At 52.1% G+C, this 536,279-nt stretch overlaps 185 protein-coding genes and 1 non-coding gene across 186 annotated transcripts in view; 95 read left to right on the forward strand and 91 right to left on the reverse strand.

The window, feature by feature from the left end:
• Positions 1 to 1,382: 1,382 nt before the first annotated feature.
• On the reverse strand, positions 1,383 to 2,189 carry J4E78_002423 (uncharacterized protein; the record flags this gene model as incomplete). The annotated part of the gene is made up of 2 exons (XM_049363070.1): positions 1,383 to 1,967; positions 2,013 to 2,189. 2 exons carry the CDS (start codon positions 2,187 to 2,189, stop codon positions 1,383 to 1,385), a joined length of 762 nt encoding a protein of 253 aa, XP_049225662.1.
• Positions 2,190 to 2,735: 546 nt separating this feature from the next.
• On the forward strand, positions 2,736 to 3,551 carry J4E78_002424 (uncharacterized protein; the record flags this gene model as incomplete). The annotated part of the gene is made up of 1 exon (XM_049363071.1): positions 2,736 to 3,551. One exon carries the CDS (start codon positions 2,736 to 2,738, stop codon positions 3,549 to 3,551), a length of 816 nt encoding a protein of 271 aa, XP_049225663.1.
• A 141-nt stretch (positions 3,552 to 3,692) lies between these two features.
• Positions 3,693 to 4,316, reverse strand: J4E78_002425 (uncharacterized protein; the record flags this gene model as incomplete). Its single annotated transcript, XM_049363072.1, has 1 exon — positions 3,693 to 4,316. The coding sequence occupies one exon, from the start codon at positions 4,314 to 4,316 to the stop codon at positions 3,693 to 3,695; it is 624 nt and encodes a 207-aa protein (XP_049225664.1).
• A 460-nt stretch (positions 4,317 to 4,776) lies between these two features.
• On the forward strand, positions 4,777 to 6,066 carry J4E78_002426 (uncharacterized protein; the record flags this gene model as incomplete). The annotated part of the gene is made up of 2 exons (XM_049363073.1): positions 4,777 to 4,796; positions 4,845 to 6,066. The coding sequence occupies 2 exons, from the start codon at positions 4,777 to 4,779 to the stop codon at positions 6,064 to 6,066; spliced, it is 1,242 nt and encodes a 413-aa protein (XP_049225665.1).
• Positions 6,067 to 6,456: 390 nt separating this feature from the next.
• J4E78_002427 (uncharacterized protein) lies at positions 6,457 to 8,450 on the forward strand (the record flags this gene model as incomplete). The annotated part of the gene is made up of 4 exons (XM_049363074.1): positions 6,457 to 6,461; positions 6,543 to 6,580; positions 6,640 to 7,659; positions 8,218 to 8,450. 4 exons carry the CDS (start codon positions 6,457 to 6,459, stop codon positions 8,448 to 8,450), a joined length of 1,296 nt encoding a protein of 431 aa, XP_049225666.1.
• A 745-nt stretch (positions 8,451 to 9,195) lies between these two features.
• Positions 9,196 to 9,766, reverse strand: J4E78_002428 (uncharacterized protein; the record flags this gene model as incomplete). Its single annotated transcript, XM_049363075.1, has 2 exons — positions 9,196 to 9,620; positions 9,703 to 9,766. The coding sequence occupies 2 exons, from the start codon at positions 9,764 to 9,766 to the stop codon at positions 9,196 to 9,198; spliced, it is 489 nt and encodes a 162-aa protein (XP_049225667.1).
• A 6,268-nt stretch (positions 9,767 to 16,034) lies between these two features.
• Positions 16,035 to 17,470, forward strand: J4E78_002429 (uncharacterized protein; the record flags this gene model as incomplete). The annotated part of the gene is made up of 2 exons (XM_049363076.1): positions 16,035 to 16,111; positions 16,162 to 17,470. 2 exons carry the CDS (start codon positions 16,035 to 16,037, stop codon positions 17,468 to 17,470), a joined length of 1,386 nt encoding a protein of 461 aa, XP_049225668.1.
• A 3,190-nt stretch (positions 17,471 to 20,660) lies between these two features.
• Positions 20,661 to 21,188, reverse strand: J4E78_002430 (uncharacterized protein; the record flags this gene model as incomplete). Its single annotated transcript, XM_049363077.1, has 2 exons — positions 20,661 to 20,759; positions 20,895 to 21,188. The coding sequence occupies 2 exons, from the start codon at positions 21,186 to 21,188 to the stop codon at positions 20,661 to 20,663; spliced, it is 393 nt and encodes a 130-aa protein (XP_049225669.1).
• A 33-nt stretch (positions 21,189 to 21,221) lies between these two features.
• J4E78_002431 (uncharacterized protein) lies at positions 21,222 to 21,957 on the reverse strand (the record flags this gene model as incomplete). The annotated part of the gene is made up of 2 exons (XM_049363078.1): positions 21,222 to 21,608; positions 21,862 to 21,957. The coding sequence occupies 2 exons, from the start codon at positions 21,955 to 21,957 to the stop codon at positions 21,222 to 21,224; spliced, it is 483 nt and encodes a 160-aa protein (XP_049225670.1).
• Positions 21,958 to 22,835: 878 nt separating this feature from the next.
• On the reverse strand, positions 22,836 to 23,303 carry J4E78_002432 (uncharacterized protein; the record flags this gene model as incomplete). The annotated part of the gene is made up of 2 exons (XM_049363079.1): positions 22,836 to 23,002; positions 23,156 to 23,303. 2 exons carry the CDS (start codon positions 23,301 to 23,303, stop codon positions 22,836 to 22,838), a joined length of 315 nt encoding a protein of 104 aa, XP_049225671.1.
• A 361-nt stretch (positions 23,304 to 23,664) lies between these two features.
• Positions 23,665 to 25,483, reverse strand: J4E78_002433 (uncharacterized protein; the record flags this gene model as incomplete). Its single annotated transcript, XM_049363080.1, has 4 exons — positions 23,665 to 24,597; positions 24,651 to 25,140; positions 25,191 to 25,318; positions 25,373 to 25,483. 4 exons carry the CDS (start codon positions 25,481 to 25,483, stop codon positions 23,665 to 23,667), a joined length of 1,662 nt encoding a protein of 553 aa, XP_049225672.1.
• Positions 25,484 to 27,852: 2,369 nt separating this feature from the next.
• On the forward strand, positions 27,853 to 28,614 carry J4E78_002434 (uncharacterized protein; the record flags this gene model as incomplete). The annotated part of the gene is made up of 1 exon (XM_049363081.1): positions 27,853 to 28,614. One exon carries the CDS (start codon positions 27,853 to 27,855, stop codon positions 28,612 to 28,614), a length of 762 nt encoding a protein of 253 aa, XP_049225673.1.
• Positions 28,615 to 31,340: 2,726 nt separating this feature from the next.
• J4E78_002435 (uncharacterized protein) lies at positions 31,341 to 32,348 on the forward strand (the record flags this gene model as incomplete). The annotated part of the gene is made up of 1 exon (XM_049363082.1): positions 31,341 to 32,348. One exon carries the CDS (start codon positions 31,341 to 31,343, stop codon positions 32,346 to 32,348), a length of 1,008 nt encoding a protein of 335 aa, XP_049225674.1.
• Positions 32,349 to 34,247: 1,899 nt separating this feature from the next.
• Positions 34,248 to 35,613, forward strand: J4E78_002436 (uncharacterized protein; the record flags this gene model as incomplete). The annotated part of the gene is made up of 2 exons (XM_049363083.1): positions 34,248 to 34,259; positions 34,321 to 35,613. The coding sequence occupies 2 exons, from the start codon at positions 34,248 to 34,250 to the stop codon at positions 35,611 to 35,613; spliced, it is 1,305 nt and encodes a 434-aa protein (XP_049225675.1).
• A 1,645-nt stretch (positions 35,614 to 37,258) lies between these two features.
• J4E78_002437 (uncharacterized protein) lies at positions 37,259 to 37,574 on the forward strand (the record flags this gene model as incomplete). Its single annotated transcript, XM_049363084.1, has 2 exons — positions 37,259 to 37,444; positions 37,506 to 37,574. The coding sequence occupies 2 exons, from the start codon at positions 37,259 to 37,261 to the stop codon at positions 37,572 to 37,574; spliced, it is 255 nt and encodes an 84-aa protein (XP_049225676.1).
• Positions 37,575 to 38,596: 1,022 nt separating this feature from the next.
• J4E78_002438 (uncharacterized protein) lies at positions 38,597 to 38,908 on the forward strand (the record flags this gene model as incomplete). Its single annotated transcript, XM_049363085.1, has 2 exons — positions 38,597 to 38,737; positions 38,840 to 38,908. 2 exons carry the CDS (start codon positions 38,597 to 38,599, stop codon positions 38,906 to 38,908), a joined length of 210 nt encoding a protein of 69 aa, XP_049225677.1.
• Positions 38,909 to 39,312: 404 nt separating this feature from the next.
• On the reverse strand, positions 39,313 to 42,168 carry J4E78_002439 (uncharacterized protein; the record flags this gene model as incomplete). The annotated part of the gene is made up of 6 exons (XM_049363086.1): positions 39,313 to 39,991; positions 40,080 to 40,327; positions 40,391 to 40,659; positions 40,718 to 40,852; positions 40,905 to 41,743; positions 41,795 to 42,168. 6 exons carry the CDS (start codon positions 42,166 to 42,168, stop codon positions 39,313 to 39,315), a joined length of 2,544 nt encoding a protein of 847 aa, XP_049225678.1.
• Positions 42,169 to 42,604: 436 nt separating this feature from the next.
• NOP9 (Nucleolar protein 9) lies at positions 42,605 to 44,771 on the forward strand (the record flags this gene model as incomplete). Its single annotated transcript, XM_049363087.1, has 2 exons — positions 42,605 to 43,020; positions 43,070 to 44,771. The coding sequence occupies 2 exons, from the start codon at positions 42,605 to 42,607 to the stop codon at positions 44,769 to 44,771; spliced, it is 2,118 nt and encodes a 705-aa protein (XP_049225679.1).
• A 392-nt stretch (positions 44,772 to 45,163) lies between these two features.
• J4E78_002441 (uncharacterized protein) lies at positions 45,164 to 46,871 on the forward strand (the record flags this gene model as incomplete). The annotated part of the gene is made up of 3 exons (XM_049363088.1): positions 45,164 to 45,217; positions 45,345 to 45,683; positions 45,735 to 46,871. The coding sequence occupies 3 exons, from the start codon at positions 45,164 to 45,166 to the stop codon at positions 46,869 to 46,871; spliced, it is 1,530 nt and encodes a 509-aa protein (XP_049225680.1).
• A 330-nt stretch (positions 46,872 to 47,201) lies between these two features.
• On the reverse strand, positions 47,202 to 48,583 carry J4E78_002442 (uncharacterized protein; the record flags this gene model as incomplete). The annotated part of the gene is made up of 2 exons (XM_049363089.1): positions 47,202 to 48,388; positions 48,508 to 48,583. The coding sequence occupies 2 exons, from the start codon at positions 48,581 to 48,583 to the stop codon at positions 47,202 to 47,204; spliced, it is 1,263 nt and encodes a 420-aa protein (XP_049225681.1).
• Positions 48,584 to 50,845: 2,262 nt separating this feature from the next.
• On the forward strand, positions 50,846 to 51,622 carry J4E78_002443 (uncharacterized protein; the record flags this gene model as incomplete). Its single annotated transcript, XM_049363090.1, has 3 exons — positions 50,846 to 50,870; positions 50,927 to 51,178; positions 51,240 to 51,622. 3 exons carry the CDS (start codon positions 50,846 to 50,848, stop codon positions 51,620 to 51,622), a joined length of 660 nt encoding a protein of 219 aa, XP_049225682.1.
• Positions 51,623 to 54,121: 2,499 nt separating this feature from the next.
• Positions 54,122 to 55,574, forward strand: J4E78_002444 (uncharacterized protein; the record flags this gene model as incomplete). The annotated part of the gene is made up of 2 exons (XM_049363091.1): positions 54,122 to 54,173; positions 54,229 to 55,574. 2 exons carry the CDS (start codon positions 54,122 to 54,124, stop codon positions 55,572 to 55,574), a joined length of 1,398 nt encoding a protein of 465 aa, XP_049225683.1.
• A 273-nt stretch (positions 55,575 to 55,847) lies between these two features.
• On the reverse strand, positions 55,848 to 56,741 carry PUP1 (proteasome core particle subunit beta 2; the record flags this gene model as incomplete). The annotated part of the gene is made up of 2 exons (XM_049363092.1): positions 55,848 to 56,504; positions 56,568 to 56,741. 2 exons carry the CDS (start codon positions 56,739 to 56,741, stop codon positions 55,848 to 55,850), a joined length of 831 nt encoding a protein of 276 aa, XP_049225684.1.
• Positions 56,742 to 57,235: 494 nt separating this feature from the next.
• On the forward strand, positions 57,236 to 63,765 carry J4E78_002446 (uncharacterized protein; the record flags this gene model as incomplete). Its single annotated transcript, XM_049363093.1, has 5 exons — positions 57,236 to 57,298; positions 57,351 to 61,802; positions 62,259 to 62,432; positions 62,487 to 63,579; positions 63,743 to 63,765. The coding sequence occupies 5 exons, from the start codon at positions 57,236 to 57,238 to the stop codon at positions 63,763 to 63,765; spliced, it is 5,805 nt and encodes a 1,934-aa protein (XP_049225685.1).
• A 188-nt stretch (positions 63,766 to 63,953) lies between these two features.
• J4E78_002447 (uncharacterized protein) lies at positions 63,954 to 65,007 on the forward strand (the record flags this gene model as incomplete). Its single annotated transcript, XM_049363094.1, has 3 exons — positions 63,954 to 63,962; positions 64,246 to 64,435; positions 64,514 to 65,007. The coding sequence occupies 3 exons, from the start codon at positions 63,954 to 63,956 to the stop codon at positions 65,005 to 65,007; spliced, it is 693 nt and encodes a 230-aa protein (XP_049225686.1).
• Positions 65,008 to 65,214: 207 nt separating this feature from the next.
• On the reverse strand, positions 65,215 to 65,806 carry J4E78_002448 (uncharacterized protein; the record flags this gene model as incomplete). Its single annotated transcript, XM_049363095.1, has 2 exons — positions 65,215 to 65,582; positions 65,635 to 65,806. 2 exons carry the CDS (start codon positions 65,804 to 65,806, stop codon positions 65,215 to 65,217), a joined length of 540 nt encoding a protein of 179 aa, XP_049225687.1.
• A 328-nt stretch (positions 65,807 to 66,134) lies between these two features.
• Positions 66,135 to 68,393, forward strand: J4E78_002449 (uncharacterized protein; the record flags this gene model as incomplete). Its single annotated transcript, XM_049363096.1, has 3 exons — positions 66,135 to 66,147; positions 66,194 to 66,341; positions 66,395 to 68,393. The coding sequence occupies 3 exons, from the start codon at positions 66,135 to 66,137 to the stop codon at positions 68,391 to 68,393; spliced, it is 2,160 nt and encodes a 719-aa protein (XP_049225688.1).
• Positions 68,394 to 69,003: 610 nt separating this feature from the next.
• Positions 69,004 to 69,678, forward strand: J4E78_002450 (uncharacterized protein; the record flags this gene model as incomplete). The annotated part of the gene is made up of 1 exon (XM_049363097.1): positions 69,004 to 69,678. The coding sequence occupies one exon, from the start codon at positions 69,004 to 69,006 to the stop codon at positions 69,676 to 69,678; it is 675 nt and encodes a 224-aa protein (XP_049225689.1).
• Positions 69,679 to 69,900: 222 nt separating this feature from the next.
• On the reverse strand, positions 69,901 to 70,958 carry J4E78_002451 (uncharacterized protein; the record flags this gene model as incomplete). Its single annotated transcript, XM_049363098.1, has 4 exons — positions 69,901 to 70,046; positions 70,098 to 70,488; positions 70,661 to 70,821; positions 70,871 to 70,958. 4 exons carry the CDS (start codon positions 70,956 to 70,958, stop codon positions 69,901 to 69,903), a joined length of 786 nt encoding a protein of 261 aa, XP_049225690.1.
• Positions 70,959 to 71,955: 997 nt separating this feature from the next.
• On the forward strand, positions 71,956 to 72,965 carry J4E78_002452 (uncharacterized protein; the record flags this gene model as incomplete). Its single annotated transcript, XM_049363099.1, has 2 exons — positions 71,956 to 72,556; positions 72,613 to 72,965. The coding sequence occupies 2 exons, from the start codon at positions 71,956 to 71,958 to the stop codon at positions 72,963 to 72,965; spliced, it is 954 nt and encodes a 317-aa protein (XP_049225691.1).
• Positions 72,966 to 75,974: 3,009 nt separating this feature from the next.
• J4E78_002453 (uncharacterized protein) lies at positions 75,975 to 77,391 on the forward strand (the record flags this gene model as incomplete). The annotated part of the gene is made up of 2 exons (XM_049363100.1): positions 75,975 to 76,077; positions 76,127 to 77,391. The coding sequence occupies 2 exons, from the start codon at positions 75,975 to 75,977 to the stop codon at positions 77,389 to 77,391; spliced, it is 1,368 nt and encodes a 455-aa protein (XP_049225692.1).
• A 486-nt stretch (positions 77,392 to 77,877) lies between these two features.
• J4E78_002454 (uncharacterized protein) lies at positions 77,878 to 80,648 on the reverse strand (the record flags this gene model as incomplete). Its single annotated transcript, XM_049363101.1, has 3 exons — positions 77,878 to 78,849; positions 78,905 to 80,450; positions 80,503 to 80,648. 3 exons carry the CDS (start codon positions 80,646 to 80,648, stop codon positions 77,878 to 77,880), a joined length of 2,664 nt encoding a protein of 887 aa, XP_049225693.1.
• A 456-nt stretch (positions 80,649 to 81,104) lies between these two features.
• On the forward strand, positions 81,105 to 82,091 carry J4E78_002455 (uncharacterized protein; the record flags this gene model as incomplete). The annotated part of the gene is made up of 1 exon (XM_049363102.1): positions 81,105 to 82,091. One exon carries the CDS (start codon positions 81,105 to 81,107, stop codon positions 82,089 to 82,091), a length of 987 nt encoding a protein of 328 aa, XP_049225694.1.
• A 1,603-nt stretch (positions 82,092 to 83,694) lies between these two features.
• Positions 83,695 to 84,507, reverse strand: J4E78_002456 (uncharacterized protein; the record flags this gene model as incomplete). Its single annotated transcript, XM_049363103.1, has 1 exon — positions 83,695 to 84,507. The coding sequence occupies one exon, from the start codon at positions 84,505 to 84,507 to the stop codon at positions 83,695 to 83,697; it is 813 nt and encodes a 270-aa protein (XP_049225695.1).
• Positions 84,508 to 84,835: 328 nt separating this feature from the next.
• J4E78_002457 (uncharacterized protein) lies at positions 84,836 to 87,189 on the forward strand (the record flags this gene model as incomplete). The annotated part of the gene is made up of 5 exons (XM_049363104.1): positions 84,836 to 84,888; positions 84,939 to 85,064; positions 85,133 to 85,947; positions 86,379 to 86,424; positions 86,499 to 87,189. 5 exons carry the CDS (start codon positions 84,836 to 84,838, stop codon positions 87,187 to 87,189), a joined length of 1,731 nt encoding a protein of 576 aa, XP_049225696.1.
• A 278-nt stretch (positions 87,190 to 87,467) lies between these two features.
• On the reverse strand, positions 87,468 to 89,048 carry J4E78_002458 (uncharacterized protein; the record flags this gene model as incomplete). The annotated part of the gene is made up of 1 exon (XM_049363105.1): positions 87,468 to 89,048. The coding sequence occupies one exon, from the start codon at positions 89,046 to 89,048 to the stop codon at positions 87,468 to 87,470; it is 1,581 nt and encodes a 526-aa protein (XP_049225697.1).
• A 404-nt stretch (positions 89,049 to 89,452) lies between these two features.
• On the forward strand, positions 89,453 to 91,869 carry EGC1 (endo-1,4-beta-glucanase; the record flags this gene model as incomplete). Its single annotated transcript, XM_049363106.1, has 4 exons — positions 89,453 to 89,836; positions 89,889 to 90,820; positions 90,871 to 91,189; positions 91,237 to 91,869. 4 exons carry the CDS (start codon positions 89,453 to 89,455, stop codon positions 91,867 to 91,869), a joined length of 2,268 nt encoding a protein of 755 aa, XP_049225698.1.
• Positions 91,870 to 92,520: 651 nt separating this feature from the next.
• Positions 92,521 to 102,704, forward strand: J4E78_002460 (uncharacterized protein; the record flags this gene model as incomplete). Its single annotated transcript, XM_049363107.1, has 12 exons — positions 92,521 to 93,411; positions 93,463 to 93,657; positions 93,710 to 95,705; positions 95,832 to 96,459; positions 96,821 to 97,292; positions 97,343 to 98,034; positions 98,842 to 99,088; positions 99,148 to 100,066; positions 100,117 to 100,229; positions 100,535 to 100,559; positions 100,609 to 101,076; positions 101,200 to 102,704. The coding sequence occupies 12 exons, from the start codon at positions 92,521 to 92,523 to the stop codon at positions 102,702 to 102,704; spliced, it is 8,151 nt and encodes a 2,716-aa protein (XP_049225699.1).
• A 712-nt stretch (positions 102,705 to 103,416) lies between these two features.
• Positions 103,417 to 103,565, forward strand: J4E78_002461. The gene has a single exon. It is a non-coding gene; the product is annotated as a tRNA-Asp (tRNA).
• A 260-nt stretch (positions 103,566 to 103,825) lies between these two features.
• On the reverse strand, positions 103,826 to 105,874 carry J4E78_002462 (uncharacterized protein; the record flags this gene model as incomplete). The annotated part of the gene is made up of 2 exons (XM_049363108.1): positions 103,826 to 104,669; positions 104,733 to 105,874. The coding sequence occupies 2 exons, from the start codon at positions 105,872 to 105,874 to the stop codon at positions 103,826 to 103,828; spliced, it is 1,986 nt and encodes a 661-aa protein (XP_049225700.1).
• Positions 105,875 to 106,245: 371 nt separating this feature from the next.
• Positions 106,246 to 106,705, forward strand: RPS20 (40S ribosomal protein S20; the record flags this gene model as incomplete). Its single annotated transcript, XM_049363109.1, has 3 exons — positions 106,246 to 106,299; positions 106,354 to 106,555; positions 106,611 to 106,705. The coding sequence occupies 3 exons, from the start codon at positions 106,246 to 106,248 to the stop codon at positions 106,703 to 106,705; spliced, it is 351 nt and encodes a 116-aa protein (XP_049225701.1).
• Positions 106,706 to 109,420: 2,715 nt separating this feature from the next.
• On the reverse strand, positions 109,421 to 112,779 carry J4E78_002464 (uncharacterized protein; the record flags this gene model as incomplete). Its single annotated transcript, XM_049363110.1, has 2 exons — positions 109,421 to 109,626; positions 109,680 to 112,779. 2 exons carry the CDS (start codon positions 112,777 to 112,779, stop codon positions 109,421 to 109,423), a joined length of 3,306 nt encoding a protein of 1,101 aa, XP_049225702.1.
• Positions 112,780 to 113,014: 235 nt separating this feature from the next.
• Positions 113,015 to 114,984, reverse strand: J4E78_002465 (uncharacterized protein; the record flags this gene model as incomplete). The annotated part of the gene is made up of 2 exons (XM_049363111.1): positions 113,015 to 113,472; positions 113,574 to 114,984. 2 exons carry the CDS (start codon positions 114,982 to 114,984, stop codon positions 113,015 to 113,017), a joined length of 1,869 nt encoding a protein of 622 aa, XP_049225703.1.
• A 955-nt stretch (positions 114,985 to 115,939) lies between these two features.
• On the reverse strand, positions 115,940 to 117,823 carry J4E78_002466 (uncharacterized protein; the record flags this gene model as incomplete). Its single annotated transcript, XM_049363112.1, has 2 exons — positions 115,940 to 116,848; positions 116,927 to 117,823. The coding sequence occupies 2 exons, from the start codon at positions 117,821 to 117,823 to the stop codon at positions 115,940 to 115,942; spliced, it is 1,806 nt and encodes a 601-aa protein (XP_049225704.1).
• Positions 117,824 to 119,572: 1,749 nt separating this feature from the next.
• J4E78_002467 (uncharacterized protein) lies at positions 119,573 to 121,026 on the reverse strand (the record flags this gene model as incomplete). The annotated part of the gene is made up of 2 exons (XM_049363113.1): positions 119,573 to 120,637; positions 120,688 to 121,026. 2 exons carry the CDS (start codon positions 121,024 to 121,026, stop codon positions 119,573 to 119,575), a joined length of 1,404 nt encoding a protein of 467 aa, XP_049225705.1.
• A 644-nt stretch (positions 121,027 to 121,670) lies between these two features.
• On the reverse strand, positions 121,671 to 124,009 carry J4E78_002468 (uncharacterized protein; the record flags this gene model as incomplete). The annotated part of the gene is made up of 2 exons (XM_049363114.1): positions 121,671 to 123,528; positions 123,582 to 124,009. 2 exons carry the CDS (start codon positions 124,007 to 124,009, stop codon positions 121,671 to 121,673), a joined length of 2,286 nt encoding a protein of 761 aa, XP_049225706.1.
• Positions 124,010 to 124,872: 863 nt separating this feature from the next.
• J4E78_002469 (uncharacterized protein) lies at positions 124,873 to 125,741 on the reverse strand (the record flags this gene model as incomplete). The annotated part of the gene is made up of 3 exons (XM_049363115.1): positions 124,873 to 124,915; positions 124,968 to 125,633; positions 125,686 to 125,741. 3 exons carry the CDS (start codon positions 125,739 to 125,741, stop codon positions 124,873 to 124,875), a joined length of 765 nt encoding a protein of 254 aa, XP_049225707.1.
• Positions 125,742 to 128,078: 2,337 nt separating this feature from the next.
• Positions 128,079 to 129,201, forward strand: J4E78_002470 (uncharacterized protein; the record flags this gene model as incomplete). The annotated part of the gene is made up of 3 exons (XM_049363116.1): positions 128,079 to 128,166; positions 128,404 to 128,851; positions 128,904 to 129,201. The coding sequence occupies 3 exons, from the start codon at positions 128,079 to 128,081 to the stop codon at positions 129,199 to 129,201; spliced, it is 834 nt and encodes a 277-aa protein (XP_049225708.1).
• A 901-nt stretch (positions 129,202 to 130,102) lies between these two features.
• On the forward strand, positions 130,103 to 131,691 carry J4E78_002471 (uncharacterized protein; the record flags this gene model as incomplete). Its single annotated transcript, XM_049363117.1, has 5 exons — positions 130,103 to 130,349; positions 130,401 to 130,979; positions 131,029 to 131,148; positions 131,203 to 131,550; positions 131,606 to 131,691. 5 exons carry the CDS (start codon positions 130,103 to 130,105, stop codon positions 131,689 to 131,691), a joined length of 1,380 nt encoding a protein of 459 aa, XP_049225709.1.
• Positions 131,692 to 132,527: 836 nt separating this feature from the next.
• Positions 132,528 to 133,662, forward strand: J4E78_002472 (uncharacterized protein; the record flags this gene model as incomplete). The annotated part of the gene is made up of 2 exons (XM_049363118.1): positions 132,528 to 132,546; positions 132,599 to 133,662. The coding sequence occupies 2 exons, from the start codon at positions 132,528 to 132,530 to the stop codon at positions 133,660 to 133,662; spliced, it is 1,083 nt and encodes a 360-aa protein (XP_049225710.1).
• A 1,350-nt stretch (positions 133,663 to 135,012) lies between these two features.
• Positions 135,013 to 138,816, reverse strand: J4E78_002473 (uncharacterized protein; the record flags this gene model as incomplete). Its single annotated transcript, XM_049363119.1, has 4 exons — positions 135,013 to 135,752; positions 135,806 to 136,515; positions 136,568 to 138,648; positions 138,712 to 138,816. The coding sequence occupies 4 exons, from the start codon at positions 138,814 to 138,816 to the stop codon at positions 135,013 to 135,015; spliced, it is 3,636 nt and encodes a 1,211-aa protein (XP_049225711.1).
• Positions 138,817 to 141,521: 2,705 nt separating this feature from the next.
• On the forward strand, positions 141,522 to 142,338 carry J4E78_002474 (uncharacterized protein; the record flags this gene model as incomplete). The annotated part of the gene is made up of 3 exons (XM_049363120.1): positions 141,522 to 141,603; positions 141,665 to 142,160; positions 142,212 to 142,338. The coding sequence occupies 3 exons, from the start codon at positions 141,522 to 141,524 to the stop codon at positions 142,336 to 142,338; spliced, it is 705 nt and encodes a 234-aa protein (XP_049225712.1).
• A 337-nt stretch (positions 142,339 to 142,675) lies between these two features.
• Positions 142,676 to 144,337, reverse strand: J4E78_002475 (uncharacterized protein; the record flags this gene model as incomplete). Its single annotated transcript, XM_049363121.1, has 1 exon — positions 142,676 to 144,337. The coding sequence occupies one exon, from the start codon at positions 144,335 to 144,337 to the stop codon at positions 142,676 to 142,678; it is 1,662 nt and encodes a 553-aa protein (XP_049225713.1).
• Positions 144,338 to 144,946: 609 nt separating this feature from the next.
• On the reverse strand, positions 144,947 to 146,126 carry J4E78_002476 (uncharacterized protein; the record flags this gene model as incomplete). Its single annotated transcript, XM_049363122.1, has 4 exons — positions 144,947 to 145,342; positions 145,398 to 145,657; positions 145,723 to 146,013; positions 146,063 to 146,126. 4 exons carry the CDS (start codon positions 146,124 to 146,126, stop codon positions 144,947 to 144,949), a joined length of 1,011 nt encoding a protein of 336 aa, XP_049225714.1.
• Positions 146,127 to 146,831: 705 nt separating this feature from the next.
• J4E78_002477 (uncharacterized protein) lies at positions 146,832 to 147,259 on the reverse strand (the record flags this gene model as incomplete). The annotated part of the gene is made up of 3 exons (XM_049363123.1): positions 146,832 to 147,032; positions 147,083 to 147,169; positions 147,215 to 147,259. The coding sequence occupies 3 exons, from the start codon at positions 147,257 to 147,259 to the stop codon at positions 146,832 to 146,834; spliced, it is 333 nt and encodes a 110-aa protein (XP_049225715.1).
• A 585-nt stretch (positions 147,260 to 147,844) lies between these two features.
• Positions 147,845 to 149,286, forward strand: J4E78_002478 (uncharacterized protein; the record flags this gene model as incomplete). The annotated part of the gene is made up of 2 exons (XM_049363124.1): positions 147,845 to 148,195; positions 148,246 to 149,286. 2 exons carry the CDS (start codon positions 147,845 to 147,847, stop codon positions 149,284 to 149,286), a joined length of 1,392 nt encoding a protein of 463 aa, XP_049225716.1.
• Positions 149,287 to 149,821: 535 nt separating this feature from the next.
• On the forward strand, positions 149,822 to 153,818 carry J4E78_002479 (uncharacterized protein; the record flags this gene model as incomplete). The annotated part of the gene is made up of 5 exons (XM_049363125.1): positions 149,822 to 150,035; positions 150,914 to 151,885; positions 152,969 to 153,049; positions 153,100 to 153,306; positions 153,364 to 153,818. 5 exons carry the CDS (start codon positions 149,822 to 149,824, stop codon positions 153,816 to 153,818), a joined length of 1,929 nt encoding a protein of 642 aa, XP_049225717.1.
• Positions 153,819 to 154,380: 562 nt separating this feature from the next.
• Positions 154,381 to 156,137, forward strand: J4E78_002480 (uncharacterized protein; the record flags this gene model as incomplete). The annotated part of the gene is made up of 5 exons (XM_049363126.1): positions 154,381 to 154,498; positions 154,550 to 154,780; positions 154,829 to 154,918; positions 154,974 to 155,728; positions 155,778 to 156,137. 5 exons carry the CDS (start codon positions 154,381 to 154,383, stop codon positions 156,135 to 156,137), a joined length of 1,554 nt encoding a protein of 517 aa, XP_049225718.1.
• Positions 156,138 to 156,746: 609 nt separating this feature from the next.
• J4E78_002481 (uncharacterized protein) lies at positions 156,747 to 158,017 on the reverse strand (the record flags this gene model as incomplete). Its single annotated transcript, XM_049363127.1, has 4 exons — positions 156,747 to 157,198; positions 157,252 to 157,434; positions 157,495 to 157,930; positions 157,991 to 158,017. 4 exons carry the CDS (start codon positions 158,015 to 158,017, stop codon positions 156,747 to 156,749), a joined length of 1,098 nt encoding a protein of 365 aa, XP_049225719.1.
• Positions 158,018 to 159,134: 1,117 nt separating this feature from the next.
• J4E78_002482 (uncharacterized protein) lies at positions 159,135 to 161,009 on the forward strand (the record flags this gene model as incomplete). The annotated part of the gene is made up of 4 exons (XM_049363128.1): positions 159,135 to 159,355; positions 159,406 to 159,563; positions 159,624 to 159,705; positions 159,764 to 161,009. 4 exons carry the CDS (start codon positions 159,135 to 159,137, stop codon positions 161,007 to 161,009), a joined length of 1,707 nt encoding a protein of 568 aa, XP_049225720.1.
• A 2,118-nt stretch (positions 161,010 to 163,127) lies between these two features.
• J4E78_002483 (uncharacterized protein) lies at positions 163,128 to 164,858 on the forward strand (the record flags this gene model as incomplete). Its single annotated transcript, XM_049363129.1, has 2 exons — positions 163,128 to 163,136; positions 163,185 to 164,858. The coding sequence occupies 2 exons, from the start codon at positions 163,128 to 163,130 to the stop codon at positions 164,856 to 164,858; spliced, it is 1,683 nt and encodes a 560-aa protein (XP_049225721.1).
• A 753-nt stretch (positions 164,859 to 165,611) lies between these two features.
• J4E78_002484 (uncharacterized protein) lies at positions 165,612 to 166,652 on the forward strand (the record flags this gene model as incomplete). The annotated part of the gene is made up of 1 exon (XM_049363130.1): positions 165,612 to 166,652. The coding sequence occupies one exon, from the start codon at positions 165,612 to 165,614 to the stop codon at positions 166,650 to 166,652; it is 1,041 nt and encodes a 346-aa protein (XP_049225722.1).
• A 1,247-nt stretch (positions 166,653 to 167,899) lies between these two features.
• On the forward strand, positions 167,900 to 171,070 carry J4E78_002485 (uncharacterized protein; the record flags this gene model as incomplete). Its single annotated transcript, XM_049363131.1, has 3 exons — positions 167,900 to 169,538; positions 170,004 to 170,218; positions 170,288 to 171,070. The coding sequence occupies 3 exons, from the start codon at positions 167,900 to 167,902 to the stop codon at positions 171,068 to 171,070; spliced, it is 2,637 nt and encodes an 878-aa protein (XP_049225723.1).
• Positions 171,071 to 171,452: 382 nt separating this feature from the next.
• J4E78_002486 (uncharacterized protein) lies at positions 171,453 to 174,347 on the reverse strand (the record flags this gene model as incomplete). Its single annotated transcript, XM_049363132.1, has 4 exons — positions 171,453 to 172,905; positions 172,952 to 173,289; positions 173,334 to 173,821; positions 173,870 to 174,347. 4 exons carry the CDS (start codon positions 174,345 to 174,347, stop codon positions 171,453 to 171,455), a joined length of 2,757 nt encoding a protein of 918 aa, XP_049225724.1.
• Positions 174,348 to 176,524: 2,177 nt separating this feature from the next.
• Positions 176,525 to 177,433, forward strand: J4E78_002487 (uncharacterized protein; the record flags this gene model as incomplete). Its single annotated transcript, XM_049363133.1, has 3 exons — positions 176,525 to 176,536; positions 176,580 to 176,905; positions 176,959 to 177,433. 3 exons carry the CDS (start codon positions 176,525 to 176,527, stop codon positions 177,431 to 177,433), a joined length of 813 nt encoding a protein of 270 aa, XP_049225725.1.
• Positions 177,434 to 179,517: 2,084 nt separating this feature from the next.
• J4E78_002488 (uncharacterized protein) lies at positions 179,518 to 179,974 on the reverse strand (the record flags this gene model as incomplete). Its single annotated transcript, XM_049363134.1, has 2 exons — positions 179,518 to 179,794; positions 179,862 to 179,974. 2 exons carry the CDS (start codon positions 179,972 to 179,974, stop codon positions 179,518 to 179,520), a joined length of 390 nt encoding a protein of 129 aa, XP_049225726.1.
• Positions 179,975 to 181,422: 1,448 nt separating this feature from the next.
• On the forward strand, positions 181,423 to 183,473 carry J4E78_002489 (uncharacterized protein; the record flags this gene model as incomplete). The annotated part of the gene is made up of 5 exons (XM_049363135.1): positions 181,423 to 181,428; positions 181,915 to 182,245; positions 182,308 to 182,514; positions 182,574 to 182,995; positions 183,054 to 183,473. The coding sequence occupies 5 exons, from the start codon at positions 181,423 to 181,425 to the stop codon at positions 183,471 to 183,473; spliced, it is 1,386 nt and encodes a 461-aa protein (XP_049225727.1).
• Positions 183,474 to 187,738: 4,265 nt separating this feature from the next.
• J4E78_002490 (uncharacterized protein) lies at positions 187,739 to 188,692 on the reverse strand (the record flags this gene model as incomplete). The annotated part of the gene is made up of 3 exons (XM_049363136.1): positions 187,739 to 187,753; positions 187,808 to 188,274; positions 188,323 to 188,692. The coding sequence occupies 3 exons, from the start codon at positions 188,690 to 188,692 to the stop codon at positions 187,739 to 187,741; spliced, it is 852 nt and encodes a 283-aa protein (XP_049225728.1).
• Positions 188,693 to 190,359: 1,667 nt separating this feature from the next.
• Positions 190,360 to 192,783, forward strand: J4E78_002491 (uncharacterized protein; the record flags this gene model as incomplete). The annotated part of the gene is made up of 1 exon (XM_049363137.1): positions 190,360 to 192,783. The coding sequence occupies one exon, from the start codon at positions 190,360 to 190,362 to the stop codon at positions 192,781 to 192,783; it is 2,424 nt and encodes an 807-aa protein (XP_049225729.1).
• Positions 192,784 to 193,478: 695 nt separating this feature from the next.
• On the forward strand, positions 193,479 to 196,400 carry J4E78_002492 (uncharacterized protein; the record flags this gene model as incomplete). Its single annotated transcript, XM_049363138.1, has 3 exons — positions 193,479 to 194,630; positions 194,683 to 195,933; positions 195,993 to 196,400. 3 exons carry the CDS (start codon positions 193,479 to 193,481, stop codon positions 196,398 to 196,400), a joined length of 2,811 nt encoding a protein of 936 aa, XP_049225730.1.
• A 677-nt stretch (positions 196,401 to 197,077) lies between these two features.
• Positions 197,078 to 198,842, reverse strand: J4E78_002493 (uncharacterized protein; the record flags this gene model as incomplete). The annotated part of the gene is made up of 4 exons (XM_049363139.1): positions 197,078 to 197,784; positions 197,834 to 198,627; positions 198,685 to 198,722; positions 198,771 to 198,842. The coding sequence occupies 4 exons, from the start codon at positions 198,840 to 198,842 to the stop codon at positions 197,078 to 197,080; spliced, it is 1,611 nt and encodes a 536-aa protein (XP_049225731.1).
• Positions 198,843 to 201,637: 2,795 nt separating this feature from the next.
• On the forward strand, positions 201,638 to 207,594 carry J4E78_002494 (uncharacterized protein; the record flags this gene model as incomplete). The annotated part of the gene is made up of 3 exons (XM_049363140.1): positions 201,638 to 201,825; positions 201,878 to 207,193; positions 207,243 to 207,594. The coding sequence occupies 3 exons, from the start codon at positions 201,638 to 201,640 to the stop codon at positions 207,592 to 207,594; spliced, it is 5,856 nt and encodes a 1,951-aa protein (XP_049225732.1).
• Positions 207,595 to 209,545: 1,951 nt separating this feature from the next.
• On the forward strand, positions 209,546 to 211,305 carry J4E78_002495 (uncharacterized protein; the record flags this gene model as incomplete). Its single annotated transcript, XM_049363141.1, has 5 exons — positions 209,546 to 209,770; positions 209,828 to 209,928; positions 209,984 to 210,494; positions 210,557 to 211,048; positions 211,108 to 211,305. The coding sequence occupies 5 exons, from the start codon at positions 209,546 to 209,548 to the stop codon at positions 211,303 to 211,305; spliced, it is 1,527 nt and encodes a 508-aa protein (XP_049225733.1).
• Positions 211,306 to 211,958: 653 nt separating this feature from the next.
• Positions 211,959 to 212,833, forward strand: J4E78_002496 (uncharacterized protein; the record flags this gene model as incomplete). Its single annotated transcript, XM_049363142.1, has 3 exons — positions 211,959 to 212,025; positions 212,087 to 212,182; positions 212,268 to 212,833. 3 exons carry the CDS (start codon positions 211,959 to 211,961, stop codon positions 212,831 to 212,833), a joined length of 729 nt encoding a protein of 242 aa, XP_049225734.1.
• A 650-nt stretch (positions 212,834 to 213,483) lies between these two features.
• Positions 213,484 to 215,928, reverse strand: J4E78_002497 (uncharacterized protein; the record flags this gene model as incomplete). The annotated part of the gene is made up of 3 exons (XM_049363143.1): positions 213,484 to 213,580; positions 213,632 to 215,586; positions 215,638 to 215,928. 3 exons carry the CDS (start codon positions 215,926 to 215,928, stop codon positions 213,484 to 213,486), a joined length of 2,343 nt encoding a protein of 780 aa, XP_049225735.1.
• A 1,294-nt stretch (positions 215,929 to 217,222) lies between these two features.
• J4E78_002498 (uncharacterized protein) lies at positions 217,223 to 218,470 on the forward strand (the record flags this gene model as incomplete). Its single annotated transcript, XM_049363144.1, has 2 exons — positions 217,223 to 217,279; positions 217,337 to 218,470. The coding sequence occupies 2 exons, from the start codon at positions 217,223 to 217,225 to the stop codon at positions 218,468 to 218,470; spliced, it is 1,191 nt and encodes a 396-aa protein (XP_049225736.1).
• A 2,198-nt stretch (positions 218,471 to 220,668) lies between these two features.
• On the reverse strand, positions 220,669 to 221,379 carry J4E78_002499 (uncharacterized protein; the record flags this gene model as incomplete). The annotated part of the gene is made up of 3 exons (XM_049363145.1): positions 220,669 to 220,775; positions 220,841 to 221,112; positions 221,195 to 221,379. The coding sequence occupies 3 exons, from the start codon at positions 221,377 to 221,379 to the stop codon at positions 220,669 to 220,671; spliced, it is 564 nt and encodes a 187-aa protein (XP_049225737.1).
• A 1,398-nt stretch (positions 221,380 to 222,777) lies between these two features.
• GAR1 (H/ACA snoRNP pseudouridylase subunit) lies at positions 222,778 to 223,624 on the reverse strand (the record flags this gene model as incomplete). Its single annotated transcript, XM_049363146.1, has 5 exons — positions 222,778 to 223,048; positions 223,096 to 223,241; positions 223,295 to 223,395; positions 223,445 to 223,498; positions 223,549 to 223,624. 5 exons carry the CDS (start codon positions 223,622 to 223,624, stop codon positions 222,778 to 222,780), a joined length of 648 nt encoding a protein of 215 aa, XP_049225738.1.
• A 401-nt stretch (positions 223,625 to 224,025) lies between these two features.
• THS1 (threonyl-tRNA synthetase) lies at positions 224,026 to 226,518 on the forward strand (the record flags this gene model as incomplete). The annotated part of the gene is made up of 4 exons (XM_049363147.1): positions 224,026 to 224,281; positions 224,338 to 224,791; positions 224,838 to 226,097; positions 226,149 to 226,518. The coding sequence occupies 4 exons, from the start codon at positions 224,026 to 224,028 to the stop codon at positions 226,516 to 226,518; spliced, it is 2,340 nt and encodes a 779-aa protein (XP_049225739.1).
• Positions 226,519 to 227,127: 609 nt separating this feature from the next.
• On the reverse strand, positions 227,128 to 230,397 carry J4E78_002502 (uncharacterized protein; the record flags this gene model as incomplete). The annotated part of the gene is made up of 1 exon (XM_049363148.1): positions 227,128 to 230,397. The coding sequence occupies one exon, from the start codon at positions 230,395 to 230,397 to the stop codon at positions 227,128 to 227,130; it is 3,270 nt and encodes a 1,089-aa protein (XP_049225740.1).
• A 269-nt stretch (positions 230,398 to 230,666) lies between these two features.
• On the reverse strand, positions 230,667 to 231,599 carry J4E78_002503 (uncharacterized protein; the record flags this gene model as incomplete). Its single annotated transcript, XM_049363149.1, has 3 exons — positions 230,667 to 231,407; positions 231,457 to 231,500; positions 231,596 to 231,599. The coding sequence occupies 3 exons, from the start codon at positions 231,597 to 231,599 to the stop codon at positions 230,667 to 230,669; spliced, it is 789 nt and encodes a 262-aa protein (XP_049225741.1).
• A 387-nt stretch (positions 231,600 to 231,986) lies between these two features.
• On the reverse strand, positions 231,987 to 232,684 carry J4E78_002504 (uncharacterized protein; the record flags this gene model as incomplete). The annotated part of the gene is made up of 2 exons (XM_049363150.1): positions 231,987 to 232,438; positions 232,522 to 232,684. 2 exons carry the CDS (start codon positions 232,682 to 232,684, stop codon positions 231,987 to 231,989), a joined length of 615 nt encoding a protein of 204 aa, XP_049225742.1.
• Positions 232,685 to 233,494: 810 nt separating this feature from the next.
• Positions 233,495 to 235,030, reverse strand: J4E78_002505 (uncharacterized protein; the record flags this gene model as incomplete). Its single annotated transcript, XM_049363151.1, has 4 exons — positions 233,495 to 233,987; positions 234,041 to 234,500; positions 234,553 to 234,773; positions 234,993 to 235,030. 4 exons carry the CDS (start codon positions 235,028 to 235,030, stop codon positions 233,495 to 233,497), a joined length of 1,212 nt encoding a protein of 403 aa, XP_049225743.1.
• A 1,258-nt stretch (positions 235,031 to 236,288) lies between these two features.
• On the forward strand, positions 236,289 to 238,097 carry J4E78_002506 (uncharacterized protein; the record flags this gene model as incomplete). The annotated part of the gene is made up of 1 exon (XM_049363152.1): positions 236,289 to 238,097. The coding sequence occupies one exon, from the start codon at positions 236,289 to 236,291 to the stop codon at positions 238,095 to 238,097; it is 1,809 nt and encodes a 602-aa protein (XP_049225744.1).
• A 519-nt stretch (positions 238,098 to 238,616) lies between these two features.
• On the reverse strand, positions 238,617 to 240,086 carry J4E78_002507 (uncharacterized protein; the record flags this gene model as incomplete). The annotated part of the gene is made up of 2 exons (XM_049363153.1): positions 238,617 to 239,746; positions 239,795 to 240,086. The coding sequence occupies 2 exons, from the start codon at positions 240,084 to 240,086 to the stop codon at positions 238,617 to 238,619; spliced, it is 1,422 nt and encodes a 473-aa protein (XP_049225745.1).
• An 881-nt stretch (positions 240,087 to 240,967) lies between these two features.
• J4E78_002508 (uncharacterized protein) lies at positions 240,968 to 243,301 on the reverse strand (the record flags this gene model as incomplete). Its single annotated transcript, XM_049363154.1, has 1 exon — positions 240,968 to 243,301. One exon carries the CDS (start codon positions 243,299 to 243,301, stop codon positions 240,968 to 240,970), a length of 2,334 nt encoding a protein of 777 aa, XP_049225746.1.
• A 1,170-nt stretch (positions 243,302 to 244,471) lies between these two features.
• Positions 244,472 to 246,559, forward strand: J4E78_002509 (uncharacterized protein; the record flags this gene model as incomplete). The annotated part of the gene is made up of 4 exons (XM_049363155.1): positions 244,472 to 244,649; positions 244,714 to 245,407; positions 245,456 to 245,513; positions 245,573 to 246,559. The coding sequence occupies 4 exons, from the start codon at positions 244,472 to 244,474 to the stop codon at positions 246,557 to 246,559; spliced, it is 1,917 nt and encodes a 638-aa protein (XP_049225747.1).
• Positions 246,560 to 247,157: 598 nt separating this feature from the next.
• Positions 247,158 to 248,422, forward strand: J4E78_002510 (uncharacterized protein; the record flags this gene model as incomplete). Its single annotated transcript, XM_049363156.1, has 3 exons — positions 247,158 to 247,166; positions 247,254 to 247,507; positions 247,579 to 248,422. 3 exons carry the CDS (start codon positions 247,158 to 247,160, stop codon positions 248,420 to 248,422), a joined length of 1,107 nt encoding a protein of 368 aa, XP_049225748.1.
• Positions 248,423 to 249,238: 816 nt separating this feature from the next.
• On the forward strand, positions 249,239 to 251,028 carry J4E78_002511 (uncharacterized protein; the record flags this gene model as incomplete). The annotated part of the gene is made up of 2 exons (XM_049363157.1): positions 249,239 to 249,362; positions 249,425 to 251,028. 2 exons carry the CDS (start codon positions 249,239 to 249,241, stop codon positions 251,026 to 251,028), a joined length of 1,728 nt encoding a protein of 575 aa, XP_049225749.1.
• A 356-nt stretch (positions 251,029 to 251,384) lies between these two features.
• On the reverse strand, positions 251,385 to 252,716 carry J4E78_002512 (uncharacterized protein; the record flags this gene model as incomplete). The annotated part of the gene is made up of 1 exon (XM_049363158.1): positions 251,385 to 252,716. One exon carries the CDS (start codon positions 252,714 to 252,716, stop codon positions 251,385 to 251,387), a length of 1,332 nt encoding a protein of 443 aa, XP_049225750.1.
• Positions 252,717 to 253,276: 560 nt separating this feature from the next.
• J4E78_002513 (uncharacterized protein) lies at positions 253,277 to 255,303 on the forward strand (the record flags this gene model as incomplete). The annotated part of the gene is made up of 2 exons (XM_049363159.1): positions 253,277 to 254,653; positions 254,725 to 255,303. 2 exons carry the CDS (start codon positions 253,277 to 253,279, stop codon positions 255,301 to 255,303), a joined length of 1,956 nt encoding a protein of 651 aa, XP_049225751.1.
• A 2,503-nt stretch (positions 255,304 to 257,806) lies between these two features.
• Positions 257,807 to 259,493, reverse strand: DHH1 (DExD/H-box ATP-dependent RNA helicase dhh1; the record flags this gene model as incomplete). Its single annotated transcript, XM_049363160.1, has 4 exons — positions 257,807 to 258,619; positions 258,670 to 259,266; positions 259,322 to 259,400; positions 259,450 to 259,493. The coding sequence occupies 4 exons, from the start codon at positions 259,491 to 259,493 to the stop codon at positions 257,807 to 257,809; spliced, it is 1,533 nt and encodes a 510-aa protein (XP_049225752.1).
• A 2,135-nt stretch (positions 259,494 to 261,628) lies between these two features.
• Positions 261,629 to 263,669, reverse strand: J4E78_002515 (uncharacterized protein; the record flags this gene model as incomplete). Its single annotated transcript, XM_049363161.1, has 6 exons — positions 261,629 to 262,534; positions 262,583 to 262,680; positions 262,840 to 262,945; positions 262,996 to 263,139; positions 263,185 to 263,385; positions 263,436 to 263,669. 6 exons carry the CDS (start codon positions 263,667 to 263,669, stop codon positions 261,629 to 261,631), a joined length of 1,689 nt encoding a protein of 562 aa, XP_049225753.1.
• A 1,576-nt stretch (positions 263,670 to 265,245) lies between these two features.
• J4E78_002516 (uncharacterized protein) lies at positions 265,246 to 268,740 on the reverse strand (the record flags this gene model as incomplete). Its single annotated transcript, XM_049363162.1, has 3 exons — positions 265,246 to 265,690; positions 265,738 to 266,426; positions 266,479 to 268,740. The coding sequence occupies 3 exons, from the start codon at positions 268,738 to 268,740 to the stop codon at positions 265,246 to 265,248; spliced, it is 3,396 nt and encodes a 1,131-aa protein (XP_049225754.1).
• A 1,134-nt stretch (positions 268,741 to 269,874) lies between these two features.
• J4E78_002517 (uncharacterized protein) lies at positions 269,875 to 270,653 on the forward strand (the record flags this gene model as incomplete). Its single annotated transcript, XM_049363163.1, has 3 exons — positions 269,875 to 269,899; positions 270,030 to 270,265; positions 270,318 to 270,653. The coding sequence occupies 3 exons, from the start codon at positions 269,875 to 269,877 to the stop codon at positions 270,651 to 270,653; spliced, it is 597 nt and encodes a 198-aa protein (XP_049225755.1).
• A 407-nt stretch (positions 270,654 to 271,060) lies between these two features.
• Positions 271,061 to 271,884, reverse strand: RPS26 (40S ribosomal protein S26; the record flags this gene model as incomplete). Its single annotated transcript, XM_049363164.1, has 4 exons — positions 271,061 to 271,175; positions 271,230 to 271,332; positions 271,418 to 271,579; positions 271,881 to 271,884. The coding sequence occupies 4 exons, from the start codon at positions 271,882 to 271,884 to the stop codon at positions 271,061 to 271,063; spliced, it is 384 nt and encodes a 127-aa protein (XP_049225756.1).
• A 452-nt stretch (positions 271,885 to 272,336) lies between these two features.
• J4E78_002519 (uncharacterized protein) lies at positions 272,337 to 274,521 on the reverse strand (the record flags this gene model as incomplete). Its single annotated transcript, XM_049363165.1, has 5 exons — positions 272,337 to 273,170; positions 273,218 to 273,312; positions 273,362 to 273,839; positions 273,886 to 274,281; positions 274,330 to 274,521. The coding sequence occupies 5 exons, from the start codon at positions 274,519 to 274,521 to the stop codon at positions 272,337 to 272,339; spliced, it is 1,995 nt and encodes a 664-aa protein (XP_049225757.1).
• Positions 274,522 to 275,451: 930 nt separating this feature from the next.
• On the forward strand, positions 275,452 to 278,938 carry J4E78_002520 (uncharacterized protein; the record flags this gene model as incomplete). The annotated part of the gene is made up of 5 exons (XM_049363166.1): positions 275,452 to 275,634; positions 275,688 to 275,907; positions 275,956 to 276,131; positions 276,179 to 278,673; positions 278,731 to 278,938. The coding sequence occupies 5 exons, from the start codon at positions 275,452 to 275,454 to the stop codon at positions 278,936 to 278,938; spliced, it is 3,282 nt and encodes a 1,093-aa protein (XP_049225758.1).
• A 643-nt stretch (positions 278,939 to 279,581) lies between these two features.
• On the reverse strand, positions 279,582 to 281,099 carry VPS4 (Vacuolar protein sorting-associated protein 4; the record flags this gene model as incomplete). Its single annotated transcript, XM_049363167.1, has 5 exons — positions 279,582 to 280,254; positions 280,306 to 280,638; positions 280,689 to 280,860; positions 280,910 to 280,936; positions 280,991 to 281,099. The coding sequence occupies 5 exons, from the start codon at positions 281,097 to 281,099 to the stop codon at positions 279,582 to 279,584; spliced, it is 1,314 nt and encodes a 437-aa protein (XP_049225759.1).
• A 401-nt stretch (positions 281,100 to 281,500) lies between these two features.
• J4E78_002522 (uncharacterized protein) lies at positions 281,501 to 282,073 on the forward strand (the record flags this gene model as incomplete). The annotated part of the gene is made up of 5 exons (XM_049363168.1): positions 281,501 to 281,561; positions 281,609 to 281,679; positions 281,734 to 281,858; positions 281,905 to 281,965; positions 282,032 to 282,073. The coding sequence occupies 5 exons, from the start codon at positions 281,501 to 281,503 to the stop codon at positions 282,071 to 282,073; spliced, it is 360 nt and encodes a 119-aa protein (XP_049225760.1).
• Positions 282,074 to 283,924: 1,851 nt separating this feature from the next.
• VTS1 (Flap-structured DNA-binding and RNA-binding protein) lies at positions 283,925 to 285,862 on the forward strand (the record flags this gene model as incomplete). The annotated part of the gene is made up of 3 exons (XM_049363169.1): positions 283,925 to 284,426; positions 284,476 to 285,758; positions 285,815 to 285,862. 3 exons carry the CDS (start codon positions 283,925 to 283,927, stop codon positions 285,860 to 285,862), a joined length of 1,833 nt encoding a protein of 610 aa, XP_049225761.1.
• Positions 285,863 to 291,555: 5,693 nt separating this feature from the next.
• Positions 291,556 to 293,191, forward strand: J4E78_002524 (uncharacterized protein; the record flags this gene model as incomplete). Its single annotated transcript, XM_049363170.1, has 4 exons — positions 291,556 to 291,734; positions 291,835 to 292,792; positions 292,874 to 292,912; positions 292,970 to 293,191. The coding sequence occupies 4 exons, from the start codon at positions 291,556 to 291,558 to the stop codon at positions 293,189 to 293,191; spliced, it is 1,398 nt and encodes a 465-aa protein (XP_049225762.1).
• A 266-nt stretch (positions 293,192 to 293,457) lies between these two features.
• Positions 293,458 to 294,805, reverse strand: J4E78_002525 (uncharacterized protein; the record flags this gene model as incomplete). Its single annotated transcript, XM_049363171.1, has 3 exons — positions 293,458 to 294,406; positions 294,456 to 294,638; positions 294,798 to 294,805. The coding sequence occupies 3 exons, from the start codon at positions 294,803 to 294,805 to the stop codon at positions 293,458 to 293,460; spliced, it is 1,140 nt and encodes a 379-aa protein (XP_049225763.1).
• A 112-nt stretch (positions 294,806 to 294,917) lies between these two features.
• J4E78_002526 (uncharacterized protein) lies at positions 294,918 to 295,875 on the reverse strand (the record flags this gene model as incomplete). The annotated part of the gene is made up of 2 exons (XM_049363172.1): positions 294,918 to 295,758; positions 295,811 to 295,875. 2 exons carry the CDS (start codon positions 295,873 to 295,875, stop codon positions 294,918 to 294,920), a joined length of 906 nt encoding a protein of 301 aa, XP_049225764.1.
• Positions 295,876 to 296,589: 714 nt separating this feature from the next.
• On the reverse strand, positions 296,590 to 297,708 carry J4E78_002527 (uncharacterized protein; the record flags this gene model as incomplete). Its single annotated transcript, XM_049363173.1, has 1 exon — positions 296,590 to 297,708. One exon carries the CDS (start codon positions 297,706 to 297,708, stop codon positions 296,590 to 296,592), a length of 1,119 nt encoding a protein of 372 aa, XP_049225765.1.
• Positions 297,709 to 316,187: 18,479 nt separating this feature from the next.
• J4E78_002528 (uncharacterized protein) lies at positions 316,188 to 316,640 on the reverse strand (the record flags this gene model as incomplete). Its single annotated transcript, XM_049363174.1, has 1 exon — positions 316,188 to 316,640. One exon carries the CDS (start codon positions 316,638 to 316,640, stop codon positions 316,188 to 316,190), a length of 453 nt encoding a protein of 150 aa, XP_049225766.1.
• A 1,326-nt stretch (positions 316,641 to 317,966) lies between these two features.
• J4E78_002529 (uncharacterized protein) lies at positions 317,967 to 319,001 on the reverse strand (the record flags this gene model as incomplete). The annotated part of the gene is made up of 3 exons (XM_049363175.1): positions 317,967 to 318,678; positions 318,732 to 318,787; positions 318,831 to 319,001. The coding sequence occupies 3 exons, from the start codon at positions 318,999 to 319,001 to the stop codon at positions 317,967 to 317,969; spliced, it is 939 nt and encodes a 312-aa protein (XP_049225767.1).
• A 4,411-nt stretch (positions 319,002 to 323,412) lies between these two features.
• J4E78_002530 (uncharacterized protein) lies at positions 323,413 to 325,251 on the forward strand (the record flags this gene model as incomplete). The annotated part of the gene is made up of 7 exons (XM_049363176.1): positions 323,413 to 323,497; positions 323,548 to 323,689; positions 323,740 to 324,018; positions 324,070 to 324,186; positions 324,364 to 324,562; positions 324,614 to 324,975; positions 325,029 to 325,251. The coding sequence occupies 7 exons, from the start codon at positions 323,413 to 323,415 to the stop codon at positions 325,249 to 325,251; spliced, it is 1,407 nt and encodes a 468-aa protein (XP_049225768.1).
• Positions 325,252 to 325,791: 540 nt separating this feature from the next.
• On the forward strand, positions 325,792 to 326,630 carry J4E78_002531 (uncharacterized protein; the record flags this gene model as incomplete). Its single annotated transcript, XM_049363177.1, has 4 exons — positions 325,792 to 325,923; positions 325,985 to 326,240; positions 326,290 to 326,488; positions 326,537 to 326,630. 4 exons carry the CDS (start codon positions 325,792 to 325,794, stop codon positions 326,628 to 326,630), a joined length of 681 nt encoding a protein of 226 aa, XP_049225769.1.
• A 320-nt stretch (positions 326,631 to 326,950) lies between these two features.
• Positions 326,951 to 328,370, forward strand: J4E78_002532 (uncharacterized protein; the record flags this gene model as incomplete). The annotated part of the gene is made up of 4 exons (XM_049363178.1): positions 326,951 to 327,329; positions 327,383 to 327,567; positions 327,620 to 327,870; positions 327,920 to 328,370. The coding sequence occupies 4 exons, from the start codon at positions 326,951 to 326,953 to the stop codon at positions 328,368 to 328,370; spliced, it is 1,266 nt and encodes a 421-aa protein (XP_049225770.1).
• A 714-nt stretch (positions 328,371 to 329,084) lies between these two features.
• J4E78_002533 (uncharacterized protein) lies at positions 329,085 to 329,914 on the forward strand (the record flags this gene model as incomplete). Its single annotated transcript, XM_049363179.1, has 2 exons — positions 329,085 to 329,241; positions 329,319 to 329,914. 2 exons carry the CDS (start codon positions 329,085 to 329,087, stop codon positions 329,912 to 329,914), a joined length of 753 nt encoding a protein of 250 aa, XP_049225771.1.
• Positions 329,915 to 330,460: 546 nt separating this feature from the next.
• On the forward strand, positions 330,461 to 331,708 carry J4E78_002534 (uncharacterized protein; the record flags this gene model as incomplete). Its single annotated transcript, XM_049363180.1, has 1 exon — positions 330,461 to 331,708. One exon carries the CDS (start codon positions 330,461 to 330,463, stop codon positions 331,706 to 331,708), a length of 1,248 nt encoding a protein of 415 aa, XP_049225772.1.
• A 958-nt stretch (positions 331,709 to 332,666) lies between these two features.
• Positions 332,667 to 334,934, reverse strand: J4E78_002535 (uncharacterized protein; the record flags this gene model as incomplete). The annotated part of the gene is made up of 1 exon (XM_049363181.1): positions 332,667 to 334,934. The coding sequence occupies one exon, from the start codon at positions 334,932 to 334,934 to the stop codon at positions 332,667 to 332,669; it is 2,268 nt and encodes a 755-aa protein (XP_049225773.1).
• Positions 334,935 to 335,684: 750 nt separating this feature from the next.
• J4E78_002536 (uncharacterized protein) lies at positions 335,685 to 338,605 on the reverse strand (the record flags this gene model as incomplete). The annotated part of the gene is made up of 5 exons (XM_049363182.1): positions 335,685 to 336,051; positions 336,106 to 336,322; positions 336,379 to 336,775; positions 336,863 to 336,870; positions 336,937 to 338,605. The coding sequence occupies 5 exons, from the start codon at positions 338,603 to 338,605 to the stop codon at positions 335,685 to 335,687; spliced, it is 2,658 nt and encodes an 885-aa protein (XP_049225774.1).
• A 1,125-nt stretch (positions 338,606 to 339,730) lies between these two features.
• Positions 339,731 to 341,215, reverse strand: J4E78_002537 (uncharacterized protein; the record flags this gene model as incomplete). Its single annotated transcript, XM_049363183.1, has 3 exons — positions 339,731 to 340,258; positions 340,318 to 340,421; positions 340,480 to 341,215. 3 exons carry the CDS (start codon positions 341,213 to 341,215, stop codon positions 339,731 to 339,733), a joined length of 1,368 nt encoding a protein of 455 aa, XP_049225775.1.
• A 688-nt stretch (positions 341,216 to 341,903) lies between these two features.
• Positions 341,904 to 342,324, forward strand: J4E78_002538 (uncharacterized protein; the record flags this gene model as incomplete). Its single annotated transcript, XM_049363184.1, has 2 exons — positions 341,904 to 342,136; positions 342,189 to 342,324. The coding sequence occupies 2 exons, from the start codon at positions 341,904 to 341,906 to the stop codon at positions 342,322 to 342,324; spliced, it is 369 nt and encodes a 122-aa protein (XP_049225776.1).
• A 607-nt stretch (positions 342,325 to 342,931) lies between these two features.
• On the forward strand, positions 342,932 to 343,800 carry J4E78_002539 (uncharacterized protein; the record flags this gene model as incomplete). Its single annotated transcript, XM_049363185.1, has 4 exons — positions 342,932 to 343,005; positions 343,145 to 343,345; positions 343,450 to 343,579; positions 343,645 to 343,800. The coding sequence occupies 4 exons, from the start codon at positions 342,932 to 342,934 to the stop codon at positions 343,798 to 343,800; spliced, it is 561 nt and encodes a 186-aa protein (XP_049225777.1).
• Positions 343,801 to 344,337: 537 nt separating this feature from the next.
• J4E78_002540 (uncharacterized protein) lies at positions 344,338 to 345,948 on the reverse strand (the record flags this gene model as incomplete). The annotated part of the gene is made up of 3 exons (XM_049363186.1): positions 344,338 to 345,315; positions 345,361 to 345,903; positions 345,943 to 345,948. 3 exons carry the CDS (start codon positions 345,946 to 345,948, stop codon positions 344,338 to 344,340), a joined length of 1,527 nt encoding a protein of 508 aa, XP_049225778.1.
• A 700-nt stretch (positions 345,949 to 346,648) lies between these two features.
• J4E78_002541 (uncharacterized protein) lies at positions 346,649 to 348,974 on the reverse strand (the record flags this gene model as incomplete). The annotated part of the gene is made up of 2 exons (XM_049363187.1): positions 346,649 to 348,412; positions 348,459 to 348,974. The coding sequence occupies 2 exons, from the start codon at positions 348,972 to 348,974 to the stop codon at positions 346,649 to 346,651; spliced, it is 2,280 nt and encodes a 759-aa protein (XP_049225779.1).
• A 2,623-nt stretch (positions 348,975 to 351,597) lies between these two features.
• J4E78_002542 (uncharacterized protein) lies at positions 351,598 to 356,904 on the reverse strand (the record flags this gene model as incomplete). The annotated part of the gene is made up of 1 exon (XM_049363188.1): positions 351,598 to 356,904. One exon carries the CDS (start codon positions 356,902 to 356,904, stop codon positions 351,598 to 351,600), a length of 5,307 nt encoding a protein of 1,768 aa, XP_049225780.1.
• Positions 356,905 to 359,804: 2,900 nt separating this feature from the next.
• On the forward strand, positions 359,805 to 361,692 carry J4E78_002543 (uncharacterized protein; the record flags this gene model as incomplete). Its single annotated transcript, XM_049363189.1, has 3 exons — positions 359,805 to 359,858; positions 359,914 to 360,049; positions 360,155 to 361,692. 3 exons carry the CDS (start codon positions 359,805 to 359,807, stop codon positions 361,690 to 361,692), a joined length of 1,728 nt encoding a protein of 575 aa, XP_049225781.1.
• Positions 361,693 to 361,983: 291 nt separating this feature from the next.
• On the reverse strand, positions 361,984 to 362,313 carry J4E78_002544 (uncharacterized protein; the record flags this gene model as incomplete). The annotated part of the gene is made up of 1 exon (XM_049363190.1): positions 361,984 to 362,313. One exon carries the CDS (start codon positions 362,311 to 362,313, stop codon positions 361,984 to 361,986), a length of 330 nt encoding a protein of 109 aa, XP_049225782.1.
• A 225-nt stretch (positions 362,314 to 362,538) lies between these two features.
• On the reverse strand, positions 362,539 to 363,234 carry J4E78_002545 (uncharacterized protein; the record flags this gene model as incomplete). The annotated part of the gene is made up of 1 exon (XM_049363191.1): positions 362,539 to 363,234. The coding sequence occupies one exon, from the start codon at positions 363,232 to 363,234 to the stop codon at positions 362,539 to 362,541; it is 696 nt and encodes a 231-aa protein (XP_049225783.1).
• A 1,533-nt stretch (positions 363,235 to 364,767) lies between these two features.
• Positions 364,768 to 365,520, forward strand: J4E78_002546 (uncharacterized protein; the record flags this gene model as incomplete). The annotated part of the gene is given in 2 exon segments (XM_049363192.1): positions 364,768 to 365,004; positions 365,020 to 365,520. The coding sequence occupies 2 exon segments, from the start codon at positions 364,768 to 364,770 to the stop codon at positions 365,518 to 365,520; spliced, it is 738 nt and encodes a 245-aa protein (XP_049225784.1).
• A 359-nt stretch (positions 365,521 to 365,879) lies between these two features.
• Positions 365,880 to 366,912, reverse strand: J4E78_002547 (uncharacterized protein; the record flags this gene model as incomplete). The annotated part of the gene is made up of 3 exons (XM_049363193.1): positions 365,880 to 365,990; positions 366,041 to 366,500; positions 366,560 to 366,912. The coding sequence occupies 3 exons, from the start codon at positions 366,910 to 366,912 to the stop codon at positions 365,880 to 365,882; spliced, it is 924 nt and encodes a 307-aa protein (XP_049225785.1).
• Positions 366,913 to 367,507: 595 nt separating this feature from the next.
• Positions 367,508 to 368,078, forward strand: J4E78_002548 (uncharacterized protein; the record flags this gene model as incomplete). Its single annotated transcript, XM_049363194.1, has 3 exons — positions 367,508 to 367,612; positions 367,668 to 367,943; positions 367,998 to 368,078. The coding sequence occupies 3 exons, from the start codon at positions 367,508 to 367,510 to the stop codon at positions 368,076 to 368,078; spliced, it is 462 nt and encodes a 153-aa protein (XP_049225786.1).
• A 241-nt stretch (positions 368,079 to 368,319) lies between these two features.
• J4E78_002549 (uncharacterized protein) lies at positions 368,320 to 370,572 on the reverse strand (the record flags this gene model as incomplete). Its single annotated transcript, XM_049363195.1, has 3 exons — positions 368,320 to 370,354; positions 370,427 to 370,496; positions 370,548 to 370,572. 3 exons carry the CDS (start codon positions 370,570 to 370,572, stop codon positions 368,320 to 368,322), a joined length of 2,130 nt encoding a protein of 709 aa, XP_049225787.1.
• An 869-nt stretch (positions 370,573 to 371,441) lies between these two features.
• J4E78_002550 (uncharacterized protein) lies at positions 371,442 to 372,365 on the forward strand (the record flags this gene model as incomplete). The annotated part of the gene is made up of 1 exon (XM_049363196.1): positions 371,442 to 372,365. One exon carries the CDS (start codon positions 371,442 to 371,444, stop codon positions 372,363 to 372,365), a length of 924 nt encoding a protein of 307 aa, XP_049225788.1.
• A 449-nt stretch (positions 372,366 to 372,814) lies between these two features.
• Positions 372,815 to 374,575, forward strand: J4E78_002551 (uncharacterized protein; the record flags this gene model as incomplete). The annotated part of the gene is made up of 1 exon (XM_049363197.1): positions 372,815 to 374,575. One exon carries the CDS (start codon positions 372,815 to 372,817, stop codon positions 374,573 to 374,575), a length of 1,761 nt encoding a protein of 586 aa, XP_049225789.1.
• Positions 374,576 to 375,758: 1,183 nt separating this feature from the next.
• On the forward strand, positions 375,759 to 377,047 carry J4E78_002552 (uncharacterized protein; the record flags this gene model as incomplete). The annotated part of the gene is made up of 4 exons (XM_049363198.1): positions 375,759 to 375,763; positions 376,093 to 376,414; positions 376,468 to 376,667; positions 376,732 to 377,047. 4 exons carry the CDS (start codon positions 375,759 to 375,761, stop codon positions 377,045 to 377,047), a joined length of 843 nt encoding a protein of 280 aa, XP_049225790.1.
• A 5,737-nt stretch (positions 377,048 to 382,784) lies between these two features.
• On the forward strand, positions 382,785 to 383,570 carry J4E78_002553 (uncharacterized protein; the record flags this gene model as incomplete). The annotated part of the gene is made up of 1 exon (XM_049363199.1): positions 382,785 to 383,570. One exon carries the CDS (start codon positions 382,785 to 382,787, stop codon positions 383,568 to 383,570), a length of 786 nt encoding a protein of 261 aa, XP_049225791.1.
• A 629-nt stretch (positions 383,571 to 384,199) lies between these two features.
• On the forward strand, positions 384,200 to 384,868 carry J4E78_002554 (uncharacterized protein; the record flags this gene model as incomplete). The annotated part of the gene is made up of 1 exon (XM_049363200.1): positions 384,200 to 384,868. One exon carries the CDS (start codon positions 384,200 to 384,202, stop codon positions 384,866 to 384,868), a length of 669 nt encoding a protein of 222 aa, XP_049225792.1.
• A 47-nt stretch (positions 384,869 to 384,915) lies between these two features.
• On the reverse strand, positions 384,916 to 386,841 carry J4E78_002555 (uncharacterized protein; the record flags this gene model as incomplete). The annotated part of the gene is made up of 1 exon (XM_049363201.1): positions 384,916 to 386,841. One exon carries the CDS (start codon positions 386,839 to 386,841, stop codon positions 384,916 to 384,918), a length of 1,926 nt encoding a protein of 641 aa, XP_049225793.1.
• A 443-nt stretch (positions 386,842 to 387,284) lies between these two features.
• J4E78_002556 (uncharacterized protein) lies at positions 387,285 to 390,730 on the forward strand (the record flags this gene model as incomplete). The annotated part of the gene is made up of 3 exons (XM_049363202.1): positions 387,285 to 387,782; positions 387,841 to 390,398; positions 390,457 to 390,730. 3 exons carry the CDS (start codon positions 387,285 to 387,287, stop codon positions 390,728 to 390,730), a joined length of 3,330 nt encoding a protein of 1,109 aa, XP_049225794.1.
• Positions 390,731 to 391,017: 287 nt separating this feature from the next.
• J4E78_002557 (uncharacterized protein) lies at positions 391,018 to 392,517 on the reverse strand (the record flags this gene model as incomplete). The annotated part of the gene is made up of 2 exons (XM_049363203.1): positions 391,018 to 392,457; positions 392,512 to 392,517. The coding sequence occupies 2 exons, from the start codon at positions 392,515 to 392,517 to the stop codon at positions 391,018 to 391,020; spliced, it is 1,446 nt and encodes a 481-aa protein (XP_049225795.1).
• A 174-nt stretch (positions 392,518 to 392,691) lies between these two features.
• On the reverse strand, positions 392,692 to 394,358 carry J4E78_002558 (uncharacterized protein; the record flags this gene model as incomplete). The annotated part of the gene is made up of 4 exons (XM_049363204.1): positions 392,692 to 393,290; positions 393,376 to 393,739; positions 393,793 to 394,247; positions 394,301 to 394,358. The coding sequence occupies 4 exons, from the start codon at positions 394,356 to 394,358 to the stop codon at positions 392,692 to 392,694; spliced, it is 1,476 nt and encodes a 491-aa protein (XP_049225796.1).
• A 1,184-nt stretch (positions 394,359 to 395,542) lies between these two features.
• J4E78_002559 (uncharacterized protein) lies at positions 395,543 to 397,149 on the forward strand (the record flags this gene model as incomplete). Its single annotated transcript, XM_049363205.1, has 2 exons — positions 395,543 to 397,046; positions 397,109 to 397,149. 2 exons carry the CDS (start codon positions 395,543 to 395,545, stop codon positions 397,147 to 397,149), a joined length of 1,545 nt encoding a protein of 514 aa, XP_049225797.1.
• A 489-nt stretch (positions 397,150 to 397,638) lies between these two features.
• Positions 397,639 to 398,927, reverse strand: J4E78_002560 (uncharacterized protein; the record flags this gene model as incomplete). The annotated part of the gene is made up of 3 exons (XM_049363206.1): positions 397,639 to 398,034; positions 398,092 to 398,735; positions 398,786 to 398,927. The coding sequence occupies 3 exons, from the start codon at positions 398,925 to 398,927 to the stop codon at positions 397,639 to 397,641; spliced, it is 1,182 nt and encodes a 393-aa protein (XP_049225798.1).
• Positions 398,928 to 399,031: 104 nt separating this feature from the next.
• Positions 399,032 to 400,050, forward strand: J4E78_002561 (uncharacterized protein; the record flags this gene model as incomplete). Its single annotated transcript, XM_049363207.1, has 2 exons — positions 399,032 to 399,063; positions 399,582 to 400,050. The coding sequence occupies 2 exons, from the start codon at positions 399,032 to 399,034 to the stop codon at positions 400,048 to 400,050; spliced, it is 501 nt and encodes a 166-aa protein (XP_049225799.1).
• A 3,792-nt stretch (positions 400,051 to 403,842) lies between these two features.
• Positions 403,843 to 404,937, forward strand: J4E78_002562 (uncharacterized protein; the record flags this gene model as incomplete). The annotated part of the gene is made up of 2 exons (XM_049363208.1): positions 403,843 to 404,083; positions 404,132 to 404,937. 2 exons carry the CDS (start codon positions 403,843 to 403,845, stop codon positions 404,935 to 404,937), a joined length of 1,047 nt encoding a protein of 348 aa, XP_049225800.1.
• Positions 404,938 to 405,495: 558 nt separating this feature from the next.
• Positions 405,496 to 406,090, forward strand: J4E78_002563 (uncharacterized protein; the record flags this gene model as incomplete). Its single annotated transcript, XM_049363209.1, has 3 exons — positions 405,496 to 405,641; positions 405,809 to 405,914; positions 406,013 to 406,090. The coding sequence occupies 3 exons, from the start codon at positions 405,496 to 405,498 to the stop codon at positions 406,088 to 406,090; spliced, it is 330 nt and encodes a 109-aa protein (XP_049225801.1).
• Positions 406,091 to 406,605: 515 nt separating this feature from the next.
• On the reverse strand, positions 406,606 to 408,651 carry J4E78_002564 (uncharacterized protein; the record flags this gene model as incomplete). Its single annotated transcript, XM_049363210.1, has 2 exons — positions 406,606 to 408,135; positions 408,184 to 408,651. The coding sequence occupies 2 exons, from the start codon at positions 408,649 to 408,651 to the stop codon at positions 406,606 to 406,608; spliced, it is 1,998 nt and encodes a 665-aa protein (XP_049225802.1).
• A 1,347-nt stretch (positions 408,652 to 409,998) lies between these two features.
• Positions 409,999 to 412,159, forward strand: J4E78_002565 (uncharacterized protein; the record flags this gene model as incomplete). Its single annotated transcript, XM_049363211.1, has 2 exons — positions 409,999 to 411,804; positions 411,854 to 412,159. 2 exons carry the CDS (start codon positions 409,999 to 410,001, stop codon positions 412,157 to 412,159), a joined length of 2,112 nt encoding a protein of 703 aa, XP_049225803.1.
• A 1,243-nt stretch (positions 412,160 to 413,402) lies between these two features.
• On the forward strand, positions 413,403 to 414,126 carry J4E78_002566 (uncharacterized protein; the record flags this gene model as incomplete). Its single annotated transcript, XM_049363212.1, has 2 exons — positions 413,403 to 413,449; positions 413,502 to 414,126. The coding sequence occupies 2 exons, from the start codon at positions 413,403 to 413,405 to the stop codon at positions 414,124 to 414,126; spliced, it is 672 nt and encodes a 223-aa protein (XP_049225804.1).
• Positions 414,127 to 414,845: 719 nt separating this feature from the next.
• On the forward strand, positions 414,846 to 415,531 carry J4E78_002567 (uncharacterized protein; the record flags this gene model as incomplete). Its single annotated transcript, XM_049363213.1, has 2 exons — positions 414,846 to 414,850; positions 414,898 to 415,531. 2 exons carry the CDS (start codon positions 414,846 to 414,848, stop codon positions 415,529 to 415,531), a joined length of 639 nt encoding a protein of 212 aa, XP_049225805.1.
• Positions 415,532 to 416,134: 603 nt separating this feature from the next.
• On the reverse strand, positions 416,135 to 417,667 carry J4E78_002568 (uncharacterized protein; the record flags this gene model as incomplete). The annotated part of the gene is made up of 8 exons (XM_049363214.1): positions 416,135 to 416,258; positions 416,316 to 416,929; positions 416,977 to 417,002; positions 417,054 to 417,198; positions 417,259 to 417,281; positions 417,335 to 417,414; positions 417,465 to 417,499; positions 417,563 to 417,667. 8 exons carry the CDS (start codon positions 417,665 to 417,667, stop codon positions 416,135 to 416,137), a joined length of 1,152 nt encoding a protein of 383 aa, XP_049225806.1.
• A 3,099-nt stretch (positions 417,668 to 420,766) lies between these two features.
• Positions 420,767 to 421,640, reverse strand: J4E78_002569 (uncharacterized protein; the record flags this gene model as incomplete). Its single annotated transcript, XM_049363215.1, has 3 exons — positions 420,767 to 421,387; positions 421,474 to 421,566; positions 421,614 to 421,640. 3 exons carry the CDS (start codon positions 421,638 to 421,640, stop codon positions 420,767 to 420,769), a joined length of 741 nt encoding a protein of 246 aa, XP_049225807.1.
• Positions 421,641 to 421,822: 182 nt separating this feature from the next.
• OCT1 (Mitochondrial intermediate peptidase) lies at positions 421,823 to 424,204 on the forward strand (the record flags this gene model as incomplete). The annotated part of the gene is made up of 1 exon (XM_049363216.1): positions 421,823 to 424,204. One exon carries the CDS (start codon positions 421,823 to 421,825, stop codon positions 424,202 to 424,204), a length of 2,382 nt encoding a protein of 793 aa, XP_049225808.1.
• Positions 424,205 to 424,469: 265 nt separating this feature from the next.
• On the reverse strand, positions 424,470 to 430,647 carry J4E78_002571 (uncharacterized protein; the record flags this gene model as incomplete). The annotated part of the gene is made up of 2 exons (XM_049363217.1): positions 424,470 to 428,789; positions 428,839 to 430,647. The coding sequence occupies 2 exons, from the start codon at positions 430,645 to 430,647 to the stop codon at positions 424,470 to 424,472; spliced, it is 6,129 nt and encodes a 2,042-aa protein (XP_049225809.1).
• Positions 430,648 to 430,986: 339 nt separating this feature from the next.
• J4E78_002572 (uncharacterized protein) lies at positions 430,987 to 433,007 on the forward strand (the record flags this gene model as incomplete). The annotated part of the gene is made up of 2 exons (XM_049363218.1): positions 430,987 to 431,030; positions 431,084 to 433,007. 2 exons carry the CDS (start codon positions 430,987 to 430,989, stop codon positions 433,005 to 433,007), a joined length of 1,968 nt encoding a protein of 655 aa, XP_049225810.1.
• An 814-nt stretch (positions 433,008 to 433,821) lies between these two features.
• On the reverse strand, positions 433,822 to 436,050 carry J4E78_002573 (uncharacterized protein; the record flags this gene model as incomplete). The annotated part of the gene is made up of 3 exons (XM_049363219.1): positions 433,822 to 435,125; positions 435,257 to 435,345; positions 435,443 to 436,050. The coding sequence occupies 3 exons, from the start codon at positions 436,048 to 436,050 to the stop codon at positions 433,822 to 433,824; spliced, it is 2,001 nt and encodes a 666-aa protein (XP_049225811.1).
• Positions 436,051 to 446,249: 10,199 nt separating this feature from the next.
• J4E78_002574 (uncharacterized protein) lies at positions 446,250 to 448,298 on the reverse strand (the record flags this gene model as incomplete). Its single annotated transcript, XM_049363220.1, has 6 exons — positions 446,250 to 446,593; positions 446,654 to 446,844; positions 446,900 to 447,235; positions 447,281 to 448,039; positions 448,087 to 448,181; positions 448,233 to 448,298. 6 exons carry the CDS (start codon positions 448,296 to 448,298, stop codon positions 446,250 to 446,252), a joined length of 1,791 nt encoding a protein of 596 aa, XP_049225812.1.
• Positions 448,299 to 448,664: 366 nt separating this feature from the next.
• On the forward strand, positions 448,665 to 449,622 carry J4E78_002575 (uncharacterized protein; the record flags this gene model as incomplete). Its single annotated transcript, XM_049363221.1, has 2 exons — positions 448,665 to 448,916; positions 448,978 to 449,622. The coding sequence occupies 2 exons, from the start codon at positions 448,665 to 448,667 to the stop codon at positions 449,620 to 449,622; spliced, it is 897 nt and encodes a 298-aa protein (XP_049225813.1).
• Positions 449,623 to 449,673: 51 nt separating this feature from the next.
• J4E78_002576 (uncharacterized protein) lies at positions 449,674 to 450,398 on the reverse strand (the record flags this gene model as incomplete). Its single annotated transcript, XM_049363222.1, has 2 exons — positions 449,674 to 450,240; positions 450,297 to 450,398. The coding sequence occupies 2 exons, from the start codon at positions 450,396 to 450,398 to the stop codon at positions 449,674 to 449,676; spliced, it is 669 nt and encodes a 222-aa protein (XP_049225814.1).
• A 4,621-nt stretch (positions 450,399 to 455,019) lies between these two features.
• Positions 455,020 to 456,675, forward strand: J4E78_002577 (uncharacterized protein; the record flags this gene model as incomplete). Its single annotated transcript, XM_049363223.1, has 3 exons — positions 455,020 to 455,186; positions 455,240 to 455,700; positions 455,759 to 456,675. The coding sequence occupies 3 exons, from the start codon at positions 455,020 to 455,022 to the stop codon at positions 456,673 to 456,675; spliced, it is 1,545 nt and encodes a 514-aa protein (XP_049225815.1).
• Positions 456,676 to 457,166: 491 nt separating this feature from the next.
• Positions 457,167 to 458,088, forward strand: J4E78_002578 (uncharacterized protein; the record flags this gene model as incomplete). Its single annotated transcript, XM_049363224.1, has 2 exons — positions 457,167 to 457,639; positions 457,704 to 458,088. The coding sequence occupies 2 exons, from the start codon at positions 457,167 to 457,169 to the stop codon at positions 458,086 to 458,088; spliced, it is 858 nt and encodes a 285-aa protein (XP_049225816.1).
• A 222-nt stretch (positions 458,089 to 458,310) lies between these two features.
• On the reverse strand, positions 458,311 to 460,054 carry J4E78_002579 (uncharacterized protein; the record flags this gene model as incomplete). The annotated part of the gene is made up of 3 exons (XM_049363225.1): positions 458,311 to 458,707; positions 458,769 to 459,871; positions 459,926 to 460,054. 3 exons carry the CDS (start codon positions 460,052 to 460,054, stop codon positions 458,311 to 458,313), a joined length of 1,629 nt encoding a protein of 542 aa, XP_049225817.1.
• A 385-nt stretch (positions 460,055 to 460,439) lies between these two features.
• J4E78_002580 (uncharacterized protein) lies at positions 460,440 to 461,312 on the forward strand (the record flags this gene model as incomplete). Its single annotated transcript, XM_049363226.1, has 1 exon — positions 460,440 to 461,312. The coding sequence occupies one exon, from the start codon at positions 460,440 to 460,442 to the stop codon at positions 461,310 to 461,312; it is 873 nt and encodes a 290-aa protein (XP_049225818.1).
• A 281-nt stretch (positions 461,313 to 461,593) lies between these two features.
• Positions 461,594 to 462,990, reverse strand: J4E78_002581 (uncharacterized protein; the record flags this gene model as incomplete). Its single annotated transcript, XM_049363227.1, has 2 exons — positions 461,594 to 462,756; positions 462,876 to 462,990. 2 exons carry the CDS (start codon positions 462,988 to 462,990, stop codon positions 461,594 to 461,596), a joined length of 1,278 nt encoding a protein of 425 aa, XP_049225819.1.
• Positions 462,991 to 463,543: 553 nt separating this feature from the next.
• Positions 463,544 to 465,184, forward strand: J4E78_002582 (uncharacterized protein; the record flags this gene model as incomplete). Its single annotated transcript, XM_049363228.1, has 1 exon — positions 463,544 to 465,184. The coding sequence occupies one exon, from the start codon at positions 463,544 to 463,546 to the stop codon at positions 465,182 to 465,184; it is 1,641 nt and encodes a 546-aa protein (XP_049225820.1).
• Positions 465,185 to 465,407: 223 nt separating this feature from the next.
• Positions 465,408 to 467,233, reverse strand: CCT7 (T-complex protein 1 subunit eta; the record flags this gene model as incomplete). Its single annotated transcript, XM_049363229.1, has 4 exons — positions 465,408 to 465,517; positions 465,565 to 466,921; positions 466,974 to 467,140; positions 467,188 to 467,233. 4 exons carry the CDS (start codon positions 467,231 to 467,233, stop codon positions 465,408 to 465,410), a joined length of 1,680 nt encoding a protein of 559 aa, XP_049225821.1.
• A 450-nt stretch (positions 467,234 to 467,683) lies between these two features.
• On the forward strand, positions 467,684 to 468,324 carry J4E78_002584 (uncharacterized protein; the record flags this gene model as incomplete). The annotated part of the gene is made up of 2 exons (XM_049363230.1): positions 467,684 to 467,710; positions 467,761 to 468,324. The coding sequence occupies 2 exons, from the start codon at positions 467,684 to 467,686 to the stop codon at positions 468,322 to 468,324; spliced, it is 591 nt and encodes a 196-aa protein (XP_049225822.1).
• A 268-nt stretch (positions 468,325 to 468,592) lies between these two features.
• J4E78_002585 (uncharacterized protein) lies at positions 468,593 to 470,635 on the reverse strand (the record flags this gene model as incomplete). The annotated part of the gene is made up of 1 exon (XM_049363231.1): positions 468,593 to 470,635. One exon carries the CDS (start codon positions 470,633 to 470,635, stop codon positions 468,593 to 468,595), a length of 2,043 nt encoding a protein of 680 aa, XP_049225823.1.
• Positions 470,636 to 472,420: 1,785 nt separating this feature from the next.
• Positions 472,421 to 474,190, forward strand: J4E78_002586 (uncharacterized protein; the record flags this gene model as incomplete). The annotated part of the gene is made up of 6 exons (XM_049363232.1): positions 472,421 to 472,610; positions 472,660 to 472,957; positions 473,013 to 473,066; positions 473,118 to 473,704; positions 473,771 to 473,837; positions 473,884 to 474,190. 6 exons carry the CDS (start codon positions 472,421 to 472,423, stop codon positions 474,188 to 474,190), a joined length of 1,503 nt encoding a protein of 500 aa, XP_049225824.1.
• A 582-nt stretch (positions 474,191 to 474,772) lies between these two features.
• J4E78_002587 (uncharacterized protein) lies at positions 474,773 to 476,296 on the forward strand (the record flags this gene model as incomplete). Its single annotated transcript, XM_049363233.1, has 3 exons — positions 474,773 to 474,971; positions 475,096 to 475,719; positions 475,779 to 476,296. 3 exons carry the CDS (start codon positions 474,773 to 474,775, stop codon positions 476,294 to 476,296), a joined length of 1,341 nt encoding a protein of 446 aa, XP_049225825.1.
• A 930-nt stretch (positions 476,297 to 477,226) lies between these two features.
• J4E78_002588 (uncharacterized protein) lies at positions 477,227 to 481,750 on the forward strand (the record flags this gene model as incomplete). Its single annotated transcript, XM_049363234.1, has 5 exons — positions 477,227 to 477,233; positions 477,321 to 477,493; positions 477,551 to 480,734; positions 480,780 to 480,806; positions 481,362 to 481,750. The coding sequence occupies 5 exons, from the start codon at positions 477,227 to 477,229 to the stop codon at positions 481,748 to 481,750; spliced, it is 3,780 nt and encodes a 1,259-aa protein (XP_049225826.1).
• A 1,691-nt stretch (positions 481,751 to 483,441) lies between these two features.
• Positions 483,442 to 484,483, reverse strand: J4E78_002589 (uncharacterized protein; the record flags this gene model as incomplete). The annotated part of the gene is made up of 3 exons (XM_049363235.1): positions 483,442 to 483,642; positions 483,713 to 484,308; positions 484,363 to 484,483. 3 exons carry the CDS (start codon positions 484,481 to 484,483, stop codon positions 483,442 to 483,444), a joined length of 918 nt encoding a protein of 305 aa, XP_049225827.1.
• Positions 484,484 to 485,303: 820 nt separating this feature from the next.
• J4E78_002590 (uncharacterized protein) lies at positions 485,304 to 486,111 on the reverse strand (the record flags this gene model as incomplete). The annotated part of the gene is made up of 3 exons (XM_049363236.1): positions 485,304 to 485,494; positions 485,547 to 485,930; positions 485,994 to 486,111. 3 exons carry the CDS (start codon positions 486,109 to 486,111, stop codon positions 485,304 to 485,306), a joined length of 693 nt encoding a protein of 230 aa, XP_049225828.1.
• Positions 486,112 to 488,476: 2,365 nt separating this feature from the next.
• On the reverse strand, positions 488,477 to 491,845 carry J4E78_002591 (uncharacterized protein; the record flags this gene model as incomplete). The annotated part of the gene is made up of 4 exons (XM_049363237.1): positions 488,477 to 488,776; positions 488,834 to 490,224; positions 490,278 to 490,719; positions 490,769 to 491,845. 4 exons carry the CDS (start codon positions 491,843 to 491,845, stop codon positions 488,477 to 488,479), a joined length of 3,210 nt encoding a protein of 1,069 aa, XP_049225829.1.
• Positions 491,846 to 492,586: 741 nt separating this feature from the next.
• Positions 492,587 to 493,988, forward strand: J4E78_002592 (uncharacterized protein; the record flags this gene model as incomplete). Its single annotated transcript, XM_049363238.1, has 4 exons — positions 492,587 to 492,617; positions 492,667 to 492,909; positions 492,957 to 493,590; positions 493,640 to 493,988. The coding sequence occupies 4 exons, from the start codon at positions 492,587 to 492,589 to the stop codon at positions 493,986 to 493,988; spliced, it is 1,257 nt and encodes a 418-aa protein (XP_049225830.1).
• Positions 493,989 to 494,985: 997 nt separating this feature from the next.
• J4E78_002593 (uncharacterized protein) lies at positions 494,986 to 496,469 on the reverse strand (the record flags this gene model as incomplete). The annotated part of the gene is made up of 2 exons (XM_049363239.1): positions 494,986 to 495,627; positions 495,678 to 496,469. The coding sequence occupies 2 exons, from the start codon at positions 496,467 to 496,469 to the stop codon at positions 494,986 to 494,988; spliced, it is 1,434 nt and encodes a 477-aa protein (XP_049225831.1).
• A 737-nt stretch (positions 496,470 to 497,206) lies between these two features.
• J4E78_002594 (uncharacterized protein) lies at positions 497,207 to 497,945 on the forward strand (the record flags this gene model as incomplete). The annotated part of the gene is made up of 2 exons (XM_049363240.1): positions 497,207 to 497,533; positions 497,604 to 497,945. 2 exons carry the CDS (start codon positions 497,207 to 497,209, stop codon positions 497,943 to 497,945), a joined length of 669 nt encoding a protein of 222 aa, XP_049225832.1.
• Positions 497,946 to 498,382: 437 nt separating this feature from the next.
• On the reverse strand, positions 498,383 to 500,213 carry J4E78_002595 (uncharacterized protein; the record flags this gene model as incomplete). Its single annotated transcript, XM_049363241.1, has 2 exons — positions 498,383 to 498,940; positions 498,996 to 500,213. 2 exons carry the CDS (start codon positions 500,211 to 500,213, stop codon positions 498,383 to 498,385), a joined length of 1,776 nt encoding a protein of 591 aa, XP_049225833.1.
• A 2,173-nt stretch (positions 500,214 to 502,386) lies between these two features.
• Positions 502,387 to 503,442, forward strand: J4E78_002596 (uncharacterized protein; the record flags this gene model as incomplete). The annotated part of the gene is made up of 2 exons (XM_049363242.1): positions 502,387 to 502,528; positions 502,577 to 503,442. The coding sequence occupies 2 exons, from the start codon at positions 502,387 to 502,389 to the stop codon at positions 503,440 to 503,442; spliced, it is 1,008 nt and encodes a 335-aa protein (XP_049225834.1).
• Positions 503,443 to 503,906: 464 nt separating this feature from the next.
• J4E78_002597 (uncharacterized protein) lies at positions 503,907 to 505,574 on the reverse strand (the record flags this gene model as incomplete). Its single annotated transcript, XM_049363243.1, has 1 exon — positions 503,907 to 505,574. One exon carries the CDS (start codon positions 505,572 to 505,574, stop codon positions 503,907 to 503,909), a length of 1,668 nt encoding a protein of 555 aa, XP_049225835.1.
• Positions 505,575 to 506,256: 682 nt separating this feature from the next.
• J4E78_002598 (uncharacterized protein) lies at positions 506,257 to 507,482 on the forward strand (the record flags this gene model as incomplete). The annotated part of the gene is made up of 2 exons (XM_049363244.1): positions 506,257 to 507,161; positions 507,212 to 507,482. The coding sequence occupies 2 exons, from the start codon at positions 506,257 to 506,259 to the stop codon at positions 507,480 to 507,482; spliced, it is 1,176 nt and encodes a 391-aa protein (XP_049225836.1).
• Positions 507,483 to 508,175: 693 nt separating this feature from the next.
• Positions 508,176 to 509,428, reverse strand: J4E78_002599 (uncharacterized protein; the record flags this gene model as incomplete). The annotated part of the gene is made up of 3 exons (XM_049363245.1): positions 508,176 to 508,637; positions 508,690 to 509,068; positions 509,130 to 509,428. 3 exons carry the CDS (start codon positions 509,426 to 509,428, stop codon positions 508,176 to 508,178), a joined length of 1,140 nt encoding a protein of 379 aa, XP_049225837.1.
• A 1,017-nt stretch (positions 509,429 to 510,445) lies between these two features.
• On the forward strand, positions 510,446 to 513,473 carry J4E78_002600 (uncharacterized protein; the record flags this gene model as incomplete). The annotated part of the gene is made up of 2 exons (XM_049363246.1): positions 510,446 to 510,593; positions 510,664 to 513,473. 2 exons carry the CDS (start codon positions 510,446 to 510,448, stop codon positions 513,471 to 513,473), a joined length of 2,958 nt encoding a protein of 985 aa, XP_049225838.1.
• A 1,606-nt stretch (positions 513,474 to 515,079) lies between these two features.
• Positions 515,080 to 516,212, reverse strand: J4E78_002601 (uncharacterized protein; the record flags this gene model as incomplete). The annotated part of the gene is made up of 2 exons (XM_049363247.1): positions 515,080 to 515,622; positions 515,946 to 516,212. 2 exons carry the CDS (start codon positions 516,210 to 516,212, stop codon positions 515,080 to 515,082), a joined length of 810 nt encoding a protein of 269 aa, XP_049225839.1.
• A 383-nt stretch (positions 516,213 to 516,595) lies between these two features.
• On the forward strand, positions 516,596 to 518,872 carry DDI1 (DNA damage-inducible protein 1; the record flags this gene model as incomplete). The annotated part of the gene is made up of 3 exons (XM_049363248.1): positions 516,596 to 516,615; positions 517,487 to 518,067; positions 518,148 to 518,872. The coding sequence occupies 3 exons, from the start codon at positions 516,596 to 516,598 to the stop codon at positions 518,870 to 518,872; spliced, it is 1,326 nt and encodes a 441-aa protein (XP_049225840.1).
• A 312-nt stretch (positions 518,873 to 519,184) lies between these two features.
• J4E78_002603 (uncharacterized protein) lies at positions 519,185 to 520,912 on the reverse strand (the record flags this gene model as incomplete). The annotated part of the gene is made up of 1 exon (XM_049363249.1): positions 519,185 to 520,912. The coding sequence occupies one exon, from the start codon at positions 520,910 to 520,912 to the stop codon at positions 519,185 to 519,187; it is 1,728 nt and encodes a 575-aa protein (XP_049225841.1).
• Positions 520,913 to 521,586: 674 nt separating this feature from the next.
• On the reverse strand, positions 521,587 to 523,548 carry DEP3 (Efflux pump dep3; the record flags this gene model as incomplete). The annotated part of the gene is given in 7 exon segments (XM_049363250.1): positions 521,587 to 521,649; positions 521,711 to 522,135; positions 522,191 to 522,392; positions 522,444 to 522,824; positions 522,984 to 523,412; positions 523,496 to 523,526; positions 523,544 to 523,548. 7 exon segments carry the CDS (start codon positions 523,546 to 523,548, stop codon positions 521,587 to 521,589), a joined length of 1,536 nt encoding a protein of 511 aa, XP_049225842.1.
• A 502-nt stretch (positions 523,549 to 524,050) lies between these two features.
• DEP6 (Depudecin biosynthesis cluster-specific transcription activator dep6) lies at positions 524,051 to 525,044 on the reverse strand (the record flags this gene model as incomplete). Its single annotated transcript, XM_049363251.1, has 2 exons — positions 524,051 to 524,748; positions 525,038 to 525,044. 2 exons carry the CDS (start codon positions 525,042 to 525,044, stop codon positions 524,051 to 524,053), a joined length of 705 nt encoding a protein of 234 aa, XP_049225843.1.
• A 4,145-nt stretch (positions 525,045 to 529,189) lies between these two features.
• On the reverse strand, positions 529,190 to 530,306 carry J4E78_002606 (uncharacterized protein; the record flags this gene model as incomplete). The annotated part of the gene is made up of 3 exons (XM_049363252.1): positions 529,190 to 529,752; positions 529,802 to 530,238; positions 530,293 to 530,306. The coding sequence occupies 3 exons, from the start codon at positions 530,304 to 530,306 to the stop codon at positions 529,190 to 529,192; spliced, it is 1,014 nt and encodes a 337-aa protein (XP_049225844.1).
• A 1,009-nt stretch (positions 530,307 to 531,315) lies between these two features.
• On the reverse strand, positions 531,316 to 534,434 carry MCD4 (Glycosyl phosphatidyl inositol anchor synthesis; the record flags this gene model as incomplete). The annotated part of the gene is made up of 4 exons (XM_049363253.1): positions 531,316 to 532,363; positions 532,411 to 532,598; positions 532,648 to 534,218; positions 534,266 to 534,434. 4 exons carry the CDS (start codon positions 534,432 to 534,434, stop codon positions 531,316 to 531,318), a joined length of 2,976 nt encoding a protein of 991 aa, XP_049225845.1.
• A 411-nt stretch (positions 534,435 to 534,845) lies between these two features.
• GDI1 (Rab GDP dissociation inhibitor alpha) overlaps positions 534,846 to 536,279 on the reverse strand; it is a gene marked incomplete at both ends in the record, with an annotated part of 1,766 nt that continues 332 nt past the window's right edge. The window contains 4 exons of the mRNA XM_049363254.1: positions 534,846 to 534,937; positions 534,987 to 535,244; positions 535,296 to 535,847; positions 535,902 to 536,241. Coding sequence (XP_049225846.1) covers positions 534,846 to 534,937; positions 534,987 to 535,244; positions 535,296 to 535,847; positions 535,902 to 536,241 — 1,242 coding nt within the window. The remainder of the gene's footprint in view (positions 534,938 to 534,986; positions 535,245 to 535,295; positions 535,848 to 535,901; positions 536,242 to 536,279) is intronic.

A 536,279-nucleotide genomic window follows, 5' to 3' on the forward strand; every position in this document is an offset into this window, starting at 1 on the left:
GGGGTCACTTCCGGGGAAGACGCGCGGACGTCATGATATTTGTACGATGGGCAGCTATTCCGGAAATCAGAGAACACAGGACCGCGCTTTTGCAACAAGCGAATAGCGAGTTCATGGATGAATTCCCCGGGCAAAGCGATTGGTGAATAGCTTTGAAGCCAGCTTTCCGAGCCGAAGTCTGTGTATAAGTCCACAAGGAGTTTTCGGGCCCCGCTTCCATGTGTGGTACCGTCATACAGCTCCGCTGTTGCTTCAGCCGGAAGCCCACAATGGATCCTTCCTTCCACGGCGGGTCGGCAGGTAATAGCGTTGAAGAAGCCGCACATCCCGTCGATGATCTGGTTCTTGGATGTGACGTCTTGTAGTTTCTCCGCTAGTACGTAGAGACGGCATAGTTTCAGCCATTGCATAATCCCTTTGGTGACTATCAGCTGGCGTGCGTATACCAGGTTGAGGTATCGACGAAACGTGTCGGGATCACCGTCTGGTAGTGCAACTGTAGTTTCTTCGTTTTCTTTCGAGTCCTGACTAGTGGCATGCTTGAAGAAGTCGGATCTGGATGTGATGAGTGTCGAATGCACGAAGAATGATGCCGTATTGAGGCCTGACCCAACGCGCACTTTCAGCATAGGGCTGTCAAATCTACGGGACATTAGCAGTAGCAATAGTCAGATACAACATACTTACGCCAGCATTTGACTATCGTCAGTTCTTCTATCTAGGGGCACACGGCTTGCACCCACAGCTGGCTTACTTGCTGACGCTGGTGACGGCGATCGGAGCGATGAGGTATTGAAGGTAAACACAGGTGCTGACATTGTAAGTGGTGAAGACGTATGTGTGTTTCTCTCTGACTGATATTCTGAATGCATATTCTCTTGGAGTTTAAGAGTTGTCACTATGTCGCCTAAGCAGGATCATGGGGAACGAACAGCGCTTCGGCAGGATCAGGACCGTCTCAGTTACGTATCGAGAATGCGCGCGCTTATCAACACAACGAGTGCTCATGTCAAATACAGGATTTTGTTGCAGAAACAAAACAGACTTGTGTGGAAAGCCTGGCAACGTGACCGAAATGTGCCTGGTAGCGGTTAGGCAGGGGTGAGGCGTAGCTCATTGTACCACTCGAAGCGCCTTCAACACTGGTACATGACATTGTAACGAAACCTCAAGTGCAGCATCTGCAAATATATTTGAAGATAGTGCGATAGAGCTGTTCCGGTTCCGGTGATCTATAATAAGCAAAAGTGGTATGTAGAAGACACACAAACCTTGGCCCCAAAGATGGCATGAAGCTACTATACAGGCGCAGTATCGATAGCAGACACACTTCGATGACAATTGGTCATGAGCTGACTTGTGCTATTCGGTACTTGGTGGTCCTATTTCTTCTCCTCTTCCTTGGCCGGCGCCTCTCTCTTCTCCAGTATCTTGTCGACGATACCAAAGTCCACCGCCTCTTGCGCGTCCATGAAGTAGTCGCGCTCCATGTACTTCTCAATCTCCTCCAATGTCCTCTTCTTCGTAACGTGCGACTGGTATATCTTGTTCAGCTTGTCCCGTATCCTGAGGATCTCTTTGGCATGGTCCGCAATATCGCTTGCCTTGCCACGGTATCCGCCACTCGGCTGATGTATCATGACTCGCGCATGTGGTAATATGTATCGCTGCCCCTCGGCGCCACCTGCAAGCAGCAACGATCCCATGGAGGCTGCGATGCCCATGCATATTGTGCTGACCGGGCAGCGGATGTAGTTCATGGTATCGTAAATCGCAAGACCGGCGCTCACGCTGCCGCCGGGCGAGTTGATGTACATGGATATGGGTTTCTCGGGGTTGTCGGCTTCGAGGAAGAGGAGCTGGGCGACAGCGTTGGCGGACATGTAGTCGTCAACCTCGCCATTCAGGCAGATGATGCGCTCTTGCAGGAGACGCGAGAAGATGTCGGAAGTTTTCCAGCCTCCACCCTATAAAGTCAGCTAGTTCTTGAATAGTAACGCTGCTGAGCTCACAGTAGTCTCCGTCACGTAGGGTATCGGCAGTGAGATGGCGCGCGGTGTCTGTTGGTCCTGCTGCTGTGGACTCCATTGCGGCTGGAAGCCGAATTGGCTTGACATCGACCGCGTGCCATATCTGGCGAAGCTTTGTAGTGTTGATGGCCTTGTAGCCCGCCGTAATAGAGAAGCCATGATGGTGATGTCGGGGTAGCTCCTGCCTCCCCGCGTGAACGCAGCTCCGGCGCGCCAAGCCGGGGGTCCGATGCGATCGTGTGGCTCTTCCTGCGCAACACTTCCAACCCGCACGAACCACGCAGTCGCTCACTGTCCCGCCTGATGCCAGGCAGATGGATCTGTCGCCCGACGTCATGCTTGAGCCCCACTAGACTCCCGGCGCGGGCTCAATGCCGCCAATCCTCCGCCCATATTCCCGGTCGTCTCTTGAAAGGCAGTGACCTTGGTCCTACGCGCGAAGATGCCCACCAAACGTTCCGCCTCCGCAAAGACGAGACAGCCAAAGAACTTCCACTTTCGCCATTACTCGACCCGGTAGCCTTAGAAGAAAGGTCTCGCTATGAACAGACGAAAGAGCGACCGAATTTTGCTGAATTCACGCCTTTCCAGAAGAAACTATGGGAGAATCCTTTCGGTATGCATAATGCTGTCCCTTGATGGCAATGCAAGACTAATTTCTCAGCCCATGCGTTGGCATCGCCAGTCCGTCAATGCCGCGCAACAATGATCTCCCTTCCTAGCGCCTTCCTGACCTCTCTCCACGCACGCCCGCACCCAACGACCAAAGACCCGTGGCTCCTGCCTGTCTCTCTCACGACGGACAAGAAGCACCTCGGACCCCCACACCGTTTCCTTGGGACTCGTCGGGTTACTGTACAACTGGGCAAGAAGAAAGCCTGGGAGAAAGCTCTAAACTCACGCATGGCCGAAAAGTTTGGCGGGCTGGGCTTGAAGAAGATGGTTTGGAGGGAGGACATGCCAGACTTCATACTGGACATAATGCGCAAGACAGTAGCAAGTAAGCTCAGCTGGAACTTTGGTTTCAGAGGTCGATTGATTCCAGTCGCGAGTCCCCGGACTGAAGACATCGAGAGCGTCGAAGACGTTTCTTCTGTCCTCATATTCCGATCGCTTCATAACCGTGGGGATGATATGCAAAAGCTGGCAGATCTGAACATGGCTGAGCTGGAAAAGTGGTCAGCCTACTTTACCAAGAGCTTTGAGGCGAAGCTGGATCCACATGCTACCACAGAAGTCACTCACTCTTCACCACACTGGTATACTGGTCCTGTCATCGCATGTCTGCAACCTCGCCTGATGTTTCCGGAGCTCGAGTTTCATACCACCACTTGGCGAGGCAGAAAGGTTGCGGTCTACAGTTTGGTGGATCTGCTTGGAGAGGACAAGGCGCAAGAACTGATAAAAGGCAGCAAGTACGCTGGTGAGAAATGTGTCGTGATAAAGAGAGCAAGACACAATGTGCCGGTTGAGATGCTGCTCATGCAACTCCAAGCGTACATAGCCCAACCAGGTCCTTGAGTTACCTCAAGCGCACTTAGCTTTTGAATCAAAAACTAGACTTCCTCCTTGAGCCTTCTCAACCTGTCTTAGCCACTACTGTGATCCCTTCCAAAGACTACCAAACTCTGATCCAGCTCATGTACTATCAGCCGCACTTCACTACTTGCTGACACCCTCACGCAATCTCCTCTCCCAGTCTGCTTTTCTCATACCGAACATGTGCTCATCCTTCATCTCGCCATTCTTGTAAACATTGTCCCTTAGTACACCTTCGAGTACGTACCCATTCTTTTCAAAGCACCGCATACTCGCCCCGTTGCCAGAGAATACCCCAGCGTAGAGTTTGGACAATCGTTGACCATTGTTCTCGTAACTCTCAAAACTCCATGTTGTGAAGGCTTCCAGTGCCTCCGTGATATAACCCTTCCCCCAATACGTCTTTCCAACCCAGAAACCAACTTCTGCTGCATGTGCATACACATCCGAGCCTAGTTTCAAACCGATGCCTCCTATTGCGAGTTCTGGCGCTGATCTCTCACAGATGACGAAATGGTGTTGATATGGGAGTGCAAGATTCGTGTTGATCCATGTCTCGGCACTAGACTGTGTATATGGACTTGGGAAAGTTCCTCGCATATACTTGGCGATGAGAGGGTCGTTGGCGTGCAGGGAAGTCGAAGGGGCATCTTCGAGACACATCGGACGGATCATTAGACGCTTGGTAGTCACTATGGATGATGGAACTGATGTGCCCGTCTGTGCTGGTGTTGTTTGTTCCGCCATTTTGGAGATGGATACACCGACGAGATGTGCGAATACGGAAGAAAAGAACAGAGATGGGTCAGTAGAGAGAGTCCGATGTTTGTGTACTTTTAGTGCCTGATTGCTTCACGGCCGTTGACTCATAGATGCCTTTTTAGTGACCATGATAAGGCCAGTCAGCACGAAGCAAACGCACCTTCCCTGCTGGGATATCGACCGGTGGCCTGATCTAGCGACACTCGCCCATTTGATGAGTCCAGAACGATGCAAGCGTATCGCCGTATTCAAAGGACGCGCAAAGACTTGATGACTGTGAAGTATATCCTTGAACACGATGTTTGGGACTGACCAGGTGACATGTGAGAGGACGAGGCGTGACGTCGTGCATGTGGGCGGGCACTAGCGCAGCGCGCTAAAACGCGTCTGTCGCGTGGGCGGTCCAGCACTCGCAGTTCCTACGACGCTTGCCAACAGCGCCGTAATGTCGTCCTTCGGAGCAAAGTAAGCCGATCCAATTGAAGATATGTCGCATGTCTAACGTAATTGCAGAAAGGTTGTCAGAACCTATTCGCGACACACGAAGCGTCAACTCTACGATGAAGAACCGCCTACCAAACGAAGACGCGTCGAGACCACAATCGAAAGTACCGAAACGACGACCTTGACCTCTTTGGATACTGCTCTCACGATTGTCATTTCATCTCTCGAATGCGAGCGTGAAAGCTCCACCGCTCCTCCGTCCAGCCCCAAAGACTCGCCCGCAGTCTTCTCAGACGAACCGCCTCGGTCTAGTCCACCATCGTCGCCAGCACCGCGCAGCTCCCCTCCACCCGTTCAAAAACGGCGACCAGTCTTCTCCATATTCAAAAAGCAACTCAAGCCGAGCACGCCCGCCAAAGAACCCCTTACGGAACGGAGTCACAATGCGCAAAGCCCACCGAAGCCAGCACCGAAAAAGAAGCAGATGGTACAGATGCAGTTAGACCTGGCTTCAGAGACGCGTAAAACATGCAAGACATGTGGAATGCAGTACATACCGTCGAATGCCGAAGACGCGGCGCTACACAAGAAGTTTCATGCGATGAACCTTGGGGGTGTCGACTTCACCAAGCCAGTCGTGGAGCGCTTTAGGAAGAACCAGATATGGAGTGGTGATGGGAGCTTCATCGCTGTAGTTGGACGCAAGGATACATTGGCGATGCGCAACCGGGCGAGTGATGTTTTGAAGGTTGTGAACACAGAGCTTGCTGCTGTTCCCATATCAGACGACGAGCTTTGGGGACAGACGAGTCGGACAGCCCAGGCAGACGAAACAGAACGGACTACGCCTGTACCGAAACCACGGCCCTCGGCGAAGAACCCAGCCAACGTGGCACTCGTCGATCGATTCAAGATATATTTATACATTCGAGGGAATAAGTGTGTAGGAGCATGTTTGGTAGAGCGAATATGGGAAGCCTATAAGGTGTTGGACCCCACCAGTTCGCCCGAACAGGAGCAAGGAGATGCTGTCGCGCCCCATAGCTCTTCTATTTCTATCAGCACCGATTCAGATCCGGTGGCCTTGGGCATATCGCGTATATGGACGTCGAATCAACAGAGAAAGAAAGGCATCGCGACTAGGCTGCTGGATATCGCACGATCCGACTTCATCTATGGGCTGCACATTGAGAAAGCTCGAGTTGCTTTCAGCCAACCGACAGAGAGTGGAGGGAACTTGGCGCGCAAGTGGTTTGACTGCCAGGCAGGGTGGCATGTGTATGTCGATTAGCGTACCGTGGAGATAGACCCTTACATAGATAGCCGCGGTAGGCCGCTGCAAGATGCCCACGCGTTTACTAAACAGTGTAAGGAAGTGTTCAAATTCTGTAGCAGGCAGCGAATATTGAAACGGGAGCTCTAGAACACACAGGGCCACAGAATCCGTTGGCGAAATTGTGCCAGATGCATAGCAGAGATCCATTGGGCCGTCATGGTGTACGAGGTACGATGGTGGGGGCTGTTCGCTGTCCCGCGCCGGATCGCCAGCACCTGCATATCGGCGATGATCACGTCGCAGAGCCGACTATCAGCAACAGCATTTCTTGCGCGGCACCATCTCACCGCTTCTCTCGCGCCCCTTCCATGTACATAGAATAATGCATTGTTTTTAGCACCCACCATGTCGTCCGGAAACCCCTTCCGCCTTTCTCAAGCTCCCCGTCAGCCCGCGCCCGTCCCGCAGACTTCCTTCATCAACACGGATAGCAGTGTGCTTGAAGCGCGCAGGGAGGACAGCGACCATGGTATTCCCTCGCCTTGCCTTTCTGCGTCTGCTGGCATTCAAGGAGTAATTGTCTTACAGTGCTCGAAGATGCCGCCCCGCCCTCGACTGGCAAGACCAAGAAGTCTGTCCGCATTCTCTCGCCCACTACTACGATTCCACCGCCCATCTTTGACGACTCAGATGCGACCTTGAACGAGCTCATGGCCCGGCGATCGAGCCAAGGTCATCCTGCAAGCCCGCCGCCTCCCGTAACACCCGCCGGCTTTGTCAACAACTCTGTCACAGCGGGTGAAGCCAATGCCCAAGTTGTCGGGAAAGACGCCATGGCAATATCGGACGCGTCCCCAAGCCCGAGACCAACCTTCGGCGAGCCTCATGCGACGCAATCGCTGGGTCACGTACCGGCGAATCCATTCTCGAGAACACTGGCCTCGTTAGAAACCCAAGACAAGGAGAGCGAGGAGGAGCGGACGAACACGGGAAGACCGATGCTAGGCAACAGCAGAGCTTCCTTGGATGTAGAGAGCTTCAAGAATCTACTCCTGACCGGAAAAGCTACTCCGCGACCATCCGGTCCGCCTCAGCAGTCTACGAGCGCATCACAACCCGTCGCAGGCGCGCAGTTTGAGACCAGTAGTAGCACCGACACCTCCTCAGTCTCACGGCAATCGCTATTCGAGCCCATACAAGAATCCCACGCTGATTCACCACGTACATCGGTCGATATGGCCGACTCGGACGAGGACGAGAGCATGGGGCTAGTCTCCGAGGTGAAGAAGGGCAAGAAGAAGCCCCCACCTGCCCCCAAGCATCGACACGGAAAGCTCGTTACGCAGAGACAGCCACAGACAGTGTCCTTCGAGAGCTTTGCAGCGACAGAGCCAACACCACCGCCGGCTATTAGACGAACCGACAGTTCGGACACAAACAAACCGCTCCCTCCAACTCCCGTTGCTGCGCCGCAGTCATCCCATATCAGCACGCAAGATACCACCCCGCTACAATCCCAACCAACCCCACCAGCACAAGACCTGCCTTCACCGCCTTCGGAAGGCACAAATAGACAAAAGAAGGCACCTCCGCCCGTGCCATTGGCCCGTAGGCAGAGTCAGCTCAAGACGACGACGACAACAGGCAATAGATCGCGGAGCAGTTCAAACCTTACGATATCATCTCAGCACTCGGTTGACCCCATACAAAGCCCAGTCCCAACTAACGTCGACCCGTTTGGAGCAAAGTCACCACCACGTCCTCCACCTTCACGACACGGCGCACGACTCGCGACCCTAGGCAACTCAAGCGCGAACTCTTCCAGCACCGAACTGCCACAGCGTTCAAGTTCGGGTCGAACGCCGAGATCCGTTCCAGAACCCCCTTCATCCCGCCGGAGCACTCTAGAGTCCCAACCTTCGTCGCCAGCGCCGAGTGTGCACCGCGCCTCATCTATATCCTCCAATCGCAATACCCAGCGAAATGTATCTGGAGAAAGCACTGGAAGCAACATGCCGCCACCTCCGCCTCCACCAAGACGCCGATCAAATCGCTCAAGCCTTGATCAGCAAAGACCTCAGATACCCTCTTCGTCCCCCACAGAAAGCCGACGGACGAGCACGGAGTATCGCCGTACAAGCACAGAGCACAGACGGACGAGCGTAGCCAGCGAAAGCTCATTGAGAAGGGAATACGCACCTGCAGACGAGAAAGGTGGGAACGAATATGCTTTATACTCGCCAATGGAAGAGAGCGAGAAGAAGCTGGGTCTCGATGAAAATCTGACTGGTGGGAAGGAGGGCGAGGGAAGGAGCGACTCAAGTAACATCCTCGACGATATGGAAAAGTTCCAACGCGAGATCGACGAGTTGAGGACGAAGTATAAACAAACGGGATAGTACTTCGTTTGAGTGGTCATCCAGTGGGAGGAACGAGCGATATATATTAGCATGATGCACTCTCTAATTGGGGGATTCTTACTATCATTAGAAGATATCGCAGCCCATATTTATGCTTGTTCACTGTTTTCGCTCTCCCCGCCCTTGATATGTCTTTCCACTGATAATCATGTGCACTCCATCAGAACCGTACTTGGTCTCATCATGCCTTCATTCTAGCCAGTATTAACGATCCACATGAACGTACTATTCGTCTCCGATAGGATATTCATCACTGCCCTTCCCTGTGCCCGAAATCAACCACAAGGAGCACTCTGATAGGCAAGCAGGGCGTCACTGACTTTCGAGCAACAAGGTACCAACTCAGTCATCCGTGGTAGCTCGAGGAGTGGAAGCCAGGCGCAGTGTGAAAGCTACTTCACAAGGCATAGTCATCAAAGCAAGCAGGGTACGGAAGCAAGAGTAATGGCAATGTCAGTATTTTTATTAGACTCGTGGAAGGCTATGAACATGCAATACCATGGGGCAGCTTTTCGACGAAGGATGACACCCCATGCCGATGATAAGCCGCCAATACATTAATACCAAATCATGAATGGGGGTATCTGGGTCTTGAGAGAATGATCAAGACAATAAGAGAGAGCCCCATGGATACCAGACCTTGCACTAACGGCTTCGACTGAGAACGCGACGTGTAGCGCGACACCCCTGCTCAATATAGCACGTTGACCTTGTGTGAACGGGCCTAGGCCATGATAGCCAGGGCTGCAGCACCCATGGCGACGAGCGAGCCCATACCGACGACAGGCGTTGCGAGAGCGGCGCCAGCGGTTTCGACGGCAGTGGTTGTGGGCTCACCAGGGCGACCAGAGGATGAGGGAGTCACGACAGGCGTAGTAGTAGCACTGGAAGGCTCGTCATCGGGGACATTGGTGGTGGGAACTGGTCGTCCTGGGGGAGGCAGGATAACGCTAGTAGTGGTAGGTACAGGCGCTCCGCCGTCCTGAGTAGAGGATACAGCCGACAAAGCGGGAGTCGAGGAGACAGCCGACATAGCGGGGGTAGAGGAGACATCTGACAGAGGGGGGACTGGCTCAGACGACGGCTTGCCGGGCTCGGGGACGCACTGGGTGACAGTGACAGTCACGGTGGCAGCGGGAGCGCAGACAGCTGCAAGTTGTTAGATCGTGTGCCCGATGCCATGTAGAGGTATCCAAGCAGCTTTGCAGCTAAGCCTGAAGCATGTACTCACGGTCAGTGGCGACGACAGCCAGCGCAAGCGCAGCGACAACAGCGAAGATCTTGTAGCCGAACATGTTGATAGCGGTAATCTGATTGGTGGTGGGGATGAATTGAAGTATGTTCGTGTTGGATTGATGCAGCTGCAGAGATGATGAAGCTTTGGGGTGAGTGTCGTGAGAGAAGCAGAAGACACGGAGGTGGACACAGAAAAGTTGTTTATATGACGTGCGAGCAGCGTTTGCAGGCACGGCGGAAATTAGCTCCGGCGGCAGGCGACAAGCAGAGGACGGATTGGCAGGAGCGAAAGTGAAGGTGAAGGCGCGATTGTGGGGCGAGAGCGTGCGTCGTTGTTGTGCTCTGCGCGTGCCCAGGAAGGCACCTTCGTGGCACCACCTCGCCCATACAGACCATGGGTGCCGTGGCGCAGATGCGACTAGCCTTCTCAGCGATTTTGATCATGTACGACGGAAAGATGCTAGAAATGTGACTATAGACAAGCACAGGATGGTGACGTAGGCAGGTGGCCGACAATGAGGTTGCAGGATGGGGTGTGTTTGCTCTTTCTCCTTTGGGACGGCATCGACGACCCAGCAGAGGTTGCGATTGGCAACCCGGACGACTTTTGTTGTGGCTCGCGTCGCCAAGGGAGGAACTATTCGCGCACATTGGGAATTGAAAGTATGCGCGAGGTCAAGAACGATACTTAGGTGTAACGTACTAACGATATCTCTTCAAAGGGTGTATTAAAGGGAGACATACAGGAAACAGAGAACGAGCAGAGGTTTGCAGACGTAAACTTCGATCCAATCAGTTAATGTATCATCTGCATGCTGGAGGATGTGAACTCGAGAATCTGGAAGGTACCTTCCCGTCAACTTCCAAACTTCAGTCTGGATGCGGATTGGCAGCGACCCCGGATATCACATTGACTGCTGACTTCCGACGCGACATGAACGCTGCTGATGGTGTGCGCCGCGCTTGGGTATGATACTCGATCAATGATCGAATGCCTTCACCTACGATGTTGTCTGATGCCATAGGTAACGCACGTGACTTTCTGACCACAGAGTGATTGGAAAGAGGAAATAAATGATGATTGGAAGACCAAATGGGCGACAATGGAAAAAAGCTGCGACTTTGGAAAGCAATGCAAGCGTCAAGAATAAAAAAGATGGCAGGCCCAACGCGAGTTCCTACTCTTCCGATCTTACCTTGCGCGCGAGAGTTTGTAACTGTGGTAGCGAAGTCAAGGTTCGCTCGAACTTGACTGTCTTGTAACGTCTGGGACATGATTGTTGCGGAATGAAATGGACTAAGCTTCATTACGATCAACCTAGTTTTCATCCTTCCATCCACATCCGGGCATCAAGACATTTGGTCGAGTGCTCTTTGGAAGATGATTTTGCTGTAAACGGGAGAATAATCCAGCTAGCTGGCTACGTTGGACAAAGACGCGTGGGGATCCGTACTCCGTCGCCACTCGTCGCGCAAGAGTAACCTCCGAGTGGCAGTTATTGTCGCGAGGCTGCTGCAACTTTATCGCTGTGCCGCATGCTGGATTACATTCCCATGAGCGGAGAAATGGCCGATGTTTTCTGCCTATTGGATGTTCCTGGAAACTCAATGCAGTCGCAAACGTACAGAGCCGTGGTTCGACTGGATCTCTACGGAAGACGGCCGATGCTAGCAGTGCCTACACAGTAAGTTTCCTCCGCTTCGATATGATGGGCCAACGCTAAACGTGGCTGCACCTCGTGTAGCCCTGTTCGGGCATTACCCAGCTTCTTGTGAAATCCAGATGCGTGCCGTCTTTTCCATCCTGCATCCTATCCTGCGGGCGTAGGAGTAGAACGCCAGAGAGCAAACTGTCGCCACGTTGTTGCTGTTACGTCGGACGTCGGAATCCGAGCTTACTGCGCGGCCCGATACGAGGTGCATACGATGCTGCTTACTTGCTTATGCTGTGCTTTGAGAATATTCGCAATGGTCATTGGCTTCGTAGGAAGCGAGGTTAGTAGCTTGGACGGGCGGTGTCGTAGCGTGTAGTGAGCTGTAAGGCCCAGATGTTTACACTCGCCTATGTATGCGGTGCTGCTCATAGGAGGTAAGAAGCAATGTTCCGCTGGACCCTTTTAAGCCTGACGCTATTTACCCAAATTATCCGCACGCCTGGAGCAGTCTGCTCACCTGCATATGGTGCCCTTGCATTGCTGCCAGAAGGGATGGCACTGCAGACAGCGGCAATGTGCGGGACGAGAGTATTGCGACAGAAAACAACCTTGGAACGGTTTGAAATGGTCTATTAAAGAATACCGCAATCCGAGCCACACAAAACATGGATCGAGATAAAGTGGGTGTGCAACGTTGAATACTCCTCACCGCATCTGCCTTTAGCTAGCCACTGCTCACATAACGCACAGCGCAGTGCAGACCGCTCGTGCAAGCGAACGCATTCCTAGAAGGCCCAGAGGCAGCTGCTGATGAAATGGAGATGCAGCATGCTTAACCCCGAAATTGGGGCTGTGCTGCCGATCTTAACATAAAATTGATCGCGAGCTCCACGCCAGAGAATATCTCGCGACGTTGCGAACCCGCGCTTGAACGACGGTTCAGGCGCTCGCAGGAGAGCGTATGTTGGTATCGGTATGAAATGCGGGTGTGATGGGCCTAGACGGATCTATTGCGCATTTTCTGATTTTGAACCGAAGATCTCGAGAGAGTTCTCTCCGATGTGCTATCAGCCAGTTGTTTCGAAGAGGCTTGCTACACGCCAGCCCACCGTATACATGACAAGCTAATGCGGCAGATCGAGCGCACCCGCGTCAACTTGACCTCAAGTAGAATCCCAGCACCGTGTAGGATACGGACAAGAAGGAACGAGCGCTTTGAGGAGGGGGTTTGGGAATGAGGACATCTGATTGGCCTGGCGGAGTATCGCCGAGACCTGCATGCAAGCGAGTTCAACCGGCGACCGTGCATTAGGGCCCGCGGGGCGTCATACAGAAGCTCCATACCCAAGTGTTGTGTAATTTGGTGGTCATATTTGTACTCCTGGGGTTGAATCGCTCAGACCTTCCAAATTGAGGATGGAAAGATTGTCTGGTTCATGACACCAGGCAGCATTGTGAGCCGGAGCAGATTGGCGTGCGCGCCACGGCTACAGCGCGCATGCGAAACACTCGAATTGCTTCTCTGTGGAATGAAGTTGAACATTCTGGAACTAGAAGTACTCAGTCTTAGGGCCACCTTGGTACATGCGGTGGCGTCTGCGTTTCATGTAGACTTGGTGAATGACGATAGAGCTGCCAAACGGCAAACAGGCAAGGAGATTGAAGGGCAATCTGACATGGGGCTGTCGGACGACGTATGCGCTCCACTTGCCGCATTGGAGTGGGGTGGGACATCGAACACCATGTTCGGTTCAACTCGCCTTGCCCAATGATGTCAATGGAAGGCATGCAGGATAGTTGAAGAGGCTGCGGAAGTTTGAGTGGTCAGTAAGCTACTGACTTGCGGGAACACAGCGCCGCTGTGAGACGAAGCGTGTTCAGGATACCGCAAAGGATACCGTAGCCGGCTCGGATGCAAGATCATGCAGCTAGGTACGCGCTGATCTCAAGCCGTGTGCACCCACTCAGGATTCCTATCCATGTAGTTATGGGTAGGCATAGAGCGGAATGTACGCAACGTCACTGTGACCTGAGTTTGACGCGCAGCGTTGTACTAGTAGGTGTAGCAATGTGGAGCCCGACACACTTCACAGCGATCTCAAAGTATTGGGTTGCTCCTCAAAGGATAAGGTGCACCTGGTCTGGTCAGAAAAGGAGTTGGTCAACCGTGTGATGTGAGCACACGTAGCGGGGTACCATTACCATGGTCAACCCACAGCCCTGCAGTACACGTCGTGAATTCTAATGATGTCAAACACCATTCGGCTCAGAGTGCGCGGAGCTCAGCTGGAAGGGAAGCAGACCTCATGCACCTGAATGTGGCCGCTGTACGCTTTTCGGCCTGCCTGTTGGCTCCCTTGTTGCACGGAAAGCCGTGTGGATGCACGGCAGACGGAGATATTTCATCTCAGATCTGAATCTGAAGCCTAGCAAGGACGCAGGGATCATCGGGCTCTGACTGGCTGATACTTTGACAGGCCGGCACTAGAGACCCCGGCGATCTGGCAGTGGGCACTTGCGGCGGGGCAGGAGCGATAGAAGGAAGAACCAATGCCGTGTGACGTCGGCGGACGGCCGGAGCTTAGGACAATGCCATAGTGACAAATACTCGAAACACAAACAATAAGGGTCAATTTCCCATGTTGCCAATAGTGGCATCGACCTCTGGACAACGATGGAGCTGCACTGGCCGTGGTATTGACAGAGCACCGTCCCTTCCTCTGGCGCATGGCTTCCCGCTGGTACAAAAGCCGTAGTAAGGAGATGTCAGCAGAGGTATAAGTCGTGGACCAGCGAGTCGGCGACATGTTTGTATCGAGAGATCGGCGCGCACGTCCTGGACGCGGCCAGCGAAGCCCTCAGGGCGCTTCAGGGCTCCGAGTTTGCGTGGGAGATGCGATCAGATCGGAGCTATTCCCGATATGGCCTTCGCGTATCTCAGGTTTTCTTTGCTTGAACAGGGCTTCCTTGTTCCTGAGCCCAAGCGATCGGCTGCCATGAGATGTGTGCAGCGCGGTGAAACCAGCGGTTTTGACCTTGTCGCATGGCGGGAGATAGGGCTGTGTGGAGCTCAGTCTTGTTGTTTGGGGGACAGCCATGGCGTTGGGTAGTTGACGGTTATTCGTCGCGAAGTTTTCCGTTCGAGTGTAAGCGCAGGATTAGGCTCGCTCCAGCACCGTCTGGGCAGGAGACGGGAACAAGCCAACGGTAGCCCGACGGCTGCGTCTCCATAGCGCCGACCACCTAACGAGAGCATGTGCGTTCGCGTTTGGTTGAGCAGTATGCAGAAGCCGCTGCGCTGCCGCGATCGCGATTGATTTACGCACAATAGCCGGCGCACGTCTGGCTGAGCGTCCCCGGTTCAGCCAAAATAGCAGGCTGTTAGTAATTGGGAATTGGCAGCAGTAGTCAGGTACGCTGTAAACGTCGCAAACGTAGGAGCCATTGAGCCAGAACGGCCACGTTAGTCAGCCCAGCAACAACGAGGCCTAATCCGGGGCAGCTAGATGCTGGCACAGCTGTGGTATGATGTTGATGCGATGCAGGTGGGCTCCTCCCCGTCGTCGACCACACACACGCGTCTCGTTTATCGGCGGGAAGTGCCACAGAGATGCTAGCGCCCTCGATCGCCAGTTGGCCAAGCCGCGGGCGTGGTGTTGTCCTGATGCTGGGCTGGCTTGCGGGTGCCGAGGGTAATATGCAGCTATTGAGCCTGGCACAGAGCTAAGCCGAACCTTCTCCCCTACTCCACACACGTCGCCGACTGGCCGTCAGAGCACGCCGGACATGCTGCCGCTGCGGCCCAGTGGTGCCATTGGCTGCATGTCGCTCACAGGCGCTGCGGGGACTGCTGGGAACTGCTGGCTTCTGGCGTGCTACCCTGCCGCTGCCTGTGATTAATTGTGTGGTCAAATTCCAGAAGACCGCAATTGCTTCTTCCCTTGTGGCTATAACATATGCTAGGCAAGCCCTCGACGTAACGCACCCGTCCTGCTCCCAATCCGCTGCCTGCTGCTTCACCCCCCAAGCCACGTCGCGACGATCGATCTCGTGTGCAAGCGTCGATGCACAAACGGTTTACCAGCATCGAAATACCCAGTCTTCGTCCGCTAGGCTCCGCCACTTGAGCATCCTGGCCTGCCCTCCCCCGGCCCGCAACAGAGATTTGTGCGCATTGCAGCCACTCACACGCCCCTCAGTCCTCGATCGCTGCCACCCCCAGCGCCAGTTCCCACTTGCACTCCCATCTTCTGCCGCTTTGGGACACGCGGCCAACTTTGGCCGTTGCTTCTGTGCCTCACGTCACTTGTCGCGTATCTGAATCTAGCTGGGTGCTGTCCGAACCCTGTCGTCGCGGTACGTGAGCGCCTTTCTAGCTCCGTTGTTTTTCGGCCCATCTTTAGGCCTGCTCCGCCCAGCACATCCGCACCCGCGTGGACAGTCGCCACTTTTCCCCTCTCCGTTTACATACTTTGCCCGCCCGCTCCTCGCACTTTCTCCTTCTTCCATTATTCTTCACAGTCGAAGTCGTTGCTAGACGTACCCCTCGAACTGTACCAATCAGCCTTCTGTTGTTGTGCTGACATCGCTATCTGTCAGCTACCCCACCCTCGCCCACACACACACTTCGCCACACCGCACGTTGCCTACCATCTGCTGCTTGGACCTCGCCATGCCTGCCGAACGTCGAACTTTCACCTCGGCCAGACCGGTCAAGACCGAGCGCACTCATGAAGAGAACCAGGAGCGGTTAGTCGTCTCTACTTAATCCGCATGCCACCAATTCTGATGCCCAACAGTGCCTACATTGCTGCCTCGCGCCGCAGTGACCGCAGCCTGGAGGCTCGCATTGAGTCTGCTCGTAGAGCTTCTGAGATTCACAAGAAGCGCACGGGTCGTGCTCTTCGCGTGACCGAGCAGGATGTTATCAATGAAGAGATGTACGAAGAGGAGGATGATGATCTGCCTACCCAGTACCAGCGCCTCAACGCTCATCTTCAGACCACTTCGGTCATGTTCAACAAGAAGCTGCATGACTACATTGCGACCCAGCACGGCGTCAGAAACATGTTCATGTCCCAGTACCAGAACCAAGGCGCGGCGTTCCAGCAGTATGGTCCGCAGTATCCGGCCAATGGCGCCCAATTTGCACAGCCGAACAACTGGCTGAACCCTTCAATGCTCCCGCCTCAGCAGTTCGCCCCCGCATCTCCACAGGGTTTCCAGCAAGCGCAATCCTTCAGCCCGACCACCGCTCAGCCGCAACAGGGATACAGACAGTCACCGTACCAGATTCCTCAACGCACTCACTCTCACCAGCGCGCTCTTTCTATTCAACTGCCCCAGGGCGCATCGCACTTTGACCCATCAGCTCAGCCGGCGAGTGCAGGTCTCACGACGCCACAGACTGAGCTCAACCGAAGACTGTCTTTACCGCCGCAAGCTTTTCAACAACAAAACCAGACAGTAGAGCGACAAACGCGTCCTTCTTTATCGCGTTCGCCTACTACCCATTCGCTCCAGCACCGTCAGTCATCTTCGCCACAGAGCGCTTCGCCCAACGCAGCTTCCGTGCATGAGGCTGCACCTGTGCAGAGTGATCCTAATTCGCCTTCCTCCTATTCTTACAGCCCTACGAACTACCCATACAGCTCGCAGGCGCTCAACACCAACCCTCTGACTCTGTCTATGCCACCCGAGTCACAGCAGTTCCTTGGATCTGTCCTGGATCAGAACGACCCACGCACCGCAATCTTCATGGCAGGCAGCGACAACCTTCCTCAGCCTTTTGCTCCGACCTACACCTACAACCCCAACAAGGTTGGTCGGACAGCTAACGCCAGTAGCATGTCTGAGCATGCTAGTGGCTCGGCTCAAACATTGTCATCTGGTCTAAACTTGAAGGCTGAGCCTGTTTCTGGTACCACGTCGCCGTCGGTACCCAGTGCCATTTCTGATGGCTTTTATTCCAACGATTCGTTTTTGACGCCTGGTACTGGTGAATACAGTGCCTTTTTCGATTTCCCGGGCGGCGACTTCCAACAGTCGTTTGACGACCAATCCGCCAATGACCACGACAATGGTAATAGCCTCGTCAACTGGGATTAGGTATCATGTTCGCCATTTTTATCTTGTTTTTTCGTCTTTGTGGACTAAGGTCCTTTGTACGATCCTTTTAGGATCCTGTCCGTCTAAGCTCTTCGATACTTTGCTACGTCTTTGGGTAACGGTTCTGGTTTCACACGCACATGATACCTTTTGTACAGTGTCGTTTACGAGGTTACGACTGAAGGCGTTGCAAGGAGTCTTCCTGTCGGTGAAGAGAAGACCCACATATAGGATGCAACCATCCTTCTTCAGGCGCTTGAGGGTGCTGTTGCCCCTATAGCGATCTCCTCTCCCAGTAATCCTTCGATTTGAAGTATTCCTGTATAATATATAATTGCAACGGTCATTTTCCGTATGCAATAGTCCTTCCGATCTCCGGTAACCTCATGTGCAAGTGAAGCTCATCACAACATCTATACTGCCACTCGCGGCCCAAACTGCTATCACGAGAGCGCAATGGTGTCCCCGCTCGCGGACCGTTGCTTCATCAGGTCTTCAGGGTTCAGTACCCCGAACTGGGGATGATACACAACCAGGGAGGGTTAGGCCTTCCAACTTGTACTTCCTACTCGGTAGTAAGCGGCTGGGCCCGTCGTAGGGAGCGTAGCATGCACTAGTTCCGGAGTGCGGTTGCGCGCACCTCTTCTGCTACGTAACAAATCACCTTCTTGTGAGCGATGAGTTCACATGGGTGCGTCTAGACTTATCAAACTCATCCGTGGATGATGGAGGTGGCCCTGCTGGGCTGGCTCACGTGATACTACTGCAGCCGCGCTAGCGTCGTGAACAGGACCAATGGACACTGCCGTCCTCCGATCTTCCAACAGATCCATACCGCTTCCACGACATACCCAGCCTAGCTGGTCTGCATCGCTGTCTATGTTCGGTTCCTGTTTCCTCTGCATCGAGATCCCTGTGCCGTCGGGACGTTCTAACGGCTTTCTGCATCAGTCGCGTCGTCCTACTGCGGTTGCTTGTGAAACGCAGCACCCTGAGCGTGAGTCTGGTTCCTGCATCTGTGCATCTAGCTAGTGATGGAACCCTCCATCTGCCGGCCATACGAATAACATAGTCCGATCCCTGATGTCGAGTCATCCATGGTCCATTTGTCGCGTTCCCCGAGCAGGCTCTTGTATTGTACCCTGGTACATGCGGCTGGCTGAACCCGAAAACGTCAGGGACTGTGCCCAGACTCGAGGCCGGTATCGCAGTCCGATCGCGTCCGACATTTTGGAGAGACAGTAGGATTCGCATATGGCTCATGCATCGAGCCAGATGAAGATGGCTAAAGACCGATTGTTCAGACATATTGCCGACCGCACATAGTCCCGGAGGTCATGCATCCCTCCAAAAGTGCACGCAACCTTATGATTGGCAAACGACATCATAAGGAATTACTAAGGCGGTGTGGCACTGCAAACCTTTGTATTACCCACTGGATGCCCGGGAATACGAGGTCGGTCGAGCGTTGCGACACTGGGTACGCTTCTTCAGTGTCGAGTTACTCCAGTCCATTGGCTCGCAACAACACCATGCCTAGAGAAGTGGCTGTATCAATTCATTCAGTCTCAACAACAGTAGGCTGGGTCACTTCGTCATTCGCGAATTTCTTCCTTCGCCTTCTGTACTACTAGCGGTGATCGCTGCGCTGCAGTGTCATGTTGCTATCCGTCCGTTGTCTACCCTCCCGTGATTCCTTTCTTGGCTTAGATTCAAGATATCAGCGGATTGTTGCACTGGCAATCTAAATGCATACACCAGCTACCTCGTATGCGGGCTGCTATACATCGACCGAAGCCATTATGGCCTATCGAAGCGGGGCATGTCTTTCTCAGAGGCAGCCGCTACTCCCAACTTCCGCAGTCAAGAGATGGAGCCCAACATTTTCAGCAGCAAGCGCATAGAAGTCATGGGTTTCAAACTAGCCGTCTTCATCGTAGACATTATCATGGTTCGAAGAATCGGATACCATCGATACAAGCATGATGCCGTGCTGCATGCCCTTAGTGGAGCTAACCGAGTATTTCACTGCGGCCGTACGGCTGTAGCAGTATCGTGTCATGATATTGTCGCGGTGGAACGTAGATCATCACATATAAGGTCATTGTCTCCAGTCAATCGAGGCTCAAGCCGTCCAGCTGTAGTTGTCTGTTCGACACATCCTCTCGTTATTTCCCCTCAACACTCGTTTCTTCCTTCACCTCTTGGAACAGGTGTGTCTTGCGACTCACATAACAACCATGAAGCTCAGTACCTTCACTCCGTTCGCGGCTTTCCTGACGCTCACTGCAGCTGAGCGGGTGCCATGTAAGTCTCTCCATAGGATCTGCTGTTGGATCTACACACTCCCTCGTCAACGTACCAAGCATCACGCTCTCTAAAATATAGGCACGTGAGTTAATATTCTGGAATAGTAAACTTCCCACAGCATGTACGGCCTCGGCAGTATGCACCGCCACCGCCATACTCTCCTCCTTACCCAAGTTCAAGCAGCACTGGCGGAAGTGCGTCGTCCACCTTCTCCAGCGGCACCGGCGTCTCGCTGTCTACTTGGACGCCTCCCGTTCCAACGTCTTCGTCAACTGCAAACTCTACAACGCCAGGGCCCTCTACAGTCGTCTACACTAGTGTCGTGGTTATCACATCGGTTATTGTCCCCTCGACATCGTGAGTCATGATCGATCCTGGTGATATTTGCTCGTTCAACTAATCCATTGCTCAGTGAAACTGTCTCTGGAGATACGTCGACCGAAGCTACAGCGAGCAGCTGGGGCAGCAGCTCTTCTTCCATAAGCATCCCTCTTTCGACTGGACCTCAGTCTTCCGGAACAGGGTACTACCCAACTTTGCCGCCACATGAGTCTTCCGCACCTTATGGCAACAGTACAGGTACAGCTTCATCTACTTGGGGTACGGGTACCGCGCCAGGATCTTCAATGCCATCTTTGACCTCCACTGCCAGTAGCAACTCCACTGGACCCAGAAGCTCATACATTCCACGCCCGTCGACAACTACAGAAAGCCCGAGCACCAATGTAACTGTCATTACGTCCGTCATCACCTCCACCATTGCCATCACCACATCCGTTCCATACCCTTCCAATGGTACGATCACGGAGACGAACACTGGGCCCACGGCAACATCCAGTGGAAACGGAACTATTTCTCAGACTCCGTCGTCGTCTGGCTACTACGGTCCACCTGGTAACGCCACCAGCAGCGGTAGTCCCTCTGAAACCGATACTGTGTCTTCATCGTCGATCGACATCTCCACAATCTCCTGGATCACCTATACTTCCGAAGTTTCTTATAGCCAGTCGGAGACTCCGACGCCAACCACTGATTATTACACGTCATCTTCAACCTCGACTTCAACGTGGTCTAGGAAATCCAGAGTTTCCCGGAGTCGTTCTTCCACACGTACCTGGTCTAGAACACTCACCATGTCCAGATCTTCGACCACGGACGGCTCCTCATATACACCCACTAGTTCAGAAGAGTCGTCGTCAGCTACTGAAACTGAAACCTCTTCAGATTCTTCTTCGTTGGCCTCATACACACCTTCGTACACGGCATCTTCTACATACGATACCAGCAGTGTGCCTAGTGCTTCAGAGACTGATTCTGCAACATCCTCGTTGCCGTACTCGTTCAGTATCTCTTTCAGCTCAATTGAGACGACTTCAGACTCTTCCACACCCACGTCGTCTGGAGTCATAACTTTGCCTACGCCCTCGCCAACTACGGAGAGCTATTCGTACTGGTCATCCTCATTCAGCGAATCCTCTACGGACTCTGAGCTTGTTTCGTACACTGAGTCGGTAACTTCAGGCACTAGCAGCTTCGTCTTGCCTTCCGAGACGCCATCGGAGTCGTTGACCAGTGATTCTGGTACTATCGAGACGCCCGTCCCGACAGTAACACCCTCTGACACATCCTCTTCCGACTCTCCTGTCACGTCTGTTAGCTCGACCAGCTCTGAGACCCCCGAAGTACCCAGCTCATCCTTGTACAGCGAAACGGAGTACACCACCTTCCCCTCTTCCTCCACCGCCTCAGCATCTTCCAGTAGCGAGTCCAGCTCTGAGGTCGAGACTTCCTCTATCCTTACAGCTTCTGAGAGCTCTCTAAGCTCAACCTACACCGACGCCACCGCTACTTCATTCCCTGTCGAGTCTTCGACCGCTTACCCCAGCAGCTCCACCTCGGGCTATTCCTACTGGACCCCTCCTGTCAGCTCGGTAACCAACACGGACGCTACCGCCTCCTCCTGGCCTGTGGATTCTAGTACCTACCTCACCAGCGCGACGGGCAGTCTCACACTCACGACCTTTGAGACGAGTGCCAGCTCCACCAAGAGTGGGTACGCGATGCCGCCTGAGGTGACATACGAGGCGCAGAATGACAAAGTGAAGCGAGGCATGGTGAGTTTTCCATTGCTGCCTGATGTCCAAAAGAATGAGTACTAACTCTTGGTAGATGGGCATGTGGTTCATGTAATCTATACTGCACGACACTCACGCGGTTGGGCGATGTAAGCCCGTTGTGAGGCCGATTGGTGAAGCTACGACATGTCATTGCGTCTTTACCAAACAAACCACATTCACATTCTCTACTGTCCTTTACTGGTGTAGACATACCTTTTCCTTGTTGTTAATTCTCTTCACTTCTCTCCCTCCCCACCCTCCCGCTGTGTCAATGATGTCTGGGCTGGGTATTTAATCATCATGGCTGCAAGATCTTGGGCCATAGTTCAATACAACATGTGTTTCTTTAGACGTACTTCGCCTCCAATTGACGTGATGAATATCTGACATCGGCGATCATGATGTATTGTGATACAAATCGAATGAGCCTCCAGAATACTGCGCAATGATTTCGATATCTCCCGTGTCTCCAAGAGCTCAACGGGCGAGCTTTGCCTCCAATGCACCACATTGCTAACCTCGTGCCGAAGATGAGCACCCAGTGTTGTATAACGTCTTGCTAGGAGTTGTATCTTGGATATGCGCTGAGGTTGTCAAGGCGGTGGTACATGGGCCGTGGCATGTTGTGTGTAGACGAGAGTCGTTATCGAAAAGCAATCGAGCCGAAAGATGAGGAAGGCAGCGGAATAGTGAAGCGCGGTACAGGTATCGAGACCAACGTTGGCGAGGACAGTCCTTCACCCAGCAGCGTCAGCAACGTAACCTCAACTGAACAAACATACGTATCACCATCCATGAGAGCCACATTGTCCTCATTGAAACATTATTTCATTCATTCTGCCGTGACGATTAGGCGTCTTCTTACTCGGTGCAGCTATAGCAACGAAGCATGCCTCCTCGAAGTCATTATGTGTCGTCCCTGATGTCCGTCGACGTCTTTACATCTTGCTCTTAGCCTCGCCCTTGAGCTCTTGGGTCTTGCCCTTGGCCTCGCCCTTAAGCTCTTGAGCCTTGCCCTTAGCCTCGCCGGCCATCTCCTTTGCCTGGCCCTTGGCCTCGCCGGTGGTGTCGGGGGTGGCTTCCTTAACGGCGCCAGCGACTTCCTCTGTTCAAAAGGTATTAGCGTTTGTTTTCTCATGGTGCTAGCGTAGCTGGTGTGCGCACTGTACGATGTCGTCATATTCTCGGCTGTTGAGAACAGAGAGCATCAGGCAGTGTAATGCAGGTAGGGTGTGTAGGGGATGGGTAATGTACGTACCTCCCTTCTCAATGCCCTTTACAGCGGCACCGGAGATTGTCCTGTCGACAGCCTTGGCAGCGTCCTTGATAGCTTCTACGGGGCTCTTGCGCGCGACGGGTGTGGTGCTGAAGAGGCGGGCCTGGCGGGCGATCTGTTGGCGGAACATGTTGATGGTGTTGTGTGTTGTGTTGGTGTTTCGAGGTGAAGTTGTTGGTAGAGGGGAGAGAGGTGGCAATTGAGTTGTTCGATGGGTTGTTAGATGAGGTTCCTTTGAGTGTGTGCGGAAGACAGCTTTAAAGGATGTGTGGACGTGGACTGAGCTGCTGTGCTATGACGTAGTTATGATCAGCCAATCGCGGATGTGGGTCCGCGTGTTGCCATGCATGCGCGAGGAACGTCGCGTTTACGGAATTCGCATGCCGGGGCATCACAAATTTTTACATGTGCATTATGCTATTGTGCGCGATCTTGATTCATTACGATTACTGTTGTCGTACTAATTGGTATTGTACTGCATGAGCTCAGGCTTAGTACAGCGCCTTCTGCCACCATGCACACCTAGCGTTCGCGTTGCTGTCGCGTACATCCTCGATGCCGGTAACGTTAAGCTCCAATACGGTCGCATCCGGACCGTACATGTTGAACTGCTTCACGCCTGTAGCATCCGGCACACCATTCTCAGCGAAGCTGGTGATGAACTCCTGCAGAGCGATGGCAATGGTGGTGTTGGCAACACCTTGGAGCCCGGTGGAACCTGCACCGCCCTCAAAGTACGTGTACGGGATATCCTGACCATGAATAGCCGGGGGAACTGCGAAGAGATAGGAGTATGTCTTGTTTCCGTAAGCCCTGGAGAGGTAGTTGGTGTTGCACGTGAAGACTCCCTCGCTGACAATGAGGCTACCGCGCTCGAAGTTGTTGGTGTATGGTAGAGACCCGTCGAACACCGGGGGGTAGAGAGTCTTGGTAACATAATCGAGGGAAGACTTTGGGGCGTTGGCGAATGCGGACGAGATTTGGTCTTCCAATGCAGCCTCGTTTGGAATGAAGAAGGGCGTGAAGAGGGCTCCTTCATTCGCATTGTGGCCGACCATTACGCGCACGTCCTTGTCAAATCGACCTTGTGCCAAAAGCTGAGCTGGCTGAAGAGGAGCGAAAAGACCATCCACGACCGGCCCGTAAGTGAATGTACCGTATGGGGAATCATAGGTGATCTGCTGAGCATTCGCAAGCATTACCTCTTCAGATGAAAGAGCCCGCAACTCTGCGAGGGAAGTGGTATTGGTAAGAGTGAGGAACCTCTGGTAGACATCTTCCTGAGTGACAACAGAAGTTGTAGGTTGCCATCCAGGGCTCTGGGGTACGGCTTGCTGAAAAGGAGCAGATCCATTAGCACCACCGTATGCAGTAATCTGATGCATGATCGAGCCACCTCCAGCGCTCTCACCAAATACAGTGACCTGTAGACACAAATCAGCACAAATCATACATGCATGGACCAGTTCTGACTTACTCGGTTCTTATCACCTCCAAAGAGATGAATATTCTCCTGGACCCACTCAAGCGCAAATCGCTGATCGTACAAGCCTAGGTTGGATACACCTCCTTCTGCTTGGTATGAAGGGCCACCCGTCCAGCCCAAAGCACCAAGGCGATAATTCATCGCAACGTAGATAACATCGCCATTGGACGAGTTGCCGGAGGCCGCGAGCAGACCCGCAGGGTTGTTGTTTTTCTCGCCTCCTGTGTAGCCACCTCCGTAGATCCATACGAGAACAGGAGCCCCGTAGCCTTGCCCAGCTTTGCTAAGCACATCCTCGGGAACAAAAACATCCAAAAATAAGCAATCTTCAGACTCGCGGGGATCCGGTTGTGGGACCGGACTGGTAGCATTTGCTGGCATCACTGAATAAGTTGTGTTCGAAGCAGGAAGACCGAGCGCATATCTGGCCAACGACTGTGCTGCGGCTGCAGACCAAGCGGGATTTGCCTGAGGGCATATTCTGTAGATGTTAGTATGATTGTTTGAACTTCGGTTTCCTGTGGCGCTTACCTCGAAGTCTCGCCGGTGTTGATAGATGACCTGTTTTCTGCTGGAGCCTGAGGTGGAGCAAACCTCAAGTCACCGACAGGCGGTGCAGCATACCGTATGTTGGAAAAGTTGTAGAAGTTGCCGGTGTCCTAATTGGGTCAATCAACAAAGTGACATCGAGGATTTGATGATGGTATACAAACATTGAACCCTGAAGCCTGGTAAATCTCGTAGCCCAGGTCGACTGTAGGTAATGAGGAGTTCTGTGCATATGCAGCACCTATTAAGGCTGCTGCTGCAGCAAGTTGCAACATGTCGGCGGACGGGATGAAAGTATGAATAGAGAAGTAACGACGAGGGCTACCCAGGTGTATATTCCAATTGCTCGGGACTCACGACGGTAGAGGAGATACAGCCGCGTACAAACGTGCAAGGAAGGCCCATCCATCGGGCACGGGTAGAGCATCCATATATACTCCTGTCATTTGCCCTAGTCCAGCCCGGCCAGCATCTCGTAATGCTGTCGCGATCACGCATAAGCCGCAGACACGTCCCGCCTCAGCCTAACGCAAACGACTCCACGTACACCGCGTAGTAATCGTCAACGGAGTCAAGCTCGCCTGCCGTGCCGGTGGCTTCGCCAGGCAATACATAAGTGCGTCATCGCGGTGGAACATTCGGCGACTAGCGGTGTCACTGATTCGCTCGCTGAGGCCTGGCGCGAGATACGGTCGATACGTGGCTAGCTGTGGCACAGCTGCTAGAACTCATCCACGTGCCTGAGGTTCTGGGAATCTCGCGGATCTTGTATGTACACAGATGTAGACATTTTTGACGTCTGACAGGTAGAATTAAACTTTTTGAAACGTCGTTCGGTGTCCCGGTGAGATGGGAGCGGGAATGTCATCTCGGCTGTAACTGGCAAGACGGTCCGACGAGGATATTCCCCGCAAAAAGGAAGCAATGCTGGCAGGGTATCTTGCCGAGGCATCTCGACTGGCTATGCGATGCCTTCCGATGGCCTGGTAAGGCTGATGTGAAAGAATGCGCGCAGTCCGCGGGGTACGTACCAAGATGGCGTACGGACGAAATTCTAGCCGTCGTAGGTTCTCTAGCCGCAATAGAGATCCATCAAGTATCCACCGTATCGCTTCGTCGCTAGGGGTACCATCGTTTTGTTCACGATTCAACGTGATCGCATGCAGAGGTAGTCGCGATTCGTACGTGTTCCCTGAATGTAGGGGTTCAGCCTTCCTCGAGTCCACCTAGCGCCACGGGATACCCATGCAGCCATAGGTGCATCAAATACTGGTGTAGGTGAGCTGTTGTTCGATATTGCATGCCAATAAGCGTAGCACCGAGACGACAACAGTTTTCGCCACGGCCATCCGTAGATACTAGTGCATAAAATTAGGAAGGTGAGCTGAGATGACGCCCAGCGCTCGAGATGTGAGCAGGTGGTGGTCAGTGCACCGGCGGCCCCAGGGCTCTGGTGCTGGCTTGCGCTCAGCTAGCACCCAGGCTATCTTCAGTTCCTTATTACTCACACGACAGCCTACCTAGGTATATAGCCGTTGGCCTTGAGCTGCTGATGATGTCTCGAAAGTGGACGGTGTCGCTGATGAGGTCCTGGTCGACTGACGTCCGTTTCATGCAACGACCACGCGGTCGAAGAGCCCAGAATTGCATCTTAGATACTGTTACACTATCAGATTCTGGGTAGCGAAGCCTTTCGAATGTACCCGAAGATTTCAGTTGGGAAAGATAACTGAATGACTGAGATTATGTTGTCGTTCATGTTGTTGTCGTGAAGATGCTTTCCAGTTCCTGCTCAAAGTATGTCACCGATTAGTCATTCTCTCACTCTCGGACTGCTATTACGAGCCCATAGAGTGTGTATCGCCATGTTATACATGGCAAACAACGAACCATATTGCAATCTCGACACCTGAGAAGGTTTCCGACCCGCATTGGCCGCCTATAAAACATCCGATCCAACCACCACGGCGAGCATTCATGCAACGTTTCGAACATCACCTTCTACCAGCCAATTTCAGTCGCTCCCCGAGCTACTTCACCATCCACCGTGGCGACTCGAACAGATAATCGGTGACGTAATCGTATGCGGAGAACCACTCACAGGCTGGGAGCGTAATCCGGTTCACAGTGCGAGTAAACATCCAAAAGAACTCGATGCGACAACATGGAAGAGGCGTTGTCAACAGAGTGGGTGCGGGATCATGTGTGGGCGGCGTTGCGGCATTCGCTCAATCTCGGGATAGTACAATATAAGCCGCGCAAAGGAATGCTACTCCTGTCTTATCCTCACTCTAGTAAGCAAGTATCTTGGTGAAAGTGAAAGAAAGGTTCTCGCCATATTTGGGGTTTCCACGTAACTCGCGATGCGCGTGATGGATCAAACACCCAGATGCACCTGCCTTTTCCTGAACCTTCCGCGTTCCGACGTACACGCAAACCTCTGCTGCAATTAGCTCTTATCAGCTCTCCCTACCCCGTTAGCTGACGACGTTCTTGATTACTCACAGTCAGCTACACGTTCCAAAAAAACATGAACTCCGAACCTCACCCTCATCAAGACGTGAAGGTGAGTAAGTTTCTAAGGCTTCAGGAACCATCAAATAACAGAAATGAGCGTCGTATGAGTAGGCGCGACATCCCCGAAATGCCCAGGGGCTATAATCCTCAATACACCTTCGACTTCAACAATATCAACAAGCGTATTCTTTCCAACGCACGTGCATATTACGCGCATCGCTTCCCTGAAGCGCAACGCTACGACTTCATCACCTCATCCATCCCGCCGACCGACAGCCGAGAGAGCAAAGAGTACAGGGGCGGGCTGATTGTATATCCCGATCCGAAGTCAAACGACTGGGTAATGCTGTATAAGAGCCACTCCTGGCCAGCCGTAGAAGATACAGCGTTCGAGATCAAGTCCTGGCTTGAAGAGAAAATGAGGGCTGTGTTTGACAAGATGAACGAAGGCGAGAAGTGGGCCGGAACAAAGAAGAAGTCTAAGGACGAACTGTCAGGCAATGAGAGAAAGTCTACTGCAGGCGAGGACCAGATGGAGGATGTGGAAACTGCGGAGGACAGCTCTAAGTCGACAGATACTGCTGCTGGCGATATCGGCGACAACCCTGAAATTGGCGTCAAAGACAAAGATAAAGAGGTCCTGAAGCAGCCAGAGGAATCTACTTCTGGTAATCCGGTAGAGGCTGCGAGCAACGCTGTCATGCCGTTTCGCAAACGCAAGTCAGCCGCCGAGGAGGAAGAGGAGCGCAAGAAGAGCGTGAAAAACAATGACGAGGAGCGTGTCTTTGTTGGAGAGAAGAATGACCCGCCTGCCCAAGAAAAGAAGGGTACCGTTGTCGAGCCCATCGTGGATCCGATTCAGGTAAAGCTTCCGCCGACTGAGAAGTAGTCCCAGGTACTTCATCACCTTGGGTAATACGGGTAGACGTAGCCGAGTGTGTTCGTCGGGTACTCTTGGATTGTCGCGCTGAGCGGTCTGTGGGAGCACGTGTGTCTAGATAGAGAATGTCCATCCTCCAGTCTCGCATACCCACTTTGTTCATCTCTTTACAACTTCGCCTTCAAGACCTTGCCACTTTTGCCACTCCCACCCTGCTCACTAAACCGATAAACAATATCCTCAAACCCATCTGCGGCGAATACATACAACCAAACCAGGTCCTCTTTTCCCGCGTTGTAAATACCATGCTCCGCATCCCCCGGTATAAATACCACCGACCCCTTCTCAACCTCATACTCCTGCCCCTCAATACATACCATCCCAGTACCAGACACAACGTGATATATCTCTGCGTGCATATGGCGATGCAATTTCAGAAACCCCACGTCGCCCAAAGACTCCGGATTCTGCAGAGATGGATTTGGAATCCCAGAATCGCTCGTAGAAGAAGACGCGGGACAAGCCACGACCCTTCCAGGCGGACATGTCGCGACGCCCACCGTGAACGTATCCGTCTCAGTCTTCTCATCCGAAACCAGCGTTTTCCACGTCACATTGCCTCCTGTGCTGGGATCGGGGAAGCCTTCGGGTGCCATTTTGGCTATTTGTGCGGCATGCAGGACTAGAGGTTTGACAGGTCGCTTCGAGGCTGTGGAACGCATGGTGGTTTATGTTGTGTGACTGTTGATGAAGTGCGACTTTTGCTTTGGCAGGGGAGGTGCTATCCGGGGAGAGCGGTAGACTGCACGCGCGGCGCGGATGCATGCAAGGTACGTTTGGACGATGGGAGTCGGAGATGGGCGTACGACATTGCGGATGTGCGGGTTGAAGGGGGTATACATATGCATATGCATGTACTGTCGCTTCGTAACCTCTCGCGACTTGCATCATCAGAGAAAGGCATTTCTTGCTGCTACGTCTTCTTGACATAGGTCATGTGGGGTTAGAGGGGTAGCTTGGGAGCCACACTCGGGATTGAAGTTCTAAGTCTTGCCTAGTTCGCGTCGTCAAGGGCGTATGAGAAGTTCGATCGTTTCGTGCCCGCTTCGGGCTGTCGTGATAGTTTGGCGACGGCCCGGCGGCTGCTGTTGTGCTACCGCATTTTCTGCTGTCAGGCCACATGGCATCTGTCGTAGCGACCGCCGTTGAGCCTGACTCCCCTTCGACGCATGCAGAGCGTTTCGGGATATGTTGGGGTTTGATAGACTTTATTGAAGGAACATCGGGTTGCGGGTTGTCGACACGAATACCTACCTAGAAAAGTATTGATCAACGCAAACTAGGGACGCGGAAAGTCACCGCTGGAGCAGAACTAGAGTCTGGATCAGATTTCCTGCGTTGGTACTATCCGAGCTGGCATATCTGTATGGTGATATACTGCTGTTGAGTGTAGGTCACATCGTTGATGAAGTGGGGTATGAGAGTGACATCCTACCGTACCCAGGTGCTATCGTATTCGGCCTACTACATCTCCAGATCAGATCGCTGACACCAATGTACACCCACTGTATAGCCTCATAACTTTTATGAGGATGGTCATGGCTATCGTGAGATAAAAGGCCGCCGTGATCTCGCTGCTTACGGCCGTTATTACGATTTGCCTACATCGGCTGCCATGTAGGGTTCAGGCGGAGACGCAGCTAGTCGTTGATGCCCGAGGCAGCCAAAGTCATCCGACTATGCAACATGGTTCGCATAGCTGTCACTGTGTCAACTCGTCGATGTCGCAGGGTTCGCCTGGCGTTCTGATGGGCGCTGTGCACGGTTGCTGTCCACGTTGATGCGGTCTGTCGCGAATGCACACTGACGGCATGGCGCAGACTATATCGTAGACTACTTATCCATAGCGGCAACACAAGCGCTACGACATTGAATATCGCGCAGTGGTTGCACGATCGAATCTTGAATATACACCCACAAACCGTGATCGTGGTTGCGAGTCAAGCAACTGTCATCATGGCTAGCCTGCGAGTCGCCCTTCTAGAATCAGCCCTTTCTGACTGGCTTCTTTATCAGCGGTCCGGCAAATCCGCCGCGTTTCAGAGTTTATCCCTCGTGGCCATGTGGCTTGGACCGGGCCTCGTACCATGCCTGTCGTGTTTACCGATGCCCGAACGCTGGGAAAGCTAAGGCCAATCTGTTCTGCATCTCATCATGCGCATGGCCGTCCAGTTTCGCTCCTGACAACTCCACCTCCCTACCCAACGTCTCTCGCCTACACTTTTTGTGCTACCAAAGGATGCTGCAGTCTTTATTGCGATAATGAGGTTTCAGACGTTGACGTAACGCAACGAAAACGCGCGCTGAGCGCTGCCGCTTCCACGAGGCTGTGTTTAGCCTGGATTGGCCGATCGCGATATGGCCATGGAGAAGTTTCAGAGAGGCCACCCAGCGCCCGAGCGGGTGAGGAACCGATCGGGATCTGGGACTGTGACGGGGGACAAGGCGATCGCGAAGAAGAGATCGAGTTTGGGCAGGGCGGCAGGTGGCTTTCAGAGTAGATTTCTTGCGTCGCTACGGAGTAAGAGGAAGAGTGGTGCAGACGAGGAGCTAGAGCCGAGCCCCTCGAGGTACGTACCGTGTCCACTTCACACACTGGGGAACACCACTGATCATCGCAACACAGCCCGTTTCTAGATGCATTGTTTCGGTTGCCAGATGAACTCCACATTTACATGCTGCGCGAGCTGTGCGTCTCGGACCTGCTTGCTTTGAGGAGAACGTCCCGCGTGCTCAACATGCTTGTGACAGAGAACGCACCTGCGATTGTGCGCTACTGGGTGAAGAACCGGCTCGGCAATCTTCATCTACAACTTTATCCGGCTCCAAGACCGGACGCGATCGACTTCCCGTTCTTACTCACTATGAGACGGCGACACATAGCGTCCATCAGGTTGACACGTCAGCTTGCCAATCACCTTGTAGGGGAGCCAACCGAACATAGGCAGCTGTGGACATCGGTGTACGAAAGGATGCTGCCCCTGGTCTTTGGGGTAGGCTACTTTCTAGATGAACATCGACGACTACTTCTGGAAAGAGATCTCGGCCACATTCGACCACGCTCCCGTATTGGCTATCACGTCCGTACGACGGGTGGTATCAGTAGCCAAGAAAGGAAGATCTTGAAGAACCTGGATGCACCACTTCGACTTCAGTACTTCTACATGTACTGTTTCATTGTGCAGGTGCTGCTTCGAAAGCTGAGACCTTGCAGTCGTGCTGGAGCAGTGGAAAAGTTCCTGCGGGGATTTTCAAACCAGCCAGCCTGTTCAGAGGATGTGGCCTTCTTCCTCATACTTGGTGGCATTGGGCAAGTTGCGAAGCTCCTCGCTTGCCCGGTATATAGCGAGCGGCGAAGATATCTCCTAACGTATAGAGCTCACATGTCGCCGCATACGAGTAAATGCTGGAGAAAGCACTGGAAGGATGCTGGTGTGGTTTCACCTGCGTTACTAGACGATATTCCTTGTACACAGATTGGCATAACGCAGCTTGATCAGGTCTGGGCTCCACTGATAGCCCAGATGATGGAGACGGGGGCGAGAGACTTTACAGAACAGGAAAGGATACGCTACGAGGAGCTGAAGATGTCGAAGAAGTTCATCAACGAAGTAATGGGGTATGACATCCTGCGAGGTCGGGCAGCTGACGGAGGAGAGTTGGATGATGAGCACGAGCCATGATAGCGAGTTAGCATGTACAGTACCAAGAGAAGACATTGTAGCGGCCAAACTCTGCACCTTCCTCTGTAAGAATTGACATATGTCGGTTGCCGTGCAATTTCCGCTTTGCAGCGGTTGTTGAGGCTTGTACCTGCTGGCTTGGCTTAGTTTCTGCTTCACGATGCCACCAACGGCGACGAGCCCGCAAATATTACGTACTGGTCCGGTCGCGTAGCGCGCTATGATTTCTAGCTGATCATGAAGGCCGACGGCAACTACGGACCCTGCAGCTGTCACCTAGCCGAGCGAGCAGGTGTTGCATGCGGCCAGTTTCTGTATGTTCTAGCTAAAAGCTTGACATGGCGGTATATTGTGCTTGACCATAACAGGAGGGTGTTAAGCATACCCACTCTGCTCTGGACTCTGTACAGCTCAGCGCTCGGTCGAAGTGCATTCTGCCATATAGGATGCCTATTTGGGTCGGCAGAGGGCCGTCATCGGCAGACGTGTATATTGCAGTCCCCGGATTTTTTCCATTGCAATTTTCCAGCGTCCGGGTAAGTGGCGGTTAAGAGGGCCAGAATCAGACGACAGAGGCTCGAGACCCTGTAGTGGTTGGCGCAGAGGCCGAGCAGGCAGGTCGTCGTTGGAGAGGCCCACTTGGCAGCTTCCATGGCTTCCATAGGCGCCCGTGCGTGTCTTCTGGAAAGCGTCGAGCGCTCGTCTGGTCTGGCGTCGGCCGATTGAGAGGCGAGGCCAGGGCCAATGGGGTACTCGACGGACTTTGCCGCCCGCGTCAATAGAGAGGCGGACAATTATTCTGCAAGTATCGCTCCACCTCATCCCACCATTGACGGGGCCAGGAGGGCGCAGAGTCTGAGGCGGGCATGACAGAGGTACCGTACGTGTTTCAGGCGATGTGTGATTGGCGGGCGTCGATGGGAGCGCTGCGTCCGTGGCAGATTGGGAATGACGTGCAACGGGCAGCGACAAAAGCAACGCGACGCGCACAAGGTGAACGTTGGGGGCGCTGATCGGTAGTGGAAGAGGCAGTCGCATCCCCTCTGGATCGGGAAGTGGCGCATGGTTAAGCGTGCAGGCGCGACCGGAGGGCGATGCACGGGGCGCGGGCTGCGTCATTGGTGGCCGATGCAACTCGAGCGACGCTCTGCATGCATGGGCCGTCCGCTCGTGTGCCTGTAACACGGCGGCATCCTTCCATCACACACGGCGCACTCCCCCAGGCACGCCCGCTGGAAGCAGTGCTGGGTGCGCGCTGCCGTCGGCTGCCCCCAGGCCGTGTCACACAGGCGTGCAGGCCGTCTAACTGTCAAGTGTGTGCTGTAACGAGCCTGTGGCTGGGCGGCCAATGGCGCGCTGCTGATACTGACCGCAACAACAGGCCGCATTCACCCCGGCCGCAGTAGCGTCGGCTCTTGCAAAGATGCTCCGCTGCCCCCGTAATTGCTCCCAGGAATCCTCGCCATGATGTGAGCTAAATCCGCCAGGTCCTCGGCGCCGTGCGTGTCTCCAGGGCCTAAGTATGCCCCTTCGATGCCGTGCAGAGTGCCAGTCGAGTCCTAGCGCTGTGCTGTAAGCCCGTTCCATATAATCCTACGAGCCCGGCCCAACGTTTGCGACCAACACCACGATCCCCATCCGAGTGCCACTCCACCCGCGCCATCTTCACACGCGACCTCGCCACCCTTTGTCTTCTGAAACCTGTGCACCGGTGCCTGGCGATAGCTGCCTCCTGCCACTCACAGCCCATCCACCACCACACCAGAGCAGCCCGGTCCCGACGAGCGCGGCAACTACTCCCCTCTGGGCTATCGATTGTCAGCTGAGCCACGACCCCAACCCACCACCACCCAGAGCGACCACCATGAGACGGTAGAGATAAGACAGAGAGCAGGAACCATGGACTTTACGGTAAGTTCCCGCGCGCTTACACTCGTCGGCCATGTCACGAGCCCGGCTAACGCGACCTCAGATCTCCCTCGCACACTTCTGCGAGACCCACGGTCCGACATCCATCATCTGCACCCAGGCCTCGACCTCGCCCTGCGGCTCCTGCAACCCATGTGTGACGCCGCCTTCCGAAGAGCCGCATTCGGCCTACTCCTACAACGGCCTGTACGATCAGCCCACCACCCTCAAGCTTAACGCGCGCCTGCCACAGCTCACCTCGCCCTTCGAGTCGCCGCCCAACAGCCCGCGCTCCCCCACGCACAACCCATACTTTCCGAGCTTTCCCTCCTCTTCCGGCAGTAGTTTTGGCGGACGGAGAACCAGCAGCACCATCGACTCCGACTCGGACGCCTGCGAGAACTGCCAGATGGTAGTGCCCCAGAAGTACAGCGACAAGATCCCCAACGGCGCCCCTGGCAGTCCCACAAAAGACGGGCGAGGAAGAAACGGCAGCCCGGTCTTGCGTAGCTCCCAGAACTACCCAGTGCGACGACCAGTGTCCCGGGACGACCTCAGTAGCACGGATTCGTCCGATGTCTCAGACACAGAGCAGTCGACTTCGTACCAGAGCGGCGCCTCGGGCTCGTTCCCAGACTCAATACCTCCCTCACCAATGCTCGTGTCGAGAGGCATACACACCCACACATTGAACTACATCTCCACCAGTCAGCCGCAGTCGCCCAGCACCTACTCGCTCTTGCGACGCACCTGCATCCGTACATTGTCCACCGAGGTCCTTCCCCTCAGCAAGCCCTCGGGGCCCATCATGTTCGGAGACTCAGTCGCTGGCTACACCATCGCGTACGTGTTTCGTCTGCAGGATCCGCGTTCGCGAGGAGCTAAGCGCACCTACGCCTTCATTGCCATGGCCGGTCGCGATTACCGGAGAGCCACAAAGGCCATGGTGAAGATCATCGAAGCCTTTGAGGGCATCGCCAACCGGATCATCTCCCTGGCTGATAGAGTCCTCGAGCGTGAGAGTGCAGCTTCGCAGGTCCTCTCACGTCCCACCACCGCCATCTCTGGAAACACTCCTCCTCTTGGAACCTCCGCCTCTTCAATGCCACCCAACTTCTCTGCGCCGCACAAAGAACGGACCTTCTCCACGACGAGCACCCCCAACTTCCGCAACATCACACCTGTGTCCTCTTTCCTGTCCGCAAAGAAGGTCGACCCAGATGGCTTTCCCCGTGTGTCTCGCGATGTGATGAAGGCAAAGAGCCTCGTCGAGATCGTCGGTCAGGAGAACTTCTTTGTCGACCTCCACGGACTCTTCTGCCATCTTCTGCACTCCCTCATCAAGCAGTTCGGTTGATGCGTCCCTTCCACGTCGCTTTGCTTCGTTCATACGTCTTTTCCTTCCTTGTATGTCTTTTCTGTTGTCTTTTGTCGTGCGTTACAGCGTCTTCGTCCATTATACAGTGCGTTTAAGCACAGGCGTTGGGGCAGGTGTGATTGCTTTACAAGACCTTCGAGTCGTCAGAGCTCAAGTAGCTTTATACCCTTTTGAGATACCCCAGGCTTCTCTTTCTGTCGTTGGGATCGAGTAGTACACATTAGACGTGGACTCATCTTTACAATGGCGTTTCGGGGTGAGTAATCGGGGACGAGAGGAGGTGTTTACGATGGTACGGTCGTTGCTAGGATATGACCATGATGTTGATGGCGTGATGGCCGCGATGGATTAGGTGATGCCAGTCTAGCCTGTTTGTAGAACGAAACTGCACAATACCGTTTACCTATTGTTCTTTGACGTGTTTTGTTGTTTGCTAGTGTGGTACTGCTTCAAGTCAAAGAGAGAGTATGTGAATATACGTGACACCATCACGGTGCAAGTAAAGGTCAAAGGTAAAGGTGAGTTCCAAGCACGCGATCTGAACGCCTGACGTTTGGGAGAGAGTCACACCTAGGTAGCAGCTCATCACAAGAAATGCCCTCAAGGCAGACGCGTCCCAAAGCAGACGAGGCAGACGAGCAAACGTGGTGTGCGCTTTTCTGGTTAGCGCAGGCATGCATGAGGCTGAACACATGCATGTGGAAGCCGCGAGCGACAACATTGAATGCTCTCTACCATATCCACTCAGTCGCAATGACTATACCTATGTGGTATGCTTTAATGACAGTTGCAAAATTTCATCACTCTCATACGAGCATCGCGGCTTACTTGCCACGAGAAGAATTCCACGATAAATCGCTTATGCCTGCTCGCTCCACCACCGTCTCCGCATTATGCACGACACGCAAAACTGGTCCACATTTTGCGTTCCGCTTTCCGGTCCCAAGCTTGGAAAAAGATTATCCAGAAGCATCGAGATTCGCAGATCAAACTACCTAGTGATGCGTCATACCGGGTAAAATCCCCTTGGAAGTCAACGATGTGTGATGTCATAGGTGTGGTGGATCGTCAAACAGCGCTTGAACAACGCGCTTCCACGGCCAGTGATTAAATGGTAGCAGAAGCAACGTCTCCGCATCGTTTGATAGGACGCATTGTTATTCTTGATTAATTAAGGCTTTTATTTCCGCAGCCCACGCGGCAGCAGGGCCAAAGCCAAGTTTAAGTGCCCGAAAGCCAAGTTTTTGGAAGTTTGGCAACCCGTTTGGGATGCAGCATCGTTTGATAATGCTCGTTCAAGATGCTCAGTTGCTGATAGGGCAGATATGCAGATATGATGTGGCTTGTGGTTCTCCATGACGACTCCCATAATCATGCCCCGCGGCTTCCTCTGCGGATTCCGAGAACCTACTTAAGACTTGCCTACCTTCCAAGGTCGTGGCGTCGTCACCTTTACAAGCCTCAATACGCTACAGTAACCACTACAGTTCTTAACTCACTAAGTTTACGCCACGATCCGTACAAGCCGCAGTTGTGAGACTATCAATTTGGATCGCACCAGTCTCCCGCTTACACTCGTCATCTAGACATCTAGCCTTCCCGCACCTCACAAGGTTAAGACAAGATGAACTCCATCCCAGGAAATGCTTCCCAAGGACCCACCAGCCAGGACACATCGACGACGGGTGTTCAGCAGAACCAAGCGCAGCGCGAAGACTACCTCGACAAGGGTCTCGACGCCGCAGAGAAGAAGTTCGGCGGCGCCGCGGGTCAGGATACTCAGAAGAATCGGGGTGTTAATGAGAAGATTGTAAGTTTGGGCCTTGCTAGCTTTCAAGATGCATGAACTCAATATACTAACGTTCACACAGACCGATGGCGCTCGTAACATGTTCGAAAAAGCAACCGGCAAGGACGTCCCCGACAAAGTCTCCAACTAAACGCACCTCGACACTCAAAGAGACGATGCACAAGTTGGATGACAAGTGGAACAAGTGTCGGCCGTACATTGAGAGGATCAATGGAACGATTGTCCCGTTGAGGTCGCGCAGTTTGGACGAACAGGCACAGGACCACGAACTTGATCATCAGAGGACATTTGAGCAGCAGAGAGTGCAGCAACAGCCTGTCGCAACGGCGCACTGAACATGCTTTGTACATATATTTACGACCCTGAATGAAGCTTTACGATTCGAATTACAACTTGGACATGCCTTCACATGCGCAGCATATTTTGGTTGACATGCATGACGTCATGTCACACCGCTCCCACGCTGCCCCTCGCGCCTTCTGCATGCCATCACATACATGCTCTCAACCGTCTGTCAACCAGGTCAATCTCACCAGTTCGCCCCTCCACAAACTCTACTCTCCGTAAAAGAACGCTCTACGTAGCCAAGCTTCAGCGGCCCGAAAAGCCAAGTTTTTTGCACGATCGAGCTAAGAATGCACGCGATGCACCACGATGCATACTCTCCTGCAACCTACTCCGGTACAATATTGAATGGCCGCAACACCGCCTATTGAGCCAGCCCATCACGACACCTGCAAACCGCAATGTGAGCTGACATAGCGAAAAGCAAACGTCACTAGAGGCGCAGCAGACCACGCGGTCATGAAGCCGGAGGTCTAGATGCTCTTTCCTCAGCTTGCAAATCGTGGCGGTGCGATATGAGTGATTAGCCTGCGCCTTCCATTGGCCACCCACCTGAGAAGAGCGTGATAACGAGTTAAGGTTTCACAGAACAAGGGTCCAGGTGAGGGAAGCGTGGACAAGCGCATAAAAAGAGCATTGACTCACGGCCCTTTTCCTTGCGATCGACTCGACTGTTTACTCACCTCACCGTTCTGCTTCATCCTCCACTACACCATCAACTGTCCATCGCGCAACACGACTCCATCTCACAACCGTCATCGCACATATACCCAACAAAGTCTACCACACCCTTCTCAACCCGCAGACATGAACAACCCCAACCATGGCGGTGGTGCCGGTGCCGGAGGTCAGGATTACCTCGACAAGGCCTTCAACGCCGGAGCCAAGAAGTTCGGCGGCGCGCAGGGTCAGAAGATTGCTGCGAACCGTGGTATGAGCGAGAAGATTGTAAGTTCAGACACTCCACTGTATTTGCTTCGTGATTAGCAGTAGTGCGCGAGGTGTTGGTTGCAGTTTGTTGAGGGTGAGAGCTAACGAGGTGAAAACTAGACCGACGGCATGCGCAAGGCGTACGAGAAGGTCACTGGCAAGAAGGTTAATCCCAAGTACTCCAACTAGGCGGGATTACTCTTGCGATGGTTCTGCGACTGCTCGGGTCCGCTTGAGCAGTGCGGGGAGATGATGGTTTTCCGGGTCAGCACGGCGGGCTGAGTAATGATTGCGGGCAGGCATGGATGTGGGAAAATTGATCAGAACAGATATGATGGATATGATACCCAGGAATGAAATTCAAGGCTTATTGCAAGATGAGCATGCGTTGTCAAGTGAGACAGGTCTGCGCTGTCGGGTAAATGTGAAGTGTGAAGTGTCTTAGATTCCTACACCGGACACATGCATCGCCATGCTCAACACCACAAATGCCATCGTGACGGACCGAGACTTAACTATTGGGTACCCGCACAGCGTGCGCAACCGTCTCGATAGTACCGCCGCCTCAAACCTTCAATCGCAAACCCACAGGCCTATCCAGCCAGCTCAACCCTCCTTCTCAACAACGCCCGCGCCTCCGTCTCACTCAGAAGCTCCAATCCCAAGTCCTCCAGCACATCCCTCGCAGATTGATTATCCGCAAAAAGCCGCCTCTCCACCTCCCACAGCCCAAGTTCCCCTCCTCCCTCAACCCCAGACGCTGTGTCACGGGTGGAATTTGCTTTTTGCGGAGCATCATGCATCTCATCACCGTCTTCTGCGGCCCAAGCTCCCGTGTCCCAGTCTTCGTCTTCTTCGCCACCGTCGTCATCCCGACCCGTTGCAGTATCAACCTGCGAGGCTGAAGTGCCTTTTACGGGTAATCCGACGATTTTGACGCCTTCGAGACATTTGGCTAAGCCCGCTTCGGCCACCCCTGGGCCAACGTGCTTGTCCACGACTCGGCAAACAGCCGCGAGGTCAGCGTGTAGCTGGGCAGCTCCCTGAGTAGAGAATCGATACCGGCTGAGCACATTCTCCCACAGCGTCGTCGAGATGGTGGTCAAGACGACCCGAGTGATGCGGCGCAATGGCGCAGATGCTAGAGCTCGCGAAAGGAATGCTAGCGTGCTACGTAGGTAGGTAAGTAATGGGTCGATTTCTGCAGTTGGTGACAGTTCTGTGGCGGTCGAGGCTGAAGCGGAGGGTCCGCTAAGAGTTGCCCACGGGTTGCTAAAAGCAAATATTAGTAAGTGGGATTAGGAAGTATAGGGTTTTGGATCTGGATCCACAGGGCAGGGGTCCAGATCTGGATACGTACATGTGCCGATATGGACGCAGCGCCTCACGCACATTGCTGTTGAGTGTGTCGATGATAATCTTCTCACTGCGTTCACGGAGGCGCGCGTACCACGATGCCGTCTCGTCAAAGAGGGAACCGCCATCGACGTCGTCACTTTCAACGTTCTTGGATGTGCGTTCCGCGACGTCGGCCACGCTCATGGTACCAATATTGCTAGTCTGGCCACGAGCACGATCTTGTAGACCTTCCCAGATATCGAGGAAGAACTACAGAACAAAGGGGTTAGCTGAGGTTCGGGTCACACAGAAATCATGCAAGTGAGAGCCTACCACGTCGTCGCTCCAGTCACGCATGGCCCGTTCGAGATAGTCAGCACTGCCATACGTCTTGCAAAGGCGCTCCAGTCCCTCGACGCCAAGCAGCTTCTCCTGTTCCTCCTTGGTCACACCGCCCATAGCGCGACCCAGTGACGTGGTCATGGACAGATACGCTTCCAGATTGCTCTGCAGCCTTTCGTGGAGTTTGTCGAAAATGGCAATCTGTATGTCTATCAGGAAGGTGAGCTTCTGGCTGAAGGATGTCAAGGGTCTGTATCGATCTGCAATGCATTGCTGATTAGCGACGCATCTGGAAAGGAGGGGTAGGCGAGGACATGCCGGTTATGGTTTCGAGCAGGTCGTTCACGCGGATCGCTCCCTTGGTAGGCTTGGTGGCTTTGGGATCGACGCTCTCGTAGTCGAGATCACCAAAGTCTGGAGCCTCGACGATGTTCTGATAGCGAGACAGAGCGACTGCGGATGTTAGCGACCCGACATATCTCCGTTGGGTAACGGGCCAACGTACAGTCTTTTTCGACCTGCAGCCATCGGCCAAACCAGTCGCCCTGAACAAGGAATTCCCATGATAAGCCCTTCCACCCGTCGACGCCATAGCCGCCGTCATATCCCCAGGTGTCTCTGATGGTCGTGTCAAAGCTCATTATCTCGTGCATGAGGTGGCTGAGCAGCTGGGGCTGGCCCGCGACCTGGGGCAGTAGCGAGCCAATCTTGGAGCGCAGCATGGGCAGTAGGGCGGTTATGAAGGCGGACATGGCATCGATGTAGACGGGGTTAAGCGCAAGATCGGTGCCGCGGAAGTGACGCAGCAGGACAGGTTGCACATGGTCACTGACGAATGCGCTGTAGTCGTTCAAAAGCGTGGTAATGTGCGAGAGAAAGTACTCGGGCCTATCAATGCGGTTCGTGGGCTTGTCGCCGTCGAAGTGGTAGCGGAAGCGCATCTCGAGCGGCTGCACGAGCACCTCGATGGGGAAGAGGACGGGCGGGAGCTTGACCTTGTCGCCCGGCCCGCTGGCATAGCTCATGCCCTGCAGCTCGGGCAGCTGCAGATCGAGCAGCTTCACGATGGCCGTCTCCCATTCCTCCTGCAGCGGGCTGGGTATGGCGGCCCTGGGCGTGGGCCAGTGTATCTTCTTGAGGGTGCGGTCGAGGTCGGCGGCAAAGGCGTCGAGGATCTTGGTGCGCAGGGCTTGGGCGATGGTGTTGACGTGGTGGAGCAGCTGGGGCGCGGCGCCCTCGGCGTCGTCTTGCAGGTTGACGAGGCGGGTGTGCAGTGCGCGCAGCTGCTTGTAGGGCGCGAGGGCGGCTTCATTGGACGTCTGGAGCTGCGCCTGGGCTTGCTTGCTGCGCGGAATCAGCTGACTGAGGCCGTATCGGACACGGGGGCTGTCCTACCTCAGAACGTCGACGTCCGCCAGCAGTTGCACGTATCCGTTGGCGACGTCCAGGCGGTGCAGCGTGTCGAGGACCTGCTCGAAGCGGGGCACGGCCTCGTCGCTCGTCTCGGAGGCGGTGATGACCAGCAGGCGGCGGTCAATGTCGGCCTGCTCGTGGGTGAAGCGGTCGGCGGCGCGCGTGAGGTCGCCATGGTGCGAATGCGAGGCTTGCTTGGCCGTGTGCAGGTCGCGCTGTGCGTCGTCGAGCTGCTGGCGGAGCAGCCCATGCTGCGAGTTCAGCGTGGCCAATAGGGCGTCGAGGCCGTCGAGGTCAGCGGCATTCTGGAGCTTGTCGTCGAGGTAGTCGGCGACGCGAGTCTGGTTGTCGTCCATCTCGTACGATCAACGGGCGGTGGTGGGCGTTGGAGTGCGCCTAGGCACGTCGCGTCGGTACGGGCTGCCCAGGTGTGGCGACGTCGGCGCCCGCCCTGGCAGCTGGAGCCTCGGTGGCCGGCCTGTGCGCCCTCCCACGATTCTCGTCCTGCGCCACCGATCGATCATCCCAGCCGATTCTCAGATCCAGCAAGATCCAACCGTGCGTCAGGCCACTATTGGAGAACGTCCTTAATCCACCTACTGCCGTGACCCACGCCCTGCAAACCTCTGTACCGCTGCAAAGAAGGCCCAGGCGGTTCTGTTCCGCCGCTGTCTATTTACTGCCTGTCCTGCCCTGCACTGCTGCTGCGTGAGCACTGCAGACCTCTCCCCGCCCAATAGCCGAAGTTGCGAAACTTTTTGTGTTGCGCCGCTGCCGTCATCGCCAGCCGCCATGCCCAAGGAACACAAGAAGCGCGGCCGCCGCGACGACCAGAAGAAGCGCAAGCGGGACCAGGACGACGATGCGAGTGCAAAGCGCTTCAAGAAAGAGGACCTCGACCAGCTCGAAGCCGAAAACCCTGCGCAGCATGTCCCCGAGCATGACGTCGCCCGCCCGGATGCGACGCCCTTCTACGGAATGCTCGACGAGCAGGAGCAGGAGTACTTCAAGAAAGCCGACGAGATGCTCGAGCTGAACCAGTTCGAGAGCTCCGAGGACCGCGACATCTTCCTCGCCAGCGTCTGGAAGGAGGCCGACGGGAAGGAACTGAAAATCGCCAACAGCCAGACGTCGCGCCTGCTCGAACGCCTGATCCTTCTTTCCTCTCCCGACCAGCTCAAGGGCCTGTTCCAGAAGTTCAGCGGAAAGTACGTACTGAATCGCTCCTTCCCCACTCAACTTGCTAACCCGTCGCAGCTTCCTCAACCTGGTCCAGAACCGATTTGCGTCCCACTGCTGCGAAGCCCTCTTCATACAAGCTGCGCCTGTCGTCACCCAAGAGACTGCCACCAAACCTGAGAAGCTTGCAACACCCCCGTCGTCAGACCCCGACCAAGTCCTCGTCTCCATGGAGAATTTGTTCCTGTACACGCTGGGCGAGCTGGAGGGCTACATGGGTTTCCTAATGACCGACAAGTATGCATCGCACGTACTGAGAGTACTCCTCGTCATTCTATCGGGCGCCCCGCTGGAAAAACAGAACAAGTCGGCTATGCAGAGCAAGAAGAAGGAAAAGGTCACCGTCTCAGGTGCAGAGAAGGAGCAGGAACGTCTACTCGAAGAAAGGGCCGTCCCCGAAAGCTTTTCCGAGGCCCTGGAGAAGGTCATCAGCGAGAGTGTTTCGGGCATTGAGTCGCACTACCTCCGTACCCTAACCACACACCCACTCGGCAGCCCCACTCTACAACTGCTGCTCAAGCTGGAGCTCTCCCACTTCGGCAAGTCGCGCGCCAAGGACGAAAAGTCCATCATCCACCGACTTCTCCCAGATAATCCTATCGCGGAAGGAACAGAAAGCGCCATCCTGATCAACGGGCTTGTGTACGACACCATTGGCTCCCGGCTACTGGAAGTCATCATCGAGAATGCGCCCGGAAAGGTATTCAAGTCCATTTACGGAGAGTTCTTCAAGGAACGTATGGGTACGCTAGCTCGCAATGAGATCGCGGCCTATGTGGTTGGAAAGATCATGGAAAGACTCGGCAAGGACGATCTAGAAGAAGCCATGCGTCAAATAGTGGACCAGATCCCCAGCTTGGTAGAACGTGGCCGGACGGGAGTTATCAAGACACTCATCGAGCGATGCGTCGCGCGTGACATCGACTGCTCGCCTATCAAGGCTCAGCTGGAGACTGCATATGCCGGCTCCAACGGCTTCGAAGTCACACGCATTCTCAAGCTCAGTGAGGAAGACGGCAAGCCTCGTGCTAAGCACGAACACTCACCCGAGAAGGTTCACGGGTCACTCCTGGCACAAACCATGATGACCGTGGATGGGCCCCTCGGCCAACTTGTCTTCGACTCTTTGGCCAACCTGTCCCCTGAACTCGCCGTTCAGCTCGCTCGCGACTCTACAGCTTCACGGACGCTTCAAGCGGCCCTAATGTCCAAGAACGCTTCTGTCATCTTTCGCCGAAAAATGATACAACAGTTCTATGGCAAGATTGGTGAACTTGCACTCGATCCTGCTGCATCCCACGTCATCGATGCCATCTGGCACGGTACAGCCGGCCTCGCTTTCATCCGCGAGCGCATCGCGGAAGAGTTGGCCGAGAACGAGAACTCGCTTCGCGAATCCTTCGTCGGGCGTGCGGTCTGGCGAAATTGGCGCATGGATCTCTACAAACGCAAACGCGGCGACTGGGTCACACAATCCCGCTACACCGCCGGCAATGACGGATTCCAAAGCTTCCCCGAGTCCAACGGCGACGCAACACCCCCGCAAAACCATCGGGCGGGAAGACATCTGACAGCTATCGAGTTGGCAAGGCAGAAGCATGCCGCTGCGAAAGCCTCACAAGCCAAGGACGGTAAAAAGCCGAAGAAGGGGAGTCACACGACAAACAGCAGTGTCAGCAGCGGAAGCAGCAGCAAGGCCAAGAGCCTTGTTGCGCAATAATAGTCACATTATACATCATGTACAGGAATTTCTTTTGTCAGCACGGTTCGCTGAGAATGAGGCATCGTTTAACGGCGTTTTCCGAGCTGGGCTTAGGGCTTAGGTGGGCCTGTCACGCATTTTTCTGATTCGACGACTCTAGATACCTTTTAGTGGCATACTTGCATGAGAACAGTTTTGCTTTAGGAATGTGGCTTGTACCCCGAGCAGAAAGAATCGATGACTCCATGTTCGTCATTGCTAATTGTTCGGCGCTAACGCCGACTACTCGGCCACCTTTGTTTGTGTTTGTGACTTCTTCTACACTCATCACTCCTTGAAGTACGAGCACACAAAAAGTCCACAACTCTTCCTATATTACCATAATACAATCCGTGCATACGCATCTCGCAATGTCATCCCCAGAACAGGGAGAAACCCTCCGTCGTGCTGAGGAAGTCAAAGACGTAAGTGGCTCGGAAGGGCATTCCGATTGTTCCGACATGTCCCTGAACTCCCATCGCGCCTCTCATTCATCAGATCCAGACAGGGATCTACATAAGCAGTAAAGACATCCGCTAACGGCAGAATCAGCTTCTCGACTCTATTCAAGAGCTGATAATACCATTCATCCGCTCAGCCGACGAAGATGCAGCTACAAAACACACAGGCCATGGACTGAAAATTGAAGGTGGCGGGCCGAGAACCGCGTTAGTAGAGCACCACCCGCCCAAGAAGCTAGAATCCATTCTGAAGGAAGAGTTGGAGATCAATGATGGTAAGACCGGTAAAGATGGCCTTATCAAGCTCGTGGAGAGTATCTTGAAGTACTCTGTCAACACATGGGATCAAGGATTTCTAGACAAGTTGTATGCGAGCACGAATGCTGTGGGAGTGGTCAGCGAATTGGTATTGGCCGTACTGAACACCAACGTACGTCTATCTCTCATAATGTACTCTCATGGTATTGCTAACACGTATTAGTCACACGTCTACCAAGTCTCTCCCGTCCTGACCCTTGTCGAAAAGCGAACGACAAAGTATCTAGCAACACTATTCGGCCTCCCTACTTCCACTTCAGGAGGTATCTCCCAGCCCGGTGGCAGCGCCTCGAACAGCTCCGCCATAGTAATCGCGCGAAACACACTCTACCCCGAGACCAAAACCGACGGCAACGGCTCCCACAAATTCACCATCTTCACCTCAGCCCACGGCCACTACTCCGTCGAAAAAGCCGCCAACCTCTTCGGCCTCGGCTCCAAGAACGTCATCGCCGTCCCCGTCGACGACCGCGGCTGCATGATCCCCGCCGAATTCGAACGCTGCGTAAAAGAAAGTAAAGACCGCGGCGAAACACCCTTTTTCCTCAACGCAACAGCCGGAACAACCGTCCAAGGTTCTTTCGACCCATTCCCTGCTCTCAGCAAGATCTGCAAGGAACAGAATCTCTGGTTCCACATCGACGGCTCGTGGGGCGGCAGCGTGGTCTTCAACGAGAAGTACCGGGAATCGAGGCTCAAGGGCGCTGAACTCGCGGACAGTATCGCTATCAACCCACACAAGATGCTCGGTGTACCGATGACTTGTTCTTTCCTCCTTGCTCGCGACATGAACACGTTCTACCGCGCGCTCACGCTGCCAGCGGGCTACCTCTTCCACAACGCGCCCGGCACCGACGCAGCGGATATCTACGACCTCGCTGATCTGACACCTCAATGCGGTCGGCGCGCCGATAGCTTGAAGATGTTCCTTGCGCTGCAATACTACGGCCCGCAGCACTTTAGCGATTTGGTTGCTCGTGGATACGAGAACGGGGAGTACCTTTTGAGCAAACTGAAGGAGAGTGGCAATTTCAAGACGATTAGCCCGGAGCCGTTGCCGTGTCTGCAGGTGTGCTTCTATTACGCAAAGGGTGGGCAGTTGAAAGAGGACGCGGACGCGAATAGTAAGGCGACGACGGAGATTGCTAATAGGCTTATTAGCAGAGGCTTCATGATTGACTTTGCGCCGGGCGAGAAGGGCAAGTTCTTTAGGGTTGTAGTGAACGGGGGGTTGATCAAAGGCACGTTGGATGGGCTTGTCAAGGCGTTGGAAGAGACGGCTGCGGACTTGGGATACTGAACATGTCACGATGAGGAAGAGGAGATGGCAAAAGTCACATAAGCGATTAGGGTCAAGTCATCGTAATGAAAAGCATTCATTCATTTGAGAATTGGATATCTATGTTACATGATGCTCGTATCTCGTAATCATACCCATAGTATGGTAACACCAGAAATGATCTTCCACGCACACTTACGCAGCACTAGGCCGCGGGTGCGTCGGCAAGAAAAATGACAGAAGTGATGGACGTATACAGCTGCTTGTTGAGAGATGCAATAAGAAAGATGCATGTCGCAAGACGCAGTCTGCGATATCATTCCAAAGACGTGGTAGCTTCCTTCAGGATAGCTAGTCGAGTACACCCCAGTAACGCTCAGCGTTGAAGGTTGACGCAGAGTCGGCTTTCCACTCCGAGTCGTAGGCACTGAAGAAGAACAGATCGCCATTGAAACTCGCGCGGAGGGAGTCGAGGGCGATACGTTGGTTCTCGGGCGAGGGGACGGCTGCACCATTCGCATTACCCTGGCGAGGCCAGCCGGACTCAGTGACGATGAGGCGCTTGTTACTGCAGGCGGCTTTTACACGCTCGACTTGACTCTTGACAAATGTGCCAGCATCCTGAGCTTGGGTGTTCCGGTCAAAGAAGGCGTGGATATTGACCATGACCACATCTGAGGCGCCGCAGATGGCAGGGTTATCGAGCGTAGCAGGAGCGGTCTCGACTGCGCCCACAGGTCCGTTGTAACCGGCGCTTCGTAGCTGGGTGCGTGCTTGGCCGATTGCGTCGACGACTTGGGAAGATGTCATTCTGCGTTCGTTGACGCGCTCATTTTCGACAGCGAAGAGTTGGATAACATCCCAATTGCCGCCGGCATACTGATCAATGGCGCTCTTGTAGGCTTTGATGACCTGGCTGAGATCTTCGCCGCCGCCACTGGGGTCTAGATACGCGCCACCCATGAGCTTTTGGCCGTTCTTCTGGGCGTTCTGAATTGCAAGTGGGATCTGATTGCAGTCCATGCCATAGATGCGGATGACTTTGTAGTCCTTCATGCTACTGAATTCGCTAGCAACTTCATCCGGGGTCTTGCAGTTGGCGGAGCTGCTGTACGCATCCCAAGTTATACCCAGAGGTAGAGTTCCAGCAGCGGCCTTGTCGACAGGGATGTCCTCGGGCGGGGACGCTAGTTGCGGGGGCTGAGGCTCTTGAGTAGGAGCTGGCGGCGCAGGTGAGGGTGAGGGTGACGGTGTCGTGGTCGCATCCTGAATGTCGACAGCCGTAGGCTCTGCTAGCAGAGAAGCAGATGTGGAAGACGTTGGTAAGGGAGCCGGCTCTGGCACGGCTGATGAAGTCTGCGGAGGCTCGACAGTTGACGATGTCGTCTCGGCTGTGATTGAGGGCACAGTGACAGGTGAAGTGAGGATTGTCGAAGTCGCAGTTGAATAGGGTGCGCCTGCGTCATTGACGAAGACAGCAACTTCAGCCATGACTTCGGTAACGTAGATTACCTCGGTGACAATCTTGCGCTTATGATCTGTACCTTGTTAGTGAACGATGTAACATAGACAGGCAACGATGTGACTGCAGACTCAGTGCAGCAGGCGAGACTATCGTCACAGTATGCCGCAGGTGGAGAGAATTCCGGTAACTCACTGAGTGGACGTCCGCTCGCAGAGCTTACTAGAAGGCCGGCGGCGGTAAGAGCGCTCGCGAAAACGATGGACTTCATGGTGATGATGAAGCGAGTGTTATGGGATGTTTAAGCTGGGTATACAACGTAAAGGTGCTGTGTGTGGGAATGTTGTGGGTTGTTTGGGTGAAGCCGTGCAGCGCAGTGGATGTATAGGTGCGAGAAATGAGTGAATGACTGCCTGCAGCTGAAAAGAAGGAAAGACCGACTGGGTCAGTTTAGGGAAGCTGGGAACCAACAGAGACTGTAGGGACTGTAATCGGCGTTGAAGAGGAAGCGCGGTCGGCGTTGACGACTTGGTATTGTTGCGCTGTTGTGGTACCTTTACCTGCGCTAGCGCCTTCTGGGCCTTAGGCGACGCCGTTTGGGCAATCGCGACGAACGGCGAAGGTATTCATGGATCGTCCTGCAGGGTCCAAATTTCGTGGTCGCAACTGCCTTAAGACACACGATGAGGGATGAAACGCCAACCCCAGGTTATGATAAGGAGCATGAACTGAAACCTCAACCTGCCCCAGGCGCTGGGCCACAAACATTTGGACGACTAGAACGAAGTGGAGAAGGAAACAATGTAGGTAGGAGCAGACAACACAACTAGGAGTTCGTTGGCTAGGCACATAGCTTCTCAAGACCAAGAGTACTGAGGACTGTAAACGCGGAGAAGCCAAGTGATCTGTAGACCTGCACAAGCTCATGACTGTATGAGTGGATTGGAAAGCTCTTGCCAGAAACCCACCGCTGGTTCTTGAGAAAGATAGGTCAATCCAAGTCACCATATTGGCCGATCGTTTGCAGGCCGGTGTACGGATGCAATTACAATAGCTTTAGTCTCAATGCAACAGGTGCAATATGTTTGATCGAAGGCAGCATCTATTGACATATAGCGTGTGATAAATGTTGTCCATATTTTGCGAGGCAACTAAGTTGACACCAGCCCCAGCGCTGCAAAGTTTTGTAGAAGATCAAGGAGCGCAAATTTGGAATGATAGCAGTTTGAAAGTGAAGAAAGGAAACCGAAGCGAAAGAAAGGGACACGACGAAATGCATGATGACTCGAACGATAACACTGAGAGGGGAAACATACCTGGGTACGCATAATGTTCGTGTGTGAGTAGAAACACAGAGTGAGACGAACGCATGGCAGTTCAGATCAAGCGTCCACAAGGCGCGCCCGACGTGCTAAGTATGCCGGGACTTTCAAAAGAGAGATGCGACTCCAAGAAGAAACGAAGGGTCAACAGGTCTTTAGCCTAGAGGATGCTACTCACTTGAAACCAGCTGGAGACGACGGCCTTCGACGACGTCTCTCACGAATTGAGCGAAGATTGCGAAATGCGCGCATAGTAAGCCACGCATGCAGCTTCAGAGAAGCGTCGCAAATGTCGTAGGACTTTACAGGTAATAGTATTGTAGACGAAGTGAGCTTGGCTGGAGACAAAAAGGAGGCCCGCAGCCTGCAGGCCGCCGCCCTGATGCGGGGCACGTGTGCCACAAGCCTCCAGGCTGACCCCTTTGAACTCAGGCGCGGGGCTTTCGCTCACTCACCTACTACACTCTTCTTCAATACCTCCCACAGAAGCGAGACGTGCAAATCCAGGACCGTTTATCGCGACAAGAGCGCGAAAGAAAGCACGAGTCGAGCAGAAGCCGCACAGGCAACAGCGCACGGCCAGCGCTCCCCTCTCTGTCGCCGACCGCGGGTTTCGCCTCCCGCACTGGCCCTCGCTTCGTCTAGCACCTGCGCTGGCTCCACCAACATCACCAGCAACCTTTGCTCAGTATATATAGCTAATATTTTAGGAGTATCAATGTGCAGTGCGAGGATTTGTACGAACTCATTTCTTGCCTTTTACCAGAAGTGACCGCGAGTCCCGCACAACACTGCACTTACTCAATCTTTGGAAACACCTCACCCTTCGTGGGTTCGAAACTCTGTTTTTGCACTTTTCTTTTTGCCTTTTTGGCTAACCCACACAAGCATTCACTCTACTCCGACAACGCCACAACTATTCTGTGGACACATATTTCCTGTCTTCATGTTTTTACACATCTTGAGCATCTCAATTTGGCCGGGATGCTGCAGCAGTCTTGCAATTCGCCGTAGACATCAAATGTAGGTATCATGAACCCACCCAGAAATCTGGTACTCCCAGTCTCTACAGACATAACATCAACATCATGACCCCTCCTACATAACACGTGGACTTGTTTGAGTTCGGTACGCTTAACGGGACATCGCACAATAAACCATGCATCGTATTTTGCGTGAAGCACACATCCACATCCTCACTCACCGCAGTTATGGACGCAGCGCAGAGCATAAACGGTAAGTTACTCGTGCCCACATCGCTGTGCAGTTGGCTAACAGAGCTCTACCAACAGAGAACGCTTCTTTCCTCTACGGCCATGAGCATCAGTACCAGATTATCATCCTTCCAACATGCACATGCGAAAAGGGATATAGGGCCCTCCTCATCGCTAAATACCGTGAGGCTGACCAAGCCGTTATTGCAGTCAATGATGGCGCTGTGTTCCACGGCGATACCGTCGTTGGAGGTTTGCGACGTGCAAGTAAGAGAGCAGCGGTAGACGCACTGAGCCACCGACTTATGTCGCTCGTTGGATATCTTAGCTGTAAGTCTTCCAGGCACAGGTGCTACGGCGTGACGAACTTGCGAATGCTGACATTATGTAGATAGGGCTGGCCTCAAAGACGGCGATACCTTCGTCACCAGGTACAAGAACGGTCGCACTACGATTCGTGTCAAACATCCCGATGGAACAAGGTCGAAGGCAACGATGAAAACTGGGGATATCAAGAGAACAGTTCCGGCCTGTAGTGCGACTCCTTCGAACGGAAGCGATGTTACGTGCTGTGAGAAAGAGCGCGAGAGACTAGAGTACGAGAGCCAGACAAGGGAGGTCGAGACACATAACAAGAAGATCGATAAGCAGTTGGAAGATGCCGCGAAGCAGTTGGATGCTCCTGAGAAAGAGTGGGATGCTTCTGAGAAGGAATGGAATGATGCGAAGAAGTTCGGAGATGAAGATAAGACATGGTGCTGTGTCGTCATGTAAGCAGGAAGAGTCGATGGAAGAGGACGAGCATGGTACCTATCTCCAAGGTCACTCTGAAGTGATATTTACTCGGCGATAGTCGCGGGCTAAGAGTAGTAATACAAAGGCGATGCGAATAGCATCTACCCACAAAACCAATCCAGTAGACCCTCCAAGTCTAACACTTCATCTTAATTCCCCTCCTCTTCTCGTTCTCCCTCCATTCAAACATGAACTGCACACCAGTGAATAGCGCACCACAAGCCGTAGCAAGGAACATCCAGCCAGACCATGTTCCTACAATACCACGGACCAAGTCCTTGAGACCATCGACTCCCAGGGCGAAACCGACGAGATTAGCTGTCATGAGCATGAGGATCTCGAAAACGGCGCCGACTCCGCATAACCAGCGATATGCATCTGGGCTGTTCTTCCACTTCTTTGCGGGGAATATGTACGAAGCGATAATCTCTGGGAGAACGAAGAGAGTGACCAGCCAACCCCACATCAGCAACCGAAGCTGGATATCGTGCCAAATCGCGATAAAGGTAAACACGGCGAGGTAGTTTCCAACCGATCTTGCCTTGCCCCAGAGACCATCTCCTCTGTTGCCACCCAGCGGAATGTAAAGGTATCGCAAACTCCACTTGTTGAAGCTACGATGCCAACCGCGCCAGAAGTGCATGACAGAGTAATTGTCAGACATACATCTGACCATGTTCTCGGGAGGATCGATACCGTCCAAGAGCGACCAGAGACGGAAGAAACGCCATGGGATGAGCAGCTTTAGCCAGATGTGCTTTAGGTTGAAGAAACCTAGCATACTGAGCTGGGCAGGCGTGTACTGCGACCAGTCGGGCCTCTCATGGAAGATGGCGACCATGTACATGTAGTGGATCATGATTTCCATCGTCAACAAGACGACAATGAAGCGTACGAGGTAGAATGTTGTTCGCTTGGTCGTGATGCTGTGGGGTCGGTACCGGCATTGAGCGATGTAATCGTTGAACGTGATGATAGGCCCAGCGAGGTAGAGGGGCGAGTACATGGCATAGGCAAAGTAATTGCGGAAAGTGTAGTCAGTAGGCTTGGCAGGTATCGTGACGCGGTCCCGCTCGGAGAGGTTGGAAGGGTCGAGTTGTTTCTTCTTGATGTTATTAGCTATATCGAACTAAGGGTGGGTGGGTAAAGTACTTCAATGGAACTACCCGTCCGAGAGTTGAGACTCCAATAGTAATCGAGATTGAAGCTGATCAACCGGAGTATGGTGAAGTTGAAAAGAACCTCCCACCGAGGTATCAGACCACCATAGCTGTCTAGAGTGTGACCGAAGTTGGATGCTGGTTGACCTTTCTCCGACAATGTGGATGGAAGGAAAGTGCCAAGTATGTTGGCATACGAGTAGCCGTCTGAGAACTCGTTTGCAAATAGAGTCCCGACGTTGAAGATCCATGTAGCAGCCGGTACATATTGTCGAGGAAGCTTCGTCCCGATGCAGTAGTTGGCGTAAAGAATGGCGACAATCTTGAATGCTGAGAAGCCATGAAGGGCGGCAAGGAAGATAGCGGCAAATAAAAGGTCGAATGAAATGCGCTGGTTCATACGGGCATCCGCTGCAGCACCTGGGGTTAAGCCCATAGTAAGGCCATTGCCGGCAGAGGGCCGAACTTGAGTATACGTTCCCGCCCTCCAGAACGAATCATAGGCCTTACGCAGAATAGGATGAAGTAGAACAACGATGAAGAGGTAAGGAATGTTCTGGCGGAACCCGCTGTACTGAGCATCGGTATTGTCCTGAGCAGTTAGACAATGGCATGTGACAGTCGATGTTGCAACGTACTACTTTGCGACCAGGTATCCAGCCATCTGACAGAAGATGTTCAAACTTCGGATAGTTTGGATGGGATTCTGCATAACGATCAGCTCCCCTCACCCTCTGCGGGCCCATTTGGACGAACCTTGAGAAACATCTAGTACCAACTTGAACATAAAGAACACGCTGGCTGCAATGGACACGTAGTAGAAGTAGAACTCTGGCGTTGACCATAGCGGCGCATGACTTCTATTTTCTAGACTCTTGTCTCCATTCCGTCCATCTTTGACTGGCACTGGTCCAGCGGGATCTAGTTTGGCCTCTTCGAGCGCCTCTTTCGGGGATGCGGTGGCCGGTACAACGAAGCGTGTGTCGAGGGTATCCAGCGAGTAGAGCTGGCGAATGAATTTGAGCGCCATTGTATTGCCTAGACTATCTCCTCATCTTCCAGTGTTCAAGAGACCCTGTGTATGTGCCCCTGAAGTATGCGGAGGGGAGGCGCGGGGGACAAGTGCGGTGATGGAGGCCAGGTCCGCAACCTCAACTTTTGGAGTTCGCGTCTGGCAACAGCTTCGCTCCAACACCAACGCCCATCCTGCAAGGACAGCGCCCAAAGCACCTCGAATACCCATTATCACGCGTCAATCAGGCCTCACGTATACAAGCGAATCTTTATCAAGCTTTGCGCATTGCGATAGTCGCGCGCGATGAACATTCCCAACGCATCGACCGCACCAGCTGCGGGAGAGTACGCCGGAGGTACGCAAAGCTCGACGGAGCTCTACATGCTGCGCACGCTAATTGAGAACCATAGATGAGGTCTCTGCGATCGTTCTCGACCCCGGCTACTCGACCGTTCGCGCTGGATTCGCTGGCGAGGACGTGCCCAAGTCCGTCTGCCCTTCCTTTTACGGCCAAACATCCTCAGGCGAACACCTATTCGGCGAGAATGCGATACATGCGCCGGTCGGCGGTCTCGATATTAAGAACTATTGGGGCTCAGACGGCATTGTAGAGGACTGGGATACAGCGACCAAGCTGTGGGAGTATGCGATCACGAGCCGACTCACCGGCGCAAAACCAACCGACCCTACCAAGAACGGGCTGAACGATGGCAATGGCGAGAACGAGAATGGGGAGGCCATGGACGTGGATATGGACGCGTTAGAAAACAACGAGAAGCCGCTGGAAGACAGCCCGCTGTTGGTCACGGAACCAGGCTGGAACAGCGCAAAGGCACGGGAAAAGTACATTGAGATCGCCATGGAGGACTGGGGCACGCCAGCTTTCTTCTTGCAGAAGACTGGTGTATTGGCTGCCTTTGCATCAGGAAAAGCGTCAGGCATCATCATTGACGTCGGTGCGTCGCATACATCCGTCACACCTGTGCTTGACGGCATGGTGTTGCGGAAGGGTGTCCAGAAATCGCCTCTAGCAGGCAACTTTGTCTCTGATCAGATACGGACGTCGTTCAAGCAAGCCCAGCCTGAAGTGCCATTGACACCGCACTACATGGTCAAGAGCAAGACGCCAGTCGACGCTGGGGTACCCGCCCAAGCAACCTACAAGACATTCGAGACACCACCGACCGACTCGTTCCGCTTAAACGAAGAGGAGCGCATTCTCACGTCCTTCAAGGAATCCGTCGTAGAAGTCTGGCCTGGCCCCGGCCGCTTCAGCACCAACGAAGAGCTGGCAAAGAGCATGCCAGGCCGACCCTTCGAAATGCCCGACGGCTGGAACCAAGTCTTCGGCATCGAGAGGTTCCGCGCCGCAGAGGGTCTCTTCGACCACAACGCCGCGCTCGCCAGCGAAACCATGCCCGCGCCGAAGCCTGAACAGACAATCCCCCGACTCGTACAAGCAGCAGTCCAACAAGTCGACGCCGACCAACGTCCTCTCCTCCTCTCCAACATCGTCGTAACAGGTGGCTCGACGCTACTCTACAAGTTCAACGAGCGCCTTAACTACGAAATCAACGCCATCTACCCCAGCACTAGGAATAAGCTCATTGCACCCGGTAGCGTGGTGGAGAGGAAATACGCAGCCTGGATTGGTGGCAGTATACTAGCCAGTCTGGGCAGTTTCCACCAGCTGTGGATCTCAAGGAAGGAGTACGAGGAGCATGGTGCTGGTATTGTCGAGAAGAGATGTCGTTAGGCACGGCGTGATGGATGCGATGCGGAGTCCATGTTTTACTGAGGGTCACTAGACTTCTATTGTTCTGTTAGGTAGTGTAATGCACAAAAGATTCCATGACTAAATGCCGTTCACATCGAATGCTTGCTTTGAATATCTGGTGAGGTGGTTCATTGATCGTCATCATATTGCCTTGTAGCTATCCGGCTGGTTCGTCTGGAACCCCGTTTCGGTGTATAATACACGTTCATGTTCGTAACGCCATCTTGCATCGCCCCGGAGCTAGAGCAAAACCTATGAGTCTATATCCATCGTCTCTGCTGTACCGGCTACATCGCCATCCTTGAGCTCGTGTACGGTCACGTACTTGCTGATCTCTTCCTTTGTGATGATCTTCTCGTTCAGCACCGCAGTAGTTCCCCGCTGGAACCTGTAGTTCCTCTGCTTGGGCTGCCTGGTGTTTGGTGTCTTGTAGTTCCTCATCAGAGTGGTCTTGTCCTCTGTGATGACCGCCACGTCCACGTTGCTACCGGAACCCAGATCGTTCCAAATACCTGCCTCGATGGCGTTTGCGCATAGTGTGACGGCATCCTCCCGCGACAGGTCGGACTTCCACTGTGTCTCGAAAACGGACATGGCGGCCAATGAACCGGAGCCCATGGTGACGTACGGCAGCTTGTCGGTGGAACCGTGGGCGTGGACGGTGAAGAGATGTGCGCCGGTGGGGTCAACACCCGCAATGACGAGGTAGGCGCCAATGTGACCCTGGTGGCGGAACAGGTGCTGCTTCAACATGGTCATGCAGGTAACGACGCGGGGCTTGCGGCCGGTGGAGAGGGCGTGCAGTTCGAGGTTCGAGGAGATGATGGCGGTGGTGAACTCGGTGTCGGCAGCGGTACCGGCACCCGCGCACCAAATGTGAGGGGAGATGTAGTGGAGTTTCTCGCAGTTCTGCGGTGCATGTCAGACCAGTGTCCATGGTGGTGGTTGTGTCTATGGCGGGGACGAGCCTACCTTGTCTGCTACAATGGGACCACTTGTGGCTCGTGTGTCTGCTGCGATGACTACACCGCCGTTGAAGAGACAGCCCACAATGGTTGTTCCTGTGCTTGTCGCCTTGGGCAGCGGGATGCCCTGGGCGTGGAGAGCCGCATTGCGGTTGTGGTTGGAGAAGTCGAAGCCGCCCATGGTGTTGGTGTGCGGTGTCGGTGGAGGCGTGGGGTGCTTGCTGCGGAGACGGCGTGTATAGTGGTAAAGGTGGTGATGTCGCGCGTCTACTCGGTTTGTCTAGGCGGTCGGCGGCGAGGGCGAGGTTGCGTAGCTGTCGTGCCTGGAGCTTGGATGGAGCCTTGGCGCAGCGATGAGCTCCACTAGCTCGGGAACTTTCTCAGAACAACAAAGCGCGTCGCTTCAGAGCGTCGAGCTAATGGTCGCATGCTTGTCGCTCGACTATCCAGAGCGCCAGGCACCATCTCCTTGCATCTCCGCCGTTTCAATCACCTTCACCTGCTCCCGCCTAGCCTAGAACGGCCTGTTTGCTCTTTCCCAAAACACACCAAGGCTAGCACGCGCTCCCGCGCTCGTCCTCCGATGCATATATGAATAAGCTGAGAACTCCGACGCGCGACACCAAGCCGAGCCTCCTACGCGCCAGAACCTGTTCGGCCTGCAAGTCCTGCAGAATGTCTAAGATTCCCGCGCCGGCTGTCGAGGCTGGGCCTGAGGTGCCCGAAGTTGAGACTGAGGTAGCTCCAGCTCGCACCAGACCGCCATGCGACGATACTAACAAATTCACAGCATCTCGGCTTCAAGGTCCTCAACCAGGGCAAACAGGGCCCCAAGAAGGTCAAGATCCTGCCCCGGCCATGGCCCGCCGATAATCTGCCACCTGCGTGCGCAAACCTCCTCTCCGTCGCCTCCAAGCCCGCCCTTCTCGCTGCTGCCGGCCCCAACATCCTCGTCATCGCGTCCACAGACTCCGTGCGCAGCGCCTTCCAGAACAAGACCATAGCCGATGACATCGCAAACGCCGATGACCCGCGTCTCGAAGAGCGCGACATTGACGTCGTAGCAGACTTCACGCCCGATATCACCATCTCTACTCCCAACCTCCGCCATGTCGCTTTCTCCGCCGATGGAGATTTCTTGGTTACATCTGATGAGGCCGACGGCGGCGTCGCTGCGTACAATGTTGCGAGTGTCGTTAGCCAAGGCAAGAAAGACGCGGACACGAAACTGGCGACCGACGCACCCGTTCGCGCTCTCCTCCCAAACCCCTCCCCCGAATTCGAACAATACTTCGCCATAGTCCTCGATAACGGCAAGCTCGAGATATGCGATGTGGAGAAGGGCGTCAAGAAGACGATTCGAGAGGCACACGTCAACTGCGCCGCTTGGAGTGCGCGTGGAAAGGCTGTAGTCTCTGGCTCTATTGATGGCACCTGCGCTATACACATGACCGCTGGAGATCTAAGAGGTATCGTTCCTCGACCTCCAGACGTCGATGAAAACTACGAGGTGACCGGCGTGTCGTGGCTGAAAACTGAAGAATTCCTTGCTGTCTACTCTCTGAAGGACCAAGACCAGGACAACCCGGAGCAAAAGAAGTACAGCGTCATCAAATCGGCCAAGGGCTGGGGATCCTTCACGTACCATTCCTTTGTCTGGGATCCTCTTCCCGAGGCATTCGAAGCTCCACGTCGCCAACTACCTGCACGGATTTCGTCCACACGCCTACAAAACTGGAAGCCCGATCTCGACGACATGCTTATTATCACTTCCTCCCATGCAGACTCCATCGCGATACTTGCCTCCACAAGCAACAAGATCTCCCCGGATCAAGAAACCTGCAACGAGCTCATGATGGTCAACGTGGACGATACGAAGAAGGCTCAGGTGCCGCGAACCGCTTATGGAGACGAGGAAATGGACAGCGTCTTCATTGGCGAGGCGCTTGATCTTTCGAGCAAGGAGAAGATACTGCGCCCCATTCCCGCCCTGGAAGAGATCAACGAGGCGCCGTGGCCGCTCCCTGCATACATGGCTCTGACCCACGAAGGTCTTCTTGCGGCCTGGTGGGTGATGTGGAACAAATCTATCGAGGCTGGAGAACGCTACCCCGGTCTCATCTTCAAGAGCGAAGCCACACAGCATGCGCCTTCTTCTACTCCGAGGGCATCCACGCCTGCGTCCAAACTCCCGGTTGCTACATCTACCCCTTTCAGCAAGTCCATGGGCACACCCGGCACCCCAGGAACAGCTGGCATCCCCCACTTTGGCAACGCTGGAAACGGATTCGGTACACCAACTCCCGCTCTGATGAAACCCCAACCGCCCGGCTTTGGAACACCCGGATTCGGTACTGCTGCTACCAATTTGCCTGCTCCAACTTTCGGTAAACCTGCACAGCCTTCATTTGGTGCTCCATCTACAATCGGTAAGCCTCCTCAGCCAGCTTTTGGTGCTCCCTCTGCAATCGGCACTCCCGCCAAACCTGCCTTTGGCGCTCCTTCTGCAGTAGGTGCCGGCTCCGGATTCGGCGCAGTAGGTGGAATGGGCGGCAAAGCATCTCCATGGGGAGCGACATCTCAAACTTCAGAGTCAAAATCCAACCCATTCTCGGCCGCTGCTGGTGGTTCGTCAGGATTCGCCCAATTCAAAAGTGCTGGAGGATCAAACTCCTTTTCGAGCTTTGGAAGCAACAACTCTGCACAAGCAGGCTCCGGGTTCGGAGCACTCGGGCAAGGGCAGCAGAAATCTGGCTTTGGAGGTCTGAAGACAGAGCCAAGCTTTGGTTCTACTGTCACCGTTGGCTCTGGGACTGGATCTTCGCTACCCTCCTGGGCGACTACGCCCGCTCAGCAAAGCAGCTCGATCTTTGGACAGCAAGACAAGTCATCGTTCAACACGGCCTCGTTCGAGTCGAAGGACTCCGATGCGAGCGAGGCAAACGACCGAAAGAGGGACGAAGCTACACCTACACCACAAGCTCAGCCGTCCCAAGGCTTGTTCGGCCTTGCAGGTGGCTTCAAGCTCGGTACTACTTTTGCAAGTGACGGTACAGCTAAGGACGATCCAGCGAAGCCTGCGGCTCCTGCCAACGGTTCCTTCTTCGGCAGTGACTTCTCCAACATGCTAGGAAAGACAGGGATGAAGCCGCCCGCAACCCCAGCGAGCGAAAACCCCCCAAGTTGGGTCTCCACGACACCAGCATCCCCGCCAAAGCAGAAGTCGTTATTCCCCAGTGACACTCCTGCAAGGGAGAGCGCAACCCCCAAGGCTGCACCACCTGTGCAAGAGCCCGCTACTCCGGTGGACGACGCACCTTTGCCACCAGACTTCACCAAGGCTAAGCCGGCGAAAACTGAGGACGCACCTCTACCTCCAGATTTCATCAACACAAAGTTGCCGAATTCGACTAGCGACGATTTGCCTCCGCTCGCTGGTAGTCCTGGCGTCGAGGTGGAAGCACCTAGTTCGTCTGGAGATGTATCTCCCATTGACAACGAAGACGAGGAAGAACATGATCACGACCATGACGACGAGAGCGAAGAGGATGATGATGAGGAAGGTTTCTCTGATGAGGAGGACGATGAGGAGGTTGAAGAAGTCGACGACACATACCCGCCAAACAAGACAACAAAGCCGCAAGCCGCGAAGGCGGGTACCTGGAGCTTCCAGGACAGTGTCAACCAGTCGCGGCAGTTCTTCCCCCCTGCACCGACTCCTCCCACAGTGAAGTCCGGCGCCACATCACAGTCCGGAAGCAGCGCTTCACCAGCCCAGCCTTCTTTGTTCGCTCAGGCCTCGAAACCTGCCGCCAACCAACCATCGTTCTCAGGCTCATCGCTGTTCGGTCAGCAACCGAACAAAGGCCCCTTCTCTGGTAAACCCGATCAGTCATCGATGCCTGCGAAACCGAACTTCCCGCCTCCGACGAACCGCGCCCAAGACCTTCGCTCGCCTAGTCCAGCTCGTTCGAGCTCAGCTTCTCGTCTCCGACGAGAACCTTTGGTCGCACCGGGTGCTTCATTGAGCTCATCCATGCAGGGGTCCAAGCCGCCCACGCCACAGCCACAGGTCTCCGATCTTGAAGATGAGGAGGACGAGCGGATACGCGCACAGCTTGCGCAGCCGATCGAGCCGAGCCGGAACCTGGAGGAGTTTGTCGCATACCAGAACTACACTGGTGGCAAATCACCTAGCAAGACGGGTCACGCCGCTCAGATCGAGTTGATTTACAAAGACATCAACGGTATGGTGGATGCACTTGGCTGGAACGCTCGATCTATCAAGTCGTTTACACAATACCACCTACAGCCCCAGACTGGTCACCAAATCGATCGACGTATGCTGGATGATGTCCAAGACCAGGGACCTCACGGCTCATGGTTCGAGAACTTCACTTTGTGCGAGATTCAAGCCTTGCGATCTCTTGAAGATCAGCTTGAACAAGAGCTGGATGCAGGGCGGGTACAGGATGTGCTCCTCAAGCTCACACAGCTCGCTCGTCTTCTTCACGACAAGGCCAAGCTCATGACTCGTCTTAATGACATACGCCGCCAAATCATCAATCGCAAGGACCCCGAAAAGACAGAAGCTCTCCGAAAGGCACCATTGCCAAAGGAGCTTGCCGATGGACAGAAGGCTCTGCGCAACGACTATGCTCAGCTTTTGACGTCGCTACGCAAGGCTGAAGATGCAGTCGCAGTCCTACGCTCGCGTCTGGTGTCCCACAACGCACAGAACGGCAGCACAAAGTCAGTGCCTTCCATGGAGGCTGTCAAGAAGACAGTCCTCAGGTTGGCCAATCTTGCTGAGCAGAAGAACAACGACATCCTCGTCCTAGAGGCCCAATTGCGCAAGATCGGCCTCGCAGACTCCAGTCGTCCTTCCTCATCTTCATCACGCAACGCTGGTACGCCCCGACGGTCACGCGGTACGGATCTCCGCCGCAGCATTGCCGATACGCCTTACGCCACCCCGCCTACCAACCGCAACAAGATGACCCTGACCGATCTAAGCCGTCGTGCTCTAACTCCCGAAGTTGAGAGTACGCCTACGCCCAGCAAGGGCTATGGCCTGTTTTACACACCCGAAGGCAGTCCGACATCGGGCAAGGAGATCGCGCGTTTGAGCGACCTGGTTGACGACAATATTGATAGCTTGCGACAGACCGCCAGGACAAGGAAGCAGGTCGCTAAGGGTCTTAAGAATGCCCTTCTCGACCGTGGGATCAAGGTCACAAAGGTCAATTGAGTAGTACATTCTGTCGATATCGGTGTTGGATTATGATTGTGTATGATTAAGCGTACTTGTTATTTGGGACGTTTGGATAGCGATTGCATGCATGGGGGGTCGAAAAGGAAAATGTAATACATCTTGCATAGATAGAGCATGGGGAAGCGTGAATATTGATTGGCCTTGATTAGCTCACTGACTGACGGTGACTCCTTCCAACTCTCCCGCGGTTACTTTCACTCTTGCTCTCTCTTTCCTTGGCGGTCTGTAAACGCGTCGCGAACCCCACAGCGCGTCCAAAACCGGAACACAGCTTTGCTGCTGCAACTGCCGTGCTCTCAAACTGTCGAGATTGTGACAACACAAACTACTGCATCTTGCTAATACCGCTTGTACATTCGAACGTCCCTCCGTTCGAATGCAGCACCTATAGGTCACGCGACGTTCCCAGCAGCACCTGTTTAGGTAGTCCGCACGGAGATGGCTCCCGCACTTCCCACGCAAGACTACTACGTCACCTTGGGGGTGCGACCTTCTGCGCTGTACGGCGAGATCAAGACGTCATACCGCCGCCTCGCACTATTGCATCACCCGGACAAGAACATCGGATCTCAACATGCGACCGCGACGATTCAGCTTGTGCGGAGAGGCCACCGTGCTTTGACGAGTGAGCCGTACTAACGTCGGGCACAGATCAACGCAGCATGGGAAGTACTCAAAGATGCGACTAAGAGGAGCGAATACGATCGCAACCGTCAACAACGAACTGCTTCATCCTCAGGCAGTCAACCTTACGCTCCATCTCCAGCCACATCACAGCCAAACCCTCAGCCGCACCCGCAAAACGAGACACCAGCGCAAAGGGAAGCGCGTGCACAAGCAGAGAGCAACCGGATACGACAAGAGTGGCTAAACTATGAGAGATCTCAGAAAGAGCAGATTCGTCAATGTCGTAACACTGTCAAGTCTCTTGAAGCCGAACTCGAGTGCCTGAACAGGAATGTCTTTGAGAATCGAGCAAAGCTAGCAAACGACAATCAGTCGGAAGCGGGCACATTGGCCTTCTTGAGCAACAGACTGAGTGAACAAGAGAAGAGCGACATCACGTTAGCCACAATCAACGCGGAGAACGCCATTCGGATCAAGCAGATACGCCTAGACGAAGCAAGGGTACGGCTCGAACAGCTGAACGATGACCTCACGAAACGAAAAAATCAAGAACGCGAAAGGCTTGTGGCTGAGCTGGCTGAGAAGGCGAGGAAAGAACGGCTTGCGAAAGAAAAGGCTGAACAGGCCCGACAGTGGGAACAGACAAGACAAGCATGGGAGGCTGAACAACGTGCTGAAAAGGAGTCCCGAAAAGCACGAAAGAAAGCGAAGCGAGAAGCAGAACAAAAAGCAAGACAGGCAGCAGAACAAAAAGCAGGATGGGAGGCAGCAAAGAAAGCAGCAAGAGAAGCAGAGGAGTATGCGAGAGAGGAAGCAGAGTACTGGGCGACGCAGAAAGAAGAGCGTCGCATGAGAGAGGAAGCAGAGTATTGGGCGAGAAAAGAAGCAGAGGAGTATGCGAGACAAGAAGAAAAGTATCGTGCGAGAGAGGAAGCAGAACGTCGTACGAGAGAGCAAGCGGAGCTTCGTGCAAGACGGAAAGCAGAGCATCGTGCGAGGCAAGAAGCAGCTCACCGTGCAAGACAAGAGGAATCGAGGAAGCGCGCGGCAAAGGAACATGCAGCAAAGCAGTACGAGGCCACAGCAGCAGAACGATCACGAGCGAGGAGATCCAACTGTGACCATGATACGTTGTGGATTAGGGTTGAAGGCCAGCATACTTGCGCATTCTGTATTCGAATACTCGACGAGTTCTCAAGGCAATGTTTCGGTTGCGGTACCAAAGCATGTGTCACCTGTGCGCAAAAATTGAAAGGCGGAGGCGACACATGTGTACGAAGATGACGGGACTGCGCAGGGTTGAGAGGAGCTCTTCTTCTGGTGTGATGGTAGTGTTGATACCTTGGGGAGCTGTTATAACAAGCATGGCTGGAACTGAGAAGCAATCTGGGTGTGGGATGGAAAGTACTTGGGCGTGGATAAGGTTGGAGGTCAAGTTGCGATACCTAGGTTCGCTTACCAAATGCTGCTGCAGGCTCTCGGGTTGCTACCATGTCAGTTGTATATGAATCTCAGGACGCGGAAGGATTGGGTGGAATATCGGAAGGGCCTCGATCGTGTCTGGTTCCGCTTTGTTACCCCACTTTCGGCCCTTCCCTACGTCAAGCTTGGTGTGGGGCAAACAGCTCATCGTATGCATGTAGCAAGATGCGACAGAACAACACCATAGCTCTACTTCTCCATTGCCTCATTGTCTGACGTCTTACTATCGTCCCACCTCCTCTATTTCAATCCCCACTACGCAAACCGCCACCAACAACATCCCTACATATTACATACCTAGGTACCCAAAATGTCGGAAAACGCTACCGAGATTGTGTACATACCCATGAAACCCGGCCTCGATCTCTCAACGGGCGAAGCGAAACAAACATGGGAGTCAACCCTCAGCACTATCGCCAAACAGCCCGGTGTTAAAGCGTTGTACTGGGGCCGACAGATCGAGAACCCAGACACCGTGCAAATGGCCGTGGGTACGTAACCCTTCATGTCTTATTCGATAGATCGCTGCGCAAGTGGTGTCACTTTGCACGTTCGCTGACCAAATGTAGAATGGGAATCAATCCAGGACCATAAAACATTCGAAAAGACCCCAGGCTACCAACCTTTCCTGGCCACAATCATGGATAAGCTTGCATCTGGCGAGGACCCAACGATCTTCCACGTCAACTTTCCCACTTCGCATTCTGAAGGCGAGAACCCATTCACCATGCCCGTAACCGAGTGCGTAAACGCATTCTTCACTTCCGATTACAACCAAGAGGAATACACCTCCCAGTTCTCTACTTTCCGCACCTTGGCAATCGAGATACCTAATGCTGAGACCAAAGGAGTGATTGGTGGATGGAGTGTTGAACCGCACCAGCACGAGAGTTTGGGTGTGGGTGTTGATGGAAAGCTGTTTGCGGCGTTTTTCGGATGGCCGAGTGTAGAGGCGCATATGGAGTTTCGTAAGACTGAGGACTTTGGAAAACTTATTCCGTATCTGAGGGGCGGGCCGAAGGGCTTGAAGGTTTGGCATGTTGCGTTTCAACAGTATAAGTAGATAACCACGCTCCCTTTCCTGATACTTCAAATTCGATCCTGAAACAAGTGGCTAAAAGGATGTTGCGTATGTTGTAAGCCTTCGTGTGGTAAATTAAACTTTTCTGGGTATATCTACGACGTAGCGCTAAGTCCACGTCGATTGTTGTCATCTGCTCCCAAACGCCCGAATCCTTCAATTACTCCGATCCATGCATTTCTCATTCGCTCATGACATGCCCTTGGGCGGGAAGCTAGACTCCTTCTTGAACCCCTCCTTTGAGATTCTGGAAAACTTGAGCGTGGCCAGCTGAGCCCACTCGCCGTTCCACTCTTTCAGCTTCTTCAAATTGAGTTCGTCCTCAAGATCCGGTACCCAGAAGCCAGCGGCATACTCGTCTCGCTCGGTGTTCTGGTGGATCTCCAACAAATTTTGACGCGTGCTTGCTGGTCGTCCCGGACGACGAGCTGCCTTCAGTTGGGCCAGCTCTTCGTCATCGCGACCTAAGTAATCCTCAATCATGGCCTGGATCTCCGGTACGCTGAGTGGTGCAACATGCTCTGCGGTATATGATTGGAACGATTTGACTCTATTAACTATCACTAGTTAGCGATAATACAGTCAATCGATTACAAACATAACGCATACCGTATGTTCGATTTTGATCTTTTCGTTGTCTGAAAACGCGATTGAGCTTTTCGTCTCTCTGGGCTGCGCTCTGTAATCGCTTGGTATCCCGGCTGCCCTCGTGCAGGTTGGGATTCTTTCCCTTCTTCTTCGTAATCTTCTTGTGCACCTTGTCGAGACGATTGCTGACCATTTTGAAAGTTTGACGTTTTGTTTGGTGTTGGTGTCTGCGCAAGAAATTTTGGATATCCATCGGCGCTCGGCGATGGCGACCACGCTAGCCGTCGGACGCGGACTAGTGCATATGTTAGCGGGGCGCGTTCCTGTCATCTCGTGTACCCGCGATCAATGACTGCTCCACACTATCGATGTGAACGCGCTCCCTTTTCTTTTTCGCTTGATTCGCAGTGCATAAGGGCGTTTCTCCTCTCGTCACCAGACTGCGAAACCATCATGTTGCGGTAGCTGTTGCTTCTCTGCCCGTTGTATAGGACGGACGCGTGAGCGGCAAAGGGTACAAGATGGGCATCTCAGGTGGGTACACCCAATCATCCCGTCTACAATACTGACAGCCGAACAGGCCTCCTTCCGCTGCTCAAGTCGGTTCAGCAACCATGCACTCTCAAGAAATACGCCGGCAAGACGATAGGCGTCGACACGTATGGCTGGCTCCACCGCGCTACCGCGACCTGTGCGATTGACCTGGCGCTCGAGAAGCCGACGACTAAGTATGCGTTGATGCGTCCATGGACGACGAGCATTTGCTGACCTTAATCCCTAGATATGTCGACTTCGTCATGCACCGCGTCCGCATGCTCATCCACTTCGGCGTCACCCCCTACCTAGTATTCGACGGAGACAACCTACCGAGCAAAGCTGGCACAGAGAAAGATCGAAGGGAGCGAAGAAAGGAGGGCAAGAGGCTCGGGCTGGAACTCCTCAAGGTCGGAAAGACAGCCCAGGCGCAACAGGAATTGCAGAAGAGCGTGGACGTGACACCGGAAATGGCGCGGATGGTCATCGAAGAACTGAAGCAGCACAACATCGAGTACGTCGTCGCGCCTTACGAAGCTGATTCGCAGCTCGCATACCTGGAGCGGAAGGGTATAATCCATGGGGTCTTGTCCGAGGACTCCGATCTGCTCGTCTTTGGCGTCAAGTGCCTGATAACAAAGCTGGACAAATACGGAGAATGCATCGAGGTCAACCGGAATCACTTCACTGCCTGCAGGGAGGTCAGCTTTGTGGGATGGTCTGACGCCGACTTCCGAAGAATGTGCATCCTGAGCGGTTGCGATTATCTCTCAGGTATTGGTGGACTTGGCCTGAAGACTGCCCATCGAATGTTGCGGAAACACAAGACTGTCGATCGTCTCGTCAAAGCTGCGCAATATGACGGCAAGCTCAAGGTGCCCGCTGGTTTCTTGGAGTTGTTCGACCAGGCTGAAAAAACCTTCCTTTACCAATGGGTCTACTGTCCGGTCGCCAAGCAGCTGGTCAATCTTACGCCACTGGATGAAGGGGTCGATCTCGCTGATATGCCTTACATCGGAGAGGAGGTACCTGCACACCTCGCCATGGGTGTTGCAAGTGGTGACCTATACCCACGCACAAAACTTCCCATGAACATCACCAGCAATAGTAGGCCTAGCGGAAAATCGTTTGGCCCCTCTCGGAGAGCTTCGACGATTGTTCAGACCCCCGACGCCAAAGGCTCAAAGCCGATTGATTCGTTCTTCAAGCCTAAGCGTACGCCGTTGGCCGAATTGTCGCCAAATGTTTTCACACCATCACCCAGCCAGCAAGTATTGCTGGAACAACAGAGAGAGTCAAATGGATGGGCCGCAGTACCGGCTCCAATCTCCCGTTTACGACCGAATCCTCCGACGCCTAGTACGGCGCCTCAACCACCACGACGCACCATGACCGATCCAACTGCGGGTAGACGTTCGGTTCCGCATCCTTCTAAGAGACAACGACTGTGCTCCGATTCTGTCTCCGAGACACTCGCCGCTGGCGACGAGGGTGTTGTGCGGAGCCAATTTTTCGCACCTTCTATACCAGAACCAAGCCCAACCTTACACCGAGAGAAGATTAGGAGGAGGAAGACCGACCAGGACTTCGAGCTCTATTCTGATGACTCAATACAGGAGGTTATGGCCGAAGTGGCTGATTTAGAGCAAGCGGCGTCTGCCCCTAAGAAGAAGCTACGGGTCTTCAGTGATACACAGTCCAGCTTTAGGAGCGAATCACAGTCGACTGTCTTCTCCAGGGGCAGCACTGCGCAGTCACAAGATACTATCGGCACTCTTACGCCGGCATCTTCCCCCGAGCCCGAAACGGCCTTTAGCGCTGCAATCGCATCCACAATGAGTGAGCTGCGATCAAAGTTCACATACAAGTCTCCCTCACCAGCACCGGGTATGCCAAGAGCTAGTAAGAGCCGTCTGAACCGTCGGCCCACTGAGGCATGGCAACCTACGCCGCCATCTCAAGCTTCTGCTCTTACAACCTTTTCGGCGCCCGATGAGGAACCCATCATCCCTGGAACACCGTCCAAGAAAGATGTAGACGTGAAACTTGCAGTCTCTGCTTGGGCGGCTGTAGAGGCCGAGGTAGTCATAGCCGCGAGCTCACCGCCTCCTATGACGCCTGCGAAGAGGAGGAGATCATCACTGAAGGGGAGCGAAGACCTCCTTGTTCCGGATAGCGAAGCCGAGAGCGAGTGCTCACCCCGAAAACCGTTGTTTAACCTTAAGCGATTTGCATTTGCTGGTTAGTCTCGTTTTGCATTGCGAGTATTTAGCCTATCATTACATGAGCGTACGACTTGCGGTGTTGTTGGCGTTTCTTGCGGCTCAGCGCGTTTTTGGTGTTTGCAAGGTTGTTACGATCACGACCATAGCAGGCGAAGGCACACGAAGTGTCATAACATGTATCTTCATTTGGTAGTATACCCTCAATACCTATGTGTTTTAATGACAGCTGGCTCGACTCTGCGCGTCTATGTGTAGCAGCTGGATGTGCCCAAGACCCTCTAACTCACAGACAAAGGCAGAGCAGTCGGCCCTCACGTTAGTTGACTTCTAACTCGCAACAGTGTCCTCGATCTTTGACGTCTCGGAACAAAGCATCTTCGCCATAATCACTTGGTGGATCTACTTCAACCTCTGTGGTTCTTTGGTATGGCTTTGTTCGCGACCATATCGGCCGCATGCGGCGGTCGACACAAGACAGGGCTATTTAGTTCGCGCCTAGTATCCCGTCTACGGTTCAAAATCACAAAGTCATTCGCCAATCTTCGGAACACAATTACTTTGTGACACCCAATCGAACTCATCACCAAGCCGCTGCATTGATTCCAATCCCAGACAGTCGATAATCATCATTATGCCACCAAAGATCGTTGCCACCGCGGCTTCTACCCGAGAGAGACGATCGGTGGTTCGAATAAATCTCAACGAGGATGCATTCCGAAAAGCCCAAGAGGACGCGGCCAGAGAAGCGGCCGCCAAGGAGGCGGCGCTGCGAAAGTCAAAGTCAAAGTCACCTTCACCCGATCTAAGTTTCAATCCAGGACCTAAGAAGAGAAAAGGCGCTAGGGCTATATGTGTTCTTGTGAAGAAGCCTACAACTACTGGCAAGAGAAGGACGGGGGCCAAGCAACAGCAAAAGAACGACATAAAGAAGACAAAGGCTGGCAAAGTAACAAAGAACAGCGGAACTAAAGGTAGAAAGGTCAAGAAGGAGGAGGATGTGGCTGCTCACGACTCGGACGACAATGACATGGAAAGCCCCGAGAGTATCACGACAGCAGAACCTGCTGTGCCGGCTACGAAGAGAAAGCAGGCTACCAAGGCTAAGGGAAACAAGACTACCAAGGCCAAAGCTACTACGACGAAAGGGAAGAAGAAGACTCCATCGCCCAACAGAGAACGTGTTGTCAAATCCCGGACCATCAAAAAGTCACAGTCGATTAAAGCGTCTGGGGAGGAGGGCCGTGTTGAGAGTGATGATGAAGAGAATAAAGAGGATGATGATATGTCAGGCGCGAATTGGGTGTAGTAGATTGCTTGCTACAAACTAATGATCTATACCTAGGTAGATAGAAAACGATAGATAAGAATTTCCTAGCCACGATGCTGAGTTTCAATATGCAGTCGTATTGAGAGATCTGATAAGTGACCATAGGTAGTCTGATGCAGTAACAAGCTTCAATGAAAGTCAGTGTTTCGGCGAACACGGAGAACCTGCGAGGCTGAGCAATGGGAAAGTGTCAATGCGGCTTTAGTCAAGCCTAGTAGCGACAAAGTCCTCGACAAAGTCCCAGGCAATGTGGTCTTCATCCTCGTCGTTCTCCTCGACCCATGCTTTCATAGTCATGTTGCGAGGAGTGGGGTGGACCCAGGTGCTGTTGAGTACAGTGTCGATTGCTAGAGGAATGTTAGCACTAGTAAACCAAGGGGAATAAGAACAAGACTTACGCAACAACACTTCCATACCACTAGCCATTCGGAATAGCGCGGCCTGTGCGATAGGCTCAAGCTCAGAGCGCTTCTTCGTTGCTGGCCGCACATCTGGACCGCCGTTTTTGTAGATTTGGGCAGTCTGGTTATTGATACATTGGCCGTGAGGGTCGCTGTACGCTTGACAGTATTGCACACCATTTGCGGCCGGATTGCCAAAGCCGACGATAAACTGGCAGGGTTGGCTGTTGCATGTGCCGGTGGTGTATTGTTGGATGATATTACCCTGACGATCGTTGTGCCTGTTGATGACACACTTGGTGACTTGACCACGCGCATCGGCATCAGAGGTACTGGCGAATGGATATTCGTCGCAGTTCTCGCCAGCACGTGGATTACCACCGCGCGTCTATAAGTGGGTCAGCGAATCCTTTGGAAAGTTGATGCACCTCATTCAAGGAAAATACTGAACACCCTGGAGTCTACATCAAGATGAAGAAAATGCAAAGTAGGTGATCCAACATCAACGTAGACGTCAGGGTGTTCAGTCCTTCCTTTGAGCGAAGTGGAGGGAGACTTACGCTGCAACGGTTAGGCCTAGGAAGACAGCCAGCTGATCTTTGACGGGCTCTTCCGATAGCACTGTCACGATTTCCAGTACCACCATAGCGGTCATAGTTCAGTGTTACTCCGAACGATGGGCGAGTGCAGTAAGCGCCCCAGCACATGTTGTTGCAGATATCTGAACTAAGTTGAGTATAAATCGCTTTCAAGAAGCCAGGGACGTTTACCTTGGAGGTTGTCGCCACAGTTGAAGATCATGCCGGGTGCGGCGAGCCCGGAGGCTATCAGACCAAAACTCAGGAGAGTCTTGAACATGATGGCTTGTGTAGTAAGGTATTCAAGTGTTTGAAAACGGCTGTTGTGTGGAATACATGATATCGAGGCTGCCTTCTATATACTCGTCGTGGCCCCCATTTACATGCCCACGTCAACCCTGCCCAAGTATTGGGAGGCCTCTTCTGTACTCACAGCTGAACATAGTCAATGCAATCGTATGATCGAATTCTTGAACTAGTTTCAAAACCTTGCCAATGATCTGCAGAACCGCAGTTGGAGCCGCTTCGGGTAGAGATTACAAGGATGGGGCGGAAATTGATCTGCTTGTAGTTATCGTATATGACGGCCTGAGATGGCGGGCTTAATCTCACCGGTATAGCAACTTGGACGCTGATTACCCGAAGGTTTGCTGCGAATAAGCCGTAACTCGGCATATATCTGCCTTGTCATCGAGATCATGGTCGAAACTGGCCAATGCCCTTGATTCCATGGTATTTAGTACAGCTGATAAACTTAACAGGTCAGCAGTCGTTGACTTAACCATGTCTACAAATGGTACAACCTTCGATTATAGGACTAAGTCGTCAGCATACTGAGACATTTTCATCGGACAGGCCGAGAGAAAGCGAACTTGTCGTACATTACTGTCAAGACGTGCGGGAAGTAAGAGGCTGTAGATGAACGGGAAGGCTCGGCCCGCCAGTGAGATCTCCAATGACAGCCAATCTCTGACATCATACCTAGGTAGTGTGCAGCACCACACATAAGCCTGGTGCGACCCTGCCCCACTTGTGGCTTCTCATCGTACCTCGCATCATCGCCTTACGCCCAGCTGCGACGCTAAAATTTGAGCAACAATAGTGTACGCAGGGCCATCTCTGGTCACAAGGCTCGCCCCATTATAGCGCTCCTCGTCACGCATTCGCAGTTGCCTGAACTGACCCAGCTGGAAACTACGGCTGAGACGTGGTTTCTATCTACCCGTCCACCTCATCCAAACCAACTCTTTGCCCTCAATCAGACCACTCAACACAATATGTCTTCCACAAAGGACCTCGCGAAAACACTCCCTAAGAAAGCGCCGAATACAGAATACCACCGCGCCACACTGAATGGTCTAAATCGTTTCAAGTTTGCCATCTTCTACACAGCTGCTCTAGACACAGCAGACAGCCAACGGCTTGAAGAAAGCATCAACACGGGCGAGCTCAGTACGGGGAGGTCTAAATTCGCTCCGCAGCCAGACTTCAGCGGTCGCTCGTTGCGAGACGTTTACAACTACTTCATCGAGCTACGCGACCAAGACGATACCATTCATCCGCTCTACTTCATAGTAGCCGACCAGAAGGACTTCGACAACAACGGAGTCTTAGTCGTTCTGCTCAACTCGAGCCAAGACGAGGAAGACGTTCCAGGCGTTGGACGTTGCGACAATGTCGAGGCGGACTCATGGGGTTCCAATATCGATATCGGTAACCAAGATTGGTTCGATCTGAAGGAACGGGAGGCTGAGGAGTGGGGTGGGGATGACCCATATGCGGATGATGACGACAAATATGACAAGGCAACGCAGGGGCCTGCCATTTCGGATGCGTCGCCCAAGAAAGTGTACGGGTGGTATAGCTTGGTGAAAAAAGGTACCTAACGCATGTGCTCATGTAAGAGACTTTGCACGTTAGCTAACTCTGCATAGCCCTACCCATCAGCTCCATGATCGAGCCATCATGGGCAAAGATGAAGAGGACAGAAGAGTCTCGCTTCCAGATGCTCGGGAACTGGCATTCTTCAAGCGATCCTTGGGCCGATATTCGTAGAGCGCATCCACGACAATGTGCTTTCAGACCTACCGTCCATCGAAACATCATCTTGGTCGCAGAGAAAGAGGATGCTGATGACCCCGAGGGCATGTCTCTTGTTCGCTTGAAGTGGGATGGAAACACCGATGGCGTCGAAGATGCGAGCCCAGCGCTTATGCCGGAAGTTGAGACATTAGGCAAGATGAGCGCGGGCAAGGCTTTGGAAGAGGCCGATCGAGCGGCGCAATAACTCAACACATTGTCAGTGGCATCAACATGTGTGCTGGAATCACACGTTCCTGATCGAGTGTTGCAATCGACGAATGGTAGCTTATCCTATACTAGTAGCCATGCTTCTACATAATTGCATCCGATGGCTGATAGTGTTTGATACGGTGCCTGGGTCTCCTTGGCCGAGTCGAACTATGATGTGTACCGTGATATTAACAATAACGCTGCCGTCACATAGCAGCTTTCAAACGGTAAAAATCGATTACGTGATAAAACAACGCGTGCGCCTACTATAACCAACGCATAGGTCATGAAATGGGAGAAGTGCCAAAAGCGGTCATCCTCCCTCAAAGATTGGACGGTGTAGCCACCACGGTCTGACCGACAGCTTCAAGATAGCGATGTGGATCAGTGAGCCACGGCTTCTCGTCTGCCGGACGAGATTGGGGCGATGTGAAGAATGCCCATAGTAGGTCGTTCACGAAGTCTCCGTGCATTTCGGATGCCGGGTCCCGTAGCTTGTCCAACACAGTTGGCCGTGCTATGACCCATATGTCAACCAGGAGATTCCTTATCAACGCCCCCTTAGATGTTCCAATATAGACCTCCTTCACCAGGCTGAGACTTGGGTATCTCCCGGCACACGCGCGCTGCGTCATGCTTGCTATGACTGCATTACGAAACGTGGTATCGAGCAACGTGATCCCTATGAGGAAGGCCCTCACTAAGGTTTGCCACACATGCTTTATGTCCGTTACATGTTCCATCTGCTTCGTATACAGCCAAGTGAGGTATGTTCTGAACGTGGCCGCGGTATGACCGTCGATGCGGATGGGTTTCTGTTCGACGTCGATCGCGACGATACCGGCATCGTTTTTGAAGAAATCTGAGCTCGCACACGCCAGCTTCTGGTGAATCTGAAAAATCTCGTCCTCGACTCGGACGGCGATTGTTGTGCCCGTGAAGCTAATGTTTTGTAAGTGAACGCCATTACCAGAGTTTCATAGACTCACTCAGGACCACTATAAGCATTGGCTCTTTTTGGGCGTTTTGCAGGGGAAGCCATCCTACCTGGGAACGAGTACGGTAAGTTCTTGCCTGGGGTGTTTACAACACGGTTTCCAGGTGACAGAATTGTGGACATAATGTTGCGCAAGCGTACCATGGTCGCTGCAAGCCAGTATCCTTCTCATATTACAACACCACTTCAGCAACTCAGCCGTAGACTAGAAGTACTGCACAGCCCTTGTCTGACTTCGCGAGCCAGTATTGGTAGACTTGACGCAGAAGATCAGTAGGACGCCGACGTGTTCGAACGCTTCTACGGTATCCTGCCATTTGAAAGACCGAAGGAGTGGCCGGCGCATGTATCGTGAGTTCGGCAGGGTCCTCGAGTGGGGAATAGCGATGCCGGTCGTTGTGGTTGCGCCATGTGAACACTAAGGTCATAGCGGATTAGAGATTTCACATCGCAACATTTGCGGAAGCATCAAGTGGTGTAAATATGACTCTTCATGCGCGGAACCATATGCGTTGAAGTGGGTGAATGGAAGCCCGTGATGGGTAATCGCGAGATGACGCGTCTTCACGCGTTTGCCAAGCCGCTGCTGTACGTCATAGTGCTATCCAGCCGAAGCAAACTCCTGCCAAGGATAGGATGTAAGCTGCTGCATCTTTATTCTCGCGCTGGTCTGGTAAGAAACTGCCCCAAGTTTCAGCCTGTTCTAACAAAATGCCTTCTCACCATCATTCGTCTTGAGTTGCTCCAACTAGATACCGATCAGCCTGGGAGCTCGCCCATGGCTCCACCAACTCCTCTGGTGATGCATTGCGATGAGCAATTAACGCTGGAATCAGATCCATCGCGAACTGTATGTAATCTGTCTCGAGAAAGTCTAGGCTCTGCCATTCAGGTCGGCATTTCCACGTCCAGATATCTACCATCAAATCTCGACCAAGGATGTCCGGCGTATGCGCAAGACCCTCTGTCACGTCATATAACCTTGCGACGAACGATATATTTGGAAAGCTTTCGATCCTTCGCGCGCACTCGATCATTCGACTGATCAGAAGGTCTTGGTAACGTGGATCATCAACTTTACGCGCGAGACCATATGAAGTCGGCAGCCAGTTCAGGTTCGACTCGGTATCCAGCATTGGGTCCGCAATATGCTCCGGCAGTCGGCGGGTGTACAGCCATGTCATGTAGGTCTTGAAGTCTTCGGGGTTCGCTCTGAGATGTACTGTCCTATCGTTATTGATCCAACACCCGCCGCGGAACTGATCATCGTTGTAAAGGACGGATTTCTGAACAGTAAAGATGTCCTTTCCATCGTTGAAATTCGGCATCCCCACTTTCACAGTAATGGTATCGCTGGTGGGGCTATTGATGGTCAGTAAACGATGCGAGCTAGTTCTGCTCAACTCACTCTGGGTTGTATGGCTGGTTACCCTCCCTGGAAGGTGTAAACATGAGGTTTGGACTATCTCTGGCCATTGGATTAGCAAGCAGAAAATGGTAACGAGCAGGTGGTAGCGTTTCGAAAATCTCGCAAGTGATACAGGTCGTCGTGCATGCACATTGACAAGAACACGCTCATACTAATAGGTTGAGCCTATAGGCGGCTGACATGCTGTCGGTGTTTGCCATGACATCCCACGATATTGAGGAGACTACAAACCATCGGCAGGACATGATCATGCGAGCAGCACAATTTGTACCTAGACGTCTCGCTAGGTTTGCTAAGCCCGTAGAACAGAGCGGGTTGGGGCGAATACCACGTCGACTGGGAAAGCTACCTTCACCCATGCATTCACCTGCCGCATTAGTGCCATTGTTGCGATCGCTAGCTGACTCATCAAGTAAGAGTCACGACCCGAAGGTGAAGGCGGATTGGGACCCACTGTTCACGTGCTTCACATCTTACTAAAACCATTGTCTTCTTTGATACCACAGGAAGTATCCTCCTTGAAACAAATCCGAATCAGTCGTTTACGCATCAACATCTATTCAAGAAGACTATTCGACATGCCGCTGTTAGACCTACCCATGGAGGTCTTCGAGGAAGTCATAGCGGCGCTTGCAAAGAAGGTTGGCCAGCGGAATGTAGTGCGCTATCGATTCATCTGCAGTGAGTGCACTTCACCAGCCTGACTTCCGAAGATACTAATAGAGAGCAGAAACGTTCGCAAGCACAATCAAGGATCACATCATCACAGTCATTGCCTCCGAGAACCTCGCCCAGTCCCTGGATCTTCCCTCCTCCGCTCGTCTTTTCGACACATATGGGAGTGAGATCCTCTGCAAGGCTACCCTGCGACGCCAGACAACAGGGAATCAGGTCACAGACTTCGTACGGAAGATAGTCAAAGTGTCCCAACCAGATCCTTCACTTTACCCTGAGCAGGTTGATATTGTGTGCACTAGCATGATGGCCCTGGAGCCAAAATACCTGCGCGGTTACATTAAGGGTACTGAGACTATCAACAAAGAAGGACGCCCGTGTACACGTGCAGACATGTGGCCCGCCATCGCTGCCGCATCGGGTGATATCGCGCTCTTCAAGATGCCCAAACTCACACCGTTCCTGCTTCTTAAGCAAAGCCACGATCTTTTGCCAAGTGCGCTCAAAGCAGCCATCGCAGCGAACCAGCATGCTATGCTTGCAAAAATTCTCAAGTATCTCGTGGACAACGTCAAGGGGAAGAGCGAATCCGCCTCATGGAAGGACAAGCGTAATGCTACCGAGAAGATCAGCAAAGCGTTATGTACAGCGATACGTCTGCATAAGAACGTCGCAGGGAACATGTTGCTCGACTTCCGTGACGAGAACAACTTCTTCAACACATACGCGCCCATCGAACTGGGCGATTGGCTTGTCACTGATGCCTTCAAGTACGACAACGCCACTTTATTGTACCGCGTCTTGGAGGTAAACAAACCTGGGATTGTGGCGCGCGTCAAGAAAGGAACCCAAAAGCATTACAACCTCGGCTTTCAATCTATCGAAACCCTATACCGGAGAGGTGGGATCAAGACCTGGAGTATGCTACTTGAAGACGGCATCGCGGAACCAAACAAAGTCTTCTTGGACAAGACCCCACTTCAGCATGCCCTCAAGAGACGGCGATACGACCTTGCACACATTCTCATCGAAAAAGGTGCATCTATTGACAGTATCACAAAGGAAGGCAACAACATTCTGTGGCAGGCCGTAAATGATGGTTACGCAAAAGATGTTAAATTCCTGCTCAGTCATGGCGCGGACCTCAGAGTTGTTGGGAGGAACGGACACTCGGCAATTTCGATTGCGACATTGCACGGATATGGCAAATGTCGTTTCTTGCTTGAGAAGGTAAGAGATCACGGAAAAGAGTATCTCGAGCGCACCGATCTATGGGCGGTTTACGAAACTGAGGTGTTTGATGACCGCTGGGGGTTTTAGTCTAGATGACTCTCGGGCTGTTCAAGCAGCGACGTCGGGCATGAGGTCGAGACGATATCGGGCTTGCCAGAACGAGCATGTATTGAGAGAGATGATGCGCCATGGGTAAGCAAGGTATCCAGACTCAAGGAGGTAGAATACCGGCTTCATTAGTGTGTCCGTTTTGAGTGCTACAATGAAGCACTCGAAATTCCCGAGGTGTCTCAATCAGTCGAGCCTCATTATGAAAGCAATGCGCTCTTCAAAGATTCAGGCCCTTGTGTTATTACGGAAGTGAGTGAAGAAATTACACGGACGGGAGCTGTGAGGGCTCACAGGTGTCCAGGTGGTGATGGCTCAGACAGAAAAAAGTTCCAATTGAGTCTAGCAAAGCATACTCAGAATAGACTCGTGTGGAGCCGAAACCACTATCAAGCATCAAAACGCCGTGGTCTCTTTGTAACCTTAGACTGGATATCACAAATACAATGGATCGTACACAGTACCTTAGTACTTCTCCTCCAATCTCGCCGTCATACCGGTGACTGCTGTCATCCTACTTTCCTCGCGCTCCTTGATGTGAATCTCACGCTCCAATTCGCGCTGCACAGCCATCTTCTGCGCGGTGGTGAGCTGATCCAGAACCGCGGAGATGCCTTCTTCAGTCTGGCCGTTGAAAAGACCCTCCAAGTCCGCCTTTGTAGCAATGGCGAGCTGGTCCTCCAATGCCTTTAGTGCTTTCGTACCGAGTTCCGAGACAGCTTTCTTGAACTTTTCCTCCTCGTCAGCCTTGGCTTTTTTCGCTGCCTGATCACGCTCATCAACATTGGCCTCGCCAGCTTTACGCTTTGAAGCCTTCAGAGCTTCCTTCTTTGCCTTGGCAGCAAGATAACTAGCCGAGTGTCCCAATGCGCGCCCGTCCTTAGTCAGCGGCTGTTCCACGTTGAGCGGCGGCGCGGTGAAGAACAAGATACGACCCTTCTCGTCACGCTGGAACTGCTCGCGGATCTCAAGCGGTATACTGGCATTTGCATGGTCGGCCATGACGTAGACCTCCACAGGCTGCGGGGCCTTGTAGTTAAGCGGCAGTTGCTGTGGATACGGTTGTTGGTAGCCTGGCGCGGCCCGCGGTGTCTGGAAGCCTTGCATGGGCGCAGCTGGCTGAGGTGTAAAGGGCACATGTGGTGTGATAGGTTGATAGGCAGGTGCTTGCGGTGCTTGCGGGTGCATATGAGGGGCGGGCGACTGAGAATGCGTATGGTAATGTGTCGCATGGGTCGGTGTGTACGCTGGCGCGACATGGTGCTGTTGCGGTGTAGGGGCAGGCATTGGCGTCAGAGTCGGCGCTTGCGCAATCGGATAGTTCCTCGAGGAGTCGTAGCCATGTGACGAAGCCGTGGGTAGGCTTGGAGTAGGCATAGCGGGTGCTGGTGGAGGTGTCGGAGGCGGCGGTGGGGTGGGCTCGGGAGGTGGTGAATCCTACAAGAACTGTTAGCTTTGGGTCTCATGGTGGCCTAGAGCAGTTTTCACTTACCTTGGGGTCACGCGGACGACGATGAACGGCGCCAATCTTTGGGGGAGCATTCTCAGCTCCCCACTCTGGCTTTGGAAGATCGTCGTCCTCCTTTTGCTCGTCCTTGAGCAGGTACGCGATCGGACTGGGCACCTTCTTCAACTTTCGAGGCGCATCGAAGAGATCCATTACGTAGTCCTTGTCTCGCACTTCGTCGGGTAAGCAACTGGCCCATGTCTTGATCTTGTTGAGCTTGTGGTTCTCTTCGTTGTATCGAGCCTCGCAGACATAGATCTCTTTATCAGAAGGAAAGTCGCGGGGACGGCCCTTGTTGTAACGGGTGATGAACATAACGAAACATCGGTCCACGACCTCGTCGATGCGGTGATCTCGATATTGGCCAGTCTTGACAACCTCGTTCTCGAAAAAGTGTCGGTCAAAACGGTGCACGGTCTGCTCCGGGCGGTAGTACCAGCAGGCATTCACCCATTGTCCACCATTCGCGTCCTGCCAAGTGCGGTAGATCTGGGCAACAATCGGCTTTGTGAGATCGTTCGCGTTCTGAATGTGCACCCAATCCCCGACCTTCCACAGCTCGCCGTTGTGAACGATGCCGCTGGGCATAGGAATACGGCCTTCTTCCATGACGTATTCGGTATCCGGCTTCTCCTTCTCGGCCTTTGCAACCTTGCGCGACTCCTTTTGGAGATGAACGGCGTCCTTGTAGATCTGGCTATCTTCTTCGTTGTACTGCTTTGCGTTTTCGAACATGAGCTCTACATCGACCATGAAGTGATCGACGGAGTTGTACTTCTTTCGCTTGAGCTTGCGCTTGAGAATGTCCATGGCCATTGGATTCTTGATCTCAGAGTGATACTCGGGCATGACCGTCTTGTCCGGGACGCGCTCGAATGCGCTCACCATGAGCTTGTTGAGTTGGTTCCGCGGTTTCCTGATTGCTTTCATAATGGTCTTGATTCGCGCTTCCATAGGAGTGTCGACCCGCGGCGGTCGTCCGCGCTTCTTCCGCGATTCTGGATCGTCGGCCTTGGCGTCTTCCTTTGCGGCTCTTGAACCGCCTTCGCGCTTGGTGATAGCTGCTGTGGATCGCGGTCCGCGGCGCCTCTTGCGCTTGCCTTCATCTTCTTCGTCTTCATCCTCTTCCTCGTCGACTTCGAGCTCTTCTTCGTCGTCATCTTCCTCTTCCTCTTCTTCCTCCTCTGGTAACAGCGGGTCTTGTTCGGGAATCTCTCCCAAGAACGGCAGGGTAGCAACTGTCTCAGGAACGATCTTATCGTCGACTAGCCTCTTCAGCTCGCGTTCGATGACCTTCTTTACTTCAAGCGCATCGACATATGCTTGCGAGTCCTGCCTGTTGTACACCTGCGCATTGTGGGGAATGAGCGCCAGGTCGCGTACGAACTCGGAAAAGTTCTTGTATTCTCGCTGCGCAATCTTGGCCTTTATCGTACTCAGGGCCATGGGCTCCTTGATGATATCGTAGTAGTCGGGCACGGCGCGCTTGTTCACTTTGCGCTGGAAGAGCTTGGTAGGGTCGTATGTTCCACTGCACTTTGATCAGCTGGGAGCAGTACGGCGCATATAAAGTCGAAACTTACTCGTCGATCCTGTAGTCGTATACATTCTTGAGGAGGTTGGCCATGGCCTCCCATTCTGGCGCCGTGACGGTGGACGTTGCGCCGGCGGACTCAGCGGTCTCGGTCGTGGGCACCGGTGTCGAGCTTGGGGCGCGTCCGGTCGCCATGTTTGCGATAGTCGACTCGATGCTGTCGTGTTCCGGTATCCTTCTTGCGCTAGGTGTTGGCGTGTCGCGTCCTGGATGCTGGAAGTCGCGACGCCGGACGGAGGTAAGATTCGCCGATCCCCGGAGACGGCCGGCCTCCTCCATGATTCGGGAACCTTCACGTACGCCAGCCATGTCACCCGATCCGTGCAAACTGTCGTCTTTGTAGCGTTCTCCTGTAGCTGACAAACGATCCTTTCTTCCTAACAAAGCTCTCCTCATATTTGCGCATTCGTGAAGATTTACCTCTCTTCATACCGACTCACTCATCGCAGCTTCCCTAATACCAGCGCAGCTCTCCACCGCTAAGTCGCCCCACCAGTCAACTGTCATCACGCGCCACGCCTTCGAAGCTCCCTCACCTGTATCCCTCCGTACACGTATATCCCTCCATCTCTCCAGCCGACCCATCAAACCATGCCGATTCGCATCCGGTTACGCGCGCCGAATGGCACTCACACACTATCACTCGACGACAACGCCGCCGTCTCGGACCTTCTCTCCTCTATCAGCGAGAAGACAGAACTACCACTCTTCGAGCTGAAATGGAACCACCCGCCTCAACCGCTCGACCCTTCCCTATACGGCATGTCGACGTTGCTGAAGGATATCGATCTCAAGCTGAACGGCGCATCCATCATAGTCATTGCACAAGCCACGGGCGACCCGAGTGAACGGAAGCAGGAGCAAGAACTACAGGCAAACACATCACAGGCGGCGCCGCTGTCGCTTCAACGGAAGCAGAACTCGGCGCTCAAGGAAACGCCCGAAGTTCCCGTGCCTGACCGCGGTGGCACCATGGTCCTTCGAGTTATGCCTGACGACAACTCCTGCATGTTTCGAGCTGTTGGTAGCGCTGTTCTGACCGATTCTCTCGATTCCATGACCGAGCTTCGATCGATGGTTGCGCAAGCTATTCAAAGAGACCCGGAACAGTACAACGAGGCGATCCTACAACGCTCACCAGATGAGTACTGCAAATGGATATCATACGCCGACTCGTGGGGTGGTGGCATCGAACTCAGCATCCTTTCCCAAGAGTTTGACATTGAGATCGCCAGCGTCAATGTTCAGGACAACCGGGTGGACCGATTCAACGAGGGCAGACCGCGGCGCTGTATCGTGGTGTATTCTGGTATCCATTACGATACGATCGCCTTCGTGCCCCAGGGTGCGTCCACGCAAGATCCTTCGCAAGATGTTAAGATATTCGATGCGGCGGACGATGTGATTCTTGAAGCTGCGAGGGAACTCTGCGGGCAGCTGAAGAAAGCCCACTATTACACCGATACACAGAAATTTGATCTCAAGTGCAACACATGCGGTTGGAAAGGGGCAGGAGAACGGGGCGCGATGCAGCACGCAGCCGAAACGGGACATAGCGACTTCGGAGAGGCAGACTGATTGATTTCTTGATACCCGTGGACGCCTTTGGTATGTTGTGTACCATTAGCCATGTCAGCATTGTATTTACCTTCTCTGTAATAGTAAGAATTACACTGATTGCAGTCTCTTTCGGAGCGCTGTTGGTCACTATGAGGTACAGCGAAAACCCGAAATCTCGTTTGTAATTCACACCGAAAAGTGAAGACGATCTGTGGAAGCACATGTAACCAAACAGGGGGAGTTTCGTAGTTTTCAATGGTATTGAGACCAAGACATTCGGGGACTTGATTTTTCATTTCACGCAGTATTCTCTTTGGGCAAGCGCCGCGCTCAGGTTGTCACTTTGTCAGAAAATGCTACCCTGAGATTCACCCTCTGTGTGGAAGCTCCTTATTAACGACCCGGAAGTCCCGCTCCACACTCTCAACCCCACTATCATCACCATAAAACCGACCTTGTCAAGCTATTCAACCATACTTCGCCTGTGTACATTATGTCACTACGCGCGAAAACCCGGAGCCATGTTAACGACGACACAACTGCGCCATCTCCAGAGTAAGCAACTATTACTTGTAATGAATTGGGCCCTACTGACTTCTTCTAGTGTCTCAGGCGCGCCAATCCCTATCAAAGTGGGCAGAAAGAAGTTCCACGTCCACATCGGTACACTGACGGCGACATCTGATTTCTTCAAAAACGCCATGAAGCGAAGATGGCGCGCCAACGCAAAGAAACAAATTGACCTGGCGGACGAAGAACCAGAAGATTTTGAATCTTATGTCAACTGGCTTTACAGCAGAAAGGTCGTTGTCACTCGGCCTCTTGTGGGCAGACACATCCAACTTGCTCGTTTGTACGTTTTAGGTGGAAGACTCGTTGACGAGACCTTCCAGAACGCTGTTCTTTCCGCTATGATCGACCATGCAGTAGAAGGGGACTCCTTTCCTCCAGAAAGCGCTATCAACATCATCTATTCGGGTACCAGTAGTGCAAGCTCTCCAGCACGCCGACTTATGGTTGATATGTTTGTATACGGTTGCGATGAAGACTGGAATATTACGGGAAGTCTTGTAGAGGAAACCAGCGTGGAGTTCGTGGATGACTTGGTGAGAGGCTTCATTCGTTCTTGTACGAAACACTCTATCAATCGGAAACTTAGTCCGTGGGTGGTGGCTCCTGAACAGTACCGTTTGAGGGCAGAACAGAACAATGGGAAAGAGACTGAGAATTGGAAGGATGAGTTAATGGACACTTCCGACTAAGAGCTATTATTACAACAACGCCGGAGAGGTCTATAGATACTTTATAGTCGGGAAGATACCTCGATCTCAGGGCCAGGGCTTCTATGAGCGCTCATGATAGGTCTTGGAGCAGGCCGCTGTCAATAACTCAAAGATTACTATCATACACTGTTGTCAGGATTTGACCCTAGCAATCGCCACTTTATTTTCAGATGCATAGGTCCTCGAAGGCGCCGAGTGAAGTGCAGCCGTCGAGCCCAACTCAGACGGGTGTGACAAGCAGCTGCAAGAAGTTTAATTTCGTGAAGAGTGGCGAGATATCCGATACTATTACGACGCGGAGTGCGATTAGTTTCCCGGACCTTGGGGTCCAAGTAAGCTCACCAGCCGACATACGGCCTGTTCACATGATGATAGTCCTCCGGCATGGTAGTCGTGACGAAAAACTTGTCAGCTCCCCATTTCTCCTCCATCTTTTTCGTCGCCCACCTCCACAACGGGTTGCACAAGCGATGTCTATACTCTTGGTTGCCGCCAAAAGCATCCTCTTCACCCTGATTCGTTGCGAATTGGAACTGCATGCCGTCGAGCTTGGGCATATCGATGATGCGATCGAGACCATACTTTGCGACAAACGCCTCCACGTCTTGCGCAAGACTCGCCTTCTCTTCCTCGAGGCTGCGTCCTACGGGAAGATCGTAGTGCAAGCCTGTTTCCAAATAACACTCTTGCTCGTTGGTGTAATCGAACCTCTCCATGCGCACGCCATCTTCAATGCTGGGGAAACTGAAAATGATGTTGATGGATTCGAGCTGAACGAACTTGGAGATCAGTTCCAGGTGCGTGGCAGTGCCTTGCTCGGTCCAGTTGCAAATTGAGATATGCTTGACGTGCTTGGATGCTGCATCTTCAGGAAGGTGAGAATACAGGTCCAAGAGCTGCTGTGACTCTCGAGTGTTCCATGAAAACAGGTTCCGAGCAAGGAAAATCGGCGTGGCTTCGTTGAATAGTTGGCGGTTGGCTTGACACAAGGCTGGGAGGTCGTGGAAGAGCGCAATTTTGCTTGATGTCGTGATTGCAGCTCGATTTTTTAAAAAGGGCTCCGATTCTTCGAAGGTGTAAGTGTATGTTTGATCGCGCAGTTCGCGAGGAAGGCGCAGAAGTGGAGACGGTGGCGAGACTGAAACGGACATCCTAAAGGGTCGAGATATTGAGAGGGCTGAAAAAGCGTGTCGACCTCGGGATGGAAGAGGGCGGGATACTGAACTTATATGGTGCCGAGGGCGAAAGAATCCATGGGTAATATAAGAGAACGGCGCGCTTTCCTCTTTCAGACGAATTCACACTCACTTTCACTACGCACCGTTGAGGATCGGCTTAGGCTGCAGCGTCCGTGCTCTATGCCTGTTCTGTCGCAATTTGGGTTCACTTTCCAACCGATACCTTGCAAACCACTGTCCTGCTTGACTAACCACTTCATTGCTGTTGCCTACTAACAAGGAGCGGGAAGCCTACAGCAAGATGGCTTCCCCAGACTCATGTGAATCAGCCGCATTTACCATCCAGCTACCGAAGTGAATCGACGCCTGTTTCTTCTCAAAATACAGGCATCTAACGTCTTTAGTGTCTCGGGCGAGACTATCGCAGTCAAAGTCGGCCTCCAAATCGTCGACGTACACAAGGATCTCATCAGCAGCAGCTCCGAATACTTCAGAAAAGCCATTAGTCACGAGTCGATGTTATCTCACAGGTAAGATATCGCTTTACGAAATACATACATATGAGACATTTACTGACTCCGTACGTGTACCTCTGCAGGTTCATCGATCTGTCCGACGAAAAGCCTCATGATTTCGAAATATACTGTCAATGGCTATATACTCGAGTCCTTGACGCGAAACTAGACCATCACGATGGATTCAGTTACCTTGCTCGGATGTACGTCTTGGGAGAAAAGTTGATCGACCGCACATTCCAGAACGATGTCGTCGACGCCATAATCTACCGCCATATCACTGCGCGACTGAGTCAAAAGCCCCTGCGCTACAAAGTACCTGATCTGCAAGCTATCGGAATCATCTACAAGGGCGCTCCGAGGAAAGCCCCGGTGATACGTCTCCTGGTGGATCTGTGGGCTTTCAACATGGACTCCTCTTGGGTAACGAAGACGAGACTTCGAGCGCCAGAGAACAAACCTTTTCTGGATGACCTCTTACCGGTACTGCTAGACAGACGGGGACTACCGGATGCTTCTCAAGCTAGGCCATGGATCTCGCAACGAAGTTCCTATTACAACAAGGGTGTCGTGATCAAGAGCGAGATACCGGAAGACAGGGGCGACGAGGCGATCTCTGAGCCTTCCATCAAGGATGAGCCTTCCTATGAGGAGGAACCTTTCGTTAAGAACGAGCCTTACGTTGAGGATGAAACTCACATCAAGGAAGAGCCTTCTATGATAGATGAGCCCTTCATCAAGGACGAGCCTTCTAGCGAGATGGAGCTCTCCAGCGAGGAAGAATCTTCCAGCGAAGATGAGTTCTCCAGCGAGGATGGATCACCCAGCGAGGATGAGCTTTCCAATAAGACTGACCCTTCAGTCCAGGAGGAGGTGGACGTGCTTGATGCATTCTGGGGTATGTAGGAGACTACATCCTTTGCATCCAGAACACGCTACAAGTGATGATGTAATATAAAGTATACATAGTCCTGTGGCCTACTAAAAGGCAACCAAAAGTAGTGTGAATACCTTCAGGGTAAATGTGGTGCCAAGGTGCAAATTGAACGGCAGTGAAGGCGTAATCTCCTCCTCCCACTCGTGCACTGTCTATTCTTCTTACGTCACAGCCGCGCTTCCTTCTTGATATAACGCAGGACTTCATTTCCGACTGTGCGCCCGCTGCACCTGGGTATTGAATCACCGGCCACTCTCCACTTCTCTACCGCTCGCTCCTACTAAACGAAATGGCCTCCGCTGTGCAACGGCTCATACTGGTAGATGACACCAGAATCTATGAAAAGCCTGAGTAAGTGCATCCGATGAAATGAAAACTGAACAGGTCTACAGCCTACATTGATTTAGAAACCTACAAAGTAGGCGACCCAACGTCAACGTAGGCTCTAGGGTGTTCAGCGTTTTCCTTGAATGTGGTTCAAACAACACTTACTGACACATCACCTTACCTAGTCTGATTGGAGACGTCGTATCCATTCAAGTCAGCGACAAGCTTTTCCATATCCACGTTGCTGTCCTCACCAGAAGCTCCAAGTTTTTCGAGAACGCCATGAAGTCAGAGTGGCGCACTGATTCCACCAAGCCCATTGATATGAGCACTACAGATCCGCAAACTTTCGAGTATTATTGCCAGTGGTTGTATGCAAGGCAAATCAGACGGCTGTACGATGTCTCCCCATCAGACCAATTAGCGCACCTCTATATCCTTGGAGAACACATCATGGATACAGTCTTCCAAGATGTCATCGCTGAGACGTTCATCCGACGATACAAAGAATTTTCTGAATTGCCAGACACGTCGGCCATCAAGATCCTCTATGCTGGAACCGCTACCAACTCACCCGTTCGCCGTCTCATGGTAGACATTTGGGCCCTCGGTGCGTCTCTAGACCAGAAACCAGACGATATTACCGAGCAGACGTGCGTGGAGTTTGTCAACGATCTAATTCCTGCGTTACTTAAGAGGCGGCCGATGGTCAAGAACAAGTTTGGATCGATCGTGCCGGGAAAATACCGTTGCGGAAATGACGCTGCAAAGAAGGCGAAAGAGTCAACGTCGGCGTCTCAGGGTGCAAAGCGGAAGCGAGGTGATACAACGCTGGAGCAGAGCTCCGCGTCCAGTTCTGATTCTTACTTTGAATAACCAATCAAATCCATAGGGGACAACATCTCTGGATGTAGTTTCATCAGGACAAATACGAAGAGACGGAAAATTTACTCGAAACGGTTCAAAGACAAGAAGGATTGCAGGCTAGCAGGAAAGAGTGATCTTCTCACTTACTAGCTACCATAATTCATTTCTCAATACAGCCGAAGCAACGATATCATACAGTGGAAAACGCCAGACTGTTCTACCCATGTGATTGATCCACTGTGCATGCTCCCAAACTCCAAGTCATATAAGTAAGCAATAGCAATAGTCTAGAAGCCAAATCCACCGGGGAAACCACCTGGGAAACCGCCGCCGCCCTGCTGGAACTTGAAGCTACCGCCGCCACCCGGGAAGCCGCCTCCTCCACCTTGTCTGAACATGAACTGCTGACCGCCGAAGGGTGAGCCTTGGAAGGGATTGCCTTGTTGCTGCTCGTTGCTGTTGGGGTCGTCACCGCGGTCGAAACGTTCCTTGAGCTCGGGGTCGGAGAGGACTTCGTAGGCTTCGTTGACTTGGGACATCTTCTTCTGCGCATCCTCGGGTGTCATGTTGTTGGCCGAGGCCTTGTCGGGGTGGTACATCTTGGTCAGCTTGCGGTATGCCTTCTTGATCTCGCGCTCGTCTGCATCGCGCGTTACGCCGAGCACCTTGTAGTAATCCTTTGTCTTCGAGCGCTTGAGCAGTGTCTGCGCTTTGTGGTGTAACTCGTCGAGCTTCTGGTTCTGGTGGTGCTCTTTCGCGTGCTCTAGGGTCCGGACGCAGTCTTCGAATTCGTCGGCATCAAGCTGGAATTGAGCCTTGTGAAGGAGGGCGTGTAACGAGTCGGGGTTGAGTTGTAGGGCTTCGGTACAGTATGGTGTGCCCTTCTTTAGGTTGTTCATCTCGACGTATGCTTCGCAGGTCATCTCCACGAGGGTTTGGTAGAGACCTTGGGGTGAGTTGGCGTAGATGTAGCCTTGTTCGGTGTAGTCCTTGAAGTCTTGCTTGACCTCTTTCAACAGGCCCGGGTCCTCTTCGCCGCGGTCGATGAGGAGTTTCGAGGCGGTGGCGAACTGGCGCTTCTCGAAGAACTTGCGCACCTTTTGAATGTCCTTGTCGAGGTTCTTTTCTCTCCTCCGTAGCTTCATGCAGACCTTCGAGTCTGGGTCTGACTGAAGACATTGTGCGACGTGCTTGAGCCCCTTGTCGGTTTCGCCCAAGGAGTAGAAGGCCATGGCGGAGCTCTGGAGATGGGGTTGGATATCGCCCTTGTTGATCTGGAGGAGATGCTGCAGGTCGCTGATGCCCTCGGCGACCTCGCCTTTCTCGAAGCGACACCTTGCTCTTGTCTTGCGGATGTCGTATGCTCCTCCCGCGACTAAGATGGCAGTTCCAGCATTCGAGATACACGCGTCCCAGTCGCGCTTCTCTGCCGCCTCCTGCGCCATGATGGCAGCGCCTTGCGCTTCTTCCAGCTCCGCGATGGCATCGGTCTTGCCGGCAGCCTCGTAGTCTTTGCGCGCTGCCGCCCAGTCGGCCTTTCTGGCTCTGATCTTGGCCCTCTGCACTAATGCGCCCTCGAAGCCAGGCTTCAGTTCCAGCACCTTGTCGAAGTCATGTTGGGCCTGCGCCGTTCGGCCGATTTGCAGGTAAGCGGCGCCGCGCCTGAAGTAGGTGAGGTAGTTGCGCGGGTCGCGGGTGATGGCGATGTCGAAGTAGAGAAGGGCGTCTTGGGTGTTGCCGGTCGCGAGTTGGACGCTGGCGTCCTTGATAAGCTGCGACACGGGAGTATCCGTGGGTATGTCCGAGGCGGAGAGTGCGCTGGCGAGCGGGAGGAGCCCGAGGGCAAGAGAGGATAGTCGGAGTATCATGGCGGGATGCGGTTGAGCGTGCTATGAATGAGTGACGGTAGGTTGGATGTTGAGCAAGCAGGAGTATAGTCCGCGCAGAGAAGCAACGGCAGGTGCGACGGTCAGTTCATGGAAAGAGCGGGTCGTGTCTTTATCTGGCCTTTCACTGTCGAACAATTGCAACTTGTCCTCAGCGACCAGCCGCATGATAGCCGGGACGCACTGACCCCCGCGACCCCCAGAACGCTAATGCGGGCAGGCATGGATTACGACATGCCCAGATGCATGCCCGTGAACGCCGCCGCTACGCCATCAGGACTAGACAGGCGCATACCTCATAGCTCCTCTTCGCACCCGCCTTGCGCACCTTTTCCTGTTCCTCCCATTCACTCTCCTCGTAACCCTCCACACGCCTGCCACCAGTAATGTCTCCCATTCGGCTGCGTATCGACGGACGCATATTCCGAGACCCCCAGAACCGCGAAGTCACCCTGCACGGTATCAACTGTGCAGCCGACGCCAAGTTTCCTGCGAAGCCAGATCAGCCGTCACACATTCCAGACAACTTCTTCGACGGCGACAATGTCTCCTTTGTCAACCGACCCTTTTCGCTAGAAGACTCCGCGACACACTTCTCGCGATTACGTAGTTGGGGTTACAACACCATCCGCTATGTCTTCACGTGGGAAGCCATAGAGCACGCGGGCCCGGGCAAGTACGACGAGGAGTGGATAGACCACACCATCGCTCTCCTACGAAAGGCGAAAGAATATGGGTTCTACATCTTCATGGATCCTCACCAGGATGTCGTAGGTAGCATTCCAATAGATTCATTTACTCCTTCTCTAATGCATCACATAGTGGTCACGATTCTCTGGAGGTTCTGGCGCGCCCATGTGGACTCTCTATGCTTGCGGGCTGGACCCCGAGAACTTCGCCGTCACCGAAGCCGCCCTCGTGCACAACACATACCCCGACCCTGCCACTTTCCCTAAGATGATCTGGACCACCAACTACACACGATTAGTATGTCAGGTCATGTGGACACTGTTCTTTGGTGGTAGGGACTTCGCGCCCAAGGCCATCATAGACGGAAAGAATATCCAGGACTATCTTCAAGATCACTACATCGGGGCATGCGAGCATCTAGCGAAGCGGATACACCAAGCAGGCGACCTGTGGCACGACCCGATCGTTGGGTGGGAAAGCATGAATGAGCCCAACAGAGGCCTCATCAGCTACCAAGATATTACCCAGATCCCGAGCGAACAAAAACTCCAGAAGGGCACCTCGCCGACGGCTTGGCAGGCGATACTTACCGGATCGGGTAGAGCTTGCGAGATATCGACTTGGGAATTTGGCGGGCTGGGACCATACAAGAGTGGCTCGGCATTAGTGGATCCCGAGGGCACTATGGCATGGCTATCGAAAGATTACGACGACACCAAATACGGCTGGAAACGCGACCCAGGGTGGAAGTTGGGCGAATGCTTGTGGGCGCAACACGGTGTCTGGGACCCAGCGACTGACACGGTCTTGAAGAAGGACTACTTCGGAATTGATCCCAAAAATGGGGCCAAGATTGACTACGAGTACTTCACAAACCACTACTGGCTGCCGCACTACCGGGCGTACAGCAAGATGGTCAAGTCCATATTCCCGGATTCTTTGATGTTCTTCCAGCCGCCAGTGTTGGAGATACCGCCAAAGGTCAAGGGCACAGAAGACGATGATCCCAACATGATCTTCTCGCCCCATTTCTACGATGGCATCACTCTGATCACAAAGAAGTGGTATGTTCCAGAATACTGATTCTTATCTCATCTCGTCTAATGTCACATAGGAACCGCGTATGGAATGTCGACGTATTCGGTGTGTTGCGAGGAAAGTATCTCACGCCAGCGTTCGCCATAAAGATTGGCGAGAATGCCATCAGAAACTGCTTCTCCCACCAGCTCAAGGCGATCCGAGACGAAGGTACAGAGTACACGGGTGTTCACCCCTGTATCTTCACCGAGATCGGTATCCCATACGATATGGACGACAAGTATGCGTACAAGACAGGTAACTACAGCAGCCAGATAGCTGCCTTGGATGCCAATCACTTCGCGCTTGAAGACAGTAAAGCTAACGGCTTCGCCCTGTGGACCTATGTAGCAAATGTATGTTTCCATTCTGTCTAGAATTGGACACGGCTGACAAAGACCAGAACTGCCATTACTGGGGCGACCTTTGGAACGGAGAGGATCTCTCCATCTACTCAGTAGACGACAAGGCGGTTCCTGCAGGCCCCTTCTCGCCAGCCGACTCCCGTGCGTCGCTAGACAAAAATTCGCCCACGTTCTCGAGAGCACAGTCGACCGACACCCTTAGCATTAACCCTTCCAACCTGCAGAAGACCATCACCGCAGAACGAATGAGCTCAAAGAAAGATGACGACGACGTTCGGGGTCTGCGAGCAGCAGAGGCCTTCATCCGCCCCACCCCCGTTGCCGTCCATGGAGACATTTCGTCGTACGGGTTCGACCTCAAGAACTGCACATTCAAGCTTGCCCTTTCTGCGCCAAGCTCGACATCGGAAGACTTCCCTACTGTCTGCTACCTGCCCGAGTTCCACTTTCCGTCAGGACAAACCAATGTCGAGGTTAGCGGTGGCAAGTGGACCATCACATCCGAGGAGACCGATGGCGCGCTGCAGCAGACGCTGCGGTGGTGGCACGCGGAAGGTGACCAGGTCATGACTGTCAAAGGCGTCGTGCGAAAGGCGGGAAGCGCGTTAGGCACGGAAGAAGACGAGGGATATCTCCAGCAGTGCCAAAAGCAGACTTGCGCTGTCATGTAATGTCGCAAAGTTGATGATGTCGGGGTTTGGTGTGGTGGGGTTTGACCAATCGATGCACGGTGATGCAATATCATGCGATGCTCAGGTCACGCAGTCAGCAGTTCTTGTGCATATGATTCATTTGGGCAAACATGAGCGTTGGGCGACTTTTTATACTTGTCAAGGTGTTCGGGGAGCATTTACGATAGACTTATGATTTGTATATAGCGATACATATATTGGATATAGACTAGTTCGGAAGCGACGAGCCTAGTTCTGGCGGCAAAGCAGCTGACATCGCGTCGACGTGACGTGCCTTTGGGACTGCAGCCTGCAAAACGCGTCTGTGGAACGTGCGACGTGAACAGAGGCCTCGACTGCCTTGCTGGACCCTCGAAATAAAGCGTACCACGTCCCGGCCTGTGAGTCAATGAATCTGGGCTTACTCGCTACACCGCCATCTTCTCTGGTCTGTCCCAGACACCGGGCGCCAAAGCTTCCTTACCCACGATCCTTGCCCTCTACGTCTTCCGCTTTCAGCAACTTCCGCCCGAATCTTCGAAATCCAGAACACCACGCACACGACATTGCTACAATATCCCCGTGCAGTTCGCGCTAGACTCACCTGACCTCACGTCTTTATATACCGAGGCTAGAGACGCCCTCTGCACGATGAACGTTGGGGCAGACCAGGCCCCGCAAACGAATGGCGGCGGTGGAGCGCAACACCGACAGTCCAACGGCAGCGGAGACTCAGACCTCTCACAGATATTAGAAGCGCTGCAGGCCATATACGCAACCTCGTCCACGAATGATACCCGCCGACAGGCAACCGAATACCTCGAGCAAGCGAAACGGCACCCGGAAGCGCCCTCACATGGTCACACGCTCGCACTCGACCGCTCGCAACCCGCGCCCCTCCGCTACTATGGCCTCACTATGCTGGAGCACTCGATAAAATACAGCTGGGAAGACTTCACCGAGGACCAAGGCACAGCGTTACGAGGCTATGCGATCGAGCTCGCCCAAAACGTGTCCGAAGACGATGCGGCATTCCTCAGGAACAAGGTCGCGCAGCTATGGACGGAAATTGCGAAGCGCAGTTGGGGCGCCGAGTGGCTGAATATGGACGAACTGTTGGTCTCGCTCTGGACAAGTTCTTTGCACCACCAGGCTGTCGTGCTATACGTCCTGGAAACGCTTTCTGAGGAAGTCTTTAATCGCGAAGACCCTACGGCAGGCCTTCGAGGTAGCGACCTGGGTCGCGCCTGCGTCGAGATTTTCACACCGCTTGCCGTCATACAAGACCAGCTTCCTACACGCGAGAAGAGTCTGGATGTGCGGTGTGGAGACGAAGGATGGCTGAAGAGACTATGCGACAACTTGGGATGGTGCTTGGGGCAGGACTACCAGAACCAGGAAGCTGTTAAGACAAGCGCTATCAAGTCTATGCAGGCCCTCAAGGCGGCCATGCCGTGGATCATGCCCAAGGCTATCGCTGCAACACAGGTCATCGAGGCCGTCTGCAAGGCGCTGGCTACCCCTGCCGTAGAGATGCAGATTGTAGGTCGACTCTTTACATCCACTCACATGGACAGCTGCTAACACGAACAGGCCGCCGTCGAGACCCTCCAAGCGATCTACAACCGAACCCACCTGCACGACGACGAGTTTGTGGAGCTTGTATGCCCCATGTTCACACCTGGCAGTGTTTCACTCCTGCGAGAAGTATACAACTGGACGCTCACGGATATGGATGTGAATGACATAGATGATCAGAAATACATGCTCTGCAAGAGACTCTCAGAAGTAAGGCCCTTTCTTATCCTTCAGGCTTGTCACACCGTGCTAATGATGACAGTTGGCCAACAGCCTCGGACTATTCATCGAGCAAAAGCCCCAATCGATACCAGATGGCAGCGACCTAACCGGCATATTCGGTTTCCTATACGATATCATGCGCAACCCGAGTCTCGTCGTCTCCATACCTGTTCTCCATTGTTGGACCAAGCTGTTACGATCTAGCATCGTGCGAGACTCTGATGTCGTCAACTCCATGGTTGGCGGGCTACTTGAGACGTGCTGCGCCCGACTCATTCGATACGAATCGTTACCCGAAGATACCGAAGACGTTACGTTACAATTTCTCAACGAAGACATTGATACAGTACCAGAACGTCATGCTTTTCTAGGCAACTATCGGCGCTTCTGCGCAGACGTGATCGAAGTCCTGGTTCGCAAGACACCAGTAGAAGCAATGGCGCATATCCTTGCTCAGGCGACGAACATGCTCCAGAACCTGTACCATGATCAGCCTGCTTTCCAGCGCCAAAACTTCACAAAGAACTCTCCACAAGTCCTTCAGGTCGATGCGCAGGTCACTGTCATCGAAGCTGCACTCAAGGGGTACATGAAGTGGCAGCAAGGGCAAGGCGAGAACGCGCAAGATGATGAGCGGACGCGGAATACCCTGGAAGACTCGCTCGAGCAGTGGGGCAGGCAAATCCTGCAAGCGCATTTCGAAGATCCTGAAGTTGCAAGAAAGATAATATCTTTGATGGCAACTCTCTCAACAAAAGCCCTTGGCGACCGCCCAGGATTCGCTCTTACCTTCTTGGAGTATATGCTTACAGTACGGCTAGCCGATGACACGAACTATCCACAGTACTCCGATGCTGTGAAAGACCTCGAGCGCATATGCAGTCTTGAGATGCAGAAACTAGCGATGAAATTCGCTGACGACTTTATGAACGTCTACGAGCAACTAGAGGCCAAGGTCAATGAGATGATTAATGATCCAACGACTGACGAACGCCAACGTATGGCGTACTCCGCTTTCCTTTTCATCATCATACATAGATGTACAACATTAGAGCGCGCCACGCAAGAGGAGCGCATGAGACAGATGCTCAACCGTGTCAAGGATGCTTGGCGCAACGATGAGTTCACCCAAGCCATCTCTTCATTCCAGTCCTTCTGTGGCGTATTGGGAATGGGCCAATTACCCGAGTTTCTGTCTGCGAACAACTTCCGCGGCATTCAGGACTGGTCTGACCAACAGTTGCCTAGTGATGGCCAGGCGTTGCAGGCCTCAATTCTTGACCGTTCTCAACAACTGCCACTACGACTTACTAAGACATTACTGGCAGCATCGACGGAAAAGCTTCGCGATGGCACTGCTGCGTACGAGACTGCTGCGCTACTCTGGGCAGAGGCCATACCAGTGCTGCTCCCAAACCTTCTCCAGCTCGTGAGCCATGCACAAGCATTCAACGATATCGACGCCAACTGGTCACACTTGCCAGTAGAGCTACAGCAGGTTATTCGGAGAGTACTGACTGATCGGTTCTGGCAAGCGGGCATATCGACAGAGAGCCGAGACGACTTCTTTGCAAGAGTTAGTGGCTCCAAGTCGACGTTTGAGGGTTTTGCATCGACGGTACGAGGCACTGTAAGGCAGATTAGGGAGAGCTCGTACTACATCCTATACTCGTTAACGCGATTTCGAGACTTCTTCTATGGGATAGAAGATCTGCCAGGCCCGTTGAGTCAAGCCCTGTTTGGCCACGCAGGCGCTCTGACTGCGCATCATCTATCTGTCTTACTAACCGTATCCACCCATCTCATTGAAGGTTGCCCAGCGCGTCTACGACCACATTTCCTGCCACCCATGATACAGGGGCTATTCAGAGAGCTGGATCGAAAAATCTCCGGAGAATGGAACGAGGTTGCCCGACAGGTGGCGGATTCGGGGCAGAACGACAACTTGACGGACGAGATGAAGACTGAGAGCATACTACGACAGCTCACATATGCTGCGGTTTCGCTTGTCGCTGTCCTGCTCGATTCGAGACAGGGTAAGTCGTCTATTACTTATCGTGCTTGGTGGTCTTCCTTTCGCGACTTCTATCTGCGTTGGGGTATCGGTTCTAGTACCGAGTCTCCTAATCGTGTTTGATGACTAAAAGCTGACCTGGTCACAGAATTTGCCCGTCACGATGAACACAGTCGAAAAGAAGCCAACGCACCGCCCATGTGCGACTTCATTCTCTCAACGCCTGCCGTCCTCGAGCCTATCCTCCTCTTCTGCAACTCAACAATACGTTATCGCGATACGAGGTCCGTTGTCACCATGGTCCGCGTATTGCGCACCCTGCTCCCACGGTTCAAGGAGAAGTCGCCCATTCGGGACTACTTCTGCAATGACATCCTCAAATCGGCCATTACGTCCCTCCATGAGCCATACTTTGTGGACTGCCAGAAAGAGCTCGCCTCACTCATCGCCGGCATCATTCACCTGGACGAGGAGATACCGCGCTCGATCATCTTGTCTCTACCCGGCATGGGTGACCAGTATCGCGTCGACCGCCGTCTTGCAAAGCTCCGTGGAGCGAACAGGTCGGACGAACGTATGCAGCGCAGCATCGTACTAGATCTCATGAGTAGTATCAAGGGTGTCAGTATTCACGAGCAAGGCAAAATACAGAGATCGACGAAGACCAAGACCAGGACTGTCATGATGGAGCAGTACATGAGTGTGGATCAACAGCCGACTATAGTCCGAGGCACCAGCCCCGGATTGGCAGGTGTGGCAGACATGTTCGGAGAGTCGTAAACTTCCATGGGAAGCGGGCGTGTATGATTCTTGATGACGAAAGGACTTGCGGTGGTACCAATGGGCATCGGGTATGGTAGCATGGTTATGAGGCGGGTGGATCACCAAAGCATTCTAGGACGAAGGGTAGGGCATGGGAAAAGTGGTATGCATAGCATTTTAAGGTTGGTGTTGGCCTGTTCTTGATGATGGCTTCGAGGAAGCATCACGTGCTTGGCAACAGTCTTCGCCGCAGTGTCACTCTATGCATCCTATAGCAGAAGCATGTATCGAGAAACGCCTCACAATTAAGACGCATTGCGCTGATGCACGCTGATTCGTTCATTGCATCTCGCGACAACTGAACGTACCCCGCAGTGCCGATGACCTGACCCCGCCGCTGTACTACTGCGTGCTTGCCGTTCCTACCTATCTACCCAAAATAGAAGCAACCCGCGAGTCAGCACCTGCCTCTTTCTCTGTTCATTTCTCCGTCACAACCACTTCTCACTTTCTAATCCTTGCCATCGACGAGATGAGCGGCATACCTATCGTCGACTTCGGCGCGTACCTGCACGGTAAAGCAGAGGATCAGGAGAAGATCGCCAAGGAGATCGACGATGCATTCCATAGTATGGGCTTTGTCTACCTAAAGAACCATGGCGTGAGGAAGGAGCTGGTGGAGGAGTGCTTTGCTTGGTCAAAGAAGTTCTTCGATCTACCGCTTGAGACCAAGATGCTGGCTCCGCATCCGCCGGGTGGCAGTCATCATCGTGGATACTCGGCGCCTGGAGTGGAGAAGGTTAGTCAAGGGGTTTATGATATTAATGAGCTGAACAAGCTGAGGGAGGTTAGTTGCATTCATCTTCGCTCTCCATGGTCTAAGCTAATGAGAGGCAGACGCCTGATTATAAAGAGTCCTTCGAGTCTGGCAACGTGAAAGATGAGGCTCAGCCAAATATCTGGCTTCCAGAAGATAAGCTTCCGGGCTTTCGCGCATTCATGGAGAAGTACTTTGTCGAGTGCGCCAGTCTAATCCACAGCATCCTCGACGCTCTCTCCATTGCTCTCAACGTTCCAGCACCAGGCCTCTCTCCAACCCATTCGCAGTCGCTCTTCCAACTCCGGCTTCTTCACTACCCCTCCATCGACGCCGAACAGCTACGCAACAATGAGCGCAGCAGGATCAACGCGCATTCCGACTTTGGCACGCTCACTTTGCTATTCCAGGACAACGTTGGAGGACTTGAAGTACAGGAACCTGCGAACCCAGGTACTTTCCGTGCTGCAGAGCCCATCGAGGACACTGTGTTGGTCAATATCGGAGATCTCATGGCGAGATGGAGCAACGATCGTTGGACAAGCAGTGTGCATCGTGTTGGCCTACCTCCGGTCCTTCAAAAGGTCACTGAAGACGGCAAACGGAACGACAGGGAGATAGTAGTACCAGATCGCTACTCAATCCCTGTGTTCGCGACACCAAATATGGATACAGTTATCGATGCGTTGCCAGGTTGTTGGGATGAAGAGAAGCCGAAGAAGTACGAGCCTGTAACCGCGTGGGGATACGTACAGATGCGGATGGCTGCGTTGTATGAGTCGTGAATAGCGTGGGATGATCGTTGCCTTTTGTGGGAGAGATGTGTCTTGGTAAACCCTCCTCCAGAGCGACCTGTCGCATGGTGACACGCCGCATGTGGGCCTTTTTACGCGACTGTCGTACAGGACTAGGCAGCAGAGCCGAATTCTCTCACATCCACAATGGTTGCAGTTTTGACTAAGCAGCACAGTACAATTACGTGCCTGTTATCAGCGGTCTGCTGTGGTTCAGATTCAAAGGTGAAAGGTAACCCCGCAACGCGCACGTGAGAACGCGTCTTGCCCAATCCCCTTAGCGCCATCCCCACTTCCCCAGTCAGCGAGCTCGCAGCGACCTGTAGCTTCCTGCCTCACATTGTCTACTCTTTTGCCTCAATTCGCGCGACTTCGGAGTGCCAATAAAGCTTATCACTCACACGTCTGGTGAGCCAGCCTTTCGAGGTAACACCGTCGTTCAAGATGGACATCTATATTCCGAAAGTAAGCTCACAGCAATACCTGAGCTAGTAACCGCTGGGCGCGAATAGGAAAGCAGTCGCTAACCAGATGCCGTAACATTAGGTTCCCAAAGACGCCAATCACGTCCTCTTACGTTACACCCTTCAGGACGCTCTCCACAGCGTCGACGTGTTCGCATTCGACGTTCGAAAGTTTTCCAGTCAACACAATGATTTCGCCATTCTCACTGTACCGAGCGTTAGCAGTGGGAATCGATTTCTGGATATACGCGGTAGTCAGGGCCGACGCCAGGCGCTGCAACCTCTTTATTTTGGAAATCAGCCGCTCGACTTTCGCCAAAGTAACAAGCGTCGGGAAGATCCGCTCCAACTCAAGTCACTCAGAGAGAAGCAAGAGATAGAAGAGGCCAAAAGATTCAAAAGTCCGACGCCTATCGCGAAACTTCAGCGTCCGGGAGGGTCGACGTTGTCTTTCCGTACCCTGATGACAGGCGTCTGGGATTACGATCACCTTGGCAAGCTCGTCTTTGACCAGAAGCTCAAGGACAAAAGGCAAGGTTACATTACGTTCGGCAAGAATGCTCTAGTGGTAGGTATATCCTTCTACATCGAACACGTCAATGTTAGTACGGATGCTTACCCACACAGATTTACCTCCGGGCAGAAACCGCCGAAGCCTTCAACTGGCATTGCAGGATTGATATTGATTATGCTACTATAGAGCACATCGTTCCGTCTCGCGGCAACGGCCAACATGGAACGATAACATTCACCCTCAAGTCTCCACCGAAGTTCTACGACATTCAATCGACTAATGATCTACACTTGTATGCCGGTGAGCAAGCACCGAACGACATCTCTGCCGCATTGTCGAGACTCGGCATCAAGCCGCCAAAACCAGTTCTTCGGCTACAAAGACTATGCAAATTGAGTAAATCTCACGACATGAACTCCGCTTTGTGTATGGTCTACAAGATCGCCTTCTCCGACACCCGAAGCGTTGATCTTGCTTGGACCTTTGTTAAGCCCTTCTTCGCGGGACCTAACACAAAATGGATGAAGACCATGGAGCCCACCGCTTTGACGGGCAGTATTGAACACGAGTATGCAGTCGTCAACAAGATGCTTAGCGACTATGGACCATCTTTTCCGCAGACCTTCACGTTCAATATCCGTTACCAACTGACAGCGCTCATGCTAGAGGGTACAATCGCCCCGTGGAAGATGAAGGAACTGATACCGGTAGTACAAAATGCTGCTGAGAAGCATGGTGCAGAACTCACCGCGAACGCAGTTCGTCTCCTTGGGAAACGGATACCAACGCCTACACCGGGTGTTAAGGCGGCAGATCTTACTTCAAACGCAGTCAGTCGCAGAGGAAAGCGAATACCAACGCCTGCACCAGCTGTTGAAGCGAAAAGCTTCATGATCAAGACCATTAAGCGCATTCTTGATGAAAGCATCGAATGTTGTCAACGTCTTGAAGAGCTTTCCCGGATCTGGGACGTCAAACAGAAGAAGCAAAATCACCTCGCCTTAACATACAAGGCTACGGTCACACCTACCGGTATGTAGACTTCCAATACTGCAAATTGCAACACTAAAGTCATATTTTAGGTATCCTGCTACGCGGCCCTGACTGGGTCGTCTCCAATCGTATATTGAGGAAGTACAAAACCCACGCCCAGTTCTTCATGCGCGTGTTCTTCGCAGATGAAGACGAGCTGCCGGTATTCCATGACCCACGGGCATCGCAAGAGAGAGTCTACGAACGCTTTCGAGGCGTACTTCGAACGGGTATCACGGTCGCCGGACATACATTCCAATTTCTCGGCTTTTCCCATGCGTCACTCCGTACTCATGAAGCTTGGTTTATGGCTCCTTTCAAGGAAGATGATATTGTCGTCCGCGCAAGAGATGTGTAAGTACGTATGATTTGCGTGTGGGACTTGTACTGACTTCATTGAGCATTCGCGATTTGGGTGACTTTTCCCAGATTCGTTGCGCCGCAAAATGCGCGGCGAGGATAGGGCAGGCGTTCTCCGGTAGGGTTCAACTCGGTACGAAACGTATGTGAGATGTGTGCTGACATTGTACCTCGACATCTAGATACAACATTCTCGGTGCCAATCTCGAAAACCGCCTATGTAAACGAAATGAAGGACGACGTCACGAGAAACAACCGCACATTCAGTGACGGCTGCGGAACCTTGTCATTGAGCCTCTTCCAAAAAGTTTGGAACGCCTTCCAGCCGGACCGTAGAGCACTCAGGCCGACGGTGCTACAGATCCGGTTCAGAGGTGCGAAGGGGGTACTATCACTAGATACGACATTGCAAGGTGATCAACTGCACGCCCGAAAGAGTATGACCAAATACGTCGCCAAAGAAGAGTGGAGGGATTTGGAAATCTGTGGAGCTGCCTACAAGCCTCTCAGAGTATATCTGAACCACCAGTTCATCAAGATCCTTGAGGATTTACGTATACCTGCGGAAAACTTCATGGCGGTCCAGGATGAAGCTGTCACAGAACTGAAACTCATGACGGAGCATCCTCTGAATGCAGCCAGCCTTCTCGGTAAGTCCCGGTTTTCTAGCACATGCTGTGCGGCCTGAAAGGATGTTTGGTTCCTCATACTCGGCGGCATCGCCATGAACTGCTTCCCGAACGTATGGTCATATGTGCTAACAAGCCTGCTAGAATACTCCCACTCGGGTGATCTCGCGAGAGTCCCGTCACTGTTTCGGCGAATGAATGAATTGGGTCTATCATTCCACGCGGACAGCTTCCTCACCGACATCGTGGAAGTGGCAGCTATGTCAAGCCTGAGAGATATCAAATATCGCGCGCGTATTCCAATCAAGAACGGCTACCTCCTTTATGGCATCATGGACGAATGGAACATTCTGAAAGAGGGCGAGGTCTACATTCCGCTACAAGATTACGATACGAACGACAAACTGAAGAGAACCATACTCGTTGGCGAGCGAATAGTCATCACGAGAGCCCCTGCGCTACACCCAGGCGATATTCAGGTCGTCAAAGCAGTCGATGTTCCAGAAGGTTCGCCCCTCAGAGCACTGCACAACTGCGTCGTATTCTCACAGCAAGGTCCGCGGGATCTACCATCGAAGCTAAGTGGCGGTGATCTTGATGGAGACTTGTTCCACATCATTCACGACACTCGACTGATTCCGAGAATCGTTTATCAACCCGCCGACTACCCATCCACGCCGGCAAAGGATTTGGGGCGGCCGGTAACTGCCGACGATATCGTTGACTTCTTTATCGAATACATGAACATGGATCGATTGGGACAGATTTCGAACAAACACAAGATTCGCGCTGATAAGGCTCCTTTTGGCACTCTAGGTGCAGAGTGCCTGCTTCTTGCCAAGCTCGCATCCGATGCCGTCGACTTTGGAAAATCTGGGATTCCTGCCAAAATGGCTCAGATACCGCCAGGTTCTGATCACATCCGCCCTGACTTCATGGCGCCAGGATCGAACCTCATCGTCAACGACTTGGGCGCTGCTGAACTCGAGGAGCTTGAGGGTGACGAGCTCGACGAAGTGAGTGTGCTAAATGCTGAGAAACCAAGGAGTTCATACTACACAAGCACAAAGGTCCTAGGAGTTCTGTATCGGCGGATCGACGAAAAAACGTTCTTCGATAAGATGAAGAACGCCTACCGAACATCTCACCATCGCCGGGGTGATGAAACGCTGGTACAGAAGCTCAAGCGATATGTGATCCGAGAGACCCGTGGAGTACAATGGGAACACCATTGGGATTTCGCAGAACAACTCCGTGAAGCGTACGAAGAGAACATGTTCGAAATTATGGACACACATCGTCCGTCTCGAGGCTCACGTCTTACCGAGCTTGAGGTGTTTAGTGGTAACATCCTTGGCAAGAAAGATCGTGCACCCTCCCGCTACGTCCGCGAAGCCAACCTCGAGGTTCAAGAACGCTTCAACCGCGATGTCAGCGACATGATCAAGAATATAGTAATGGGTGATGGAGACTGGGACGGCGATGCGGATTCGGAGGCGTTGCCGCGCTCCATTGCGTGCTTCATGGTCGCGCTGGAGACGGATGGCTGGGAGAACTACCGCACGTTGAGGAGCTGGAAGTACGTTGCTGCTGCGGTGTGCTTGGAGCAGTTGTGGAAGTACAACAACGGGTATTTGCGCCGACTTTGAGTAGTGGTGTAGTGCTACGTCTTGTACCGGGCTCACAGTGGAGAGGTGCTCGGTTATCACGACTTCATGAAGATACCGCGCAAAAGATGCGCTGAATATATGGTGGTACCATTAATTTGATGAGTCCAACGTGTGATGCGATGTAATGCGATGCATGGGTGAAGAGTTATGAGGACACCTTCAGGGAGTACTGCGCAGGCCCCTTGGGCGTAAACTACGCCCAAAGACATAAGCGAATCAGCGTTTTGGCACGCACAGAAGCGGCTAGAGGGGCAAATGTTTGCCTCTCGCGTTACAAAAAAAAAGAGAACACGCTTGAGCGCTCTACGATGCTTTCTACGGTTTCCGAACGTGTGTATGTCGTCGCGTCGCATTCCAGCATGCCGCGCAGTCGCGCACGCGTTTTTGAAGTTTCCCACATCAGCCAACTAAAATTCCCAGCCGCAAAACCCAGCCATGCCAGTCCCATCCACGACCCTGCGTCCCCGGACTGGCTGGCTGACTGATATCCGGTAAGCCCGGCTGCCATCACCACATGGCACCACGAGCCTACCCCGCATCCTGGCCCTTGGTGTTGGCCGCGTGATACTTGCTACCCAAGCCAAAACCCCCTCAAAACCATGATTTCAGAAAATATAGACGCATAATTTGAGCTTTCTCTCATCAAACACACATATCCATCTGCTTACGTCATGTGACGGTAACAGCAACATCTTCGATGGTCTAGTGGTCATGATTTCCGCTTGTCAAATGTTCACGAAGTGTTTACAAGCGCGGGAGACCGGGGTGTATGTACTACCTATTCAGGAGTGTCTTCAGCTTTGACCTAATCATGCAAACAGTCGATTCCCCGTCGGAGAGCTTCTTAGCTACGCGCCTTTTTTTTTTGGGAGAGGGGATGGAATGATAGGGGATAGGGTTGCGTGGCTTGGGTGACTTTTTGGGTAAAGATGCGGGGTTGGGCGATAGGGTGGTTGATCCCGATATCGTTAGGTTATGGTGATGCTACTACGCTTTTTGCATTCAAGGTACGGCTGCAGCCTCGTCTGAGATGTGTAGATATATTTCTGAATGCAAAGGATAAACTGTTGCTTCCTGACCTGAGTGAACAGTATGTCCCCTCAACTTGCCGGGAAACCTGCTCGGGCCATCTTCTTGCCTCGTTGAGCTTTCCGGTTATGGTTCGCACTTGAGCCCTTGTTGGCCTCCTTGCGCTGCCGTGATATTTGCGTACCTTTGTCGTCAGCAGGACCTGCGACGCTGGCACCACCTCGTCCACCACCTGGGCCACCACGTCCGCGCCCTCTGCCCCTTCCTCTGCCGCCGCCGCCTCTTCCGCCGCGACCCCCTTGCCCATCACCACTCGCTTCGTCGCCAGATCCTGCAGGGCTGTCCCGCCATGCTGTCGATTGAAGCTCTCGCTGCTGACCCTGGAAATTGGAAAACTTCGCTTCGAGCCGCCGCAGTGCGCGAGGATTGCGCCCCATCATGATGGCCCAGCCTTCGATTGCTTCGTCGGTCATACCAGTTTCGCTCTTGAGGGCTGTTCGAGCTTTACCCCGCCTTGTCTCCGACTCACGACCGAACAGCTCAGGTGTCATGGTGTAAGCGCGGAATAGGGCTTCTTCATTCTTGTCGCCCAAGTCGGCATCCTCGCCAGGTCCGTGTGCGGCAGTGTCGACAGATGCGCCAACGTCTTCTGCATCGTACGTGTCATCCCGCTCGTCGTCATCTGAATCAAAGGCAGCCAGCGCAGCCATGATTGCGGATTTGGCGGGCGCTTTACTGCGGTCGGACAAGATTTTATCGGCAGTCGAATCCTGACCTCTGCGACCAATGTGGAATCGCGATGTGTCAACTGCAAGCCTGTCGAATTCGTCGTCGTCAAATACGTTGCGCCGTTCTGGGAGGTGTTGGCTTGATCTCGGTGGTGGCATTGGCTGTGAGGCTGTTGTCGGTGTGGGTCTAGTATAGGTTAGTATGTTTGATCAAAGCTATGATAGCAGAAGCTCAAGTGGAAGTGCTTACAGTTTCTCGCTCCGATCAGCCTCGATTAGGTGTGGCGGTAACGAATCTTCCAAAAGATGTGCGGTAACCTGCTCGATGTCGTCGTTGTACTCATCCAAGCACTTGACAATGAAGCCTGCACCCAGGTCTGGAAAGAGATCCTGGATCTGGCTAATCATACTCATCCGGTGGACGTGTATCTCGCCGGTGAATGCTCCGTGGCCATAGCTATCTTGATCTGCTGCTGCTTTGCCTTTGTCTACCTTTCGTCGAATCAACCTCTTCGGCCGAGCTAGACTAGACTGCCGAAATGCGCTCAACGATGCTGCAGTATTCTTCACTCTTGTTGCTTCCGGAGTAGTAGCTTTTTCTCTTATCTTTTCCAGTAGCGGTGTGTTGGTGACAAGATCAGCAACCAATGTCTTCTTGCCAGGCTCCTTCTTCTGATCTTGCTCCTCACTGGATTTTAGGCTGTACAGGTGATCGGAGAGCAATGAGTAATTCGACTTTGGTCCTTCTAATGCGGCTGTCAGGCCAAGATATGCAGTCGTAACCAGCTTCTTCTGCATTGATTTCGGTACTTGTGGGTATGCGGAGAGCAGAGAGTCAAGGAAGTCGGACCCTGTGAGCATGAACACGCTGGCATCTGACGAGGCTCTGAGAAGAGGTGCGATCCGATCAAGTGTCTTTTCGGCCTCTTCCGGTCGCTTTGATTCCAAGTTCCGGATTAGAGACGTTTTCGCTGTCTGTAACGACTTCTCGATTGCCGCACCCTTTCGCTTCCATGACCCTTGCAAGAGCGTACGGAACTGCTCGCTCTTTGGATACGCATGACAGATGTCAGATAGGGCTGACCAGCTGAGCAATGGAGTGGGTATCTCTTCTTTGGAAAGAATTCTGTGTAATAAAAAGAAAGTCTTCTTTCGTAATGACGCAACTTTAGCTGCTAGCTCATCGTCCAGGGCCAGTTCATGAAAGAAAGACAGGAGAAACTGCGTGAGAGAGCTCTCCTCTTTGGTCGCCTCCGAGAACTTTTGGTCCTCTAATCTCAGATAGAGCTCAGATAGCGAAGCCCACGAATCCAGGTACAACTGCCATTCGTCGGGCAGTATGCTCTTTCTGACTTTTGCGTCTGGGAATGGCGCGAAGTGGGGTAGCGACATCTCTGTTGGTGACGTTGAAAGACGAAATCCAAGGCCGGGCTCAGAGGTACAGTGCACAGTATGTGTAACGCTCGAAGTGTTTAAAAGGTTCAATTTCTGTTGTTTGTCTGCAGTCATGCAGTCATGATGGCTCATGGGCCCGCCTGCCGAGCGATCAAAAGGGAGCGATACCAGTTACGGCACTAGCGTCCGCAATCTTGGCGCGCATCGCCCACAGATCGAAAATGCGCATCGCGAAGAACTTAACGACTCCGAACGCCGTCGCAAATTTTAACGCCACCCCAGTCATCACATTACCGCGATCAAGGATCCAGGTCGTGACTGGAATCTAACTCAGAACCTACAACAACACCACACTCCAATCCGACAAGATGTCTTACAACAAGGGCGAGAAGGACTTCGGCGAGGGCCCCAAGATCCACAAGGTACGTCGCCATGTATTCTATGCGCACGAGGCTGTGTACTGACTGCGCGTTCAGATCCGCATCACCCTCACCTCCCGCAACGTCAAGAGCCTCGAGAAGGTCTGCCAGGAGCTCATCGACCGTGCCAAGAACAAGGAGCTCCGCGTCAAGGGCCCCGTCCGCCTGCCCACCAAGCACTTGAAGATCACCACCCGTAAGACTCCTTGCGGTGAGGGTTCCAAGACCTGGGACACCTACGAGATGCGCATCCACAAGCGTAAGTGCATACCACTCCAGACAGTCGACCGGACAGCAGCTAATTGTGGACTTAGGCCTCATCGACCTCCACGCTCCCACCGAGGTTGTCAAGCAGATCATCATCAACATCGAGGCCGGTGTCGAGGTTGAGGTTACCATCGCCGCATAAGGGCTTGGTCCACAAAAAGATTATAAAAGGAGTGTCAACGGTCTGAACAGACGTGTGGCTATGAAACAGCTCTCGAAGCTGGACATACACGAAATGAAATGATTCAGACATGACTGCGCATTGCATTGGGATGTGACTTTGACCGTGAGAGGCTTCTACGGGCTATCAACGACAGCCGTCACAATATGCAGTCCACAGAACAAAGAAGGCATGAGCCAGAGAGCTAAAAGATGCTTGTATGGTCGACCAATACGTGCCACTGACAAAGGCCCACCGACAAGAGTTGCACCCTTCTTGAATGGGAGTCTTATCGTCTGTATGTTCCACAAATCATTCACGTATAAAACGCGTACCCGCCACTCTTTAGCTCAACCACGATATCCCAACCTTCATCTGTGCCTTTCACAAGCCAGCACTCTCAGGAGGGCCGAGTAGAATTAGACCATCAAGAAGAATAACGCCGAGTGGTAAGTCGTCCCATCCCATCCTATCGCCCGCTTCGTAGTCTGCCACTATGGATAACAAAAGATTAGAGCTCTGCTTGGGTCATTCGCGCTCAAATTGCACATATTGAACTCACATCTGCAAAACCAAAACGCGATTTGGTGCCGTGGATGTCTCAAACAACCTACCAAACCATGCTCCCTTGCCAGGTCATCTAAAGCGTCCTTCAGCTTCGGACTTCTCATGTTTACATGTACTCCGTCGCCTTGAGGAAAGGCGTCTGGCTTATACATGGCTAGCAAGGCGACCTGGCGGTCTTCCGAGGATGCGAGATAGGTGGGCCTGGCTTCTACAAAAGCTGGATCGCAACCTTCGTAAAACCAAATGTCCCAGTCGCGCATAAGACTTTGGCACGATTCTTTCAGGTTGTGGTCGGTCACGGACATCTTGAACTTGGGTAGACAGGTAAGAAGTGGGAAACGACGAGTGCGGTATATATCGCTGACTAGTACCTAGTCCGTGACAGCACGGCGTGAGGTGAACGCATGACTTGAAGGGCAAACATTCTTCTTAGTTCCTGTAGTCTGTACAGTTCTCTCCTATTCCAAGGAAGCGCCAGCCGTAATGAGGCTTTTTCCAGGTGTATTCGTGTCGCACCTGCATGCCCAGGTGTGTCACCCGCCTACATGCACCTGCTATCTTCCGGACAGCAGCTTCTTACACTGCTACACGCTCCGATGCTAGTGTTCAGCGATTATGGATCGGTCATCGCGAATGAGTAAACGATGTGAGAAGTTTTTCAGAAGGCGTTCATGTACCGTGGGCCTCACCATTTTAGGTATTACCCAGGATTATTTTCCTGTATATCTTTGAATGCATTTTAAGTGTACTATCTACAAAAGAGTGTGTCTCCAACCGCTGTCTCAAAGTCTCAAGAGCATTTCCAACCGATGATCTCATTTGTGTCAGGCTCGTCTCGCAAAAAGACCCTAACCTGATTGTACCAGGGACGAAGGCTCATACTTCTTATCAGCCTTATCCCAAGCCCAGATGACCGATAGAGGAATCATCGTGTCCTCGTTGGTGACATCAGCTTTACCACTTGTCACTATTGTTGCAAAGTCAGAAACGCGAGTTCAAAATCGCGGGAAGTGCTGAGAGATACTTGCGTATTGCGAACCACATAACCACTCTTGCACCGTTGTCGTGCACACAGTCCTCGACTCCCTGAAAGACACCCTTGTTGCTGGCCAATGTCCTCAGCGCATCGAGGTTGTTATGGGCGCGCAGATCGTACGATATCCCGGTGCGGCCTTCTTTTTCTGGGTCGTCTGGGTGGGGATAGTGAGCCGCCATGAGACACACGTTGCGTTTGTTGTCTGAGTGTGGAGTGGCAAGCTGCAGTATATTATTTGGGTTCTTAGGGGCCCATACTTCCGACGAGTCGCCAATCGGAAAGAAGCCGTTGAAGTTGTTATCTGCCATTATTTCGACGCATTGTGCTTTGAGACGTTCATTCATAGCTTTGATGTTGGTTTGAAGTTGCTTTGGTAGTAGTGGGCTTTGGTAAAGAATTGGAAGAGATTGACTTGTAGCTTTATCTTTCCGAGTGTGGTAAAGAAAGAAGCTGAAGAGAACAGCGAAACGACTTCTTTTATACTCTTTTCTGATGACTCTTATGCCCGTGATGATGCGTTGAAGGACTATGACATGACGGTGGGTGGCACATAAGTCCTCATTATCCACGGACCTGTCGTCATCCCGCTGCGCACGTCTGTCCTCATCTTCTTACGGCAACTTCACTTTGCAGACCACAGCAAACTCTCGATGTTCAGAGAAATCTTCAAATGGTAGCCTGTCAAACTTCAACGCCTTGAGTGTTGGCTTATCGTGATGCCGTGAGACACCCGGAGGCCCACATCACCCTGCGTACCTGCTTATCGAAGGTGTCATAGTAGACCCAGGAGGATGTCGCGTCGTGATACAATAGTAAGTCTCAACGACAAAAACAGGTTTGCAGACTTCAGTATTATCACCATGTACAGACATCAAGACGTTGAGGTGTCCAGGTGACTACCAAGACCTCACAAACATCACATATCATAAGTACCTAGTAATTATCAAACCAGTTTTACTATCGTGTGCTACTCAGCTAGCTATGAACTTTGATGACCACTTGTCATATCTCCGTGAATCCTTCCCATATTATAGTACATGCATCATGAAAAAAGTGAAAAGTGAAGAGAAACCATGAAGAACTACCAAATTCTCTTAACCGGTGCCATTGCCGTTGCCGTTGGTGTTGCCGTTGGTGTTGCCATTGCCGTTGCTGTTGACAGGCGTGTTGGTTGGGGCAGGGGGTGAGGTAGGGGGGTTTGCTGGAGGAACCCTCGGGAACACGCGACGCTCGATATAGCGGATGGTGTTGTTCGGTCCGAGGGCGAAGAGGGGTTGAGGAGGGGTGTCAGACATGATGGCTAGACAGTCGAGAGACTTGTGCTAGTTTAGTGTTTTCGGTTTGAAAGTTGACGGATCAGGTGCGAGCCCTTGTGCCACCAGGTCTTGAGGCGGTCGATGATGCGGTGTTTGCGGTAGTCAACTGCTCTCATGCCCTCCGCGTCACGGAAGGTATGGCGGTTGGCGGTGGTAGATGACGTGAAAGCTTGAGCTTCACCGGCACGATCTTGGAGGAGTGAGGTGGTTGACTGCTTGGTCGACTCGGGCGAGGCGAGGTCTTGTGCGTTGGTCTTGCTTCGACCAGCTCGAGTGTTTGATTGGCTGTCAAGCGTAGCTTTGCGAGTTGACGAAAAGCGCTTGCGGAGCGAGAGCCTAGTCTTGCGTGTGGTGTCGTAGTGCTCGTCGTCAGAAGTGTCAGAGGCTGACAGGTGGTCGCGGAAGATAGCTGTAGGAGGTGACAGGGCAGAGGTGGGGTAGCGTTCACCGACTGCGTGTGGCTGGTCGCTGTTGCGGCCAAAGGTGCTGAAGCGGTGATGACGCGCGTGTGCGGTGCTATCGGCCGGTGATCCGAACGGGGAAGCTGTGGCTGTCTGCGCTGTCGAGAAGGAGCTTGTGGTAGACGCGTCAGAGAGTCTGTTGCGGAGGTGGGAAGGGCCTGGGTGAGGAGAGTGTCTCGCAGCAGCTGGACGAGGAAGGGAGATGTCAATAGCGGGGTTTGTTGACGTCGCCCAGGGATAATTCTTGTCTGAATTCCAGGGACGCGTCTCGGTTACTGTGGGCGTAGAAACAAACGACCTGAGAGACCTTCTTACGGAAAGAGCGGACTCCCCTGAGATGCGAAGCTCTTGAGGGCCGACGGTGTGAGAGCGCGGACGGAGAACAGCTGGTGATGGGACTCGCAGCTCTGAGAGCGGAGTCGTCTTGTTGTGTGTTGGTGTGCTCGGTGCGTCGTCGTCCTTGGGGGAGCTGCCTGTATTTGAGTCTGCCTTGCTAGCGCCGTTTACACCAACTCCATCGTCGGGACGGCCTGGACTGCCACATCCCCTCTCCTTGCTTGTGATCTCATCATACAGATCGTCCTCGATAACAACCATGTGCGAGACGCCACGCATGGGGCGAAGTCGAGCAGATGAGCGTTTCTGCGTCGGATGGATCTCGTGGATCTCCTCCAATGCGTGCTTCTCCATCTCCTCCTCAATCGGAAACTCGGCTGGCTCACCGCACTTGTAGTATTCCCTCAACGACGGGAAGATCTCTGAGAGGCGCTGGGTAAGCCCCCCGACAGAAGGTATAGTCAGCCGCTCAATCTCTGCCATGAGCTCCGGTGAACGAGCACGGTGCATCGCGAACAAGTTCAACACGGCGGTAGGCTGCATTGACAACCCTGAGCGCTCTGCTTCATTCAATTCGGCGAGAGAAAGGCGCAGGTCCGTGACATCACCGGCTGATGCAGGCCGTGGACTACCTCTACTCACCCTCTGCGACGCATTGGGCACCTCTTCCATTGACCTTGAGTAGCGAAGGCCAAGGTCCTCGGTCAGACCATCGAACAGATTCATCCGACTAAACCGCATCGAAGGCAAACCGTGTGCCTGTCCGAGCGCGCTACCCACGTTGCTGCCAACAGCACTCCGACGATGCGACGCTCTAGACGACCTTCCCGAGAAGTTGATCGGTTCCTCTCCCGAAGCCCTGACCCCCGACGGCGCGCCGAACGGAAAGCGGCAACTCGAGCTCTTCAGATTGCTGGCACTCGTGTTGAGGCTCGAGTCCTCATGCGACTCCTCCTTCAGGTCAGGCAGATAACGCGCAGGGCCAGGATACCTATATCCGGATAATCTGAGGTCCGTCGTAGTATTCTCTTGGATGTTGGACAAAGGACCCGATCCCAAAGAATTCAAAAGATTTCCAACACCGCTCAGAGGGCGTAGCGACACCTGCTGGAGGCCACCACCGTGGGAGGAAGGCCTATATCCATTCCAATCGAGGTGTGTCGTAGTCTGGCTGTCACGATGGCCAGGCTCTTGGGCTACCGGAAGTCCATCCGCGGAGTCTACACATGAGCCTGAGGAGGTGTCATGGATCGAGTACACAGAGGAGGGCTCCAAAATCGCAGGAACCGGGCTGTCGATTGGTTGCGCAACAGGAGCCGGGCTACTACCGGGCATCTTGGATGGGTTGCAAGCTTTCGGAGTGTCGAAGCTGATAGCTCGCGTCTTCGCAACAGGTACACCTTTTGGCCTGGTCGACGGCGCTTGCGGCGTCTTCTTTACCTCCATGGCGGGTGGCGGTGAGCTGGTCATCTCATTGAGACTGATAACGCCGTCCGTGTCTTGACTCGAACTGGAAGCAGATGTGACCGTCTCATCTGACTTCGGTAGCTCCTCTTGGTCAGTATACTTCCGAGACCTGGCAAAGCGCAACGGTAGTGGACGCATCAAGAACGAGACTGCGGCGTGCACACGTTGGGCCTCCTTGGAAGTGCTTGACTCTCGGGGCGGTACCGCTGGCCCCTGGTGCGTAGTGCCCAGCGTGGACGACGAACCAGATACCGATATCGAGCCTTGCTTCATGCTCTGCTTGGAGCTAGTCCGCAATTTGCTCGCTACGATAGAAAAGCTGGATTCTCGACGCGGTATAGGAGGCTGTTTGCGAAGCATAGCAGAAGAGGGCTTGGACAAGGGTGCCTCCACAATCGTCCTGCCCTGATTCAAGACCACCGTTCCTAGGTTGGACGTTTGGAGTCGAGGCGGAGCTGCGAAACTAGCACGGATAGGGTGCACACCAGTCGCAAAAGAGTGAGTGTCTGCTTCCTTCGATACCGTATCTCGCTGCGGCGCAAAGTCAATGGCGGATGTGGAAGACGCTTTGATGTCTTCTTTCCCTGGCTCGAATGGTATCAAGCCTGAAGAGACATCTGGCAGATCGGTACAAGACTTGAAGGACAGCTCATCGGACGACCCTTGTGCGTGGCTACTTCTGGATCGAAGGGCAAGAGGCAGCGGCTTCATGTCATTTTCTGTTGAAGCATCTGTGTGCTCCTCATACCTGCTCTCGTTGGCCATCTCGGTTCGTACCAAAGCGTCGGTCTCGTTCTTATAATCAGATCCCTGATATCCTGCAAGAACATCCGACATACCATCGCCGGTACTATTACCAGGACTGAGAGACATGTTCGTGGTAGCATGAATTTTGACACCGGGCTCGTTTTGGAAGCCACCGCTATTGGCCGTTGGTATGGAATGCTGGACTGCGAATTCAAGAGTGGACGAGTCGAGGATGCTAGATCCAGTCTGCGATAAGATACTGTGGCGGTTTTCTCCGCGGTCTGCCGAATGCAATACGGCCCCACGAGGTATATCAGATACAAAGTATTTCTTAACAGGTATATCACACGAATGGGTGACCTCATTGGTCTTCGACAGCGGCAGAGGCCCCGGAGTCAGCGACCTTGGTGTCAGCGACCGTGTTGTCAGCGACTTTGTCGGCGACTGCGGTGTCGGAGACGTCGTCAGTGATTGCGGTGTCGGGGACTTTGGCCTTGATAGTGGTATCGGAGACTTTGGCCTTGATTGTAGTGTTGGAGACTTTGGCCTTGAGGGTTGTGTCGGAGACCTTGGAACGGGGGACTTTCTTGACGGAGATGGAGGCTTGCTCGGGAGCGAGGGAGATGGCCCCGAAGAGGTTACTAACTCCATCGAAGACTGGATATCGCCCGTCGTTGAAGCCTCCAGACCTCTTAGGATCAAATTCCTTGTGATGCGGTGAGCTACGGGGGACGCTGGGAGTTCCGCAATGTCGCTTTCGCGAATGCTTCCGGGCTTTGCGCTCGGCTTCGCGTTCGCGTTCGAGATCGGAATCGAGGTCTTTTCGCAAGTTCTCACGGTAATGGTAGCGATGTTGTCTAGGTGGGGAGACACGACCTCCATCGACATTGGTCGTGCCTCTTGTCCTAAAAAAGAATCACTCTTCAATGTCGCCCCAGCCTGACGAGACTGCTCGACAGTGGTTATCTTTCGGTCTATGAAGCCGTCGGGATCAGCATCCGTCCCTGGGTCCGCAGACGCCACAGGTCCGAGCTGGTCACTCGTGTTGTAGTATGGTACTGAAGGATACTCTTCCTGAATAACAAGGCGGTTCGGGTTGGCGGCTTTGAAGACCTTGTTTCTATCGAGGTTTCGGTGCACTTCCATGGAGCTACCATCTTTCGGAGTTGATGGCATTGTCATGTCGGACGATGGCGGCTCTGATTCGGTACGCAAGTTTGTGTTAAAACTGGACATGGAAGCAGGCGCAGACCTCTTGAGACGAGCTTGTTCAGCAGCGATCCGTTGGCGGTGATCGGCTGGTAAAGGTGGCTGATGTTCATCCTGACGCCTGCGCTCTCTTCGATCTTCTGAACGAGGCTCGCGCGCGGAGTTGCCTGTCATCCTGCGAGACACGAGTTGTCCGAAAGCCGCGTGGTAGGGAGGAAAGTCGTCGTCTTCCACGGGGGGGTCTTCAAGGCTCATCGTCGACCGAGAAGCTGGATTCTTGGTCCTCATCTGCCCGGGGCCCTGTCGGGTGTTGAAGCCTCGTTGGTCTTGTCCTTGTCCAGCATGCTGCTGCCGATACGTATGATTTGTGTATCCTGGGTTGCCGTAGCCTTGTGCGTGGCCAGCATAGGGCAGTCGCTGACCGTCGTAGCTCCGCGGCCCTTGGAAGTGTACTCCGCTGTCGTCGCTCAGGGCGGACTGGACCGATCGCGAGTATGGAACAGGCTGCCTGGAACCACCCCCGGCGGGGTGTGCATAGTATGGGCTTGGGTTCGAAGATCGGGACGCTGGCCGAGGGCGCAAGCTGGGAATAGACCTGTTGCTGGAGAGGCCGTACGCTGGGGGCTGTACGGTATTCGTCATCGAGTGCGAGCGATGCGCGTCCCTGTCGCGGTTGTCTCTTCGGTTGTTGAAAGGCGATGATCCGGTGGCGTTCATCATCGTTGGAGACAGCGTGTCGGCATTATACACGGGCCCATGGTGTTGCATTGGCTGGCGCGGTGCAGAAGACGAGGAGGGGTAGGAACGGAAGTGCTGCTTGCTGCCCCGACTGGAAGTGTTGGACGTGGAAGAAACTTGCGACATCCTGCTGGTCGCGCGCGAACGCAGCGGACGTGGTGCGTTGCTCATGGCAGACAAGTCGTCGAACTTAGGACGGCCGATGCTAACGTCGCCTATCTCGGTCTCGGTGCGGAGCATGGACGTGACGCCGCGGTTCAGAGGTTGAAGGTCTGCACTGGGTGCCCGCGATACGGGTTTACCTGATGCTCGGCTCATGGCAGAGACGTTGGAGGCTCGCGAGTTGCGGCCGCCGCCGTTGGGATCCTGATCGAAAAGCGGCATACTGCTGTCGGCTGCGAAAGTCGCTGCGAGGAGAGCAAGCAAAGGTTGCACGCAGGGCGTGAGCGAAGCTGCTGCGGTGGTGGCTCTCCTGATTGCGGCGCTGCCAAAAGATGTGGTAGTTATTGGTATAACCAAAAAGAAGAAGCGATACTGCACAAGGCGGCGAGTATCCAAGAAAGACAAAAGCGGGTGACCTTTACACAACCCTCGCCAACATCTCCGCCAAAAGGAGAAAGCTGTCGAGTGTGGTGCTGTTGTGGGTGGGGGCAAGGTAGAGGAGACGGAGGGAGCTCGGCGGAGACGTTGTTTTGATAGCGAGACTCGCGCCTCCTTCACGTCCATTACGGCAAAGGCTACCCCTACCCCGCCAGCATCTCGCAGAGGAAGGCAGAGACATCAGACACAGAAGGAATACAGAGACGATACAGAAAGGGTCAGTAGCAGAGATGCATACGAGAATGGTCCCTACCTACTTGTGCGTACAGCTTTCCCATACCTACCCCTACGGCGGGCCTACCACCCGTGGCGCCAAACCGGCAGCCAACAGCCAGCAGCTCTTCGCTTCTCCTTCTCGCACCCCAGCTGCCCACCATGCGCAGGATAGCGCAGCATCCAACAGCGACCCGCTCCGAAACTGCCCCCAGCAAGCACACCAGACCACCGCATCACCGACGTCCTCCGCACGACGCCGCCTTCTGCCGCGATGACGTCCGCACACGAAGTTAAAGACATTACACGTTGCTCGTTACCGCGTTACATCTACCAGGGCGAAAATATATACATGCGAAAGCCCCAGGAAGCCATCGAGAACGCTGGGCAGAACCACGGCAAAGACTATGAGATTTGGATTGCGTAATACACAGAAACGCAAAGTCAAAGGGGTATATAGCCTTGCAACGCCAGACAAGAGGACCAAGGACGGGACAAGGGATAACAAAGATCAAACTAGAGGGTATCACTCGGCGATAGGACCTATATCGCCAGATTTCTTCTTGGTGAATAGCCGTTTGAGAGATGAGAAGCTACTTCGCTTGGAAAGTCGCTTAGTCGAGACATCTGAGAACGTGGACAGAGAGGTTGGTGGCCGGCTTGGCATGTCCGCAGCCTTAGGGGTTTGCTCAGGACGATTGAACGTAGGAGAGCTGGCACCTAGTCGACTCGACATGGAACCTTTCGGCGTGCTCAAGTTTCGACTAGGGAAAAGACCAAATTGGGCAGTTTGTCGCGAGGACATGGAGGACACGGAGCGTGGCGATGCGTAGCCCGGTGACACGGCTGAGGCGCCCGACACAGAACAATATGCCGAATCTTTGCCCGTCAAAGGCGGACTGTATTCTCCGTTTTGTGGTTTCGCCGACATGCGTTTCGGTGCTGATGCGCTTTCCTCTGCAGATAGGTTAGATGGCGAAGACACTTTATGCTGGTGCCCCGGAACATGTGTTGCACGACTAGACTCTGCATGCGGTGTCGCTCCGTCACGTTGCTCGTCGTTGCGCCAGGCATCACGGTAGTACCCGGACTGATTTGCCTGACGTCGTACATCGACGTCTGTGTTGGAAACGGCAGATGCAGAAGACGAGTCTTCGCTCCGTTTGGGCGTCTCTGTGGTGGAATCGGATGCGTTTGTGATCTCGGGCTGCTGCTGCTGCTGTTGATGCTGTTGCTGCTGCGGTCTCGCTCGTAAAGTCGAATGTCGCTGGGGTGTGCCAAAGCTGGCAGGCGTCTCCCTACCAGATGATGATGCGCTCATGAATGGCGGACGTTCGGGCGGGGGGGTTGGAAGAGGTTTGTTGTTGGCAAAGTTTCGAAATGGGCGTGCCTCGCGCGAATTGGACGAATTTCGTGAAGATGTACGTGTCGCAATCTAGGGCTGTTAGCGAAGCTCCAGCTGAGAACATAGCCCACGAAGCGGGTTCGAAGCGGATTTTGGCAGCGAACATACCAAACTTCGGCGACTTGCAGCGCCACACCGCTTCTCGATCTCATTGCAATAGCTGCTGACCTGTACGAGCACAACGCCCAGCCTTTCAGCCTTTGCTACGAGGCTTTGCAAGAATTGCGACCAGCCTCCGGTGTTGCCACACATGGCTGAATATATGCGCCCAATATCCTCATTGCGGTATGTCCATTCGTCTCCCACATCGCCTAGGTAGAGATCGAGCTCCTGGTTGGCTTCGCGAAATACGTTGATGTCGATCAGGTAGTCGTTGAGCAGTTGCGACATGCGCCCAATGGTGCGTTCGATTACGATGTTGCCGTCGAGGAGTTGGGCGCGGTATGAGCGGTCTTCGAGGAGGCGATCGAATTCGTTTACGTGTTCCATGGGCACCTTTAGACATTTATGCCGGAACAGCATGTCCTTCATGCTGCTTTCAAGGTCTTCATTCGCCCGCTGCAGAAAACTGTCGAGCTCATTGACATGCTTGAGCAATATGTCAGCGACATCGGCGACGGACTTTTCCAGATGCTGATGCAGCAGGTGGACACCAAAGATGATCTGCGCGACGGTCTTTGTCAGGGGGTGAAATTTGCCCTTTGCGTTGCTCCTCCAGTGGCAGTTGTATGTGAAGTTCCACGAGGGCTCAGAGGCATTCTCCTCTCTGCACAGCATTTGCTGTCGCGTCTTAACGCTCTTCTTGGGAATGGCGAAGGGAACGTGCCCCGTTTCGCCAGTGGCGTCGAGCATCGACTCCTCAAAGGGCGCCTGCATAGAGGAGAGAGGGTGTATGGGAAAGGTGGCCGTCATGATGCGTTTGTCTCGCTCGTCTTGCCATTCGTAGGAGTCGCGGTTGTCGAAGCTGCGACGGCCCCTCTGCGATAAGCGTCGAAAAGGAACCATGGCGAGTAGCGAGTGGATGCTACTCCAGCTCGGATTATGGTGCTACAGAAGCCAAAGCCAATGCAAGCCCAAACTCGCAGTTCAAGGATATGGGCTGTGCATAAGCACGAAACACTGGGTTGTCGAGGCCGGGGCGCTGGAGGGTGTATCGTCGTCGGGCCTTCTTAAAGACGCATGGTGCAGGATGGCATTGTGTGTGCAGAGTCTACGCCGCAGGGGATGGAAATGTTGAAGGTGCCGGAGATGGCGGAAGGAAGACTGGACACGGTCCCAAGGTTCAAGGACCCCTTCGGTTCGTCAGTCATCAGGTCACAGGTCACAGATCAGCCTGGGATCTGGCACAGAGACGGGGGGTTTCTGGTCGCCAGGAGGTCTGCAGGTAGTGCAGGAGGCTTGCCCGCAAGCAGGCTGGCGGATGCCTTAGTGCCCGAGACGGTTGGTATCCAGAGGCAGGGCGGGGAAGCCATGGCTACTCTCCACCATACAGCCTTCACGACTAGGAGCAGACGGGCAAGCCTCAAACAAGAATAAACTTTGGCAGTGCCTATCCCCAGCGGCGCCCTTTACTACAGATATCCGTTTTCTAGACCGCCCGCGGCCTTTAGCTGGCTGCAACGTGTCGAGCAGGTGATTTGGCGATTTGGCATTTTGGCCATGGCCTCCTCACTGTGTGCGCTAGAAGACGCATTGCAGCCGCCAGCAACACACCCAGGAACGCCCCCAAGCATTCCTATGGCTGCCCTGAGCGACGATCCCGCCATGTCGCCGTTTTCCAACTCGGTCAGGTCAAGTGCCGAGGCTTATCATATCCCGATTGATGTTTTAGCTGCCAAATGGCGCAACCCATAGCAGACGTCATGAATGGGCTCCAACGTGAGTTTACCAAGCGCCACGGTTCCTGGCCGATCTCCGCGGGAAGCTATGGATCCCAAGCTTTGGGATGCACGCGCATAACTACAAACTTGTGCTTGTGCCTGGCAAGCATATTACGGGTCACGAGCATCCAATCACAGTGCACGCGATCGGCAAGCTTCACCCAGCGACCATCACTTCTTCCATCTACCAACCCGTGCAACATGCTTCTGGCGCTGGGCTAGAGAGCGGCTGGTAGCCACCAACAATAGAAAGTTTGATCAAGATGCAGACCAACGTTACAAGAAACAACGGCGCGAACTACACTCTTGCAACGCTACAGTAGCAAACCACGAAACTCGTGTCCTCCCATCCCGCCGCCGCAACCCGAACCCGACGAACGAGATGTAGCTGTGCCGGACATTATACGCCGCGAAATGCGACTCATCCCGGATCGGATCAGATGGGTTTGAAGACTGCAGAACGATCCGCGCACACATACGCGATGGGCAGGACAATACTGGCGGAAGTCGTCAGCGGCTTTTCTTGCCGACAGCGCCAGGACCAGATGCTGCGCGAGTCGTACAAGCCTGCAGGAATGTCAACTCGGAGTGTGAGCAAAGTCAAAGTCATCAAACTACACGCGCAGATTGGGCAATTGGAGACGCCAGACTCGTTACTTTTTGAGTTGTTGCCATCCACGCGCGATACTGGCTGCGCAGAGTCGAGACGACGCCGGTTGAGGTCAGACAATACGAGGGCATACAAGTCCCATCACCCAGCATCGCTTTGGATGTATGAATGGGGTTCTCTTACAACTATATTGACATGGGTTATAGCATCGGAAGCCGAGTAATATCGAGCGATCATAACGCCTCCACCCACGCCTATGTCCGATTACCAGCCCCTCCATCGGGCCCAGACATCCACGACCGTATCTCCACCCGCGTCCGAGTCGACCACAAGATACCACCCGAACCCAGCGCCAGCCACACAAGCATGGTTTGGCCAGACCATAACCTTGTCCCCGATCGTCAACGCGTTGCATTCGCTCCTATCGCCCTCCCATGTCAAGATACCATGCTCTTGGCTGATGCGTCCAACGATCCATCCCGTCTTGCCCTCTCGCTCGTCGTATATGTGCTTAGCGGAAGCATTGCCTAGTGCAGGCGTAACAATACCCCATCCGGGGTAGGACTTGCAAGGTTCGCGACCCATCGCTAGAGAGCCAGCGGATACTAGAGCTTCAGGCTTCGATCGCTCATTGTATACACTTGTTACTTCGAGCAACATCCGGATACCAATGTTAGAATTGGAGAGAGGCTGGAAGGACGACGTGGCTCCACTAGATGAAATCGGTGGCCTAGCGTGTGTCGCGACTTGTTGGCAGTCTAGCAACGGGTATACCCCTGCATGCAGTTCAACGACGTGACCTTTCTGCAGACGTTGGAGTACATCTTGGAACTCCTGGACCTTGGGGCTGGAGCTGGACAGCATGTTCTGTGCTGCTGTCGCTGTAGGTGTTGCGCCTACACTCAGTACCAACTTTCCGTCAAAGCTCTCGGGAACAGCCTTGATTGCTGTTTCTAGACCGACCAGTTCCTCGATAAGACCGTTCGCGGCATCGTCTTCTGAAGATCCACCGTACGAGTGTCCGAAGTGCGAGTAGAAGCCTTGTAAGAAGCATCCAGATGTTGGCTCTTGGCTCTTCTCTACTACCGTCTTGACAAGTGATGGGAAACCCGGAGATGAAGTCTTGATGCCAGCGCGTTCATAGCCCGTGTCGATCTTGATGAAGACTCCCATCTCCAGCTCCGTGTCAGAAGTAGCGAGTTGCTCGTGGAACTTGAGAAAAGCCGCCTCGTTGTCGATGATGACACTGACCGATCTCGGCTGCAACTTCGAGGCCAGAGAGATGAGACGCGGGATACCAGATTGAGGGACTGGTACACCGTAAAGTACCTTGAGAGCAAACGTTAGTGGTGCCTTTTCGATTGTGATATAAGACATACACTAGCTTCCCTTCCCACCCCCTGCGCATAGCACAAGTACGGCAACAAGTTCTCCGCCTCCGCAATCGTGCTAACGATGAAATTCGCCGGTTGGCTCTGCTCTGCTCCCACTTGCATCTGGGAAAGCTCAAGCGTCTTGTGGCTCTTGACGTGGGCGCGGAACCCTACTTTGAGCTCCGCACAGATGTTGAGCATCGCATCGCAGTTTCGCCGTATGATGGCGCGATCGAGCACAATGGCTGGTGTGGGCAGGTCTTCCAGCTGCTTGCCCAGGAACTGTGATAGTAGCGAGGCGCGCGTAGGGAGCGGATAGAAGGGGAGAGGGTCGATGTCTGCCATCTTGTAGTTTGGGTTGATGTTCAGTGTTTAAGTTGAGAGTTCGAGGTGGCTGGTGTTGATGTTGTTACTCTTTTGATGAAGCTTTATGACCGCTTTATATTACTCTCAGTCAACACCGTCGAATAGATTTTCCAGATCAGGCACCCAGTCGTGAGTCAGTCTCTTCCTTCTGGGCGCAAGACCAGACAGAATCTTTACCAGAGTTTGTTGTGGTGATGCTTATCGGCCGCAGGCGTTAGCCGCCGGAGAAAGAATGTGCGGTGCGGATCGGCCGCGCAGCTTCGTCGAACAAGAGCACGGTTTTGCAAGGCCGCGGATGGTCAGAGGGTGAGCTGAATAGTATTCTGGGGGTAATGAAATCTGCTATCGTCGCGATGCTATCTCGAATGAGTTCGATGCGCAATAAGCTGGGGGTAATAGCTCGACGTTGGGTGCGGATCTCGGCGTTAGTACGGAGTGGGGTGCTGCATCGTGACGGGCCCAATAGACAAGCGACTGATAGGCGACAACACACATGTTCATTGAGGATAAACGGGTTGAATTGATGGGGTAATACGAGACACCGAAAGTCGTTATAGTCTGTGGAACAAGATAGTCGCAAACCCCCAAGGCATGACCTAGCGTGTAGACCGCCGAAACCCTTCCTAAGCGCCCGGTCCTGGCCACACACTGCTCAATCTCCTCCTTCTTCCCGTCATTGCACTTCCTGGACTCACACTACGAGTACCCATGGCATTCGCTGCGAAACTGTTTTCGAGGATAGCGTCTTCAAGGTCATCCTCCTCTTCGATTCTATGCACTACGTCCTCTGGTGGCTCCTCTTCAAACACGGCCTGCAAATCAGCGTGCGGACTCAATTGCTTCCAGCTCCTCCAGAAACCGATGTCTTGCAGCCATGTTGTGCGTTTGGAGGGTCCAGGGCCGTTGATGCTGAGGTGGCGACGGGGCTTCCACAAATACCTACGCTCATAGTAGTTGATGGCGAGGAGAATGGGGAAGTTCGAGATACGTATCGCTGAGACGTTGATCTTGTGGAACCAGCGGGGCGAAAGTATGAACTTGAGAGGGAGTAGAATGATGAACGCCAATAGGTTAAGGGGTGGGCGGTAGGCGAATAGCGAATCGGACTTGACGCCTTCGAAAGTGAGCACGGCACGGCGGAATTGGATTTCGGCCGTTGCATCTGCTGCGATCTTGCTGAACGTGTTGGACAGAATTGAGACAAGGACTGTCAAGAAGAGCGTGTTACCCAGGAAAGCATAGATCACCATCAGGGTAGGACCGAGAATCTCATGGAACCCAGGAGCTTCATCGATGCCTTGGCCATCCAGACCAAACCAGATCCAGAGCATCCATTTGGAGATAGTGATGGAGTTTGGTGAGTCTTCGTAGCCGACTTCGGGGTTGCTGATGCTCAGCCATTTGAGCGCCAAGAGGAAGCCGCCAAAGCACCATACAGCGATCAGACTCAGTGCTGTGAACTCCTTGACCATCGCCCTCAGAGCGATGAACAGCATGTTCTCGGGCATAAGGTTGAATGCGATACGTGGGAACAATATTGGGGACGCGACAGCAAGAACGTCAAGGGCTTGTCTACCCGTCTCGTCTTGATTCGTTATCCACCCATGGCACCGCATGCCGAGATAGATGAGAAATATGCCGGCGAATGTGACATCCAGGAAAGCCCAAAGTTCTTGTGTATGTACCTCCCAACCGTGCTCAAGGCATGATATGAGTTCGTCTAGTACCCAGCCGCTGCCGTAGAGTAAGAACGTGATCTCGGCAATAGTCAGGTAGTGATCTTGTCGCATAGTCATACACCAACAGTAGAGTGCGAGCAGTATGAAGAACTGCACAACTTCGATGATGTTGCGCGTTCTCGGTACCATGAGCCGATACTGATTGAGTGTCGGTGCCTTGCGTGGATCGTAAAGCGAGATGGGCTTATACTTGTAGTGATCCGGTATGATATCCATATAGACGGTTGGAGTGTATACGATTCGTCCCCGATAGATAGCGTCAATGACCTTTTGGCTCGCGGAGCCAGCTAGCAGTACCTTGCTTTCGGATACGATAGCCACTTCCAGCGCCGTCAATTTCCCCTCATTGTCACCCTGGCCCTGGTACTCTGATATGTGTCGCGGTGGACAACGCTCTTCAGGCGCGCCTTGGAACGGCTGGAACGGAGCGACCATAATCTGTGCTAAGAGTAGTAGGCCAGCTTTACCCGTAGATTCTTCGTCGTGACGTCGCAGCACCTTCATGGCGACCAGCTCGCAAAGGTTGGCACGCGTCAAATCGACAGTTTGATGATGTTGCTGGAATTGCTGTTCTCGAAGAAACTGCATGCGATTGACGAGTAGACAGTACACGATGGATATGTCGTCTTCATCGTAAAGACGGTCAACCAGTGGTTTTACAATGAGAACGTTCATACGAGGCTCTCGTAGCTGATCCACTGTGTACGGATCTTCGATGACAGCCAAGACGAGACGTCGTATCCTAGAACATGGTCAGCTTCCGCGGTGCGACTCACATCAACTGTGTTGACCTACCTGTGGATGTTGAAATATGTCCTTGTGTTGTTGTTCAAACCAGGCGTACTGGCCGTCCTAGGAATCATAGGCTCACCCTGTCCATTGAAGCACCCATCAGATCCAGCGTAGTCCTCCTCGGGGAGTAAAGTCTCCTGCTCCTCCCTGTTCTTTGCCGATCGTAATGCATCGCTCAGCGTCCTCTGCGTCTCCATCATATGAGGGCGCTTCAGGTACTTTCTAAATTCGATGTGTTTTGATGGCTTCCGCTGGGGCGAAGGCCGACGCTTCGGTGAGACTTCCTCACCACCATTGCTGGAGGGTGCAACAGCACTGTCATTGCTGTCGTGGCTTTTGGTGGGATTCGGATTGAACGGTGGCCGAGCGAACGTGCCGTAGGCAGGACTGCCGCTTCTGTTCCAGTCTGGGTTTGATGTTGGGCCTGACATATGAGACTTTAGTAATACTGGTAGTGAGGTTTCCACAGGCTGCACAAAGTAGAGCGGGTCCTTCCGGGGGTTGCGGCAGCGCGACAGAAGTAGATAAGCCTCACGTCTGAAGCGTGACTGGCGGAGGGTGCTGCCGTCTGTCGAACTTCAATGCGCTTCGCGCTTCGCGACAAATGGATTTGAAGTCGCTCAATGTTTTCGGGCAGGTAGTCTCGTCACGATTGAGGGTTTCGCGTGGCTGCCGATAAGGTGAGAAAAGAAAGCATGGCGCTGCGCCGGTTGAAGGGTCCGCAAGTGAAGTTTCACGCTAACGTAATCGGGCGAGATCTCCCTGATCAGCCGCGACGTCACCCAGTGACAACATCGCGAGGCTGTCGGTTATCGCAGCAGCGCGTGTACAGCCATCATCTCCATGTATCAACTTTCATTCCAGGATTCTTGCCTCACTTTCACGAAAGGCGTGAGCTCGCCCAAGTGGGAAATGCAGAGCTGCTACCTCGCCTTCGCGCACGTGAACTGCGCTGTGCACGAGAAGCTTCCATATCGACACGGCGAGCTACATTCCAAGGATTCAGCAATACGACCAATGGGTACGAGGACGACAGAAATGAGGCGATTTTGATGCTTGCTATAGGGGAACTGGAACTCGTAGCTTGCTACCCAGGTATCCTGGGAAAGAGACATGGACGCTAGTCAATTGCACATTGGAGCAGTGTCTTTGTGTATGCATATCTGGCTACATGCTGTACCTCTGTTGACCGCTACATCTACTTCCCGACCCAAGCCGTCAGTCTCAAGACCCCATGATACCCACCTCTGGTCTGCTGAGGTTCCTCAATCGGACCGACATGCTTCTGCGACAATTACATCGACACCCTGCGCCGTCCAAGACCCTTCCTACCGTGCCTAGTCGTCTTGTTAGCTCTCTATCCGTTCTATAAGCCTCACAAGTGCTTACCTTGTAGACTCCCTAGCGGAGTTGGATGCGGTCTGGGTGAGCTGCTGGGGGAAGATGTAGTTCCGCGGGGCAGCAGTTCTGGAGGGGCCATGTGCAAGGCTACGACGCCTCGAATGGCCCAATGAGACGTTGGCCATGAAGTCCTTGTGGAAGTTCCGGTGGGGGATATACCACTTGATGTTGGCGAAGTCAACGTAGCAGTCTGCTAGGAAATAGCGCAAGGGGTCCCAAGCCCGAGTGTAGTAATAGACATGGTTGATCACGTCAGGTCCAGGGTGGTATCGGAAGCCATTCGGCCAGATAAAGTGGAAGTTGTCTACAATAGCGCGAAACACGATCTGAGCGGAGGTAGAGTCTTCCATTTCCAAGGAGAAGAGGTAAAGACTGCTCAAAGTGATGTAGCGAAGCCTGGCGACAGCTTCCATGGTCTGGTCGCCAGCAGTCGGAAACTCTCGTCGGGGAGGCTTGTTGTCGCGAAGGAGGACGATGTAGTCACTGATGAGACCTGGCGGCCGGCTGCTCATGTCCACCTTGTCCTCGCGGATCTTCTTGCACTGCTTGGCTATCTTTGCTGAGCGTTCGAAAACGAGATCTCGACATAGTTTTGCTTGTGCGACATCTCCACTGTTTGGCAGGCGGTGGAGGAAAGTGACCATAGCAGGTGGCCTGTTGGATATGTGTTAGATGAAGACGAAGAATTTGATAGTGGGGCTTTTACTCTCTCAACGCATCCTGCGCCTTGAGGAATTCTAAGAGGAGTCGCTTGTCGGCCATGGCGATGGAGATACTTGTTTGGTCCTGTTTGATCGAAAGGGTTCTGTGTGCGATCAAGGAGGACGGGCGGAATATCTTGGGAATAACTTCAAAATCGTTTGCCCGGTTTAGTAATGTTGTGGCGCACGGAACCTTTTCTTTCCCTTTCTTCCAGTACGTCATTCGCTACAATTACCTCTCTTTCAGTAATCACCGCGCTCCAGGTGCTGTGAGCTACAGGGTCGATGTGCTATAATTCGTCGTCTCTATTAGCGGCGAGCGGCTTGAGTACATGTTCACTTGGCAGTTTCCAAGTCACGACGGTACCTAGGATACATGCGCAAAACGAAACGAGGACAAAAATCATAGACTGCAACGTATGAGTCTGAGTCTAGTACCCGTGTGCGGGAACGTCACCAGATGGTATTTTCGCTTTACTGATAGAGTACTGCTATATCCTTCCTTTCCGTATCCAGCGAAATTCTAGATCGCAATCGTGGTCTCCGGAATGATCTTCGTCTCAGAGGCCTGAGTATAAGATTACCAGTGAGTGTGATATTCCCATAACAGCAACTTCGGTCACAATTCATCGACCGGGCCCTCAACGTAGTATACCGCTATGAAGTTATCAAAGTTCCTTAGCTGAGCGTGATTCCATATCCAGTAATGCGTTCCATCTGGGGAGACGTCATTGACCCAGCCCGCATTTTGACTTGCGATGTAATTTGCCGCCCTTCGATTCGCTTCGTTTATCGCTGTGTCAAGATCGTTGCAGACACATTCCGTAAACGTACTTTGATGTATCAAGGCATGCTGATCGATGCATCGTATGCCGGTGAAACCCAGAGTAAAGTGATACGGGGGTATGCGGCGACACACAACCCATTTTTGTACCGCCGGTTCGGGCAGTGGTTGCACTGCGAGAGGCATGGAGTGACCATTCGTCAATAAAGTAGGTGCAGACATGGAGCGACCATTTGTCAATGAAGTAGGTGAAGACATGGAGAAGACCACTTAGCGGAAATCAGATGGGAAAGTCGAGCGTTGGGTACACGTTGTGCAGGAGGATTAAGAGCGCCACTGATAAAGCCCAATAAGTTTGATGAGTGTCACGAGAGACAATAATGTGACGTAAATCACCTGTTCGTAGACCTACAAACATGCCTACTTACCCGCCGCATCACTCTCACATAAAGACTGATCTACTCAACGTATGTCTAGAATCTTCTACGAGCACCTTCATTGCCGCAAAAGAGGGCTTGTGTCCCTAAGGGATTTTCTCGCTGTACGCCGAGTAATCAAACCCAAAGTTTACATCATCTTGTGTGATTGTCGCTGCTTATCGCGGTATGAAATACGTCGGCCCATAAGAATGTCTCAAGATCTTCTCTCCACTGCCCAAGCCAAAGACGCAATCACCCATAGCCACACTTCTCATGCTCTTCGTGATGCGACGTACCAAGTCGACCACGAGCAAGACATCAAATTGAGCGAAGCAGATGTGGCTCATACAGGACGTGAATGCAAGCCTAGCCACCTGTTGCCGCGCTGATGTTAGGATCTATTGCGACTTTGGCCTAAGAATGGACAGGACTACCCAGTTTTCAAGGACTGTGCCTAAATCTTTGGTCGGTCCGAGGAGATTATGCGGGTTGTGCAGTGTGTGGAGTCCTCTGGTCTGAAGATGAACAAAGACCATACCTTGGTAATATTGTGCAGCCCTGGCCTGATCGCGTCCAGCCTACAACAGCCAAACACGAGTCCGACATCCTTTGTGCTAGCAGTTTGAACAATAAGGAGCGGTGCATGAAGTTGAAGGACGCAATGTTATATGGGCGGAGTAAACGCGAGTACAAATGTTCGACTCGCAGATGGAAGGGTCGCCTGACGTGTGATGCTGAATGTGGAGTCTGAGCAGCGCAGTTCGAGACAACGTGGCTATTCAGATGGCTTGGGAGCTTATAGAGACTTCATATTGAAGTCCTCGGGGATGATGCGGCGACTGCGAGCGATTAGGTAGTCTGATCAGGAGTAGAAAGGGGTAGCCACGGGCATTGAGGCCCACGCTCCAGTCGGTATATCGCTTCCTGACCTCGGGAGAGATGTCTATGTTGGAGTAGATGACGCCCGATATGTTGAGGCATGCCAGTATGACATGAACCCTTCGGATAGTGCCTCGGCATCACCTGATTACGCGATGCCTCGCGCACACGGCCGTTTGTACACCGACAATACCATTATCCCACTTGAGTCAATAGCGCCTACACGGAGCTTCTCTCCGCTTCTAAATCGCGCCATTCTGCTCAAATCTCGTCGTCTGTACAACCATCGTAACCTATATTTCCGGCCGCGCAGCCAATGAGAGCCCCAGATCCTCCTTCATGGTACCCTCAGTCACCTGGAGATGGCGCACCTGCCGGAAATAGAGACGTGACTGTTTGTAATCGTAGGTGCCTGACAGGCACCTATCCGTATTGAGGCAAGCGGACCAAAAGGACCATCGCAGCGGGAGATAGACCAAATATCCGGATCACTCTCGATCGATCCTCAGCCTCGTCTCTCCACTTTGACCAGGCTCTTGATACCTCACTGCTTCGCTGAACCTCATCGTTTTGCTGAACCTCTTCGCTGAACCTCTTTTCTTTGCTAATACCTTTCGCGATGGCCACTAACACCTTCAAAGACTACTACGCGGACCTCGGTCTCCAGCTTGGCGCTTCCACTGATGCCATCAAGAAGGCATTCCGTGAACTTGCCAAGACACATCACCCCGACAAGTCCGGTGTAGCAGATGCCGATGTCTTCCGCCGCGTTCGCGAAGCTTTCGAGCGGCTCACCAACACCGAGTACCGCACCGAATACGACCGCACCTACATGCGTAACAAGTACCAGACTAGCGCTCCCACTGAGCAGACAAACCATGATACCGGTAACGAGAACTTCGGTGGCAAAGACCCCGCCAACTACGAGGCTGGTAGAGCATACCAGACCGGTAGAGCAAGCCCGCCGCCTCAGAAGCCGTTCCGCAAGCCATACGAGGCAAGCTGGCAGTACTACCTGGGCAAGGAGTATACCGCATGGCAGGAGAAAGACGCCGCCTACCGCATGAGGCACCCTGAGGCCTATGAGAGGTATGTAGAAGTCATCATCCCCAAACCTGATCTTTGCTAATCTTCTTTTCAGTCCATTCGAAAGTGGTCCTCCAACTCCCAAGCCTGGCGCGAAGGCACATGGCATGGTCGTGCAGATGTCTCACCCCTGCGGCCAACAGACGTGCGTCTACAAGAGCACAGCATGGCGCGTTCAGGTTGGCGGTGAGGACCATTGTGTGTTTTGCATGGCCGCTCACACCGGCGGCATGAGATGTCCTGGTTGTGAGGCCCTGGCCTGCAAGGCGTGTGTGGAGAAGATTCGCGCGCTGGAGCGGAGCCCTTTCGAGGGTATGAGATCCAAGGCCCAGTACTGTTCCTCCGGTGGTTGAGCAAGGAGTAGAATTGTGAGCGGCATGAGTGATGGTGGAAGATGTTCAAGGATGGTTGAATAGTCTCCAAATTACCAAGGAATAGATATTCATGTATCAATGTGCACTCCCAAGCTTCTCTTCATCGTGAATACCGCCCTCAGTTTACACCCACAGATACCCAGAGCACGTTCGCGAGAACATCTCACACAAAAGAAAACTGAACAGGTTTGCCGCCTACATCAATGTAGACACGTGCAAAGTGCGTGACCCAACGTCAATGTAGGCTTCAGGGTGTTTGATGTTTTCTTTGAATGAGGTGTGAAGATGAATGTATCCATGATGGGGTGCCGTCATATCTGAAACCAGCCCCCTTGGTTTCACGCGGCAGCTGCTCGCGAAGCCGCGGTCGGTTGTTCCTGCCGCCCCTGACGGCGCATTGACCCCGCACAAACCAAGACCTTGCATCATTGACGCGCCCAGCCGTCCCACATTTTAGAAACGCCGTGGTGTGTCACTCCACTTATTGACGCGCAAGCCCCCCAAGCCTATCGTCAGCCCGTACCGGGAGGGGACCTCCATGTATGACGCCCGGCGCTGTGCTGCTCCGCGGTCCATGATTGGGATCAGCTTGGCCGAGTGCACAAAGCGGCTATTCTATTCGGGACACCATCAAGCTAGCATACCGTGTTCGTATCTCCTTGTCCTAAGAACGTGAGCAGTGGCACGGGACAAGGACACTAATTCATTCTATACTAATCCCTTCGATTCACTGGGCCATTTCAGAGCTAGTGCTGTTTACAACATCTTGACGAATCGAGACCTTGACCTTCTACATTCCTTTGTGTTTTGCTGGACATACACTCATCCACAACCGACCGTCGCCCTTCGCTCATTTCAACAACACAAGTCCACATTCAACATGGACCTTTATCGAGCTACATTCGCTGGATCGCTAGTGCTCAATGCACTTGCTTTCTACCAGTCGCACCGCTCACGCAAGGCGGCCGTCGTAGAGACTGCGACTACGGAAAAGAAAGACGAGCATCAACATGTAGAGCCTGATCTAGAGGGCTTGAGCAAGCTGAAGAAGCGCTTCTTCCCTATTTATTTGCTCGTCAATGCCGCGGACTGGCTCCAAGGGCCGTACATATATCCTATTTACAAGGGTATGTTGGACGAACTACTGTTCTGCAGACTGACCGCTAACGGATATGTAGATGAGAAAGGACTCTCGGAAGAAACAGTCGCATTCCTATTCCTTACTGGGTTCATCGCCGCCGGCATCTCCGCATCTTTCGTAGGCGCACTCGCAGACCGATATGGGCGCAAGACAGCATGCTTGGGTTACTGCGCCCTTTACTCTCTGTCCTGCGCCACTCTCCTTACCAACAACATCTACGTTCTCTTCTTCGGTCGCATCCTCGGCGGTGTTTGCGGTACCGTCCTTTGGAGCGTCTTCGAAAGCTGGCTAGTTGCTGAGTTCAACCATCTCATGCTGCCCGATGGTGAACCGCACCTCAGCGCGATATTCAGCACGATGACCACGTCCAACACATGTGTAGCCATTGGTGCGGGTATTTTCGCTGAGTGGGCAGTCAGGATGGCAGGCACCGCAAAGGCGCCGTTCATGGCCTCCATTGCGTGCTTGAGCCTGTCCTTCCTTGCCATCTCGAACTTCTGGGGAGAGAACTACGGTTCAAGCAGTCGGAGAGCATCGGAGACTGAGGGGCTGCTCCAGCAGGAAGAGGCCACCCCAGCTCCTCCAGCTACTTCTGCTCTCCGGACTATTCTACGTGGTACGTTGAAGCCTCGTTACCTGAGATTGCTTTACTAATTGACGTTTAGATCGCAACATCATGATGCTTGCGTTGGTCTCAGGATTCTTCGAAGGGTCTCTTTTCCTATTCATCTTCTTCAAGTTCCCGGCCCTGAAGCTCAGTCACAAGTTGGCGGGCTCAACAGATGGTGAGCAGCCTTCTATTCACTCTATGCAAGCACAACCAGGCTAACACCAACCAGAACTGCCATTTGGTCTCATCTTCGCCATCTTGATGTGTTCGATGATGTTTGGTTCGCTCCTTTACAAACATCTCTCCACATCTGCCTCACCTGTACCAGCACAAAAGATGCTGACAGGCATCCTCGCAGTCTCATCCGCCTGCTTCTTTGTTCCTGGACATTTCAGGGACGAGCGCGTTACGTTGTGGTGCTTCTGCATATTCGAGCTGTGCTGCGGAGTTTACTACCCCGCAATGGGCTCTTTGAAGAGCAAGCTTGTCGAAGACGGCTCAAGAGCCAGCATTTACGGCATTCTTCGCATTCCGCTCAACGTTTTCGTTGTGCTTGCTTTGAGCACTACGAAAGAAGGTAAGCATCGCCGCTTTGTTCGGGACACAAGGCCCAAAACTAACAATGAGTCCAGGCGAAGCGCATCGCGACACCGTATTCACCACGTGCAGCGTGCTCTTGGTGGCGGCTGCCATTGTCGTTCACAAGACCCTCACATGATCTCATTACAGTTTCCACTTTCCTTTTCCGTCCCCCTGCATGGCACTAAGACTAAACATAACCTCGGGAGTACGCATCCATCATCAGAAAGCCTCGCGCGAAGCGGAGCAACATCCAAGATAGTCGCATCGCGAAATAGCGATTTACATGTATTATACCCACAATTCCATTGATAGATACAATCGATCCTATGACATCATGCTTGCGACGCGTCTGGAGTGTGCGTCTTGAAACGCGTGCGCCGTGCCTCAGCTGCAGGAGCAGCAAGACAAAGATACGGACGAAACAACCGCTCATGACGATCAACCGACCCACATCTGCCCCGCCGCCTCATCGTCCGCCGTGCGGCTAGTCATCGTCCCCGTCGTCCACTAGTCGCAGTGGCATCCTGACTGGTGCGAAGATAGCGGCGTGCGGCTTGAGCGGGGTTTCGTAACATCCAGGCCGCACGGGTCTTGGATGTTCTTGTTCGATCAATGCTAAATCTGTAACGGGGGTCTACCTGATGTTTGGTTGTGATAAGCGCTCGGCAGATGTACACGTAACACTGTTGGCCTTTCCGCTGTTCTTGTTTCGCGTATCCTTGGCATATCAAAGGGCCGATGTCCACCATGCCGCCAGACTAGGAGTCAAGTTGTCTGGGGCCTACTTGTCGTGTATCTTCAAACCCTTGGCTTCACCATTGTCTCCTCCTTCTTTCTCTCTTCTTTCTCTCTTTGTGTACGCTTGACGCGATTGTTACCTCCACCGATTCAACTCGGAGGTCACGCATCACGGTCGTTCCTTCGACTCAACTCTGCCCACCAATCCCACGTCACTCTTTTCCACCTGCAAAGATGTTCAGGTCTTTCGGTGGTAGGTTCATCTTCTTCGTTGTCCTTTGAACTCGTGCTAACACAACGTACAGCCCGCATATTCGCTGGAATATTCGTCGTCGTTTTCCTAATCGTCATTTTCCATAATGAAGAATCCGCTGGCACGGCACTACTTCCTTACCTCCCCGTCCTCCCATCAACAGGGTCCTCGCAACCCTCCTCCATCCTGCAAGCATGGATAAAAGACCGATCTGCGCTCTCAGAAAAGTCATGGAAGAAGAGCGTTGAGCTCCGAGACCAGATGGCCAAGTCGCATCCGGACAACCCGAAGATCCCATTCTTCCCAATGGACTTCCTCAAATACCCCTTCACAATCTGGGACTTCTTCCCACCAACATGGACATGCCCCCACGACATCCAGCGCGTCGGTAGGCTCGGCGACGGAGGAAAATGGGTATGCGGAATGAACATCTACGAGAGTCTCCCCGCACCCAAGTCCGCTTCCGCTACCATCGGATCGCAAGAACCCCTCGTGGACGCGCAAGATGGCCTGGTCATGTACAGTTTCGGCATCAACGGCGAATCCTCCTTCGAAGCTGAGATGCTCGAGCGCGTCCCCAGTGCCCGCATCTGGGGCTACGACTTCTCAGTCGACTCCTGGGGCCCCCAAATCGCCGAGAAGCACCGCCACCGCACTTTCTTCAAGAAGGTCGGCCTAGGCAAGGAGGACAAGCATGAGTCTGACCCACCATTTTGGACCCTGCCCGCCTTGATGAAGCAGAACAACCACACCTACATCGATATTCTGAAAATTGATATCGAAGGCAGCGAGTACGACGCTCTCGACACGATGATGAACGCTTTCGACAACATGAAGACTGCATCTGGCAAGTCTGTCCTGCCCATCGGCCAGGTCATGATCGAACTGCATCTCGGCGACGGCATCAACCTCGATAACGCGGGCGGCGGTGGCAGCATAGACTTTGGCCGCTTCAGGTCATGGTGGGAGAGGCTCGAGCGTATGGGTATGCGACCTGTGTGGATGGAGATTAACCTCTTTGCTGTTACTCTGGGTAAGAGCAAAGCCAACCCAAGATGTACGGAGTACGTCTGGGTCAACGCCAAAGATCAGCGAAGTGTTCTTTGGAATGTATAAATAGCATCTGCTTCGGCAGCAGGATGAGTGGCGTTTGGAGCTTGACTCCGGGATTATAGATATCACGTTCAGCCAATTCATCCATTATTTTTCTCCTTGAAGATACGTGTTCTTACTTGCGGCGTAAGTTGCTCGTGATGTGGTTGTTCTTTCCTTAGAAACGCCGAGCTGTCGAATTGCCGCGCCCGCGGGCGACGCTGATGTCAGATGGAGACTTGTCTGAATGCGATCTAGCGTCTGGCTCTCCCAGCCGCGCCGCTCTCACAGTGTCACTTCAACATCGTTCCATCGCGAACAACCCCCAAGACAAACAAAGACACATGTCATTATGCGAACTCGAGTCCGCTCCGCCCCATGCAATACTTCCAAGCTCTAGCAAGCCTTGTCGCAAGCCTCCCACCAGCGCCTCACATCCTGCGCCCACCATGCCCGGGCAGCTAACGTTTCGGCGCCGAACTCCGTGCGCGTTACAAGATCCAGCCTCGCAATCAACCCGAGATTCTAAGCATTTGACCCGAGTAATGCTATGCAACCGGTGTTGTTAATACTGTGGTTCTGCGGATCCGCTGACAATGTGGTTGAAAGCTACCCCTCTGCGGAAATTGGAAGATCGCAATCAAGAGAGGGGTGTTGATACCGTCGTGGGAACTAAGCCGCGATTAGACTTCCCCATGGGGCCGCATCTTGAGCCGTCGCCGCCTTGTCGAGATCAAGATCTAATAACCGAGGAGAGGCCGGAGGTAAGCCCTAGACATGGAGGTTGGGAAGTGTAGAACTCCTTGCGCATTTCACCACATAAGCTCCGCTGAGTTGATGGTCCATGGATCACATAGTGCTAACTGCGAGGTCTGGGCTCTCACGACTCGTCTGAAACCACGCCTATCCGCGCTTCGTGTGTCTGAAGCGGCGCCAAGCGCCGAGACATTGACAACCTACCGCTTCTAGAAGTCTGACTGCCCGGGGAGAAGAAGGAGGTTCGCATCGCTGAAGTGCAAAGATTGTGCTAAGACGGCGTTCCAAACGATCTTCAAACATGAGGATATACTTCAGTTCGAAGAGACAGTTATCGAGGCTTTCGCGAAGGCAACACCAGAGTACACCGCTTTTGTCGAAGCGGGCCGGGCCGAACGCCGTTGGGAAGGGAACAAGCGTGCTACAGAGACAATGCACAAAGAGGCCTATAACCTGAGGTGAACCAGGTGTGCCATCTTCCTCAAGTTTGAGTCACGAATGCAAAGGCCGCCCACAAGTACGCCGCGTCCCCATGAAGCGCAAGAGGAAGTGCAAGCACATATTGAGTGTATAGGTATATTGAGACCTCATCTCCATTCTCGGGATCATGACCCATACCTACTCACCACTACCTAGTCCACTCCCGAAAATCTTGTCTATCCTCGTAGCTCTTTCCCATACCACCTCTCCCTTTCCGTCTTCTCCGCCCTTCTTCTTGAAATACAATATGCGATGCTGGGGAATGAACTCCTCATCCGTCTGCTCAGTCTTCCATTTCTCAAGACCAGTCTCCTTCGCGCCCAAAAAGCGGTCTTCATATCCGATGATGTAATCGCTCGGATCAAGACTTGGGTCCCAGCGTAGACGGTTGAGCACATCGGATGCAGGACGTAGTTTTGTTCTCGACAAAGGTGTTGAAGTGGGCTTAGGGCGCTGAGGTATGGTACGCTGAGGCTTGGTCTCATCGGCGTCTTCAAGGTCTTCGTCGACATCTTCTTCTTCGTCCGAGTCGGAATCTATGTCCATCGCGTAGACACCCCATTCTCGATCGTCCAGTCGCAAGCCTTTGACATCGCTAGATCTTACTAGCGAAGCATCGATCCATGAAGTGCTTGCATCGAAGTTCTTCTCATCGGTTCGCAGCTGCGTCAAGAAACGATCCAGTACCTTTTCCAGAGCTTGCTTGGCGACTTGCTTGTCGTCCGCGCTATGTGTTGAGACGGCTTTCTCGGATTTCGAGATGCCGATCAGGTAACAGCCTTGGTACTCTTTGCCCTCTCCAACGTCGAACGAATTGCTGTCGACGAAGCGAGCTGGCCAGATGTGTACTTCCGACTTGGGTATGGCTTTGTAGATGTCTATCAGGGTCAGTAAACGATTGCGCAACAGGTGTTTGGAATATGCGGCTTACCTATGACGAGCGAGATGCAGCGAGACTCGACCCAACCGACTAGGCTCTTACCCTTCGCCAATGTACGGCCCCAAAACTGGATGTCAACCTTGACGAAGTTGTTGTGGTTGCGGAGGAACTCTGCAGCTCCATGAGGAAGTTGCGACCCTGATTCTGGAGCAGATGGCGCACCGAAGAACGTCTCCCACGTCATTCCTGGCTCGCAAAGCTGCTTTTCGGCGGTCTTGAATGCCTTAACGAGCAGCTGTAAGCCGGGAACCGTAGCCGTATGAGCGATATTCGAGTTGGGTGCGTGGTAACCCAACACCACCATCGGCTCTCTTGCGCTGCGATAATAACGTGGCATCTTCTTGTGGAAGATGGCATCGTAGACCATGTCGTTCGTCCAATCGAACTGAGCATAGTGATGGAAGAAACTCGCAATGATGTCTGCAGCCGTGACTGGGCCAGCATCATGCCCAAGACTTTTGCAAACCCATGAGAGCATGAGCGTGATGTGTACGCCTCCAAGGAATCCGAATTTCGCACTATACATGCCGCGCTGGACAGCCCATAGCTTGATGGAACGATAAGCTAGGCGGAATGCAGAAAGTGACGGCAGTGTACGTTGAATGTATAGCAAATCGCGGTAAGGCTTGAGCTTGCGGAGTGAGAGAATAGAAAGGTTGAAAATGGGATCGGATGTCGGGATGTTCCAGAATTCATGCCACCTAGTTGCTTAATGTCAGCGTTGCTATATCGCAATCGTTCCATGAGACTCACCTCTCGACGACCTGGGGCGCAGGACAATATTGCAGATCCATGAATATGCCGTTGACGGACAGTTCGAGCATGGTGCCGGTGCTGGCCTCAACCTTCCGCAAGATCCTGACACCTTTGACTTCTGCTTTGGCAAGTCGTTGTCGAGCGAGCCGGAAGAAGGTCTTAGAGCTAATGGTGCCGATACAAAGGCAGTCGACGTCCGAGTCTGCAGTCCATACACCCAAGGCGTACGAGCCAACTGGCACTATAACCAATGGTATATCAGGTTGCGCTGGATCTCCATCGTCTGATGTACCCAGTAGTATGTGCTGGAGGCTTGCAAGTGCGTCGCGCCGATTGCTCGCTTGATCTTCGTTCGGGAACATGCCGTGGGTCTCGAGCACTGAAACGAGGCTCGTGGTCTCTGCCAAAGTTCCATCCACTCGCTTGTGTTCCACGGCAGGCCGATTTGAGAAGGCTGCTTCATTTCCGGTGCTCGCGACCGCTTCGTTCACTTTAATCTTCGCTCTCACTCCATAATGGTCACTGGCTGCGACCTGTGCACCGTCGATCATCTCCGGAACGCCGAAATGGTTGAAGCGGTCTATGCGAAGTGAATCCTGCGACCGAAATAGTATCCTATCGTAACGCTGTGGCCGATCGTGAGAAGTCGTAGTCGTTCCTGCGGCCAGTCGGTTGTTCTGGGGATCGAATGTCGCGCCCTCTTCGCCCTCGAACACATCTCCAGATGCAGTTGTACTCGCTTCGTCCACTCCTTCAACACGGGCAACAGACCAAGCATCAGATAACCCCGCTTCCCGAATCTCGGCCTCAACTGTTGCTAACAGGGAAACAGTCTCGCTGGATATGGACTGGTCTTTGACGGAGGTCTCAATGGTGTAAGTCGACGTGACCAGGTTGAAATCCCCTGCGATGACCCATGGCTCGCTTCCATAGTGCTGTTCTAGATGGCGTATCAAAGTCCCCATCTGAGCTTTCTTAGTAGCGACTGAGCCATCAGTAAGACCGGCAGTCAAATGAACTCCAGCGACAACTAAGCTCCCCAAGCCCTTAGTGCCAGATGCCGTGACGCCTCTCAATCGCGCAACGACAGCGCTCTTGTGCTTGCGATGGAAGGGTACTGAATGCCAGCTAAAAGGATAGCGGCTCAGAATGACGACGTTCCGTAGACTGGGGAGAGGACCTAGATCGTTTTGGCATGGCGGACCATGCGAAACAAATGGGTATATGTGTGCAATGTCCTGACGAGTGAAAAGTAGATAGTCAAGAAAGTCGTCGGAGACCTCTTGCAGTACTAATATGTCGGCCGTCGCTTGTTCTGATAGGACGGTGTCCACAATCAACGGGTCGCGGTCATGGTCCGGCGGATACTCAGTGTCTACCAGGACATTGTAACTCGCAACAGTGATTTCTTCTGATTCAACCTCGATCCTATTCTCGCATGTGTGCGGTGACCATCTGGATTCGTTGGGATCGAAGCAGAGGGCTGGCACGTCGCGCACCTCGAAATCCTCAAGTAAGGAATCATGCTGAGTTTCATCGACATCCGGTCGGGGTGCAGCCGGATTCGATTTGGGCGTCTTTACCCAGTAGTCTGGAATGTGAGGTCTCCAAACATCGCCTGGACCGCCAATATCGATAGTTCCATACAACCGCATGTAATCAGTTGACAGCGCGCCAGTCGTTTTTTCACGAATAAGGATAGCAAGCGTGCCGACGCGGAAGTGTATGTTTGGTAATCTTTGAGCCTTGCGTAGGAGGTATGACTGTGAGAGCAGAGGATTACCCTGTGTCTGACCGATAGTGAGGTGGGGAGTAAATCGAGAAGGACCTTGGCCTAGTGCTTGCAGTACAGTCGTACGCAGCGAAACGAAAGGCGAGTCTTCCTCACCACGGTCATCGGTACCAAGAAATACGGTGAAGTTGTTCTTTTGCACGAAACCACCGGCTTGAACCAGTTCTACATCGATGGGTGTCGCTTGGGTGGAATGCTGTGCCAGGTACCCTTGAATCTGCTCTTGTGCTTTGGGAAGCTGCTCTGGTGCAACGAAAGGGTATACGAGGTTGATGTGAGGTGGCCACTAAAAAGATTAGACCCCTAGTCAATGTGTGCTTTCTCTGAATCCAGAGCGGGTCTCGCTCACCTTCCCATAGGCCTTGTCGTAAAGTTCCCGCAGCTGATCTACGTGACCGCATTGAGAAGCGGGTGGGATGATGCACAACGCTGTATCGTAAGAAGTCGTTGACATCCGCGCTGGAGGAGAAGTATGGTCGGTAGCCGCCATGTCTAAAAGCAGAACGAGATGCAGAGAAGACGATTGAAAGGGGTATGTCGAGTGCGTCAGAAAGGACTCTGGCGTCTAATGATTCTGATCTCTTGTAAGTGTGCAGCGATCTTTATGTCTTGTACAAGAGACACGCTCAAACACTTTACTCCACTCCGTTACTCACTCCGTGAATCAGCATGCTTCCCAATGAGGCGATACATATGACTCCGGGGGCTGTTGAGCCTCATGCAGGAGGCGCAGGCAGAGTGAGCAAAAGTGAGTCATTCGCGCTAACCAAAACGAAGCGGTCTCTGGCTTCAGGGCTGGGTGCGATGCTGCGAGAACGCGTGCAGTCGAACCTGTAATGCGATGGTATGTGTAACAGCATTGAGCGCACCGCAATGTGACTCAAACAAAGTCGGGCCTGTTCTCATGCAATGGCGAGTTGATGGCTGTGTGGCAGAGCTGCCATCGGCCCGAGGCTCAAGTGGGGTCAACCGCGCCTGCGCCTCAGAGCTGCGGTACCTACCTGCGCAGGCATCGCGAACAACCCATGCAACCTTCCCTCACACAACCTTGTCGCGGCCTCTGCCAGCAAGCAGCTATGGTCGGCTTTTTAGATCTCCCGAGCGAACTGGTCTTCAACATCATCGACCTTGTGCTCTCTTCACCTACTGTCTTACCGAAGAATGGCACGCGTCATCGGCCCAGCTATCCAACCGACGTACGCAGTCTTTACTGTGTACCGAGCCTGGGTTATTTGAAGGATTCAGGAGTTTCAAGCCTTCTACTAACTAGTCAACGAATGTATCGCGAGACCAAAGAATATCTTTTAAAAGCTCCGCGGAACTTCGAGGTCGAGATCGCAGTTATTGACGACCACTGGTTGTGGCCGACACGGCGCGTTGTTCCCGCGCGCGAGCTTGAAGGAACCATCGAGAGATTAGACATCAACATAATCCCGTGCTGTACCACGGATAGACGGCATCTGCAGACGGACTGGGATCACGAAGGCCGGCATCCAGCTGACTTGTCCACCTATTGGCTGCTTCTTGCCGGAGGACTGTCGTTCCCGTTGGCTCGCTTCTTACTCGATGATAGTTCGAAAAGACATCGATCACAAGTTTTCCGGGGTTTGGAAACATGGGTCGACCCATTGTTGGACGAGCACTTAGACGATGGCCGGAACATACCTGTTACTCGGATTGATACTGTGACTATCAATATTGATACGTGGAGGTATGGAAACGGCAACAAAGAGATCAGTCTTGCAGAAATACCTTTCCGTAAGATTAAAGGTCTGGCACATCTGGACTTTAAGGAGCTGTACCCAGTGGACTTCGCAAAGTCAGAAACCTACCTTCTCGAATTGATCAAATACATCGATGAGCGACTGTATGGTACGGGGAAAGTAGCGAAAAAGATCGGAAAGATACAATTTTACCTTGATGGAAAGTTGTCAAGAGAATTGAACACAGTGGTATGACACAACGGCCAAGCTGTACCGCAGGGCGACGCTATGTGGAACTCACAATCCCTCCTGAACGCAGACACCAGCAATGCCTAGCCTATCAGATCAACCCAACTTGCTTATCGTCGACATCGCGGTCACGGCCTGTTCACCCGACACATCACTATTTATCGGCATACAAAGCCGCACCCAGACGGTGATGAATATCATGGGGAACAGCCATTCTTACTTCGGTTCAAACATCATCCAGGACCGGAGCAATTGAGGAGTGATTGTTGAAGAACTGGCAGCGACTGGTCTGAAGTCGCCAACGACGAACATGACAGGAAGATGGAGCTAGGATGCATGCCGAATGTTTGACGGTATCAGGCGCAAGGCTTGACTCCCCATCAGGGCAGCACCAAGCGATGCTGTGTTGGCATTTGGATCCGAATGCGAGTAGCGCTCAACAAGTCTGGCAGGGCGAGCATGCAGCAGTTCGTCGCACAACCGCTTCTGGACGCATTGCGTATGGATTAAGGAGCGTATTCTGTTCACCCTATGCTCTCGCAATCTGGTTTTCGTGAGACAATCGGTTGACGGAACCTTAGCTTGCCTATAGCTTGAAGCCACAGAAACAAGCTTCACCACGATCGCCTCTAAAAAGCAAGCGCCCGCGAATGTGGCTCGTCATTCTCCGATGATCAGCTCAGGAATCGAGCGATTCGGCAGCCACGACGAATATGCCATTGGAGATCTACGAGGCTGTGACGCGCATGGAACTGGTTTCCCATGCATGGGATTTCCAAATCACGTTCAAGAAAAAGCATGGGGATTTTCAGTGACGTACTTGCCTGCAACAGGTTAGCACTGCTTTAGCGGTGTCACGTGCGCTGGTTCTCAGCCACCAATCACGCCTGTATCGTGGCTTGTTGTTCAAAGCTATCCAATCTCATGACGCGCCGTAGAAGCGCAAAGGCAACATGCCACTGCCGTGCATCAAGCCTAAGCGAAATCTCCGCGGTTCCAGGTTTAATTTGGATGCGGGGGGCTGGTACCGAAGCTGACGGTGACGGTGAGTGACGACCGTGTCAAACGGGCAAGAGGGGCCTGGTCTTTGTGTCACATCGCTGTCACCCCATCCTCAAAGCTATAAGATAGTAGATCTTCGCGCTGGCCTCATCTTCAGCATTCAGCAGAATTCACCAATCCATCAATACCATCCACGTCGACAAACATGGTGCACGCCCAGGAGCCCATTGACGGTCCGGTCGACTACCCAGTCACCGACAAGCGCGAGCAAACAGGTCTTCTTACGCGTCAGTAACTACCCATGAACTGGATGTGAGACATATACTGACTGCGTACACCCATCTTTAGGCTTTGTGCCGGACAAGCTCAAGAACACTTCCTTCTACCGTTGGTTCTTACGTTTCACACGCCTCCTACAATTCATCAGCTCTGTGGTCTCACTCGGCATCTTTTCTCAACGCTTATATAAGGTGTATCGCCTTGTCAACAGCGTCAAGACCTATCGCGGCATCAACGGCAGCTATGGTGCAGTCGAGGGCATTCTTGCCGCCGCCGTGCTGTATACTTTGATCACGATCCTACTTTCTTGCATCAAGAAGTCAGCGAACCCTGGCGGTCGAGTACTCCGATGGATCTGGGTACTTCTCGACCTTGCATTTGTTGGAGCATTCATCGCAGTGGCTGTGCTTACGCGACCGAACGGAGGTCTCGCTGGTGCTCGTCACTGCTACAGCCCGGAGCGTATTGCTAACGGCAATACTGGTGTTGTTACTGGCGCGACTGCGAGCCGTGATGACAGCTGTAACCTGCCGTGGGGCACCTTCATCCTGGCAATTATCAGCACGTATGTTCTCCGCTGCCCAAATCCCTGAATCATCTGCTAACTGGCTGCCAGACTCCTCCATGCCATCACCGCCTCCTTCCACGAGATTAGGGACCACCGCCGAAAGGCTAGGCTCGAACACGAGAAGGCCGTTCAGCCACAACACACCGAGGCCGCCGCTGATGGCGTCCGCTACTAGATTCTCAAACCGCTCGATGTTCCGTTAGAAAAAAGGCATGGAGGTTGTGAAGCACGAAGGTGTGCCCACACATTTCTACCAAGCCTCACGAACAACACACATGTATACCCATAGTGCATCAGCCCAGCCCTTGATGCATTATATTCTCACGATTTTTCACTTTAGCGAATGGCGCAACTGGGCCGGAGTTTCTGTAGTCATCGAGCGAAATAATTCTGCGTTCAACTAATGCAACACCTACCGTATATTCTACTCGAAGATTTCTATCAGATGGTGATGCCAATTCCGAAGTAACAAAGCTGGTGACGCTATCCATCTCGGTGACCCGCCCACCGGCCTAGAAATCGCTCAACACAGTCTTCTCAAACTCCTCTGCATACTCTTTTGCTGGGGTGATTGCTCCAAGCCAATACCCACCCCTAGCATCCTTACCAACACACATACCAATGCCCCCTGAGCTTTTACCCCAACCGTCCACCCGTCTATCGTGACCGTTAACACTGATATACATAGGCTTTCCTCTGGTCGGCCTACTAGTCAACCCACCCTCATCACCATCATCAAAAACGACAGCAGCGCTGAAATCTGTATCAAACAACGTTGCCTTTGCCCAGTTTGAGAACACGTAGGCTGCCGGCCCCATCTGCGGATCCGACGGAGGCGTAAGGTTTTGCTGTCCGTTGCGGCTGGCACGCTGCGAAGCTTCCACGGCCTCTCTATTCGCCTGCTCAACAAGATCTTTGCGAATACGAGCCGCAACGTGACCCAACGGCATACCGACAAACTGCTGTACACTGAACGCCGAAATGATTCCACCTGTGCAGTTTGCAACATATGCTTTTCCTTTTGGAATCAAGACCTCGTATTTGGATGATGAGGTAGATAATACGTCTCGCATGCCCAAGACATTGAGGATTATGATGGGCCGAGCAGGTGGTGAGTTGAGCAGAGAGGTGTCGGAAGAAACGAGATGGCGGATTAACCATGCTGAGAAGATGTCGCCGTCTGAGAGGAAGGGCTTTGGTGCGGAAGACGTTGAGGTGTTGTAGGTTATTTGTGAGGCGTCGAGAGATTCAAGATCGTGCATTGCTTCAATTCGCAAGCGAGCCATGTAGGCCGCGGGCATGTAGAGCATACGGCCGTTCTGCGTTGTTGTCGGTCTAAAGAACCGAGAGTAGAGGTATGCGAGCGTCGTTCTGGGGTCTAGCAAGCTTGGAAGCCAGGTCTTGAAGTTTGACATCACCATCCAGATCTGAGATTGCGCTTTCTCTTGCACCTGCGCGTTGCCGGCACTCATACCCTCTGCATCCTGGTTGTCCTCATCGGGAGAAGCTCCAAGCCGCATCAATGGGTCGAAATCGTAACCCCAGAACTCCGGTACATCTTCGTCTCTTCCTTCCAACACTGCCGTCCAGGCTTTTAGTAGAGTTTGTCGTCCCATCGCATCAAGAAGCGTATGTAGCCAAGTCAGAGTGACGAGTGTCGCATCCTTGAAGCTCACTACATGTAAGCCTAACTGCGCTTCGTCTGAGAAGAGCCAGTCATCAAGGACTGAAGTATTGCCCTTCGCGCTTATAACCCCACGTTGCGACTCTAGAACGCCGAAGACCTGGACACTGTCGTTACGCTCGTTTGCAGTAGGAATCTGGCAACCAAGAGAATGGTCCTTCAATTTGCTGTCATAAATCCCATGGGTGAAGTTGACTGGCGGGCGCTCTTTGGTGTACTGTGCTGGTATGTGGTACTCAAGTTTATCGTTGCTGGTGTTGAGGCGCAGTCTCGCTCCCAACTTCCTCCAACCCGGTTTCTCCAGCAACCTCCATAATGCTTCGACAAGCTTCCGCTCATCAAGAACATCGTCAAAACACATGGTGAATTCGACTGAAACGTTTCTGTTTTGATGCGTGTCGTCGCGGCTGTGGAGGGGTATGATGGTATCCGTGGGTATGCGAGGAGGAGCGACTCGCTGCCCAGGGAAGTAGTTCGATAGGAAGGACATGTTTAAGAAAGCGAAAGCTATCACTGGGTGCCTCACAGAAGAAGGAGAAGGTGATTTACCAATGTCGTATCAATTTTGGTGCGGGCAGATACTTCAAATATATGTCTTGCGTCTAAGCGACGCGAAACCAAATGCATATGCCACAAGCGATACTTGGGTACGCCCGGGCGGTATCTCACGTGAGAGGTATCGGATAGTCGATTGCCCAGGGCTTGTGGACCTTACATCCGCACTAAATGGCGTTCAGATGTGTGCCTACTAGCAGTAGGTGGCCAATCATATGTGCCTTGGTGTAGTAAAGGGCTTGGATTAAGTAGCCTACTGGGTAGCTTCGCATTAAGGCTGACTATACGCCAAGCCTCGCATACCGGTCAGCGGGATCTCGGGAGAGTCCAATCCCCGAACTGCCGGCAAGTGGAAATATACGAAGATACGAAGGTCGTGGCGGATTAAAAAAGTCCGAGAGTTTCCACGAACCGCCTCACTGGGCGACAGTCGCCGTCGCCTGCAGCCTTATGGTAGCTTGGGACTGAGATGGATATGCAACATAGAGTAAATGAAGATGTTGTGGATCATCGTAATTTCATAAGTACCGTCGATGAGGAAATGTCAATTGCCAGGCCCAGTGAAATTCCCAATGAACACAACCAAGATCGCACAGTAGGCTGCAGACGCCGCGAACAGTTCATGCCTTGCCGCCTTGGTCAGCAGACTCATCGCAGCACTGAACAGCAATGTGAATACTATGAGCACACCAACTGCGTTGAATGTATCTCGCTTGTTAATGTCCACTTGACTCTGGGCGGAAGTTTTGCCTGATGGGTCGGTCTCAATATGGGCGGCAGTGTTCGTCAACTGGTACATGGTGATGACTGGTACCACGAGGAGACAGAATATGATGAAGGTGATGAGGATGTTGACCAGTTTGTCGACGCGAGAGCTGCTGTAGTAGGAGATGTCGGAATCGCTGGTCTTCTTTTGCGCTTCTGGGGTTCGGAAGTATTTCTGCCGAATGTGTAAGTGATTTGACTCTTCAAGTTGGAAGATCGAGTTCATGTACCTGTAGCGGGGGGTTCTCTGTGTTGAAGACTTTCTGAAGGAAGCGGTCTGTTTGCCCTATCATCGTCTCTACGCCACCATCGAAACTCGCCCACTCACGACCATTATGGATGGTGACTATGTCTTCTTTTGTGCGGATAGAGTCAAGTACATCATCCATGAGCGGCTTCTTCTTGAAGCAGTAGCGTCGCACACTGCGGTAGTTGCGATCTGAGGGCCTTTGGAAAGACTGGAGCTCTCTTGCCTTTATGAGCACCTCATCTGTGCGTCAATTAGCTAATGACTCACGAGTAGGACTCCCCTGATTACTGCTGACGTATACATACCGTATTCGATCAGTTTAGCTTTGATCTCGCCAAGTATGACTCGACGGCTGCGATCAGCTCCTTCGCCGGTAGGCTGCTGTATGTCGTAGTCCCTGGACTTCAGACGACGAGAATCCACTTCATCATCCACTTCGTCAATGTCATCAAGTTCTCTTTCCAAACAGGTGATCTCATCCTGCAAATCGAGCAGCACACGTGAATGCAGGTAGCTGAAACTGCGATATAATGCAAAATTTGTGTCGCTAGCTTGGAATGCTGCAAGCCTTGGAAATCCGTTAGGCGTATCTTCCACTACGTTATATCAGTGACAAGCCATATGAAGACTCTTGAATATACTCACGTGTCCGAGTGTTGGTCTCAGTCACGAAGAGAGGTTCTGGCTCGGAGCGAAATGAACCTGTCATGCGATGTAAAACCCCAGGCCGCTTCTTGTCATTCGCTGAAGAAATGTCAGTTTTGCTCATATGGATGCCAATCATAGCCCTAGATTGTAATCACGTCATGCATACGAGCTGGCTGACCGGTGTGAGCCATTGCGCTTCAGCTGATGCCGAGCATCGACCATGTTTGGCCCTGGGGGCCAAAATAGTGGCATGGAGTGACCTACAAGGCTGTGCACTTTCAATGTCAACGTCGACATCACCTGAGGTCGTTGGCATTGGGGCCGAGGTAGTAGGGTGGCAGTCACTATTCTCGTCCGCTACTTCGATGTAGGCGTCACCTCTTAGGGTTGTGTCGGTACCCGTTGGAGATACTGGCGATTGAGGTGTCTTCTCATCGGTAAACGTATCCCCGGTCATGGTACGAAGAGGGGTCATGGCGAGGCAAGAGACAAGCGAGACAAGCGTGACAGCGACGAACGAAGAGAAGGCAAGCAAGATATTTCGCACAATCGAATATCACTCAAGCGAGCATTAAAAGTGAGTTGTGGCTAATAGATTGTGGCAACAGAAGGGTGTAAGTAGTATTGAGCAGCGGGAACAAGAAAGATGATGGTTGCATGTGTAAGACTCAGCCCCAACGCCTCACTCACAATTGGCTGCGCGCGTCACAATTTCAGCTGCCTGGTGGCATTCCGGTGAGCTCAGCCTCAGGCAATGTGGCACTGTTCAGGCGCCGGCCCTGAGGTCCCTTTCGCGTGTCCAGCTGCCATCCACTTTTTGTGTGTAAAAGTCCTCAAGCTGATACTCGATCCAGCCATGAGGGCTGCTCCTGCGCGCGTAGATTGTATAGGCAGATCTGGTTTGAGCACCACCGGGTGCTGATGCCCTCTTGCGCACTCTGTCGCCCTTGTTGAAGCGCGCATCCGCCTGGCTCTTTGTTAGAAAAGTGTGTTGCGCTGAGAAAAGAACGGACATACTAGATCCGCGGTCGTGATTTGTGCAACCCCGGACTTGGTCAGAGGAGTTGGGTTTTCGGGTGTAGAGTCCAAATTTTGATCCTGTGCCTGCGTATCAGCCCTGGGTCGCTGTAATAACGGGGCGCGACTCACCTCCACAGCCTGAACAGACTGATGTTCGAGCATGTCGGTTGCCATTGTCACTGGAAATCTGTAAAGCGAGGCAAGATAGCCTTGTAGGTGATGCCCTTGGAAAGGAGCAGGCTGTCTTCTGTTATAGGGAGGGCTATTGCTGGCCTCCGTGACCATGTACTTGCAGCAGCCCCAGGCAACACAGGTTCGTGACCGGTATTGATGATAGTCGGGACCCTTTGGGTTTGCACAGCCGCAGCTTGGAATGTTTGCTTAGGTGCATGCAGCGATGCGGCACCATGCGCCATGGCCCCCTCTACCGGTGTCCTACCGCTGAGCAAGCCGTCATCGTGAACGGCCATTTACCGAAAGAGGCTATGGCACGGGACGGAACGCTCAGTTCTTAGTAAGACGAGCGTTGGGGGTGCATGGTGGAGGCACTGCCTTTGGCCCCCAATGGTGGTGGTGTGATTGCGCGGTGCGCTAATTGGCCAAGGCCAGCTGCATCTGCCATCTCCGCACTCTTCAAGCCGTGGTGCATGCACCCAATATGGGGGCTGAAGGTTACTCCAAGGCTACGAACTCCATCCTTCAAAATGGCGTACACCTGCGAACCCTCTCAGCCTCGTACCTTGGAGGCTCTCCCACCCAATGGCTCCTATTCCAGACTCCACGATGCGCGTCGCGAACGCAGCAACGACGACCGAGATAGCCCCTCCTCGCAACGCAAACCCCCTCCCCGACAAAGTCATCAATGCCGACATACGCATACGCTCGATTGAAGACGAGCTTCAGCGCAGCGGACAGACTCCCCCAACCCAGGAGACTCTCGTAGAGAGCACGCCCACCAAGGAACATGGCGACGCGAGTACAGAGTCGCAGAAGAACTGGTGGGCCGAGGCCATTGCCGAGAACATGGATCTGGCAGATGGCTACACCAAAGTCGCAGTGCTGCTGATCAAGTGGGAGGACGGTCTCGACGAGCTCATGACTGGTGACGAGGTATGCTAAGGGGAGACGCGTTGAATCCGAACTGACTGACAATTCCAAAGGCCAGAGAACTCGCAACCCTCTTCAGCGAACGCTTTCACTACCAAACCAAGACGGTCGAATTGAATGTACGAGAGAAGCCACAGCACCAGCTCAATATGCACGTCAGTCAATTCATCTGCGAGCATGACGGAACACAAAGTCTGCTCATTGTATACTATACTGGGCACGGCGTCTATCAAAAGTCGACCAAAACTTTGCAGCTCACGGTAACTCAAAACCCAGATGAGGAAAAAGGCCTTAGCAAGATAGGCCATGCGAGTTGGAACATGGCAGAGGAGCAGCTCCGTCAGCCAAGCGTCGAGGCCGACGTACTAACTATATTGGACACTTGCTACTCGAGCAATCTTGTCAAGTCTAGCCGGCAGGAAGAGAAGAAATTTGAGCTACTTAGCGCCTGTTACATCGACGAGACGACTGCCGCCCCCGGCCCCAATTCGTATACCCGTGCTTTCATCGACGCTGCCACATACTTCATCGACAAAGATCCCAAGCGTCCAATATCTACCTTCAGCCTAACACAGCGCATCAATGAAGACAAGAGGCGTATCGATACTCCTTCACACCTCTGGGGCCGTAACCGCATCCCTCAGCCAAACCAAGAGCACATCTTCTTAACACCCCTCAGTCCTGCCAAAGCCGATACTCTACACCAATACCGCCCCAGAGCCAATGGGTACTTGACCTTACGATTCGGTCTCCGCGACGCCTCGCTAAACCAAGCACAAATCGATTACATGGCCAAGCTCCTTACAAAGGCATGGAACAACAAGGATTCGATTGGCTTGAGGAGGATCGACTGCATAGAAATGAAGCCTGCTCCGCCACTGTCGCACTTCGAGCGCGTGACATCCGTGCTGCGTGTTAAAGCGCAGTGGAAGAGGGTCATTGCTAGGAACAAGGAGAGAAAGCAGTCTCAGAACGGCAGTGATGTGGACGGGTCGGTGAAGCGCACACGCGAGGACACAGACGAACTGCCAGAGGCCAAGAGGCAGCACTTGGGACCAATACCCCCACCATCCCCAGCAGTATCGGATGCCTAGGGCGGCGTTTCACCCATTCATCTTCGCTTCCATCATCGCTACTCTCTTCTTTTCAGTCATGTTTAGATCTCGGATACCCCCACTGGTGCTTGTTGCAAAAACTACTTTCTATTATCATATATCAGTCATTACGTATCTAACGTATTCGCAACTATGATTGCACTTGAGCCGTTGCGGCCAAGCATTTCCATCGGCTTCTACTCGGAGGTTGCCCAGACAGGTGGCGCCACTTCTTGGTCTCACCACTATCATCACGTTAAGCTTCGACAATACAGCGTGGTAGCGCTAGACACGTAGCACAATATAGAGAACTACATCGAAGTTTCTCATCTACCCTGGTTGCTGCGTGATACCCTGATCAACACGTCCCGCTGATCGTTTGCAGTGTGGTATAAAGTCGAAGCTTCCCTACGAGGATACGCTCACATCAACATCAACATCCAAGCCACCACTTCAATCTACAAGTCGCCATCGCAGCTTAAGCTTCATCTGCCTTAGCCAGAAACCGATCTAGTCATCAATATCATACCACCCAATGGCTGCACCCAGCACAACCGCCGCTACCATGCTGACACCGGACCGACACAACCTCACCATCGGTCATTGTCGCGCGCAACGACAGGCACTCTATTCCCACACCGATCTTGGCACGCCCACGCTGCTAAAGAAGCACCCGAAACCCATCATCTTTACCCCACGGGCAAGTGAGGATGAGTGGACGGAAAGTCAAGAAGAACTCGAGCGCTGGGGTATGGGAGCCACCAATACGACGAAGTCAGGGTCTAGTCAAGTCACAGCGCCAAGCCGCTCGCAAGGACGGGGTTTGGAGTACGCGGAAGTAATGGGATTCTGTTAGTCAAGAGGAGGAAGAAGAAGAAGAAATAAATGAGAAATGTTGTTAAGATTTCATCATGGCAATCGATTGTTTCTACTATCTCTCTATATCGGCCTCTCTCCTACTACTCTTGCTAACTAGTACTTCGCGCACTGCATCTGTTACACTTCCCTCCAGCGCGCATACCCCTAGCGCGCTCACCTTTTGACATCGCAATCTATTATCTTAACCATCTCGCGATGGTGGCCTCTCTTCTACTACTCTTACCAACTAGTATGTCGCTCCTGCTTCGCGCACTACAATGGCTACAACCAACTCCCGCGCGCTTGCCTCCAGCGCGCTCGCTCTTCCCCAGAAAGACGTCTTACACCCGCCGCCTAGCTACGTCAAGCTCGCTCCTGCTATGCTTGCTAGGCGGCGAAGCCACCTCTCGTCAACAATATTCGTCCCTCCTTGCCTCTGTCGAACGCCCTCGCGCCGCTACATTACCCTGTAGTACCCCCTCACTTGCAGCATCGCCTCGGTGTGGGTACATACTATCAACCCTCAGGCTGCCAAAGGTCCACGCGCCGTTATACGCTCCTGCCTTACTCCCTCACTTGCAGCATCACCTCGGTGTAGGTACATACTATCAACCTTCAGGCTGCCAAAGGTCTACGCGCCGCCACACCCCCCTTAGGAGTGTCTGCTATGGCCAAAAGAAAGATCCAACATGACCCATACAAGCAAAATAGTATGGACGGCTACATCTCGCGCACCGCCCCGTCCCGTCTTACTAAGACTACACCAAAGAGCAAGGAAGTCGCCCCGCCCAACCACCCAAGCCCATCAAGACTCAGCGGAAACGGCGACGAGAAGACGACGACGACACGGATGCGGCGCGGCCCCCCGCACAGGACATCAGGCTTACGAGAAGTGCCAAAAAGCGACTAGATGCAGGGTCAACCAGTCGACACGCAGATGAAGATGATGCACGCAGCCTGCACGAGTCCTACACAGCAGGAGAAACAGACGATGACACAGGCAGTGTTTTTGAGTCAGACAACTACAGCGATCCCGAGGGCGACGAAGAGGACATGTTTCTGAGTTCAGACGACAACGAGGACGAGGCCGACCAGCCCGACGAAGACAACAAAGACGAGGCCGACCAGTCCGGGGACAAGGCCGACCAGTTTGACGAGGCCAACCAGTTCGAAGACGAGGCCAACCAGTCTGACGAGGCCAGCCCGTCTGACGATGCCGACCAGACCGACGACGATGCCGACCAGACCGACGACGATGCCGATATCCACCATGCGGACGATGATGACATGAAGGAGACACAGTACTCCCTCGAGATACCGCTACGCGACCAAGATCTCTTTAATGTTGATGTTACCGCCGCTGAGGTTACATCCATGGTGGAAAAAGTCTTACCTGCGCTGTCATCAAGAAAGATGAAGAACTTCTACAGAACTATCGCAGGCCATCTTGAGAAGTCCCCTCCATTTAGGATCCCGGCGCGCTCTCGACACTCCACTACCTGGTCGTTAGTCAACCCTGACTTCGATTTACTATGGAAGCACTCAGCCGACGGCGAGCGGGCTCTAGACCTCGGCGACCCAGGTCTGTTACCAAGATGGCTTAACATGTCAGAAGACGGCCTTGTAAAGCCAATTGGCTCGTTCACCGACACACTACTACTGATATCCAGCTACCCGACAGCATCAGAGGAAGGGAGTGTGCATAACCGCTATGGCACTGTGGATGATATGAGCAATGTTTGTATGTGGATGCTCTATGCAAAATTCGGATTCCACGTGGCCGACATACGATCGCATGGGGTAATGCATGTCGACATCATGGCTCGACGCCTCGACCAGAATCTGATACCAGGATCTGATGGAGACAAGCTCTTTCAAATCACACTCATTAAACCACTCTGGCACAGTGTCGTATGCTGGTATTAATAAAGTACAATAAATTATTCAAAATTATCTAGGTAGAGCGGGATGTGTGTAGCTACTATGCTAACTAGATGAGATTCAGGCATGTTCACAACAAGTAGGGCTAGCGTGTGATCATCTAGACAATCGGACAACTTTCAGATTTATAATTCTGTAGTCCCCGCCTCATGCCACTGAATGAGAGGATCCTGGGGAAGATAGCTAACCCCTAATGAGCCGGACAAAGGTTCTATTATAACTACTCTATGCCACTTATTAAAAGTATCCTAGAGAAGATAGCTAACCTCGGATGCGCTGGATAAGAGTTCTGTCGCAACTACCTCATGCCACTCACCGAGAAGGCGTGGGGAAGATGGTTGGCCATCGATGATGCGCTGGATGTGGGTCCTTTCTCGACTGCCTCATGCCTCTCGCGACTGCCTCATTCCACTCGCTTCTGGCACACAGCACTCGGGGTATCTAATATGCAAATCTCTCGTGCTTTACGCGTTTTCAATCTGTCCTTTACGTTTTCTATCTGTCCTTTACGTGTGCCAGTAAACGCATTTCATCCTCACGACCTCGATTACCTTGCCGCCAACGCGCTCATCCAACAAGGAAAACTCCCCACCTACGAAGAGACCCAGGAAGACACTACTGTCGGCAGCAGCCTCAAGAGCTCGCAACGCGCCTTTGACTGGAGCACTGTCGGAATTACCGTCCCAACTACCTGAACCGCCACCAGGACATCAGATAGCGCGGACTCGATCATCAACAACGAAAGCAAAACGACCCCCTGCGTTTACGGTATTCGCCAACAACACCGGAGCGACAGAGCAGATACTTGACGACGCGGATCCCACAACTAGCATCATTGACGAATGCACGATACCTGACATCGTTGACCGATGCTCCCTAACAGATGACGACCTGTTTAGTGAGCTAACCGCCGACGAAATCCGCAAATTGGTAGAACGATTGTTGCCAGACCTCCAAGAAGATGGTAAGCTCTACTCTACAGCACGTAAGGCGCATGTGTACTAACTTTACCAGGAGTTCAAGAGTTCCTTGCGACCGTTTATGACCACGCATGCACATCGCCGCCTTTCGTTATACCCCGCCGAGAGCGAGATCCGTCCACCTGGCCGCTTACGTATCCGGACATGGACTTCGCATGGGGACAGGCAGTGGAGGGTGAACATGCTATTGAGCTCCCGGAGACAATGGACAACTGGATTGACATGAGCGAGAGCAATTTGGGTAAGTTGTCAACGTGAAGTACGTTGGATAGCCTCTAAGCTAATTACGCTCACGCAGTTAAACCTACTGGAAGCCTCCGCGATACCCTTCTCATTGTCAGCTCATACCCCACTGCCAAGGAGGATAGCACAGTTCATCGATCGTATGGTACCACCCTAGACATTTCAAACGAGTCCATGTTTATGCTGTACGCCAAGCTTGGCCACCATGTATCCTCGATCAGGCACCACGGCGCCCTCCACTTAGACGTGTTCCCCAGGCGAGTTAACCTCAACATTGCACTCGGTCTAGGAAATATCGTCGACCAGGTTCCGACCAATCTCGGCATGTATTGGAGACTCGTGGTTCGTCAGCTCATTGAGTCATCGCATTCCAAAGTGGCTCTCCTCGTCGGGTCCGCAGGCATCGCCACATACGTCGCCTATCTCAAACAAAACAACATCCGCCATCAAATATTTGGCCATCGAACAAAAGCGTGCAACGCTACCGGAAAGAGATTCATCACGGAGTAGAACAGGTTGCAGATGGAGAGAGAAGCGCAAAAGAAGAGTGAAGGTGAAACGAAGAGATAAGGGTAAGTTCTCTATGTGCGAGGCATGCGTGAGGCATACACTGACTTCTTAGTGTTAGGATTGTAGACCGAGAAGGTTAAGTCCCTTGGAAAAAGCCATGGTGGTCAAGATTCGGGAACACACGGAGAGTGGTGTGGAATGAGGTGGAAAGATTTGCCAAAAAGGAGAAGCTTGAAATTATCATCGAAGAATACATGAATTAAACACAAGACGTGTGCGCTGTGGGAATTACATCAAAGTTGCAGTGTGAAGATGGTGATGTCTTCGTATCGGGCTCGGCACGATGCGTGGGCGGGAGATCCGCTAGCGGCGCACTGCTGATTGGTTTCATGCAGGTCCGCTTCAACCCCAGAAATAACTCCCCAAGCCGCGCATCGTGAGCGCCGCTGCCACCAGAGTGTTGCGCCCGTGCTGCTGGCGAGCGCTTCCGATAATCTTCTAATCCTGCACTATGTAGAGCGCGAGCACGTCTATTATACCAAGGCTCGAAACCTCCGGCACCATGGACACGATAGCAGTGGCCCCCAAGGCGTCGGCGCTGGCGTCGCCCAAGATTGTTAAGAATGCAAAGGGCAACATTGTGCCAAGCAGCCAGATGGCGCATATCGCGTATGGATGCGGTAAGCGCTCTGCCATCCAGACTGTCAGAGGAGGCTACTAACGCATGGCAGAGCACATGGGCGAGATGTTTGAGAAGGCGCGCAAGCAGACGCTCCAGCACTATCGGGCCATCCTCCAGAATATCCACGAGAAACCGAGTATAATAGCGCAGACATACACTGCGCCGGCGGATGCGCGCAATGTAGTGTCGCTGAGGCCGCTGTACCTGTGCTTGCAGTGCCCGAGCATCATGACCGAGGTGGATCGCGATTTGCACTTCGAGACCAAGTCGCACTGTTTCTGTGGGTTCAAGACAATGCCGTATACTTGCGAAGGCTAACAGGAAGCAGCTGTCGAGTCACGAGACGGCAACATATACTGTGGCAATTGCCAGGACTTCATCTACGACGAGACGTTGGATGTGCTGAGAGTACAGAAGGGTGTGTGGCGGCATACTCATGCTCCAAGACATCAGATTGGCTGACTACAACACAGGCAAGAAGCGAAAGTACGAAGATAATACCACGACCGAAGACCACAAGCTCGTAATCAGCAACTCGACCTTCCTCCCCTGCCGCGCGATAGGCCTACGTGGGCTCTATAATATGGGCCAGACATGCTTCATGAGCGTCATCCTACAAACCCTCGTCCACAACCCGTTCATACGAAACTTCTATCTTTCCGAAGGTCATAAGCAGACAGAGTGCGAGAGGGACTCATGTGTGAGCTGTGCGCTGGACGAGATGTTTGTCGAATTCCACTCAGCTGAGAAGACGGAGGGCTTTGGCGCTGTCAGCATGCTCATGGGCAGCTGGCTGGCAGGAGAGGCTCTCGCGGGATACCAGCAGCAGGATGCGCACGAGTACATGCAGTTCATACTCAACACGCTGCACCAGGCGAACGGCGGATCGACAGACGACTCAGAGGATTGCAAGTGCGTGGTACATCAGGCCTTCTGCGGGAAGCTCTCAAGTACGGTGACATGCGACAATTGTCGCAATGTGACCACGGCGCAAGACCCGTATATGGACCTTAGTTTGGACGTACGGATACAAGGCAAGAAACGGAAGATCAAGGAGGAAAAGGGTGAAGAGACACCTTTGGATTTGAGGGACTGTCTCGAACGCTTCACGGTGAAGGAGAAGCTGGGCTCAGCAGAGTACACATGTCGAAATTGCGACAGTCCGCAGAATGCGACCAAGCAGCTGAGCATCAAGAGGTTACCACCGGTTCTCTCCATTCACCTCAAGGTAAGTACCAAGACCCGTCCGCAGCGTCCCTGTACTGACAATTACTCAGCGCTTCGAGCACACAAAATCCACGTCCTCCAAGATCGAAACCCCCGTTCGCTTCCCTGTCAAACTAGACATATATCCTTACACGACCTCCCACAAAGCCGCCATGCGCGCCGTGAAGACCTCCGGCGCACCGCTCTCGAACCACAACGTCAACAGCCCGGCGAACGCCCTCGTATACGAACTGAGCAGTGTCATCGTGCACAAAGGCAAAATCGACTCTGGACACTATGTCAGTTACAGCAGGGAGGGTAATGACTGGTTCATGTTTGACGACAGCAAGGTAGTGCTGGTCAGCGAGGCAGAGGTCCTTGCTGCAGAGGCCTATCTGCTATTCTACATGGTTGGCGGACTAGAGGTATAAGAGCCTCCTTGGAAGAAGGTGGAGTTCCGGCAGTTTGGTGTACAGTATCTCTGCTCGGGCATGTTACAGGCCCATGAGCTGCATGATTGGCGTTTAGAGGGCACTCTGGCGTTTGTGAGGGCAGTTGAGACGCCCTCTTTCTCTTGGTATTATCTGGCATACGGGCTTCAACGTTATCACTTTCTCAATACATTACAAGTTTTCTTCCACACACACATCTGACCAGCCTCACTCAATGACGCTGACTTCTTTCGAACGCATTGGTGTTCATCATCCCCATTCCCAATCAGGCCGTCCGCCCGATTCATGCTATCACAACCTCTCCACTCGGGAAACTTTGCCGCGTCCAATACCGCCGCACACACACAAACGCGCCGTTTCAACGCACACTTCGTAGGGCAAAAAGCGATCTGAGCAGTAGCTATTTTCACCGCAAGCAGGCACAGCCGGTGGCTTTACACCGCTCATCACATCCTCTTGCAGCAGCCACCCCACTCATGCAATATATCTGCTATCGTTCATGATTCAGCGTTTCGTGAGATAAATATATTAAGGTATCGCTGCCTCGCAGAATGACCATTCGACTTTATTCTTTTTTTACTTCATGTACTAATTGAACGGCGATTTCGCCTTTGTCGAACTCGAGGAAGTATTGCTCCTTGAGCTGGAATCCTCAAACATGGTTTCGATCTGGGTATTAACCGTTATCCCCTTCCCACTCACAAACTGCTCGACGCCGCCTATTTGATCTGACGGCGGATCTGTGAAGAGCGAATCTTCTGATCCGTTTGCTCGGTTCCGGGTGTCGTGTGTGGAGTGTAGACCGCCGGAGATTTGGTTCGAAGCCGTCAGGCGGTTTCCGCTTGCTTTTCGCCGTGCGGACGAGAGTTCGTAGTGGCGGCCGTAGCTGTTGGCGGAGTCTTTGGTGGTGTTGTTTGTGCCGAGGATCATGGAGCGGAGCGCGGGGAGACAGGTGGCGATTATGGCGATGGCGGTTTCGATCATGGAGACGGTGCAGGTTAGCATCGTTTCATTCCTGTGCGAGTAGTAGGCTCGGACGACTGGCGAGATGTTAGTCTGATTCCAGTTCATCTCGAATCTGATGGGGACGTACTGCTGGCAATAACGACGAAGAAACCCAAGGCGAAGATTCCGGCTACACCGAGCTTTTGCTTCAGCTTCATCTGCAGCCGAGAGACCATAGTGATGGGCAGGCAGATGATGAACACGTCGGTTGCGATGTTGAAGCAAATCGTGATCCAGTAGTTGATCTCGGCGGCTTTGGGACTGCATTGATCTGCGCATGGTCAGTCTCCACCGTTCGCATACATGTGGGTCAGGGTTTGCTTTTGCTCACAGGCTGGGTTATTCGACCATCGCTTGTCGTGGGGGAAACACTGAAAGATGATGTCGAAAAAGATGACGAGGTAGGTGACAGCTAATCCGGCAAGCGTGAAGTTGTACACAAGGACCAGACGCGAGCCGGGAGCAGCCAGGCTCTTGTAAAAGAAGACCAGGGCGAATTTGATCGCCCATAGTGAGGAAACGTAGAGCGTCGATCCGGGGATGATCATCTGCATTATGCCCTTGAAGTTTTCCGGGGTTATAGACGCCATGTCGCCCAGCCCTAGGTTCCACATGTGTTGCTGGATGATGAGGTCCCCGATCAGACATGTCAGAGAGAGTAGGATCAGATAGTCGTCAATTCCGAGGTTGCCCAATCTCGACCATCGCGCATACATGCGTAGCGCGACAAAAGGCACCGTGGCTACGGTACAGATATACCATGACACCTGTCAACTGAATCAGTACTGCACATAGCATACGAAGCATGCAGGAAGAGGAGGACTTACCACCTGCCCAAGCTCACTGTCCACCATGTTGCTTTGCTTGTGTGGCCGTCACCGAGAAAAAGGCCGTGAGGAGTTCGAGCCTGCTCGCTCCACTCTAGTTGGAGATCCAAGAACAGTGTGTGGAGAGTGTGACGAGGGTGAGTAGAACGTCGATTGACAGCGGGGCTGCCGCAACAAGTACCATTTTTCTTTACTCCACGGGCAAACGACCCCCTAAAGTAACTTTACAGGATGTTGCGGGTTGTGCAACTAGTATGCCGTCCCGTAGCGTTGTGGCATGATAGCATCAGGGGACCTCCCAAAGCCCAACCAACCGTAAGCTGGCAAGCATCTGAGAGGTCTCGGCCGCTAGAGTCGGTAGCCAAAATTGAGCTGCGAAACCCTTCTACGGCCGCTACTGAGTGGCAACGTTTTCATGCGTTAGAGCAGGTTCAGCTACGCTGGTTGGAAGAATCTGACTCGAGACGACAAAACTACATGTATAGCATCGTGTCCGCCGAACGGGGCAGTGGGAAACCATACGCCACTGCTCGCATGTGAAGAGACTACCGAGTAATGGATGGCAAAAAATCGTCGTTGGCCTCGGGGTCATGGGTGCGAGGATGAGAAGGGTTGTGCTCAGATCCGTATCGAGGTTCCATGGTTCGGTCCGATGAGGATGCAAGCATCCTAGCTCGCATGGCGATGAACGACAGGGAGCACCGGTCTGGAAGGCGAGAACTAGACACATGGCGCACGAGGCCGACAGGTTCTACCTTGGTACCGTCACCTTCTAGCGCTTTTGGTGTCTCAGCCGGGCTTCTAGCATGGATGCCGCACGGTAGCTGCGATTGGTTCGACTCGCTTAGCTTTCCAATTTTGCGGTCCCTGAATCTGATCGGACCTCGGATCCTGCGGAATCTGCAGAGACGGAGATGAAAATGCCCTATTTTCCCTCGCGGCTCCTTCAGGCTCCACGCCGGGCAATCTTCGGCAGTTGGACGTTACATGGTGTTGCTGTGCTGTTGGCGGCGAGAACTCGTTCCAGCTGGTGGCAGCCCGCCAAAGTGGTGCCCTATATAGCCATGTGTAAGCCCAAACACGATCTACAGCCTCCCGCCAAACTCTATCTCTTACCCAACATCGTGTTTCCCTGTCCTGCGTCATGAAGGTTCCCTCGGCTCTGATTGGCTTGCAAAGCCTCTCGCTAGGCGTTTTCCTCGGACAGGTGGCTGCCACGCCGCTACCTCCGAAACCTTCAAGAGCAACCGTCGCGGATGGAACGGCGGCCCTCGATCAGGGAACTGTGAAGGGTTTCACTGATGATTATGGAAACTCTGTTTTCCTCGGCATTCCATTTGCGCAGACAACTGGGGGACAGAACCGGTATGTAATGGCGGTCCTGCATCGCCTCCGGTTTACTGATCATTGCGTAGATGGAAGGCTCCCAAGGACGTCAAGAAGCTGAAGAAGGGCGAAGTGCTCGATGCCACAAAGTATGGTGCGACATGTCCACAGGCCATTACCGGTACAACATACTCCCAGCAAGATGAAGATTGCTTGAACCTCAACATCTGGGCGCCATCTTCGAACAGTAAGCTGCCACGGGCGCCGCCGATGCCTCATAAACCGAATGGACCTCACCATCCACCAGGCCCTCCGTCAGGCCCACCAGGTCCACCGGGTTCTCCACCAGGCTTAGACGCACCCGGTGGTCTTCCGGTATTCGTCTACATGTACGTGATTTCCCTGTACGAACTGTGTGTGGAGCATATACTGACCCGGGAAATCCAGGTACGGCGGCGCGATGGTGACGGGCTCAAGCAGCAATCCAGCCTATGTCGGAGAGAATTTCGCTCGCAAGGGAGTTGTCTTCGTTAGCTTCAATACTCGTGAAAGTCTTTGGGCATACCCCAACTCTGCCGAGCTTGTCGATGGAGAGGAGTCGCAGAACTTTGGCATCCTCGATGTCGACAAGGCTTTGCAATGGGTCTTCGACAACATTGCCCAGTTTGGCGGTGATCCCAACCGTGTCGTGTTCGGAGGTCATTCATCTGGCTCTGTTCAGGTTGACCACTACCTCTGGAACCACCCCAACACACCACTCGTCGGGGCCGTTCAGATGGCTGCCAACGCAAAGTCTGGTCCTGCCGTCGGCCCTACCAACCAAGCGCTCGACCTCGTTGCCAAAGAGGTTGGCTGCGCAACTGGTGCAGGACAGCTCGAGTGCCTGCGCAAGGTGGACATGTACGCCTTCCAAACCGAGGCCTTCAATGCCACCTTGAACACGTACTTCACGCCTGTTGTAGACGAGAAGACACGCTACCAAGACTATGCTGCGCGGTTCGCTGCCGGCAACTACGCTTCCCATGTACCCCTCCTGACGGGTAACTCCGACAAAGAGGGCGCCCTTTTTGGTCTGGTGTATGGCAGCGAGAACACAGACTTTTCGGCGTGGCTCAAGACCTTCGATGCTGACGTCGCCGAGATCCCAAACAACATCATCGAGGCCGCGTACGACATCGCCGACTACTCCAGTGTCTCGGAAATGAGCGGCGCCCAGTACGGTGATGCACGCTTCTTCTGCCCTGTCGACCACTTCATCGACTTGCGCAGCGAGACCCAAGACACTTGGTCATACCGCTTCCTCGGCAACTACTCCAACCTCCTGCCTCTGCCTGTCGACTACCCAACACACGGCGCTGAGATTCCCTTCTTCTTCGGAGGCAACGGTGCCTTTGCTGGTGTTGAGGGAGTGACTGCCGAGGAACAGGCGCTTGCTGACTTCCAGAACGACTGGTTCGTCGAGTTCATCAAGAACCCCGCCGCTGGTCCTGGATGGGAAAAGGCCACTCCTCGCAGCGGCCCGATTGCAAAGCTTGGTGTGCCTGGGGACGAGCTTACTGTTGAAATTGGCAACACAGCCGATTACAATGGCAGATGTCAAAAGGTATACAACCCATATCTACCAAAGTACCCTGTTATCCAGAGCGTACTCTCCGGTGTCATGGACATGGTAGAGGGCATCATCGGAAACTAGAATAACGAATACATAAGCAACCGGAAGGCTATCATGAGACCTTAGCAGCTTCCATAGTTAATCCTAATGTAAACACATCAACAGTGATCGTCCCACTTCAGGAAGTTCTCTCCACTATGGTGATGAACCAATCGCATTTCCAGAGGTCTCGCCTTGGGTCGACAAGAAAACACGTGATCCCGAGGTCTGATTCTGAAACTGGGCTCAGAATCTGTAGGGTTCTCTGACGATGAAACTGGTGTTGTCGCTGATGCGGAAAGAGTCATGCGAAGAGTTGGTAACCTTGGAGTCGGGTCGTGCTGATGAGATCGTGGAGTGCATCAGCAAAGTAGTGGACGTGGTCGACTTGTGGTCGGCGACGTTGCTCTCGGCGACACTGCGGTGCGGTGATTGCGCAGGACACGCTTCTGGGGAAATCCGCATCCTTGCAGGGCATGCTCTCTCGATAAAATCGCATCTCGAATTTTGAGATGTCGAATTGCGGCTGCTGGGGAGGGCTTTCTAGACCCCAATACATCGGAAAGCACCCGTCTTGGCGAGACCTAGCAGGCCCCTCTCCCTGCTCCGCTAAAGGAAGGAGGATACGACAGAAGGATTGCAGGCGAGGCTCGTAACACGGCTTTGCAGCTCGAAGTGTTTAGCAAAGTAAAATGCGCATGTGGGACTGCTCAACACAAAGCGCGAGGCTGAGTCTGGGTTGCTGGTGGTTACCCAGGTACCAATTCGTCGCATGGCAGGTGCGACGACACGCCTCGTGGAACTTGAGCAACGTCTTGTCTTTCCCCACGATAGACCCTGGAAACCTCTCGTCTTCCTCTCACAATGCCACGCCGTCGCACGCGTTTCCACCAAGCTCAAGCCCCAATGTTCCATACTAGGCGGACCCGAGTTTCGCAATTAGCCATGCTGAGGCTGATTGGACCAAGGCTGACGTTTTCTCGCTCGCCCCATCCCGGCTTGGCCCCAAGCGGGTCTCATCCACAGCGCCCCTTTTCTCAGGGCTCTTGAGATGCAATTGACACGACATGAACGGAAGCAATATATCAAGATCAAGAGTCAAATAGAGCGGAATCTGAGAACTGTATGGCGTACGTCAAAGTCAACTGCTGTCAAATCCCTCTAAGAAATTTACCATGGAGTTTACAGGGGATGAGACGATCTACATAAGGCCTCCCCTTGGCACACGGGGGCCTAAAGCTGTCACGCACCCGTCGACAAGGGCGGTATGCCTCATGGCGCGCGATGCGTGTACTGTACAGGCTGCGCCTCTCCATCCCCCCACTGTGACTAGATGCGCATTCTGAAATTGATGCGTCGGTGAGCCCATGTGGCTGAAATACATACAAGCGTTCCAACCGCTGCTCGGGTCTGGACCTGGGCCTGTTGTCGATGCCAATTCTGACATGAAAAGGATCCTTTTGTCTCTGAAAGACTTTTAACGTTGATCTTGTCAGGCCATGACCGCAGACTAACCTTACTGTCCCTGCCTGTCGGTACTCCACAGCCTTCTACCTTTTACTCAGGTCCACCAGGCCCGTTTAAGCTGGCCCACACCCCCGTTATCACACGTCTTGCCCGCAGCATACAACTCTTTATAGACTCGCTTCCACCCATGGCCTGCACGTCGATCAGGCGTCCGAGCAAGGTTTTGGTGCAAATCACGATCGAACTCGGTCTCCCTCTGCACTTCCTTCACACCACACCCGGTTTCGAATCAACGCCACTATGACCGCGCGTGGCCGTCTCGAACGCATCGATGAAGACCAGGAGTCTCCCTTCCAACGCCGGACCGTATGCGACCGACTCCAGGACTATCGCCAGCTTGGCTGGCTAGCATGCGCTACGACCTCGCTGCTCACCACACGGCATTTGTTGATTGAAAGAAATCTGCATTATCCCTTGCAACTGTACATTACCCAGATTGCGGCTACGGCCCTAGTCGCTTTCCTTTTCCACCCATGGAGAACGAGCGCTCAACATGCCAGCGAGCAAGACCAACGTAGGAAGCGACCAGTTCAAGGTGGACTATTATTGGCCGCTTCGAATCTCCTACAAGCGGTATCTGCATTCTGCATAGTGCAAGCAGTCCTGCATACTTCGAATCTACCGCTACTATGTATGATCACGGTATGTTCTCTAGAGCAAGCTTGACATGCGTTCCGCTGATCATATCAGACCATAGCCTTCTTCGCTGAAGGTGTAGTTCTCTATGTGTTCAACTACACACCTCGCTCAAACGCAGAAACCCTGTCTTTGAGCCTGCTTGCCACAGCTTGTGCTGGTGTCCTGTTCATGGAATACCGACTAATGGTACCAAGTTTGATCGCATCGATATTGGCAATGCTTCTCGTTGGTGCAGCAAGTGCATTGAAGAAGCTTGTTGCTAGACACTATCCGGGAGAATATGCTACCCGAAGCATGAACGCAATGTTGCTCGTCGTTATGGGCGGTCTGCTTGCATTGTTCTGTCTTGTCAGCAACTTCCCAGGCGAGCACTGGGACTCATTCGACACAAGCAGCCTGCCTCTCCGCGGTCTGAATGCCTTTTCAACAGCAGCGGCATTGTTGAGTGGAGGCTCGATACTCTTCCCAATGGATATCCAGTCAGGAGGCCAACTACCCGGAAGCAGCTTTGCCGCAACACAACGCGTCCGCAGCGCCACGACAATTCTAGCCATGGCAGCTATCACCGGCTCTTTCACCGTTCTGTCAACGCGCCGATCCTACACTAGCTTTTACCAACTATCATGCTTTTTCCTCGCCATCATGTGCGCCTGCGGCAAAGACATCTACGACACGGTTTGGAAACCGTCCAACCGTCAGGACAGCTCGCGCGGAAGCTACGATCTCGTCTCACGCTCTCCCAATGCACCGATCGACGATGAAGAGGATTTTGGTACCAAAGCACAACGAGCATCACGGCCAAGATCGCAGGGCAGTAGTGCTCGCTCTTCTTTGGTCAGCTTGGTCTTGATCGTGCTGTGGACAGCATTCGTGAGCTTGAACTTTGGACAACGACAATACCCTCGGGAGGAGCCGCGCCTGGATCTACAATACGAACCCATTGGGCCTTTGGAAGTTGTGATCAGCATGTACAAAGAGCGCACTGAGGATGTTGCTGCACTTATCAAGAAGTTGGAGAGCATGCCACAAATGACAGAGGCTCTTGTCACGATTTACTTGAAGGATGGCGAAGCAGACGAGAGAAAGATCAAAGCGGAAACGAACGCGCACGAAGTCATCAAGCTACCAAACATAGGACGCGAAGCCGAAACTTACCTGAACCACATCGTCAACCGCTGGGACAGCCTTGCGGAACGAACGATTTTCCTCCAAGCCGACGTTCACAACCCACGAGAATTCTACCCATTCTTCGAGCGATATTTCCGGGCGAACCAGACAGGCTTCCTCAACCTTGGGTGGGCGGGGATATTATGCAATGGCGACGACTGTGGGGACAAGCGCGGCTGGCGTGATGAGACATCGCTGTTCGCGGACGTACAATCCCGAATCGACGGATCCACTCGTGAGAACGTGCTGCTCAGCTACAAAGGCCAGTTCGTTGTCACTGCTGCGCGCATTCGCGGTATCGACAAGTCCATCTACGACGACTTGTGGCAGCTCTTTGTCGACGAGCACAGCTGGGCACACCAAGAGCCCTACCTTCAAGAACGACCCGATTCGATGAGCCAACCCTGGTTCGGATACACAATGGAGAGGATATGGAATGTACTGTTTCAGTGCTCAGACATGGATGTTGCATGGCGATGCCCGACTCTGTTGAGCGGGTGGAGACCTGGTGGTAGCATTGCCGACTGCCAGTGCTTTGATTCAGAATCGGCTGAGTAGGTGGAGAAGCATGTGTAGCGTCTGAGCATTTTTTGTTTGTTTGTTGTGATACCCCTAGACGTCGAAAGGCGCAACGCGATGACGCGAATTTCGGTCGCTTGTTGTTAAATATAGATGACGCGCAATAAGGCGGAATAATAATAGTTTCCTCAGATTCAGTGCGCACAACCTGGGAACGATCATGATTCCCGTCAGAATGCCATACACGCGAGCATGCTTTTTCCTGCCGAGCGGAACAGCATGGCCGTGGAGCCCGCGGACGACCATGGCACGCAGAAAATGTCATCCCAAAGCGTTTGAGGTCTTCATGCATCACAGGGCTGCGAATGCAGGAGGTTCGAAGCGCCAAGCTGAAACACTCTGTGCCGGCCAGATCTCGCGTTCCCGTTTGACACGTGATACAGACACCCCACTTTCAATGCTCGCACGGGTGCCGCAATCGATCCTTGCGCACAGGCGAGCCACCACTCACACATGACTTGGCCGCATTGCACAGCCATGGCGTCGCAGATACTCTCCTTTCTCTCGAAACGTTCCATAAGATCACTCGCGGCGACGTTTTGTACCTAGCCGACCAACTTCCCATGCTCACACAGGGACATTGCCCGTCTTCGAGCTCTGGAAAGCCTGCGGCGAACCCCGTATATTGAACCTTCTAATACTCCGGGATACCAACCTGCAACCACTATCACATCTTCGGGAACTAAACGACAGCGTTCCTTCCACTTGGAACTAACGGACCCTGCATACGCCATGGCGACCATACAGCAGCGATCGAGCAATAAGCTCTCAGTCTCTTCGAACAGAAGCTCTGATGGTCTCTACAAGCATCGTCAAAGCATGCTCTTCCGAGAACTGGAAATTCTGCTCGAACTCACACCGAGCACTTTCAGCTCACCACTTCTGGCCCTTCCAAGAGAGATCCGCGACCAAATATTCAACTATGTGTTACCCGATCCCACAAGGATTCGTCCGGAACTTCACACTTGCCTCTGGGGTGCTGAGATGTCCAACGGAGAGCCCTGGAGACACGACATCTTTGGATATGGATCCTCCGTAGCCAAAGCATCACGACTACGGCCTGAGCTTCTCTTGATCAACAAACAAATCCGGGACGAGCTGCTGCACAACTACTTTCGCCGCAGCAAGATCACTCTACATGCTGAACTACGGAATACGCGGACGAACAACGACTATTTCGAGTTCTCGCAGCACATCCTGCAACTGCCCATGTTGAAGCATGTAACACATATACGCTTCTACGTTGAATGGAACTACACGACGCTGAAAAACGGAGGGAGGGATCGGATGATGAAAGACCAGACACGTATGACGAAGAATCTCCTTGCCTCCATGGACAAGATCGCCCTGTCACTCCAATGCATCGAGACGATCGAGCTATCGGTACTCTTCTTCTGGAAATTCCGGAGCGGAAAAATGTACAGTCTTTCCATGCAGGACCTCTTTGACCTCGAGGACGTGTTCAAGCGCTGCGCAGAGCTGCCCTGGCTTGGTTTACTCGGCGAAAATGACGTACCTGGGAAGAAGAAGACGACTACTTCTACCTACCTCAGCCCGACTTCGGCAACGACGAACTCTTCGGCGGGTGTGGGCTACAAGATGTCGACGGAGAAGAAGGGTACAGAACAGAGTGGAGGCATGGAAATTTGCATCAGCCGTGATCTGGAAGATGCAATGGAGGAGAGAAGAAAGAGCAGTGTTGACTTTTTCGGCAACTACGAAGTCACAGAGCCTTTGCCTCAGCCTTGTTATCGGCATGGTGCCATGATATGAGGTGAAAGCTTCATAGGAGTATTTTGTTTCATGAAAGGAACATTATTGGCCTTTGGTCGAAGAATACCAGACTCTGCCAAACGACGGCACTTCTGGCACACGAGTCCCGGTCTTACAGCACCTGCTTCGCACGCAGTACCACAATCTGATTATCAACGCTACCACAACGCGAAAAACACCACCACCTACAATACCAGACTTAGTGCAATAACCGCTGTATGCGCAGCGCTTGTACGACGTTCTCAGCACACAAGCTGGTCAGAATGGTTTAATTTTCACGAATGCGAGTGCATGATGAACTTCGTTGCACAAGCTCTCCATCGTATAGTGAGCAGGGACTGAGGTCACGAATCCGCCAGTAAGGGCAGTAGCATGACCTTGGCGATGTTAGACCCACCAGAGGGGTATCACATCCCGAGTTGTGGCGTACAATCTACACTAGGCCATGGGGCTCGGCCGAGGCCATTCAATTTGTTGCTAAGCAAACGCGGGGAAGATGGAGAGGGACGGAATCTGGCAAAGATATCGATTTGAGACTGCTGAATTCAAGCTGGAGTAATAATCGCATGATTGCTGTGACAACATCGTGTTCTGATGTCTCTGTTGTTCTTCTCAGTGATACCCTCCAAGAAGCAAGGTGCAAAGTTGTGAGTGGGGATGACGCACTATCTCGGTTAGGCCTCACGGTAGTCTTCCGCGTCTTGGTGCCCCGTTACTGTGCTCACGAACGAGACTGTTCACAGTCATACTGCAGTGGAGTAAGCGGACAATATTCAATCGAATCATGTTTCCTTGGTATGACATAGAGTTAATTCGAAGCGCTGCGCCTGTGTTGGACCCTTGCTGCGTTGCACCCAACGGAATTAACGCTCAAAGATCTTCACCGAGCAAGCCACAGAACATGCGGCAAGCAGGTAGCCGCAACCGATGACACCTCTCACTAGGGCTAGCTGCATCTTACTTGTTCTTACTTAACGTTGGCCTCCGTAGCTGCCATCCATGGCGCTGTTATATTCTACCCTCCCCCGGATTCAAGCCATTCGAGGCAGCCCGTTATCCCCGGACACTCATGCGGACGAGATCTCCACATGCCAACATCATTAGCTTGACAGCATTCGCTTCGCTGTTTCCAGCAAATACGTTATAATTGCTTTGTACAACCGAGTGACGCACGACTCAGCGGTGACGCATAACATATAGCGAATTCGTTACCCTCTGAGCTCATACAATCTCTACGAGCCACCAACATGCCGCAACCAGAACCACCAGGATTGTATCGCCATCCCACAAGAAGCGAGATCATCGACCTCGCCGCAGCAGAAGGCCACGATGCAAATATCCCAAGCAACCTCGGCTCGATACACCAAGTGCCGAGTCATACATCGGAAAGACGGCACTCGCTAGATGAGAAGAAGGGCGAATACACAACTGGCGAAAGAGATGTCGAAAAGGGAAACGGCTCAGGCTCAATCTCCAGTGCAGACCAACCCGATGCAGAAGAAGAACCCGAACGCGATCCGAATGTTGTCGACTTTGACGGTCCTAACGACCCAGAGAACCCAATGAACTGGAAAGCTTCGAAGAAATGGGGCATGGTCGCGCTCATATCGGCGATTACGTTCCTAACGCCTCTTGCGAGTTCGCAATTCGCACCCGGTGTGCCGGAGGTTATGCGCGACTTCAACTCGACGAGCGATCTGCTTGAAGGCTTCATGGTGTCCGTTTACGTTTTGGGCTTCGCTTTTGGGCCATTGATCATCGCACCGCTTTCGGAGATGTACGGTCGACTTCCATTGTATCATAGCTGCAATTTGCTGTTCATTGTCTTCACAATTGCAGCGGCTGTGGCGAACAACATGGCGCAGTTTGTTGTGTTCCGATTTCTCATGGGCTGCTTTGGAGGAGCGCCCATGGTACTTGGTGGAGGGACTATCGCCGATCTAATCCCACGAGAACAGCGTGGAACTGCCATGGCTGTCTGGATGATGGGGCCAACCGTAGGACCATGTGTCGGCCCAATAATCGGTGGCTTTTTGACAGTAGCAAAAGGCTGGCGATGGAACTTTTGGTTCGTCGCGATAGTGGGTGGTGCATTCTTCATCATGTCACTCATTCTGATGAGCGAGACATCTGGCATTATCATCCTACAACGGAAAGTCAATCGTCTCAAAGCCGAGACCGGGAACACGAAACTACGATCTAAGTTGGATAGCGGCCTCACCCCACGCCAGCTCTTCAAATTTTCGATCATCCGACCTGCCAAGATGTTGTTCCGCTCAACTATCTGCTTCGCCATCTCGCTCTACATCGCGATCACGTACGCCTATCTGTACATTCTATTCACCACGTTCACTGCTGTGTTCAAGGGACAGTATGGTTGGCATGGCGGCATTACTGGTCTCTCGTTTCTCGGTCTCGGTATTGGCTCCCTCATCGGACAATTCACTTACATCCACTACGGTAACAAAGTGGTACACAAGCACATGGCGCGCGGCGACTTCCGCCCGGAACACCGGCTGAACATGATGTGCATCGGCGGCTTCTTCATTCCTTGCGGTCTCTTTATCTACGGCTGGAGCGTGCAATACCAGACGCACTTCATGGTGCCTATCGTAGCAACAGGCATCATCGGGTTTGGTCTGCTGATGACGTTCATGCCTGCCACTACGTACTTGGTCGACGTATTTACTGTCCATGCGGCGAGTGCTATGGCAGCGAGTACAGTGTTGCGTAGTGTTGCAGCAGCATTCATCCCGCTGAGCAGCCAGACGATGTACGCTCAAATGGGTTACGGTTGGGGTAACACTATGCTGGGGTTCATCGCTACGCTACTGATCCCGATACCATTCTTGTTCATCAGGTACGGAGAGAAGATCCGCGCTAGAAGTACAGTCAAACTATGAACACATGCTATGAACTGTAGACTTAGATAGACTCATATACAATAGCAGCCCAATTCTCATACCTTGACCTTCACAAAGAGCTGCGATTCGGTCATGATCCACGATTCCCGCTACATGACTCGTATAGGCTATATGCAGCCTCGGTGTGTACTCCGAAGCCCCACCCAAGGTCTTGCTGAGCAACATTGGAAATACGACGTCAACAGAACCCTGGCCGCGTCTTGCCATAAGTAGAAACCCGGAAGTAAACATTGGTTCCGCAAGTGTTCTATCAATCGCTCTGATTGAATTTTAGTCTCCTACATCAACACGCGACTCGCTCCGCCGCTCACGGAAAGTAAGAGCTACTCCACCATGGCATCCTCACTACCAGAGTCCAACACATCTCTCACATATACGCAACCTTCATCTCAACCACATCTTACACATACACCCATACCAAAACCAGGGCCCCAAGAAGTTCTGGTGAAGATCAAAGCCGCAGCAATCAACCCCGTCGACATCCAACTATGGGGAAACCCCGTAATCGGCTGGCTAGCAGGCAAGAAAGAGAAAGGAATAGGACGCGACTACTCTGGCGAAATTGTGTCGATGGGCGAAGAAGCAAGTAAAAGCGGAAAATGGGAGGTTGGTGACAACGTCTTTGGATTGTGTAATCGACCTGTAAGTCAAGCTTTCGCCTGGCACGGCTTTCGCTTCAAGAAGAAATACGTTGGAACTAACGTTAATTAGATGGCAGAAGGAACATTCACACAATACCTCTCCATCAACCCAACCTCCGAGCCCATCGCAAAGAAACCCACTACTCTCTCACACCACGAAGCCGCCGCCATCCCTCTCGTAGTCCTAACAGCATTCGCCTGCCTCGACTGGCTCCCCTCCGCATCCAGCTCCCCCTCACCCTCGCAACGCCGCGTCATCGTCTCCGGCGCAAGCGGCGGCGTAGGAATGTGGTGCGTTCAACTCGCCAAAAAGCTCTATTCCTGCCACGTGATCGGCATCTGCTCCGGCTCCAACGTCGATTTCGTGCAATCCCTAGGAGCAGACGAAGTCATCGATTACCGCACACAAGACGTGCCTAACTCGCTTCTTTCCAAACGGCCCGGCGGCACGAAATACGATTTATACATTGATTGTGTGGGCGGCACGGAGATGTTTGCGCATTGGAATGAGTTACTTCATCCGGCGGGCGCGTATATTACTATTGTGGGGGATAAGACTTCGAGGACGGCGATGGGTGGGCCGTTGACGTATTTTACGTATCCGTCGCAGGTGATGAGGCATGTTTGGGGGTACTTCTTTGGGCCGCGGTATGCGAACGTCATTTTGTATCAGAAGAGTGAGTTGCTGGAGCAGGTTAGGGAGTTGGCGGAGAAGGGCGAGGTAAAGGTTGTAGTGCAGGATGTCGTGAAGGGCATTTTGACGGAGGAAGGATGTAAAGAGGGGTGGGAGAAGGTCAAGGGGTACATGGTTGAAGGGAGGGTTAGGGGAAAGATTGTTGTTGATGTTGCGTAGGTTCGATGCTATAATCGAGTATGATCAGTGAACCGGACTATCGAACGAAGTGTAACAATCAATTAAAGCAAACTACCATCTATGTACTATTGGGTGTATCACGCCGGGTATCAAGGGGGGTAATGAGACGCTTGAGCACGTATGCTCAGACGTTACAATGAGGGAAAGAACTGTAAAGGAAAAAATGTTGACAGATCCATCAAGGAGATCCTCACAGAAAGGCGACGCAGATGTAAACCTTGCTCCTTGCCAGAAAACTCCAGCCCGTAGCTAGCCCCTGCTCAGCTGTTTCTCGTGAATCCATAATCCAGTCGTTCGAGTCGTCACCGTAGAGCTCCCATTACCCAAGTCGTTCAGTCGTTCAGTCGTTGCCGTGAGACAATCAGTTGTACTTCAGGAAAGTCGTGGGCTCCTGCGATGTGGCGGCGGCAGCAGGAATCCTGGCGTCACCGACGGTTGTCTTAGGATATTCACCCGGGACATGCAGGTCGCTAACGCTGATGTCGGTGTTCATCCGCTTACCCATGCCAGGGTGCGCCATCTCCTCTGCAGTATCCACGAGGCCCACTGGGACGGGCCCGCCGTTGACAGTCTCGCCGAAGGCAGGTGCCCCTACCTCAGACTCGCCTAAAAAAGACGAAGTAGCTCCTGGTGTATCCAACCCGCTTGCATGCTGGGATTGAGTGTGGCTACCAAAGACAGGCGCAACGATCGGAGCAGGGGTTGGCTGCACAGCCGGGGCTACGTAGCCGGTGTCGTCGATTTGGTCGGGGAGGATATGGTCAGGATGCCGCTCGGGGACTTGCGTAGGGGTGGCATCTGGGAAGTCTACCGCGCGAGATTGTTCGACTGGATATTGCTGCTCTTGGTTGAGCTGCTGGGCCTCGTAGTGTTGCTGCGCCAATTGTTTTTTCCGCAATGCTTCGTTTGCAAGGGCTCCGGTGGCTGCACCCCCAACAGCAGGCGCCAACCAGTTGCCGTAATGAGTACTATCTTTGCGTTGGATAGGCTCAGCATGTTCCAGGGATGGCTGGTTGTACTGTTCGACCGAAGTTGGCTGGACAGGGTAAGCCTGAGAAACAGGCGCGTATGAAGGGGCGTCGGCAGTGTGAGGCGCGTATGCCTGCTGGGCGGGTGGGTATGGGTTTACGAAACTGGTCTGCGGTTGATGTTGAGCGGGCTGGGTATACTGGACTGGCTGGACGGGCTGAGCAAGTTCGGGCTGGTAGGCTGAGGTTTGGGCAAGATACATCGGGTGCACATCCTGTGTCGGACCTCCAGACATGGTGTTTAGATCATTGCCGACCTCTGAACTTCCGCTAGATGGCGATAAAGGCGCTTGTAAGTTACGGTTGACCATCAAATCAGACGGGAATCGCCCACCTGGAGAAGGTCGGGAAGGTCGCTCAGACTGATCCCGGTAGGCCTGTTCCTTCATGGACTGGTTGGCTGAGAAAGGAACCGCGTCTGCCTCGTCTTCCTCTAGTCCGCCATCCGAGCTGGCTGAACGGGCGCTGCCGGCGCTGGTACTCCTGACGCTTGCATGGCGACGGACAAAGGCGTTGCGCTCCTCTCCACTCTTCTCAGTCAAGGCCTTGATATCTTCAAACCATGCGACCATGGTGTCGTACGTCTCCGCCCGGAACACCCAAGTATGGCCACGATGCATGGATCCAGCCTGACGGCCTTTGATAACGAACTTGTGAGAGGAACTTCCGGGCTGGGAGCGAGAACCAAGCTTCTGATCTGGCAGATATAGGGACATGACTGGAGGCTGAGTGTAGATGCGGTCGGCCGATTTGAACTCGTGGAGATGCGTTGGCGATAAGACGTACCTAGAAACTGTTAGACTGGGAAGGTTGTCAAGACTAAGTTGCTTACCATCCTGGTGTGTAGGACTTGAGATACTTGCTCTTCCGCTCGAGCATGCCTGCTCTGACTTCGGTAGTAGCAGGGTGGTGCTTGCCAGGGTACTGGATATCTTCCAGTCTGCGCAATGGCATGTCTGGGTTGACGAAGTGAGGGTCGCTTCGCACAAACCTGCTCCATTCGAGATCGCGCGGCATGGCGATCGGGCCATTGCGCAACCGCTCTACCGTGTTGTACTGCTCATCGGCATCGCGCTTTAAGATGGTAGCAAGAGCGTTGTAGGCTTTCTGGACTTCGCCAACGACGATCGACTCGAGTTCGCGGCCGGAGTTTTCAAGGTTGAGGTAGGCCTGTAAACGTTAGTTGAGTCGCCCCTACACGTGCGATAACTGACCCTGTGGAGGTAGTTCTCCTCATCGATCTGCCTCTCCACCTGGCGCTCGACACCCAGACGCACGACATAGGGATCCCCCTTGCCTGCAACTGCCGTGGGGTCTGAATCGGCCAAAGCCAGCGCCTCCTCAAGTGCTGTTACACACTTCCTTGTGGTCTCCTTTTCCTTCTCGACGTTGTTCTTGAAGTCGCCAGACAGCGACTTGATCTCCTTGATCTTCTGCGCAAGATCAGCGCGGAGGCCGCTGAGCTGGTTGATGACGTCGGCCTCGACGTCCCGCGCCTTGTTGGCCTCGAGGATGGCTTGCTTGTGGAAATCGCGGAGGATGCGGTTGGCGTCGTTCAGACCTCCTTCTATGAGGAGAGCGGCGGGGGCATTCGTGTTGTTGATCACGTTCGATACCTTCAACAGCGATTTGGCGCGGTGCTCGTATGAGGATGCGACCTCGCGGAAGTAGGTGATGAGGTCCTTGAGAAACTTTCGCCAAGCTGTCAGACGTCAGTAGGTTTCACGGACGTGTCACGTGCCCAACATACTCTGGAAGCGTTCTGCTAGTATCTCGGTGGGGGTTCCCTTGGTCGGCACAGGAGTGTAGAAGACACTGTCCTCGCGGTCATAGCCATGCTCCTGGTCGTCAATGGTCACGCCGCGTATCGAGCCCGCGTGCATGGATCTCCTGCTTCCACTACGCTTCATGCTGCTTGCCCTCTTGACAGAGTTCTTCTTCTTGAGCGTGCCACTTCGCGAAGGGGTTGCGCCCTGGTTCAAGGTGGACGAGCGCGAGGACGAGCGCTGGTGCATATCACCCTCGATGACGGATGAGCCTCGTGTGCGCGCATCGAAGTCCTCCTCGAACCGCCCCAGGCGCGAGCGCTCATTTGGCGCGCTTAGTGGTGAGTTTCCAAAGTCATTCACAGCGGAGGTGCCATAGCCGCGGCTGAGATGGGCTGGGTCGTCGATGTGCGGTACGGGGTCGTAGGAGGCCGACGGGGTGACTGGGCGCTGGGTCGCCATGGTGGGAGCTGCCTGGTCGTGGATATTGGCTGCGGCGACGGTAAGGTAGACCCTGACGAATATATGTAAGAAGACGTTCGCAAACAACTGCAACCCTGAGCCGCGTTCGCTGTGGCTGGCGATGACGTGTGGAGTCGCGCTAAGGGGTGAGATGCCTCGGAGGGGTCGAGGCGCAGATTGCGAGAGCCCGAACCGACATGGCGCCGCAGATCAATCAATACTTACTGCTTGGAGTGCAATTGTGTCGCAAACTGCTCAATTTGATGGATTTAATGTGAGCCTGAGGGTGCTTGTGATGTCGAGAGGCAGATGCCGGATGTGAAGAATAAAACCATGGCCATCCGCGGCGGCTTCGCGGCACTGAAGAGGCTCACAAAGATGCTTAGGTGATGTCATGTTCCCTTCAATGCTACGCCCTCAACACCATCCGGACATGATCGTCATCGTGCAGCAGTGCCCGACCCTTGAATCGTGTTAGTCTGTGGCGCGGCTGTTACACTTCGGCCTATCATGACTTGCTTGCATTTCCATCCATTGCGCCGTTACTTGCGCCCGTCACATCGAATGTCCTAGCAGCTGTCACATGCAGGCTCGCGGAACACGTAGGCGACACAAGAGGGGCTTCGTGGCCTGCCAACTTCTTCACTTTGACAATCTTGGTCTCGATAAAGCTTCTCGGTGACTTTGCAGCCGCATCGTCCGTCGCCACTTCCATCGCCGCTGGCCAAACACGTGGAGATTCATTGTGGGGAGAGCACAGCCGAACGTGCCGAACCAAGTCTGCCCAGCGATTTGCATTCATCCTTCCGCAGATCAATGCAGCACGGCGGCAATGCCGAAATCCTTTCTCCCTCCGTTTTGCTGCGAGCTGCGCGTCTCTCGTGGGACCTATCCCATTTTTTCCAGGGGTCCTCTCGTATCCAACCCTCTAACACTAGCTGGACCCCGTCGCATCACTAGCCTACCACGAAGTAACCCAGCGGAAGCATTGTGGGCTGCACTGCCCCTTTGCCGTCATTGGCTATCTCCGGTATTGCCCTGAAGGGCGAGTAAGATGGAGTATGTCGGTGGTGATGTATCACAGTTGTCCCGCGTACCCACATACTACTTCAACGGCCAGCCCAATCAGGACCAGGACATTGCGATAACGAGAGAGAGAGACATCCAGCCTGGAGCCGCCCTATTTCATTGACGATCTGTTCAGTACTCGGAGCTATTCATCTCACTCCGGTCGATCGACGGCTACAAGAAGAGTTGGATGCTAGGCATTGAAGCATGCTTTCGAAGGGAAATGGTACACCCATCTTAGCACATAGCCCAGAAGTCTACATTGCTTTAGGATGTTGTCAACTTTCGTTTTTCACAGTTATGTATTCTGCAGTGCAACTGTTTAGTTCCTTCTTTGTAAAAGGCGGAAGCACCTAGTCTTGTAAAGAGAAGGGTTGAAGAGGTAAGATACGGGTGTGGTCAATACGCTGCATTGAGTAGGCATCAAATAATTAGAGTGAAAGCAGTCGCGAGGTGTCACAAGATCATTTGCATGCCGCGACGGGGCGTCAGGCACAACAACAGTGCGGTGCGCCATGGAAAGCAATGATGGCCAGAGCCTTAAGGTAAGGTATTTGAGGAGGGTTGTGGATGTTCTCCGTGCCTTCGTTTACCTTGCTTGGATGTGAGTAGCAGAGTGAATGTTTCAGGTTATGATATGATTCTACATTCACCACACGTAAGCTCTACACGAAACTATGCTCTACTACAACTCCAACGCAAGGCTCGATACGATCATCGCTAGCGCATATCTCGCTTCCAGGAACCGGTCATGTGTCTCTTTACTCACGGGCCTCAATCGCGAAGAGTATATTAACCGGCTACACACAAACACCTACTGCCAAGGACTGATTTCGGGTACGTGGTTGCACAAAACCATCTATTGCGAAACAGCATATATGACCGGTAGAGTAAATGGAAAACTCTCTGGTCTCATTGGTCTCATTGCATGACTACCGACAGCAGCCACCTCTGCCGTGGAGGAAAACAAGTCTGGGGCGCACGGAGAAATCTTGGAGGCTCTTTAGCGAAGGCTTGCGTGTGGCGTTGTTATATTGCAGCCCAGCGACTGAGATGGACGATTGACAGGTAGAAGCGTCATGCTGCTGATACTCCAGGGTCGCGCGGGAATGGGCGTAGGAGTAGGATGGGATATATAAGGAGAGGCACGACACCCAGTGACAGCATCTCATCCGCATCTACACCTTGATACTCGACCAGTACATCTACATTATCAGTCTTTCGTTCAAGATGAAGTTCTTCGCCACTGCTGTTGCCCTGCTGCCCGCCCTTGGGTCAGCGCATACTATCGCTCAGCGCGTCCGTATCAACGGCCAGGATTTAGGCCAAGGCAACGGTATCCGCGTCGCCCCTTCCAACAACCCCATCACCAATGTGAATGACGGCAACATCGCTTGCAACTCTGGTGCTTCTTCCTCCAGCAAAGTCATTGACGTCAAACCCGGAGACAAAGTCGGCGTCAACTGGGGCCACATTGTCGGCGGAGCACAGTACGTTGTCCCATCCTTAGTCCTTTTACCAGCAAATCACTAACTTTTCCAAGAGGCTCAAACGATCCCGACCACCCGATTGCGAAGTCCCACAAGGGACCTGCCATCTTTTATATGGCAAAGGTTTCCGATGCCGTCAAGGCGTCTCCTTCTGGTCTCCAGTGGTTCAAAGTCGCAGAGGACGGTCTTGACAGCTCTGGAAACTGGGGTGTCGACCGCATGATCAACAGCGGCGGATGGACTGAGATGACGATGCCATCTTGTGTCGCTCCGGGCCAATATCTTCTCAGGGCTGAACTCATCGCCCTGCACAGCGCGAGCTCGGCCGGCGGCGCGCAATTCTACATGGGATGCGCACAGATCAATGTCTCGGGATCTGGATCGAAGATTGGCAATACCGTCAGCTTCCCTGGTGCCTACAGGGCCGACGATGCGGGTATCAAACTCAGCATCTACAACGCCCAGGGTCAGCCCAAGGGCAACGGAACGCCTTACAAGATTCCTGGTCCGGCGAAGCTCCAATGCTAGAGTAATAGCACGTCGACCCGGAAAAAACTGAATACCGTGGAGCCTACATTGCCACAAAGTTTTCTAGTTTGCTTATTTTACTCGGATGTAGTCTGCAGGCCTGTTCGATTTTTTTTCTTGTACGAGGTGATAGAAGACGCTGAGTGATTTGGATGGGCGTGCGCAGTCGGAGGTAATTCTGGGGCTTTGGGATTTTTTGCGAACATCTTTACGACCTTCTATGTACATACTGTAAAGGTAAAATTGGGGGACAAAACGCTGGTGGCCGAGTAGCAATATCCAATCAATTTGTCGCCGAGAACAAAAGTGGTATGCGATCGTGATGTGATGTGTCGTTACAGTCATGCGCTCGTGCCTGGGCTGTGCAAATGTACGGGCTGGTCGCACAACGGTAAACGGTGAGTGAGGCTTGCATATACCCCGCTTTAGGCGCGTCCACGGAGGAAAATGCAAAAGCACAAAGAGATAGAGTTAATACTTTAGTAGAAGTTTAGAACAGTTATTATTGTGTCTGAGCCACGTGCATCTAAGAGTCTTGCGCTTTTCGCAGCACTCCTAACAGCGTTGCGTCCGCGGTAGTCCACAAATGTAAGACAATGTATGATTGTGACGATGGTTTCTTGTGCCGCATTCCACCGGTAGATGGGCGGTTAGCGGACATGGTCGTGGTGGGCGCCAGCCCCACCACCCAACAAAATTCTGCGTTTGAAGAACCACTTAGCCAATGAATGAAGTCGTTCATTCGGACGTGTCTGGTGGTCTAGACAAGTCCAGGTAAGGTTGTATTTGCCCCGCTGTGGTCCCATTTGCCCAAGTAAGTCCCCAGTGACCAACTTCTGAACAAGGATATAAATCTTACTGCTGAGCTATCTTCCATCAATCATCACAACCACAGGAGTCGTGCCAGAGTGGTTAATGGGTATGACTCGAATAAGCTGTTCGTTTAGAGCAGCTTGAATAGATATCATATGCCTTCGGGCGCGCAGGGTAAGAAATCACTTCTCCACAACTACACATCGACAAGACAAGCAACTAACAGCGTTTTCAGTTCGAATCCTGCCGGCTTCGCATTCTTTTTGCCCTTTTTAAGGTCCTGTAAAGTCTACTGAAGCGTAGTAATAGTTGTGGTGGAGAAAAAGGAGTGAATTGGTATTTTTTGCGCACAAAACCACCATTTCTTGACCGATTTTGAATCTGAGACATGCAAACACTTCTACAATACAAAAACATTCATTCCAGCACAAACAAATGCTCATACCTAGGTGTGGGGGTAAAACACAATTTTTGGTCATGTGAGACTTGGAGGGCTCACAGACCCCACTTCGGCCGACGCACGCAGTGCGCAACTTCAATCCTTCCACAGCGTTCAAACACAACCATCCATCTCTTCACACCGCTAATGCTCTAGGATTTTGATGCGCATCGTCTTCTCTTTGCCTCGGGTCATCGCATGCTGATTTCCAGACTCCGGGGGTGTAAGCCTGGTCCCTTGCGAGGGCGATCGGCATTCACATGCTACTCACGAGCTCCTCGCCGGGTGCGTCAACACAACAACGCATGCTTTGATCTTTATCGAAAGGGAGGACGACGCGACGCACGAGTGGTACAGTAGGCCTGCTTGGATCGCTCGCTGACGAAGTCATTGCAACACGCTTGAGGAGACATACGCGCGTGTTGAGCGAGGCAGGTGATCTTAGCACAGGCTTGCGACCTACGGGGAGAGTGCAACTGTCGCAAACTTTGCCAACGGCGAAGCCTCTTACCTACAGTAAGCTGCTCATAGCGGGGGCCTAAGACATAGAACACCCTGTACCCGACAGACTTACCACGACCCTCGTTTTGGGTGATGTACCGCCATTGCTAGTTACAGCCGGTGCATCATCAAACATCTCGGTAATTTTGTATGAAGGGAATATGATTGCATTATGCTAACAAGGCCAAGGGAATGAACAAGCAGACGACACCTACAGGAACCATCCCGAAGTCAGCTTCGTACAACTTTCTTGTGTGGGCAGATGCTACTTTGCTAGCGTACATAATTTCCGTACCTTGGCCGCGGCAACAGTTGAGTGAGGTATTCAGCCCTACATCTTCTCGCAACAGTAATCAATATATAGGTACTGAAGTGGCCCGGCAGAACAATCGACATGTTGTTTTTTGCAATTCCCCCAAGTCGCTAGATCGTATGCAACAGACGTGACGGTTATGTCATCGTCTTCGCAGAAAACCTTGGCGCCATGAAGGAAAGTTCTGGGCTGACAGTATCCGTCCTCCTGGAACATGTTCTCGATATCGGCTTGGTCGCAATTGCCTGCTCCAAATACGACACCCTGCGTCGCCCCGCACTCAGTCAGCATGTTGCTAGAGATAAAAGTCAGCTCGCAGTCTCGTCCAGGCACCCTGGCGATTGGGATGGATAAGGACGAACTTGACGATCAGGCAGCTCTGTACGGTACCAACACCAACTTGGCCGTCTGGACAGCCTGCGCCCATGATCGAACGAACAAAGAGCACAAGGGCCCCGGTAGCGGCGAGCTTCATGCTGTTTGCCTCGCGTCTGGTTATCGACTATTTCCCAAAGAACGATGTGCTCGTACAGGATTGAAAGTCTCGAAAGCGAATTCAGATGTATGGATAGTATGAAGGTTAAAGTTCTTGAGAAGTGAGAAGGTAGTTTGCAAGACCCACCGCGTCAACTGTCGCCTGATATATGATCCTCTGGAATTTCATACGGCCGTATGGCTTCGGAGTAGTGATCATGTTGGGCCAGTCGGTGAACGAGGTCGTGCAGGAGAGACATTCATGGATGCCACAGTGGCCACATGGGCATCATCCAGCCGGATAATCCAGGTTTCCGGGCAATCTTCGCCCACCGCTCGAAGCGTATATTGCTCCACGAGCGGCGCCCGAGCATCATGCAATTGCGAGCTGACGAGAGAGGGTATAGACAAGCTGGTTCGCCAACATGCTTAGCCGCCTAGCGAGATGCTTGAACAATACGCCCTGTCAGATCGGCTGACTCTAAGATGTGGATATAACCCAATAAATAAGCCCTCACTCGGATGACTAGCCAACCACCTCTGTCGCATCATGGCACCTCTGCCTAGCGCCTTGACTTGTCAGAATCTTCATCAAAACTGCCCGGCCGTGATTTCATTGCTTATTAGGAACAGATCCAAAAAGGAACAATGGAGCACATCTGATACCGGCAGGCCTGTATACTCACCAAAAACTTCGGAATGCATGTAAGAGGTCCGATCAGACATCCTGATGCTGTCAGATCTGGATGCCGTTACCCTCGCCTAATACCTCTCACCGATAGCTCTGGAGTAGACAAAGGAGGCCCGATCAGAGGGCCTGACATCGCTGGATCTAATTACCATCCCTTCTGTCCCATGTCTCTCGTCGGTTGCTCCGGAGTGAATATAAGAGAAGTCTAAGCAGACATCCCGATGCCACCGGAGTTGAGCACTGGGAGTAGCTACAATTCGTGTCGCATTACGACAAAAAGCCCAAAGTACTATTGAGAATATTTTTAGGTGGACGTATACATCAACTTTACAACTACTTAGTTGTTAACTTTCACGAGTCTGTATGCAGCAAACGCGAGACAAATCCTAGCTACCCATGGTGAGTGCCATCGCTTCTACCTCCTGCCTCTTACCGAAACCACAGATTGGATACCATCAACAAGCGCACTCCAATCACACCTCACCAACGTCACATCCTCCTTCTACCGTCTTCGGTGTCTCACCTCCGCACTTCTCGCTTTTAGTGCACAGCCTCCGCAGCCTTCGTCTGTCTGGCAGGCCTGCAGCCACTCACTACCACAGTCTCTTATTGCTGCAGCGTTCGTCTCTTTTTCCTTACATTACTACGTTTGTGGCAACCGTGCTGCGCGCATTTGCAATTTGTGATATCTTATGGAGACAAGCTCTTTCGAGTCACACCTATTAAACCACTCTGGCACAGTGTCTTGTCTTTTGTTAATGAATGTAAGTCTATTGTTTTAACTTATAACATTATTTATTTGTGGCGCGGCTACTGCCAGCCTCAAACTTGCTAACACAAGTGGCGAGGCTAGCGCGGGAACATTTACAAAGTCTCGAATTGTACCGCGTGTACGTTCTATCGCGACTGCATTATACTACTCACTGACTAAATGCTGAGGTAAATGGTTAGGCCACGACAACAACGCTCCTTCCTCGTGCCTCACGGTTCTGACCAACTGGACCTCGGGATGCTGAGGTAAATGGTTGGGCTCGATGACGGCGCTCCTTCCTCATGCCTCATGGGTCTGACCAACCAAGCCTCACCAAGCTCCCACTTATCAAAGAGAGCGTCTCACTTCCTGTCAACGCCCCCGCTCCCTCGCTCCCTCGAGCACACGTCCGACAGTGAAGCATCACCAAGCTCTCATTTCCCATTGACGCCCCCGCTCCATCGCTCTCTCGATCACACGTCCAACAATGGCACCAAAGAAGAAGCTTGCTCAAACACCCGCTCAAACACCTGCCCAAACACCCGCTCGGACACCTGCTCGGACATCTGCTCGGACACCTGCTCGAACACCGCGTCAGCAGAGCAACACATTGACGCCTACCGAAGTTTACGACGAGGAAGAGAACGACTTTAGCATCAACGTCTATGCCAGTCTTATAGAAGACGACATCACCGCAGGCATAGAAGAGAAGCATGTGCCTAGTATACTCAAGGGGTGTGCCGTTAGCGACAACGATCTACTTGATGACCTGAGCCCTACCGACATCGAGGCGCTCGTCCAGCGGCTTCTCCCTGGCATTTGCCAGCAAGGTAAGCTACACGTACTCGTACAAGATGTGATGTACTCCGGCATACTGACTTTATGCTTGCAGATGTCCAAGACTTCTTAGCCCAGATTACTACACACAATTCGCCGCCCTTTACCATACCACACCACCAGCGCGAGCCTAAGAGTTGGCCCTCGACGTACGAAGAGTCGGACCTGTTGTGGGAAGAGGGAGCCAAGGCTGAGCGAGCAATCAAGCTGCCTGTCGGAACCAATATGCCGAAGTGGTTGGACATGTCAGAGGATCAGCTAGGTAAGTTTTCTTTGGTACTTGGGATCTAAAAGGCGGCTGAACTAACTGTGCCCTTGCAGTCAAGTACACAGGGAGCATCCAAGACAGCCTGGTCGTAGTGTCATCCTATCCGACAGCGAAAGATGGCAGTACGGTACACGCCTCCTACGGCACAACGATGGACCTATCCAATCAGTGTATGAATATGCTTTATTCAAAGTTGGGGCTGCACCTCAAGTCCGTCCGACCGACCGGGGCCCTCCATGTCGACGTATTCCCGCGTCGCATCAACCGAGACAACATCGACGGGCTAGGCAACGTTGTCGACGAGATCCCCACCAACCTGAGATTGTTCTGGCAGTGTGTCGCCCAGGAATGGCTGGCAAGATCGCAGGCAAAGATCGCCCTACTTGTCGGAGCAGCTGCGGTCAACACCTATCTGTCATATCTAGACGCGGACCATGTTCAACACCAACAAATATGGTTTGCTGGTGGCAACAATGTAAGCTATAACTGTATGAACTGCACATGAGACACATACTGACTTCGTACTTCTACAGGAGTACCAATCAAGCAAGAAGCCACCGTGTTGGATCGAATTCAACAAGGACAACAATATCAAACGCATCGCGTTCTCAGTTCCGCACCCTGAGTATTTCAACCGTATCCGCGGCAGGGTAGTCACCCACAAGGCGAGAGCCAATGCGCTTAAAGAGCGTTTGATTGACTACGCGATGGTGAAGGTCTGGGGGACGGCACACCTGCAAGGCTTTCTCAGCTCAGCGAAATACCCTTTCCAGATCGCCAATGGGCTGATAGTGCGAGTTCAAGATATCGAGGAGTACGGCGCAGACAACAACACACTTCGCAAGATTCTGAGTATCCCGACGTTAAACAACTCTACCATTGATAACTTCATGTCCCGCAGCAAAAGCATGAACGAAGAACAGATCAAGGGGATCAAAAAAAATGAGGAATGAGGTTAATGTGACATATCCCTCGTATCTATCCTTTGAGTACTGACTCTCCCATAGTATGGGGCCACCCGCTGGGTCGACGTTGCACGCGATCCTGATGCTTCGGATTGCGTTGACTTGCGCTTCGGTGATGTCTTCGTCGTGCTTTTTGATCAAGATTTTCATCAGTGCGCTCCTCATCTTGCTGGATTGCTCGAGTCGTATGTCTTGCGCATGGTCTTCGCTAGACAAGACTGCCTGCAACAAATGCATGGGTAGTATAATTCCAGAGTTGACTTTGAAATAGTATTGCGCGCTCGATAGGAACGCTGAGAGATGCGGCGCATCGTTCAACTTGTCAGTGATATAGTCGAGTATTCGCTCCCTAAATGCCATGGCACGCTGCGTAGGGGTGGGATACACGCTGCGGCCCCGACGGTCAACCGAGTGACGCTGCCAGTAGGATCCTCTTCCAGCCACGCACACGGTAACTCGTCGCGGTATCGCTTATGGCCATGGGTCCATATCATGGTATGCGAGATGTTGGCTTGGTCGAGATAGCGGGCGTAAGACGCTGCGGCGATGTTGCCTGCGACTACGGCTATCTTGGCGCTTGACCTGGATACTAGACCGAGCGGACGTCATTTCGAAGTACGCATATTGGGGAAACGGCAGCCATGCTGAAGAAGATCCCAGTTTGGCTCACCATGAGAGAAGAGAATCCGGAGAAGCCTACAGGCTCTCTACGCAGTCTCATGATCATTTCGTCATAACCCACTACCGATGGAAACAGTACTATTCATCATCGACAAGGAATCAGCCTGGACTTGCCTACTACTACTCTTCGCTGAAATTAGTCTGTATCTACCATCTCTCTGACAACACAGAGCCTTGCACGTGCATATAATGCCTCGTCGCATCGACCGGAAGCGGGTAACCAGCGGTACGACTCCGAGTCCCCAGTGGGATGGCTTGAACACGATGAGCAAACACAGACTGTGAGGCGGCTCAGTCTAGCTGTATACCAAGCCGAGTCCTTTGACAGAGATCGAAGTGTTCCTGTCACCAATAAGAAGCATCAGTTCGCCATTCAGGAGAGGCTTATCGACTACACCATCGTACTGCTATGGAATCAAAAGCATCATCAGACGTCTATGTTCTCAGATGCGTACCATGTCGATGTGACCAGCCTGTTGCTGCCTCATTTATCCGATTGCATATGCTATCTTCACACAGACTGCCGTTGGCTTCATCGATACATATGTAGACTGTTGCAACCCAAGCCTCAACGCAGCATAAAGCTATCGCCTCATGCAAGGAAGAAGCCGAACTCACACCCTGGCGCCTACATCAGCGTCAGGCTACCCACTTTGTACATTTTTATCTTAATGTAGGCTGCAGGCCTCTTTGGGTTCTCATTGTATAAGGTGCGATGGTCAAGATAGCAGGCACGATCAGAGCGAGAGCCGAAGCAAAGGAAAGGTCAAACGATCGATGGAGCGATATATCGAGGTAGTGAACCAGGCGCTTCTTGATAGCGGTGCCACGCATCTCGTTACCCAGCCAGCGATAACTGATCCTCTGATTCGGTCGAAGTACTGGGGATGCGCGACAGAGAAAGAGACGCGCGTCATATGGTCTATATGCTCTATTGTTGTACATTCAATCCACCCCGTGGGCACCTCCGCTTGACAGCGCTCGGAGGTGTGCGGTCATATAGCCCGGTAGAGTAGGTCGTGCTTCTCTTCCTAGGTAGGTGCTTTATATAGACATCAACCCCTGCGTGTCCGATAGTAAGACCGACCTTAAGCCCTCGTCACCTATTACCAGGTTACGACCAAGTCGTCTTAGTATGACGTCAAGATGTAGTGACCTGCGTTGCTGAGAGTGAGCGAGATCTACGGGTGTATTCTGACTTTCGCATATAGAGCGAGCATAGACAAGTCGAGCGTCTTGCTATACTCGTGACGAACGGTGTTGTTCGGGGGAGCAGTGAGGTGTGGTGAAACGATTAGTATGTTATCCTTGACGCTTCCTGCGAACTCGACGTGTGTTTTCACCGGCATGTCGAGTCTGGACGGCGTGTCGATACCGGCGAGGAGCTGAACAACCTGTTCTCCTTGCACAGCCATATCACAAAGTCTGTCTATTCCATCATCGAAAGAACGTTAGGTAGTTAGCTGTCTGTCCTAAAATAATATGAGGAAGAGCGAACAAAGCTCTGCGTATGAGCGAATCTCTACATGAAAGCTTTCCTGACTGGACAACACTAGATGTATACGCTCGACGATTGTACTCACCTCATCGAACGATAGCTCACCAAACAACCCTTTATCTGCAATAGACCATCAATACATGGTGCCGTTGTTGCGGACCTTCATCACTGGTTTAGCTGTCGGCACTGCCGCCGGTGACTACAACAACGCTTTCCTTCTCCAACTCTTAGCCACACCAAGCCTTGGAGCATACAGTATAGTCTGCCGTACTAATCCGTCACCGTAAACCCCAGCGAACACCTCCAGGGTATAACTTCAAGCCTAGCTTCGACCCAGCGAACTCTCTGGTAGCGAACAATGCCAAACATCTAGAAAGCTCGGATTCGCGTTTCCAATTCCCAAAATGCCTACCACATACCGCCGCGCCTTGAGTTTTGTTTCAGACCCCAGGACACATCAAAGCAGCGAAGGAAAAAGAAAAACCACCGAATCCTCACCTCGGCTTTACAAGAGAGCCACAATATGCACGAGAGAGTCAGTATCAACCGCAACGGCATCAACGGCATAACGAACCCTCCCTCTCAGCCCACAAACGCCCAGATGCCATGACCTTCGCACATGCTCTCCAAATGCCGAAGCCCTTCATTTCCCAGAACATGTAACAAACGCACCGACGCACATAATCCCCGTTGCAAGGCCAAAGCAAGTGCGAGAACAAAAAAGCACGCATGTCAAAACATCAAGACAAACCGACCCTTCTTTCCCTCTCTGGTCGGGAAATTTGTCGATACCCTCGGGGAGATCACGGGTCCGCACTCTCAGCCTCACGGCGACAGCGAAAGGGAAACGAGCAAGGACGGAGGAGGGGTGGTGAAACAAGAAGGGAGGCCGAAATCGCCGAAGTCTTTCCCCACCTTTTGCCGTACCCAGCCACTTGGACTACGGGCACCTCGGAGTCGGCTCTTTCACGAGGCAATTTCACGCATCAAAGTGCGGAGAAAAAAGGCGGTCAAGTTCGTCTGGGTCACTTTGGTTTCAATCTTGCCTTGGGTAACATTGCGCTGCGTTGTAGGTGCGTTTCAATCCCAATTCGCGTGACCTCGAGCCTTTCTCGAAAAGGGTGGTGATTAACTGGGTGATCGACGCAAAAGTATGGGGAGGGGAAGGGAGATGGTTCTTCATTGGTGGCAGTTGTACAGCGCTTTAATGGTGATGTGCAAGGCTGAGGCTGAAAATGTTGGGCTAGTGTGGCTAGGGGAGGCTGGGGCATCGCGAGGGCTCGCGTGACACACAACCATGTGCAATAACTGGTGCACAGAGCTTGAATAGCATGGTATGTTGATGACGTTGGTTGTGTGGCTGTGGGGATAATGCTCGTAATGGCGGTTAGTCACCAAGTTTGTAGGAGTATTTGCAAGTCTGCTTTGAGTGTCACAGTAGACATATCATGTAATGTGACTGATTTTGATTGGCGGAGGTGGTAGATAGAGTAGCTAGAAAATGGGGGGTGCTTGTTGGCAGGGTGGCTACATGGCGACAGGCAAGAGGAGCACACATGGGGATAGGGAGCGGCAGGACAGGAACTAATGCCCTCAGGTAAAGGAATGGCTTGGACGAAATTACCGTCCGTAAACAAAGAACAAAGACAAGAGAGCGACCGTGGTGCTCTTGTGCGCCGGATGGAGTTATAAGTGACCCATTCAATTGCCCGGTATCTAACACCCCACAAACGCCCAGTTGAGGAAACAAGAAAAGGTTGGATATAACACAAGAGAGGTGAAAAGATTCTTCGGTGCAGCCGCCACAAATCTTTCTTTATCCTCGTCAAATGCTGGTCTGCACAACGGTATGGTGGTTCCGTCGTGTACTGAATAGTAACGGGCTAAATCGCAAGATGATTCTTACTCTCGTCGTCAAAGCGTGATTGCGCGCACCGTGGTGCGAGACATGGTAGTGAAGGAGATTAGGTAGTTGCGTAGTCAGGGTATGGAGGTGTTCGTCAGCGACGCCAGTCGTGAGAGAGGGTCGACGTGAAGAGCGCACGTGTTGCGCCAATTGCCCTGTTTGAGGCACTTATACGTTGGTAACCTAATGGAGTGTCAGTGAGTGGCGTTTCGTCAGGCGGCATCGTGGATCGCATACCTTCAATATCCGCCTCGAGTAGTCCTCGTTGTCTGCAATACTGCCGTTGCTCTGCCTTCGGTCGACGAAGCTCGGGTCCAGACGCGAGTCGTTCATGGACGAGTTGCTGGTGTGTAGCTTGCCGCCGTTGACGAAAGCATTTACGTTGGCGGCATTGCGACGGTAGTCTTCTTCTGCTTGATGCTGACGTCTCCGGCGGAGCAAGAACCATACACCGAACATGATCGAGGCAAGGGCTAGTATGCCGACGACTACGCCCACTGCGATGGCGATTGTGTTTGGTTTGCTGTCTTCTTCGGGCGCCGCAGATGGAGTGGCCGAAGCCTGGGCGGCACCGGTTGATGTCGGAGCAGCGGACGACGGCTTTGGTGCTACTGAGCTGCTGCTCTCTACTTCGGGCTCGTAAAAGTCGACTGGGTTCCTAGTTGTTCCGGTGAGAACGACCCATAATTTGTCCTTTCCACCACCTAAGCGCTGTCAGTCGGGAGCGAAATAAGGGAAGGTTGTCAGCTTACAGGTCCATGTCTTGTCGCCGCTACACGTGGTGCCACATGTCTCGTTCTTGATCTGCCACTCTTTGGCGGGAATCTCGTCACCACACCAGCATTCCTCGCCGTTGGACAGACCCATAACGGGCTTGTTTTGCTCAATGCAAACGAGTTGACAGTTACCAGGCGACTGGAAGTTGAAAGAGCCGTGGTTCTCGAGTGGGATTCCGGTCTCGAAGCAACCGATGCTCACCATGGCACTTGCTCCTAGGGTCTTTGTTGGTGTGGTGATAGGGTCCGTGACGGTCGCCCATGTTGGCGTCGGCTTCTCTTCCGCGGCGGCCATCATGACCATCGAGGCCGCGGCCAGGGCGGAGGCGAGTCTGATGTAGACCATTGTGGTGATGTGCTTGGTTAGTTAGTGGTGCGCGTCGGTCGGCGGTGACAGCGTGTCGCACGGAGGGCTATATGCAGAGGCGTCGACACATGCAAGGCCCTGTGGGCGTGGATAGGTCGGGCGGTCCGAGTCGGCGGCGGTGGTGATGGTGGTGAGAGAGCGAGCTGTTGGGGTTCGGCGTGGAGGTAAGGCTGAGTGGATATGGGGATGGCGGCGGAGATGGAGTCGTCGACAGGCGCGATGGACTGGGACTGGAGGCTCGATCAACGATGCCCAGGGCCGTCTGGTGGTGTTGAAACGGGGGGCGTCGTGGCAGAAGTCGAGGCGATGAAACTTGTCGGCTGCCCCTTGGAGAGAACCCCCGTAGAGTGACGCAAAAGGAATGAATCGACGGGAGATGGGTTCTGGGTAAAGAGAGTGTAGTGATGCGATAAAACGATTGTGGGTGTCGACGATTGACAACGTGAAGCAGACAAACGAGAGGAGGCTCGGGCCCTGAGAGTGGATCGCAGTGAAGAGAGGACAGGAGAGTGCGCCCCAGTTAGGACAGGCAGGCATGCAGCCAGGAGCAGGAGCCAGCCTTGGCAATTAGCCTGTGCCTGCGTCTGACTGCCGCCATCTTTAGCCCACCCGCCCTGTAACTTTGGACAGCGCATGCCTCTAAATTGCAGCGCGCCCTCGAGCTCCCCTCGCATCTCCTGCGCCAAAGTCTATCCTCGCGGTCTTCACACCTGCCCTCACGGCATGCACCCAGGGCCTCGTGTGCGCGACAGCCTGTCACGACGTCGGCCCAGCTGGGCAAGGCGCCGGCCCACTAGTGCCAGGAACAGCGCCGCCATTGGCCGCACGGCGTTTCATGCTTGCCGGGGGGCGGCAGGGGTAGTCGCAGGCTAACCCAGGACCGCGCGGTCAGGCACTAAAGCGACTCAAGCGCTCGGCCAGAGGGTGTCGCTGACGTTGCGATACTCAGGACGCGCACGATGCTTTTTGCGATGGATGCCAGGTCGAGAACGTTCTCGCGCTCCACTACTGCGCTGTTGGGACTGCCTACCATCGTGGAAGGCGGGAGTGGGACGCGGCCACGGTCGAGTCGCGTCTCCCATGTGGAATCTCATTTAACTAACATCCGGAATCTGGAGCATGGAAGCCGTTGTCCGCTCTATCCGAAATGCGAACACCACAGTCTAGACATGCGCGGCCCGACACAATCGCGATGAAAGTTTAAAAATGTGAGGTGAGCATAGCGGAGGTTGCACGCTCTCTGGCCCGAGAAAAAACAACATGCACGACATCTGCATCGTGATTAAGCAGCCCAGTATCTCAACAGTGACCGTTGTGCCTCTCCATACAGCGCCACATACACAGAACCTCCAACGGCTGAGTTAGACACATGTCAAAATGCTTGGGTGACCTGAGACACGAGCGGGACGCAGCCGCATCGTGCAAGCTCGTCCTAAGATTCATGCTCGTGTCAAGATTCCCCAGGTTTGTAGCAAGTCGCGCCAAGTCGCCGCCGGACTGCAGTGCTACCGGATTCCAAGGCCCCTCCGATTTCGTGATGATGCGCTTAGTCACCCACGTCACGTGCATCTTCCACTTCCCGATCGGGACGCGTGCTCAGCATCGAACCAAGCTTCACCAGGGCCTCCGATGACCAGCCACGCTTAATGCGCCGTCCGCCCGTTGCCTGTCGCCGAGCAGTGCAATCGCTCCAGTCTTCCTCCTCCCAGCACATATGGATCTCTGACGACCTCCTCACCGGCGCCCTCAATCGATTTTTCCCCAGTTCGTGCCCGCAACAGAAGCGCCATGGCAGCCACGTTCCGGGGCCATTGGAGGCCAGGAGGAGGGCAGCAAAGCGCCGAATGACTGTCTCGGCGGGCTTCTACCCTCAGGGAAACTTTGCGCCACTGTTCAATCTCGGTGCGCTTTTTGGCTTCCGCAAAGATGATCCGCCCACTTGGAGATACGAAGCACCGTCTTTACAAACCCATGCAGAGCCATTGACTTCGCGTACGTTGCGCAGCGCATTCTCCACATACACTCAGCTAATATCGACAGCAGCTCAGCATGTTCCAAGTTTACCAATAACGCAACCCGACCGTACATCCACGGAGCACGCAGCTTCGACGACTACCGCTTCTGCATTCGGTGCCCCATACCCTTTCTCGCAGAACACTTCGCAAGATGAACCGCAGAAACATCTGAGCAGACCAGGGGAATGCACAGTCGATGCGCTGGATCCTGAGGCGCATTTTGACGACTTCAAGACAAAGATCGCAAACGCTGGAACTATGTCCAGTACCGAACGCGGCCGATTACTACATCAGAGCTGGATATCATGTCGCCCAGCCACCAATATCGATTGGGTCTACAACGTCATGGTAGTCAAGCATCTGACCGAAAACCGCTGGGATCACACGCGCATCCTTTCCGGCCTTAAGTTTTTCAATCTACCTCCCACGTACACACCCGAGAGTCTCGACCTCCTCAAGTGTCTGGAAACGTCCGGCGCGTATCTACCGCATGCCTTCCGTGTCCACCGCCGCGTATATTCCAAGATGATAGAAGCCGCTACATCAGCTGCAGATTCAACAAGCTCATTACAGGATACCCAACTACTCACACTGATCCGGTCAGCCCTTCGCAGCTGTTCCTACGTTACTGAAGCCGGCCAAAGTGCTGTAGGCGATCTTTGCTTACTTGCGGACAAGATCGAGGCTTCGAACTTGCGAAAGGCGATACGTTCTCTGCTGGCCGATTTCGACAACGCAGAACAAGTCATCGTGTCGATGATTGCACGCGCTTCTCACAATTATCTCCACGCTGTCGAGGAAATACTTTTCTTCCTGCCTGAAGAACGACTCCAGTCGCTAGTTTCATCGGTGACTCTGTCCCTCATACAAGGCGTCAGGAAGACAAGATTGTCGGCTGAGACGTACTGGCACCGTGCGCGTGCGTGGATGACAGTCCTTGGAAACCTTGACGCCCGATTCGATGCAACCCGTTCCAATAGCACCTACACACAAATCGCCTTCACCGAGGTGGCTGCGGATGTATTCAAGAGCGAACGTACGGGTACTAAGCGGCCACTTCTATTACTCTATGCTCTCGCGTTCCGTACGGCACAGCAGCCAGGCTATGGTGTGTACAAGGACAGTTGGTTACAGTGCGTACACGCCTACGCGGCCTCTGCACTGGAGCAGCAAGGCATACTGAGAATGGAAGACGAAGTGATAAAGGTCTTTAAGCGCATGCGGAAGGCTTCCATTCAATATGGGCCGATGATGAGTATGGCTGTCCATACGTTCACATCCCACGCCAGCCTTCGGTCTCTGCGCCGATTTCAATACCTTGTACAAAAGTATCGATTTCCACTACATAACCCAGAGGCCATACAAACCCGTCTCGCCGCTGAGTTGCCCACTCTCCGACAGCAACCAAACCTGCAGACAGTCCAGGAGCGCGAACAGCACGCCTCCACATTACGTGCATGCCAATACATCTCCGATTCTCTTAACAAATTCGCCGGACCAGCGATCTCGACTACGCTTGTCAGCGATCAAGAAGAGATGGAAACTCTACAGGCCCGTCGGGAATTTGTCGCAATTCTGGACCGCGCCTCGGACTACCATGCGCTGCCGCCAGCCTACGCCAACCTCACTGCTGACATACCGTTCTCTCAGCGCACGGCGCTTGTCCATCAATTAGCTCATCATTACTCTATCGCTACTACCCGTTCACATAACGCAACCTGGCGCTCCATCAACCAACTATACAACTATCTTGAGTCGCATTCTCTGCCAATCGGTCCTCTGTTTACCAAAGCTGTAGTCCGAGCTGCTATTATCCGGCCCATGATGGAGCACAGGTTCGTCAGTGCAAGGAGAATGATTTGGGTGTGCCAACTCGTTGCCAGGGTTGAAGGTGAAACAGTAGCAAGGCAGATTGAAGGTGCATTCCATCGCTGGAGAGGGGACCTGATCAAGCATGCCAAGGAGGTTCATGATGCTGCTGGTGGTGATCGGGGTGCGAAGGCCATGGTGGGAAGGTTGAAACAGTTGAATCTATTGGGATCCAAGGAGGATTAGAACCTGTTGTGGAATAAAAGCCTAGTTGATTACTTATACCCCATAGAAAGCACGTTACAGACGACGGAGATACGCTTGGTGCTGGTACAAATTCTGTACCAGCAAGCGGCATCAACGCGAAATTATACAGTTACATCCCATGCATTTAGATTTTACTAAACTCTGACTTGGGCTCAGGTGATAGTCGCGGCCGTTTAGTCAGTGCAGGAAGCACATCGTTGGAGGTCGGCTGCTGATGCTCACGAGATCAAACCTTGGAAATATGCCCCACTTCGTCATAACTTTCATTGGATCACTCTTCTCTCCTCCTCCCAGCCCTCCATTGTCGCGCTCATCAACGCTGAGTACAGCAATATCCTATGTAAACATTTTGCGATGCGCTGAGTACTAATCTTGGAGTCCGAGATTTCGCGTTTCCGCTTGCACCGACGTCATCGGACGGGCCTTGGAACACATCTTCACGAACAACGCATTCGACTTGGATCATGCCTGTAATGCGCAAAAGCACGAAGACATCAACTTTCCAGACTTCTTTCTGGTGATATTATATTGGTCGTCATCGGATTGTCGTCATCGCTCGATACAAAGCAGTCTCCCCTCCACGCAAACGCGAGATTAACTGCATCTGAGTACCTATTTACAGCACCTAAACAGCGACTCACAGTTGAAGCGATCCGCTAGCGCCTTGTGTCGATATGGACCGAACTATCTCCCCACCTAGGCCTACTATTGAACAACTACGACATGTCGTCAACAACTATCCCATCATCGACAATCATGCCCACAACCTCATTTTACCTCACCAGGCCGATACGATTCCCTTTGAAACCATAACCACGGAAGCTCAAGGAAGAGCTTTGCGAGACACCTTCAAATCACTGCCCCATTTACGAGCAGCTAAGCAGCTGCGCCGACTTTACGAATGTGGTGAGGACGCGGACTGGGAGGACATTCTGGAACAGAGAGTTGAGTGGATCCGGAGCAACTCCGAACGATTGCATCAACGATGCTTCGAAAACGTTCACGCACTCCTCATCGATGATGGACTCGCTGGACCGGAGAAGGTCTTTCCTTACGACGACCATGATCGTTGGACCCAGGCACCCAGTAAGCGCATTGTGCGCATCGAGACGGTCGCTGAGCGCTTGATGGAGAATCTTGTGCGAGATGCATCAGAAGACGATCTGGGCAAGACCAAGTTTCTGCCGCAGGTCTGGACGAATTTTACCGAAGACTTCGAGCGTGAGATCCAAGATGCGGTTGAGGACGAAAACGTTGCCGGATTCAAATCTGTCATCTGTTACCGAACAGGTCTTGATATCGAACCAGAGTACGAAGAAGCTGCAAAGACAGTTGGACACCCTTTCGAACGATACGTCAAGAGTTGCATTCGCAAACGCAACTACCGTATCGAAAAGAAGCATCTGAACGATTATCTCGTGTTGCGCACACTGGAAATCCTGTCTGAGCAATTGCCACATGGTGACTCTCTTGCGAAGCCATTTCAGCTCCATACTGGTCTTGGAGACAATGATATCAGCCTCCTAGAGTCAAACCCAGCCTTCCTGCAGCCATTGATCGAGAACTACCCCCAGGTGCCGTTCGTACTCCTTCATTCAGCGTATCCATATACGCGCGAAGCCGGCTACCTCGCAACCGTATACCGACATGTGTACCTGGACATCGGCGAGGTCTTTCCAATGGTCAGTAGAGATGGTCAGACCGCGATCTTGCGTCAAGCCATGGAGCTTGTCCCTGGCAGCAAGCTGTTATATTCATCTGATGGCCATTGGTTCCCTGAGACATTTTGGCTTGCCAATCTACAGTTTCGCGAAGTTTGGTTCCAGGTGAGTTCGCTGGGATGACGAAACGCCTATTCCTATACGCTAACAATTGCAGCTACTCAGCGAGTATATCCAAAAAGGCGACATAACCCCACACCAAGCTATTGGCATGACGAAAGATATCATGTTCAACAACTCCAACGTACTGTATGATCTGCGCTACGAGGCTATATTCGATGAGACAGTACAAGCGGATCCAAAACAACTTACCTACAACCCAAAGCCTGCCACAGCTTCACCTTATCAGTCTCCAGCGGTGACGCCAGCACCCGCTATGGGCATTCCCAACCGATTCTCAGCTTCCAACACACCAGCCAGTCGGTCAGTCTCTCCGTACACGCAACCGGCGTTCCCTCCACCGCCAAAGGTGCCGCACGTATACGACGTTCAGCTGTTCGAAGACTTTAGAGAAAGGAACCCTGCAGTGAAGTTCATTTACGTGCAATGGCTTGATTACATGGCCACGATCCGTAGTCGCATTGTTCCCATCAAGGGATTTACACGCATGATAATCGAAGGAGAACGCATTGGCATATCACAGGGAAACACGGGCACTCTTCAGAACGATCGCCTTACCCCAGTTGTAAACACCACGGGCCAAGTCTACGTCGAACCCGATCTACGTTCCCTCCGTGTAACCCACAACAAAGACCCCCTTCCCGCTGCAACAGTACTCAGCTACTGGCGCACAGAAGACGGATCTGCCCTTCCAGAAGACCCACGAAACAACCTGGAAACGCTAATCAACGATCTCCAATACAACTACGCGACATCCCTTCTCATCGGCTTCGAAATAGAAGTCACATTCCTCTCGCGAAACCCCCCTTCCACTTCCACCAACCCTTTCCAAACTGAGCCCTACTCACCCTTGACCAAGACCCATGCGTGGGGAACCCTTACACCGGAACAATGGCTGCAACTCCCCTTCCTCAGCGAAATCGTCCTTGCACTCGAGGAAATGGGCATCGAAGTGCAACAATTCCATGCTGAATCCGGACCGGGACAGTACGAATTCGTACTTCCGCCTCATCCTCCTCTACTCGCTATCGACACGCTTATCCAGGCCAGACAGGTCATTGCTCAGATAGCTAGTCTGCATGGACTGCGCGCCACGTTGCACCCTAAGCCTTTCGAGGGTATGGGCACGGCTGCCCACGCGCATGTTAGTTTGCACCCGCCAGAGAGGGACATGCAGTTCTTCGTCGGGGGCGTGTTGAAGCATCTCCCTGCTATTTGCGCATTCACCATGCCAGAGGAGGTCAGCTATGAACGTGTAGCAGATAACTCTTGGACAGGCGGATCATGGGTAAATCACCTTTTCTCGCTCTCAAAACTAAATACATGCATACTGACACGCGTACACAGGTAGCATGGGGCACTCAAAACCGCGAAACACCACTTCGACGCATCTCCCCCGGCCGCTGGGAACTCCGCTGTGTCGACGGTCTCGCAAACATGTACTTCGCCCTCTCTGCCGTTCTCGCCGCCGGCCTCCTCGGTCTCGCTGCAAACGACCTCATCTTCCCGGAACAGGACATTCAGGCCAATCCTGCGACCATGGACGAGCAGATGCGCGCTGCGGTTGGTATGACGAAGAAAATGCCTAGAAGCATGAAGGAGGCTGTGGAGGCGCTGAGAGAGGATGGACCGCTTAACGAGGCGTTGGATCAAAAGTTTGTGAGGGCGTATCTGGAGATGAAGCGGGAGGAGGCGAAGATGTTGGGGGAGATGGGGGAGATTGAGCGAAGGGCGTTTCTGGTGGAGAGATATTGATGGCTAGTTCGTAGTTGACCACGTGTATTTGATATGCAATTGATGTTCTTTGCTTTGTATGTTGTGGCGTCCTAGACCAGTTCAAAACGTTAGCCTCGGGCTTGAACGGTGCGAGTGAATGGTTAATGTTAGAAGATGTCCTACCGCGATATGAACTTTTGTCAAACACATTGTTGCTTCACTTTATCTTACTTGGGCAATTTATCAATTTAGTCGCCATGGCAGGCTATAAGCTACACAAGTGAGTTTCGAAGAAGATTGAGTAAGGGTGTCTTGGAATAGTTTAAGTTTTATGGTTGAGACAGAGTAAGATGACTCTATGCTGCACTGCGTGTCGACGCTCAAGTATTCACGTTGGCATTTCGGAGATGCAGATTCATCGAACCTTGTGGAGGACTACTTCTCTGCTACCATCTAGTTTACACAAAGTCGTCCTTATTGCACAACATTACATGCATCCACAACTGAAGAACGAGCATACTTAGACAATTCAAGGTCTCATTTCATTGCGCACCATACATACAACAGTATAGCAAAACTATTAGAATTTCACCTAAGCCAAAGAAAACCACACTACTCTTCCAGGCCACGCGTCCAAGACGGTGCCGATGAGCCCAAGGGGAATAAGCGCAAACCCACGCAAACCATGCAGGATAAATACAAAGTTGACCGATATCTTACAACAGGATCATAGCCATGCCAGAGGCAACGGCAGCAACAACGTACAGACCCATGCCGAAGGCACCGTTGGTGAACTGGGGAGCGGACAGACCGGCGGCAGCACTGCCGGAGCCGGATGCGTCACCAGAGCTGGAAGCACCGGTAGCCTTGGCAGCAGCACCCTTAACGGAGCCAGTGCCATCGACACCAGCGTCCTTGAGAAGGGAAGAGCAGCCGGAAGCGGTGGGGCTGGCAACAGCCTTCTTGGAAGTGGCCTGACCCTTGAAGTCGCAGCCATCGCTGACCTTCTTAGCGTAGGCGTTGAGAGCGAAAGAGAGCTGCTCGCGGCTGGAGCACATGCCGTAGACACCGTAGGGGCCGGCAGTGGCGTTCTTGTTGATACCCTGGCAGTACTCGCCGTCCTTCTCACCGCAGATGAAGCCGAACATCTTGCCGAAGTCCTCCTCCTCGGTGTCATCGGCGACTTGGCAGCTGAGAGTCTCCATCATGCACGAGCAGAGGTTGGCGTTGGCGACCGGTGGGAGGGGGTCAGACTCGGCCTCCCACTTGCCAGAAGTGACCTTGGGGCACGAGGCAGCGGCGGTGTTGCTGGGCTTGTACTCGGACATCTTGACACCGACGGGGGTGGCCTTGGCGATCTGCTTGGACAGGTTGTCAAAGTCGTCGTTAGTCTCGACCTTGCCGCCCTTGATGGAAGCGAGACCTGGGAAATGTTAGAGGCGATTCCAAGGATCGACATATGGGAAACTTACCGAACTTGTTCTCCTCCTCGAAGTACATGTAGACGATACCTCCAGACCAGACACCAGTCATTTGCTTGCCGTAGAGAGCACCGACCTCAGTGAACTTGCGGGGGCGAGGAGTGTTGCAACCGTACTCAGCGAAGAAGACGGGGACGTTGTACTTCTCAAAGTTCTTGGTCTGGACATCGAAACCGGACTCGGTGAAGGAGGAGTCACCGCACCACGAGTAGATGTTGTAACCCCAGAAGTCAATAGCGCTGTCGGCGTCGCCGCAGTCGAAGTAGTTGGCCATGTTCTCACGGATGTCGGCATCGTCGTTGGTGGCGTATCCGACACCAATCTCACGGTAGTTCTTGCTCTTGATGTAGGCCTTGGTGTCACGGACAGCTGCCTTGACGAAAGCGCTTGCAACGGTGTTATTGGGCTGGTTGCTGACCTCGTTTCCGGCGAAGAAACCGAGAGTGTTGTCGTACTTCATCATCTCGTCAACGACGCTGGTGTAGCGCTCGTATAGCTCGACAGTCCAGCCGGGGTCGTCACGGTTGATCGACAGTCCTGGCTCAGACAGATCGGCTACAACGTAGATGCCCGCATCGGCAAGCTGGGTCATGCAGTCCTCATGGTCCTTCTTGGGATCAATGGCGTACACACGGATAGTGTTGGTCTGGAGCTTCTTGAGCTGCTCAATGTCACGCTTGCATGCTGACGAGTCGGCAAGAGGGTCGGTGATGTCAAGGTCGTCGGTCGAGGCAGCTGTGGAGTTGGAGTTGATTTCTTGCTGGTATGCGACACCCTTCATGAAACTGAGCGATTGTTAGCTTGGCTTTGCTTGACTTTTCTTGAGTTCTTGGGTCTCTTACAATTGTTCACCACTGTTCTTTTGGAAAAACTTCTGGCCCTAGGCATTGTTAGACACGCCAGTCGCACCTGTCGCACGACATCATACCTTGATGACAATGGGGTCAACGGCGGCTTGAACGCCCGCGAGTAGGGCCGCAGTAGCGAAGACTCCGCGCATCTTGGTAGTAATAGTATAAGACGAGTTCCAAGAGTAGTGGTGGTGTTGGCGAGAGCTTGGGTTGAATCGCCGAGAGTTGTGTTTAAAGGGTGTAGAGAATGTGTTTAGGAAGGAACAATGAGATGAAGGAGTGTGGCGCAACAGCGAATGAGGCTGTATGCGAAAAATGAATTATTCAAGGACGTAAAGACGGACTGGTAAAACAGAAAAGTGAGTGTAGAAACGACTCTGAGGCACAACGAGTGAAGAAATGTAGGGTCAATCAAGCATTCCAAGAGGGATCAGCGAGGGTTCACCTGTGCCCCTGATACTAGTCTTGTTTCGCATTCATGGCCCGAGCGCCTTCGAGACCATCATCTATTCTTCTATTGCACCAACACCGCAGGTAATATGAATGTTGGATATTGGAGACTACACGTCCAGCTTCGCGGTATGGTAGTCAGCTTCTTTCACCAAAACATTACCAATGTTATTGTCGCATTTTGGGACTGTCAGCGCGGCTCGTAGTCAAGAGTCGCGATCTCGACGCGTACGTACACCCAATTTCGCACCCCACTGAGAGCCGCCTGAGCCCCACTGCGGATCATGTTGCTAAATTGAATGGCGTCTCTGCAGATGTCACGGTATGTGTCCCGAGCAGTCCCGGTGCGCCGTGTTGGATTACAAGAGAGAAGGCGGGAAGTCGAGACTGTGGATCTTGGGGATGGATGTCGGCGATTGCGATGGTCGTCGACGCTGGAGTGCACAGCCTCGTGCAGCCTCGTGAAGCCCCGGCGTGACCGCGGCACTTTAGGTTCGGAGGCACACGACACGCAGTTTGTGCAGCTGAAACCTAGTCGTTGGTGTGGCGAAGTCGCTCGCGCCGTGAGGCGGCCAATGGATCATGATGCGTTCACAGGCAGATGCCGCTGACGCTGGTGTTCGCACGTCTGCGACTCGGCTCCAGACAACCATTGGTCATCACAAGGGAGGGGCATGGCGAGGCTTCAGGCCGGGAGCTGGCATGCCCGAGAGCGTTTGAGAGTAATGCTTGCATACAAAGATAGCTGGTCAAGGAGTGTGCGCAATTATGTATTGATGAAGCGGTTACGGGCTAAGAGAAGTGCATGTAGAGAGTTTGCATACAGACGTAATCATGATCAGACTTGCTACACTGGTGTCAGGACGACTTAGACGCTCTGTAGCCGGCTCATTTGCCATAGTGTCGACGTTGGGAACCGGGCGGCCTAATATAGCTCACCAGCTGGGGCCCTGGTCGGTTGAATTGGGGTGCGGTGAGGGATTCCGTCATCATGCGATCGCTTTTGATTCATGCACGACTCAGGAGATTCACGCGCAACGAGACAGCGGCTTTTGGGAGGGAAGTAAACATGCAGGCGGCAAAAGGACTGGGGCATGTTGAGGTGCGGTGTGTTCGGGTGTGATCAGGCTCAACAGAAGCACTAGCAGCGACTGGCGGCCGTCAGCCCCCTTTGGATTGCGACACCAAGCACCGTTGGCCTTTGATGAGCTAGGGCTAGGGCGTTGCGGAAGCGCGCCACGTCGCGATTGGCCGTCAGATAAGAAACTTATCGTCGCTATCGCGGCCGGTCGAGCAGCGGGCGAAGCAGGCGGGACTGCCTTGGTCTGCCGGGTCGCTAGTCGTGGTTTGATCAGCGCGGGCCTCGCAACCGTGCAGCGCAGTCTTTGTTGGCCCATGGCTGCGAGCAGTCGTGACGTGAGGGAGACAACCAGCAGCAGCGGGGGAGCAGAGGCAAAAAGCGGTACTGCAGTCTCGAGCTGTCAGCCGAGTCACCCAGAGCGCGCTGCGTCGGCGCCGGGTGACGGCAAGCAGGGCGGTGGTGTCGTCTTTGTTGTTGGTGTATTCGGGAACCGGTAGTATCGATATGCAAGCAGATCGGAGATTCCATGGTAGCTGGTTTCCTGGCCAGCGCCGTGCGGCCTCGGCCAGAGCAGCGCGCAGAGGGCGCGCAGCAGATCGCAGCTCCTCTTGCTCGAGTGAGCGCAGCGGAGCAGCTTTGTAGTGTGCATACGTCCATGATCTCCGGTGCCTTTTTTAGAGGGGCGACTCAATATCGGGACGTGAATGCTAGCGAAGGGGACCCATGCGCAGCGTCTCTGACGGCGTTAGGCTAGCTTGGCGGTCGTGCCTTTCATTTTCAGGGGAAGCTGCTAAAAAGCTCTTTGCCTGCCCTTCCGCATTCACCACTGTCGCTCACTCACCACCTTCTTCTTCACGTGTCCGTTTTCTTCTACATTGCCTCTCGTTTCATTGCGTTGAGGTTGTGTAGCTTGGACGACCCGCCCCGACTGCTCCCTCACCCGCCTTGAGGAGGAGAGCCGCTACCCGCCACTTCCACCCAGCCTAATTCCCACTTTCGCCCCAGCAGCAGACAAGCGCCGATTCGCCGCGCGTCTCTCCTGGCAACCACGACCGGCTGCATACTCAGCTTTCCACTCGCTACGCCCGACCACAACACCAGACTCTCTTGCACTGCAGCAGGCACGAGCAGCCCGCTGTGCTACTGAGACATTGCCGCCCCCGCGATAAACAGCGAGCCACTTCCATAACAACACACTCGTTCAACCACCCCATCTGCACCTAGTGCATCGACGTCAACCGTATTTCGCGGCAGCACGACTACGAGCAATCCGACTCTGCCGCTCCTAATGCCCATTGTTTGAGGTACGACGACCCCTCCGACGCCCGCCGTTTCAGCATTGGCGGCCCCTTGCGCGACAGTTATTGACAGCTCGCCTCGCAGATTTACATCCCACTCTAATAGCTTCCCACGATGTCCGGACATCCACAGGGAGGCCACTACGATGACGGCTACGGCCAGACTCAAGGCCACGCCCAGGGCCAGCCTCAGGGCCAGGACGCCTACTACCACGACGACCAGTACGGCCAGTATCACGACGACGCCCACGGCGCCCAGTACCCGCAGCAGGGCCAGCACACCGATTCCTACTATGACGAGCAGTGCGTATAGACCCTTAGCGATGTGCTCGATCGATTGCTAACAGCCATGCAGAGGTTACTATGACGGCCAGCAGGGCGGTCAGTACCAACAAAACGGCTACTACGACGAGCGCGGCCAGCAGGGCTACCAAGACGAGTACTACAACGACCAGTACTACGACCAGGGTGGTGCCCAGGACGGCTACGCAGCCAACGGCCAGCAGCCCCGTCGCCGTCAGCACGACTCTGAGGAAGACTCTGAAACTTTCAGTGACTTCACCATGCGTTCCGACATGGCTCGTGCCACCGACATGGACTACTACGGTCGCGGGGACGAGAGGTACAACAGCTACGCCGAGGGCAACCGCGGCTACCGTCCCCCTTCGTCTCAAGTTTCGTATGGTGGCAACCGCTCGTCAGGTGCTTCAACGCCAATCTACGGCATGGACTACTCCAACGCCCTTCCCGCCGGACAGCGCTCTCGCGAGCCTTACCCGGCGTGGACTGCTGAAGCCCAGATTCCCTGCACCAAGGAGGAGATTGAGGACATCTTTCTCGACTTGACCGCTAAGTTCGGTTTCCAGCGTGACAGCATGCGCAACATGTACGACCACTTCATGACCCTGCTCGATTCGCGTGCGTCCCGCATGTCGCCGAACCAAGCGCTTCTGTCGCTGCACGCCGATTACATCGGTGGAGAGAACGCCAACTACCGTCGATGGTACTTCGCGGCTCATCTCGATCTGGATGATGCCGTCGGCTTCGCCAACATGAACCTTGGAAAGGCCAACCGCCGCACCCGCAAGGCTCGCAAGGCCGCCAAGAAGAAGGCCAGCGAGAACCCAGGCAACGAGCAAGAGACTCTCGACGCTTACGAGGGCGACAACAGTCTGGAGGCGGCTGAATACCGCTGGAAGACCCGCATGAACCGCATGTCGCAACACGACCGTGTTCGTCAAGTCGCCCTATATCTTCTCTGTTGGGGAGAGGCCAACCAGGTCCGTTTCATGCCTGAGTTGATGTGCTTCATTTTCAAGTGCGCCGACGACTGGCTAAACTCGCCTGCTGGACAAGCTCAGACAGAGCCAATCGAGGAGTTCACCTACCTCAACAATGTCATCACGCCGTTATACCAGTACTGCCGTGATCAAGGTTACGAGATCCAAGATGGCAAATACGTCCGTCGCGAACGCGACCACGCAGCCATCATTGGATACGATGACATGAACCAACTGTTCTGGTACCCAGAGGGTCTCGAGCGCATCGTATTTGAGGACAAGTCTCGTCTTGTCGACATTCCACCGGCTGAGCGCTACGCAAAGTTGAAGGATGTCCTCTGGAAGAAGGTCTTCTTCAAGACATACTACGAGCGCCGTTCGTGGTTCCACATGGTTATCAACTTCAACCGTATCTGGGTCATTCATCTGACTTCCTTCTGGTTCTACACGGCTTTCAACTCGCAACCTCTCTACACCAAGGGTTACGAACAACAACGAGACCAGAAGCCCGAGAAGGCCGCTACCTTGTCCGTAGTTGCTCTCGGTGGTACCATTGCCTGCTTCATCCAGATCTTCGCTACTATCTGCGAGTGGTGCTACGTTCCTCGACGATGGGCTGGTGCTCAGCATCTTACGAAGCGTCTCTTGTTCCTTATCCTGTGCTTCGTCGTCAACATTGCCCCTAGTGTCTACATTCTTGGTATGGACAAGCGCACCGGTACTATCGCCAACGTTCTCGGTGGTGTTCAGTTCGCTATCGCTTTGGCCACCTTCGTGTTCTTCTCGCTCATGCCTATCGGAGGTTTGTTCGGCAGCTACCTGACACGCAACTCTCGCAAGTATGTTGCAAGTCAAACGTTCACTGCCAGCTACCCTCGCCTCGCCGGCAACGACATGTGGATGTCTTATGGCCTCTGGGTCTTGGTCTTCGCTGCCAAGCTTGCTGAGTCGTACTTCTTCCTGACTCTGTCGATCAAGGACCCTATTCGCATCCTGTCACACATGAAGAAGCCCTCTTGCCTTGGAGACGCCATCATTGGTAACATCCTCTGCAAGTACCAGCCTCGAATCTTGCTCGGTCTCATGTACTTCATGGACTTGATCTTGTTCTTCTTGGACTCTTACCTGTGGTACATCATTGCGAACATGTTGTTTTCCGTCTCTCGGTCTTTCTACTTGGGTGTCTCGATCTGGACACCATGGAGGAACATCTTCTCTCGTCTGCCCAAGCGTATCTACTCAAAGGTTCTCGCCACCACCGACATGGAGATCAAGTACAAGCCCAAGGTCCTCATTTCTCAGATTTGGAACGCTGTGGTCATCTCCATGTACCGCGAGCATCTCCTTGCGATCGACCACGTCCAGAAGTTGCTTTACCACCAGGTTCCTTCCGAGCAAGAGGGCAAGCGCACTCTGCGTGCTCCTACCTTCTTCGTGTCCCAGGAAGATCACTCCTTCAAGACTGAGTTTTTCCCCGCTCAGAGCGAAGCCGAACGCCGTATCTCTTTCTTCGCTCAGTCGCTGTCGACTCCCATTCCCGAGCCTCTACCAGTCGACAACATGCCCACATTCACAGTCTTGATTCCCCACTACGGTGAAAAGATTCTATTGTCTCTCCGTGAGATCATTCGCGAGGACGAGCCTTACTCTCGTGTCACTCTTCTTGAGTACCTCAAGCAGCTTCACCCTCACGAGTGGGACTGCTTTGTCAAGGATACCAAGATTCTTGCCGATGAGACCTCTCAATTCAATGGTGACGACGAAAAGGGCGAGAAGGACACCGCTAAGAGCAAGATTGACGATCTTCCTTTCTACTGCATTGGTTTCAAGTCCGCCGCGCCTGAATACACCCTCCGCACTCGTATCTGGGCTTCTCTTCGTTCGCAGACTCTTTACCGTACCATCTCTGGTTTCATGAACTACAGCCGCGCTATCAAGCTTCTCTACCGCGTAGAGAACCCTGAAGTCGTCCAAATGTTCGGTGGCAACTCTGACAAGCTTGAGCGTGAACTCGAGCGTATGGCTAGGCGCAAGTACAAGATCTGTGTATCTATGCAACGTTACGCCAAGTTCAGCAAGGAAGAACGCGAGAACACCGAGTTCCTCCTCCGTGCATACCCCGACCTTCAAATTGCCTATCTGGATGAGGAGCCTCCCATGAACGAGGGCGAGGAACCGCGTATCTACTCTGCTCTTATCGATGGTCACTCTGAGCTCATGGACAACGGCATGCGTCGTCCCAAGTTCCGCATTCAACTCTCCGGCAACCCAATTCTTGGTGATGGCAAGTCCGACAACCAGAACCACTCCATCATCTTCTACCGAGGAGAGTACATCCAGCTCATCGACGCCAACCAAGACAACTACCTTGAAGAGTGCCTGAAGATTCGCAGCGTCCTCGCTGAGTTCGAAGAGATGACAACTGACAATGTCTCACCTTACACTCCTGGCCTTCCCAGCTCTAACTTCAACCCTGTCGCCATTCTCGGAGCCCGTGAATACATTTTCTCCGAGAACATTGGTATCCTTGGTGACATCGCTGCCGGAAAGGAGCAGACGTTCGGTACTATGTTTGCTCGTACTTTGGCCCAGATCGGTGGTAAGCTCCATTACGGTCATCCTGATTTCCTCAACGGTATCTTCATGACAACACGTGGTGGTGTCTCCAAGGCGCAGAAGGGTCTCCATCTCAACGAGGATATTTACGCTGGTATGAACGCTCTTCTCCGCGGTGGTCGCATAAAGCACTGCGAGTACTACCAGTGTGGTAAGGGTCGTGATCTTGGTTTTGGTTCCGTCCTCAACTTCACCACCAAGATTGGTACAGGTATGGGAGAGCAGATGTTGTCTCGCGAGTACTACTACATGGGTACTCAACTTCCTCTCGACCGATTCCTGTCCTTCTACTACGCCCATCCCGGTTTCCACATCAACAACATGTTCATTATGTTGTCGGTTCAGTGCTTCATGTTCGTACTCATCCACCTCGGCGCGCTCAACCACGAGACGATTCTCTGCCACTTCAACAAGGACCTTCCCATCACCGATCCTCAGTGGCCCAACGGTTGCGCCAACTTGGTACCCGTATTCGACTGGGTCTCGCGTTGTATCGTTTCCATCTTCATCGTGTTCTTCATCTCTTTCGTTCCCCTTGTGGTCCAAGAGTTGACTGAGCGTGGTTTCTGGCGTGCCGCGACTCGTCTCGCAAAGCACTTCTCCTCCGGATCGCCCTTCTTCGAGGTTTTCGTCACTCAGATCTATGCCAACGCTCTCCACACCAACTTGTCCTATGGTGGTGCTCGTTACATTGGTACCGGACGTGGTTTCGCGACAGCTCGTATCCCCTTCGGTATCTTGTTCTCACGATTCGCCGGTCCTTCCATCTACATTGGAGCCCGTTCGTTGATGATGCTGCTGTTTGCCACCATCACAGTTTGGGGTCCATGGCTCATCTACTTCTGGGCATCCCTGTTGTCCCTGTGCTTGGCACCGTTCCTCTTCAACCCCCATCAATTCTCATGGGACGACTTCTTCATCGACTACAGGGAGTACCTTCGCTGGCTGTCTCGCGGAAACACCCGCTCGCACAGTGCCTCCTGGATCGGATACTGCCGTCTCTCGCGTACGCGTATCACTGGTTTCAAGCGCAAGGCTCTCGGTGACCCGTCCGCCAAACTTTCCGGTGATGTCCCTCGTGCTCACTTCACGAACATCTTCATGAGCGAGGTATTCGGACCCCTTGTCTTGGTCGCCATTACCATCATCCCCTACTTGTTCATCAACGCTCAGACTGGTGTCAATGACAACCGCCACAAGGAAGATGAAAAGACAGACCTGAAAGATCCCGAGGCGTCCGGTGCTCTGGTCCGTATCGGACTCATTGCATTCGGTCCCATCGCCATCAACGCTGGTGCTCTTCTGGGCTTCTTCGCTTTGGCTTGTTGCGCGGGTCCTCTGCTCAGCATGTGCTGCAAGAAATTCGGTGCCGTTCTGGCTGCTATTGCGCACGCCATTGCTGTTCTCGTCCTCCTCATCTTCTTTGTTGTTCTCATGTTCCTTGAGGGCTTCAGCTTCCCCAGAGCTTTGTCTGGTATGATCGCCGTCGTCGCTATCCAGCGCTTCTTCTTCAAGCTGATCATCACGCTTGCTCTCACTCGTGAGTTCAAGGCCGACACCGCCAACATTGCCTGGTGGACCGGAAAGTGGTACACTATGGGATGGCACACAATTTCTCAGCCTGGTCGTGAATTCCTCTGCAAGATCACAGAGTTGGGCATGTTCGCCGCCGACTTCATTCTCGGCCACGTGCTCCTCTTCTTCATGCTTCCGATCTTGTTGATCCCATACGCCGACAAGGGTCACTCTGTCATGCTGTTCTGGCTGCGACCTAGGTATGTTCCCTCATAACTCGTTCAATTGACATCCGCTAACACGTAACAGTCGTCAAATTCGTCCTCCGATCTACTCGCTCAAGCAGACCAAGCTTCGCAAGCGTCGTGTCATCCGCTACGCTATCCTGTACTTTGTCCTCCTAGTCGTCTTCTTGTGCTTGATCGTTGGCCCAATCGTCGCCGGCAAGTACATCAAGCTGGACGTCGGCCTGCCTCTGTCAATCTTGCAGCCTACTGGATACAGCAACAACGACACCACAAACACCCCTACCGGATCATGTGTCAACGGCATGAAGTGTCCATTATGGAACGATGGTGCTGCCACAGGTGGAGGTGATGCCGGTGGTGCCGCTGCGACCGACGATGCCGCTCGCCGATTCCGTCGGTACATGGCATACTAAAAGCACATAGCGCGAATCGTTGTTTACTGCTTTCGCAGCCTGCATTGTACAATATTGGCAAATCATGAGCGTGGCGACATGGCTTGGTCCCATAATGATTGTAATATCCACTACAGCATTTCCTTCGTTTTAGGCGTTCTACGGCGGGCTACATCCACCTGCTTTCTCTCTTTCTGAACACATTGGTGTCCGCCTATGGCGCGGACTTGACTGCACATACACACGAAGGGGCTGTTTTGGTTCATCATGGAAGGCGAATATGTTAGAAAGTGAATTCATTACATAGATATATTGATGTCTTAACAACTACGACCTTCTTTCCTGTGACTTTATGCTCTCGTGCATCCTCTAATGTCGTTTTTGTGGGTTTGCAGGCCCAATTCATTGCTCCAGGTGGCTGCCTTGGTTACTGTTTTTTACTCACGCTACTCCGTAGGCCAAGTGAAGTAAAGGGCCTCTTTCACTTTGTACAGCTTCAACTCCGGCCCTTGGATGAACCTTACAGCTCATCGTGATATCTACGTGAGAAGTCGCTTTTCTCTGGTAGCGTGTATTCACTTTCGCTACTTGAAATTCGCTGATGTCATACCTTGAGCTATTCCCCCATATATCCTCGCATACTGAGACCTTTGGGTGGGCCGCTGGAGCACGAGCAGAGAACCAAGCTTTTGACGTTTTGCAGCCCATTCATCCAGATTGCCATCAGTGTGGTGTATTCATAAGTATCAACCTAGGCAGGTAATTTGCATGGTAAAGACAGGAACGCAAAGAGACAAGCGAAGCGATCCTAGTGGCGTTTGACGACATGCCCTGAGATATTTTGCCTTGTTCTCTCTAGGCACAACGATGTCTCGAGGTTATTGATTTGCTACACAGTCATCTTTGGTTGTACAAAAGATTGATCCGAGGTATCACTGGGTTCAGTCATTAGTGGGGATCGTCGAAACAGCCCATGAGACATGGCTCTGGGGACACCTTGTTTGCTGGCGATTATTCATGCAGGGCATGGTAGACTGTGATGCACTCATACAAGATAGGCTCAGTTTGGGCTCATTGACTAGCTCGAATCCATTAACCTGTGGATGACTCTGTTTGCTATCCAGCTCAGTGAAGAAAGATGATTGGCTAAGTTGCCTATAATCCTTGGTTCAATTGTATATCTACTATTTTGTACATAAGACGCTGCCCAAGCGTCATGCAAGGTGAAGGGTCGGTCCTTGTTGCCTGCTGAAGCTATAGAGGCGAATAGGGTAATGACAACAATAGTTGACTGCATGATACAAGCAGAACAGGCTCACAAGTGAGAGCCTTGGAGGTAGTGGAAGATATTTGGACTGAGAAGTAATGATGAGAGGAGATACTTCATTTGGCGAGGCAACGGACAAGTCCTTCTGCACCATTCCTTCTGCACCGTCGAAGTGGCTCTAAATCACATTAAAAGCATCACACGAGAGACTACTAACCGAGACGAAGTCTCCTGCCCGTTATGTAACCATTTCTCTTCTCGACTAATAGATCCCGCCTAGTTAGGATCCGGACCCTTGGGAAGGTAGTATGAGTATGCATGGTGGCCTCGGCCGGTGCAAGAAAAAGGCTCAACTGGTTGCCTGACGCCCTGCAAGGGTTTAGAGTACTAGAGGGACGAAGGATCAATGAAGTCTAGAGTACCTAGGTAGTGTCGATGGACGGGAAAGTATGCGAGACTGGTGATTGGTTGGTGGAGCATCTTTCCAACTGCTTCCGAACTCGACATGCCGCAATTGCGTACAAAAAGTCACTATTGGGAGGCTATAGAGAGGTCTCGAGGGCTACCTGGAAGTTTGGTCAACAGACACACGCGCTGCACACACGGAGCTAACCGCTTTAGGACGGCATTCCCGGCGTCGCCGCAACATTGCCCAGGTGAACCCCCAAACATCAAGGAGGTACCATTGATAACACAACCAGCAATATGGACCTGCATGAGATACAGAATGTTACTGCGCGCTTCATCGCCGACGCCAATACGCAGTTCAATCGCATACCCGGCTCCGCCATCGCTGTTCGCTACATCAAGTCGAGTTACCAGAACGACCCCGTTCGCAGCGCGGTAGAGCTGTTCCTGTTCCTCTTCGCCGTGCGCTACCTACTTGCACCCAAGTATAGCACGAAGAAGAAGGTTCAACTTACGGATGAGGTGTGTTTTGCGCCTTGCAGACAGGCTGACCGACATGGTGGGCTGACAAGGAAATAGGAGATCGACGAATTGGTCGAAGACTGGACGCCAGAACCGCTTGTCGCGCCCACTACTGCCCTCGAGGAATTGGACAACGAGAAGCGACCCATCATTGTTGGGTATGGAAAACGCCCTTCCCAGTGTTCCGAGCCAATGCTAATGAGCGCCGCGCAGACCGACCGGCCCCAAGTCGAAGCTCTCCAATGGCCGCACCGTCACGAACCTTGCCTCGTACAACTTCTACAACTTCCTCTCCAACGATGTTCTCAAAGACAAAGCCATTCAGACCCTGCGCACATACGGTGTCGGCCCCTGCGGACCCCCTGGTTTCTACGGCACACAGGATGTTCACATGAAGACCGAAGCCGACGTCGCTGCACACCTCGGTGTCCCCGCCTGCATCATCTACGCGCAATCCTTCTCGACCATAAGCAGTGTGATTCCCAGTTTCAGCAAGAGAGGAGATATCATCGTCGCGGACAAGGCGCTCAACTTCGCTGCGCGCAAGGGCATTCAAATCAGTCGCAGTACTGTCAGGTGGTTCGAACACAATGATATGGAGGATCTGGAGAACGTACTCAAGAAGGTTGTCAAGGAGCAGGCCAAGAAGCCGCTCACCAGACGTTTCATCATCACCGAGGGCCTGTTTGAGAACATTGGGGATGTGGTTAACCTGCCAAAGATCGTACGTCCATCGCGTGTCCATGCTGATTATCAAGGTGACAGATTGGCTAACCGTTTTTCTAGGTCGAACTCAAACTGAAGTATAAGTTCCGTCTCATCCTCGACGAAACCTGGTCCTACGGCGTCCTCGGTCGCACCGGCGGCGGCGTCACCGAAGCGCAAAACGTCGATGCCGCAGAAGTAGACATGATCATCGGCTCGCTTTCTGGCCCTCTCTGCGCGGCAGGAGGATTCTGCGCCGGTAACGAAGAAGTGGTTGAGCATCAGCGCATCTCGTCCGCGTCATACACTTATTCCGCTGCCCTTCCTGCTTTATTGAGTACAACAGCGAGTGAAACAATCAGCCTGTTGCAACAACAACCGGATATCCTCGCGGGACTCAGGGACAATGTCAAGGCGATGCGGGGACAGCTGGACCCCAGGAGTGATTGGGTTAAGTGCAGTAGCTCAGGAGATAACCCCATCATGCTCCTTGTTCTCAAAGACGAGGTCATTGAGAACAAGAAACTGAGCATCGACGATCAGAACCAGATCTTCAGGGAAGTTGTTGACGAGGTACGTTCTCTCCGTTGTATTCCCGATTTCATCTCTAGGCAAGTCGCTAACAATCACAGTGCCTCGCAAACGGCGTCCTCATCACACGACTCAAGTCTTTCCCACTCGGCCTTGGACTGAACCCCCGCGACGCGGGCTGGCAACCTACACCCGCACTGAAAGTGTGCGTGACAAGCGGTCTGACAAAGAAGGAGACAGAGAAGGCTGGTACAATCATAAGGCATGCCGTCACCAAGATTGTAAGCCGACGGAAGTAGATCATGAAGCTGATGGGCATTGGGTTTTGGGCATTGCCAGCATGAAGGCGGCGTTTGGGCTTCGAGCATTTGCTGATGGCCTGTGTATATGTATGATATACTTCTTGTATAATTTCCTTGCCATGTATATCTCGTAATAGATAATATCTTGTTTAGAGCGACTGCAATAGTAGAAGGGCTTTTGTGCTAACTGTGCAACGCGCTGAGGCAAGACATTTCTCAATTTCCGCGCACAGTGCTGAGTAGGCAGATCCTAACCCCTCTGTTCAGGACACAGCCACATACTTGGATATGCTGAACAAAGAACTGCCGATGTAGAGAAACAATTGCCGCAGGCACGTGCGAATCACATGGCTGAGCCGGGCAGTGCAGCAGCACGGAAGTTTGCGTAGGACGAAAATGACGTTGGTCCCCAGCCGCCTTGATCTAGGCCCAAATTGCCCGGGGCACGTCACTGCCTACCTGCGCACACCAACAACAAGCTTTCTCCACGCAACAACCCTACCCAGACCCTTAACTTTCCCGCTCCCCCCTCTAGTTTCTGCCTTTGCGCAACACAAGACACCTCGATATCTCTGTCTTGATTCTTGCTTTGAAGCAAGCGGAAGCGGCCTATTGCACAGTACACACACACCCGCAACAACATCAAAACCATGTCGCAACGACGGAACGGCGGAGAGCCGCAGCCCAAGGACGAGATGCCCCCAGCGAAGGGTGAGGGTACGTTGGCAAAAGAACCCAACGCAATATATGGATTAGAAGGGGCTGACAGGAAGAACAGTGCAGGACAAGCAAAAAAGGCTCCTCTCGCAGGATGCTGGACATTTCTCTCTCGTGAGAGCTCTGCACGCCGCTGACTACATTACCGAGCTCAATGGTACGTTTCTCGATATCCATTCCGACACACATTTCCGCCAATTACGACGCGAAAGAACGAGAACCTGTACTAACAAGATATCCAGGCTTCTGCGGCGTAATGTCCATCATGTCCTCCCTCCGCTACTGCACGCAGTCAGACCCCTTCAACTACACGAACCTGTACTGGGCCCTCGGCTTCATCCCCCTCGGCCTCTTCTTCGACTTCATGGACGGCAAAGTCGCCCGCTGGCGCAAGAAGGCGTCGCTCATGGGCCAGGAACTCGATTCCTTGGCCGACCTCGTCTCCTTTGGTGTTAGCCCCGCCGCCGCTGCCTTTTGTCTCGGTCTGCGCACCCCCGTCGACCACCTGCTCCTGAGCTTCTTCGTGCTCTGCGGTCTTACGCGTCTCGCGAGGTTTAATGTTACGGTTGCTATGGTGCCGAAGGATGCGACGGGCAAGAGCAAGTACTTCGAGGGCACGCCGATTCCCATGTCGCTGGGTATCGTGCAGATCATGGCATACTGGGTGTACAAGGGCTGGACGTTGGAGCAGATTCCCATGGGTCTTTGGCTTGAGGGCACGGCGTTTGAGTTCCATCCTGTTGTTGCCATGTTCATTCTTCACGGATGTTTGATGGTTAGCAAGAGCGTCCATATTCCCAAGCCCTAGATTGCTGGAGCAGAGGAGAGAAGCTCAGCATTTTGTATGTGAGCCGCTGCGATTGGGACGATGGAAGTAATGGATCTTTGGCCTATAGAGAGGATAATCGGCTACTTTTGTCCTGTTAGTGAGACGCATGACGATGCTATGATAGATTAGCGGGCGTACAAAATACAATGATACCCTATTATCAAGAATTGCCTGAAACTGCACCATGTCTAGAGGAAATAGCGTTGGAAGGCAACTACCATGTCACTGCCAGTCCCTGTGAATTAAGAAGTCTATTCGAATTGTTACTATTACAGAGAAAGTCAAGTTCAATGACTGTGGTATCATGGTTCTAAATCTGCGATTCAAGCCTTCCTGAACCAACAACAGGAAGAGGAAAGTTCCATCAAACAGGACCGAAACAGCTTCTGACCCGGTACACCTCATGCCGACCTAAATGCTGCAAGGAGCCAAGCTCTCCAGAGATGGAGTATGCAAACATGCCGGAAAGGTACAAGATAGCTTGTCTGGAACCTCCACCAGGGCGATGGTAACGCAGGATGATCGTGTCTTGTGGCAACTGCTCGACGATCATGACGTCTATTTTGGTGTGGGCGACGATTGTCGCGAACGGAAGCAAGGAAAGTATGTCAAGTTGTGCAGTGATACAATCACCGCGTGATGATCAAAGAGAAACCGTCGAGCCATTGCGCGCAGGAGCCTGATATGCCGCCGATGGTGTAGCCACGAGGAGGGATGAGCGTGTGTCTGCATATTAGGGTTAGCTAGTATTTGTCAAGCCATGGATCTCATACATACCCGCTGCCACCATTCGGGTTTCCATACCACTCGCTCTTCCTCCCCAGGCTTGTTAGTATTTGTAGACCATCGATCCAAAGGCCAGCGCGCAGAGAAAAGCCCAGCAGCAGCTCTCCTTTCCGGGTATCCAAGGCAAACTCAGTCATGCTACCTCCTCGCTTGCCGAAAAGTTGGGTGTGTGTGTCTTCATACACAAATTCCAGTCCATCCACCGCGGAACCATGGTACACTTTGATGCTAAGCAAAAGCTTGGTTTGAATGTGGACGTAATCGAAGATGACTTCATGAGGCTGTGAACCCTGCATCTGGGAGTAGCCAAGCTTGCCACCGCGGTAGCCCCATCGCCCGTCCGGTATCTTGACACGGGAGTTCTTCTGGTTGGAAAGCTGACTGAAATCCTCCACCACGTGCTTGCCTCCACCCGCAGAGTAGACTTCGAGTTTCAGGCGCAACTTTTGCTTCTCTTTGGGTAACAAAGATCGAAGCGAGTTTTCTTCCAGTGCAACCTGTCGTGGATACTGGTTGTCCTGTTCAGGAAACTCTTTCCAGTAGTGACAAACCTCCTCTCCTTCGGTGTACAGCTCCACCCATGCGATGCCTGATTTCGAGGTTGCGATGACACCGCCTTGGCTAACATCGACTGTCCACACTTGGACACTGCCATCACCGTTGATGTTTGGGCCATCGATAGGTATGCGGAAACAGGGGTGAAATCGGAAACGGAGGACATCGAGCTTGTGCCATCTGCACTCGTCGTTTGGCAGGACTAGTCGCTGACCGGTTGACTTGGTGCGGGTTGAGTAGGGTTCTCGGCAAGTGAAGGTTCGGTTCAATGTAACGTAGTCGCGTAACATTACACCCGACTCTTGATGAGGACAACCAAAAAGATGACCCGTCTCATGCAGATGGGCACCGATGCCTATGTTGGCAGCTTCCCAGTTGCTTCCAGATTCGTTGCAATCATTGGCGACGAAGGCAGTGTTAGTTTGCGTACAGTCTTGGAAAGCCTGGAAAACCTCTTCGATGCTCGACGGATAGCTGTGGAGCGCATGCGAGCCAAAGATGGCTAGCTGTAGATCTCCAGTACCCCCGCCTAAAGCCGCATGTCCTCGAACTGTGTTCTCTTGCGTGTCCCAATGTGTGTCGAGAAACAGACAAGAGACGTAGTGTTTCTGGCCTGGTACCATGGGGAAGTAGTCTCTACATGCTTCTATGGCAATGTCGAAAAGTTCGTTCTTCTTGGTTCCTGGTCCGTACTGCTGTGCGCGTTCTAGGTCGCGTATTTCAGCGACAGACCTTCTTGAGCGTATAACGTGGATTTTGGCTTGCGTCCGGTATTGGTTGTGCTCCCAATCCTGGTAGCTTAGCGTTCCAGGTTCCCAGGCATCTTCAAATCGGAAGCAGCGTCGACCGAATCCGTAACGCTTCATTTGCTCGCCAGTAAAGGCTTGCCAAAGATACGCAGCCATACGAAATTTCTTGGTCGCAAGTTCGAGGCCGTTACCTTCTCGCTCGATGCGCTCTGGTGGGGCGTCGTACGTGCCAGGGGAATCATGCCCTAGTATGATCGCAAGCTGGAGAGGTGGCGAGTGCGACAATGGGAGGTAATTAATATTGATGAAGGAGGCATGTGAAGGGACGGAGGTGTTCGGTGAGGAAACCTTGGGCGAGGCAAAGTCAAGTCGGATCCTGTTCCAGCCAGGCTCCAGGTGCACCAAGGCCTTGAAGTAGGAGTCATGTACTGGCCAGCAAGTAGATGGGAAACGGCCCTGATGGTGATTAACCGTAAGTGTGCCGTCCAGCGGTTTGCTTTGTGCTTCACCGATCTGCCCGAATATGAGCAGCACTTGCTGGTGTACCCAGGAATTATCCGAGACCGATAGGATGCGCGGCGCGAGTAGCGAAGATCTATTAAACGAGCTGTTGGAGCCGGTCGAGGTAGGCGATGCTAAACCCTGGAGGTGCTGTTAGAGCAACGTCTTGTGAAGATGGCTACGATTTCTTACATTCATGCTATAACGCTTCACGGGGTCGACAGTCGGTCGCTGAGGTCGCGCAGGCGCAGGTGTAGGGCCATTGGTGAGGTCTTTGGTTTGAGTGTTGACTTCGTCGGTGGTAGAGGTGGCTGGCGTAGTAGAGGGCGTCGACGAGCCAACTTGAGAGGAGTTCAAGGTAGAGGCGGACACGCGATGGGCTAAGCCTTTGCCGTTCTGGGCGTCGGCACCATTTGCTTGCTTGTCGCCATTCTTGGACATGCGGCTGCTCTTCCTACCAAGGCTTCTGAGGAAAGACGGCATGGTGACAACTACGGCGCTGGTATACGGGTCGAATTATGAAATCATAGGCGTAGGTATCGTCCAAGGTCCAAAGTGGATATGTTCAGTGTCGTCTCAGTGAGGTACAGCGCAGGTAGGTAACGAGCGACAAGGAGGGCGCGGTTGTGGAGCTGTGAGGACGCGTAATACGGCGAGCGTGATAATCACTGATAGGGTGGGAACAAGCGAGCGGGAGAGTGTACTGGCAATAGCTATGTACTATGCGGGAAGCGAGTGAAAGCAGGATATGCAGTATGACGGGAGAGGGCAAAGAAAGCTGGTGGTGAAGAAAGTGGCAGCGCTGTCGAGGTGGAGAGGCAGCCGACGTGAAGTGCTGCAGCTCCGTCGATCCAAGCTAGCAGGACCGAACAGGTAGTTGTTCAATTGGGAAGGCTCTAGCGCCAAAGCAGGCCAGTTGGCAGGAATTGGCCTTGTTGCGCAACTGCGGGAGGACAACTAGTAAGAGTTGCGACTGTGGAGTCGAGCGCGAGCGCATGCGCATGGTGAGCAGGCGTTCGCGACTTCCTAGCGACTCAACGAATGACGTTGGTGCGCAACGTCCTCTAGCCGCTTTGGGACGGCAGGTCGTGATCTGACATGTGTATGCCATCCAGTGTCATGTCCATCAGCGCCGTGAGCGACAATGGCATGGCAGGCTGTCCGCCATTGACACACGCATGTGATGCGCATGCGGCGTCGAGGCATATGTGGTGGCCGGCCCCGTCACCGATTCTGCGCGTCGTCATCCGCGCATCCAGGTGGTGTAGCTCGAGAAGCAACGGACCTCGCCCGTTCCCCGAGGATGGCCTGCAGCGATAAGGCAAGGCGTGTCTGAAACATTCCCACGGTCCAGCGTTACCGATACCATACGGTACCTCTCCTGTCTTACTCAGCACGTTACCGCAGCCACCAGATGCGCGACCCCTGCCGCTCGCCAAACCCTCAGCAGCATAGGTTTTCTTTGTTGCAGGCGCACTCGGACAAGGCTCCAGCGCCGGATAGGAGCCCGCTATGGGGTCACTAAGGCTTTCGTGCCGCTTGCGACTCCTAGCACCTTGACTTCATCATCACTCCTACAACGCCCTGGCAAGTACGAGGCCTGTGCTGCCGCAGACTTTGAGGCTAGTCCGCTTGCATCGCCAGCTCCTCACATTCCTTGCCGGACCGTCACCTCAGCTCCGCCCACGTTTCGTCTGTAGCAGCTCTATCGAGACGTTCAGCGGGCCATATCACTGCTGGATCTCCCTGCCCCGTCGTCCAACCCAATTGCTCCGCCATGGCTGAACAGGATGAAGTCGCGAGCAAGGTCCTGCGAAGGGCCCAAGTCTCAAAGGTCCATCTCTCCGTCTGCAGCCCCTCGCCCTTTGTTTGCTAACCCGGTGCACTACAGATGACCCGAACGCTGCAGAACCGCCTCGCCCTGGCCAACGTCAAGATGAAGAACGGCTGGGAGAGCCTCAGCCTGGATGCCATTGAACCCGTCCTCGACGGCGCTGAGCGCAAACGTAAGCGCCCCGGCTCCAGCAACGAAGCCATGTCGGATGTTTCGAGCGTCTCCGAGCGCTTCTATCAACCCAGCGTCCTCGACTCCTCCCCACTCCAAGCCCCCATATTCTCCGACGATGTCCGACGATCCGTCAGCCGGTCCGTCAGCACAGGCAGTTACCTTCAAAACAAGCGGCCCCGTCAAGACCGGACAATGTACCCAGCATCGAGCAACCACGCCCGTGTCAAGGTGAGGACAGCCACCAGCGCTGCTACCTCATGGAAGAACAGCTTCCAACTGCCCGAGTCTTCGCCCGTATACCATCGCCGGCACGCACGTTTCGGTCGTCAACATGTCCCTAGCCTTTCTTTCGTCTCCGAAACCTCGACCGTTCCCGATCCACACTCGCCCCTACTCTCCGAAGACGACGACGAAGACCTACCTATCACATCCTTCTCTATCAACAGATCGCACTTTTCCCTCGACCGATCGCACTTCCAGTCATCGCCGCCGCCACAGAGGGCCCCACGCACGCCGCCCCCTGATGTAGCTCGCTCAGCACGTCTTCGACAACGTGGATTCAATGCTGCCGGCGCAGCTCGGGAAGGAAAACAAGGAGATGACGATGCAAACCTCTTGATGTACCTGGCTACATCACCGACGCCAGTCCGTCCAGGTCACCAGAAGCCGCAGATGCTTGCGCCATCGACTCCACCACCCAAGGCGACACCTCTTCCCTCGTCGATGATGTCCACGCCCGGCGGTGGCGGCTCTCACTACATGGGTTTCGGACTTGCGACACCGTCAACAAACCTCAATTTTGCCGAGTTCCTCAACATGTCGCCGAGTCCTGCCCAGGCCAATGCATCGTCATGGAACCGCACCCCTGTGGCCACACGAACACCTGCTGCCGTCCGAGAAGCACGACGTCACCTCAACTTCGATAACATTGGTCCTCCTGGTGACGCTTCCCATATGAACGCTCATGTTGGAAGAATGGACGGTCCAATGGACCTTGGCGGAGAGCTCATCTCGTGATCCTCCCATCTTCTTCCACACACAGCCCAGCACTCATGTGGGCACGACGCAACGACACCAGGGCGACATTAAGCATGCGCAGTGCATCGCCCCGCCACCAACACACCCAATACCGCTATCGAATGGCGCCTTCTTTCTTCACTTACTTTTGATTCCTTGATAAGCATGGCGTTTACAGAGGCAAGACCTCTTTGGTTATGGAAGGCATCATCGACACAACCCATGCATAACTGCATACGTTTCCTACGTTATCTTTCGCAAGTACCGCCCAACCGCCCCTTGGCGGCAAAATCAAGCTAGCAACAACGCAAGCGCTTTGTATCACCCTTCACGCATATCCCCGTTTGAACACTTTTTTCCAGCGACTGTATTCTAAGCAATTTTCTGTTCATTTGTTTGCTATCAGCTCAGCACAGCATAGTATAGCAGTATCACATTACGCGAGCGGTAGATTGGGACCGACGGCCTAGCCAGGCACCTCCGAAATGCAACTGCATTTTGGGGTTTGGTCATGTAGGCGAATAATAAGATGCATTGAATGATAAAGTGCCGTACATACTTGTTTCCTGGTCTCGCTAATGCACTGTGGGAAGGCTGTGTACGATAGCGAATCATCGCTACGCCACACGTCTGCATTTCCAACCACTACAACCACTTGTCTGAAAGCTATGCGGCAAATGCGAACATGATCAACGGTTTGCAGCAGTGTGAAGTACACTAAAGGTCCTATGCACCCTTCACGAGCGGCAACACCTGGGTGTTACAACGACGACGCCGCCCTTCCCATCACACCATCACGTATTACCTGCATGTACCCTACATACACAGAACAACACATCAATTCAAAAGATCTCGAACCACTGCACCCCAGGTAAGAGTCATAAAGCTCTACAAGGAGCAGCCAGCCACAGACCCCTCCTCCTAACCTCCGCATATTCCCACAGCCAATGAAGTCTGCCCAAACCGACGCGCTCCAGAAGTCGCCGACGCGTTTCGTGCCAACTTCGTGTCCGAGTCGCAGCGTCTTGATTGGTCACGGCGCTGGTGAAAGGCGAGGCCAGCCCTTGTCGCCAAGGGTAACCATTAAGCCCCAATTTGGAAGCGTGGCTGGTATTGAAACGTGATGATGTAAGAATGCGCGGCTGGGAAATCTATCTGTACGGTGTGGATTCGTGACGGGATGATCGCCGATTTAGTGGGTGTTAGGCCCGTGGCTGGTAGTGCATGGGCGCGGGCGGCTTGGGTAACGAACGGGATTAATACACCTCACTTCTGATAAATGCGTCGGCTGGGTGATGGCGGAGGACGGGACGGGTCACGCATGCATTGTCAAGATGACCATTTAATGTTGATCTTAAAGAAGCAAAGGCATAGGTCACTGCTATCGCGCCTCCCAGGGCTAAAGATTGAAGTTCCTTTTCTCGCCCTTCGTACTTCTTTTGCCCAGTGCCCAGGTCCACGTATTAGCCTCGAATCCAGAGGACCCGCGGCTCCATCTCCGGGCAAGACCAAGACCCGGGACTCTTTTTGTCGGTGCGAAATGGGGGTTCTACCAAACCTGCTTTCGGTGGTGCATTGTCTGTGTTCGTATTTTATCCTGGCTATGAGGGAATTAGGATTGGTGCTTATGATGGCGTTCCTAGCTTCCGCGGAGAGAGAGGATCAGATTGGGAATCAGATGCAGGGCGAAATGTGAAATGCAGGTCGAGTCGCGGTACCAGTCGTAATCACACCGCGAGTTCCATGGTGGATGAGGCTCTTCGTGCCTGAAAGATTACGATTCCCATGGGAAGAAATGGGTGTATGCCCTGCAGATGGCTAGCAGTCTGCAACCGTCCCATGGTAGCCTGACAGCATGTTGGCAGTTGTTAGGGCAAGAGTAACTTCTTCTGCTTCAATCGATTATTATGGAAAATGCATTTTGCTATTATTCATCATACAGATCTGATAGCCTGAAGATCCATCATTCCTGCTACGTTTCCTTACATTCACCCATCTTTCCATACTATGCGTCCCATCGGTATCTCGTAATGAAGAAAAAGAACATTGCCCTAACGCCGCCGCTATTGCTGGAAATCACGCAATATGCGCTTCTTTCATGTACACAGGGCCATTGTCAGAAAGCAGAAAATAAGACACAAAGAAGATGGACAAGAGTCCTAAGAAGAGCAGGAAGTTGGTGGGTCTGAGCCGTTAGATCACCTAGCATACGTGTTCGAGTTGACTTGGCTCGCCATAACCATCATCCACACGAGGAATATGCTTCCGATGATCCAGAAAGCGAACTCGGCTTGCCAGCATTGGCCTGTCTACTGTTAGCCATATGTCTCTTCACTTGTCCGAGTGGTTTCAAACACCAAGAATACTTACAGATATTCCTCTGCTGCAGGAATGCCAATGTATCCATGTTCGGCCCATCCACGTCGTTGTTGAAGACGTATGTATTGCACTGGTTGTTGATGTTGGGTCCGGCGAAAAGTTGTATCGCGGTTCCGATGATTCCGGCGATGAAAAGGACGAGGAGGATGAAGGAGAGGAGCATCATAGTGCCTGGGAGGAGTTTCCGTTGCGCGATGAAGACGATCTCGATAATGATGAAGATTATGGCCAGAGTGCCAACTGTGACGCCGTAGGGCATTATCCTGTTAAAGGAATTAGCAAAGCATTCATATGTATACCTCGCTCACTATGCTGGCCGCATAGGAGGTTGTAGAGTGTACATACCATGGCGTCCCCAGTCCCATCCGATCTTGTATCGCCATAAACTGCGCATTCACTCCCAATATTGTTCCGGCTGTTGCAAGCATGACAATCGTCCAGATGTTCAGCTGTAGGTCGGGCCAGTAGTACTTCTCCCGTACTACTACCGCTGAGCCCACAACTGTGCCTGAATGTCCTGCGCGAGCCATTGTATCTTTCTGTCGCGCCTCGGCGGCTAAGTCGGGAGGGTTCTGGTGAATGCGATTGCGGGCAGGCTTGCGCTAGAGTGTTCTTGCTGTGGCGTTCGATATGCGCAACGGTGGTAGTTCGCCGGTGCAACGGTTCTTCGAGTCCAGAGTTCTTGCGCTTTGAGCTACAGAGCCTCGTGTCGTTGATTTGCTATGCCGCCTATCCGCAGATTAGGCTTGGGACTTGGCGCTGTCGCAACGTTTCCCTTCTCCTATACCGCGAAAATCGGGGTGCTTTTTCGCTCCCGTTCTCAATTGCTTTTGTCGCGAAAGTATCACGAGTCTTTGCGCTCGCGGTCGTGTAGTGCGTGCGATGATGGATGACGTTACAGGTAACCTCAGCAACGTGCGAGGGTGTTGCGGGGCGGATGCGGAGGTCTCGGAGGTGCCTCAACAGTGAACACTTCCTTCAGCGTGATGTTATCGTGGACGGGAGAATCAGGAAAGATGTTTGCGGAGACGCGGGGAATAGAATGATGGAAATTGCGAATGCACGATGCTGAAATTGCCAAAGCCCCTGTTGTTGTGGTCCGAGGAACCTTCATGGCAGCCCAGCCTCCCAAGCTGGGATGGGGCTGGGAACGAGACTATTGGACCGGCGCAAACATCCCTTTGCTACAAACCTGGCATGTTGACATGGCTCCAGTGTTTGACAGTTGTGACGTCTGATTTATTGTCTACTGTTGGTTTCTTCGAAATTAGCATTGACTGGTCTGCGGATGTTTTTCATGTTGATAATAAGCCATGCGGCTCACTGCAGCAGCGCGTAAACTATACTACAGAGCCACCCAATGCAAACAGGCATCTAGGTACGGATCACTCATGGTATACATCCATACAGCTGTATATAGCAAGTTCGCGTTTGGCAGACCTTCCAGATGTGCAACACTTTTGGAAGCGCTCTTTCATGGCTGCAGTGAACAACTACCAGTCTGACGAACAGACCGTAGTCTAGCGATTTCCAAAACAACAGCTCATACTAGCGTAGCGCACCGAGTGCATTCCTGTGATCTTTGCCGTGTAATCGATAAGCCTGGCTTGCGGCGTCTTGCGAGCGTTTCCCGCACGGTCGCTGGCGTCGAACTCTGCTCTAGGAAATGTTTCAGTCGCCCAAATGCATCGGGCAGGTTGGACTTCAGAGTAATTTGACTAGAAAATATAACGCGCACATCCTTTACAAGATGTCCATAGCATGGCGCCATGTCTAGACATGATACATTGGCCCCATCAACTCCAAAACGCCTCAAATGATCATGGTATCGGTAGGTAATCGTAGGATCGAGCCGAAACGGCAGCGCAAACGGTTGCGCATTGCCAGCGTGTTCCGAATGAAGTGGTGACCGTCCCGGATCGAGGCACTTAGTATCCTCCTCGGCCACGTCCACCAAAACCACCACCGCCGCGTCCACCTCTTGAGAAACCACCACCACCGCCGCCGCGACCGCCGAATCCACTTCCTCCACGGCCACCGAAACCGCCGCCACGTCCAGGAGGTCCACCACGTCCCCGGGGTGCTCCACGACCACGACCTCCGAAGCCACGAGCTGCGCCACGAGGAGCTCCACGACCGGCACCGGCGGCCCTCTTGGGTTTCGTAACACCACCGACGGGCTTAGGCTTGGGAAGGAATCTAAGGGAATTAGCGCAAAAATCCCAAATGCATCTGAACCGGCTCACCTGTCAAGAGGGAGCAGCTTGTCGCCTCCAATGTAGAATTTGTCGCCAGCCTTGAAAGACTTGGCTTGTATGCCCTCTTGAGGCTTGATGGTGAAGTAGACCTGGTTCAACGGGCCGAGGATTTCGTCGACTTTGCCGATGGGTGTCTGTAGCTGGGTCAGCCGGTCATCCTTGTCTTTTCCCGTCGCGGTATATGTACCTTGTTCTCCAGGTAGATGGGCGCGTTGAAGTAGGGGATCTTTGTGTTTATGGATTCGCAGAACATCTCGTTTTCGCAGTCGTGAACGAATTTGCCCATTTCTAGCATGGTCATTAGCGCTTTGCTTGACCGTGTGATCGCGCCACGTACCGATGACAGTGTCTGGGGGTCCGAAAGAGCCTCCTCCAAAACCACCGCCGCGTCCTGTCGCGCATTAGCTAAAAGTCGTGTAGAGCTCCAGACATGCTACACACCTCCACGAGGAGTAAATCCACCACGTCCGCCGAAGCCGCCGCCGCGACCGCCACGAGGAGTTCCGCGAAATGCCATGTTGTTGGTGATGTTGAATGTGGATCGGTGCGCGAAAGGTGAGCTTGGTCTAGAGCTTCGCGAAAAGTTCGACTGAAAATGAAGTTGCAGATAGCGCGGCCAATCGGTACCACGTTTCGCCGGTGGCTCCTTCCGCCGCATGCAACCCCACCAAATGCGCCTCCTAAAGGGCTAAGTGGGCTGTCGTGCGCGCGCATCTTTTTGGCATTGTGACTGAGTCTGACGTTGCTTTGCTTTCGGACCGGACTCTGCACACCGAGCAGGAGTCACCATAGCGCCCGTATCTATTATAGATCTACTGCACTCCTATCACACCCCCGAGTTGCAGCACCTCGCATACGACTGAGTCACAGCTCATACAACCCCGCCCAACGCGCCTGAGACTCGACAACACCAACAACATGGCGGACGCAGTCAAGGATGCAGTCAACTCGGCTGTCGAGGGCGTCAAGAACTTGGCCGTAGATGCCGAGAAGAAGGTCGAGCAGAAGGAAAACAAGGCCCCCAAGCCCAAGAAAGAGAAGAAGGCCAAGGGCGATGCTGGTGATGGTCGTCCATTGATGCTCGACCCTGCGCCGGCCTTCATCGACCACCGCATCCAGATCTTCGAGAAGCTCAAGGCGAAATACGACGAAGAGATAGCCCAAAAGCCCCGCGGTACGCTCCTCCCATAATGCCGCCGATTCCCAGTACTGACACATCACGCCTTGCAGAGAAGATCACCATTACCCTCGAAGACGGCAAGAACATCGAAGGAGAGTCATGGGTTACCAGTCCCGCCGACATTGCGCGAAACATCGCGAAGAGCTTATTCGAGCGCACCGTCGTTGCGCGTCTGGACAAGGGCACACCGGATGAGACCTTGTGGGATCTCGAGCGACCTTTGGAGAAGAGCTGCAAGCTTGAACTCCTACCATTCGACGACCCCGAGGGCAAGAAGGTCTTCTGGCACTCGAGCGCACATATCCTAGGAGAAGCATCGGAACGTAGATTTGGCTGCGACCTCTGCATCGGTCCTCCAATTGAGGACGGCTTCTACTACGAGATGGCTCTTCCAGACAACGCTGCAGTGGATCCTGCCGACCACAAGCCTCTCGAGACCATCGTCAACACTATTGTCAAGGAGAAGCAGCCATTCCAGCGCTTGACCCTCTCCAAGGACGACCTGTAAGATTGTCATCCCACGCATAAGAAGAATGCTAAAAGTTTCCAGACTCGAGATGTTCAAGTCGAACAAGTACAAGCAGCACATCATCAAGGACAAGATCGCCGACGGCACCTTCACCACCGTGTACCGAAACGGACCGCTGATCGATCTGTGCCGAGGACCACACGTACCACACACAGGGCGGATAAAGCAGTTCAAGGTCATGAAGAACTCCGCGTCATACTTCTTGGGTGACGCCAAGAACGACAGCTTACAACGTATCTATGGTGTCTCATTCCCCGATAAAGACGCAATGCAGGCCCATCTCAAGTTCCTCGAAGAGGCCGCAAAGCGAGATCATCGCAAGATTGGAAAGGAACAGGAACTCTTCTTCTTCCACGAATACAGCCCGGGTTCATGCTTCTTCCTCCCGCACGGTCAAATTATCTACAACACACTACAGGCCTTCCTGCGTGAGGAGTACTGGAACCGTGGGTACCAAGAGGTGGCATCACCAAACATGTACAACTCAGCGCTGTGGAAGATCTCTGGTCACTGGCAGCATTATGCGGAAGACATGTTCACCTTTGATGTTGAGAAAGAGAAATGGGCGCTGAAGCCCATGAACTGCCCTGGACATTGCCTGATATTCAAGCACCGCGAGCGAAGTTACAGGGAACTGCCCATTCGCATGGCCGACTTTGGTATCTTACATCGAAACGAGGCTAGCGGTGCGCTCACAGGTCTCACGCGAGTCCGTCGTTTCCAGCAGGACGACACTCACGTATTCTGTACCCAAGACCAAATCACAGAGGAAATCTTTGCACTTTTCGACTTCCTCAAGGCGGTATACGGAAAGTTCGGCTTCACATTCAAGCTGAAGCTAAGTACACGCCCGGAGGGTTTCCTTGGTGACATCGATACCTGGAACAAGGCAGAGGCCAAGCTGACGGACGCCTTGAACGAGTTCACAGCTGCCGGTGGTGGCGCTTGGGAGCTGAACCCTGGAGATGGTGCCTTCTACGGTCCCAAGATCGACATCACCATCTCTGATGCTTTGAAGCGAGAGTTCCAGTGTGCTACCATTCAGCTCGACTTCCAACTGCCCAACCAGTTTGAGCTCGAATACATGACGTCCGAAGTCATTCCCACAAAGTCCAAGGACCAGCCTCAGGCTCAGGAAGGCGGACACATTGAGCAGAAGAAGGAGAAGCTGGAAGGCGCCGACGTCACAATCCCCAAGAAGATCAAGGAGCCGCAACCAGGTTACGCTCGCCCTGTTATGATTCACCGTGCTATCTACGGATCCTTCGAGCGATTCATCGCGTAAGCTTCAGTCCCTACGAATTGCTCGAACATGTTCACTGACAAGAGTAGTATCCTCACAGAGCACTTTGCCGGACGATGGCCTTTCTGGCTCTCACCTCGTCAGGTCATGGTCATTCCCGTCATGCCTGGCGCGAACGACTACGTCAAGGAAGTACAGACAGCGCTCCGCAAACACCACCTCCACGCCGACATTGACATCAGCGGCAACACCATGCAAAAGAAGATCCGCACAGCACAACTCGCACTCTACAACTTCATCATGGTCGTTGGTGCCGAGGAACAGCAAGCAAGGGCTGTGAACTGGAGAAACCGTGACGACCAGGAGACACAACAGCGTGGTGTCATCGTGCCTCTCGATGAGGCGATAGAGAAGTTGGTCAAGTTGAGGGATGAGCGCAGCATCGAGAACAAAGTCTAAATTTTGAGTGGGAAGATATATCAGTAAGATGCATGGGAAGGCGTACGAGGTATGAAGATACGATTTGATGAAGGTGGAAAAAAGGTAGTGGAGTGTTTATGGACCTTCAGTGTCGGTTACAACATGGACCAGAAGTTGACCACAGCTATATCATCGCATGAATGATCTCGAATGAAGTACGTTTGAGCGATACCTGTTGCCCGCTATGCTCAGTATCTCGAGAGAGTCAGATGCCGTGGTTTGCCCAAACGAACATCTGTGGACAGCTGAGAAGATTACATCTTATTTAGCAACGACTCAGAACCCGGCACATATATATATCTACATTCACTGTGACAAGTGCAAATGAACATCAAAAGTGGAGTGCTCAGACGATACAAGTATCAAGATTCAAATGGAACAGACAATCTGTAAGTGGTATCTAGCGAGCGCGATGAATGATGGAAAGCATGCTTGCAACGCCGTGCATAGGTATAATAAAAACGCCTCGCGCAAAACAATAGAGCAATTCGCCAACTCCGTCGTAATCAGGTTCGTGTCCAACTTTGCCATCTCCTCTTCTCACCCCTTTGAGAGCGTGTGAAACATCAGTATACAGCATCCTGCAGATCACCATCCACCCCTAACCCTCCTAACCTTCTCCTTCCCACCAACGCGACCGGCGGTGATGCGGCGGACCCATCGCCTGATAGCCCAGCCTCTGGCCAAGGCCTGGAAAGCCAGGACATCGCTTTCCAGTTGTTGACGTCGGGCATCTTGGATTGCCTTCCAACGTCGCTGAATGATTGTGGCGGCATCGACCATCTTCTGTCGAGCCTGTGCTACTACAGCGCATTCATGCGCTATCTTCATGGCTTGGATGCGAGTACTGATCTGGCGGCGGAGGAGGAAACGACGAACAGCTGACTGGATAGTCGATGCGGCGCGGTGTGTACGAGCAAGTGGCAACAAGCGACTAGCCAGGAAGGACAGTGTGAGGAGGGTGAAGTCTCGACTTGGGATGGAGCGAGCGGTGTTGTGCTGCGGCGTGAAGAGCGCAATGAATGAGGTTGAGCAGCCGACGGCCTTGAGCTTTGCTGCCAGACCCAGACGTCCGTTTCCTTCAGTGGAGATGGTCAGGTTTGAAGGCAAGTAAGTATCTACAATGACCTCTAGGACCTTTGAATCCGCGAAGCTCGTTGTCAAGTTTGCGACGCGCAAGCCATGGAGACGAGCAATGGAGCGGGACCAAGAAAGAAGAAGACGCTTGTGGTATGCCATGCCGTCCAGCTCAGATGCCTCTTCTTCTTCGTTCTCAGAATCGAGGACTCGTCCCTCGTAGCTGTCTCGAGCTCTGTACCACTGGTTGCGGAAGCGCTCCGTCTCCTTGACCAGCTGCGGCCAGTCGACAAGACTTCCAAGGCCGCACTTGCCGACAAGGGACCAAAGAAGCGAAAGGGTCTTCTCGCGATGTCCGTCAACGATATCTTCGGCTCGGATGCCGCTGACCGCTGCGCTAGGCATGCCTGGCACATTGCTCAATGCAGCCAGGGCGACCTGGACGTTGTAGACCTTCTGGGGACGGCCAATGGCCGGGTATTTGAGGTGTTGGGAAAGGACCCAGGTGTCCTTCTGCGAAGGGTCGAGGGAGCTGTTGAGAAGCTCACCGCTGGGTAGTCTAAGAGTGACGGTGTCGTCCTGCTGTGTTCCAAGAGTGGTAGACGGGTAGAGTAGTAGCTCTACAAGACGAGTGAGCACGATGCCATCACGGAGGTCGATGGCGATGTTGTCGATCTGATAGGTGTACTCCTGTAGTGGATACTGAACATGTTCGACCTTGTAGTTGAGGTGGTTTAGGGGCCGAGTAATGTCGCCGTGCGAAGGTAGCAGCATCTTCGATAGCTGATGGAGGACCTCCACAGACGTCTTGTATGATGACGTTGTCTGGAAAAGGCAGCCTGGCAGAGCGTCCGTTGTCTTCGCTTGGTCGAGGATGAGAACCAGCATCAGACTTCGCAGTGCAGTTCGCCGCCACGACCAGCCTTGGGAGCCAAAGTCATCATCGCCGCGTGTGAGGCTTGCAATGCTACCACCTCCGGATTTGACCCGGACAGCGTCCTCGTTCTTGATGAGAAAAGCGGACAGGAAGCTTTCGATCGCCCGGCGCTCCGCGCGATACTGGCGAGAGCCATCATCTGAGCACGTGGAGCCTGTGGACAGTCGGCAGGGCGTTGTAATTTGGCGACCGACAATAGTCTCAGCCGCGGCACGTAGTGCGTTTAGATCGTATGACTTCGTCCACAGGTTGAGGAACTTCTTGCGCAGTCCGACGTCGTCCTTGAGTCTAAGTGTCTGAGCGAGGAGGTCCTTCGGTATGCTGAGTGCGCCGAACTGAAGCGAAGCCTGTAGTCGCTTGTGGAGTGATGGCATTGCGGGATCGTGGTAAATGGCAAGCATCTTCTTGCGCATCTCCTCCGGACTCTGTTCTGCGTTCGGGTCCCTGGCCGCCGAGTCAAACACGGAGTTGAGAAGCTGGGTGATGGCGACTTCCTGGTAGGTGAGCCAGTTGTCCTCGTACAATTCCGGCTGAGCCAGATCCTCTTGCAGTACTGGGTACTTCTCTCTTGACTGCGGTCGCTGGCCCACTTCGTGCAGCATGGTGATACTGCTCGCGACACTTCCAGTCTTCTGACGACGCAGAGCTGTGGGTGGCGACTTGTCGGTGTGGAAGGGCGAGGAAGATAGTGGTGCGCGCTTCGCTTTGGCCAGTTTCGCTCGTTCCGTCTTTATAGTCGTCCTCAAAGATGCCCTGCTTGTTGCGGCAGAGGCAGTGCCGTCTGCTCTTGCCTTGAGCGCCTTTGCTGGTGCATCGTCTTGAGCCACGTGCGACCGTGGTCGTTTCTGGGATCCCTCGGGCCTCTTCTTGGTGTGTAATATCCGTTCGGGCTCTTTCGGGGCGTTGAAATGTACTTTGGGTGCTTTTGCGTCGGGCTTCTTTGCATCGGCCTTGGTGAAGTTGATCTCGATGTGTACTCCGTTCTTCTTCTTCTCGACAGCTTCCATGCCCGGTGGAAGGTTCTCTTTTCCTCCTCCTGAGCCCACGACGTCACTCGAGAAGGACGAACCCTGTGACGAGCGCGATGCGGTACTCAGAGGACCTCGCTTCGGTGGTGCAGCCAGAGACTTGCGCGGTAGCTTCTTCTCCCTCTTCAACGCTGGCATGAGGTTGTTTCCTTCCTCCTCAGAAAGTGTTACCAGATCCAATCCGATATCTGGTGACGGTTCCCGAACGTTGCGCGACGCGTGTGTAGGCTGTCCCGGATGGATGGTGAAGACTGACGTGTCATCAGACGGTATGTAGATGGTCCTCCGTCGCAGGTCTTTCTTAGGGGCCTGCTTCTTGAGCTCCTTCCTCTCCAAAACGTCTTCTTGTAGCCGTACAGTCGCATTGACATCCGTCGCATGCCTGTCGCTAGGTGCGTGCGAGACACGTCTCCGATGCGGCTTCTCCGGTTGTGGTTCCTGGGCAGGCGCGACTGCCTTGGGTATTCTCTGCGCGGGGTGCGCAAGTATGGTGCTCTTCTTTGTCCTCGCAGCGGCGGGAACAACGCTGGCGCGGCTCCTCCTCTTGACCGCAAACTCGGCTTGCTGCTGCTCTTCCTCCTGCGCGACATCCTCGAAGATGTCCAGCGAGGGGTTGAAGGCAGGCTTGTGTGTGGCACGCATCGGTCGTCGCGGTTTGGCCTGGCGGGGCTTCAGTTCGGTTGTGTATTCGAGGTTGGCCGTCGTGTTGTTGTCGTCGAAGTAGGAAGGCGCGTAGTGGCTGCCATAGCCGCTGTAATAGCTGCCCGTGGAGGAATAGGGCGCCGGGCAGGGAGTGCCTGCCGTGTATCCGTACATGGTGGCGGGTAGTTGAGTCGGTCTGCTGGCAATGTGTTGTCGCGCCGGCGCATATAGGTTATGAGGGATCCTCGTCCAAGTGCGTTCAGGATCAGTTGCGTGGGTGCACGCTTAGCCCGTTGTGGCGCGGCAAGCGGGTCCCGTTTATCAACACTATCAACAGCGTCGACCGGGCAACAGCAGCCCTGCCAAACATCCGAACGACCATCACCAACTTGACGTCACTAGGCATGACGCGCTACCATAGCATACCATTCAATGCTGTACGTCTAAGGAATGCCCCGACCCGCTCTGATGGCCTTGGCCGCTTCCGACTGTGCTCTGTCCTCTGCATACCGCTGATAGATCGGCAAGTAGTGCTCCCTCTCGCTCAGCGTTTCTTTGACACTCTTCCTGCTCTCGACAGCAGATAGCCATTTCCTGAAGCGCTTCCAGACCTCTTCATCCTCCCCGCCTTTTCCTTCATCGGGAATGCCCGACCCACCCTTGAAGTGGTCGAACACCCACAGCCTATTTCCCCATGGGGCCAGGACAATGTCAATAAGTCCAAAGTCCTTGCCTGAGAAGTATGGCCCCTCAGCATCCATCTCACGTGTGAATTCCTTGAGATGGTTCAAGAATTCCTTCTGCTTCTCCTCCAAGCCATCGCCCTGATGTTGCAGAAAACGGTGGTAGGCAGGGATGATGCGACTGCCTACATAGTCTGTCCAGATCCTCGTTCTAGCTCTCTGATAGGGATCCGTCGGCATCAGGTGCGGTGTGTGCTGAGGGAATGCCTCTTCCAGGAACTCGCAGAGAACAGTACTCTCATAAAGTGGCTTGTTCTGGTATTGCAGCGTTGGGACTAGACCACGGGGGTTGAGATCCAACAGAGACTGTGGCTTGTGGTACGGGTTGACCTCAATATACTGGTACTGTATACCCTTCTCCTCCAGCGCTATCCATACGCGCTGCACAAAGGGACAGAACCATCCCGAGTACAGTTTCAGGGGGCAATCGGCTGAGTGAGCCTTCGAATATTAGCAACGAAGAAGATACTGTAGGGGTGCGTTTACTTACTTTGACTGTCGCTGCTGCAAGTCCTGTCGCTTCAGGATGAAGGTCTGCGTCAGGATGATCTTTGCCCATGGTAGTAGCGATGGTAGTTATCAGAGTTGTACAAGTATAATGTAGCTGTTGACAGAATGTGTGCTCTTACGCATATGGCGACCCCTCAAAAGCTATATAGCAGCGATCGCCATCTTTGCGGACTTCGACGCCATATACATGGATTGATCACATCATCATCAAACGTCGTGGCCATGACGAAAGTGGGGTAGCCTCCAATCGCAGCTATCCACCTTCGGAAGCTCGTTGGCACATTCCGTCAAGCGCACATGCATGTATGGACGGTGATTGCTTCCAGGCTTTTCAATGTCTGTTCTGCTTTGCACATCACGCTTTTTACACATACATTTTCGAAGTACATTGCATCGCGCATGTGTCATTGAATATGGTTATTATTGTAAATCTGCAAGCCTTCATAGCTTCGATGGAGATCTACCAAGATCTCAACATATCCCCATTACATTAACAGTGCTTATGTGCACTTACATCGACCTGGCCTTCTCCAAATCCGCCTCCTTGAGTTCCCTCAGCTTGCCGGTGTTGGCAACGCCACCTGTGACGTTCGCGCTGATGATCTCCTTTGCGTAACCCAAGAGGCCGACATCTGTGACGTAGTACGAGACGTACTTGCTCTTGATCTCAATCAGAGTCATGCGGGGGTCTTCGGGGCCACCAGTATGCTTGCCATCACCGAGATCACCGAACCATGCTGCAGCGCCACGGCTCCATACCTCCTTGATGCGGGGGTCGCTGTTGTCTGTTGTTGTGGCAGTTCCTGTGATGGAGGCCCACTCTTGTGTCTTCAGGTCCTGGAACGAGATCTGGACTTCTTTGTTTTGGTTCAAGTCGTTGAACTTTTGCGAGTGGTTGTTGGCGAGGAAGAGGAAGTCGGGACCGTCGCGGCGGGCGAGGGCCATGGAGCGACCGACGGGGCCTGACAATGGTTAGTCTAGAGCTACGTGGGATGGAACTGAGGGGATGGAGCTTGAAAGTGGAGGAATGTAGGGGTAAACATACCAACACCATTGCGGTATGTGTTGAGCATGCAAATCTTCTTGCCGTCTACCATCTCAAAGAACTGCTTGATCTGCTGATCCTTGGGGGTCTCATCGTCGTACTGCTTCGCGACAGAGGGGTCGGTCTTGGAGTTGACCTCGCTAGCCTTGAGTTGGTCCGGCATTCTGGAGATGTGTGTAGTGGAGAAGTATCGAGGAGTAGTTGTTTTAATGGGTGTTGTAATGCGAGTTGCAAGTTGAATCCTGGGTAGAGCTGTTCGTGCAGAGCGTACAAGTAGTCGAGGGCCAGCAGACATCTTGGTATAGGCTGCTCGTGATATGTACGTGGACGTAACGGTGAGATCAGAGGGTCAAGTAACAGCGGATGTTCCACGCCGACGCGAGCCCATGTGGCTGGTCGAAGGACGCCTCATAAGCAACATGACGTCGTGATGGAGCGCGTTGGGTGGGCTGGTGGCACTTTAGGTGGAGGTGGAGGCATTCTAGACATATGCATGACGATGTTGTTAATTCGCGTTAGGTGCGCGGCACGCTAAGACGCGCCCGATCGATCTCTCCCGGTAGCTGCCTTCGGGGCCGGTGTGCACAGAGTCCGAGAGGCACTCGCATACACGCATTCCATGTGAGAAGATGCCGTCTTGCCGATGGTGTTTGTTCCGTGCCAGGTACGAAAGGGTGGGTGGGTCTCAGCATCGGTAGCGGTCCTGTTCCGTACTGCAGCCACTACGCATGTCCGGAACAAAGGCACTCTATACAAGAAAAAGAATGAACAGATCTAGAGCCTACATCGACGTTAGGCTACTTACTTTGCACGTTTTCATGTTGATGTAGGCTGCAGGCCTGTTTAGTTTTTTTCATAGGTTGACGTGAAGGCTCACACATCGAAGATGTCGCTTCATCTTGATGAGTAGGATATGTAAAGTACATTCATTCATCTAAACATCTAGTCGTAGAAAGAGGATGTGGCTAACACATCAGACCGCCCTCCCGAAGTGGTCGCTCGCGACATCACTGCGGTCCCAACGCTCATCGTCGAGTCTTCTCTCTGTATTCAGTTCAACGGTCTTCGGTGCGGTCATTTCGATCCTTCCCTCGTCAATCCCACCAGTACTACTGCTCGCATTATCGTCGCTCAATCGGTGAAACTTGCCAAACTCGGAGACGTTCCCGAGCTCGAAGACTTCAGGCTGCGTGTGGGTCGATGTGAATGTTCTTTTGACATGACTTCTGGTCACACCGACAGTAGACTTTGTATGTGTAACAAAGCCCTGAAGATGGAGGGCCTTGGCAAACATCCGAAGAAGAGGTTTGAACGAGAGGGCACAAGCGCTGAGGAGATACATGCCGGGCTCTATCATTGTCCAGTTTATGAGCGCAACATGATTCCATGTTACATCTGTAAGAGGTCCGGCTTCCGCGAGGGTTTGGGCGAACACGACGGTGCGAATTATGGATGCGACGATACCACTATATATCGGTCAGCTACGAATAAGGCCTGAGAAGTACAACTGGCAACTTACACGCTTCCGGTCAGGAAAATGAGTAACAGCCCAATTCTTCTTCCAACACTGATCTTCAGACACCACACTGTTCTTAGAGGTAGTATCAAGACGGCCAAATCGGTTGCGATGTTAGGTACGCTAGAGCTGTTCGCGAAGACTTGAACGTTGAAGCATCTTCCATTCGGAATGTTCTTGTCCCAATTGAACCTGAAAGGCATGCACTGGAACCCGACAGCTACTGTGAAAGAGATCCACGTAGAAAGAATGAGAACGACTAGCGTCTTAGCAGCCAGGCGCTCGTACTTGTTGGTAAGGATATGCAAATAGAGCAGTACAACGGTGAGTTTTGGGAATGCGACAGCTGCTGGATGCAGGACCTCTTGTATCATGATGCCTTTGAAGTGCTCGGATATCTTTGCCGGATCTGTAGAAGCAATGTAGGCCATATGTCGTCCAGTGCTGGCTTTTTCGACCATGACTGATTGATATGTTAGCTGGCGCAAGCAGTCTTCAAGGCGTTGCATGCTTACCGATACCAACAATGCAAAGGCCCACCTCAGCTAGCCATGCGAAAGGAACGAGAACATCTTCGATGTTCAACGCGGTACTCGTGAGATAGCGTGAGTAGTAACGTAAGGCAACAAAAGATGTGCAGAAAAAGATCAGCAGGCAGGCTGTCGCTTTGATAGTTGGGCCTCGATCTTCGGCCAGAAACTCTGGCGAGGTATATTGCGATAGACTCATAACAAAACTAGAGAGCCGTCAGCTGCCAAAATGACTACCAGAGTCACGTATTCGGCAATCTGAAAGTAGAAAGAACGGCCACGAGCCGACTGAGCGGATATCCTGTGGGTGGGGCAAGCATCAAATACTATCGCCGCAAGTCATCTTTGCGGCGCGGTATGTGTTCATGGAATCTGGCTGGCCAGTGTATCAGAGATGCAGAAGCACCTAGCGTGTCTGTGCTAACCTCGAGGCATGTACCTTGGTCGAGGAGATCTGAACCATTGAGGTAGCTCTGGGGAACGCGCCAAAATGGATAATGGGGATATCAGACGTGTCTGGGAAGACCACATAGGCTGATGCATTGTGACAGGTCGCATGTTGGTACCTGCAATCCCAAGTTGGCAGATGGGTTTTCTTCCGAGTTTCTGGGGTATATGTAAATAAGCTTATGTGCCTGTCGTTGGTATGACGTTAGACGAACGCATAGCTTTGCGCTCACTAAATCAATAGAACCAATTACAACAAGGCAGAACTGTTCTTGATTCGTCGTCAGCAGTCCTGATTACCTTTTGTTGTTGGTGTTGGATGGGCCATCACTTCGTAGCAGCCGGTTGACCTTCCGAAGCATTGAGGGGATATCCGAGGCATGTGTGTGAGTGGAGGATACATTGGCCGTTGCCATGGATGAAACGCGCATATTCGCCCTGAATGCAGGCTGCAAGCGAGATCTAGTTTTCAACTCTGCCGCAGGGGATGTTCGTGTCGGGTCAACACAATACAGACCTGAAGGGGCTTGGGAGATCTGAAACGCAGCTTCCTGCGGTTTTCCACGCGCATGAACGGGTACATGAGGGTACCTTGCAGACATCGGATCGCGAATATGGGCGACAAAGATCGCATGCGCTCTGAACTGAAGTGCTTCATCAATCATCCGGCCTTGATGTTCTTCGCGAGAAAGTTCGCAATCTCGTACAGAACCCACCAGCCGGAACTAAGGGCGTAAGGCGCTAGTATCAGTTGACGCGACACCAACACATTGTTGCACAGTACCTGCTTGTGGAAAGTCCCAAGAGGTTGCAAGAGGTTGGTGGTATGTTCAGAGCCAGTGACGCGAGTGCTCGGTTGGATAAAGTGATGAGTTGCAGTGAGGTTGTTGCCGCGAGACTGTGAGACACCCCGAGTCAGAGCCCCGCACGAGCCACAACGCACGCACTCAGATGACGGAACCTTCACCATGGAAAGAACCGCGGCACAACTCCATCTGCAGATGTGCGAATTCTTCTGATGGAAGGACATGCAGCGACCGCGCTCAGGCCATAGGTTCCGCTACGTAATCTACCGAATTCCTTCACTAACCATTCGCGCAATGGAACGCCCTGAAGGATGCAGAATTCGAGATGTTCGCGCCCTTTTGCGATGAAGGGCGACAAACTGTTTGTTTATGTATCCTTGATATATGACTTCCTCTCATGGGTTCATCTTCGGATACGACATCTCACTTTGCTTCCTTCCATCACGTACCTCTTCGTCATCAGTCATCATGCCGAACGAAGATGCCGAAGTATATGCCCTTATACTTGAGGAGAACCGGAAGTGGATGGAGCAATATCCACTTCACGATAGCGATTGCGAAATCCACACGGCGGCTTACAAAGGCGATGTTGCTCTGGTCACATCTATACTAGAGAACAACACAACCGCCACCACGAACATCGACGCTCGTAACGGAAACGATTGTACCCCTTTACACCTCGCTATACGCGCTGATCACGGATCGGTTGTGCAACTTCTCTTGGAAGCTGGTTCAGATCCTACACTCGAAGAGGACATCGAGCCAGCCTACCAAGTTTCGCTGTCTGCACTTGACCTTGCAGCTTGGCTGGGAAAACCAAATGCATTAGCCGCGCTCCTCGACCACGATATCAGTATATCGCCATCCGCGCTGTTTATCGCCGCATCCAAGAATCACGTGGACTGCCTTGCCTTGATTCTAGAGAAGCAGGGAACTCGCGACTTCTCTGATATGTCCAGGCTAGAGGTTGTACGGCTAGCCATGGAAAGAGCGGCCTTGTGTTGGCATGTAGAAGCTTTTGAGCTGCTCCTCGACTACTACCATACAAGGTTTTCAGATCCCGTACGCCTCAACGGAAATGGGACAGCCCTAGGAAAAGCTCTTATTTGCGCCCTATACGACTACGACTGTGACGACCGATGCCGACCACCAGCCGTATACTGCCCTCTGGACAAACCCCTTGCTAGCATTATGGGAAGTCTTGTCAAAGCTGGTGCTGATGTCAATACGCGCGACCATCAAGGTCGACACTCTACAGCTTTTTGGGCTTGCTTGCACATGCCGCAAGTGCCGCGAGATGCTATACGATTTCTTCTGAATAACGGGCTGCGCGTTGATCACGTTGCACCTAATGAAACTTCGCCGCTTTGCGGCATCATTCGCGACGCGGACGATGACCCGAGTCTTGTCGAAGATCTCATCAAGGCCGGAGCAAGCGTGTCCGGTACGGACGAGGACGGCTACACCCCATTGCATTTGGTAGCAAATGCCTCATTCGCAAAAGTTCTCATCGCGAACGGCGCGGACGTTTCTGCTAGGGCCCTTCAAGGAGAGACCCCACTTCACACAGCATGTGAGCATGGCAACATATCAATAGTAAAGTTGCTACTTGACAACGGCGCGAATGTTCATGATGTCACTTCGGGAAAGACTGATCGTACCGAGATTGGGTGGACACCACTTCGCTTCGCAGTCGAATTCTTCTCTTACTATTCCAACAGTAATGAAGAACGCCTACAGCTAGTACAACTACTCCATAACCACGGTGAATATCTGCACACCACTGCTGCAGATGGCTCCACAGCGCTGCATGGGGCCGCTCAGTTTGGCAACGAGAAGCTTGTCCGCTATCTGATCGACTCTGGCGCCGATGCATGCGCCAAAACTACGTCTGGCATGACCACCTTACACTACGCAAGCAAATCCACTGAACCAGGAGATGAAGTCAGGATTACATCAATCATCGATGTACTCCTTGAACACGGTGTTGAACTGAACGCACTGAATCAGGAGGGGGAAACCCCATTGCTCATGTCAGTTTCGGAAATTGAACGCCTAGTGGGGTTCAGTCCTGCAGTATGCAATCTGCTATTAGGGAAAGGTGCGGAGAGAACCGCAAGCAACGCTGAGGGCAAGACGATGGTAGACATCGTAAACGACTCACATAGCTGGATACTCGGAGAGGACGGACTCGTGCGGAAGAAACCTCCGCCAGTACACGTAGCGTCTACCAGGGGCAGGGGCAGGGGTAGAGGAGGGTGGCGATGTGGTGAATGAAACCACATACGCCCTCTTGAAGATCGAACTTTACTTGAACATCACCATCAAAAGTCGCACATCATAATCAATCCAAACAAAATTCAATTGTAGAAGCCGAAAACCATATCCAAATTAATCATACTAACAAGTAATCCAAAGAGCATCTGCTATATGCAGACATCGCTAACAAAAAACAAGATATGGGTATATAGATGCCGCCGTTAACAACCAAATAAAGAAAAGGGTATAACCAATAAAGAAAGGGGTATATCCTCGTCAAAGTCGTTAAAGCGTAAAGAATCGTAATCGTAGCCGTGATTACCGGGCCCCCAGGGCCGGATACCAAGAGTGGAGAGAGAAAGAGGAAAAGAGATGCCGACCAACGCCATGAAAACAATAGAGTAGAGAGAAAAGTCAACCAGCGTGAACGCCAACATCCGTAAGCAAGAGCGAATAGCAGACCCGCAAGAAACAAAACGTGGAAAGAGAGGAACAACAGTTGTACAAACATAAAACAAACACCGACGAGATGATTCTCTAATCACCTCGTCGCATGAAGCCAAAACGCTTCTTTTTCTTCGCGTCCTTGGCATCTGCCGTGGGCGCATTGGGGTATCCATTCAAAGCAGCCTCAGTGTTGAGGCGTTCGGCTTCCTGGTAATCAAAGGGCATGTTCCAGCGTCTCTCGGGTATCTCTCCCAGTCTCGTGCTGCCGGAAGCAAACGTATAGCTCGATGGTGTGGCTTTGTCCAGGCGGCGGCGGAAGTGGAGGGTTGCTGGAGCCTGGTCGAGGAGTGGTGGAGGGGATAGGTAGGAGGGTTTCTCCGGGACTGGGGGAGGCTTGGAAGAGACTGCAGGTTTGGAGTGAGCAGGAGATGGTGAGCGGCGGGATGTAGGGGTAAAGGTGGGGAGCTTGGGGGTGGGCTCGTTATGGTGCTTTGGGGAGGGCGATTTGGTAGTTGTGTGGGCGTTCTCTTGAGGCCATGGTTCGCGCGGGTCGTCGAAGGAATCAACGCGCTTTTTGACACCACCACTACTGGCCTTTGGTGCTGCGCCACCTAGAGTGCCTCTGATGACACCAGATGTCTCGAGCTCGAATGGGTCGACAGGTACGTACAAGGGCAACTGCGGAGCCATCTGGATCTTCTTTGGCTGAGGGGATGCCAGCGGTGAAGAGCTGCGAGATGAACTTGACGGCGATTTCACTGAAGAAGATTCCTTACTCGACGAGCTGCCCTTGCGGGTGGTCTTAGGTCGCATGACGACGAGCCGGGGTTCATTCGAGCTTCGGTTCTTCATGGGCATGCGTGTGACTACATGACCCGAGGAACGTTGACGAGTGGAGCTCGACTTCTTCTTCTCCTTCTCAGGGCTAGTGCTGCGAGAGGAGCAGTCGTGGTGTTTGCTTGTGCCACATCGCGGGCACGGTGGAGCGCCAATGTTATGCAGCTGGAGTTGAGATTGGCTTAGTCGCTGATATAACTGGGTAAGGCTTTGTATTGCTTCACGCCGCGATGCGTCGGACAGGTGGGTCAACGACTTGTAGTCTATGTCTAGGTGACCCTTTCCGCTTTTTTGCGCGTCATGGTTCAGGAACGCTGCGATGATGGCAACGAGGCCTGTGTTTAATTTGATCAATGTCTCTGCGAGTGACTGGTGCGCGATAGCTGCATTACGTTAGTACGGCTTATGTGTTAAGTGGACTTTGTACTTACCATCGCCCTTTGCGAATCGCGGCCCGATGCCGCTGTAGTAGCATTCAGTATACTTTCCGGCCACCTCCTCTGGCCCTCTGCGCAAGCTTTTTGAGAGTTGGTGCTCGGCAGTACTTGTTGAATCAGGCGTGTCGGTATCTCTCTTTGATCTGCGCTTTCTTCTTCTTTCGCGCAAGCTTTTGAAAATATCCAGTCCATTTTGAAAAGCTTCTATGATGCCTGAGACGCATGTAGATACCTCGGCCTCTTCAGGCCTACGCGCAACATGCGCATGGTCTAACTTGACCGCCATCGCTAAAACGCAAGACAACGAACAAGGAAAAGATGCAAAGCAAAATGGAACTGAAGAGAAGGGAAGAGAAAAGGACGATAGGTATACAAAATTGCAATAAACAAAGTGCGGTCTAAGCATCCATTAGCGAGAGTGAATGAAGAGTCATCCAAAAAGCCAAATCACAACGTTAACCTCAGTCGTGTTAAGTCGAGTCAAGTCGCCGTTAACACGCTCGCCCAAGACGGGGGCCCTTACACTTATTCCGTTGGCAGCCCGACCCTGGTCTGCACACGCCCTCGAGGGCTTGCAAGTGTGTCGCAGGGCTTGCGTTCCTGCAGCTGTTACTGGGTGCTACCCACCGTCCTCGCACCGCCTAGGCCGCCGTTTCAACCTGGTGCTGTTCACGACCTGCACGTAGCCGCCTCGATATGGTGTCTTGGGAGGCAGTCGAGGTTTGACTGGACACGTGTTTCGCGCTAGCGGCAAGCGAAGACGGGATGGGGCAGGCTAGGCCGGCATCGATAAGCTTTGTGGGTCTGGTAGTGGAGGGCCGAGTGCGTGCATGTACATGTGCATTCGAATGTGCATCAAACCATCGTCCAGTGTCGTCTCGGGGGCTGGATTCCTGCGAGTTGAAGAGCATGTGCGTGCGGGGTGCATACAAGATGAATGGTTAACACGGCATGCTTCATTATTTTGTTCAATGATGGTGATACAATCAAATACACACTCGAGAAACGCGGTGGAGCACCGACCGGTGTGATGAATTGGCATTCGCAGGGATTCCCTGTCGTGCTCCATTGACACATGCGACTCCCTGTCGCTCAAGAATAATCAACAAACCCGAACGCCTCGCTATGCAATACAGAACCGTAACAGTGTCATCGCCCATCGTCCAGCTACTGCTCACCGTCTTCGACATCTTCAACAGTAACAGTCCGTCTTGTTGCAGTCTGGCCCTCAGAGCTGCTTCCAGCGACCGCAGAGCTTGAGCCTTCGGCCTCAGTCCTCTCTCCTACGTTACCAAAGCTCCAGCTTGACTCGAGAGAGCTAGGCTCTGCAGGCTTCGGCGAACGATTGGAGGGCTCATCGGAAGTAGTCGGGTTAGGAGTCGACGAAGCTGGCTGGTTTTGTGAGGCCGCGGGAGCGGACGTCGAAGGCCCTGCGTCAGGTTCCGCTACTGGCGGTGTTGTCTGAAGTTGAGGCGGTATCGAGCCACTCTCTGGCGCCGGATGTCCAGGTTGCGAGGATGGACGTGTCGCGCTTTCTTGGCTGTTCCGTGGCGCTAGGGCCATCGGCCTCAATGTCCACCCTTCCGGTAGCGTCAAGCCTTCAGGCACACCGGGATCGCCCTGTCGCAGAACGGACCCTCTGGCGAAGTAGGCTTGCGGTACGAACGAGTTCATGTTAGGTGGGTTCAATGGGGCAATAGGTGGTAGCTCTTGCCCTGTCGCGGCAGCCACGCCTGAAGCCTGCTGAAGCCTGTTGAGCTCAGCAAGAAGTCTATGGACAACCTCAAGTTGCTCGTGTTGTGCGTTGAGATGCCGCATCGACTCAATAATGTTCTGTTGTATGCGCAATATGTCGGACTGAATATCTGACGGATGCAGCGCGACGGCTCCGGGGATGGGGCCGGTGGGAAGGTTGGGAGTAGCCCATGGCGTGAAGCCCGTGTGGCCCTGTGCTTGGTTTTGATGATCTTGATTCTGCGCCGCGTTGTTTCCGTTGGCTTGCTCGCGCAATCGCTGAATCGCGTTCTGCACAGCGACATTGTCCTGTTGTCCTGGTGGTACGCGAATGTTCCCGAGAGCGATCCGAAATGGCCCGAAGTTGAACACGCGCATGTTGCCTGCTGGAGGATTTGCTTGTCCACCCTGTGGTGCAGGCTGCTGACCCTGGCCCTGGCCTTGTCCTTGTTGCCCTCCGACAGCACCTTGCTGCGCATTTCCTCCAAACATTGCTCGCAGTGCCTCTCGGTTCTGAAGGTTTTGCTCCCCCGGGTTGGCTTGATTGTTGCGTTGCGTAGTTTGTGTCGTCGCTGATGAGAGTACTGGCCTTCGGCACGTGGGACACACCTGTTGTCTCTCAAGCCAACTACGAAGACATCCGAAATGTAGGATGTGTCCGCAGGGGAGCTTCTTCGGCCGTTGTCGCTCGTCCATTCTTCGACCTGGCTGTGCACCGTCTGCGCCTGGTTGTGTCCACGGCCGCATCTCTTCGCGACAGACGATACATGTGTTCTCCCGCTCGAGTTCTTCTGCCGTCGCATCTGGATAGCGTGTGTTCATGTCGCGGGTCGCGTTTCGGTACTGGATGAAGTCGTGGATACGCTTGAGGAGGGATCGGATCGTCATGAACAAGTCTCTCATGATGTGGATTGGTATGCCGTAGAAAGTCATCAAAATGACGAAGAAGCCCAGGTAGACGAAGGACTTGACAAAGTCGGTCGCGAGATCCAAGTAGAATACCCAGCGACCCTTCTCTTCCCATCCGGGCACGTCGCCCTCGTCTTCATCGTCGTCTGCCTCAGCAGGCGCTTCAATTCCTTCTGCTGTAGCCTGCTGGCGTGCTTGTTCCCTTGCGATACGACGAGCCTCCTCTCGTGCTTTCTCTTGGCGGTGTGTAATGTATAGTTCGACGAGCGACAGTGCGTATCGTAGTAGGGTCGATATCGATGCGGTGGCCAGGAGGACGTATTCGAAGCCAAACATGACCATGACACCCGGCCGTGCCTCTGACAGGATTGAATCAATGCAGTACTGCATCATGAAGATGTCGAAGGCAACGGACAATAGCAAGGAGCTCATGAGGCGCGTGTGGAAGAGCTTTGGGTTTGCCGGAGGCTGTTGCTCGAGGAATTCGACTCTCCCCTCTCCGATCCACTGCCAGACCTTGCCTGCAAGCAAGCAGAGGAACATTGCGAAGAACCACATGCCGAGATCATCCCTGAATATGGTCATAGCCAGCAGTGTCTCGCTCACAGCGAACCAGGCCTTGTCGTACAGCTGCTCGGTCTCGATGGGGCGGAGGGGGCCGTAGAAGAGGCGTTGGAGTCCATAGCCGAAGCTCGCGGCGACGATGAGCATCAGATTGACGAGGAACATGAGCGAGCCGGTGCTCTGGGAGATGTAGACGGCGGCCGAGTAGAAGTTGGGGCGCTCGTAGTATGCGCGCATCAGCACAATGTTGGCCATGGCGGCCGAGCCCGCGACGTAGAGCTTGAGTCGACTCATGGTGCGGTGGTGAAGGTGCAAGGCGACTAGAAAGGAATGCGTGTCCCCATCTGAGGGTGATGAGACCGAACACAACCGGGGAAGAGTCGCGTTCGCGTGATGCGGCGGTGCTGGGAGAAAGGAAACGTGGAGGCTCCAAGGGAAGCTTCCTGATTCGCCCGCCAGCAATGACGTCTCGCGGGCCCGCCACGGTCTCCCGAGAGCGCGACTTCCACCTCATTCACCCATACACTCGCGTATGTTCCCGTGACATGCATTGCTCATCAGTATGTCTCAGATGATACTACTCTGCACTACTACCTCCAGAAGATACAAAATGCTGGGGAGTGCATATACCATGCCCACGTATCGTGGCACGCAATAGCGCGTATGCGTTCTACATCTATGGTACCCCATTCCATGCCGCCTTTCCATGGGACTGCTTGTTCCTCCGCACGAGCGTTCCTGCGCAAGGGCTGCACCTTGTACAAGGGAAAAACTGAACACCTAGGAGCCTACGTCGCCGTTAGGCCACCAACTTCGCAAGCTTTTATCTTGATGTAGGCTCTTGGGTGTTCGGTTTTTCCCTTGAATGGGGTGGGCTGCACGCTCCGAAGCTACCCCAAAGAGTCCGATGTCGTCCGGATTCTCCATAGTCAAGCCCTTGAGTATCCCCGCAGTAATACTTGGATCTCGGGAGAATACTCGGTAGCACAACAACCCATTGACTTACTAAGGACCGTTGTCGGTAATTTCCAGCCAAGCCACGTCGTGTATACAAGAAAAGTCTTCTTCGACTTGGACCAGGCGCAGGTATCACGAGCTTCATCGGAGAGTCTCCCGGACTTCGAGACTCGCTGCTATGTCACATCACGTTAGCAAACGTGCAAGAGATGACCGAGTGGCGCATACCAGCCTCTCCATGCATGTTCGAGAACGACACTTTCTTCTTTCCAGTACCGATTGTGGGGAACATGGAGAGCTGGTGCCGAATTTGCGGGGATCGTCATCAAGCTACTGCACCCAGCTTCGGGATTGCGCCAGCCCAGACCATAGGCTCGGGGCGCAAGCTCTTGGACTCAAATATCTTGATCACAAATGATCTTGGTGGACCCTGCTTGTTTACTGCGGAAAAGTACATAAACCTCCCATGGCTGCTGTTAGATTTGAGTATCGATCTGCAAGCTCATCATGTTTCGATCTCTTCCTCTCCTGAGCATTGCGCTTGGCAGCCTCTCCGCCGTCGGCGCACAGGAGGTGCCAGCTGTACTGACTGCCGATATCATCGAGGGCTTGGGCAACAACACTCTCTTCACAAGATGGCGCCCTACGTACCACTTCTCCGCACCGGCAGGATGGCTCAACGATCGTAGGTTTTGGCTGTACGAAGTGCATGTGAGACAAATACTGACTTCGTACCTCTATCTCTGTAGCATGTGGAATGATGTACGATCCTGCCACGGAGAGATATCACCTCCATTACCAGTGGCATCCCAACCATGTCAACTGGGGTAACATCTCTTGGGGTCATGCAACCTCCAAAGACATGATTACTTGGACAGATGTTGGAGGCTGGGAAGATGATCAGGCTCAGTCTGTTGGCACCGGTCCTTTTCCTGATTCCGACAACAGCAGTTACTATGGTCTTGGCATCTTCTCAGGCTCGGCACAGCCCTACAATCTCCAAGGACAGCAGGACGGTACTCTCATCGCCTTCTACACCTCCGTCCAGTATCTCCCCACAAACTGGGCCTTACCTTATATCAAGGGAACTGAGAGCCAGAGCATCGTCATCTCTAACGATGGCGGCGAAACCTGGGAGCAGTATGCTGGCAACCCTATTATGACCGAGCCACCCAGCGGATGGAATATTACCGGATGGCGCGATCCTTTCGTCGAGCCTTGGCCGGAGATGGATGCTCTTCTAGGACAAGAGGAGCCCCACTGGTATATGGTTCTTGGTTCTGGCATCAAGGGCGAGGGTGGCGGTGGCCGTATTCCCTTCTACAGCGCTCCCGCCAGCAACTTGACAGACTGGACTTTCCTTGGCGCTCTGTGGGAGCCCGAGAGGAACGAGACTCTTGGCTCTTTGCTTGAGACCGGAACCTATGGCTTCAATTTCGAAGTGTAAGCCAGTATCCGTTCGCTGCAATCGCTCGTGTACTGATTTTACAGATCGAACTTTTTCTCTTTGACCGATGAAGATGACGACGTTCATTACTACGTTCTAATGGTAAGTTCCGGCCGTGGCGGCTACATGTGACACATGTACTGACTTCGTGCTTCCTACAGGGTACTGAAGGCGGCAACCTTACCTGGCATCCACGTGCACAATGGGGCCTGTGGAATGAAGGCCAGGTCAACAGAAGGGACAACGGCTCTGTTGAGTTCACCCCTCTGTCGGGCGGCGCCATCGACTCCGGTCTTCTCTACGCGGTTACCAGCTTCTGGGATTCAAAGAACGACCGTCGCGTCCAGTGGGGTTGGGCCAACGAGGAGAGCAACAACTTTGCGATCAACCAGATGGGTTACCAAGGTGCCATGGCTATCCCTCGAGAGATGTACGTCATCAAGACCAAGGACCTGGTCAACACCAATGGCGGTCTGACTACAAAGGGCAACACTCGTGTTGAAGAACACAGTGATGGTACCTTCACTGGATACACCCTAGGAGCTCGTCCCCTACCTGAGGTTGTGGAAGGCTTCCACGCTGGAGCTGAGCCCCATGTCATCGAGACTGGCGACAATGCCTGTGTCTCCGGCGCGATCTCCGGCAATGGGAGCAGCCACATGCACCTCCAGGTTTCGCTTTCTGACTTCACTGGACCTGCCGGTGTTGTCATTGCCCAATCACCCGGACACGAGGAACAGACTATAGTTTGGTATTCTCCAGAGAACTACACCATCAACGTTGACCGCTCGCACTCATCTTCCATCGTTGAGTTTGCCAACTACACCATGCTGGGATTTTTCTACCCATACACATTCTCCAACGGTACCACCGAGTCTCTTCACATGGACATCTTCGTTGACGGATCTCTCGTAGAAGTCCTTGTCAACGACCGCTTCTGGCTTACGACTCGTATCTACCCTGCTCGTACCGACAGCACTGGATTCGGCATCTGGGCTGGCAACAACTCTACTGTCAAGGCTTCCGACATGAAGGTCTGGAACATTGAGACAAACGCCTTCCCAGCTAGGCCAGTAAACTCGAGCAGTGAGCTTGTATTCGATACGCCAGAGGAGACCAACAACTACATTTGGTGGCCTGGAAACTAGGGGGACTGCGACCTGAATGCGCGCGACGCAGTAATGACATGAATAACGGCGCTCTATTCCGCGACGGACGATGCGGGTATAAGGGTAAATATTGTATGTAGAATGTAATAATATGCATACCAATCATCGCAATCATCTTCCAAGTCCCATGAATTAGTCATCTCCCATCGAAGGAGAATATCCGTCGTGCCGTAGTGCAGCGCGTTACCCGTTGCCAAAATCCTGCCGCGATCTTTGTAGCCAATAAACCAAAAACTGCGCGTCCGCGGAGGACAACCACGGGGCCGTTGCTGGTGGCTCTCGGACAGTTGAAATACCCGGAAATAACCTAGTCTTCGCAGCGCCCTGGCTTTTTCTCCTACTCGGTCTAGGTCGTGGTAACAGCGGGCCTTAGGATTTCCGATGTTCTCGTTAGTACGAGAGGATTCCCCGCCGGCTTCCCCAAACAGCTTGCCCCGCAGGATATCTCCAGGGCTTGCACTTCTGGGGACGGCACGTGTAGCACCCTGAACGGGCACATGGCTAATCGTCCACCGGATAAATTGGCATTACTGCCGTTAGCAGCATTACGCCTACCGTCGGTGGCGTTAGGAATCGCATGAGGGCGGTATTAGGATATCCATTCCCAGGCGCATAAATACGTTTTTGAATGTTCACTCACGACATATAAGCTTGACTTTGTCTCCCGTATCAGACACAAGTCTTGCGATTAGATTACATCGACCAAACGAAGACAACATCGCAATACATACAATACTCACGTAAACTATTATACGACACAATGGCCAACGCAGAGGAGCAATACAAGCTCTCGCAAGAGCAAATCGACTTCTTTCTGGAGAACGGATGGTTGAAGTTGAGCAACTGCTTCACAAGAGAGCAAGCAGAAGGACTACAGGAGACGCTCTGGACGCGATTGGGTATGGATCCCAAAGACAAGTCGACATGGTACGCTTTTCTTCTTCAATTATAAGTCTCTTACGTGCAGCCTTTAACAGACATTGACATGCCGAATACAGGCACACCGAGCGAACAAACATGCCCTTCTTCAACGAATTCTCTGTCGAAGAGTTTGCACCAAAAGCCTGGGCTGGAATTTGCAACCTTGTGGGTGGCAGCGACCGCGTTGATTCTAACGCATCGACTTGGAAAGATGGCTTCATCGTAAACCTCGGAACGCCAGAGGGTCACAACAAAGTGGTACGCCCTCAAGAGCTACCTGGCTGGCACGTCGACGGAGACTTCTTTGTCCACTACCTCGATTCACCTGAGCAAGCGCTCCTGGTCATCCCGCTATGGTCAGACATCGCTCCAGGCGGTGGTGGAACCTACATTTGTCCTGCCGCCATCCCCACTGTGGCGAAACATCTATACGAGAATCCTGACGGAGTCAGCCCAAGGATGACACCAAGAGCGCAAAACCCAGAGTTTGTTCAAGAGCAAGGACTGAAGTGGTTCAACGACCTAGCTGCCAGTATGCCCGATGAGGCTTTCGTGGAAGCCACCGGTGTAGTTGGCGACGTCTACCTTTTGCATCCGCTGATGCTGCACTCAGCGTCCAACAACCAACTTCGTCAAGTCCGCGTCATTACCAACCCACCGGTGTCCGTCAAGGAGCCTTTTGTGTTTGATCGTGTCGATGGAAACTACAGCGCGGTGGAGCGCAAGACCATGAAGGCGTTGGGCAAGGACCGGATTGAGGGGTTCAAGATTACTGGAAAGAGGCAACCAGTTATCCCCGAGCGATTGCGAATTCAAGAAGAGATGAAGAGGAAGGAGGAGGAGAGGATGCGCAAGTTGAAAGAAGGAGCGGGGATAGATGAAGCGAAGGATGCAAGTCAAACGGTCGCTACTGCTGCGTAGGTTTGTAATCATCAATTGACTTTGATATCGTTGTTGATTACAGTTCAAAGAACACATCTCGCGTGCAGTGATGGCCATGTGCTTTTTTAGATAAGATAAGAACGGAAGCGTTCCGCGGTAAGATCTCACACGACCACGTTTCCTCTCGGCACACATTGCGAGTACCCCATGTAACAGAATTGATAAAAAGCGAGCCATTCAGACCTTGAACATTTGGTGAGTACCCAGCGAACCCATTTTAGAACTTTTGCCAAGTAGGGAAGCGATTGCCCCACGGGTCGGTCGGCATTTACCAGGACTACCTGGGTACACCACTAGTTGAGGGCCGATTGAAATGATACGAGCCACACCGAGTGAATCAGGTTGGAATGACCCGAGTGAAGGAACACCTGTCCTCAGAAGCTGACACTCGCCGCAGTTGGGAATGGCAAGTAGAAAGTGAACACAGATTAATAATATGCACTGGGATCGGCAGGAACTGCAAGCTAACTGCAAGCGGTCGCGAGACCAAGCGATGTGAGTGAGATGTAGAGGGGCGGCGGCGAAAGTACTAGGGAAATGCTGGACAAAGGTGGGTACAGGCATGCGGCGGGTAAGTGCAGTGGGTGGTAAGTTCAACGTGGTCTCTCAATGCGGTGAAAATAGGTGGAGGCGCAGGGACCATGCCGCTCTAGCGCTAAGCTGGTGTGAACACAGTTGCTCGAAAGTCACAGCCATCCACTTGGAATATAAAGCGCTCCTCTACCGCTGTCCTCTCTTACTTCTACCCCAATTCGTCGTGCCTACCCAACTTCAACCACATACAAGCACAGCAAAATGAAGTACACGACTGTCTGCGCTGCCTTCTTTGCGGCCGTCGCCGCCGCATCTGATGTCAAGCAACTGAAGACCGACAACTTCAAGAGCTTCATCGAGGAGAACGACCTCGTCCTTGCAGAGTGTAAGCTTTCCTGAGTTACTCAAGACTCAAAGAAATAATTGCAGAACTAACAATTCCTACAGTCTTCGCGCCATGGTGCGGCCACTGCAAAGCACTTGCTCCCGAGTACGAGACGGCGGCTACCACACTTAAGGAGAAGGACATCGCCCTCGTCAAGGTCGACTGCACAGAGGAGCAGGATCTGTGCCAGGAGTACGGCGTTGAGGGCTACCCCACCCTCAAGGTCTTCCGCGGCCCCGAGAATGTCTCGCCCTACGGTGGACAGCGCAAGGCCGACAGCTTGATCTCGTACATGACCAAGCAGGCTCTCCCCGCCGTCTCCGACGTCACAAAGGACACTCTCGAGGAGTTCAAGACCGCCGACAAGGTCGTCCTCGTCGCCTACTTCGCCGCCGACGACAAGGCCTCCAACGAGACCTTCACCTCGGTCGCCAACGGTCTCCGCGACAACTTCCTCTTCGGAGCCACCAACGACGCCGCCCTTGCCAAGGCTGAGGGTGTCAAGCAGCCCGGCCTCGTCCTCTACAAGTCCTTCGACGACGGCAAGGACGTCTTCACCGAGACCTTCGACGCGGACGCTATCCGCGACTTCGCCAAGGTCGCCTCTACCCCTCTCATTGGTGAGGTCGGCCCCGAGACCTACGCCGGATACATGGCCGCTGGCCTTCCTCTCGCATACATCTTCGCTGAGACCCCCGAGGAGCGCGAGGAGTTCGCCAAGGAGCTGAAGCCCCTCGCTCTCAAGCACAAGGGCGAGATCAACTTCGCCACCATCGACGCCAAGTCCTTCGGCCAGCACGCTGGTAACCTCAACCTGAAGGTTGGCACCTGGCCCGCTTTCGCTATCCAGCGCACCGAGAAGAACGAGAAGTTCCCCTACGACCAGGAGGCCAAGATCACCGAGAAGGAGATTGGCAAGTTCGTTGACGACTTCCTCGCTGGCAAGGTCGAGCCCAGCATCAAGTCTGAGCCCATTCCCGAGTCCAACGACGGCCCCGTCACCACCATCGTCGCCCACAACTACAAGGATGTCGTCCTCAACAACGACAAGGACGTCCTCGTTGAGTTCTACGCTCCTTGGTGCGGTCACTGCAAGGCTCTTGCTCCCAAGTACGAGGAGCTCGGCCAGCTCTACGCTTCCGATGAGCTCTCCAAGCTTGTGACCATCGCCAAGGTTGACGCCACCGCCAACGACGTTCCCGATGAGATCCAGGGTTTCCCCACCATCAAGCTCTTCCCCGCTGGCAAGAAGGACTCCCCAGTTGACTACTCTGGTTCCCGCACCGTCGAGGACCTCGTCCAGTTCATCCAGGAGAACGGATCACACAAGGCTGAGGCCAGCATTGGCGAGGCCGTCGAAGGTACGACTGAAAAGCTCGCTGAACAGGCCATGGCCGCCTCCGAAGTTGCCGCTAAGTCCGCCGCAGATGCTACCGAATCCGCCAAGGCCAGTGCCTCTTCCGCCACCGACTCCGCTGCTTCCGCCGCTTCAGAGGGTACCGAGACCGTCAAGTCTGGCGCCTCTGTCGCTTCCGACTCAGCCTCCTCAGCCGCCTCTGAGGCTACCAAGTCTGTCAAGTCTGCTGCCTCTGAGGTCACCGACTCCGTCTCATCGGCGGCATCTGAGGCTTCGGCTTCCGCCTCAAGCGTCAAGGACGAGTTGTAAATGACTCGCTTCCTGAGTTTCTTTGGTTATGTCGGCGCTTTCACGTGTACCAGTACCCCTTTCAGCATTTGATCACTTTTCATACATGCTGAGGTATATGCGTACAAAATGGTTATGATTACATGGGGGAATGACACGGTTCTCGTTTTCTTACTTGGGACCATGGGTAGCGTTAGCTAATGGAGTTCCGGTTTTATCTTCATCATCATTGTTGAGCCTACTTTCGATCGTACGTGACGTGAAACTGATTACAACAATATGTGATGTTGATGATACGAACATGTCCTGTGAGTCACATGCGTCAATGCCTCCAGATACTACGCATAGGGGGTTTCTCATAGTATCCATGTGTCTATTCATTTAATCGGCCCCGTCACACTCCTAACCATGACAGCAGCCTCCCTCTCCCAAGTCACAGCAACACCCTTGTTCGATAACGCCCCGGGTAACTGACTACCACGACTCACGCATTCCTTCACCGAGTCCCCAACAGCAGTCTTGTTACTCCTCAGCGTCCTCGCAGACACACCGCCCTTGTTCATGAGCTCCTGCACTCTCGGCGCCATGTTGGAGGCGAGCGTCCTCCAGAAGTAGCTGGGTAATGACGAAGTATCGAGGGCTTGGAGGAGAGGTTGGAGAAAGTTGGAGAAATTTGGGGTACGCGAGGCGTCGAGAAGGGGGTATGCGGGTGGCTTGATGCTTTCGAGGAGGGATTGGAGTGCGACGATGTTTTGGCACCGCGCGGATATCTCGAGGAGGGTGCGGTCTAACGTGGGGAGCTGGCCCAAGGCGCGCGCGAGGGATGCGAGGGATGACTTCAGTTGGGTCTGGAGGTAGTCTTGTAGCGCATTGAGCATAAGGGTCGGTTCGAAGGTGTCGGTCGTGGTTTTGGTCGATGGCGGCGAGAGAAGGTAGAGGGTGAGCAGCGCGGACGTGGTTCTCGACTTGGTGTCTTCGGTTTGCGAAAAGGTGGATGCCGATGTTTGACCTGACGAGGATAGTAGCGAGGACATGGAAAACTCCTTGACTACCTGCTGAGCGCGCGATGATATGCTGCGCTCGCCTGGGTTGACGAGCTCGTTCTTGAGCGTGTTCACCACGTTGACCCTGTCCAGGCCCTCGCCCTCCTCGCCTGGTTTAGAGGCTGCCAGAAGCTGGCGCAGCGACAGTATCGTGTCTGCCGAGCGTACCATAGCTCTGTGGTCCTCCCTCTTTGCGCTGCCGACACCGCCCAGCTCCGACATACGCACCTCGAGCTGTCTGCCTAGCATGAGGCATCGCGCGACAGCGCGACCCAGCTTGACAGTCTCGCAGAGCCTCTCTGCTGTCAATCGCACCTGCTCAGCGACCTCGTAGCGCTCAATGACCTCCTTCTCGAGCGTCTTGTACGACTCGGTCAAGCTGGCAACCTGTCCTTCCACCTCGTGCAGTATGTGTCCGCTCGATTCGGCATGGTCTCGTGTGTGTTCCAGCAGCGGCAGTGCCGACTTGGTGGTCAGGGTATCGATATGTGTGTCGACTTCCTGCACATCGAAGAGCACGCGCGACAGCGGTGTTGACAGATCTAGCGGGGTGTCGGAGGGGTTGTTAGTCGAGAGGACGAGCGTGTTGGCGAATGACGTCGCCGAGAAGTCTGGATCGAGGAAGGCCTCATAGTCGATGTATGAAGGCTCATCTTCCTTGGACATGGTGGGAGGTGGCTCGAATCATGGCCTGGCGCACTCGCGCAATGCTCGCTGTCTTAGCGCGGCCTTGCACCTCCGCATCTTCTCCGCGCCAAGCATCCATGGATCCCATCCGCTGCAGGTATGACTTGAGGACTGCACTTGCCTGAGTCACCTCTGACTCCATCTGAGACAAGCCTCGCGACTTCACCGGATATCAGCACTTTGCCACATCTAGGCACCGCTGCTCGGGTCCAGCCATTGTACGCCTTGCGCCACCTCCCCCATGGTTACCTAGTATCGCTATCATGGCCACTCAGAATTGTCCATCGTTCATCGTGTTGCACAGTCGAGGCTGTAACCGCTGCTGTATTCACGTTGAATTGGAACGCCTGAAAAGGGCGAATAGCATGATTCTTGCAGGTAAAGCTGGTGCCTGCAAGTCGGTTTGGTGTATAAAGTAAAGGTACCTCTCACCATGTCTATTGGTATGTCGAGTACAGAAGTAATATTTTCCGTCTCATAACTCATACTTCTTGTCAATTCATCTACGCGCTTTGTCTTTCTTCATTAAGACCATCATCATGCCCGGCGAAACTCCCACCAACGGTGTCAAGGACACGAATGGCACTACGGAATTCGCGCCAGAAGGTTCTCTTGCATCCTTCAAGAACTTCTATCAAGGTCCGCGGGACAAGAACAAGCAGTGGAGCTGGACTGAGCAGGAACCTGAGGATGTCGCAGACCCTGCTGAAAATGAAGAGACGGCCCAACACGCTCTCATCACTCGTCTGCTCAAGTCAGACGACTCCCGCAGGAAATACAAGATCCACTCAATCATCATCCAGTCGCCTTGGCTCAAGACTGCTCTTACTGAAGTTCTGAAGGATTACCCAGCGATCCATTGTGAATTGAAACGCCTGGAGTTCGAGGCGCCATTCACTCCTTTCGTTCATCGATGGGCTCAGCTACTTGAGTACAAAAGCAGAAAAGATCTCGATGCCACAACTGCTGAACACGTTGAGCTACTCTACGAAGTTCTTTCCTCTGAGCTCAAGGACGTCATCAAGACATTCGAGGACTATATCAGCCATGGTATCGTAACATTCGATCACATCTGGATCATGTATCAGCCCGGCGCCCTCATCTACTCCAACTCTCACAATGGAGCGTATGGGGTCTACAAATTGAAGTCAGGCTCCTACGCCAATACGCAGTGCGGTAGGATTTACCAGATCAACCTTGAGGCCATCGACTGGAACGGCAGCACTTTCGGTCGTACTGCCCAGACTATTCGAGTTCGAGAGTTTCATGGCACTGCTCCCATACTGGGCTTGACAGCCTTCCCATTGTCATTCCATCCTCATGAAGTCAAAGTCAGAGAAGCGCTGATCAGCCGTGGTAAGAAGTTTGAAGCACTTGCTGGCAGTCACTACAAGGCATACGATGGCTTCGCGATTGGATGGGACAGGGAGGGCAATGAGGCACCGTACATGTGCACCGGCCGTATCATTATTGACTCGGACAGCTTCCAACGCTTCTCTCCCCGCTCCATCAACCGAGTCGATCCTCTCAGCGCAAAAGAATGCGCCTCTGGTCCTGAAGCCGTCGCTGAGAAGCTCGAAATCCAAGACCCGACGGAGATGACGTACGTGTTTGGCAAGCAAGACAAGGAAGAACGTCTACGCCTCACCGAGGACCACCACCTTCTATGCTTGCCTAGAGTCCGGGGCTACTCGCTCAAGAAGAAGCAGTGGCTGTTTTTCTACCTTGATCTCATCGAAGACATCAAGTTCAATGACAATGCCTTTGCTTCGCTCGTTCTCCCTCAAGACCAGAAGGAGCTCATTCTTGCGTTTGCCGAATCGCAAGCCATGAGCCAGTGCAAATTCGACGACATTATCAGCGGAAAAGGCCGTGGCCATATTACTCTGCTCAGCGGCCCTCCCGGAGTTGGCAAGGTAAGTCGCCCTACAAATCTCCCCGCTTTTTGAACGAAACACAATGGTTCCAAGGTACTGACACCTTCCAGACCCTTACAGCAGAGTCTGTAGCCGAGCACATGCGCGCTCCCTTGTTTATGATGTCCGCCGGCGACTTGGGTATCGACCCCGACCAAGTCGAGAGCAAGCTCACCAACATCCTCGAGATGATATCCAAATGGAACGCCGTCCTTCTTCTCGATGAATGCGACGTCTTCCTCGAAGCACGCAGTACGCACGACCTAGAGCGAAACAAGCTCGTGTCCATCTTCCTGCGTGTGTTGGAGTACTACGAAGGCATGCTGTTCTTGACCACCAATCGTGTTGACAACATCGATGCTGCCTTCCAGTCCCGTATTCACATCAGCATGGCCTATCCTGATCTCACTTCTTCCTCTCGCAAGAGCATCTGGCAAAACTTCTTGAAGAGCTTGGGCGGCTTGGAGGGATGGAAGGATCAGGATTTGGAGGAATTGGCAAGCGTGGAGCTCAACGGTCGTCAAATCAAGAACGTACTCAAGAGCGCGTCGCTGCTTGCTGCGCGGAAGAAGGAAGCTCTGAACAGGAAGTATGTGGATATGGTTTTGGGGATCGAGAAGAGAAGGCCTGGTGTGGCTGTGGGTTTCTAGAGTACAGAAATTATCTTGAGTAACAAGCTAGCTAAGCTACTTGCTTGGTATCAAACTCTAAATGCGAGACAATATCTATAAGCTATTTCCTTTGATAATGTCCAAATATTGCTCCGTCCCCAAACTATGTTTGGTGTCCGGTTACTGTTCTACAGCACTTGGAGGCTTCTTCAGCTGAGGCTCGTAGAGCTCAACCTTGAACGTCGTCCCCTCGGGATAGCGTGCTAGAAAGAAGATGTTAGCCTTGTGTTCTGACGACTCAACATTTGATTGACTTACCAGTTATCACAGAGACTTGTGTCATCAACTGCACGTGAAGATTCACCAATGCTTGTTCCATATCTCTATTCGCAGCATTCCCGACACGTAGCACTTGTCCACCAATTCCGTTAACGTTATATCCAAACAGCTTTGCCTGAGCAGTGTTAGTGCTGTCGCGGGAGGTAGTAATGTAGTAAGTATATCCAGGGCCGTAGAGTAGGCGTGCATTGTCTTTGATGAGGGAAAGTAGGTGGTAGCGTTCAAAGTGGCTGACCATCGTGGAGTCTATCGAGAACAGTTCTAGGTTGGTCTAAGAACCAGCCATATATGCGTTCTGACGACAAGCAGAAGACGGCGTTTGATGTTCAGCAAACTATTCGTGTATCGTAAAATACATGATATGGACACGTGTGGGGTTGGCAAGTGCGTATAAACAAGTCAATGGATGTTCGCCGTCTACATTGGTGTAAAAACTGAAGCTTCACAACATTACAAAGCAAAGTAGACTGCCAGGAGATCTGATCTATGCTTTTGTACGCTCAAGTACATACAGTGTCACCTTGGCGATGCTGATGTTTCTCTTGATGATAGGTCGAGATGCAAAGAGACAGCTGTGATGGGAAGATAACACATACTTTGGAAGTCGCGTTGGACAAAACATGAACCAGAAGGGTAGTCAACTGTACATCGTATAGTGGTATGGGATCGGATCACGCAAAGCATACGGACACCACGGAGTCAGGAACGAGAGCAGAACAACTTGAGCACCAGAATCGATGTATCAATTAGCCAGTTTCCGTCAGCAAATCTTCAAGTGACTGAATCAGGCCGTCTATAGACAAGCGATGGTCTTTTAGCTAGGAGAATTAATTATCGACCCAGTGAATGTCGCTCCATTCTTCAGATGTTGATCGTAGGGCGCAAATTCGTGCCTCAATGTTCTTGCCAACGCATTGACGGCTTTGGGAACGGTGATGGGAAAGCAATATGTGTCACATAGCTCGGATTCACTTTACGACAAACAAGCTTGCTATCTTGAAGGAGACAAGCTACAACACACCAGGGAAATATGGCTTGAGGAGAGTGTATTCGCATTGAGAGGATCTGGGGCTATCTTAACGCAGCTTCAACACGATGCCAGAACAGTATCGCGTGATCAGTATGGTAGTCGCGGCGACGAGGGAGCAAAGAATGCCGTGCTCATCGCAAATTGTGACCGTCATCCAGAAGTCCTTCAATCATGTCCTCAAAGGCTTTTTCTTCTTTTCTTGTTGCGATAACGTGTCTTGTTATCTCTTCTTGTTGGGAATACTTCCACCACACGAGACCCGCAGAGTCGACAGCATATCGTCGCAAACATGGACGAGATGTTGCATATCCCAAGGTATTCGTGTGACTGCATCGGAAGTATAGATCCAGTCTGATCTGGTCTTGGGCTTGCTGTACAAAGCACAAGATGACTAGGCTTGAAGGGAGCTAAATCGTAGCGCCGAGTAGGTGCGGTACCCTAGGGGAGGGAGGAGGGCCGCTAGAGCCCATAGCGTAATGACATGCGACAAGGTGTAGCATCGCATCGAGTAGGGTGAGAATGTAGTTGTATGGCCATAGACAGTAATTGCTGTCAAGAACCAGACATGGAAGTGATAAAGTGCCGTCAATGGAGACGTAGAATAGCTCGATGGAGCTACACATATCCAGTAGCGTCGTGAACAGGGTATAGTCGTACCGAAGAAGATCGTCCCCAATCGCAATCCTCTATACAAGGAGGACTGGGCTTTTGAAAAGACTATACCTAACCGCCAAATGCTGTTGAAAAGAGGATGGAAGTGAGAACTGAAGACTGAGAGCGCGCAGAACTGGAGACAGTGCACTCTGCTGCAGAGGCAAAAGGCTCCAGCAACGCAAGTCGGCGAAACCAGCCAACCGACGCAAAGCAAAAACTAGACGCGACCCTGGTAGACCTTGGTATATAGTACATGTAGAAAGGTCGAGATCGTTAGAACCGTATTGCGCCGATGATTCGATTCGTTAAACCTGATAGCAGAAGTCCAGATATTCCGTACCGCGTCGTCGGCGCGACTGATCGCATAGTCATGAAAAAAGAAAGAAATGTAATGAACACATATGGATGCAAGGCAACCAAATGATATCGCAGCCTCTTGACAGAGAATTGTCGTGACATGAAGACGTAATCTAGACGTCAGGTTCAAGACACTGCAGAGATCGGGACCACCAGACTTTTCTACGAGGCAGGAGGTGGACCTGTAGGCTGTGGCCTAGGATTTCGCTGAGGGTTCTGACCGTTTGGCTGACGGTTCTGTTGGTTTTGTGGAGGACCTCGGCGCTGTCCCTGGAACTGGCCGCCGCCACCACGACCGCCACGGAAGCCGCCTCGCGCGTTGGGGTTACCGCGCGCAGCACCATCTTGTTCTTGTTGCTGACCTTGACCTTGACCAGGAACACGTTGGGCGCTGGACATAGGGCGAGGGATTGATTCGGGGGATTCGTAAACGTATAGGTTCTTCTCGATGACTTGCGGGATGGGCTGGATTTCGGTACCAAGCTCCTGTTCGATCCTGTAAAGATTGAAGCGATCTTCCCAGTTGATCAGGTTAATAGCTAGACCCAGATGTCCGAAACGACCAGATCGACCGATCCTATGCAGATATGTCTCGGCGTTCTTCGGGAAATCAAAGTTGATGACGACGTTGACAGCCTGAATATCGATACCGCGGGTGAGCAAATCTGAACAGACAAGGTTTCGGCATACACCATTGCGGAAGTCGTGGAAGACGCGGTTACGGTTGTGCTGGAGCATGCGCGCATGCGAGTAGAAGCAGGAGTATCCGAGTTCGGTGATCTTCTTCGCAAGAAGCTCTACACGGTTTGTGGAGTTGCAGAAGATGATGGACTGATTAATCTGCAGCTTGTTGAAGAGGGTGTTCAAACAGTGGACCTTCTGCTTCTCCTCAACGAAGGCGTAGTATTGTGTGATACCGCGAAGGGTCAGCTCGTCCATCAGGTTGATTTCGTACGGAGAGTTCATGTGTTTGTCCTGTACCGCATTAGCAAGCTTGTCGTCGTAGAGACGCTGGTCAAACGTACCTTGAAGCTCTTGACTACGATAGGAAAGGTAGCGCTGAACAGCATGACTTGCCTGTCCTTGGGATGGAAGCCAAGAAGCTGCTCTACAACGGGGGTAAACTCAGGTGACAAGAGCTTGTCAGCCTCGTCCATGACAAATGTTTGACAGGCGGACAGATCTGCTACGCCCTTTCCAGCCAGATCCAGGATCCTACCAGGTGTTCCAACGATGATGTGAACGGGGTCGCTCAACCGTATAATATCGTCCTTCAATCCTGTACCACCAGTCGAGACCATGACGTTTACACCGAGGTGCTGTCCCAATTGCTTGCACACCTGGGATGTTTGTAGTGCGAGTTCTCGGGTGGGAACGAGGATCAGAGCTTGCGTCTTGGGGCTCTTCGGGTTTATGCGCTCGAGGGTAGGGATAACAAAGGCGGCAGTCTTTCCGGTACCGTTCTTCGCTCGCGCGAGGATGTCTCGGCCGGTGAGGGCTACTGGGATCGTCTCTTCTTGAATTGGTGACGGCTTCTCGAATCCAGCCTCGAAAATGCCCATCATGAGCTCGCGCTTGATGAAGAAGTCTTCAAACTCGAGGCCCTTGGTCGCTGTAACATCCTACCCTAGCATTAGCTCACGTCCAATATATATGATGCCCAAGTCCATAGCCTACCTCTGTCTGCGGTCGCGCATCCTTCGCTGGCGCATTCAAACCGGCTTTCCAGTTTGCCTCTCCTGATGGTGTAGCATCGCTGGGAATATGTCAGCGCGTAGTTCTTGCTTCGTTGGACATGGACTCACCTTAGCTGCGTTGCCGCTAGTTGGTTGGTGATTTCTGAAGTCATTGTGTATGTGGGTCCACCGAAGGTGGGGTTGTTGGTCGGAACGTCAAGGTCTAGTGGTGTGGATAGAGGCGCGATTGGTGTGTGTGCAACGCTTGCGGCAGAGCAGAGCAGATGCAAGTGAGGGGTTTGGGTGTGGAGGCTCGTGTAGTGTATGCCGAAGAAAGTGGGGTCAGGTAAGCGCGGGATGGGAGTGCTGACTGTTTAGCAGCAACTCGGGTGTCGGCTTCTCGTGGTGGTGTGCGTTGTGAAGAGGCTGATTGAGGCTCGAAAGAGTCGCAATGTCGTGGTTTCGCCTTGTGGAGTCGTCTGCGAGTGGGGGTTCGCGCGGGGGTTACTGAGGACAGTAGGAGTTAGTAGATGCCTCGAGAGGGTAAGCGCAGAGAAGATGGTGTAATTTTGTGCAGTGAGGTCGGTCTGTGTGGTGTTGTGGTAGCTGGGCGGGCCGCTTTATGCAGAAGGAACTTGAAGCTGGTGGAGGGCAAGGGTCCGTGCGTGCTTGTCATTGGCCCTTCTGACGTCGGTGCCAGGGCGACTATCTCAGTCCCCGTCTGCGACATCCAATCCTTGACTATCCAACTTGAGGATTTCTGTGCAATGATAGCGGCGTATTCTCATTGCACCTTCTCTGTTTGCCGCTTTCGGACTTGATACCACGCGCCAGGTCCGCTCTATAGCTGTACGTTTCATGTGTAATGCTGCATGACAACATGAGTATTGACGACGAATGTAGCATATTCCAGCCAGAAACATATCGGCCACACTATTGATTCGATAACTGAATCTCTCCACATCAGTCATACGTGTCGGTTTTGTCTTTCGACAGTTGCATAAACAGCCGCCGAAAAGCGTACTCAAAGCCCATAACTCACCATGTCGTCTTTGCTCGGCCTCTCCAGGGCCCTTCGTACGCTCAGGACACCCCAGACTACCAGAAAAATGACCTCCCACTTCTTCTCTCCTTCCCATACGCCCCGACACCTCAATCTACCACGATCACGCCTCTTCTCCTCCCGCGCATACGACGCCTACAGCGCTCAAGTAAAGTCCAACAAGCTTGTCCTGTATGGACTCATGGGTACCAATATTGCCATCTTCGGGTACGCGGCTTTTCTTAAGAGCCAAGCTATACAGGGCTTCCAGATGCCATACCAAAAGTTCATGGACACGATGACATTGAACCTCGACAAATTTCGAAACGGAAACTACACGTCGCTGCTCACTGCGGCGTTCACGCACGTGGATCTCTTCCACATATTGTCGAACATGGTCAGCGTTTATTTCTTGGGCTCTTTCTTAGCGGCAGCGCCTGTGATAACGCCAATGCGATACCTGACTATCGCTCTGGGCTCTGGGATTGCGGGAGGAGTGGGCGCTTTGTTCAATCGGTATTACAAGTTGCGTTCTGAAGGCCCTAACGCCAGAGACTATTCAAGGACTCTTGGATTCTCCGGAGCCGTCATGGGCATCGGCGCTGTGGCAGCGTGCATGAACCCGCACGCGAGAGTGCTGATCTATGGCATCGTACCGATGCCACTTTGGGCTATGACTGCCGCTTATGCCGTCTACGATGGATTTTATCTCAACGACTCGAACTCGCGAATAAGTCATGCCGGGCATCTAGGAGGGTTGGCGTTTGGGCTCGTGTACTACTTCACCAGGTTGCATCGTCTTAGGTTCTGAGGGGAATAGTACAGCCGGGGTGTTCTCAACATGTTCTGTAAACGTAAAGGACTTCCTGATCAGGTTCTGTGTGCTGCTAAGCTATTGTAATGTCTGTTGGTTGGCAAGTGGATAGTGCAGAGTACGCTTCCGGATCTTGTGATACGATTATCAGACTACATAATATGTATGTAACCTGTGAATACCACGATCTATTACCCGCTTTAGGCGGGTATTACACAGGCTCAGCTATCATCCCTCTCTCCCTATCACATATGCAATTCTGATAGTCCCATAGCTCTACCCAAACACCGTGATACACCCCATCTTAATATGCTACACAGGGAAGAGACAAATGGAATGTGGGAACCAAGTCGACTCTCAATCGTAAAGCCTGTCTGCTATCAACGCATTAGCTTGCTTCTGAGAACCCGCTGATCAGGATGTTGTAGCTTACTGAACTCCTCAAATCTACCTCAAGCGGTTTTCTTGGAAGGACTGGCGACTTCCGGCTCGTCATCAGTGCCGAGCTCTGCGTCGCCGTTGGTGCCAATGTCGTCCTTGGACATGAACTTCGGCAAGCCCTGTGGGGTGTAGGACTTGTTTGGAGTGTACTTGGGTGTTGTAGACTCCTCAACCTCCATCTCTTTCACTTCCTCGCCTTCGGAGCTTTCGATGATGACTTCCTCAGACAGCGCGCTCTTGCGCGGTGGTGGACGCTTCCGCTTGACCGCTTCTTTGTCCTCTTCCTCCTCGTCAATGAGCTCTTCAGACCGACCACTCTTCCTGGGTCTACCCCGCTTCTTGGGGATTTGCCCTTTGGCCTTCAACTTCGCTGCTTTAGCAGCCTTCTTCTTGGCAGCCAAAGAGAACTCCTCGTCCTCATCAGAACCTTCTTTCTTCCACGCCCGACCTTTGCCCTTGAAGTGCTTGGGCTTTGCAGGCTCCGGCTCCGTTTCTTCTTGAAGCAAAGCCATGGCTTCTTCATCTAGCGAAGCCAGAAGGGCGTCATCTATATTCCTACTGATCGACGCCACCGACGCTCTCCTGCCCTCTGCAGTCGGTGATGTGTTATTCGATTCCTGGGCGTCCCCGTTTGTGGGCTCTACATCCTCAAACAGCTGCGAGTCGTGGTAGTATGGCCTCTGCTGTGCTGGCTTTCGTGTCCGTAGTCCGCGTCGAGTGGAGCCTGCTGACGCGGTGGTCGGATCTGGAGAAGCCGCAGCAGAGTCAACATCTTGAGCCATCTTACTACTAGCGCTGGGTGTGACGGTTCTGTTGAATGTGGCATTCAACTCGATTGCCTCTGCGACATTGGTGGGCGTGACTTCGGTGTGAGCACCTGCCTCGGCGGCTCCGCCTTCAATAGCAGAATCTTCAGACTTGAACAGGTTAGCAAATTAACCGTGAACCTAAAGACGAATACTTACGGCAGTCTTCGTCTTCGGTGTCTTTCTGGTGCTCAATTTGAGGATGTGGCTCTTCTTCGGTGTCTCTGACGCTGTTGCTGCGGTCGACGATTTCGGAGCTGTGACATGTTTTAGCAAGAACACAACAGACTAGCAAGCAATGTTTCGCGTGAAATGTCAAAGCACAAAGAGGTTCGGCACGGCCAGTATTTGGTGAACATGAAAAAACTACACAGGTGGGGTAATTAACATTCAAAATGGGTCCAAAATTCACATACCAGATCGAACAGGAAGAGGAGACACGATTGCAGATGCGGCAACCTCATCGATTGTAGTCTCCATCGGGTCCTCTAGCTCATCTTCGGGCGAGATGGTTTCTTCTGACTATGGGCAGGTTAGTGCATGCTGGGTAGCGAATAAACGATGAAACTCACAATAGGCTTCTTCCTGGCCTTTCGAGCAGAAGACTTGCGCTGGCCATTAACGGCGATGGCTGGTACTGTTGGCGTCGCGGTCTCTGCCCCCAAATCCTTACTGGCTTCACCTTCGTCGCTCGCCGAGGCGATGACCTCATCAGACTATGCTTGTCAGTAACTAGACGAAGGTATGCGAAGAGTACTCACGAGTGGCTTCTTCCGCGCTTTGCGCTTCTTCTTGCCGGAGGGACTCTGGTCTTCGGAGTTGGCCACGGCCGACGGTGTCGCAGACTCAGCCGCCCGTGACGCTCCATTACCGTTGGCAGTCGCATTCTTCTTTGGCCGACCAACCTGGCCACGAGCCTTGGTGGCTTGAGGTTTGGCCTTGACAGGTGGGGCCTCTTCGTCCTGGAACTTTTAGCATACGGTATAATTAGCTCATTATGACAATGACCTACAGTTGAATCAGACTCCTCAAACATGCTCAGCGCTGTGTAGTATAGCGAGAGACCACCAGTCATTTTTTGAGACTCGACCCATTCCTCGTATGATGGGGAAGGACCGTTCTGATTTGCTTCTTTCCAATCCATGAACTCCCGGTGACCATGCTTGTCTTCCCAGAAAACGGGAGAGCTGTCGCTAGACTTGTGGGTACTCTTCCTTCCAGATGCCGCGTGGCCGTTGGGAGCCATGGTGAACCGAGAAAAAGACACAATGGCAGCCAAGGTTGAGCGGCGGCCGTGACAAGCGCAAGAACAGGTTGCAGAAATTGACGCGGGTTGAAGATGCGGACGCAAAAATGCGCAATAAAAGATTGGGTTGACTAGAAGTATGGAATGAAGTGGCGCGGGAAGATGCGCGCGAGGTTGATGGTTGTTGTGAGGAAGTTAAGTTACAGAAGAGATCCAAGTCCGAGATGATCCACGTCTGGTCAACTGGTGCCACCTTAGCTTAGAATTCTCAAAGTCGCCAGGCGATAAAGCGGCCCGCGACAACTACTTACCGAAGATAAGCAACTGACTGTTATTGAAGTCTGGCTCGAATTATGATGCTGATGTCGCTCAAAGTGGAGGGAGGTGTGGACAGTGGGATGGGCTTGTTATTAGCGCGCGGACCTCAAATTTGAGCTCGACCACTGATGGAATCGAGGCGTATCACCAACACCAGTTTCCCTTCTCAGCATTCATCGTGAAAATTGGAGGCTTGGCTGCGCATCATTGGCGCATACGACCTTTCACGTTCACCTACACCATTTTTAGCACTTGCGTGCTCCTTGGGAGTGCTCTAACGAGATTACTGATGTTGTGACCTGTCTTGCTACTTGTTTTAAGAAGGTAAGCGTCGCTACCGGAACTTTTATCATAATCTGAGTACCTGCTATGAAATCTCGGAGGAACTATGTACTTACTGCTGTAAGCTTGGGGGTCACACTGCGGCCGAGTTCCGCGATAGGTACAGCAGTGGTAAAAGGAAGTCATGTTCAAGCGCATGCTTCGAGACCCGCTGGCTCGCTCCCCGTATGCATTTGATTTTTCTCATTTATGATGTGACAGCCGCCTATATTGTCTGCGCAGTCCCATTCTGTAGTACGATATCAGCATGTGGGCGATCACACACTACAGCGGGTACGATAGCGATTGAATGCGATTTGAGCTGCGTCGTTGCATATCGTATTAGTTATTGCATTTATACACTACGTCTACTGCATCACCTCGTCAGCGACAAGTCATCCAAGTCACACACCAAACAGATAACGTGATCATGCCACAAGAGTAGCATTGAAATATCTTAAGCCTCATGAATGCCGTGGTGCCATCCCCAATCTCGTCGGCCTGGTATATACAAAGAGCAAAAAACGAAGCCTAAAGCTAGTCCATCATGAGACCAAACTGGCGTCGCAAACGCGCGAGCAGGAAAAATGCATAAAAGGCCACTGCGCATAATGCAGGATGGGTATACAAGGACGAGCCCTACCGCCTTCCCCGTGTAATAAGACAAATTTGCGCCCACCGGGATATGATGAGCAAGGTAAAGGAAAAATTACAAACGCCATAAGGACTTGTCCGATCTGCGGAAATGAATACCAATGGCGCAGAGTTGGCCGAAAGCAGTCGTCGAAAAAGCGGACAGGATAGAGATATGTCGATAGATGAAACAATGAATGCGAACGACTGCTTCTCAAAACCCAGAATGAGTGCCGGAAAGTCGAAATTACTGGAGATCATAGCGGCAGAGGATCCGTCGGTTCAACCCTCCAAAGCAGTGCTCCTAGAAAGATTCGGGTGGGCTCGGCATGCCATGCGCGCTACCATCCTCTTTCTCTGGCTCTTGAACGCTATGATTCTCTCTTTGCACCGGTTCAAGCTTCAGCTTACCGATGGGTTTACCAATGCCCTTCATGAAGCCACCCTGATCGTTGCCATTGTCATCCTTCTCCTCGTCCAGCTTACGCTTTTTACGAGCCATTTGTTGCTGCTCTCTGAGAGGGCGTTTCCGAGGACTGGAGATCTTGCCTGTAGGTGGCAAGCGTGGCTTAGGGAATCGCTGCTTCGGAGGAAGATCATCATCCTCGACAAGCGGCTGGCTGTTGTTGTCATGGAGTTTACCCAAGAGCCAACTTTGGAGAAGACCAATCTGGTTCTCAGCGGTCTGAACGGTGACAGGCTCGAACTTCGGTGGCTCAGGCATAATGACACCAGTAGTAGTAATATTGCTGTGAATATTAGTAAGAACCTCATCAAAGCATGTCGCGAAACATACCTGTTGTCCTGCCTGGCATATGCATTGTGCACCCTGTTCTGTAGTAGATGCAACGGGACGCTGGAAGTAAGTCCGAACTCGATGTCAAGACCGAGCTCTTTGAAACCGAAGAAGTCTTCGCCAATGTCTTCTGCGAAGTCTCCACCCACGAATTGCTCGCTACCGTCGTTGAAGGCACCGGCCCCGTCAGCACCGGCGTTATCCATAGCTGGTCGCAGGAGTTCAGCGTAGTATGATCGCATCCTATCATGCATGCCACCGAGCTTGGTACCAAGCCTCTCAACATCGTCCTTGACATAAGTCTCGAGAGACTCAAGATCGACACCATTGGCGTGCAAAGAGTGAAGGACAGCTTCTTCTTGAGTAAAGCGTGGTGTCCAACTTGTAGCCTGTCCGTTGGGAAGAGTGATGGGGACATCTGACTTCATCTTCGGTGTTTCGCGATATACCCCGAGACTTGCAACAAGATTCTGGAAGAATTTCGCCGCAATGTCAGTAACGGCATCAAGAGCTGATGGCTGGAACTCTTCGAAACCAGCATGATAAAAGACTTTGCCAACGCTGCGTTGTAAGGCGGCGCGACAGACATAGGGGGCCATGATCGGCCCATCCTCGGATGTGACTGTTGGCTCGATGTCTGCCTCGTGGAAAGGTTGCGGTTCATATCGTTGAAACTGGTTTTGGTATAGCTATACGAATTAGCGGTCGGTATATTCCTTCGAATTTCGGATACAAACTTACCTGCGATTGGATCTGCATCTGTTTGACGATGCCGATCTTTGCGCATATCTTCCTGGTTTCTTGCAGTATGTGGTTGTTGTCATCGAACTTGTGAACCAAAGCACTGTCTGGCGATACGAACTGCCCCTTTGGCAGAATACGCATGTACTCCTCAGCCTGAGGAATGACATAGCCCTCGGCGTCTTCAACCCATTGCAGGCGTTCAGAAAGGTCGGGAATGGCGCACACAGGGTCGTAGTAATCCGGAATCTGGCGCTCCTCTTCCCCTTCGATACCCTCGGCGAGTGACTCACCAGCAGTGGCCTGAACGCCGTCTTTTCCGTCCGGAGCGGAGACGGCCCCGCTTGCAGTTTCTTCCTCGATAGCTTGCTTTCGGTGTCGTAGCCATCTTCTCATGCCAGCTTTTGTGCGTAGAATAGCAGGTTCATCTGGCTGTAGGTGGTCGTCACGGAACAGTCTATGCCTTTCTGACGCAATGATTGCTCGATCTCTTTTCGTCACTTGTTTCCATGTTTTGTATTCCAGATCATCCAAATCAGCATCCTCTTCCAGAACATCACTGACCGAGATACCAGTGCCGTCAGCCTCCGAAACGTCGGCTTGGCTACCATTCACGCCGTTTCGCGAAATGCTGTTCGCTCCCAACGGTGTCAATGTACCGGGTGGGGGAGGTGTCGAAAAGCCGTTGACGCTGCCTTCCATTTCGGAGTCTGCTCGAAGAAACTCGTTCTTAAGATTGGACACTGCGTTATTGAGAGATGGAGCTGATGGTTTTGTTTCAGGTCCCGGTGTGTCCTCCAGACCTGCTGGAGGGGCCTTTCTTGCTGTACTTGAGCCTTTGCCTCCCTTGCTTGGTGCCTTTCGTCCTCGTGAAGCCATGATAGGTTCTTCGTCTTCACTATCGTCGGCGCCGTCGGCATCTGCATCGCCATGACGCATTCTCCGTTCCTCTGCCTCGACTTCTGCACGATCGCGAACAGTGATGTCCGGGATAAGGGGTACGAGCTTCTCGGTTTCCTTCTTCATGTGTAGTGCCTTTTTCCGGAGAAAGTGACTTGGGTCCGCGTTGTACTTTAAGCAGTTTGACCATATGAGCATAAGATCGTCGACGAATTCCTTCTTGGACTTGTATTGGAGTTGCTTGAGCTTCTTCATCATCGTGCCAATATCCATGGGCTGCTTGATCACGTTGTAGTAGTCCGGTGCCTCTCGTTTGTTGACGCGTTGAAGGAAGGGGTGAGCATGCTCGTTGGCCTTGAGTTCCATGAGAACCTTCTCTGTACTCTCGTATAGTTCCTCCTGTCCAACACGTTCTTCGTTTGCCCATTTACTCCTGTTCTTACGGACTTCGCTAATAAGGCTTCGGAGCTGCGCATCAGTCGCGTGGACTTTGTCTCTTTGTGCGTCGATACGGGAGATGAGGTGCTTGAGTGTGAGACTGGAGGCGCCAAGGTTAGTGGTGCTGAGAGTGCCTTGCTGGGGGGCGACGACGACGCTGTTGGGGGGTGCATTCGCAGGCGTTCCGGACGTTTCTATCTCTACTTGACGGTCGAGTTCGTCAAGCTTCTGCTGCTCTAGCATGGCGTCACGATCACTTTCCAACGAGTAGAACATTGTCTGGAAGCTCCGCCTGGCCGCATCCTCGGTCGCAATCTTATCCTGTTGTAGCTTCTTGCGCACATCGTCTGATGTCTTTGTATGGTCCGACGAAGGTGTCCCGGTCCGGTCGTGACCTGACTTGTTCGATATGGAAGGAACGCGGAGGAGGCTTGGCGTGCTGGGAGCGGCAGCAGCAACGCCATTGGCAGCGCCTTTTGAGTGTAGCGGCGAGGTGCGGGTATCGTCTTCGTCTTCGTCGTCTTCATCGTCGCCATAGTCGTCTTCGTCGATTGTGCGGGTCAACTTCTTCGGGGTGACGGCCGGTCGCGCGTCATGCGCCGCCGCATCCCCGGATGACGGGCGCGGCTCGTTGTCCAGGGCATCAACAGCATCACCCTCGTACGTGCCACCGATCACTGCAGAGAGACGCGCTTCTGTGCGTAGAAACTGTTCGCGCCATCGCGCCGCGCGGGGGTCTTCCTCTCCCACCATGTCTCCGTCCCCCATGTTGATCGCGTTGGAGGCGTTTGACATGGCCGCCTCATCATTCAGCGTCGCATTGGGGGTGCGTAATCGAGTCGCGTTGGGCGGTTGGTGCAGGTAGCGGGCATGGCTTGGGCGTTCTCGCGACGATGGAGGATATGGGGAAGCGCTGAAGGACATCGTCGTCGTCGGCTGTGGGGGGTCTTGGCGGTTCGCGACCTACGGGGAAGGCGCAACCAGAGGGCGACGTCCCAACTGGTCCAGGTGTCGCAACGCGATAAAATCAAGCATGGAAGGAGCTACCGGTCGAGTGAAAGGTTTGCCGATGACTGCGAGATGGAAGAGGGTATTGGGGCTCGCGTCTTGATGGCCACAGATACGGCCTTTGATGAACGAACGTGGTGTTAGGGTTGTAGGTGGATGGGGGCTATTCCTCGTCCAGCCGCCTTAGCGTTCTGCGCAGTCCAGGGCCCGCGTCACCTACCTACTTCCCAATATCAAAGTGCTGTGACTGCTGTATGTACGCATCGCAGTGTTTCTACCATCAAGATCAATTACATCTACGCCAATGTCTTCGATTTGTCCTCGATCGTCTTGCGCGCACTGACTTGGCTCCGACGGTGTCCCTAGGGGGTACCTAGATTACCATTACTTGCCAACTTTGAAGTATCGCACGCCTTCTGGGCCAGCACAGAGAACTACTTCGATGACTTTTGCTGTTCTTGTCCTTGCAAGTCCCTAAAGAGTGGCCCGAAGTTATTCGCTGGACATGATGCTACATAGGTATGCTTGCCGTCGGTACGACACCCGAGTACCTCTGGGGTACATCATGTATGCAGCTCAGATCGCCTACAGCCCTACCTATGCTACCTGATAGTCGCACACCGTATATCATCGGGTAATCATTCAGAGCGATCAGGTTTCCAGATATACACCTACCGTATCAGTAATGCAGCACCATCGAGGAAGGCTTCTCACGCATCTGCCCTGGCAGCCGAGACTCTCCATCCCAAACCTAACCTCAAATGTAGAAATAGCGCCAGGTACACAGATCACAGACCTGGGGTCAATCAAAACTACCCGCCCCTACCCGCAGCTTCCTAGGTTGTCGATTTTCACAGGTTCCACACGTGATCGACAGCGGGAATACCGAAAGCCGTTAGCCGCTTTCTGCAAGCCAGTTCCGCCAGAATGCCAGCTTGTGGCCGCATAACGACGCTTGGTAGCTCTTGCCGCCCGCTGACTGCAACTCTCCGATTTTTAGGGCTGGAAATGCTCCTCGAGTGCTTATAGTCGCTGCTATACAAAGTCACCATGCGCATCCGGAAGCCATTTGCTGGTAGGTCGCACTTGCTGTTTCCTACGTCAGAGAGCTCGAGGCACAGCGCTCAAGCAATCAACCTGGGAATGGACGTGTTCCTCGAACTTGCGCTCTGCTTCCGTATCATACCAAGCTAATGTCTATACAGGTGCCTTCGTAGCCCTCATCTTCATCAGCGCCGGCGCCGGCTTCTCCCCACCCGATTACAAGATCCCCTCATACAAGCAATCGGATAAAGCACTACACTTCATCGCCTTCTTCCTACTCACACTATGCTTTTACTGGATACTAGAAACGAGTAGGAGGAAGGTCTTGCAGCTCACCTTTACCGTGTGCACGATTGGTCTGGGAGTCGCAAGTGAGGTCGTACAAGGGCTGTTGCCTGTGAGTCAATACATGGGAGGAACAATTGTACAAGAAGCTGACACATATCAAGATACATCGCGACTTCGATTACTACGACATCATAGCCAACGTTCTCGGTTCGCTCCTCGCTCTCGGCCTATGCAATTGGTACCACAAGCGCATGCTCGAGCGCAAACGGGCTGCGCGCGGATATACAGCCGTCGCGGGTGACGAGGAGCGGGATATTGAGTTGGGCGAGAACCCCGAAGGTCAGGAATCTGGTGTTGTCAGAACTACAGTGGACGAGGAGCTTGAAAGATGGGACGAGAACGCGGAAGACTGGGAAACAACCGAACCCGAGCCGTCGAATGGAAAGAGTCTCGAAGATGGGGGTGATTTGGGCGAGGGCAAGAAGCGGAACGACTAAAATGACGGCATTCTACGATGTTTGGGACAACGAATTGGCTAGAATTGGCGAAATGGAGCTTGGGATATTGCAGTTCCTCATCATGTTTGGAATGCCATCTAGGTTGCATACCCACTGTGAACGCAGAGTGAGCTCGATCATCAGGACCTTATGCGTAGTCAGTTCCCAACGTAACATCACCGCAGCAAACGTAGGGTTGGTGCAAGTCGACTTGGATATTCGTTTACAAGTTCATAGCTAGCTCTCGGTGCTGCTTAGGCAGGCAATCCGAGCGAGCATTAACCATGATTCGTCATTTAGTCTGCCCTTCCTTCTGGAATCATGCATTTTCTAGTATGACATTCCGAAAGAACCCTAAGACCCCACACCAAGCGCCATGATCATTCCGTTTTCGAACCACACTCCACTTAAGCAGTGGTAGTCTTAGCAGCGGCCTGGTTGGGGTTGATCTTCTTTCCGTCCTTGTTGTACCTGACCCTTGGGGGAGGGGCCCTGTTGCGGCGGCCTTCGCGCGAGCGGACACTGCGAGTGTGTTAGACATGGGCTCAGCCGAATCCTCGTGCGGGCTCAACGTACCGGACGATCTTGCCGTGGATAGCGCAGGAGACGCAGTACTGGAGCTTCAGGTACATCTTGGGGACGGTGTACTCGGGGAATACGGAGGCATCGGAGATATCACCTGCGTGGCGTTAGTCTTCAATTCCCCAATGCCGCCCCTTCTGGTTTGTAGTGTGACGCGGTGCGGGCGTGGCCGGGAGACGTACGGATGGCAGCGGACTCAACCATGTTGCGGATGGTGAATCTCTTGATTGCCTTGTCCTTGGGTGTGCATCGCGAGCAGTTGGAGCAACGGATGGGCTTGACGTGGCCGCGACCCTTCTTGTTTCGGCCGTTGGACGCTCGCTTCTTAACCATGGCTGCTGATTCTATCGAGTTGTGTGAGCGGAGTTGTGGGTTGAGGGAACACGGGGAGCGTACTGAAGATGTATCTAGAAGTCAGCGGTGGGGGTGTTGTCGTGAGAGTCGTTCCTTCCTGACGTCGCGCACTGTGTCGACGAAATTCGCTTAAGCGGATCTAATCTTATCTCTTGGCGTACCGCGCTAGCCGCAACGACCCAAGCACCCTTTGCGCAGCTTCACTGTAAAAGTGAAAACAGAATCTGAAGGGATTCTAAATTTCACTATTGTCTCTATTGTTGTCCTCGGAAAGTAGGAATACGATTTCACTCATGAAAAGGCGCTTTGGCAGTCATGCAAGGACCAGTATGTTACGCTACCAACTATACTGATTACCCGAAGTTCTTTCCCCGCCGTCATAAAAGCTTCGAGGACATCATGAGAATGATGTGACTGTTCTTTCTCTCTTCGACGACTTGAATAGTGTTCCCGAAAGAAAGCATAACGACAGCGTATTTCTGCGGGACGTTTGACTACTTATATTTGAACTTGGCACACCCTAGAGCCTACGTTCTCGTCAGGTTGCCTACTTTGCATATATCCATCTTAATGTAGGCTGCAGACCCGTGAATTTTCCTTGTAGGAGGTGGAAGTAAAATGTATTCAATCTTGACTGCCAAACTGCTAGGAAACACCCAGGGATCTATGGGATATCAGGTTATAACAAAGGAAACAATGCATTCTCGCTCATACTCCAACACAAATTACCCAACGTCCACCCAAATCTTACCGACTGGCGCGGCCAAGCACAAAGACACCGACGATGACAACAGCTAGTACACCGATAGCTCCAGGAAGGAGAAGGTCGTTTGGTACACCAGCAATGATCTCTGGCTGTTGCGATATAGGTACTGGCTGATTACGGCCTCGTGATCTTGGCTTCTCTTCCTCTTCGTCAAAGTACTGTCTACGTTCGCGAAGAGACGACTCAGGCGGTGTGACAGGCTTGGGCAGCGCAGGTTGTGGGTTGACCTCGGCAGACATTGGTGCCTTTTCAGGATGGTGCACGAAGAGATCTACCTTCTCGCGATGTGCCATGCGGGATAGACTGACAGCCTCAACGAGATCGTCGTTGGTGGTGATGGAGATTGTGTCTCCCTCGTTGTCGAGATAGCTCAAAGCGAAGCCACCTCGGGAAACCTTGCCGTCATCAAAGCTCGGTACGCCTCCTATGGCCTCGACCTCTGCACCAAGCTTGTTCGCTACATTGTGGATGAGCTCTTCAATACCAGCAGATACAACGACCTGCAGACGGTGAACGCGACCACTTGGAGCTTTGAACTTGAAAGGGAATGGCATATCCTCCATATGAGAGGGAGGAATGCTGGCGACAGCAGATGCGTCTGGTGAGTCCCCGTGATGAGAGGCAGACTCGTTGGGTAGTACGCTATCGCCACGATCCATTAGGCCAGGGCGATCGTGGTGGGAGACGTAGGAGCGATGGTCGTGGACGCGACTCCCACCCTCGCCCGACATCATCGACTCGGTCTCATTGTCCAGAGACAGCCAGAACTTGTTCCACGCGGGACCTTCGCTGTCGGTCGTGCTGATATTGTTGATCTTCAAGGAGTTAGCAATGATACTTTGAGAAGCAGAAGTGGGCGTACCTGATCAAGAGTGGCATAAGTCAGCTTGAGAACATCGACCATTCCAACAATCTCCCCTGCGTCGCTCATGACAGGCAAGTTGAGGTAGTGACCATCTGCAATAGTCAGCAATTTTTCGAAGAGCCTTCGATTTGGACCACTTACCATGCATCTTGCGCAGAGCGGACTGGATACTCATGTCCATAGGCGCAAAGTCGGGATGCGGAGTCATCACTCGTACGACACTGCAAGTCATCGGGTCGAGCCCCGCGGCAATCACACGCAAGACGACGTCCTTGCTGGTGAAGATACCGGTGATGGAGCCATTGTCCTGCACCAGAACAGCGGTTGTGTGGTTCTCCTTCATGAGTGACGCAGCTTCCTTGACGGAAGTGCGCACGGATACGGTTGTTGGGGGCAGGCCAGTCAAGACAGACTCGAGAGTAGGACCAGACATCTTCTGACGAATAGCCTCGACGTACTGAATGATCTGTTGCGGCTGACTGGAGCCCATCTCGGCCTGCACACCCTCCAGAGCATCGTACAGCTTGCGCGAGGAAGCGTAGGCGCGCTCCAACTTCTCCATAGCGTCGTAGAAACATTTGGTGATGTCCAAGATACCGGAAATGTCGTGGTTTTCGTCCTATCCCACGTCAGTTCACCCGCGACACATTTATAGCCCAACATACCATGACGGGAAGGTGGCGGAAGCCCTTCCTGACCATGAGATCCAGAGCATCGGTCGCGCTTGTGTCGGTCTTTGCGCAGAGGGGGTTCTTGGTCATGATCTCTTCGATGGTGACATCGCGAGCCTTGATACCGGCGCCAACGACGCGGAAGGCCAGATCCTTGGCCGTGAAGATACCCGCAATACGGTCATCGTCGTCGGTAACTAGGACACAATCCTCGCGCTTAGCTGCCATCAACTGCGCAGCCTCGGCGACTGAGGTGGAGGGCTTGATCTGGAGTGCGGGGGAGGGCTTCAAGGCGAGGACAGTGCCAGGCGGGGCTTTCTTGGAGGGTCGCACGCGGCCGCTGGGGTTCTTCTTTTTGTTCAGGTCGGTTTCGATCTTGCGGCGGATGGCCTAGGCATCATGAGTATGTGGCAGTCCATGGCAAGCAGGGCAGCTTACGTCGTCGCGCTTCGACATTTTGGCACGACTGGCGCTGAGCGAAGAGCCGCCCGCATCGCTCTGGGCAACATGAGAAGCATGCGTCTCGAGAGCTGCTGGTCGCGGGATCCCCGAGGGGCTGTGGGGGAATTGCTGGGGCGGGTGCTGGTTCTTGGGCTTGGGCGTACCGCGCATAGTCCCCGTATGCGACATGTTGCTTTTGACCGAGACGTGGAAGTCGGGTTGTTGGTGAGGGGTCAATAGAAGCAAAGTCGTGGTTGCCAGGGTAGACGCAGAAGGCGCAAGCGACGAGGCTAGCTAGACCGCTCTTCCCCTGGCCTGCTGCCATTGCACATGCGCCTGCTCGGCCTACGGGCGACTGCCTGCAAAAGACCAGAATTTTAGCTCGGGCGCGGGCTCCATCTGGTCTGTCCTACTGCATGGCCTTTGTATCTAACCTCGGAGGAGCTTACTCTGAAGACGGCTGTACCTAGACAGCGCCTATACAGCCTACTACAACAAGGTAACCAGATTCAAGGATCTAGCATTGCTGTAGGTTTCGGGGTTCCGTACTTGAAGCTAGATCAAGGTTTTCCTACTCCTATCGTGACAGGTCACGCGCGTGGTATCTCCCATGAACAGGATGGCTGGCCATGTACCCAGCCGCTGACTGATTCATCTTTCCTTTCACTAACAGTACACACGGTACTACACCAAATTTGCAGTGCCGATTGTGTTTTAACATATATGAGCCAGCTGGGTGGTTTCAACAGGGTCCATGCAGTGAATGCTTCGTGAGTCGGTGTACCCCAGGGCTCCGTAGCCTTCAAGGATACGCTAGCTGGCCAATGAGTGGAGTGACACACTTTTTTGGGCCAACACTCTCCCCCACCAAAACATCGATCAATGACTTGAGGCGAAACCACACAAAGCACCAGTCTCTGCCGCCGAAAGATCGTGTCTGCACCGAGATATACGCTGCCTCGTCCTGCATAGTTCCACTGCAGCAGAGGCGCTCCAACACGTCACACGCGCTCCGCAAGCAGCACCACCAGGGACCAAGCGACCGTATTCCCTTGTTGCCTGTGAACAACACCACGCTTCCTGGGCCGCTGCCCTCCACTACCAATCTACGTATACGATATGTCTGTCCTCCCCGCCGAGGTTCACACGGCGCTGGCGACCCTACTGCAGGGCCTCCAGTCGCCGGATAACATTCAGCGCACTGCTGCCGAGCAGCAGTTGAATGACGAGTGGGTTGCTCAGAGGCCCGAGGTGCTCTTGATGGGCCTCTCGGAGCAGATCGAGCTGGCGCAGGATACCTCAGTAAGGGTCCCGCTCGGTAGAAACCCTGGGTTCTAGCTTACAGGCTGTGTTAGACACGGACGTTCGCCGCCGTCATCTTCAGGCGACAGTCGTCGAAACCGCGAAAGGCGCCCTCAGGCCAGACCGCCGACCTCTTCTTGACCCTCAACGCCCCCGAGCGCGAGGCCATACGCGCGAAGCTGCTCCATTGCCTCGCCAACGAGACCGACAATTCAGTGCGCACCAAGGTTGGAGATGCTGTTGCCGAACTCGCACGCCAGCACACAGATGAAGGTACGAGGAAACGGGACACGCTACAGAAACATGTCTAAATTCATCTAGGCGTTGCATGGCCGGAGCTTCTGGGCGCGTTGTTCCAGGCAAGCCAGTCCGCAGACCCCGCGCAGCGCGAGAACGCCTTCAGGATATTCTCGACAACCCCGCAGATCATCGAGAAGCAGCATGAGGACGTAGTCTTGACTGCCTTCAAGGGCGGTTTTGCCGACAGCGAGACATCGGTTCGTCTTTCGCATGCACCTGGAAGCCCTCGACTTACATCTCACAGGTCAAAATCGCATCCGTCGAAGCCTTCGCGTCCTTCTTCCGCTCAATCACCAAGAAGGCCCAGTCCAAATACTATTCTCTCGTCGGCGAGATCCTCAGTATTCTACCCCCGATCAAGGAGTCTGGCGATGCAGAGCTCCTCACAAAGGCCCTCATCTCGCTCATCGACCTTGCCGAAGTTGCGCCCAAGATGTTCAAGCCTCCGTTCAACGACCTCGTTCAGTTCAGCATTTCCGTTATCCAGGACAAGGATCTAGGAGAGACGGCTCGGCAGAACGCGTTGGAACTCATGGCGACCTTCGCGGATAACGCACCTCTGATGTGCAAGAAGGATGCCAACTTCACCAATGATATGGTTACTCAATGTCTGTCTTTGATGACCGACGTTGGAGCTGACGATGACGATGCCGAGGAGTGGAACGTGTCAGAAGACTTGGATGAAGAAAGCGACTCGAACCATGTGGCTGGTGAGCAGTGTATGGATCGCCTGGCAAACAAGCTCGGTGGACAAGCCATTCTGCCCCCAACGTTCAACTGGCTTCCGCGCATGATGACTTCTTCGGCGTGGCGCGACAGGCACGCTGCTCTCATGGCGATATCAGCCATCTCCGAGGGTTGTCGCGAGCTGATGGTTGGCGAGCTTGACAAAGTCCTGGACCTCGTCTTGCCTGCGCTCCGAGACCCCCATCCACGAGTGCGATGGGCCGCTTGCAATGCTGTCGGACAGATGTCGACTGACTTTGCCGGTACCATGCAAGAGACGTACCACCAGGTCGTTCTCCCCAACATCATCCCCGTCTTGGAGTCTTCGGAGCCTCGCGTGCAGGCGCACGCTGCTGCTGCTCTAGTCAACTTCTGCGAGGAGGCTGAGAAGAACATCCTGGAGCCATACCTGGACCAGCTGCTTAACCACTTGCTCATGCTTCTGCAGAGCCCCAAGCGTTTCGTACAGGAACAGGCCCTGTCTACTATTGCCACCGTTGCGGACTCCGCAGAGGCTGCCTTCTCCAAGTATTACGACACGCTTATGCCTCTTCTCTTCAATGTCCTACAAGAGGAGCAATCCAAAGAATACCGACTTCTCCGTGCCAAGGCCATGGAGTGCGCGACGCTTATCGCTCTCGCTGTCGGCAAGGACCGGATGGGCCAAGACGCACTCAACCTTGTACAGCTGCTCGGACGGATCCAGAACAGCGTTTCCGAGGCCGATGACCCGCAAGCATCCTATCTCCTCCACTGCTGGGGCCGCATGTGCCGTGTTCTAGGACGGGAGTTTGTTCCTTTCCTTGCTGGTGTCATCCCACCACTGACCGAGCTTGCTGGAGCCAAGGCTGATATCCAACTTCTTGACGACGAGGAACAAGTTGCCCAGATCCAAGATGAAGAAGGCTGGGAGTTGGTCCCGCTCAAGGGCAAGGTTATTGGAATCAAGACCAGCATCCTTGACGACAAACACATGGCTATTGAGCTCATTGTCATCTACGCGCAAGTTCTAGAGGACGCTTTCGAGCCCTACGTCAACGACATCATGGAGAAGATTGCGCTCCCAGGCCTAGCTTTCTTCTTCCACGACCCCGTGCGAGTGGCATCAGCCAAGTGTGTTCCAGCGCTGCTCAATGCGTACAAGAAGGCCCACGGTCCGGAATCTACACAACTGAGCGAGCTGTGGGGCCGCACCGTCGAGCGTGTCCTCGAAGTGCTCAGCACTGAGCCCGCCATTGATACCCTCGCCGAGATGTACCAATGCTTCTACGAGTGTCTAGAGTGCATTGGCCGCAACTGCCTCACCAACGCACACATGACGACCTTCATTGAGTCCGCTAGAAGCGTGCTTCAAGACTACCACGTACGCGTAAAGGAACGTCTAGAGGAGCAGGCCGAGAATGATGATGGCGAGGAAGCTTCGGAAGATCTGTTGTTTGCCATAGAAGACGACCAGACGCTCCTCTCAGACATGAACAAGGCGTTCCACAGCATTTTCAAGACCATGGGCACAGCGTTCTTGCCTTACTGGGCTGAACTAACCCAATTCTATAGCTTGTCCGCTGCTAACCCAGACCCCACTCAACGCCAGTGGGCGATTTGCATCTACGACGATGTGCTCGAGTTCTGTGGTCCAGAGTCGTGGCAATACAAGGACCAGATTATCCAACCTCTCATCGATGGTATGCAAGATGACGTCCCTGCCAATCGCCAGGCAGCAGTATACGGAATTGGTGTTGCAGCTCACAAGGGTGGAGAGAACTGGTCCGAATTTGTTGCGGCGTCCCTGGAGACGCTCTTCCAGGTTACACAGAGACCAAACGCTCGCGCGGACGACGACATTTTCGCGACAGAGAATGCTTCGGCTGCAATTGCCAAGATCCTACACTACAATGCGAGCAAGGTCGCAAACTGGGACAGTGTCGCCGCTGCCTGGATGGATACGCTTCCCATCACCAACGACGAGGAGGCTACACCATACGCCTATGCCTTCCTAGCTCAGCTGATTGAACAGTAAGTTAATTTAGCGCCACATCGCGAATGCATGAGATCCACACTAACATCTTTCAGACAAAACCAAGCTGTGTTCTCTCAACCCGCAAAGGTCTTCAACTACGTTGTGCAAGCCCTGGAGGCCGAAACTTTGCAAGGACAGACCGCGAACCGCGTTGTCGCATCCGTGAAGGCTCTGATCCAGGCGACCAGCACCGATCTTGGCCAGGCTGCCGCGACTTTGACACCAGAGCAGCAGCGTACTGCGCAAGCCTACTTCAGCTAGAGGCTGACTAGGCCGTTCGTAAATGGTCAACTTTATGGACTTGTGGAAGGAAATCCACATGGGACACGATGCATGAGCGGCGTTCGATTCGGAATTGTGACATGACATCAGCACGAAGACACGATGAAAGAGCATGACGTGAGGGTCTCTGGGCCTCGTCATTGGTAACAAGGCTGGCGAAGTATAGAGAAGCATCTTTATCACGCCGGAGTGCTTGTTTTGGTTAGGACAGGTTAGGTTAGGCGGTTAGGTCAGGTCCGGTCCGGTTTTACACATATTCCCCCCAAGTTTCCCCTTCGTCCCCTCACCCACTTCGATCGTGCCATGGAATGGACTACGCTGGACCAGTTTAGTGTAGAGAAATGAGCCACCATTATTCAAGAACCTTCACTCTGCAAGCGCCACGAGTCGCAATGACATCTTTACCTCAATCCTGAGAATCTCAAAGCGAGATATGAATGTATATGCAGTATCGCCTTTGTAGCATCATGGAACGAAAAAGCCTCAAATTGCTTATGTATTCGAAGCATCAACGCCGGCCGGTCCATGTACGGCCTGGATTCGCTATGCTAGAAGGGGATATAAACACCAAAAGCGCCTCGAAGATATACAGCACCGCCTCAAACGACAACAAACGGTTCGTCTACGCGCCCTCACTACCAAACTCCTTTGTCCACTCGGCGCTGCGGTCCAAATCCTCTCTACTCACAGTCGGTCTTGAAGCCTTGATCGCCTTGACGAAGTCCTTGACCTTTAGAGGTGGCTCGAGCAACTGATCGCCGTCTAGGTCTGTCCATGACTTCTCCTCTGCTTGTGGATCACCAGGTGAGCACGGCGTCCACTTTGTTTGGCCGTCTACCTCCACGGGCTTGTAGTGTGTTGCTGTCTGAATAAGTCGCACGGGCTGCATGAGCGCGTCTTGTACCGCAATCGAAATATCAGACCCAGAGTATCCCTCACTAAGCTCGGCTAGCTTCTTGTAGTCGGCCTGGCTCAGCTCGCAAGGTGTGTTGCCAACCGCAAGCTCGAACATCCTCATCCTGGAGGGCTGATCTGGCAGACTAATGTGGACTCTCCGCTGGAATCGTCGTCGGATGGCAGAGTCGAGTTGCCATGGGATGTTCGTCGCACCAAGAATGAGTACGCCCTTCGAATCTTTACCGACACCGTCCATCTGCACTAGCAGTTCTGTCTTGATACGTCGTGATGCTTCCGACTCGCCCTCACCTCGAGGTCCGCAGAGCGCGTCGATCTCGTCGATGAAGATAATCGAGGGTTTGTTTTCGCGAGCCATGCCGAAGAGCTGTTTTACGAGTCTAACATCATGTCAGTTGCCGCGTCGCGCCGAAGTGGACTGTTTCACCTACCGTTCTGACTCGCCCATCCACTTGCTGACCAAATCGGAACTGGAGACACTGAAGAATGTGCTATTCGCCTCGGTAGCGACCGCCTTTGCCAGGTAACTCTTACCGGTACCAGGTGGCCCGTAGAGAAGAATACCCTTCCATGGTTGTCGCTTTCCCGTAAACAAGTGAGGAAACTTGATGGGTAATATAACGGCCTCCTTGAGTGCTTCTTTTGCCATCTCCAGACCTGCTACGTCTTCCCATCGAATGTTGGGCTTCTCGGATAGGATGGCGCCAGCGAGCGCACCGCGGAGCTTTTTCGAGTCGGCGTCTTGTTCGCCTTCGTCCTCGTCGCTGTTAGAGGTTAGTTGCGAACTCTCGGCAGGCGTAGACTTGATATGTACCCTCCGCCCTTTCCACTTCCACCTGCTGCTTTGCCGTTTGAGCCCATAGCTGCTGGCTTCTTGCGATTCGAGGCGTCATTTTGGTTCAGGTGTTGTTTGAGCTTCTCGGCGCGCTCCATGTATTCGGCTACCTTGCCGCGGATCATATCCTTGGACTTCTGGTTCTTCTCCCCTACTGAGCGTCAGCATGTTTGCCAATCTACAAAATCCGGCCAACGTACATTTGAGAGCGAGCATGAACAGTTCGACTGCGCATGAAGTTAGCATCCAAATTTACATGGTCTATATCTTGTGGTACTGACGAGCACTGTAGTACAGCTGATACGCCTTCTCATATTCGCCCGCCGTGTCCGTCTCAATTGCCTTTTTGACCGTCTCGATGGCCCGGCCGAGGAAGTCGGCGTTGCTCATTGTGAAGGCCGGAGGTCGGTGGAGGCTTCAGCGAGCGTGATTCCCGGAGCGCGCGTCGGCTGGTGTGTTGGTTGATCGATGTATGGGCGGCGGAGGGCGATCTGAGTGGGGCAATCGCGTGCAGGCTGCCTGTGGTTCGCGGGGCCAGGGCGACTATGTGAGGCAAGGGAAGGATTCGCAGCTTGGATCGACGATGTTCAGACGAGGGTGCGCTCGAGATTGTTTCGCGTGAACGGGCTTTGCGGTCGTACACGAGAGGTGCCCGTCGCTCCAGGTACGGCCAAGGCACCTAGCCCCGCGTTGCTTCTAACCGGATTGAGGGAGTTCAGCATCCCACTCGCGACTTCCGAACGAGACTGCACCAAACTTTGCAGCACGCGTCACTCAGCATCACCAAAGCCATGGCAGACGTGCAAAAGAAGCTGCAGGCGCTGTCTGACAGCTATCAAGGCCTCCAGGCTGGTAAGCCGCGCCCAAAGATGGCCAATCCCTAGCTAATCTCGGAACAGAGCTCGGAACTGCAGTAGAGGCTCGCCAGAAGCTCGAATCGCAACAACAGGAGAACAGTACCGTCAAAAAGGTATGCGGAGATTGCGATTGGTCTCGGATCACATACTGAAAGTGGTCATTCCAGGAATTTGACATCCTCGACGACGATGCAAACATCTATAAACAAATTGGTCCAGTACTGCTGAAGCAGGACAAGACGGAGGCAGTCATGTCGGTCAACGGTCGCCTCGAGTTCATCGACAAACAGATGTGAGTGGGTCAGTTGGCGTGACAAGTCTCTTCTGACTGGATGCAGCAAGGATATCGAGAAACAGATACAGGGTATACAAGACAAGAGTGAGAAGATCAAGGGCGAGGTATGTTTTTCGAACGTGTCTCGTTACGCGGATTGCTAATTCCCAAATCAGATTATACAAATCCAGTCGGCAGCACAGCAATCACAGCAAGCAGCGGCATCATCATGAAACTTTGAGCACGGCAGATGTAAAACAACAAGATACCCAGTTCCACCGAGAAACACTTTCATCTACGTCCAAAATTCTTCTACAGTGAGGCTCTCTTCTGCTCCGTGGTGACTGGCGTGTGGCACTATTGTCGGCCACGCTGCCGCCTATTCTTACACTCAGTAATTTAAGGAGGATGGCATCCAATACCAGAACGTCTGGACAATCTTGACTAGAAGGTATACGAAGGAACTTCCCTGTGCGTGGCTAGACCTCGCTACTAGTGGCAAGAGCGAGAGTAGCCAGCCGCAGCCCAGCCCAGCATTCCAACACTTTGAAACTCTAACCTTACAACACTTCTCAAGGACTATCTTCATCCACCTCATCGCTATTTTCCGACATATCGATCACCCCATTCAAGAGACAACCAGACAGGTGCCCCGAAGTCGACATTGCCTGAAGATGTTCAGTTTGTAGGTTGTTCAGGCACTGTAGCCTTCTTAGCTTTTTCAGATACTGGTAATTCGCGGAAACAAAAGCTGCTTATCATTATTGATAGCGACATGCCTGTAGCCTACAAGGGGGTAGAGGAACTTGACTTTGTGTATCACTCATTATTCCAAAGAACCTATAGTTGGCGAGGATTTGCTAGAGCCGTATGAACTGCAGATTAAACAGATCGATGTCGACCACGTTGTCTATAGTTAGTCGCGCCTCATCTTCACGCAACCAATCGCCGCCATGTTTGTCACTCACCCTCATTCACTTCAGAATGGATCGTTCTTACATTCACATTCACCTGTTCGCGGAGCGTTGGAGCGCTATCAATGCACGTTTGACGACACGTAGCTAACCATTTGAGGTTAGCGCATGCACCTGCGGGCATCAGATGTCGGATCAGGCAACAGTGGGTCGTCTCAGACGCTCCTGCAATGATAGAACACGACCTGGAGAGGCACAACTTTTGTATCCGTGGACCCGAACGACTAGTGTTAGCAGCGGGCAGTGCATGAACACGTCTCGGGAAGAATTCCTTTTGTTTCTCGGAGCGTTTGACGGCGCGGCTCGCCAATAAGAAGCACGGCACCGCAGAAGCTGTTACAGAAACGGTGCGCTTCTGGCCGTCTATGCTATCGTGTGGCTAGCACGCTGTCGACGCGTTTGCTCGACTCGAAACGGCCACAGTGCCACAGTCGGTCAACTGGTGGGCGGGCGTGTGGAGGTGTACCATGGGGAGAGGCGAGGGATTCACAGGCAGCTGCAGCCGTGACCGCCCTTGACACAATCGGAGATAGCCATGCAAGCCATCCAAACAGAAGGCTTGTAGTCACGTATGCCGCGACTATCTGTAACAGCTGAGGACCAGGCTAGATCTGGCGAGCCGTTGCTTCAGCCTTGCGCAGGGTTCCGTGATTGGGCGCGCTAACCCAACGCCGCGGGCTTTTCGACGGACTCCTGGCAGCGAACACTCCTCTGGCCGTCTTCACACTCGACCTCCTGTCGCTGAGCTTCCCTTCTTTGTACCTTGATATATTACGCTGTCTCTTCTTATTGCCCGGCCTGCCTGTGCATCGCAGCAGACCGCATCCCTGCACAAGTGTCAGCCTCCCGCGAAACTCATCGAGCTCTCCTTTGAGGCACAGGCAAGTTCGCGCTCCCACGAGCGTCCGACGTTATACTGACTTGAGGCAGCTGGGACTGCAGGAGAAGACTCGTGTGCAAGCATCAATACCTTCCTTCGTGCTCCCGCCCAGTCTACACTGTACGTGTGCTAGCATCCGGTCTGCGAGCACTTGGGCCGGCCGTACTGACAAGTTGCCAGAATTTCACCCTCTACACTTGAACCCGCCGTCGACCACTTTCACCGCCGCCATGTCTGCCAGCCACATCGCCGCCAACAGGAACAGCACCCCCGAGGGTTCCAGCTCGCTCCGTCCCCCGCAAGCCCGAACCTCCCTCGGCGCCAACCACCACCTCCGTGCCTCAGCTGATCTAGGTGGCTTCCCCTCCCCGCTTGCCAACCGTGGCATTCGTCCCGCGTCTGAAATCTACTTCGGGCGCAACAACACGCAGTCGGGCAACCCGGATGAGATGGAGCGCGCTGCTCAGCAGTGGCTCGCCGACATCGATCAATATGAGAACACACTCGAAGAGATGGCGACAGCCACTCTTGACCAGGACTTCAAAGACGAGCTGAGCGCTATTGAGCAGTGGTTCCGCGTCCTTAGTGAGGCCGAGAGAACTGCAGCCCTCTACGCTCTCCTCCAGCAGACGACACAGGTGCAGATTCGCTTCTTCATCCAAGTCTTGCAGCAGATGTCCAAGAACGTGCCCATGTCGGGCGTTCTGTCCCCTGCCAACTTTGGAGAGAAAGGTGAGCTTGACAACACTCACAGGCTACTTTTCATGCTGACGAGCGCTAGATCCCATGACGCAGAAACTGAGCGATGCCATGAGCAAGCTCGGCACTGGCGAAAACCGTCATTCCATGGGCCTCGGCCGTCCGCCGCCATCCCCGGGTGCTGGAAAACGCAACTCGGGCTTGGAGACATCCCAGATCAACCGCATGTTCCCGGACGCCGCGGCTGCCATCGCCAAGCAGAAGGCTGAGTTCACCGATGTTGTCGGTGTTGCGCCGGCGTCCAACCGCAATAGCACCGTTGGAGATCGTACTTCTCTAGCGGCTCCCACCATCTCCGCCCCTGAGGACAGCAAGAGAGAGAACAATGCTCCGCCAGCATCACCCTGGAACGAGGGCGCGAACCGTCCCAAGTCTTCGGGCCAGCAGCAGCACCAGCAGCCACCGATGGGCCAATTCACTCAGCCACCTCCATCCGCCGGTCTTCGATCTCCACGTCTTCCTCTCCAGAACGATAGCAACAATGTCCAGACCACCACTTTGAACGCTCTCGAGGCCAACTCCTCCAACATGCCGCTCCTTTCGCCTTCTTACAACCCAGGTGGAAGCTGGGCTTCCCAGTTGAGCACTCCCATGGTCGCCAATTTCCAACAGTCGAACAACCAGGCCGATATGGTCGCGAACGCTACTGCTATGAAACTGGCCGCGTTGTCTACAGTCAACAACCGCATCCAGCTGGACGATGTACGCAAATTCCGCCGCGCCCGATCTTCTGACAACGGACCCATGTCCCCCGGCATGCCTCAGATGGGCAACGGAAACATCCTGATGACAAACGAGCTTGGCCAAGTATTGACACCACAGCAAGCGGCTGCTCTTCAGGCCCAGCAATTGGCTGCTATGCAAGGCCGCCGATCTCGCCCCAGCTCCCCCGGCTTCGCAATGCAGGGTCAGGGCATGGGTGCCATGGGCAACTTCACATCGCCTCAAGCTAACGGGTTCTTGGCTGCTGACTACGGCGGCGGCATGATGAACAACGGTATGGGCGCTCTCAACCTTGCTCAGTTTGGTCTTGCCGGCGGCAGTAATGAAGGTCATGGCTTCCTCGGCGACAACATTGATCGCGGTCGATCTCCCCGAGGCCGTCGCGGCAGCTCCAAGCCCCCGGAGGATCCTACCGACCCTGGTCTGCTTTCGGACATTCCCAACTGGCTTCGGAGTCTCCGTCTGCACAAGTACACAGACAACCTGAAGGATCTCAAGTGGCAGGAGCTTATCGAGCTCGATGACGAAGGCTTGGAGAAGCGTGGAGTCAATGCTCTTGGTGCACGTAGGAAGATGCTCAAGGTATGCAACGCCATTCTTCTAATGTACGGAACCCGATAACTAACATTGTATTGCAGGTCTTTGAACAGGTCAAAGAGGCTCAAGATCACGGCAAGCTGCGTTAAGCTCGCGGCTTCTTCATTCTGCTTCATCGCCTTCGATTATAGATATACGACCGAAAAGCGACAACCCCAGCTGGTACGGTTTATTGGCCGTCAGGTCTGGAACGCATATGATTACATGTTTTGTGCATTGAGACCAGAGACTTGGATGTTGCTACGTTGGCCTGTCGTATCACGAAGGCTGATTGTGGGTTTATAGTGCGATTATTTCTAGTTTATTGTAGTAGGGTAGAAAGGCTTGCGAATGTACGGGATTAATAGTGACACTATGTGTGTCAGTTGAACTCTTGAATGTGTCGCACCCGAGTGCTTTCTGTTCATGCCTAAACCGTGTTGAGAATTTGTGGTTTTCAACGTAACATCTTAATGAAGAGGGAGCGGCCCCCAATGCTGATGCTCATCCGACTCTTGCCGACTCGGCAGGCGCCCAACTTGACACGCTGTGTAACCAGTCAGATCAGCCCTACGCGTCGTGCTCGTCTTCCACTCACCGGAATGTATGATTATTTTTGGATAATCTTGACTTTGACCTTCCATGGTTGGCGCGCAAGATCTCCTTTGGCGGTGTCCCCAATTACGGCCGTGATCCCATCGCAACCTACGCTCTTCCTCTTGTTTTCCTTCAACCATGGAGCTATCGTCGGATCCGAAACGAATTGAACGAGTAGTGCTGGCCTGTATCCAGTGCCGCAATAGACACGTAAAGTGTGACTCCACACAACCCGCCTGCAACCGATGCAGGCGCGACGGGAAAGAATGCATCTATCAAAAATCTAGAAGAGGAGGTCTCAGCAAAGCTGCACTCGCGGAGCGACGTCTACGACTGCAACAAGAACCCAAAAACTTGACCAGCGGAAAAGTTCAGTTACCAGCGCCATCCCCATCCGACCAGTCTAGCCTGGGATCCTTTGAGAGCGGTTCATCAGGTTCTTCCATACCTTTTCGTGAACGGAACGTTACCCAGCAAAGTCGAATGATTTTCCAAGTCGACAATGAACGACTCATCGATTTGTACTTCGAATATTTCTGGTCTTCATGGCCAGTTGTACTGCCTCTCCACTATCTGCAAGCCAGGCGCCTGCACGGGAACCATGGAATGACCACACTAATATCCGTCTTGGAATGGATCGGATCAATCTACGCCCCTTGGACTCCATCGAAACCCTACCACATGACAGCATTAGAAGCTGTCACGTCGCCCGACCTGGCGCATACACCATTCAATGTTCAAGCGCTGCTGCTATTTGCTCTCGCTGAGTTCCACAGCATTTCCAGAGCCGAGGCTCGTAAGCATCTGGATAAAGCTATCACAATTGCATTGGAATTGCGTATGAACGAAAGAGACTTTGCTCGAGCGTATGGGGAAGGTAGCGGTGTACTGGAAGAGTGTTGGAGGCGAACGTTTTACGTACTCTACATTGTGGATCAAAACTTCGCCCTTGTCACCAACACGCCCTTCTACACACTACTTCTCACATCGAACAACGTTGATTTGCCATGCGATGATGAATACTTTGAGTCAGGGGTATGTCGAGATGCTGCCCAGATAGAGGTGAGAGCTGACATGAGCAGAACATCCCGCCTGTGATGACGTGGGCGGAGTACCAGACCCGTGAGTTCGCAGAAATTGAGATTGTTTATTCCTCAATCGTATATCTTTACGACATCGGAATGGTCATCGCTGGCAGTAAGTACAGACCACAGGTGGACGTACCCAATGAAAGCCGTTATCTACTTCGTATGATGCCTAACAGTTCCAGCCATGAAGTCTTTTATCGACACTGCTATATTTAGCGAAACGATGACCGAGAACTGCGACATGAAATTGGCGATTTGGTCGGCGATGCTGCCGGCTTGTAAGAAAGACCCGCTTCGACCAGATGGTCAAGTAGATGAGGTGATGTATGCCACACCGTCAGCCGGACGAAAACATGATCGCTAACGATACGTACAACAGGTACATGGCACATATGTGTGCTGCAATGTAATTCGTTCCTTCATGCACTGCTACTGTTACGCTAACAAAGACAGAGTCATCTCAACACTGCATAGGCCCTTCTCGTCACTACCTCACCTTCCTGAAGAGATGACCACGCAGTCTTTTCTGCCTCCTTCTCCCTTTACGCTGACACCAAAAACTGGGCGAAACACACATACCGCACGTGTGCTCAAGGCGACCGAAATGCATACCAAACTCCTCGCAATACCATGCGCTCTCGAAAAGCACAATGTTTTTATTATGTGCCTAACCGCGCAACTCGCGGCAGCACAAGTGTCTGTATGTACCTATCTATTGGATGGGCATGCGCTGTCGATAGCGCGGGATCGTGTGCGTCTCAGCATCGGCTTTCTGAACACAATGGGAACTATATGGCCACTTGGAATGAAAATGGCGAAGGAGGTTCGTGCGATCGCACGGTCAAATCTTGCCGGTACCTGCGTCCAGCATACCGTGAGCGTGGATATAGAACCTGCGTATTAATGTAAACCTAGTTTTATTTACTAAGACGCTAGTCTAGAAGTAGATTTTTTTTTTTTATAATACTACTCTTCTATATAAATAGTAAATATTATAAAAGTCTAAAACTAACTTATAATACTAGCTTTAACTACTTTAACTATTTTAAACTAGTTATATACTAAACTTAGTAAGTAGTATATTTACTAAGCTTACTTTTTACTACTATACTTTTTTTAAAAACTTTTTTTTAAAATTTATTAGCTACTACTTAGTAGTAAGTTAAAAAAGTAGTACTTTAATTATAGCTACTTTTTATATATAAAAGTAAAAATAACTTAGTACTATAAAGTTAAAAACTCTACTTTAAAGTATAAACTAATTATATACTATTATTAAGCTACTTAAATATATATAAAATTATTTTAGCTACTTTTATATCTTAATAAAGTAGCTATACTTTTTTTATTTTTAATTTTTTAAGTATTACTTTAAAAAAAGTAAGTAAGTAGTAGAAAATTTTATACTATAGTAAAAAATTAAAATATAAATATAAGAATAATACTATAAAATTATTAAAGAAGCTAAAAGATTAATAAATAATAAGCTAGATATTTATTATTATAATAATCTAGTTATTTATTATTATAATAGAAAGTTTAAGAAAAAGTAGTAAATATATATTTTATAAACTTACTAGTTAAGCTTTAACTTTAGTTTTATAGTATAAGCTAGAGCTCTTAACCTAGACTCTCTAGTCTAAGTTAGAATAACCTATCTACGTACGCTTACTTAATATAGCTCTTAAGCCTACTAAAACTATATAGTATTTTAGGCGCCTACTATCTTAAGTAGCTACCTAGCTAGTACCTTTATAATATACTTATACCTATATATTTACTTATATCTATACGTCTACTTATATCTATATATCTATTTATATCTATACGCTTATCTATATCTATATATTTATCTATACGCGCTATCTTACGTACTATATAATACCTAATTACTCTATACTATACGTATTATATTATATTATACGTATATACTAATATACTAAATATAGCTTTATATTTAGCTACTTTTATAAAAATACTATTACTAGTAATATTATAATACTATTACTCTTACTATTATATATAATTACTCTACTACTTATATATAAATACTTATACTAATATAATACTTAACTAATATATTACGCGCGCTTTATAAGTATTACTTAAGTAATATAAAAGTATATTTCTAGACTATTCTATACTTCTAGCTCTTTTATAAACTTAGCTTTAGCGCTCTTTAGCTTCTTACTATCTTTATTTACTTTTTTAGATAATAATTTTAGTAGTTTCTTTTATTCTACTATAAAGGTATTCTCTATATTATTTATATTACCTATTTTTTATTAGCCTACGCTACGTAGCTATATATATATATATATACGCTATATATCTACTTATCTCTTTATATTCTTAAAGAGCTACTTAAATAGCTTAAGTACTACTTTTAACTCTAGCTTTAACACGCTAGTTATAGTTTTATTCTTCTTACTAACTCTAGTAGCTTTTTTATATACTACTATCTTTTTATTAAAAGACTTAAAGTTTACCTTATTTATAATTCTATTTAGATATACTTTTAATACTACTTATTATTAGCTATATATATATATATATATATATATATACTATAAAAATACTTACTAGTTATAACTAGACTAAGAATAAAAGAAGGTATTATCTTATTACGCTTATAGTTTATTATACTTATAGCTTATTTAATACTTTTAAATATTTAGAGTTTTTATAAATATTTAAGAATACTTTTTTTACTTTAAAGTTCTTATAAATAATATATACTTCTTTACTACTACTTTCTTATAACTAGACTACTCTCTTAGCTCTTACTCTTTAAGCTTTTTCTTCTACTTTAGCTTTTTAGCTACTACGCTTTAAAATATAACTTAAATTAATTTAAAATACTTATTACGTTCTAGCTACTTAACTTATACTTACTATAATTATACTTTCTATTCTATTTATAGCTACTATAATTACGCTTACTATCTCTTCTTAGTATAAGCTATTATAAAATTTATTATACTAACTTATTATAATAACTTATTATATATTTATTATAAAGTTATTCTTAGCTACTATAAGTATATATAAAGATAACTACTTTAGATAAATAGCTTAGTAAACTACTATTACTAAATATCTTTTCTTTTAATATATATAACTAAAGTACGCAAAAAGACCTCTTAGGCTTAAGCGCGAAAGACAGAGAATATAGAACCTGCAGTGGCTGAGATCGACTTTCCGCGCGACGACTTGGGGTGGCCTGTTGATCCCTCAGCGCAGATCGACATATACTCTGGCATCGTACTGCCTATCGATTGGGATACGACGCCCTTTAGTTATCCGTCGCTGACATCGTCTGAGTTGGTATAAGGGCGTCTGTCTGCTTGAGAATGGCAATCCCCACTCAAATGGTATCAATTAGTGATTAGCTCGTGTTGTGGAACGCGTTCAGGATCAGCGCTGATCTGCACAACAAAGTGTGATGTGATGCAATCGCGTCTCCAAGTCCTGTTGGAGCAATTGTTTGGTCAGACAGGACTAATCGCATTGCCTAAGCGATGCATGACAGCGGACTAACGCGACGAACATGTCAAACCACACCGGATGCCTGTCCCCACCACTTTCCTCAAAAAGGCACGCGAGCACCCCCATCCTTTGTCTGATATCTCCCCCAACCTTGGAACATTGGCAGGCAATAGGCCACAGCGACGCGTGTGGTTCGTTATCAGTTGCCCAGCAGTCGTATCTGTGTTACCGGCAGGGTAGCCGTCAACGTCATACCACAAACCGTTAGCTCCGTGCTCCATTGGCTCCAGCCCCCCGCCATGGATCTGCCCGCGGGCGACATGTTCAGAGTGGGCCCCCTTGCAGACTCGTCCGATGTCGAAGCCGTAGGCCGTCGACGAATTTAAAGCATGAGCATTTCCCTTCCGTGGCAAAGTCGTGGAGATTCTACGTGATGACGGATCAGAATTTCGGCCGGATGCATTAAGAACGCGACGCTCGCTGCCTTTTTCTTCACCATCCCTTCCTCACGCAATTGCCGCCATCTTGCGTTTTTGACGCGATAACCGTTTTTCCTGACGTGGAGTCATCGATCATCATCGTTGCTTAATTCTCCGAGCCACTATTAGGCGAGGACGCCTGACGACACCATGAGCGACATCGAGAAACAGTACGACCCGGCTGTGCCTGATGCTGCGAAAGAGAGCGATGAGATTGGCAGGCAGCTAGAGGGCATCGATCCCGTTTTGGAAGCGAAAATCGTGCGCAAGCTGGATCTTTTCGTCATTCCGGTGGTTATGCTGCTGTACTTGCTCAGTTTTCTGGACAGGTGAGTTTGGATCTTTCTGATTAGTGCGTCGTCTATCCAGACTGGATGCGATTGGGAGTCTGCAGCAGCTTGTACGAGAAATTTGCTTACGCGATTGCAGAGTCAACATCGGTAACGCCCGTCTATATGGTCTACAAGAAGATCTAAATATGGGAGATTCTCAATTCCAGACAGCCGTCTCCATTCTGTTCGTCACGTATATCCTGTCCGAGGTACCATCGAATCTGGTGCTGAAGAAACTTACGCCCTCGCGATGGATAGCCTTTATCACTGTCGCATGGGGTATCATCGCGACCTTGACCGGTATCGTGCAGAGCTACGGCGGTTTAATTGCATGTCGTCTTCTTCTTGGCGCCGTGGAAGGAGGGTTGTTCCCCGGAATGGCCATTTACTTGACATTCTTCTACACCAAGCGCGAACTTGCTCTACGCATCGGATACCTCTTCGTCTCTGCTGCCCTAGCTGGAGCCTGCGGCGGACTACTTGCGTACGCTATTGGACATATGGATGGTACGGCTGGCCTGCGCGGATGGCGCTGGATCATGATCATCGAAGGTATTCCTACCTTCATCCTGGGTATCGCGACCTGGTTCATCCTGCCAGACACCCCGGAAACTGCCTACTTCTTTACCGCTGAAGAGAAGGCTTTCGCAGCCGCTCGCCTCAAGCGTCAGACAGGTTACACCAAGAAAGCAGCGGAGTTCCACTGGGAGGATGTAAGGAAGTGCGTCAAGGACTGGAAAGTCTGGGTATTCTGCTTTGCGCAATTCGGAAGCGATACCATGCTTTACGGCTACTCTACCTTCCTGCCGACGATCATCAGGTCAATCAACACTACCGCCAGCAGCGCGATGGTGCAGGTCCTTACGATTCCGTGCTATGCACTGGGTGCCATTACCTACCTGGTTGTTGCGCGTTTCTCCGATAAACAGCAGAAGCGTGGATTTTACAGCATATTGCTCGGCGTGGTGAGCATCGTCGGATACGCCATGTTGATCAGCGATGCCAGTTCAGGCGTTCATTACGCTGGCTGCTTCCTTGTCGCAATGGGCTTGTATGTATGTGTTGGTCTGCCATTAGCTTGGCTACCTACAAACCTGCCACGATATGGAAAGAGGACCACTGCGACAGGGCTGCAGTTAAGCATCGGTAACTGTGCGGGTATTATGAGTGCTTTTGTAAGTCTATTCGTAATTACTTGGCTCCATGTAGAAACGCTGCTAACGGATCGCTAGATCTATCCCACGGCTGATCGCCCCCGCTTCGTCAAGGGTCATGGTATCACTATGGCTATGGTGGCTTTTGCTTGTATATGCTACGCTGTCATGTGGTTCCATCTTGGGCGCATCAACTCGAGACGTGAGAAGGGTGAGGAAGAGCATCTGGTTGAAGGGATGAGCGATGAGGATATTGCAGAGATGGGCGATGACAGCCCACGATTCAGATACACGATTTAGGGGAACATAGTACTGAATTTACGGGCACATGCTAGCCTTCATTGTTAATACTCGTCTTTGGTTGTCATTACCAAGCTCTTGGCCTAGCTGCGACTTGCACGCAGGTATCCAGTAAAAGCTTCGAGTTGCAGGACTCTACAAGATTCCTCCTTTCCTGTGTTGTAATCTACCATCTCAGTGTATCGTGAAGGGCCTCGTACAACACTTCCTCTCACAAATCTCAGCAACATTTGCAGACACACTCCACGCTACTCGTTCGCGACATCTCAGCTGTTGCTGGTGTCTTTGGCGGTCTTCTTGTTATCCTTTATGCTGTAGATCTCCGGATGTGTCAGCCAAGGAGGCTGGACCTTCGCTTTATTCGTGTCCGGACTAGGACGCGCTTCAAGCATGGCCTTAAGTAAGTCGTTCGTGAAGTCGGTCCCCAGGCTCGCATTCATGTCATCAGCCGCCCCCTCAGAATCGCCGTGCCACACCCAGAAGTCGACCAGCAATTTACGAAGAGGCGAGTGCTTTATCGTGCGCTTATAGGCCGTCCTGATAGTCCGGTCACCGGGAAAACAGTCTGCTTGCTCCACGCACTCGATCAAACATTGCAGTACTGCGTTCTGAAATGTGGTATCCATGAGCTTCTCTCCAAGTATGTACGACTGAATCAGTGAATGATAATCCACGTTCTCGTGTTTGCGAACGTCCGTATCCGAGTCACTGGAGGGCGTGATCTCGACGGCGATCTTCCCACTGTACAACCATTGCACATACAAATGGAAGATTTCTGGAAGCTCGTCAGAAAGATCTGTAGGTCGCGGTGTTGGACCAGTCCATTCTGGCTTCGTTGCATTTTGGAAGAAGGCGGATGTCTTGCAGAGAACGCTTTTGTGGACATGGAAGATGCGTTGGTCGGAGATTCCTGAGTCGATATCGCTGTCGTCATCGCTGTCGTCACTTTCGTTGCTGTTCTCGTCGCTCTCTTTGTCAATTGCGCCGTCCTTGTCGGAGTCTGTGCCAGCACCCTTGTCGTCACCCTGGACAAGAACTACGTTTTGCTTCTCGAGTTCTCCTGCACCTTGTCCATCTTCTTGGTTCATATTATCAGCAAGATCTCCCGCACGTTGCTGCTCGCCTTCCTTCTTGCCGCAATTTTCGCATGCTGCACTCGGTTGGACTGGATCGTCGCCACTCCCGACCTTGACCATGAGTATTTCGCTGCTTACACTATGCCGTGTTAGGATCGTTCCAAGAATCATGTGCATGTAGAACCTACTCAAGTAAATCGCGAGAATCAGCGACACCCCGAGGGAGAAGCTTTCTTCGCTTCGCTGGTCGATCGGTTTTGGGCGCCATTGTGGATCGATCAAGTCTTTGGAAGTCGATTGACGGCGTGAGAAGTGCGAAAGGATGTTTGATTGCACCGCGGACCACAGTTTGAGGTGAGAGCGCATCGTCGCTAGTCCGGTTTTTGGTTAGCGCTGCGCGTTTGTCCGCAGTGAAGGAACCGTCCACGGGTGTTGTGATTGCTCCCAGGGCGGGCAATTTCGACCCCATCAAGACTGGGATATTCTTGGCGCAACGCCAGCGTATTGAGATTAGCTTACATCGAGTACACTTGAGCATTCTTATCCTTTTGCTGCAACAAGTTATGCGGAATCAAAACGTAAACAATGGTACGTAAGAGGCTGACGTGTAGTAGTCCTTCCTTGTCTTTGTTCGATAACGTTTACATAGTTTATGCAGGAGCTCCCCCTCTTTTCTTATCATCGGGAATCTCGCAGAAGTATCTCGTCTGGGTTTGTGGGCAAGCCCATTGATTCATGTGTTTGCATTTGCAGCTCGATCCAGGCTTTTGTCGTTTCACCGCCAACGTAGCTACTAGATCATTGGTAAACTCTTCACCAGCCTCCTCTACGATATTATCAAAGCTCCAAGTCTTGTCTGCTAGGGATGCCAAAATATCCAAGAAGAGCTTCCGGATCGGAGAGTTCTCCATAGTGCCTTTGTACACATCCCTAATCTTGTTCCAAGTCGGAAAAGTATGCGCGTTACTTATGCAGTCCATAAAAGCTCTGATGACAGCGTTCTGGAAGGTTGGATCCAGCATCCTGCCTCCAAAGAGATACTGTTCCAACAAGTCGTGGGTCGCCTTGTACGAACTGTTTGGAATATTTTTGTCAGGCTCTGGGCACCAATGTATTGCGATCCTGCCACTGTATAGCCACTGTAGGTACTGTTGGAAGATACCATAGTTTTCTGTGGTAAGATCGATAGGCTTTCGAGTTTGGCCCCGCCATATCTGCTTCGTAGCAGTCTGGAAGAAAGCGGACGTTTGGCATAAAACACTCGTATGTACAAATGACACACGCTCATTGTTCCGGTTCCCTGTGCCGCTTTGAATGTTGATTTGGCCCGGCATGCTGTTCAATTTATCAAGTTTGGGGGTAGGATTGAAGTAGTCCTCGATTCTTTTCTGTCGCGGATCGACCTTTGCCTCGGTCGGCCCCAGCTCGCCTGGCTCATCGTAGTTGAAATTCTTGATGCCGAGCCTGACCTTGATGATGTTGCTACTCAAGCTACGGTTGATTTGTCAGAATTCCATGAGCTCAAGGTTAATGGGCCTCGTACTCGGGTAGCTTGCTTAAAGTGTGCGCACTCTTCGGGATCATAGGGCGCTTTTCCGGAGGTGCCATCTCACTGAATGGATATAGATCGGGCTTATCGAAAACGTGGTTTTAAACGAGGGTCGTACACTACACTTATGATCGAGGGTAGTGCGGATGTCGCTGTGTTGCGCTCAAACCGTTTCCCAGGGGCTAAAAGGGTCGGGAGCTTGGATGGAATGTTGCAGGAGGCGTTTCAAGCGCTAACCCAACCTGGCTAACTGTCTGACGCGTCCGCGACGCGCCCGCGCACATCCTGAACGTAAATTCTCAGCCTCTTTTCCTTCCTTTGGCTGCTCTACGAAACTCTGATCATTGTGCGCACATATCTACTGAGGAAATCGGCTCCAGACATCTTCGGCTTGGAAGTGGGCAACCGACCAAATGACATAGGTACCTTCGAACATCGTAGCCACAATCATAACCAGAAAATCACTTCAAAGTGAACGATTCCACAATTCCACATCGAACAAGAGATAGTCTGCATATTCTCATATCGGCCTCGGGAGGGCAGCTTGGGCTTGAATAGACGCGATTGAACCAGGAAGCATCGAATTTGACATCCGCGAAGCTAAGCTTGAAGACATTGGAAAGCGAAACAGTTCCGTAGCCCAGACGCAGCTTACACGACAAATACGGATGTGATAGTCACCAAGCATACCATCTACCCTTTGTCTTGGCATTTTTCACGGGGAAATGGGCAACTTCCTCGCGTTTCGGCAGAACTGCAACGGTATTCCGCCTCTACGCAGCACCCTTTTGGAACCACTTCAATCCCGCGACTTCCCAATACGCCTCCACGAAGGCCTGGGGATTATCGCGTACATACTCATTGCAAGTAACAACACCGGTCTTTTTGGCACAAGACTTATCCCACTCGGCGCCTGCCCATTCGCCGCAGAAGGCAGTGTTAAAGATGATCTGAAGATCTTTGAAGCGCTCAGAAAAGTCGCAGCCAGCACCGCCGAAGTGCGCTATAGGTGTGCCCCAGGTTGATGGGTCGGGTGTCGTGGTGTTCGAAGAGAAATTATCCGTGAAGCCCGGGGAGTCGCGGGGGAAGAACCAAACTGAGATGCTGGTGGCGGCCCATTCAATGGCATAGACACCACCCTGCGCTTTGTTGAATTCGGTACCATAAGATGGGAGAGGCGCGGCATCAGTATTGTCGGAACTACCGCTACTGCCGCCACTTTGGATCCCAGGCATGGTGTCAGGAGCGTGGATAGAGCATCCGACGTTCTTCTCTTGGCCAGGTGCGGCGACGTCGCAGTCGTCGGTACTCATAAGACCAGTAAATGGCGCATTGTTATCACCACCTACAGCACCAAATCCTCCTCCAGCCGCAGTCGAGTTATCAACAACACAGCCTTTGGTTGTGTGTAAAGTAATAGAGTTGCTTTCGTAGTCGTTGACACCCTCGAGGATATCGACTTCCCCGCCATTCGGCCATTGCACTGAAGACGATAAAAGCCAAAAGGCTGGCCAAGTGCCGCATTCCGACGAAGGCATATGACGAATGTCTGCGATGAGTAGTCCATGATTCCAGCTTTTCTTGCTCTCAAGGCGAACAGAAGCGCGGCCAGTAGGGTCTTTAGTGGTATAGTCTACACCCATGAACACGGACCTTGTGTCCTCAAGGTAGCCTATTAGGCCCTGCTTGGTCGCATCTTCCTGATTCTGATAATTGACAAAGCCTTTCGTTGGGTCGGTTTCGTTGAAGAAGTCAAAGGCGGAGAAGAAGTTCTTGTAGCTAAGATCGTCTGTTAGCGTGTACTGCCTGCTGTCATTAGCATGGTCTCCGTGCGCATCTCCTAGGATGGCCAGAGCCGCCAGGGTCGTAGTAAACGATAGTTTCGTGCGCATATTTGTACCTGTGTATGTTGTTCGGCAAAGGTTTGTGGTAATGATGAGAAGTGTGTGAGAGAGAAAATGACTTTGTTCTATAGGTTAATTGTATTGACCATAATACAGTGATGCGACATTGTGGGAAGGTTGGCGTAATCCGGAAAGGACTGGTCATACCAAGTCGGAAGGCGGAAGGTGCGCCAGCACAATGCCACGCTGTTGCTATTGAGTTCACGGCTGCACAATAACCTAGCGCTTATCCAAACTCTTGATGCTTCTTTATTGCGCTGTAAGCCAACAATAGCACGGTGTTGCGAAAGTGAATGTGCCACGAGAACGACGGTTGGCGTGGTGTTGGGAGAGCATTCCATAGCATAAGGTAAGAGAATTGCATTTCGTTGGGTTTGCCATCTTCACTCTGATACGACTCAAATACAGAGAGAATGATTAGCAACACCATCGTCATCCTCAAAGTGTCACAAAAGATAAGAGATGGAGGTCACAGAAGTAGTGGAAACGGAGTAGGCCGGCCATCGATTTAGTTCATTTTGTGTGTGATATCCCAACAGTATATAGCGAGACTAGTCTCTCCCGGATTTTATCATTTGCTCGCTTTCTCGTTTCGGGATGTAATGTAAGCTTTAGAAGTCGTGAATGCGTCTGCTTAGATTTGTCTACTTTATTACTACGCTCTTAAGATAATAATATTTGTTTTTTATTACTAATTAAAGTACTTAAACTAAATATAACTAATATTTACTTAATACTTATAACTAAATTTTTTAACTTATTTTACTACTTTATAAAAAACTTTTTATAACTTTAAGAACTAGAATTATAAGCTATATACTAGACTCTTTCTTTATATTAGCTATAAATACTTAATTTTTTTTATATAAATTCTTTACTATACTTTAATAATTTTTTAGTATTTAAAGCTAGCTAGTTTATAGTAAAGTACTAAGCTTATACTTTTTAAGAACTATATATATATAAAAATAAATATAGAACTTTTTTATTATATTAATAGTTTATTAGTAAACTAATTCTATAGTATAAACTAGTTTAAAAAAAGTAAGATTTATTACTAGTATATAAAAAAACGTATTTCTAAAAAAGTTAAAATTTTATATTTAGAAGTATAAGCGTTAGGTAAACTAAGACTTAAGTTCTTAGTGCTACTATCTCTAGCGTAGTTAAAGCTTTTAAAATTTAAAGTAGTAAGATAACTATTTTATAAATACTAATATCTATTTATAGTAAAAAAAATTATAATATAATTATATATTCTTAATAGCTTATAACTAATAGAACTATAAATTATAAAGTAATAAAATACTAAAATATTTAGTAAGTAAAATTATACTTCTATATATATACTCTCTATTCTCTATCTTTATCTCTATTTTTACTCTTATTTTATAGCTTATAGTAAATTAGAAATCTAAGACTTATTAAAGACAAAAATAGTAGCTTAAATCTAATATTATATTAATAGTAATATAATTTTTAGTTATTTTTTTACTTTATTTTTTAAATTTATTAATAACTACTTTTATAAAAGTATATAGTTTTAGAAGCTTTTTATAAGTATCTTTAAGCTACTATAAAAATAATTTATTACTTAAAAAGTACTTAAGTATTTTATTTATACTAAAGTTATTACTAACTAATATAAACTTTACTATAAAAGTTTACTAGCGTTTTAAGTTCTTACTTATAATATAAAAAATTTAGATACTTTTAGTATTAGTTTTTATACAAAATATTATAAAAAGTTTAAGCTAAAAACTAAATTTAATAAAAAAGTATTAGTTAATAAGAAAAAAAAGAATAAATAAAAAAAAAAGAAAAGAAAAGCTATTAGGTTCTAGCTCTAAAGAGCCTAGGCTAACTTAGTATTAGCTATAAATACCTTAGAATTACTATTATAGCTTAGTAGTAATTTATCTCTAGTCTTTTTAAAATAATATACCTAATTATAGTCTAATATTATATATTTAGTATTTAACTAACTTTATTATTTAATATTTAAATTACTCTACTTTATAATACTTTTATATATACTATTTAGATATAATAAGCTCTAAAGTAAGTTTCTTTAGTGTAATATAACGTAGTAGTAAGTAAGCTATACTATTCTTATATATAATAGATAATAACTAAAAGAAATTAGCTTCTATATTTCTAAGAGTAGTAATACTACTTACTAAAGAACTTATAGACTTATTAGAAGCTTTTTTAAATATTACTAATTTAGCCTTAATTATTAGAGATAGTAACGCGCTATTAAAGCTTATTTTAGAGCTAACTAAGCTTTTATAAACTACTACTACTAAAAGTAAAAATAAATAAGCTACTTTAATCTATAAACTTAAGAAGTTACGTAAGTAGAAATAATTAAAGTATACTTATTAAAATATAGCTTATTTTAGAAAATTAAAGTATAAAGTACTTATAAGTAACTACTTAGCTTTTAAAGTAGATATTATCTACTATACTTTAACTATAAAAAGTAAGTTCTAGTTAAATTTAAAAGCTTTACGCTTTAAGAACTTAAAGATATTTACTATACGTAATTACTTATAGTATAACTACTAAGTATATAATTATAAGGCTATTTTTAGAAAAGTACTTTCTACCTTTTTAATAAGTATTTAAAAAGTAAACTTTACTATAAGATTTCTTAATAAAACTACTTACTCTACTTAGAATACTTACTTTTAAAACTATATAAAGCTTAAAATATCTTAAATACTTACTTAAAAGAAACTTAAGATAGTTATACTTAATATACTTAGTTCTAAGTTATTATAGTACTTTATAGCTTATAATAAACTTAAGTAGACTAAATAAAAGCTAAATTAGAATTCTAACTCTTTCTTAGTCTACTTTAATATACTTTAAAGTAAACTAAATAACTACTTAAAAAAGTAGCGCTATATAAACTTTATAAGTACTTTTCTTTCTAATATTTAGAAAAAACTTCTACTTTAAGACTAAAAAAACTATAATATAGTCTTTAAGCTTAATACTTTAGCTTACTACTATTAGAGTAAAATAAAGTATACTACTATACTTTTTAAGTATCTAGCTTATAAGAAAAGATTTTATAGCTATTAGGCCTAGAACTTTTTTTTAGAGCCTTTTTAGACCTAAAAAAAAGCTAAGAAAGCTAGTTTAGTAAAATCTAACTTATAACTAGCTAAATTAAACTAAAATAGTTTAAAAAACTCTAATATAATTTATTAAAAATATAATAAAACTAGATACTTTTAAAAAAACTATCTAAAGTCTAAGAGAAACTCTAAAAGCTTATTTAGTTAAGAATTAAAAAAAAGTAGTAAATAAAGAAGCTAGAGTTCTTCTTAGCTATCTATATTACTTTAAACCTAGTATTTTAAAACTTAAAACTTCTTTATAATACGCTTTACTTAAAGCTAGTAAAGCTACTAATAGTAAAGGTATTACTTAGCTAATTAGAGTTTATTAAAGCTTTAGTAGATAAAGGTTTTTAGTTAAACTTTATTTTAGTATTACTTATAGTAGAGTAAAGCTTATTAGTTTACTTTTTATTTAAGCTATTAGTAGATAGAGTAAATAGTAAAAAATTAAAAATTTATAGTACTACTATAGTAACTATAAAGATAGTAGATTCTTATAAAAAATAAAAGATCTAGAATATTTTATATATTATTATAAAAGTCTATAAGTATTAGATATACTTAGGTCTACTTTAGATAAATATATATTATCTAAAGATTAGCTACTTTATATAAAGGCTACTCTTTTAAAGTACTAAGTTTAAAAATAGAACTATTTATAGAAAGATTATACTAGAAGAAGCTAAGAAGTTTAAGAAAACTATACGTAATTTTATAGTAGATATATATAGCTATTTTATTATCTTAATACTTTAGTCTAGTCTAGAAAAAGCTAAAAAGAGTAGTTTACCTTTATAATATACTAAGTTTACGTACTTTAGATTAAAAGATAACTTAAGAGTTCTTACTAACTATAGTTTATAAGACTTAGCTATTAACTTACTACTTAAAACTATAGTACTTTACTAGCTATTATATAATTTTTCTAAGATAAAGTTAAAGCTTTTATATAAGTATTTAAATAAATACTTAGTATAAAAGTAAATTAGGTATAGTAAGTCTTTAGTAAAGGCGCCTATACTCTTTACTAAGAAGAAAAATAGTAGTATATATTTATACGTTAACTATAAAGGCCTTAATAAAATTACTATTAAAAATTAGTACTTTTTACTACTTATTATAAAGTTTCTAGAAAGATTAGCTAGCGCTAAATTTTATACTAAACTTAATATAAAAAAGGCTTACTATAAAGTATATATTAAGAAAAGTAATAAGTAGAAAACTACTTTTTATATAAAATATAGTAGTTTTAAGTATACTATAATACTTTTTAGCTTTATAAATACTTTTATATAGTTCTAGACTTATATTTATTAAGTTCTTATAGAATTAATTAATATAACTTATATTATATACTTAAATAATATTCTTATCTTCTCTAATACTAAAAAGAAGTATAAGAGCTATATTAATAAAGTCTTATATAGATTATATAATATAAAGCTATTTTTAAAGCTTCTAAAGTATAAGTAGTATACTTAGTATACTAAGTATTTTAGGTACGTAGTTTTTTCTAAAGAAATATAAATTAATAAGAATAGAATTAAAATAATCTAAGAATAGCCTAAACTATGTATAGTGCGTAAGATTTAAGTATTTATTAGCTTTATAAACTACTATAGATAGTTTATTACTAGATTCTTCTAACTTACTTTACTATTAACTAAACTAACTTAGAAAAAGCTAAAAGTAGCTAAAAGTAGCTACGTCTAGTAGAAAGAAAAGAGTTAGGTTCTTAATCTTAATAAAAAAGCTAAAAAGATCTTTTAGAAGCTAAAAGACTCTTTTCTAAGTATTTTTATTTTAACTTACTTTAAGTAAGATAAAAAAACTAAGACTAAAATAGACGCTTTAGGTAGTATAATTATAGATATATTAAGCTAATATATACTAAATAAAGCTAGAAAGTACTAATAGTACTTAGTTAACTTTTTTTTACGTAAGCTTATTATAGTAAAGTATAATTATAATATATATAACTAAAAGCTACTTATAATAGTTAAGAGCCTAGAGTATTAGCGCTAATACCTAGAGAGTATATACTTTAATCTCTAGACTAACTATTAAAATCTAAAATAGTTTATAAAAACTAAGACTTTTAACTATTAATAAATTAAGTCTTATATTATACTATCTAGGTTTAATTTTAATATTTACTATAAGGCAGAGTCTACTAACTTTATAAATAAGCCTTCTTACTACTCTAACTATATAGTAGAAGCTTAAAAATTTACTTAGAAGTATAATAAAGCTTTTATTTAGCTTATAAAAGATCTTATAACTAATAGTAATAAAATCTCTCTTTTAGTAGCTATAGTATAGATATACTTTACTAAGTATACTAAGAAATAATAAAACTTTACTAAAGGCCTAGAAAGCTTTAACTAGGCTAGTAAATATACTATACTAGAGCTCTAAACTCTAGAGAAGTATAATAAAATAAATTACACTTTTTTAAGTACTTTAGATAAGTTTAAGTCTAAAAGTAACTAGTCTAGCTTAGATAGAGCTAAAACGTACTATTATATAGTAAGAATACTAGTAACTACTAAAAAAAAGTTATAAGCTCTTTAAGAATATTATAATAACTCTTTAGTAAGCTACCTTAAAGTAAAATATACTCTAAAAAAGCTATAAAAGTACTACTTTTAGAAGAGTATATATAAAAATATAAAGTAATACTATAAGAATTACTTTATATATAGAAAGTCTACTTTTATAAAGTATAGACTTTATAACTTACTATAGCTTTTCTTAATACTTAACTACTTTTAGAAAGAAGTAATAATAGACTTTATTATAAAACTACTACCTAGTATAGTTTTTAGTATAAAGTATAACACTATACTAGTTATTATAGATAAATTAACTAAAATAGCCTATTATGTACTAGTATAAACTAATTAGAATAGTACTAACTTAGTATAAGCTTAAATATATAAAGTTATCTAACTTTATAGTATACTAAAGTATATTATCTTAAATTAAGGCTTTTTAATAAACTCTAAGTATTAGAATATTTTTTTTTACTACTTTAATACTAAAAAAGTTCTTACTTTTACTTTCTATTTTTAAACTAATAGCTAAACTAAAAAGTAAAACTAGACTTTAAAGTAGTACTTTTACTACTATTACTTTTTAGAATAAAATAATTAAGCGCGCTAAATATTTATTAGAGAGTTTATATATAATAATAGTATCTACTTTACTACTAGAGTTACTCTCTTCTAAGTTTACTATAAAAAGTACTTTTATAAAGTAGATTAGCCTAATTTAGCTCTTAGTAAGAAAGAAAGCTTTATAAAAGCTAGCCTTACTAAATAAGTAATTAAACTATAGTAAAAGTACTATAAAAAGATTAAAGTAGTAAATACTTACTAGAAAAAGTACACTAATAAGTACTACGCGCTAATACTTTTTAAAATAAAAAACTAAGTTCTAGTTTCTAACTAATATATTAGAAGTACTTACTTAAAGAAAAAGCTAAATTAGAAGTTTCTTAGACTTAAAAAGATTATAGACTAGATTAGCTTCTTAGCTTTCTAGATTAACTTTTTAGAACTTAATAGTATTTATTTAGTATTTTATATATTACTTTTAGAGCCTTTTAATCTAAAAAATACTATTCTATACTTTAAAGTACCTAAGTAAAATACTTTAAGAAAATTTAGTAATAATATATATAAAGTAGAATATATTATTAAAAGATAGCGTAATAAAAATAACTAATAAAAGTACCTAATTAAATAAGTTAAGTACCTAGAGAAAGAAAACTTATAGAAACTAGATTTAAATATCTTAGCTAATACGCTATAAAAGTTTTAAAATAAAAAAAAAATATAATAGCGTAAAAAATCTTTAAAGGCCTAGCCTAAGAAGTAATACTATAGATAGCTTTATAAAAAGAAAAGATAAGTTAAGTTAAGCTATAATAGGCTATTCTAGTATAAACTAAAGTATACTTTTATTTTTTTTCTTTATATAGAGTTTTTTAGAGTATTTAATAATGCTTTAAACTAGAATAGCTTCTAATAGTCTAAAAGAGTCTAGTATAAGCTATTTTACTTTAACTCTTTTTAGCGTAGAGTTATTAGTTCTTTAGATCTTATAATTAGTTTTAAAAAATAAGATATTATACTTTAAGTAAATTTATATAAATAAATAACCTTAACTACTATAAAAAACTTTTATATTTATAGAGAAATTCTAATCTAGGTATTACTTAAAAGCTTCTAACTATACTATAATAGTCTATAATAGCCTAAAGTAGGCTAGTACTACTTAGTCTAAACTAATCTTACGTAAACTTTATTAAACTCTATCTAAATATACTAAAAGAGCTTATATTACTTTAGAATAAGCTAAAATAGGCTATAAAAAACTATTAGAAGTTATTTAAGAGTAACTTAGAGAATACTAGCTCTAAAGCACTTAATTTTATTTTTTTTAGTCTTAATCTACTTCTTAAGCTAGCTCTTCTTAGTAGTAGCTTTATTACTTTTTAGCTAGAAAGTAAGCTCTATCTAAAGTTTTTAAATAGTATTTTATAAATTTTTAACTATAAAAATAATAGTCTACTTAGTAGGCTTTAAAGTAAAATACTATAAAAAAAGTTAGTATAGACTAAAATAGGCTATAAAAGGCTAAAAAAAAGTAAATAAAAGTAAAGTAGCTACTAGTAATCTATAAAGAGCTAATTAGAGCTATAAAAGTTTAGAAAAGAGTATTTTAAAACTTACTAATTACTTAAATAATAATCTAGTATTAAGCGCACTAGTAATCTTATTAGCTCTCTTCTTAAATATATAAAAAGTACTATTAGTAAAGCTAGTAACTATAGTTTTAGCCTTAGTTTTATTATTAAAGCGTGCACTAGACTTAGTAGTAGTATAGCTATAAAGTACGCTAAAATAAAATTATAAGTACTTTTAATTAAAAAAGTAGTTACTACTAAAGTTAGTTAAAATAGTTTAAAATAAACTATTATAAGTTAATCTAGCTCTTTTAAACTTTATAAAAGTTTTACTAACTTTAGAAAGAATAAAAAAGCTTATAAAATACTAGATTAAGCTAAAATAAACTAATATAAGTTAAAACTTACTTAATAATATTATTATAGATACTTTTATACTTTTTTACTAAGTCTATCTTTAAGTAGCGTAAGTTACTATACTTAAAGTTCTCTATAGCTAGTAGAGTAAGTACTAAAGTATTATTAGAAGCTTAAAAATATAAAATAATAAATCTCTTACTAAAGAGCTTTTAGTTAGCTAATAATTAGTAAATAATTTTATATATAGTTTTTAAGTTAATAAGATTCTCTAAAAGCTATATTAGTTAGTATTAGTATAAAAAGGCTTAAAATAAGCTAAAATAAACTAAAACTACTTATTTTAGAGCTATTTACTATATATTAGCTTTATAAAAGCTAATAAAAAGTAATAGTAGCTAAAAAAGAGTAAAATAAGTACTTATAGTAAAGTACTACTTATTTATAGCCTAATACTAGCTATATAAAATAGTTTAGGTAATAGTATCTCTAAATAGTACACTAGTAACTTTTTTAATTATACTAGTAAAAATAGTATACTCTTTCTTAGTTTTAAGAACTAAAAAAGTATAGCTATAGTAGTTAAATATATAAAGTTTATTAAGCTTTTATAACTATAAGTAACTAGTATATAGCGCGTAACTAATTTTAAAAAGTCTAAGTATATAAAAGTAGCTTATAGTAATTTAATTATTACTAACTATAGTTAAGTTAAAGTAAAAAAAGCTATTAAAGCTTAAAATAGAGTAATATAAAGTATAAAAAGTAAATATAAGTAAAAAAAAAGTAAATTAGTATAAAGTGCGTATTAATAGTCTTAGTTAGAGTACTAAAGGCTAGTTAGTAGTAATTTAGTATAATTTATACTAAAAACTTCTAATTTAGACTAAACTACTCTATTATACTCTAAAATAGGCTATAATAAGTTACTTTAGACTTTTTTAGAATTTTAGAAATAATAAGTAAAAAAAACTAATACTTACTATTATAAAGTAATTAAAAAGTAAAAAATAAAAAAGAAAAATCTAACTAGCTAGAAATACCTAAAGTATATAAGTCTACGCTAGCTCTACTAGTATAAGTAGTAGCTTTATATACGCGTTTATATGTAATTTTCTAAAACTACTACTTTTTATAATAGATTTCTACCTTTCTATAAATATGTTGCAGAACGCACCTCTAGATGCTCCTTAAGAGCACGGCACGTAATTATACTAGCATAGATTAAGATAAGCTCTTAGAAGCGTTGCTACTTAAGAGAGCTTTCTAAGTAAGCTTATAATATAATAATTTATCTTCTATTTATTTCTATGCTTCTAGACGTAATAGTTATAAGCCTAGCGCTTTAAAAAGACAATATAGTTCTATATTTGTATGCTTAAGACGCAAGGCGTTTAACAAAGCATAGCAATACTAATTTTATTACTAATCTTTGCGCTTTTATAGAAGTACTGCTCTATTACTTATAATAAGCGACTTTATAATAATCTCTACAAGAGCTTTTACGCTTACTAACTTAGCGTATTAGCCTAAGTAGTTTACCTAGTTTAAATTCTATACTCTAAGTAAAGGAATTTAGGCTAACGTTAACCTTAACGCTAAAACAGCTGCTTCTATCTAGATAAGCGTTCTAACTACTCTAGAGCTAGTAGTAATTATATAGAACGCTTTAGTTAATAAGCTCTACGCTAATAAGTATAATCTGTCTATTATAAAGTATAAGATATAAGTAATAGAATAGTAGTTAAAGAGCACTTGTATTAGATATCTTTAGAACTAGGTTAATTAGACTGTTAGCCTAAAGCTCCTAGCTCTAGCTATGCTCTCTATCTCTATAAAGAAAGAGGCTACGTTGTAAGTACTTATTAAATACCTTAAGTCTACGCTTTCTCTAGAGAAAGACTACACTAAGAATCTTGTACGCTTATAGTATAGAGCACACCTCTAGAAAGCGCAACAAGAACGTGTTAACGCTAAGCGCTAGCAATAGAAATACCTCTATGTTCTAGCCTAAGCTAAAGCGTACAAACTTACTAAAGTTAATAATACGCTTGCTATCTAGAACTATTTAGAAGTAATTAGCGTTAGGCTTGCTCTAGAATAGAGGCGCTTTATGCAGCAGAACCTTATTAAAGCTCTTACTATTAGTAGAACTTAGGTTACTCTTAAATAAGCGTTAAAGATTTTTACTGCGCTAATCTAAGAGCATACTGCTTACTCTACTAGTAGAGGCGGTGTATTTGCTATTATAAAAGCACTGTAATAAGCTTCTAACAACAACAACTTATCTCTAAAGACTAAGAAGAATTGCCTATATAGACAGCACTATAAGTAGTTTACTACTACATGCAAGCGCTTAGAAACAGCGCTTATAAGTAAACCTCTAAAGCTTTCTAACAAAGCTAAGGCTAAGATTACTACTAAGCTTAGAGACTTAAAGTATAATAGCCTGCAGAGAGCTCTTAATAAGAAGAGATAAACTACTTTACAGTAAGCATAGATTAAGGGCCTAAACTCTGTCTACCTAGAGTTAATTTAGGTAATACTTATTAACTCTACTCTTATTACAAGTTAGCTAAGCATTAGCAGTATATACTCTACTATAGATTTTAACGTCTACCTACTTTCTGTAAGTACTATCTTAGATAATAGAGTAGTAGTACATCTTATTAATAACATATCTCTGCTTAAGCTAAAGACCTTTATAAGAGTATACAAATTCTGTACTATAGAAGTAGAAAGCTTTTTCTTCTAGGTGCTTAGACACAGCATATAAAGAATTAGAAACACTTTAACTAGAAAAAGAGAACTACATATAGAGAACTTTATCCTAATAAGCGTAGCGCTTATAGAGAGTTTCTATATTAATATTATCTTAGAAGTAGCTCTTAATAAAGCTAGACTATAGTACTTAGAGTTAGACTTAACGCTTTGTATAGAAACGCTTACTAATAACTTTATACTAGCAAAGCTTAAGAGAGAGCACAAGCTTACGTTTATTAAATATAATTCTTTAAAGTTTTACCTAACTATAATAAGCGTAACTAATAACTAGCGCTTGCGACAATTTTAGAGAAGCTTTTCTTAGTCTAATTTAGAGGAGCTTTAGCACGCAAGAGCAGGCTACCTAGGTCTAGAAGCCCTCTAAGCCTTTGTTAAGAATGCGCACAATATACGTATTAAGAGAATAAGCTAAAGTAAGTATAAGCATTGCGCTGTTACTTATGTAAGGTAGTGTATCTCTAGGCAACTACGTAAGAAAGCTCTAAGACCTTATTAGAGAATCTTATAGAATCTTTTTAACTTTCTTACTAGTTATAATAGAGAGCTCTAGATTATAGTGCTTAAAGATAATTACAGCAGCAAGATCTATTAATATGCTCTCTAAGCTAAAACGCTTATAGAGATTATAAAAGTCTTTTATAACTTTATAAGCTTTCTTATAGCTTAGTATAAGCTTAACATCTACGTTATTATCTAAGACAATAATATTGCAACGCTACCTTAGAGAGGCAAGTTACGCTTTAAGACATAGACTAAAGAGTAGAGTATTATTATAGAGCGCACCTTTGTCTATATCTATAAACTAAATAGAAAAGTAGAGAGAGTAGGTTAGAAGATAATTACTAAGTCTATTAAGATAAGAGTTAGTGCAAATCTCTCTAAAAAGCTCTAGCTAGATATTATAGAAGCAGCGACCTAGCTATATAACATAAGCCTATTATATGCTTATAATCTTTTAGCACCTAATACTATGCTTAACGTATAGTATATAGAGTATAGTAAGAAGGTCTGTACTATTATAGCTAACCTTCGCCTAGATTAGAGCACTATCTACGCCTATAGCTATAAAGCTTACCTACTTAACAGAGAGTAAGCAGCTAGACAAGACAAGCGTAACTTTAAAGTTGTACTAAGAGGCTATATTAGATACCTAGTAGAATATAGAGCGTCTAATATTTATAGAATATAGGTTCTAAAGCTTAATTAAATAATTATAATAAGAAACGTAAGCTTTAACAAGAAGCTTTTCTACAAGAGTAGCGCTAAAGGCAGCTAGAAGCACTTAGTAGAAGAGCTTATATAGATTATTAATCTTCTATATAAGAATAAGCTATATAACGTAGAAGAAGTGTACAAAGACATCTTTAACTAACTCTACGCTGCAGCAAGCAAAACACAAGACTAGCATACTTCTAAAGACTCTATCTAGGAGCTAGAGAGTAGTGTATTATAGCTTGCTATTAAACAGGCTAGCTAGCCTAATTAATAAGTAGTACATAATATATCTTCTGCATAGGTAGAAAGCTTAGCTAGCTAACTACTAGAAATCTATGTAGACTCTTAAGAGTATACTAGCCTATTTACTCTAGAGCAAATACTAGAGCCTAGAGCGTACTAGACTATAAGGTCTAGTTAGAAGTATAATAGCAACGCCTAGAAAGTGCACTAAACTAGAGAAGAGCGCCTACTAGTACTAAGTAACAAATAGCTTTCTAACACAGGGAGCTTTTATTAGAATAAGGCACACAGTGCTTATTAGAATAAAGTGCCTCTAAGCACACTATATTTCTACGCACGCTCTACGTTTAGGACTTCTCTAGAATAAGGCGAAATAGAACTACTACCTACTTCTAGACTAACACGCTAGAGGCGTAATTATAGAGAACTAATGCAATTAAGCTCTAGAATTAGAGAGCAACGCAAAGACCTAGAAGTAGAAGAACTAGAAGTTTATACGCTGTATAATCTATAGAATAGTATATAAGACAATAATCTTCTAAACAGTCTTCTCTAATACTTACATAGAGTAGAAAAAGACTAGAAAGAGCTTACAACTATTTACTTAATTATAGTAGCTGTAATCTTAGGTAATATACTTCTATAGAAGCACAAGCTATCTAAACGCGCACACTGTAATTAACTACCACTACTTCTAAAGAAGTATAAAGATCTTAGCAACTATCTATATAGAAAGCTCTTCTACAAAGCTTGCAATAAGAAGATAAACACACTCTATTAAGTAGATACCTAGAAGAAGATTAAGCGCTTCTTAGTGCAAGAGCGCCTACTTCTACTAAAGTAGGTATTTGCATATAAAGTTAATTAGGACAGCTACTTTATTAAGTGTAAAGCTTACGTAGTAGTAAGAGAAGATCTATAAGTAATTAATTCTATATACTTTACGTATGTAGTAACGCTTGCCTTATGCTCTTTTAGAACAGCAATAGCGATAGCAGCTAAATTTAACCTAGAGATTCTCTAGTTTAACGTAGTAGAAGCATTTCTTTATACGCACTAAGAGCACTAGCTAGTTATAGTATATAATATGCTAGATAGCTTTAAAAAGCCTAGTAAGTATATAAAGCTTAAGCGTGCTCTCTATAGACTAAAGAACTCTCTACTGCTTTAGTACAAAGAGCTCTTACGCACAGTAAAGAAAGCAGGTTTTATTACTTCTAAAGAAGAGCCTTATCTCTTCTTTAATAAATAAAGAAAGATTCTTTTACTCTTCTACGTTAACAATATACTACTTATATATTACTACACTACTTATTAAGAAGCTTTGCAAGTTGCTAATACAATAAAAGCAGCATATAATCTAGAAGAGAAAGGCCTAGTTAAATAGTTTCTAGAAGTAAGAGTATTACGTAATTACGCTGCTTATACTATAACGCTTATATATAACAAGTATTTAGATAAGCTTACTAAGAAGTTTAACTTAGAAAGCACTTCTTTAAGCCTAGCTATACTACTTCTAAGCTAAGAGCTTATAAAGTTAATAGGCGAAGTAGATAAGAAGGTAGTTAAAAACTACTAAGAGCGTGTTAGATTACTGCTCTACACAGCTATTATGCTGCAGCCTAATATAGCATACGCTGCCTTAAAGCTTTTGCACTTTCTTATAAACCTAAGTAAAGAGCACATTAAAGTAGTTAACTAAGCAATTATATACTTATATAAGACTTACTACTAGGCTATCTACTATAGAGCGTACTCTAGAGTAGAACTTATAATTTGCAGCGACGCTTCTTTTGCAGACAACCTAGAGACTAGGCGCTCTTTACAAGGCTACCTTATTATACTCTTTAGAGGTGCTATTATTTAGAAAGTAGTGCAATAAGTAACTATAATAACTTTAACTATAGAAGCAGAGCTTCTTACTCTTAAGTATATTAGTAAAGAAGTAATAGCTCTTAAGAGGCTGTTTTAGAAGCTTACTCTTACCTTAGAAGTAGCGTAGATAATTTTCTATAATAACTAGTAGACTATACGCTTAGTAGTTAGCGCTAATAAGCGTATAATAACACGCCTTAGACATGTTAATATCTAAAATATATAGCTAAGGTAAGAGCATGCTAAAAGGTCTTTTAGAGTTAAGTACCTAGAGACTAAGAGCATGCTAGCTAATAGGCTTACTAAAAATCTATTAGTTTAGTAATTTGCCTACTTTAAGAAGTAGTTAAATATAAAGAATGTTAAATTATTAGTAGTATTATAAAGCTTATAAGGCACAAAAGAGTTTTTAGCTGCTCTTCTTAGAGAGCAGTAGAAAGTGTATTTTAAGCGTAGCCCCTCTTATAGGCCCGCAGAAAACTACTTATTAGAAAAGGCTTTTATTAAAGTACACGCTCTAAAGAGCGCAGCAAGACAAAAAAGTATACACCTAGAACTATAATTAGAGTAATGCTTCTTTAGTTATCTAAGCGCAAAGTTAGAGAAGCACTACTAGTTATTAGCAGCATTCTTGCGAGCTTAGAGATACTTAAACTCTAAGGCAAAGAACTAAGAAAGTATAACTTTCTCTGCAGACGTAAATATGTAACTAAGCTTAGTAGTAATACTCTTATAGGTAACTATAATAGCATTATTAGTAATAGTCTTAGAAGACGCTCTTCTATTATTATTATTAGAGAGCGCTGCACTATTATCTATAGTCTTATTATAGTTAACCTACTTAACTACTAGACAAAGCTCTATAAAGCTTATTAGTACTAAGAAGTTAGAGCACTAGAATAAAACTTACTAGAAGAGCGCTACTTAGAAGCAAGAGCGTTGTTAGCTTTATTATTAAAGTTAGATTAAGACTACTTAATACTAGAAGCATTCTTAGACTTATTAGCGTTACGCTCTACCTTTAAGGTGTTAAAGCTCTACTTCTTACTGCGCCTCTAAATTATATAGCTGTGCTTAAGGCACTACTTAAAAGCAGCGTTATAGTTGCAGATAAGCTTACAAAAGTAAGAGTTCTTAATATTAAGTAGATAACTAGTCTTTAGGTTCTGCTCTACGTTGCAAAACTAATTAACTATACGCTTAGTAACCTCCTCTATATACTTAGGTCTAAAAAAGAGTTAGCAAAGCTTCTTAAGCTTAAGAAAGAGTATACGTACACGTTATTACATCTATAATTGCTAACAGCACTAGTAAGGCAGCGCGTAGACTTCTTACTCTTGTTAATACTTACGTAGTTTTTGCAGAAAGAGTTAGTAGCCTTTCTAGTGCTTATAGACTAAAAGCATTAGAGGCATACTATCTTATAGAGCTCGCTAGTAGTAATAAAAGTAGGCTTCTTAAAGAAACGCTTGCGTGCAGACTTAGTTACTAAAGCTCTATTATTCTTATTATTAGAATCTTTATTAAGCGCATGCTTCTTATTATTGTGCTTCTTATTATTATGCTTATTAGAAGAATTAGCACTGTCTAAACTATTAGACTAGATAGAGAGCTCTAGATTAAAGAGAGAGCTCTTTGTACTACTTATAATAACAAAAGAACGCCGCTTCTTCTTAAGAGCAAGGCTAGAGAAAGGTAAAGCGTTGTAAACAGTGCTGCTCTCTTAAGAAATAAGGAGCTTACCTAAGGCTTTAGCAGAAAGCTTAGAAGCGTTAGAAGAGATAGCAAGAGGGTTCTTAGAAGTAGAGCTCTTAGAACTAGAAGAACCTAGAAATAGAATATTAGAATAAGTATTGCTAGTAGCTAAAGAACTAGAAACTATAACAGCAACTTTAGTAGAATGCTTATAAGAATTACTAGAAAGCTCTTAAGAGAGCGCAGCGACGTTAGAATTATAGTTAGTATACTCTTCTTAGGCGGCCTTACTAGCCTGCTTATTATAGTACTTTTCTATTGCGCTAATAGAATTAGCAAACTGCTGCGCTTAGTAGATTACTTTCTTTAGAACTATCTCTTAACAGAGCTTAATAGCCTTTAGAAGCAGAATCTTAAGGCGTTCTTACTTAGCACGCTGCTTATTAACAAAGCGCTTATTCTTAGACTTAATGCGCTTAGTTTTAGCGTTAGCCTTAGCTTTAGAATTCTTATTACTACGCTCTAAGTTGCGCTTAACCTACTTGTTACGCTCGCAACGCAAACGCTGCTTATTTTCTGTAGCTTAACTAGCAATACAACGCTTATAAGTAATCTAGTTATAACGCTCTTACTCTACCTTATTTTTAGCTTTAAGGTTGCAAGCGTACTGCTTATTAGCGTACTTCTAGGCAGCGCGCTTGTTGTAACGTAAAATATTATTAGCCTACTCTTAAGTAACTATATTACTATGCTTAGTAAACAGATTAGACTTCTTAGAAGCGCAAGTTAGAGTAGTAAATAGGTTGCAGGCAGAAGTAGAAGCACTTATAGGACTAGAGCTCTACTTTTTACTAGAAGAACTACGCTTAGAAGAGCCTTTAGAAACACTGCGGAGCTTATTTAAGCGCTTGCGATTATCTACCTTAGAGAAAGTAGCTAGGTACTTAGAGAAGTTAGAAGTGTTAGAGCTTAACAGCTTAGCCTTTAACGCGCTTACGTAACTAGAACTTAAAGAAGTTACCTTAGAGGCGCTTACAGAGCTAGAACTAGACTACTTATCCTTAGAAGGGCGGCTGTTCTTGTACTTATACTTGTTTCTCTTTAATATAATACTAGAGAGCTTAGAGACAGATGCAGAGAGATATACTTAGTTTAATTAGTATAATAGAGTATGCTGCTAGAGTTAGTAAGCGTACTAATAAAAATTAGGGATACTTACTCTTGTTTTAGGTAAGAGGTAGAGAGCGTTTAGCTAATTAAATAATTTTTAGCGATATTATAATTAGCGCGCGTGCGCTAAGCAAGCTCTTAGCGCTGCGTACGCTCTAACAAGCACGTAATTAGCGTTCTTAGCTATAATAAGAGAGCTTATTACAGCTGCGCAGCCTGCTCTTATAGAATGCTTAGAGAGTATGTTATAGAACGCACTTCTAGATGCTTCTTAAGAGCACAGCACGTAATTATACTAGTATAGATTAAGATAAGCTCTTAGAAGCGTTGCTACTTAAGAGAGCTTTCTAAGTAAGCTTGTAATACAATAATTTATCTTCTATTTATTTCTATGCTTCTAGACGCAACAAAATATAATATACTTATACTAGCTTAGAATAAGCTATTATAGGCTAAAATAGTCTATTATAGACTATAGTTACTTTATCTAGCTTATTAAATAACCTTAAAAGTAGATTAAAAGTAATCTACTCTAAAAAAAAAAAAAATATTAGGTTTTAGCTTTAAAGAGTCTAAGCTAACTTAGTATTAGCTATAAATACTTTAGAATTACTATTATAGCTTAGTAGTAATTTATCTCTAGTTTTTTTAGAATAATATACCTAATTATAGTCTAATATTATATATCTAGTATTTAACTAACTCTATTATTTAATAAAAGCTATATAAGTAAATATTTTTATAAAAAAATTTATATTATTTTAAAATTATAATACTTAGTTACTTTATTATAATAGTAAGCTATAGTTATTTATTATAAGTTTTATAGTTATATATAAAGTATTATTATTACTTAATTACTATAAAAAAAGCTACTTTACTAAGTAATTCTTAAATACTAAGCTATAAAACTTAGCTTAAGCTTCTCTATACTACTAAAAATATATTATATACTTTTATATTATAACTTTTTTAAAACTAGTAGAGAGCTATACTAGACTTAGACACTTTTTTAATAATACCTACTAGCTTATATATTTATCTTAATAATTAATGCGTCTGCTCTGCGCTGTTGCAGTAGCAATAGAGGAAGTGGATAGAATGTATTGAGCCACAGCATCGCAGTAAAGATCACCAACAACCAATCTTGATGGCACACTCAGCGACGCTCTTGTGTAATGTACTCGTCGAATAGGCTTGGCATGTTCTCGGCAATCGTGGTGTTATCACCATATGCGAGTCTATGAGAAGGTGAATTAGTACATCGTATCCAGGGCCTTGTCTGGTGCTTAGGGTTGCTCTTACATGATCTTCGCGGTTTCGTCCTCAACATCTGTAAGCTTGTATGTTGTGCCGTCTCCCAGAGTCATAAGGTCTGGCTTCCAGATGCAGTCTTCACTGTTGAAAACAGTGTCTTCCGACCTCTTCTTGCTGGCAAAGCTGTATCCAGCACCTGTGTACAACAAGTTGTTCACGGCTGCGCCATGGCAGACCGTGCGTGCACCATTCGAGTTCCAGGCGTGAACTAGCGTTTTGCAGTTTCCGTCTTTGTGAGATCGAGTCTGCAGGTTCCAGTTTGTGGGAATAGCGTTGAACGACCAAGCGTAGGATATACCGCCACCGGCATAGCACTGGTTGGTTTTGGCGTTCACATATACCCTCTCGGTACCTTTGCAGTGTGACTCCCCGTGCGACTTGATGTCGACAGCTGCCACTGCAGCAGCGAAAGCGAGGACGGTGTTGAGGTATTGCATATTGAAAAAGCGAGGAGAGCAATGATGTTGTAGGGCTTGATGAACCTGAAGTTTGTGGACGAGAGAATGGTGATGCGAAGAGGATGCCTAGAGCTCACCCTTTTATATCTGTCTTTTCTACGCCTCGACATCCATGGGTGTGCGAGATTGGGCGCATGCGTGCTCTGTCACTCGGTGTACCCGATGTAGGATGCGAAGCTCTACATGGCGGTAAAAAGAAAGCGGTTTGGCTCCATGCGATACAAGCAAAACAATTTACAACACGAGCTTGAGGCGAGAGGACGTCGTTCCTTCGTGTCTAGGCTACGGCGCACACGGAAGGTGAGCGAAGCAAACGTAATTCGCTTAGGCCCGGGAGCTTTGATGCTTGAACTCTCGCGGAAGCCTTCTGCAAAAGCGGAAGGCGCTCATTGGGCACGGCCTTGTCAGGTCCGCAACCAGACCCACCGTTATGGGGTCTAGTTGAAGACCGCGTCGGGCGTAACTTTATACTTGTCGCCAGCGCTTGCCAACGCAACCCAAGAGAGTAACGATGTTTTACTCGGCTTTGCATACCCACTGCTGGATAAAATTAGGGACTTGATTGATCCTAACGTATGACCTTGGCTTGTTGAATATCCGGGCGCAAAGGGCATTGCCAGCCAGCGTGGTCGGCCTTTCCATGGTGTACACCAGCCCGGCACGATCCAGGAGTAGCTTTCGAACGCGCAACAGACAGATGAAAGCACTTGAAGGCGCAGCAAGGCGTATGTGGACACCATCGCTTAGATTCGGCGGACGCGCGGGTTGTTCTAGCAGACATGACCGGGACGACGGCCATATAACCTTGGAATGCAGGGAAGCGGACCTAGACCCTCTTACCGGTGATCAGGCCAGCCGGCTGCCGAAGATAAAAGGACTTGTATGCGAGAGCCACGAGAAGGATTGGTTGGAAAGGCTTGACGCAGACCGCGGAGGCGATGCAAAGCGGCTAGATGACGCCCGAGCAGCAGGAATAGAGGGCCACGTATTGCAGTCGATGTTGGCATTGTGGGACGGTTTTTTAGAAGACAGTGACTACAAGAACGCTTTGATTAGTGATGTTGCCGTGTCGTAGATCAGCGCGGATAGCGGTTGCTTGAGCCCCTTGCCATGCTTGCTAGAAGAGTAAGAGTCTGAGGTGTCTGAGGTCATGAAACGAACGCTTGACAGTTTTGGGAATTGGTATCATAGTGAAAGTCATGCCACCGAAAGGTGACAAATATCGTAAATAAATATACTGAATTAGTTAGCTATGTCTGTCGATACGTAAGGGATACCCACAAGTCCCCTTCGCCCACCGTCAGGTTATACCGCTAAACTCTCCCCTCCATCCTTTTTACTCTTCGGTACGATTTTCAGACTGAAGTCCACGTGTGGTACTCCTTGGTGTATGCTACTCGTGCTCACGATATCAATATCGCCGCAGACGTACTTCTCCACGTTGTACTCTGTAAGCCCACCGCTCACTTCAACGAGGAATTGCTTCCTGTCTCCAGTACCCCGTCCCCACTTATCCTTCAGATCTTTAGCAGCAACTTGGACACCTTCTGGGGTGAAGTTGTCTAACATGACGATGTCAGCACCAGCGGCAATCGCCTCGTCTGCCTCATCAAACGATTGGCATTCAACTTCGACTTTGATTGCAAAGCCGCCTGCTGCTTTGGCGGCTCTCACTGCATTGGTGATGCTTCCTGCGGCCACGATGTGGTTGTCTTTTAGCATCGTCATTGCACTAAGATCAACTCGATGCGCGTCCACGCCTCCAACCAGCATGCCGTACTTCTCTACAAGTCGAAAACCTGGTGTAGTCTTCCTGGTACCAGCAAGAATGTTTGGGTAACCAGCTCCTCGTAAAAGAGTAAGTAGGCGATTTGACTTGGTCGCGATGCCGGAGCAGCGGGCGAGGGTGTTGAGAGCCACGCGCTCGCCGAGAAGGAGGTGACGGACTGGGCCGCGCACAGTAGCGCAGTGGGTGATGGGTTGGAATGAAGCACCTTCTTTGACGTGCCACTCCACGCTAGTAGTTGTCAATATTGAGCTTGATCATGTAATCTGGTGAGATGAACGCACGTGCAACCTAGTTGTCGGAACACTTCATCGAAGAACGGGACGCCTGCTACTATGCCCTGTCAATGTTAGTCGGCACTTACAGTAGTCGAAAACACTCACTTCACTCTTTCCGAGCAGCTTCGCTTCCGAAAGCTCCTCGCCCACTACGAAACCACCATAATCGAAACTTGGTGTGTCCTCTTCAAGCCATTCCGAGACTAATCGCTTGTATGTTTGTGGTAGGAGGTGGGCTACAGCGCCATGAGCAGGGGCACCTTCGACTTTGGCCATGTTGGTTATCAAGTAAGACGCGTCGTGATTTGAGTGGAATGTGATCTGGGGTGTGAAGTCTCGAAGTCAAGCGTTTGTGGAGGTGGCGTGGTGAGTTGATCGGAATCTCCGTCGGAACTTATCGATTATAGCCGGCAACACCCGCGCATCGGAACGCGGCTGGGAAACCAACCTTTGGAGCTTGCGAGGCTTCCTACACAACCCGCAGGTCGTCTACGCTTATGTAGCTTACGACACGTCTGAAGACATGGAGCAGATATGCCATATGTTCACATGCTCCCCCGACCGTGTTCATTCAACCGCGTCTTCGGGTCAGCTGTTCTGAACGCGTCCAACAGCTTCCTCTCCGCCCCGTTCTCTTCGCATCGACACCACTCATCAGACTTCGCCGAAGACTATGTCACGCATAGCGCCCTCGTCGCACATATCTCGCATACAGGAATCGCTCCAGCACCTCGCGCAGAGGCCGATCTCAAGTCCACGCCTCGGGTGCCGACAACCCATCGCCAGTTAGTGGCCGCGATCTCGTCGAGCCCTCGAACAACGGATAGTCACAAGTCGAAATATTGGTCGCAGCACTTATGATGATAAGGTGCGTTATTGCGCGAGCTCTATGTCCATCGTCGACAAGGCTAGCACCAGAAGAGGGGTGCTGTCTATGGAGCCTTCGCCGGGCACGAGTAATGCCGCGTGCAATCTATCAGGCGATAGGTCTAGACATTCTTCTCACAGCCTGGTGTTGGGATTCTCCAGATATCTTCCAAGGGAGCGGTAGGTGGCGTAAATTTGACTGGCAGGTACAGTGATGTCTGCCATATAGGGTGCTGTGATGCTTGGAATGAGCTGAAGAGACCATGGAGAACTGCACGCTGGGCTTGTGTGACTACGATTTGGACAATAGGCTACTCCCATGAACGTAAAAGCGCTTCACCAGGTCATTACGTTTGCATGCATCGGACGCAACGCGAGATTTGAGTACGTCGTATTTCAGCGATGCTACGACTTCCATAATGAACCTGTGAGCCTAGACCACCGCATAGAGGGCTACCTCATCGTATGCGTATCTAGTCTGATTCCAATCCAGAACCCGACATATGTGTTTTCTTGCTCTCTGGGTTGTTCATGACGGTTCGATGATAGTGAAGTTAACTATTGAAAACACCCAGTCTTCTTCACCTCCCATCATCGCTCGCTGTCGCCACTATGGGCGCCACTCTCCTCGCCTTTTACTATCGACGGTACTTCTGCACCGTTCATGATATCGCCGAGTCGGACGTTCTTTCGAGATGTTCGTTGGACGCAGCGCTTGCACTTTTCGTCGATTGTGATACTCTTCGCCTTGTTGATTGTGCACTCGATGCCAGAGTGCTCGTGAGTGGTCGTGGACTTTAGGTGTCCGCAGTAGAAGTAAACGCGATATGTTGTGCACATCCTGGGCTAGCGTGATAAATGAGAGCAGACAAGTAGATTGGGTGTTTGGCGATGACAGGATGCAGGTAGTGGACGGCGTTTTCTGTGGAAAACAGAAACCGTGTGCCGAATGTAATGGTTTTGTAATTAGTTGCATTTGTGAAGCATGTACCAATGTGACGATTTGGTTCACATGGCAAGGTTGAAGCTGTTGAAGACTCTCTGAGTGATACGTTGTTGATCATTCCAAGGTTGTAGCGTAGATGCTCAGAATCTATACGAGAGTCGTGTCTATCACCCATATCTTAATCGCAGACTGAGATCGCCGGATACCGCTACCCAAAAATCATATTTTCCGTCATGTGTACCAATCTCGTAATTACGTACGACTGTGGCCACGAGAGCAAGATCAACCTCCCCTGTGGGGAGAGGAGTTGTAAAAAGACTGCAGACCATACTAGGACAAGGCAGTACGAATGCAGACCCTGTGTAACGGAACTCATAAATCGCCTCCGTCGCGAACGTAACGAAGAGAAACAGAAGGCACGAGATGCCGGGACCGTGTCTGCTAAGATGCTTCAGCAACGGAAAGCTGAGCGTGAACAGGACTTAAAGGTAGCAACAGCAGATATCTGTGTTCACGTCGATCTCGAGACAACATTCGCCTGCGGGCATCTAGATCTAACGACATGGTCTTGTGCCACTGCCAAAACCGCAGAAGCTGCCAATCACCGATCTGTTTGGAGAAAGCTCGAGAAAGACAGGGACGAAAACTGCGGAGAATGTCTAGAGCAAGAAGAAGCTAATCGCGATGAAGCGTTCGCGCGATTAACTAGATCTCACGCTGCTGAAACAGACACAGTGCATGAGTTGAGGGAACGGTTGGACGCGCTTGAAGAAGAGAGAGATGAGCTTGCAGATAGCCTGGATTTGGTTGAAGATGAGGTTAAAGCAACTCTGGAAAAGCTACTGTCAGATGGTCAGCGCCATGCTGAAGAAGTAGATACTCAGCTTGACATCTTGGCGGTAGAGCAAGCTGAGTTCGTCCGACAAATGGATGACCAGAATATGGCATTGGAAATCGCAATCTTGGAGCTTCGAGAAGAGTTGCAAACAGCTCTCTCTAATAACGGTGCGCAAGACTCTCGACCTGTATTCGATCACCACGAAGCTGATCTTCTTGGAGTCTAAGTTGCTGGAGGCGATGTCCAAGAGTGGTCACATGATCGAATAGCCGAAACCGAGGATGATCGCGGGAACAAACCCGCCCTTAAAACGACTGCCGCGTTCGATCAGCTACCGAAGGGAAAGCCGGAGAAGCCACCCAAGCCGCCAAAGCCCACGCATCTATAGCATCATCAGCTTCCAATGTGGATCTGGATGACGCGCCGGTAAGACCTAATAAGATTAGAGACGTGATGAAGGAGTTGGTGGAGACGAAGGCGAGACGCCAAAGGTAGCGTTGCCGAGAAGGGACATCCGTTCCCGTGTGCGACTGTGGAGGTTCATGTATTTGTGAGGGGAAGTGGCCCTTAACACGATGATTTGTGGAGTCGTGGGTCGTTGACACGGCGCCTCGAGAAGTTGAAGCTCCCAGGACGAGGCTCTGGAGATGATCGGCGCTTTGAATACTGCAATTGTGAATCCTTGTCGAATTGAAATTATTTGATCTTCCGTAGGTCAGTAGGTATTTATGGAACTCGCAATGTTGTGAAGCTCAGTATCTCAGCCACGTGGCGCGACAGCTTGGCAAGAGCGTCCTGTTCCCCGACGCCGGCGCCCGTCCTACTTCGCAGCACTGACAGCCATCTTCGGCCACCGAGTCGCGTCTTTCGACTTCCCGAAGCTTTTGCATTCTGCGTTTGTGCGAGCCATAAACCTGCAGCCACTATACGGCTAGACCGAGCGGAACAGTCCAGCTACGAGACCCGCCCACTTTGATGGACCCTATCACACACTCTACTCGCTGAGAAGCTTAGGGGCTCTACTTGCGAGTATGCGAGTACGCGTCGGTGGATTTCTTGCATTTTGTTGCTCGGAAAGGCACAGAGAAACCAAGAAAACCCACCGGACGACGAAGGATTCCGGCTAAATTGCGGGGATGTTATTGTTTGCATGAGCAGCAAAGGTACATCATGATCTGTGAAGGCTGCCAGTTGCATCACTTTAGACCTCGGCGGCAAGGATACCCACTTGTCTGGAATACTGTAGACCGTATGCAATCCTGCCGCGCTGATATGCAGCAGTCAATCACCCACATTGTTGGTGCGGCAGCAAAACTCGTCCACGGTGGATAAATCTTCTGTCACATTACGCCCGTAATCTGACCGCAATCATCCGCCCTACCCCAGTTCAATCTATGAGGAGAAGAACTCCATAACTACAGTTTGTTAACACCATCAGGAAGCACTGAGAAGATGAACAGAACTGCCGAAACGCATCGCGAGCTGCTAGCAACACGAAAGTTCTCGTCCCGCTTCGCCAAGCGTGGCGTTTCAAAATGACCACAATGAAAGCATCCGCCCGTCACCCTCGCGGGCTCCACGAGTCAACCCATGTCAGCCAAGAGAACGGCCCCGCAACACGCCAACCAAGGAGGAGGCCGTTGATAATTATGCGGCGTTATGTAGGGTTCTGTGTCGACTCGGTAAAATTTCCGCACCGACTTCGCTCCCTGTTCAATCAAGCCGCCAGCTGGAACGGGACAAGAGCGCGCGGTGGAGCGGACATCAAGCTAAACATGGTGCCGTATTGCCATCCTCTGAAGGCTGCGAAGTAACTGCCGATTCCCTCTTCCTGGCTTTCGACTTGCGACCCAAGACACAGACGTGCGACGAGTAAGCTTGTTCGGATACCGGGACGCATCGTACGTTCTTATATGGGCTGTGCTCTTCCCCAGATTCCTTTCCCCAGACTTTCGGAACTTGTGGGGCCACGACACAACGAAGAGATTTCGCTTCGCATCCTTTAGATCTCGAATTCGGCATCCTATTTGGACAAGATGGCACAAATCGGGATGGTATCGACGGGGACACACCCAAACCACCCAACCCCTGCTGAGCTGGAGAAGGGAGACAATGTGCTTTGTACGTTGTTTACTAATCTTGTCGCGAACATGTGCTAACAGATTTGCTAGTTGAGGAGGCCAATGGAAGCGACCGATCTACAGACGGCGAGTTTACCTGGACAGCTGAGGAAGAGAAGAAGGTTCGACGTAAACTGGACCGCGTGATTGTGCCACTTACGACCTTTCTTTACCTGCTCTGTTTCCTCGATCGGTACGTATCATTTCACTCTGCGCAAAACTGTTCGCTAACCACCTTGAAAGTGTTAATGTTGGAAACGCGCGTATCCAGGGTATGGGAGAGGAATTGGGTCTCAACACAGGTGTCCGTTTCAACTGGGTTACCTCGATCTTCTACATTGTCTACATGTTCGTCGAAGTACCGAGCAACATCCTTCTCAAGAGACTTGGCCCGAAATACTACTTGCCACTTCTCGTCTGTGGCTTTGGTTTCGTCTCACTATGCAGCGCCTTTGTGAGCAGCTTCGCAGGGCTGTTGGTTGCAAGGGCCTTCTTAGGTGTGTTTGAAGGTGGTGTGATGCCGTAAGTACCTTCTATCGTTGTTTGGAGTGCATACTAACCATCAGTATGTAGGGGATTGGCATTCTTCATCACATGTTTCTACAAGCGCAACGAACTTTTGTTCCGCATTGGTATCTACGTATCCGCGGCCTCAATGGCTGGAGCTTTTGGTGGACTGCTCGCTACTGCGTAGGTCCTGTCACATTCTTGAGATTACATGAAAGACTGACTACAGTACAGTCTCGCTCGTATTCCACCATGGGGAGCTTCGACTATGATTCTCCATACCTGGCGTAACATTTTCTTCTTCGAGGGACTTTTTACCGTCATTGTTGGCCTTGCTGCTCCCTTTCTAATGCCTCGTAGCCCAGAAGAATGCTGGTTCTTGAACGAGCGCGAACGAATGATTGCCACACAGAGACTGGTGCTGAAAGGAGGAGCTGATGAGAACGAAAAGACTGAAGTACACCACGTCAAGCGGGCCGTGATGAACATCACAAACTACTTCTGTGCCTTTGGTTTCTTCTTCATCAACATCACTGTACAGGGTATCTCACTGTTCATGGTAAGCTGATATCCTCCCCATAACTTATGGTTTACTAACATACATTACTAGCCCACTATCCTCAGGGATCTCGGATGGACGGCCACCAAGGCACAACTCTACTCAGTACCACCCTATGTATGTGCTTGCTTGATCGCTATCGCAATAGCTTTCGCATCAGACAAGACGAACCGCCGTGGTGTCTACCTCGCTGTCTTTACGCTCCCCGCTATTGCGGGCTTCTCGATCATGCGATGGGCGACCGACCCTAACGTCCGATACGGCGGTATCTTCTTGATCACCATTGGTGCATTTCCCGGAGGTCCTGGTTTCCTTGCGTGGGCGGCGAACAATGCGGCCGGCCCTGCTATCCGCTCCGTCTCGACTGCTTACGTTGTCACACTGGGTACCGCTGGAGGTATCCTCGCGACTTGGTACGTCAGATTATGTGAAGAATCGAATCAGATCCTAGGTTAATACGTTACAGGACCTACACAAGTGCTGACGCGCCACGATACCCAATCGGCCACACCATCAACTTGGTTGGTCAGTGTTGCGTCTGTATTCTCGCCATATTCGGTATCTGCTACTGCAAGTGGGAGAACAAGCAGCGTGATATGGGCAAGCGAGACCACCGCTTGGTCGGCAAGACCGCTGCTCAGATCAAGGATCTCGGATACAGACACCCTGAGTTCCGCTACATGCACTAGACGTGTGTGTTTACGATTCGATACGACCTCAACACTTCGTTCGTTTTTACTTTGCTCGATGTTAGCGTAGGGCATTTGGGAATTCAACTTTTCCCTTTCAACTTGCCCAGTAATGCATGGGCCTCCAAATTCTTCATATGCTTGTTGTGATGGTGAACTATGCTACTGATCTGGTGAGCTATTGGCAACATGCGGTCTGGGCATTGGCCTGCTTTGTTTCGGCAGATGCTGGACCGTTGCACATGATTCATAAACATATTGATGCCTATTGGTTCTTTTGTCGATGATGGTATATTGTGATGTGTGTATGGTCTGCAGTAGACTACTTCGGTGTATGCCAAACCGCCAAGCTAATTTACCGATAGTTCGCAACTCAGCTCACATGTCTGTTCTGGAACCGGGGTCATGAAGCATACATAAGACGTCAAGCGAGAGGTGAATACTTCTCAGGCGCAAGAATCTGACCCCTCATCATGCAGATGCTTATCACACTTCTGGTAGCCGCTACGGTGGTCAAGGCACATTGTGAGTTAGCAACAAATGATTTCCAGTGATATGAGTCTCATGCCAACAGACACATTCCCACGTCTTGTCGTAGATGGAAAGTCAGAAGATAAAGACTGGGCCTCGACCCGCGAGACCAAGAATGCGAACACCAAGCAAGGCATCGAGGTAAGATACTCTTCGAATTACCACTGGCCCATGATGTGTCTATGATACTTACTTTGGCCAGAACCCCACTGTCGCGGACATTCGCTGCTACACCTCCAAAACCGCGCCAAACGTCGCAAGCGTACCGGCCGGATCAACTATTCACTACATATCCACGCAACAAGTCAATCACCCGGGACCAACGCAATACTACCTCGCCAAAGTTCCCGATGGCAAGGATGTGAAGAGCTGGGATGGAAGTGGTGCAGTGTGGTTCAAGATTAGTACCACGATGCCGACCGTAAACGCGCAGAAACAGATGAGCTGGCCAGGACAGAGTGAGCTGTTCCTTCTCTTCACTTCGCGTGTACTAATGACGTTTCGCAGACGAGTATCTCACACCCAACACAACAATCCCTGCTGCCACGCCATCGGGTGATTACTTGCTCCGCGTTGAGCACATCGCACTGCACATGGCTATGCAAGCGAACAAAGCGCAGTTCTACCTGGCTTGCTCGCAGATCAAGATAACAGGGGGAGGAGCTGGGCTGCCGAGCCCGCTAGTTGCGTTCCCGGGTGCTTACAAGTAAGTCAAACTGATGAGCACCAAGAACATGCTAACATGAGGCCGCAGAAGTAATGATCCGGGAATTCTTGTCGACCTGAACAAGTACACATCGGCGCCAGAGACATATCAGCCGCCGGGTCCGGGTGTTTGGCGCGGTTAGGAGGATAGGTCTGGATGTGACTAAATTTCCACTGGGAGTGTTTGTAGATATTGAAAAAATGAGATTTCTTAATTTCTTGACGCGTTTACCACGATAACGACGTAGCTGTACAGCAATGTAGAGGCTGTGATTGCGAAGATTGCAGATCAGCCCAGACACATGGTTGCGGCTCATTCACATGCGTCACTGGTGGCTCGTGCGGAAAATTGCGGCATCGCGGGGTGATGGGTGGGGCACGAATTTGTTAGATCGAGTCAACGCGGAATTGAAAACCCACCTGCCGCCCCTCCGCTCTTTCCTTCTTGTCTCCCGCCTTCACGATGTCGACTACTGTGGTGCTCGGAGCACAGTGGGGAGATGAAGGAAAAGGAAAATTGGCCGATATCCTGGCCCATGAGTCGCAAATCTGCGCCCGCGCCCAGGGTGGTAACAACGCCGGACACACCATTGTCGCGAACGGCGTCACGTACGACTTCCATATCCTCCCGAGCGGTCTCGTGAATCCCGGCTGCATCAATGTCATCGGAAGTGGCTGCGTTGTTCACGTACCCAGTTTCTTCAAGGAGCTGGAAGCGCTGGAGAAACACGGATTGAAGACGGACGGAAGAATATTCATCTCGGACCGCGCCCATGTCGTGTTTGATGTGCACCAGATGGTGGATGGCCTGGAGGAGGTGGAATTGGGTGGTGGCATGATTGGTGAGGAGCACACGCGCCTGCTGCGGGACTGACGTGCTGATGGCGGGATGCAGGCACGACCAAGAAGGGTATCGGCCCAACCTACAGCACCAAGATGACCAGGAGCGGCCTCCGCATGTGCGACCTCTTCGACGAGCAGATCTTCGAGACGAAGCTCAGGAGGTTAGCCAACTCGTTCCAGAAGCGATACGGTGATCTACTCAAGTACGATGTGGAAGAGGAGATTACGAAGTACAAGGTGAGTCACAATGGGGTTGGAATATACGGAACAAAGACTGACAATGCCAAAGACTCTGCGCGAGAAGCTTGCTCCCTACGTCGTCGACCAGATCCCGCTCCTCGCATCGGCAAAGGAGAAGAACGCCAAAATCCTCGTCGAGGGTGCGAACGCGCTGATGCTGGACATCGACTACGGCACATACCCCTTCGTCACATCGTCAAACACTGGTCTTGGAGGTGTCATCACAGGTCTCAACTTGGGATGGCGGTCACTGAAGGAGGTCATTGGCGTGGTCAAGGCATACACTACCCGTGTCGGATCGTGAGTTGCATCGCACCGAAAGATAAATTCAGAGGCTAACAAGTAGTAGCGGACCCTTCCCTACCGAGCAGCTCAACGAGGTGGGCGAGAAGCTTCAATCAGTGGGCCATGAAGTCGGCGTTACAACCGGTCGCAAGCGCCGCTGCGGCTGGCTCGACCTGGTCGTTGTCAAGCACTCACACGCGTGCAACGACTACACCGCCATCAACCTCACCAAGCTCGACGTTCTGGATGACTTTGACGAGCTCAAGGTTGCGACATCCTACTCGTACAAGGGCGAGGTGCTTGAAGGCTTCCCCGCGAACCCCGAGATCCTTGCCCAAGTCGAAGTACAATACGATACACTGCCAGGTTGGAAGAAGCCGACGACTGGCGTGACAAGCTACTACGACCTGCCCAGCCAAGCGAGGAGTTACATTGAGTACATTGAGAAGTTCGTCGGAGTTAAGGTCAAATGGATCGGTGTCGGCCCTGCGCGAGACCACATGATCACCTTATAATAGCCCTGGAGGATGGTGATGAGGCGCGGCTTCTGATACCATTGCGCTTGTGCGGACACAACGTCTGCATCCCGAGCGAGAGGTGATAGGGCTGTCGCCGATAAGTCCATATGAGGATGCAAGGTCTCGAAACCATAGAGCATAGACAAATCTCAGGCATACTTGATTCATGCGTGGCTTAATTGCAGGCATCGTGCGATGAGGGCGGCCTGAATAGCTGGATGTTCAGCCGGCTCCCGTCTCCTGGGCCCCAACTAGGCGAGCATGCGTCGCAACCGCAACCAAATAACGACGCGTGCTTACATACACTCGCGGACAACATGGTAAATACGATTGACGATGTTCCTGAGGCCGAGGCGACCAGCGCAATGCTTGGAATAATTCTGGCTGCGGCATGAACAAGGCCCCTCAGGCGGCCAGCCCCAGCCTTTTCTTGAGCTGTGCCGGGATGCCGTCCGCTGGCCGTGCGATACCCCGAGCAAGGGACCGAGTCTTGGTAAACGTCATGAACCTCTGCTGTCACGCCGGCTACACGGAAATAGGCCTTTAGCTGCGCATCAAGCCCTACGCTCCCGCAGCCGACGCAGGTTCAGCCAAAATACTAAAGAAGCTGCTTGCGCCCGTTGCTTTTCGACCATCAAGCACCAACTGCATCACAACAGTACGACCCGCTCCACAACAACGCCGACTACAACACCAGCCAAGACACCGACCATGTTCACCAAGACCGTCCTCAGCGCGACTGCGCTACTCGCACGTGTTGCGACAGCGGGATCAGCGCCTGGCTTTCCCATCGACGTCACTCAGAACTTGACCGTGACGTACGGCAACAATACCGTGTCGCCCGGCGGAGAGCGCATTCCTCGTCCCGGTACGTTTTATCCACTGTCGTCGCGGCGCAGTCGAGCCGAGTACTGCTACACACCAACTAACACTCATCACCACCAGAAACCGCAGCAGCCCCAACCGTCTCGTCGCCAGTATGGTTTTCCGACGAGCGAGGCCCCGGCCAATGCGTCCTCCTCATGGTCGACCTCGACGTGCCCCGTAACAACTCGCGCGTCCAATTAGTCCACTGGATCGCTACCAACGTCACACGCTCTGTTCCCATCTCCGCGAACACAACTGGCTCAGCCCTCGACATTCCGTCGGACAACCCCGTCCCATACCTCCAGCCCTCACCTCCAGTGGGTGACAGCCCCCACAGCTACACATTCATCCTCATGCAGCAACCGCGCAACTTCAGCATACCCTCCATGTACGCGGACTTGGCGGACAACCGAGTGGGCTTCAACGTCAGCAAGTTTGCGGCCGACGCGAACCTGACGACGGCTCTTGCAGCGACCTGGATTACCGTGCAGAACCTTACCGACGTGCCGTCCAACACAAGCTTCCCACCCCCGAGGCCGAGCCCAACGGGAGATGGCGAGGGCTCGAGCGGCCCTGCTTCGGGTGACGCGAGTGGCGCCATGATTGGTGGCAGGACATTGTGGACGGCGATTAGCACTGCGGTTGTAGCCGTGGGTTTTGCTATCGCTTTGTAAAGGAAGAGTCTAGGATTAGAAGATGAGTATAATAAGGACATGTTGAGAAAAGGACAAAAAGAGGTGGCTGGTACATGAACACAATACGAGGGAACGATAGATGAATACATATGGATTGCATTCGCATGCAAGAATACAACGCACATGAGAACGAAGTGGATAGATCAGGATCCGAGAGTCGATCTAAGGCCCTTGTATGTGTCCGTCCAACCTCGACCCGTTAGTTCTACAAAATCCAGATGGCGAACTGAGAATGCGCACACGACACAGCAAACGCGAGCTGAGCTGACGTATCGTTTCCCTGCGCTAACTCAAAGCGCGAGCCTGCTGACTGTTTTTACGCACTGAGCTACACTTCCAGTCTCGTACTTCATTTTCCACTCCTTTCGCACTGCTTGCTTGAGCAAATCTGCTTGCTCTCCTTAACGCGATTGCTCTTTCCTACATTAAGCACCAACTCGGGCTCTCATCCCGCATTCCAACTCGGATCAGTCACCCTCTTTGACGCACAAGCACGAATCCACGCGGAACCACAACGCAAGGACTATGAACAGCTCAAAGTGGGCTCCAGGCGGCGCGAACAGCGAGAATGAACCAGATGCCCCCGCCCCACCAGCAAATGCGCCAACGGGTCCTCGCGACACACAGTCGCGTGGCCGTCGCAATGAGTCTGGAAGGGGGAAACAGGGAAGAGGCAGAGGCTCGAACAGAGCTGAGCGCACCAACAACCGCGGTGGGCACAACAGTGGCGCTGCAGGACCTGCGCCGGATCGCAGCCCTTCTATCAATGACAGCCTGTCTCAATTTGGCAGGATGGGACTCAACAGTGCGATTGGCAGACAGCCGTCTGGCGAAAACTTCAACGGCAGGTTGACAATCGGTGTACATGGAAACACAATCAATCAACCCCGACCAAGCGCCGTATTTCCACCAAACCTTAGCGTACCCCAAGATGAAGGCTCTCAGCGTGACGCCGACCAAGCGATAAACGAGTTTCCTAGTCTGCGGACCGACCGACAAGCTGGTCGCGCAGTGGACGAGACTCCAAGGATGTCTCTGCCCACTCGCTCTTCCCCATCAAGCTCTTCCTCTAGAGATCTGCTCCGTTACGCGGCTCAGAACCAGGCTGGTCAATCGAATCGTATGACAGCTGCTTCGCAGCCCAAACGCTCTGCACGCGCTATCCACATCCAGACTACAGACGGCGAGACAGTCAACTTCGTTCCCCAGGTAGCTAAGGAGAAGAAAGAAGAGCAGAAGGAACCTCACGTGGAACCCTCTCGTCTCACTTCAACAGACCATGACGCAGCTGCTGGTCCTCTTATCACCGGAACTACAGCGAATACAGACATGGAAGCCCGTATCAAAGCGCTAGAAGACCAACAGAACGACACCCGCGCCATGGTCGACGCCATGAACCAACTCTACATCAGTCTCAAAGACTCCGTCAACCATCTGCAGTATCAAAACACACTGCAGCAAGTTCGCCCACAGATACCCGATGCGTCATCTGCAGATTCGCACGCCCCTGCAGTTGATGGGTCCTCCTATGTGCCCCTTCAGGGTAATCTTTCCGACGACGAGTTCTCATACATGCTCAAGATGTTTGCTGGTAAGACGATTACTGCAGACCACTGGGAGAATGTGGTATGGAGCTTCTACGGCCAGAACGCGGCGAATGCCCATAACCCGGACCAGGGTCAGAACCAGACCCCATTTACAGATGAGTATGTGAACGAGGCTGCGGTCAAAGGTGAGGATGGGGACAAGGATGTGGGTGATGACGACCCCTAAGACGCAGAGGCGACGCTAGTATGATGGTGATAGCGGGATAGCTGGGATATGATATGTGCTGTCTGATCGTGTGGACACAGTGTAGTGAGAGCTTCTAGTCCCATTTTGTTTTGTCGGAGCAGGAGAAAATGTAGTGGGCTGGAAGATGTCAGTCCTCGTTCGAAGTATCTACGTCCTACTGCTAGACCACTGGATACATAAAGCTCACCTCTACTGGTCACTAATAACCTAATCTAAACCAATGTATAACTCAACTCACCTCACCTATGATCAACATTGATAAACCTCAGCTTCTTACTGTAGTCTTCAGCTAGTACTGGTGACAAGTTCAGCAGGGTCTGACTATACGAGAGTGCTTTGCTTTCACTGCAGCGTATTGAGACCACGGTGAGTCCGATTTCCAGTTCCGATGGCCATACAAGGCCCATTGCTAGTCTGCTCGCACTGCCACCTCCTCTTTCACTGTTTCACACCATGCAAACGAATTGATAACGCCTCGCATCCGCTCTCTCATCTTTTCCGCTGCGGTAACAGCTCACTGAAGACTTTGTGATGATTTCAGTCAACTATATATTGTAGTTAATTCTACGATTCTCCATCATCCTGTCGTCTGTTATGGTCGCCACAGCGTAACCATCCTCCTCGCTATGAGCGAATTGAAGGCCATTAACCTGAGTTCGAGTCTCAGAACAGCCACTTGACAAGTAGGGAGGCCCAGTTGCCGCAGAACCTGCGAGAGTCAAGTCCGATAACAGCAAGATGCTGAGGTTGTACATTTATTTTTGCTTTCATGCTTTTCTTTTTGCCTTCGCTAAAAATTTTACGGCCTTGCTTCTTTGTGTATACAACCTCACACAATGTCCGTACACGTGAGTTTATACTTTTGACGCAGACACAGAAGATCAACTAGTTTTTTTATAGGGCATTATTCATACACTTCATTCATGTACTGTCAAATCTAGATCTTCATGTCATCCAGAGCAGCTTCCAGATCGATAATCTCCTTCCCCTTACTACTACCCGCACCCTTCCTCTCTCTATACTGCTTAGCCACAGCCTCCATCACCTTGCCCATCTGCGCATCCTTGCCCGCTGCCTCAAGTTCCTTCTTGACACGCGCAAAGTTGGCTTTGACAAAGATCTGGTATTCGCTCTTCTCTCTCCTGCCGTCCTTGCCCACAGCAGCACCGGCGCCAACGCCCCTAGGGGTGGGCTTGGTCTGCGCGAGCTTGCCCTTGCACTTTCCACACGAGTGGCGCGCAGGGTCGACGGACTTGGAGTGACGCTTGAACTCGTAGCCGCAGGAGACGCACTCCCAAACGTACTTGTATTCGATCTGATAAGAGTGCTTTGTGGTGACCTCGACTCCTTTGCTCGCGAACGCAACGGTAGCTTTGCGACCCCACGACTTGAATTCTGCTCCGTGGGGGTTGTTGCGGACTTCGCTGATCATGAACGTGGTCAGGTGGCAGAACTCGTGCGCGAGTACGTTGTAGAGCCTCTCCTCGTCATCGATGACCTTCTCGGCGAGTTCGATGGAGCAGTGGTGTCTAATCTCAACGCGCGTGTCGGTGGGTAGAGGACCGGTTCGGATGCGTATTTGCTCTCTACGCCAATTCGCACGACCGGCCGTTGTTTTGAGGGTCTTTGACCAGACGAGCTTGATACCACCTGTGGGTTTCGAGAGCTCGTGGATGCGACCTGAAGAGATTGTGGTGTCGAGCTCGATGAGGAAGGCTTCGGCTATGGCGTGCTTGCGTTCGGCGAAGGCTTTGCGTTGCTCACGGATCTGCTTGACATTCGGGATCGGCTCGGTCTCTGGTGTCTTCTCCTTAGCTGGTTTCCGACTTGTGGGCTTCTTCTTCTTGGGACTCTCGATGGGACTTTCGTAACCCTCGTCACTGCTGTCTTCCAGAGCAACACCTTCCATCATCTTGACTATGTCGTCCCTCCATTTCTGCTTCTTGGGCGACACGAGCTGCTTAGCTGGCGAGTGGCGGTCGGTCCAGTCGTTTACAGCTGCAGGATTCCAGAACGCGTCAAGACTTGGTCTTCCGTCTAAATCGGCCGCCTTGGGGATCACGGGCTTCTTTTTCGAGGGCGAGACGAGCTTGGTGGGACTGGGAGGTGCCAGGGGAGGAGTGGCTGGTCGCGAGATGGGCGGAGCTTTGCGGGGCGAGCGTTGCTTGGTAGGTGTGGGCGAATACGTAAGAATCGCAAGCGGACCGTTCGATGCTGAGCTAGTAGGCCGAGAAGATGCTGCGAAAGAACTTGATCGGGCGTGGGTACGTTCAGGAAGCACGAAAGATTCCGGGGCCTCCGGCGAGTCGGTGAGGTCGACGACTTCCTGCGCCCAATTCGATATTGTGCTATGACCCTTTCGATGTGGCGGTCGCATGGAAGTCAGATCAGTCGGCGGTTTGAGTTCGGGAATCTTGAAGATTGGTTGCGGAGGCTGCTTGGTAGGCTGTGGTGCGCTTAGCTCACTCTCGTCCTCTTCGCTGTCAGATACGACGCGCCGTGCGCGCGGTTGTCGCTGGTTTGTTCGCGACTTTACAACAGGCTCGTCCTCTTCATCATCCTCGCTGATCTCGATGACTGGTTCAGCGACCTCTTCTTGTGTCTCTGCTTCCTCATCGCCACACCACAGACTTGTTTCGGCCTCGGCGTCCTCGTCGTCTTGCGCGACTGCCTCCTCTGTGCTCTCGTGTTCCCTACTTCGTGACCGCTGGGCGGCCTCTTGTGCCTCGACTTCCCCTACGACATTGATCTTGCCTTTCTTATTCCGCTTGTTCACCACGCTTCTAGCCAGGCTTTTGGCATACATAAGCCCATTCCTATTCCCCACATCCGTATCTGTTGTTCCACTGCGCACCCTCCTCTCTCTTTGTTTCTTCTCTGGGCTTGCCAGGCTTTCGTCACTCAATTTTCGAAGGAGTCGGCTGTTGCTCTCGACCGGTCGCAACACTCGTTGTTTGCGGGGGCTGATCGCATCCTTGGGCGTTGCAATCGATGGTATGCGGAAGGAGTGCTCTTCGTCTTGCGATATGCTGATGTCTTGCGCGGTGCGCCTCGACCTCTTTGGCACAAGTATCGAGCTGTCATCTTCTTGCGATGATGCGTATCGCAGTGTGGCTTTTCGAGGACTGGATCGGCTTGCTCTCGTCTCGGACGGCGGCATAAAGATACTGGGTTCGTTCGGGCTTGGTTTGCGTAGACGCGCCATGATGAGGTGATGTGATATGCAATCTTGTAATATGTAAGGATATTCAAGCCGTTGTGTGTGCGATTGGTTCCAAGAATGTTGCTGGCGCAAGGATATCCAGACGTTGGAAGAACTGCCGAGCGTGTTTGTTGTCGGCCGTTGTCCCGGCGACTAGCGGGAACGGGTCCAGGATCCACTCGCACGTTTGCGACGGTATCGTGCACCGTGCCTCAGCCTGTGCGCGTCATCCTCAGTCGCGCACCGTGTGAATGTCATAATGTAGACTCAAGTTCTAGGAGTAGCCGGGGCGAATACATGCAAGTTTTGTTAGTTGTACAAAACGATAAGACGTACCCTGGAGGTATTTGCAGCAGTTGCCGATTACAGCACACGGGCAAAAATCGCAATGTATACTTCATTGTGCCTCATGTCTTTGCGTACGCAAACAAAAGAACCACACGTCTTCGCCAGCGACATCTCAGATCGTCACTCACATCACAGCAGATACAGATTGTAACAAGAAAAAATCAGTCATACATTGCATGCTAATCATCACAAATACAAGCAAACCCAACTACTTTGAGCCCGAAAGATCGACCCAGGAGCCGTTACTGCTGCGCCCGTCTGCGGACGCCCAGCTCTCTCTTCATATTTCTGCCCCACCCCTGATTTGACTTTCATCCCCAATCGTGAAGCATTTGCGGGGTATTCCGTCCTCCGTATTTACATCCCCGGTGGTGATTGTTTTCGTTCGTTTTCTCTTCTGTGCATCTACTGCTTGGCGTTCTTGGCCATGGTGTTAAGAGCGCTGCCGTTCTTGAACCACTCGATCTGGCCCTCGTTGAAGGTGTGCGAGAGCTTGACCTGGAAGTCCTTGGATCCATCGGCGGGGTGAACGGTCATGGTCAAGGGCTTGCCGGGGGCGAGCTCAGTGGATGCCAACGTCACACGGTCGTTGGGGCCAATCTTGTCGTAGTCGGCAGGGTCGGAGAAGGTAAGGGGAAGCATACCCTGCTTCTTCAAGTTGGTCTCGTGGATACGAGCGAAGGAGCGGGTGATGATGGCAGCGCCACCCAAGTGCCTGGGCTCAAGCGCAGCATGCTCACGGGAAGAACCCTCTCCGTAGTTGTAATCGCCGCTGATTTTGGGTTAGCAATGCATAGAATGAACAGCTCGCATGGTAGGTACTTACATAACGACCCACGGAACACCGTTCTTCTTGTAGTTGCGGGCGACATCGGGAACGGCACCGTAAGATCCGTCGAGAAGGTTCTTGACCTTGTTGGCCTCGCCGTTCTCAGCATTGATGGCACCGATCAACATGTTGTTGGAGATGTTGTCAAGATGTCCGCGGTACTTCAACCAAGGGCCGGCCATGGAGATGTGGTCGGTGGTAGTTTTGCCTTGGCCTGCAGGTGCTTGTCAGTAAACGTCTCTAATTGAACTGTTGTGAGGCATTACGTACACTTGATCAAGATTGGCAGGTTCTTCGCATCCTGGCCGTTCCAGGCCTCAAAAGGTTCGAGAAGCTGAAGACGGTCCGAAGTAGGCGAGACAGCGACGGAGACGGATGAGCGGTCTTCGGGTGGCGCTTGATAGGTGTCTTGACCAGGGTCGTAGCCTCGGGTGGGAAGACCGTTGCCGGTGGGTGCCTTGAGCTTGAACTTCTTGCCATCCGATCCCAAAAGCTCATCGGTGAGTGGATTGAAGCTAAGAGTACCAGCAATGGTCATGGCAACGACAAGGTCTGGAGAGGTAACGAAGGAGTGAGTGGCGGGGTTGGCGTCGTTACGTCCAGTGAAGTTGCGGTTGTACGACGAGATGATCGAGTTGGCCTCGCCCTTCTTGACATCCTTGCGGTCCTAGAGACGAAAAGTTAGTATGGCAGCGACAATAGTGTGGGGTAAAGGGAAGGAAGGGAAAGGAGTGGATGTAGTCTTCGAACATACCCATTGACCTGCGACAATGTTAGCAAAAGACCTATCAAAATGTGAAAATGACAGTGAAGCCTGGAAGTATTCACAAGGATCTGAAGCATCAATGATCGAGAGAGCAGCCAATGTAGTCGCTAAGGTGGATTCCGGGTCGTCGAGAAGAGTAGCCGCGGGAGTGGTCGTGTAGTCGGTAACACCCATTCTGTCATCGCATGCACCGTCTAAACCATGCATGAAGCCGCCAGCCAGGTCGTCGTCGTCATCATCCGAATCGACCATGTTGATTCGAACAGCTCTCCGCCTTGTTGGGCGAATGACATCTGACCCATCCGAGTCCTCGCCATCGCTGTCAGCGACGAGGCCGGGAGTCGACATCGCTGCGGCAGGGCGCTTGTTGCGATGGATGACGTTCATGTCGGCGGCAGGGACTTGGGTAGGCTGGGGCTTGAAGTAGGACATAATCGAGTTGGTGCGAGGTCCAGACGTTACGGAAGGCTTAGCTGGGACAAGATCGCCATTGGCGATCACGGTGGCAGTCGCTCTAGGTTTGGCGTAATGGACGGTGTATTCGAGGGCGTCGAATACAGGCTCTTTTGGGGGATGGACAGTGTCCATGTCCTCTCCGTCCTCATCCTGATTGAGAGGCTCAATGGGGGCAGCCTTATCGCTAGTTTCGAGTCCGGCGAGGATGCGCGCCTGACGGACGGTGTCCATTTGCTTGGCATTGAGCGGCTTAATGGGGAGACCCTTTGCGTCAAGAGTGATGCCAAAGTCGGCGGCATTACGCTTATGCCTCTTGGTCTGGTTGTGGGATATCACACTGCTCGGGTCTCGGAAGGGCTTCAGAGGACAAATCTGGCAGACATGGCGACCGGTAGCTCTAGCCTTGTCACGCGACTTCTTGTTCCACTTTGCGGACTTCGGTTCAACGTAGACGGCAGCAACCTTCTGTTTGTGAGGTGTAGTCTCGTTGTGCTGCTCTTCAAGTGCCTTCCTTGACCCAGCGGCGAACTTGCAGATGTCACACCAGAATCGCTTGGCGGCTTTGTTGGCGTGGTAGACAGCGCGTTCCGTGGCACGGGGATTGCTAGCCTCGAAGCCTTCACCTCTGGTATCACTACGGACACCTTCAGCAAGAGGAGAGTGAGAGTTCAGCGGGTCCCATTCGAGGTCGTCGATATCCCAGCGGCACAGATAGATGAGACCAGAGTCGTGGCCTCCCGGAATCATTGTACCGAAGGCAAACGTCATTACAGCCTCTATTGACTTGAACAGAGTACGGTATGCCAAGATCTGTAGCTTCGGTGGGCGGGGCATGGTGACAAGAACGCCATATGATGTGATGTGATAGCCAGCATTGAGAGCTGCCTCAACATATACGGGAATACCGACGCGATTACGGTAGCCAGAGAATCGAGCACCGACACCAAGCTCAGCGTTGGTCGCAGAACCGACGTAGCATAGTGGACGGCAGCCGGGTTTCTCGAGGACCAAGAGGTAGACGGCCCAATCCTTGGAGGCACTGGTAGGAAGGGACTTGAGGAATGCGAGTGTGGGTGGCGTTGCGGAGTTGAGCGCCTCAAATAGGCCGGGAGCATACGTGAGCGTTACGGACGAGAGAAGTTGTTGGATAACAGACAGGTTGACGAGGCTGGAGGTGAAATTGATCGTCTTCCGCTTCGATGGCGTCGATTGTAGGCATTGCCATATGAGATGAGCCATCAGTACGGACATCGTGAGGGCATCGAAGAGCAGCATGGTGAGGTGAGGCAGGCGCCACTGGCGATTGGCGGCCTCAATGCACCGTGTAATGAGAGCTGGTGAGTGCAGCTGGGAAGCGAGGGGCTCGATTCCGATCAGGAAGGCGATGGACAGTGTCCAAAGGTAAGGGCAGCAGCGGATGGGTATCGGGCAGTGGTCGCTATGGGGTGCAGACGCTGGCTGCCGGAATGTAGTGAGACGGAAGCTTGTGAAGGAATGATGGAGAGCAGCGGAGGGGAGGTGGGCTTCAGTGTGTGTTGATGTCGCTTAACTGTTATGGCAGGCGCTCTGGGTGCCACCGGCACCAGCATTCCGTGTTGTTGTGGAAGGAGCTGCCCGGAGGAAGGAGCCAACCCATCAAACCTGACATGCCTGCAGCATACATCAAGCTGAAAACTTGCAAAATCGGTGTCCTCAAGTCAACGTAGGCTCCCGGGTGATCAAAATTCTCCAATGTAGAGCGTGAGGGCAGGCGCGACGGCAATCCAGGCTGTATTGGACGCCGTCCAAGACGTCCTGCCCTCTTAGCTCAAATGAGCGGCTCATTACTGAGGTGTAGAAATCGACCACGTCGATTGTGTGACCGACGCGCATCCTGTAGGGTATATGCGACAGTAACATTGGGAAGTGTCCGACTGCATGCGATGTTAGCTATGTGCATGAGAACTGAGTGCGGCAGACATACCAAGTAGGCGCATAAACGCCACTGGCGATGAGGTCGCATGGGCATAGAGCGGAGCTTTGGGGGTAAAGAGCTCACATGCCAAGCGTCACATGTCGGAGTTGGGCATCAAGGTAAGTCCAGGTAAGTCCGGATGAGTCCAGGTTCCAGGCTCCAGGATGTCCGGGTAAGTCCAGACGGTGATCACGATGCTTCAGATACTCACGAATACAAACCTTGAGATGGGAGGGGGAAAGTAGAGCCTGGAGGACCTCGCCACACTCAAAGTACTCAAAAGCCTCTGGAAAAGTGCGCGAAGGCCTTCAGGCTCTACTATGGGAAAGAGAGAATAGGATACATACCGATGCCTAAAGGGAGTTAGCAAATCTCTCACAACAGTTCATATAGGGATGTTACTGACAAGGACCGCAGGCCTATAGAAATAGGAAGTTAGTTATGTCTCATATGCAGTTCGTACAGTCAAAACTTACGTTTGCGAGAACCATACCACCAAACTCTTCAAAGGTCTTAAGCTGACCGTCACGCTCGATGGTCGCGCGGATCTGCTCAGAACCAGGGGTGACGGTGAAGAGAGACTTGGCCTTGACGCCGTGAGCCATGGCATCCTCGGCAATAGAGGCGGCACGGCTCATGTCCTCGTACGAAGAGTTGGTGCAGGAACCGATGAGACCGACCTTGAGGTCCTCAGGCCACTTGTTGGCCTTGACGGCCTCCTTGAACTTGCTGATGGGTGTAGCTAGATCGGGGGTGAAGGGACCGTTGATATGGGGCTCAAGCTCGTCGAGGTTGATCTCGATAAGTTCATCATATTCGGCACCCTCATCCTCGCGAAGCTGAGCGGCGTACTCGCGAGAGAAGTCGCCAATGTCACGACGCTTGGTGGCTGCGAGGTAATCGTACATGCGATCGTTGAAAGGGAAAAGCGAGGTCGTTGCACCGATTTCTGCGCCCATGTTGCAAATCGTAGCCTGTAGGGGAGGTACGAAGTCAGTATATGTCTCACATGCACTTCGTAGTCAACACTTACCATGCCGGTGCAGGACAAGCTTTCGGTACCGGGTCCGTGGTATTCGACGATAGCACCGGTTCCACCCTTGACGGTGAGGATACCAGCGACCTTAAGGATGATGTCTGTAGACTACGTTAGCGTGGTTGCCCCGCTTCGAAAACCAATATTGCGAATACGTACCCTTGGGAGCAGTCCAGCCGGAGAGCTTGCCAGTGAGCTTAACACCAATGACCTTGGGTGCCTTCAGTTCCCAGGGGAGACCGGCCATGACATCGACAGCGTCAGCACCACCGACACCAATGGCGGCCATACCGAGACCACCGGCGTTGGGAGTGTGGGAGTCGGTACCAATGAGGAGAGCACCAGGGAAAGCGTAGTTCTCAAGCACGATCTGGTGAATGATACCAGAGCCGGGCTTCCAGAAACCAATGTTGTACTTTGCGCAAGAGGTGGACAAGAAGTTGTAGACCTCCTTGTTGATCTCGTTGGCGCGCTCCAAATCCTTCTCACCACCAACCTGGGCCTCGATAAGATGATCGCAGTGGACGGTAGTGGGTGTGGCAACGGAGGGCAGACCAGCTGACATGAACTGAAGAATGGCCATCTGGGCGGTGGCATCCTGGCAAGCTACACGGTCGGGGCGGAGCTTGAGGTAGCTGGAGCCGCGCTCAATCTCTTGGCCGTGGGGGTCGTCCAAGTGGGAGTAGAGAATCTTCTCGGCGAAAGTAAGCGGGCGGTTCAAGCGGGCACGAACAATCTCGAGGTTCTCGTTCATCTTCTGGTAGTTGATGTAGTGGCCCTTCTCCCAGTTGGTCATCTCGACCTTGCGGGAGAGGGGAGCATCGCTGACGGTGGCCAATTGCCTGCGCGAAGCAAGGCTCTGGCCCAGGCGGCCGAGCCTCGAGAACTTCTGCATGGTGAAGTTTGAGGAGGGGAGTGGTGTGGAGAGAAGAGTGATGGAGGAAGCGGAGGAAAAGAACGTCAGAAGCTGCCTCAAGTTGGGCGATAACTAATGAGGATCACGAGGGGCGTGATTGGTTCGTCTAGCCCCAGCTGCGTGCGGAATACCTCGGCGCCAGAACCAGAAACAGGTCGGCAGCGTAGTCCCGTTGGCCCGCTTCACGTGCAAGGGCGATGTAATGGAGACGCAATTATGGAGAGAGTAATTGCGCTGTGTGCGACTGGCTGCCCGCTGCTATTTCACGTCTTGGAGGCCGCGCAGCCATGTGTCGGGAAGCTATAGGTGTTCACCCAGACGTCATAGCCGGCAGCGGTTCACCAACCCCGCGCTCGTTCCTTTTGCAGGTGATTGGCGTTCTGCGATAGCACATTCACGCGCGCACTGCTGCCGGCGGCCTGCGCGTCCTTTTCCGACTCAACAATTGTGTGCCGAGTCAGCGCGCAGGCCTGCAGACATGGCAAATTTCGGGTCTGGAGCGACAGTAGCATCTACCAGCACCTGATTCGACCTAGCTCCACAAGTCTTTCTGACCTGCAGACCGGGCACGGGCCCCCGTCGGCAGGTGTCCCCACACTGCAACTTTCTCTATAGCCGACCATCACGATTCCACACGGATAACCGACGGCCGCGGATACTGCCCACCATGCCAGCCATACGCGGACAAGACTCCAAGAAGAAGACACGTCGACACACGCGCGACCTCGACCAGATCCACGCCGACCTGCGCGACGAGAAGCATCTTGCGGAATTCAAGGATGCGAAGCCCATAGAAGATTTGCCCGGCCTGGGCGAATTCTACTGCAAGGAATGCGCAAAGTTTTTTGAGAGCGACGCCAACTTTGTCGCACATCAGAAGGGCAAGGTTCATAAGCGCAGGTAGGAATCGCAGTGTTTACGATTATAATGATTGGTTCTAATCAGTCTGCAGAGTCAAGCAACTTCGCGAAGAACCATACTCGCAGAAAGAAGCAGAGGCAGCGATAGGCCTTACGACCAACAACGGAACGCGCACGACCACCGCGACAGCCCCGATGGAAGTTGATCAGGTTGCAGCATCAGGTTGAGGTCACGGCAACGGCCAAGACTATCCGATGTGCAGTCCACGGCAGATGGACGCCAGGATTAGGAGTGCAGGACGACCACTGAAATGCTTTCGGGGGATCAGACATCACTCCGGTGGCAACACGATAGCTACGGTTAGGACGCCCTCGGGCTCGTAGAAGAACATGCATTGCACGGCGTTCAAAACTGGCATTTGGGACATATAGAAGGACAAAAAAGTTCAGACGATACCCTACATTTCAAATCGAAAACATATGTTTCCAAGATCTCATGACCTTATCACAGTGACTTCATGTCTTGCCAGCAAAACCAACGGTATTATTTGGCCGCTGTGTTAAATCTATGTTGTAAAAAGAATGATTTTATTCAGTATTGACAGACTGCACATTGAACTATGCCTACGCAAATACTTCACAGCAATCTGTTTGAACTACTGCGCTGTTACTGCGGTGTCAAGAAAATTCGAGGTAGGTTGCCATTTTCCATGCTGCCTGATGTTGCCTGGTGGCTACCTACGCTTTCGCCATCACCAACATCAAAGTCACAACATAAGAACGACATTAACCCCAGCGGAGAGTGCAACAAGTCGAGCCTGAGATACAGTACAACATGGCATTTACAAATACCCCCCTCTATGGCGGCGCAATAACCCTCGACCTGCCCTCAAACTTCGCCGACGCCTCGTAAGTTCTCTCAATCTGCGCGCCCCCACATCCCGCGCCTTCCCTTTGCATGCGTTCCATCAACACCACCACTCCAAATGCCTAATTTGGCAAGACCGGCTCTCCCCGAAAGTAGCATACTGAAAAAATAACTCGATAGTCAAATCCGCCAAATTCCCGATCATCAAGAAGTCTACCTCGACAACAACGGCTACTCCAGCATCGTCGTCGAGATACTAGAGTATGTCGAGAAGAACAGCGATGAAGAAGCGCTGCAATACCACTTCGGAGATTTAGTCGAGGGGACTGGAGATCAGAGTACGATTATCTCTCAAGAACGTGCTGTGATGAAGAGTTTGCCGTAAGTACTATCTAATACCGCGCAGAGACGAGGTGAACTCATATATGAGGAGAGAATTAACAATGGAGAGATCTCTGTGAGCTCAAGACTGACTGTGATTACAGAGACAAGCCAGTCCTAGTACTATCCTTCATCCAAACACCACCAACACCCAACCCTCACCCCAACCGCAAGACACCCGAATTCACGTATATTCACCTCCTTCTTCTCCGCCTCAAGGAGCAAGGCACTGATGTATGTATACCTCTTCTTTCCAGACATCTACAGTTTATCCCATTGTTGGCTAACACTTCTCGCAGGTCATGGTATCAGTCAACATCCCACACTACCCAGGCGAATACACGCCAGCGGAACAGCAGGGTGGAGAAACGCAGTTGATGAAGGATAGCAAGGCGGTCAAGGAGCAGGTTTTGGAGAGCTTCCAAGTGAAGGAGTGGGGGCTGTTTGAGGGTTAAATGGGAAGAGGATGAGGATGAGGTTATCCGAAGATGTTTGATTTGGAGTGGAAGGAAAGAATTAGGTCGACATATGTAAGAGGGGGACTTTCGAAACACATAAAGTGAGAGGGGTAAGATGTGAGCCGGCGATTTTGATGGGAGAGCCGCAGATATGTAGCCATTAGCTTAGATACTGTCAGACAGCAATTAAGATCAACTCAAGTAAACCACAGTCATCGACTTACCAACCCACCAACGTACACACCCAAAGTTCTTCGCGAAAAGACTTTAAATTCGAGCGCGAGCCCACAAGATCAACTCAAGTAGACACCATCACATGTATGATTCAAATCTACCAGAGTTTTGCAATGATTTCATCGTTGTGCTACTTGCATCATCGGAAACTCCGTTATATCCTGGGTATGATCCTCCACGTATTCTCCTGCGGCTTCTTCATACACATTTCCCATCGCCTACATGCCTGGTATCACTGATATACTCACCTTCGCCATACGCTGGTGAGTTCAACACTTCACCCAACAACACTACATCTACTCACTCATACTGGCTCACACGGTTCAACCTCCTACGCATCTCCTCTCCCGCAGTGGGTGCCCGCTCATCTAGACTTGGGTCAAGACTCATGCGCTGGCGATCAAGCTCCCCCGGATGAGGTACGCCATTCGCCTGAGCTGCAAGGAACGGTGATGGCGGAAGATCGGCAAGGTTGGTATTAGGCTGTAAACCATGCATGAGTGCGGGATCGACTGGCAGGTCGTAGCCGTTATCTTGGGCGTACTGCGGATAGATTGCGCTCTGGTGCTGTGCGGCTTCGAGCTGTAGCTGGCCACCCGGTGAGTCTGAACGAGGCGGTGGTTGTGTTGGTGAGAACAGACTTGGCGGAGTTGGTGTCAGAGTTGGCTGGGTAGTGGTTGATGACAGGAAACTGGATCCTGACCTCGCCTCTGCCCGTGCTTGATTCTGACCCTGGCGCATAGCCGACAGGCCCTTGTTCATCTCGCTACATTCTGGACAGTTGCGAATGACCTGACTGACAGTCTCCTTTATGCGGACCCAATGGTAGAGTTCCGCAATCGCTGCAGTAGTCTTGTTGATGCCCCCGTGTGACTTGTGATGTATCTCCCGAGCGATCTCATACTGCTGCTTGGGATCCGCAATAACTTCCTTGCCCTTGAGCCACAGCTTCTCAGGTCCATCGCCCTCTCCGGGTGTGAGTTTGTAGTGCGTCGCCGCGCTACGGAGACGGCTCTTTTCTGCTCGATCAGCACCGTTGGGGTATTTTCCGTTCTTGAGATAGAAGCGAATCTTGTCGAAGCGCTCCTCAGACACAAACTCGTCGTCCTGACCCAGATCCCTTCCGTATATGATGGCATCGACAAGCTCGCCGGGATATGACTTCAGGTTACCGCAACCCTTCACGCGACCGATCCGCTTGAAGCCGAGGGCGTCCCATATGCGACAGGAAGCGACATTGGTTTCGTACACGAGGTTGAAGACGGAGTAGGTATAGCCCTGAGCGTGTTAGCGCATTCGATGCAACTCTCACGGCGGTCTCACAAGCTTCGGAGCCCAGTCCAGATAAGTCTCGCCCATCAAGCGACCGACACCCCGATTGCGCGACGCATCCGTGACTAGGAACCCGCCGTTGCAGACATGACTCGAGCGTCCTGGGTAGTTGGGCTTGATGTAGAAGCTACCCAGACATTCCCTCTCCCAATCACAACCCCTCCGCGCCATCTCATGTAGTTCGCGACCGTCCTGGATCTCTCCTAGCAGCATGATCGCACCAAAGACACCGAACCAGTACGGACCGAAAGCCTCGAGAGCGAGCGGATCAACCATGGGGTACGTATCGCCCTTTTCTATCTCGCGACCCAGTTGGTCGCATAAGTATGCCAGTAGTGTGAGGGGTACTTGATTCGGCGCAGAGAAAGGTATGATCGTTGCGGTAGTCACGCGATCGCGCAGGATGACTTGACATGGTGCAATGCCTACAGGTAGCGGGCCACCGGGAGGAGGGTACGGTACATCGCCAGAGGTCCTATATATCACCGGCGCGGTGGGGTCATCTAGCATGGCGGGCATGGTGGGCGGACTGGTCTACGAGATATTAGCATGGCAATCATAAAATGTTAGCACCCGCATTGGGACCGGGAAGCTGTCGCGACTGCGCGACTCAGCCGCCATGCTGAAGAAGCACAAGGTGTAGACGCGGTATGCGATGACGACGATGGTGTAGGACTTACGCAGGAATGCCTGAGGGACCCTTGGAATGGTCAAGCAGGATGAGAGATACTGCCGTGATGTGGTGCTCGCGGTGCGTGCCCAGAGACATCGGCCGAAGAGTCACTAGCGCCTTTTGGTCCCAGCGGGGCACAGCGCCGTCGCCCACGCAAGCCGGAGCTCGTCATGCCTGCAGCTTGCCTTGGCTGAACGATTCCTAGGTGATGTCCGACATGTGTGCACAGTTGCGCGTGTCGGCTTCACAACAGACATAGCAGGCATTCCAGATCTGGCAGGTCTCGCATCATGAAACCACACCAGCATTCATAATTTCATGTCATAAAGCAGCACATGCACGGCATCGGAACGGAAGTATGTTTATGGTCATATTGCAAAGCGCTATGGACGCCTACGCTATGGACAGGGACATCAAGGAGACGATGACGTTAGGAAAAACTATACGAGAACCACTGCTGGATATCAATTGACATTTTGTAAGGAAAAAAAAGCTCTCATGTCCAATGTACATCGAAAGGTATTATGTAAAGGTTCCTTCATACGCAAGCATACACATGCTTCTCTCCACCACATCGCTCTTCTTCTATAACCGAAATCTACCACCTTACATCTCCGAGTACAAGAAGTTACCTTGCTCGTCAACGTACTCAATGGTCTGCTTGGTGATGCAGTAACCCTCCTCCTCCCAGGGCATGGATGGGTAAGGGAAGACACCGTTGCTGGGGCTCTGGGGCTTAGAGCCATCGCTGCTGGGCTCGAGGTACTCTGGGCCATCGGGCAGAGGAATGTCGATAGCAGTGGGAATGTACTTGAAGGGCTTTCCAGCGGGGAGGTGGGCAGTGACGCTCTCGAGGACCTCGTAAGGAGCGCTCAAGTCGGGAAGCTCGTCGTCAGAGGCAGCGGGCTTGGCCTTGTTGCACTTGACGCTGATGTGGAAGTCGGGGATGGTGTCAGCGTCAATCTCGCCCTTGACACCAACAACCTTGTAGTAGAGGTTCTCCTTGAGGTAGGGCTCAACGTGTTCAGGACGGAGCGACTCAAGCTCGCCAGCGGCTTCCTTACCCTGGAGGCAGGTGGTCAAGGGAAGAGCACCCTCGGTCATGAGAGCCTGGGAAGCGTTGGCACCACCTTGCATCATAGCACCAAGGATACCGTAGGAACCGACGTAGTTGGGGTCCTGGGTGTAGTCGGTGGATGGGTCGTAGGCGGCATCGGTCTCGTTGCTGGGAACCTCGGTGCTAGGAGCGGAGCCACCACCAATGGTGATGGAAAGAAGAGGAGTGGTGATGTTCAGAAGCGGGTAAGTCGACTCGGTCGCGGGCGCGGGCGCAGTGGAGTTCTTGGTGGAGTTGCTGCTAGGCTTTCCAACGAAGCAGTGAACAGTGTAGGATCCCTCAAGCGCGTACTTGTTGGCAATGACGGAAAGAACAGTGTGGTAGTCACCCTCCTTGATGGGACGTCCGAGGTACTGGCCAGTTGCGGATTCGTCGCCGTCACGCTTGGTAAGGGTCCTCTGGCCAGCACCGTAAAGCTGAGTAACAGCGCGAGCGACCTGCTGGTAAGAACGGTCGCTAGTCTCAGGGTAGTAGTATCCGAGAGTGCGGGTCTCCTTGACATCGACAGAGGTGAAGTAGTTGCCAGCGGTGTCCTTGGTGAAGGGCTTGAGAGGAGAGTACTGGTTCTTGGGCTCACCCTGGTTCCACTGAGCCATAGGGCGGGGGATGTTACCGTTGGAGATGTAGGTGTTGGGGGTGATGAGCTGGTACATGGCGAGGAGACGGTCAACGTTGGTGTGGTGGAGCCAGAAGAGGGGGTCGAAAGCCGAGACATCGAGGTAGTACATGTGGCCACCAGACTCACCACCAGCAGTGTTGTGGATGGCATCGTGGACGGACTCGAAGCTGTCAACGCCACCGCCGCTCAGGTCAGTGCGGACACCAATGGCAGAAGTGCTGGCAGCGCCCCAGTTAGCCTTGCTGGAGAACAGGGCAAAGACACGGTCACGGAGAGAGACGCGGATGGAGTTGAAGCGGGCGTTCATCTCGTTGTTGTTGCTGCGGGTAGGGTTGGCGACCGGGCGACGGAGAGTCTCAGGGAAGCTGTTCCATGGGCCTCCACCCATCTCAGAGGGAAGCGAGCTGCCGAAGCTGTACTTGTACAGCGGGTTGGGGATAGTAACGGTTCCCTGGGGCTTGGTAACAGTAACGGTCGAGTCGCGCATCTGAGTGGGGACAGTCGGGCCGCCGTTGGTGTCCATAGCCCAGTCCCAGTATGGCATACGGAGAGTGGACGCGGCGTTCTTCCATCGCTGCTGCTGGTTGGAGGGGAACTGAGCGATCACCTCCATGACGCTCTGGTACCATGCTTGCTGCGAACTGTTAGCGTACGATCAAGCGAGTTATCAAAATACACACCTCGTAAATGGCAAGGTAAGGCCTGTGCCAGGACCCGAAGAGCGAGCCTCCGTGAGGGCAGAAACCTTGCTGGTTGAGGAGAGGCGCGGGGAAGTTGTTCCAGGTCTGGAAAGGACGACCGTGGACACCAGAGACCTGGTAGTACGAAAGCATGTCGTCCTTGTCCTTGCCCATGAACCTCTCCATACCGAGGAGGTACAGGTTCCACTGGTCGGCGTTGCGCGCCAAGGTACGGATCTCAAGACGGGGAGCAGAAGTCCTGCCGCCGTTGCACTGGCCGTTGGAGGCAGTGCCAGAGCTGCAGACACCGGTGATGGCGATGGGGCCGCGCGACTGGCGCTTGGTGAGCTCACCCTCGATCTCGTTGATGTGGGCCGCAATGGAAGCGTCGCTGGCGGCGCGGGCAGGGTGTGCGTGGTGGTGGGAGCCATGCTGGAAAGCAACGGTGAACTGGAGAAGCGACAACAGGCCGAAGACCATGGTCATCATGCTGGCGGGCTTGCTGAAGTTGGCCATGGTGAAGAAGGTAAGTGGGTGCTTTTTGTGTTTGGTTGAAGGACCGGAAAGGCCAAGAGTCGAAAGTGAAGGTGACTCGAGAACCTAAAGAAGGAAGGACTATTAAAACCGATGCTAAAGAGCGTAACGACCTTTGGAGCAAGCCTGAAGGTCTGGAAAGAAAAGGTGTGCGGTAGAGACCTCGACGTCAAAGAACGAGGAATCAGAGTTGCGGCGTAAACGGAGCAGGGGCGGGTCAGCAGCAGGGTCATATATCGAGGCATGCTATTCCCAGTCCATGCTCAACTCGGCCTACGGCGGTGCGGTTGGTCGCCATTTTGGACACGAGGCGGTTGAGCCTGGACCGGGGGTGTAGTCGTATTCGTGGCGGCATCGGTAGTGACGGGCGACGATTGGTCCCCTGGTGGTCCCGAAACGTCTAAAGACGAGTGATCCGCGCCGCCTTCCCCTGACTTGGCTCGATGCGGGCAAGACGTCGCACGCCGGGGCCGTTGCAGGCTGGTGATTTGGGAGCCCACTGCCGCCGGCGTGCGCCTCGCTGCCTGCCCACGCTGTCGTCGCGACGTGATGTATCGCTACCGTGGGAGATGGCACGACGGACTGCGCTCCCTATCATCGTGCGACCTGTCCGCCTGAACGTGGGCCCGAGCAGCGAGTCGTTCATCCATGGCAAAAGGAAAAAGACGCACATCGGCTGCAAACCCTCCATGCGGGCCCAGCACAGCCACGCAGACGCCTCAGGCACGCCCCGGCTGCAGAACCATTCGCGGTCAACAAGAGGACCGGTACTTTCGCCTTCTGCATCCACTTCTCGCATCTTTTGATTGCGGCGTGTCCTGCGCATGCTGCTTACCGTTACGCCCACGCCCCCATGCAAGCTCACGCACCACGACGGTGTAGCAGAACTCACCACGGCCTTATCAATGCACATCCTCATCTTGCAGCTCTGCTCCCCGTCCGCATGGGGATGGCCTCTACTATGCACGTTATGCGCACCTGGCCCGGCAAAAGCGCATCCTCAGGCATGTTGCTGACTGCCTTCCTCGGCAGCTCGCTTGTTGGCCGATCTTATGCAGGAACACGCCAGGCCCTGTTTCACCAGTCATGGATCACCGTCCACATGTCAAGGCCGTCCACATCGCTGTTTCAACCCTCCTATTTTCCGCATATTGCAGTGCTTGAATCGGATCAAGCTTTTGCTCTGTGGAGATGTTTTATCGATATCGCCGCTCAACAAGTGCTTTTGCCGTGGAGTGACGTCCGCGAACCCAGACGGCGGATCTTCCAAAATCTAGAAGTATCGTTAGCTGGCGTCGTTGTTCGGTTCGGTCGGTGCGCTGCATGCCCAGCACCTGCGGCGGCGCGGCAATAACGCCTGTGTTCAGACCCACGGCACTCCGAGTAAGATGCGAGGATGGGTCCTCTCCACAGGCGAGTGTCAGATCCGCCACGAGGGTCGCCGAGAGTAAGCGGCTGAAGGTAACGCGCAACTCAGTCCACTTTGTCTTTATGACATCGTTTCCCTTGTTCAGTTCACAAAATCGCCTTCTATTTTCAGTTCCCGTCCGTATACTCGTACACTAAGAGACAACTGCCGCCTTCGATTGATTGCAGTACTATGGCGAAACGTTTCACTCGCCTTGGACTGATACCTCACATCATCTGACTTTGGGGCTGTCATCTTTCCTCGCCGTATACAAACATAATGTCCGTATGTTTCCCAATGTCTCGGACCGTGACTTGCGTTGCGAGGGACGAAGCAGAAGTACGGCGCGGCTCGCGTTGCGAAATGGGGCAGTGTCTCGTCAGTGATGAATGCGCAACCAGAGCGAACGGCTCAGCAGTGCAGCAATGTTTCTGACCTGACCAGAAAACTTGATGAAGCCCTCTCCTCACGGTGGTACAACAGCAGAAGAAGAGGCGAAGACCCCAATAAACTATTGAACCGACGAGGCACCAGTATGTGCTCGGCTGAAGCTACCCTATTGAGTACCAAGAAAGCGCCGAAAGGACGTACAGCATCTAAGTTTCGGCAGTCGGGACATACCGCCGCCCCAATCCGAAGTAGCTCAAAAGGTTGATCGCCATCATAAGCTGACGAAGAGGATGGGATTCCTGTCCCTTGAACACGCAATCGCTGACGGCAGATAGTGGCGAACCCTGTATATATTATCCCACGCTGATCCAGTCGCCTTGTACGCGATCGAAGATGGATAAAGAAGACGTATTGTGCGATCTATCTAGAGCGTGTCATAGATTGAACCGTAGCTGGATAGGTAATGCAGTACGATCAATGCTTCTCTTACGTGGGCTTCCCTGCAGTCATTGTCCGCAACACCATTATCTTCGTATACCCATACCTGAAGCTTCGGAGACACTGAATTGCCACCAGTTTCCAAGAAGGTATTGTAACAGCGAGACGCGTCACGAGTATGTTCGAAAAAGAGTACTGAGTACACCAGGTATCGTATTTCAATCCGCGCAGTTCGCTACAAAGACGTCATCATCCTCAGAAAACAAACGAAAAGTGGGTATATAAAACCAATATACACTGTGACCATTCCAATACATTCGTCGTCGTCATCGCCCACCTAAATTGAATTTATCGCAAATATGTCAACAACTACTGAAAAGCTCCCCGGATCTTAGCATAGAGCTCCGTGTCCAGAAAATTGTAATTTGGATCGCTAAAGCAAAATGGCGCTCGTAGCAATGTCTCGGCTGTAGGTCGTTCCATGGGGTCAATGGTGAAGCAGTCGTACATGAAGCTCAGGCCCTCTACGCCAATCACCCTGGAGACGTCTTCGGGGATGGGAGGGGCCTGGTTTAAGCTACCAAGCTTGTAAATGGCACCGATGGCCTCTTCCTTGGACCAAGGACGTTTACCCGCAAACATCTCAAGGACTACGCAACCCAGAGACCAGATGTCGACTTTAGCTGAGTAGCCCTGGCCTTGGGAGCGGATGACTTCGGGCGCCATCCAGAAGACGGAACCTTGCATGCTGTTTGTTACATCGTTGCCATAGATGTTGTCGCTCTTCTTTGAGATACCAAAGTCGGAGATCTTGCACGTGCCGTCGAGGTCGAGCAGGATGTTGTCGGCTTTGAGATCGCGATGGAGGATGCCTTCGCGGTGGAGATAAGAGAGACCGAGCAGCGTCTGTCTTGTGAGCGAAGAGACGACAGACTCTTCAAACTTCCCGTGCTTGCGGATGCAGGATCCTACACTGCCACCGGAAATATATTCAAGGAAGATGGAAATGCTGTACTCTTTGCGCTCGCATCCGAGGTACTGCACAATGTTGGGGTGGTCGAGATGCTGCATGGTGTCGATTTCCTGATCCAGACTCTTGACGAGTTCCTTGATCTTGTCTTTGTCTGAACCAGCTGCTTTGGCGTTGACTTCGACTTGCTTGACTGCGATAAGCTCTCCGGTAGTGATGTTCATACCGAGATAGACGCGACCGAATGTACCTTTGCCGATGAGCTGTCCCTTCATCCACTTGAATGTTGGCTGTCGCGATGGAACACTTGGCAGATGATCTTGGGGTATCGTCTCCATAACGAGGCGCGAGCCGCGCTGAGGTCGCACTTGCTCAGTCCTGGCGTTGAACATCTTCGTCGACTTTCGCCTGACAATGTCACCACCATTGCGTAACGTAGCAACACGCGATGGACCGGCACCAGCATGTGCCTGGCCTGGGAGTGGCCTCTTGTCGAGTGGCTGGTATTGCGACTTCACTACTTCACGAATAGACTTTGTGCGGCCCAAACCAGCGCCTGATTTCCTCATGTTGCGTTGCGCGATACTCTGCAGTCCTGCACCACCACGGGTGAGAGGTTGAGGAGTGGGCTCGGCGGGTATAGGCGGGGGATCGTTGGCTGACTCTGCAGCACCATCCGCTTCCTCTTCCTCAAGCATCGGCTGATCGAGGTTGACGTTCGGGAAGAGCTCGTCAAGGTGTTCCACGAGGGCTTCAGCTGGTGGACGATTTGCCCAGACATCGCTGGCGAATGATTCTCGACGGGAAAACTTGTTCGTATCATTTGGCGAGTCGGTCCATGTTGCAGACGCAGCCGACTCGGGGTGGAAGTCGCTTGGCTGCGAATCGCGATCGCCAGCTGCGCTTTGCTCAGATTTTTCCGTGACCTGCGCTAGCGAGTTCTTTGACCGTTGTGTCTTGAGTGTAAGGTTTGGTCGTTGGCTGCGGGAGTTGGTCCGAGTGATGGGAGTGCTCTGGGCAGGTGTGGGTGGACCAGCTCGTCCTGCGAGCGGCGCAGCGAACAAGCCATCGTCAGAATCATCGTCGTCAGAATCCATAGGCTCCAGATTTGGAGACTTCGTGATGAACGACACTCGCGCTTCTTCGAAGTCGTGAGTGGGACCGTACACTGACACCCGTGATGGTTCTCTGCTCAAGGTAGACTCTGGAGCGTGCGCTGTATGGGGACTTCGAGTTGGCGAACGAGACCGCTCGTCTCTCGATCGCGGTGCTGTCGGATCGGGCATTTCAAGGCTGAGGTCTGGCCTCTCGTTGGACGTGTCGTCTCCGAAAGCTTCCTCATAGTCAGGTATTCTGAAAGGTATATTTCCCTTGCTCATTGTGAGCTCGCCGGGGCTGCGAGGTGACCCACCTGGACTATTTCTTCCGGAGCCAGATCTAGCTGCGAATCCATTATCCTGCAATACCTGTTGTGAAGGTCGAATGCTTTCAGGCGAGCCTTCGCTGTTTGCTGGTTGAGGACCCTTTGGCGGCGCCCTGTTCGCTGCTCCTATGCCTGCCCCAAGATTACCAGCGCCGATGATAGCAGCAGCGATGCCTCCCAGCCCGCTTGCAGCCTGAGGAATGGCTTTGCGCTTTTCTGACTGCGACTCTGTTGATCTCCGCTTGTCTTTGCCATCATCACTCTCGGGCCATGAGCCGCGGTTTTTGGCCCTCGACAGCGAATTGGCTTTCAACAGTGTGCTCGTATCGGCTGGCACTGGTGGCGGCTCTCGCAGTGGGACAAGCTGCTTGGGTTTAGCATCGAATGGTTTCTTTACGTCCTCATAGGGAGAAGCGCGGGGTTCATCAAAGTCAACAATACGCTGACTGCGGTAGCTGAGGTTGTCGCCTGAAGTGGGGTTCAGGTCAGGACTGTGTCCATTGGCCCTCTGGAATCGACTCCTCAGATATTCTTCCTGCTTCCGCTTTGTTTCTTTGCGGTGCTCTTCAGCAGCGGCTTCGAGCAGCTTTCTTCGTTCCTCCTCGGCCAAGTCATCACGCGGTTCCCAAGCCGATTCTGCAGGCCTGTCACCTGCATTGTTCGGTATGGGTTCGGCTTTCTCTGCCATCTTGCGAAGAGCTGCACTCTTATCTGCGACTAGCGTGGACTCTCCTGACTTTCCTCCTGGAGAATCTAGTTGAGAGTCGGCGTTCAGCCGAGAGTATGCGTCCTCATCGATAGATCTAGCAGCTGTATGGGGTAGCGACACTCCTAGCCCGGCAGATGGAGGTACGGTTCCCTCTTGCGGTATCTTGACAAAAATCTTGAGCTCGCCGACTCGATTCCCATATTGCGACCGCGCCTTCAACAACTTTGAGTCGGACAGCGGGTGATCGTGGTCTTGTTGCCCAGGATTCGTGAGATGCAACTCTACACCAGATATCTGGCTCAGACCCTGACTCAGCTCCTCACAACACACAGCTCGTAGAGCTGCTGGTGAATCTACGTTGGTGATGTCGATGAGCCGGTAGTTCCAGCCATCTGGTGTGACAAAAGCGTATTTGCGATCTTCTCTTCCGGATGTGCGAGTACGACCTGTTGCTCGATTGTCGGAGTCTGTCTGAGCTGATCGTCTCGAAGGGGGTCGCTCGTTCAAGGAAGTCTCGCTTGAGTTCATGCCAGATTTCCCAAACAGGGACCCGCTTGGATGCGTACGATGACTTGCCGGACTAGTGGGTGAATCCAGGCTCGTGTCATCGGGAGATGGGTGGTTTTCCTTCTTCCGCCCGCCCATGATTTTCTTGAAGAAACCTTTCTCATGATCTTTAGCGCTGGTGGGCGCTTCCAAGTCATATCTAGCTAGTCCAGTACCCGGTCGTGAGCCTTCGTAACCGTTCTTCCGGTTCTCGTTGCGACTATCGGAACGATTATCGAATGATCTGCTTGACGGGGGACCCGAGCCAGTGTTTGCAAAGGTGGAGTTGATGGATTCGGTACTGTTGACACGGTTATGCGGGGAATAGTACCGCGATCCGTTGTTGCTCAGACCCGCACTGAGCTGACCGCCATTGGTCGCAAGACGGGCTGAAGGGAGCGCTGGGCTTTGCTGCGGACTTGCTTGGCGATAGTTCGATGCACCCAATGAAGATGGCGCAAACTCTGAGGATGCATTCGGGCTATGGCGTACAGGCTTTGGATCTAGGCCTTGCAGAACCTCCCTCGAATAAGGACTGCGTGCAGGTCCTTCTGAGAAATCTGGAGTAGGGCCGAGACCGGGTACAGTGAAATTGCGTTGCTGTGTAGAGATGCGCCTGGGTGGGTTCGTACTACCACCAGGCGAGTGCAAGAGCAGCTGACGGCCCGGACTCTCTTCGCCATTGCCAGCAGTGGTTGGCGTTGATCCAAAGTCCATGCCTCTGGTGCCTATGTACGGTGAATTCTCCACAGTACCCTCTGTCCCGGCGCTCGTCATGCCAGTGTCGGATCGTTGCGGTGCTGCGCGGGGGTTGGCGATGTGGCCCGTCTCTACGATGGAGCGCACAAGTCTGCGCAGCTTGCGACCCTCGTCTCGCTCTCTGTTCTGATCCCATCCGGTCCCGCTTGCGGTGCATTGCTTGGCCAATTGGGGAAAGATGACCTGGTGCATCATGGCTACATTGCCTTTGCTGCCATGGCCGCGACCAATGTCCAGAAACTTTGAGCCTTCCAGACCCAGCGTCCTGAACGTCTCTTGCCAGTCTCGTGAGAAGTTGTTGCTCGCTAGCCAGTGTTGGACGCGTTCGGCTGGCCAGTGCATCGAGGAGTCATGTGGGGATATGGGGGTCGTGCCATTGCTTTCGGACCGGTGATAGACGCTGCCGTGGTTCTGGACCATGGGGTTCTGCAGCGTTGCGGTCGGCGGCCCAGACGAGTCGTAGACCTGGGCTCTCTCGGTCGGTATGTTGAGGTGGTTGCGACTGCTGGGCGTCGGGGGCGCGTTGAAGCCATTGTTGGAGCCATATTGCACGCTCTGGACGCTTTCGAGGAGGCTGCTGGAGAAGCCCTGGGCGGACGTGTCGGCGTTGGCGGAGTAGTTGTCGTCGCGGTAGTAGGGCTCGGGGTAGCCTCTCGAGGTGTGCAGTGGAGGGATGCCTACACCAGGCCCGAATGACTCGCCGCCGGGGATGTACGTGGCTGACGTCAGTGGAGGTTCGCGCTCGTGCTGGATCTGCTGCGGCGGGGGCCCTGGCGGAGGGGGGATGCTGTGAGGGTAGCTGCGATACTGGCTCGGGTCGTAGCCCTGTTGCTGGTACTGGGGCCGCGGGGGACCCCAATTGTTGGCATGGGGCGGCGGCGGGATGGAGATGCCGCCCAGGTTACCGTAGCCCGTCGGTCGTGGAGGCGGCGGGGGGAGGGCGATGTGGCCGGCGGGCGTGCTCGAGGGCTGGGGCGGCGGAGGGGGGATGTATTGATGCATCGCTGGACCCTGGACGGTATGCGCCCGTCCGCGTGGGCTCGAGGCAGGCGCGCTGGGTCCGCCGGGGGAGAAGGAGGGATATGGCGAGCCGAGGTTGCTCAGGCCCAGCGGCTGCAGCGACGACGAGGGCGACGAGGTGACGCTGGGGATCTCGGGCAGCGGGAGGCTGGCGGGCGGGTTGCGATTCGGGCGCGGTGCGCGACGGGCAGAGCGGTCGGAGGGCGTCGATATGTTGGACGCGGAGCGCTGGCGGGACTCGTGGGTCATGTCCTCGTATCAAATCAGCAGAGCGGCCGTCCCATCACGACATGACGCTGCCGCGGAAACGTCGTCCAGAGGCTCCTTGGGCTCCTTTGAGGAACCTGTGGGTCCCAGAGCCTAGCGGACAGTGCAATACGAGCTACGAATCGCGGAGCCGTTGGCACGAACGGGGGGTGAACGCTGAGCAGTGAATCGAGGGCAGAAACGCGGCGCCTGCGCTTGCGTCGACGTGGGCGCTTCGAGGATGGCGGATGCGCTTGGCCGGCGTCGCAACAAAGATGGGCACTCCAGCGCCGGCAGATGCAGGTCCTGGCGGGAGATTGCAGCGTCAGAAGACACGGCGGCACGACAACAGCGGCGACGAGGGGCACGCAGCGACTGAGCGACCGAACGCGCCGCCGTCGACAGCTGCCTGAGGGCTGGCCGTCGTGAGAGGCACGGGCCACAAGTGAAGCTTGCAAGGTGATTTGTTGGAGGCGCCCAGCACTCTGACGCTGTCAGCCGTTGCGCGCTCTCGACCCGCCTTCCACGCTGCAGTAACTTTCAATGCGCATGGTTCATTACGTAGCGTTCCGGAGAGACACCGTCGACCGTGTTTCATGTCACACGAGCACGTGGCGGTGCACTCGTGACAGCCACACCAAGAGAACGAACCACGCCTCGCAGTGAGCACCAGCCGAGGCCGGGGCTGCGGTGCGGTGCGTCAGGGCTGAAGCTATCGTCTATCGTTAGTCAGGAACTGAGCGGAACATGCCATCGGCGCATCCGTACGTACGACCATCCACGTAGCCATCCTAATACCCAGGTAGCCACCTTTCCTCGTATCAACAATTTCAGACTCAGCTCCTTCTGCGATCTCCGCCAAACTTACCCGTCGAGTACACCGCTTCAACGGTGTAGACACATTTCTCTGGTTTCCATGTTTCCTTCTACTAATCCGTGGTGGGGCAGCGGCTACCTGCCTAGGTAGGTAGCAAGCAGGGTCAGCCTCCTCACGTAGGCCGTAAAGCGCGACATGTACACCCACCAGGAGCACCATCATCAAGAGCAGGAACTGTTCTCCTGAAAATCTTCAATTCTTGACGTGGGTCAAGATGGCAATTTGTCAGCGTCTCAACTCTGCCGTAGGAGTGCCTCGAGCGGGGCATGTTCTTCATTCCCGGCGTCGTGAAGCTTGCCATTCCCTCGCAGGCACCTTCAGAAGCTGGGGGTCGGCGTCCGAGGAGCCCGCACACCATCGCAGCATTTCAAGTACTAGAGCCTCCCCGCGCATCCATGTCCTGGGCCTGGGAAGTGTAGGCACTTTCACAGCTCACTCGCTTGCCGAGATACCCGCAAGGCCAGTAGTAAACCTGCTGCTACATCGACCTTCTCTCATGAACGAGTACCTAAGAAACGGGAAGAGACTTCTACTGCAGACGTGCGAGGGCCAACAGATTGCCCGAACGGGTTATGACGTGGAAATATTGTACGGAAAAGAATGGCACACGGTGCAAGAGCTGTGCATAGCTGGGAATGCTGAGGTACTACAGCTACCAGGACCCCCAACTGACGAAACTATCAACGATCTTGTCGTATGTGTCAAGTCTACGCAGACTGTGGCAGCCCTCCAACCTCTTCTACCCCGACTCTCGCGCATGTCAAATGTTACATTCCTGCAGAACGGAGCAGGCATGATAGAAGACGCAAACATGTTATTGTGGCCTGATCCACACACGCGACCAAATTACATTACGGGTGTGATCTCGCATGGTATCACTCTGAACGGACCTTTTGATGTCACCCATACAGGACCTGCAGCAACATCGGTAGGGCCCGTCCCGCGAGAAGACGGTGATATATCACAGATACCCTCACCTGTCTTGGAAATCCTTCCTCGCGCACCCCGTCTGAACTGCCAGGCTTACCCATGGCCCACCATACTCCAGATACAACTTGAAAAGCTTGCCTGTAACGCTCTCAGCAACCCTATCTGCGCGCTCGAAGATGCCGTAACCGCATACATATTAAGCATCCCAGAAACCAATACGAGGCTCATGCAAGAGATCTCGTCTGTAATCCTCGCTTTACCAGAACTACAGGGCGTAGAGGGAGTAAAGGAAAGGTTTTCAGCGAAAGCCTTGCATGCTACTGTTATGGATATAATCGAGAAGAACAGAGCGACGACCGTTAGCATGGTATGGGATATGAGGCATAGGAGAGGGACGGAAATCAGATACATCAATGGATACTGGGCAAGGCGAGGACGGGAAGTGGGTGTGAGAACGCCGCTGAACGACGAGTTGGTAGAGAGGGTGCAGGCGATGACGAAAGACAGACTGCGAGAGCCAAAGTTGTGATACGAGCATTGGGTTGCATGCTCAGAAAAGCTTTGACATTGACCCTTCTTCGCATTTGCTGCCACGCAGGTGATGATGCATAGTTACTAAGAACATGTTGGCAAAGTGGTTCCGCTACCATGGAATTCCCACGAAGCTAAGGATGCGCCCCACTTCCAGATGTCTCGACTTCTTCACCCATATCGATCGCGTGTTTGATGCGAGACAGTTCCATTGTGGATTAGTCTTGTTGCGAAGAATGTCGTCGTCAAGGAGACTTCGAGCTGCGAGTGCACGCATCCGGTAGCAACACTATGCCGCAGACTTGGTAGCTCACGCCACCTGGGCTGACAAACGGCGTGGTATGCTGTGCGTCGCGTTACTATGGTGCAGCATCCCACATGCACCCGATGCACTCGCACGAGACAGGCCCAACAATGGCGCTGGCCGGTAAAGACCGGACATGACCTCATTGCTGTAAACTTCGCGGACCCTTAAAGGTAGCTGCGCCCAACAGCCTGCCATCACCACATCAAACAAACTACTTCCTTAGCATCCAAAGCTTCATCTCTCTGACAGCTTGGCAACATGGCGCAAGATCTACGATCGCAGGACATCAAAAACCCGATTGACGTCGCAGAGGTAAGTCATGGGCTGCACACCCGTGTGAAAGCGCGCTAGCTGACAAGAACCCCAGTACCTGTTCCGTCGACTTCAGCAAGTCGGCGTTGAGTCCGTCCATGGCGTTCCAGGAGACTACAACCTCGTCGCACTCGACTACATCCCCAAAGTCGGCCTGAAATGGGTCGGCAACTGCAATGAGCTGAATGCTGGTACGTGGAGCTTGTTCTTGCGTTCGGGCTATCAGCGGCTCGCTTGCGGGAGCGACCGAAGTCGATCCGTCTGTCTCATGTGATAGGTGCTGACGATCATTACAGGTTACGCCGCAGACGGCTACGCAAGAGTCAAGGGCATTTCTGCATTGGTAACGACCTTCGGCGTGGGTGAATTGTCCGCTGTCAATGCCATCGCCGGAGCCTACTCGGAATACGTCCCAATCGTCCACATCGTCGGCTACCCATCGACTGTATCTCAGAGAAACGGAGCGCTGCTGCACCACACTCTTGGAAATGGCGACTTTACGGTCTTCTCGCGCATGTCCAAGGAGATCTCGTGTGCTGTCTCGATGCTCAACAGCCAGCACGAAGCGGCCATGCTGATCGACAACGCCATTCGGGAATGTTACCTGAAGTCGAGACCCGTCTACATCTCCTTGCCTAGCGACATGGTAACGAAGAAGGTCGACGGCGATCGCCTCAACACTCCGCTTGATCTGGAATACCCGCAAAACGATCAAGAAGCCGAAGACTACGTCGTTGACGTAGTACTGAAGTATCTGCACGCGGCAAAGAACCCCGTCATTCTTGTGGATGCATGCGCTATCCGCCACCGAGCACTGAAGGAGACTCACGAGCTCATCAAGAAATCTGGAATACCCACTTTCGTCGCCCCAATGGGAAAGGGTGCGGTAGACGAGACTCTGCCGAACTACGGTGGTGTTTACGCCGGAGACGGTTCAAACGCTGGTGTGCGTGAACGCGTCGAGTCGTCCGACCTCGTGCTCAGCATTGGTGCTATCAAATCCGATTTCAACACTGCAGGCTTCACCATCCGCATGTCACAGCTTACGACTATCGACCTACACAGCTACGGATGCAAAGTACGATACTCGGAATATCCTGGTGTTAGAATGAACGGTGTTCTTTCCAAAGTCACAGCCAAGCTTGGAAAGCTGAACATCGAATCTGGACCCAACCCGAACAACAACGTCCCGGACAAGGAGACTTCATCGACAGAACCAACCATTAAACACGCCTGGTTCTGGCCAAAGCTTGGTCAGTGGTTGAAGAAGGATGATGTCCTCATCACCGAGACTGGCACCTCCAACTTCGGCATCTGGGAGACTCGCTTCCCAGCAGGCGTCAACGCCATCTCGCAAGTCCTCTGGGGCTCCATCGGCTACGCAACCGGTTCTTGTCAAGGCGCTGCCCTTGCCGCGAAAGAGTCAAACATCAAGCGCACCATCCTTTTCACAGGTGACGGCTCCTTCCAACTTACCGCTCAAGAAGTCTCCACTATGATCCGCAACAAGCTGGCTCCCATCATCTTCGTCATCTGCAACAAGGGCTACACGATCGAGCGACTCATTCACGGATGGGAAGATTCCTACAACGACGTCCAGGAATGGAAGTACAAGGACATTCCCCGTGTCTTCGGCGCTGAAGAAGGCAGTGTACTCACATACAGAGTGGAGACGAAGGAGGAGGTTGAGAAGCTGTTCCAAGATGAAGAGTTTAGCAGTGGCGAGACGCAGAAGATGCGGTTTGTTGAGTTGGTCATGCCATGGGACGATGCCCCGGCGGCTTTGAAGGCAGTTGCTGCTGCGGCAGCTAAGACAAATGCTAGTGCGGAGTAGACAATGGATCGAAGGAGTGACAGGTAATTGATGATGTATCAGCAAGGCGGAGTTAATAGGGTATGGCATTACGTAGGATTCTCTTCTCTTATACGAATGATGACTATATGACTCTCCTCAAATAAGTCTGAAGTTCACTGATATTTCATGTTCTATTCGAGAACCTCAATTTGCATCTATCCCCTGATCAGATAGTAGCTATCACGCCTTGGCTACTAATTTGTTAGTCTATTATGTCCACAGATGGCAAGATTTTAGTGAGGTGGATTCTTACCAAGCCAGAAGTTGTCTTCATCTACTTTTCTCTTCACCACCCTCGACCTTCGCCTGACCCTCCTCCTCTTCCTTCTCTTCCTCTTTCTTCTTGCTTTCCTCTTCCTCTTCCCACTTGGTATCCGGTTTCGCCGAACTCGCTCCGCTGCTCAAGTACGCGCGGCAAAGGCTCTCAAGGTAGCGCGCCATTTCTGGATCAGCGGCGGCCATTTCGCGCATCTTGCGCTCTTCCTCCTGGAGCTGTTTAAACACGCCCGGGGGAAATTTCTTCGCCTTTTCGAGCAGCGCTTCAACTTCCGCCTCTTCGGCTTGTGACAGTGGCGCGGGGGTTTCGTTTGCGGGAGCCATCGTGGAATGTGTGTAACAGGACAATAATTAAAGGCAGATGATGAGAGAAGTGTTTAGAGCAGAGTGTGGGACGTGGCGTTGAGAAGAATTTGAGGTGAGCGTTTGTTATGTGTTAACGCTAGTCCATTATCACTCGCGGTGAGGAGGCGCTCTGCACCGCAACGCGTCACCGTACAATTTCCCCTTCACCTCGAGAAAGATACGAACAATTCCAGAGCCCTTATTTCAAGCCTCCGTTCTTCTTGATACCCACAGCAACCCTCTCTTGATCTGTCCAACAAACCATGGATCCTCGTACGCCTCATCGAAATGACCCAAAGACGTAAAGAACATCCTTCCACCCTCGAACTCTTGACACCATACCAACGGATGGTCATCTCCGTGTTTACCTCCTTGGAACGTCTTCGGGTCACCTTTGAGCAAGATCTGGAGGTTCTTGTTTTCTCTTGGATGAGTGTGGAAGTTATACCATTCGTCCTTCCAGCCCTCACGCCCACCACAGCAGTTCATGATCTGGTGTTTCTGGCCAGACTCTTCAGGAACGACGGTACCAGGCTCAGGGTCGGGATGCATATCGAAACTTGCTCCGACCAAATTCGTGTAGTATTCGTTGCCTTGCATAGCTGCAGCTGCGCCATGGATAGCTACGATACCGCCGCCATTCTTCACCCAGGTCCTCAAAGCTTCTAGTTCGGATGGGGTGAAGATGTCGTCGCCGATGTTTTGCAGGAGGACGATGACTTGATATTGCGCGAGAGAAGACGAGGTGAACAGCGAGGCGTCTTCACTAGTTGTGACTTTAAAGAGATTTGTATCGCTGGCTGACTTGTGGAACATGCGGATACCAGCTGGGATAGAGTCATGACGGTAGCCTGTGGTCTTGCTGAAAACGAGGACGTTGAATGCTGTGGTTTTGGCCATGTTTGCGCACTGTCTGGGCGGTTGTCTACGAGGCTTCGACGTTTCTGCATGACCTGGGAAGTTATACTGTTGTATAGCACTACCGAGGCTGCGAGGGTATGTAGTTCATGGAACATCAACTGGATTAGGCTAATTTACCATCTACCGGCGGTACATGACGTCATGCATACCAGCGCGGATTGGAGATTATAATGAGTAGCTGGATCCAGTTGGCTGCCCAGGTGGCGAAGCCCCTACGTGCCGTGTCGGGATAAAATACGGAGCAGGATCCAAAATCCTGCATGAAGTTGGCGGCCATGTTCACTCATTCTCTCGATGATCTGTAGAATGTAGCACAAAGAGCATGCAGTTGTGACCCTGTTGGTGAATGCACCTCAGCTGGCAAAGTTGTTGGAAGACGCGACACGGTGCTAGCGCACTTACCCTTGTCGACGCGCCATCCCGATTCCGCTTCCCCCACTTTTCCGTCACGTAGACTCTTCGGTATCACCACCGTTGTCACCATTTTTGTCTGCCACTCCTCGCAGGACTCGCCGGCAATACATTCCAAACACCGGTAGCTACCCTGCATGTCACTTGGACTGTAGCCTTAGAGGAAAGCGTTAGGTTCATCTGAGCAGACAAACAACGCGTCCTAGTATCGAAACCTGGACTACTCCCGTCTCAGCATCTTTTACATCAGCCTGAGTCAAACACTTTCACAAGAAGCCGAGTTCTAGACTTTTCTTGGATCATGAACACTGGAGCAAGGGAACCAACCCAACCCAGCGATGTCGTCCCATATCCCCCTCCACCCGAAGCATGCGAGGGCCAAGCACCTTCAATACTCGAACTACCGCCCGGGGATTACTACATTCGAGAGTTTCTAAGCCTGCTAGAACCCACACATGCTCTGCGAAAACATGGCTACAACTTTGCACAGTTGACAGACGAGGAGATTCATCTGAAACGAAGATGCAGTAAATGCAATCAAAGTTAGTACAAGCTCAGTGCCTGGACTATGCACATTGATTTTCAAGAATATTGCTAAGCTTCTGGTAGCTATCCAACAGCTCAGCAAGGGTTTGCAACAGGCCATAACGCGCCGTAGCCAACAGCTTCTCTCACATCCACCTGACACACCCTACAAGACATTGCCAAGTATGATCGTACCATACGAGAACGGTAGCTCTGGAATTCAGTATTGCACAATAGAGTGTCTCCACCACTCAGCGCCAGTCGACCGCGCGACAAAGGTGAGCGCAGGCTGACTCAACATTGCCTAACCCAACTAATCTTGTTAGTGCTGGTTGTGTTGCGGAAAACACGTCTCGGAGGCCCAGCCATGTAGGACTTCCGACAAACACAGGATACGCGAATATCGACCAGGTGAGCTCGAACGCCTACATCAATTCCAACCGACTCCACCTTTTCGTCATTGGGATGCGGACCGCAGGATGAACGCCAAATTTGCCGTAGCAATCGATTGCGAGGTATGTTCTAGCTCTACAGAATGTGTGTGAGACATGCTGACTTCTCACTCCCATTTTGAAGATGGGAACAGCCAGGAGTGGAGATTCTGAGCTCATTCGCCTGAGCGCCATCGATTACTTAACCGGAGAAGTGCTCATTAACAATCTTGTTAAGCCTGATCAACCAATGCAACATCTCAACACAAAGTGGTCGGGCGTTACGTGGGATCAGATGAACGAAGCTATAAGAGAAAAGACCACGCTAAAGGGGAAGGCAAGTCACTACGTGAACAAGCTGAAGGAAGACATGGCTGACTCTGTACACCAATTTTAGACTGGGGCGAGAAAACTGTTGTGGAAATTTGTCGGTCCAGACACTATTCTCGTTGGACACAGCGTTCATAATGACCTCAAGGCGCTGAAGTGGATACACACAAAGGTCGTAGACTCCTACGTCGTAGAGCACAAGATCATTCAGGAGAAGAAGGCAATCGAAGCTAGAGAAAAAGAGCTTAGTGAAGAGGCGGCAAGAAGGGTGGAGGAGTGCCTTCTGGAGGTCACAGGACTAGCGACGAGTAGCATGCTCACCCCAGCGACCGATGCGCAGACAATAGGCGACTCGACCAACCCAACCGAGGGTGAGCCCAAGAAGAAGAAGAAAAAGGGCACGGGTGATCTGGCGTTGAAGACACTGCTAAAGAAGTACCTGGACACGGACATTCAGACCAAAGGCAATAAAGGTCATGATAGCTTGGAAGATGCAACTGCTGCGCGGGATCTGGTTCACTGGATGGTGATGCGAAGACTCCAGGATAAGTACGGCATATCGATATAGCAGTGGCTGTATACTACACTGCATAAACCTAATGGCAGAGCCCTGGACTTGCTCGTGTCTTTCCAGAGGTGGAAGGTAAATTGCGAGTCTAGTTAGAGTGTGGGGAGGAACTGCTGGCCTCACTTTGGTCTGTTGGAGCGGGGTTTGCTGTAGTAGGCTGGAGGATCTCAGTTCCTTTTCGACGTTATAACGTTCAACCACTAAAATAATGTATACATACAACGCACCTCCACTTGTCACTAATGTACCACATCTAGTCTCATGTATGCCTCGAACTCACCCACGGTCAGCACTTATTAACTTCAGCTTCTCATTGTAGCCTTCAAAACTCCGAAAGGTTGGACTAGAACAGTATACGACTACAGCTCAGTCTTCTCAGCATCAACATTCAAGTCCCAATTGATGCCACCATCTTTGCCATAACGCTGCTCCAGCCATTCGTTGCACTTCCTAAAGTGACCGTTGTCAAACTACACATCGTTAGCACTTGAATCATGATATTTCGAAAGGCGGTACTTACGAAGCCTCTCGCCGCACTCAGCGGGCTAGGATGTACGCTCTTCAGCACAAGATGCTTGTCCACCGGGATGCCCTTAGTCCTCTGCTGCGCCGGACTGCCCCAGGCCAGAAAGACGACACCGTTCGTCCGTACCTTGGCCACCGTATCGATGACCTTCTGCATAAGCAGCTCCCAGCCCTTGCCCGAGTGTGAGTTCGCTTCGCCGCGACGGACAGTCAAGCAGGTGTTGATGAGCAAAACACCACGATCGGCCCATGGAGTCAGAAGACCACCCTTGTTCGGGGGTCGCTTGTAGTCTGGGTACTCCTTCTCGAGGGCCTTGTAGATGTTCATGAGCGAAGGCGGCGCAGGGTTCGGTGGACGGATGGAGAAGCAGAGTCCGTGGGCTTGGTTGGGGCCGTGGTATGGATCTTGGCCTGTGATGACGACCTTGACGGTGTTGAGGGGTGTGTGTCGCGACCTGATCAGTGTTAGTCTTCGTTACTCAAGCTGGCACCCGGAAGATGTGGGAGATCGTACCAGGAGTACACGTCCTTCATCGGCGGGTATACAGTCTTCCCACTGTCCAACTCCTTCTTCAGGAACCTCTTCAATTCGAGGAATTGGGGTGTCAGCAGCACATCCTTGACATGCGGCAGCCAGCTCTCGTGTAGCGTGTCGAGCTCAAGTTGTAGCAGCTCTTTCTGCTCGTCTGTGAGTTTGGCGACCCATGCATCTCTATCGAACTTTGCGGCTGCAGCAGACTGCTTGGGTGGTGCATTGGGATTGGGTTTCGGGGCGCCAAAGAAGGCGGTAATGCTGCCGTTCTGCTTGGGCTTTTTGGACGCGTCCGTGGCCGCTGCCGCTGCCGCTGCTTTACGCTTTAGACTCATGGTGGCACTGTCAATCGACGTAGAATATGGGGAAAGCGGAGATGCGTGGAGCAACGAAGATAATAGTAAGGAAACTATGACGAGTCGTAAGAGTATCGCGACGATTGCAAGCATCTCCCAGCCCCAGAGATTCGCGTCGGGGACGTGACGTCGGACACGACCTGTCATTTCCGCCCGAGCACGTTGATTGGCCGCCGCGTGGCACAGCAACACGTGAGTACGCGCGACGCGTTCAAATCACGTGACATGACATCACACCTTGCCCTGACACAGTCCGCAACATGGCACAAGGATGCAAGCAGGCTGCAGTGGCTTCCCCCTCAAGATGACCGTTTTTCCGGCAAATCAGACGTGAGCGGACGTTTGATCGACACTAACATGCCTCGAGGTGGAGACTGAAGCCTGATGCAGGCTCGCATGCAGGCCTGCTGCCCGCATTTGTGACGTGTTGCCTAGGGGAAGCAAACAGGAGCGCGTTCAGGTGAGGGGGATATAAACAGACCTACTTCGTCTTTGCTTCTTTTCTCATCCTACAAGACCCATCTTCTCAGACTATAACTCTCAATCAGACCGCTTTCAAACAACACCAACGACAATGGCTTCTTCCAACCCTTCCAACTTCGCCAACCTCCCCAAGGACAAGCTCAGTGAGATTGCCGCCAAGGGTGGCCATGCCTCTCACGGCTCTGGCAACAGCGAAGTACGTTGTGCCGGATACCCTCACTCTAATGTGCAGTGACTGACCTTTTGTGAAGTCGACATCCACCGACAGCAGCGGCAATGCTGACCGTAACCCTGACGGTACCTTCACCAAGGGCTCAGACCTCGCAAAGGAGCTAGGCGCTCAAGGTGGTCATGCTTCCCACGGTGCTACAGACTCCACGTCCAACAGCAGCGAGCCAGGCCGTAACCCAGATGGCACCTTCACCAAGGGCTCAGAGGTCGCCAGCAAGCTTGGTGCTGAGGGCGGCCACGCATCCCACGGTTCTTCCAACGACTCGAGTGCTCAAACTTCCAGCAACGAGAGCGGCGTAAGTTGTCCTGATGTACGGTCGATGAGTTCGTGGCTAACATATTCCACGCAGCGCAACCCTGACGGCACTTTCAAAAAAGGCAGTGAACTCGCTTCCGAGCTAGGCACACAGGGCGGACATGCCTCCCACTAGAAGCAACACGTAGATGTGGCTACCGATCCTTCAGTCCGACCTTCATGATATGTCCATGAATGACGGCCCAGCGTGGAGGAAGATACCTGGACATTAGGGTACTATCATGCAGGGTCATAGCCTAATCACGAGATCATGAATGAATGCAGAGAACAATACATGACTCAGTTGTTCCTCTCCTAACGTACTACATGTTGTGATGCTTAGGCCTCGAGAGACTCACATGCATCTACAGTGTTTTCTAACCGCTATAGCCCAAGGCGTCTAGTTCCTTCTTGATCTGCTTCTCGGTGCTGATCTTCTTGACCTGGGTGTCCTCTAGTTTCTCTCCGCCGGCTTGACGCATCTTCAGCTCATCGATGGCGCGCATCTTCTTCAGCAAACCCCTGATCTTCTTGTCCTGAGGGTTGCCGCCGTCACCAGGGCTGGTGACGGTGAGGTCAGGGGGAGGACCCTGGCTCTCGGTCTGGATCGGGGGAGGGGCCTGAGCCTGAGCTGGAGCTTGCTGACGCTGCTGCGCAGGGTTCTGGCGCTGGTTACCGTCCGGGCGGGCTTGACGGTTTGGGCTGTTGCCAAAGTTGCGGTGCTGGCTGGCGCTTCGTCCTTGCTGCTCATATCCACTCTTGCTGCGGCTGCGCTGGCGACGTTCTGGGCTACGTCCAGCTCCGTTGGGTGCATTGGCACCGTCAGCGCCGAGTCCAGCAGCCTTGTCGGCGGCCTCGCGAGCCTTCTTGGCCTCTCGCTTCTTCTTGTTCTTCAAAGCCGCCTTCGAGAGCTCTCCATCGCCATCTTGAGCGCCGGTAAGACTAACACCGCCGCCGGGAGCAGCGCCCGGTGGAAGGGTCTCAGCAGCTTCCGCTCCTGGTACCTCACGGCGACGCGGCTTGCCAAATCCATTGGCGAAGCCAACGTTCGTGGAAGAGATACCGGTGTTGGCATAAGCTGCGCCTCCTTCATCTTCACGCTTAAAGTGTAGGGGTGTAGCGGTTCCGCGCGCTCCGGGGGGACGGTAGGCACCCGCAGGCTTGGACGGTGTCTTCTGGGTGCTGAGATAGGCGAGCGCAGACGGATGCGGTGCCGGTACGTTGGTCAAGGGGTCGGTCAGAGGGTACATCGAGGTTGGCTGAGGGCGCCAAACGACGTGGTAGAGTTCGGCCATGTCCTCGTTGTACATGAGGCCCCCGCTGACGTGGTAGATGCGAACACCGTTGTCGACACGAAGACGCGGGCTAGTAGTAGCCGTAAGAATATGCTGCCCATCCGGACTCCACGCGCAATAGGTCGAGTTGGAGGTCTTGACGTGGCAGACCTTAGCGAAGTTCTTCTCGAGGTCGTAGATATCCATATCTCCAGCTAGATTACCAAAACCGGCGACGATGACGAAGCGACCGTGTGGACTGAAAAGGATAGTGTTGCGTGGGCCTAGATCGAAACTGTGTTGTGCGACCGCGCGCTGGTTGAAGATGGTAGTCTTTGCGGGCATGTAGCCGTAGGTGACACCGAACTCCTTCGAGTTTGGCGACCAGGAAACGTCGTGAATAGGACCCTCCTTGTCTAGCTGGATGCGCGAATCGAAGGTGCCGTTGGCGCTGAGAATGTACATGTTGGTCTCGCCGTAGTAGCTCTTGTTCGTCTTGTCGACCTCAGTCTGGGCTAGGACAATCAAGCTGGTACCGAGATCGTTCCACTTCAGCTGGACCTTGTCGCCCTTGAAGAAAGTCTTCTGGGATACCGGCTGGCTGAATTGAGGGACCTGGAAGACCTTGACAGCAGCGGGCATACCCTTGCGCTCCGGAACAAAAACGGCAACTGAATGGTTCTTGCCTGGGGCGAGCGCCATGTCGGTCACTCCCTCCACGCGGAGCTTGTTCCAAGGGTTGCGCAAGTCGCTCGACTGGAAGAACTGCACCTCGTTTGTTACAACGCGCGCACAGTACTTCTCGTCGGACGTGTACTGCAAGTTCCAGCCACTCTGGTTCTTCTGAACGTATTCGCCGATGACTGCCCGTGATCCGTCATCTTCAGCTTCGTCGGAGAGCGTCTTCCAGACCCGGAGGTTCTTCGCCGCGTTGCCGTCTTCGTCCTTGGATGGGCGCTGCCATGTGATGAGGTATGTGCCGAGCGGGGAGAAACCGAGCTCGTAAACGTTCGGTGTGGGGAGTGTGGTAATGACGTTGCCGACTGAGGCGTCGATCACCGAAACCTGTTCAGGTGTTGCCCACGCGAAGTACTTGCTATCGGGCGAGTAGCAGCAGCAGCGAAGGTTGCCTTCGGGTCTGTTGTGCAAGTCAGCGTCAGCACTAGACGTGGAGGTGCGCGAGAAGTTGTTATATAGTCCAAATACTTACCGTACGAATCCTGGAAGAGCCTCATACACTGGAGCAGCGTTGAAGATCCCGATGCCCTTGGCGGAGCGGTCTGCGAGTGTTGTTAGCGTGTCTCAAGCCCGACTGTGCGGAGGGTGCGTACAAGCCAACTGTGTGGGAACAGCCATGATAACTAGTAAAAGTCACAGGAAGTTGTACAAGTGGGCGTGGGGCAAGGTGCTGGTGGTCGCGAAGTCTGGCTCACTGCTGAGCTCGGTTTTGTGGGTTGGCGATGAGTAAGGCTAAGACAGGAACACGTCGGGGGTGTGGGTATGGATTCGAGTGTGACGTAGTTCCGGGACTTTATAGGCCAGGGCAGACTTTGGGCGCACGCAGCGGCAACGGGTGGATCGTGGAGGGAAGGAGGAACACGCGTCAGGGAATTGAAGGGTGACCGTGTGACAGCGTAGTGAAGGCGATGGCGGCCGTCGAGAAAGAAATCCGTGGGCACACGCGCTAGTGCTCGGGGAAAATGCGGGCCGCTGGCGTTGGGACTGTGACATCAGCCTCGCCAGCGCATGCTGGAGACGGAAGAGTGAATGGGAGAGGCTGTGCACGTATTGGCGCTCGAAACTCCTCTTCTGAATACATTTTCTGACTGCATCGACGTCACCGAGTCTAGACCGATCTTGTGCCGCCTGCACAGAAGGATTCGAGATTCAATGATCTGCGGGCCAGCTTTCCCTAGCAAGAGCCGCAAATCGAGCATGCTTCGTCGGCTTCGTCTCGAGTGTCAGCGACTGATACATCATTTCTTACTCCATCTATCTGTTTAGATACGTAGGAGATCGCGCACTTTGCAAAGGCATTGCGTAGAGTCAATCGTTCGCGACATACCAACGGCGAACTCCATGTCTATCGTTATCGCCTCGGTAGCGCCATAAGCTCCCGAGCTCCCCCAACTCCACAGACCCATCGTAGCTTCCGTCCACGTCCCTTTGGACGCCGTGCCGCAAAGATGCCGACCTCGATGCCCGCCCCTTCGATTCGCATCCCGATGGAGCTTCTGACTCCAACTGCTTTTGCGCAGTTCGGTGCTGTCATCGAGAACCCGACCACATCACCGTCCGCGAAGCTGCCCATCCCGCAACGCGTACCACCGCCGGACGCCGTCGCCGCCAATCAGGGCTCAGCCACCAAGTACCTCGATGTCACACACATGTCGAACTTGTACAGCCTTGCGCCGAGCAAGAAACCTGCCAAGGCAGTAATGAACATGTTTGTTTGCTCGCCGCGCAACCTCCGGCCGCACGAGCCGAGCATGAGCATGCCCAGCTCGTGGGGAGACCTGGACCTAGATGAGGACGAGGAAGGATGCGGGGACTTCCAGAGGCAGCTATTGGACGTTGGCATCCTCGAAAGACATCCGTTCACCACGCAGACATTCATACCCATGGGCCTGTCGCAGCAGGAAAGGCACACACAGTATCTTGTCATAGTGGCTCCAACACTGCCGGCAAGCGCATCGAAAAGGCACACAGGCAGAGCGCCGCCATATCCTACACCCCACATCGAACGGAAAAGGAGTGTCATGGACATCTTCGCGCGCGCGAGGCCGAGCCCGTACTCGAACGAGACTGTGCCTACCCAGAGCCAGTTCTCACGGCTGCACCCGTCAGCGCGACCCAAAGGACCTGGCCTGCCAGACCTCAAGAACCTTCGCGCCTTCGTTGCAAATGGCAGTCAAGCAGTGACATACGGGGCTGGGACATGGCATGCGCCGATGATCGTGATCGGAGATCGGCCGATCGACTTTGTGGTCGTACAGTTTGCGAATGAAGTAGGCAACGAAGACTGTCAGGAAATCGTGCTGAAGCCAGACCAAACCGCTTCCGAGGGGGTTGTGGTAATGGTGGATACCGATTCGGCTGGAGCTGTGCAAGTCAAGGCTGGGGTTGGCTCTGTAAAGGCTAAACTATGATGCTCCTGCTCTATTTTCTGGCTTCTGATGGCTACCCCCCTAATTTGACCCGATACCATATTTTAATGCAAGCGTTGATGAGGATGCAGCGGTTCGGAAAAGATCACGACTGTAGCATGAACACAACTCTAACATGTGAATGGCTAGTGTTAGGGCTTCCAACAAGATCTTGTGTCCGACAAGCTTTCCAGTTATCGCAATCGTACCTCTGGTAGATGCTACTGCAAGAATGACATGGATCATACAGATCTCGCTTGTTTTACCGCATCGAAAACATAGGGCCTCCCGTTGCTCCATCTCACGCTGCCGGAACCAATAGCATGGATGGTGTCCACTGTACCTGCCGCAGTTCTTCTACTCTCGACACGTATAGCCCCGTCCATACAGCTGCACATAACTCTGCGCAAGTTCCTCCAACCCTCGAGTGGTTTCTCACGTCCGTCCGTACAATGGAAGAAGCGGATCTCGTGATCATAGGTGCAGGCATCTACGGCCTCACAACTGCTCACACATACCACCACCTGCATCCTTCAGCCAAAATACTCATTCTCGACTCTGCGCCATCCATTGGCGGACCATGGGCACCGAATCGTGTGTTTCCCGGTCTCCGGACCAACAATCTGTGGGGCATGTACGAACACCCTGACTTCCCCATGGATGAAGAAAAGTTCATGGTGAAAAGGGGAGAACACATTCCTGCCGCGAAGATGTTCGACTACCTTTGTGCTTTCATGAAATGGGCCAATGTAGAGCAATTCGTTAGAGGGCGAACAACTGTCGAGGTCATCGAGAGGGATGAAGATGCGGATGGATGGGTTTTGCATTGCGCGGCATCTCCATTGAATAGAAAGGGCACCCAGATCAAAGCGAAGAAACTGGTCATTGCAGTCGGTACCACGAACAAGCCACTATTACCGGATTATCAAACGTCGACAAACTTCAGATCATTGGTCATCCATGCTGCAGACTTCCCGGAACATCACGAAGTCATTGCGAAACCAAGCAAGCATACCGTCGTTGTGGGATCTGGAAAGTCGGCGTGGGATGTAGCGTACGCATGTGCTAGTCAGCCGTCTGCTACAGCAACTTTACTCATTCGTCCTGACGGCAACGGACCTGTGTGGATGACGCCTAGTCACGTCACACCATTGGGATTGTGGCTGGAGAAACTGGTACATACACGTTTCTTTGGCTTCATGTCTCCATGTCCTTGGGCACCCACGACAGGCATTGAAGGCTGGCTGCGCTCCTTTTTCCATCGCACGTGGCTCGGCAGGAAAATAGTCGGTGCTTTCTGGAACATACTTGGAGAAGATGCGATCGCGCTAAATAGGTTGGACAAACACCCTGAGACGAAGAAGTTGCGGCCTTGGAGAGGTGCTTTCGAAGTCGGCAATGCGCTATCGATTCACAATTACCCGGATAGCTTTTTCGAGTTGGTCAAAGACGGAAAAGTCAAAGTGGTCGTTGACGACATTGAAAGCCTGTATGGAGAGCGACAAGTTGTACTCAAGTCAGGGAAGGTCTTAGACGCCGATGCAGTCGTTTGTGCAACAGGCTGGCAAAAGGGATACACCTTCCGCTTCGAACCTCAAGAGCTGGAGAAGCAATTGGGCTTACCCAGTACACTTGCACTCACGCCGGAAGAGACAGCGCTTATACGGAAGTCAGAGGAAACTCTGTACACGGAGTACCCTTACCTGAAAGAGAGGGATACGAGCCGGATCCATCATCCCGATCCCTCCCTTCGTTACGCTGAACAGCCTTCTTCAAACGCCCAACCGTACCGCTTATACCGCTTCATGGTCCCGCCAAAAGCCATGGAAGAGCGCAACATCGCCTTCGCTGGTGCAGCCCATTGTCTTTTTACCTTCCCGTGCGCATACATCCAAAGTCTCTGGATCACTGCCTATTTCGACGGTACCCTGTCTCCGCCCTCTTCATCAATCAAGGCACTTGAGGAGACATATCGGAACACGCAGTACTGTGTTCTCCGCGGCGCAATGAGTTATGGGCATACGCTACCCGATCTTGTCTTTGATACGATGCCTTACCTTGACACGCTGCTAAGAGATCTGGGTATGCAGGAGCGGAGGAAGGGTGGAGGTTTGAGGGAGTGCGTGAGTAGCTATGGCCCGGAGGACTATCGCGGACTGCTGGGAGATGCCGAAGTAAGGATGAGGACTAGGAAGGGCTCTCTGAAACAGTAGAGTATGTCGATGTTCGACTCAGCAGTCTGCAGTGAGTATCTGAGGGTGCGTAGTGGCTGGCAAAAAGTGGTTTGATGTGTACATTAGTTTGACATGTGATGAGCGAACAAATACGATGTGAAGCCAGGAGGTCTCGAGAGATGCCACAGCTGTGCTATACATGTGCCTGAATTAATTCGCGGCGTTTCCACGTATCGCGCGGCGAAGCACTACCATGCAGCACGCAGCACATCATCCGTTTAACACCTAGGCAGACATCACTGTACGTATATACGGTATTGAAAGAAGTATAGGCTTTGTGAGTTTGCAAGGTCTCGTTTCAAGAGGACGCCAGAGGTGCGGTGCTTGCTCCAGATTTCACCAACCTGTACTCCTCGCAGACAAGGGCGGACACACCTCGCTCATACCTGTCCATGATAAATGACGCAGTGGGGGCAAAGTTCTTGCCACCTACTGTTAACAGGTCTCTTCCGTCTGATTAGGTCGCGAAGTCCGCGTCCATACGAGATGATTCAGGTGTTGTGGCGATCGCAGCAGGTAGGGCGGAGTGTTTCGGAGGGAATGAGCAGGGGCCGGGCCGCATGCCAAGCCCCACCCTCACCAGTAACTGCCTCTTCGAGACAAACCTCACAGGGAGACGATGCTCCCACACCAACCATTTGCTATCTCGCATATCGCGCCCACGACTGCAATATAAACGGAAGCTTGGTAAGGCTTGGCAGCGAGTCCATGGGGGAGACCGCCGGACGCTGCAGGCCACTCGTCATTTGTAGTCGCAAATGCTCATCAGCTAGATCTTATCGCAATCATCGATCTCCCACCTAATGAGCCAATTATAGTTGCCATGTAGCTCTTCACCTAGGATCTTCATCCATGTAACGCCATCAGGAAGATCACCCGGCACCGGCACCGGCGTAGTCTCAGCCTAGAGGCTGGAGATTTGTACTGCCACAGCAGCAGCTGACTGGCCTTCCGCCTATGTTTCCCAGATTTCTTTTCCCTCTATCTCGATGGCACATGGCGTTCACCGACGTTGGCACGTGAAACCAGCCACTACCGGCCGAACTCACCACAATATCCCCTAGGGCCGGAGACACTACTATGCAGAACCAGTTGTACGATAGTGGGCCAAAACAGCTTCCCGTTTGGCGACGAGCACGGGATCTCCGGTGTATCGATAGTCATGCAGTAGATAAGCACCACATCGACGGATGGCTGCATGAAGGATGCTAGGCTGTAGAAGGAACTTATAACTGCAACAGTACCAATCACCGCTGTACACTGCTTTTCTCCTTCTACATGCAGAAGGAGCATCGAATATCCCCTGTTCTAGCGGTCTTGGGACCAGTAGCATACCTGGACCACACGACAACAATGTGGCAAGGTTGGTGTATACCACCACATCAAAGTCGCAAGACTAGAGAGTGACCAGTCGAGTACAAATAGGAGGCTGTCTTCCTCTCATTCTCAGGCCAGTCCTCATCAGAGAACCAGCAGTCTTTCGCTTCCAGCTTCAGTCCCACTCCAGCTTTCCGGCCAACCTCCTTCAAGATGCAGATCAAAGATCTCCTCACCGTCCTCGCTATCCCAGCGGTGGTGCTCTCCGCAGCCATCCCTCAGGATCCCACTGAGATCCCCGACTGGGACAACGGCAGCCAGGAGGACATTGTCGGTGGAACAACCGCTAGCGCGGGTGAATTCCCCTTCATCGTCTCCCTCCAGCGCTCCGGCTCCCACTTCTGCGGTGGCACCCTTCTGAACGCCAACACCATCCTCACAGCTGCTCACTGTGCTGTTGGCCAGACTGCCTCCAGCCTCACAGTTCGCGCTGGTTCCAACGTAAGCTTCCACCTTGGCCATGAGATTTGTTCAGGCTAACAAGTTGAATCCAGAGCCGTACCTCCGGCGGTGTTGTTGCCCGTGTTTCCTCCATCAAGGTCAACCCTGGCTACGTAGCGAGCACCTACAACGGTGATGTCGCCATCATGAAGCTGGCCACCTCCATCCCTACCAGCTCCACCGTCTCGTACGCTACGCTCCCCGCGTCCGGATCCGACCCTGCTGCTGGAACCACCCTCACCGTTGCTGGCTGGTAAGTTTTGTCATTCTTATCTGTTCAGAATCTGTCCGAAACACATAGCTAACTTTCAAATTAGGGGTACTACCTCTTCCGGCGGCCAGTCGCTCCCCGTCAACCTCCTCAAGGTTGATGTTCCTGTCGTCTCTCGCAGCTCCTGCCAGTCTTCTTACGGCACCTCGGCTGTTACCGCCCAGATGTTCTGCGCCGGTCTCTCCCAGGGTGGAAAGGACTCTTGCCAGGGTGACTCCGGCGGTCCTATCGTCAACAAGTCCACCAAGGTCCTCCTCGGTGCCGTTTCTTGGGGTGATGGCTGCGCTGCCCCCAACGCCCCTGGTGTGTACGCCAACATTGGCCAGGCTACTCTCCGTAGCTTCATTGCTGCCAACTTGTAAAGTGTTTAACACTTGGTGGAGACCAGGAAGCAAACGAGTATCGCAAGGCTGGGAATGGTGGTGACAGAGTGGAGGGAAAACTGAAGTGACGATCGATAAGATTCTTGTATATACAGCTTATAGCCAATTTGACTGTCACATCCTTAGCTATGTTTTCACTTCTTAACCTTTTCTTCTGTGAACATGAACCCAGTCTATATTAGTCATCTGGTATTGATAGAAGAGTACTAGAGCTGACAGAGAATGAGCTTCGTGCAAAGGAAGATTCCAACACGCATCCCTCTGAAGTCTACGCTGCCTTCAGGTCTTGTTTATTTCAGCTATTACCTTACTATAGACGTCAGTGCACCTGTTCAATTTCTTTCTTGTGTAAGGTGGTCGTATGGCGCGAGAGGAGAGGAGCGGGGGATAGTCCGACCTCGGCCCCTGTCCAGGTGCGCGGTCAATTGGCCTAGCCGTTCTCGGAACGAACGGCGTCATCACATCTCCCCTAATCGACTTGACACGCCTTTATCGTCAACGGCTGCGCAGTGAACCCCTGATCTGTGCCACCATGTCTTCGCGACTTCTTAAACTTCCGCGGGAGCTTCGAGATCTTATTTATGGATACGTCCTCGTATGCGATGTGATTCCCGTTCAAAGCGCAGCCGTCCTATTGGAAGCCCCGGCTTGCCGCAGTACCCGTGGGCTCGAGAAAGCTTACCCGTTGAGACGTCTACGCGCCCACCGACGGATCTGGCTGACACCTCGCTTCGACATTGGTCTGACCTCCGCGGAGTACGACTCAAGGGATGGGCCTACGAACATCCGAATGACATATCAACTTGCAATTCCATCAGACACGTCGTCCAACCACATCGAAATTCGGTTGTTGCAAACATGCCGGCAGATCTATCACGAAGCTAGAAAGGTCTTTTATGGACAGAATATCTTCAGCTTTACGGAAAGCCTCAGCATACCGACCGCTTTCGCGTTCTTGTGCGACAGGCCTGCCGAATCCCTCAAGCTTATTTCATCTATGGAGCTTGCGTTAGTGGAAGCGAGCAATATGAGAGGCACCATTGGAGCTCATTATCCCGTTCTCCGCAGGTCAACAGACTCGCTTGTGCTGCAATTCGCTTACAACCACTTTACGGACCTCTGTACTCTCTTGTCCACCACGCGCATGGGGTTACGGAGGCTTCATCTAATGATCAGCAGTTCCCATCAGCGCTATGACACTGCGCCTTCTTCAGCGGAAGAGTGTTTGTTGTGGGAAGCACAGATGACCGTTGGGCCAAGACCATGGGTCGCTTCCTGGATCGAACCGTTGTTGAAAGTCGAAACGCTCGAACACCTCAACGTGCAGTGGAACTTTGATCGTCCGCGGCTACGAAGAGTGGCAGATACAATATCTCACATGCGGTGCCACATGCTTGCACAACCACGAAGCAAGCTAGCGGATGGATCAGGCTCATGCATCGATTCCAGGCTTGACTTCCAGGTGCATTACCGAGTCGCCGTGCAGAATGGCATATCCATCAGCCGTGCATTCTCCAGAAAAGAGATGTTCAACAGCGATTGCGAGTCAGAAGATGACAGGGTTCGATCGAGCGAGGAAGACTTAACGACCGCTTGGCAACGACAGGTCCGAGAGACATTCAAGGCTTCGGGATGTCTTTAGCCTAGGGCTTATCAGCAAGGTTCTGTTAGGAGAATAGTTTCACGTTGTGGTGGCTTTATAAGCGCGTCGTGACACCATTCGACGTACCTAGGGGCTGAGACCTCGGCATGTAACTGGAGATTGGTAGAGTTCCGAAAAGAAAGATCGTGCAGCGACGCGATTGTCAAGCAAGGAGCTCTTGCCAAGTAGCCTCCATCAGGTTAGTGCCCCGCTTTAGTAGCACGTAATCCCTGCAAGCTAACGGTCCGCAGGCGCATTCCAAAATATCCACCTCAGACCTGGGCATAGGAGGCACAGCATGACAGAGGCAGTGTTTGCTGCATCAACTACGCCGCAGCACAATGGCGATTGTTAAAATCCTGTGCTCCCTCAGTACTGGTCAAAATTTACCTGCAGCTCTCAGCCGCGCGTGCTAACACGAATTTCCAAGATCGTGCGTTTCACTCGTACGGTCCGTCCAAATGTTCGGCTTTTCAGGGTCCAACCTTCCATTCAGCTCCTCATGGTCTCAGCAACCCCTTCATCATTCCAACATCTCTCGAGATCTTTCATCTCCTTCTCCATCAGCTATCGTGCCGTACGGAACTATGGAGCTTGCGCACAGCAAAACATTAATTGCGTCACTAGCATTGGCAACTCACTATGCTCTTCACCGAAGCGACTGGGATAACACCTTCCACACAGTCATTGGAGTCTGGACTGTCGCCTTTGGAGGCATTGCGACTCTCGAATATGTTGCTGATACGTCCACTAAATCTCTTGGGGTCGCAATCCAGCTTGCGGCAAGGACGGCAACATTCTATTTCGCCATCTTGATTGCCAGCATATTACTGCATAGGGGATTCTTCCATCGCTTGCGGAAGGCAAGCGCTTCGTTGACGTTGATCAAGTAGGATTTGCTGACATTGCAAAGTTCCCTGGCCCCTTCCTCGCCCGATTCTCAAAGTCATACGGCATCTCGGTCGGGGTACTTTCGACCAACTTCCAGTATTTCTCATGGCTCGACTCTTTACCCCAGCAGTACGGAGAAGACGTCATTCGTACTGGTCCTAGAGGTAAGCCCAAGATAATGAACGTGTGTGTGACACAGACACTGACTTTGCCTGTCCAAATGTAGAAGTCACGGTCTACTGCGCTGACGCAGTTCCTCTGATCCATGGAGCGACTTCGAAGTGCAAGAAGAACACTATATACGACAGTATTTCCGAGGTGGCAGGGCGTTCTCTTCATTTCACAACTAACAAAGATGAACATCGACAAAGGCGCAAGATGTGGGATCGTGCATTCAACGCAAATGCTCTCCGCGAATATGAGCCTCGCTTGAACCGCCATGCTCTTACTCTCATGTCCAAGCTCAAAGAGCGAGCTACACGATCTTCAGTTCGAATTACAGACTGGGTCAACTTCTACAGCTTTGATGTTATGGGAGATGTCGGCTTCAACCGCAGCTTTGACATGATGAAGAAGGGTAAAGAAGATCCTGTCATCAAGCTATTGCATGAGAGCCACGCACCCATAAGTGTTTTTGCGCACATCTCTTGGGCGATGCGGCTTATCGCACTAACACCTGTCGGTTCTGGACCCCTCTTTGAGCATATAACCTGGAGTGCAAAGGTTCTCGAAGAGCGGAAAAAGGTACGCATGCCATGGCGATAACCTCCATCTCAACGAAGCTTTCTCACGAATACCAGGATACACCCAAAGAGAAGGACGTTTTCTCTTCTCTGCTGGACCCAAATGACGACCGGATAACGCCCGAGATGAATTCTGATTCGCGGCTTCTAGTCATAGCGGGCAGGTAAGCAACCCCATGAAGTACTTGGTGCCAGGCGTTACGAGGTTTTGCCTAGATACGGCATTGCACTTGATCCTGTTGCAACCTCCAGCTAAAGTCCCGAATACTGACATGATCATCAGCGATACCGTGGCTGCAACGTTATCATTTCTTTTGTACGAGCTGTGCAAGAATCTGGAGACCCAAGCCAAGCTGCGCACCGCAATTGATGCAATCGAAACGAAGAAAGCGCATCTTAATGTTGAAGACGTCACCGAGTGTGCTTATCTGGACGGGGTAATCAACGAGACTTTGCGCCTTCATCCTGCTGTAAGTATTCACCCAAGGAGGCCATCATTGACATCATTAACACATTCAGACACCCTCCGGAGCGCAGCGCGAGACACCACCTGAAGGAATAACTCTACCCAACGGCACATATATACCCGGAAGAGTTAATGTATGGATGCCGTTCTACAGCCTGCAACGCGACCCACGATACTTTGAAGAGCCGCTGTCTTTCATGCCAGAGCGATGGACCGGCGAACGACCTGGTGCTATCATCGACAAACGTGCCTATCTGCCTTTCTCCATTGGACCGTACAACTGTATCGGACAGAAGCTAGCCATGATGGAGCTGCGCAGTGTCACTGCCAATCTTGTTAGATCATTCGAGATCTCTTTTGCTGAGGGTGAGGATGGCAGTACAATCGAGAACAAGACCCGAGACTGCTTTACCATCATAGTGGGGAAGCTAGATGTCAAACTCACGCCACGGTACTGAGGTTGCGCGAAAAAAGAGCGACGTGCATCTGGTTCAACTTCGTCTATGCTGCTATTGCCTTTTCGTTGTTCCAGGTAAAGTAGGCTTTCTTAAGGCAACGGCTATGTATTTTCTCCATGAAGCTCCAAAACACGAGTCCGAAATGTCCGCTTTTGTCTTATCTCAACGTCCTTCACACATGCTTGCTATACACATTCACTCCCTGACAGAGGAGGCATACTTTCACATACTCCACGACGTCATCCACACTATCGCATTTCCCACACTTCCCCTCCACGTGCGACCGCTGCCTTGCCTTTGCTAGTTTCCTGAGAAAGTCCTCCCGACACCGAAAACACTGCCAGTCTTGATCGCATGCACAACCTCGGTGTCCCTCTCCCAGATCCAGGACCGACCTCCTCGCGCAGAACTCGCACACTGGCACGCGCGCTCCTTCCGTCATCAGGCGATTTCGCTCGAAGTCTCGCTCTACCTGCGCATGATGCGCGACACGACAGCCGTTACAGACCAGGAAGGCACCCCGCTCGCGAGCGTGTGTTGCGCAGGGTCGCAACTCACCAAAATGGCGCTTCATCCCCGGGAGCAACTTTTGATCGCATGCCACTCCCGCATCGCGTCTTGCCAATACGCCAGCGCGCTGCCTACCCCGGAAAAAGACCGCGTAGTCGGTAATCCTCTGCTTCATGTGTAGCGCTTCTTCCCAGTCATCTTTTCTCTTCCTGTTCCAAGTTTGGACGAGGTCTGGATAGTTGGCGGCGACGAAGTCTTTCCTTGCAGAGAGCGGCGGGGTCGTGGTGATACCGGCATTGTCGGACTCGAAGCAGATCATGTCTAGATGTTGGGGTGTGACGTCAGTTTGTGTCTAATATGTAGGTCGTGCGGATTACATTACAGTAGGCGCCTTGATCGGCGATAATCGCAGTAGGTATGGGCAGCGGGGCGGAGGAGGGCGTGATCAGTCCGACGCTTCTGTGGACCGCCTCGATGTCTGTTGGAGAATTCGGGTTGGACATTGTAGTTGAGGTGGAAAGAAGGCGGGGTGGATACGTGTGGGTGTCGGGCCTGACAGTGAGGTGGATGTTCAGCGAAGGTCACGAAATCTCGGAGGTCACGTACGCTATGTCCGCAACACATTTACTCACTTACCCTCACTTGTGCTGACGTTGGCATAGTTTTCACTTTGCGCTTGGCCTCCGATACTATACTTCTGTTGCCGGGCTGGTAGTGCGTGGAGCCATACCTTGGGCGGGCATCCACTCCCATGGAACAGCGCTAGAGTATTTCCGACCAGCATGGTATAATTACTGTAAAGCGAAGAAAAAACGAGAAGACGTTGAAAAGCCGAATTGAAGTTGCGAGATGCTCTGCGAACTCTACGTCACCTAACGTTGTTCGTTCCCTCCGTTGCAAGGATCTATTGTCGTCACAACCGCGACTTCGACCTTTGCAATTCTGCCTTCCGTTCCAAGTTCTTTTACCTTCTACCACCTCTGACAGACAGCATATTACCCACAAAATGACGGAACGCGAATACGGCGCTTCGCTAACTACAGTAACGGAAGCCTCTAACATTATCTCGGTATCCAAGATCAACGTCGACGCATATCCATGCAGTATCATCAGACGGCGTCCTCGCCACAACGCATCTGACGCGGTCAAATCTCTTCCAGACACTTCCAAACTCAAAGCACGATCAGACAGCCTGGTGACCGGCACTGAAGCGCGCCAGATTGCGAAAAAGGTCAGCGATTCTACCGTCACTCTACCGGCGTCCGGTAGTAACCAGCCCGCTCCCGCTTATGGCCCTTCTTTCTACTTCCGAGACACATTCTTTACCTTCAACCCCAACACCGTAGACCTGAACAGAATCGGCATTGCGTACGAGTACGGCGACTACTATTACATCTGTCTCGAACTACCACATCCTTCCTCTGGCGTATTCATGGAACAAAGCGGCTTCGTTCCCCGCAGCGTTGTTGGACCTTACCTCGCGGCCGAGTGGGCATCGCTTACGAAGGAGCATATTGGAGAATATGGGATCGCTGTCTGCGGTGACGACAGAAGGTGGAAGGTTCACGGTCAAGTCCTGCGGGATGTGCAAAATAGCTGCCGAAAGATGGCAACAGCCTTTTACCACACGCCTGGGTGGCTCAGTCAATGTCATGAAGAGGAAGTGAGGTATAACCTTGGTCGGTGGTTTAAGCAGGCAGTCCACTCGGTCTATCTTCACGAGAAGAAGAGGACGAATCCAAATGACAAGGAGGCAGACAAGTTCATGGAGGAGTTTATGGTGTTTGATTAGCGAGCATGGGCAGCACATGAGCAGGTTGACTACAACCAAGGTTTTTGGGTTGTATAGGGAGATGTGAATGAGTTTTGGAGGATACGGAGCCAGTGATACTCGCATTGGACTTTTCACAGGTCATATGAGCATCCAGTACTTCTGGCGGGTGGGCGCATCATTCTTCCTGGGTCTTCTTAGATCCCATGGTCAACAGTGCGATAAGCCTAATTCAACTCATACATTTCCGACCTTATTAGGACCTTTTTGCTTTGCGTTTATTGTGAAAAAGCCAATCGCACTACTAGAATGAGCTATTTCGTATCGGGAATATTCGCATTCACTCGGTGTCATGACTTTGATCGCTACCTAGCAGGGGTCCACGCCAGACTGGGACTACCTCTCCGAGCTATACGATACTTGCCACTGTATTCTTGCAAGGGCACGAGATCGTATTCGATCAAAGTGAATTCATATTCAAGCTGTGATCACCTTTTGGTGCCTAACGCATGTCACAGCTGACGCTTCCCGCCACTCTCCTCTCTAGATATATACTCGGCCACTATGCCCACATAATGTTACTAACACTCACAAAACCGGCCTACTCAACTCGTTAACACTCAAAGGACGACCTTCAATTTTGTTTCATCATGGACGCCCTATACCCCAGCGAATCCTGTCCCCGGAAAGCCCCGGCCGAGAAGCGTCGATGGAACTACGATGAGGAAAGCCAACTCATCCGTCTCATTGAGATAGAGACAATGACTTATGAACAAGCAGCGCAGGTCCTAAATCGTACCGCACATGCTACTCAGCATCGTTACGCCATCATCCGACAAAGAGACGTGAGCGCCACCATAAACTGGACTTCCGAACTCGATGCCGCGGTGATCGACGGACACCGCCGCCTGCAGAAGCCCAAAGCCATCTCTCGCGAAATAAACATCCCGGTCGAAGCAATCCAATCTCGATGGCAAGCCCTCAAGGTTATGAAAAGAGTACCGCAGGATGTCATCGATCTACAGCGGCGCAAAAAGTTTTGTGATTTCACTCCGGAAGATGACGAAGCGATTCTGCGTTTGTATGTAGAGGGTAAAGAGGACAAAGAGCTTGCGCAGATATTGAAGATAAAGGGGAAGAGTCAGACAGAGGTAATAAACAGAAGGAGGAAGTTGGTCGCTGAGAGTTCGCCGATATACAGGCGATTAGTAAGTATGCGCAACAGTACGTTGGGGGAGAATGGGGTCAAAGTGAAGACGGAGGCACTGGAAGTGGCAGTGGGCAGAGATAAGTACGAGTGGATGGAGGAAGGAACATAAATTACTCATACGGAAGTTTTTGTAAATAATTGTACGTGCTAGACATCTTACGCGCCTTTACCCTTAGTACTGCTTCCTTTGATCTCATCATCAGCGTCCTGTGGAAACTGCACGCCCATCGCCCTCATCATGTTGCCTGCAGGACCCGCCATGCCAGCCTGCCCCTTGAACGCCTTCAGCATGTTATCAGCGAGGTTGTAATCTTCGTCCAGAAGGTCATCATCATCATCCTCCTCGTCTTCTTCAGCGACCTCTTGAAGTTTCCCCTTGCCCTTTCCTTTGCTGTCAGACAGGAGACCTGTTCCGGGCTTGTGTTCCGATCTGGGGTTGACGTTTAGCGCGCCATGGCTGAAGAGTTCAGCTTCCATCATCTCAGAGAGCTTCTGGATCTCTTCGTCTTCTTCCTTCTCAGCGTCTTGTTCGAGCGCTAGTGCGCGAGCTTCCTCTGTGAGAATGGCTTTCTCTGCCGCGGGTAACATCATGTACTTTTCGAAAGCTTGTTCGTATTCGGCGTACTCTGCGTCGGCTTCTTCGTCGTCATCTTCATCCGTGTGATCATCATCTTCGCTATCCATGGCCTTCGCCTTGCTCTTTCCCTTGCTCTTGGTTTCGTTCTCGGCTGGCGAATCACTATCTTCTGGGTCTTCCCATCCTCTACCGCCAGCGTCAGAGTCGTTGTCAACATCCATGGGGTCCAGAACCCCATCAGCACCCTCAGCGCCTGCTTCGTTGTCGGCCAGGAAGTCGTTGAAGCGTGCAACCATCTTCTTCAAATTCTCCTCCGCATTCTTGTCACCAAACGCGTCTTTCGCGCCGCTTCCTTTGCCTTCGAGTTCCTTCTCAAACTCGGAGAAGTCAATGTTGAGCCACCCTTCATCGTCTTCACGCTTGGGCCAACTGGCGATTTCGGCGTCGGTAGGAAGTGTGTCGTCGCCACTTTCCAAGTCTTCTAGTAGAAGGGCGATCTCACGCGTCGGTTTGCGAGATGTGTATAAAGAGTGCGACAGAAGCATCTGCATGCCTGCTGTAATCTTGATTCCGATCTCTGCCTTCTCGGTTGGTCTACCAGACTTGACGAGCTGCTCCAGTGCTGCGTCCCATGGTGCGGGCGGTTCCCAATGTTGACCGAGAAGCTGAGCGTAAAGAACTTTAGTGAAACGAACGCTAACGTCTACAAAGTCTTCTGGTGGGAACGTGAGCGGGGTTTTGGACTTTTCGGGTTGAATGAGCCGGATGGAGATGGGATCTCGAAGATAGAAGGCTTCGACTACTGGTGCGATATACGACGGGTTGCTATGCAGAATATGTGCAACCTTCCTTGGCAGAGGAAGAGTCGCATGATGTTGATTCTCCGAGATGGCAGCCGGATAACCAGCCAGGCGATGAAAAGCCTCCTTTTCAACCTTGATGTACTGCTGTGGTCGTGCTGGTGTAGCTTCGATGATATGAATAGCTTGTGCTTGTGTCAAAGGGCCAGGCTCTTCTTCTTTCCCAAGTGGTATGATGAGTAGGCGATGACTGTTGATCCAGACTCTGTTCTCGGCAACCTCAGGGTTCAGCCATTTTGGTAGCGCATTCGCCGCTTCGATCAGGAGGAACTCTCCATCGCTGTCATATATGCGTATCCATGCGTCTTTGAACTCTTTGCTTAGTTCACGTAAAAAGTAGACAATCAGCCATTCGTCTGCCACACTATCGCCGTAGTTAGAGCGTCCTTTGAGCAGCCACCGGTGTTCTTCGCGAACTAGATCGAGCTTGAGAGAGTCACGCTGCCATATGTACTCTTTAAGGAACTTCTTCTCCAATGCGTTCAAAGCGCGTTGGAAAGCTTGCAACCGTTCTCTTGTCTGAATGTCTGAGAGTCTAGAATCGATGATAAAGACCATGTATTCCACGACATCGTCGGGCAGCTTTTTGGGAAAGCCATCGAAACCTTCGCCAAACCACTTGAGATCATCTTGGGGTCCGTCCATGATTCAGGATCTGTATTCCAGGCGGTTGTTCCTCGGAGCCAGTCAATATCAGATGAGTGCTGGCTTCGCTGTGATTCGTCCGACACTGAGCCCAACGCTCGTATGGATTTTGTCGATCCGGTAGTTCTAGGACGTGTTTCTGTATCTCCACTGCTCTCGAGAGGCGGATATCGGTGTATTTAGAAGTCAGGGAACATTCAATCCTGGGATGAAGTTTCTGGTGTAGGCGGCAAAGAGGTAACGTGACTCCAGGACGCGCTTTTCGGGTCCTTGCCTGCATGGGCTAGCGGCGGGCAGTATCCCTGTCGTGGTCCAAGCGTCCCTAAACAAACAACATCTGGAGTATGATGAAGTGGAACATGAAGCATCCGCACTACTGAGGTGCGCCCCAAAGGACCTTTCTATTTCTCTCACTCATGCGCTGCTAGAGTACATTCTATACCATGGCGCACCTACCGGACACGCCTCGCACCGAGGTTGGCGATATGACGCGCTTTACAGTCAACGAGCCCTCATTCAGCATGGAGGAGACATTCCATGCGCCGACAGACCGCGACAACCTCTTCAAACAGATGGGCGGCGCCCGAACCCCCCGACAGCCGCTTGCATCCCGACGCCAACAAACCGCGAAGAACGAATTCACGCCCATGCTGAAGAGCGCAACCGCGAATCGCACGCGCCAGGTCAACGGACTGCTCGACGGCAAGATCACGACACCCGCCGCGATGAAGCCCGGCTTCCAAGTGAGCAACACGCCGCTGCCCGAGGCGAGCATGTACGACATACAATCCAGTTCCTTCGCCGATTCGGTCGATGGGCGGACACAGCTGCCAGACCCCAGCTCGAGTGCTATGAGCACGCCCACCGCGCTACCAAGAAGGGCAGAGGGCGAAATGGACAATGGAAACGGCAATGTGCTCACGCTGAGAGAGCAGGAAGCGGTATGTATATCCGGGCTCACCCGGCCACGACTACTCACAGGTTCTAACACAACTGCAGCGTCTGGAGCAGATCGACAAGGAAAACTTCGGACTAAAGCTCAAGATCCATTTCCTGGAAGAGAACCTGAAGAAGATGGGCCCCGAGTTCAACCGACAAGCCATGGAGGAGAACATCAACCTTAAGTCGGAGAAGGTCACGATGGCGCGCGATATCAAGAACTACTCGAAAGACCTCAAAGCGGCCGAGAGGGAACTAGACACATACAAGCAGCAGCTACGGGAATACGCCGAGAAGGTCAAGCGACGGCACGTCGACGAAGGCATGCGCGAAGAGATGGACGAGCTCCGACGGCTAGCCGACGAACGCGCAGCCGAGGTGGAGCGTCTCGAAAGGAAGCTGGAAGAAGAGAATGGCGAGAGCGAGGAGCTGGACAAGGTCAGAGCAGAGTTGGACGAGGCACAAGCAGAGCTCAACAGACGAGACGAGATGCTAGACGACCAGGACGAACAGATCAAGGACTTGGAGGAGAAGCTGAAGAATGCGCAAAGTTCACAGTCTGCCGGTGACGAGGAGAAGGACCGCCAACTTCGGGACCAAGCCGAACGCATCGCCGAGTTGGAAGAACAGCTGCAATCGGCCAAGCAGGGGCAAGAAGATGACATCGCAGAAAAAGAGCGGCAGGTGGCTGAACAGGGCGAGAAGATCGAAGACCTCCAGGAACAAGTTCGGGCTGTCGAGCGCGAGAAGGACGCTGAAATCAACGCCTTGAAGTCCAAGCTCGACAGCGCTGACGACAGCAAAGACCAGGAAATCCGGGAGTTGAACGAAAGCCTGGATGAAGCCGAACATGATCTCGAGGTCGCAGAGGAGCAAAAACGCCAGGAACTCTCTGTTCTTGAGGAGCGCCTACGTTCACTGGAGCGCGAAAAGGATGCCGAACTCCGAGAGCTGCAGCGGCGCCTCCAAACCATTCAAAACGAGAAGGATGCTGAGATGGATGCACTGCGCGAACGTTTGGAGCTTGCGGAGTCTCAGGGAGACAACCAGGTTCAATTGGCGCAGCAATCCGCCAACGATGCCAGACAGAAGGTGGTCGAGATTACTCGTGAAAAGGGCGTTGAGATTGAACTCCTGCAATCGAGGGTCGACGCTGCTGAATCCAGAGCCGATGAGCTGGACGACTTCCGGAAGCAACATCAAGACGCCATGCAGCAGATTTCACGCCTACAACGGGAAGCATCCGCATACGAACAGCAGTTGCAACAGCTTCGACGCGAATTGAACCAGAAAGACCGCGATCTGGATGGCTTGGAAAGAGTACGACGCGAGCGCGACGATGCCACGCAGGAGCTTACCGGCCTTCGCTCAAACCTCAACAGCAAAGATGCTCAGGTGCAGTCGCTCAACAACGCCATACGAGAGCGTGACAATCTTCGCCGTGAGCGCGACAACTTGGTTTCCAAGATGTCGAGCAAAGATGAGCAAGTGGAGGTCTTGCGCAGAGGCAACAACGACCGCGACACATTGGTAGCTACTCTGCGGCAGGAGCGTAAAGACATCGAGAGCGAACTGCGCAACTTACGGTCTGCTGTATCTGGCAAGGACACCCAGATCGAGGCGCTCCAGAAGATCACGCGCGAACGGGATGCACTATCTCGAGATCTTTCGAACTCGCAATCGACGTTACAAGCTCGTGAGCGCGATATCGCCGGCCTGCAGAGGAAGATTGAAGCACAGGAGACAACACTCAAGGAGCTCAAACAACTCAGGAATGACCTCAGTGACAGGACCCGGGAGCTGGATACGGCGCGACGAACGATAACCGAGCGCGAGGCCGAGCTTGATGCGTTACGGAGCCATGCCGACGAGCCCGATACCCAAATCGATGTTATGCAGGACCTAGTACGGAAACGCGACGACGAGCTAGAGAATTTGCGCGACGAGCTGAACGAGCAGAGGAGCCAAGTTGATGCCCTACAACGACTTGCAGAGGAGCGCTTGGAAGCACTTGAGGAGCTCAAGGAGAACGCTCGCCGGGAGAAGGACGACTTCGAAGCTGAAATAGAAGTTCTGCAAGAGGATGCCGACGAAGTCGCCGAGGAGAAGGCCTCGCTCGAAGAGAAGATCACCGTTCTGGAATCTATGATACGCGAAAAGGAGAACGAGAACGGGGCCCTGCAATCTCAGACCCGTGCAGCACAGCGCGAACAAGAGGCCGCTCTTAAGAACCAGATTCGCGATCTTGAAGGACGGATCCGCGACAAGGATGCTCAACACCGCAAATCTCTATCTGAAGCCAAGTCGACAGCACGGGAACAGCAATCCGCCCTTGAGCGTCAACTACGAGACCTACAGTCTCACCTCCGTGACAAGGAATCGCAGCTTCGTCTCATCCAAGCTTCCTCGAAGTCCATCCAACAAAAGGCCAACCAGGATGCGATTGATCTGGACGAACAGGCCGAAGCCCTTACTAAGCGCCATATCAAAGAGATCAACGGTCTCGCCAAGCAGATCCAGTTCCTCCGCGCACGATGCTCGCGAGCAGAGGCGTTCCGGGAAGCCCTTGGGTACCAAAAGAAGTTCTTCTTGATGCAGATTCAGACTTACAATGAATGGTATGTCTCCACCCCTTTACCAGAGACTCTGTGCAGCACAGCGACTAACACCTCCCAGCAATCAAGAAGACCTCAATCTCATCTCTCAGATGGGCATCACCCCCGACATCACCGTCCACGACCGCCGACCCAAGCTCAAATCGGCAGCTCTCGCCGTCATCGCCGCTATTCGAATGCAAAAGCTGGCCGATGGCTGGGCACAGAACAGGAAAATACATGAACAGCTCAAGGCAAAGTTGGAGGGTATGAGGCGGAATAGTGGAAGGGGCGCCGGCATGCCGACTAGCGCTAGGAAGAATTTGGGAGCTTCACATCTGAGGATTGCGCGGTAGGACTTGCAATACCCGTGAATGATGGGAGGCGAAAGGCGTTATTTGGTCATTCCTATGCATAGCTTGGTGTTGATCATCATGGGACGGGTGTTGTGGTTTGCCACTGTCGACTTTAGCGTAGCGTTATTGCATGGAATGAAGTCATGACATCTGGATCTGATCTGCTCAGGATGCAGTGCATTGTAACGGTGTTGTTATTTCTTCAGGAAATTGGGTATCATAATTGTTCCATCATCGTTGCGGCCACTGGCCTCTTCTCCTTGCTGCTTCACTGCGTAATGACCATCTCATTTCTTCCTAGTCATTCCACAGACGCCACAAGCACCTGCGTCCCCGGCGTTGATGTACTGGCTTCCCTCGCAAGCAGCGCTCTTGCATCGCCAATGGTCGGGCACAAAGTCCCTCTTTAATACGTTTGCGCAAGCGACGCAGGTCAATGCCCCGGCCTCGTTCTCAAGAGAGCAAATGGGGCAGGCAGAGCTCTGCGGTGGTTGGGGAGCAGAAGTGTCTGGTTTCGGACGGGGTTTGAAGATCTCGGGGAGGGAGTTGCCAGGCCCTGATGATGCTTTCGCGTTGGCAGACGATCGCGAGGCGGTCTTTGGTGCAGACTGAGTCTTCGTTGGCTTCGGTGCTGTTGGCTTGTTCGAGGCTTTAGACGAGGTTGTCTTCTTCCCTGCTTTGGGCTGCGGCGCAAAACCTTGTATCTCGTCCATCTCCCTCCTTGCATCGCCATCTTTGTCGTCTTCGTCCTCGCAGATCTTGACCAGGGCGCGGCCTTTGTCGTCGAACATACTTTTGCCATCTACGTCTACCGCTGCGCCGTCTTGATCGCCTTCGACAAACTCATCTTCTGTTTCGCTGTCCGATGACGGTTCCTCTTTCTTTATCACGACCTCTTCCTCCTTCTTGACTGGCTCGAAACGTGCCAATGCCGCCGCAGCTCGGAGGTCCCGTCCTCGTGCACTACCAGCGACCCTAGGCTTGCCTTTCTTTGGGACACCCTTCTCCAGCTTGACTTTCGTGTCGTCGTCGGCGCCCAATGCCTGGCCTCCAGCTCCGAACTTCTTCATTATCCTTCGTTGCTTCCTCTCCGCATAGGTCAGCAGGGGCTTGTCCTTCCCACCCCTCTTCCTCTTGTTTCCCTTCCGTCCATATGTGCCACCACATAGATGCTCGGGTACATCCACAGCCTCCCCGTCGCTCGCTTGTAGGGCTCCAGTATCCAGATCTCTACCCCTACCCCACAGTCCTTCGCCAGTGTAGCCTTTTGCCCAAAGCGCCCTCAATTCGACTGCGTAGCCATCTCGAACTTTCCAGAAAGCCTTGGAGTGATTCATCTGTTTGCAGTGCGCGAGCTCATGTACCATGACCATCTCCACCATCCTCTGTGGCAGCCATCTTCCATTCCGGTCTCTGAGCACCAGTTGTATAACCTCGCCAGCGTTAAAGTTGCGGCCAACGAACTCGGTGTTGTATGGGAATTCTTCAAGCGCCTGAACAAGGATCATGTGCGACTTCATGAATGGGTAGCATATCGCTGCGACGCGGTTCAGGATGTTTTCCGCCGTGGACGATGTCGGGCCGGGCAGTGTGCGTATGAAGTTTATGTGCGCGTTCGGGCGTTGGGTGCGCTCGTTGATGCGCTCGAAGCCGAGGACCATTGTAGGGGTTTGCGCATGCGAAGATCGGTTTTCGAACAGAGAGGGGCTTAGGAACGGGTGTCGAGTCTAGAATTGCAGTAGTGGTCTTGGAAGGTGCTGTTGGGTGGCGGTTGCTGAGACGGACATAAGCGTCGAACGGTGTTAACCCGACGCGACGCGACAATGACACGCTGCGTCATCACCCATCGCTCAAGATCTTATGTGGGTAAGAGCATCATCATCCCTCAAACCACCCATATTGCGCGGGTAGCGATGCATCGAAATGGTACACATTGCAACCACCATTCATTGACAGTAAGTCTACAAGAACGTGCCCAAGTTAACATGGACAGCTTTCACTTGCGTGTACGCAGACAGCGCATACGCGCCCAGCTCCCTCCCAATGCCGCTCTGCTTGTAGCCACCGAAGGGGATACCGAAATGCGAGTCCTGACTGCTGTTGATCCAAACCATACCCGCCTCGATCGCACCTGCCACGCGGTGGCCCCTCATAATATCCCGAGTGAACACAGCCGCTCCCAATCCGAACTCTGTATCGTTCGCCTTCTCGACCGCTTCGTCTTCCGTTTTGAAGCTCTGGATAACAACAAAAGGACCAAAGATCTCTTCGCGCACAATCCTCATATCATTGCTGCAGTTGGCAAATACAGTCGGCTCGACGAAGTATCCCTTCTCTGGTATGCCGCTCTGCTTGCCGCCCAAGACGAGCTCAGCTCCGTCTGACTTCGCTGTGTCGAGGTATGCGAGGATCTTCTCTTGGGCAGCTTTGCTGACTTGAGGTCCATGGTTGGTGTCGGCATCGAACTGCGAACCAATCTTGGTACCTTCTTTGGTCTGCTTCTTGAATGCTTCGAGGAACTTGTCGTAGATGGTGTCCTGGACATAAAGACGCGATGTCGCTGTACAGACTTGTCCCATGTTCCCTGGACGGCTTGATTAGTACTGAGTACAGGCAATGGACATCGCAAAGAGAATGGAGCATACCCATGATACCCATGTGCGACCACTTCACAGCCTGTTCGAGATCGCAGTCATCGAAGACGAGAAGTGGGCTCTTGCCGCCAGTCTCCAAGGTGATATTCTTCAGGTTCCTTGCTGCAGCCTTCATGATGGCCCGGCCGGTTATCGTGCTTCCTGTGAAAGCAATCTTGTCGACATTCGGATGTTCAGAAAGCCGCGAGCCAGCGCTCTTTCCGTATCCGTTGACAATGTTAACCACACCTGGAGGGAAACCAGCCTCCTTGATCAAGGTGGCGAGGAATAGTGCCCCCAGTGGTGTCTGCTCTGCTGGCTTAAGCACAACGGTGTTTCCGCAAGCTAATGCTGGACCGAGTTTCCAAGCAGCCATCTATGAAGCCTGTTAGCTTTGAATTACACCAGCCAGAGTCGATGGGTACATACCATGACAGGGAAGTTCCAAGGAATGATCTGTCCACAGACACCAAGGGGTTCGTGTTTGGTATACGCCAGCTTCGCATTGCTCGTCTCAATCGTCTGCCCATACACCTTATCCGCCCATCCTGCGTAGTATCTAAAGACCGAGATAGTCTCAGCAACATCTTCGTCCATGGCCTGCTGGTAAGGCTTGCCGTTGTCCCACGCATCGACGGTAGCAAGGATATGGCTGTTCTTCTCGCAAAGGTCACCGAGCTTCCACAGCAGTTGGCCTCGTTCGGCGGCAGAAATGTCGCGCCATGCTGATGACTTGAAGGCGGCTCGTGCTGCGGCGACTGCAGCATCTACATCGTCCTCGTTACCGGCGGAGACCTTTGCGATGACGGACTCGTCGTAAGGATTTATCGACTCTAGTGTTGAGCCGGATTTGGAGGGGACAAATTCGTTGTTGATGAAGAGACCTAACCAATGTTAGTTGTTCACGCCTACAATATTGGGAGTTATCGATGCTTACCAGTGGGCTGCGTCCACTTCGCGCCATTAGGTGCTGTAAGGTCGATCGACTGGGCCATTGTGGAATATATGTGTGCGGCAAGAGAAGAGTCAGGCTGCAGGAAGTGTTATACAACGAGGATAGGAAGATAAACCTCATGGACAGAGCTGGACATTTGGTCTTCTCATATCCCGCGCTCTCGATCAACGCGTCTACATCGCACCCACCCCGCACCGAGGTTGCAAAGACGTTTGTCCCACATTGTTCTAATCAGACCCGCGATGACTATCATCCTACCATGAGAAGCTATGCCCATTAAACTTCCTAAAACAGATAATAACTTGACCAAGACGCGCTGCCGAAGGCATGTGGTGGTTTCCTGGATGTGGGTCCATCAACTAGGCGTCCACATGGCAGACGCGGAACTCCAAAGGAACACTTTGGCGTTGACTTGATCAAATGTCCACATTTTGCGCTGACCAGTGACTGACTTCCTCAAGTGATAAGGTAGCCTGCGTTTCTCAAGGCCATCTTTGCCCGTCAACTTGCCATCTTCGGCTTAGTACCACACTAATGCATAGGCTCCACTGTCAGGGCCCAAATGTCCGATCGGCATCTCGAGCACGCAAGCACACGCTTTGACATTGCCCTCCAAACTGCTCTCCCGGGCATAGTTGTTATCCAGACCTTCGAGACGTTTCTGGTATGTTTCCAGCGGCACGGATCTGACGGCGCATCCAAGGCTTGAGCGAAAGATAAGCTTTCCCTTCACCTAAGTCATGTGCGAGCGCTCTACACGCGAAATCTGGGGCCCCAGAAACGACTACCAGAGGCCTATCATCCTTCCAAAACAGGGTATCGCTGCACCATGCACAAGGGAAAACCGAACACTCTGGAGCCTACATTGACGCTAGAACTTCCGGCTTGGTTGTATTACCATGTTGTAGTCTGCAGACCTGTTCAAGCCACCGCTTATCTCGGAGCGATGTTCTGACGAGTCAGTAGCGATGCAGTCAATACAGGCTTGACCTCGAATCAAGACACTTCAGTCCGGGGTAGAGAGCCAGTATGGACGATGCTCGCTATCTGTGGACAATGAACTATCGTCCTATCTTATCATGTTGGACGCCACATTGTCGAGCATAGCGCATGTACGGCATGAGATGGAACTGCCTGTAACAGCTATAGACGTTCATCTCGTGCAGACACTCGACGCGGCATCATTCCTACCCTCCTGATTTTGAGAATCGTTCTTTTCCTACTATGTCGGCGACCAACAACGAGAAGAAGCTCGGCAATCCAATGGGTCCGGTGACTACCCGCGAGGAGGGTGTCGTTGAGCACGTCCACTTGGGATACGATGCGCAGCTCACGAAGAATCGATCGCTCATCAGTGTTCTGGGTATGTGTCTTGCCATGGTGGCTGTACCTTACGGTATTGGCGGTCCCTTGATGAGCGCCATCTATGGTGGTGGCCAACTGTCGATATTCGTCGGCGTACTGGTTGTCCTGTTCTTCAATGGCTGTGTCGCAATCTCGCTTGCAGAGCTGGCGTCACGGTATCCAACATCTTCTGGTGTGTACTACTGGTCTTACCGGCTCTGCGGTGAGCGCAAGAGGACACGCAAGATCGTCTCGTTCCTGACCGGTTGGTTTTGGCTCATCGGAAACTGGACGATTGCACTTTCCGTCAACTTCGGGTTCGCTTCTCTGATTGCTGCAACGGTCTCGATCTACAACCCAGAGTGGGTGGCATCGGACTGGGAACTGCTTCTCATCTTCTACGCGCTATGTGTGCTGGTCTTCCTTGTTTGCTCATTAGGAGACAAGCTGCTACCGTATGTGGACTCCGTGGCCGCGGTATGGAACTTCGTCACCATCATCGCACTTCTTGTCGCCCTCTCGGTTCGCGCTCAGCAAGGTCGACATTCAGCCTCATACGCGCTTGGCAACTACGACAGCAGTTTCTCGGGCTGGGGTACGGGATTCACGTTCTTCATCGGTCTCTTGCCACCAGCATATGCCTTCTCTGCCATTGGCATGGTGACATCGATGACAGAAGAGTGCGCCCAGCCCGAGATTGAAGTCTCTCGCGCTATCGCCCTCTGCATACCCTTTGGTGGTCTCGCATCGCTTCTGTTCGTCCTACCGCTATGCTTTACGCTACCGCCGCTCGAAGACATCCTCAACGCACCCTACGGCCAAGCGCTGCCGTACATCATATACTCTATCATGGGCTCGAAGACAGGAGCGCTGATATTGATGATCATGATTCTATTCGTCACTCTCTTCTGCGCCATTGCGATCACAACTGCTGCTTCACACTGCACATGGGCGTTCAGCCGCGACAACGCGCTTCCCCTCGCTGGCCTCTGGACGCGCACTATCGCCGACCGGCCCATCTACTCGCTCACGCTCGTCACAGTCATCGAGATGCTACTCGGTCTTATCAATCTCGGCTCCAGCAGTGCGTTTACTGCCTTCGCATCCGTAGGTGTTATCGCACTCGCCATTGGTTACCTCGTCCCCATCGCTATCTCACTCCTCACGGGCAGGAGAGAAGTCGCACATGCCAAATGGAATGTCGGTGGCCTGGTGGGCACCGCAGCAAACATCGGTGCTGTGGCATGGATTCTCTTTGAACTAGTGCTATTCAGTATGCCGACTGCGCTTCCTGTTACTGAGGTGTCGATGAACTATGCTAGTGTCGTATTGGTCGGCTTTGCGTGTTTGAGCGGGCTGTGGTATGCGCTCTCTGGCAGAAACAGTAAGTTACAATGTTTATCTGCATGGTCATGCACGGCTGGAGTCTCTACTGACATTGCCCAGAGTTCAAGGGTCCGCCTGACGAGGTGGATAACGCTTACTAAGGTGTAGCATTTCTTTGCCGTGGTTGTCGGATGATCACGCTTTCTTGTGGCCCTCGTACTTCTTGTGCCATGGCCTCCTCCGATGCAGGATGTTGCACATTTATCTAGATTGCAGCCTTTTGTAGAAGAAGTCCACTAAGTTGCGTCCTATCTGGTAGCGTTCTTGCCCAAGAGTATACATTGCCTTTATAACTACCCATATATCAACATTTGAGAGTACGTATGCAGCAAACTCAACATAGCTCCCCTAGTAATGTGTACCGTATGTTACGCAAAAGCTGCAGCGTGGCATTGGAGCGCTTCTGCTATAGTAAAGGTGCGAGATATATGGGCTACCTGGCCCAAGGTCACATGCTTGAAGCTTAGGCCTCATCAGCTGAGTAGCAGGCATAGAAGCACTAGTTCATGTTGTAGACCACCCGAGTATAATGAGGTGTGTGCGTATGCAACAAAGTACATCTTTATTGGGTCTGACAAGGAAGCCTACACTCAAAACGGAAATTCACCCTCCGGCTTCTCCAACACGCCACTATCAACCTGCTTCCTATGTTCCTCATCCAGATACGGAAGCAACAAACCCTCCCAATGCTCTCGTCCCTTGTAGTAACTGACAGTCTCATCCCAGCTCCTGATCGCCTCGGCCAGTCTTCCTGGTACATGTGGCTCCTTCGCAATAGTCGTTACCGGCTCGAAGTACGTTCTGATGGTGAAGAGCAGAGCTTTGGACTTCGGTAGACGTCTCAGTGATTGCCTTTCCGAGCGGAAGTGGATGTCTTCGACACGGAGACCTTTGGAGTTGGCAGTGGCCCATGAGGCGACTGTGTTGGAGTTCTGATCGCCCATGCGGTGGGACCAAGCAAGACCGTCGTCCAATTGGATGAAGAACTATAGATCTATGAGCACTGGTACCTCAATATTTGGAGTGATTTTGGTACTACTTACGTTGTTCCGAATGACAGGTTTCTCACACGTCATATTGGCGAAAAAGCGATTCATGGCCTTTTGCAACTTCTCTTGGTAATGAGGTACACCGGCTTCAATATGGAGTTCGTCGAGCGACATGCGGTATTTCTCAGTCAAACGCCAGAAGCCAGGTAGGCAGACCGCGCCCGCATCGATGTGGTATTGGCCATCGTCATTCAACACCATGACAACCAGATCGTCCTGGACAAGCTTTGCTGCGGTAACCATAGCTTCCGTCGGGCTCGGTGCTGGGTATTGGAATTCTTCACCAGTGACTGTGTTATGAAGGATGTTGCCGTGCAATTGAAAGACTTCCGGATAGCGATGCGTGAGATATTGCGTCAACTCTTCTAGGACCTCAAAGCATGCGAGGCGCGTGACTTCGTTATCGACATGTTGTACTCGGGATTTGACGTCCTTCTTGAGCTCCCGAATCTTGGCATCATGATAAGGGATAAAATTCGAATCCATTTCAATCCATTGGTTCCAATCCATTTTCCGGATTCCCATTGTTACAAAGTTCGGGCCATGGCGGAAGGGTCGATAGAGCTTAGGATCCGTAAGCTCAAGTTTGTAGTTCTCCGCCGGCTGCGGTAACGGTGTCTTGAATGGTATGGAAGGGACTTAGAGAGGTCAGTGCTGCCCAAATTGATGATATCCTGATCAACTGCACCTTTTTGCTTCATGTCGTAAGATGGAGAGAGTTTGTTACTCGAAGTCTTCTGCATCCGCCATACCAGGCCAACCGCAAGTACAATCAAGAACGCCGCAAAGCCCAGAGGCGTCAAGACTGGGTTGATCGATAACATGTACATTAGGTAGTAGTATTTCCCCGTGCGCTGCTTCCAACGACGCTTCAAGCAGACGACAAGAGCAGTTAAATGCTAGATCATCGTGAGATGGACGTCGACAATGGCGAATGACACCATTGGCGGCTATCTACACCTTAGCGTAGGGTCGCGTGTATAGGTTTGCAGGGAAATGTGGGTCAAGAAATGGCCGCTGTACTTGCCATGCTGGGTATAGCTCGAACTGCAAGGCATCGCCACGCTAAACCCCGGTCCCATATCTCGTGGCGAAAACGAGGCCTGGTAACCTTCCATGTTGAGATGTTCCGTGGTTCCAGCGGCATCATTCATATCGGAGATAGGAGCTTGTTTGCTTGTGTCAGATATGGATTGCGGGGACGCTCCACTTCCGTTCGTCAAGGAGAGCAATTCAACGATAGCGAGCTTGTCTATACCAGAGCGAGGCAAATACCGGGCAACTTTGAGTTGTTGGACTCTAGATTGAACATTCTTGTCGTAGTCTGGGGCTTGACTCCAGTGCGATGACGCGGAGCTGTGTTGCGAACATTCATTACGGGACCCAACAGCGGAAACACGCCCCATACGATGCATGGGTCTATAAGTCGCGATCATCTCCAAGACCGTGTTATAAGCTTCTTCGCCCGACTCCTTCTCGACTAGAACACTTGTCACCAACTTCTTCTTCATTTCGCCCCAAACGCATTTCACTATCGACATCGAGAACTTCATTATGGCAACGTTCGGAAACTATGCTGGAACCGAATCCAAATCGAAAGCTTTCCATTACTCGCAAGCTGTCAAATTAGGAAACGTCGTCCGTATTTCAGGCCAGGGTGGTTGGGATGCGGAAGGAAACGTAGCACCAAACGCGGCAAAGCAAGTGGAGCTAGCGCTTGAGAACATTGGGAAGGCTCTACAATCTGTCGAAAAGGGCGTGTCCTGGAAGAACGTATACGCTATTCGATCGTACCACACAAACATCGACGAGTCTGCGGACCTATGTATCGAAGGCTGGCGACGCGTCATGCCTGATCACCGACCGGTATGGACATGTGTCGAGATTACCAAACTTGGTATCGAAGGCATGCAAGTCGAAATCGAGGTGGAGGCTCTCGTTGAATTGGAGTGAGGGAGGCGGTACTCAGACATTGGTAATGTGCTGGGATACGGGCACCAAGAGTGGCTACCATTCCTGTCGCATTTGCTGCATATACACTCTTCAATCTTAACAACTAGATAGTCCTTAGAGTCATGTATACATCTGGCTTGGAATCTCTGTAAAATGCGACATGAATTATGGCCGTCCCTGGTGCAAACACTAGACAGTTGAGCAAGTGGCTGGTAGTCGTAGGGCTCGGAGGCATTTTGCCGGAACTATCGCAATCTTCTGCTATAGCAAGAACCGATGAATTCTTTCATATGACCAATGTACACATAGCGGTGTTCTTGAAACTTCCGCTCCACGTAGTAGGATTACGAGACGGTTGCCAGAGCACCTCCAAAGTTGCCCGAATAGACAGCACGGACTCGAATCGCAGATTGTTGTGTATGTTCCCCAAAATCTTCATCACACATTCCCGATGGGCCTCCAAGAGTGCATGTGCGCCAGCTACATAGAGTGGGAAAAGAGCACAGTTTTGCGCTTTAGATCTCGTATCCATGCCTTGTATACACTCCAGACACGCATGGACATGCTGTTGGAGAAGAAAGTGTTTCGTGGGAATGTCGTGAATAGCGCTGTAAAGGTATATGAGGCCTGCGTGCTGGAAACAACGAACAAGTGAGAGCGACGCTGTTGTAACAGGGCTAAGCAGGTCTTGTCCTGCGTCTCCATCTGGACACTCTAGCTTGGAGTACGTGGGCTGAAGCGCGTGCTCAAAGGCCTGCGCCTTCTCGACGCAAACTTCGGCTCCAGTTTGTAGCTCGTGGCGGTAGAAGCTCATCTCAGCCAACGTGGATAGAACAGATCCAAGTGATGTAGTGCCAGGGACGACTTCCCACCATACTGATCCTGACTCCATTGTCTCCCAAATGCAGGCCGGGAACGAAGGTTTTCTGTCTTGAAGCAAGGCGTCTGTCAGATCGGTGGATGCTAGTTCAGAGAGTAGCATTCTAGTCATTCTGTCTGACGATGACCATGCTGCTCGAAAGCCGCCCATTGCGTTGATGATTGCGATCGCTCCTGCAAGGTGACAACCGGTCGAAGCGTCATCTGACATGCAGTTGACATAGCCTTCCAGGAAGTACAAAAGCAGCACCGCGACTAAAAGTGCGGAGAGCGCAGCACCATCGGATTGCTCGCTGCTCAGTTGGCCACGGATAACTGACAAGCAATGCAAGCGTCTCCTATCAAGAGTCTGTTTGGACGATCCGCGCTCTTGCAGCGCCCGATGCTCCTCGGCAAATACGCATAGGGCCTGGAGGACAGGTTGAGAGCGCAGGGCAAGTGCGACTGGTGGCGGGACTGGCTCATGAAGAGTGGAGAAAAGTGGCCATAACCGCGCTTTGAAGTATTCCAGTGCTCTTCGCTCATTGACTGCCAGGTGAATGCTATTGAGCGAACGCTCGATGGATAGCTGTGGGAGGCATTCGGGCACCGTCTTAGCAGGTCGCTTCTTCCATCTGAGTAGTAACTTGTCGTAGCTGCAGTCTTCCGCGTTTGCGGAAAGGAGGCATCGTCGGCATGTGGGCTTCTGGAGGTCGCATTTGACTCGTCTTTGCTTGCAAGGCCAGCACGACCCTTCAACCGTCCGTCGACGTTTTGGCGGACTGTTGCCAGAGGATTCCGGACGCGACATCTGTCTGCATGACGTGATAATGGTCGCGAGTTCAGGGTAAGAGTGACGTCGTTGCGAAATGAGAGTGCCAGCCGATATCAGATGGCTGATGCGAATGTCCGACTGATGCGAATCTGCCCTCAGTATTGATGCATGAAGGAACAGAGATCGAAAAGGGCGAGACGCGTCGAGGCCTCCGCTGATCGGGGGCTTCGATTGGCGCACGCCAAGACCATTATTCCCGCTAGAGCCGTGGCCTGGCCGCTCCACCAAGGCATCTCTCTCTTCAGCAATGCGATAACGACGTCTGATGGAATATTTGTCACTGTTGAGCGTTATGTCGGTAAGGGGTCAGGGACGTTTATGCTAACACTTGGAGCGAACAAACAATCAAGCACGGTGTCAAGGCTCATGCTTTTGCGGGCCAAAGAAGCCCTGGAGGCGATAGGAACGGTACATGAAGCTCAACAACCCTTGAACCCTAGACTTCAACTTCTTCAACCCTTTGCTGGGCTGTTCTGCCATCGAATCTCATGGGCGTCTGACCTCCGAGCGTCGGATCATCCAACACCTTGGTTCCGAACGATGTCAGGCTGCACTGAACGTCAATAGCTTTGCTTGTTACCGTGCAACACGTTGGTACGGTAATGGTACCTGCATTAAAGCGGAACCGCGCAAGGTCAGCAGAAGTACCTGCAAGACCCTCGCTCTTTACACCTTCTGTATGCGCGTTGATGCGCATTCTAAACACTACTCTCAACATTGACGTCCTGAAAAGCAATGGACACCGGCACAGGGTGGCAGATGCTGGTGTTACCACCATGAACAAGCCCTTTGTTGAATTAGCAGAATTCGAGGGTAATCCAGTTGCATGCAAAAGTGTTCAGTTACTGCCAAACACCTACAGGGCTGAGCATTTCAAAGGTCATGTGCTCGTGGTGGCTCCGGCTCTCCACAGCAGCGGCTGCACGACTACACTAGTGTTGTCGATCACTTGGCTCAGCTCTTCTACAAGCGGTCGATGGACTGGAGGCTGACCGGATTCACCTCAATCACTAAAGTCACCGTTCGCTAGCGGAAAGCGTCAGTGGCTCTTGTATCGCTATCTTGTGGCAATACCCGAAGGCAGCTCGAAATCGCATTGCGCGCCATGCCACGACACCTGGGCATGCAAGCGAATCCCAGCTGATGGTACTAGCTTGTGTAGCTGAAGAACAAATACACCGCTTAGTCGTTGCACGAGTTCCCGTATGTGGGACCGCAAGGCAAGTGGCGTATTCTTCTTCGCGGATGATGGGCTCAGGTCCCGGATCACCATGCGGAGAGTATTGAGTTTTGACATGCCAAGCGAACACGCGAGATCTGGACAAGCCACCATGCATCTTCACGAGAAAACACGAGGCTATCGTGGCTTCGTAGAATTCTGGACAACGGATACCGACGCTAGCGGCACCGGAGAATCGCAAAGCGGTATGCTGCTTTTCGGCAGGGTGCTCTTCCGCACTCACGTATTGGTGGCATTCACGCAGGATGCTGTGACTGTACTGTCGATATTTTGCTCTGGGCTGTACTTGCTTGTCAAATGGCGAGTGTTTCGACTCACACTCTTTGAATCAGGCATATGTCTGCAACAGCTAGACCGTTCGCAAATGCGCCCCTTCGCAAGCTTGGCACCTTTGTTCTAGGCGGCGACTGCTAGACTGCGCTGACTTCCTACACTGACGGGATCTACCTGTCTTAAAAGGTCATTAGTCTAGGCTCGGCCCTGCATATCGCTGTCATGACCATCACCTGGTAGCTGTTTGGCTGGCTTTCCTCAACCGTATCGCCTTAAAGCGGCTGACTTAGCCTAGGGCTACAGGGATAGATTACTATTTCGGGGACCGAGCTGTATCCCTCTACTCAATGTGGCTTGCTGTGGCCTCAACTGAACAGCATTTTGGTTCCATGCGGGACAGTGATCGGCGAGAATGGAAGGCCTGGGACTTGGTACACCGTTGCTGTTAGGAGACAGTCGGGGAATATAAGGATGTTCCAAACACCTTGTCTTTTGTTCCTTACCAGCTCACAGTTCCTCGCCTTACCTTGCTCTTATAATTTATTGTTCATAATCTTCTCTGTCGTTACTTACCTCAGCTGCCATGATGGTCCCTACTAAATCCCTGGCGTTGCCACTCATCGCTCTATGTTCGATAGCATCATCAACTCCATTGGAACCGCGTCATGCCGCACCCGGCCTTATTGATGGCATTCTCAATGGTGTTCTCTCAGGCATCGAACAACTCATTGCGGACGTTCTGTCTGGTAAAAAGTCACCCATCGACAACACCAAGACGAACAAGCCGTTGACATGCTCATTGTTGAGTGTTGACAAATGTTGCGTTTGTGAGTTACACCAATCCTCCTTAATCGTCTATGGCCTAACAGATATAGGGTACGATGTCTCTGCCGAGCTTACCAAGCTATTCGTTGGGGCCGACAAACAATGCAACGACAACGCTCGTGCTGCAGTCCGTATGGGCTTCCACGATGCTGGGTCTTGGGATAAGAATGCTCTCAACGGTGGTGCCGATGGATCGCTACTCATGGAATTCGGCGAGCATGAAAGACCCGAGAACAACGGTCTTCAGAACATTCGCCTAAAACTTCGAGATGTACAATCCAAGTACAAGGTCGGATACGCTGATCTCGTCCAATATGCGCACAATCACGCAACAATCTCGTGTCCGAAGGGGCCTCGCGTACTTACATTCGTTGGCCGCAAGGATGCGACCAAGGCCGCGCCCAAAGGACTTCTACCTGACGTTCATCAAGACGCCGACAAATTGATCGCCATCTTCAAGGACAAGGGTTTCTCGCCCCACGATCTCGCAGCACTCGTAGGCGCCCACGCAACAGCCAAGCAACGATTCGTGGACGTCCGCCCAGAGGTTGTCGACAAGCCACTCGATACGACCCCCGGTGTCTGGGACGTCGAATTCTACAACGATACTCTAAACAATCCCTCCGGTGGCAGTGCTGATCAGAAGGTCTTCGTCCTCCCAAGCGACAAGGTGCTATCGACACATCCCAAGATCGCCGATGAGTGGAAGTCGTTTGTTGGTAATCAGGTCCATTGGAACCTGGACTATGCGAAGGCTTACATCAGGATGAGTCTTCTGGGTGTAGAGAAGAGAGATTTGATGAAGTTGGTGGACTGCACGAGGACACTGCCCATTAGCAGGCCCTCATTTCCTTAGTGTACATGATTTACAATACCCTTACGCGCATCGCAATTTAATTCAATAATTACTATGACAAAATGGCTCCATTTCATATGCATGTTTGGCACGTGCGCGTTTATTTGACGTATCGACCAGGTAAGAGCTCAGAAGCCCTGGATGGCCCCTTCAGGGACCGCATCTGGAGAGGGTCGCTGAAGACGGAGTTGGACAGCCGCAATAATCGTGACTCGAAACTATCGAAAGGGGATGACTTAGACGAAGCAGTGGGTGCGACCCCTTTCAGTTATCTCACTTGGCAGAAACTCTGTTGTGTCGAGGTGCGATGAATGAATCGCGGTGCATGGTCTACCAGATAAAGCCAGGCGGGGTGGCTGACATAAGCGTGAGGCAGGCAAGGGTCCACCAGGTCAGGCGAGTCGAGCTTGCTTGTTTGTAGTGCGGAGAGCAGGTAGCTCACAAACGTCACGGCCGGCACACGAGCGTCACCACCACCACGCTCCACCCGCACGCTTACAATCTGCGACCAGATTCCGAGACACGATACGAGCGACGTAAAAGATAGCAAAGGACACAATGGCAACTCAATTCTTGAGGGCGGCGGCTCGCGCCGGCGTTCGAGCGCCCATGGCTGCTTCCCGCGGATTCCAGACAAGCGCTGTGCTGAGGCAGGATACTGTTGTTGCGCCAGTCAGGAAGCCCGTTGGTGCTTTTAGGGGAGGGTGAGTGCTCATCCCGCAATTGCATTCGCCAATGTCCGACGGGATTCCATGGCTCTATAACTACGAGCTTAGCCTGTCACATGCCGCAAGGCAGGCGCGAAGGCGAAGAACCAGACGGATACCCGGAGGGCAAAGAAGATTGGAACAGTACAACTAACACACGACAGATTGTTCGGCTTCCTTCTCGGTGCTACCGCATCCGGCGCAGGCATGTACTACTATGTCATTGACGAATACCGCGTATCGAACCAGCTCCTGACCGAGGACATCTACGTACGTATTCCTACATACATCCTTTACGCACAAGCTCGATCGCAAGAACAATACATCGGGGCTATACATTTGAAGCAGGCCATGGCTAACGAAAGCAGGCTCTCCAATCCGCCGTCCAACGGATAGAAGGCTACGTTCGAACCCTCGAGGACAAAGTCGATGCGAAGAAGCGATAGATCACCCACCGCATACCTATCAAGCGACGATTACGCGGCCGAACCTGCGCAGCGCGCCGAATGGGGACTTGTACGGGCGGATCGGGCAGTACAATACGATGGACCAGTGGGATGGAACACGCATGTACACTACGAGATTGGACTCTTCTCCGTCATTACGAAAGCTGATACTCGTCGAGTAACTACCTTATACCAAACATATTTTAGGCTGTTCATGGTGGTGTTTTGGAACCTGATGATGATATTGTGACAGGCGCCCTCCACCTGAACCTGACATGCGGACTTGAATAGTGGCCTCTCTGAAACTCTGTCCAACTACGAGATGATTGCTTCAGCGTTTAGGAAGTCGCGTTTGCATACAAATGAATGCGTAATTACACGCGCTTTCGTGTGCATTTTAGTTTATTATTTAACACATCATTATGTGAGATCTATTCACGAAACCAGAACCAACGCCGTTCATGCCATTTACCATCAGATGCCCCCACTTATCCTATCCGACTCAAATCGTCGCTTCACAACAGCGTAAGCGGCGCGATCCACTCGCACTTCGGTGGCGTAACAGGTATGTCTTCATCATCGTTGAATCGCCCGAGCTGAGCAACACGCTTGTAGATCTCCTCTAGAATCCTACCTTGCTCGCCCTCATACTCTTCTGGTTTGCCTTCCTTGTAACGGTCCTTGGGATCGATGGGCTTGCCATCTGGTGTAACACCTTCAACATGGGGGCGCGGTGCGGAGCTAGGCTGTGCTATAGAAGCCGGTTGAGAGGTAGCCTGAACAGGGGCGGGAGGGTTGCCAGGCTGGCTCTGTGTCTGGGTGGTGAAGGGAGAAGGTGAAGGCGTGGAGGCTGCTGGCGCGGTAGATGTTTGGGGCTTGAGGAAGGGGTTGGCAGCTGCCGGCTGCGTTGCGTTGTTCTGAGGCTGTTGAGTACCGAAAGGTGACGGTTTGCTTGGTTGCCCGAAGGCCGGAGCTTGAGACGCTGCGGCGCCGCCGAAAGGGTTTGCCTGTGCAGGTGCAGGTACAGGTGCTTGTGTAGACGGCTGCTGAGGCTGACCGAACGGATTCGGCTTCTGAACCTGTTGGGCTTGCTGTCCAAACGGTGAATTTTGAGCTGGTTGCTGGCCTGCTTGACCGAATGGTGCAGATTGAGCTGGTTGTTGGGCTGCTTGACCGAATGGTGAAGACTGGCTTGATTGCTGTGCTTTGTGGCCGAATGGAGATGGACCTGACGAGGCTTGCTGGCCAAATGGCGACGCACCCGACGAGGCTTGTTGGCTGAAAGGAGAGGCATTGGCACCTGGTTGAGCCGCCTGTCCAAATCCACTCTGTCCAAAACCTGGTTTACTGAATGGGCTTGGCTTTTGTCCAAGAGCATTTGCTTGGCCGAAACCCGACGCCGCACCTGGTGCTGATGGCTGGCCGAAAGCAGATCCAGAACTTTGGCCCATACTGCCGGCCTGACCGAATGCGCTTCCTGCACCCGGCATGGACGGTTGGCCGAATCCGGAGGCACCAAAAGCAGGCTTCCCAAATGCACTCCCACTACCACCGCCCAAGGCTGAAGGTTGACTGAACCCAGAGGCACCAAAGGCAGGCTTCCCAAATGCACTTCCACTACCACCACCCAAGGCTGAAGATTGACCTGTCTGTGCTGGTTGACCGAAGGCCGGTTTGCCAAATCCTGGATTACCCAACGCAGAGGCAGCGCCGAAGGCCGATGTTGAACTTGTCTGTGCTGGTTGACCAAAGGCCGGTTTGCCGAATCCTGGTGTAGAAGCCTGCCCGAACGCGGATGGTTGAGATGAAGCTGCAGCAGTCTGGAACGGATTCGCTGTTGCTTTCATGAAGGGATTCGCCGCATTATTAGAGGACCCAGTCGGGTTGCTTGCTGATCCGCTTGCTGCAGTGCCCTTGGCGATGTCGATGCGGTTGGGATGAACGTTGGCACCCTCTGCGACATAGTTGATAGCACCTGTGATATCATCCAAAATCGCCTTTACTTGCTGCTGCATCTTCTCGCTCAGTGCTCCCTCTTCTTGTTGCTACAGACCGTTAGTTATCAAGAACCCAGCGCTGGATTTCAGACTTACCGCTGTAGGCTCATTGCCCGCCGCTCGTAATGTGTAGTACCGGGATCGAAGCTCCTCTGGACTGATCTCGACAGGCCCCTCGATGAGCTGCCGTGGAGCATCTTTTCCTGGACCGTAGCATGAAAGCGGATAGATCGGGCGCTCTTTGGCGAGATCGATCTGAATAGCGTCCTTGTCTAAGCTGAAGGTCGATGATTTTTGATCACGGTTTCCACCAAATGAGTTAGTTCCGCTGTTATCACTTGGGCGATAGCGGTCGCCGTTGAAAGCACCGAAGCGGTTGGAGCTTCCGCCGAAGCCGCCTCCACCTCCGCCTCCGCCTCCGCCTCGAGCTGCATCTCGCGAACTTCCAGGGTGCTCGAATTTGCAGGAATCTGCTTCGCGTGAGACAGTTGTCTGTAAAGGATGGCGGATGAGCTTACCACCGAATTTACATGCATTCCGCTGGTAGAAGCCACATACAGTCATGTCGCCTTGTTTGTCGTGATAGTCTCCTTGTCTAGGGTCAAAGTTTGGATTTCGTAGTTGACTGGGTAATATTAGCAACGGTGAGATTTTACTTGTGTTGTCAACTTGTGGAGGTCAATGAAAGAGGCAGTCGCGGCTGGAGTGAACGGAAACTGCGAAGGTTCCAAGGTTCAGGCGGACGGACGCGACGCGCTAGTAATCAACGCGAACAAAGCACGTCAACTAAGAAAAAGACCGAACAGGCCTGCAGCCTACATCGACGTGAAAACCTACAAAATAGGTGACCTAGCGTCGATGTAGGCTCTAGACCTGTTCAGTTTTTTTCTTGTATAAGGTGAAAGCGCCAAATTTTGCCCAGGTTGTTGCGGTTCACACAGCAGTAAAACGCCGTTGAAATCCATTACTTGTAGTTACCTCTGCCCATCGCAGCGCAATCTCGGTGTTCCCGGCCCTCTGCCCGTCTCTGCCCATATCGACCGATGCATGTGGCACTGGGAATGCTCGTCGCCAAATCGCGCTAAGCAATCAACGTAGACAGTATCGAAGTAGAGTAGAAAGAGTTGACGAGACGAAATTAAGCACCTACCGTAGCACGGCAGCTGGTGTGTTATAGCTGCTTGTCGAAAAGGGTGAATCTCCTTGTGCGTCTGGGTGTTGACGCTTGCCTCTGCAATGGTGTTCACCGTTCAATGTTGTCGAGGACGGAGCGATGAACGCTAGGCCATTTCAGCTTTAGCGTCACATTCCGATGATTCGGATCTTCCACGTACGCGATCATCGTCTTTCTACGCCTCGCGCATTAATGCATCCAGCGCCATGTACTCCCAAGCGCACTACTTCATACCAGTGTCAATCCACAGAGTGAAAGTCAGGACGCATCGCAGACACTTGCGCCTTCCTGAATGCTAGTCTAGTGTTCGCGCAGTCCCCCTTCGACCTTTCCGAATACAACTTGGCATGACGGCGTAGATGCACGCTTTCTCCATTCTTACTATCGGAATCTTCGTCGCAGGGTACTCGACCGCCCGTTGGGATCTTGTGACGCGCGTCTACGAACTAGGCATCTTTGCCTGGGATCACGGCGTTGTGACACGGACTGCTAAGGGTTTCTGCCTGCTGTCCCTGCTGTTCTTCCTCTTCATACTACCGGTTGTGCGCATCGCGACACAAGAGACAGACCTGGTCAGTATGGATCTTGTTCGGACTTCCAGGTCCTTACTAACAGCATCACACAGCATCCTCGACTCGCAGGCACCGGCATCTCTGCGCGCGAGCAGCTCAAACGTCGCGGTTCCTTCTAGTCTAGCGGGGTAGCAGGATGATGACATGGTCACACACAATGGGTTGATGCGCGTATTCTGGCCGTCAGACGCTCCAAAGGATTCTGTGCCGGGTGTTCTGGTGGGGTTCAGAAACTCGGAGTCAGATGTCTTTGTAGTAGCTGTGCTTCAAGAAGTCGAGTTGCGTCAAGTCGAGAACGCGCTGCTTGTTGGGACCTTACTGCGACACAGCCCACACGATGTCCAGGAACTACTTCAACGATGCGGACACTCTTCCCTGCGCGCCTTGGGCTACGTCAACTCCAAGAGCCCAGTTGAGCAGCCTAATACCGACCTCATCGTAGTCCATACCGACCCCTCGTTCCGCTTTCCGCGCCTTCATCATCCTCACGAACCGCTCGCGGCAATGCAAGTCATTGTATACGACCGACCGCACCCAACGCGTATGCAATACCTCTCGCTCAAACCAATCACGCTAGCACTGGGAGACAAAAGAAGGGTCGCGGAATGGGATGTAGCTTTCGAAGAGCTGGAGAAAGCAGAGGAGAAGGAGCGCAGAAGAAAGGCACATCTCGTTGAGAAGCTCAAACTGCACACAGTCATTGCACACCCGCGCACTCAAAAAGAGCTGGCGTTGCCGATGCTCATCGAGCAGGTGAACTGTTCGCACGAATTGAACGCCCTATTGCAGAAGAACATCGGCATGATAGGCAGGCGCATGAAGCGAGCCTTGAGTGTCAGTGAGCGGGTCGTCGAGTCTGCGAACGATCTCTGGGACTATATATGGCTTGTCCTTCATTATGCGTTCAGAGTCTGGATATGGCCGGTAGCCGCACAACTCTTTGTTTTTGGGCTCATCACCCATCGCATAATGGGAGAAGCCGTTCTTCAGCTTCTCCATTGGCGACCAGGTTCTTCCGACTCGCCAGCTCTGAAAGACATCTCCGCGACGGCGCAACAGATTGACATACGATTACAACAGTCCTGTTACTGGCCCATTCAGTATCTCACCTTACGCAGGAGGAAAGTCAACTGGGAATCTATCACTAACAGTCATCCGGAGTATATCCGGTTCTACAATAGTCTGTGGCTGGTTGCCAACGATGTCATAATGGGCATTGCTGTCGGAACGTTCATCATCGAGAACGCTTCGTTCGTGGCTGCTCAGGTCGATACCATATTCAGTACCTGGTCGGTCGACGGTCTGCGGCGCATGATATCATGGCTTATGGGATGGCCCGGAGGCTTGAAGTTGAACACTGAACTGGCTGCGTTCCTGGGCGACCTTTTTCTTTGGGTCATTGATTACTGGGCGGGATGCATATCACTTCTGCGGCCACACCTACCTGCGCTGATCCAGATCATTGGCTTTTCCGCTTTCGCTGGCGCCACTATGCCCATCTCAATCTTCTCGGACCTCGTTTCACTGCTGACGCTGCACATATACTCATTCTATGTCGCGTCTGCTCGCATCTTCCATTGGCAGCTCACCATCATTATATCCCTCTTCCATCTTTTCCGTGGAAAAAAGCGCAACATCCTTCGCAACCGAATCGACTCATGCGACTACGACCTTGATCAGCTGTTGCTCGGCACGATTCTTTTCACACTGCAATTCTTCTTACTGCCAACTGTATTCGTCTTCTACCTGACGTTTGCGAGCGCACGCATTGCTGTCATAGGGCTGAAGGCTGCGCTGGAGATGGGTCTTGCCTGTCTCAATCACTTTCCGCTCTTCGCAGTCATGTTACGGCTGAAGGATCCTGGAAGACTACCTGGCGGAATTTGTTTCGAGCTACAAGACACGACCAATGTTAGCTCTAGTACGGCAAGTGAGACAGACTCACCGCCGACCGCCTATGTGTTGCTGAAGGTAAGTCAAGTTGCTCAATCTATAACGTATGTGAACTCACACTATGCAGTCGATCCCGCTGTCACTACGCGCGATGTTTCAACCCTATTTCGACCTCGGCGATCGCATACGCAAGCACTACTTCTCGCCTAGCGTCTTGTTGTATCTCGTGTCGGGGCAGTTTGTCCCACCCATCCACCGCCGCAACTTATACAGCTTGCAATATAGCATGCTCCCCGCCGAAAGAGCAAGTATAGGCGAGCTGTGGAGGAAGCTGACAGAAAGGAGTGCCGCGCCATCGCACGGGCCTAACGGGTACGCTGCAATGCCATTCAGGAAGGACATACTTAACGGTAAAAGTAGAAAAGTCACATGAAACTTTAAGTCATCTGTATCTGTCTTATGTCTCTATTTCCTCATGCCTCTGCGTGTCTTCTGCATTCCTCTGTTATGTCTTAGCTGCGGCCCCGTGTTGTTGCTCTACGAGAGACATATGTCACCCGCTCTCACATGCTATTTTCACCTTCACCTCCAAACCCAAATCGAAAAAAAGAGGGCAAAAAAGAATCAACTCAACCCCCACCCAGCATCTGCTGACCGACGCCCACTCCGAATCGAACGGCGCGCCCTCCTGAGTTCAGCCCTTTGTGTGACAAATCCATCTCTTATGTGTTTTTTCCCATTACCAGAGTCACTTTTGGTTTTGATGGACATGTTGTCTGTTTTTTCTCTAGGTTTTTCTAATCCGTGCAATGCACTCTATGTAACCGTCAGGAGCCCACCCGAGTCCGCCAAGTGGAGGAGAGTTGATGGTAGATAGGGTAATGTTGGGGTTTATATCTTCAGGTAAAGGTGGGTCCTGTAGGTGCTGATAATGGGTGGGCTCAGGTGGGAGGGCTTGCATGCAGGGTGGCGGGGCTAGGCAGACGGCGGGCTGGGTAGAGGGCGAGGTGAAGGTGAGTCCCAGAGCCAGTATGACGTGGGCGAAGAGGGTGCGCGCGCATCTCAACTGTTTGGGATTCTACTAACATCAAGATGTCGGTTGAGGAGTGTAGTCGGGTCTCAAGTGGTGATGACAACATGGCAAAAGTACACGCAAGCGAACATGAGCGGTCAGGAACAGGTCCAACATGGTGAGGTTGGTAAGGTAAAGTTTCCATTTGCCAAGGTGCACCCAGGTGAATGGTCTTTCCGTCAGAGGCAGGTACCATGATGACAAGATACCTAGGTATGTGGCTACATGTTCAGGAAGTCGCGACTAGACTCATGGCACGTGCTTGTCCTTTGCCCAGAATCCTAATACTACACCATGCTAACGTCCTTTGCTTTCGCCTTACCTTACGATCTAGCGGCATCAGAAGCAAATATTTTCTCGACCGCTTCCGTTGCCATCATTGCGGGTCCTCTCACTTTATCCTCATAAGCCGCTACACCGATCACAGCACTAGTCCTACAATTCGGCCTTCACCTTGATTGCGACTTGCCATAGACGCGTGTCTGCCTACAGCCAAGTTGCAGACTAAAATCTCGTATAGCTGCAATTTTTCGACAGTCCCTTCCTAACCCCTCCTCATACCACCCTCCGCAATTTCAAGGCCGCCGGGGCTATTGTGCTCACGATGGAGTCACAAACCGCTGCACAAGCTGCGAAAGTCAGCACCATGAGGTAAGTCACCCTTCGCGACCGCCGCCCGCGGGATCTTACTTGTACAATCTAGTTTCGACCCGTCTGCCTTCTTGACTGTGCGCGTCGGTCCCGAAGGCTCCCAACAAGATTTCTTGCTCCACGAAGGCATTATATGCAAACGGTCCGAGTTATTCCGCCGCGCGATAAATGGCAACTGGCCTAAGAAGAAGGATCGAATTGTCAAACTACCTAAGGACGACCCCAAGATCTTCGCCCTCTACGTCAATCTCATCTATATGGGCGTGTTGTACAATGAACCAGACGCTTCCAAGATGACGCCTGTCGAGTTCCAAGCACATACCCTATCGACCGTCAAGTTCTACATCCTCGCCGAGAAGCTGCAAGACAAGCAAGCTAAGAATGCCGCTCTGGAGACTCTCCACATAGAAGTTACAACAGATTCGTCCGACGACAGACTACCCAACGCCGAGATCGTCGAGTTGATGTACAAGAACACATCGGAAGTTAGTCTTGGACGGCGCCTCATGGTCGACATCTGGACCTGCATCAGCACGAAGAGTATTCTCGAGAAGAGTGAAGGCCTTCGCAGGGACTTTCTCGTCGATCTCGCCTACTCACTTCATGGTGAGCGTCCAGTGCGCAATGGAAATTTAGCATGTAGAAAAGGATATACTGCATATCAAGAGAAGCTCTGAGAAGCTACGCACTGGCTTGCACAGTACGGCCGTGGATTTTGTGGTCTGCAGAAGGAAAGGCATGGTCGGTAAACCTTCGATGAGAGCTTTGAGACAGTGAGGTGAGAGCAACCAGATACGGTGCATATGCATCTAGTCAAAAAGTATGGCAGACATACAAAGCTTGCAAGACAAGACGTTCGCTTTTCATTGATCCAATACGTCCCAATCCTGAAAACTCTACGAAAACTCTACGAAAACTCAGTCGCATTGTCATGTGTTCGTCTTTCAACTTCGTCTGTTTATTCTTCTTGTCCAAAGGCAGATCAAAGACTTCGATTCTGCGCCTCTTTTCGGGCAGTGTACCATGGTGTCCACATCAATCTCATTGCTCATCCGCTATTATATTTCTATCTAACGTATACGTCTAGCATCACTTTTGGTGTTGTCAACTCAAGTTTTGCTAGTCCGCATCTTGAGCTTTTCACTGACACCACGCTTACGAATGGCTAGCTATAGGCGGTCGCTTCCCTAGGTATGTGAGATCAGACGATGACAATCCGGTTCACCATTCACCACGCCGGGTGTAGACAATAGTCCGAGCTCCTTCTTTCGGCTGCACCTGATTGGAAAGTTTCTCCTCAGACAAGCGCACCCCTTGATTCCACCAACACCGATCAACCAACTCTGATATCATCGTAACAGCCATGACCACTCTTCGAGCAGGTGTGAAAACAGCAATGAGGTGAGTATCTGCGATTGATCTCCAGGGCCCGTAGCTGACCATGGCAGCTTCGATCCGTCGAAGCTCGTCACAATCATTGTGGGCAAAGGTCCAAAACAACAGCGCTTCTCGGTCCATGAGGGAATCATCTGCGCACGCTCCGAGTTCTTCAAACGTGCTATGAACGGCAACTGGGTAGAGAGCGAAAAACGCATCATTGAGTTGCCGGAGGATGACCCAAAGATCTTCAATATCTATATCAACTTCCTCTACACAGGTCGCATTGTCACCAACACTCTCGAGGAGCCGATAGATCGTCAGGATATCGGAAAGGAGATGCGTGTGCTCGGCCGGCTTTACGTGCTCGGTGAGAAGCTCCAGGACAAGACTGCAAAGAACTCAGCCATCCAAGGTCTGCTAGAGGTCGCTGAAGAAAAAGATGCGGACGGGTTCCAGTTCCAACCAACGGTCGGAACCATCATCATCATATACGAGGGCACATGTGCGGGCAGTCTTGGCCGTCGCCTTATAGTAGATATGTGGCTTAGGATATCGGCGGAATTTTTAACCCAGGACACGCGTCTTTTACCCAATGAGTTTCTCGCTGACCTCGCCATCGCACTTCTGCGCTACCGTCCAGACAACATGCCGAAGCAGGCTACGATGGCAAACATTAGCGACTACATGGAGGAGATGGATTGATTCTCTACGAGGGCAATAAACACTTACAGCCACCTTCAGTCGATGACATCATTGTTTCAAAGAACAATGGAAACTCTCGGGTGGCCTACAGCCCAACGATGTAGCAGGACTTGATGGAGTCGATCTGGTTGAAGCGAAGAATTCCGAATGAAATCCAGCTCCAGGACCATGACGAGATAACTCACATCACGAAACTGCCCATGTATCGACATGTTGCCTCATGTACAGCCATGAGAACAACCTCGCCACGTGCATCATAGTGACTCATCCTTGTATTCACAGACCCGAGATAGCAACAGACCGAATGACATTAACGACTAACCCCCTCATCCAAACACCATAGCAAGTCCAAGTCTCATACATCGTAAATCGCAGACCCTCAAGCAACAGGATCCCAGCCACCGCTCAAGGCTTTTTCAATCGACACAAGCCGCCGAGAACATATGCAAAGAACAACAACAACAACAACAACAACAAATTACCTCCTTGCAATCCATGTAAAAGGAAAGAAGGCACAATCCGCAGAACCCCGATGGATGAATAACGCCAAGAGCTAAATCATATGCATATGTGCCAGCTAATACTGGCTGTTCCAAACGTGTATTATAATATTCCCGATGAAAAGGTGGATTCGTCGTCGTCAGAGGGAGGCTGCGGCCAGTGGTCGGGTTTGGGTATTGTGCTGCCGGCTTCGCCGTCGTTAGGTTTGCGACCCCATACTACGTAGCTGGTAGATGTTAGTATGCGTCTCTCAATCTCGTCACATGTTCAACAAGCGACTTACAAGTTGTAGTAGGCGTGCACGCTCTCGTCTGCGAGCGAGTTCCTCACATGCGCGAGGTAGACTTCGACCTCGGCTGGTGTCCAGCCCAGGCCGGTGACAAAGTATTCAATCGTCCATCCGTGCAAACCAACGAGCATGTTCCACATGCAGAACTTGCCGTACATGTTCGACTTGTTTTCTTTTGGCCATGGGTTCACGGGCAAAGCGAAGACTTCCTCGTGCACATCCACAAATCCAGCCTCTCGGTACCACCTCTTTAGTTTGTCCGCGATGCGTAACGGCCGGCCCAGGATGTGCGCGGCCTCGTCCTGCAGATTGGACCATTCAAGCAGCGGGTAACTTTCCGGCATGCCTTCGGCACACTGGAGTTTGGAAAATATCTCCTGCGACTCCATCCATCCACCAGGTTTCAGGTTGTTGAAGCCCTTTTGTATGATTTCTCGGAAGTCGGTGAAGATGCCGTGCATGAAGCGTGTGTGGACGTAGTCGTAGGTATAGGGTTGCTTCTCGGGGAACCACCAAGATGTCTTGAGGATGTTGTCCAGCCAGAAGTCGACGTTGTTGGGCAGTCTGTCTTTCTTGGGTTGGATCGCGGATAAGTCGATGCCTTCAACCTGATGTCTGGTTAGCGTGGTCTTGGACAGAACATTGCATCGCGTACCCGCCAGTGTTTTGGAGCCTTCTTTGCTAGTGCTTGTCAGTCATGTTTCTATAAGAAGCTATAGACACAGCACATACCCATTGCGATGCACCATTGTCCGGTGCCACAGCCAATGTCCAGCATCCTCGACGATCTCTTTGTGTTCAGCGGCGCGAAGTAGTGTTTTCCTTGTAGAAGTCCTGTTATGATGTGATGTTCCCATTCCAGGCGGTATATCTCGAGCTGTGGGTATGCGGGTCAGCGAAAGGGCGATGGGCGAATATGGGTTATAGCAGCGCGTACCTCGTCGTTGGGAAATGGGTAGGCTGGAGTTAATTAGCTAAAGTCAGGCGAAAAGCCGTTCGGTGGATATGCGTACCTCCAGCATGGAAGCCATGGTAAGTTCGGCCGTACTTCTTCTCGACGCCATACATGCTTGGCGTGAGGCTTTGCACCTCGCTGCAATGTGTAAGCGCATGGAGTATATGAGGGGAGAGCAGGAGAGGTACAAGTCGTTGAGTTCTCCATCTGACGGTGCATCCGACTACATATCGCGATTAGTTTGGAGTCCATGGTACGTATGTGGTGGGGAGAGCAGGCGGCATACATCAGCTGGGTCGGCGGTCGAGTGTGTGAAGTCGGTGAGATTGGTGGCACTGGACAGCGGGCGCAGCTTGGTCTTGCGCACACGGTCAGTCGCAGAGGTGGCCATGATGTCTTGGGGATGCGCTACGGTGCGCTACAGGACTCGCCCCGAGTCGTGTCGAGGAAGAGGCGAAACCCAGCGGAATGGATAATGTCGTTCCCAAGGCCCTGGCCTTGGAGGGCGCGCCGACAGCGAAAGCGCCGACGGGAGCGCTAGGGGGCCAGTCAACCCCGCAGTCCTCGCAACCTCGACCGCCCTGTCTGCTGCCAGCTGTTGCAAAGACCCACAGCCACGCCCAACGTGTCGAATGACACCGACAGCTTTACGCCTCATCCTGCCAGTACCGAGTGCGTGGCTTTGGACATGCGTCACTCCTTCCGAGAGATTGGGCAACCAGCTCACCGACCATCCCCCGGGTGCACACCATCAACACGCCCGTCAATGTCTCAATGCCACCATTGTTGTCTTCTTCCTTTGCTTCTCGGGCGCTAGCACGACCTAAGCCCCGGCTCCTGACCCAGTTCTGGGACTGAGACCTGATCTGCTTTGCTCTGATGCGAGTTCGAGGCACAGTTCTCTAGCGTACACAAAGGACTTTCCCAAACGGCTTCCAACCTGCGGCTATCGGAATTCCAAATGATTCCCTGCCATTGTTTCTGTCATGGTTTTCGTCTTCGTCTGGTTCAGCCACTCGTAGTTCGGCGTTTCCGGCGCCTTGGCCGCGTGAGCTGCATTGGAAGGAATGCGTCGGGCGCATCAACCAATGTATCGGATCCGGGGAAGGCCGTGTCAAATCATGCCATTCTGACCAAACTGGCGGTTTACCTGCCACCGCGGCCTGGACCGTTGGACCGTTGGGGAGAAACGTTCGCAAAGCTGACAGAATCCGTGCCGACCCTCACTAGTATCCCAGCGATGTATATGCAAGGTCTGGCTGTTGAGAAGTGCATCATGTCGGGACACTTGCTGCAAGGAGAAATCGCCGAGGTATTGGAATTCTGCCACCTTCACAAGAGAGGCCTGGTCAGCATGCAATGCAATCACCAAGTCTGTTGGAGTCGCAGATAGGCGTGGTGGTGGATACAAGAATCAGTAAGGAGACGACCGCTTTCGTACGACCACTCAAACCGTAATGCGCACGTTGTGGGGATGCGTAGTATGTGGCAGTCGTTGCGGGCTTGGAAAGCATTCTGCCTAGCATCATCCAACGGCGTCCCCTGCTATGCCATACACCGTTCGGCGACCATGCATCAAAGCGATGAGCTGTCATGCATGTGCATCTTGAACAAGTAGGCCAGGCATGATGGCCTGTGGTGTAGGGTCGTAAGTAGCGCGCTTGGCGGAGATGCTAAGAGCTTCCTATCAGACGTGGGCAATGTTGACTTGTTTATATCGAGTAAGAGTGACGAATTTTCAGTGCTTAACGTCACTGGTAAGTCGCCTATAGATGGCTCTCGCGATTTCCGTGAGCCCCTCTAAGGAAAGGAACTCGTTCGCAGTGAAGAGGAGGTCGACGTGTGTCGTAGCAGACAGGCAATTGTGACTACTGTCTGGAGAGCGTCGTTGCGCTGTCGCTCTTACCCTGCAAGTGCAAGGCGAGATTGGCTCTTTCCACTCTCGAAATGGGAAGTCGCGGTGTTTAAGACGTGACCACCGTAGTATATTCTCCAATGTCGTCGCATCTCAGGCGGATCCAAAGACGATGAATCTGTCACCACGGAATACTGAATGCTGGCCAAAACCACAGCGACGACAATCTTACTAGAATAGATCTCTCACCTAAGTCACCTTTACCTACTCCCGTGTCATTACTTTCTGCAATAGCCTCACCCTAAGTAAAGTGACACTAAAAGCGTGTGCTAGTATATATGATGTATAGCAACTGATCAAGGACCTTGACACCTACATGACCCTCAAGAATTCAAGAATATCAACTAACAGTTCAGCGAAATCGGCGAGCGGGACATCAAGATGACGGTATCGCGGACTCAGAGCGCGGCAAGAAAAGGCGCGCGGAAAGCTAAACGGTAGGATCGATGCTGCTCTTAGTATTGGACTTTGTACTGACCCATGCTCTAGTTTTGGCCACAAACTCGTGAATGTTCAACTCGGCATGGAGAAGAACATTTTCGCAGTTCACGAGGACCTGCTCTGTTCGAGTTCAAAATACTTCAAGAAAAAGTTGCAAAAGTCTCGCAAACCCGTGGAAGGCGACTGTTCGGTCTGTACAGAAGACATCGCTGGGTTTGCCACAGTCTCGTACTGCAAGACGTGTGGCCAAAACTTCCACAGTAAATGTATCGACAACTGGTTGAGCCGGGACAGAACGTGTCCACTATGCCGCCTGGAGTGGCCACTACCATTACAACAGAGCGACGAGGCATTGACAGACACCATATTGCCTAACTTGGACGGTGCATGCTTCGATCAATACATGCAGTGGCTATATACTGGTACTATCCCAGACAATGGAGATCGGCTGACTGATTTGTTCAAAGCCCATGTCCCTGCCAGCTACTTCAAAGATTCTGACTACTCCATAGCCAGCCGTCAGGGTATCATCAAATTCTCGCTAATTGCTGAAGCGACACTACCTCCCTTCCAACTTCGTAGTATGTATCGTCACGATTGCCCGCAAATTTTGGAGCTACGCAAGTTCACTGTTGATCTATGCGCCGCCAGACCAAGCCTGGTGAAGCTGACTTTGGGCTTGCCCGAGCAATTCCTTCTCGACCTTACGAAAAAGTTACTATCGGATCGGCCGATTGAAGACGTGGACCTATATCAAGCCCTGTCCGAGCACCTGTCCGAGCAACACTATGACGGCGAGGAAGGAGAAGGGGACTCAGAGGACTAAGGTGTATTCGGCCATACGATGATGAGGATGCTATTCACGGGACGGAGAACCTGGTAAAATGAACAAAAGAGTGGTTGAAAAGTACATGATAATCGGAAGGAGCTGCTGCATGTACAGAATGATAAGCATGCTTAGGGGGTCTGCAAGATGACGATTTTTCAGATTGGGAGAAACGAAAAGCACCAGAGAGAAGCTGCAGAACAAAAGAAAATGCAAATCACATTGCGTGAAGATCGTCTTTCCACCTATGCCCCGCTACTAATAATGTACAGGTACTCGTGCCATGGAAGCTTTTGATAAGGTATTATTTACCGGCCCTTCTTGACCCATCCCTCAAGATTCTCACGCGTGTCAGCCAGCTTGCCCTCGACCATACCGACAGTTCCCTGCGCATGTGCCTTTCCAGTCTCGATGAATTGCGAGATCCTGTTCTTCATCCTCAGGTGGGTATCCGCCAACACGGGGTATTTCTCTTCGTAGGTCCAGATGAGGTCTCCGACGTTCTTGGTGGTGATGGGCAGCACGAACTTCGCAGCGGTGATGCCGACAGCGACGGGGACGGAGGTACGAAGGAGGATGTTGCGGTTGCGCGTGACGATGGAACCGGCCATTGAGGAGACGAGGACGTAGAGTGCGCCGGGGAGAACCTTCTCGCCGGATTCCCTGGGTGGGGCTAAGGAGCGGATGGTGCTTGTGAAGGAGTGCTCGAGACGGAGCGTCTCGGTGAGCGCGTTATCGACGGCCTTCTCGCCGCGGACAGCCTGCTCGTACAGAGCCATGCGCGCACGGCCGATCTGGACTGCGAGGCGGTCGGTCGGTGTCGGTCGGTAGCTAGACTCTGGAGATAGAGAGTTCGACGGTTCTGTTAGGGCGGGAGCGGTAGGCGCTGTGGTATCGACGGGCATATCATCGTAGATAGGTTTGCGATCCTACTTTGACGTCAGTATTACGATTAATAGGGGGAATAAAGGACCCAAAAAAGCTTCGTCGAGCATTTGAGGGCATTCCAACGTACAAAGTGGTCGGCAGGTCGCTCCTCTGCGTATACGGTCCGGGGTGCGAAGATTGCTGCGGTGGAGAGGGCGGCCATGGCGGGGACAGCGGCGCGCTATGCGATGTCAATACACAGTCTGTCATCTCTTGCGGGCTACTCACCTGCCGTAACAGCGGTCTGAAAGCCATGTCGAGCGTGGGGCAGGCGCAATGGGTTGAGTCTGGTAATGTCCAACTGGTGATGTTGAGCTCAGAAGACGCGGAAACGGCCGTGCGAGCGCCGCAAGATTCCCGCCCGTCCTCGGCTTAGCTATGACATCGTTCGTCTCGTCCGACTTCTGCCAGCCCACCCTTCACCCGTGCAACCCAATATGCTCAAGCGCCTCGCTCGCCCAAAGCAGTCGCCATGGGTCTGCCAACAATGCCTGCGCTCCTCCCAACGCCAACGACGCTTCAACTCCACCTTCGCTGCCGCCGCCAAAGCACGCGACACTGCGCCGCCCAACGCTCTCTACGGCCTGTCTGCCAGCGGCAAGACAGATGACGACGCCCTGCGCAAAGTGTTCGACAACGCATCTTTCTGGAATGACTTCAAGCGCGCATCGCAAAAGGGAAAACCCACGGGAATAATAGGAAACCAATACCTCACCCACCCGCAGGGTTTCGTCGACTTCGTTACCGTAACAATACAACGCTGCAATGCCGTGGTGCAGAAGGTGGCGGCCGCGCAGTCGACGGAGGACTTCAAGCACATGGTCAAAGATTTAGATAAGCTCAGCGATCTACTGTGTCGGGTGATAGACTTGGCCGACTTTGTAAGAGGCACGCATCCGGATCGCAAGTTCCAGATGATGGCGATGAAGGCCTACCAGACGGTGTTCCAGTACATGAACCAGCTGAACACCACGCCGGTACTGCACGACCAGCTGAAGAAGGCGTCGGAGATATCCGAGGTGTACGACACATGGAGCGAGGAGGAGCGCATCGTTGCGCGGATATTGATGGAGGATTTCTCAAGATTCGGCATCGGGCTAGACGACAAGACAAGGGAGCGGCTGGTAGATCTGAGCGGCGAGATCGCAGATGTGGGGAACGAGTTTGTGGAAGGCATGGCACCAGAGAAACGGGACTTGAGGTTCAAGTCGTCGAAGCTGAGAGGGCTGGACCCAAACCTCGCGAAGGCGCTGACGAAATGGGGCGAGACAAAGATCTCTACCATGCATTCCGAATCGCAAGCGGTTTTACGATTCGTAGATGACGCAGATGTACGGCAAGAGACGTACCAGGCTGTCCGGACAGCTAACAAACCAAGCATCGCGAGATTGGAAAAGCTATTGAAACTGCGAGTGGAATTGGCCCAAACCTCAGGCTACGAGACATTCGCACATATGACGCTAGAGAACAAAATGGCGCGAACACCAGAAGCTGTTAACACATTCTTAAAGGCCCTCTATGAGGACAGCCGGCCAGCTGTCCTTGCTGATCTGGAAGAGTTGATGGAGTTGAAGCGAGGCGATGCCCACCAGGACAACTTCCCCGATCGCATCAACGCCTGGGATAAATTTTATTACACACAGAAGATGCTAGCCTCTATGGAGAGTCACTATAGGCAGCGAACGCCCGACTCTCTATCTGCATACTTCTCCGTTGGTACTGTGCTACAGGGTATATCGCGACTCTTCGACCGTCTTTACGGCGTTCGATTCGTACCCAAAGAGACCCAACCAGGCGAAGTATGGGACGATGGTGTCCGCCGGTTAGACGTCATCTCCGATACTGAAGGCCATATCGCAGTACTCTACTGCGACTTATACTCACGACCTGGAAAGACCCCCAACCCAGCGCACTTCACCCTTCGCTGCAGCCGCGAGATCCTGCCTTCAGAAATGGAAGAAATGGCCCACATGCCGCACCGCTTCGCCTCCCCCATCGAAGCCGCCACAGACGGCATGCCGGTATCCTACAACGCCTCACGAAACAGCTATTTCCAACTTCCCACAATAGCACTAATCTGCGACTTTAGCAAGACCTCTTCCTCTCGCCCCACGCTCCTCAACATCCACGACGTGCGCACCCTCTTCCACGAAATGGGCCACGCACTCCACTCCATACTCGGTCGCACCGCCTTGCAAAACGTCTCCGGCACCCGCTGCGCAACCGACATCGCCGAGCTACCCTCGGTCCTAATGGAACACTTCGCCTTCTGTCCCCACGTCCTGGGTCTCTACGCCCGCCACTGGGAAACCGATGCGCCGGTCCCCATGGCCGCGGTCGAAGCCCGACTCGCCATCGATAACAGGAACCAGTATTCTGAATTCGAAAGTCAGATCTTGCTCTGCATGCTCGACCAAGTGTACCACTCCCCCATCGCCGCGGACCCCAATTTCAACTCTACGAAAGTGTACCACGACGTCTATAACAAATATGCTTCTGTTCCTGAACCTGCTGGTACGGCTTGGCAAGGCTTCTTTGGCCATTTGTTTGGATACGGGGCTACGTATTATTCTTACCTCTTTGACCGTGCGCTAGCGGCGAAGATTTGGAAAGACGTGTTTCAGCATAATGGCCAGGAAGGTAGTTTGGATAGGGAGAATGGTGAGTTATATAAGAATGAGGTGCTCAAGTGGGGTGGAGGTAGAGATGGCTGGCAGTGCTTGGCGGGTGTGCTCAAGGATGAGAGGTTAGCTAAGGGAGGTGAGGAGGCTATGGCCGAGGTGGGGAAATGGGGGATTAGGGAGGCGAGGGGGAAATAGAGTCGTGATTGATGTCATGCTTTATATACGTTTAATGTTGCGACGCATGTATATATGATAGTTAGATGGTTAGACGGTAGACGATACGTTGAAACGCGCATGCATTTATATCATAGACATGGAGCTCTCAGATCAAGTAGAATACCTGCAATATTATCTATCACTTTTGAACAATGTGAATTTGAAATGCTACTTCCTACACCTTCTAGATACTCCTCTCCCCAAAACTTCATGCGGCAAATGCCCTCATCTCACACATCCCCTCCTACCCGCCCATCCCCCTCCCCCGGTCCATAACCCCCGCCTTAATCCTCTCCACAACCTCTCTACCCAACCACCTCAGCTTCCCATTTTGCCGACACGCCGCATCCGCCCACTCAAACACGCCCTTCAACTCCCTCAGCTCCTCGACCTTCCAGCTCTTCGCCAGCCTACCCAGCACCAACCTCGACTCCACGACCGTGGCTCCAGGATCCAACCAGCTCTTACTATGTTGATCGAGCGGCAGTATGAGTCCTGCGTCGCTGGCAGATATAAACTGCGATAGCGCGGGGAGGGTGAAGATCCAGTGGAAGAGGAGATTGGCCGTCTTGGATGATTGCGCGTCGTTGAGGGCGACAAGGGTAGAACTAAACGCCGTGGCGTACGTATCGTGGGCAGAGCGACGGCGAACGTTTAGTGTTTGGTTGCGCTCGAAGGATTTGAGATGGAGTGGGTTATGTACGAAATCTAGGGTCGTGGGCCAGTATGTCTGATCTGCTGTTTCGAGGCGGCTGATGAGATGGATTTCCGGGAGGAGACAGGGCGCTACTAGTGTTTTTGATTGGGGTACCTCGTTTCCTTCTTGGTTGTTCTTGAAGACGACGTTGATGGGCATGGATATGGCGCGTCCTGTGTCTACGTCTCGCACAACAAGACATCTGGGCTCGGCGGCTAGTACCCAGAAGTGACGGAACGCCTGGAGATGGGCCCGCGAGTCTTGTACGTCGGAGGGAAACAGGGGGTAGAATGCACAGATCAGACTGGCAATGGCTTTGTTGCTGCGACTGAAGGTCTGTGTACCACCCGCGATGAACAGAGTGCCGAAGGCCATATGAGCTGCGAGATGAGAGCCGTACGGAATATCCGGACCAATGCGGCCGTGGAGACCGCGCAAGCGACGGAAGACTTCGAGATCGCCAGTTCCTGCCATGACAGTTGCGGCTGCTAAAGCGATGAGATCTTGGCAGTTCCGGACTGTGTTCTTGGAAAGCTTGGAATCATAGCGTACGGCGGGAAGTTTGTTGATGCGTATCAGTTGATCCAAATACTTGATCAGAAAGTCGCGGACCTGGATATCCCCCGTACCAGCATGCTTGAGACTCACAGCCCAGAGCAGACCTGCAATGATGTTGTAAAAAGGCATTTGTTCGCTACGGAGTCGTGTAATGCCTTTGAGATCCCAGGCTTCGCGATAATCGTACGGCAGATTCTTGATGATCCAGGAGTCCGAAGCTTCGATGGTATCCCACATGATGACATGTTTTGCGAGGGTGCGGAGGAGGAAAATGTCTGGGCGAACGTAGTCGAACTGGGGCAGCGTGTCCGGGATGTCTATCTTGCGCGCGACGGTCTGGTCGTGGGTCTTCATGAAAATGAGTGCAACGGCGATGACTGCTCCAGCTGTGGCTTGATCGAGGATGTGAACAACGTTGACGGGCTTAGGCGCTACAGCGACTGTCATGAGACGCTCAACTATACGCATATCGTGGAGACCTCTAAGATCTTTACCCTTGCCCAGGTTGATGAAGCCAAGCGCGAAGCCCGCAGCCAGCCTGTAAGCTTCATCCCGCAAACTATCTGGTGGTTCTGATGGATCTGGAATCTCAACAAACTCGATCTCTGAAAGCATCACCTCGCTCATGCGACGGTGCTGTGTGTTGTAGTAGAGTAAACCAATGCCCATCAGGCCCGTGGTCTGGGTGTAGGGAGAGAGATTTAGCTCGGCTGCTCCTTGTGGAAGCATTCTTGTGACATGCACCGACAGTAGTCTTGTAACCAACGTATCCATGGTACCCATGAATGAGGCGGCTAAGCCCAGCAATAAGCCGACCGAAGTCATGGTGTGTTTGGGAGTAAGGTACTTGAAAGACAGCCACTTCGCAATCGTTCTTAGATGGCCATTCAGGCCAAGGCCAAGCAACAGTCCAGCATGCTTGTTCGTCAACTCTGAAGGTTTGTTGTACATGATCCATGACGTGTCGATGCCCTGGGCGTCGCGCGATATGCTGAGACCAGCTGCAGCACCAGCGTTGAAGAATGCCCAAAAGTACTTTTCCTCGGAATAATTTTGCCGTTCTGCAGTGACAACGTTACCCATTGGCTTCATGAGACATGATGTGGAGAAGCCGTATAGCGGGTATTTCTCTGTCAGCAGAGGTTTCTTACTGCTGAACTTGATCATGGAACTGCCTAACGGCAAAGAGAACGTGCGCACCATGACCCACTGCATAAGTGCTTTCTGTCCCTCGAGCATTGCTGCATCGTCTTGCCGGTTGTCAGCCTTGTACTCTGCGACAGTCTGCCGCAGAGGCTCTAGCAGCGTGTATGCCTCCATGAACCGCCTATCTTCGCGGAAGATGAGTCGCGTGATGTAGTGCCGATCGACTTCAGATGTTGATTGGATTGCTTCCATTCGATCAGCGCCTTGACATATAGTGTGAACGTCTCGTGTTGTGCCAGCTGCATGCAGACCCCCGCCTGTTGTGGCCAAGTGGCTATCGTGGGTAAAGTCTGCAACTGGCGTGTGGCTAAGATCCAAGTCTTCGCGCTGAACAAGTCTGAGTAGTGAGCTCGACCATGTAGTAGGTGGATTCGCCTGGCATCTCGTGATAGCTTCCATGAGTGGTGCTTTGGCGGCTTCCGGCAATGTGGCTAACAGCTCAGGGCTAATATTGCATGTCCTGATCAGCTCTACAACCTTCTTAGGGCTTGATGCAGGATCAATATCGCGGAAGAACCTGTGCAATGCTACAGTCCTGGGCGTTACGCCAGCTATAATCTCGTCGATGTTGATGGACGAGTGTGGAGAGGCTTTGGACTTCCGTATGAGCATCGCCAGTGTGGGGAATGGGGCATAATGCTGGGATCCCGTGACAGTGCTAAGCCACTCCATGATTGAAGGAGGTGCATCCCATGGCTGTGCATGCAGCCGAACTTTGCTGATCAATGTGGTTTCGTCATATGCCCAATCCTGACTCGAACCCCCATCAAGGTCGAAGAATCCACCTTGTCTCCAATCCCATGCTTCCCAACGAAGCCAGTGCCCAATCTGTGCTAACACGGGTGCGAGATTCCCATGTTGCATATCAGAGAAATCTTGGCACAGGGTGTCAAGCTTGCGCTCTTCACGGAAGAGATGGAGCGACACCACAATTTCAGACAAAGACGATATGCGAAGATCCTGCTTCTCCGAGGGAGACATTCGTCTCCAATGGTCATTGGTGGCTTTGCCGATCGGTGACTGGACATATTGACGAGCAAGTTCGAGGCAAGTTGGTATCATGCCGTTTTTGATGCTGATCTGTTGAGCGATTGTTGGCAACTGGCGCTGCAGTGAGTCACGCTTGGCCGGTGGACTCATCGCCGTCGATGTCGGACTAGAGTGCAACGCCCAGGCCCAGGGAGAGGACCCCCAACTCTTGGCCTGCGGTGTCGACGTCTGGCGATTGCACATAAGACGCCATGCTGAGTCCTCGTCATCAATAAACTCGTCTGGCTTGGCTTGGCTTGCAGGACGTCCAGAACTTCTTCGCTGAGTTGACTTTGCACGAGTGACCGTCCTCCCCTTCTTCTCATCGATGAAGGGTACCGCGAGAGTGAGCAAAGTCGCTACGAAAGCTGTCCAATCAGCACTAACATGCTCCGCTCCCTCATCCGATAGCGATTTGCGAATGTTCCACCAAATCTCCAGTAGAAATTCGCCTGCATAGTTTGGTAGAACCGTTGACAGCACTCGGAAGAGTTCAGCAACATAGCCATTCGAGGGTGACAGACGCAATACCATCCGATGGCGACGCAGCTCACCGTCATGTAGCTCTAATTTGCCGCTTTTCCCTAATGACGATAGCCCTCGTAACGGCTGACTCGGTTTTATGATTCGTCTTGACCCTACCGTTGCTCTGGTTTGATCGCGTTGTATGATGGCATACGGATCAAACATCTTCATGGAGTCCAAGGTGAGCTTCACCGGTAGGTGGCTACCCCAACCTGCAGTCAACGAGATACAAGATTCCTGGGGATTTCTTGAATTGAGTTGCGCAATTCGCTCGACATGGCCGTCACGGACTTTCACAAGATCCAGTGCGTTATCGAGCTGTCGCGAGCTGACAAATTTCGGTACGCAAGCATATCGAGGAGCCGCACTGGCCGACCCCGACTGGGTGGCCGATGCGGATGGTGATAGTCTTCTTCGTGAGACTGCGAGCTCACATTCGAGTGGAAGTTGCAGTGACGGATGGGATATGTACAGGTACAGCTTTCTCTCATGAAGGGTTGCTGAATTGAAGGGTGCATTCAGCGTAAGTACCTTTGGCTCATGCCATTCCTAATCAAGCGTTAGTAACGTCATGTTTCTGGGAACGATGCTGACTTACCTCAGAGTTTGAAGTGTTCCGAAGGGCAAAGAGGCCACTTTTGAGGTATTGTGTAACTGGGAGCTCTGCGATGACACTGATGATGAGCTCTTTGTGGAGTCCATCCCCAGGTTGCGGTCCTCCTTTACCATCAGGCGGTGCAAACAGATCATCAAGCTCGTCGTAGTCCTCTATAGTGTCGAATGTATCCTCGTCCATGACATCGTCCAGGGTGTCATCAATCGATACAGCACCTAAGCTCATTCGGGATGTAACGCTACCAGGGGTGGAAGCTCGATTCCGAGATTGTGAGAAGCCACCAAAACTTGTACGATCGTGACCCAGTGAGTGCCTACTTCGCTGACTTGCATTGAAGCTGCCACCAATACTGGTGCGGGACGTTGCCATGTCCTGAAACGCGCTTCTGTCGAAACTCGTTGAGAGTTCAGCCCGTGACAACAGCGAGCTCACTCGCCTAGACTCCTTTGGCTGGCGGGTGATGTCGGAATCGGGATTGAGCTGTGAGGCAAGAGCGTCGTCGACTGCTTGGTCAGAGAGACGTTCCTTGGTGATCTTGAAGGATGGGGGCTGAGTCTTGCTGCGTGGAGCACCACCAAAGCTTTCCCTCAATCTGTCAGCTCCACGAATTGCTGGCGTAGTTGCGCCTGTTCCTGGTGCAGTGCCGCCATATGAGCTACGGCGTCGAGACTTGGCTACTGGCAGAGGAATGTGCTGTTTGCGAGAACTTGATATTGATTTTGGCTCAAGATAGGCCGCAGACCAGATGGTAAATACATTAGTCTCGTGGTTTGCTGTGACTACTAGTAGAAGAGGCTTGTCATTACCACTGCGATCGAACAGAATCTCGTTCCGCGGAGACACGTAAATGATCTCCTCAGCTTTGTCAATCGCCTCGAGTCGCCGATGACCAGAGCCTTGGGAGGTCAAGAAGCTGCTGCGATCACCACCTGTAACAACGCTGACCACCAGTCCCAGCTCCGACAGCGGGTCTGTGAAGGAATATAACCTGGGTATCGACTCTGGATTTAGAGGCGCAATAGGATTGAACAAATCATCAAGAAACGTGTTTGCACCCGACAGGCGAGATTTACCATGTCGCGATGCGCCCATTGAAGAGCCATGCCGCCGGTGGGGTTTATGAAAGCTCTGTGAAAAGGAGAACTGTTGTGAGAGGAAAGACTGGTTGTTCGTGAGGAAGGAATTCTGTGGAGCCGACGGCAGCTGCGGACTGGTGGGCACAGGGTGCAAAGGAGCAAGCTTCCTCTGTAGCACAACACCGCGTGCTGCAGGAAAGGCCTTGTCCACCTCGAAGGGGAGGTTTACGATGTGTGTGGTGCCTGAGAGGAAGAAGACGTGTGCTTGCGACTTCAGGAAGACGACGAGAGCACGCGATAGCTTCTCCAACGTGGGCGTTGTGGGACTGGCTGGCGCAGTGGGATCGGTAGCAGGCTGGGTCCCTTGTGTGAGGAAGCTCTTTGCAGGGTCGACAGATTTGTGTTCTGACGAGTTGTCGGAAGGCTCGTGGGTGCCTTGGGAGGGCTCGTCTACCAAGAACCATGTCAAGAGCGCCTGCTTGACCTTCTCTTTCTCAATTTCAAAGTTGAACACCTTGCGTACAATACCGCCTCGCGACCAGATCACGTGGTACTCGGTGGTGACGAGCTCGTCGGTGTAGCCATCGGGGCTGTCGTCGGTGTAGGTGTCCCAGACATAGTCGCGGTCGGTGCTATCGTCGGTCAGGATGGACTCTTGGACCAGATACTGCAGGGCGGAGGGCTTGTGGACCCCGATTGAGCGAAGGGAGGCCATGCGAAAGACTGGCCCGCAACATGAGGGAGGTTCGGGTGGCGGGTGTGCGTCGGGGTGAGAAGGGCGGTTTGTTTGCGCGGGGCGCGCGATCTGAGGTGACGCGCTGCGGTCGAGCGCGACTTCCCCAGGGAAATGTTGACAAACTCCGCAGCACCTCCGAGGTTCCTTCACCCTCACACATCACGTCGCGCCACTCGTGCACCTCTCGTACTGCCAATATAACAATCAGACACCTTTCAGTCGTTCTGATTATAGTTGCGCTTCAGGCAGAAGTCGCATCCTTCGCCCTTTCCTCGTTACCTAGGCGGTAGCTTCGTTCACAACCCTCGAGCTGCAAGCATGGAGCCCATTGTCACCACGCAAGGGAAGCTGACTCAGCTGAGGTATGTTCTCCCCGCGCTGCGCGTCACGCGACTGCTGACATAGCGTCTTATAGGTACGAGCTTCCGCATCGCGTACACGACTCCACCGTATACCCCGTCAAAGCCCCCAATGGCTCGACCATCGTACTATACGGCCACGAGAATGGCGTCGGCATCCTATGGAGAGGCGGACGGCCCTTGAAGAAGACTGCGCCACCTCCAAAGCAGCCAGCGAAGCCAGCGAAAGTCAATGGAACAAGCAAGGATGCCATCATGATCATCGACTCGGACGATGACGAGCCTGCCAAAGCTGCCGCGGAGCCGCTGCCTAAGGCAGAGTTTGAGGATGAAGAAGAAGAGCTCGACCCAGACCAGCCGTATGCCTCGATCGTTCAGCAGCTGTCTCTGTCGCTCAGCACCCAAGTCCTCCACATCGCCGTACCCCAAATACCGAGCGCGTCGACCCTCCGACCCGCGGATACCATACCTCCCATATTCAGTCAAAACATCGTCTTCACTGTCGCATGCGCCGACTCGACCATCTGTATCATCACGCTGCCTTTGAGTCCTCCTCCACATGTCGCAAAAGACAAGCTACACGGCGTGAAGCCCCAGTTTGGCGAGAACGTTGTCAAGGTCCACGGTCACCAGAGCATTCCGATGGGTGTTACCATGACTTGGACTGCAAGAGGAGAACCAAGCTCTGCAGAAGATGGGGACGACGATGTGGATATGGACGAAGAGGAAGAAGACACAGCGAACTCTAGGCGCAAACCCCAATCGCGCACCGACGGAGGCTTCGGCATACTTGTGGCATCCCACTCCGCCGAGCTGGGAGGTCTGCTCAAGCTGTTCCGATTTGAGCTGTCGGAGACGGCACTACAGGTGTCCCATCCTGTCGCGCCTTACAAGACGCTTGCCCTCAGCAAGCCTGCCTCTCGTATTGCCTTCAACACCGCTCAATACCCAAAACCTCGCCATTCGCAACTACTGATTGCGGACTCCGCAGGCACTACGCGCATCTACGATCCTTTTACACTACCAATTCGTAAGCGACGAGGAAGCGGTAGTCGCGCGGAGCCTGGCGCATTTGTGGGAACCTTTAGGTCATCCTTCGAGAGCGTCAAGAACGTTGCGCTCACTCCTGCTGTTCTCCCATCGCGCAAAGCTATCATCGACGCAGCGTGGGCTTCCGATGGTCGTCATATAATAGCTCTCCTGGCAGATGGCGAGTGGGGCGTCTGGGATGTCGACCGGTCTGGTCCAAGTCCTCCAGCAGATCCATCGGCATTTTCTCTTCGGGGGTATGTTGGTACAGCCGAGAAAGAAGGAACCTCTGGCGGCGCATCGAGTCCGAAGCGCGGAAGTCGCAATTCACTCGCTCCAATGACGCCGAATACACGTAAGCGGAAAGAGGAAACACTGTTCCAGGGCAGCGCGTCAAGTTCGACAGTAGCAACCAGAGGTGGCGTTTCTGTCGCGAGCATCAGGTCGAACAACGGAGTATCGGCAGAGGACTCGATCCTCATTTGGTACGGGTCCGAGATCCACAGGATAGCAGATCTGATGAAGTTCTGGACTCGCACTGCTTCCGCCAGCAGCGGAGGTTCCTTACCTGGCCCTGGTCTCCAACAACAGGATGTTGTACTTTGCGGCGAATCCATCACCTCGGTCTCGCAGTTCGACACCACAGCCCAAGCCTCGCGCATGGCCGTCCCAAGAGACATCCTCATCTCAGCAGAGCACCGCCTCATCATCACCGCCAGCACCAGCCAGCCTCTTGGACGTGATCTAAACGCCATGTTCGCGCGCGAAAAGGTGGAAGACGAAACATCGACCCGAACAGACCAGGCTCTCCTCACTCGTGGCGAGCTTGATCTCGGTGGCATGGACAGGATGCTCGAAAGTATGGAAGGCAGCGGAACTAGTGCTGCCGCTTCCAAGAACTTGACCATGGGTGGGCCTCGGAAGGTTCTCTTCGCCTCGTCAGCGGCTTGATCACGAACGAAAGCGCAACGACCGATTTATACTTGAATAACAGAAAGTGCTCCGAATGCACGGAAAGCCGGTACTTGAATACGATATCCCCAAATCATCATTTCGATTATCATAGCCGCCATACAAGCGGTAAGCGGTTCCCAGTGTCCCCTAACATGTCCCTTTCCTCTCCTTCGTGTTCTCAAAAAGAAAGCCCAGACCCAGAACATGCTTTCGCGGCCTAAGGTGGAGCTCAGCGACCAGACCCATTCCTGCTGCTCAGTATAGCCTAGCGATACATCAACTACCGTACTGAACCCACAGTCGCCGACAATCGCCCCTTTTACCCCTAGTACCCCTTACAGGCGAACGGTTCCCGTAATGTAGAAGGTGCCGTCTGTCTGGATAGCTGTGAGCGGTGCGTGCATGAATCCTTCCCAATTTTTCACTCTGAGCTGCTTGTATACCCAGTCGGTCCTTAGGGATGTCAGGTCAGGACGGTATGCGATTCTGTGGTGACGAGGCGCGTGGGTGCATGATGTGCGTGTCTGTCATGGATGCGTGCGGTGTAGTGCCTGCGTGTGGGGAAGGGCGTGCAACATCTCTTGACCTTTGTGATTATCGTGATGTCTGCAATGATATTTGATGAGCCAAGTCATCCATTCTTCGCTTTCTTCGCGCGCGAAACATGTTCGTGCAAGATAAACCGAAATATTATTATTACCCCGACCGTAGCCTCCAACGCCATTGCTAAACAAGATTGATACAACGATGCATGCCTACTCATTCTCGGACCTGGAAGACATGGTAGCAGGCTTTCATGACCACGACCTTACTAAGCGTCGTCCACTACTCTGCCAACAAACCCTTCCAGCCCAGCCATACCCTTGGCACCCCTCTCATTACCCCCGAAAAGCCCTGGCCCACCACCAGGCATGACCAACACCTTGGCACCCATCTCTACGAACTCGCGCGAAGCGATGAATTGGAAGGTCACAATGACCGCACCCTCAGTTGCTGACTTCTCCACCTCATCGTCAAAGCCGAACCCGAAAGCATCATCGTCTCCATTAATGTTCAGCGCAGGGGCTTCGGTACGTTCAGCAGAAACGGAAAGTACCTTCGATGAAGCTCTGACGCTGGCAATGTAGACGACGACTGCGCTACCGACACCGAGATCCTTGACGCCTTCTGCTTGCCCCTCTTCGAATCGCACTGTAATGACTTTGTGCGCTTTAGGCTCGCGAGCCGCCAGTACCATGCCTTTGCGTATTCTGTTTATTGATGGACTAACAATCGGTGTATCGACGGGTGCGAGGCCCATGGTCCCGACCTGACCTGTATGCAGCTTTCGCACGGGTAGACGCAAATTACGCAGAGAGGTAATGCGGACGCGTCGCCATTCACTATGCCGATCGCGCAATGAGGCGTTCTTCGACTTTGTGTTTAGTGCGCCAGGAAATGACCTTGATTGCGGAATAGATGGCTTGCGATTTGGTATTGCGCTACCGCTGTCGCTGTCGTCAGAGCTTACATCGACAGGGTAGGGTCCTAATAGTAGCTCGTCGCCAACAGCCAGAGACCCGTAACGGAGGTAGCCCCCAATGATCGCAGATCGATGATTTGATGTATCTGTGCGGACGCTGTAGACGTCTTCGATATGAAAGAGTGGCGAAGCTGCTGCAGGTGCAGGTAGAGTCACTTCCTTGGGCATGGGCAGTTCTCGAAGGAATGCATGAAGCTTCCGGATTCCTGTTCCTTTGACGGCGCTAGTCAAAATTATCGGCACTGCCGCAAGTGGTGAGTCTGCAAGGAGACTCAGTGCATTGTCGATCTTAGGATCTCCTCCATCAATTGTGTGTAGATCGGCCTCTAGCACAGATGTAGCTGCATCACTGATGAGACAAGGCGTCTTCTTGTGCTTTTTCAATACCGAAAACAACTTGTTACAGATGTTTCCCAAGCCGGTTCTGGTAGCCAAATCGAACTTCGTGATAACAATCACAAGCGGCAGTTCCAGAGCGAGGCATAACTGAAGGTGTGCATGAGACAGATCCAGATCTGCTGCTGCTGGGCCGAGTATTTCTTCAGCTGAGGGTGATGCTCCAAGCTTGCCTGAGGACTCATCGGTGTTGTCAGCTGGAATGCACAGAATTGTCCAATGTGGTTGCCTGGTGAGGTTAGCAAAGTCCACCACATGATGAAGATAAGGCATCCCAAAAGGGTACATGTGGAAGAAGGGGGTGCTATGATATGCAGTGATCACTTACCAGCCAACGATTCCACGGACTGTGGTGCGTCTAAATCGAGGATGACCAGCTGAGTCAGAGAGAAACACAAGTCGACCGGTTTCCGCTGACTCCACAGCCGCGTGAATGTCGATCCATGAGTCGATGTCCTCAGAGCCATAGCTAGTCACTTGTGATGACCCTCCTACATCACGGTACCCTATTAACTCCTGAGTGACAGAGCTGGTCATGCCAGATGCGATTTCGTGTCTGTGTTTCAGAAGACTCAAGCGACTCTTTCCTCGGCCATTGTCCAACGTAGCGGTGGAAAGCGTGCCCAGTAGGCTAGATTTACCGGACATGGTGGCGCCAGTCACGGATACGCGCATCTGCTCGGTGACTCTCGGGGACTCGCTAGCCGGCGCCCCCATGTTGCTCACACTGGCGTCAGACGGCATGTCGGATGCATCCTGCTCATTACTCTTCGTATGGTCGATCAAGTGCTGTTCTGGGCGGACCAGAGCTTCGGCAACTAGCAATTGCGATTTTACAACCCTCTGTTTTGCGGTGCCGGAATCCTCTGTCCACTCGCAATCGCCTACAGGAACCCTGCGCATGACCTTGACTCCACAGCCCAAGCTTGCAGCCATGGCGCGCAAATTGTTCAGGCTCTCTTCCATCTCGTCTTCTGCCAAGCCAACAATAGTTCCGTCGTCCGCGACTCCAATCTCATAGAGCGCACCACTACTCTCCTCCAACCCCGGCAGCAGACGTTGAGGCATCTCGGGCCCTGACAGACGTGCATCGTCGGGAAAATGAGGTATGACAGGTGCCATGGATGATGACATGTGGTTTGGACATGACTGCTGTAGGCGCCACAGCAACTGAGTAGTCAGCTGCTCCAGACGATGCTGCTTTGACTGTGTAGATGCCAGTGGTGGAGGGGTATTAGCCAGGACGCCGGACTCTGATACGCTGCGACCCGCTGGTATAGGTATTTCAGGTCGACGCATGGACCCAGATATATGGCGTGCGGTACTGGAACGGGTGAACGACCGCCGTCGCCTGAGCAGAAGATGTAGCTTATACTCCGTAGGCCCATCTTGGGGCTCCGCCTCCAACCGTGTGATATGCGTATAATCTATATCGGTGGGGAGGGATGTTGCATTTGCGCTCGTCTCGTCATTAAGACCGCCGAGAGTCGAAGGGATTCGTCGGGGGTTCGTGGCTGGCACGGGGGAGTGCGCAACGCCGCCGATAGGCGTGATAGCCCACGGCGACGAAACGCGCGGAGGATCGGGGTCGAAGGTGAATATGGAGGCCATATTGCGTAGTAGAAGTTATGTGTCTTCGTGGTTCTATTCCTCGCGGGAAGGCGCGGTCGGGGTAAGACTGGTCAAGTTGCGTATTGCCGCGTTGCGCTGGTGAGTAAGCGTGGTATTGATCGTGAGTTGGTGTGTAAGAAGTGCGTCCGAAATAATTGCGATAATAAAGGAAGCATCGTGACGGGTGTGTAAGGCAAACGATGAGTAGAACTTCGTCAAGCAATGACTGGAGGCAACTCGTCGACGAGTTGCGTGAGGGTGCCGAGCTGGCGTTCAGAAATTAGAGAGAGACATGAGTGTTGGTAGCTATAGTGATGGTGATGCTCTGAGTGACGGGGAAGCTGCGGTGGCATGAGATGGTCGTCGACTGTTGGAAGTATGGAGGTCGCGACTGCCGTGTTAGTCATTGGTCGTCATTGGTCCTAGCTCTGCGGGGAGTCACCGGTCTGCGGAGCGGCCCTCATCCATCGCTCTCAGCCTCAACACGGATCGCCGCAACAGCAGACGCCCTTTTTCCTGGTGCGATTTACATATCGTATCCGTACTGACCTTGCATTAATCCAAAATCACTGTCGGCTCAAGGCACAGTACTCACTGGTAGGTATCAACACATTCGTTAGCCAACAGCATTAGAAACATCGTGTGGACTGCAGAATGCAAAACCATCTTGCCATACGATCATCTGTTGCGTGAATATCCATGCCTGCATTCAGCAGAGCAAAGTACGAATGTGCTGGTCACGTCTCCAGTCTCGTGGAGACTTTACAAGACTTGGTCCATATCTGCATTCCGCGTTGGTTCTGGAGGGCTTCTTCTATGTATGCTGTTCTGCCAGTTGCATATCAAGAACGATGTCTGGGATCATGTCACATCATAACATACACTGGTCTTATTGCTGACTGATTCCGGCACGGCACGCGTATTCGTATCTGAACGCCAGGCATCGACGGGCTTAGGGCGACGATCGGGTTCAGACACGAGAAGGGCGTAATGTTGGCGCAGGCTGGGTACCCAATAACCTTACCTACATGTGAGTAGGCCGGTAGTAATGACCAGCTCAGCGCATTGCCTACCAGACTAAGAAGGCGTTACGAGATTAAAGATGATGCTGCAGTCGCCAGACAATGTGACACTCTAGCGACTTCGAATCGAAGCACAAAAGACACATGCCGACCAAACCCCAGTGCACGACGGCATCAGAACATCTCGGCGCAGGATTCCGCTAAAGCTCAGCCGGCGGTTGAGGCTGAAATGCTACGAAACAGACACCTAAACGTATATGGGACAATGATATGACCGTATGACAGGCTCGCGTCCACCATCATGAAAGGACTGCTGAAGACCCCTGTTACGGCTGTTGGCCGCCATGTGCGGTTAATCTATTCCCACGCACATGCCGCCGCCTCATTGAAACAGTCCTCCCATCTGGTGGACGGCTCTGACTTTAGCCGGCTTTCTCGAAGGTGACACTGCACGTTTCCCGCAGTAGTGGACACGCGAGCGCTACGAGCCAAACCATTGCCCTGGAGCCCCATGTGTAACCTTGACCATGCACGTCAGCCTTGCACATGCGAGGACCACATGGTTCGAAACTCCGGCTGTTCTCTCTGCGACGGCTCACCACGCGAAGGGGATGCGCGTCAGATGTTGGTGGTTGAGTGCTGCTGGGGATGGCATTCTGATGCTTTCTGTTCGTGTACAAGTTGCGAATGCCTCACTTCTGACAAGCGATGACATATCGCCGACTGCACTGTGGGTAGCCCGCCTAATGGTCATCAGTTGCGGCGCGGTGATCTAGAGGCGCGAGCGCGAGACCAGGTCGGATTCGGGTACGTTGCCGGGTCACTTGCGCGTCTCGATCACATCGTGGAGACGCTCACAGTGCGTGAAATTCCCACGGAAGATCTCTGGATGCACACATGGGCCACAATTTCGTCAAGATCGAACGATACGTACGCAGGTGAGATGTCTATCATTTCTTGGCCACACTGTGCTGCGTTCATCGACTCATGCAGGTGATCTAGAAGGTAGTTTTGCTGTGGGGTGGGGCGGTGTTATGGTCGCCTGAGGAAACATACGATTAGACGCTTTCAGATAGGCAAAGTGGACAAGGGAGGGCTGACGCCCGTCACTGTGCCGCCGGCACTGATGTCCTAGGTTGGTAAACACTCCGGTCATCAACCTCCTAGAGGCAGTTCTGCATCGTTGAGACTCCGTTTAACAAATTGGCGAGCGGTCCGATAGCTCGATCGTTCCAGCCGCGGGCAACACAGACGGCGGAGTGAAGTGATTGAAGCCGCGGCGTTACTTCAAGTCAGCCCGTTCGCCCTAGCGGGTCCTGCATGCCGGATCGTCCATTGCATTACCTTGTAGCTAGCCGCCTGTAGGGTGCTGAGATCTGAGCCAAACACAACGGTTTTCACGTGATGCCGAATGAATGTACTTCGTGCTCCCCTTGTCTCATCCTTGCTAAGTACACTGAGGGATCAAGTGACTGTCATCCTTCCCGCGCAGCCGCGCCCCGCCGGATCATCCTGGCGATTCTCCAAGCTCCATCCACACGTCAGCAAAAGACGTGTCGGGCACGCGCTTGGCTGTGGGGGCGAAGCATGATGGACCGCCGAGGACCCTTTCACGTCATTGTTCCCGGTGCTTGAATTGGACCGAAATCCCGCGTGGTTAGGTACAATCCCTCTCCAAAGCGGTAAGGGGCCAATGAGCAAGGGGTGGTTCCAGCGACTCGGTTCCGACTATACGCTAAGTCTGCCGGGTTTGCAAGGCCAAGCGACAGAGACATGACCTTGCAAATCGGATTTGGGCCACGAGTCTGTCCTAGAGTCGGATGCGTATCATTGTGTTGTGTGTCAGTGCGGGTCCCGCGCCGCAGAGGCAGGGCGAAACATGAATAATGATCTCTATACTCATTTTCCTGATCAGTAATACAGCGTTAGACGCGTTTCTGAGCTGCAGTGGCTGTCTTGGCAGCATGCACGTCGAAGCTTCAATCACACATACTTTGTGCGAGCGACCAGTAAGCCACCGAACGTGTGTTTGATTGCATATTGTACGTTAAAGCCGGAAATATCCACGTCACCGGTGTATCCCAGAGTGGCATATATGCATATGTACGTCTGTAACCCGGTGCTGAAAGCCCATTTACGCGGTTGTCGGTTTCCGAAACAAGGGACCATTCGCATGGCGGATTATTGTTCCGCTGCCCAGTGATGTCAACATGGAGATGAGGAGCGAATGGCCACCAGTATCGTAGCCGCTGTTGTACCGATGGCACGGTTCCTATGAGATACAATTGCCCGGACCACAGTCGTCCACTTGACAACCATTGTCGAATAGTGCGCTGCGCGTTAGTGGCGCCTCTCGGTAGCTTCGGTTCGTTGTTACATGGTTGGTCCTTCTCCACAGCGGTGGGTGCTTTTTACAAGGCTTTTCCCGCACTAAGTCGTGGCGACAACGGCCCGCTAGACTGATCGTTACTCAAAGTTGAGAAAAGCCGTGCGAGGTCAGTCGGCAGCCTGGCTCGCGTGTTTGTGGCTAATGCATGTGAAACCGGCTCGTGATAATTGGTGTGCATCGAGAAGGCATCGAATCGAATTCGGGTAGAGCATCAGTCATGGACATACGGCTCTGTTGTGAAATCAGTCGCAAGTCATGTTTAAGATTACAGTGCTGCAAACCTACTGGAACTACCATACGATCTGATGCTGAATGCTGAATCGTAGAGGTGCTCGGGAAAATTCCCTTCCCAGTCTAAGGTACGAGTTTTCGCACGATTTCGCGCGGCATTGCCGAAGCATGCCGTGCGGGACAGCGTCGGCCATGGTGCTCTGTTCGCTCTTGGACCCTGATAGGGAAGAGGTGCTGACCGATGATTTTGCGTGACCCGTGTGGTCGGATACATCGCAGGGAAAAGCTACAGGGGCACCCTCAACCAGCAGGAACTCCATGTTCCTGCTTTCCTCATTCCTCCAAATCCTCCCGCGATCCCTCGAACGGGTCGGTCAACGCCTTCTTTCGTAATCCAGTCTCATTGGTACGAAGGAGAAGGAGTCCGACGTTGGGTGTGAGGAAATGACATACGCGCTCTTTCAAATAGTTGAGATTGGGATGAGACCGTGTACAGAAGGCCATGTTGTAGCGATTTGGCCAAGTATACGAAGAGATGGTGGTCTTTGCGACCTTGAAGCTGTATATTCGTGGCTTCATTAAGAACAGGCGCTTGCTTGCAAACATTATATACATAGGAACTGATGACTGTTGAGCGATTCGCTGGAAGCCTGGTGCTCAAACACTAATGTCACGAAATGTGACGGAGCCGGGACTGTGTACAAGTCTAAAGCGTACGAGACAAGTCGTAGCTACGATTCCTGCGGCGTAAAAGTGTGCCCTTTGGAAGCTTCGGGTGTCCTGCGGGCCAAATTCCGATTTGGGAAGCGGCACACAATGGTATGGTCGCCAGCTGGCATGCTTCCACCTGTGCGTGTCGATGCTGCACGATATCGAGGCGAAGCCTAATGTCTTTAGCCAGACCGTGACACTTGGTGCTCGGGTATTACACTTAGTTCAACCAGCACCTTCTTTGGTTGTCCTTGAACTGGATAGTTCTAGATCGATCGAGCGATGAGATACAGGATTCATCTACCCACTCGTTTCAGACGCTCTTCTTGGCTTGCACTTATCGTGCGCCATGTGCCCGTTTCTTGCAGTAGTCCGCGTGAATTCGGCTCCACACCTAGGGCATGAGCTTTTCGAGGCGGTCCCTGACTTCTCTCGTTGATGTCGTAAAAGGTTACTGAACGTAGAGAACTGCCGTCCGTTACACCCATGCTCCCAGCATTGGGGCTTCGGTCTAGAGTTCACAACACGTGGCTGCATTGCACTGCCCTGCGTACTTGGAGATGAAGATAGCGCAGGTACTGGACCACCAGCCGGCGGGCCACTCTGCGAAGACTCGTACGATGGATACGCGGCAGGTGTCGTAGAACTTGGAGGGTACATAGTCGGCAGTGGGTGGTGATAATCGCTAGTACCATAAGTAGTTGGAGGGTACGGCTGTGGACTTTCTTCAATCAGTGGAAAGCTTTGCTAGGCGCTTAATTTGACTTACGGCGAGTAAGAGTTGCTTCCCATCGACTGGCTCGGAACACTATTGTGCGGGGCCGAATAGGAGTAGGAATGGGCCGTAGAAGACATCGGAGATGCATGTCCTCGCATCGAATCAACGGGCTGGTGCTGTTGGTAGGGGCTACGTGGAAGAGATGGATTCTGAGGCTGATAAGGCGGTAGAATGTTATGTTGATCGGATCGTCTTTGCTGGCTGTCATTGGGCAGCGGACTCGAAGCATAGGATGAGCTGTATGGATTTGACGCTGATGATCTTGGTTCTGCGTAAGACTGAAGAGGTGGGTAGCCCGACGAGTAAGACGTCTGTGGAGAGCCGTAGTGGCCCATTCCGTACTGCGAAGATGGCATCATGAAGCCCAAGGTGCTGTCGATATTAGAACAGGCTCAATTCTTGAGGGCTGATAGAGTGATATACCTCATATCTTGCAGTTCCAAGAACGAATCGTCCGACTGTCCGACGTCAACCGGCAGTTGTAGCTCGAGGTTGTGGTTACCAGAAACAGACGTTAATGGCGATGGGAAGAAGGTCAGCGCTCGGCTGGGCTGGCTGTGCGGAGTGCGCAGCGACTGTGGGCTAACGCTATGCGCAAGTCCTGGGTTGGAGTCTTGGAGTGGCTCGTGGTGTGCAGAATATGTTGTTTGCGCAAGAGACGAGTCGGGAGACGTATCTCGATGAGAGGTCAATAAATGGAAGGAGCTGTCAGGTGGAATGTCTTCGAGAACGTGTGAAGTATTCCAGGCTAGCGAAAGTGGGTGCGACCCGGGCGTCTGATAATCAATGGGATTGTGGCGGGGCGTTTGCAAGTTTGCGGCACGGTGGGAGCGAGCTCCTCTTATTTGTGGAATTTCTGGTGGCTGAACAGATAGGTTCTGGTCGGCACGGTCCCTAAGTCTTCGTGAGATGGTCGTCGTCTTGGGTTGATGTGGTTTGGGAGACCGATCGGTCATGTTCAATAATGGAAAGGCAACATTTGATGCGGAAGGTACCAGTGGGGTTGACGTACGTTTGCGTTCCTGAGTACGGCCCGTCGGGAGGAATTATACCAGCCTTATGGCGACTTGACTGCGAGGCAGAATCACGTATCAAACCTTGACATTTGATGGTCTGCGCCCTACATGGGGGAAACTGGACGCACAGGAACAGAGCATCTGAGCTTCATGATCCAACAGCAACAGAGCCGGCTTTGCGGCTGCGGACTGGTTGGAGCCTCGAAGGATCCGTATCCTGGTATCGAACCCAAGCCCTCCGACCGTTGACTAGCCACAGGACGTGCACCCGCGATGGGTGCCTGGCAGGTCTGGGCCGGGGTACCCACGCACCAGCGAGAATTGCGCGACTCTGTCTAGGATGGATGAAAGCAGGTATGCCTGTTAGTCTGCCGACGATGTCTTCGCCATAACCCCCACTACTTGTCCGGAAGCCAGCCCCTGTCAATTAGCGAGTGATGCCATCGCCGCAAGTAGTGTTGGCGAAGCCACGAATACTGGCGTGGATGGATGCCTCATTCACCAAGCAGAGGGTTGGTGGCGCTCACGATCCCGCGCCTGTGACGAGGAGCCATGCCGCGTTGAGTCTGGTATAAGGAATGACCTGTCAGATCCCTCTACGTTAGCCGCGGGTGGGTCGCAATAACGCACGATAGACAGAATGTGGGTGTTGTCGGGTAACATGCAGTCGAAAGAGGAGTGGCGTAAGCCCAGCTTCATCTCGAATATTACTGGCACTGCCACGAGAGCCACGAGAGTATGCTGTTCATGAACCCAAATCGCGTGTCATGCTCTGCCGGTGCACAGCTCATTGAGCGGTTCTAATTTTGGCTCGCTGCAGTGTTGCCCGAGCACGTGCTGGGCACTGCCTAAGCGGCCCGTTGTCTTTCGGAAGCGCTGCCGTTAATGTGAACGACGAGAATAAGGCGGCCTACGCTGTCGGAACTTCTGGAATCCATCTCGAAGCTCGAGAAGAAGTTGTGTGGCTTTCTGTACGCGAGTTCGAAGGAGTGTGACTGAAGCCAAGGTGGGATGCTGAGGTGTCCGCGCGTTTCGGAGGGGCACGCGGTGCCGCCGTTCACGGTAGACATCGCGGGCCCACATTACGAACAGCTCGACTCTTGATGTAGTTGTGGAGACTGGAGTTCGGCTCCTCAGAACTGCGGCCAAAGCAATGAATGCGAGCACAGCTACTGTCTGAAGGAAGTCGTAGCCGCTACTACGAGTGCCAAGGTTTCATTGATTGGTCGCAGCCATGCGTCGCTTCTCCAATTGCGACTCTACGCTTCCCTCCTGAACAGCCTCTCATTAAAAACACAAATCAGATCCCGTCCGTTCTCGACTTCGAAGCGGGTCAATTGTGCGTGCCCAGGTGGATCCACTGCGTCGGGGTCGACTTAAGCCGACTTCGTCCATCCGCGACCGCGCAAAAGATGCCTGCCGGCGCCGGCAGCGACCTTGGAACTGTTCGGCTTCATCCTAGCTCTGGCATCCATGCAGGCCCATCACCTCATTTGAGCGCTCGTACCACTGAACATTGGCCTCAATACACGAGATAGCCGCTTATGGAACGAAGACATTGCTGAGCCGCACCCTACTCGCCGACATCTTCGTTGTTGTTCGGCGTTAACACAACGGCGACCACATGACGGCGACCTGAGTCCTAACGCCCCGCCACCTGAGGCTCAGCCCTGGATGCAACTATATCAACGTATAACTTCTAGCCGCTGGCACGCCTAATGATCAGATGGTACGATGCACCTGCCATGGCACGGAGCGAATCTTGGATGTTCATGCGAAACCAGGATGATCTAGGATCGCCCTGGCCGGGCGCAGGGGCTGTAGTCTCCGCACTACCGTTATCGCACTACAATCACAGTTGTCACATTCCTCATACGATGCCTCCTACACCTAATGGGTCACACTATGTTCAACTTTGGAGATCATAGCTTCCCTACCATGGAGCCTATAGCGACCCATGGGGCGTCTTTAAGCGATGTGGATTCCTCGCAGGTTCGCAGCGCCAGTGACAAGTAACTTATTCACCCATACTTCTACAAGCGGGGGGGACCCGCCTGCACTCTTGAGTTGCTGGGATAGAACAGTCTACGCATTTGCAACAACTAGTAGTAGCAACACCTGGCGGATGTGTTGATGAACCGTTAACACAACAGTTGTATAGGTACCCACACAGACGTGTGACATGTCACTTTCATCATACTTCAACATGATCTTAGCAACGAACAGCTATCCTTCAGAAATTTCATTCAATTCCCAAAATTAGTCTATATCAGATCTCGCTTTCGCAAATGAGTACGTCAAATCACAGCCCTCTTAGGCCCACCGCACTGCGCTTCACTTCGGGCTGTCGGAAGCGTCCATCCGCCCCAGACCCCCAGAGCCTCAGGATAGGTACACGGTTTGCCCTACCGTCGAGCAAAAGCTCAGGCAGGTTTTGCGAACCAATGAATGCACGTGGACTACAACGACCAGTGTTTGCGACATGAGCGCCGGGCCCACAGGTACCCATACGGGAGGAAGTCAAGGGTGACGATACTTCGGTTACACCAGGGCCCTAAGGATGAAAAAGTGTGTGCCGCAGAACACGCCTAAGCAGGCGTGAGTGTTATGGGTAATCTTTGTGGCGATCACTATTGCAACGTCACAGATGGGGTGGGAGGGGCTACACCCAAACTGGTTTCCATCAAGAATACACGGATTTACTGCTGACTCGTTGCAACTGCGCTCTCCATCAACGGCAGAGATGACCGCGATATCGTACATCCAATCCTTTGTCATCAGCCCATCATGACGTGTTTCTGCCTTGATGACACACCATCCAACATTCTTGTCGGACACTTTGTGTTCATCTTGAATGATCAAAATCTGATTCCCTCAACTAGTGGCATCATGACGATACTTCGACAACTGATCGCTCACACAAAAAACGTACACTGAAATTGGAACCCACGAAACTCATTGCCTCAACCGATACCTCCCATCTGATTTCACTGTGGAGTAGCGCAGTATGACGCTCGCAAGAAGAGAGAATCTGCATACCCACACTGCAAATGTCGATCGATGCTTGGACAATGTCATAACAACTGGCCATCAGTCGAGATCTGGAGTGCACGGAATCATCCGCGCAGATCGAACACATCAATCCGAGACTCAAACCCGGTAGTTGACGATCTTACTACCAACCATGTCACGTCAACGTAGCCCACTCTGATGATGACACATATTATCCGCTGACTGACTAAGAAGCGAATTCTGCTCACAATGTACACAGCCAAAGTCCCTAGCAAGACGAAGGAGCGAATGCTACTGCTTTGTCGCTCGCGAATCGCAGAGCAGACGGAAGACGGAAGAGGTGACTTCGCGTTTCATGTTCGTCGCTTCCAAAAGGAGCGAATTAAGGAGAAAACCGCATGTCACTGCCTAGACTGGAAGGAACCGCCTAGGTAAGCAGATCAAGACCACGAACCTTGGAATGCAGCCAATGCCTCGAAATGTAGAGCATGTCATGTCATATCGAATCGCATTGTTACTCGCACAACAACACCGACTTCCGAACGCAAATACTACTCTGCAGCAGGAATCGCATCCAACGCCCTCTTAAACGTCTCGACCAACTTGCTTGTCTCCTCCAACCCAACACTAAAACGAATCAAATCCGCTTCCACGCCCCATTTCGCACACCAATCCAACTCGCCATAATGCGCCAAAATGACATACGGCGAGCTGAGTGTAAAGTTTGTACCCAGACTAGGTCCTTTCACTGTATCGAGGTTGTCAAAGAAGGCGATGGCGTCGGCTTTTGTGTAGAAGGTGGCGGAGAGGAGGCCGCCGTAGCCACCGGACGGGTTGCGGCATTTCTCATAGAAGGGGCGCGTTGGTGAGGTTTTGGGGTAGTTTACTTGTTTGACTGGAGGTTGTGTTAGATGGGTGCTGGTTGAAAGAGATCAGGTGTGGAAAAGATACGTACCGCGAGGATGTGCGCTGAGTACGTCGCAGATGGCTTCGGCGTTGGTACCGATACGATCGATTCTTGAGACGAAGTCACGGCTGTTGCGCTCGAGGAAAATGCTGTCTTCGGCCCAGTGGTTGTCTTCGTAGTCTTCTTCCCATGTGCGCTTGAGGAGGGCGTAATTCTTTGCTTTGGGGTTGAGCACCAGTCTGTACATTCCATGTTAGTGCGTGTCTTTCGTCAGTGGCCAGGATTGATGCTCACCCTCCACCCATGACATTGCTGTCTCCGCTGAACACCTTGGTCAGACTGCTGACGACAACGTCCGCATACTGCAAAACATTGACATTGATGAAGTTGCCAATCGTCTCATCTACGACTACGCAGAAGTCGTACTTGTCGGCTAGTTTGCGTATGCGCTCTAGGTCCGGGGATCTGAGTAACGGGTTTCCAGGGAACTCGGTGAAGAGGGCGACGAATCTCTCGCCACCTTCTAATCGTTGCTCGAGGTCGTCCAGCTCTTCTGATGAGCCGAAGCCGTAGAACTGTGAGCCGGGACCAAACTTCTCGGTGATTTTCAAGGTGTCGATGTATGGGAAGCTGAAGCTATTAGAGTGGTACAGACGCGGAGACTGAAAAGCTTACCCATAGACGATGGCCCTCTTTGAGCCCTTTGCTCTGAGTAGATTCCTGTGAGCGTTGAAGATGGAGCTCATTCCCGTGGGGTACAGATAGACGTCATCTTCGGAGAAGCCTGCTACTGGCCTCTTCCTTGCCGCGTCATGATCCAGGGTCATTGCTTCCGTCAAGCTGACGTCCGCTGTTAATGAACCTGCAATGCGCCTTCGAATGGCCAACTTTGCATTCTTGGTTTTTGAGAGATCCAAGTTGCGTCCGAATCTTTCTTCGACGAACTGCGAAGGATCTTGCACTTCTCCGTTGCCGTTGGTGGATGTGTCCGAAGCGCTCAGGTCAATCGACGTCTGCTTCTGATACCGTCTGGGTCCTTTGCACACTCTTGCTGGCTGGTTGACAGTGGAAGCCTCTACCAAAATGCCCTCCTTGAAGAGCTGAGAGCAATACTCTGCTCTACGACTTGAGACACCATCTCCGGAGTGCTGCCAAAATGTCTTTGCGATGCTGAAGCGATCTTTTGGGAAGAGGACGGCTGATACTCTCGGTGAGATAATTTGCAATTCGTCAGAGCGAGCTCTTTCAGCTGCCGGTACGAAATCCAGAATCCGAACTTGTGACGCATCCAGGTCTGGTGCTTGTCGCAAGAAGAAGTCTTGACACCTTGATGCAGTGGTGTTTGTGGGGAATAGCATTGCACTTTCTCCCTCTTTCCCATGCTTCTCGACGATTGCAGCCGCAAAGGCTTGTATGATCTTATGTATGAAGAATCTTGTCGTGGTTAGTATACGTTCGCCATCTGTCTCGCCACACAGTACCTAGGGTAGCCAGTCTTCATTTTGCTGATGACCCATTCTTCACCCTCTTCATATCCAACGTTTGCCCGCCATGTCGGCAGTGACACACTAACCGCCTGCCTCTTATCAGCCTATGGTGTGGTAGTCAAGAGTGAAGTTGGACGCACGTGCTCAGTTGCCGGCGGCAGACTCTCTCCGACTTCTACATCGTTTTCCAGGGCCATGGGCGACATGTTGCAAGCACGACGGAGAAGAATGTGGTAAGGCAGGACTAGAGAATAGCGAAGACACCAGTAACGGGGCAGGTAAATGAGATGTAATGGCGCAATGACTCCCCAATTGCACCATGGCTTATTCCAAAAGCCGATTAGCTCCGACTTCGGCACTTGGGTAGGAAATTTAAGGTTATCGATAATGCAGCGTCACTTCCTCCGCATCGCGGTGTCAGTCCGGAACGTCAGCGCATCCACATATGCACCCTCGACTGGGGCATCTGAGCCCGTTCACGTTCGCACTGGCCCCACTTTGGCGTTGCTTTCTTCTGTAAGGGTTCAGCCTAGCTCTCGATAGCCAGACACCTGAGCACCGCGAGCACGACCATGGACAACCTCACCCCTTCCGACCTCTTCTCGCCCTCCAAAGCGCGTCAGCAGCGCGCACAAGCCCAGGACTGGGCGCACATCGACTCATGGCTGTCGTACAAGTATGCCGGGCGCACGGTGCCGACGTTCGAGCGCAACGAGGAGACGCTCAAGGTCCTCCGCGAGCTGTCCATGGCAAATGAGCGCGCCGACGAGGAGAGGACCGTCATGGAGCGCCTGGAGAGGGAGGCATTGAAGGAGCTGGACGAGGTATGAGAACTGCAGGTCCGCATCAGCTGCCGCGCACCGAGCACCCTGCTCACAACGGTAGGTCCCAAGGAACGAAGTCGACGAACGCATCCTGTCCAGGCTGCAAGCGAGCCTTACCCCCGAAGGCGAGCAAGCGCTCGATGCACTCGCATCCACAGCTGTGGCTCTCAACCTACCGACCGCCAACCCCGAGAGCATCGCGCACGCTCTCATACAGCACACGACCGCCTCGCAGAACCTCACGAACCAGCTGCAGCACATCCACACGCTACAGAGCTACCTGGACAAGCAGCAAGCTCTCCTTCGAACCCAGCTCCACGAGCTCCAAACGAACCCCGCCTTCGCAACGCCGTCCAACCTCCAGCGCCAGACGACCGAGCAAACGCGTCAGGTTAAGCACCTACGCACCAAGATCCGCGAACACGAAGACAAGCTCTCGTCCCTCCAGTCGTCGCAATCGCGCAACATGACGCCGGGGTCCAAGAACGTTGGATCTGCCGAGGCTATAACCGACATGCTGGAGCAGCAGAAGGCTCTTGATGAGCTTCGAGAACGCGTAGAAGGCTTGGAGAAGCAGGTCGCAGAATTCGGTGGCTTGCCTGCGGACAAAGAGGCGGCCAGGAAAGAGGTGGGCAAACTGGATGTTAGGCTTGACGAACTACGGAGGAGACGGGATGAGTTGTTCGAGGGGCTGGTAGGACGGTAGTGATACAAGACGGCTATAGAGACTACGCTACCCTTCGAATCCCATCTCCGCCTACACGGGCGCGTCCGTCAGCGGCACATACTGCACACCATACAACTTTTGCCGCTCGAGACTTCCGTCCTTGTTCTTGTCGATGACATAGATATGCTGCGTCCCGCCTTCCGCGACCGGAACGAAGAGCCGGCCCGGAGCTTTCAGCTGATCGGTCAACGCCTTGTGGTGCACAGCTGCTGCAGCCCCAACATGAATAGCATCGTACGGCGCGCCCTCGGCCCATCCTTCTCGCCCGTCACCAGTCACAAACTTGATTTGTCCCGACTCCAACATCTTCCGCCCATCTTCTGACTTGCCCATATTCGCGTTCGCCATGTCGTTCAACGGCTGGATGTGGTCGATGCCAATAACCGTGCCGTTGGGCGCAACGAGGTTGGCGAGGACAGCTGTGAGGTAGCCCGAGCCAGAACCGACATCCAGGACTTTGGCCCCGGGTTCGAGATAGTCGAGGAGTGACTCGCACGCTGAAGCATGCATGTGTGGTGCGGAGATGGTGGCCTTGTGCCCTAGGGGTTGAGGAGAGTCATCGTACGGTTTGGCTGGGGCACAGTGCGCGCGATCAACCTAGCGACTGTTATCATACTTGAACATGTTGGCTCATCAAACATTCGCAGCCCTACCCGTAACATGGCATCTTTAACACGGTCAGACCGGATCAGCTTGTTCTTTACAAGGTTTGTAATTAGAGCTTCGTTAGTCGCCCCAGAGCTTCGCCAAGCCATGCTGAAAGCTTGACTCTGTGCAGTTACAGATTGGGGCTTGAAGAAGAGGGAAGGTCCGCGTACGCGGTTGAACTTAGTGGAAAGAGGCACCGTGGAAAGCAGTACTAGGGGAGCAAGACGAATGGGGATGATTTAGTTAGACAGAGGTATGCTCATATAATCAAAGACCAGAACAAGCTTGAGCCTAACGCGATTATGTGTGTCAAGAGCTCATGATGCATGCACAGCAAGTACACCGGTGTACATGTGGCAAGCGCGCCCAGGTTACGAGCTCGTGGAGCTGTCAAAGAGGGGTGGGTGTGATGTAAACGCGCCATAACTAATCCCTGCTTATCGATAAGCCTCCGCTCCCAAAAGTTCCAGAGAAATTTCGCGTCGCATGCGCTCACACCTCACGAACCACCACCATGGCACCTCCCGCGACAAAACGCAGAAAGCTCGAGCACAGCGACTCGGAGGACGGCAGCGAAGGAAGTTTCGCCGATTTCGACGGCGACAACGGTGGAGTCGCGCTGGATGGCAGCGATGCCGAGGATGCGCTCGACCACAGCGATGCGGAGATGGACAGCGCAGAAGAGGTCCAAGACGACGATGATGAGGATATGAGCGGGGAGGAAGCAAACGACTTTGAAGAAGAAGAGGACGTCCACGAGAGCAGAAAGCAGACGACTGCCGGCAAAGCGACGAGCGCGTCCAAGCCGCCCAAGAGATCTGCGCCCAGCCTGCAAGACGGCGTATACACTGCGGAATCCTTCAAGTCGAACATGTTCAAGCTTCAGCTCGACGAGCTGCTCGACCAGGTCAAGCTGAAGTACGGTAAGAAGGAAGCTCCCGCAGAGAACGCGATGCGCACCCTCAAGACCATCATCGAGCAGATACCCAGCCGCGAGCCATTGCCAGTATGTGAAGAATGCTTCGAATGGGGTCAATACAAGCTGATCAACCGTAGATTGCTGAAGCCGAGAAAGCGCTTAAATCAGCCGGTGTCGCGGTGCCGTTCCCCAGTCCTCGCCCTCCCAAAGACGCCCTGTACAAGCTGCAGTACGAACGACCTGCGAGCATCAACGCGACCGGCAGTTACCCGCTCAAAACCGCGACTCGACACGACGAAGGGATGTCAATTGATCTGGTTGTGACAATGCCCAGGAGCCTGTTCACAGACAAGGATTACCTGAATCACCGATACTTTTACAAGCGCTCGTACTATCTGGCGTGCCTGGCTGCTGGCATCAAGGCTTCGAAGGAACACAAATTTCAATCATCCTTCGACTTACTGAACGGCAATCAGCTTCAGCCTATCCTAGTTGTACGACCGAGCGGAAACGGCGACGCGGACGACTTCTCGAGCTCCAAGTGCCAGATCAACATCCTGGTCGCGGTACCGGAGAACACCTTTCCGTCAAACAAACTGCTGCCCACCTCGAACTGCGTGCGACCAAAAGGCAGCAACGACGAAGCTTCCACCAAGACACTCACTCCAACGCCATTCTACAACAACACACTACAATCGGATGCCAATGTCACAGCCTACCTCAAGCTTCTTCACGGCACCGCTTCAAGAGCTGATGCGTTCAAGGATGCTTGTATACTTGGACGTGTTTGGCTGAAGCAGCGTGGCTTCGGTAGTCAGATTCGCAAAGGAGGTTTCGGAAACTTCGAATGGGCTGCGATCATGGCTATACTACTGCAGCCAAACGCTGGCACCGGCGCACAATCTGTCTCTTCAGGATTCAGCAGTTATCAACTGTTCAAGTCGACGTTGCAATTTTTGTCCCGAGGTGATCTCACGAAGAAACCGTTCATCTTCCAAGCCACAAACATCAACATACCCAAGGCCGAGACTGCGCCTGTCGTGTTCGATGGCCCTCGTGGACAAAATATCCTGTTCAAGATGACACCATGGTCCTACACGCGTCTACGATCCGAAGCGAAAGCTACCGTAGATATGCTCAGTGACTCTGTGTTCGATCACTTCGACGCGGCATTCATTCTGAAGACGGAGTTGTTGAAGTACCGTTACGATGCCACACTTGAGATACCTCTTGCGTCGCTTGGACTCGAAAACGCCGGTGAGGAATATGACCAACGCGTCAGCGAGACTTGCAAGAAAGTACATAATAGTCTGACTCGCGCGCTTACCGACCGCATCTCGGCTTTGTCATTTACCATGCCCGAAGAAGAGTCGTGGTCGATATCCTCGCGACGTCCCCAGGAGAAGCAAAGCAGAAGCATACTTGTCAACTTCGCTACTGATCCCGCCAACGCCACTCGCACTGTCGACCACGGTCCTTCTGCTGAGAACAAACAGGAAGCTGCAGCATTCCGAAAATTCTGGGGCGAGAAGGCGGAGCTCAGGCGCTTCAAAGATGGCAGCATTCTTGAGAGTGTTGTCTGGGCTGTCAAAGACGCATCTGTTTCCGTGATCGAACAGATCGTACTCTACATCCTTGGCAAACACGTGGGTGAGAAAGTGGCGCAATCAGCCAAATTCTCGAGCGATTCGTTCGGACATCTCATACCAGCTGGTCGCATGCAAGGACAATCTGGGACCGCGCCATTCTTGCCCATCATGAACGCTTTCAGTGCTATGGAGAAGGACATTCGAGATTTGGAAGAGCTCCCACTTCGCCTTCGCCATTTGAGGGCCGCCGACCCACAACTCCGATATGCGTCTATTGACGTTCCTGCTGCAGGCCATACTCCCGCCTCTGTCGTATTGCAATTCGAGGGTTCTGGTCGCTGGCCGGACGATTTGTGCGCCATACAACGGACCAAGATCGCTTTCCTGCTCAGGCTAGCCGAGCTTCTATCTAAGCTTGAAAATGGCTATGTTGTTCGCGTGGGCATGGAAAATCCGTCACAACCAGCGCAGAACCAAGCATTCCTCGATGTTACCGTCGCTGCAGGCTTCACATTCCGTATCCGCATCTACCACGACCGTGAACCTACGCTATTCGACCGCCAGATCAAGGACAAGTCATTGGATGGACCATCAAGGGAATCCGCTGCTGCATCCCTGGCACTCTACAAGCGCGAGTTTGTTCAGTCCCCTATGCATTCGCAGGTACTACAGACATTATGTACCCGTTTCTTGGCCCTCTCGCCAGCCATACGGTTGACGAAGAAGTGGTTCGCATCGCATCTTCTGGCTCCGCACTTCTCGCCTGAGCTTATTGAGCTTCTCGTCATCCGCACATTCCTGCAGCCGCACCCATGGCCTGTACCCACGACCGCAACTACTGGCTTCCTACGAGCTTTGTCTTGGATAAGCCGATGGGACTGGAGACATGTCCCATTGATAGTCGACTTCTCGACAACGTTCTCCGCAAACCCCGCAGATTTGGAGGACACCACATCTAAGGGCATGAAGTCTGAAGATCTCGACCGGTTACGGACGCGCTTCGAAGCATGGCGTCGCATAGATCCAGCCATGAACCGCGTTGTGCTCTTTGCTGCAACAAACCTTGACGAAGAGGGCACAACCTGGACTGATAAAGCGAAGCCTGAAAAGGTTGTTGCTGCACGTTTAACGGCGTTGGCAAAGGCGGCTACACAGGCTGTTCGAGCGGACGAAGACCGTCTGCTGAAGCATATCAACAACAGCAAAGATGTTGCTAAGTCACAGAACACATTCTCGCCCGAAGCACTCTTCACGCCCGGTATCTCCGACTTCGACATCACCATAATAATCTCCCCGAAACACACGCTCAAGCAAACCAAATCCAGCAAATCCACTCCCAAATTCAAGAACCTCGACCTCCAGAAGTCCACGACCAGCTCATCACCGGCCGCACCACCGCTCCCGCAGCTCTTCGCACAAGACCTACTAGAAATCTACGGCGATGCCGTGCTCTGGTTCTGGGACCCGGAGACACTGGACAAGATCGTCGGGCTGTGGAACCCGGTTGTCACTGCGCAGAGGAGCTGGAAGGTCAAGCCTGGATGGAACAGTGTTCTCGTGGCTGGCAAGAAGGATGACGTTGAGATTAAAGCGAATAGAGAGGGTATTGTGCATGAGATTAAGCGGTTGGGTGGGGAGCTTGTTAAGAGCGTTGAGGTTAAGGCATAGTTTATCGAGTGGTGGACGATAGTGACAAGACATATAGGATATCTTTCGAAGGAGTAGTTCAGTGGAAGCAATACCCAAACCAAAGTATTCTTTTCGATGCAGGCATCACGGCGCATTGTTTACGCTAACATATCTTGCATCCTTAGTCCGCTATCAATACCACCATCTCTGCATATTACCAGGTATAATCAAGTTTCTTCCGAGTAGAACGCGGCAGCAATCTCAACAGTACCAACAACACACGTGACGAAGGTCATAGCGTAGTGTTTTAGTATACAGATTCCGTGGAGTTCGGCCGACGTCACGTGAGCGCTTCGCTCAATTTGGCGTGAAGGATTACGCCCGCCTTAAGAACCCGCTTCCTTTGGTCCTGGCGGGTTAGTGCGTTGGTACGCCGTGTCTGTTGTATTGGATTACGCTAGGTGGATGAGGGATAATAGAAATGTAAAGAGACGGTGCGTGGATGAGGAAGGTGCATATAAATAGGATGGTGTCCTGGAGGGCAGAGTAGACAAGACCGTCGTGGTTTCTGCAATGTCTCCAAATGCCGGTATGAGAGAAACTATCCTGGAATCAACTTTTGGGTCTTTCGTGGGCGTAGAAGAAGATGGATTGAGGAGGTATCTCGGAATCAAGTACGCCGAGGTGAAGAACTGGCTCGCAGCGCCCGAACTCATCACTTCGTATGGCAACAAAATCGTCGATGCTACACGATACGGGTAATTTACCCTCTTGCTTTCCATCCTGCAGGGCTGCATACTAACTACACCAGACCACGCGCCCCAGCACCAGACCTCTGCACATTCGAGCAGTCCACCTTGATCCAATGCACCGTCGGCACCGCACCCGAAGTTCCCATGTCCCACTCGGAGTGTCTCAATCTGAACATCACCGTCCCGTCTCTTCCCACGGAAACCGGCAGTGCCCTGCCAGTCATGGTATTCATTCACGGCGGCGGCCTCATTATGGGCGCAAACTCTTGGCCGCAATGGGATCCTGCACGTCTTGTTAAGATGAGCGCCGATATTGGCATGCCAATAGTTGTCGTCAGTGTGAATTACCGACTGGGGGCACCGGGGAACCTGACGAGTGAGGAGTTGAGAAGCGATGGGTATCTGGGGAACAACAGTCTAAGAGATCAGAGGTGTGCGTTGAAGTGGGTGAAGAAGTTCATCGGTGGCTTTGGAGGTGATGGAGAAAATGTTACCGTATTCGGGGTTAGTGCCGGTGCTGGTATGTTATTACAAGTCGTTATCTCAACGTGGATTGCGAGTGTGCTAATGTGAGACAGCCTCCGTATTGCATCATCTGAGTTGCAAAGAACCATTGTTCAGACGTGGGATCAGCATGTCTGGGACACCACTCATGCTCAAACCACTCTCACCCGCTGTGGCCGAAAAGTCTTACAAGGCTGTTCTGCAAGCCCTGGGACTCGAAGACGCTTCCACGCATGATCGTATTCAGAAGTTACTTGCCATGAGTCCCGAAGACCTGGTCCAGAAGATACCAATCAAGATTCCACTCGCTCCATACCTGGATGGTGACATGATCCCCGAAGCGCCCTCATTCGCTAACTTATCAAGTGGTACATTCCAGAGCTTGAACAACACTCGGTGCGAGGAGTTGTTGATCGGCTCGTGCGCAGACGATGGAAACGTCTTCTATTTCATGGGTCTGAGTTCGCGCCTTCCTGGCATCGCATCCGCAATCCATACATCCTTCTCCCGCAACCTCTCATCCCCGGTCGCTCAAGCCGTGTTATCTGAATACAAGATCACACCTTCGACTCCAGATGCGGAGGCCATGGTTTCCATCATTGAACTGGGAACGGATATCGCATATAGGCTTCCGGCACAGTACTATGCTCGCGCTTTCAAGAGGAGGGTTTTCTCGTATCTCTTTACTGAGCCGAATCCCTGGGACGGCATGTTCAAGGGGAAGAGCGTGCATCTGATGGACGCAGTGTTCTTATTTCAGAACTTCAATGAACATATACCTGATCAGGCAAAGATGACGGCCAAGAGAGTCGCGGAGGATTTTGTGACTTTTGCGTACGGGAGGCCTGGTGGTACTTGGGCGGAGGGTCAGACTAAGATATATGGGCCCGACTCTAGCGATGTTGACAGGTTGGAGACATTGAGACAAGAAGGAGCTGTCGATCTAGATGAGGTCAGTGTGGCGTGGGATTTGTTCGTCGCTGGGAAGTAGCGAATGAGAGCTTCTAAGGTCTGGTCGGCCACACTCGTGTCGAGCACCCGAGTTCTCTACTTGTTCTGTCACGACAGTAGCAAAGGTTGCGTGGTAGATGCTCATCTCATATCTTCTCATGCATCTCGGCATCAGTTTACCGAAAACGAACATGCACGTCGCTCGCGAGTGTCCACCGAGCGCTTTCACCCCCGCACGCCCCATACAGTTTAGTGCGGGGTAAACTCGGCTCTGGCCTCAACTCCCGACGTGCAGCATGTGGGGTCTTCGAGCACATCCCCACGCCCCATAACCACAGCGACGACGATGTTTGCCGCGCAGCCTAGCCGGGACGATGTTTCCGATCGGCACAGATGCGAGAGCGATGGTGTAGTAAGGCATACCACGCTTGTGTGACGGCGTATCGTAGCTTCCTTCCTACAAACCTACGGATTGCTTCTTGTAAACACCTTAGATCTCAATTCTGGTGAAGCACGACACACAAAATCGACATGTCGAAACCCGTAGCCATTGTGACAGGCGCCGGCTCCGGCATCGGCGAAGCAGTCGCAACCCACCTCTACAGCAAAGGCTTCAAAGTTGTCGTCGCAGATCTCAATCCCTCGTCCGGCGAGCGCGTAGCCAGTGCCCTTGGACCTGACGCCATATTCCATCAAGTCGACGTCTCATCCTACAAATCGCAAGCACAGCTGTTCAAACGCGCGTATGAATGGGGCGGCAACCGTCTGGACTTCTGCCATGCCAATGCAGGTATCGATGACCGACAGAACATCTTTGAGGATATGGAGAAGGAGGAGCTGGATGAGGACGGCTTGGTTAAGAAGCTGAATACGAAGACTATGGAGGTCAATCTTGAGGCCGTCATCCAGGGACTGTGGCTGTTCAAGTATTATGTCAGGAGAAGTAAAGAGGCAGGTGGAGGGAAGGGCAAGTTTGTTGCTACGAGCAGTGCAGCAGGGTTATAGTAAGTCGTTTTCCCCACACTTCTCAGTGCTCGAAGAGACTCAAGAGACTAACGAGACCATCAGCGCCATGACACAATGCCCCCAATACACCGCCAGCAAATACGGCGTGATCGGTCTATGCCGCGGCTCGGGCCCTGTATTCGTCAAAGAAGGCATCACCGTCAACGCAATCTGCCCTGCCTTCATCCCCACAAATCTCTGTCCACCAGAAGTCGCGGCGCGCTGGCCCAAAGAGCACATCACACCTTTGTCGACAGTGAACAAGGCCATGGACGCTTTCCTCGCAGACGATAACTTGACAGGCCAGGCGGTGGAGTTATCACAGGAGAATATCTACTTTAGACAACAGGTTGACTATCCGAATGAGAGTCAGCGGTGGATTGGCCTGGAGAGTGATAAGATCTGGGATGTGGGGTACAAGGAGCCCCCGAAGAGGGCGGGATACTAGCAATAGTCTTGTTTCAATTGAAGCTTCAACTTTTGGTAGGCTCGACCTTTTAGATCCGGCACAATCTCTCCTTTACCAACTCGGCCATGACACATTATGATCTTGATTATCCATCAATACGACAACGTAACGATGATCAAGATCATCATGTGTCATGGCCGAGTTGATAAATAAGGAACTTGTCTTATAACTATCATCTCTCCAAACAGCAAACTAAACACGTCAATAATGGAGTCCTTCCCTTTCTGCCTTCTCGCTCTCCTCCCTCATGACCTTGGCATGCGCTTCACTCCTCGGCCTGATATCGCATTCAAACGGCTCTGGTACACTCATAAACCCTGGCTCCATCTTCGTATTGACTTCCACCTCCCCTCCATCTTTCCCTTTCTTCTTGTTGAGGTTGAACCCCCAAAGTACGCGCGATACGTTGATGAAGAGCGAGCGCTCGGCGACATGGACACCAGGACATCCACGCCGCCCCGCGCCATAGGTGAAGTGATCGCGCTCTAAAGGATTGGGACTGTTCATGTAGTGTGCCGCAGATGCGGTGTGGTTTAGATAGCGAGATGGATCGAAAGCCGTGGGGTTAGACCAGAGCGTTGGATCGTTGTGTATCGCCCTACAATGAGAATTAGCCAAACAGCACTCAGTAAGACGACGGGGAAGGGTAAGAAGCGTACCACCAGTTCAGCACAACAACACTTCCCTTGGGAATAAACCACCCCTCATACCAATCATCCTCACTACTCGCATGTGGCATGCCAAACTTATTCACCGGCCTCCACCTCAACACCTCCTTAATCACACTCCTCACATACGGCAGCTTCTCCTCATCCTCCCACGTTGGCAGTCTATCCCGCCCAACCACCCGATCCAACTCTTCCTGCGCCCTCTTCTGCGCTCCCGGAAACAGTGCCATACAAAGCACAAAGTTGTTCAGCGTCGACCCGGTAGTTTCAGACCCCGCTTCAATAAGCCCACCGCACGTATACGCCGCAGCCAAATCGTCGATCCCCGATTTCTCAGGCCCGTTCAGATAGAACGTTTTCGTGAAGCAGTCTTTCGCGACACCAGCATCTGTGTCTTTTTTGAGCTTGTTCCACAGATCGAGGTACACTTTGCTGTCTTGTTCACACAGCTTTTGCCCATGTGCTCTCCAGTTACCGAACAGCCATTGTGGGAGTGAGGCTAGCGCGGGAAAGGAATCAATAGCCCACGCGCCGGGTGCGGTGTTTACAGTAAAACGGTCGATGGCGCCGTAGATACGTTTTATGAGCGGGTGATCCCAGCTGGGTATGCGGTAGCCGTATGTGACTTGCATGATGACGCTCGCGGAGTAGCGGCGGTTGATGGACATGAAGTCAGCAGGGTCGCGCATTAGTTGTTGCAGCAGGACTTTGCTTTCAAAGTCTTGCACCGGTTGATAGTTCGTGCTTGCTGTTAAATTGAGGAGCGCATGGCTGTGCTTGCGGATACTGCGCCACCTGGGCCCGTATTGCATGAAGAGTTGGCGGCGGCCCGCTGATAAAACGTCCTGAGCCATGGGGGCTGGGGCGCGGGAAGAGTAGATGTTGGATTTCTTGTCCATGAGGTCTTTTACGGCTTGCGGTGAGGAGAGCCAGATGTAGTCTGTTCCGCCGATCTTGGTGTGGAACACATGGCCGTACTGCTTGCGCCAGGCGATGGCTTTCTCGCGGACGGCTTCGGTGTCTGCCAGTTCGAAAAGGGATCCGACGAATGGGTGGCCCTTGGGACCTGGTGGGAGATGTCGACGTCTTCGGTCCTGCAGTCAGATTTAGCGATGATACGAGACGGGTTATCTCATGGACTCTGTTACTTTGATGGCGTTGGGTACGACAATGAAGTATATAGTCAAGAGAAGAAGTAATGGTGTTGTGGCAATCAGCCCAAGTTTAACGATAAAAGACGATTGCGATGTCGTCTGGACAATGTCGAGGATAGCCATTTAGGTATTTGCTGTAGCAACGTAGAGAAAATCGGTAACCACTTGAAAGCCCACCCCGAAGCACCTAGACAGTAACTTGTAATGTGACTTTTCTGTTAATATAACCTTTAGCTTCAGACTTTCCAAACTTTAACGTTCCTGTTCGTGAGGATGCATAGTTCCAAGAATTGGGGTATACCTAGGTAATTCGTGGACCCTGCAGCTTCCCCGCAACATGGGCCCCACAAGCCGCTGTACCCCAGGATTCTACAATAGGATGCTAGTGAGACCGGGTCGGCATTGGGGATGAGCGAAAGGTTGTGAACAACCAAATATGCCTGGACGGTAAAAGGTGTTCAAGGCAAAACGATTCGAAAGCCGCAACACCCAACACCCCATCCTCACCATGTCGTTAGAACGCGACGCCTCCGGCCGAACATTCATCCACCACCCTTCCGGTCAACGAACCCACTACATCCTGAATGACTTTACCGACCCATGGAAATCGAGAGAAACAATCTTGATACAACACGGTTTCGGGCGCCACGCCGCCTTCTGGTACCACTGGATCCCCGTTCTATCTCGCAAATACCGTGTCATACGACGGGACTTGCGAGGCCATGGACACTCCAGTTACCCGAAAGATTCGGAAGTGTATGATTACTCTCTAGAGACGATCCTAGGAGAAATGGTTGATACGCTTGATCAACTTGATGTCGAGAGAGTGCATTTCCTCGGCGAATCGACAGGGGGCATTCTGGGCGAGATATTCGCGGCGAAACACCCAGAGAGGCTGCTGAGCTTGACTGTTTGCTCTACACCGACTTATCTACCTCCAGTGGCTTTGCGGCTATTCGCTTTCGGTAGGAAGGATTGGCCGACGGCGTGCAGGGAGCTTGGGTCGCGGGGTTGGGCAGAGGAGTTGTCGCGCATTCCGGGGACTATCCCTGTGACGGATCCGCAGTATCTTCCGTGGTATTTAGAACAGATTGCTGTTAGTGACGGTGAGGGATTGGGCCAATACGCAGAGTTTCTGTCGACGTTGGATGCGAGACCGTGGTTGGAGAGGATAAAAGTGCCGACGTTGATTCTGTCACCGACACAGAGTGCTGCCGTGAGAGTCGAAGACATGAAAGCTTTAAGGGAGAAGATCGAAGGAAGCAAGCTCGTGCTTGTCGAGGGCCCTGGACATGAGATATATGTCACTCAAGCGGAGCAGTGTCAGCAGGCGTTTCTGGGATTCCTGGAGAATCTGGACAGGGATATCACTGAAGGATAAATTAACCTAAATAGTAATGGGTGTTTTACATTATGGATTGCTGCATGTATTATGCGCAAAACGTACTCGCTGGTATCGCTGTGGACCATTTTAACGGCTCAAAAAAAGAACGACCGCCCAATGTCTGCATCAAACGCCGTCAATGCAAGTGTGGGTGGGTTTTACCATCATGCTCCTAATGCGCCGCTATGCAATAATCATAAAACATGTGAAGCCAAAAACGTGAATGCTCGGTGCGAAGTGTAGAATGCACCGGGGTCGGTGGTGTGAAGTGTGGCAGATCATGCGTCCTGTCGCTCTCGTTCTCGTCGTTCATTCATATCCAGGGCCATCTTCTTGCTAAACTCGTAACAACTGATCATGATGGCGCATGCCGGTGCGATCTTGAGACATCGGGCAGCCCAACCCTTGAACAAACCTGGCATGCCTTGCTCGCGGTAGATGTGCATCAGGAATCGTGGCATGGATTGGTCTTCTGGCCGTGTCGAGTTCGCAATGTCTTTAGCGGTCTCGCCCATGTGCCGCGCGACTTGTTGTCTTGTCTTTCCGACGTCGAATGGGGTGGTGACAAAGGCCGCGACTGCTCCTGACGTAGCACCAGCGATGAAGCTATCGACTAGTGTGTCTCTGTGGTTTTCCTGACTTCGAGATCTGCTTCTTCGTCGTACCCTCTCCTCACCACGGCCCATCCGGAACTCGAAACCATCGTTTCTTGCCTCTCTCCGTCCTCGTTGGTCGGTCAGAACATTTCTTGTGGCTTCATAACCCCACCAGTAGAAGGCCGAGAAGGGTACGTCGCGCCAGAGGGTCAATGTGAGGCCCCGCCATAGACTGAAGACTCCTTGGTTGCCGACCATGTCTTTCAGTCCGTCCATTGTGTCTCGAAAGTGGCCGGCGGCGGTGGCAGTGGAGTTCGCTGCCTGCATTCGCGTTCGGAATATCTCGATCGGGCCTACCGCTATCGCAGCAAGTATCCGCGCAGTCGCTCCTGCCACTAATGGTATGTACGCATCGGATACGGTTTGTCGTAGGGGCGAAGCTTGCGCTGTCCGCAGCCAATCGTATCCGGCGAAGTAGATGACGTTTGCAGGTACAGCCATGACCAGGGTTGGTGACAGTCCTCTCCAGAGTGTTCGCGGTCCCTCGTTCTGTGCAATCTTGCGTAGGCCATCCCATGTGCTGTTTATTGTTTTCCGTTCGACCTCCTCTACCGCACAACTCAAATCGGCAGGGTTGATGGGTGCCATGGTAGGCCCCGCCACACAGAAGGGTGCCTTGTTGTTCATCCAGAAGACTTCTCTACAGCACGACGATATGCCGAGGTTCGGAGGCAGATCGCGGAATTGAGTGAGTGTGGCGCCATTGTACCCGCGTGGCCGTGGCGCTGTGCTCGGGACAGTTTCTTGTGATTGTAATCGTACGCGGACGACGTCGAGGGGTGTGACTGGTGGGCGTTAGTATCGACTTCCATGATGCGAGTACCCAGATGTGCAGAGTTCAGACGGGATAAGAACAACGCAGTCGAAAAGACATGTGTTGAAGAAATGTACAGATATGGCATACCGAGTAACGACGTGAGGACACTGCCAGACACAGCCGACAGCATCTTTTGTCCGAGCGACACATCGCCCACACCGCTCGGGTCCGCTTCCTCGGCTCGCTGGGTGGCCGTGGCCATGGTGCCGGTGGTCGGGATGGCAGCGGAACGGCGTGTTACCTCTCGGCGGTGAGGGTGGTGGTGGCAGAGGGCTGGATGGGCAAAAAGGGCGTACTGGGCATTGTTTTCTGGGGTGATAGGCAGGCACAAGTGGTGACGAAGGCGACGGGAAGCTTTGACGCAAGGACTTAATTATCGGAAGGAACTACGCACTTTTGGCGCGTCATTCCCGCGCCGCCCACGTTGCGCCCCCGCCGAGTGATTGGACCGCCGGCCGAAAGTCAGAGGAAAGGGCGCTGGCTTATCAGATGGCGCATGGGTCGGGGCTAGATCATGCATCGAGTGGCGCCCTTCATCGCCTCGCCGTGGCTTCACAGGCCCCTTCATGCACGCCTAATCGCTGTGAACGGAACATTGTCCTGAGTCACACTCCGTTGTATCATGTATTCTTACTAAAAGCCTGCTGCTAGCCTCTGCATTGTACCCTGCACGCCCTATTGCCATCGACACCTGCGACTTCGGACATACCGCATCTAACCGACAAGTACTACCGATCTTGGCCAAGTTTGTTACCATGGACCAGAAGGACGTTCCCACCAACACCGAGGCCGAGCTTGAGTCTTTCCGCCAGAAATGGAGAGAGGAAGTCACTGCCCGGGCCAAGGGTAAGGCGCCTGCATCGTCGGCATCCGCGAAGCCCACCGCTACTTCCTCATCCACCGGCAAACCTCATCCAAGCAAAAGCAACGCGCAGGATGCTCAACATCACACTCGTGCTCGAAGTTTGAGCCTAGAAGGTGGTGACGAAGTCAACTCATACACGTACCACAATCTGGGCGAGAAGCAACATGGCCGGAGACTTGATGAGACCAGTGCCCGGACCGCTGCCGCTATTGCTGAGGAGGCAGAACCAACATCGGCATTAGAACACTATGAGAAAGCCGTAGAGAAAGAGAGTCAAGGTAGTCTGGGTGATAGCGTCGATCTATACAGAAAGGCGTTTAAGCTCGACTCAGGAGTCCAAGAGACCTACAAGGCAAAGTACTTTCCGCCCTCATACTTCAAGAAACTCAAGGCTGCACAAGCGGCAAGTGCAGCGGCTTCATCAGCTGCTCCGAAACCCCGGGATCCTAACCCATCCAATGCCTCCGCGACAGTGCCTAATACCGCCCACCACTCCCTACATGGCCTCTCGCCCTCGTATCAAAACCTCATCAGCGAATACGCCAGCACCTCCATTCTCGGTGAACTACCGCCAACGGAATTCAGTCCCGCGCCACCAAGTCCTATCTCTAAAATCCCGGAGGAAATTATCGTTGAGATACTGGAGCAACTCGCCGTACAAGACATAGCATCATTTGCCCGTCTAGCCCAAGTATGCAAACGCCTCGCCTACCTCGTAACCACCGAAGACCGCGTCTGGAAACGACTAGCTATCGGGCCCGAATATGGCTTCGCATCCATGCACTACAGCTGGTCATGCGAAGTAGGCGGGAAACCACTTGAGGAAGACCAAACTGGCGGAATAACCCTAGGCACCGCCAACCTCGACCTCTCCGACAGCGAAGAACAAGAACCTGAGTCTGAACCACTCTCTCCAGCACTTCTGACCCAACTTCTCGTGCCAACTCCCTACCCCACCTACCGCGTGCTCTTCCGTCAACGCCCGCGCATCCGCTTCAACGGCTGCTACATCAGCACAGTAAACTACACGCGCCCAGGCCAAGCCGAGCCCACAACCTCCTCCTGGAACTCACCCATCCACATCGTAACCTACTTCCGATACCTACGCTTCCTCCGCGATGGCACGTGTATCTCGCTACTTACCACGACTGAGCCCGCAGACGTAGTGCCATATCTCTACACCGAACACATCCGTAAGAACCATCACAACCTACCCAGCGCGCCGATGAAAGACGCCGTGCTGGGCCGCTGGCGTATGAGTGGACCTGAACCGGGTAGTGGAGAACAAGAGGGCACGGTCCATATTGAGAAACCGGGAGCGACGCCAAAGTACATGTACAAGATGGCGCTTAATTTTGGTAATGCGGGCAGAGGGGCTAAGAATAACAAACTGGTTTGGCAAGGGTACTGGAGCTATAATCGGTTGACGGATGATTGGGCCGAGTTTGGGCTGAAGAACGATCGTGCGTTTTACTTTAGTAGGGTTAAGAGTTATGGAATGAGTTGGGATGAGAGGGGGATCAAGGAGTAGGCGTCAAAGATGCAGAGTTGAACGTTAGCAATGAAGGACTGCCAATAACGGTCGCTGAATGGGCAAATAGTTGTTAGAAGTCCATGAACGTGCACAGACGTGTGAACGTGATGTTGTTCAATTCTTCCTTTTCGCATTATTCATAGACAGCTGTCTCTACGACGTGGCGTAGCATTAGCGTGTCCGTGTTGTGGTATACACCCCTTCTCTTGTCTCTGTGTCTTTACCGTCTGGGCATGCCGCGGCCACGTCCCCTTCCGCCGAGTGCCCTTTGGGCGGCGCCTGGTGGTAGCGGCCTGTTGGGTGCCTGTGGTTGCTGTGACTCCTGGTTCTCTGCTTATTGTTAGCACTTGCTGATTACACGACATGGTTTCACATACTGATTGTCTCGTCAACGCTCAAGATGAGGCAGGCCGCCTCTGTCGCCGCCTGCAGAGCGTTGACCTTGACCAGACTAGGCTCCCACACGAACTTCTCCATGTTGTTTGCTATGCTCTCAGTTGTGAAGTCGACACCGGCCCAGATGTTGCCCTTCTTGTGCTCTACGCGAAGGCGGTTGAGGATGTCCGTCGCGTCGACACCGGCGTTGTCGCACAGTTGCCTAGGAATGACCTCGAGTGCCTTCGCGAACGCCTTGATGATGGGTTGCTGCTTGTGCGGGATGTTACTGTCGGCGTAGTTGTGTAGGTATGATGAGATCTCCATCTCGACGGCGCCACCTCCGGCAACAATGTTCCTGTTCTTGATCGCACGCTTGACGATCATGATCGCGTCGTGTAAGCTTCGCTCGACCTCGGCGATGAACTGCTCTGCGCCACCACGGAGCACCAATGTGCAAGTCTTGGCCTCTGGGCAGCCCTGGAAGAAGTTGAAACGCTCGCCACCGATCTGTCGCTCGTCGAAGGATTCGCAGGTTCCGAGATGCTTACTCTGGATGTCGGAGCAAGTAGACTGGAGGCTCGCGCCCGTTGCCCGGCAGACACGGTCGAGGTCGTCTGCGGCAACTCGTCCGGCACAGAAGATGTCTCGGTCTGCAAAGTACTGTGTCGCCAAATCGCCGATGGGGAGCTTGCTCAGAACAACCTTGGCACCCGTCTTGTATAGCGCTTCCATCTTGTTGTAGATGATCTGCCACTCTGCGTCGACGATCGCCTGGTATTCCGAGACCTGCTCCACCCGTACCTCAGCGTTGTCCTTCTCACTCTTGAGCTCGAGTTCGACGTTCAGGCAGACGATCTTGGGCTGCTTGAAGGTCTTCGGTTGCTGCTCGAAACCGGCGTATGAGAAGGTCTTCTTGAATGCGACACCGTTCACGAACAGTGAGTCCTGGAGAGCACCACCAGTGATCTTCTTTACTCCGATGAGCTTCTCGTTCAACTCGTCCTGGTCGAGCGAAAGTACGGCGTCCACGACCATCTTTGTGAAGAAGTCGGCGTTCCTGTGAATGAGCTTACTGCTCATGGCGGTCGCGGCGAGCTTCTGGAGGGTATCCCGCTGGTTGCCCTCGGCGGTGTCCACAGCAATCTCCATGATCTTGTTGACAGCAAGATGCGACGCTCTCCGCAGACCCTTCATGATGGTCTGGCTGCTGACTCCCTGCTCGACAAAGTCCTTGATCTCCTTCAGTATCTCTCCGGCGATGACGACAACGGACGTGGTACCGTCGCCCACTTCGGCATCTTGCGATCGTGCGATATCGGTGAGGACGCGGGCGGCGGGGTGGACGATGTCGAGAAGCTGCATGCAGTCAGTATTAGTGTATATGATAAGATTTTGTGGCATAATCTACCTTCATGACGGTGGCGCCGTCGTTGGTGATTGTCTGCCTGCCATTCTCGTCCACCATGAGCAGATCACCGCCATACGGACCTAGGGTGCCCTTGATCGTGGCCTGCACAGCGAGGCAGGCGTTGATGTTTGATATTACCTGCCCGCGACCCTGTGACTGATCGGTACCTGAGGCTGTAAGCTACGTGTGTATCAAAAAGTGTCGAGGCACCTACCCTCCCGCAACACCACAATGGTCGGTGTTTGACCGCCGAACGACATGCTGGCTGATGGTGCGAACACAAAAACTTGGGTTCAGGTCGTGGAAGCTTTGGAACTCGAACAAAGCTGGCGGTGTAATGTGAGGGGTATGCGCAGCCGTATGTTTCCAACTTGTCTGCGGGGAACGCGTTCCCGTGAATTTTCCATTTCCAGGGCACGTCCGTCTCGTTGCCAAGGCCGTCCGTGCCCTTGTTGACAACCTTCTTCCGACCTTCTCTCAACCTTCCATGCGTTGTGCCACAGTACGCCATCGCATAACCCCCAAACCTCCAGCCTGCATTCCCCGTCGTCGCAGCATCCATACGATCAATCCCGTGCTGCGTAGTGACTTTGACACGGCACATGTGACTTCGTGACCGCTTCGTCTCATAGGGTGAACCTATCGCAGGACTTGCCATTAGCCCCGATCGCATCCACAGACTCTCTCCCGTAAGCGCCCATTCTACGAGCATGCCGGCCAAGACATCTGCCAAGAAGGTCAGGTCATCCCGTACTTGTGGTCTTTAGTGGCACTGACGTGTGTATAGATGGCGCCCACACCCAAGCCAACGGAGGATATCCGCCTACGTCGTCTGGACCGTCGTTCTAAGGAGAGTGTAGAGAAGCAAATATCGCTAGCCGAGACCATATCGCCTTTGGATACATATCCACCATTACTGCGCATTCCATCTGAGATCCGGAGAGAGATCTTCCGGTACGTCTTACCATCGTCAAACAAACGCTTCATTCTGTACACCGACTGCGACTCTCGATCCATCAACAGAAAATGGAACAAGAACTGCCGCCCGCATCCAGATAGACATTTGACTCTGGACATTCTGCGAACGAACCGCCTGATCTATCACGAATGCCTACAAATCATCTACTCAGAGAACCAGTTCCATTTCTATGCATTTAATTATCTACCTGTTCTCGACTTCATACGCCATCTCAGTCCTGAAGCGAAGAACCAAGTCCGCAATGTGCGGCTTACGCCTTTGACGGATAAGCAGGATGATCCGCCGGCGTCGCACGATGTCTTCTGTACCGTCATGCATGACTCTCTTCCTGGACTCAGCCAACTACAGGCAGATCCCGTTGTCTTCTTCTAGGAGGACGGCTAGCCTTTCCTTCAATTTCAGTTCTCCACCTGTCCAATCATCGCATCTAGGTACATAGGCGAATCTACGAGGATGTGACCTTGCGTATAAGGCATACATGAGACATTCGATCATTGTATGGCAGCCTTTTTGTCTCCAACGTATGGCACGATCAAAACTATTCGATGATGCTGACCACTCTAGACTTCCTGTGACCCCAATTACTGATCACGCTGGAGATCAGTCACCCGGGTCCAAATCTCAAGCTTAGATGGCCTCGTTATTGATGACTGGACAGCTCAGCCGGCATGGCTGCCGTGCCAGTGAGCCTTTTCGACCTGGAATGCTCTTCAATGATCGCCAGGAGATCTTGATGTTCCGAATCAGAGGCAATGTCATAAGGGCTCTTGCCCTCTGCATTCGCTTGAAACGGATTTGCTCCTCTCTCGCATAAGAAGGATGTTACTGTGGCTCGAAGATCCAGATCCCATTTGTAGGCGCCTGTCCAGAAAGAAACAGCTTGGTGCAGCACGGTTCCCCCGGATGTCGTCATCGGTGCATTGATATCCCATCCGCGATTGAGCAAGACATCCATGACTGCGATGATTCGGCTTGGAACGAGGTGCTTGTCGGCGTCCGACGTGGTCTTGATCAGCCATGAGCGACTCATAAGCTGTCCGGCCAAGGTCGACCAGGTGTCCGGCTCGGCTGGCACCGCTCCATTGGCAGTGAGCAAGTCGACCATGGCCACTTGTCGAGCGCCTACAGCGAAGTTGAGCGGCGTTAGAGTTGTTGAGTAGCCAAAAGGAACTTCGTTGACGCTGAACCCCGCTTGGATCAGGGTCCTCGCCATAACCACTTCTCCCAGCAGCGCGGCGAAGTGTAGCGCGGTGACTCGCTCTGGACGGCCCCGTTTACGCACACTCGAGCGCCAGAACCCCTTCCTCTTGTTAAGGATAGCTGTCAACGCTCCATGATCTCCATCGCAAACAGCCTCTTCGGTCCGATCCCTTGGTTGGCATCCGACTTTACCAAGGATCTCTTTGCGAGATAAGGGCTTTCCCTCGGATGTCGCCATATGCCTGGGTTCATCCGAGCTCGGAACCACTGGTTCTGCTTTTCTCGGGCTAGGAGAGTAGCCCTGTGTCCGACTTCCATCCTCTGACGGCCTCCATTCCACTCTGTTTGATGCAAAAGGTTGCGATCTTCCCATCGGAGGGCTGGAATCCACCAGAGTCATGTTCTCGGATATAACACTTCGAGGCGCTTTCCAAGGCCGAGCAGCCAGTACCATGGACACAGATGCTGAGTCGCTCCCAGTAGGTTCTGGCGAGGCTTCCAAGCTTGTTTCGGAGAGTCTGCTGCGAGGTCGCTCTCCTATCGCATCGGTCTCGGAGGGTCTCGCACGCGAGAGAAGCGAAGAAAACTCAAGGTGCTCTACACTCGTTTGCAGCGATTCTTCGACTGCCTTCAATGAGGCTTCTCGGTTTGCCTCCGGTATCATGGCAAGGCAGGATTTCGCAAGCGCACGGTTATTGAGCAAGACGTAAATGTGAGCCATAAGAGCCAAGGACTCCAAAGACGAAGCATGCCGTTTTCCCAGTAATCGTCGTCTTGCTTGTAAGGCCTTCTCGCATTCGGCTCGTGCACGGTCGAGTTGCCTCATTCGGACATATAACTGAGACAGCAAGTGCGTCGCGTTGTGAATGCATTCACGTTGCTGATCAGAGTCTGCTGGCTGGTTGACAAATCCGATCAGAGCTTTTGCCGCATCTACAGGTTCCTGGACGTGGTAGGCGCAGACTGCAAGCCTGTAGAAGAGGCTGAACACGTCACAGAATGCGCGTTGGCGCGTTGACAGCCCTTGCAATATTCTGAGTGCTTCTTGGAGTAGAGAGTCCGCCTCGTCCCAACTTCCGGAATCGAAGGCTTGCGAGCCTGTGCTCAAGGCCGCTTTCGCGAAGTCGGTATCCAGATCATCGTCCGAGTCGGATGTCTCACGCTCTTGTACACCTTGAAGCGGAGCCGCACCTCGCAAGACACTGAGAGCTCTCCTAGGGCTCTTTGTTGGCACCGACTCCTTTCGATCTTCTCGTATTGCTTGGATAGCCTTCATCCATGGCAGACGATCGCTATCGCTAGAGACCTTGGGTGAAGCCTGAGCTACAATGTCTTCCCGTGGGTTGGCTTCCGGAGTATACATTCCTTTCACGATAACCTCTTGCGCATATTGCATCAACGTAGCCTCCGTATGAGAGTACCGCCATGGCGGACCGACCTGGGATGATCGTTGTAGCTTCTTAACCATTTGTTGAAGCTTCATGACGTCAGCTGCAGGACGTCGTTCGGCTTGTATAGGCGCAATATAGGAGAGGACCCTGGGAAACGATTCAGCGGCTGAAAACAATTTTGGTGCAAGGAAGGACCTACGCCTGAATCAGAAGTAACGTAGTTCTCAGATTGTCGCTGTGTCTGTGTACAGCGGCTCCCATTTCTTCAATCTGCTCCTTATTGTTGTGCAGCTGGACAAGGCGTTGCGGCTGGAACACAACGCTGGCCTCTTCGGCCTCTTCCATCCTGACAGCGCTGACGAATGAGTTCAGGCTATCTATAGTCTGACTTGCATCCTCGACCTGAGTTGCCAGGCAACTCCACATTCTGCCATCTCCATCGTAGGGTGGAGGGGAACCTGTCTTGGTCTTGCTTGCGACTTCTGCCAGTTTGAGGTGAATCTGGTAACACTCATTCCCAAGCGACTTCACCTCCCCCACAAGATTGTCAAGGGATGCATCGCAATGTTTCGCGTCCAGGTTGAGTTCGGAAAGAGATACAAACAACGCCCAAGCCGTTTTGTTCAGAACCGAAACCGCGGAAGATGCATCCGCCGGTGTGGTTGCAACTCTCTCCATCGCAGATGGTCGATATTTGCATTGCGATGGGTGTGAGGCCCAGGAGAAATCAAATTGCTGGCTGCGCAGACGCTATGCTATGCAGTGTGACGTGAAAAGTACCGATAGCTACACAGGTCGTGGCTTACGCCATGAAGCAGTGGATCATGCGGTGAGCCTGACCGGGAGAACTACTCAACGCTGGAGTACACAGCGACGCCAATCTGGAACTTTGCCGTCCAATAGACACATGGAAGAAATATTGAAAGTCTATACCATTGGGGCCGGCGGGGTTACTGGTTTCGCAATGCCCTTGCTTGTGCACTTCGACCAAGGGCCGAACACAAGTATCCCTATTGGTCGATGCGCGCCATGATACGCCTGTCACATATCTCTCACGAAGGGCTTTGCGAATGTGATGGAAAGAGGCGTAGACGTACGAGCAAGATGATGGGGCCGAAACATATCCCAATGCGTCCATTTTGACCTCCGCACCTCATTCCGAGCACATGGACCTTCCAGCTTACTGGGCTGATACGTGTTGCGACTCGCAGTGGTACTTCGCATGTCTTGGCTCTATCTCCGCAGTGGGCGGGGCTATCTCTGTGGACGCAGGGTGCGTTCACAATTTGGCGTTGGGGTACGCCGCGGGCTTACATAGGCGCGCCGCACATAGCAGTCTTACGCGACGGGCTGAGCTGCGCAAAGTGAGCTTCCGATCGAGCCTTGCTCGTGTAATCGATCTTAGTGCACCAAACAGAAATATATCGACCAGAGGACAGCATCCTGCGATTAAGTAGGACTTCAGCATTCTGACGATACCAAGCATGGATAGCTTCCGCCCCCAGAATTGGGCACTCTGCATAAAGAAGGGTGTGGTAACACAGCTGGTGAGACAAAGATAGCGAGACTGCACTGCCACAATCATGCACTGCGCCAATCAGTCCATCTATCGAAAAGCACGACTGCATGCACGTCCGCAGATCGGACTCAACTGGCCCCATCGTACGTGAGCGATCCAGCAACAGCTACTAAGACGAACAGACCAGCCTGACCCGCATTCTGAATCCTTCCTTTGTCTCGTCGTTTCAGATTCGCACGGTAGAATCAACATCATCCCGTTTTTCCATCTACAGCATCCGCACTTGCAGCTCACCGATTGATTGCCTGAATACAAGGCTCAAGTCCCACGAGACGCCCCGTCAGTTATACGAGCACCAATGGCGAAAACTGACGACTCTGGGTGGGCAAGCGCAAGAGCGCCTGTCAGTAACGGCGACCATGGAGAATTCGAAAGACCGAAAGGATGGAAATACCGCAGCTTGAGAATCGGACCCATCAAGCTTCCATGCTATGCATCGCCAGAATCGCAATTGATATTAGTCTCATTCGTCTGCTTCTTGTGTCCCGGTAAGCAGCACAAGATCGTAGTAACGCACAGTTTACTAACTCTACGCAGGCATGTTCAACGCCGTCAATGGTATCGGAGCCGCAGGTCTCGACGACGATGCACATGCCAGCAACGCTGCGAATACTACACTTTATGCTACCTTCGCAATTGTCGGTTTCTTCGCTGGCACCATCACCAATGTCCTCGGTATTCGAGTTGCGCTTTCCTTCGGCGGTCTGGGGTATTGCGTTTACGTCAGTGCATTGCTTTGCTTCAACAAACCTCAAAACTTGGGCTACGTCGTCTTCTCTGGGTTCTTATTAGGTTGTTGCGCTGGCATACTATGGTCGGCGCAAGGTGCCATAATGTAAGCTGACTTATGAAGGTTATGTGAGACATATACTGACTTCGTACCTCTGCAGGATGAGTTATCCGCCAGAGAAGCAGAAGGGACGGTATATCTCTTTGTTCTGGATGTAAGTGTCGCTGTACGTACCGTACCGAGATAGGCTAATTTCTCATGATAGCATCTTCAACATGGGTGCTGTTATTGGTAGCCTGGTCCAGCTTGGGCTGAACTTTGATACACAAAACGCAGACGGGCCAGCAGCTGTCACTGACCAGACATACATCGGCTTTATGGTCCTCACATTCCTCGGCGCCTGCCTTTCTTGGACACTCATCGATGCCAAACACGTCATACGCCGCGACGGGAGCCGAATTATCATGATGAAACATCCAACTTGGCAGTCCGAGATCTTGGGTCTTTGGGAGACTCTGCGTACAGATCCGTATATCATACTCCTCTTTCCGATGTTCTTCGCTTCGAATTGGTTCTACACGTACCAGTTTAACGACGTCAACTACGCACGTTTCAATGTGCGGACGCGCGCACTCAACAATGCGCTTTATTGGTTGGCGCAGATACTCGGAGCTGGTGTGTTTGGATTTGCACTGGATTTCCCGAACGTCAGGAGGACTACCAGAGCGAAGATTGCCTGGGTAGTCATGCTATTGTTGACCTTCGCCGTTTGGGGAGGAGGGTACGTATTCCAACGGCGGTATCGTCGCGACGATGATAGCCACCACTTCGATTGGACAGACGGCGGGTATGGTACGTGAAAATCATGTGCGAAATGCATGTGAGACATATACTGACTTTTTGTCTTTACCCATGCAGGCGGCCCAATGGTGTTGTACATCAGCTACGGCTTCTACGATGCGGCATGGCAGACATGCGTGTACTGGTAAGACTGTCTTTCCATTGGCATGCTCTCTGCTAACAGCCCTCAGGTTCATGGGCGCAATCTCGAACAACAGTCGAAAGCTCGCCAACTTTGCTGGCTTTTACAAGGGCATTCAATCAGCTGGCGCAGCTATCGTGTTCCGCCTAGACGGTTACAAGAGGCCTTACATGGACATATTCCTATCCAGTTGGGTGTTGTTGGCTGGAAGCTTGATCGTCGCGCTGCCAGTGATGCTGTTGAAGATCAAAGACACGGTGCCGCTTGAGGAGGACTTGAAATTCACAGACGAGACCGTCGAGGATGTGCTAGGTAGGAGGGATGGCTACTTGTTGGATGAGCCTGAGAAAGCGTAGGACATTACGTCCGGACATGGGAAGGTGCCGTTCTCGCCTACATGGATGCGGCGGGAGCTACGACCAAAGGACAGTTAGCGCTCAACCGATGCGATCTGCATCATTAGACATCAGGCGCGAAAACGGTGAACAGATTTCTCATCAATTTTTTCCCCATCAAATGCGCGTGTTCAGCTGTGCGATGTCGCCTCCGATTCCGTTGCGATACCGATGAGCTACTGGAGCACTCTATGCCGAACTCCGGCGCCCCTCGGAGTTCCATGTGCGCTGCGTCGCCCACTCCGAAAGCGCTTTGAAATCAGCGCCATGCACTCTTTCCAAATTATGACATCTCTACCAGTCTGCCATGCCCCGCTTTCGAGAAGGGATCGCTTTTCTCTTCCTGTGTTAGAGCTGAACAGCACATCTTTATTGGCATGTTGGGCACGATCTGGGTCGGAGGACCCTGCGGTCAACAAATTGCTATGCATTTGTCGTTGATATCATACAGCATCAGCGCAGAATGGATTGCTATATAATTGAAGCCCTCTGTGGATGTTTTCTAGAGCAGCATTCTGACGATATCTACGTTCAACACTCATCATGGAGACTAGAACTCAATCGGCCCTTACAAGCACCGGCACCACGCCCGACAACCAATCGGAATTTGAGCTTGAATCAAGCCAACGATGGAACGAGCAGCCCGTGAACGAGAACGAGTCTTTGCTACCGCCGACTGATGGCGGGAAAGATGCGTGGTTGTTTGTTGCGGCTGGCTTTATGGTGGAGATGATGGTATGGGGTGAGTGTGAAGTGTTTCATTGACTACGCCTTTGCCCTTGTAGTATTATCATAACTGCATCTCTTCCAAAGCAATCCTTCCATATTAACACCTAACTTGAAACTTTTGCTAATGTAACCAACAGGTTTTCCATGGTCGTATGGCATCTTCCAAGAGTACTATAGTTCATCCCCGGAATTCGCTGGTTCGTCTGGTATCCCAGCTATCGGCACCTCAGCGATGGGTATTCTGTACATGATCGCACCATTGACCTTTGGTTTGTTCACCCGCTGGCCGCAGTACAGAAGGAAGGCCATGGTCGCTGGTGTATTCACCATGTGCCTTTCGCTTGGGCTGAGCTCTCTGTGCACGACCGTACCGCAACTCATCGTCACTCAAGGGATCTTTTATGGTGTTGGCGGCGCAATAGTGTACTGTCCTTGTATCATACTCTTGGATGAATGGTTTGTAAGACGCAAAGGTCTCGCATTTGGTATCATGTGGGCAGGTACAGCACTTGGCGGCGTCGTCATTCCGCTGTTGCTGCAGTTCCTTCTCAATCGCTATGGCTTCCGCAACACGCTACGCATATGGGCAGGCCTACTCTTCGCAGTTCTTCTACCCGTCACAATCTTTATCAAACCACGGCTGCCTGTCTCGGCAACTACTAGGTGTGGAATTACTTTCACTTTCCTCACAAACAAGACCTTTTGGGTTCTGCAGTCTGGCAACATCTTGCAGGGCTTGGGATTCTTTGTACCATCCATCTGTAAGTGTCTATACGAACTTCACTCGCGAAGTACGCTGACTTTGTGCTCCAACATGAAGACCTGCCTACATACACCAAAGCACTGGGATTCAGCAGCACAGTCTCCGCCGTTCCTCTCATTCTCCTCAATGTCGCCGCTGTCATCGGATCCGTTAGTATGGGAAGCATCATCGATCGCACACACGTCACCACCGCCATCCTCATTTCCACCATCGGTGCCATGATCTCCACTTTCCTAATCTGGGGCTTCAGCACGTCTCTACCGCCGTTGCTGATCTTCTGCTTCACATACGGACTTTTCGCAGGCAGCTTCGCGAATACTTGGCCTGGCATCATGAGAGCAGTGCAAACAAGTACGGGACAGATGGAGAGCTCCATGGTCTTCTCGTTCTTGTGTATGGGTAGAGGTATTGGGAATATTGTCAGTGGGCCTATCAGCGAGGCATTGATTAAGACGGGAACTCTTGGTGAGCATGGATTGTATGGGACGCAATATGGCAGTTTGGTGGTGTGGACGGGGGTTAGCGCTGCGCTTGGGGGTGTGAGCATCATCGGAAGGAGGGTGGGATGGCTGTGATGGAGCTTGGACCACCGCGACGCGGAATGGCGCGAACTGGCGCGTATGATGTCACTTCCAAAGCGCGTGCAATGACGACCCATAGTACATGTTCAATCACGTAGAAATCCACCTTCAATATTCCACTACCAAAGCATCAATCCTGTCCAGGTTCTCTTTCGCATCAGCTGAGGCACCCTATACCCCGGCTTCGCATAATCCCACCTTTTTCAGCCTGCTTTTGGGTCAGAGTCCGCCCCCTCCCACATCATCCATCTGCCGCATACCCAATTCGCCGGACATGGACAGCCTGATAAATTTCGCTTCATCAGTGGGTATTTCTCTGCCGCTTCAGCTGCCGGATCGGGCACTAGCCATGCCCGTCTTCCGTCCCCGACCTCTCGTCCCGTTCGTTCCCGCGAGGTATTTCGGATCACCCAACCTTCGTTCCGATCACTTCTAGCTGCTATTGACTAGTAGGCATGGAACCTCTAAAATGATGCTACTTTGTACTGTCAACAGATTCTCTGATATTCAGCCAGGCGCCTATAGGCGGCGAAGAGACTTCAGCCTCGCGTCTATCCGAAATCTAGAGTTCTTTGGTGGCTGCATGAGCTGAGCGCTTATATTGATCAGCTGCAGTCACTGATGGGTGACTCTTTGCTCAAAGAGTCTAAAAACAGCGATGGCTTCTCATGGCTTATGGGAGATGGCTCTAGTCCTCCCAACATTGGTCACTATTCGTGGGGTTTGCGGCTCAGACCTGCTTACGCTAAGCCGTCCAATATCCGTATGCTGATACATGCATCCACAGATCAGGCTGGAATCTAGCCTCGCGTAAACCAACTAGGTGAGAGGAGTTCCGCACCTTTCTTCCTACTGAGGAACATCGCGCGCCCGTTTCGACCATTTGCCATTGAACTACGAGGTTTGCGAGGCTGTCCAGACGATATGTCGAGTCCCTACCGAAGAGCAGCCGATCCGATGATTTCACGGCCGCCATCATATACGCCAGAGATTCCTGTAGTCAAAACATCCAGGTCAGAATCTTCCAAGAGCACCGGTCGGCCTCGAGGATCGTTCTCTACCGGTGTCTTTCGGGATGGACCAAAGCCTACCTTGGATCCATCGCATGCGCTCTCACGCGATCGATCTGAGGTCACCGTCGATGAATCTCCGCTACGGCTGTGCGAGAGTTGCGAGGTTGAAAAATCTCCTGTATGGGATTGTTCATATTGCGACATGAACTTTTGCGACGACTGCTGGGGGAAACAGGGCCCCCACAAAGCGGGACGCACTGGGCCTGATGGTCTTCCGCATGAGAAGGCGAACCCAACTGTTGTCAAGAGGCTGCGAGACATTTTGACTCCTCCTCGAGAGCATAGAGAGCAGCAGATATTACACATAGAAGACGAGGATACAACGTGGTTTGGAATGGTGCGCAATAGTCAAAACTCGCCTGCCTTCCAGGACTATGGTCGTTACTCTGCCATCATGGCGGATAGTAACTCTGGCGAATACAAGTACCGTTTCCCGCAACTTGTATCTTTCATTGGTCAGACCGGAGCAGGCAAGAGTACACTTATCAAGATGCTCATCGATCAACAAGAACGTATGAGCCAGCCAAGGAACTGGAGTCTCCCGTCACCTGTCGCAGGAACATCAGCAAACAGCAACGTACCCACTTCCGGTGACGTACACTTGTACAGCGATCCAAGCACATACAATACCGAGTACCCGTTACTCTACGCCGATTGCGAAGGTCTGGAGGGTGGCGAAAATACCCCGATGGCTGCGCAATATCGAAGTAGTGCGACAGCACCACAGAAAGAGAAAGGGAGGGAGGATGTCGCATTGGGCGAGCACCGAAAACGCCGCAAAGTCACCAAAAGCTTGCATAGCACCCAGAGAGACATCAAATGGGCGAACTCTCCTGATAAATCAAAACGACAATACGCTGTTACGGAACTCTACCCTCGCCTTCTGTACACATTCTCCGATGTCATCGTGTTCGTTCTGCGCAATGCAAAAACCTTTGAATCTACAGTGTTGGGATTGCTTATCAAATGGGCGGACTCTTCCTTTGAGAAGTCAGTGAACCAGCCTACACTCCCGCACGCTGTCATTGCACTCAACGCAACCGACACAAAAGTGGATCAGGAGGAGTGGGATCCTGAGTACGCGACAGAGTTTCTTATGTCCAACGTCGCCGGAGCTATCAGTCGCGATCCAGCATATCGTGAGCGGCGAGATTATTGGGTTGGAAGAGGCAGACGTATTCGAACTATGAAGGATCTCCTTGAGTGTTACTACTCTTCGATCACAGTTGTACGGATCCCTGGCGAAGGCCGATATATGATGATTGATCAACAGGTAACGAAGCTTCACCAAGTCGTCACACACCGATGCCTGGAGTCATTCAACGCCAAACGACGGTCGCGCATGCTTTCCAATTCCGACAACCTCAATGTCTATCTACAATGTGCATTCGACCATTTCTCGCAGGACCTTCATTCACCATTCGACTTCATGGACATTTCCTTCAAGATCAACCCGATACCTCAAGACTTTGGAGGTCATGTCTTGAAGTTGGCCGTTGCAATGAAAGCTCAATTCGACGACCCCAGGAAGATCTTCAAGGAACTGAGCCACATGGTGACCTCTTGTATACTTTTGGACTGCGTTCGACAGGATCTCAAAGGATCTGCAGAGCAGATTTTGGAAACACAATACATGACGCACTGTGATGGCGCTCTTGACGACTTTTGCGCTATCTTCTGGCCGTGTTCTTTCATCAACAGAAGAGGTGAACGATGTGTCAATGTAAAGGAGCGACATGTGAAAGGACACCAAAACCAAAGAGGCAGCGTCATTGGATCTGGCCCCTATGAGTCAGACTTCACATTTGACAAGTTCTATGAAGACTGGTTCGAATACCTAAAGCATTACCTGATCGAAAACAAGTCAAAGCTTGATTTGCAAATGACGAAGTCTCCAACAACTGAGGAGGATGCGGTCAACAAACTCCACTTGGCCAACGTTACCGGCTTCTATAACCACATGGGGGGCGCAAAGAACTTCGTCAGCCACACTACCTGTTTCTGTTGTTTAAGGGAACTAGCCGAGCATCCCTTGCCTTGCGGACACGTGCTTTGCACAGCGTGTGTCAAAGGTTACGGCAGCCCACATCGGGAACTCTCAGGATCTTTCACTATCGCCACATGTCCGCTGCACGATCACCAAGCTGTCTTTCCTACACCAGTAGAGATCTACTTCAAGCCTCCACTGGCAGGCCTACGGATTCTGTCTCTTGACGGAGGTGGTATACGAGGGATAGTCATCCTGGAAGTCCTTCGCCAAATACAACAGGAGCTAGGTGATCATATCAAAGTCCAAGAATTCTTTGACCTCATCGTTGGCACCAGTACCGGGGGTATCTTGGCGCTCGGTCTTGGTGTCAAAAATTGGTCTGTAGACCAATGCAGTCAACTCTTTCTCAGAATGGTGGAGAAGGCGTTTACACCCAAGTTCTTTGGAGGGGTAAGCCTGGGAACTAACAAATACCATACAAAACCTCTAGAAGAAGCTTTCAAGGAGTGTTTCAAGGATGAGGCCATGTTTGGTGGGCAACGTGACACTCCAGTTGCTAGCGCGTGCAAAGTCGCTGTTACCTCTGCAACGGAGACTGCGGAACAAGCAGTCATATTTACAAACTACAATCGCGCAGAGGACGAGCAAATTGGCTACCAGTTGGTCCGACCCGATGATCCAAAGAATGATGTCTTGATCAGAGAAGCTGCACGAGCAACCTCTGCAGCTCCGACATACTTCAAGCCTTTCAGAAACGCACGTACAATGGAGGGTTATGTGGACGGTGCTGTCTTTCACAACAACCCAGTTCGCATCGCCAATTATGAAAGCAAGCTTCTTTGGCCTGATGCCGATCAGCGACCTCCTGATCTTCTTTTGTCCATAGGAACTGGTCAACACGGCGCAGATTCCGACAATTCTCTGAATGCCTCACGTTACGATAGCAGGCGATTCCAGATTCGGAAGATATTCAGCCAGGTGAAGGATACGCCACGCTTGAGACGATCTATGCCTGTACTGAGAGCATTTCCCGAAGTCGAATCGTGGCTTACTATCTTCAAACAACGGGTTGAAAGTGCTTTGGATGCGGAAGCCACATGGAAAGAGTTCCGTAAAGACGTGGTAGGGATGGCCCAGTACGCTGCAGCCGAGCGATACATTCGTTTCAACCCAAAGACCATGAGTCGGATACCCAAGATGGACGACAAGTCGCAGATCGATAATCTACTGGAGGAGATCAAGACCGGTCTTCGCAAACCTGGCGCGCAGAAAAAGATCAAGAACGTTGCGCAACGACTCGTAGCTAGTTCATTTTACTTCGAGAGATCTTGCCCTTCCAGGCCCACCGACGACCATATCATTGTGCAGGGTGAGTTTGTTCTATCTATCAAAATGACTGACTAATGATTGAAAGGCAACATCCAATGCAGATTCGCTGCAGGTTCCAATAATCTTCGGGACTTGGGTGACTACATACGCAAGCACCAATTGCCTCACTTCCAGCCGTTCTTTCGTATACAAGAAGCCATGCACGTCGAAGGGGCTCAATCTATACCAGTCACAAGGCATACCATTCGTGACATGACAGAGAGAGGTTTGTTTAGACTGGACTCGATCGTCATACCAGTTGCTTCGGAGAGTGCAGCCGTGTCGATTGATCTGCATCTGACTGACCACCGCACCACGCGATACGGGCAGTCTGGTTTTCCGATCAGCGGATTTCCCCGACTTCTCGCAGATGGCGAACCCCTCAAGAGAACCAGTGAGTAACCATCTGGCTTAATATCCTTCGTGTCATCGCACATATAAATAATGATTACAGCCTCCCATGGAGCTTCGCCAAAGCCTGAACGTCCGAAAATCTTCAACAAGAGACAGTCTCTTCGGGAAAAACGGCATGGCGCGCGTGTCAGTGTCATGATGGATCGACCAGCAAGCGACAGCAACATCTCTTATGCAAGCCGCAATGAACACGCTGAATATCCTGAGATGCCAGGTGACGTACCCGACTGGATTCAGCGTCGCAGCGAAGCAAACCGCGGCCCACCTAGACCCATGCAAGACTTCCTGCATCAAGATCAGCATCGAAACCTTCCGCCAACTTTTGTCGAGGACGTAAATTTATACGAGCTCGATGCTGAACCACTTCTCACACCAGGCGCCAACGACAATGCTATACCACGAACAGTTTCACCGGGCGAATGGAGAGAGGACTATGGTGAGCAGGTTGCACGGAGCGATGACGATGACGACCTTGCAAAAGCGATAGAGCTCAGTCAGCAAGAAGCATTTTCGGGACCGAGGAGGACTAGTACAGGAGGGTTTGATGAAGATCAAATTGCCGAAGCACTGAACAGATCTTTGCACGTTTCGGGGAGGCAGTAATGGTGAAGAGTACCGTCCATCCAACGAGGCCAAAAATTAGAATAATTTCGTAGTAGAAAATTGTCGTTCCTGATTCGCTTCTGCTTGTCCTCTGCGCATCATATTCCATGTTGCTTCTCCCTTTGGATCCCGCTGTTCCATCCCGTCCTGCTGTCCAAACCCATGTATCATAACTGCTACCTCTCATCAAGCAGGCTTCTTTACGTCCACCTTATCAAACTGCGTCGACGAAAACAAAACCCGTGTAGAAGTCTTATGCCTCAGTCCATTACCATCACCCCCTCTCTCACTCTGTTCAGCTTTGCTCCTCCTCCCCTTCTTCCCCGTCTGATTCCTTTTATCCAACGGCGAATGACACACAATCTGACTCGTCGGTCGATGAAGCGCAGCTTCGGAGTTCGAATGGGTCGAGGAATTATATCGCGGTTTTGGTAGTTGCATCGAAATGAGATTCTCGTCCGATTGAGTTTGTTTTGATGGTCGGTTTGGCTGTGTAGAGGGCTTTGAGGGTTTAAGATTGGACGTCCATTTCTTTAATGTCGTGCTGAAGAGCATTTTGTGCGTTCGTTTGACGCGTCCGTCGTCGCGTATCGTAGGATTCGGGCGCGTCTCTCGCGCCCACGTTGTTGGAAGGTCTAGCGAAGGTACGGTGCAGAGGAGGAAGCAGCGATTCGAGCGAAACGATCGAAAAGGACATTGAGCGACATCATATCATAACATATGCACCGATATAACGGTGATTTTCGCCGTGACTACGAATGCGTTGCTTCCCTAGCTAAAAGCGGCAATCTCCTTACGTGACGTGACGTGTGACGGGCGATGGATGCAAACCGCGCCGCATAAGAGTCGTTCTTGCATACCCGGAAGCTCTTCGGCAAATTCCACGAGGCCATGGCCAGGTTCCTGGAACTCGCTGTAAACTCTATCTCTCGTACAAGGAACTTCCCATCGCATGTTACAGGACTTGGGGTGAGAAGAGGTAGAGTTTGGTGCTGCCCGTTAGTTCTACGGACCAATCCACATGTTCGCAGCGGGACTGCGGCACAATAGCGGAACAACGCCCGTCGGCCCCGACCGTACCTTCTCAAGTTGGTTGTGCAATTTCATGAGTGGTTCCTTCGAATTTGTGCTCAAAGCATGTGGCTTGCAGTCTGTGGCATGAATCTTGGGGGGATGCGGCACGGCTGCGTTCGAACAGGGGTGCGTCGGTACCCGACGTAATGCACAAGAAGGAGCGAAATTGCATCCGAGAGGATGCTGCGTGCCTAGACTACAGGGTAATTTATCTTGTATGTAGTCAGCATGACGATGGAACGCGTTACAGACAGAGGCTGAGTAAGCTCTATGTGAAGGGCGTTTAGAGGCTGGCTGAGCGATACGACGACGTTGTTGTTCCCCAAGGGCCGCACCGCAATAATCTGTGAACTAAGGCCGAGCCAAGCTCAGACGCAATGGCGGTGTTGTTATCGACGCGTACTAGCTACTATGGGAACACTACGAAGTCGATAGTTTCGCACACGCATACAGATAGGCCGATCTCCCAATGGTGCGTATCGCAAACTCTCCGTATGCACACCTGAAACATTGGCTAAAGATCTGAACGGCGTCTTCCATCAATTATGGACCTGGGCTTATCGTACAGGCTCCACCACCGCAATATCTGGGGATGTTCGTGAAACCAAGAGCGCTTCTTAGCTGATCAATCGCATCGTGACCTCGACCGTAGCAAATGTGCCTGCCGAGACTGGCATAGCCCTGAGCAAAGTCGGTCCAATACCCCTCCAAAAGCCACCCAAGCCCTCGCCCTTGTACGTCTTCGCGAAGCAATCCCTCATACTCTTGTACTTCTGATCCTTGCCAAACGCATCACTCTGCATCTTGCTCTTGATTACCTAAAAGGTGGGTGTACGAGGTCAGTATATGTCTCACGTGCACTTCGTACATGGGGAATTTTGAACGTACATCGAAGGGATATGAACTGATCCACAGCACTTCACCCGCAAGTCCACCATATGCCGCGACCTTTAGAGTAGAGATCTCCTTCCGGTCAATTCCGTTGCGTGCAGCGTCCGCGTTCATCATGTACTCAAAGGCGGTGAACCAACAGCCGTAAGCTTGTGCTTCGCGCATGAATGTGACAGCTGTGCCACGGTAGACACCGCCAAGTACGCCTTGGTGTGCCGAGAGTTTGCGCACGCAGTCGATCGGGCCGGCATAGAGACGATTTGGACCGTGGGGTTGTGTTTGCAGTCTTATACGGATGTGCTCGATGGGGCTGGATAGAACGGTATTGGCGATACCGGCGAATGCACCGGCGGCATAGTATTGCGAGTATGACAATTGACCTTTTCCAGTCTTGGCTTCGTTACTGGCTTCGAAGGCACGTCGCGCATAGTGGAAGCCGCCGAATTGGATTGATACACAAGCTCCGATTCCGATGAGTGGTGTCAGTGTGCCCTTGTAGAAGGCGAGGGCTCCTTCGTTTTGATAGATCTTGGTCGCTGCGTCCAGGGCACCAGAGTATTGTGATGTTGTTTGTAATCTCACTTTGACAATGTCTGTCGAAGTGCGAAGTCAGCGTATGTCTCACACGCAATTCGTAGAGGTTTTACCAAAAGGCTGCCCTATTAAGACTTGCGCAACTCCTCCCACTGCACCCGCGAAGAGATCTTTGAGTGTTCGAGAAAGACCATCCTGAACTGGGAGCTCTTCCTCGATATGGGGTTTCGACATCTTGCTCCTGCTCTCTCTGTTGCCAATATCTCTTCTTGCTCGCTGCTCTCTTATCTCCGCCAACACGGACCCTTTGGAGGGGTAGTTACGACGTCACCGGCCTTGAACGCACTGTTTGCGCTCCTTGCCTGAGTATCGAGAGGTGCAGGATGTCCCTGTAACTTTTTGTTGGTATTAAGACTTCGATGCTATTGCGAGGGTTTTCGAAGTTGTCCAAGGGCTTTACAGGCCAATGGCGTGCTCGTGCACAGACGCGCTAGCGATGCCTTGGATAGCCGACGGGGTGGTTAGCCTCAAAGCGGTCATCGTTCGCACTACATCCTATAGGTACAGATCGCAATCACTGCTGACTGATACATGTTATTGGGCCTTCTGATATAACATGTGAAGCGTACCACGAAAAGCTTACAGTCTATCTGGAACGTGCGCCAGCTTGTATGGATTCTGATTCAAAACTTGATGTGAATTCTTTACAGTATGAAATCGACAGTGATGCAAGGAAATATACAGACGCAAGATGTGAGACGCTGTAGAAAATGAACAAGAATCAGACAGCCGCCCGGTATATCCCGTGGTTTCCCCATTCCCGCTAATCGACATATCCATGCCATGCGTATACAAATGCTTTGCGCCCGTAACATCGACGCATATATACAAGTCAAGGAAATAAACGGGAAAGCAAAGTGTGTAGAAAACAAGCAGGTCGTGCTTCATGTCCCATGCCACATCTCAGCGAGCCCGTAAACGAACGACAAGTCCCCAGGCTATTGGTGAATGCCTGGAGACTAATGTGCAATGCGTAGTAACATGAAAGATGCGACTACCAGCACTTCAGCCTCCTCCACCAACTCTTTTTGGGCATGTCCTCATCATCCTTCTCATTATCTAGATACGCCGCCGAAGAGTTCGGGTCGCGGTTCGGATGCGATTGAAGAGGAAGGGCGGCAGTTCGGTTCGCAGGGCCGTCTCCGGCAGTGAGTCTCCGCGCTTCTACTACACGACGTACGAGTACTGTCCATCTTGTTAGCCATGTCTCAGCCGTCATCTGTGGTGCAGAACTTACGCGCAAAAGTCTCCTCAATGTTGACCATCTCCCTCGCACTCGTCTCCATGAAGCCGCACTTTCTCCGCCTCGCCCACTCGAGGCCCGTCTTGGCTTCTACCTGTCTCTGGCCCTGTAAATCGCACTTGTTGCCTACCACGCACTTGATGGGCGGTATCTTGCCGTTGTCTAACCGGTTCTCCGTCTCCATTTCTATCATCTCCATGAAGTAGTCGAGTGCGTCGAGCGAGTTGGCAGATGTTATGTCGTAGACGAGGAGGAAGGCATCGGATTGCAGGTTCGAGGCGGCCCAAAGACCGCGGTATTCTTCTTGGCCAGCCGTGTCCGTGAGCATGAGGTAGTAGGGGACGCCATCGACGGTTCGGGTTACGGAGTATGAGTCTTCTGGAGGGGTGTTAGTCGTGTGAGGCTACAATTTGGGATGAGTTCGCGCGCAGGGGGATGTACCTATTGTTGGGTCGTACTCAGAGGTCCATTGGCTTCTCACAAGCCGCAGCGTAATCGAACTCTTTCCGCATCCACCATCACCGCACACTGTAATCGTGATTCTGTTGTTCTCGTCCATTGTGTCCTCCTCTTGCGCTTGATTCTGTGTCTGCGATTGTAATTCCTGTGACGTGTATGCGCTCCCGTTCAGGCGGTATTCGTGTCGTAACCGGATCCGTTTCGAGTCGTCAACTCTCGTGGGTGCGCTTGTCGCAAACCGTCCTTCCGAACCAAGCACTCCCTTTTCTCGTGTCCCGTGGTTCCACGCAAACGCAATCCTTTCAAGTTCCCGCGCAGATACGTATGGTCCTGCAATTCGCGTTCGGAATGTGTCGTCGGAATAGGTCACGACTTTGGCTGAGGTCCGACCAAAAGTAAACCCACGACAATAGAAACAAGAAAAGATATCGCGCGCAGGCTTCGCAAGTTCGCGTTATCGTCGCAGCGGTCCAGACAAACGAAGAACCAGGAAATGCAAAAGTACAAAGAGGCAGAGGCAGCGCAACGCAGGCGTTCCTCTCGTATGTGTAATACCGGAAAGCCAACCAACAAATTAATGAAGCGAACAGTGCCCCCAGCAGAACGGAACGGTCCCTAGTACTATCCAAAGCCGCACAGCGTTAGAAATGAATCAGGCATGAAGCTCAACCCAGCCTAGGACTAAGTGAAAAAAAGAAATGAAGGATGAAGATCGCTTCCAAAAGCCCAGCCCGTTACCTCTTTTGCGTGCAAGTATCCGGGGACCATGTCCCCCATCGGCTCTGCTGCGCGCGCAAAGTTTCGGTGCGAAAGAGGGCCACAGACCCTTGTACCCTTGCATCGCGCGCGCCGCTTCGACATGTCATGGCACGCACCAAGGAAAACCCACAGACATCAGAGCCCAGATAAGGCGCTGCCAGAACGCTCAGGCCGCAGGGGATCGCAGGATCCAAAGGATCAAGCCCGGAAGACGGCCCCACTTGTTTGATTGGGAGGCTGGAGCGGGCTTGGGGAGGGGGGAACGAGGGAGGCAGTCTGCCAGAGCCCAAGCCATGTGGGTAACAACGTGCGATGGACCAAAGTTTATTTGCCATGTTGAACTTTCAGCTTTCGTCATTGGAGCTCATGGCCACGGTTCTCGATGCCGAGGCACACGAAGTTTTCCCACCTCCAACTACCGTTCTCGCAATACCCAACCCAACGACTCCTCACAAGATCTAGGTTAGGCTCAGAGAATACCCAACGAGTTACTCGGCATGGCGTTTTCCCTAGGCCCCCCAAATCTAGATGCTATCCATGGAACGTAATCTGCCATGTATCCAAGAGACTTGGAACTAAACCCAGTGATGCCGGGGCTAACTGTCCGGGAACCTGCATGCTGCCCAGCTTCCTTCCTGCCAACCCCCTGTTCGGTTGTGTTCCTCTTCCTGCTTCCGTGGAACACATGCAGCGTTCTAGCGCCACATCACGCGCATTCTAGGGCTACATCCAACACACCCTCCCCGGCCTTGTCAATGTCCCACGCGCCTGTCGCAGGTTGTCAGACTCCAAGCGAGGACAAGGCCGACGTCAGCGTCGTAGGTTGGACTTGGGATGCCCGTTGTGTGATCGTACTTCGCGTTCGCTGCCAACCTTGGAAGCCGCGCAGTTGCGGTGCGCCTCGTACAAACAGACAGCCGTGCAAACATGCTAGGAGTACGCACTAGATATGGGCAAAAGGGCCTTCTTATACTAGTTAGCGGTCGGTGTTATGATCTGACTTGACGTATGACAAGTGAGGCCACTCGACGCCACAATTGCGGCGTGGATGGATCGTCGCGTCGCGTCACTTCGCTTCGACTCGAATCGTAGGCGAGCGAGCAAACAAGCGAATCGACGGGATGTGCAGGCGGGGGAGAGATGCAGAAGAATTAATGGGTCAAGGGCAACGTTGGGGTTCGCCATGACGCTCCAGCCAGGTCATCGCAGTCGTGATCCACTATTCATCTTGACATGATCTGATCTGATGTGACATATATGATTGATTGATTGATGAGTGATACCGTCCGTACGCGTGCGCCCCACGCGATCCTGATAAGCCATCCCGCACCGTTGCCAAATGTCGTTGATATATACAACAGAATAAGAAGACACCTGATGAAGTGTGCCCAAGACATGTACATGCATATTGCGCCTCATCTCTCAGCCTCCAATTTGTAAAACCCGCAGTCGAATAGCTCGACCACACGCCAAACCTTCCCCACGTTGTTGACCCAAGTCGTAAAACATCAAACGGATATAGAAAGAAAAAGGATGTGAGTCTAAAAACTCCCCCATGAGAAGCTCGCTTCGAGCAAGCGAATGTGAAGTTCGTTAAAGTGAATATAAGTAATGGGGTATCGTTTGACCAAAGCGGAGAATGACACGAAACAGGAGAGAGAAACCGCGAAGAAGAAGTAAGAAGAGGACGTTCAAATCTGTCGTGCTTATGATTCCGGCTCCGTCACTTCGTCGATCGACGGTGGGGGAATGAAGCCCTGTGAAGTAGCAACTTCTGTACGTGGCGCCTTTGCAGCATGCGACTCGCTGATGCTACCTTGTTGCGGCGAACGTTTAGTGGAAGTAGCCATTGGCGAAGGGAGAGTAGATTGCTGTCCGCTCTCCGTCTTCGTATGAGGAAGGATGGTCTGATGACTCGAGTGGCTTGTAGGAAAGTGGCGTGGCGAGGCGCTCTTTTTGCTCTTGTCACTGGCCGCAGACGACGTTCTAGGTGACACTCGTCCTTGCTGTGAGTGTCTCTGTTAGTTTGGTCCTGAGCCCTGGATGTGAGAAGATCAACTTACCTGTTTAGCCCACCGCAGTCCGCACGAGTTGCACAAGTCGCGGTTACCCGATGGACCTCGCCGCCATTCGGGTGTTGTTCTTGTATGGCAATTCGCGCAGTCCTTCTGCATCTGACCTGCGCCCTTTCTGCGCTTCCTCTTCTTTTTGGCTGCCAATAAGCTCTGGACCTCTTCGGCCAGGTATCGGTTTCGCTTTTCCATTTGTCGTAGCTCGTATTGCCAGCTTGTGCTTCGCGTTGTCTTCAGTTCGTCGAACACGTTATCGTCTGAAGCAAGACTTTGATCCTGGTGTCCAAGCTGTAGACCGTTGTGGCCAGCAAACGTCGCAGGTGATTCCTCGGTGGTGATGAAGAGAGGATTCGTGTTTGATGTGTTTGGCGTATTTGACCCGGTGTGACCGGTCAAAGATCCTGCGGCGGGGGATGCTGCCCCTGACATCTGTGTGTGTACAGAGTTGTGAGAGTCGCGTTCATGCTTGGTGTTCGTGTACATTGACGGGCGGCCAGCATTGCTGTTCCGCGAATACTTGAGGAGTCGCGTTTGACCAACCACAAAGGTGGGTTTCTGGCCCTCGATTGCGTCTCCGGGGTAGATGGTTGTGAAAGCTTGGAGGACCTGACCACGCTTGTTGATCATCTCGTGCTTGACTTCACCTTTCCTGCCACCTCTGGCAAGTTCAAGGATACGGCCAAACTGGATCTTGGACTCTTGGCGCATAAGAGATTGTATGCTTGTGCCCACAAGCTCCTCGGGTTGCTTGTCGAGTAACTGGCGTACGTTGGACGAGACGTACAAGAACATGCCTGACGTAGACATCTTGGTCCAAAGTTCGTTGTCACCAACGCCTCCAGATTCGCGTACGATGGCCTTGCTTAGAGTATAGACTGGGCGCTCGCGACCCACAAGGATGATGCATTTCCGGCCTTTGCCTTGCTCCGTGTGAAGGGAACCGTGACCTTCGAACCACATGTAGCCGCTCTTCTTTCGCCGTATCCTAAAGACGACATTGACCGATGCGCCGTTTGTGGTTTCCTTCAACTCTCGTGTAACCGGGACGATGTCGCTAGGATGGCAGACAGAAGACAGGGCAGTCCCGACTAGCTCACTTGGGTCGTACTCTAGTATCCTGTTGCTGGCCGGTGACAGGTATAAGAAGAGTCCCTTCAGCGACAAGACATGGACGACGTCATCGCTGTTCTCAAGCAGGACCTTATCCCAGATACGTCTGGTCATCTCTGAGTCACCGCTACCGCTGTATGCAGCGAGCACGTTGGAAACCTCATCTTTGGAGATGGTTTGGCCTTGCTCGGCTGCTTGTGGCTTGTGGTGGTCGCTGAAAACGTAACTGGGTATCGACATTCCGCGTTGGTAGTTGACTCGGTACGAACCGTCTATAACATGATCAGCTCACACACGAGGTGTTGTGTTAGATGCGGAAGCCCACCTGAGTTCTTGTTCGTCATGGCTCCAGGCTGCTCGACTAGATCGACCTGGAAACCAACGAAGAATTTCATCTTGCCGCCAGGCTCCCAAGCAATAGGGATCATGGTGAGCAGGTTCATGAACGGCTGGCCGCCTCTTCGGTAATTGATCAAGCTGATCTGCGCTTCGGCACGACTCTCGATCATGTTCTTGAGATAGTAGACCGAATCGTCGTCAACGTAGTTGCGCTTGATACCCGATTCTACCTTGCCGTCAGGTGCTTGTAAGAAACGGCAATTCCGCCCGAGGATCATATGTCTCGTGTAGCCGGTCAGTCGTTCGAAGTTCTCAGAGCAGTAAACAATGGGAATGTCGTCCAGCTCAGCATCGCAAACGACGAAAGCGCACGAAAGATCAACGGAGCCGATGTCGATCTGGGGGTCAGGTCGAGTAGCTACGCGCATCTATTGGCATGTCAGTATGTCAATCTCGGTACACTGTGTCGATACGTACCAGTACTCCGAGCATGTCAAATCCGGTCGAAGAGTACGCATTTTTGAACTGCGTCTTCATGTGGGGGTTGTTCGCTTTGGTTGACGGGAACCCACCGGTGGGCGCCTGCCACGGAATCTTGAAGTCTGCGAGTTGCTTGTTCATGACCTCTTTAGACAAATCTTGAGCAGGGTCCTGTGCGACAGGTTGTTGGTTCTGCAGTGAGGCCAGGGTCATGCGCGTCGGGACACTGTTGGAGGAATGGTGTTCACTCTGGGGCCGGGAGTGGGACCGCATGCTGGACTGGTCCTGGCTGGTCGACCGGCTGAGGAAGCTGGATCTGCCTGACTTGACTTCTGGTGTATTGTTTAGGGACGGACGTTTGAACTGGTCTTGGGTCTGCCCTGACGGAGTGTTGTCTCCTTGGGGAGCAGCGGGCACGGGTCCTACAAAGTCCTGCTGGATGGGCGAGTCCAGCATGGGCGTATTGAATTGGCTGCCTGGAAACATGTTCATGTCCATGGGCGTCATGCTCATCGAGTCGTCCATGTCCAGGGGCATGTTCATGCCGTTCTGATACGATCCCATGTCCAGGTCGAGAGAGTTCTTCTGGTGCATGGGCGAGGCGTAGGCAGAGCCAGGACCGCCCATGGTCGGAAAGGGAGAGGCCTGGCCTTGGAACTGTGTGTTGATATTGAGGTCGGCAGCCGGCATTTGGTCATTCTGGATGTCGGCCGTGGTGCGCGGAAAGGCGGTGTTGTTGCGCATCATGTTGTCCATGGCAGCGGTTGACATGTCGAATTGAAAATCGTCCATGTCTCCGCCATTGGGGTCACCGAAATTCATCATGCTCAGCCTGCGCGTGTCGGGGCTGCCCAGATTCATTTGTTGTTGTTGCTGCTGCTGTTGTTGGGGCCCTCTAGCGTAGACGGGCATACTCCGGCGGCGGTTGTCCTTGTCGTTCTGCGCGACGATGGAGTCCAGCGACTGGCCCTCGACCATGTTGAAGCCGTTCATGCCGTCCCCATTCATATTCATCATCATGTTCCCATTGGCGGCCGGGTTGAAGGGCCGGGTGGGATACGGGTAGCCATTCATGGTGGCGGCTAGGGCGCTACGGGCTCAAGAGCGGCAGGAGCAGGCAGTGTCGTCCGGCACGGGGTTGTAGGCATCCACGGGTGTGGGCGGCGCCCGAGGGCACGGCGGTGGTGCGCTATCGCTTGTCTCGCTGGTGATGGAGGAGTCGCGGCGGCGGGGCGTGCAGCGTCTGACAAGCGACATCCGGGGGCGGCGACAGATGGGGGGCTCCTCGGCCGCAGGTGCAGTGCAGCAGGCAGGACGGGGAGTCGTCTGGGGCAGATTGGGCGGGTGAGGTTGGGATGCGAAGAGCGAGCATGTGTAGCGTCAGTGGAATGCGCTAGGTGCCAAGCCAAAAGGCCGCGTGCGGGATAGCTGCAGAAGATGACGGAAGCATGTCAGTGGCTTCACGCGAGCAATTATTGGGGGCAGCCCGGCACAAGCACTCTGAGCACAGGCGGAGCGGCATGGGATAAGCAAGAGGCGAGCGACTCTGCAAGCAGGGACCAGCTATGGTATTTTGCACTTTGCCATGCTCTGCCCTACCGGTGGGACCGATGCACGCAGCCCCCCTCGCTGCGGTCCTGACTGGCACACATGATCTGACAATGACGGCAATCGCCTGAGGCTGGTTATCGGTCTGACACTGGAGGATGGCCGTGGCCTGCAGGCCGGCCCAATGCGGCTAGCTTGGCGGGTGCTTGGCGCTGCCCCGGCTCGAGAGTTTTTGGAGCGACAGCGCCGACTGCACGCGACGGCAAAATGATACTGAGGAGCATCGCAGCGCGCAGTGGTAGGAGAACTCAATTGGACATGACTGCACATACTAACACCATCAACAGCCCCCCGGGCGCTCGCACGACACTCCCGCCAGCCGCTCCGCCCGCTGCAGCGATTTCTCTCCACCGAGACCGAGTCGATCGAGGCCGCTACCGACAACAGTCTCAAGCAGATCCAGTCGATAGAGGCCCAGCTCAACACCCACCTCCAGCAGCCCATCCCCTCCGTCGACCCCGAGACCCATGGCACTTCCGAGTCCGCCTCCAACGATGTCGCTGAGCAGTACTACATGTACAAGCAGCAGTGTACGACCGCCGCCCCATCCTGACTCCACCCTGCTGACGATCCGTAGCCAAGCAGATGGGACACCTGGGAACCCAGATCGAGCCGCACTACCAACCGCACTCCCTCCTGAACCACCCCCCATCGCCCGCCGACGTGACCCTCGAACTGCTCCTCGCCTCCGAGGCCCACCAAGGCCATGTCACTTCCCTATGGAACCCCGCAAACGCACGCTACATCCACGGCATACGGCAAGGCGTCCACATCATCTCGCTCGAAGTCACTGCAGCCCACTTGCGGCGGTCCGCCAAGGTCGTGCAGGAAGTTGCGCGGCGGGGAGGCATGATCTTGTTCGTGGGCACCCGCGACGGGCAGGATAGGGCAGTAGCACGCGCTGCCGAACTAGCCAAAGGATACCACCTATTCGAGCGCTGGATTCCAGGAAGCATCACCAACGGCCAGCAAATTCTCGGCAGGTGCAAGACCAAGGTCGTGAATGAGTTCGACGAGGAGGTTCCTGGCTTCGAAGAGCAGCTCTTCGACCGATCCGTCCTCCGGCCCGACCTGGTCGTCTGCATGAATCCTCTCGAGAACTACGTTCTGCTGCACGAGTGTGCGCTGAACAACATTCCCACCATCGGCGTCATCGACACCAACGCGGACCCCACCTGGGTTACCTACCCTATCCCTGCCAACGACGACAGGTAAGACGTTTTCCACCAGCAGCTACTGTTTCAGGCTAACACACCACAGTCTACGGTGCATACAAGTCATCGCTGGCGTCTTGGGTCGTGCCGGAGAAACCGGCCAAAAGCAACGGCTTGCGGCCGCCGCTGAAGGCCGCATCACCTACCGCCCAGCACAAGGCTTAACATTAGCCAGCACAGATGTGGATGCCAAGAGCGCAGAAAGCGTGAAACCCGAACGCAGATCTGTAGGACGGATGGGTACGAATGTCCCCCTGGAGCAAGTCGACGAAGCAGCGGGACCGATAGACACGGGCTTAGAGGATGCCAATGAGATGGCCAACAAACTGGACGAGGTGGCCAACCACGAGAGTCATCGGACGAGAGAAGGCAGAGATCTCGAAGTCACCTCATAGAGCGTTTGTATAGCATGTAAATCTACAGTACGAATATTATGCATAGGATCAGGTCTCATCTTCACGCGCACGCTTACTCATGCCGTTATTTGTGTTCAGTTGTCACGCCTCAGGACCACACCAAACTTGAAACTATCGAATTTGAGCGCCGTATCTCACGACACCAACTTCACAAGTGCGCATCCAATCTTAAACACCAACAGTAACGTTTCCATCCCAAACAAAACATCAACACCACAACATTCCCAGTTCTAAGTTGGGGATCTACAGGATCTCCACGGCACCTATCCGGAACGAGCCTGAGCTCTTTCCCCCGGGGCCACCCACAGCTGTGCAGCGCACCCAGCCAAAAACACCGCGACGTTGCGATAAAGCCTGGCCCATCACAACCGTGCTAGCAGCACCACGGAACCTGCAACCGCCCGACTAACCCTCTAGCTCAGGCCCAGGAGCCGAGCCGGAAAAAGGAGAAAAAGCACACGCCGAGAGTCCCAAGGGCAAGCAGAAAGAAGCAAGCGTCACATTTGTTCCGATGCAGGAACATGACGTCAATCGTGCTAGTGCATCGAGTCGCGATCGGAAGTTTGTGCCGTCATCGAATGAACAGTGCACACGCAGGGAAGCCCCGTAGTATGGGGCGCGCATTTCACCGGAGAGGATTGAAACGTAGTGAGGCGGTAAAGGAAGAAGGGGGAAGGCAAAAGCAGGCGGTGTGGGGGTTTTAGTACTTGGTTGGTACAAGGCGAACGAGAGATATTATTAGGTAGGGGTTAACTGCAACTTTACGAGACGAAGGCTATCAAAGGGGATGGGATGTGGAGTTCTATACAGAGAGTTTGTTTTCAGGACTACACATTAGAGCGATGGTGTGCTAAACCGGCCGTTTACCAAACCAACATAGTGAATGCCACGAAGGGGAAAGGGATTATGGTTGTTTCGAAGCGTCGGCCAAGGTGTTGAAGGTGCTGTACCGCCGGAGTAGCTGGGCTTTCGAGTCCTAGTCGAGATCGTCGGCGCTGGTTTCTGTTGCTTTTGGCGCTGCGGCTGCGGCGGGCGCTGGGGTTTGGCCGTAGAAGTCTAGTTTGCCTTCGCTCTGGAGGACGCCCATACGGTCGTACAGTGAGCGAGCTCGAACATACGGGTCCAGCTTCCAGTAGTTCTGCCTCAGCTGTTCGGCAATGCTATCCCTTTCTTTCCTCTTCTCGTCCGCTGGCGCACCCTCACCGGCGTGTACCCACTCCAGCACGGAAGTCTCGTAGTTGTCGACGATCTGTTGCCTCTCGCTTTGCAGCTCCTGCTTTGGCTTCTCTTCGGCCATCTTGTCGTTCTCACCAGGCACGGGCTCTGGGAACTTGTACTCCCACTTCTCCTCTCCACCTAGTTCAGTTGGAATCTGCGACTTTGGGATGTAGTTGCTGAGATCGTCGATCGTCTTTGCAAAGTGCACCTTGCCGGCGACGACGGGGTCCAGCCAGCCTTTGACGATACTCCACACGGCATTGAAGACCCAGGGCGCTCGGTAGACGAGAACGGTGCCAAGCGATTCGGGGTAGTTGGCCTCAAAGCACTTGATCATGAACTTTACCGGCGTGTAGTCCATGTTGGCCATAGAGAAGTCCGTCATATCGAAGACGATAGTCTGTATTCGGTTAATCATTGCACACAATCCGGAGAAGAGAATAGACTTACGGCTGTATCAATCGGAGGCCTCAACAGCATGCGTGCGGTCTCAATAGTGTAGACGGTGAATCTTTCCAGACTTTCCTCAGTCTGCTCGCCGGCTTTGTGTAACCTCGCGCGAACAAAACACATCGGCCTTCCTTCAATGTCCAATCCGTGTAGATAGCTCTTGCCCATGCGCAGCTGTGTCAGGAAGTCCTCCGCGTTCTTCTTTGTCTTAGCATCGTCGCTGGTAGTTTGCGCAGCGGCGAGTTCTCCGTTCTTCATGATGTCGTCGTCGACATGCATCTCGTTCAACCTCCACTGCATGGTAGAGATCATCATGACTAGCGCCTTCTCCACGTCCCATTTCCGTGCGCGGAGGAATCGGAGAAGGAGAGCATCGGGGTGGTCGTGCTTGACCATCATCCAGAAGGTCCTTCGCAGCTCCTCTGGGGGAATGTTGGCGATCGCTGCCTTGAACTCTGCGGTCTGGCCGAACTTGTCATCATCGGCGGATATTGACAGCCTGCTAATGTCTGACGGGGTCGAGCCTGTCGAAGCAGTCGACGCCTTGTCGTCTGCGCTCTTATCGCCCTTATTCCTCTTGAACACATTCAATCGGCTCTTCTTCTTGTCCTTCTTGCTGTCCGCTGCCGCCTCACTTGTGGTCGGTGATGCGACCTCATCGACCGTGCTCGCAGCTTCCGACCCCGCTTCCACGCCGAAAACCTTCATAACGATCCCCCATAGCTCGCGCAGCTTCTTGTCTTCTTCAGGTGTGAGGGTTCCCGGTCGCCCGGCGGGGGTGTTTGGTGCCATGACGAGGTAAGAGTCCGTGAGGTCTGCGGTGTTGAAATGAGTCGGGGTGGATTTCCTGGCTGTCTTGGGCTCTGAAGAGCTCTGTACAAAGGGGACAAGTAACACGCCGCCAATTGCAATGCCAGCGACTATTCCTACAGTCCACAGGTTGAGTCCGCTTGTCTTGTGAGGTGCCGGTGCCGTGCTTCGCCGACTGTGATGTAGGTTTGCGCGTGTGACCGGATTCGTAGAGCTATAGGGGGCAGGTGGGGCGCCGCGATGCTTTGGGTTATACACAGATAGTGGACGCTTGGGTGTAGAGGTGTGCAGAAGTCGTCGTAGGGGCTGTGCGCGAGGCAACATGGAAAAGTGTCAGGTCGCTGAGCTGAGCCTCGTTAGCAACTGCTCGCGTCTGCTTAGTGTGACGTCGGCAGAGCTTTCCGGATACGTCGGACGAATATGTAGCCGCGATCTACGTACAGATTGCAGCAGCGGGACGCCTTAGAGCAAGCTGCGGGCAAGTGCGTCTTGTGATAGTTTGCTGAACACAAAGTATCCGGACACATACAGAGAGGCGTACTTTTGGAAGCAAGAACAATGGCATCATCGACCAATTGGTCTTAGCGTGATTGCCCTGCGTGTGGGGTACTGTTTACTTCGTATCAAGCTCCCGAACTAGGACCGCGTTTCAAGATCTCAGAGCGCGACTGTGCTACCAGATTTACAAGGAGATAAGATACCTCTACCACCGTGCAAACATGGCGTCCACAACACCCACAACAACGCCCTCATACCGGCGCACACGCAGCAAATCACCACGATCACGTCCGACCACGCCCCTCCGCCCGTCTTCCCGCTCCTCACTACGCGACTCATCCCAGCGCGGTCGCGCTGCCTCGGCATCTGGCAATGCGCTTGAAGGCTTACAGGATGGATTCGCGGAGTTGAGCGACGCCATGGCAGACCTTGAGCAAAACTTCTTGCAATTGCAACTTATGCACGAAAGCCTGGCACGTTTCTCAGAGAGTTTTGCGGGGTTTCTGTATGGCATGAACATGAATGCTTTCTGCGTAGACTTCCCTGAGGTGAGTGAAGGGAGACTGAAGAGAAGATACAGAGGAGAGAGAACGCGGGATGGTACTGACTCGTCACTAGGCTCCTGTTCCAGAATCCTTCAAGCGCCCACAGAACCAACCTGATCAAGGTGCCGCAAACCTGAATCGCTCTCAGGGCCCAGAAGATATGGAAGCGACGTTCCTAACGACCGACACTTCGTTCGTCGACAACCCGCCGAGTAGCAAAATCCACTCCAAATTCCAGAACCCGCAAACACCAGCACCTGCTACGAGGACAAGTGGTGTACCTAGAGGAAGAGGGGGAATACCACGAGCAGGCGGACGGGGTGGTATACCTACACGCGGCGGTGCACCTAGAGGAACCAGGGGTGGTACAGGCATAGCAAGAGGTGTCGCTGGACGGGGTCGCGGAGCACGTTGAGAACGTCGGACAAATCTATGGTGATGTCTCGATGAGTACAATTTTCATGGCAATGAGGAAGCTTGTTCTATGGATGTTCTATTATCCCACATCGTGTAGGGGTTGCATGGCTACATTGCTAACTGTGGTGCAACCTAGTATTAACTTTCAGAGTGGCCATCCGTCTATTACTACCATGATCCCTTCGTCCTAAGAAGCTCATTAATCCAAGACGAACTTCATTACCACCGGTCTAGAACAAAACAGGCATTAGGTGCAGCTATCCAGGCTGTCGTCTTCCTTAAGAAAGGGGTATACTGCGACCAAACCCATTAAACCAAAACAAATTGCGTCAAAGTCGTGAAGAGGAAATGTAGGGTATCAAGTGGAAGTTCCACTTCCTGAATAAGAAAATCGTCTCCAGTCGATCGATCGAGGGTATCTCGTAAAGACGTCGTCTACGCCAATACTCCAGCACGACCCTTTGCGTACTGGCTGCTGCTCTCCTTGCGTAGAGCCCATCCCTTGATAGCGATTCCTACAGTCGTCCAAGCCATGAGCAGCGCGGTAAGGCCCATGACAACCGTAAAGATGAACATAGCGTCGAGGTCGTACGATTCCAGAGCTGCGACCGTGTCCTTGTTGCTGACCATGAAGGTGATACCACCCGATATCAGACAAAATGCGGTGACAATTTCCGTAGGCGGCCGGGATGGTAGGAACGAAGTTGGCGGTGAGATGTAGAGGGTGATGTAGGTAAGACCGCGGGCAAGAGCAAAGGCCATGAACATGCTGCCCCATTGGGTATGGATCATAGTCGAGACCATTGAGCTCTGATGATGAGAGCTCATCATCTTGCCGAGTAACATAATGATTAGGGCCGGGAGTGGATTCATCGAAAAGCGATATTGGCTAGGCTGCTTCCAGGACTCGTTTTGTAGCGAGCTTGCTTGAGAGGCAACGACTCCGCTGTTAAGAAGGTCGCGTACCTTGGTCGATTCGATGCACATTCCCAACTAGGAAGAATGTCAGCGATATTACACAGAAAAGGAAGGAGCGACCTTTACTCACCAAACCACCACCAAAGAACATCACCGAAATCGAAACATGTTCCAGATCTTGTGCAGTCCATGCATCGCCCCACGCAGCCAGGTGTTCGAGGAAGACGTTTGTGCAGCCGTATAGCCAGATGACGAAGGATTCGGTAAACTCTGCCGACGGTAGTGCCGCTCTCCGACGACCGACAACCTCCTTCGGTGGCTTCACGTTCCATGCCCATCCGAAGTCTGCAAACGCGCCCATCCATCGACCTAATGTGAGGAAGCCGTATAGAAAGAATATTCCTCCTTTTACTGTGTGCGCCAGGACGTTGAAAACCGCTCCTCCTCTTCCAATGCCGCCGTAGACGATGGCGCCACTTACAATCGCCGCGAAACCCTGTACCAAGATTGTGCGCTCGATGGCAACGTAGAGGAAGCGAATTGCCTTGAGTGTCCGACCAACTGCGAAGCGCGCCACGCTGCGAGAGAAGAAATTGTCCACCGAGGTGTTGCGAAGGAAGCCGCGCTTCTCGTCGTCGCTGTCGTCGTCGTTACCGAAAGAGTCGTCGTCATGTGTGGATCTTCGAAGAGGGGGAGCGAATTGCTGGTTCTCAGACTCCACGCTGGGGGACTGAGAGGGATCATACAGAGAAGCCGAGTTCCGCTCTGTGCCCTGCCCCGAATCCCCTGACCATCGCGACGGCGCGACAGCCTCTTCGTCGTGTACGCGCTCGTATCTGAGCATATTGGCGGTCGTCATTGGCTCCGCAAATTCGTCCGCTTTCGAGTGAGACTCTGACCTACCAGCGTAGGCCCGGATCAGAGCCATGAACACCCATGCCGAAGCGATCCAGGTGATGGCCCATCCCATCTTGCTGTGTGCATTTCCTGCGTACATCTCCGGTGTCTTGTGGTCGTATACGAGGCCGAGTACGAGCGCGAACGCATTGGTGGCGAGGAAGATCATTTGCGAGGGGAGAGTATATCTTGAGCGAGCGATGCTAAACATGACTGCGATTGGCAAGATGACAATCCAGGCCAGGATCTCAAGCCCTATGTGCCAGTACATAAGCGAAGCATGCTCCGATAAACTCCAATAACCTTCAAAGCCATTGTCTTGCGGTTGCGCCTTCGGCATATCATGTGCGCTCATGTCCATTTCCTTGCTATCGCCATGCGCAGCTGCCAACGGTAAGAGCCCAATTAGCAGCGCCGCGGTGGCTATCGTCGAACTCCTGCGATCCGGCATGTATGTTGTGTTCAGAGAAGGATTAGAGTTGTTCAGGTGAAATGTATTGCGCAAAGCTCAGACAACTGAAATAGCAAGACGCAGACCAGTCGTATGAATGGCTACAGTACTTCAGGATGCGCTGTCAAAGCAACAAGAAGATGAGGGATTCAAGGGAGACAGCAGATGTAACAGGAAGAAATGTTTCAATACATGTGGCCGCCAGCGCCATGGGCGTAGCTCGCATCTATATTGTTTCCGGAAGTTTCGGAACGAAGTTTGAGCAAGTCATTGCGACAAGAGTTTGTCAGCTGCGAAACCCATCCGATCGCATGGCATTCTTCGTTGGCTGTGACGTCGGATGTGATTGTCAGGCGCGGCGTGGGTCCGGGCAAGCACGGACAGAGAGGGCCATTCCGTCAGCCACCGCTAATGGGATTTTGCGAGCAATCCACCCGGCAAAGTTCGCCATGCTAGTCTTAAGGTTGTGGCTGCATCTATCTATCCTATCTCATCATGACATTGAAACCTACGGCGACTTTGGCCTGACAATTGAAACAGCCTCATCGCCTTTGACTTCGTCGCAGACTCAGTGAGTGTGTCACGCCATGCCTGCGACAAGGCGGATATACAAGCGCCTGCATCGGATTCCGGTGACAACGACCATCCGTCTCGGCCTCCCACACTCGGCTTGCGCTCGAATCGAAGATTCACATGCGATCTTCACCACCCTGTCCTAGGGTATGCCGGAAGCTAAGACCGCGCGCCTGTCAGATCCTAGTTTTCCTTCGCGATTTTGCAAAAAATTCAACCATCGCTATCTCCAGGCTTTGTCCGAGCTACACACTCGCGAAAGACATCATTGGTGCTTACATCAACCATAGTCACCTGCGCCATGTCTCTAATCCACTCAAGCTTTGTTTTCTCTTGGCAGTGTACGCTAGAGGCGGATATAATCCCACGCGCAGACCGCAAGATGATCAAGCTCCGATTTCCATGTGTTTTGCTGGCATCCGGCCAGTCCCGGGCTGACACACCTGTGGCTCAATGTGACAGAAACTTGACGAGAAGACATCATGCCATGGTGCCTCAACCCGAAGGTTCAAGGTTGTTTCGCAACTAGACAAGGTTCTAGAGCCGCAAAACTCGTTTCGGAGCATTTATCCGCCTATTCAAGATCGCTTCACTTCATTCTGACGCAATATTACAATCAAGGAGTGTCGACGTTGAAGGCAGCACTGGGCTCTGCGACCCCGGCTTTGACTCAGACCTCCAAGTTTCTGCCTAGCGCTCGAAATACTCAATAAGCGCACTTGATGCAAATCTGTCACCGATCCTGCGAGGTGTAAATCGCGAACATGCGAAAGATGTGGGGCCAGCGGGCATCCATTCGCTTGGACCTCGCAACTATACCTTCTTCGACAGCGATTCTTCATCATCTGATACTGAACGCCAAGTATCTGACATATCTTTACATACAGTAGATCCGGACTTTCGGAAAGTGTGATACCGACATCGCTCCTTTTTATTACCGAAGAGGAATCATTACCATGCGTGTTGCAACTCGGGTCATACGATCCATCGACCGGGAGAGGACGACAGCCATGGCATGATGTGTATGGCTTGTACTGACGCGTGTCAGTCACTTGAGATTTATACCCTTCATCAGTATCATCGCCGATGGCTTATATGAAGTCCTTCCAATACCTACCTCGATATCTTCATGCTACCTAGGTATATACGTCTGTTCGATTAGGTCATACATGCATTGTCACATGCTCGGGGACGACACCTAGATGCTGACATAAGATTTAATCTCACGCCCTATGCAACGAACTATCGCTCTGTATAGCATACTGGAGGGCTACAATCATGCAGTCTGCTGGACGTAGTGCCAACCAGCAGAACGAACTGTTGGGCGCGTCAGCCAATCAATAGTACCCAATGACTCTCGCTGAGCTTATGGTTCTTAGAAGTCACAAACATATTGAGTATCAAACTTGCGAGCTTCAAGAACGTCTGGCTGCTGTGTGGCCTCGCTCATGCCATCGTGATGGGCTTGGCGCCAAGTATCCGAAAAGTCCACGTGACCGCGCGGCGGCTGGAAACATCGACGTGCGCGACCCAATCGAGAACCTGGCGCGCAACAGACCCCGACTACCTTCACCCCAGCAAAACACGCTCCACCATAAATATGCTTGATATTGAGGACTTTGACGCGGTATATCGCAATCTTCACTACAACGATGGCCTTGTTCAAGAGATCCAATCATACCGGACTGCGCTCGGTGGGCGCACCTTCTTCGAACGGTTACTGACACTCCTAAACATCAAGGGTAAGTCGCGCACAGTGTTGGGCCTCGCCAAATGCTAATTGGGTACAGGAAGCAAGATGTACCCGCCCAAAAGCTCACAACAGCTTCAAGAGCTCCATCAGCGCATAATCTCCTCCAACACAACACTACACAACAAGCACTGTCTTGTGTTCTACCTACTCAAAGATTTATCGGCGCAACACCACGAAGCGACAGAGCTAGCTGAATCGTTCGCGAAAGACGTACACCTCGAGAAGCGATTCTGGACATTCGTTGAAGGACTCTGGTTCCTCGACCACCTCCAATTCGCGACCGCCGTCGGACACCTTACATACCCCGGCATAATACCTACCTTTCCCGACGAGATCATGTACACCCTCTTGACGGGGCAGGATAAAGTGAGCAGCATGGGCATGGCAAGGGATCCAAAAGATGATATACTGGCACTAGCATACTACAACTGTGTACGGCCGCCGCTGGAGGATCAGAAGACCAGGGACGAGTTCGCCAAATACCTTGCAGGTCGCAATGTTACGGAGATGTACCAGTGGATTCACAGCAGACCGGAGTACGAGCAGCGACCACTGCTAGAGATCCTCGTTGAGCAGACGCTGGATCACCAACCTTGGTCTCAGGACCCCGAACACGAGATGTACACGCGAGACGCTAAGGCGTTTGAGCTGGCGGGCTTGCCGTTCAGTGAAGACGAAGAGGAGTTCATCGAGAAGTTCCTGACCGAGGGCAGGGGCAGGACCTTCCAGAGCGCACAAGATCTGGTCATGATGCGCAGGATTGCTACCGGCAAGCTGGCTGATGTTGCGTCTGATATGGGCACACGCGGACGCAGGATAGATGGTGTAAACTGGGAGAGTTTGAAGGACGGTGTGAAGAGAGGACTAGGGCCAAGAAAGGATGAGCAGAGCTTCGCTGTCTAAGACGAACAGTCTGCGGAAGAAGTTTCTCATGTCTTACCTGGTATCTAATGCATAGCGAAGGCGTCTTGGTACAAATTCAACGCGGTGCTTTAGCCTGGCACACCTGTCTCTGATCGTCTCACCAATTGCTCAACAGGAAGCTACATCTCCCATTCACGGCGCCTCGCTCGAAACACTACTCAGTCATCACTAGTATCTTGTGTTCTCCAGTGTTAGCTACGGCGCCACGGCTGACCAGTGTTGATTCTTGAAGTCCGCGCTACTCGGCAGCTGAATACCACTAGTGTTGGTGCTCACTACTCAGCTGCTTGCGTTCATCGGAATGTACTCCTCGTTCCATACTTTAACGTCATTCAAGGATATTGTTACATTAAAATGGTATGTGATGACGCGGAAAGTACATCGGATAACACTATGGAGCGGAGGTCTCAAAAGAAAAACACGATGCAAAAGCGAGCGCAACATCAATACACATATGAACTCCCAGCTGATCTTGGCGTGTTCGCTCCACTTCCCATTGGGCTCGAGCCTGGACTCAAGCCACCTCTTCGCCTATCAGCTCCAAAGAACCTTTCCAGCTCTTCCGCCGGCCCGAGTACATCCTGATAATAGCTACTTTCGATGCTCTTCTCCGCCATAACATCATTGTCTTGCAGTACATTAAGGCAGAAAAACACCATGTTTCCCAATAACATGTTGCTCCTCAACTCGACCTGCGATGCGACATCGTGAGCACTGACCTCCTCGCCATCGTTGATGTACAAGCGTGTCTTGTGGGTCGCGGTGTCGAAATCGATGTACGAAAATGGTGATTTGAGTGCTATCTCGGCGAGGACGAGTCCGATGCGGAAGATTTGGATGTGTTTGGAGAGATCGCGACCATCTCTCCTTTGGCGATTCATTTGGTAGCATTGGTTCAGGGTACGTGTTGTCATCGATGAGCCAGGCGCTGCGGTCAGCATGCTAGCCCACTTCCCATCCTTCGTTCTCCGCCAGCGTACATTCGAGCAGTCGAGGAATGATAACCATTGGCTTCCTATCAATCGGAAACAGCCTTGGGCGATGCCAGTCGCTATCGCATTTTGGTCTTGAGAGTATAGCGTTTGTGAGCCGAGGTAGACGTTCTGATCGCGAATTACACTCGATAGGGCTTCCTTGTACTGCAAGTCAGAGAGAAGGTTTGTTGGTGGATTCTTGACCGTGAAGCCTGCTGATGTTGACAAAGGAGGTATCATGTAGCAGTCATCCCGCGTCCTGTTCATGAGACTTGACACAGCAGTAGCGAAATTCTTCGGCACCAAAGCTGGTTCGTAGATAGCCTTAAGGGTCACAGGATGGACGATGATCTCATGGCTCGCCCCGTTCATGTTGAGCAAGAACGCGAAGTCGCGCTTATGAATGCGAGGGATGGATAAACCGAGATGTAGTCGATTGTTCTGGCTGGAGTCGCTGCATCGGTGTAATCGCTCAGCATCTTTTTGGGCGCGAACGGCGTCCAGAACCCTGCTCTGTATTGTATCCGTCCTTCCGTCTCCGACCTTGATTATCACTCGCCGTCCAGGGAGTCGCTTGACTTCCGAGAAGATCTCTGCGTGCTCTCGCTCGAGGTAAAAGTCGGTAAAACGTTCGAGCATGGTAAGCTTTTGGTATAATCGCCTGAGACGCTCTTCCAGATCGTTTGCTTTTCCAAAGACGCTCAACTCGAATCTGCGCGACCATGTGGTGTTGTGGCGAATTCTCCAAAGACACTCCTTGACCCGATCCTCGTTACTCAAGTGCTGGGTTTCTCCGTAATATCCTCTCCTAGACTCGAAATTAAGGGCAAGGCCTCTGACTCGTTTGATGTCGCTCTTGATACTTCCGGTGATCACATTCACAGTACCGATTGTGGCTGTGATCCTTTCGTGCCCTTCTTTTCCAAACAAGATCCTGGTGTGAACATCGGGTCGATGCACTTGGATGTCATATTTCTGTTGCCAGCTGTCTAGAGATAGTTTCGCAAAGTCAAGCCCTTCTTTGATGTCGAAGAGTCGTTCGGATAGTCGCCTCCATTGTCTGATTTCAAGGGCAAAGGTGTGCAGAGCCTGTCCTGCTGTATAGAGGCCAGAGATGACACCAAGAACTTCAGCCATGGCTCGTCCAGCTGGAGTGTTGGGTCGCGTTGAAGATGCGGTTGAGATGTATCTTCTATGACGCTAAGGAGCAGTAAACTCGCCTGCGGCACAGTCGGGAAAACTTTGAGTCGTGTAACAGCAACAGCTGCCGAGCGCAGGAACTGGATGGTGCAATTTCGTGTAGGATGTAGTGCGAGTCCAGGATATCAGCGGGGTCGGATGGGGGCTGGGCCATCTTTTAGAGGCGGCGGCCTGATGTATTTTCGACATCAAATGGGCGGCCTCATGACCCACGAACTATTGCGGCTGAACAGATGCGAACATCAGCTCGCCGGCATTGGTGTGGGGTATTGAGGTGACATTGGTCGGAATTGGCTCCATGCATAGCGGCACAGGGATGACGTTACCGTTTGGTGGTGCTCAGCCCCCAACGGCCCCCAAAGGCGTCTGAAGTCAGCTGCCTGATCCGGCAATTGGGTCGCACTGTTCATATGAGCGTGGCATTCCTACATCTTTTCAATTCTGTTGAGTTCTCGACCCCACTGACAAATTCCTCTTGACACTGGGTGCAGTACCGGACAGAACGTTCCATGCATACCACAGAAGCAGGTTTCTTCGCTAGACACATACCTGCCTTTGTTCGTACCACGTAAAAAGTTTTTGATCATCTCCATTCCTCCATTCGTTGCGACTCCGTGCGATGGCGACTATCTCAACCGACTTCTTAGAAGTCGACGAACGTCATCGGAATCCCAGTCATACTCGGTCGCGCTCAGGAGGCTACGTCGATACCATAGAAGAAAAGGCGAGATGGGATCGAAGGAGTCGCGAACAAGAAATGAAACGCTATCATGACAGTCGACATGGTACAGCCTCATCTCCACGAATTTCCAACTCTCCTACGACGCCTGACCGACTCGGCGTCCCCGTCTTCGAAACTACTGGGAGGATGCGATCGAGTTCAGAAGCTGGTCAAAGGGACAGAAGGTCAGAACGACGGTACAACACTCAGGAGGTCCGGCCCAGCGCGATACCAGTTCCCGGATATGATTTGACCAACGAGCCAGTCCTGTCAAGTCAACTACCTGTAAGGTACGAAGGCAAGCCGCAGCACCAGAAGAAACCAAGCATCAAAGTGGAAATCCACCAGGACAATCCGCCATTGCCCACAAGCGGTCAGGCTTTTAGGGCGAAGCGAAGCCCGAGCGCTAGCCCAAGATCACCCACTGCACGACCCGAGCTTCAGTACCAGTATGCGACGCTACAAAACAAACTGGAACAGATCAATAGCACGTGTTCTCCATACATGGATGTTGAGGCTGCGGAACCTCAAGATCTCACGTTCGACAAGATAGTAGAACACACTAAAGCCTTTGCTTTCGATCTGCAAGTGTGGGCTCATCTTGCGAATCTCGACGGTATGGCTACGGTGGATAAGCGTAAGAGAGAAGTCGTGGACGCCGCATCGCGAAGCCTAGACCGCCTGTTGTATCTGGCAGCTGAGTTGAATGACGCTTGCTCCAATGCCAAGCCAAGGGACCTGAAGTTCAAAAAGCTTCCTGAGATCGACGACGAGACGTTATTCGAGGATGGAGATGACGACAGGTATGTGCTTTCGAGACGTCGACCGAAACTTCTCTGACTTTGAACATCAGCGGTGAACCAGACCCTACAGAGACTTTAAGCTTCATCATTCATTCCAGCCTAGACGGCATTGAGCTGCAGATCCAGAATCTGAAGAGATTGAGTCGAACATTGCAAGAGGCCACACCGGATGCAAAAGATGAGGTCGTGGCAGTCGCGAAGCTCGTAACGGAAACCGTGAAGTACTTCGGCTCGGAAGAGGCACTACATCGCTATGAAATCAATGAGAAGATCTCTGGGAGGAGAGGTTTGGAAGAAGCAAGGTACACGAATTCGCATTAGCCGGGTGAAGTTGAGGAGTGTGGTAAAGATGATGGAGACCAAGTAGCGTTTCGTATAGGCTGATAATGAATTTGAGGTACATTTTGACGCGTCTCGTTGACGCGTTAAGTTGGTGATAGGGGGTGGAAACGCGCGCGTTGGTGTGGCTGCCGCCGCGAGCTGCTCTAGCGTCGGCTCCACGACCGGAAGCTTGGAGGGCATGACGTAGCGCCTCAACATCTAGAACAGTGTGCCAATGCAACCAAGGCAATTCGATTTGATACAGGAAATGTTCTCAAGGTTCTTTCCAAATTTAGATGCGCTGGTCAACGTGCGAAAGAGATCCCAGTCACGCTGGGATTCCATCTCGCGACATGTCGCTTATCCGTCCAGTTCTACGACGCCCGGCTCCGCCGCTGACAGTAGAAACCATCAGCACGGTCTCGTATGGCCAAACACCCACGAATCCGACACCGCGTCGTCGCTACATCAACCCAAATAAACATTCATTCGTGGAAGGTACTCGTTGCACATACAGTTTCAAAATAAGAGTATATTGCGGTCTTCTAAAGATGCAAAAGAGAAAACATATTTACAGCGCAGCAAAAGGAATGACTGCGAAGCTCTGACGACATGCCAGAACCGAGAATGAAATGTGCGTCGCCCCAGATGAGAAAGGCTCAAGCCATCACCACAAAAGGCTACAACTACCATTTACGAGCACTTGGTAACGCTGGGTACGTTGGAGCACTTGTCGTAGGTCTTGCCGCCAGTTACGGAAACATCTGTCCAGGTCCAGCCAGTGCAGGAGCCCTTTCCGCAGGTAACGACGACGTCGTAGCCACTGCTGGAGACATCACCAGTGACGTTGTCGAGCGTCAAACCAGTGATGGGGACGCCAGTATCAGCGTCACCGTGGAGGTCGCCACCGTCGTAGTTCTGTTCAATGAGGACGCCATACTTGGAGATCTCAGACAGGGTAATGTCTTCGTAGGTGACCTTGTTGATCTTGCCGGTGGTGCCAGCGCGAGCCTTAACGCGGACGCCGTTGACGGACTTGGTAATCTCGGAGTTCGAGAAGGTAACCGTATCGACCGTGTTGTCGTCACGACCACCGACAGAGCCGATGGAGAGACCGTGCCCACCAGAGCAAAGGCCGTTCTTGAAGGTGATATCCTATCCGTATTGTTAGCGGGTGCCATCATCTCAATCCCCAGGGGATACATACGGTACCAGAGTTCACGGCAACACAATCATCCTGGTTGTAGACCTTTGCACCGTCGATAATGACGTTGCTGCTCGAGCCAATGTCGAAACCATCCGTGTTGTGACCTTGCTCGTCCTTGTCGCCTTCCGAGGCATCGATGGTCATGTCGGTAATGGTGAGACCGTCACATCCGTTGATACTGACTACTTGAACGGGAGGGTTCTGGATGGTAATGCCAGTGATGGAGGAGTCGGTGAGCTTGTGTGCGGAGAAGAACTTGGGCTTCGTCTTTCCGCCGTTTCCACCCTCACCGTCCCACCAACGAGCGCCATCACCATCGAGGACGGCTCCCTCGGCACCCTTGACAGTGATTTTGGTTCCACGAATGTCAAGGAGAGGTCTGAGAGTTGGTTCATGAAGTCAGTGCATGTCTCATACATTTGTACTTGGATATTGCTTACCCTTTCCACTCTTTGTAGCCCCAAGTTGTGGTACCCTCGAAGATGACGGTGGTATCGTCAGCCAAGCTGGACAGGTCCAAAGTAGTGCCTGAAGGAACAGCAACGTCCGAGAGGACCATGGTAGCACATGATGACTGCGACTTAGAAGCCTCAGCAGCTCCGTTCGAGCCCGAAAAGGTGCAGCTGGATGCACGTTTCACGACTTCGGGCTTGGGTGCAGGAGTGATGGCCGGGGCCGGGGCTGCCACAGCGGACGCCGCCAGCGACGTGAAGAAGATACCAAGAGTCAAGGCGACCATTGTGAAAGATGATTGATTTGAAGAAAGGCTTAAAAGAGCGAGTGAAGTGCTTGGTTGCTTGGCCTACATGCTTGGTACGCCACACATATATACGAATTCCTAGTAATGATACACACGAATGAATGACTTAGCCACCAGCCAATTACTGATACATCGAATCTACACTTGACGGGATCATAATTTCCCGATTCAAGATTCTCCATACTGACAGATGAGGGATTGTTTCGAGATCCTCCACTAAGTGGAGAGGAGAGAGAAGAGATGAGAAGGACTTGGTCGCTCGAAGCAACGCTTGTTCAGTGCGTGGGTGTGGTCAGGGGAGATTTGTTTCGGAAAATCCTCCAATGAGTGGGACCCGCCCGATTTCCACTTTTCCAAGCCTGTCGTTCGAAGGTACCCTCGTGAACATGTCAATGCATAGCCAGAGTTGCGTGACAAGCCTCGGAAAGAACGGAAACTAAAAGGCTTGACTCTGCTCCAGCCCACTTCAGCGCAGTGGTGTGGGAAAGCTCTCTTCCATCGTGTGAGGTAGCGTACCGGAAATGGCTAGTACGTCCACCGGCCATAGATTGGGAATCTGCGTTATTCCCAGCCACCTCACGACGTCTCCTGACAACACTATACGTGTTTACTGAACACCAGCATAGGGTGCAAATGACATGGCTTGTTCTTCCATGACGTCCACATACTCCCTCCCTTCCCGTTGTGGTAACCTTCCCGCTGGCGCAAGCTTCCTTCACGCGCCCTCGGCATCTCGGGCAAATGACATTCCACCCGCCTCCGCAAACGCCACACATCTGGGGTCGCTAGTACCTTGCATATTACCCCGCTGAGCATTTCTTCCATGGCAAACATTATACCGTCAATGAGATCGTTCCGCGACGCGCAGGTCCGGATGGCGATCTTTGGCCGCGGCTGAAGTCCACGGGCTAGTTGCACGCGAGATCGAGAGCTATGTCGTAGAGCAAAAGTCGCGTCGCGTCTCATGAACTTTTCTTCATCACCGAGGAAGTCAAGATGCGGTTCTTTCATCTGTTTGCTGTCGCGATCTCGCTGTTCTTTGGTGTATTGGCGACCGATAATGGCCTGCAAACGGATGTGGAGTGGGATAATGGATCGCTCATGGTTAATGGCGAGCGCGTCATGATCATGAGTGGGGAATTCCGTACGTTGATGATTTGAGATGAATAAAGGGTAAATGAGATGAGTGCTAACTCAACTTTCGCATCTACCAGACTATGCTCGCCTCCCAGTACCTGAGCTATGGCTCGACGTCTTCCAGAAGTTCAAGGCGAACGGCATGAACGCCGTTTCAATTTACTTCTTCTGGTCGTACCATTCGGCATCGAAAGGCGTATACGACTTCACAACACCGGGGAAAGATATCCAGCGCCTGTTTGATATGGCCAAGGAAGCCGGACTTTACGTCATCGCACGACCAGGTCCATACTGTAACGCGGAGACAAATGGAGGTGGCTTCGCTCTATGGACCAGCGACGGAAGTGGTGGCAAGTACAGAACTTCGGATGAGACATACAGACAAGCCTGGTCGGAATGGATAGCGGAAGTTGGCGAGATCATCGCAAAGAACCAGATCACCAACGGCGGACCTGTCATCTTAGCGCAAGTCGAAAACGAACTGCAACAAACCCGTTACGAAGCCAACAACACACTGGTCATCTACATGGAACAGTTGAAGTCCGCCTTTAAAGACGCAGGCATCGTCGTACCTTTGTCACACAACGAGAAGGGCTTCAGGTCGAAGAGTTGGTCCACTGACTACAACAATGTTGGCGGCGCGATCAACGTTTACGGTCTGGATAGTTACCCTGGCGGCATGAGCTGCACAAACCTCGACACTGGATTCAACCTACCCAGGACTTATTACCAGTGGTTTCAGGAGGTCTCCCCTACTCAGCCAGAGTATCTGCCCGAATTCGAAGGTGGATGGTTTCAGCCATGGGGTGGCTACTTCTTCGACCAGTGTTTGGCTGAACAGAGCCCAGAGTTTGCAGATGTCTTCTACAAGGGCTTGATCGGACAGCGAGCTAGCCTTCTGAACTTGTACATGGCATACGGAGGCACGAACTGGGGCCATTCTGCAGCCCCTGTTGTATACACTAGCTACGACTATGACGCGCCGCTACGCGAGACACGAGAAGTCCGCGACAAGTTCAAGCAGTACAAACTGCTCGCACTTTTTACCCGTGTCAGTAAGGGCCTTCACAACACATTCATGGAGAACAATGGCACCGCAAACGCGGTCGACAACTCCGCAATCTGGACTTGGCAGCTCAAAAGCCGCGATACGGACAGTAGATTCTATCTTGCCGAGAACAACAACACTCGTACCCGCGCCGTTACCGATTTTTCTATAACGATCAAGACATCTGAAGGCGATGTCAAGATCCCGAGCATGCAGCTTGCGGGCCGTCAGAGTCGATGGGTGGTTACCGACTACGCTGTGGGTGACGAAACGCTGCTTTACTCGTCAGCCGAGATTGCTACCTATGGCCTGTTTGATCGACCCGTCCTCGTACTTTACACCCGCGAAGGCCAGACAGGAGAGTTCGCATTCAAATCGCAGGGTAACGTAACGTTCAAGGCATACGGTGCGGAGTCAGACCTTGCGAGTAAGCCGGCCAATGGCACCTACTCAAGCTTCTCGTACACCCAAAGCAAGGGTGCGACAGTCGCCGAGTTCTCCAACGGCGTTCTTGCTTATATGCTTGATATTCCGACTGCATGGACCTTCTTTGCGCCATCAACGACAGATGTCCCCAACGTCACACCCGACCACCAGATCTTCGTGCTCGGGCCATATCTCGTCCGCTCTGCCAGTGTATCAGGCGGTACAGTTTCCGTTGTTGGTGACAATGCAAATGCGACGACCATCGAAGTATACGCCGGTTCTGATGTGGAAACGATATCCTGGAATGGAAAGGAGCTCGCTACGACGAAGACCTCTTATGGTTCTCTCACTGCGAAGATCGCTGGAACCGCAGAACGCGAGATAACTCTTCCAGAGCTTGCCAACTTCAAAGCTGCTGAATCTTCGCCGGAGATCCAACCTTCGTACGATGACAGCAGCTGGATCGTCGCCAACAAGAACACCACTCTGAGCCCAGTCAAACCACTCACTCTCCCTGTACTCTTCAGCAGTGACTACAAATACTACACTGGCGCGAAGATTTACCGCGGATACTTCTCCAGCAAAAGCGCATCATCACTCAACATCACGGTTCAGGGCGGTGTCGCCGCTGGTTGGGGGGCTTGGCTCAACGGGCAATCAATCGGTTACCATCCCGGTAACGCATCACTCACTTCGACAACAGCCTTGCTCTCGTTCAGAAACGTTACATTGAAGGACGAAGGGAATGTCTTGACAGTGATCACCGACTATACAGGTCACGACCAAACCTCCACAGGCCCCGCTGGCGCCGAAAACCCCCGTGGTATACTAGGTGCCCAACTTCTCAGCGGCAACAACACGAATATCTCGTTCGACCAATGGAAGATCCAAGGTAACGCAGGTGGAGAGCGCAACATCGATCCCGTGCGCGGTCCAATGAACGAAGGCGGTCTCTACGGCGAACGTCTCGGTTGGCACCTCCCCGGTTTCGACACCTCTTCTTGGGAAGACGCCAGTCCCACTGCCGACGGCGTCCAAGGCGCCGGTATCCGCTGGTTTACAACCACCTTCTCCCTCTCCATCGACTCTGACCTCGACGTCCCCATCGGCATCGAACTCGGTGCGCCGAAAGGTACCATTGCACGCATGCTTCTCTTCGTCAACGGCTACCAGTACGGGAAATACGTACCCCACATTGGACCCCAGACTCGCTATCCTATTCCTCCTGGTATTCTCAACATGAGAGGGGAGAATGTCTTGAGTGTGGCGATGTGGGCGCAGACCGAGGCTGGGGCGAAGTTGGATACGCTCAAGTTGATTGAGTATGCGAGGTATGGGAGTGGGTTCGCGTTTAGTGAAATTGATGGAAAGGCGCTGCAGCCGGCGTGGGTAGATAGGAGTGAGTACGCATGAGCGGTGGTTGGTTTGTCATTTTGCAGAGTGGTTGTACCTGTCCGGCATACAGATATTAATCTATCCTTCTTACGGACACTCAATATCGTGGTTACACATCTTCCAGTAGCCCCATCCGTTTACTACCACATCCACTCAAGGCCGCTCCAATTGCTCGGTGATGTGTATACTGCTTTAGAGAATCTTTCAAAAAATCCATCATATCATGGTCGAGATTTTCCAACTCGATCTCTTCAAGCCTCAGTGCCACAGGCAATATGAATCCTATGAGTTCTGATTTTACATCTTTAAATGTTTCGTCGTTAATAACCATGCGAACAAGCTGACTGTATAGTTCGAGTAGGGACTTGGAATAGTCAGGCGTTATACAGTTCTCTGTAAGCTGCTGCGAATCACACAGTGCCAATAATGAGTACACCCTATCGCGTCGATCTGCACAGTGAAGGGCTCGTCCAGGCAAGCCAAACGAAGCGACCAATTCTACCAGGTTAAGAATACCTCTGGCTACCTCCATTGATTCATCGATCACTCTGATTGCCATAGAATTCATGAAATGTGGCCTCTTTTTGACTCCGTGGGTTTCCAGAAATCCCCCCCAGGTCTTGCAGAGAAAGGAGACCGATTCGCCAGTGGATGTGTAAGGGCCAAACCGCAAAACCCTCTCCAAGGCTAAAGTGTACTCTTGTACAATCCAGGCCCGACTCCAGTATGGCGAATTGAAGAGATCCATAACGCAAGGACCGTATACCTTATACCAGCGTTTAAAATTGCCATGGCCGTCGTTGTGAAAAGGTGGTATCGTTTTCATGGCACGTTCCCATTGAGCCGAGTATTTCGTAGCTATTCCAAGCCAAACCAAGACAAGACCAGCTTCCGAGTAGATCTTTCCCATCATAGAGACTTGATGAGTCCGTTCTGGATTGCTATCTTGATCAATGCAGATAGCATCAATCCACAGGGCGCACGTCGCCCGATCTTTCCTGGCTTGATGAAGGAAGTTCCAAAGGTTTTCGCGTACGGTTAAAGGCTTCCCGTTGACTAAAATATCTCTTGCGGGTGTCGGTGGGCCCCAGACGTACGAAAGCGCAGTGTATTTGGGCGATTCCTGGAGAGCGATTACGCGCATAGTGCAGGCTATTGGAGCCGTTTCGTCATCTGCTTGGATAATCTCAAGCAGTCGAATGTTCGTGCTGGCATCGATGTGGAGCGGAGTGTCTTCGTACAGGGTGGACATGATGGGGAATGACGTGTGGGGTCGGTCGCCAATAAGTACAACACGGTGCGCATCAATGCAGTTAGGGAGAGGGAGGAATAGAGGAGAGATGCGAGGAAAACCCTGTTGGGGTTGATGAGTGAGACGAGGCTGAGGCGCAGCTGCCTACGGCTGAACGAAGCCTGAGGGCAGGAGCTAAGCAGGCTGGTTCAATAAGCGAGGCTGAATGGGCGATTAGTCAACGACAGATGTGTAGCGAATACAGTGCGCGTGAACATGTAAATCTTGCACATGCTTTTTGTTCCATTCTACACGCTCTTGAATCGCTCAAACATCTACGGACGTGGTTGTATGCCAGCCTGTAGAAGGCCCGCTTTTATCGGAGCATACCTCTTAGTACTCCCAACCATCATCTCCACTGTCTTCAAAGTCCAGCACCATATCTACCCAGTTGCCTCCACCATATTGGCACTTGCTGGGTCCGATCTTCTTGAATCCCGCTTTCTCATAGAAAGGTATATACCGGTCTCTGCAGATGAGCGCTATCCTAGAACCCACACCCGAATCCTTGATCCTCTGTACATAGCTCTGCAGTAGTATTGAGCCGAGACCTTTGCGCGCAAAGTTTGGATGTACACATAATGAGTGCAGACAAACCGTCTGACCGTCTTCGTTATGGCCTACATTTGGCGTGAGTTGGTAGTTTGTTTTCCAGTCCTTGGGGTAGTCCATCGCGTCATCGGTAACGAGTGGTGAGTTTGCTTTGGTGGAGATGACGTGACCAATTATCACGCGCTTCCGGTCTGTGTCTGCTGAGTCTATTGATGGGAAGGAGTGCAACTTGATGGTCTCGCCTAATGGTCCTGACGTGGTGGGGTAGGCGGAAGAGAAGAGCCCACTGCAGAGCTCACCACAGGTTCGCAGACGGTACTCGAGCTGTGGTAGGTTAGCGCGGGATCTGAAGAGACCGGAAGGAAAGAGCGCAGGACATGAGTGAGGGAAGGGAAGGAGCGAACGACCAGCGCATAACAAACTCAATTGGACCCGATGAACGACGTAAGAGGTATATTGGTGTTTCGTGAAACAATGAATAGGAAACAGGGCAGAAGACAGTGTGCGCACTTGATGGTTTGAGTAACATCGTTATGGAGAAGAGCGCATGGCTCGTGCCTGACGGAGCCCAATGGTGGCACTGAGCAGAAAATACAGGCATTGACCATGATGTTCGAGATAACGTCGATGAAAGCAATCGTTCTCACCTTCTCGCGCGATGCGGCTTCAACCGGATCGAAGGCCGCATGCTCGAGCCAATCGCAATCATCCAGGTCGTCGATGTTCAGCAATGAAGCGTAGGGTCGGACGCCCATCTGCTTGAGTCTCCCCTCCTGAGCGATGTTGGAACTGCGATGGGGCACCAAACTCGATTGCTGCTCCACGGACTCTGGGCTAGCGACGGTCTCAGGCTCTCTTGATAGTTCGGGCATGCCATCGAGCGTCTTTTTGTCTGCTAGCAAGTCTCGTGGCATCTTGGCGGTGAGTTGCGACAGGTCAGATGGAGCGTTGTTATGATGATGGTACGGCAGGAGGGTCGGTTGACGCAACTATAGGAAGCCGGAGTGCAGTGGTCAGTCTGGGTTCGTGGTTCCTGGAGGACTCACGAGACTCTCTGCGGCCTCAGCCCCGCCTTTACTAGCGGTTCGCTTCGCGCCTGCCGTTGCAGATCGTTCCGGGTTAGCTGGGTGGCAGATGGCCCAAAGGAGCAGGCGGGGATGTGCGTGTGTTATGGCTGGTATGGGATTCACTCTTCTAGACTCCTGCTTGCGTCTCAAAAAGCAATGCCTTGTGATGGCGGGATTCGTGGATTATCGACCATGCCCTGACTAGCGATGGTGTGGCGATGGGATTCACCATGACGTGCAGTAGGATGATGTCGGTGGGGTATGGCAGCACCTGGTGGCATGGAGCTACAGCTCACGAAATCCTTTGCAGGGGCTAGCCGTAGGGCGCAGCGGCCAGATGATTCTCGTGCATGCGTTGGGCAGGAGTTGAAGCATCCCAGACATTATGCTATCCAGGTAGCTGGAGTAAGGTCTGGGTATGCTCCCGGATGAACAGCACCCCCGCGGAGATGGTGACCAGGCTCGCCGCATAGTCAGCCCAGGACAAGTGCATGGCAGACACGCCGTGGCTCCAAGCAGAGACGGTATTCATTCATATCGACGCGACTGTCTGCACCGTCTAGCCTCTCCCGCGCGTCGGCTGCCCCGCTTGCTGGCCATGCTTGGGCCTACACCGCCAACGTCGTGGTTTGGATGCAGTAGTACTACTCCTTCGACTGCGCGCCGACGCCTACGCCCCAGCCCGACGTTGCTGGTATATTACGAGTGACAGCCTTGGTGGCCTAGGCGAAACTCTCACAACATGCAGCCTGTGCCCTCTGATCGCTGATTCATCCGACGCTGGGTTCGCGGCTCCACTACGTTCCATTCCCTTCCAGCCCAGCAGGCGGCGACTGACGTGCCCTCTCCCTCTCTCACTGCGAGGACCCTCCGGCCCGTTCCAGTCCCAGGTTGCGACCAGACCATCACGGCCCAGTGCCTCCTTCCTATAAGCTCCTGCGCACCGAGACACCGTTGCCCCGACCCGCCCAACCCAACCTCACCTCCCACCGTGTCACATTCTTTGGCCTCATCCAGACGTGCCCGCATACGCCCCAGCCCGCTCCGAACCACCATGTGAGTCGATTCCGGAGCCGTGGTTGTGCCACCACCCCCAGCACGCTGCTAACACACGCCGCCAGGCCTCGCGTCACCATATCCATCACCGCGCCCGGCACCCAGGCCGACACGGACCTGCTGACGCTCGAACTGCCCCCCGGCAGCACCGTCAAGGACCTCAAGGGCTTCATCGAGGCCGACACCAGCCTGCCCGCCGCGTCACAGAGCCTCTACCTGAACGGCCAGCCGGTAGCCGTAGACACACAGACACTAGAGGACGCCGGAATACGGGATGGCGAGATGCTGGCCGTTGTGATGCGCGCCGCACCTCGACCAAACAGGAACCTCCAGCAGCCGGGCAGGCCCGCGCAACCTGATCCAGAAGGCGTGCGACAGCTTGTCCTCAACGACCCCCAGCAGATGAACAAGCTGCGCCAGGGCGACCCGGAGCTCGCCGCCGCCGTCAACGACCCCACCCGCTGGAGAGATACATATGCCATGAGGCAACGACAGGCCGAGGAGTCGGAGCGCGAGCGGCAGAACCAGATCGCCCTGCTCAACGAAGACCCTTTCAACGTCGAGGCGCAACGAAAGATAGAAGACATCATCCGCCAGGATCGCGTAGTCGAGAACCTCCAAAAGGCATACGACGAGAACCCTGAAGGTATGTCAACTTCGACCGGCGGATAGATCGATGGGATATATAAGTGAGGGGCTGTGTCCACGGAAGCTAACATGCCACAGTGTTCACGCGCGTACACATGCTTTACGTCAACACCGAGGTCAATGGCGTGCCCGTCAAAGCCTTCGTCGACTCTGGCGCCCAGGCCACCATCATGTCCCCCGACTGCGCCGAGCGATGTGGTATCATGCGCCTGATGGATGTCCGATATGCCGGTATGGCACGCGGTGTCGGCACAGCCCGTATTCTGGGTCGTGTACATCACGCCGAGATCAAGATTGGAGGCGCGGTCATGCCCTGCGCCTTCACAGTCATGGAGGGCAAGGACGTCGACCTACTATTTGGTCTGGACATGCTCAAGCGTTACCGCGCCAAGATCGATCTCGAGAAGAACGCCCTATGCTTTGAAGGACAGGAAGTTCCCTTCTTGCACGAGTCGGAAATCCCTAGGAGCTTTGAGGAGGCGGAAATGAACGAGCCAACTGTCCAAGGTCCTAACGGAGAGGAGATTGGTGCGAAGACTGGTGCTGTTCGACCGAAAGGTAGCGCTGCAGCTGGTCCTTCGAATGCCGGCGCATCATCCTCATCATCTCAACCAGCGCAGCCGCAAGCCCAACCCACAGCGTCCAAAGCGCCCGTAGCATCTGCACCTACAAGCAACTTCCCTCAGGAGAACATTCAGCAACTCACTGGCATGTTTGGCTGTTCAGAACAGGAAGCCATACAAGCACTGGAGATGTTCGGAGGCAACGTCGAACATGCTGCGAGTTTCCTTCTCGGTGGTTAGTCAACGAGACGACCACAGCACCATAAGATCAGGATCATATGGCGCTCGCCTACACCCGCTGTAGTCTCACTCAGTAAGATTTAACCCTTTGGAAAGATCTGAACAGTTCAAAGGAGTCTCGATGACGAGGACATGAGTTGACGAACTCACGACATTGCATCGATAGCATGCATGTATTACCAGGGAACAGGATTAGAAGCGAAGAAGCTTCATATGCATTAACGTAGTTTTACGAAGACAAGATAGATCAATTGAAGAAAGGCTTTCAACGCCCCTCAACGCGCTTCGTATCATCACAATGCACTCCCACGTCTACCTAATCTTATACAAGCACGGCTTCAGGACCGCGCCGTCCTTAGCATCGCCCTCGTCATCTCCATCACCAGCACCAAACCTCTTGCCCTTGAGCCCAAACTTCATACCTCCACCCCTCTGCGCCACAGCCCCCGCTTTCTGATCTTCCTTCGCGTTCTTACCCTTGCTTGGATGCGCTGCCTTGACAAACTGCATCTTGACAAACATCTTATTGCTCAAATCGATCGCATCGCCAGGCCTCTCGGGTAAAGCATCAAGAACGAATCCACGCTTCCGCAACACCTCGATAAACGCAGAAACATCTGTTCCCTCTTTACCCTCCTGGCCATCTACATTGACCGCGAGTTCCTCCTCGTCTTCCGAGTCGACAGGGCCTTCCTCAGGTGGTTTATCAGCCTTAGCTTTCTTCGCCTTGGGAGGTTTCTTGTCCATAGTCTTCTTGAGAGAACCAATGGAGTTGATAGGCACACCGCCCTTCTTCTTGTCCACACGCCCGAAGCGCGATTTGATCTCCGAGACCCAGAGTTCGCCCTTCCAGCGCAGGATACGGTATGCTTCGTCGATGAAGTCGAGCCAGTTTGTGCCCATGAGTGCGAGACAGAAGATGGCTACGTCGACGCTGTTTTCCGAGATGGGCAGCGCGGAGATGTCGGCTATTGTTACAAGGTCGGCGGAGGGACCGGTGGGTTTGGAGAGGTCGAAGGAGTGGAATGTTAGGTTGAGCGATTTGAGGTGCGGTTGGAGGCGGTAGGATAGCGAGGCTGTTCCGCAGCCTAGATCGGCGACGGTGCAGTGGCCTTTGAAGTCTCGGGGGAGGGGTTTGGCGTCTCCACGCGGAGGTGCGATGGCTGTGGTCTCTTCTTCCTCGAAACCGGGGCCTCTGCGAACTGCGTTCTTCGGTGGTCCTCGTCGGTCTTTTCGTATGTCCTTGTTCCGTAGCTTGCCTCGTACTACTATGCTGTTGACGTAGCCGTCTACGGGATTCGATGGCCAGACTTCGACTTGTTGTGCGAAACCGCGATGGTAGTCCTCGAACATCGATGGGTCCTCCTTGAAGAGAGACGCGCTGTCCGCTGAGGGTTTTGTGTAGAGCGCTTCGTTCAAGTGGCGGAAGCGCGCACTGGCGAGCTTGCTGCGCATCGATCGCTGGAGGGGTGTGAGGCCCTTGGGTTCGGGAAGGAGGTTCTCCAGAACTGGAGTCGCGGAGGCGGGGTTCGTGCCGTTTGCGTTTGCGGCGAGGAGCTTATCGGCTTTGGATTCCTTCCTGCGCTTCTTCTTCTCGCGCTTTGCCTCGCTGTCGGCTATTGCGGATTTCTCTTCACCAGACTTCGCAGCATCTGCTTTAGCCTCTGCAGGCTCAGCTACCGCCGCCGTATCCGCATCCACTTCTTTTACGCCATCTGCGTCTGCCTCCTTGTCTTTGTTACCTCCAGCCTTTCCCCTCTTCCTCTTCTTTCCACGCTTGTCTTGCGCTGCCTCATCTGTCGCCTCTACACTTGCTGCCTCTGGCTTCTTGGTCTTCTCGGTCTTCTCCACCTCCGCACCTTTTCCATTGGCTATGCTGTCCCATTGCTCTGCAAGATTGTCTGCATTGACCTGCTGCTCCTCGCGCTTCTCTTTCCGCTTCTGCGCCTTCTTTCCAGGTTTCGTGGAATCTTTTGGCTTTGGTACTTCGACCTGGGTCTTCACCTGCGCGGCGACGTTCCATCCGGGAACGGCGAACATCGTGACGGTTGTTTGGAGGCGAGTAGATTGTGGTGAAGTGGGATCTGGAAGTTGCACTGGAAAGTACCTGGGACGGCTCGAAATTTTGGGCGGCGGAAGGTTCTGCCGACCGGGAAATGTGGGGCTCCCGCGCGGAGTTCGAGCTCCACTTCGCTGGAACCATCAATAGCTTCTTCAACACGGCATTCGTCGTCTACATCATTTTCCAACTATGCATCCCCAGTCTTCCCTCTTATTGAGACTTTGCGATCATTTTCATGGCCTGTTCTAATCTGAGAAAGTGTCTCAAGAGTCATCGGTACGTCCGGAGCCGTGAGAAGGTAGGCAGGAACGGACACAAACGGCCGCTCTTTCTCTATTGGTCGCCTGTTGGAGGATCCACCCCTTTAGCCAGTCTGCCAGGGCGGATCGTGGGCGGATGCATCTGTAGTCAGCATCACGAAATCTCCGCCTCGGTTTTTGCTGCCCGTGCGTGCAGTGGTTGCTGTGTAGTTCAGGGATTCATTGATCAAGAGAACAAGATAAACTACGCCACGAGTTGACATCATCATCGAGGAGCCGAGAGTACGACAGATCACAATTTTATGTTCTAACAATGGAGGAGAAAGTATATCTTGTATTGAAAGCCACCATCAATCGAGACGATTGCCCTCGCTTGACATGTTCATTTCCAGTCAAAGTCTATCGCACGCTGCAGTGACTACCGCACTTTTCTTCTTGCCGCTGAGATTGACTTCCTGTCGTGAACGTCAGCAAACATCATGCAGCGGTAGGAAGGCAATCTTGGAGAGAACTCACCAGCAATGGAACCGAGCATACCACGCTCAGCGCAGCAGCAGCAAGAAAGAAAGCCCAGATGCTAGTCATGGCACTGGCTATCTCGGGGATGACCAAAGCTTTCTCCTCATCGAACAGTGCCTGGAAGGCCTTGCTGCTTGATCCCGCTATGAGGTTCCCGATCTCCATGGGGGAGACCTCTGGGAGCGCCTTGCCGACTTTGTCGACAGCTACGTTGTGAAAGAGGCTGCCGCTCATTGCGAGAAAGAGAACCATACCGAGGTCTTGACTGATGGTCATGGCACCAACGGCGTTGGCTATCTCACGAACAGGAACCAAAGACTGCACGATGGCAAAACCTGCGACGATGTAACACCCTGTGCCAGCTCCTACGAGGATGCTGTAGCCATAGATGTTGGCATTGGGTGTAGCCTCATCGACGGTGTCTACGAAAGATGTTAGTGAGGTTACTTAAAACCCGGATGCGATGCAAAGTCTTACACATCAGAGCCGTGCCAATAAGGGCCAGTGTGCTCCCTCCAATATACCAGACAGGTATCAAGCCATACCTCGGCATCAAGAAGCCGTTCAACATTGACGCGAAGACCATGAACATGATCAATGGTAGGAGACGAACGCCGGCCTCGAGTGCGCCATCGCCCTTGACGAATTGGAAATAGAGGGGTATGTAGTAAGTCATGGCCTTGGGAATAGGTTAGCATCTTCACTTCATCATTGTTCGGCAGCAGCTTACCAGGATAATACCAGAGGATAGAAACACCTGAAGCTGCATGTTGATCAATGTCGGTTGTTTAAAGAAATGAAGTGGGTATAGTCGATTCTCTTTGGTAACGAGCGGATGAAACTTCAGCGTGATGATGAAGACGACAAGCAGAACGCCCGTGATGGTCCACAGCGCGATAACAGTTCCGGAATTGAACGGGTAGATGACACCGCCGAAGGTGAGCACGACGGTTAGGCAGGCGGAACCAGCGAGGAAGATGACGGCGTTGACCCAGTCGACAAAGCGCAGCTTCTCGGTGAGCGTCTTGGACGGATGGGGGTCGATACTGGGGAATAGGAGGAAGTACACGGGTGCGAAGAGAGCACCAATGGGAAGATTTACGTAGAACCCCTAGCCTATGATCAGTACTCATGGCAAGGACCCGAACATCAAAAGACGAAACGACATACCCATCTCCAAGTGGCACTACTTGCCGCAAAGGCGCCGCCGACCTAATGGTGGAAAGTTAGCATACATCCAGTAAGGACGGAGTTGTAAGGTTGTTCTCACCACTGGGCCCAGGACGCTACCAATCCCCCAAACAACAGTACTCCCCGCAAGATACGCCGGCTTCTCCTTCTCATCCGAAAGAACAGATACATACGTCAACGTACCCGAATACATGCCCGAGCCCCCAACGCCCGCAACAACCCTCCCAACAATAAGCGCCTCAATATTCGGCGCAGCACCACAAAGCGCACTGCCAGCCTCAAACAAGAAGATGTTGAAGATGTAAACCCATTTGATGTTGAAGACGCCATAAATCTTTCCCCAGAGCAGGATGAACATGGTGCCGAGGGCGAAGCCGGTGCCGATCCATGTTAGAAGTTCGAGGTGCCCGAAGTCGGCGATGATGGCGGGTTGGATGTTGGCGACGATTGTGTTGTCGAGGGCGAAAAGGAGGGTTGTTGATAGCATAGCGGAGTATGCAGTTGCCCACTAGACAGAAGAAAACGTATTGTGTTAGCAATTATTCTGGAAGTGGTGATATGTATGGGTGTGAGTGAGGGTGGCTCACTTACCTTCCAACCATGGATGATGCGTGGGCTAGACCTGCTGGCTGTAGCGACATCATCGCCAGGTGAACTCTGAGTACTCAAATCTGCCGATTCTGCATTCTTCTCGCGATCCAAGTTGTTCGGGCTTGGTTGTGTACCTGTGCGGTCCATATTTAAATGTTTCAATCAGTTCTCAATGGCGCGGGGCTTTCGCAGATGTAGATACAATCTCAATAAACCTTGGGACAGGTTCGTAAGGAGTAAAAGGGATAAGGAGAACAGAAATGAGCCCCATGTGTGGCGACGAGACTATAACAGCAGGAGAGATGGTGTAAGGTGCGGACACGGACACGGACACGGAGTCCGAGCGATCGACTACTTCCTGGGGACATTCATATGTTGAAACGATGACGGTCGAATGAGGAAGCAGAACATCTATCGGAGGATATCATACGGAAAAGGTCGGGCTTATGTCGAACGAAATGCGAATTGCCAGAATCTTTCTCGTAGTCATGAGGTGTTGTGGTGCAAATATCGCCGCTTTCCCGCTATATGTATCCAAGAGAGAACAAAAGCTTGTCACAGAGCGACCGATGCGAACCCGTTCTTTTCTTCCCATTCTTGCAGCTTAGCCCCAACATGCGTTACGCTTTGGTGCCAGTATCCTTCCGACTCTTCAATGTGATCTAGAGCCGCGAAAAGCAAGCGCGTTGAAGCGACCACACCACTGGTAGTCTCTTTTCCCTCGCCATTGACGAGTTCGCGGTATAATGCTTTTAGTGCCATAGTCAAAGGCCAGGCAATGAAGATAGCTTGCATCATGATGATATCGCTACTTTCCTTGCGCGGCGATGGCAGATTAAGCCCTACCGCACTGCATATCTGGAAAGCTGCGGCGGTAGAGCGACGTTGGCTCTCTGCTATCATCAATGGTGGTAGCCCTTGTTCCTCGCTCTTTGTGATGGCTGATTCATGAGAGAAGATTTCTGTAGCCCTCAGGTTCATGTAAAGGCTGAAGGCGACGGGATCTTCACGGATGGACGCAGCGTTGAGGTGACGCTTGAGGATAATAAAGAGGTCGTCGGTCTCTTTGACTAAGGTGCAGTAGTCGTCCCAGAAACCTGGTCTGTCACGTTGTTGCCCATGGTCGAAGCAGCGTAAGGCCAACTCGACCATTAGAACGCAGCCAGCGTAAGATGATAGCTCGAGACCGGGTTCGGTACCCACGTCTAGAACAGAAGGCATCTTGAGCGGTACTAAACTCGAATCCAAAAGCCCTGGCGATGGTAAGTTGATTCGAAAGTCCTGGATACTGTGTCAGACTCTTAAAGGCATAGAGGTTCACGTTCCGCACCTTGACGTCTCCCAGCTGACACTGTAATCCGCTACGTGTTCTCACGTAGCTCTCCAATATGTATAAGCCCCAAAATGTACGTCGTCGTTCTTCTAGTAGCACTGGATCTTCAGTATGCGGCAAACTGAAAAGAGGGCTATTCTGGCCTTCTCCGCTCTCAGTACTTTGATCATGGCTGACTTCATCCATTCGATGTAGCCTCAAAAGCCTACAAAGCATGGCGGCGCGTCCCAGTGTCAGCCAACTCCTCTCCAGCTTCTGGCTTGTAGCCTCAAAGCGGCCTATCAACAGCAAGGCTTGGATGAAGTTCAGATCACTCATGCAGTCTTCTCGCTCGCATCTCTCGGCGTAATCACGCGCTAGGTTGTAGCATGTCGACTGTCGTTCGGAGTCTTCAAGGGTAGTGTAAGAGCAGCCCGCAAGCGCAACAGCATAGACCAAAGCACTCGCTGCAGGGCCACCGCTCACCGTTGGCTCAATCATGAACTTATCTCTGTTTATGAACGGAAAGGAATAGTGGACGGACTGGAAGTAGCGATCGTGCAGCGAACTCAGATCGGTTGGAGACATGTCTTCTTTTGAGGTGCTTTGTGACGCTTCCTGAGGTTGATTGAGAAGTAAATCATCCATTGGTTCGAGTGCCGCCAGGGGTTGATTCATCCAGTCGAATGTCATATGTGAGTCCATGTCTTCTGCAAAAGGAGAGAATAAATCAACGTCCGGAACAAATGAACCATGTACAACGATTGCATTCGTCTCTCTGGCACTATCCAGGTCCATCGGAGTACTAGCAGTCGTGGGTGCTAATGTAGAAGCTGGTTGCGCATGGGACGTACTCGTCGTAGATGAATTTTGCGTGGTAAGAGCAAGCTGAGCCTCCGTTTTGGCCAGCCGTTCCTGAAGCTGTTTGAGTTGATCGTCGCGTGTGCGACGCGAGTGTACTTGATAGCCACATGGTTGATTGAGACGATCGCACCTTCTGCATTTGGGAAGCGCGCGATCGCACCGAACTTTACGCTCCCTGCAAATTCCGCAAGCGTACTGTGCTGTCGAAGCCATCGTGTTGAATTCGATTATTTGAGTGATAAAATCTGGTGGCTGGAGGCCGGAGCAGTGCTCAAGAGCTTGGGATGTGCTAATCCCAGTCAGGCTAGTGTACAGCTCTGGCGCATTTCCATATTAGGCAAGTCAACAAAAGCTGTCGATTGCGGGTGTCAAGAGAGTTACCACAGGCCGCCTAAACGAAACCCCAGGATCATTCGCGGCGAGGCAAAACACCGCATCACTCCGACGACGACATTATCTTTGCGATTGCTCTGGACGCCTGAAAAATTGAACATAGACTCCGAATTGCTTGTGGCACAAAGGCACATCACTGCCGCTGTCGTGTGACGATGGCCATGACCTCACCACGCGTTTTCCACATCAGCCTCTGGCATGTATATTGTGGGTATCGGAATCAACTCCAGGAGTCTTTTTGAGAAGCTCCCCTACCGTCGCGACCAAACGTAGATAAGTAAGACACCGAGAGCAGGACAGCCATCGCGCTTTCTGCTATTCGTTTTTAGAGAGAGGAGCAGACTGGATCATTGTTGTATTCTATCCAGCTTTTTGTTGTTTATTAAGAGGTGAGTATTTGGTCGTATAAGAAGGAACGACAGCAGTAAACCAGATATCGAAATCATGTTCCACACCGCCTGTAAGACTGCCCAGGTGTTCATAAGTCACCATGGTAGGTCATGCTTCACCATGGACGATGCAATCAGTGTCGGCCTCAGCACTCAACCGCACGTACATGCGGAATGCGTGATAGAGATTTGTTAATGGAAGACCGCAGGGCCCAGGAAAACCATGGAAGTTCTCGATGTCTGTTTTGTACGCCTTCTCGGACATGCACTAATCATGTGTGCCTTTTGACGAAGATTAAACATCGCGTCCCAGTCGAAAGAAGAGCAGAGAAATCATACGTCAATGTATGATTGCCTTTGGTGGAAAGGGAAGAAGAAAGAAAGGCAGGAGGAGACCACGGTGGTCAATTTTTAATCTTTTGGAAGAGAAGAACCCATAGGTGTGGCGCACCAAATTTTGAGGAAAGCACTTCGAGCACTGAAGTGTAGAGAAGGTAGGAAGAGAGAGACCGGCGGAGCTTTTATAACGTTCTGCGACAGTCGCCTCAGTATGTATTAATAAGGGTATGTTGAAACTCGACATGCATTCCACGGTAGTACTTTTGACTAGGTAGCCATCGCAGTTGAGTGTTTCTGTTTTTGAAGGTTGTTCCTGAACAGGGAGGTAGACTTTGGAATAATGTGAATTTAGGTCGCTGGAAGACATAAGACTTTCTCCACCATATTTCGAACACTCTTGTCGGATATTACGGTGCAAGCAGCGCTGCACTCGGCATCTCAAAGTACGAAAAGCAAAGACGACAAAGAGACATGTTGACGCTTGCTATTGTTTTTGGGTATGGAAACTTGACGAACATAATTCTTTTTTAGGGAGAAGGAGAGGCAGAACATGCAGGTGTTCGAGCAAGTTTTGATAAATCGGAAGAGACCGTAGGAGATGTAAGGTGACGAGAAGAGCGAGGGTCAGAAGAGCTTTTATACCGCTTCTACAACGCGGTATACATACCGAGATGGCGCCGGAATTTCCATGCGTCAACTTCTCTGCTCTTTCTCCCAACATGTGAGTGACAACCGTGCCGTTTTTTGTGTGCAGCACGCTTCCAAGTCCAGCCAGCGCAACAGCAGCGGTCTCCATGGGCCAAATTCGTTGTCTTTTGATCAGCTCTCTCAAATCTGACTTCGACTGTCGGCGAGAGGAACGAAGTCATTAATATTGTGCGCTTGACTTTTGAGAAGATCAACTCTGGCTGAACGTCGTCATGACAAGAGAGAAAGGCAGCGCAGAGCAGACATAATGCGACAACTTCTTTATTTCTATTCGAACAAAGACAGCACAGACATTGTGCCATGTCCTAGGTGTTTTGGACTTTTTAGGAAGAATGTGTGGTATAGGAAGTAAGGTCCAAAGGCGCAGAAGAGTGTATTTTATCCCCATCTCTCATAACAGCGCCGCGCCGAAAGAATGGTAGAGCGTACATGCTACCAGGGACGTCATCCATAGTAGATCGAAGTCTTTTGGACCATTCCAAGACCCCGAGTTCCACCGCCGCCCACATGAATACAGCATTTTCATGTTTTGGAACACCCGAAAAACATCGTGAGGTTTGCGGATAATTTGGTTTTCGCCAATCTCGAAGATCGCGACATCAACAGTTCTGCAATCTCTTTCTGGACTCATGTATTGTATGACATGTGGATTTCAACCTTTTCAAAGAAGAGGAGAGAGCGGAGCAGAATCCCATGACGAACTCATCGAAAAGTTTTTGGAAAAGGAGGAGCAGACAGGACATCAGAGTTGGTATGGTGAGATTTTGGAGTACCACACCCGGACTGAGATAATGAAGGAGAAGAGAATGAGCAGCAGCAGTACATCTTTTATACACAGATACCACCGTCGCCAAGCCTCTACACATGATTTCCGCAACGAAGCTGAGCAAGTGCATGTCCACTTCGGGTTCGGTTCTTCCTTAATGCCGGCCAGAGGGTGTAAACTGCGAGCGCATCACCATGTTTCTAGCGGATGTCCTTTTCGGCGCATGCAATCCAGACAAGCACAGCTTTGGAAATTCCCACCTCTCCCACCTCATCCAAGGGAAGAACTCAACACCCTGGAGCCTACGTTGAGGTTGGGTTACTCACTTCGCATGTTTTCATCTTAATCTCGGCTGCAGACCCAAAATCTTCAGTCATGTTCTCAATTACTACTTCAAAAGAAGCGACAACTATACTAAATGTACGCCGCGAGCTACATGCAGGAGGCTACCCAATTCCCAAAACGCCGCCATTTACCAAAAATGCTCGGGTATGATGCAGAAGAAGAACCACACCCCAATTTATCCCCAATTCCTTCCCTTCCCCGCTTCATGCAACACATCAAGGAAATTCGTTCAATCAAGAGTATTAAGTACAAAGTTTCATCAAGCAGCCGGGCCGGGAGCAGCAGGGCTATCACCACCAAGATAGAGATCCGAGATAGATCCGGGCGGAGGTGGCGCAGGCCTCGTAGGCGGCTGAGGCGGAGGCCGTGGAGGGAGCGGCGGGGGAGGCCCCGAAGAGCGCCCGGGTGTGTGGTCGACAAACTGATGCAATTGGCCCAAGCTGTCCTGCGCACTTCGACACTTCTTGATAGCTTGCGTGAGTTGTGCTAGTTTCGCCAGCCTCGCTTCTATCCTCTGTTCGATCGACTCTCCCGAGCTACAGACTGTCAGCACACCTCAGCTCACACACTCAAGAGATCTAATGGTACCGCGGTGGGGTTCCTGTTCCGCCATTGGGAACACCGCCGTTGGGGTGCGGTTGGAACTCCATCTCGCGCTTCATCATCTCCAGCGTTGAGGGGAAGTATGGCTCGACGCCGTAGGTCTTGAGGTAGCTGGCCGTCTTCTCGATGCGCTTGATCTCGCGCTTGACGTCCCAGCCCTCGCCCTCGCCGAAGCGGCGCTGCACGACATCGACCATGGTCTCGTCGAGCCGGTTGTAGAAGTCGCGGCGGGCTGCTATGTCGCCGGCGTCAGCACTGTCGATGCCGCCGTGTGAGTTGAGGTTGCCGCCGAGCTTCAGGATGAGGTCGAAGGCGTAGCGCGGGCCGGACGGGAGGAGAGTCAGGCGCTGGATGTCGGGCAGGAACTTCAGCATGGCCGAGGCAAAGTGTGACGAGGAGATGGAATCGTTGAGGTCGTCTTGCAGGCGGTGCAGGTCGAAGTTGACGATGGTGATCTTGCGGTCGAGCTGGGCGTTGAGTGTGGGCGCAGCGTCGGCGGTGGTCGTGTCCATGATCTTAGCAATGGAGGCAGGAACATCTGGGCAGGTCAGTACAAAGTGGGGCAGCGAGCAGTGCAGACGGCTTACCTGGGCGCAGTCCGCGCTTGTCGATCCAGTTGTGCACCTCGGCGCGCTGCTGCTCGAGCTGGTCGACCCAGTTCTGCATGTCGGCGAGCTGGCTCTCGAGCTGCTCGATCTTCTCCGTGTAGGGCTGGACGGCCTGGTTGAAGGCAGCGGTGATGAGGTCGGGCATACCGAGCCCCATCGGGGCACTGCTGCCGGTCGGGGGCACCTGCTGGGAGCGGATGGGCATGTTGTTGTGGGTTGGGGGAGCACTCTGCGCGTACGTCGGCTCTTGGGGTTGCTGCTGGCGGGGATACATGTCCGGCTCCTCGGTAGGGGAAAAGGGCTGGCTGTGGTGGGACTCCTTACGGCTCGACTCGGGGCGCTTATCTGTGTAATCGTCGAATGACTGCGAGCGCGGGTTCTCACTGTTGTCGACGTAAGAATTGGCTCGGGACCGACTATGCAAAGTTAGTGCGCGTCACCAGATGCAGCGCGTAGCAGGTCCGACTTACCGTTTGAAGAACATTATGCGAAAAGAAGAGTCTGCAGCGAAGGGTGAAGGCCGGCGGTGTTATAAGCTGGCAGTTCAGACGAAGCGAGATTGCGCCTGGAGATACGAATAAAGAATGGTTGGGCGTGTGGGATTTAGGCTTTCGATTCGCAGGAAAAGTGCGAGGTTGAACGACGGGCTGCTGTTGGCGGCGGTGGTTGGGGCGGGCCCCTGGTTCCAAGACACGATAACACGACTATCGATGATGCGCTGCGTTGCACACACACACACACGGCGCGTCGCACAAGACGGACTATATGTCTTTTGCGGAGCGATGGAGGTAAACAATGCGCCGCAGACGGTAGCGGAGGTAATAATGCGCCGAACGGATGTTGTTGACGAGCGAATGCTTTGTATAGTCGTGCGTTGGGTAGGACCATTCTCGCATGCCGCCCAGCGCAGCATCCGCAGGCCCCCGCTAGTTTGTGGAGCCGAGCCTTCCCAGCCGCCCGTCCCCAGCCACATCACACCTCTCGCGACCGCTTCGAGCCTGCCGTCCGCCCATCTCGCCTGATAACGAGACAGCACGGTGATGCTCCTTCAAGCGACCTCGCCTTCCCCACGCGGCCTGCCGTCGCTTCCAGAGCATCACGACCGATTGAGACACTTGCACAGCGCAATGTTGCCCGGCAACCCAAGCTCATCTCGGAAGCATGCATCTTCCTAGCTCCAGTCAACGTGCGTTTCCTGCGTGTTTGGTACAGCGCCTCCAGCGATCCTACCGTTGCCGTAGTGAACCATACTTTTCGACCATTGCTTCCCCTATCTCAACAGGGTTGGAACATCACACCCCATCTAAAAGGAAAACTGGAGAGCCACCTCTGCAGAACTGATAAGACTGCATTGCCTTAACAATTCTCAAACTGATGTTTTTATAGTAATGTCGACTTCAGCGCAAACGTCCAGTTTTTCCCTTGTGTGAGGTGATCGTCTATGCTCGCATATAAAACTAATTTAAACGCACTACAACTACTCCATACACCAACTACTCTACCTTCCCACTAGCCTTTCCGTTGACGGTCCCATTTCCCTGCGTCTTCTTGCTACCACCGAACTCGACACCCCGTATAGTCCACTCACTGTAAATCTCGAGTCCGCTAACAAACACACCCAGCAAGCTCGCAATAACAAAGTGACTAATCGTCGTTCCAATCTCCAGCCAGCTCCCCTCGTCCTTGACCATGTAGAAGAAGCTCAGTGTCATGACATCACTGACCGCCATCACCACCATGAAGAGGGCCGACGGCGCCACACCCAGACGGCGGTTGAGCAGACCGAAGTTGGCCGAGAGAGCCGCAAATGGCACCATGAGCTTGAGCATGAGAAGTGCGCCTTGAGAGAAGGGATCGAAAATGGGGACCAGGCGGTAGACGGCATCGAGCGAGAAGGACGACACCGAAGCGATGTTTGATGCACTGAAAAAGGCCGACTGGATGAAGAAGATGAAGAAGAGGGCTATGCGGGCGTCGGCTAGGGTCAATGTTCTGTACTCCCCCTTTTGGAGCGAATCGAGGCGATCAGATGCAGCGTCCATGGTAGGCTTGGCCGGATCCGATGTAATGGCTGCAGTCGATGGGTTGGCCGTGCTATGCAGGTACACCTGGTGCTCGAGGCGCATCCAGCTGAACAGACACATGCAGAAGGCGAAGTAAAATAGCCCTTCGTACGAAATCGAGAGGATGATGAATGTCGGCGCAAACTGCAGGAAGATGACTACGAGACGGTGGACGTAGTGTGTGTTCGGGTAGAGACCATGCAGTTGAGGGACGACGAGTGAGGCCAACAGCGTTGCTCGTGTCACGGTCAAAACGCCGAACGGTATGCCTACGCGCGCTTGTAGGTACCCGCTGCTGCTTTTGGTGACAATCATGGACAGCACTACGAGACCGAGCTGGGCGCCCAGTATAATGCGAGAGTTGTTGTTGAGTTCATGCTTGGCGAGTTCAGCTTCGGGTTTGCCGTCTTCGAGAATGCTCTTCTCAAAGAGCAGGTAAAGCGCGCCGATGACAAACATCAATGCGCCTCCAAGAAGACTGCATATCATTAGTTCATACTCGATCATGAAAAGCGGCGCACTTACATCAGGCGAGTGTCCTCTGCCTTGTTGGCTGGAAGTAGCGTGAAAGCGCTCATGCCTATGCAAGACAAGACCCAAGTGGCAACTGTCGCCATGTTCTTCTTCACAAACTCCTGTCCGTAGACTGCTGGCCATAATGTTGCAACCAGGTAGCATACGGTGTAGATTTCCCTGACGAAGTAGCTTTGGACCTATCTCTGAGTTAGTACCATCGTGTCTTTCTGTGCATGGCCTACGTACCAAAGCCTCGAGGAGACCAAAAAAGCCTAGAGTCGCAAATACAAGCTTCGCAACATCGGCGCCTGAGTTCAAATGACCAAACAGAACCTTACTGCCCTTGACAAGCGACAGCCTCTGCGCAAAAACTTCCTCCCAAAACAAGACCGGGAATACAGCGTATGCGTAGTAGACGATTGGTGATTCCTGTTTGAAGAATACTCCACAGAGCGCAACAAACATAGAAGAGAACACCACCATACTGGCCGCCGTTCTTTGTGCTGGCACATGTTCGGTGAGCACATGCAGGTCAATGACTGTCGTGATAGCGAACACGATCCATCCGACATAGCCGGCAGTCACCAGCGTCCGTAGGAAGAGCCAATCGTACGTCTGCAAGTACCGCAATCCTTCGAGACCAAGGTCGATGAGCTCGTAAGTCTCACGGATAGCTTCTACATCGTTGCCCTTGTCGATGAAAGCTTGTATTTCCGCAATGCGATGTTCGACAGAATGTGCCTCGTCACCAAGGCCAGAGAACGGCTTGTAGCGGAGTTGTGTCGACTTCTTGATATCCTCTTTGACGTGATACATTTCCAGTATCTCCTTAGCGTTGGCAAGGAGAGCTTCCGCTTTGGCTTTAGGGTCTTTGTCAAGATAAGAGAGCGGCAAAACTCCGACAGAGTTGGTTGGAAAGTCCAGACCGACCAGGTATGCCATCAATGCCGCGACGTCGGCTTGGTCAACGTCGTGTCGTTCGACCTCGTCCAAGTTCCAGTCAGAAGAAAACTCAGTGTGGCCTTTAGCGACGCCTGATACGTTCTTCAACGGGGCTGCAACACCAGCACCCCATGCAATCAAGGGTGTGCGCGTATTGTCTGGATGTCCGTCTCCATGGCTTCCCCAGTCGCTCATGCCGTGGTCCGCTGTGAACACAAAGGACGTCTTGTCATCGTTGTAGAACTCTTCAATCAACTCCGTAATCTCCTGAACTCCGCGGTCCACAATCTGAATGTTGTGCAAGTATTGCCACGAATATGGTCGATGCGCATGGCCTGTGGTGTCGATTCCAAGCAAGTGGAGGAAGAAGACGTTCTTCTCCTGCCTCAATTCTGCGTCCAGTGTCGCGTTCGTTTTGGCGTCCGCAAAGAGCTTCTTGACGCGCTCGAATACCCATTCGTCCAACACCCAGGCGTCTTTGGAGGAATCCTCTTCTTCAGCACCATAGCAGTATGCGTCGACTCTCCCAGGTACAGCGCCCGCCTCAAACATGGGAAGAATGTCAGGACTGCCCCAGCTCCACGTATGCCGGCTTCGATTGAAGACGCTGTCAAAGTTGACTGGGTTCAGCTTCCACCCGGTCGTGACCGCGGAGACATCCTCGTATAAACCTGCGATGAGCGCAACATGTCCGGGGCGCGATTCGGTGGGGACGCGCGTATGGGAGACGCCAAAGGTGCCATGTTCTAGGACGCGAGAGCGAAGGTACGGGGCGAGAGGTCGCGGGTCGCTGGTGTTGTCTGCGAGAGGGGTCGGGGGATTGGGGTCAGGGTTAGGAAACGATTGGAATGCCTTGTCTGCGCGGAGTCCGTCGCCTGTAATACTGTCAGTGCTGAATGGAGGCCCATTTCACGCGACTCACCAACAAAAAGCACTAAACGTTTCGCGGGAGCCTCCTGCGTCTCCACGCGGTGCTCGCGCATGCCATGGACAATCGGACTTGTGAAATGTATGCTGAATATTGTATAGATGTACACCAGATGGAACACTACTGCTACCAGCAGGAACCTGTAGCGACCGAATTGCGCCATGGTAAAGGAGTGTGGGAACAGCAATGCGCTTCGAGGACACGTTTTGTGGACGCGTTGCAGTACTCAGATGGTTGCGGAGCCATGGAGGTATCCCTGCCAAGATCTACCATCGTCATAGGCACAGGTACAACATCACGACTCAATACGCTATAAATGGATGCAGCTTTGACTTGTTATACACCTGGATCTGGGCTGGACTGACACGTTCGTCGAGACGCGCGTGGTGGTCGAATTGGAAGGGACCGATCTCATCGCCCAAATAGGAAATACCGAGCTCGAGCTCCGCAGCATCACGCATTCACACATGTTGAGAATGAAAGTCATTGTAGAAGCCAAGTCTTTACCGATTACCAAACGATATACCTAAAAGACCGTTGATGCTTGTATCATCCGTCCCCTCGTGGAGCCCGTCTATTCCTCAACATTGAAGTTCGCGCCCTCTCTCAGACCCTCGACAACCAGCTCGTGGCCCTCGGCCCGCTGGTAAATGTCCTTGATGTCATCTGTCATGTGTCAGTATTTCGTGCACCATGTCAGACATCGGAAACATACCAGTCGTTGTTTCAAAGTGGCTGGTCGCGTCGTAGCTCTTCGACATGAAGATGTTGTCCTTGGCACCGCTCTCAATTGGCTCGTAGAGTGGGATAGCTGGGCCCATGAACTTCTCCTCGATCTTTCCGAGACGGTCAAGACCGGGCTGGAGCTCAAGGTGGTGGTTGCTGTCGCCCTCAGCGATGGTGGAGACAATGGCGATGTAGTAGCCCTTGGGGCAGACGTTGTGTGCAGACGAGACGACAGCGATGTAGATGTCTAGTGGAAATTGTCAGCAAGGGTTCTGTGGGCACACGGGTGTATACGTACCGTGCTTGCGTCCGACTTGAGACTGAGGAATGATCAGTTGCAGTGAGTCGGCATCGGCTGTGTTGGGGATTGGGTGGTTCAGAATGCAAATGGCCTTGAGCAAATGTCCAGTAACACGCGCCTTGCCGGGGAAGTATGAGGGATCGGCGAGGATCTTTCCTGCCTTGGTCTCAAACTTCATGCCCTCGCCAGCGTCGTCCTTCTCCTTCATGGTGGCCTTGATACCCACAACCTTGTCACCTTCGTAGAGGAACTCGTCGACGTCGGTGTTCAGCATGTAGGTACCACCGTAGATAGCGGAGAGACGAGCGAAACCCTGAGGAAGCTCTCCCAAACCGTAGAGCGGGTAGATGTAAGGCGATTTTCCGTAGCGTGCCATGGAGTTGACGTAGAGCCTGATGCGCTGGACGGCCTCATTTGCTTGCCCCTTCTGTGTGATGTAGTCGTCGGTGGGGTACAAGGCCATGGAGTGACCGATGAAATCGCGAGTGGTAGCCTCAAGGCCGAACTTGTCGTATACGTCCTTCATGGTGCAGTTCTGGATATCGATGCCTGCGTCAGATGTCAGTCACCGTTCTCTATTCCTTTTCACTCAAGCATCCGTACCCTTGTGTGACGCTGGGTCATCCGCGTTGTAAGCGCCAACCCACTCGAGGAAGTTCCTCGCCCGACGCTTCTCGAAGAGACCCATGAGAGGCGATCGCAGCGCCTCGCCGGCATCTGAGGGGACCTTTGCGACGGTTGCCTTGGCGCCGTTGCCCTGTTGTACGTAGCTGCCGGCGATCTGCTTGAACTCGAGGTATTTGGTCACATCGGTGGAAACGAGAATGTTGGTGAGTTCACCGTTGGACATGAGCAGCTTGGGGACGAGGTCGATGTTCCAGTCGTTGACGCGACCGTACTTCTTCCATGGCTCGCCCTCGGTCTGGCCGTACCGCTTGAAGAGCTGGACATCGGGTTAGCGTGTGTTGAACTGTCAGGCAT

This window comes from Alternaria triticimaculans (assembly GCF_023758025.1).
Source record: "Alternaria triticimaculans strain BMP 0046 chromosome Unknown scaffold_2, whole genome shotgun sequence".
In the NCBI taxonomy this organism is placed as follows: Eukaryota; Fungi; Ascomycota; class Dothideomycetes; order Pleosporales; family Pleosporaceae; genus Alternaria; species Alternaria triticimaculans.